This window comes from Pan troglodytes, chromosome 5 (genome assembly GCF_028858775.2).
Source record: "Pan troglodytes isolate AG18354 chromosome 5, NHGRI_mPanTro3-v2.0_pri, whole genome shotgun sequence".
Lineage (NCBI taxonomy): Eukaryota > Metazoa > Chordata > Mammalia > Primates > Hominidae > Pan > Pan troglodytes.
In genome coordinates, this window is record NC_072403.2 from 30745836 (window position 1) to 31184706 (window position 438871).

Here is a 438871-nt window from a genome sequence, read left to right on the forward strand (position 1 = left end):
CCCAGCTACTTGGGAGGCTGAGGCAGGAGAATCGCTTGAACCCGGGGGGCAGAGGTTGCAGTAAGCCGAGGTTGCACCATTGCACTCCAGCCCGGGCGACAGTGCAAGACTGTCTCAAAAAAAAAAAAAATTATTATTGAAAATTCCAAACATATATAAAAGTAGAGAGAGTGAATAAAAAATCTTCATGTACTCATCCATACTAGCCTCAGCAGTTATCAACACAAGGCCAATACTGTTTTATTCATACCAGTGGTTCTCAACTGGGGATGATTTTGCCCTGCGGAAGGTTATCTGACAAGGTCTGCAGACATTTTTGGTCTTCACAATTGGGATGTACTCCTGGTAGCTAGAGGGTAGAGGCCAGGGATGCTGCTAAACAGCATACAATGCCCAGGACAGCCCCCACAACGAACAATTTGCCCAGTCTAAAATGTCAATACAGCCCATACTGAGAAAGCTTGATTTACACCTTTTCCCTTGCTTCTCTCTATAATTATTTCAAAGAAAATATATGGTATAAAATTTCATCTGTAATTACCATTTATAGGTAGAAGCTATTACAATAAAACCCACAATATTGTCATTACAACTAATCTCTTTTTTTAACCCATTGCTAATCAGGTAACCTTAAACAACTCATATCTTACCATCCCAAAATATTCAGTCAGCGTTCAAATTTCCCTTGGGTATTTTTTTAAATACAGTGTTTAGTTCAGACGAGATCCATACATTGCATTTGGTAATATGTCCCTTATTTGTACTCGATAACGCCTTCCTTCTGCTTTTTATTTTTAAAATATTTTAAAATTAATTTTTTTTTGAGACAGGGTCTCCCTTTGTCTGTAGTCCCAGCTACTCGGGAGGCTGAGGCAGGAGAATCGCTTGAACCCGGGAGGCGGAGCTTGCAGTGAGCCCAGATCGCGCCACTGCACTCCAGCCTGGGTGACAGAGCGAGACTCCGTTTCAATTAAAAAAAAAAAAAAGAAACAAAGAAAAGGCTAGACGTAATTATTACCAAGGTGTTTCTGCTCCTTCAAATTGCAACAGCAGTTGTAATTTCAGTGCCTAGAACAGTAGTAATTGGCACGTATAAGGCGCTCAATGAATAGCTGCAGGATTAACTGATAATCGGTTGTCTCCTGAACAATTCCTACTGCACCACACCATAGTCAAAACACAAAAAGCCAAAATATAAAAGCCCCTAATACAACTACGAGTCCGTGGAGCCAGGGCTTTACACAAATATATGTCGTGTACTACATATTAATATATATGCACATACAATATTTTGTTCTTCCGGTGCTAACGACTAATGGAGGCAAATCTTTCTCCCTTTCGTAAAGGGCTAAAACTTTGCATTTTTAGGAAGTTCCAAGAGCAGGGTCGGAGGGGAGGGTCAAAGGGCACAGCCCGCAGAAAACCCCCACGGTCCTCAAGTATTCGCTACCGTTGACCGCGCAGGCGCAGGAAGGGGCGGGGCCGAGGGAAGAGGCGATTCGCGGGATCCAGAGGCCCCGCCCCTCGTGTGCGTCAGTTGGTCACGTGGTTGTTCGGAGCGGGCGAGCGGAGTTAGCAGGGCTTTACTGCAGGGCGCGCTGGGCACTCCAGCGACCGTGGGGATCAGCGTAGGTGAGCTGTGGCCTTTTGCGAGGTGCTGCAGCCATAGCTACCTGCGTTCGCTACGAGGATTGAGCGTCTCCACCCAGTAAGTGGGCAAGAGGCGGCAGGAAGTGGGTGCGCAGGGGCGCAAGGCGCACAGCCTCTAGACGACTCGCTTTCCCTCCGGCCAACCTCTGAAGCCGCGTCCTACTTTGACAGCTGCGGGGCCGCGGCCGGGGTAAGGGCGAAGGGGTTGTTGAACGGTCGCGGGAGCCGGGGCGGGGTTGGGAGGTGAGTCGAGGGACTGCCCCATTGGCTGGGTCGGTTTTGGCGCGCTCTCACTTCCGCGCTTCCTATTGGCTGGCTGGCGCAGTTCCCGAGGCGCGCGCCGCGGTTGGTAGGTTCGGACGCGCGGGGCCACACTGCCCGCCCCCTAGCCTGGCGCTGGGCCTCCGGGACAAGTTGGCTGGGTCCGGGCTTGGGGAGTGCAACGCGGGTAAGGGACTCAGCCTGGGCGTGCCAGCTGTGGGGATGAGGCGAAGCATCCATCCTCTTGGCAGTTAAGTGGCTGGTCCTGATCTGAGGGATCTGCAAATTTGGCTCATGGAAAGAGGTGGCTGAATCCTGCGTCTCCCATTAAACGGATACTGGCGTTGTTGATACGGGTTTCGCATGGACCCTGTCCTGTGCCAGGGTTTTTAATCTAGCTATTAAAGGATCTGGAGAATAACAAGCAAGTAAGGGTTGCAAGGTCGCTGACAGGCGTGGGAAACTTGTGAAGGATTAGAATGCTAAGTGGCTTTCAGCTTTTTTCACACTAAGGTACGTTTTACGTCGCAACCTAGGACACAGCTATCTAACCAAATGAGACGTTGATGGAAGCAATGTTTCTCGTCTCTTCAATTCCATTCTGTTCAGTTGCATTTTTCTAAGCAGTGTTGCTCATGACTCACTAAATAATTTCGAGATCATGGCCCGCGACCCGCAGTTTGAAGAACATTGCGTGGGGTCTGTTTACTGGGGCCCGAACACCATTTTCTTAACATGAAATAGAGTAGAAAATAGCAGGATGCCCGCACAAATTAGATTGTTTTGTTTTCTAAGCTTTTTTTTTTTTTGAGACGGAGTCTCGCTCTGTTGCCCAGGCTGGAGTGCAGTGGCAGGATCTCGGCTCACTGCCACCTCCACCTGTCCGGTTCAAGCGATACTCCTGCCTCAGCCTCCCGAGTAGCTGGGACTACAGACGAGCACCACCACGTCCGGCTAATTTTTGTATTTTTGGTAGAGATGGAGTTTCACCATATTGGCCAGGCTGGTTTCGAACTCCTGACCTCAGGTGATCCGCTTGCCTCGACCTCCCAGCACTTTGGTGATCATGCAGGTGATCCGCCTGCCTCGACCTCCCAAAGTGCTGGGATTACAGATGTGAGCCACCACGCCCGGCCTTTCCTAAGCTTTTTTGTTTGCACATGTGTGTGCATGCGCCAGGACACAAGGTAAAATGTATTAATGTTAGAAGCCACTGCACTGAGTAAAGGCATGGCCACAAAAATTAGGGACATCTATCGACGAGGCACAGGCGCAGACACGGCAGGGGCCAGTGGGTAGTGGGCAGTGGGCAGTGGGCAGTGGGCAGTGGAGGAGCAGTTCAGATGCTGAGTTTGGCCCAGTGGTCTAGTCAACCACATTACAGAGATCCCTTTCTACCTTTTCCCTCTTTCTTGCTTGTTAGTCCTTCAGTTCATGTTACTGGTTAAACATTTCCTACAAATGTAAATGCATGATCTCATTTGACCAGATATTAAGTCCGTATTAAGTTATTGTCAGAGCCCAGTTTATTATACCTTAAATCTGTCTTTGAATCAGGAAAGTTAAGATGCTGCTCTTTAGGATGGACCTGGGCATACTCTAGTATCTGTTTATTTTGCTTTTTCTGGTGACTATTTAATCCAGGACAATATGTTTAGAAATTTTAAACCAGTTTTAGAAATTGGTTTAAAATACATTAATTTCCTTTTTTCAGCTATAATTATTATGTGTGTATATATGTAAAATATAGATATCAAGAGTCATTAACTTTAGTCACCTTAGTCATTGACAGGGCTGAGTTTGGATTAAGAGAGAAAAAATAATAGTTCTACTGTACAATAGTATAATTTTTATGATTGTAAGTATTTTAAACCTAGACTCCACCTTTGGGGGTGCAAACCATATTGTTTTTTAATTACTAGTCTTCTGTGCTTCACCATCTACATAATGAATCCCAGTATGAAGCAGAAACAAGAAGAAATCAAAGAGAATATAAAGGTATGTGATTGAATAACTTCAATTTTTTTTTGTAGAAAGCATGGGGCTGAAAGTATTTTGACATAATTTATCCAAATTTAGCCTGGCTATAGTTTCTGTAAGCCTTGAGTTAGTCAGAGGATGAGTAACAATAGAGAACATTTTTCAAAAACTAATTACGGTTGAATATTAAGTCTGACCCAAGAATATGGGTTGTCTCTTATTTTGGTCTTTCAACAGTATTTTGTAGTTTTCAGAGCATGAATTTTACACTATTTATGTTAAATTTTTTCCTAAGTATTCTTTTTGAGGTTATTGTGAATGGAATTGTTTCCTTAATTTCATTCTCATTTGGTCATTGCTACTGTATAGGAAAATAATTGACTTTTGTGTCTTGATTTTGTGTCCTGAAACCTTGCTGAACTTAATAGTTCTAATTGTTTTTTAGTAGATTCTTCAGGATTTTCTTTTCTTTTTGTATTTTCTCTGTGAAGATTCCAGAAGTATCTTTAGGATTTTCTATGTATAAGATTATTACTGCTTTGTTTCTACTCTTATATTTCATGAAATGTTATTAAAATCCATTGTGTATATCTTCAGAATTAAGAGTCTTTGACCACAGACATGTTTTGCATTATATTACACATTTTTCTAGAGTATACCATATTCATTACCATCTAACCTATTTGATTTGTGATACTTTTTCAATCCCTATATGATACTTTCACTGGAAATCTTATTCCAAGTATTTATTCTTATGATAGCAGGACAGAGTTTGTTTAGTTTTGAGTTTATACTTCTGACTAGATTCATATTTATGGTTCTAAGTGAATTTACAATTTAGCTAGGTCCTTTCACACAACTAAATTATATGAATACCTTGGGAATTGGACCACATCTTCAGGAAAACTATAAATTTGCGGGTTTAAATTAAATAAAGAGCCAGGCGCCCATGGTGGCTCATGCCTGTGATCCCAGCTACTTGGGAGGCTGAAGTAGGAGGATTGATTGAGCTCTGGACTTTGAGAACAGCCTGGGCAACAAAGGGAGACCCTGTTTCTAAAAAACCATAATTAGCTGGGTGTGGTGGCACCCACTGGTAATCCCAGCTACTGGGAGGCTGAGGTGTGGGAGGAATTGCTTGAGCCTAGGAGTTTGGGCTTCGGTGAATTATGATTGCTTCACTGCACTCCAGCCTGGGTGACAGAGTAAGACCCTGCACCTAAAAAAAATTTTTTTAATATTAAGTAAATTAAATTGAGTACCTAAAAGCCATTGATAAGTATAAGCAAGTACCTTTTGATGGGTTTTTTGTTTGCCTTGCTTTTCTTAGGATTCTTACAATATTTTTCTTGAATAAGAATGTCAATTGACATTATATTCGCATTGACAATTTGTGAATTTGATTCCATTAGCTTCCATTTAGGATGATGGCATCTTCCCACTGTGCTTTGTGTGTGATTATTTAAAATTTTTGTTATGAAATTTTTGAAATATTTAAAAGTATTTTAATAATTTACTTCCCCAGCTTCAGCAATTACCGCTATATGGCCAATCTGGTTTCATCTATGTCCTTATTTACTCCACTTTTCCTTCAGTGGATTAATTTGAAGCAAATCACAGCCAAATAATTTATATATTTCCAGCAGATTACATTTTAAAGAAAGTCCTGTGTTTACTAGCTACAGTGAAACTATCTTGAATATAAAGGATACTAGGTTCTGTTTGGTTTTGGTTCTACCTCCAAAACTGAGACCTTGGGTGGGTTAGTTAGCATTTCAGCCTCAGTTTACTCATCTGTAAATTGGGAGAACTGGATTAGAACTAGATCCTTGTGAGTTGCATGCAAAATTCTGTGTGAATGTGCTTTTATGTGAATTTTTTTGGGGAGAGGATTCACAGAGTATTAAATAGTTTGCCAAAAAGGTTAAGACCCATTAATATACAAGAAACTTTCTGGCTTTAAGAGTCTATTATTCCAATGCATACTCTATATACAGAAAATAATAATAGTAATGTTACATTGTTTTAGGCAAAAGTCTATACAGCTTATATAAATAAAAGTTAAATCTTGGAAATGGTCTTTTTTTTTTGGTGACAGTTACTTAGCTGGCTTCTTTGACCATTATTAACAGAAAGCATTTAAATAACACCTCTTGTTAGTAAGGTTCCAACATTACATTTTCTTTTATTTGTCTGGAGACTGTTGACTAATCTATAATCTAAATTATTTCTGAAATGTTGATGTAATATTTGTTCTCACAGTAGCTGGCATTTGTCCTTCAGTTAAATGGTGAGATAATAATCAGCAGTAGAAACTTTACCGTGGGAAAGGTGAACTCTTGTCATGTGAAGTACAGTGTGGAATCAGTAACTTTCTCACGCTGGTATGGTATCATGTTCTTGCTAACCTTGTTTGAGTATTCACCATTGTTTGCTATCCCATGGTGGCAGTATAACTAATGATATTTTGCAAAAATAGGAGAGAACTTTCAGATCATGAAATATACAGGAAGTTGTTTACATATTACAAGGAAGGCAATATTTTCACCAAAACAATAGCTTGGGCATTTTAGAGTATTTTAGTATGCCTCAGGCACTGACATTTTAGCCACCTTCTAATGAATGGGCTTGAAGCAGAACTGCTTCTACTATCAGGTAATGGTTGAGGGGGGATGTCTATTACACATGTACTTTGTTTTGTGTAAAGTATGTTCTGGAAAGTTACATTCTTTTGGTGAGTACATGTAAGTATTTGGGGGATATTCATAATTTAAGGAGGCCTGAAATGAATCTTTTTGATTAGGCAAAGAAATATTTTGCAGTGTAAATGATTAACCTTTTCTTCCAGTTTACCTGTTTGGTGAGTTCATACCATAAATGTTACGATGTTTGGTTTTATAAAAGAGTACCTGTAAGTTTTTAGTTTCTGTGTGGAAGATTTTTTCAGAGAGAATACAGATAGCCTTCTTGTATTAGAATTTTGTCATATGTGGTTTCAAACTGTTCATTGGAGCTGAGGAATTTTGTTACGTTTGTTTTAACTAGATATGATTAACAAAATAACCATAGCAAGAGCATGCATTGAAATGAGAGAAGTTACATGTGTTTGTGTCTAGTTTGGGTAATATGATTCATTCTTAAGAATTCTTCAAACTTTATTATAATTTTTGGAAATAACAAGTTTGTCAGTTGATTAAACCAGTGTCTTGTTCATAGGTGACCTTACGCAGTTATATAGCAGACCAAATGTTTGTGTTGTTAGTGTTCCTTTTTCCCCCCTAAATTATAGAAGGACTAAGAGTAACACTCCATTCAGAAACTCAGTAACTAAATAATCATATAGCAACTCAGTAACTAAATAACCATATTGCAACTCAGTAACAAGATGATGAATTATGTTGACTTTTTAGAATAGTTCTGTCCCAAGAAGAACTCTGAAGATGATTCAGCCTTCTGCATCTGGATCTCTTGTTGGAAGAGAAAATGAGGTATGCACTATATGGCTAAAATGGGGTACTGGTGATACAATGTCTACATTGAAAACATTTCTACTATTTTCTTGGTCAGAAACACATAAATTGTTGAAATTTGGAAATAATTTGGGAATCACAATTATATATTTCCCAAAGAAGTGATTTTGGTTTTAATTGTTCAATTTAAGAAGTTCGTCGGGTGCGGTGGCTCACGCCTGTTATCCCAGCACTTAGGGAGGCCGAGGTGGGTGGATCACCTGAGGTCAGGAGCTTGAGACAAGCCTGGCCAACGTGGTGAAACCCCATCTCTACTAAAAGTACAAAAAAATTAGCCAGGCGTGGTGGCACACACCTGTAATCTCAGCTGTTTGGGAGGCTTGAGGCAGGAGAATCACTTAAACCTGGGAGGTGGAGGTTGCAGTGAGCTGAGGTCACACCACTGCACTCCAGCTTGGGTGACAGAGCGAGACTCTAAAATAAAAATAAAAATAAAAATAAAAATAAAAATAAAAAAATTTTTAAAAAATAAATAAATAATAATTTCAGCTAAGCTCTTGACCCCAGTCTAATCGAAAATAGTTGTTGCAAATAAAATTCCTAAAATGTTACTATATATTTTGGTAGAATTTTTAATTGTATAACTTTTTTAAAGATCCAGAGATGTAAAAAAGTTAGATATGCATACTCTTTTTTTAATACATAAATGAAAAACCACCTAATTTCTTGTTAATTAAATCAAAGTAAATACAGTTGATAAGTGTTTTCATTATAGCTGTCCGCAGGCTTGTCCAAAAGGAAACATCGGAATGACCAGTTAACATCTACAACTTCCAGCCCTGGGGTTATTGTCCCAGAATCTAGTGAAAATAAAAATCTTGGAGGAGTCACCCAGGAGTCATTTGATCTTATGATTAAAGGTATGAAAAAATAGATAACTTTTGTCTTAATTTTAAATTATAAGGAAAAATTTGTTAATACTATTATGAATTCTGCTAATTACTGTAATCTGGGGATAGTATAACAGCACTATAAATGTTTTTGTATGTGACCATTTGTTTGACAAGATCCATGTGTGGATGAAATGTTAGGAAAAGGAGGCCCAGTGCAGTGGCTCACGCCTGTAATCCCAGTAGCTTAGGAGGTTGAAGCAGGAGGATGGCTTGAGTCTAGAAGTTTGAGACTAGCCTGGACAACACAGTGAGGCTCTCTCTGTATGAAAAAATTAGCTGAGCATGGTGGCTTGTGCCTGTATTCCTAGCTACTCAGGAGGCTGAGTCAGGAGGATCACTTGAGCCTAGGAGTTTGTGGCCGCAATAAGCTATGTATGATAGCACCACTGCACTCCAGCCTGGGATACAGGGCAAGACCTGGTCTCTGAAGGAAAAAAAAAAGGGTACGGGGAAAGGATAGTTATTAATATGACAGCTCTGATAATTGGATTGCCTTGTAGGGGTTTACAAGACTTGGAAATAGGCTTTTTAGAAGAAAAATGTTTAGATAATGAGTTCGAGGTATGAAAGGAATTTGAATATTCCAGGAGAATATGGCATAAGGAAACCAATAAAAATATGGATGAAGAGAGTAAAGATGAATGAGAAGAATTATGCCTATAATAAGTACTAGTTTTTAATAGAATGGTAGTATACATCAGAAGAAGAAGCAACTGATGTTTTGTAAGCATTATGGAAGATTATTATTTCTGTATGAATTATGGGTCATTGAATGTTAAGTACTGATGATAAAATTGAGGCCTAGAGAAGTTAATTGACTTGCTGAAGGTCACAGTAACATTTGGACTCATTTTGAATTGCCTTTAAGACAGGAAGAAGAGAAATAGATGGTAGGATTTTTATTAGGCAAAATTAGGAAAGGTTGACTGGATAGAAATAAAGCAGCTCTTTAAAAATATTGTACATTAAAGAGCAGGATTTGTGACACTCATATCTGATTAGGTTAAAAATTAAATCAAGGATTAGTTAAAATAAACTGCTAAAGTTAAATATCAAGACAAATAACTATATATCATGTTGGTAATATAACCACAGGTGGAACACATTATCCTTGTAACCCTCTGGGATACATGGTAAAAATTAAAGTAACTGCGAAGAAATCCCAAACTTTATTACATTTGTTGTTTGAACTTTATTATATTTGTTGACAGTGATATTAGTGTAATTTTGAAAAAAAAAATGTTGTGTATATTTTAGGACTGAGCAAATGAATAACATGTTGAAGTATTACATTTCCTAGCACTGCCCCTAAACAGATAGAAACAAACTACACCTCTGTAGAAAGGAGCACACCGTGTATCCAGTTCTTGGTTTGTAAACACTATTCTTCACCAAAGTTCCATGGAGAAATTGCTGATTCCAGGTCAGGGGCAGGGAAACTTTGGGTGATCATGGATTATCTTTTGACAGAAAATAAGGAAGTACTCAAAAACGGGTGGACATGTTGAAAGAACACATGTCATCTTGGAAGGATTCTCACAGACTACAGTTGGGAAAATTTGAGCATCAAAATGAATAACGTCAAGAATGGATTATAATACATTGAATAAAAAAGGACATATACTGATAAATTTTCTTTTAAATTGGGGTAGGAAAAGTTTTTATTTACAGAATAATGCTAACTACTACGTGTAGAAGGAATTACATAAGTGAAAAAAAATTGGTTTTCCATCCACCGTAGAAGTAATAGATATAAGCCAGAAACATCAATCATCAATGGAATTAAACTTAGGTAAAAAGTTGTTGGAGGACAGGGTATTGACACAGTCTCAAATATTTTGCTCTACAGATCATTAGTTAATTACTAAGGGAAAAAGTTATCTTTACAAGGCAGAAATCTGATAGCATCTTAATCAAATGATCAAATTTAACATCTCCAGTATCATGACAAATTGGCGTGTGCTTCTTGATGACACACTGAGGATACATACTTATACAGTATTCTTATACTATACTTATATAGTATTCCTGCCAAAAATGTTTAGTTTGAATCTAATCATGGAGACAGAAATAAAAAATTAAGGACAGTGTACAAAATAATTGATCTGGACTTTGTAAAAATGTCAGTGTTACATAAAAAGACACGACCTCACAAAACAAATGTATTGCAAAAATCTTTAATAATCTAGGTGGAAGATATATACGTATTGTACTTTTGTTGTCATTCTTCTGAAGGATTGAAATCTTGGAAATGTTGGGGAAAATAGAATAATATTGATTTTATTTTTTAACTTTAATCTTTTAAAAATGAGTATTACTAAACAATATGGGGGTACTAAGGTTGGAAATTTTTTTGAAACAAATTACTGGGTTTTGACAGCAATGATTTTTAAAGTTATATGTAAAATATTATTTTAGAAAATCCATCCTCTCAGTATTGGAAGGAAGTGGCAGAAAAACGGAGAAAGGCGCTGTATGAAGCACTTAAGGAAAATGAGAAAGTATGTATTGAGTATAATTTGTACCATTTTTAAAAATTCCAGGATTGTTTTGCTGCTTAGCATATTTTATTAGAGCAATATGAGCTAGCTTTAGTATTGGCTTAAGAAAAGTTTAAGTAAAAAGGCAGCTCTTGACAATTATACAAAATGAATCCTGTTGTGTTGAGAGTCAATTCTATGCTGCATGTCCTCCATGTTATATACTTGGAGGTATGTAATTTGATTTATAGCATAGCAAATCTATAGAATACTGAACTTTATTTATGTAATACAGCTTCATAAAGAAATTGAACAAAAGGACAATGAAATTGCCCGCCTGAAAAAGGAGAATAAAGAATTGGCAGAAGTAGCAGAACATGTACAGTATATGGCAGAGCTAATAGAGGTAGGTAATTTAATAGTTACCTGGTTCAAATTTATGTATTTTTCTATAAAGTTGAGGTAGTATAGTGTGATCACTTTGAAGTGTTAGGGCTCTGGAATCAGATTTCCTGGATTTAAGACTTAACTTCCTTCCTAACACCATTAAGTTTGCTGGGTGGAGTGGGTTTATCCAGTCAGGGCTTCATCTTCCTCATCCACAAAATGAGAGTAATGATGCCTACCTTATAGACTTGTTATGAGAATTAAATGAGTTACAATAGATGGACAATTGCAAGGAGTACTTGCACAGAGTGAAAGTTCAGTAACTTCATTGTTATGAAGCAAAAGACCATATTTTTTGGTAGAGTTATTAAAAGGAATTATCCATGGAAAATATGTATAGCAAATTATTTCATAGTTGACACATTTTAGATAGTTTTAATTTTAATACCAGCTTGACATTACTGTCATTTATAAAATTGATAATTTGTACAATAAATGAGTTTTGTGGTTTTATCTGACTTTAAAACATTTTGTAAGTAGCTAATATGTTTGTAAGAATTAGCCTGGTGTTGCTTTATCAGACTTGACCTTAAAAAGGTTTTAAGATTTATTTATTCATGTTTGCAAAAAGTTTTTCTTGCTGATAGGAAGAAAGTTTTTCAAATCAAAACTTCATGTAACTGAATTGTGACCTTACATTTGAGATCCATGATAGAATTAATGTTTGAAGTTTTCATTTGGAGATACTGTGGTAGCTGTCTTAACTGCCTTAAAAGTATTAGTCCACAGCTGATTGGAAGTGTAGAACACCTAGTTGTCCTTGCAGCTGATTGGGGAAGTACCTGTTTATACTCTGAAATAATTTCAGTGCTTTTAAAAAAAAAAGACAAATTATTAAACACTTTGACTTTGCTGACTATGATCTAGCATGGTAGAGACTTTGATATAATACTGTTTATAAATGAATTTATTGAGGGGCAAGATGAAAAAATCTCATAGCTATATCAGTATGCTATACGGGTCAGCTATATCAGTATGCTGATCAGCTTAGGTTTTAACATTTTTACAATAAATTATTGGTTTATTCTTTAAAAGAGACTGAATGGTGAACCTCTGGATAATTTTGAATCACTGGATAATCAGGAATTTGATTCTGAAGAAGAAACTGTTGAGGATTCTCTAGTGGAAGACTCAGAAATTGGCACATGTGCTGAAGGAATTGTATCTTCCTCTACGGATGCAAAGCCATGTATATGAAATGCATTAATATTTGACTGTTGAGAATTTTACTGCCGAAGTTTACCTCCACTAGTTCTTTGTAGCAGAGTACATAACTACATAATGCCAACTCTGGAATCAAATTTCCTTGTTTGAATCCTGGGACCCTATTGCATTAAAGTACAAATACTATGTATTTTTAATCTATGATGGTTTATGTGAATAGGATTTTCTCAGTTGTCAGCCATGACTTATGTTTATTACTAAATAAACTTCAAACTCCTGTTGAACATTGTGTATAACTTAGAATAATGAAGTATAAGGAGTATGTGTAGAAAATTTGTCTGTTTCTATGCTTTTATGTTGTTCTCTTTCCATTCTTTTGCTAACTACCTTGGAGGAGACAAGGAGAAAACGAACTTAAAGTATTTAGACTGAGATAGCTGAGGTTTTAACTCCCAAACTTTGTTGTACCTCAAGCTCATTGTAGACACTATTGATATTAACAAGTTGTTTTTGGAATGGAGCATGAGAATCTATTTTCCAAAAGCTTTTCAAGTGAATGTGATTAGACAGTGAGAGGCCCAACTGGCTAGCAGGATCAGACTCTTCTTGGAAGCTTAAAATGATGGATGATGGTGATAATCCTCAAGAAACAAAGTGAGGAGTGGGTAGAAGTTTGACGGAAAAAATCAGGAATAGCTGAAAATTATGGAGCTTTTCTATTTCACATATTGGTATAGTGCAAAGTATGTAAATATTGAAGAATAAGAGTAGGGTCAGATTCATTAGGGATTTCCCATATATACTAAGTTTTGAAGGAGGAAAAGTACAAACTAGGGGTATGTAGCATTGGAATTGAAAAAGTTCTGTGAGAGGCATACAAGTAGTTTTGTATAAATTGGCAATAAAGAGCAATGTCATGCTTTTATTTTTTTTCCTTTGAGACGGAGTCTTGCTCTTGTTGCCCAGGCTGGAGTGCAATGGCATGATCTTGGCTCACTGCAACCTCTGCCTCCCTGGTTCCAGTGATTCTGCCTCAGCCTCCTGAGTAGCTGCGATTACAGGTGCCTGCCACCACACCTGGCTAGTTTTTGTATTTTTAGTAGAGCCGGGGTTTCACCATGTTGGCCAGGCTGGTCTCGAACTCCTGACCCCAAGTGATCCGCCCACCTCAGCCTCCCAAAGTGCTGGGATGACAGGTGTGAGGCACCACGCCTGGCCTCAAGCTTTTGAAAGGATTGTTTTAGGTAAGTATCCTTACAGAACCTTAATTTTCTCTCTCTGTCACCCAGGCGGGAGTGCAGGGGTGCAATCTCAGCTCACTTCAGCCTCCACCTGATGGGCGCAAGTGATCTTCCCACTTCAGCCTCCCAAGTAGCTGAGACTACAGGTGCGTGCCACCACACCTGGCTAATTTTTTATATAGACGGGGTTTCGCCATGTTGCCCAGGCTGGTCTTGAATTCCTGGCATCAAGCGATCCGCCTGCTTCGGCCTCCAGAGTGTTGGGATTACAGGCGTGAGCCACCGTGCCTGGCCTTAATTTTCTTTAATACTGAGATAAAGCCTACCTCATAGTGTTATCGTGAAGATTAAAACCTTTAGTGTCTAGGCTAAGTGTCTTAAAAATGGAAGCTATTATTAATCTATAACAACATTGTCCAGCAGAACTTATTGGGATGATGAGAATATCTGCTGTACAGTATGGTAGCCATTTCTGTGTGGCTGTTTAGCACTTGAAGTGTGGCTAGTCTGAATGAGGTATGGACATTTTAATTTAAGTCACTACAAGAAGCTAGTGGCAATTACGTTAGTGTGGCTCTGTGTGTTTCAGGTGTGGATCACTAGCCTAAAGATAGAATTAAAGAATAGGTAAATTAATTTTAAAGGAATTGAAGAATATTCTGGATTAGAGCATGAGGAGACTCAGTTGAGAGGCCTTTAGCATGGTTAAGAAAGAAAATAGGTAAGTAGAATAGGGACTTGACAAATAGAAAGTATTTTTGTAAAAATGCCAGAATTTGATGGTGGGGAGCAAAAGGAGAGGGAATTGAAGGGGATTAAAAAACTAAGGTAGTAGCTAAAACCATAAAACTTCTAGATTATATAGAAAAGTTCTTAGTGACTTTGGGTTTGGCAGAGAGTTCTCAAATAGGACACAAAAAAGCATCAACTTCAAATTAAACATTGTAAATTTTAAAAACTTTTTGAAAGACAAGCAAATGAAAAGGCAAGAACAGACTGGGGGAACATATTTGCAGAACATAGCCAACAAAGGATTTGTATCTATAAAGAACTAGGGTATGTATGAGATGGAAACTAAGTGCATGAAAAGATGCCCAACATTAGTCATTAAGGAAGTGCAAATTAAATGACAACCAGATACTGCTACATACCTTTCAGAATTGTTTTAAGTTTGAAAAATAAAAACAACTCCATCAAGTGTTAAGGATGTGAAACATCTGAAACCCTCCTGCAGTGGTGGTGGCAGTGCTAAATGCTACAACTGCTGTGGAAAAGCTGAACAATTCCTTAAAAGTTATACATACACATTTTATATGACTCAGCCATTCCATCCCTGGGTATTTACCCAAGAGAAACGAAAGCATATGTCCACATGAAGACTAGTTCACACATTTTCATAGCTTTATTTGTAATAGCCCAAATATCCATTGGTAACTGAGTGGATAAATTATGGTATAACTATACAGTGGAATACTATTTAGCGATAAAAAGGGGACAAAAATTGGTACACACCACATGGACGAATCTCAATGTTGTGTGAAAGAAGCCAGGTAAATACATACTGTATGCTTCTATTTATTTAAAATCACAAAACTACAAAGTATAATGAGAAAGCAGATTAGTAGTTGCCTAGGGGTCATGTAGGGGCTGTTTTGGGGGACATATTTTAAGCTTCTAGTCCCTGGGAACTGACCCTAGTGATGGAGAATTTGTAGGAATTTCCTGTGGAAGATGAGTCTGATTTTTAATTAGGTATCAAATGTTAGTATAACATGTCAGCCGGGTGTGATGGCTACGCCTGTAATCCCTACACTTTGGGAGGTTGAGGCAGGCAGATCACTTGAGGACAGGAGTTTGACATCAGCCTGGCTAACATGGCAAAATGCTGTGTCTACTAAAAATACAAAAGATTAGTTGGGCATGGTGGTGCACACCTGTAGTCACAGCTCTTCGGGAGGCTGAGGCACACAAGAATTGCTTGAACCTGGGAGGCAGAAGTTGCAGTGAGCATAGATTGCGCCACAGCACTCCAGCCTGGGCAACAGAGTGAGGCTCTGTCTCAACAAAACAAAAAACATGTCAATGAAAATACCTTGGAGAAGGGGTCAGGGAGTCAATCAAGCCTGGCCCGTTAGAACAAGTTCTTTGAAGTTGGTTTAATAAAATGCAGTCAAGCTTTGTTAAGGAAATGGCAAATGGATAAGAATCAGTTGGAAAAACAGTATGCATGAAGCCTGGATTAGACTGAACTAATTTGTCAATATATTTTACAAGGCTAGCATAACTGATATCAAGATTTGAGGATGGACCAGCCGGGTGTGGTGGCTTATGCCTGTAATCCCAGCACTTTGGGAGGCCCAGGTGGGCAGATCACCTGAGGTCAGGAATTCAGGACCAGCCTGACAAACATGGTGAAAACCCGTCTACTAAAAATACAAAATTAGCCAGGCGTGATGGTGCATGCCTGTAGTCCCAGCTATTTGGGAGGCTGAGGCAGGAGAATTGCTTGAACCCAGGAGGTAGAGGATGCAGTGAGCCAAGGTCGCGTCTTTGCACTCCAGCCTGGGCAACAAGCGAAACCTCATCTCAAAAAAAAAAAAAAAAAAAAAAAAAGAAGATAATGAGGATGGACTGTAAGGTTGGAGTGGGGGAATCTAGAGCCTTATTAATACAGATTGAAAAATCATAAATAAAATGGCAAGTCTAATCTACTAAAAGATAAAACGATGACCAAGTTAGGGTTTATCTCAGGAATGCAAGACTGCTATAATATTAGTAAACATGAAGTTCTTTATATTAAAGGGGAAAAAGCATATCATCTTAATAGATGGTAAAATAGCATTGATAAAATTCAACACCCTTTCTGGTAAAAACCCTTGGTAAGCTAGGAAAAGAAAAGAATTTTAACCTGAAATAAACTATGCTACCCATGCTTAACATAATGCTTAATGGTGAAGCTTTGGAATTAGTTTCAAGGTCAAGAGCTAGAAAAGGATGGACCACAATTATTTCCAATTCTTTTGGAGGTGGATGCAGTGAGACCAAATAAAGGATAATTATAGGAAGGGAAGAGAAAAGCTAATCCAAGAGCAGCTAGAAATGAATTTTAAGACTACACCATGGGTAAGATATCTCCCCCAAATAAACTGAAGTGTTATTAGAAGAAAGAATAAATTCTAGTGAGCCAAAACGCAACAAACGTCCACCACACTGCCTTACGGCCCTTGTACTTTTGGTTTGTTTAGAAAACTTCCTTGCCTATCCCACACCCTTCAAGATATTTCAGTTGACTTTTAGGTTGTAACTAATTAGGTTGTTAGGTCAACCAAGAAGGATAAGAATTGGTGTATACATATCTGAGCTCCTTGGGACCTCTGGATGAAATAATTCTTAAGGCATGTGTGTTGTGTGTTTACCAGATGGTTCCCCAGCAGGATTAAGCTTCCGTTTACCTACAGTGGCAGCTTTCTTCATAATACATCTTTTATTGGCTTTCTTCCCTTCCCTATTGCTAGTTCCCGAGATCACCTCCCAAATAATATCTTTCAAATCCTTAAGCAAATCCTCTGATTTGCTTCTAGGAAAACTCAAAAGTTGGGAGAGATGAACTTAGGAGGGACAGCAAAGGAAAACAAAATCACTGTTGTTAAAGCTTTGGTAAGCCAGCTTAAAATTCAAGGTTTACAGTAAAAATGTCTCAGCTCGAATCTGAACCTTGTATCTTACCTCCTTCAACTTAAAGGGGTTCCAGAGACCAAAAAGGAATTTGAATAGAACATATTATTAGACTACCTTATAAGCTAATCTTCTGTAGATAAAATGTTAACCAAAATTTCTCTAAACATTGTCACAGAGAGGCCTTCAGCAATTTCTGGTTAAACGTGTTAATTGAACAGAGCCATTTAATTTCTGTCTTTCCCAAACATTATTAAAATGACAGTAAGCTGTAAAAAACATCATAATCCCGTGCTGACCAAGCAGAGTCAACAGAAGTTGAGGCAAAAGTCACAATGCAGGGAACAGAATAAAACAAAAGCAAACGATGTAAGTATGGCTAAGCAATTCCATTTCTAGAAACTTATTCAACAGATACGCTCACACATGTGAAATTACACATATTTAAGATTATTCATTACAACTTTGAACTATCAAAATATTGGAAATAACTTAAATGTTCATCAGTATAGGACTGGTTATATAAATTACAGTTCACCCTTGAACAAGGCAGCCATTAGGGAAGCCAACACCTGTGCAGTTGAAAATCTGCATATACATTTTTCTTTTCTTTTCTTTTTTTTTTTTTTTGAGACAGTATCAGCTCTGTCGCCCAGGCTGGAGTAAAGTGGCGCCATCTCAGCTCACTGCAACCTCCGCCTCCTGGGTTCAAGAGATTCTCCTGCCTCAGCCTCCCAAGTACCTGGGACTACAGGCGCGTGCCACCACGCCTGGCTAATATAAATTTTCTTTGGCAATCTTCTGCTTTTAAAATTTAGATAATTTTTGTTTTTTCTTTTTTTTTCTTTTTTTGAGATGGAGTCTGGCTCTATCACCCAGGCTTCCGTGCAGTGGTGTGATCTTGGCTCACTGCAACCTCTGCCTCTGGCTTCAAGTGATTCTCCTGCCTCAGCCTCCCGAGTAGCTGGGATTACAGGCACACACCACCATGTTTGGCTAATTTTTGTATTTTTAGTAGAGATGGGGGTTTCACCATGTTGGCCAGGCTGGTCTCAAACTCCTGGACTCAGGTGATCTGCACACCTCAGCCTCCCAAAGTGCCAGGATTGCAGGCGTGAGCCACCACACCTGACCTAGATAAATTCTCTGTTTTGAAATTATTTGAGACGGTCTCACTCTGTCACCTGGAGTGCAGTGGCACAATTTTGGCTCACTACAACCTCTGCCTCCTGGGCTCAAGCGATCCTCCTGCCTCAGCCTCCCAAGTAGCTGGGACTATAGGCACACACCACCACACCTGGCTGATTTTTTTTGTAGAGATGTCTCACTATGTTGCCAAGACTGGTCTCGAACTCCTCGATTCAAGCAATCCTCCCATCTAGGCCTCCCAAAGTGTTAGGATTACAGGCATGAGCCCCACCCCACCCGGCTGAAATTAGTTTTTTATTTGAGGCAAGGTCTTATGTTTTTTAGGCTGGGCTCAAGTGATCCACCTGCTTCAGTCTTACAGGTAGCTGAGATTACAGGCATGCCACTATGCTCAGCCTTGCATATAATTTTTTACTCTTTCAAAACTTAATGATTAGCCTAATGTTGACTGGAAGCCTTGCTGATAATATAAACAGTTGATTAACACATATTTTGTATGTTATATGTATTATATCCTGTGTTTTTTTTTGTTTGTTTTTTTGTTTTTTGAGACGGAGTTTCACTCTGTTTCCCAGGCTGGAGTGCAGTGGTGCAATCCGCAACCTCCGCCTCCTGGGTTCAAGCGATTCTCCTGCCTCGGCCTCCTGAGTAGCTGGGACTACAGGCACACACCACCATGCCCGGCTAATTTTTGTATTTTTCGTAGAGATGGGGTTTCACTATGTTGGCCAGGATGGTCTCGAACTCCTGACCTCATGATCCACCCTCCTCGGCCTCCCAAAGTGCTGGGATTACAGGCGTGAGCCACCGCACCCGGCCTATATCCTGTGTTCTTACAATAAAGTAAGGTAGAGAAAAGAATTAAGCAGATCATAAAGAAGAGAAAATATTTTTTACTATTCATTAAGCAGAAGTGGTTCATCATAAGGGTCTTCATCCTCATCATCTTCATATTGAGTAGGCTGAAGAGGAGTCTCGGTGGCAGACTTGCTGTCTCGGGTGGCCGAGGCAGAAGAAAATCTTCATATGAGTGGACCTGAGCAGTTCAAACCCACATTGTTCAAGGGTCAACTGTATAGTACAGTCATACAATGAAATACTCTGAAGCAATGGAAAAGAATCAAACTCTTTAAGATGTAGAACAAAGTGTGAAATAAATTATGTATGTATAGAATGCTACTATATGTTAAAACCAGGACGACGTAAGGGATAGATGTATATTTTCTTGTATATAGATAGAATACTTCTGGAAAGATACAGAAGAAGCTACTTCTTTTCTTTTTATCCTTACATGAATTGATACATTTTAATTGGTTGCATATATGCTTCTTTTCCATATCTAATGTTTTCTTCCTGGAGTAGGAATCTCCAATAGCTGCAACACTCCTGGTTTTAGTGGAGATGAGGGACTTACCTGATTAGTGACTTTGGGAAGAATAGCCCTCAGGTGCTCGCCTCAGCTCTTCCCTTCTTCTTCTGGGGAGTGAGGGCTTGCACAGAGCACTGATGTTCTCAGCTGCTTCTCTTGGTTCAGGGACAGGCTGAAGTCAAATTACTAATCAAATGAAGAATAAAGACATCGCTGGACATGCAAATGCTCAAAACATTTACCTCCCCTTCATTCTTTCTCTGGAAACTACTGAAAAATTTTGAAATTAAAATGTTGGAATGAACCAGGAAAAGGGAAGAGAGAGTATACAGGAAACAGAGGCTTGAAGATGAGAGGGGTAATGGGGGGTCCTGGATGTTGAAGGGAACCCCTAAAATACTGTATTTGTTAGCTATAGGGCAGGCCCAGATTGGAGCAAGAGGATGGTGGAGCCGGAGCTGACAGTTACTCAGTGCATGATTGTGTTGAGAGATGTTAGACATATAGAGGAAAGTGTGGGAATAAAGTAGTGACAGGTATTCAGAAAACTAAGTAAAAAAACAAACTCCAGCCGGGCGTGGTGGCTCACGCCTGTAATCCCAGCATTTTGGGAGGCGGAGGTAGGTGGATCACAAGGTCAGGAGTTTGAGATCAGCCTGGCCAATATGATGAAACCCCATCTCTATTAAAAATATGAAAAAATTAGCCAGGCGTGGTGGCACGTGCGTGTAGTCCCAGCTGCTTGGGAGGCTGAGATGGGAGAATCACTTGAACCTGGGAGGCGGAGGTTGCAGTGAGCTGAAATCGTGTCACTGCACTCCAGCCTGGGCGACAGAGCGAGACTCCCATCTCAAAAACAAAACAAAAACTCCAGAGAAAACAGAGCTGTAGAAAGAAGGAAGTGTAATCATAATATCCTGTATGACCTAGCCTTGAAAAATACTGAATTAATCTTATTTGGTTTTAATGTATTTATTTATAACAGAGATGGGTCTTGCTATGTTACCCAGGGTAGTCTCAAACTCTTGGCCTCAAGCAGTCCTCCCACCTCAGCTTCCCAAAGTGCTGGGATTACAGGTGTGAGCCACTGTGCCCAGCTATCATATTTTTTAAATCAACAATTGTGACATAATTACATCGAGAGAGGAAGAGTAGGGCAGGTGAAGGTAGGCAAGATGAGTGTTAGAATGCCAAATTCCATCTGTCCTATTCAGAAGGAAGAACAAAAATCCCCAAAATTGAAAAAAAAAAGACAAGAATTAACAATGTATATAAATGATTTAGAAATATGAAGGTAAATAAATACCAGAAGAAACAACTGAAAGAATTCAGATGATTCCCTCTGGGAGTGTAAATGGGGAAGGGACTCAGAGACTGCTGTTTCTCACTAGAGGCCTTACATTATTTGACTTTTTAAACTGTGTATGTGCATTACTTTGCAATAAAAACTTAATTTTAAAAGCATTAAAAGGCTGAATGTGGTGGCTGACGCCTGTAATCCCAAAACTTTGGGAGGCCAAGGCAGGAGAGAATGCTTCAGCCTGGGAGTTCGAGATCAGCCTGGGCAAAATAGCGAGACTCCATCTCTATTTTAAAAACGTGTGTGTAAACATATATATGTATATATATATGAAAAAGAAATTAGCAAGGCATAGTGGCTTCCACCTGTAACTCTAGCTCCATGAGAGGCTGAGGCAGGAGGATTGCTTGAGCCCAGGAATTCAAGGTTATTGTATGATCTATGCCTCCAAATTTTCAGAGAGGCTAATTTGAGTAATAACAAAACTCTGGTCTCCCATTTAGCCAGCTCTACGTGTATTAAACTCTTTTTCTATTGCAATTCCCCTGTCTTGATAATGTTCATAGCTCAGTGGTGTGAGCTATGATTGCACCACTGCACTCCAGCCCAGGTGAAAGAGTAAGAGGCTATCTCAAAAAAGAAAGAAAGAAAGAAAAAAGAAAAAAAGTAATTCCTGGCAGTAATTCAGTATCTAAATGGAACTTCCAATTTCCAACCCTTAATGTATTCCTATCAACTAGATTCTAGTTGAGAAACTCTACATTCCATACTTCACAAAACCACAAAGTATGGAAATGTACAGTTGCTCAGCAGAATATAGCTTTTTCTGGTCTAATCTGAGAAAATTCCCCTCCAGATCCTTCTTAAGGAAACCCCATCTGATGATGTGATTAGCATCCTCCACAACATTCCCATCCCAAATACAAGTGAGGATCACGAATCTACACGACATTTTTTTAAATAGCCCCCTCTGTGCCTAACACTAAAGCACAGCTCAGTCAAAGCAAGTCTGTGAAAGATGAAAGTACGTAATTCAATGTTATGGTTGCAACTGAAGCTAGAGGCAGGTGTAGTTAGAGAATCAGGTACATATCCCTTAGGCACTTTTCTGCCAATATTATTTTTTCGAATAAAACTTTTGATGAGGTTGGTTAACACACATAGAGTGCAGGTATTCTGTGGCAGATTATCTAGTAGACAAAACAGAGAGAATAACATCTTTTTATGAAAATCTAAGAGCCTACCTAACTTTAGGTGTCGGAACACACACGCTCCATCTCCATCCAAACGTTTGTGCTAGTGGAGTTGCGGGCTGCTGCAGGTGGAGGTAGGCAAGAGGAGTGCTAATTCTAGTGCTAATTCCCAGTCAGCCCCATGTGCAACCAGATCATGCTCTGATAGCCGGAGAACCATCTCAAAAGCACTGCCACCGGAGGTTCTGTACTGAAATAGGGCTGAAAGGATTCAGGTGGGTCAATAGTGCCTGCTGAAGGAGGCGGCCGTGGGTGGGGCTAGGATTTGGCCTTTCTGAGTGCCTTGGTTTAATATCATCTAGTAACTCCCAAAGTGCACCATTGCTCCTAACAGTTATGTACATGATGCATCTTCTGATGAATTTCAGAATTTTATGAACTTAATTTTTATGAGGTCTTTTTTCACTTTTAATTTTTTTTTTTTTACTACACAGAAGCACAAGGTTAAAAAAAATTACCAGCATATTTTTTTTCCAATGGGAAATCAATTGTAAATAAAATACATATTTTTAATCAACTTCAAAAAAAGATATATTAGAAAATAAGAGTTTCATGATTTAATGGTAGACATTGGGGACAGACATTCTCTCTAGCCTTCATATAATAGGTGGCAAAAAGTAATAATTCCAGTTCTGTAATTTTACAAGTATTCATGTAACAGCCCCATGAGTTCTTGCTCTTTGCCCAGACAGAGCAGATTTATCAAGACAGGGGAACTGCAATAGAGAAAGATTTTAATACACATAGAGCTGGCTAAATGGGAGACCAGAGTTTTATTATTACTCAAATCAGCCTCTCTGAAAATTTGGAGGCTAGGGTTTTTTAAGGATAGTTTCATGGGCAAGAGGCTAGGGAATGGGGAATGCTGATTGGTTCCATTGGGGATGAAATCATAGGAGGCTGGAACTTGTCCTCTTGTGCTGAGTCAGTTGCTGGTTGGTGACCATAAGATCAGAAGACCCAGCTTGGCAGTCTGGGTGGTGCCAGCTGATCCATCAGAATGCAGGATCTGAAAAATACCTCAAATACCAATCTTAGGTTTTTCAATACTAATCTGTAGGTGCAACCGGGGAGGTTGGAATCTTGTGGCCTCTGGCTGCATGACTCCTGAGCCATAATTTCCAATCTGTGGCTAATGTGTTAGTTTTATAAAAGCAGTCTGGTCCCCAAGCAAGGAGGGAGTTTGTTTCAGGGAAGAGTCTAGGTAATCATCTTTGTTTCATAGTTAAACTATGAACTAAATTCTTCCCAAAGTTAGTTTGGCCTATGCCCAGGAATGAACAAAGGGCAGCTTAGAGGTTAGAAGCAAGATGGCGTCAGTGAGGTCAGCTTTTTTTTGCTGTCAGATTTTTCTCACTGTCATCATTTTTGCAAAGGTGGTTTCATTCATATTCCCCATTGTATCTAACTGCATGCTTTAACATCGTAATTTCCTAATGGGAAAGAATACACTCATGAGCAAGCTCAATGGGCTCTCTCTACGAGGTAATTTTAAACAGCATTTCTTTTCTGAAGTTTGATTATTGCAGTTAACTGTATGAAAATCTATACAGAACTCTTCAACTACAAAGGAAGACATCGATTTTTATTGTTTATTTCAGTTTTCCAGGGTAATACAGTGGCACAGAGAGCTGCAACATGTAACTGGATTTAGAGAAACTAATTCCTGTGAAAACCAATTAGGAAATACAGCACCTCTGCAAAATTCTCTGTCCATCCAGACCAATTCTCATTTGCCAACATTTGCAAATGATATTTTAGAGCACTGTGGTCTTTAAGCTCCTTGACGCAAGACAGGTTATTGCATGTCATGAGAGAGAGAACGTAACAAGTCCAAAATTTAAGGAGGAGGTAGCTGTTTGTTTCACTTTTGATAGTAGACTCGAATCTGCCTTCAAAAAAACTAATGAGAATAGGAATAAATTGCAGACTTTTGGCTCTTTTCTGGCTGACAGGGTTTAAGTAACACCAACATGCCACACTCTGGAGCAGCAGGATCTTTATTTTTGGTGCCAACTCCTCATCTTGCAACAAGTGAGCCACTTCTTCCATGTACTCAGCTGCAAAGTTCCCAGCAGGTGGTCCTCCTGTAAAACAAGCATTTGCATTTCCAGAAGTATTTGGTGTATCTATTAGCTAGTAACACTTTGGAATGCTTATATGTTCATATTCTTGTTGCCCTGTAGAGGGTACTTTGGATACTTTGAATTTTCCTGTCGTTTTCCCCCACCTCCCATGCTGCTGCCATGAAGACCAGAAAGTGTGTGTTGATAAGCAAGCAGTGATATGAAAAACCTGGGAAGGTCTCTGCTTGCTGGTCTCCTCCCTGGTTCCTTTAAGCAAGCACCCAGGAGTGAGTATTTCTTTCTTTCCTTTTTTTTTTTGAGACGGAGTTTTGCTCTTTTTGCCCAGGCTGGAGTGCAATGGCACGATCTCAGCTCACTGCAACCTCTGCCTCCCGGATTCAAGCGATTCTCCTACATCAGCCTCTCAAGTAGCTGGTATTACAGGCATGCACCACCATGCCCAGCTAATTTTTTGTATTTTTAGTAGAGATGGGGTTTCACCATGTTGATCAGCTGGTCTTGAACTCCAGACCTCAGGTGATTCACCCACCTTGGCCTCACAAAGTGCTGGGATTACAGGCATGAGCCACCGTGCCTGGCCAAGAGTGAGTATTTCAAGGTGAATAAAACCTGGTTGTGTTCGCTTAGCAAATATCCCTCATCCAATGAAATGTTATCAGAATTTTAAGATTACAGCTAAGAAAAATTACTAAACTACAGTGTTATAAAATGAGTGTCGTGAAACACTCATTTTAGCACAGCCATTTAGATCAGTACCTGTGAAGGCCAGCAGTCCAATTTTCTGGGCAGCTTGAGCTCTCTTCTCAATGGGTAGAGATTCATTCATCAACACTTGGCCAAGTACAACAATTTTTTCCTCATGAAAATAAGTCTCAGCTGAAGGGATTTTTTTTTCCTTCTTCTTAACAAAAAAGCCCTTAACAGTGACACGCCAGAATTTCTGGAGACGCCGACACAGCCCCGCAAAATACCCATACATCTTAACCCAAATTTGCGTACAAGAAAATCGGCTGTTAGCCATTGTGTAAAAAGGCCAGTGGTCCTTCAGGTACACCACTGGCAGTCACAGGAGTTCACAGTCAAGAACTCTGGAATGCATCACTTAGCAACACTGTGGAATGGAATATACAAACCAGGGGAAAGCAATATATGCCTAAATTCTTCAGCTTGTCATTGAAGGCCTTCTACTATTTGGACTAAACAATTTTACTTTCATTTCTCTGGTGTACAAAACCTCAACTTAAACTTGTTTCCCGTAATGCTCATGAATCTCACTACTGTCTTTGAACCTTTGCTCAGGCAGGGTATATTTGGAACTTGCCCGTTCTAGTCTGATTATTTCCACATGTACTTTGCTTCTTTCCATTGATCTTTTGTAGTATTGTTACCTCTTTTGCTTGTTTGCTACCCAAAGAGAGTTCTCTACATCATAGATTTATCTTATTTTGCTGAGAAAATAGAAACAATGAAAAGAGAACTTGCATAACTCTTACCAGTGCATCCACCCACCTATCTGCGTCTACGGTACCCATAGACTCTGTCTTTCCTCCTGTTACTGTGGATACCCTCTCTGTTTGTGCAGTAGATGTCAATCAGCTCCTCTCACCTCACTCAAGGATGTTGCTCTACGGTTCTTCTCTTATCTTGGTAATTTTTCCATCTCAACTGGACCCTTTGCATTATCAACAAACACACTATACTTTTTTTCTCATTAAAGAAAGAAAACTCTCTTGACTTCATATGCTTTCTTCCCACAGCGACTGCACATTCACTTCCCTGCTCCCCTTTACAGTACAGCTCTTTAAAGAGCTGCTATACTTACCATCTCCAGTCTTTCTCATTCTTTCTTGGATGAATTCCAAACAAGATTTCAACCCCATGACTCCACTGACATTGCCTGTCAGGGTCATTGAATTGTCAGTCTTTGACATTTGACACTCCTTTCTCTCTGAAACACTTTTCACCCAGCTTCTAAGATACCACACTCCTAATTTTTCTCCTCCTGGCCACTCATCATTTTCCTTTACTGGTTCCTCTTCTTATGACCTCTAAATATTGGAGAGCCCAAGGCTCATCAGTCTTTGTATGTGTTCTTTTTTTTTTTTTCTTTTCTTTTTCTTTTTTTTTTTTTTGAGTCATGGTCTCTCTGTGTCCCCCAGGCTAGAGTGCAGTGGCATGATCTTGGCCCACTGTAGCCTCGACCTCCTGGACTCAGGTGATCCCCCCACCTCAGCCTTCTGAGTATCTGGGACCACAGGTGCACACTAGCATGCCCAGCTAAATTTTTTGTAGAGATGAGGTTTTGCCATGTTGCCCAGGCTGGTCTTGAACTCCTGGGCTCAAACAATCCACCCACCTAGGCTTCCTAAATGCTGGGATTACAGGCGTAAGCCACCATGCCCAGTCCTTTTTTCTTTATCTGTACTTCCTAGATAAGATAAACCAGTTTATGGCTTTAACTATTACCCATATGCTGAAGACTCCCAGTTATATATATTATATATATATATTATATTAATTATATGTATATATAATTTTTTTTTGAGACATGTCGCCCTGTTGCCCAGGCTGGAGTGCAGTGGCCCAATCATAGCTCATTGCAGCCTTGATCTCCTGGGCTCAAGTGATCCTCCTGCCTCAACTTCCTGAGTAGCAGGGACTGTAGGCCACCATACCTAGCAAATTTTTAATTTTTTTTTTTTTAAGAAATGGGGTTCTCACTATGTTGTCCAGGCTGTTTTGAACTCCTAGCTTCAAGCAATCCTCCCACCTTTGCCTCCCAAAGTGCTGTGATTATAGGCATGAGCCACTACGCCTGCTCCAATTTTATATCTTTAACTGGATTTCTCACCTGAACTCCAGACTCATATTAAGTCACAAGCTTGATATCCCCATTTGAATGTCCAAGACGCTTTTCAGTTTTAACATGTCCAAAACAGAGTTCCAGGTCTTCCTCCCTAGACCTGCTGCTTCTCAGTTTCTATATCTTGGAAGATGGTATTACGTCCTTCTAGTTGTTCAGGTAAAAAATTCTAGATTCATCCTTGGCTTCTATCTATCTCACATCTCGTTTTCAACTTATCAATGAATGTATTGGCTCTACTTTAAAACATATCCCAAATTTGAGACATTCTACAGAATATACCTACATATGCTCTTCAAATATTTTAATGTGTGAAGGCTTAAAAAAATTGGGGTTACTCTGCTAGAATAAAAGAGCCTGAGAGACATGACAACTAAAATAAAAATGTAGGCCGGGTGCAGTGGCTCTCACCTGTAATCCCAGCACTTTGGGAGGCCAAAGCATGTGGATCATCTGAGGTCAGGAGTTCAAGACCAGCCTGGTCAATACAGTGAAACCCTTTTTCTACTAAAAATACAAAAATTAGCCAGGCGTGGTGGTGCACGCTTGTAATCCCAGCTACTCAGGAGGCTGAGACAGGAGAATCACTTGAACCTGGGAGGTAGAGGTTGCAGTGAGCTGAGATCATGCCATTGCACACCAACCTGGGTGACAAGAGTGAAGCTCCATCCCCAAAAAATAAAAAATAAAAAAATAAATGGCCAGGCGCGGTGGCTCACGGTTGTAATGCCAGCACTTTGGGAGGCCGAGGTGGGCGGATCACCTGAGGTCAGGAGTTCAAGACCAGCCTGACCAACATGGCGAAACCCCGTCTCTACTAAAAATACACAATTAGCCGGGCGTGGTGGCACATGCCTGTAATCCCAGCTACTCGGGAGGCTGAGGCAGGAGAATTGCTTGAACCCAGGAGGCAGAGGTTGTGGTGAGCCGAGATCGTGCCATTGCACTCCAGCCTGGGCAACAAGAGAGAAACTCCATCTTGAAAAATAAATAAATAAATAAAAATAAAAATGTAATCCCTGCTTGGATTCTGTACATAAACACGTGTGTATGTGTCTCTGTGTGTGTGTGTTTGTGTATGCTATAAAGGGTATTACTGGGACAATTGGGAAAAACAGAACTTCCTTGTCCAATAAGGTAGCCACACATGGCTATTTGAAATGTGACTAGTCTCAGTTGAGATGTGCTGTGAGTGCAACATGCACCCTGGACTTTGAAGACTTAGTAGGAAAAACTGTAAAATATTTCAATAATTTTTATATTGATCATATTTTGAAATATTTTACATTAGGTTAAATAAAATATATTATTATAATTAATATCCCCTGTTCTTTTTTCTTTGTCTTAAGTGTGGGTACTAGAAAATCCGAAACACCAAGCATGGCCTCTTTTCAAGGCTTTTGTACTTACTGTTGTGCAGGGAAGAAAACATCATTTCTTTTTTTCCCCTTTTTACATTTTTAGTTGAGACACTGTCCTGAAAATAAAAGTCAGATTAACAAAAGAAAAATAAACAGAAGTTTATTAATGTGTGTTGTACCCAATGTGCAGGAGAGACTTCAGTTCCAAAGTATTTCTCTCTCTAGGCAGTGGCTTAGGGGCTTTGCTTAAATAGTATTTCAACTAAGAGCCATGAATCCTATCTAGTGACAAGACAAAGAAAAGACCATCTTCAGGCTTCCGAAAGGTGAGAAAATGCCTGAAGGTTAAGTTGATGGGAAGAGTAAAGTCTGTTCCTGGGTCCTCTGGCAGTGCTGTATCTGAGCTCTGGTTATGAGCTGACCAAGGCAGAAAGGAGTGGCAGAATATGTCCCTGTTTTAACCTTTTCACTATAATCTCCAGCATTTTAGAGAGGAATATTTTAGTTGCCTCCAGTTGCCTCTGCCTGGAAGGTTCTTCCCAGAGATAATCCACGTGACTCATCCCAATAGCTCCTCGGGTCATTCCTCAAATGTAAGTTTCTGTGAGGCCTTTGCACTCCTTTTTTTTTTTTTTTTTGACAGAGGGTCTTGCTGTGTCACCCAGGCTAGAGTGCAGTGGCACGATCATAGCTCACTGCAGCCTCAAACTCCTGGGCTCAAGCAATCCTCCTGCTTCAGCCTCCCAAGTAGTTGGGACCACTGGTGCACGCCACCACGTCCAGCTGGTTTTTAAAATTTTTGTAGAGATGGGAGTTTCAGTATGCCATGCAGGCTGGTCTTGATTTCCTGGCTTCAAGGGATCCTCAGCCTTGGCCTCCCAAAGTGCTGGAATGACAGGTGTGAGCCACTGTGCCCGGCCCCTGACCACTCTCTTTAAACTTGTGATCTTTGCTTTCTCCCTGTGTCTGTCTTCACCCCACCTTGTGCAATCATTTTTCCCCTTCTCTGCTTTGCTGTCTTCCCTTTGCCAGGATATAAGGCCTGGGAGGGCAGGGATTGTTGTGTCTTTTATTTTTCTCTACTACTCTATTTCCAGTGCCAAGAACAGTCCTTGGCATACACCTCGTTCATAGTAAGTAAGCAACAAATACTTGTTGAATGCATGAGAAGTTAGAGTTCTAATTTTTAGCAAACAATTATTATTCCTTGAACAAGGTATACTTAGGACTGTCTCAAAATCAAAAGATAATATTTGTTTACTAAGAGGTACTGTCTCCAGGAAAAGTCAGGGATAAAAGTATTTTATTTGAGTTTTTCTGATACAGCGAGAAGTACTGGCATTTTTCAGTGAACTAAGGTTTACAATTTTACTTTACAATTTTGTAAAGTAACTAAGGCAATTTAGTTAAACAGTATAGTAGCAAACCTTATAGAGGAAAATGTTTGTACCACTGACTCAGTAAAAGCAATCACTGGTATTTAACGAGTCACTTGGTAAATACTGTCAGAGTTGAAAGTCAAGGGCTTCTTTGTGATGATGCTGGTGGGGTCTGAGTGGGAACAGAACATACACAAATCAGTGAAGGCACTTGTTTTTTTTTTTTTTTTTTCCCGAAACAGAATCTCACTCTGTTGCCCAGGCTGGAGTGCAGTGGCACGATCTTGGCGTGAGCCACCATGCCTATTTGCCCTCAAGGAGCTCACAGTCTCTGCTCCTAGATACCACAACAGTGAAACTTAGCTGTTTTCTCTCCAATTAGCTTTACAACAAACTGAGATTTATTATCTCTATTTAGAGATAAAGGAATTTCAAATTGAAAATAAAAGCACGAGCTGTGGTGGCTCACACCTGTAATCCCAGCACTTTGGGAGCTCGAGGCGGGCAGATCACCTGAGGTTGGGAGTTCGAGACCAGCTGATCAACATGGAGAAACCCCATCTCTACTAAAAATACAAAATTAGCAGGGTGTGGTGGTGCATGCCTGCAATCCCAGCTACTCGAGAGGCTGAGGTGGGAGAATCGCTTGAACTCGGGAGGCGGAGGTTGCGGTGAGCTGAGATCGCACCATTGCACTCCAGCCGGGGCAACAAGAGCAAAACTTCGTCTCAAAATAAATAAATAAAATAAAATAAAGGTGAAAATGAGGTGCAGTGTGTTCTGTAAATACCAACTCAGAAAGGGCATGTGAAAAAAAATAACATCAGACTGCACATGATGCTAGTAATTCAAAAATAATTTTTATTTTAACTTACATGACTGAAAGATCAATGAATACAAATGCCACAAAACTAAAAGCACCCCCTCAACCAAACATAAAATACAGAAGTGAATACAAAAGATCTGGAATTAATTACTCATGCAATAGTCAAAATAAAAAATAAAAAAATGACAAACCAAACACAAAATCCTGTAACATCTGTGTTTGACTTTCTATAAAAAGAACCATTTCAACCATTTAACATAAGCTATAGGCTATACCTACTAACTACAGACTGTACAATGTACCTTTAAAGTGAAGGATGTATGAATATATATAATATTTATAAATATACAGATATGTACATTATAAGTTCACAGTTGAAAGAACCATTTGCCAGAAGCCTGGCAAACAATTTGCACTTTGAAATGAAATGAGTCCTTTTTAAAAGTCTTGCTAAAATGTAAATATTTAAAATGACATCTAAATGATACAAACACGTCCATAGTACAGTTGATATTCCACAGTTTAAATTACACTCACATATATTGTTTTGATACCTTGGCATACCCCACCTTGTACACTCTTTAGAGGAAGAAAAGATATTTTAATAAGAGCTACTGAATGGTCTTGTACTTTGCTTAATGAACTTGCATCTCTGATACTGAAGCAATAATGGGACCTGATGTTTGAACTATTTGGCCAGGGAATCCTACCAGTGAGTGATTTCCCTGGGGGCAGTAACCACCCCTCAGGATGTCCTTCTTTCTAATCCCACGGTCATTTTTACAGAAGGAGGGACCACTTTAAATGTTCCTCCACTCCTACTCCATTAGGATTTCTCTGACTTCTAGGTTCCTCCACCTCAAAGAGCATCACAGGTTTGTGAATCTACAGCTTTTGGTTTTGATTTGTCTTAGCAGCAAAATACCCCTATGGTAAGAATATCATAAAAAATAGCTCTCATTGATTTAAAAAAAAAACATAAGCTTTGAGTTTTTTTTTAAGTGTATAGGCATAATCTTAATGTAGTTCTTAGTCATTTACTTATCTTTTTTCCATAATGGAAACATGATTTTGGAATTTTCAGGATGGGGAAAAGAAACAAAATAAATTATGGGAGTTTTTTTTTGTTTGTTTGTTTGTTTGTTTTTTGAGACTGGCTCTCATTCCTCTGTCACATGGGCTGGAGTGCAGTAGTGCAATCTCAGCTTACTGCAACCTCTGCCTCAAGTGATCCTCCCACCTCAGACTCCAGAGTAGCTGGGAGCACATAAAATTAAAACATCTAAACTTTCATAATGGGTCATTTTGCCAGGTTCTGCAGGCAAACTTTTATTTGAAGATATTCTTTTTTGTGCTTTGTATTGAAAGTAAAGTTAGGTAGCTAAGGGGACTACTCAACCCTGAGAACACGACTGAGAAAAACTGCAAGGCATATGATGTTTGTCGAAGTATCACATGACTATTTCAAGCTTATAGAGAAACTTGCAAAAAAGTACAAAGATGGCTATTTTTAAATTTCATACATATTAAGATAAAATGGACTCTTTCACTGAGTATTATCAGACACAATCGACGATGTAATCTATTTGAATTATGCCATAGCCCTATTCTATATTGGCCAAAGGAAAAGTAGATAGGTACTGTGAAACGAGGCTCTGAATTCTTTCTATAACATGTTTTTTTAGTTGTTGTTGTTGTTTTGTTTTTTGAGACAGGGTTTTGCTCTGTCACCCAGTCTGGAGTGCAGTGGTGCAATTACGGCTCACTGCAGCCTGAATCTTCTGGGCTCAAGCAATCCTCCCACCTTAGCCTCCCAAGTAGCTGGGACTACAGGTGCATGCCACCATGCCCGACTAATTAAACTATTTTTTCTGTAGAGACAGGGCCTTGCTATGTTGCCCAGGTTGGTCTTGAACCTCCTGGGCTTAAGCAATTCTCCTGCGTTGGCCTCCCAAAGTACTGGGATTACAGGCATGAGCCACTGCACCCGGCCTACATTTTTATTTCAGTTGTCATGTCTCTCAGGCTCTAAACAATTTCCAGCCCAAACCACAGCACCATCTTGATGAAAAGGGCCAGATATTAAGACAGCTGTTAGGCAGTTAACCTGTAATTAAAAGGCTGTGGCAACTTCAGTTCCATGACGACCTCCGACTTTAACACAGTCTCGAGGAAATTTGTCCAATTGTTCATATGCCAGCCGCCCATCTTCTCCTAAATACAGAACATTAAACATGAATACCCATTCAAACTTAACGTTTTTATTCATTACTCAAAGTAACATAGTGCCAGTTGTTTAGGGATGGGTTGCTATAATATGCTATGCTAACTTTTGGTAAGGAAAAGTTATCTTTTGTTATTCCTAATTATGTCATTGTTTTCCAGGTAATGCTTAGAACAACCAAGAACTTTTGAGCTAATTAATGCCAGAGACCAAAAGAATGCCAGGGTATGAAACAGAGTAGAAGTCTTATGGCCATTTGATGTTGATGATTTCATATAATAGATTTATTTTAGAGCAATTGTATGGATTATATTTTAAGTACGTTAGGGATTTCAATATGGCGAATGCACTGAACTTTTACATAACTTTTACTTGTATACATTATATATCGATACATCTAAATGATATGTAGTAAAATCAATCTTAGGCTTTCAAACTTCAGCTAAAAATTACTTTTTACTATGTAAACATACAGAGATGCCTTCTACCAGCCACCAGCTAGTTCAGTTTTGTCCATAACGCCACCTTGAACAGTTAGGATGCAATTGCAAATAATTTTAATGTTTTGTTCTATTTTTCTACTTTAAAAAATGATTTAGAAAATGAGAAAATAAAATGCAAAGACAAGTGATAAGAAGCAGGCTTTCATACATGTAATGCAAGTGAGACAAAGATGGAAATAGTTGTGCCTAATCAGAAGTTCAGCTGGGTGTGGTGGCTCACACCTGTAATCTCAGAACTTTGGGAAGCCAAGGTGAGTGGATCACTTGAGGTCACCAGTTTGAGACCAGCCTGATCAACACAGTGAAACCCCATCTCTACCAAAAAATACAAAAAAAAAGTTAGCTGGGTGTGGTGGAATCCGCCTGTAGTCCCAGCTACTTGGGAGGCTGAGGCAGGAGAATTGCTTGAACGAGGGGGCAGAGGTTGCAATGAGACGAGATTGCATCATTGCACTCCAGCCTGGGTAATAGAGCGAGATTCCATGTTTAAGGTAGGCTAGGCTAAGCTATGATGTTCTGTAGGTAAGATGTATTAAGTGCATTTTTGACTTAACAGTATTTTCAACTTACAATGGGTTTATTGGGATGTAACCCCATTGTAAGTCAAGGAGCAGCTGTCCTCAAAATTGAGTAAACTTAAAACTTCAGTTCCTCCATGGTGGCGAAGGTGAACAGCCCAACAGCCATTTAGGATGGCTGCTGTCATACTGGACAGTGCGCATATAGAACAATCCCATCACCATGGAGGGATCTGTTGGACAGCTCTAGGTTAAAATGTCAAAATCATTCCATACTAGTTGGTAAATAGTTGCAGCCCTGAGTCCTTTAAGTGCCCACAATGACCTTCTGCCCTTTGTCATAGGGCATTTTATCAATTCCTATTGAAAATACTATCCTCACTATATTAATTCAGTCATTTGTGTAAGAGAAAAATGTGCCAGTATTTGTGTATTAGGGTCAAAGAAGATTCATAATATTGACTTCAGGGGGTTCTCAAACTTTATATTAGAATCACCTGGGAGGCTTCAAAAAATCCTTAAAAAATCCTGATGCCAAGGAACACTTAGACCAATGAAAGCAGAATCTTTGGGAGTAGATTGTTTAAGCTTCCCTGGCGAATGTGCAGCCAGTGTTGAGCACTGCACACTGGTGGTGTGAGAGGGCCCAGGGCTGATGTGAGCAGTGTGCGTGAAGAGCTAAGGTGAAGCAGGTATGGTGATGGCTTCTGGAGATGCTGCTGTTTGCACAGCTCCAGTGAGGCCCGGGGCACATTCTGTAGGATCAGCTTCCTTAAGTTACACTGGAAATAGAAGCTTCGTTGGCTATGCTTTATAAGCGCCTGGCTTACCGTTATGGTTATTTTAGAATACGAAGGGATAAAGGAGTTTAAACTAATAATACCTTGGTACATTTTTAGAGAATTAAATAATTTCTATGCCTAATACAACCATAAGGAATAACTTTTATTCTTTAAACAAATATATACTGGCTAAGATTTCTGTGGAAGAAATCATATATTCAATAGCAGAATGAAGCCTTGTTAAACCCATAATTGTAAGAAAGAGGGCCTAACAATAAATGGGATTTTCACAGTGATTATAAATGCCATGAAATTCTTCTTCATGTTGTTAAGTTAGTATCACTAAACAAGGGTGGCTTTTTTCTAAGCTGCAGTATTGATTGGATTATGTCTGAGGATTTCTAGGAGCATAGTTTTTATACTTTAAGATTGTGTTGTTGAAGTAAAATTATTTATAATAATTATCTATACTTTTTTCTTTCTTTTTTTTTTTTTTGAGACAGAGTCTTGCTCTGTCACCCAGGCTGGAATACAGTGGCACGATCTCAGCTCACTGCAACCTCCGTTTCCTGGGTTCAAGTGATTCTCCTACCTCAGCCTCCCAAGTAGCTGGGACTACAGGTGCACCCCACCACACCTGGCTAATTTTTGTATTTTTGGTAGATACATGGTTTCATCATGTTGGCCAGGCTGGTCTCGAACTCTTGACCTCAAGTGATCCACTCACCTTGGCCTCCCAAAGTGCTGGGGTTACAGGGGTGAGCCACCAAGCCCAGCTATTTATACTTTTTAATACAGAGTTAAGAAAGGCTTTCCCCACCCTCCCAAGTCCCCAAAAAAGAATAAATGTATAATGCCTGCTAGGCATGAACCTTCATAAAATAAAGTGAAGAGGAAGGATTATCTGGATATTTCAGAATAAAATAAGTACTCCAATTCTTTTCTTAGGTATCAGGGCTCAGATGGGCAGAGGCCACAGGGCAGTCAGAGGTTAACCTGGGAGTCAGGGTGAGGCTGAGATACCTGGGGATTTACAGCATTCCCTGGGATGCATCTCTGGTACCTCACCCAATTTCTGTCCTCCAGGGAGTGTCAACCCCACCTGGCAACACAGCCTGGATTCCTATTGCCTTTGCTTTATGGTTTGACTTCTGTGTTCTTGATTCTAAATAGTACACAGACTGATCAATCCATATAGAAAGTCTCCAGACAATATAGTTCACTCTCAGCATCCAGACAGAACAAGGAGTTGGGGTGAGATGGACACTGATCAGTTCTTCGTACTCTGTGTGTGAGAAGACAGCCTACAGCGGGGAAACTGCTAAACAGGGTACATGAAACTTCTCCTTACTGGAGAAGGGAACATCTAAAAGGGAACATCCCTTAGAGAGTGCCAGAAGCAAACAATCATGTAAACAACAACAATAAAACTCACCCAGAGACAAGAGGGTTTCTGAGGCCACATTTCTGATTTCTTCAGTATCAGATTGACACAATGTCACCAGCATTTTAATGCTTTCAGTAGCCTATGGGGGAAAAATAGGTTAAATCGTGTTTTGATATTTAGGTCTAGAGTTCCACGAGACTTGGCATTTCACAACTGGTGGGAACTTTAGCCTCACTTTGTTGCCCAGGCTGGAGTGCAATGGAGCAATCATAGCTCACTGCAGCCTTGACCTCCTGGGCTCAAGCAATTCTCCTGCCTCAGCCTCCTGAGTAGCCAGGACTGATTTTTAATTTTTAACCTTTAGTACAGATGAGGTCTCACTATGTTGCCCAGGCTAGTCGAATTCTTCTGCCTTGGCCTCCTAACGTGGTGGGATTACAGGTGTAAGCCACTGTGCCCGGCCAGCTGGTAGGAAGGCTAAAAACCACTTTACCTATGGGGTCAAACCTAGCTGAGTGTCTGAAACCCAATATTCCTGGGTGCCACTCCAGATGCACTATATCAGAATTTCCTGGGATGGGGCCCAGAGTTCTTACTTTCAGGAATTCTGATGATCAGCTAAATTCCTCATTCCACAGCACACTCCTGGTCTAGAGGAGTGAAGTGACGAGCTTGCTTTTCCAGAATAGAATCCATTTTCCCTGGTTCTTTCCACTGAATCTCACTGATTCCAAAATGGCTCTAATTTAAAAATTCTTACTATTTAGTTTATATGCTAAAATAGAGGAGGAGGTAAAGGCCATTAATGACAATTCTTCTATTTGTTTGTTCCACAAATATTTATTGAGCACTCCATGAACCAGACTATTCATAAGGCATGAGAGATTCCACAGTGAACCAGACATGGTTCTGGTCCTCAAGAATTTACAGTCTAGTGGATTCAGAGTATGAAAACCCATGCAGATCACTGTATCCTTATGTCTTTATTTACTTTGTCTGTATCACAGACATCCGTCACTGATATATCACTGGATATCAGGAAAGCACCCAAATAGCAATCACTGTGGGCTTTCTATTTGGGCACCTGAAGGTAATTTTTTTTTTTTAACCAAGTAACAAGGCAAAATTTCCTACAGCTGTTTCTTTTTTTTTCTTTGAGACAGAGTCTCATTCAGTCACCCAGACTGGAGTACAGTGGCGTGATCTTGGCTCACTGCAACTTCTGTCTCCTGGGTTCAAGCGATTCCCCTGCCTCAGCCTCCTGAGTAGCTGGGATTACAGGTGTGAGCCACCACGCCTGGCTAATTTTTGTGTTTTCAGTAAGGATGAGGTTTCACCATATTGGCCAGGCTGGTCTCAAACTCCTGACCTCAGGTGATCCACCGGCCTCAGCCTCCCAAAGTGCTGGGATTACAGGCATGAGCCACCATGCCTGGCCCTAGAGCTGTTTTTGATCACAGGCCATTAACTTTTTCTTTTGAGGTATTAGTTCCTTTCTTTATCAGGCCTGCAGGTCCCTGCCTCTTTTCCAAGATTTTAGCAAGTTCTAAGGTGTGGCCTTCTCTCATTCTTTTTTTTTTTTGAGATGGAGTCTCTGTCGCCCAGGTTGGAGTGCAGTGGTGCAATCTTGGCTCGCTGAAACCTCTGTCTCCTGGATTCAAGCGATTCTCCTGCCTCAGCCTCCCAAGTAGCTGGGATTACAGGTGTGTGCCACCATGCCTGGCTAATTTTTTTTGTATTTTTAGTAGAGACGGGGTTTCATCATGTTGACCAGGCTGGTCTCGATCTCCTGACCTCAAGTGATCCGCCCGCCTCAGCCTTCCAAAGTGCTGGGATTACAGGCATGAGCCACTGCACCTGGCCTTCTCTCATTCTTTTCTCAAGACTGATTTGTCTTATTTTTTTGTGATGAAAGTAGGTCAAACATTACATCTTGCCATTGAAAGGGAAACATTCATGTCAGGAGTTCCCATTCGTTTAGTACTTGTTTACATTCTAGCTCTCTCCCTGCTCACGACACCTCCTTATGAAAATCAAAACTGGTTCTCTGCTTAATAAAGAGAGCTTGCAGGGAAGGATCTGGGAATTCAGTGGCATACTGAATTTAGTACTTCTTTTCAAATCTTATTTGTCCTTGCTTTTTGCTGTTCACAATAAAAATGAGTGAAATCACCATACATCTCATCTCCCTTTTAAGATAAGATATACTTTCCTTTTTTCTCTCTCTCTTTTTTTTTTTTTTTTTTTTTGAGACAGAGTCTGGCTCTGCCACCCAGGCTGGAGTACAATGGCACAATCTTGGCTCACTGCACCTCCTGGGTTCAAGCAATTCTCCCTCCTCAGCCTCCTGAGTAGCTGGGATTACAGGCACCTGTCATCATGCCCAGCTAGTTTTTGTATTTCTGTAGAGATGAGGTTTCACCATGTTGGCCAGGTTGATCTCAAACTCCTGACCTCAGGTGATCCACCGGCCTCGGCCTCCCAAAATGCTGGGATTACAGGCATGAGCCACTGTGCCGGCTAATAAGATGTACTTTTCTAATACTGACCTAAAGGCAAACTGGTTCCCTTGGGCTAGTGCAAAACATGATTGCTTTCTGCCACTTATTGACTTTAACCAAACAAAGTCACATGTAATTACTGTTTAAGGGAGAAAAATACTAAAACTAACATACGGTGCAAAGAAGACAAGAAATACTGCTAAAAAAGTACTTTCAAACATGAAAGAAAAGCTGTTATATACACTCAGCTTAGCCTGGCTCCAAGCTGAGCTGCCAGGGGAGCTCCAAGGCTGGGCTTTACCTCAAGGATTTTCAGGGCCAGGCAAGCTGCTTTCTGGAGCTGGAGGTTTGTCTTTGTTAGTGCTTCACAGTAATAGAGCAAGGCCTGAAAGAGAAGGAGGGACCTCATGAAGGCATTTTGGTTTGTTCGTAGTTTAAGAGGTATACCTCATTCTTACTCTCTGAGATAAACTATAGCATATAACCTACACATTTTGCACTACCTTCAGAGCAAGAAAAAAAAAGCCATTGAAATTCATATTAATTAAAAGAGTCGTTTATTCAATAAATTGATCCCTTATGTTCTCCTAGATCTACTATGACTCTAGGAGAACATAAGGGATCAATTTATTGAGTAACATAATGACCATGGGCTTTTATTGGCCACCTAAAGGTAATTTTTTAAACCAAGTAATGAGGAAGGCAAAATTTCTCAGAGCTGTTTTTGATCCCAGATCATTAACTTTTTCTTTTAAGGTGTTAATCCCTTTCTTTATGTCCCATCATAAAGGCCTGCAAGCTCCTGCCCCTTGTCTCATGTGTCATTCCAAGATTTGAAATATTCTCCTAGAGTCCATGACTCTAGGAGAATATAAGGGATCAATTTATTAAATAAAATTGGGAGATAGTTATGGTTCTGGCTTTTAAGGAGCCCTTAGATGTAGTAGAAATGCTAAGACTGTTTAGAAGGAACTGAAGAGAAGAAATGTATTAGGTCCCATAAGAAATCTACAAGGTAAGTCAGTCACTTGGAGAAGAGACATCTTACGGAGTGCCAGGGTAAGTTTCACAAAAATGTTTGAACTGGAATGGAAATGATGGCTTAGATTTCAGTGGGGAAGTTGATTGAAAAAAAGGTATTCAGTCAGAAATAAGGAAGACAGGAGGAGGCAGTACATTCCAGTGAGGAGGGTGGTAATGTCAGTTTGAGATTTGCTGAGTTTGATACATGGCAAATGAATGCTCTGTTTAAAAAATCTCTGCATAAAAGTACATTATCTTTTTTTTTTTTTGAGACAGAATCTCGCTCTGTGGCCCAGGCTGGAGTGCAGTGGTGTGATCTCGGCTCACTGTAACCTCCATCTTCCGGGTTCAAGAGATTCTCCTACCTCAGCCTCCCCAGTAGCAGGATTACAGGTGCCCACCACCACGCCCGGCTAATTTTTTTTTTTTTTTTTTTTAGTGGAGACAGGATTTTACCATATTGGCCAGGCTGGTCTTGAATTCCTGACCTTGTGATCCGCCCACCTCGGCCTCCCAAAGTGTTGGGATTACAGGCGTGAGCTACTGCACCCGGCCAATTGTCTTATTTTTACCAAGCTAATTTCTTCCTAAATGGTTGATAAAATGTGTAGTACTTAACATTAATTCAAATGAATAAGAATCACTATATGTCATATTGGTTCATAGGAAACTTAATTACTCTTGAAGAGAATTGAGGGTGGAAAGAGAGGACTAACTTTTGATTTTGTTGGGCTATATTGTGCATTTCTTGCTATTTGTCTGAATTACTTTTATTTTCTATTTTTATTTATTTATTTATTTTTGGAGATGGAGTTTCACTCTTATTGCCCAGGCTGGAGTGCAATGGCACAAACTTGGCTCACTGCAACCTCCGCCTCCCGGGTTCAAGCGATTCTCCTGCCTCAGCCTCCCTAGTAGCTGGGATTACAGGCGGATGCTATGATGCCCAGCTAATTTTTGTATTTTTAGTAGAGACAGGGTTTCACCACGTTGGCCAGGCTGATCTCAAACTCCTGACCTCGTGATCCGTCCGCCTCGGCCTCCCAGAGTGCTGGGATTACAGGCGTGAGCCACTGCACACGGCCCCTGTTTTCTCAGTTTTATAGGACAATTCCATTTAAAAAAATGGAAAATATAATTTATATACCATAATATTTAGACTACAGCATGTATAATTCAGTGGTTTTTAGTATATTCACAAATCATCCCCATCATCTGATTTCAGAATATTTTCATTACCCCAAAAAGAAATCCTGTACCCATTAGTAGTCATTCCCAAGACCCTTTCTCTCCAGTCGCTGGCAACCACTAATCTACTCTCCATCACTATGGATTTGCCTACTTTGGACATTTCATATAAATGAATTCACACAATATGTAGCCTTCTATGTCTTGCTCTTTCATTTGGCATAATATCTTCAAGGCTCATCTAGGTTGAAGGATGTATTAGGATTGCATTTCTTTTTATGGCCAAAAAATATTCCATTATATGGCTAGACCACATTTTATTTATTCATCAGTTGATGAACCTTCAGATTGTTTCTACTTTTTGGTTATTATGAATAATGCTGCTATGAACATCTGTGTACAAGGTTTTTTTGTGTGGACATATGGTTTAACACTCTTTTTTTTTTTTTTTTTTTTTTTTTGAGAGAGTCTCTCTTGGTAACCCAGGCTGGAGTACAGTGGCACCATCTCAGCTCACTGCAAACTCCGCCTCCCGGGTTCAAGCCATATGCCCACCTCAGCCTCCTGAGTAGCTGGGATTATAGGCGCCTGCCACCACACCCGGCTAATTTTTGTATTTTTAGTACGGATGGGGTTTCACTATGTTGGCCAGGCTGGTCTTGAACTCCTGACCTCAGATGATCTGCCCTCCTCAGCCTCCCAAAGTTCTGGGATTACAGGGGTGAGCCACCACGCCCAGTCAGTTTAACACTCTTTTTTTTTTTTTGAGATGGAGTTTTGCTCTTGTTGCCCAGGCTGGAGTGCAATGGTGCAATCTCGGCTCACTGCAACCTCTGCCTCCCGGGTTCAAGCGATTCTCCTGCCTCAGCCTCCTGAGTAGCTGGGATTACAGGCATGCTCCACCATGCCTGGCTAATTTTTTGTATTTTTAGTAGAGGTGGGGTTTCTCCATGTTGGTCAGGCTGGTCTCAAACTCCCGACCTCAGTTGATTCGCCCGCCTCGGCCTCCCAAGGTGCTGGGATTACAGGCGTGAGCCACAGTGCCCGGCTCTGTGGCTTAACACTCTTAAAGGTTTAACACTCTTAAAGGAAACAAAGATATGCAGTATAGGTTATTACAGCAAGAACAAAAGCAGTAACAGTAACTAGCTCTTTACTAGACCTAAATAGTTAGAGCCTGGGCTTTGGCTTTTGAAAACCTCTCTCTGGCTTGCCTTTTGGCCTCTACTCACTTGAGGGTGAGCAGCCAAAAGGGGAAGAAATAAGCCTCAATCCACAACTGGGCAGCTACACAGGGACTAGCCTCCAGTACAAAAGGAACAAGGTGACTGTCCCTGAAGTGCCACTTGCCATCAACCCCCTCCAAAGCTACCATTTCCAGAGGTGGATATACACCAAGGTCATCTTTAGCATTTCATCCCTATTGAAGCATTGTTATAATGCAAACATGCCCGAGAGGAAGGACAATTTAAGTTGTGATCACCCATTTAAGTCTTGGAATATGTGATTTTGGTAAGGGGTAAACCTATGGTTTGATAGTTAACCTTCAAGGCCCTTGATATGAGTAAAAGAGGGAAATGGCAGGAGTTCAAGGCTGTAGTGAGCTATGATTGCACCACCTGGGTGGTGCATGTCCAGCTTGGGTAACAAAGTAGGGTCCCGCCATTAAAATCCAAAACAAACCTGAGAGACAGAGAAATGGGCAGGGGAAAATAGAGAGGAGTCTTGTGCTGAAGTTCATCTACTTTATAATTTTAACAAGGGCTGGCCCTGGGGGTCAGAAACCAATCGACGGTGTCTGTGCAAAATACTGAGTCATAATTCATTTAGTTTGATTATGTTGGTGGAAATATTTGTCTCCCTCATTTCAGGAACACAAATATTGTAACCACGTGTGTAAATAGATCTGAAAATATCAATTCACTTGTCCCATGAAGAGATGACTAGGTACTTGTTAGGTGCCAAGCTAACACGCTAGGTGATACGGCAAACCTGTCTATGTTAACTTCAGAGATGATAGCTGACCCTGTTAATTTTGGGGTTACTGAATAGGTTGCTCACTTTACGTATTTATTTATTTTTATTTATTTATTTATTTTTTGAGACGGAGTTCTTGCTCTTGTCACCCAGGCTGGAGTGCAATGGTGCAATCTCAGGTCACTGCAACCTTCGCCTCCTGAGTTCAAGCAATTCTCCTGCCTCAGCCTCCCGAGTAGCTGGGACTACAGGTGCCCACCACCACGCCCAGCTAATTTTTTGTATTTTTAGTAGAGATAGAGTTTCACTATATTGGCCAGGCTGGTCTCGAAGTCCTGGCCTCAGGTGATCCACCCACCTCGGCTTCCCAAAGTGTTGGGATTACAGGCGTGAGCCACTGTGCCCGGCCTATTTATTTATTGTTAAATGCCTGTTGAGTCATAAGGTTGCTCACTTTAGTTTGAGTGGTTGCCTAAGAATTGGTGGCTGCTCAGATTCATAACAATTCCAGGAAGCAAACAGAGGGCACATTATAAAGCCAGAAGCCCCTGTCACCATGCAGAGGCCACCAGCATCTCCTCTGACCAGTCCTGGATAATTAAAGAAGCAACCACATCTGAATGCAACAGTATAGTTGGAGGACAGTGGATATTTCCTACTTGTCTAGGTGTGGGGAAAAGCATAAAATAATGAACCAACACACATAACTTTTATTTTGTTTCAATAGCTATGATCCTTGAAGCAAGGTTCCAGGTTTACAGTGACACCAGCTCTCACAGAGGCATTTTTGTGTTGCTTTAGTGCTTTGCATCTAGTTTTAATAACTTAATGTAATAACTTTTGCTATTCCATATAAGAAAATATGGGAAAGGGTTCAGGCTTTGGGAGTCAAACATTTCTAGGTAGTAATCCAAATTCTGTTACTTAACTAGTCTTAGTCAAGTTTAACTCCTTGGAGGCTCAGTTTCCTAATCCATAAAGTGGGATCATAGCATCCACCTTGTTAGAGATAAGACAGCTAAGTGATGCTGCACGGTGCCTGGTGTTTAGGAAGTACACAGTACTTGACAGGTATTATTTCTTGTTTTTCTGACTACTGGAAACTCTTCAAGGGTAAGGACTACTTTTCCTTTATTTCTACAGTGTCCACAAAACCCTCCATATAATACCAGGGACACAGTAGTCACATAATGAAGGTTTAGTCATGAAATATGAATTTGAGGGAATAAACATGAGAGCTGAATTGGAATAACAAGAGAACATTTCACCTGTGGCTAATGCCCTAAAAGTAAAAGATGCATATAGAATAGCCAAAGGAAGGCTATGTCTTACCTGTTGTTATTTCTTTTTTATTTTTTTATTTTCTGAGATGGAGTCTCGCTCTGTCACCCAGCTGGAGTCCAGTGGCGCAATCTCGGCTCACTGCAGCCTCCACCTCCTGGGTTCAAGTGATTCTCCTGCCTCAGCCTCCTGAGTAGCTGGGATTACAAGCATGTGCCACTAGGCCTGGCTAATTTTTGTATTTTTAGTAGAGACAGGGTTTCCCCATGTTGGCCAAGCTGGTCTCAAACTCCTGACCTCAGGTGATCCACCCACCTCGGCCTCCCAAAGTGTTGGGATTACAGGTGTGAGCCACCGCGCCTGGGCCCCTGTTGCTATTTCTAAGGGCACATTTCGAACACTGGCCCCTCAGTGTGACTAAAGAGTATCACAGACCTGCTCCCCATAAACTGCACACTCAGATGCGTATATATCCTGCTACCAGCATGTTCACGATTCTTTAATTTTCCTTCTCTCTTTTTGGTAGGAGGTGAGAGTGGTCAGCCCACAGAACAGCTTTTTGAGCTAATTCCACTGAAAGATCATAACTGTGTAGCAAAGAACTACATAGAGTTCACCCTTTTGGACCAAAATGGCGTTAGAGTGGATTATTTTCTTGTGAGTACACAAACGTTCCATTACATATTAGCTTAGGCAGTGCCTTAGACAAGTTAAACAAACGGAGTTCAACATGGGACCTTTTCAAGGACAAGGAGAGGCCATGTTTAACTTTCTTGAGCTGATCTGGATTTTGAGGAGAGTTAGTTTTTAGAATGACAGTATAAATTGTAAAGGGCTCCCAGGGGACCAATTCCACTTGTATGAGCCAATGTACTTAAACTACAGATTCCTGTTCCATCTGGATGGCTATTGAATTAAAGCTGACGGGGAGATAAATTACCTCTTCCCTGGAAATAAGAGTGATGGCTTTTAAAATAAAAAATATTCCAGCTCTTTCAGCCAATAGTTAGATTACTTGACCCCAAACTGCTCATAAGACATGCCTGTGTGCACACACATATACACACACATATGTTCACCATAATATTTTTAGAGTTGGACACTACACAAATGCCCACCAATACACAGTAAGAAAATAAATTCTAGGATATTCATACACGGACATGCCATTCATCCATAAATATAATGAAGTAGATCAATATGTTCTATCAAGGAAAGAAAATAACCGTGATATATTACATTTAAAAATCCATTATGAAACAGGATAGTGTGATCTCATTCTAAAAATTATGTATGTTAGCATATATATAGATACAATCTGAAAGAAGAGGCAGTATGTTATTAATAGTTTTCTCTGGGGGCTGGACTTAAGGGGTACTTATCTGTATTTCTTTAGTTTTGATTGCTTTATGGAGCACACATTATTAATAAGCAGAAAAAATTATTTTTATAAAAGAATAAATGCTAAAATATTAGTAGTAAATGATAGGAAATTAAACCAGCTTCTGGCTTGATGGCCATGGTTTAGTGTCTTACCTTTTCCCTGAAATGCTGATTTTTGGAGGCTGCTGCCAAGTAAAGCGTCACAGCCTCACTAACTTCGTTGTCCTCTCTGGTTAATAGCAGAGCCAGAGTCCTGAGTACTTCCTGCTGGGCCAGGAGGTTGCTGGGAGCAAGGTCACTCATGGTTTGTAGCAGTTTTTCATCTCTTAGTGATTGCAGAGTCTGAACCATGGAAACTGGAGGGTAAGAAGGAAGGAGATTTCATGTTCTGACATGCTAAAGTAATCAGCTCATTACAAATATAAATAGAACTCAAGTACATAAGAAAGTATAGTATAGTAACTCCAATACATATGAAAAATTAGCATCTGATAAAGGTAGTATTTCAGATTGGTGAGAAAAGGACAGACTATGCAAATAACTACATTACAGTGATGGGCAAAACACATGGGAAAAAGTGAAGGTGGGTTTCTATCTCATAATGGCTACAAAAATAACTTACAGATGAATTAGCCCAATGTAAAAATATACAGAAGAAAATACAAGTAGACATTTTTTACAATCTTCCTAATATATGTATGGCAGACTCAGTTGCTCCTCTTTTAGTCAAACCTGTCTGGCAAAACCCCAATCCTGGGTGAACCCAGTGCAAAAACCAAGTCTGCACTGAGGCAACTGGGCCCCGATGGAGCAACCTATCTATCTATTTATTTATTTATTTAATTTCTCTCTCTCTTTTTTTTTTTTTTGAGACAGAGTCTCTTTCTTGTTGTCCAGGCTGGAGTGCAAATGGTGTGATCTCGGTTCACTGCAACCTCCGCCTCCTAGGTTCAAGTGATTCTCCTTCCTCGGCCTCCCAAGTAGCTGGGATTATAGGCGCATGCCACCACGCCCGGCTAATTGTTGTATTTTTAGTAGAGATGGGGTTTCACCATGTTGGCCAGGCTGGTCTCAAACTCCCGACCTCAAGTGATCCACCCGCCTTGGACTCCCAAAGTGCTAGGATTACAGGTGTAAGCCACCTTGCCTGGCCAGAGCAACCCATTTTGTTGGTTGGAATAGGAAGACAATATATTAAAAAATAAGGTTTTGAGTCCCATTTGGACAAATTAACCATGTTCCATGAATAAAGAGTATACTCTACTCCCTAACCAGAAATCCAGCATGATCAACCATTAGTCACAAAAACACTGGGATGAGAATATGTCTGGTCAGTACAGATGGAAAAATAAAAGCCAAAATTCATGCTCCATGAATAAAGCAACATTCTCTACACAGTAGACAAATTTGTGATTTATTTAGATTTTTTTTTGCTTAATTTCCTATTTTCCTTGCTGTGAATGCTGTATCAATTTCACTGCTTTGTAAATAAACACCCTAGTAAAAAGCCTGAAAGGAAGCATTATGGATTATAACATCTAAATTAACAAATCACAGAAAATAGCCTAAATGCCCAACAATATAATCAAATACATTGAAATGCAGAACTATTAATCTCATAACTAATATAATCTAATACAAATGCTTTCAAAGAATAAGACAGAACATAATATCAAATAAAAAACAGGATCAACACTCTATAAGGCATAATTACAATTTGGAATGTAAAACCCACGTATATTCAACTGAAAAATGCATTCAATTTAAAAAGTAGGAGGAGAGATTGGAATTTCTTTCTTTATACTTCTCTGTTTACATTTTTTTTTTAAATAATGAAGCCTTTTCCCTTTTATAATGAAAGAAAAAAGACACTTAAAATGTTAAAGGTTTTTTTCATTGTCATTCCCCATTGCTGTTAGTAAATGAGTAGGCCTTCTTGGGGACCGTGTAATAAGAGCCTAGAGATGTAAATTGCCACTGATGCAAACTGAGTAATATAAACATTTTCTCAGAAAATGGATTTAGATTGGGACAAATTTAGTATCAATAAATGAAGACTATAATATTATAAAATAAGACTTTGTGGTCCTAAAACAAGGTCTTTCTGCCCATGCTTTCTCTTCCTGGTCCTCTGTGCTGGCGTCTGCCTTGTAAGGGGTTATGCACAGACTCTCTCCCATGCTCCGTGCTGGTACAGTGCTGGGCATCACTATGATGCCACCCAATGTGCTGACTGTGTTGTTGCAGGATTTGATGTTCTGGAGAGAGAAGGGGTAAGCCTGGGCTTGCGCCAGACATGTTGCTGCTGCCTGGTGCTGTGCCAGACTCACTTAGCTCCAAAGAACACACCTCATTCCTCCTGTCCCTTTTAACCTGCATTGGTCAAGGCTCTGTGGATTTATAAAGCACAAACCTGGGAACCAGAAACCAGCCCCTCACTACCTGGCTCCACTCCCAAAGTGGAGTTTTCACTTGATTTAGATTGCTATTTTATTTCCAGTCTCTGAAGGGCCATGTGGAATGGCAAGAACCAGCTTCATTGCTGCATGCCTGCACTGGCAGCTGTTCTTGTTCCCTGGACATGTAGCCCTGGAGTTAGTTTTCCACCTTTTCCTCCTTTCCCTTCCCACCATGTTACCTACCTGCCTTCTTTGAAACCCCATTTCTTCCTATTATTAATGAAAGCTTCACCAAAAAGGGCAATATAAAATAGTATTGCCTGTAGGATTGATCCGACTAATGGCAAATACATTACTGAAGGAAATAAATTACAGTGAAAGCTTAAATCATTTACCAGCTTCCTGTAAATGGTACCTCTCTGCCAGATGATTGAGTTGCTCCTAGTGAATCCCTGGTTCATTAACAAGGGGCTCACTAATGTTAAAAGTCCAAAAGTCACTTAAAAGGCAAATTGCACCTCTACTGTGGACTTGAAAAATAAAAGGCCATCATTGCCAAAAGCCATGATTTAAAAGAGCAGAGATAACGCCAAATTGGGCCACCACTACAATGTGACAAAAGAACATGTCCCACCTTGCCTGGCCAGCTGGCTCAGGTAACTCTCCAGGTCACTGACGCCGTGGCTGGTGAAGTAACTGTAATACTGGAAAACAGTGACGACTTCCGAGGACAGGCTGGAGGAAAGCAGAGGCTCAGCCCGGTCCAGAATTTGGGACACCAGGGTTCGAAACACTATTTGGAAGGGAAAGACACAAAGCAGCTTTAGATAGATGACCATTCATTCATTCATTCATTCAATAATTTTTATTTTTATTTTTATTTTAGAGACAGGGTCTCACTTTGTTGCCCAGGTTGGTCTCAAACTCCTGGGCTCAAGCAGTCCTCCTGCCTCAGTTTCCCAAGTAGATGGAATTGCAGGCATGAACCATCACACCCGGCTCAATAAGTTGTTTATCTTTTATTGTGGTTGAAGATAGAGTGAAGTAGTAAAGTAAGCAGCTGGATGGTTTTGCACATGTGCACACCTGTGTAACTGCCATTTAGATCAAGATATGGAAGACGGCCCGCATTCCATAAGGTTTTCTTGTGCCCCTTCCCAGTCTATAGCTACCCTTCCCTTCCCTTATATATAAAATATATAATGAATAAATATTATATATGTGTGTGTAGGAGAGAGATAAAAAGGAGGAGGAAGAGACAAGTGAGAGAGGAAAAGAGAAGGAAGGAAGGAAAGAAGGAAGGAAGAATGAAGGGAAGAGAAAGAAAGGGAAGGGCACAAATAGGCAACTAACAATCTGACTTCTATCAACATAAATTAGTTTCACCTGTTCTTGAACTTCATGTAAATGGAATTATATAGTATGTACTTTTGGTGTCTTGTTCCTTTTACACAACAAAGTATCTGTGAGAATCATTCAAATTATTGACTATAGCAACAATGTGTTCTTTTTAAAAATTGCCGGCCCAGGGCCAGACACAGTGGCTCACACCTGTAATCCCAGCACTTTGGGAGGCTGAGGGAGGTGAATCACCTGAGGTTAGGAGTTCAAGACCAGCCTGGCAACATGGCGGAACCCTGTTTCTACTAAAAATATAAAAATTAGCTGGTCATGGTGGCGTGTGCCTGTAATCACAGCTACTGGGTGGGGCTGAGGCAGGAGGATCGCTTGAACCTGGGAGGCGAAGGTTGCAGTGAGCTGAGATCGCGCCATTGCACTCCGGCCTGGGCAACAGAGTGAGACTCCATCTCAAAATAAATAAATTAATTAATTTAAAAAAATTGCTGGCCCAGTGTAGTGGCTCACAACTGTAATTCCGGCACTTTGGGAGGCCAAGGGAGGATCGCTTGAGCCCAGGAGTTCAAGACCAGCCTGGGCAAGAGACTGAAACCCTGTCTCTACTAAAAGTACAAAAATTGGCCAGGCATGTTGGCATCTATCTATAGTCCCAGTACAAAAGGGGAAGAGGCAGGAGAATCTCCTGAGCCCAGGAGATTGAGGCTGCAGTGAGCTATTAAAACATCACTGCGTTCCCCCTGGATGACAGGGTGAGACCTTGTCTGTATTTTGTTTTTAAAAATTGCTGTGTAATACTCTATGCTATGAGTATATTACAATTTATCCATTCTCTTGTGGGCATTTAGGTTGTTTCCAATTTTTGGCTCTTGTGAGTAAAGGTGGTAGGAACCTTCATATAAATGTCCTTTCTTGTGAACATAGCACTTTATCTGTCTTTACATATTTAGGAGTGAATGTGCTGGATCCAACGGTAGGGGGTATATTGAGCTTTAGTAGAAACTGCCAAACAGTTTTTCCAAAGTGATCATACCATTTGACACTCTCGTACTGGTGAAATTGTAATGAAAGAAGTATACACATAGAAATAACAATACATAAAAATGTAGTAGCTTTATTATTATTGAGATGGAGTCTCAGTCTGTCACCTGGGCTGGAATGCAGTGGCGTGATCTCAGCTCACTGCAACCTCTGCCTCCCGGGTTCAAGCGATTCTCCTGCCTCAGTCTCCCAAGTAGCTGGGATTACAGGTGTGGGCTACCATGCCCGGCTAATTTTTGTATTTTTAGTAGAGATGGAGTTTTGTCATGTTGGCCAGGCTGGTCTCGAACTCCTGACCTCAGGTGATCCACCTGTCTCAGCCTCCCAAAGTGCTGGGATAACTGACGTGAGCCACTGCGCCTGGCCAAAATGTAGTAGCTTTAAATGTCACTGCTGATATTCTGAATTAAAACAGTTCAACACTTTCTTTTCTTAAATCTGAGTAGATGATGTTTTCCCTGGACAGTACATTTCTTTTTTCAGGGATGTCCTTTTGTGTGTTTCCCATCCACAGGCAAGTGGTAGGAGAATCCCTCTCCCCCGACCCCCACCCCAATGCCCACTCTCACACTGAAGGACAGAAATTCTCTCTCTACTGCTGCCTCGTACCTGGGTCTGCAAGTCCTGGATATTCTTTGTTGACAGTTCTGGCAAAGCTGGCCTCCAGCTGCTTCATCACTCTGTCCGCTGGGCTGTGGTAGACACCAACAGGGCTGCAGCACTTGGTCCAGAATGACAGCAAAGACAGCTTTTTGTGAAATTCTGGTATGGCTGGAAAAGAAGAGCAACCCCCCATCTCGTAACACATTTTATTTTATTTTATTTTATTTTTTTGAGACAGAGTCTTGCTTTGTTACCCAGGCTGGAGTGCAATGGCATGATCTCAGCTCACTGCAACTTCCGCCTCCTGGGTTCAAGTGATTCTCTTGCCTGAGCTTCCCAAGTAGCAGGGATTACAAGCATGCACCACCACACCTGGCTAATTTTTGTATTTTTAGTAGAGATGAGGTATTAACATGTTGGTCAGGCTGGTCTCGAACTCCTGTCCTCAAGCAAACCACCCACTTCGGCCTCTCAAAGTGCTGGGATTATAAGCGTGAACCACCGCGCCTGGCCATAACATTTTAAATGAAGCAGATGAAGACGTGTTGGGGAAAGGGTGTGTATGTGGGGGGTCTTTAGGGACCTTTTTTCTCCCCATAAGACTGTGGTTAGTTTTCACATGGAACTAGCAGATTCCTGTGTGGTCGGCAGGTGGCCCGAAGGGTAAAGAAGTTATGACGAGGAACTCATCCTGCTTGGGGAGCAAAGAAAATAGAGCAAAAACAAGTTCGTTTGCTGTGAGCGATAGGAAATACAGGAGCTCTACCCTTGGGCGGCATTCCAAACTTGTGATTTCCTATAACTCTCCACAGCAGAAATCATACAGGATCAAGGACTCAAACTGGAGGAGAGTTTCCTGAAGGGGATGGGAGGTAGCAGCAGGTGGCTGGAGGAAATTTTTACCCTGCCCAGGTGGTTCCCTGACTGAAATGACTGAACAGCATGGTACCAGGTGGGACAGGAACAGTGTTTCACTTGAATGTGTCATGATCATGAGGAGGGGGCTGGGAGAGGAGAGGACACAAGTCATTCACAGCCTGAATGTCCTGCCCCTCTTCATGTCCCTCAGAGACCGGCCAAGGTCACCTACTTCTAGTGGGAATGGATGTGGGAGGCAGAAATGCACAGGGAGAAGATAGAGGAAGTTTTAGGCTTAATCAGAGATTACCTGGAAGACCCTGTTTCTGCTGAATATCTGATATGAAAGAAGACATAAATTTTGGTTTCCACAAAAGTGCCCCATAGCCAGATCACACAAATTCAAAGGCATCTTTCCCAGGTCAAATTCTTCATTTAAAACTCTTAGAATCAGGAACTCTCCTGGAGGCGTTTGCATCCATGTATTTTATTTGTACCTTTCCCCAGCAGGGTCTGGCAGGATCTTCCAACTGACAGTCACTACAGGAGTTGTCTTAGCCACCTCCAGGGTGCAAGAGCATCCTATAGTCATCTGTCCCTAAAGGGAACCGCACCAGCAGAAAGTCTGTGAAACTCTGCCTGTGAAGTGGATGCTGTTTTTGTTTCTGTGTCTGACTTCTGGGGGTGGAGGCCCTCTGGAAAAAACCGTGTGTCTGCTGCTTTGACTCAGAAAGCTGAAATGTGACATTAATGAGCCCAATTTGTTTGGAGACCTTTCTCAATCCTGTGACCTAAGAATGCTTTTCTGTTTTTCCAACAAAGCAATGAACAGGCATAGGGAGTGGACTGGGCTAGTGGTGTCATCATTTACGTGAATAGCGGTGTAACTGGCAGATACTTACCTTCCACAACAGAACTGATATTTCCTATGTTCTCATCACTGACAGCTGCGAGTTTCTCCATCACTTGGATCTGCCTAGAAAGCTTCTCTAAGAGACTTCTTGCCACAAATGGGGTTTTGCTTGAGAAAACAATTTGCTGGTAAAACAAACAAAACTCCTGTTTCAATTATGTTGTTTTCAGTAGAGCTTTCTCTACCCAGCCTCATCCTTCCTGAATGTGGTGATGATACTAAATAAACTCATGCGATGTTTTTCTTCCAGCTCGATAATGATCCTCATTCCATGCCAGTTACAACATCTGATGAAATCAGGCATGTTTTTGTTGCTTTGCATTTCTTCATGTGTGCATAAATTCTGGAACTTTCTCAGTAGTAGGTCTACAAGGTTATTATAAAGCTGCCTTCCCTTTTATGTACTGTGAATCTCATCTTCCCCTTTGAAACATGAGGGGCAGTTTAGGCTGTGTCTTGGTGTGTAAGCAGAAATAGATTTGTCTTACAAATGCAGCAATTTTTCACAGCATGGTTTTATTTTTGTGTGTGTGTTCAAGCTGAAAGTTAAGAGCAGGTTAAATAATAATGAGAATTACAATCAGAGCTGTCTCTTGATAACAAATGAGTGCTTACTATGTGCCAGGCACTGGTCTGAGTTCTGTATAAGTGTTAGCTTATGTTATTTCTCAAAACAACCCAATGAGGCGGGTCTTATTGATATCCCCATTTTACTGATGAGAAAATTGAGGCACAGAGAGGTTAAGTAACCCACCCAAGGTCACATAAGTTGTAAGTGGGTTTATTTGTGTGCAGTAAACAAGAATGAGAAGGCCTAAGAGAAGAAAGAATATAAGTCGCTTGCTGCCCAATGGTTCTACTCCTTTCTGTGTCTCAGAGACCTGTCTCAATCACCTGGTAGCCATAAATGCAGAACGCAGACCTGTACTACTATGCTGAATTGTTTAAAGTATTGGGACTCTAAAACAAATAGGATTTGCAAACCTAGCACTTTGGGAGGCTGAGGCAGGCAGATCACGAGGTCAGGAAATTGAGACCATCCTGGCCAACATGACGAAACCCCATCTCTACTAAATATACAAAAATTAGCCAGGCGTGGTGGTGCAGGCCTGTAGTCTAAGCTACTCAGGAGGCTGAGGCAGGAGAGTCGCTTGAACCCTGGAGGTAGAGGCTGCAGTGAGCCAAGATTGTGCCACTGCACTCCATCCTGGGTGACAGAGTGAGACTGTCTCAAAAAAAACAAAAACAAAAACAACAACAAAAAAACCAAAACAAAGTCTAGTGCAGCAATTATGTACTAACACCTTTCCTGTGAGTAAATACAATAGCAACGAACTGCTTTATTTTGAAAATAATTGTAGTGATTATGATTCTTAGAAAATGCACATCTTTATCTCTCTGTGGTTATATAACTAACAAGTAAGCTCACACATGAATCAACGCAAGTGAGAAGGTAAGTTTCTAAATCTCATTCCTTCAATCTACATCTTTTATCCACCTCTTCTGTTTTTGTACCATTGCTCATCCCCACAGAAAGGATGAATTGTTATAATCATGGCCTTATTACCGAGAGAAACACTGCATTGACTGCTTGCACTAAAAGCATGCCAATTAGTCTTTGCAAGAAAACAGTCACTCCTTCAAAGATAAGAATTCTCTTATGTCTCACAAAATAGCTATTTTTCTGTAGAAGAGAAACAAGTGGTTTGCTTGGCATAGTATCAGGCTCAGCAAGGACAAAGAGCTGTCTCGTTCAAATGGTTGATGAGTAGAAAACAGTTATACATAAATAAAAATCCCTGTCTGTTTTGATCAGAAAAAAAAAACTGCACATTCTACCAGATTGGTTATCAGTCTCATGGTTTGTGAGACCTTTGTGGTTTTTGACCTCAAAACTCAACAGAAGAGTTCAACTAAGTGTTGGCTAACCAAGTGGCAGGAGTTATAATTGCCAACCAGTCTCCCACAGCACACAGTTGTCTGAGGCTTCTCTGATGCTCTTCATCTATGGTGGAGAAGCATATTCTCCTACATCTCATCACATGTCTGTTACCAAGGAGGCAACACTGCCCCTCTGCTGGGCTCCCGAGGGACCCCTGGCTCCTCACCCTGACTCTTATCTTCCAACAGGTTCTGTGCTCTTGGGTTACCATTCCTCCTCCTTCTGCACCCTTCCTGCTTGGCTGATCCCCTTGACACTTTTTCTTTTCTTTTCTTTTTTTAATGAGGCCTTGGCCTCCCAAAGTGCTGGGTTTGAAAATCCTATTTGTTTAAGAGTCCAAATACTTTAGACAATTCAGCATGGTAGTACAGGTCTGCGTTCTGCATCTATGCCTACCAGGTGATCAAGACAGGTCTCTGAGAGACACAGAAAGGAGCAGAACCATTGTCACCCAGGCTGGAGCGCAGTGGTGCCATCACAGCTCACTGCAACCTCTGCCTCCTAGGCTCAAGCAATCCTCCCACCTCTGCCTCCTGAGTAGCTGGGACCATAGGCCTGTGCCACCACGCCTGACTAATTTTTGTATCTTTTGTAGAGATGAGGTTTCACTCTGTTGACCAGGCTGGTCTCAAACTCCTGGGCTCAAACAATCTTCCTGCTTTGACCTCCCAAAGTGCTGGGACTATGGGCGTGAGTCACTGCGCCTGGTCTGGAACCATATTATTAGCTTCTGCATTCTCTTCCTGTTCCACATACACCCAAGCAAGCTGGGAGAAGAATGATATTAGAAGAAAAGCAACCAGGCAAAGAGAATGCTCTTAAGTAGATGCTTGAGGAAAAATGCTTTGTTCAAGACAGCTGAAACCCTTCCTGCAACAAAAGAATTTCAGAACATTTGCTCCACTGTTGAAAAACCTTAAGTGGTAAACAGCTTGAGATGAGAAGAAAAATTAGCTCTGTGGTGTCCCAGAATGAGAGCTAAATGGTGATCATGATGGCCTAGAGAATTATATCTTAGCATTGCTAATAAGAATTACTTATTCAAGGTCCAGGAGACTGTGGTTAGAGTCTTTAACACTTTCTTTTAGCTATCCAGGTGGTGAAAAACTAATTCATTTGACATTCACGTTAATATATATTCAGCACTACTGGCTTTCAAACTCCATTGCAGATGGTGGAATACAAATGGCTTCCCCCCACCCCCTTAATCACATTATTCTCAGGTACTACCAAATGAGTCAAAAGTGAGAGCTAACCATATGCCACCTACTACTGTGAAGGTCTGGAGAGTTAGGTTTGAAGATGAAAAACCCAAGGTTGTAGAGGGATGGGCAGGCCCATCAGAGTTTTTGACTTGGCTCAAACCACAGCAAGACTGTTCTCTTATTCCTGAATTCTCATTTCCCTGGCAATACTAAAAAATGAAAGCACACTTCCTGGTATGTAAATCACCTGGCATCTCAAACACAAATTCATCGCTGATCCTACCTGCACGAGTTGGGTGCAGTACTGGAGGTGCCTGACGATGGTGATGTCCAGGCTCTCGTTGCCTGTGGTCAGTGGGAGAGGACTTCCTGCCACACTGGTCCCAACTCCTGTGTCTTCAGTGAGCGCTTCACTGAGATGCCCCCTGGCTTCTGGGTGAACCGACCTGTAACTATTGAAGGTGGGCAAAACATTAGCTATTCTTTTTCTGTGCACAAACCACAGGTCAAGTCAATATGGTTTGCATCAGGCCCCAACAGCACCCACTGAAAACAGTCTTTCACTCGCCTATCTTGAAAAATAGAGACACCTTTAAAAAATTACTTAATTCAGCCTGGTCACCAAATTGCCTAGTGTTAAAAGGACATGCAAACAAATTGCTTTCAAAGTTCTTTCTCTACTTTTTAAGCCTAATGAACCACTTATGAAGTAGTTTCACCCAGAAGTCTTTGAAACATGCCCTCATTTTGAATGTGTTGCACTTTCCTGCTCTGTTGACAGGGTGATCTGCCAAATTTTCTGGAATTAAATTGTCCTCTATATTTGTGGTTTCCCAAAGGCAATACCATTAAGAAATAATCTGCCAAGGTTTTTTCCTGGCCTCAGATCAATTGCTACTTGAATAAAAGGAAAAAGGAAAGCTGCCAAGAAGAGAGACATGATGTTCTACTCTGGACAAAAGTTAAAAAGGGTGTTTGAATATTCAGAGGAATCGCTTAGTTCTGCCTCTGATGTTTTGTTTAAACCCCCTTGTTGAACTGTATGAAGTTATATCATGGTAGGCACCTACATTTAAAAAAATCTCTTGCATTGATTATCTAATTTTATTCATAAACTAAACCTGTGTACTAGGGAGGGTGGGAATAGTGGTCTTGTTTCACATGATTAGCAGAGATTTTGAGTGTCCTGGTTCACACAGCTAGACGGGACAGGGAAGATTTGGGCTTCTAGCCTCACACTCTCTGGTGTCCACAATTTAAAAAGATTAGCACCAGAGCTTAGAGGCTTTGAATGCTTTATTCTGATTCTGATTCACATTTGCCTCCAAGGGGAAAACACTCAGTTTGTGTCTGGGCAGTCCACACATAGCAGCCAATACATATTTAAAATACACACACACACACACACACACACACACACACACACACACACACTCTCTCTCTCTCTCTCTCTCTTCCCTAATACTTCTGATGACATACAATAAGATTGATCAAATTAGATATATTTAATATCAATGATGTATAACATTTATAAAACCTGTGCTTGTGATATTTTTGTTGTTAAAATGTTTCTTATAGCAAGAAGAAAAAAAGTTTAGATTGATGCCTGACTTTGCTACATCCTGTAACAGCTTAAGGTAACAAGTATGCAGAAAAATTTTTGGATAAGAAGTATTTCACAAATTCTATCAAGCTAAAAAATATTAAGGCAGAACAATTTATTTTTATTATTTTTTTTGAGACGGAGTCTCGCACTGCCACCCAGGTTGGAGTGCAGTGGCTCGATCTTAACTCACTGCAACCTCCACCTCCCAGGTTCAAGCCATTCTCCCGCCTCAGCCTCCTGAGTAGCTAGGACTACAGGCGTACACCACCATGTCTGACTAATTTTTGTATTTTTAGTAGAGACGGGGTTTCACCATGTTGATCAGGCTGGTCTCGAACTCCTGACCTCAAGTGATTCACCCTCCAGCTTCCCAAAGTGCTGGGATTATAGGAGTGAGCCACCACTCCCGGCCTTATTTATTTATTTGAGAGAAGGTCTCGCTCTGTTGCCCAGGCTGGAGTGCTGTGGTACAATCTCAGCTCACCTTGACATCCTGGGTTCAAGCAATCCTCCCACCTCAGCCTCCCGCATAGCTGGGACTACAGGTGTGCACCACCACACCCAACTAACTTTTGTATTTTTAGTAGAGATGGCATTTTGCCATGTTTCCCAGGCTGGTCTTGAACTACTGAGTTCAAGTAGTCCTCCGGCCTTGGCTTCCCAAAGTGCTGGGATTATAGGCATGAGCCATCATGCCTGGCCAAATGTAGGATAATTTAAACATTACATTCATTTAATAAATTTTCTTTGCCATGTCCCCAGATTGCTTATGGGGTAAATTCAAGTTCTCATGTTTTTTTTTTTCCTGGTTTTATTTTGAAAAAGGAAACCCTTCAGGGACAACAACAAACAAAAACTAACATCTTTCAGGGAAATTTGTGAAGGTTGAAATCATAGCTTGCCGTAACTTGAAAACCCATTTACGTCATATTGTGCCAAGGTAAAGATGAGCGGGCAATCCACCCCCATTTTGGGAAAGTGTGTTTTCTTTCACAGCAATTGATGGAGGTGGGTATGTTCCATTGTGCTTATTTTGCTTTATCTGTAGTTATAAAATTGGACCCCAGGCTCTAGTTCTCAAAACATGATTTGGCTGCACGAGGACACCTGACGGTGAAGGTGACAATGTTTCACCTTCATCTGCTGCTTCCAGAGAAGGTCACATTCTCCACCTAGAGACATGCAGTACCAGTGGCAGTCATTGGTCATCCCCTCTTACATTCTACAAGAAATATGCACCATGGGACTTAAACTTGACTTGGATGCGTGCCTTGATGAACTCAATCTCAGGCAAAGACTCACTGGGTTGAAGGAAGCATGAAGGGTTGGGAAAGGGAAGCACAACAAAACAAAGGCAGCGGAAGTAAAGTGCAAGCCAGGGAGAACCAGGCCCAAATTTGTCATCCAGTAAGAGTTCTTCAGAAATGTGTATACCTAGTTAATTTGGAATTAATTACATGGGGTCAAGTTGTAGACACGGAACCCTATAAGACACATGTGAGGGCTGGGCATAGTGGCTCACACCTGCAATCCCAGCACTTTGGGAGGCTGAGGCGGGTGGATCACCTGAGGTCAGGAGTTCAAGACCAGCCTGGCCAACATGGTGAAACCCCGTCTCTACTAAAAAAATACAAAAATTAGCCAGGTGTGGTGGCGGGTGCCTGTAGTCCCAGCTACTCCGGAAGCTGAGGCAGGAGAATTGCTTGAACCTGGGAGGTGGAGGTTGTGGTGAGCTGAGATCACACCATTGCACTCCAGCCTGGGTGACAGAGCGAGACTCTGTCTTAAAAAAAAAAATGTGTACACATGTACTTGTATAAAACACTCTCATACAAAATTTTCCTCTTTATTTATAAAGAGGAAATATAAAGATATTTATTTTCCCTTAAGCAACCCAAAAGAGGTGAATAATATTGACCCTTTTATTGCACTTGACAATAAAAAGGAACTGTAAGCCAACTGGTCACTCATGTGGAGAGTTTTATCTTCCTGGAAATGTGTACCAGGTCCCCTCTGACAGTAACAAAGAACTACTGTATCAGCTGTGACAGGAGAAATATAAGGAGACACTAACTTCAGACTTACCTGTGTTTCTCAGTCTCAGTGTCTGAAAATACTGAGTCAGCACCTCCGCCAACATTACAAACCTCATCACCATCCTCCTCCTCGTCAAAATCAGAGGTGTTCAGGAAATCAAAGCTTTCTAAAGCACTTTCAACTGTGAGACTTAAACTGGAAGACCTGCTGCGGCTTACTGCTGGCTTGCACTGTAAAGGCAGAAGGCACCAGGGAGAACATCAACATATTCGGAAAGAGAAACCAGACACACGATGCTCAATTGGAGAGGCCACACTTTTTTTTTTGTTTCAAGTTTTTATTTTTTGTTAGCATTTAAAAAATGCATTTAAAAATCTTTATATCCAAAAAAGAAGTACAACCATGGATAAAATGGCACAATATCTGGGACTGGTTGCAGAAGAATCCAGAGGGAAGTCAGCAGGTTGAAGAATAGGAAACAAGATTGGCCATGAGTTGATCACTGAGGAGGTTGAGGGATGGGCACACTGGGATCCATTAGAGGATCTTCTCTACTTCTGTTTGAAATTTTTATAACAAAAAGTTGAAAAAAACAAAAAACAAAAAATAAAACCATGTCAACCACAAAGCCTTGGGAAACAGAACTGCTATATCCCTCTGCCTAGTGCTCACCCCAAAATAAAATACCACAAGCAGACAAATTTTAAGTCAGTGAGTCAATGCTGAATACTGACCAATCTCTAATTCCAAGTGGCATTGTCTTCGGTGTTTTACAAAAGGCGCTAGCTATCTAAGGCATCTGCTCTAAAGGACTAACAAAACAAATCCCAGAAACAGGAAGTGGTTCAAATTCACCTAGCCCATGTTCCCTAGGTAAGAAGCCCTGCATCTTTTTTTTTTTTTTGAGACAAGGTCTTGCTCTGTCACTCAGGCTGGAGTGCAGTGGTGTGATCACAGCTCACTGCAGCCTCAATCTCCCAGGCTTAAGCAATCCTCTCACCTTAGCCTCCCAGGTAGCTGAGACCACGGGCATGTGCCACCACACCAGGCTAATTTTTTTCTTTTATTGTAGAGACAGGGTCTCCCTATGTTGACCATACCGGTCTTGAACTCTTGGGCTCCAGCAATCCTTGGCTTCCCAAAGTGTTGGGATTACAGGCATGAGCCACCGCACCTGTTCACAGCATATAATTTTTCCTCTGAGGACTGAGGAAAGAATGAATGCCTTGGGCATGACAAGAAGCAGCCCTGCTTCCTCTGGAGCTCTGCCTCAAAGGGAACAAGTCCCACCACTTCCCTGACCAGGCCCTGGCATCATGGGAGCAATCTCATTCTCTGGCCTGGAGCATTCTATAATGCTGGCCACATGCAGAAACATTACAAGCAAAACAATGCCAGTTGCTATGGGCACAGAGTTGGAGAGAAGTATTTCCAAATATTCAAGAGGATGCTGGGGTGGGTCGAATGGGACAAATTCTGCAAGTTAGAAGCACTAAATGTCCTCCATCCAGTTAGGTGACACTCCTTGCTGATTTCTTAGCGCAAGGTAGGAAGGGCCTTGCAGGGATCTGTCTCTGACACTCAAGATGGCACAAAAGCACATGGGAAAACGTCTTTCGGTCTTTTAAATCACAGTTGTCTCATTCACCCTCAGTGATCTCCGTCCAAGAGGCAGCACCATTTAGTTTCTGATCATCAAGGTGTTTAGCATCCTAGGAATGTGAAGGAGGGAGAAAAGAGAAAGCTTTGTCCAGCTGATGCTTTAATTCTGGCTGGATACAAAGCCATTTGCCCCAGACCTAAACACACTCACTAGTGATGTTTTCAGCAGTCTCAGGGGGAGACAGGGAGTCGGTCTTGACTTCACCTACTTCTAGGGTCTTTTTTCCTAAGCAAGGTGTCTGCACAATTTTATCTTGTACAGTACGGATGTGTTTAAATATTGGTCATGACAAAGAAAGGGGCAGTTGAGGATTTTAGTAGCAGGACAATTTTGGAACAATAGCAGAGTGAAATAATACCCTGGAAAGAAGTCTCTGATCACCAGTTTTTAATAATGCTTAGTGTTTCCTGTGGATTGAGCTACTTACCATCACCCTAGATGCCTGGAATGGGAGCTGCTATCACTACTGGATTTCTCTAAGGAATTCACTTTAGATGGCATCAATTTGTGTCTTAGCTCTTTGAAATGAATACCTTTTGCCCACAAAGCAAAGCTGGTCAACTTTGCAGAAAAGATAGGTGCTTAGTAGAATACCAGACAAGCAGCCTGCATATACAAGCCCTGAGCTGATGGTTTTGAACTGATATTTTACAGAAAGTAGATTCAGAGTGCCCTTCTGTTTCTCGGAGGCTATATCATCAACTGAACTATCTGTCATGAGCATTTGAGGACCTGGAGAGTCAGGACCTGAATTATCATCTGCCTTGGGCACAAATCTCCTCCAGAGTTAGGTCAGCAAGACTGAGTAGAGAAGGATAAGATGGTCAAAAAGCCTTGGAAATGTAGTTTCAGATGCCACTGGGCAGGCTACATATAAAAACAATCACCATATTTTTTTTTTTTTTTTTTTTTTGAGACAGGGTCTCACTTTTTCACCCAGGCTGGAGTGCAGTGACGTGATCTCGGCTCACTACAACTTCTGCCTCCTTGGCTCAAGCGATTCTTCCACCTCAGCCTCTCGAGTAGTTGGGACTACAGGTGTGTGCCACCATGCCCAGCTAATTTTTGTATTTTTTGTAGAGATGGGATTTCGTCATGTTGCCCGGGCTGGTCTCTAACTCCTGGGCTCAAGTCATCTGCCCGCCTTGGCCTTCCAACATGCTGGGATTACAGGTGTGAGCCACCATGCTCAGCCAGGAAAACAGTCTTAGAAAGGGATGCAACAGCCTTCTGTGGGTTGGTTCTCGGCTTGCCCCTGCAACCTGACTTTCAAGCCTTTTTACAGACCAGGTCCCCAAAGAACTGCTCTTTTAAGAAAAAGGATCTGAGTTCTCTTTTCTTTTATATGACAATATAAATCAGAGCAGCAAAGAATACAAGAAGTAGCAGTGAGATTTGGGACAACAATTCAAATCTGTCTTCTTGTGCAGTGTTTTTTAAAAAATTAATCTGTATGCAGGTGGAGACAGATACATTCTGATGCAGCAATAATGATCTCATTATCAGGACCTCCCGCCTGCAAGGAAATCATCCTTCTCATCTTACCCTCCCACCTCCATCCTGGGCTGTCTGATCCCTATGGATTGAGGGTATCCCTGGAGAGTCTGTAGATCTCCCGCTCTAGAGTAGAATGGATGATTATTTTGCTGATGATTAATCTGAGATTCTGACTTGGTTATTTGGACCAATTGTGAGAGCAGGCAGTCTCCTCCAGCAGGCAGTGGCTCGTGGCTCTCACAATGGGACTGGATAACTCTGACTCCAACCAGACAAAGGGCTCCCTGCTTTCCCGACCCCCTGAGAGGGATCCTATCCAGTAACGCCTGTGAGACTGTAATCATCAAAGTGCCTCTATTTCACATATGGGATTAAAATGATTAACTTGGGGACTGGGGGAATTTCAACATTCTCTAGAGCTCTTTGTTTAAATCCTAATCAATTTAGATAAGTTGATCTGTTGTTTGGAAAATAAAACTTAATATGCACTACTGGCATATTAGTGCCATTTAAAATGATGATGAGCTATTAATCCTGTGATTGGACAGGATTTTTTTTTTAAATGATACCTGATCTTAAATAGAATGTTGGCTTAGGACATCTCTCTCCAAACCTAATCCAATTTCTCTGAAAAGGTACTTACTTTTAGAATATCATCCAAATGCATGACTTCTTGGTTCAGATCCTGAAACTCTTTATACTGCTCTTTATGTGGTTCTAATGCAAGGAAAAGCCCATTAAAAGCATCCTCTAAGCTTCCATCTAGAAAGGATCTGCAGCCTTCGGATTCTCCACCAACAGAACCCTCAGAGAGCAGCCTGTCTGTGGCCATTGGCACCTCTGCAGATGTGAGCCTCTTGACCAGCTGCTTCGTGATGTTTCCTTCCAAAGTGTCCAGTTCCACAGGCTTGAGCTCAGAGGCCTCCTCAGACTCTTGCAGAAGTGCTTCTGCAACATCGTTCTCAAGGAACAGGTGCTCAGCCCCAGCACCTGAGGACTGTCGGCGGCAAGCCTCAGACGGGGCCGAGGCAGGTTTTCTGGGCTCCTCTGGGTCTTCCTCCTTCAGGTGTGACTTTGGCTCTTGGCCTTCTCCCAGGGAGTTCCTGGAAGATGCTGAGCTGGTGTCATCCATACCCTCATTCTGGGAGGCCAAGCTGCTGTGGTTAAACTCCGCAGGGGTGATGGTAATTTCTGGATTTGTTGAGTTGGAAGGGGAGCCTGTTGAGTGGGAGGTGAGGGCGCAGTCCCCGTTGGGCAGGTCACTGAAGCTGAGCGACAGTGGCATTTTCTCCTCGGCTGCCTTTCCATTTTCAAAGATGTCATCAGGTAGATTTGACTATAGATAAAAGATACCTCATTATTATTTTCAATACAAATGATGCATTTGGCTTGGCATGGTTTATTTCTAGACAGAATATAAGGCAATTACAATGAAAAAACCCAGAACTTTCAGAATGTTAGCATTTTATTTGTTGATGCCGTGTGTGTGTGTGTGTGTGTGTTTGTGTGTGTGTGTGTATCTGGCAAAAGAAAACAGACCATCAAGGACTGTTTCTATTGTTGAATCTAGGTGAAAGTTCATGGCAATAGTTTCAAGGTTTGACATTTTTCAAAAGAAAAGGTTGCATGGGGGGAGGGGGCTTGTTTTCTGAATTCCAAGAGCTCATAATATTTGGCAGCCATAGTTATGAATAACATTACCAATTTCTTTTTCTATTTAGGCATCTATCTTAAAAAACTTTCCAACATCCATGCAATTTAGTTCCAAAGTTGTGATGTTTTGTTCTGCTTCAATTCTCAAAAATTATTTTTTTGAAAATCTCTGCCCACAAATCCCAAGCTCTGGAAAATGTTTTATTAATTTAGTAACCACGCCATAAATAATTCAAGGCCAGCCATACATTTGCATAGCTTCTCTAGAAATAAAAGGAAAAGACTAATAAATGGAACATCAATCTTGCAGGAGGCAAACCCCAGGGCTCTCAGGCCGCCTAGAAACACCAAGTCATCTGTCAAGCAGACCTGGGTGGTGTCACAGGTACACCCTGTGCTTCATGAAGCAGAACTCTGAAGAGAGAGGCCAGAAATATCCAGGTAACCAAGATCATTCATTTATTCAGGCATTTCTATTTCGAAGTCAGCTCTCCTTGTGCTGTGGTCTGTGTATAATGCCTAAATGCCAAATGCTGCTCTGTGGAAAGGGCTTTTGAGTTACTGAGATTAACCCCTTCAAAATGGTTAATTTTTCTTTTTTTTTTTTTTTTTTGAGACAGAGTTTCACTTTTGTTGCCCAGGCTGGAGGGCAATGGTGCGATCTCAGCTCACTGCAACCTCGGCCTCCTGGGTTCAAGTGATTCTCCTGCCTCAGCCTCCCAAGTAGCTAGGATTACAGGCATGCGCCACCACGCCCCCAGCTAATTTTTGTATTTTCTTTGTAGTGAGACAGGATTTCGCCATGTTGGTCAGGGTGGTCTCAAACTCCTGACCTCAGGTGATCCGCCTGCCTCAGCCTCCCAAAGTGCTGGGATTACAGGCGTGAGCCACCGCGCCTGGCCCAAAATGATTAATTTTTCTTAGATCCCAGATTCAGTTTTTAAAGTAAATAAATGGTAAGTATCATGCTAATAATTGTTTTAATTATATAGAAACTGACAAATTCTCAAAATTTGCTGGGAATAAGCCCGGCAAATAAAAACATTACAGCAAATGCAGTGAAGAGCAGAAGGGAAGACAAAGGCTCCCCTTCCTCCTCCAGCCGGGTCCCTGGTCCCATTGCTGCTGTATCTGAGGCCACTAGATCCCGACACATGCAGTTCGTTGCACCCAAACTGTCCGTTGTAGCATGGTTGGAAGGTGACTTACTTTAACCACAGGACGAGTGAAATGATGTGTCACTGGACACTTGAGTAACCTCTACAAGCTCTGTCTCTTTACCTCCCAAACTGAGGATGTTTTACTCTATTAGTGATTATTGAACTGTGGTCCACAATGTTGTTGGGGTGGTGGGCTCTGGTGCTCCTCTTCCTCCCCTCCAAGCTTGTGTATTTCAGTTTCTTCCCTCCCGTATTTGCACCCCCCACCTCATATACACCTTATGTCTCTAGGAAAGATAAAAGGAATCTTTTAGGGGAGGGATGAAGGATGCCTGGAGCCTTCTCCCTAGACCTCATCCATGGGGGTTCTTTAGGCTTCTAGAACCCATGGGCCCTCCATGTGGTTCCACTCAGCTTTGTCTGATCTGTGCACACATCTCATGGCAGCACAGAGGGAGGTGGGAGACACTGGGTATGGCAGGGAGATTGGGTAGTCAGGATTCTTATTCAAATTCCAAAGTCCTTCCCAGCCATTTGTCTTGAGACTCCAAGACTCAAGCTCAATTTCCACCTACTTAAGTGGCAAATATTGAGTGAGAATAAATTGAGATGCCCTGCCCAAGGGGACTTGCAGTCTACCAAGGGGACAAGTCTAACAACAAGCACACAACAGTACAATGGTGTGCATGCTATAACTGAGGGATGACATCATGAGGGAAGGGCCCCAATGAGGGAGTGGCTGCTGCCTGAGAAAGAGCCAATCCTGGAGCTCAGTGTGGAAGATGGTGAAGTAGGGGGCAGGCACCGGAGGAAGTGCATTCTAGAAGGAACAACATGCAAAGACATGAGCTCCTGAAAGGAGGTGGTGCATTTGGAGGACACTGAGAAGCTCCAAGGGGCCCCAGCAGAGGATAGAGAGTGAAAACGTGGGATGGGCTTGTGGTGGGCTGTGGCCAGATGGGAACAGCCGCTCTGAGGACCTTTGCATTTATCTAAAACGCTTTATCAGGAAAGCCATCCAGTTGTTTTCTAACCTTGTTCTTATTTAAATTATGACGTGAAACCTCTACCAACTCTCGCCCACAACCCCCAACCTGTAGCACATGAACATATGAGCATGAATATACATGTTATGTTAACGGTTGCGTGTACAGCTGTGTTAGCTCTTTGTGTTTTCATTCATGTTTTCATGTGTATTTCCCCCATACAATCTTCCCATTTTCCCTGAAAACTCCACCAGAGTTTAGCCTGGTCCTTTTCACCTGCCTTTTTTTTTTTTTTTTTTTTTTGAGACAAGGTCTTGCTCTGTTGTCCAGACTGGACTGCAGTGGTGCAATCATAACTCACTGCAGCCTGAACCTCCTGGGCTTCAGTGATCTCCTGCTTCAGTCTCCTGGGTAGTTGGGACCACAAGTGTGTACCACCACAACAGGGTAATTTTTAAATTTTTTGTAGAGACGGGGTCTCACTTTGTTGCCCAGGCTGGTCTTGAACTCCTGGGCTCATGCAATCCACCTGCCTTGGCCTCACAAGGTGCTGGGATTATAGGTGTGAGCCACCATGTTCAGCCTTCACCTGCATTTTTTAATTCAATGAAAATGATGCAATTATTATTATTATTAACCCAAAGACTTTTAATCCTTTCCTCTGTTGACACTCAAAGCTTCGTTTTATACATCTGTGAAGAGCAGGATGTTCCATGTATGTGTGTGTGCATGCATGTGTGTGTGTATCCTCTGGTGACATAATGTATAATATATAATACTTATTGTATTCCTGACTGTGAATTAAGGATATCTTTTTATTGAAGTGTTATAGAATTAACAAACATTATAATAAACTAAGACTGAGAACCTTTCAAATAGAAGTAGCTCTAGTAAAATTCATTGAAATCCTTTTGAGTTCCTTGAATGCCAATTTTTTGTTTGTTTGTTTTTGAGATGGAGTTTGCTGCTGCCCAGGCTGGAGTGCAATGGCACCATCTCGGCTAACTGCAACCTCTGCCTCCTGGGTTGAAGCGATCCTCTCACCTCAGCCTCCCAAGTAGCTGGGACTACATGCACATGCCTCCATTCCCAGCTAATTTTTGTATTTTTAGTAGAGGCAGGGTTTGACCATGTTGGCCAGGCTGGTCTTGAATGCCTGAGCTCAAGTGATCCACCCACCTCAGCCTCCCAAAGTGCTGGGATTACAGGTGTGAGCCACCATGCTGGGCCGAATGCCAGTTTTTGAAAGGCTTAAACTTGTTTAAAATCTTGTTACCATGGATATCTTTGCCACAATGGAGAAAAATCACAGCACCAAAACAGGGATCATTAGAAGAGAAGGACAAACTGCGTCTCTATCAAAGTTACATGCACAACCAAGTGTCCCGCCCCAAGGACAGTACAGCTGTAACCATTACCCAGTGAGCAAGACAGAGAAGATAAAACAAGAGACATGCTGAGTCACACATGCCACAAGCCCCCGAAGTCAAGCACTCCATACCCGGGCAGGCCACACTCACATAGAGCTCTAGCACGGCCTTGGGACTCGGCCTGAGGGAGGGCAGGTCACTGAAGGAGCGGCTGCGGTGCAGCTTGGCAAAGAAAGTGTCTTGCAAGGCACTCAAGACAGACAGCCGCCTGGGCTTGTCTGGGGAAGGATGCAGCCACCTCTTCAGAAGTGAAAGCAAGATGGGGGAGTTAGTGGGAAGAATCAGGTTACTACATTTTGTTAGCTTTTTAGCAAGCATTTTTGATTAAAACAAGGAGGCTATTATTTATATGCACTTCTTTAAAAGGCTGATCTTAGAGAATGTTCAGAAAAATCTACATGTTACCATCACAGCAATAGGTAAGGTGGGCAAGGAGAGAGGAAAAACAGAGGAGGCTCACCACCTCTGATAGAAATACTAACTCCCAGCACTGTCTCTTAAGCATTTCAAATGCTGGGTGCAAGCACTGGCTCAGGTGCATTGATTCTACTTGGGAAATTACACTGAACTTACAAAGAAGGAGTGGTCTTTAAAGGTGGGCGTTTCCGGGGTACCCTGGCTGTACATGGACATTCTCCTCTGAAGGGCTGCCGCCTTGTTCCCAGCGCCTGAGGATGCGGTCATGTCCTCCACGTCAAATGGACTGCAAAACAACAGGTCCCCAGGTATGCACATTTGGTAAAATCACCTATCATCAACAGACCACAGGCTAAGAGAGTACCTCATTATACAAAGGTAAACTCAACCAGAGGTTCGGAACTGGGCTGGTTTTAGCTAAACTGCTTTGCAGAAAATAAACCTGGATAAAAGAAAAGTGGAGCAGAAAACTGAGTCTAGACTCACCCAAGGGACCCCAGAATATTATCACAGCTCTAAGCACAATTTAGCTATACAGTTAGATACACCTGTTCCTCATTAACATTAGAAACACAAATTTATGAATGCTTGTTTCGACAAAACAAGATGTTGAAAAGTCTATAAAAATTATCTGAACTTTGCGGGGCTAGATACCTTAATGGTATAAGACATCGACAGACTATTGTTCCATTCTAAAGAAAACACTCAAAAATAGAATCCCATTCATTTCAGTTGACACAGAGCCTCTTGTGTGGGAAGAGAATAACAGTCTGTTCACAATGATGCCACTTAACATCATGGCACCCGATTCATCCAGCAAGAAGAATGATCTTGCATGTGAGACATCAATGATTGCAGATTGTGGGGAGGGAAGGGCTGAGCAAAGCGTGCTGATGATGACAAAGCAAGAGTGTCTTTGCTGCTTCTACACCTGGCTTTCCATATTGTAAATGAGACCCTGAGCATGAATACTCAACATGTCATATTTACTTGGCGATGTACCGGAGGCGGCATTACATTAAATGTTGTGAACTACTAGTGGTTTTTTTTTTTTGTTTTTTTTTTTGAGATGGAGTTTTGCTCTTGTTGCCCAGGCTGGAGTGCAATGGCACAATCTCAGCTCACTGCAACCTCTGCCTCCCGGGTTCAAATGATTCTCTTGCCTTAGCCTCCCGAGTAGCTGGCATTACAGGTGCCTGCCACAATGCCCAGCTAATTTTTGTATTTTTAGTAGAGATGGGGTTTCACCATGTTGGCCAGGCTGGTCTCAAACTCCTGACCTCAGGTGATCCACCTGCCTTGGCCTCCCAAAGTGCTGGGATTACAGGTGTGAGCCACCGCACCTGGAGCTGCTAGTGTTAATAACTTATCATGACCTTTCTCACCGGGTGAATTTGGAAAACGATTTCTAAGTTCATTGCTTTGAAAAAAGATCTCTCTTGCCCTTTGGGGATATTCTATTTCAGTAAATACAGTGCAGAGGAACTAAGGATACTCATAATTTTCCAGAGCAGTGTGAAGTTATGTGATAAAGAGGAATAAGCATCCGTGAGAATCAGGATTTTTCTGAGGTCAAAGTACCTCCTATTGGACAGATATTTTCTTTCAAATTAGTTTACTTGAGAGGACCTATGCCCTTATATATTTAAAGGTAGAGAGGGAAGGAAGGTGACAGAAAAAATATTTTAAAATAGGAAGTAGAAGAGGAGATTGGTGACATGACCCAGGCTTCTCCAACTTTAACACGTGTGCACCTCACCCGGGGAGTTTGTTAAACAGATTCTGGGGCCTGAGCAATTCTGACACAGTAGTTCTGGGGTGGGGCCCGAGATTCTGCTTTTTATAACAAGCTCCCTGGTGATGCGGATGGTCCACGCACCAGCTTTGAATAGCACTAGCCGGTATCAGATATTTCTATATGATGAAATAAAGGAAGAGGCACTTACTACCAGGTGATTTCCAGGTTCAGTTTGATGGTGCCAAGGTCATTGATGTCGACAGCCACTACCTGAGGTCGGGCTGCAAACAGCTCTTTGGTCTCACAGGTCACGCTACCTACCAGGATGTGAGTTGCTAGCCCTTTGAGCTCCGTGACCTAGCAGAGAGAGTGGGAGAGGATAGGCCTTACATCACAGCAGAGGAGAAAGGTAGAATAATGTGTCATTTTTTTTACTGAGCTAGGTTGGTCATTTCTTTCAGAATCATATCTGAAATCGGAAGCGGATTTTCATTTTTCTTTTTCTTTTTTTTTTTTGGAGACAGGGTCTCTCTCTGTCACCCAGGCTATAGTGCAGTAGTGTGATCATGGCTCATTGCAGCTTTGACCTCCTGGGCTCAAGTGATCCTCCTGCCTCAGACTCCCAAGTAGCTGGGACTACAGGCACACCGACCACGTCTGGCTAATTTTTGTACTTTTGTAGAGACGGGGTTTTGCCATGTTGGCCAGGCTGGTCTCGACCTCCTGGGCTCAAGTGATCCACCCATCTCAGCCTCCCAAAGTGCTGAGATTACAGGCGTGAGCCACTACACTACGCCTGGCCAGAGGTGGATATTTCAAAAGTGTATCTTAGATTGACTTTACTTACTCTGATGAGAGGGCAGCTGTCTTTGTAACAGACTTGTAGTGCAGAGAAGTCTGTGGGATGGAGGGGCAACAGGCAGGGGTCACGGGTAAAGGCCCCACCAATGGATCATCCAGCCGTGGCACCAGGAAAGACAACAGGCAATGACAATACTGTACCTTGATGGAGATGAACCCAACTATCAGGGGCAGAAAAACTGTTTCTTCTCCATCCCAGCTCTGCTTGCCATTTACTTCTATTTTGCCTTTCAGTTTCCACCGCTGCCGGCCATACTTCATGAAAATCTGGAGAGGAGACATCCAAGGGCCTTCATGTCTTGCCACCCCCTCTTCTCCACCAGAACACCAAGATCAAAAGGAGAAAGACCTAAAGCCACTGCTGCCCTCCCCTTCTCCCTTACTCTCCCTCCACCCCCTTACTCTCCCTCCACCCCCTTACTCTTGGGTGTGAATGGAGCTGGGGATGAGTGGGGAGGAGACTTTTTTTTTTTTTTTTTGAGTTGGAGTCTCGCTCTGTCACTCAGGCTGGAGTGCAATGGTGTGATCTTGGCTCGCTGCAACCTCCGCCTCCAGGGTTCAAGCGATTCCCCTGCCTCAGCCTCCCAAGTAGCTGGGACTACAGGCATGTGCCACCATGCCCGGCTAATTTCTGTATTTTTAGTAAGACGGGGTTTCACCATGTTGGCTAGGCTAGTCTCAAACTCCTGACCTCAGGTCATCTGCCCGCCTCAGCCTCCCAAAGTGCTAGGATTACAGACATAAGCCACTGTGCCTGGCCCGAGGCTTTTAAAGCACAGTAAGTTCTGCCCGCCTGAGACAGGGAGGGTACAGGTTTTCTGTAGTAAAAGGTCATTGCACTGTGCCCTTCTGCTCACTCATGCCAAGCAGTTCTCTCTCTTGTTAGTTCTACTTCAATAGAGCAGCCACACAACCCAGCTCCTTTAGTGAGATGAGGAAGTATCAGCTAAAACCCCCTTAGCAGTCAGAAGCAAGAAATAAAACATCCTTACTCTGGATAGAGAGATGGAGCTGGCAAGGACTTTGAAATCCAACATACTCTTGGGGGAAGGTGTGCAATATCTCCTTGGTCAGACTGCTTTAATGTTTAAGGGAAGATACACCCTCACCCCCTGCTAAGAGGTATGAGTATAGAGGGTTTTGGAGGAGATGTTAGATGAAATGGTTATATAAGTTTCCTTTTGAAGAGGGAAAATAACAAAGGCTATTTTTACTTTTTGGAGCACATTTTTACAAAGAAAGATCTAGATGTTATTTTTCTTCAGTCATGATACTTATGATCAGCCATGATCCTGGATTGGCCCTTGGATCAGGAAAAAAAAAAAAAAAACCTGCTTACCTAGTACAATATTGGGACACCTGGCAAAATATGAACATAGACTAATTCCAGGTGATGTTAGCCGAAGAGCCGGTGTCATAAACTCACTGGTGTTGAGGGCTTAGTAATGCCTATGTGAGAGAATGTCTTTCCATTCTTAGAAGAATTTAGGGACGAAGAGTCCTGGTGTTTGCATCTTGCTCTAAAATGGTTCAGGGGCTGGATGTGGTGGCTCACACCTGTAATCCCAGCACTTTGGGAGGCCGAAGGGCGGGCGGGGGGGAATCACTTGAGGTCAGGAGTTCAAGACCAGCCTGGCCAACATGGCGAAACCCCATCTCTACTAAAAATACAAAAAAATTAGCCGGCTGTGGTGGTGCGCACCTGTAGTCCCAGCTACTCCAGAGGCCAAGGCAGGAGAATCGCTTGAATCCAGGTGGCAGAGGTTGCAGTGAGCTGAGATCATGCCACTGCACTCCAGCCTGGGCAACAGAGCGAGACTCCATCTCAAAATAAAAAATAAATAAGTAAATAAATAAATAAATAAAATGGTTCAGCAAAATAATAGTAGCAATGACAGCAATAATGATGATGATGACAGAACAAATGTGGCATAATGTTACAAAGTGGTGAATCTAGATGAAAGGTTTATGGGAAGTCCTGTACCAGTTTCCAGACTCTCATTGGCTTAAAATGTTTTTCAAAATTAAAAATTAAAAAAAAAACAGACAACTTGAAAAGCAAAATAATGACATGACAACTGGCCCCTACCCTTCAGGTCCATAATTCCAGCACCTAGACCAAGACAATACTTACTTCATATTGATCTCCAGGACAGAGGCGTGCAAAGCCAGCCAGACCTGTAACCAAGCAATTGGAAGGTGAGGTGTAGAACATATTTCCCCTCTCTATAGACACATACTGGCACATTAAAAAGAATTCAAGTGAAGTGTCAGAACTTTGTGCAAACTCACATAACACTTTTTGGGGCCATTCCTGGGGAACAGCTGTTTTTGGGGGAGTTCCTTCTATCACAGGTAAACAAGACATTCCTGGATGAAGTGATGGAAGAGGTGGTCTCCAAGGCAGGGGAGGCTGGGCAAGGCGGGGAGCTAGAGCTCAGAATATCTTGGGCTGATTTAAGATCCAAGTGGATTCTACGGTTAGGGTATTAGGGCCAGAAAGATAGATTTATTTATTTATCCAACATATTCCCATGAAGATAATCTGGTCTCCTATTTTTCTTTCTGTCCTAAAATGTGTGATTTTTAAGGGCCTCCCATTTGAGTTAAGATTCCATGCAGTTATTTCCCTTGCTGCCCCCCAATTTACTCATTCTGATGTTTTCTTTATCCTTTTTATCTGGTGTAATGATACAATTTGCTGTTATAAAATCCCTGAAAATGGATTATTACTTACATAAAGCTAGTGATTAAGAAAACAAAATCAATCCAACCAACCAAATGATACACCCCCAAAAGAAAGACGGGACTTTTCTTCTACTGTGCCATCCAGCAAGTCATGTCTAACTGGATCTGCTCGATTTGAGATCTCTCTCTGGTGCAGCAGCAAAAACAAATCTTATCAGACTAGATGGCCACCATCCGAGGCCATCTCAGGAACTCTGGGTTTGTGCAGTCTTTTTCTTTCTTTTTGTAGATATTTACTGAGAGCCGGCGGTATGTAAGGGTCTATGCTAGGCATCGGGGTAATAATTTGGAAATTAAAGATTTTATGGATACCCATGATATAGAACAAAATACAGTTAAAGCCCACAGAAATGAAACAGACAAGGACTTGAAGGCAGTAAGATGGAGTTACACCTGAGGTTAATTTGTTTGTCTACCGGCTATCCTACTCTAGAAAATTTACTTAACCCAAGTTTCTTCACCTTTAAAATAGGGTAACAGTGTCCACTTCATAGAATTGTTTGTAAGGACAATGGATGGCATCTAACACATAGTAGGTCGTTAATACATGGTAATGACGATATATCCAAGAGTGGGATAATACTATTTATTGAGTACATGCCATCCACTATTTAATGAAAGATGTAATCTATATGAAAAGACACAAGGCTGGCATGGTGGCTCACGCCTATAATCCTAGCACTTTGGGAGGCCAAGGCAGGAGGATGACTTGAGCTCAGGAGTTCAAGACAAGCCTGGGCAACATAGTGAGACCTCATCTCTACTAAAAAGAAAAAAAAAAAATTAGCCAAGTGTGGTGGTGCATGCCTGTAGTCCCAGCTGCTCAGAGGCTGAGGTGGGAGGATCGCTTGAGCCCAGGAGGTCTAGGCTATAGTGAACCGTGATTACACCACTGCACTCCAGCCTGGGTAACAGAGTGAGACTATGTCTGAAAAAGAAAAAAAAAAAAAAAGAAAGAAAACACACAGTAAATTGATATGCATCAGGGAGGCAAACAGCAGAGGAGAGACAGAAGGAGATCTTTGCTTTTTTCTGTATTTTTATGAGAATGTATTACTATATAATTAAAATGAAAAAAGAGAGACTATCTTATTTAATGTAGAATAGTTTCATGGAGGAAAGTAGCATTTGAATAACAGAGTTTCACCACAGTAAAATGAAGACATGGGTGTACAGATACTTCCAGGCTGAGTGAATGGCATGTGTGCATTCGACAATGTTTCTTGGATGTCTACTGTGTCAAGCATGAATAAACGTGTGGGGAGGAAGGCATGCTAGTCACATGTGCATAGCAAATGAGGAAACTAATCTCATCAACAGAGGCTTGTCAGTGACCCAGCTTTACTTTAATCAGTTGTTTCTGGCTTTAGTCAGCTGTTGTTTTCCTGCCAATCACAAAGCAAAGCACTTTACATTCATTGGGGCCTAAAGACTAAAAGTTTTATTCAAGGAACCAAAATAATTTCATAAAAATAGGTAAAAATCTTCATCCTTTAAAAATTTTTTGAAGGAAAAAAAATAAAGTTTTATGAGATTTCCAGTTAAGAATTCAGTACAGGCTGGACGTGGTGGCTCACGCCTGTAATCCCAGCACTTTAGGAGGCTGAGGTGGGCAGATCACCTGAGGTCAGGAGTTCCAGGCCATCCTGGCCAACATGGTGAAACCCTATCTCTACTAAAAATACAAAATTAGCCGGGTGTGGTGTCGGGTACCTGTAATCCTAGCTACTCGGGAGTCTGAGGCAGGAGAATCGCTTGAACCTGGGAGGCGGGGGTTGCAGTGAGCCGAGATCATGCCACTGCACTTCAGCCTGGCAACAGAGCGAAACTCCGTCTCAAAAAAAAAAAAAAAAAAAAAAAAAAAGGAAGGACACAAAACCTTACATAGAGTATAACCTCAGCTATATATAAATGGATCCCCAGGGAAAAAAGTCTAGAAAACCATACCAAACTGTTAAAAATAATTATCTCTGGTAGGGTAGAATTAAGGAGAAAATTAAATTTTTGTCAATAAGTGGTAATTTTTATTTGATTTATAAAAAGATCATATACTTATTTTGTAATACAGAAAAAAGATGTAAAAAAGATCACATACCTTGGCAGGCAGTGTGTATACACAGAAAAGTTGGTTGGATATTTTAATAATTTTAACAAAACTTAGCACTGGGTGGAATGATTATGTATGATTTTATTTTTTTTTTGTTATATTTCTCAATGTTTTAAAAAAAGAAGTTACTACTTTCAAAGTGTTTAAATAGAGATTGAAGAAGACACGAACAATTCCTCCCTGTTTACCCAGTAATTTTTTAGAGGCAGTCCGAGGAAATAATTTTGATGAGCTGGTCCAGAAACAGCTGTTAGTCCTAGGCTGTTCCCACACAAAGACATCCATATGACAAATGGGTCCCTTGGTACTTCAGCCTCCTTGAGTTGCTATTTATAACCTTTGTGTTCTGGGTTGCTTTTATATTTATTTAAACGTGATTTTACCCATATAAAGATGCTGTGGATGGTATCACACAATGTGTTTTGCCTTCTACAAATAGCCCTGTTAGTACGCTGGAGACTCTTGGCCAGGCATGGTGGCTCACACCTGTGATCCTGTGCTCTGGGAGGCCAAGGCAGTAGGATCACTTGAGTCCAGGAGTTTGAGACCAACCTGGGCAACACAGTGAGACCCTATCTCTACGAAAAATTTTAAAATTAGCCAGTCATGGTGGCGTGCGCCCGTGGTCCCAGTTACTCAGGAGGTTGAGGCAGGAGGATTGCTTGAGGTTAGGAGTTTCAGGCGGCCGTGAGCCACTGAACTCCAGCCTGTGTGACAGAGCGAGACCCTCGACTCAAAAAACAAAACAAAGCAAAAAACCCAGTAAGTTGGGAGTCTTAAATGAACGCTTCTACTTTCACCTGACTGATAGACGTTGCGTGGGTAAGCTGACAGCAAAAAAGGTCCCCGGATGCTTAAAAAAAGAAGCATGTGCTGTTACCATCACTTGTCAGTAGGTGGCAGAAACTCACCAGCTCGTCCGTGCCTTCCTGCCCGTGGAGCCAGCACATTTAAAAACAGCTTTCAATAATAATTAGAACACAACAACCCACTTAAAAAGACTTACTGAAATAAGAGCAGAATTAAAGAAGCCTGCATTCTACTAATAATTTTCTGCAGCATTTAGTTAGTCTTTAAAAAAAATACTTCCGAAAGAAAGTATAATCGACTTGTTTTTGTAAATCCTAAACTGGACATGCTAATTCTAATAAAATCCAAAGTGCTCTTTAAAAACCTCTGCAAATTGGTCAGGCACGGTGGCTCACACCTGTAATCCCAGCACTTTGGGAGGCCGAGGTGGGCGGATCACCTGAGGTCAGGAGTTCGTGACCAGCCTGGCTGACATGGAGAAACTCTGTCTCTACTAAAAATACAAAAATTAGCCGGGTGCGATGGTGGGCATCTGTAATCCCAGCTACTCCGGAGGCTGAGGCATGAGAATCGCTTGAACCCAGGAGGCGGAGGTTGCAGTGAACAGAGATAGTGCCACTGCACTGCAGCCTGGGTGACACAGCGAGACTCTGTCTCAAAAACAAAACAAAACCTCTGCAAATTAGTTCAGGATTAATCTATTGCCTGTTTATGTAATTACAATGGAAGACTGGTTGAAAAGAAACTGATCTGACATTGTTACTAGATAAAGGTGAATAAAGGGGAAATCCTTTGAAGGTGTTTTTTCCCCCCCCTTTAAAATTACCAGAAATTTTATATCTGAAGAAAACTGAATGTGAGAAAGGTACTTGGTAGTGATGTTTTTTTCACTTCTCAGCCCATGTTACTAAGCAAAATTTCTTGGAACTGCTGTAGTGGCATCTCTGATCCTCTGATTGTAGCAATAATGTAGCACAATGGCACTATCCAGGCACAAACAGCTTTTGTGCCGTGCTTCTTAAAGTTCTATCTGCTGTGTAAGCCACTGGTGGTACTGGCCACGGAATTAGCACTAACAGTGGGGCAATGACAGTTACAGTCTGTCTTTGAGGCCTGGCCAGGTTTCTTACAGGCTCTTGTCTGGGGGCCTGCTGGCATTTTCACAGTTGGAGAAAGCTGCAAGTGTTCTCGACAGTTTGTGATTACCAGTGCATGATCTAGAAAGCTTAATGAAAGCTTTCTAGCTTTCACTCAAAAAACCATCATGGGGGTTACCTCTGAGGATGCGCACTGGGGGCTTGCAGGGGTCATACCTTTGGATGTTTCACGGCGCTCACATATTACTGATCTAACACCTCCTCCACAGCCTCGTTTGGAGGGTGTTACAGCAGCTGCCTACTCTTGCCTGCCTTCCTTTGCTCAGACACCATTCTGCCAGAAGAACGCTCTACATCATTTTTCCCAGTTCTGTGATGATCTTCCCTTCCAAGAGTCACACTTCCTACTTTAAGACAACCAAGTAGCTATACAGTCAGGAGCTCCTATTACAGGTGTTACTGATCTATTGACCGGGCATAAATAATGCAAGTTTACTAGCTCAATGGTGGTTCTTCCTTCTGAGGAAGGTTGACCTGCCCTGGAAACTGTAAGGACCAGGATATATGCACTGCCTGGAACTTAATTTGAACAAAGTAATAATTTGGAGAACTAGTTTGCTCTAAGGAACTACATCCCTTTACCTCCATCCTGTTTGATAGTTTGCAGATTAAGTGCTCTCCGTTCAGCCTGGCATTCATGGATTTTTATAGTCAGGACCCAACTAATTCTCCATAGCTCTTCTCCCAACAATCACGTCAGCCACACCGGTCTACTTGTCACCTCTGAACAGGCTTTCCTCTGTTTGGTGAATGCTATTCTGGTGCTGTTCACCATACATTACACTGGGATGCCTTCCTCTTTCCTGCTCCTCTCCCCAACTAGAGAGGTGAGTGGCAACCTTTTCCTCCTCTCCCCTCCTGCTTCTGCAGCAAACTGGGTCACACTGTTGTTCAGGTGGTCATTTGTTCCATTGAATGAGAATGCACAGCCTCATATGTCTGTTTTCTCTGGTAGACCATGTGGAACTCAAGGCCAGGGACCAGTCATCAGAATGCAGTCAAGTGCCTGGCCAATAGCAGGCGCTCAGTAAGTACTTGCTCTATTCTCTTTAATGTCACTACCCCAAAAGGTTGTTTTCTAGTGTTGGGGTTGGGGCAAAAAGGGAAGTGAGGAAGGGTGTGGCACGAGGAAGTTAGTGGTTGCCAGGTCTGAGAGTATTGTGAAATAGTCTCAGTTTGTCAATATGTATGTTGGAAGTAGTTTTTACCAGAATGAGTAACAGATGAGAAAGCAGCTAATTGCAAAGACAATAGGATTTCTTGGCAGCATGAGGTTTCCCTTTCTCTTTATGGAGGAAGAGAAAGATTTCCATGGGGGTGTTTACCATTGAAAGCCTTCACAGATGTAGTTTCTGAGTTTGCCTGTTAGATGAGGAAAGTGGAGGAGACAGGAGTCTATCAATGAGGAAGGAGATTTAGTCTCAGGCCTGAGAAACCCCATGGAAGAAACCAAGCGTTCAGGTAGACTCTCAGGAACATCAGGCAGGAGAGCAAGAACAACAGAGAGAGGAGGAGATGGAGGAGCAGGAGCAACAGCAAGTTCATCAGTCCATCAGGGCTGTGATGTAGCGGGGTGGCCAGGTCCCCCAGTAGGTGGCAGGGACTCCAGCATCATCTCCTCCCTGAACACCAAGCCTGAAGCTCCAGATCTGGTCCGAGGGTGGTCCCTTTCCTCCCATCCCACTCCTAGGGTGTCTCTGTGCTAGGTTGGAGAGGATCTGCCCGTGAGGGAGACCATTCTTTGAGCAATGGTTTATATTGTCTGCTCAGCTCTGAACTTCCCTCATAACATGGAGTTAGAGGTGGGAATGCATTAGGAACAAAGAACCCTGGAATTCAGTTTCTTGTCTGACTCCAATTTACGTGTGACTCCTGGGACAAGTCATTTAGCCTCTCTAGGCCCCTATTTCCCATCTGTAAAATCAGGAAATTACCATCCCACCAAAAATAGATGCACTTGATAATACTGAGCATCAGAAATAGAAGAAATATAGTACTTTTTTATATTAGCAGTGATAAGCGATGTGCATGATTTGAATTACCGTTAGGCTGCGAGACTCTGCGACTGTGCTAGTCTGTGTGGGTGGCGTCTGAGAGTTGGGGGAAGTAGAGGGAAGGTTTTTTGCTAAACACTGATTCAGGGCAGTTATTTTCCAGAATTGATCAGGCTGCTGATAGAATCATCCTCAAAGTTAAAATAAAAATTCCAGGGCCCACGTGGGACTATGGACCTGCGTGATTTTGGAACCACTGACTCAAGTGAGGACCCAAAAATGTAGAGAATGGATCTAAAAAATGGAAAAAAGCACAGATGCCAGACTCAGTAGCAAAGCAAGTGTTGAAACTTAACACTGAATACTAAACTGATTCCCTACCGGATCTGCCGGAAGAGAAGCATGCAGCCATTTGGGAAGCTGAGGGTCAAGGTCATTTATATTCCAGGTATTCTCAGACAGGCTCTCACATGTCAGTGCCTAGTGCTTGACAGAATAATTTCCCTCCTGAGTTAGATGATTCATTGGAAAATGAAGCCCTCCTGTCGAGACCTTTCAAAAAAAAGTCTCCTTTCTTTACTCCCTTAATTGCAGAAAGTAGAAAGAGGGTGATTAAATCCCCATTAGCAACCCAGGGATCAAGCTGCTAAGAAACCTCAGAATTGCATAAGCACCAGCCCTCTTCACTGCAGTCAGATGGGCCAAAACTTGGAAGAGAAATTGACTTGCTGTGATGGCCGCTCATTTGACAGCCATGCATGGCCACTGAGCCGTAAATCTGACAACACCTGAGCAATGCTCTATTTTCTAAAACCAGACTTCGTTTTTGTTCTGAAGATGCTGTGGTTTAACTCAATAATGTGTCTAGTTTGGAACTTTCTGGAATAAATACCAGAAAGGCACTGGGAGGGGAAAAATTCTCTGTGGGTTTAACACCAAGATTTACAAAATTTCACAGTTAGTTTGCTAGAAACATGAGGAGCTAAAGGAAGAATTTAAAGATCACCCCAAAGAAGCCAACAGACAAGCTAGAATGTGGGACATTCTGTACAACAATGGTTTCTACAGCAAGTCAAGGGTAGAAAAAAAGAGGGGGAGAGGTTTGTTTTAGATTAAAGGAAATCTAAAAGATATACCTAACAACCAATTGTAATGCATGGACCTTGTTGGGATCCTAATTTGAACTAATCAAATGTACAAGGCATTTTTGAGACAACGGGGGAAATCTGATAATGGAATGGGTTAATAACCAGGGTTTATTATTTTTGTTAACTGTGAAAATGTGACAGTACTTGGCATCGAGGTTATGTAAGATGACAGCCCCATGCTTTAAGAGATGTGTACTGAAGTGTATAGCAGCAGACTGACATATCTGGGTTTTATTTCATCAAAGGACTTCTCTTTTATCAAAGGAAAAACAAAAGCAAAGAGATGGAGCAAATGTGGCAAAATCTTGCTAATTATTACATCTAGGTGATGGGTTTATGGGGGTTCATTATAATGTTCTCTCCACTTCTGTGTGTGTTTGAGATTCTGTCATAATATTTTTGTGTGTGTAGGTAAGCCTCAGGATGAGAAGCATCAGTAAACTATCAAAAATGGGGTGGGTTGAGAGTGGGTGGCGCTGCGTCTTTGCAAGAAAAATAAAAATAGCATGGGCTCTCAAACTTCAAGGAGCTCTGCACTCTGCAGAGATGGCTCCTTATTCTCTCTAAACAAGGAAAATAATACCTTTCATCTTGATGGAGAATTCTCCCAGCAGATTCTCTAGCTCCGCTTCAATGGTGCACATATTCTGCAAAGAGGACAGGAGACGATCATGAGAGCTAGCCTTTCACCCAACAGCTCAAAGCACACGACGTTCGAACAGCAGCACAACCACTGCGTGAACAACGAGAAGCATTTACCTGTTTGCTCCACACAGCACAGCCTAAGAAACATTCTTGACAAAATGTTTGATCTGAGTCTAAGCCCACCTTTTAGTGTACAGGAAATTTAGGGCATAGATGAGCAAGTCAGATTATATCAAAAATAGACACATTCAGAATGTGGGGTAGTCTATAGGAATTAGCATGAATTCTACAAAGAGGCAGTATCATAGGGGAAAAAATTTCTACATAAAGAGACTAGACAAACATAATCACCAAATGTAACAACTTAACCTTGATAATATCCTGATTTGAAAGTAAATAAATCAAAACATTTATAAAAGACATTATTGATCCAAATAGGGAAAACTTGAAAATGGACAATATGTTATATAATTCTATGGGATGATTGTCAATTTTCTTGGTTGTGGTAATGGTATGTGGTTATGTAGGAAATGTAGATATTCCATAGGTTACTATTAAGAGATCCCTGGCTTGATTTAGCCATTGTATTACATATTTCTGTGCATACACACTTCAAAACATCATGTTGTATACCATAAATATGTAGTTTTTATTTGCCAATTACAAATAAATTTTAAAAAGAGATCCAGGTTAAAATACATATGGGGTGAAATGTCATGATGTCTTATCACTTACTGTCAAATGACTTGAGGGGGATTTGATCATATGAGAGAGAGGGAAAACAAATATGGCCAAATATTACCGATTGGTAAATCTAGATAAAGGCATATGGTGTTCAATGTACTAGTCTTTCAATTTTTCTATAGGTTTGAAATTTTTCTTAAAAATTTGGGGCCAAAAGAGCACAAGGGCTGAATTCTGCTCAAGTGAGTAAGGCAGACTTCCTACTGCAAACCTACAGCACCCCAAAAATTATTTTTGGGTCTGACAAGGGTCTTCTCTTTGATGTTGAAGGAACAAGATAGAGAGAAGGAGTAACACCATCTGTGCATGTGGTTAGATACATAACTACCCTCACCCTACTTCCTCAATACCTGAGGACCTAAATAGAACAATTGCAGTTAGAAATGAAAAGGGAAAGTGCTGCGGCCATGGGCCATCCCCAGGGAGGCCCTTCTGCTGCTTGACCAGCTTACAATCTGGATTCTGCCTCTGCTATGCTAAGCAGCAGTCTCCACTGAAGCTTGATGCAGGGTGATGTCTGCAGGCTTCTCCCTCAGTTGCCAGCCTCCCACAAGGCTAGGGGTTCGAGGGTGGCCTCACTGACAAAAGCATGGCCAGCTTGATTAGTGCAGGCTGGTATTGCTTCCATTTGAATTCTGTATGCTGAGGACCTCAGCCTAGAGGTTCTGATTCTTCTATGTTTCTTTGTTCTGCTCCAAATGATCACTCTCATGGGATGCAAAGAGAATGGCATTGCTTTTTCCCTTGTAAATTCTCACTACCTGAACTAGCTAGCAAGGCTGGGGAAAACTTCCTGAAGTCTGAGCTCTGTGTAGCTTGAAAGCCTTGAAAACAAAGCCTCAGTATTATAAACCAATTTATTTCCTCAGAGTATTGGGCACTTCTGTGAAGAAACACAGTTTCCAGACATATCAACTATGCTATCATGCATGTCAGGATTGCTACCAGTATCTCTGAAAAACGTGAGAGCAGCTAGGTTAAGACTTGAGGACATCCATGGTCAAAATTTTCCTCCCCCGACCCCCTGGCACCCCCCCCGCCCACAGCCACTGATGAACATTGCTGCACACGCAAAAGCACCTGAGCCACCTTGACCTCATTGTTAAATCCTCATTTTAAACCATCATCATAATAACATGCTGGCTTTTGTGGTTATGTGAGGATGTATTTCTTTCTTGCTTTTTTGTTTTTTTGAGATAGAGTCTCTATCTGTCACCCAGGCTGGAGTATAGCGGCGCTGTCTCAGCTCACTGCAACCTCCGCCTCCCAGGTTCAAGCGATTCTCCTGCCTCAGCCTCACGAGTAGCTGGGATTACAGGTGCCCGCCACCACGCCCGGCTAATTTTTGTATTTTTAGTAGAGACGGGGTTTCGCTATGTTGGCTGGGCTAGTCTTGAACTCCTGACCTCAAGTGAACCTCCCAACTTGGCCTCCCAAAGTGCTGGGATTACAGGTATAAGCCGCTGCACCCGGCCATGAGGATATAAAACCACCTGATACCAAATGAGGTATGAGGCTACAGAAGCCCTGGACTTCTTTCTTCTCTAAGGCAGTTTAAATTGCACTCTATGTCTTTGAATTTGTGAGCAAGGTCATGATGCCATGCCCTGGCACTTGATCAAGGGTGGCTGTGTCTGAAATGACCTGCAAATATGCCAACAAAGGCAGCCCCTGCATTCTGCTGGTCAGTTATCTGCATTTGTCCTATAAACATCCTTTATAATTGGAAACGGCTCTCCTCATTTCAGAGATCTGTAGAAGTGGGGTCTCGTGAACTAGGACTGCTTCTAGGCCAGGAATTTTCAATCTGCAGCTCTATAAAGTAGGATGGGGGAGGGTGGGAAGAGTCAGATCTTTATTTTCACTATCATTTAACTGAAATTAAACATGTTTAGGTATGATGAAGGTAGAAAACAAGCCACAGCAGTATTAGCCATACCTGTGACTTTGACACTGATAGAAATCACATATATGTTCATGTCACATTATTTATTGCAGATAACTTTTTAAAAAATCATTTATACTTTTCATTACTTTGATGTTTCAGTAGTTATTAGAGCCACTACTAGATCTTATAATTTGATGTGTTAATAAAGCAGCAGCATAGAACTATGTCACATATTTGACTTTTGAAATATTTTGAAAACTATACTGATGATATTGAAATAACTGTGTTTCAATATATTTTCTTCTTTTCAATTCCTATGTATTTTATTTTATGCATTTAAAAAACATTATTCTAGGCCGGGCTCAGTGGCTCACGCCTGTAATCCCAGCACTTTGGGAGGCAGAGGCTAGCGGATCACCTGAGATCAGGAGTTCGAGACCAGCCTGGCCAACGTATAGTAAAACTCCGTCTCTACTAAAAATACAAAAATTAGCCAGGTGTGGTGGCACACACCTGTAGTCCCAGCTACTTGGGAAGCTGAGGCAGGAGAGGTACTTGGGAAGCTGAGGCAGGAGAATCACTTGAACCCGGGAGGCAGAGATTGCAGTGAGCCAAGATCGCACCACTGCACTGCAGCCTGTGTGACAGAGCAAGACTCTATCTCTCAAAAAATAATAAAAAAATTATTCTAAAGGAGGAACTTAGGTAAAGAAGCCCTGCTTTAAGTCAAATAAAGAGAGAAACTTGGTTTAGACAAGAGGCAACACGGGAGTGTACACACAAAGGGATCCTACTGACAGTCATCCAAGCTGTCCTTCTGATCCCAGGGCTGAACCAGATGCTCAGCTCTGGGAATTGTCCAACAGACCCTCTACAGGCTGATGACTTCATTCATGAAATCTGATCTCTGAACAAAGACTCATGGGATAGTGAGGAGTGCTGCTTTAATAATTTAGTCATTTCATCAAAGACATTGGTATTAGGTGACCTCAGGAGGAGTGAAGACCTCTCTATGTCAGATGCTTGGGCCCCAGAGAGTTGGAAACCAGGAAAGCACACTTCTGTTCATGGTTCTTAATCTTGGCTCCTTTATGATAAAAATTTCTCACAATTAAAAAAAACATTGTAGGCAGAGGGTTACTGATCCAACACTGACATCCAGTGTAGCTATCTGAACCATAGGGTCTGCTCCACTTCCAGGGATAAAACTAGGCTCGATTTACACTAGAATATTTAGAAGTGTGTTTAAATGACACAAATCAGGGCAATGTGGTTTACGCATTCATTTTATTTTATTTTAGAGATGTGGCCTCACTCTGTCACCCAGGCTGGAGTGCAGTGGCGCGATCGTAGCTCACCGCAGCCTTGAACTCCTGGGCTCAAGCAATGCTCTTGCCTCAGCCTCTTGAATAACTAGGACTACAGGCACGTGCCACCACTCCCAGCTTATTCATTCATTTTAAGCAATTCTACCGATTGCCTTTCTTGCATACTTTTTAGGCTAACAGTAAAACCTATCTTTCCAGAGGGTGGAATGAGGTTGTGGGTTGCTGTTTGCCTTGTTCTTGGCAATTACCAACAATTCACACCAGGCCAGATGGGATTCGGCAACTTAAGCAGGTTAGTGAGTTATACCTCTGTGTACTCCTTGAAGCTCCGATTGATCTCTGTCAGACTCTCCCGGGCAGCTTTGCTGGCAGGGGATGTTGCGAAGGCTTGCTTCATTTTGCTGGCACCATCCTGGAGGCGTCGCTGGATACAATAAGCTTCATAGAGTTCATCTACCTGCCAGAATCAAAACAGGAAACAGAAATAAATGTCAGGCTTGAAAGAAAATACATAGATCATTGTTACATGCTTAATTTACTTTATATTTCTGACCTCTACAAAGAGAATCCTGTAGAAGTATTATCCTTTTAGATAGGGACCAATCGTTTTTATTGTAGCCACTGTGATACATTTTGTCTCAAAACAGATTTTGCTCTAATCCTGTTTTCAAATTATGCAAAAGGGAAGTGCCTCTCTTGCATTGTTTGAGGCTATCATTGGAATTGTTTAAAATGACTCCCAGGTGACTTTGTGGGTTCATGGGTGGACTGTAAGTATTAAATAAGAAAGATGAGAGCTTTCTGTAAGTATTAAATAAGTATTAAACAAATAAGTATTAAATAATAAAAATAATTAAGTATTAAATAAGACTGTAAGTATTAAATAAGGAAGATGAGAGCCTTCTGTATATAGAACAAACACTGAAAGGGTTTGTACAATTTCATACCAAGGTGAAAACTTTGTAGTATCCTAGGCTAATATCACTTTAAGAGGTAGTGTCACAATATTAGGATTTGTCATCCTGATATTTACACATCCAGATTTAGTATTTCATAAAGTAACTTGGGGATATATGTTGAAGATAATTTTTGTAAAGTCTTGGCTCAACTGTAAAGGAAAAAGTTATTCTTAAAATTAGGGTAAAACACAATTGTCTAAATATATCAAACTGAACACTTAAGAACTCAACTCTTTTTCGTGTAAATTATATGACAATTACAAAAAAATAAATTGAAGCAATATAAATGAACTTTTGCTACACATCTACACTTATGCTTCTAAATAATAACAATATACCCTTTTCAAATGACTATTGATTTTATACTCATATAAGCCTGATAATCAGCTAATTCTTCTAAGGCAGTGATTCTCAATCAAGCCAAGGCAATTTTGACCCCCAGGGGTCTACTGGCATCTAGTGAGTAGAGGCCAGGCATGCTGCTAAACATCCTATAATGCAGAGGACAGCTTCCCGCAATAGAGAATTATCCCCAAATGCCAGTAGTGCTAGGATTGAAATTTTTTTTTTTTTTTTTTTGAGATGAGGTCTTGCTATGTTGCTCAGGCTGGTCTCTAACTGCTGGGCTCAAGTGATCCTCTTAACCTCCCAAGTAGCTGAGACTACAGGTGCACATCATTGTGCTTAGCTAAAAAAAAAACCTGTTCTAAAGTTATTCCTAATGATATTTATCTCTATAAGTCTGGTACTATCTTTAACTGACTGCAGTTAACTACAAGAATTTTCAGGCGGATAACAAACAACAATACCATCAGGCATTGTCAAAAGCAAATAAAACCTATTGCTTTGGGGAGGCATACTTACCTAGCACTATTTGAATTTTCATTTCAGTATGAACTTTGTTTCTTCAAAAAGGAAGCTTAACTATAGATCCAGAAGAAAGTGGAGATGCATATACTAGATTTCAGAGTTTAAGAGTCCCGTTTTGTTCTGAAGGCAAACTTTTGGCTGCTCACTAAAAAGCATTACTATAACCTGTTTGAGGATTACAATTTTCCATAATTGCATTCTCTACACAGATATCAATGACACTTAGTTTAGAATGCAAACATGAAGAGACTAAAAATTATTCTCTTGATTAAAGGATTCTTTGTTGCTATTTACTTCAACAATGCACTCAACTCTGCTGAGAAGAATGCCCAAACTGAAAAGAATCATCTTTAATCTTCAGGGTCAGTGGATTTATCTCTGATTAAGAGGGAGATATAAGACTCAAGGAGTGTCCTATCTGCTGATGACATCTTTTGGTTGATGGTTGGCATAGAGTGCGGTTTCCGTGCTTTAAAGCTAAGCCTCATCTGGTGAGCTTGGTAAAATGCTGATGCCCAGGCCCCACTCTGAGATGCTGATTCAGTAGCTTAGGGCTGGGCCAGGAATCTGAAATTTTAAATAAACATTGCAAATTGTTCTGATGTGGGAGATCCCCACAAAACTTTTAGAAACCCAAGTGCTAATATCTCTTCCAATGCAGGTCAGGCTATGTCACCCATGTGGTCTTCTGGGGAACTGCCCTTGCAACCCTTTCCCCTACTAGTGGGTATGCCAGAGTTTCTGAGCTTGTTATCCTTTCAATAAGGAGACAGTGCCCACAGGACCATCGGTATAGCCATAATGACTTAATCTATTACTTTGTGTAGCGAGAAAATTTATTCTTTGTTTTTGCTTAAATATCAACCTATCCTAGCCAAATGGAATTAAACTTTTGGATAAAGTATACCTAGGTAGTCACCTTAGCAGAAGGCCATTTGTAGGCAAGCATTTATCTTACCTATCAGTCAGCAGTGGCTCATTAAATAAACTGATTAATTGAATCATTCAATTACATATAATTTGTTAGGCGTCTGAATATAAGATATTGCAAACAGAAAGAGTACCACTGACCTTTGAAAACCATTGGGATTGTTGTATCTAACAACCATGGATGCAAGATTGATAAATATACCCTTACCTAATACTGATTGTTTGCTTGCTGTTTTTTGAATTAAACAATAATATGTCAAAGCTTGCCTGCCACATAAATACCTTCTGATGGATGTCATTGTTTTATTTATTGAGTTTAGCAGAAATAGGAGCAATTTCAGATTTGCCTAGGTAGTAAATATCTTTCAAAGCAAGAATGTACGAAGGCAGGCAGTAGCATATACATGTATATCCATACATACAAATCATCCTAGAATTTTAAACCAGAAAGGATTCTTAGGATCATGTAGATCAAATCTGTGTACCTCCCCAGCTCCACTTCACAGAGTAGAAAGCCAAGATTCACATAGATGACATAGCAAGTGAGTAGGTGGCAGAGCTGGGAATAGAACCTAGGGCTTCTGACTCTTAGAGAGATCTGCTAAAACTCCCAGGCTCCCCACTTGGAAGAGAGGCTGATAGATATAGACAAACAGGAATTGATAATGGTGTGATTTAGCTGCCTCTAAAGGTAAATATTTTCTAGGTGGCACCAATAACTCCTGATAGTGCCCAGAACAAGGGGGTGATAGTCAGCCTCATTGGACCACCAGTGAACTATGGGGTTCAGGGCTGGGTGTCAGGGACACTGACAAAGTAGTGCACATCTAGGGGAGAGAGGATAAAATGGCACCTGAAAACCATGCCGTATGAGGGAGAGTGGAAAGAGCCAAGGGCTTGAGAGAGATTGAGGGAGGCGCTGAGACAGCGGTCTTTTGGTAGTTATAAGGCCTTCATGAAGAAGTTTATGGGGCACCAAGTGTTATGTGGAACCAGAGTGTAAAGTTAGACAAACATGAAGTTTTATGTAGGGCTAGTTTGATTGATAGTTTATCTCTAAGCACTCTACACTGAGGCTGGAAGTAACTGTGCCTGTTACTTAGCACTTAATAAATGTTTGTGGAACTGAGGTAGAGTCAAAACTGTGCTGGGCCATCAGGCCTTCCATTCTTATTGTTCCTCCATCTTTAGTGCCCACTTGATGACGTAATTGCTAGTCAGCTTAGGAGTCAATTGGATAGGAAGTTCTCCACGCACTAGATACTACGCTCAGGCCAAAGGTGTATTTGATTAGCAACAGAACTGAAAAACAGGCAACGAGAACAGGAATTTCAGTTACCTTACTTATATGAAACTCCAGGCGTCTCATGTATCTTTCAATTGTTTTAATTTGCTGGAATTAAAAGAAGTTTGAAAAAGTACAGTCATTTATAGTTCAATTGACTTAGGCTTGTGAGAATATCTTAATTATATCATACTCAAAAGTATTAGAAAATCCAATATATTTCCCCTTTCCTTCTATCTTTGAAGCTATTTTAGAGATTCTGTAATACCAATTTGGATTTTTTTTTTTTTGAGACGAAGTTTCGTTCTTGTTGCCCAGGCTAGAGCACAATGGCACAATCTGAGCTCACTGCAACCTCTGCCTCCTGGGTTCAAGCGATTATCCTGCCTCAGCCTCCCAAGTAGCTGGGATTACAGGTGCCCGCCACCATGCCTGGCTAATTTTTGTATATTTAGTAGAGATGGGGTTTCTCCATGTTGACCAGGCTGGTCTTGAACTTCTGAGCTCAGGTGATCCACCAGCCTTGGCCTCCCAAAGTGCTGGGATTACAGATATGAGCCACCATGCCCGGCCCTGGAAATTTATTTTTTTAATATTGAATAAATATTTTGAGATGTGAACTTGAATTAGTTATCAGAATCCTTGTGTTTAACATGAAGAAAGGCCAATCCAATGGAAGTCATTAGATTCTGACAGAACAGTATCATATTGGAGTATATTTAAATTTCTCCATAATAATATATTTTATCTTCTAAGATTGGTTCTTTTTCCCATTCACATTTTAGTGTCTTTGAAATTGGGGTGCATTTTACAATTGCTACCGGCAGACAGCTGCCTGTACAAGCTCAAAGATAATCATAGTTGTTCATGTGTCATCTCTTTGAGTTGTAATTATTATTATATGCATTTAATTGCCTTTTAAAATGTCTTCAAAAAGAACACACTATGATTCAGCATTGAAATAAAATTATTGTGCACATAGAAAGGCATGGAGCAGCACCGTATATAAATTTTTTTAAAAAGAAAGAGAAAAAAAATCTGTGTCTAAACAGACCTAACAGTTTTCTTGATAACTATAAAATGCAAATTTTAGGTAAAATGAAACAACTGTCAGATTTTAACTGGAATCCTTTTTTTCTCTTCATGGCACATGAAATAATGGTGCATTTTCTAATCAACAATGACTCAGATTTGATGAAGTATAGTAATTTATATTCAGAGACAACACAGGTAAAGGCCTCCAAATGCTTGGGAAGTTCTTAAACTTATAAAAGCACTTCAACCCAGTGGCATTTTAATGGAAGTGACCTTAAACACTTTATTTAATCTATAGATCACAGTACTTATTCATTATCCTCATTAGACAAAAGTATGCATTTTTCCAGGATTCAAAAAACTATTAGTTCTCTAGGATTTTTCTGTCTCTAAGAGGGTCTCCCATTGACTTCTCAAGGATGCAGAGTTTTATTTTATTTTTTGAGACAGGGTTTTGGTCTCTCAACCCAGGCTGGAGTGCAGTGGGTGCAATCATGGCTCACTGCTGCCTCGACCTCCCGGCTTCAGGTGATCCTCCCACCTCAGCCTCCTGGGTAGCTGGGACCACAGGCACACACTACCATGCCTGGATAATGTTTTGTATTTCATTTTTTGGTAGAGATGGGATTTTGCCACATTGCCCAGGCAGGTCTCAAACCCCTAAGCTCAAGTGATCCACCCACCTCGGCCTCCCAAAGTGCTGGGATGACAGGCGTGAGCCACCGTGCCCAGCAAGGATGCAGAATTTTTTTCTTATTAGCACCCCAACACGGAATGGCAACTTACCTTGTCTAGGTCATACAGTACACCCTACAATAAAAAAAAGAATATCTGCATTTAAACATTATCTTTCAAAAGGTTACCCAACTTAACAGAATGATTTAGCCCACATTTGCACATTATCTGTGGAAATAATGATCAGCCCTACAAAATTATACTGGATGTTTTACTTTAAAAGAATAAAAACTTGGGTTATTTTGCTTTAAAAGAATAAAAACTTGGGTTATTTTAAATACCAGTAAGAGTACCTTTAAGAGCTGACATTTATTTACAGTCTGTTTCTAGCATTGCATGCAGTCCTCCCTGCGCCTTGGGATCTCTAAAGTTTTCACTTGCTTTGAGCTCTCCCGTCCTACCTATTGAAGGGCCTGTAAATTCATGGTCATTAAAAAAAATTTAAAATAAATGGTATGAATATAAAACATAGCAGTGGTATATGTGTTAAAAAAATACCTGCCTCGCTGTCTAAACAAATAAAATTGATATTTAAGAAGAGTTTTGTTTTGTTTTTGAGACGGAGTTTCGCTCTTTTGCCCAGGCTGGAGTGCAGTGGCACGATCTCGGCTCACCGCAACTTCCTCCTCCCTGGTCCAAGCGATTCTCCTGCCTCAGCCTCCTGAGTAGCTGGGATTACAGGCACCCGCCACCACGCCCAGCTAATTTTTGTATTTTTAGTAGAGACAGGGTCTCGCCACGTTGGCCAAGCTGGTCTTGAACTCCTGACCTTGGGTGATCCACCCGCCTCAGCCTCCCAAAGTGCTGGGGATTACAGGCGTGAGCCACCACGCCCGGGCTTAAGAAGAGTTCTTGAGGCTGTGATAAGCTTTTCTCAAATTGTTTTTAAAGCCAGCTCATTTCCTGTGTGCTCATAGTATCATAGTATAATCAGTGCACTATCCTCGTATCCTCCAATTGAAGGTTTTTTACGGAACATGAGGTCTTGGCAGAAGCCCCTGCATTTGTTCACTGTTGTTTTCCAGGAGAGATATTTGCAGCCACTGAGGATGGTCAAGGGCATTCACCAGCTCTGAAAGCCCTGACACAGGGGTTCCACATAGATGCAGGCAATTTATATCCTAACATCAGTAGAACATAAAAATTTTTAACATTGATAAAGCCTTGAATCTCTAAGCCTTTGAAAAGGACAACAGTATACATTTGAGCACATTTCCTACAAAAGAAAAAGACAGCAGTTATGAATTTCTAGCTGTACCTCCTAGGACTATGTTGAGTTTTCTTGGGCTGATTTCTTGAAACAGTGAGGTATAATATGTAGAGTTGAACAAAATCATTTAAAATAGTGTAGACATTAGAACCACCTCTTCAATCACACAAGGCCTCACAGATTCATGAGAATAGAAGAAATTTGCAACATAACATGTACTTGATCTGGTCTAAGAACTCTTAACTTCTCATGGTGGTTACTCCTTTGAGCCTCTTTTCCCTCCCTGATTTTACTGATTATATTTTTTAAAAATTGGAGTAAAAGTTCTAGATTCCAAATTATTTATATTAATTTTTTATATTTTTTAAAAACACAGACGGGGGGTGGGTCTCACTTTGTTGCTCAGGCTGGTCTCGAACTCCTGGCCTCAAGCGTTCCTCCCGCCTTGGCTTCCCAAAGTGTTGGGATAACAAGCATGAGCTACCGTGCCTGGACCCAAATTCTGTATGTACTAACAATATGCTAGGAAAACTTCAACTTTTCATTTCCTTGTATTATTTAGGAGGGTGGTAGAGGACATTAAAATTTTTTTTCCTGATTATAAAGTTTCATGAAGATATACATTTAAAAAATGATCTCATAAACATGCTTGGAAAATATTGAAAAGTATTAACTAGAATGCATTAAGAAGAAAACATACCCTTCTTTTTCCTTCTAAGACATACTGGGGGATGCAGATAGTACTCTGCCCCTTGGATCTGCTTTTCTCAAACATTCCTCCCCAGCCCCATCCAGTAAAAGAAGCTATTTGGCTAAAAAGAACAGTGTTAACATCATAATGACTGCATAGTACCTACCAGGCGAGAGTTTCTTTTCATATCTTTTAACTGAGCTGTCAACTTGTCCAGCTCCGTCTGGTGAACCTCCAGATATTCACTGCAAAGATAAGACAAGATGTAATCGTAATCTCTGCGCCTGTTAAGTGGAATCTGGTGCTGTTGCTGACTTTTCCTTCTCAAAGGGGATTAAGAATTGAACCTTGCTCTGTAGTTGGGCAGGAGGCTTTGTATTTTCCCAGTCTTTCAACATTTTGAAAGGTCTAGCAGTGGCACTGGATACTATCCAGCTGGGAAAGTAGAAAAGGAGAAAAAGGCTGAAAGTCGAGAAAAGAAAAACCAGTGGGGAGGCAAGGGGCAAGATGTCTGTAGAGTCAGCCCTGGCTCTGGCCTGACAGAATTCTATCTAGTCAAATAGAACAAATAGTGAATGTCCCATTGCACACTAGGAAAGTCTTATTCTGGGTTCACAATCCCTGTAAGATATCAGGGAGGTTTCAGAACCCTCCTTCAGCAATGTCTAGAGTGGATATGTCTGTCCATCATTGTTTAAGTGAAACTCAATACTGCACAGGGTTCCAGGTCTCCATCAATGTTATGAATATGATGTGGAATACCAATATATTTCCCATCTCTGGGACGTATGTCAGGCTTCCCTAATTGTGGTACAAGAATAAAATACCTCCTACAGAAATAGACATCTGAAAAACGATCTCATAAGACCAGCTTTTCTCTGACCCCTTAGGTCTTTCCTTAAAGTACATTATCAGGTTCAAGTTCTTACTCAAGTCCATTTTTCAAGGCCCTGTAGACTTCTTCCACCCTTTTAGGCTGAGGCTCTTTGGGGGGATTGTTGTTTTTGTGGCCTAAATTGTGCATTTTCTTCAGTTTGGCCTGAGGCTTCTTGAGAGCGGAGGAATTTTCAATGAAGGAGTTACACCTATGGAAAGAACAGAAGAAATTGTGAGGATTGGGCATCCAAAAGGATTTGACCAAAGAAAAATGTCTTCTATTATTTACTTGTTTGTTTTAGAGACAAAGTCTTCTTCTGTCATCCAGGCTGGAGTGTGGTGGTGTGATCATAGCTCATTGCAGCCTTGAACTCGTGGACTCATGAGCTCAAGTGATCCTCAGCCTCCCAAGTAGCATGTGCCACCACACCCAGCTAAATAGTTTGTTGTTGTTTCAAGAGAGGGGGTCTCAGTTTGGTGCCCAGGGCAAAGTGCAGTGGTCCGATCATAGCTCACTGCAGCCTTGAACTCCTGGGCTCAAGTGGTCCTCCTGCCTCAGCCTCCCGAGGTACTGGGACCACAGGCATGCACCACCACACCTGGCTAATTTTTTTTTTTTTTTTTGTAGAGATAGGGTCTAGCTTCAGGCAATCCTCCTGCTGTGGCCTCTCAAAGTGCTGGGATAAGTTTTTAAAACTTTTTTTGTAGAGATGGGGTCTTGCTATGTTGCCCAGGCTGGTCTTGATCTCTTGGCTCCAAGCAATCCTCCAGCCTTAGACTCTCAAAGTGCTGGGATTACAGGCATGAGCCACTGTGCCTGACCAAGAAATGTCTTTGTAATCATCTTGTGTTCACACTAGTGTCCTTTGCAGAAGGTAATGTTCCCAGATCTGAGCCATCCTGCATTTCGTTTCTTAGTATTAGATTTGTTAACTGCTGAAACCTGAAAGCTCTGTTGGGCAGAGGCTACCTAGAGTCAAAGTCTGGCTTCAGGGAATGTGTATTCTGAGTGGAAATGTATTGCTTTTCTAAAACATCATAGGAAGCTAAGGGCAAAGAGTTCCAGGTGGACATAATAAACAGGCAGAAGGATATAATCCAACTAAAAAGATACATGCACTATGCAATTTTAGGTACAAGTGTCTATGAAATTCAACGAGGATGTGAATAAATTCTTTTCGATAAGGGACCATAAGCATGACAAATAGCTAATTCTATATGACATTAAAATACACGTAGCTTTTTTAAAAGCTTTATTTTTAGGAAGCAAATTACTGATTAGGTATAACTTATAAAATTTCAACATCTCTAGTAGTGCCAGGGATACAGCTTGCAGCGGTAAGATGGATATCTGATAACTTAAAACCAGAGTACTGATCTAATTAGGAGATGCAGAGGCTAGGCCACTCACTGACCCAGCTATCAGTAGGAAAGCCGAGACCTCCGAGGCCGGAAGGTGCCTACTGCACCCCTCCCAGGTTAGTTATTCGTTATACTCTCTGCCATCACCGTGTGCACAAATGGGACAATACAGGTTAAAGCACATAGGGCCCCTCAGAGGGCAAAGACCTTTATGATAACAGAAAAACTGAAGATAAACTTGGTTACATGTTGCTTATTCACTGTCTGTTCTTTCTTTCTTAAGTTCCCCTAAGTCCTGTTTCAGATGAGAGGAGATTCAGGAAACTAGAAAAACTAACTTTGGCAACCTCTGTCTGAATTACATCTGCTCCCCAGAGTCAATCTGCAGAGGCAGAATCATTATCCACTGCATGATTTCATAGCAAACATAGTCTCCAAAGTCTGAATGCAATGGAAAATGTGCTTCAAAAAGGGGTGGAAGGAGGGGTAGTGAGAGGTCTATGCATATATCACTAGTTTGTCCTAAATCCTCAGCCATCATCCTTGCAGGAGGAATTCTAAATGATAGAAAATAAACTATAGCACTTAATTTTTAGTACATCCTTTCCATGAAAAAGATTAAAATGGGGGGGAGGCAGGGGGGCAGTTTGACGAGGCTGAATGCACACAGACCCTCTTCACAACATCAAAGTTCACTTCCTTGGCACGCTGCATCCCGGGAGAGAACCACACAGTACTTGCCTGGATCGCCTTTCCTGGAGGCCGCTGAAACCCGCAAACGACTGGCTTCTAATGATCCCATTGGGCCCTCCAGGCGAAAAAGACTGGGATCCTACCAACATGATTTCCGGGAGTCTGGTCGGTAGTCCTAGAAGACAGTGGAAAGATCATGACAATTTATAAGCAGGTTCAGACAGAAGATGCACTAAGCTTGTCAACAATGATAAAGGCTGTAAAGTAAGCCATGAGACTGTTAAGTGCTTGTGAGGTTCTTTATTATGGAGTGTCCTGAAGACGAAGGGTTCAACTCGCAAAAGAATAAAAAAGATACCCATCTATGGCCAGGCGCGGTGGCTCACACCTGTCATCCCAGCACTTTGGGAGGCCGAGGCGGGTGGATCACCTGAAGTCAGGAGTTCAAGACCAGCCTGGGCAACCTGGTGAAACCCCATCTCTACTAAAAATACAAAATTAGCTGGGCGTGGTGGCGCATGTCTGTAATCCTAACCACTCGGCAGGCTGAGGCAGGAGAATTGCTTGAACCCAGAAGGCGAAGGTTGCAGTGAGCCAAGATCACCCCACTACACTCCAGCCTGGGCAATAAGAGCAAAACTCTGTCTAAAAAAAAAGAAAAGAAGAAAGAAAATAAATATAAATTACACAAAATTGTCCATCACTTTAGGTTTCCTTCAATAATTTTTTTTTTTTAAACAAGGTTCAACCACACCCTGAAAAACATGAAAACTGTTGTAACATTTATCTCCATTCAACAACAATAAAAACACACAAATAGGCCAAGTCAAAGCTTCAGATAAGTCATGCATCAAACTGAAAACACAGTCAAGTCTTAAGGCGGAATTCTACACCTAGGGGTCATAAAGCTAAAACACTAGGTTTCTTTAGAGATGAACTTACTTAAACTAGTTCTCCCTTTCTATCTTTAAGAATATTCTGAAAGCTAAGATTGTGCCACTACTGTGACAGTGCAAAGTAAGAAGGGTAAAGGGAGTGCTCACAAAAGATGTGATAATCTAGGTTAGATAAGAACACAAGGGCGGTCGGGGGTAAGGTAAGAGGAAAATACAGCAGAAAGCGCACAACTTGTATTTCAGTCTTTTGCTTGGCTTTTGTAAGGACCTACCACAACAGACCAAGAAGCATTGTCAAAACACAACTTCAGCTGAACAGAAGCCCAGGGCTAGTTCCCCGCAAAGGATGACCCTGCAACTGTTAGGTAATTCTATTCCTTTTAGATCAGGAGGAGTCAAAGCACATACCATTGTCTTAGCAGGTGACTTCAATCCAGAGAGGGGGACAGGCTAGCAGGAAAAAGGGTAAATAGTTACTGCCCAGATTGAAGACTCCAAAGTGGGCAGACAACAAATCGGTATGTTTGCAGAGTGTCGACAATTGCCCTTTAAAGACTCAACGAAAAAGAAAGAAAAGCTAAAAAAACAACAGCAGCAGAACTCTCTGGTAGTACATCCAGATGTAATGGAAAGACCAATTTCACTAGACCTTCCTCAAAGCTACGCGAAGCAGCTCAGCAAGGAAGGCAGTTTGAGCGAGTTACTTCCCCAGAGAGAGAAGGACAAACAGCCTCCTCCCCCATGCTGCTGCAGGTTTTTAAGTCCCCTCCCTCCCTCTCCAGGAGAGAGCAGCCCTGGAGTTTGTATGCATTCTTGCGAGGTACAGGTGCTGACTCACTTGGCTACAGGTATGGCAATCGGCTTGCTCTTTCATCTGGGTAAGATGCAAATCCCACACTAGCTGGGGAGGAGCAGCTTACATTTTAGGGCATTCTCCAGAATTTTAGAAGTAATGAAGAAGTACGTATGAGCAGTAAAAGTAATATGTAGGGCACAAATGGTTAGACAAAATGCAAGTGCAGATATGGTTCTCTCTGGTTACTTCTCCCCAGCCTCAAGGCTCAAAAAACTCCTAATTCTGTTATAAATAAATTTTTGATGCCACAAGGAAATAGCACTCAAACATAAATTTAATTTTCTCAGCAAGGCAATTTTTACTTCTATAGAAGGGTGCAACTTATGAATGGAGTAATGGTGAGACCACACTTGGACAGGGGAGGGGCAGGAGTTCTTATTCCTGAAGCATGGCCCTACTGCTGTGTCGTTCCCCTATTGGCTAGGGTTGGACCGCACAGTCTAAGCTAATTCCGATTGGCTATTTTAAAGAGAGTAGGGGTATGAGCCACAGTGGTGGGGTGGGTAGTTTGGCAGGAAGGACGGTTAGGAACAGGTAACTAAAGGTGACTTAGGTCAGAGCAGGTGACCGGGGTGACTCAGGTCCAACAGGTGACAGGGATGAGTCAGGATGGAGCAGGTGACCAGGGGGACAAATGTGAACTACTGATTAGGACTGGTGGGAATGCTGTTTACTGAAACTAGGAGCAAGGAGACGAAGAGAACCAGAAAGTTAAACTTTAAAATGGAGAATCAAAGAATAGGAGACCTGAACGTACTGACATACTGATTCTTTGAAGAGAAACTTGGGGTTCACTATATTTAACAATTCCTTTAATCCTTAATGAGGTTCTCCTCTGTGCTCTCTGCTGGTTACTGAGAAATCTGTCTACATTTCTTTAAGGGGATCTTTCTTAGGTTCATAAAGCATGCCTGTGGTATCACTGTATGCCATGCAAACTTGTAATAAACTATCATGCTTTCTTAATATTTCTGTTCTTTCTGTACTCAATTTGACAACCAAGCGCCCACCTTAATGTCTCAATTTGGCAAATTTTAGTATTCTATCTTATTTTGTAAATATTATTCATTATATCTATTGTATCACAGACACTCTTTGATCAAAGGAAAAAACTTAGAGTATTCGAAATATTTAACTATATCATTATCTCATACCTCTTGGAAATTATATTTTTCAAGCCAATTTTCCCCCCCTTATCCATTGGATCACGGTCGTTTAAACTACTGATGCCTGGCTCCTATCCCCAGGCACTGTTTAATTAATATGGGATATCAACTGGGTATGGGGAGGTTTGTAAAGTCCCCAGGTGATTCTGATGTTCACCAATGTTTGAGAGCCACTGACTTAGGAGTTTTGATTGAACAATCAGTTGCACTAGTGATAGGCAGAAAAAAGAAAAGAAAAGATACTAAGTTCATTGCACATTTAAGACTTCTGTTAAAATAATCTGCTACAATTAATTAACTCCAGCTCTTTCATTAAATGAATGAAACGCTGGAGAGTAAAACATATGTACCAGATTGTAAAATAATTTTCCTTCGTCCTCATTTTCTGTAACAGGTAAACAAGGTTCTCAAAATCAGAACAAATGTCTGTCCAGGATCCTAAGATTGTCAAATACTTTGGGAGGGGGAATAATGCTCAGAAACTTTTCATTAAATGTATGGTTGGGTGCAGTGGCTCATGCCTGTAATCCCAGCACTTTGGGAGGCCGAGGCAGGTGGATCACCTGAGATCAGGAGTTTGAGACCAGCCTGGCCAACATGGTGAAACCCCATCTCTACTGAAAATACAAAAATTAGCCAGGCGTGGTGGCTGGCACCTGTAATCCCAGCTACTGGGATTACAGAGGCTGAGGCAGCAGAATCGCTTGAACCTGGGAGGTGGCGGCTGCCGTGAGAGGAGATCGCGCCACTGTACTCCAGCCTGGCGAGAGTGGGAGACTCTGTCTCAAAAAAAAAAATCGAGAAACTTTTCACTAAATTTACATATGGAACTGATGGCCACTAGGAATGTGACTAGAGGGAGCAGTTTTGTTTTGTTTTGCTTTTGTAGTCTTAGAAATGATCATTATCTATCAAGAAAGAATTTGGCCAGAGCTGGTTTAGGCTGAGATCTCTCTATCTTGCCATCATTTCCCCTAAAAGGTGACACATGGCCTAAGGAGAGTCATAAAACAAGCACGCACACACACAAAGTCTGGCTCTGGAAGAAATAAAAGGAGGAGGTTGGGGCAGGGTAGTGTAGAGGTATTAGGGACAAAAGTATACAAAACACTCCCTTCCCCATAGCTCCCAAGTCTGATGGAGGGGTGGTAGTTCTTCGCTACTATTCTTCCAGCTTCCCCAGCTCTTCTCCAGTTGTAACTGATCTTGCACCTCTTTGTTATCAACTGTCATTCTATTGACCACTCCACTCCTACCTCTTAGCGCCTTATATCTTTAGATTGTTCCCTGGCTTCCTAGAAGTCCCAAAGACCTGGTCTGTCCCCAGCTTTCAGAAAAACTACCTCTAAAAATTTTGGGTTTTAAAGACTTAATTGCCTCTGCCAGAGTAATCTGCATTTTAATAGCAGGTGCTCCATTGAACCAAAAGCCTTAACCTAAAGAAAGGACTACAGTAGAATTGCAGTATTACTGCTGGTAGGGATGTAAAATGGAATTAAAATTTTGGAGAACAATTTGGCAGTATCTGTTTAAGCTGCAAAACATACTAATCCTTTAACAGGGCACTTCTTTGATAGCTCCTCTAGGGAAATACCCAAATGCATGAAGAGGCATATACAGGGATATTCATCACAGGCAATGTTAATAGTAATGGAAAAATGGGAAATGATATAAATGTTAGTCATTACAGGAATGGTTAACACTCAAAATTATGTTATAATTTTGATAATAACATTATGTAGCAGTTAAAAACAACATGGCCACATGGAAAGATCCCCAGGATAAACTACAGAATGAAACAGAGTATGATAGTAGGAATGCCAAAAACAAAACTATATAAAACCACGAACACAAATAGAAAAGTTCTGAAACTACACACAGTCTATGGAGAGGTGGGATTGAGTGGTAGTCAGAAACATTTTAATCTTTTCTGTATTATATTTTTATACAGAAAAGGTATTTGTGTATTTTTCATATAATGTAAAATTCTGTTTTGAAATTGCAGACATTTGGAGTTGCCTAGAAATGGAAGTGAAAAGGAGACAGCTCATAAACAAGATCATATAACTCTGTTAAGTAATAACTGTATTTATAAAATTGTTTATATTTATCAGCCTTGCAGAGGAGAAATATGATTGCCAAGAAATATTGTATTAGGCTTTATAAATTCTGATTACATCAGAACTATTTAGATTTCCTGATGAAGTCCTTATTATGAGTTCTGAGCTATGTAACAAGTTCATTATTTTTGTCTGCAAAACATTTAGAGCTGGGATTGTACTCCTGGTGACATGCACTATACCTGATATATACTCATATATACCCGATATATACTCTAGGTTCACCAGTTCACCAGATGCCATATCTATTAAGCAAGAAATCCCACATAAAACAACAAACTCAGGCCAGGTGCAGTGGCTCACGCCTGTAATCCCAGCACTTTGGGAGGCCGAGGCGGGTGGATCACGAGGTCAGGAGTTTGAGACCAGCTTGGCCACATAGTGAAACCCTGTCTCTACTAAAAATACAAAAAAAATTAGCTGGGCGTGGTGGCGGGTGCCTGTAATCCCAGCTACTCGGGAGGCTGAGGCAGGAGCATTGCTTGAACCCGGGAGGCAGAGGTTGCAGTGAGCCGAGATCACGCCATCGTACTCCAGCCTGGGTGGCTGGGGCTTTGAAAAATGTTTCCAGTCTCTAAGTTATTGACGTCTCACCTGGTCTTTTGGAAAATTCCAGCATAACTAATATTCATTTTTGTGTGTTAAATCCCAGAAAGGACTCAAATCCTAGGCAAACAGTGTGGCTGCTATGGTTTGCTCTTCACTTGGCTTTGTTGCAGGAGGCCCTGGCTGTCATACCAGGTTGCCACCCGTGCCCTGCCACTCCTATAACCAATGGGAACAACACAACAGGGTCTTTCTGGAAGGAATCCCAAGCACCTTGACTAAGAGTTGAACAAATCCTGCCATTCTGAGCTGAGCCTCTAGGCACAGAACCCTGAAAGCCACAGCTGTTTCTCGTCCCAGTTTCTTCATACAATGAAAATCACTGCCTTTTCTCTGACTATGCAGTATTAAGTTCCAATTAAACACATATCAGGGTCTTTTGAAATTATAATAAGTATAAGATTTTACATGTTCTTGTATGAATGCTGTGATACAGGTACACTGGACTTTGGTGGATGCTATGAGCCACCACCTGACCCAAACACCTTGTGTCTGTTTAAATTAGAAGGTAGCTCATCAAATCAGCAGGCGGTTTTTGGACAAGAACACGGAATCTGAAGATAGAAGGGGGCTGAAGCAGATAAAAAGAGAACAAGGGATTTCCCCTCACCCATCAGGTCTCAGGCTCTGATTGGACCAGAAATAAAGGGTGGAATATGATTGCAGTTTGGGGGAAGAATTTGCACCTCCTTGGAGAACTTGGAGATAACCTGTCTCTTAAGAATAAAGGACAGGAATCAATCTTGGAGGGCTGCTTGGAAGATGGGTGATGAAGGACATCTGTCATGTGGCAGGCCTATGCAGCAGGGCCATGCAGCAGGCCCTAAAGTGCAGCTCATGGTAGTGCCACCAGTAGAAGTAGTAAAAGTGACGGGGAAATGTTTGGAATGTCCAGTCTAGGTGATGGTTCTACTTCTCCCTATATTTTTATGAACTGGCATTCTGGCTCATGTTTTCATGTGTGTTTGATTAGCTTGAGTTAGCAAGCCTCTCTTCAAATTTCAGCAATTTCACTACGAGACAGGTAAGACTAGATATATATATTAAAGTAAGAATCCTGATTGTCAGGCCAGTGGCCGACCTCCTTTCAACATCTGCCAGGTGTGAATCTTCAAACTCACTTGTTCAGAGTAGAAGTGCTGGAGGCATTGATTAACCTGGAAGGCAACTGGGCAAATTGACTACTCAGCTAGAAGGAATGCTAATATTTATTGTTAGAGTTAAGAATACTGAGACTCATTAAAGGAAATATGATTCAGTACGTTATTTTTAGTTTTTACAAGCACAAAACACTCTCCTGTATTAGGAAAACACAGAAAGTAGAAAGGTGGCAGTGTAGGGAGAAGGAGAGAAGAACCATACTGTTTGTATCATCCAAAGACAACCACCGGGGGAATTTTGTTCTGTTAAATTTTCTCTAGCTCTTCCCTTCTCATATAAAGCATAATAATTTGGGCATATTGCATGCAAAATTTTGTATCCTGCTTTTTCTATCGGATTCTTTTTTTAAAGCTATGCCGAGGGGGCTATCAATTAGCTTTTTAACAAAGCTATCTTTAAAAGGATACTCAAGTCTACCCCATATTCCATGTGCTCCTTTGAATAATAAGAGGAAAACCAACGAGTCCGCATTACATGTGCCTTTTATTTCTGATTTTTCAGATATGGCAGTTTGGCCAGAGGCTAAAGGAAACCCCTGCAAGGATGAGACCAGGGCTTTTCTATGGGAAACAAGAGACCACGTGATCATTTGTGCATGCTTGAGTTGCAGGACATCAAACATCATGAAATTAAAACGAAAATACAATAGCTAGATGCTACTGTCTTAACCCTTATGGTGTTTTCCTTTTTTAAAAATTTAACCAAATCTTCTATCAAATTAAGAATACAAACAGGCAATTCTGAGAGAGCCTTACTGATAGAAAATATGAGACACATCTGTGATTTCTGAATGACATGAGTAAGGATATCTCAGTTCTCGCCAAGGCATTTCTCATGGGGGCCAAACGTCAACTTGGAAACCAATAGTTGTCACACTTACAAAGCTATGCCATCTCCATAAGCTAGACTGAGACCAACCCCTCTGAGACAAGACAATTGACCCATAGATCAGTTGGCTGTAGCTGGGGTGACATGCTGGCAAAAGTAAAAAAATTCCACAATCAATTCAAGTGTTTGCCTGAGGCCAGGGACGGGAGCAGGCAAGGAAGCAGAGAGAGGTTTTGGGGGTGGTGGAAGTGTTCTAAAACCAAATCATGGATGATGGTAGCACAAATGTATAAATTTACTAAAACTCAAACTGTCCACTTAAGATGAGTAAATTTTATGGTATGTGAATTGTACATCAATAAAGCTGTTTAAAAAAAATCACTACCAATTTCTAGAAAAAGTCATCATTCCTTCTGCAAGAGGAAGTGCCAAGAAATCAGGACTTGGAAAAGCTGAATCAGTAATTAACCAGCTGAGAGTTGCCTTCATGATTTGATCCTGTCTCCCAGCGAGGCTTCATAAGATGTAACACCTGCCCTCACTGCACTTTCTGAGTCATTTCTTCATGCCCGATTTGGGTTCTTCCTTTCTTTTTCCCCTAACAATGCCATCCTGTTTATGCTCCCCCACATCGTGGTCAAAAGCAGATGTATAATTGAGTTGTCTGAAAGAGGCATGTGGGCCAGATGTAAATAGCCTGCTATGCAAAATAATTATTTAAGATGAAAACTAAAAATACCTATCTGCTTATTATATGGTTACAAGGTACCTATTACAGAGCAGTTGACTAATCTTTTTTAAAAAGTAAATATATTTATGTCATTGGCCTTTAAAAAATATGGCTGCTTTAAAGTAAATCAAAGCAGGCCCGGCACGGTGGCTCACGCCTGTAATCCCAGCACTTTGGGAGGCTGAGGTGGGCGGATCATGAGGTCAGGAGATCGAGACCATCCTGGCTAACATGGTGAAACCCCCGCCTCTACTAAAAATACAAAAAATTAGCCAGGCGTGGTGGTGGGTGCCTGTAGTCCCAGCTACTCGGGAGGCTGAGACAGGAGAATGGCATGAATCCGGGAGGTGGGGGTTGCAGTGAGCCGAGATCGTGCCACTGCACTCCAGCCTGGGTGACAGAGCGAGACTCCATCTCAAAAATAAAATAAAATAAAAACAAATAAATTAAGAAATCAAAGTAATGCTAATATTTGCTTCTCAGTTGTCAACATTGTTTGCTAACCCAGTGATGAATGCATGTGTGATACACTGCTTGACTAAGACAACTGACGTGAATGGATGAAAAAAAAGTGTAGAACAACTCAACAGAGTCTCACTCCTCAGCAAGGGGATGGAAGAACCAGGGCCAGATGTTCTAACTGGCCTTTTGGGCAAGTCCTAAACTCAGTGAACCTCACACTGTATCTGTAGAGTAAAGGAAGTAATTCCTCCCCATTTTAACAGGCAAGCATTGTAAGGTTCAATTGAAATCAAAGCTTCATCCAATCTAACAATCAGGAGACTACTTGGACATGTAGACTGACTTTCCACCATCTCTGTAGATGGCTGGATTTCTGCTTTAAAACACAGAGAAAACGATGAAGTGCTTTACAAAAGGCAAAGTGCTTGAGAAACCACAGGTTACTATAATGAATACCTAGTTTTAACTCACTTGAAAAAAAGAAACTTAATTTTCAGAATCTCTGGAAAGTGATATGATAATTTTCTAAGACTCCATCAATCAATATAATTATTAAGTATATATTATATGCTCAGTGCTGGCAGGATGCTATGTGTTGTCCAAGATCCAAAGACAACCTAAGACTGAGCTCTGCTTTTAAAAATTTTAACAATTTAATTGAAGATAACATGACTATACATAAAGCGGATTGGAGACAATTTTTCATGTAAGAAATAACAGCATAAAATTTGAAGCGGTACTTATCTCTGGGTTTTTTTGTTTTTTTGAGACAGAGTCTTGCTCTGTTGCCTAGGCTGGAGGGATGGATTGCAATGACTCAATCATAGCTCACTGCAGCCTCAATCTCCTGGGCTCAAGCGATCCTCCTGCCTCAGCCTCCCGGGTAGCTGGGACTACTGGTATGTGCCTCCACACCCAGCTCATCCTTCTGATTTTTAGTAAAGACGAGATGTTGCTATGCTGGCCAGGCTGGTCTTAAACTCCTGGGCTCAAGCAATCCTCCTGCCTCAGCCTCCCAAAGTGCTGGAATTACAGATGTGAGCCACCATGTCCGGCCAAAGTGGTACCTATTTCTTAATCTTCCAAGGAAAGCAACACAGCAGAGACAATAAGAAAGTGGAATCCAGAGTCAGACAAATCTGCACTCAGTTTGGGTTCTACAGCTACAGCTGTTTGAACTTTTGCACATTATTTAACTTCCCTGAATCCCAGTTTTCTCATTTATATAAAAGGATTAACATTTCAGAGGATTTTTGTAAGGTGCAAATGAGATAATATACATAAGACCTGGTATGTAGTAGGTGTTTAATAAGCCTAGCTGTTAATAATAATTTAAATAATAAGGAGTTTTCTCAAAAGAGAGGGAGATACATAAGACAGGAATAGCCAGGCAAGTTTAGGTAATGCTAAGGAAGCTAGAAACTAGCATCTTTTTGAAGATAGCAATTTTTAGGTAATTAAAAAGCATGGATTCATAAGGACTATAAATATGAGTACCTGGGATGTGCAGTTCAAAAGTCAATTTTACAAAAAAGATTTTGATTTTGAAATAATTTGAAGCTTACAGAAAAGTTGCAGGAAAAGTACAGAAAGTTCTCATCTACCCTTCACCCAGATTGATTCGTCGACATCTGCCACATTTTACTTTGTCATTCCTCCTCCAAATACACACACATTATTTTTTCCCAAATCCTATGAGACTAATTTGCACATATGTATTTATATACATTTCCTCCCCCACACTGAGTAATTTGCAGATGTGATGCAAATTTACTCTTCAATACTTCAATGTGTATTTCCTAAAATCACGGACATTTGCAGACATTTGCTGACATTCACTGACTATCGTAGTCTAATTATCAGTATCAGGAAATGTAACATCAATACAATACTATTATCTAAGGTACAGACCTTATTCCAATTTCACCAATTGTCCCAATAATGTTCCATGTATTGTCCCTCCTCCCCACATTCCAGGAGCCAAACCAGGATCAGATGCTCCCTGTTTTGTCATGAGTCTGTCCTTTAATCTGGGACAGTTTCTTGGCAATTCTTTGGCTTTGACATTGACATTTTAATGGAATTCAGGCCACTTGTTTTGTACACTGGCCCTTACTTTGGGTTTGTTTGCTGTTTTCTTGTGATAAAGAGTCAGACTATGCATTTTTAGCAGTGATACCACGTAAGTGATATTGTCCTTCTCAAGGCATTGCATCAGAGGCTCAAGGAGTTGCTTGGTGCCATTACCGGTGATGTTAACTTTGATCAGTTGGTTAAAGTGTTGTTGGCCAGTTTCTCCTACGGAAAGTTACTATCTTTGCCTTTCTAGTTGATACATAGTTGGTAAGGAGGTACCTTGAGGCTATGCAAATATCTTGCTTCTTTAACCCAGGAGTTTTAGCATCCATTGATGTCTCCTGCCCAAATCAATTATTCCTGTAATGATGGCAAAATGGTACTCTTTACACTCTATCATTCCTTCTACTGTAAAGAAAGAGCTTTTTCTAATCCTTTCATTCATTCATTTATTTCTTTATTGTCACTTTATGGACTCACGGATTCTTGTTTTACTCAATGGGTTATAATCCATTACTATAATTTGATGCAAAAGCCAACTGTTGTCTACAAGCATTTTCTGAGCAGCACAGCCAGAGGGCTCTCACGTTGCGAACCTCAAAACTTTGAATTACTGATGGGGTACTAACATCTTCAGGGCCTTGCTTGTATTTTAGTTATTTTCCCAAATGTCTTATCTCTTTAACCAAGCTACACCCACCGTAAGAGGTGGTACCAGCTGTCTTTTGAAACTTCTCTGATGCTCGGTACAGGGTAAGATACCAAAATCATTGGCTCTGCAGCCAGGGTGATCCAGGCTTCACCCAAGTCACCTGCTCTCTCTAAGCCCTAATTTTTTTATGAATAAAATGATGATCATACCTAAGTCACCAAGGGTGTTTTGAAGAGAAAATGAGATAACATATGTAAAAGACTTCATGTGGAAAAATGGTCTTTCCTACTAATTAGGACTTGCAATTTGAGAGATATCTGACTTTTATCAAATGGAATGTGCTAATAATAAACCCATACACATTTTACAGGTGAAGAAACACATAGAGATGAAGTAATTTGACATTACTGCTCTCCCTTTTCCCTCTCTTTTATTCCTCTTCAAAGCAATGACAGCAGAGTACGTTGAAGCTATTTTAAGGGTCTGGCTGAGTCATTTGAAGAGTAAAGAAGAAATGTTAATAGAGTTTCTATTCATTGGGACAGTCAATTGTAGGAACTTCTAGATAATTGACACCATTTTAGCCCTGGGGAAAAATGAAAACTATTTCTTCTCCTTTTCTGGTGGATTAAATAAATGCAGGGAGTAGCAGCTGGCCTCACGATAATTAGAAGAGAAATGATTCAGGGCATAAAACTCGCCTAAGTCTAATGAGGGATTGGGTTGATTTTGACTAATGTTGTCATAACTCATTTTAAAATGCACAGTCTAGAACACTTGTAGACCCTCATTTGGTGTACACTACACGTCAAACCAGGACCAACTGTTTCCTTATTAGAAGGAAAAAGCATTTTGCACTTAAATGAAGCCTGAGGCTGTTTGTAATAATAAGTACATTTACCTATTTTTAAAAAACCCAGCAAAACCCATGTATATCAAAAAAGGAACATCTCTTGGGACTATGATCTTCAGAGACAGCTTGGCTGATCCAGCTGAGAGAAAAATACACCGACCAGGGATCCTCATTTTTTGATCACCAGGTTAAAAAAACATTGCCATATAGAAGAAAATGGCCCCATTCCTGGTATTATCAGCTCCTTCAGGCATATTTGCATGCAGCCTGTTTTCCCTAGAGCTTGGCAACTCATTTCTAGCTATTAGTGATTATTGCTTCTTTACTTCAGAACAGCATCAAAATGATACTGACATCCTCACTTCTACTGGTATTTGACTTTACTGAAATTACCATTTTTAGAAGCTAATATTTTTTATTGTTCTCATTACAACCAAGCTACATCTTTGGAAATCCTAAACAGAAAAAGCCACTAGGTTCTAGGAGAATGTACCCAACAGTGTGCTGGGAAGTATAATTACACACCATGTGCTTGTTTCCTTTGCCCAACATGTGCAATTAATGCTGGTGTTTATTAATGGGCATGAGGGTCCAGTAGGAAATTGAATTGAGCCTTATAAATAAAGCTACATGCTGTATTTCATCTCAGAGAAAGAATAAGAAATAATCTTAAATGAAAGCTTTTCAGATATGGCCTACATAATCACACTAATAGATTTTTCATATGGCCAATTAATTTCTTTCTGTCCATCCTAACAAGTAAATTGAATTGATGGAGAATTGACTGGCAATTATGTGATGGTAAAAATAGCTGACAACATTACTCAAATACGGTAATGTTCTATGATCACGGCCTTTGTTTGAGCTAGGTTAGAGTTAAACCCTTGCAACATGAAGGTAAAGCAACGGACTTAAAACTAATTCAGCCCTTTCAAACTCCAGTTACATTCGTCATTTTATTCCTGTTGTTATGACAACACTTTAAAAAGCAGCACTTTAAATGCTTAACGTTTAGGCATCTTATTATAGACTGGAAAATAATACATGAGGTATAAAGTGCTGCTCCTAGGGGCTTAAAAGGGAGCCTGGGGATCATCAAGAGATGCAGTTGCAACACCTGGACTGCTTTCTCTGCTGTGGCCTCTAGAGCTCAGTAACTTTGCTTTTTTCTACCCTCAAGGCAGTGAGAGCTCATCCAAGGGAGGGAAGGTTAAAGAATTTATGTGGGAAGATACCAATTATTATTCACAGCCTCTATGCTGTGGTTGCATTTTTGAATAAGAAATTCACCCGCGACCTAAAGTATTTTATTTTCTTGATTATAGCCTGTGTCATGCAGTTTTTAAAAGGCTATAAGTGATGATGTGTTCTGATTGATTTTAGTTGCTTATTGTTAGCTATTGGAATGATCTGTTTATGTGAATATAACTTTATAGAAGGAAATTCATAACACATAATTATTATGAAAATTAATTATTGATAAAGAGATAATGTGTTGGAGTGAACCTCTTACATGGATCTGTGACCTATTGGGTTTGTACTATCATCTGATAAAAGCACAGAAATGCTTGTTAAATTTAAAAAATATATATTTTAAAGCAACTATGTTGCTTTAAAACAACGTATGTCCCTATACATAGGGAGATGTTTTTATTAAGGAAACAAGCTAGCTGAATGTTGGCATTTTCCAGTTATTATGTATTAGTAGATTGAAAATTATCTGTCATGTTTAATTCTCTCTGCCTTGAAATAAATTTCTCTGATAATTTTACCTTGGTAGAAAAGAAATAATTGCATCAAAAAGATACCTGCACCTGTATGTTTATTTTTTTATTTTATTTTATTTTATTTTTTTGAGACAGAGTTTCACTCTGTTGCCCAAGCTGGAGTGCAATGGCGTGATCTTGGCTCACTGCAACCTCTGCCTCCCGGGTTCAAGCGATTCTCCTGCCTCAACCTCCCGAGTAGCTGGGGGATTACAGGTATGCGCCACCACGCCTGGCTAATTTTTTGTATTTTTAGTAGAGACAGGGTTTCACCATGTTAGACAGGCTGGTCTCGAACTCCTGATCTCAGGAGATCCACCCGCCTCAGCCTCCCAAAGTACTGGGATTATGGGCGTGAGCCACTGTGCCCGGCCTGCACCTGTATGTTTAATGTAGCACTATTCACAATAGCAAAACTATGAGATCAACCTAAGTTTCCATCAGGGGTTGATTTGATAAAGAAAATGTGGTATATATACACAATACAATACTATTCAACCATAAAAAATAAAATCATGTCTTTTGCAGCAACATGGGTGGAACTGGAGGCCATTATCTTAAGTGAAACAACTCAGACACAGAAAGACAAATACTGCATGTTCTCACTCAGGAGTGGAAACTAAATAATGTGTACAAATGGACATAGAGTATGGAATGATAGACCATGGAGACTTGGGACAGTGGGGAGAGGGGAGGGGAGTGGATAAGAAATTACTTCATGGATACCATGTATGTTATTTGGGTGATGTATATTCTAAAAGCCTGGACTTCACCACTATTCAATCTATGCATGTAACAAAATTACACTTGGACCTTTGTACCCAATAGATTTTTTTCTTTTTTTTTTTTTTTTTAAGAGACAATGTCTTACTGTGTTGCCCAGGCTGGAGTATAGTGGTGCAGTCATGGCTCACTAAAGCCTGGAACTCCTGGGCATAAGTGATTCTCTCCCCTTAGCCTCCTGAGTAGCTAGGACTACAGGCACATGCCACCACTCCCAGCGAATTTTTAAAATTGTTTGTAGAAATAGGGTCTTGCTATTTTGCCCAGGCTGGTCTCAAACTCCTGGGCTCAAGAGACCCTACTGCCCCAGCCTAGGATTACTGGGGTGGGCCACTGCACCTGGCTCCCATAAATTTATACAAAAAAAAAATTACTTTGGTCTTTCTAAATCTGTGCTGTTTTGTATAAAGTCATGTGAATTATTACTGAACAAAGTATAGCTGATGAAAAAAAGTAGAGGAAGAAAACTATAACAAACTGACTCCCTGCAGAACAACCCAGTGTCAAAGAGTTATTCCAGGATCTTAACAAAGTAAGGCAGTGCTGTGTACGTGTGTGCCGTCATATGCCAGCAGTTGCAAAGTTGAGTGGCTTCCCAGAGGCCTGTACACATGTCCTCTGCATGGTAATTTTAGCAAATTAAACTGCCATAAAAGGAATAGTGGTTTCATTGCTGGTTCTAGCTGCTGCATACCAAAAGGTAGCCACATGTATAACATCTGCTGAGTTATTTTTGGTTGCCAAAGACAAATAATTTGTCATTAGAATGCAAAGCAGTTAGGTATAGCTACGTGCAAATATCTAGATTATTAACAAAACAGAATTATGTTCCTCTTTATTGTATATCAAGAGTGTTTAATAATTTCTTACTATTCTTTGTCTAAAGGATTTGAAGCTGTAATGACAGTAACGAGATAAAAAAAAAAAAGGCCATCTAATTCTTATCTTTAAGTACAATATAGCATAAAGAAAGAACAAATGCTTATGTATCCGAGACTGGATCCATCAACGTACGGCAAATTCCCAACACCAAAGACAAAAGAATACATTAGAGGCATATTTGTACATGTGTGAAATGCCGTATTACTTGTATTCTGAGCCCAAAAGGCACTATCCCATTGTTTCCCCTCTCAGAGGCCCACGTAACTCCTGTAATCACACCAAGCTCTCACTTAGGTTAGTAAGTTAGCTTCCAGAATCCTCTTGCCAATTTATGGTCCTTAGCCAATTTACCTAGAGTGGAGTTACATCCATTTTTATTTATTTTATTTTATTTTTTTGAGACAGGGTTTTGCTTTGTTGTCCAGGCTGAAGTGCAGTGATGTGATCTCAGCTCACTGCAACATCCACCTCCCAGGTTCAAGTGATTCTCGTGCCTCAGCCTCCCAAATAGCTGGGACTATATGTGCGTGCCGCCACCCCCAGCTAATTTTTGTATTTTTAGTAGAGACAGGGTTTCACTATGTTGGCCAGGCTGGTCTTGAACTCCTGACCTCAAGTGATCCACCTGCCTCAGCCTCACAAAGTGCTGGGATTACAGGCGTAAGCCACATCCATTCTTACAGAGCAAGAAAATGAGGGTTGGAGACTTTTCCCAAGACTCCCGTCTCCCCTAATGCACCCTCCATCACCTCACACTCACCAGTTTTAAATCTTGTTTGTACCCGATAGATTTTTTTCTTTTTTTTAAGAGACAAGGTCTTACTGTGTTGCCCAGGCTGGAGTATAATGGTGCAATCATAGCTCACTAAAGCCTGGAACTCCTGGGCTCAAGTGATTCTCTCCCCTTAGCCTTGTTTCTCCTGCATCATTCCGTATGCTCACACCCAGGACGTACTCTATCCTCTGGGTCACACAAGAACTGTTTGAAGGCCACTTTTTATTTTCTGGGACTCAAATCTCACTCTATTGCCTGGCTTCTTTTGGCCCTTGCCTTTTCCATTTTTTTTCTAGTTCACTGGGGAGAAAGTAGTTTTCATTCATTTTCTTGTGTCCTCATCTCATCAGCCTGGGTGAAGTTATAAACAGTGGAGTAAGAGGTGCTGATTCTTTGGACAGCCTGGGAGAAATAAAGCAGGGAACGGATCTTCTCTGGAAAGATTTTCACAGGGCCTCAGACTTCTTACTGATTAATGAATTTATTCGTGGGAAAAAATGGTGGGAGAAGGACAAGAAGAGACGCAGGAGACATAGCAAGAGAGGCAATATGTGGATTCTGTTTGGACTATAATGGCAAACCAACTGAAAAGTCATTTTAAGATACTTGGGATGTTTTAATATGTACTAGATATTAGATGATAATTTACTAATTTTGTCAGGTGTAAAATGGCCCTAGAGTTATGCAAGGAAATGTCCATACTTAGTTTGAGGCTACAGTGAGTTATGATCTTGCCATTGACTCCAGCGTGGGCAACAGAGTGAGACCCTGTCTCTAAAAAACCAAAACAAAACAAAAGTGTGCATACTCTTGAGATGCAGTGGAAGCAGGTACAAGTGAAATCCAGAGGTCTGAATCTGCTTTAAGATACTTCAACAGCAACAATCACCAAAGGGATCGATCGAGCCTGGAATAATCTTGCCAATTTTTGTAACTGGGTGATGGATATTCAGGAATTTGTTACCTCATTTACTCTATTCCTGTGTATGTTTGAAAAGTTTATTTACTGGGTGTCTACCAGCCCACTGCTGATACAAAAAGACAATCCCAAATAGCTTAAGGGTATCAGGACACTCATCTAGCATAAAGTAGGTGAGGGTAGTCTCAGAGACAGTAATTCTTAACCTTTACCCCCTTTATGGAGCACTTTAGGACACAGTGAATGTAAGAATGGGGGACATAGACTGTAGGCAATATATGAAAACCCTTGTCCTCCTCAGGTCTCTGTGCAGATAAAGATGAGGCCATGAGAAGGGGAATGTGTCTATTTTCTCTAGAAGATGATTTGGTTTGGCCTTTTAGCCTGGTGCATTTACCCTATCCCACTTCAAAGCAAACAAGAAGGTTATAATCTGACCACACTTGTGCTCAAATTAACTGGCTTCAATAAATTCCAGATCTACCTAATTTTCCACTCCACTCAGGCCAACATCTGTGTAAATACAGAAGCCCCAACCAAACTGGGGAGCATCCTTCTTGGATATGACCCAGATCAACAGGGGAAGAGAATCGTGTTGTCAGGGAACCTTAGATTTTGCCTCTATCATCTGGTTTATAGGGAGAAGCTTGTGGGAATATTCTGGGACTTTCACCATAAACAAGAGAACAGAGAGGTCCTAGGCTGTCAGGATCCAAAGAAACAAATGCACAATTTGAGCCAACTGGAAGCTTTGAACTGGATCACATCAGCCATGCAAAAATGAAAAGATTAAATGATCTCCATGTAGGGAAGTTAGGTGTTTGAACCAACTGCCAGAGGACTTCTCCACCATAGCGAGCTACCAAAGAATTTAGTAGTCCAGGTGCTATGAGGAGCAGGTGACCCATTAGAGGTCAAAGTCAACAGAAAGAAAGGTTCATCTCCTGGTGGCTACACAGCTGTTTGTATATCAAATATTACTTGGAACTTCAAAGAAATACCTTGATTGATGAAGGTGATTCAGGACAATATTTCATGTTTGCAGACTGCACTTTTCCAAATGCTTTGGCACCTACTCTACATGCTAACAGCAACCCGTGAGTTAGGTAAGACAGTGATTATTATTCCTGTTTTACAGGAATAAGAAGAGGTTGTATAGAAGGGAAATGCATCTGTATTCTGAAACTGACCTGTAGGCAACTGTTCCAACAAGATTGTTAGCAGAACTGGAACTGGGATGAGGGTTTCTACCGCCCAGATGGGGTCTTGTTACTACTTATCTCCATTCTCCTTTAGCTAAGAATGCAGAATTCCCTTACTATTAACAATTTCCTTTTCCGTTTCTTAATTTTCTGTCAACTGGGAGGGGAGGATCATCAGTTCTCAGAATGCCTTGTGGCCCCACAAACATCATCAATCAGTACAAATCCAATTCATTGCTCACATGGTTTAAGAACAGTAACTGGTGTCTCACTACGACCTCCTGCTCCCCGTCCCCAGGCGTTTTACTTTCATATCCCATAACCATTCCCGACCACTAGGTGCTCATTGAGGGTCAACAACACAGTATAACAATTATAACAGCATTTCAGTTTCAACAAAAATAAATGGATAAATGGGTCATCTTTGCTATTCAGAGAGTAACATCCCGCACCTATACTCTTAGGGTTAAATCCACAGTCATGTCGACTGTTAGAGATGGATTTAATGGGTTTATTTGAAGACATCTGCTACATTAAAATATTTACCCTTGTCCCAACCTCTGCCTCCTCCTATTGATACAACTATCAATAACCTCTAGAAAGAGCCTAATATAGTGCACTAATTTAGAGGTTCTCAAACCAGGCCGTATCTTAGAATTACCTGGGCAGTTTTTTTGTTTTGTTTTGTTTTTTGAGACAGAGTCTCACTCTGTCACCTAGGCTGGTGTGCAGTGGCACCATCTCGGGTCACTGCAACCTCCGCCTTCCAGGTTCAAGCTATTCTCCTGCCTCAGCCTCCCAAGCAGCTGGGATTACAGGCACACGCCACCATGCCCGGCTAATTTTTGTATTTTTAGTAGAGATGGGGTTTCACTATGTTGGTCAGGCTGGTCTCGAACTCCTGACCTCATGATCCGCCCGCCTTGGCCTCCCAAAGTGCTGGGATTATTGGCGTGAGCCACCGCACCCGGCACCTGGGGAGCTTTTTAAAAATGTCATTGCCCAAGCCTCATTCCCAGAGATTCTGGCTTAGTCTGGGGTGGGGCCTGGGCATAGGTACTTCAAAAAAAAAAAAAAAAATCTTCCTAGGGTTTAATTTTTCTCCATACACACAGCATGCAGTGATCATGTCACATTTGCCTCCCATCCTTTTAACATGTAAAGAAAAAAAAGGAGTCATTCATGTTCGTTAGTCGCTTGGCTTCAACTTCACTGCACAAAATATTTGAAAAAGGCATTACAAATATTTACCAGAAAAACAGGATAAAATTGTGTCACTCGTTCAGTCGCATACAAGGAATGGTTCTGGGAATCTTAGGATTTAAAAGAACTTCTTCGGCCGGGCGCTGTGGCTCACGCTTGTAATCCCAGCACTTTGGGAGGCCAAGGCAGGTGGATCACGAGGTCAGGAGATCAAGACCATCCTGGCCAACACGGTGAAACCCTGTCTCTACTAAAAAATACAAAACATTAGCTGGGCGTGGTGGCGGGCACCTGTAGTCCCAGCTACTAGGGAGGCTGAGGCGGAAGAATGGCGTGAACCCGGGAGGCGGAGCTTGTAGTGAGCCGAGATCGCACCACTGCACTCCAGCCTGGGGAACAGAGCGAGACTCCGTCTCAAAAATAAATAAATAAATAAATAATAAAAAAATAAAAAAGAACTTCTTCATTGCAGTGTTGTGAAGACTTAAAAGGAGCTCCGTGTCAGGATTGGAACTTGTTGTCATCTGTTCCTGTGTTTTCCAATAGTTTCACTAACAAAACAAATGCCTTCTACTTCAGCAGTGCTGAGACCAAAGAATCCAGCCTGCCTGGGTTTGCGGCATGGCAGCACCACTTTATACTGTGTGGCTTTCACGGGTTGCTTAAGTTTTCCAGACCTAATTGTATAATAGGGATAATAAAAGAACCAAACTCATAGGTCGCTATGAAAATTATATAGGTCAACTAATGGAAAGTGCTTAAACAGTGAAAGGGTTCATTGCTGTTCTTGTTACAGCGATGAGGATATATTATCAGGTCAATTCCAGTTTACTAAAGTCTAGATTGAGAATTCCTGTACATCTCCTAGAGGAAAAAAAACTTCAAAGGAGGTTGATTTCATGAATTTTATCATGTACCTGGGCTGTCATTTTTAACTACTGTGCATTCTCAACTCTCTTGAAAGTTGAATTAATAAGATGAGATTCAGTTATAGAGACTACATAATATCAGGAGGTCAAAAATAGTTGGCTCTTCCTATTAAAAAATAGGCTGGGCACGGTGGCTCACGCCTGTAATCCCAGCACTTTGGGAGGCCAAGGTAGGTGAATCACGAGGTCAGGAGATCAAGACCGTCCTGGCAAACATGGTGAAACCCCATCTCTACTAAAAACACAAAAATTAGCTGGGTGTGGTGGCACGTGCCTGTAATCCCAGCTACTCGGGAGGCTGAGGCACAAGAATCGCTTGAACCCGGGAGGCGGAGGTTGCAGTGAGCTGAGATTGTACCACTGCACTCTAGCCTGGTGACAGAGCAAGACTCCGTCTCAAAATAAATAGATAAATAAATAAATAAAGTTGGTATTAAATGTGGCACAGGATCCCAGGGTATTTTACCACCAGAAGGAATGATTTTTAAGAGCAATTTTCTATGATATGATTGTGAGCTTTTCAGTGAAACCCTCCAGACAATCAGCCGCTCTGAACATTTTCTTTTTGAAGAACGCCATTCACACTGTATATTTCTCAAACCTCATCCCAAGACATTGGAAGTGAAAACACAGGGAACAATGAATGTGGGTGTTGAGTCTAATCAAATGGGATGAGCAGAGTTCAGAATGTGAACTAGGCAATGTCTTTCACAAATGACAGGCATTCACTTAAGAGTGTATTTCGATTCCTAGGAGGGCCAGAATTTTTTTCTGTACCAAAAATACATCATTTGGCAGGATGAGTTTATTGTTTGAGTCAGCAGTGCGGGTGTTCCAGCCCCAGGAGCAGATGCCCTCCAACTGTTCAGACTGGGGTATTCAGGGTGAAGAGAGAAGGGGGCCACAGCGTGGACAGGTGGCTGCACACAGCCAGTCATAGCACCCCTCCCCCTCCGCCATCCTCCAGATTTGGATTCCGGATTACACTGTGTGCCACAATTAATATTCGCAGCAGGAAATGGCAAGTATCAAATTTACCAGTTATGTTTCTGTTAGCACTTCCAGAGTCAAGGAAAATTGTTTAATAAGGGCATTTGTCTTAGTAAATGAAAGTTCGTCTAAACTTTACATGTGTATGTATTACATATTTCCTGAGAGTTGGCTCTGAGGCAATTTCATGCCATCATACCTCTCATTACCAGAGGGCCTTAAGTTACAGAGAATCTTAAAGATGGTCACAGTTAGTGTTTTTATTTTTATTTACTTGTTTATTTATTTTTTGAGATGATGTCTGGCTCTATTGCCCAGGCTGGAGTGCAGCAGCGGGATCTCGGCTCACTGCAACCTCCACCTCCAAGGCTCAAGGGATTTACAGCCTCCCAAGTAGCTGGGACTACAGGCATGCACCACCATGCCTGGCTGAGGCAGGAGAATTGCTTGAACCCGGGAGGCGGAGGTTGCAGTGAGCAGAGATTGAGCCATTGCACTCCAGCCTGGGTGACAGAGCCAGACCCTGAAGAAAGAAAGAAAGAAGGAAGGAAGGAAGGAAGGAAGGAAAGAAGGAAGGAAGGAAGGAAGCAAGGAAGGAAGGAAACATCAAGCCAAAGTGTAATGCTAGGCACAAAATATGCACTCAGTTAAATGACACCTATTATCCTATTATTATCATCATCATCACTAAGGTCAAAGGTAAAAAGACAAATGGCCTTACCTAAACAAAGCTTTGTGTTTTTATACTTTGCTGTGTTTTCCTACTTAAGTTGGTCTTACTAGAACCTATAATCTGAAACGATAAGTTCTGGCACAGTAATATGATTATTATGAAGTTGTAACTCCATTGTCTAAGCTGGGGTCCTCTGGGAGGGGGTGTGGGGCAAGGGGGTAAGTCATCTTCAACTCACCCTGCTAATATTTTCTGCAGACAAAATCTGATTATGGCAAGTAAAGTTGCCTTAGATAAGTTGTATCACTTTTTCTCAAAAAAGGGCAATTGAGAGCCAAATAGAGATCTTCCTTTTTCTCTTTGTGAAATTTCCGTTGGTTGTCCTTTTTTGGATCTTTAGAGAGCTTGATGGAGGGATAAGAAAATAAGAATGAAGATCAATATGCAAGGTGTTGACTCTTGAACTTCACTGCAATGAACTAGCTCAATTTAACCTCCCGTGTATACATTCCCATATAAGACATTACTTTTACAATTCATCACTAAGGGAATGTGTCCTTTAAGGAAGTGCTGTATTTTGTATGCCCATCTTTCTGCTAGCAGGAACTTAGGTGATAACTTCCTTTGTTCCCCTTTCTGCCTGGTTACAAGGAAGCTCAGAGTAAAATTTACTGCTCCGTCATGACAGGAACATATTTACTTTCTCTGGCTCCTCCTTTTGATACTGGTATTCTCCTTTCAAAATTGTTCATTATTGTAACCTGTCTCAACTCAGCATCAGGGAGTAGTTTTTTTTTTTTTCAGTAAACTTGAACCACCTCTTAGCCTTCTCTCAATTAGTAGGTGTGAGTTCAAAGAGGCCTTAGCAGCTATCTATTGCTTGACAAAAGTCACAAGGAAATTTCCACTGATGTCCATTCATTGCCCCATAATTTGTTCCAGCTGTTTGTTTCAGTTTTTGGAAGCCACTGGATCATGGAGGTTCAGGGACAATGTGGGAACAAGTAGTGTGATCATTACCGTAAATCTCCCACAAATCTTGATATAGGAAATAATTATCATTCTCATTGAATTATCCTCATAAAGGAAACTATACTCAGGCTAACATGGGGCCCATGAAGATAACTTCTTTTGCACTGATTTGAAAAATGGGCACTTCTGGAAGAGATAAAATATGAGTTAAGTCAGTGAATCACAGCTATTGTTCTGGAAATTATATTCAAATCTAGTCAGTCCAAATCTGAGAACTCTATTTGTGATGCAAATAAAAAAAAAATACTTCTACTTAGCAAACCAATGCAATTTTGCATATCATTCAGATTGGTTACCACTTTAAATCTTTTCTGATAGAGAGATAGAAGGGTAAACCATGCGTGAATTAACCACATCTGACGCTATTCATTTTCCTTCAACTGCAGGTAATTATCCTGCATAATTCTCCTATGCATAAATTAAAACTGCATGAATTAACAATGAGCTTGTTTTCCTACATTCAGTAATTAAGACAAAATTGATCAAGGGATACTTTACATGTGGGCATGGATCAGACAAAAGTCCTCACAAAAGAAAAGGAATGATTCCTTTTTTCTCTCAAGTTTGTTTTTTCTCCATTTCCCTCCCCTTTTGTGGGGTTGTTCAGATCTCTGAGGCGTCAATCGTTTGCAAGAGGAAGGAGAAGGCACACCACTGACATGGCGTTATTTATCAGCATGCATTGCTTACTTGGAGAAAAAGTGCCCATTTCATTTCCTGATGATAGGGCATCTTTGCAGACACACAGCTTACCCAGCTGGAATAATGAACCTTTCAGATGGAGGATGTGAAAAATCTTCTTCTTGATTATAATAGAAGCCTGAAGAGTCTCATTAACGCCTTGATATCAACTGAGAACCTCAGCCTACGTGGACAGTCTCTGTTTCGAGTTGCTAAGCCAAAAGATCTGGCAGCCACAACTCAGCTAAGTTATGTGGGAGAACTCGGGCTTTTTGAACATGCTACAAACTGGCAGTTGCTGTGGGAACTGTGGCTCTGAATTTGGAGTCTGTGTATTTACATCCACAGCCGCAGCACAGCCCAGACTCTGATGCCAGACGGCCTAGGTTTAAAACCAAGCTCTGCCTCTTAGTAATTTTTCAGAGCCTCCATTCTCTCATCTATAAAATGGAGTAATTACCTCAGGGTGTTGTGAGCACTCAGTGAATTAGTACATGTGCCTGGCACATTAGAAATGCTATTTAGTGATAGCTATTACTTTTATAATAATATAAAACATGTTTATTTAGATTGGATGTTTCATTGTATGAGAAGCTTGGCCAGGCGTGGTGGCTCCCACCTGTAATCCCAGCACTTCGGGAAACCGATGCAGGGAGACGCTTGAGCCCAGGAGTTCGAGGCCAGCCTGGCCAACATGGTGAAACCCCATCTCTACAAAAAATACAAAAATTAGCCGGGTGTGGTGGCATGAGCCTGTGGTCCCAGCTACTCAGGAGGCTGAAATGGGAGGATCGTCTGAGCCCAGGAGACTGAGGCTGCACTGAGCTGTGATCTGGCTGCCACACTCCACTCTGGGTGACGGAGTGCGACTCTGTAGTTTTCTGTCAATATGCAATATGAAATATGTGTACACATATCTGTGATTCAGAATTTGCATTTATGTGGTGTTGTTGTTGTTTTGTCTTGCTTTTTGTTGTTGTAGTTGTTGTTTTAAGAGACGGGGTTGTCAAAGCTGGACTTGAACTCCTGGGCTCAAATGATCTTCCCACCTCAGCCTCTGGAGTAGCTGGGACTACAGGCACAGACCACCACACCTGCCTTAGACTTCGTATTTATTTTTTGAAAATTTCGATGGCTTCAAACTCCTCTTGTGCCCAGGAAGGCCTTGCCTGTGTACCTGTACACTCAAGATCTATGATTCACCTAAAGGGAGATGATAGAGGGAAGGTCATTTTACCATATGTAGAATCTTATGTGCCAGGCTTGGCCAGGCTTATACACCCCCAGCTGGATTATAAAGGAGTGAAACTAGTCCCCTACACGAAAAACTATGCATCCTTTCAATAGGGCTTTTTTCAGTACCTTTAGCCTGATTACTGTATATTCACATTTATGAAAACATCTTGAGTTAATGCAGCCCCTTAGTCCCTTCCTGCTTTGGCTATTTTCTTCCATCAGTGGGGGAAAGAGCCATTTTGTGACAACCAAAGAACAAAACCAAACCAAAACAAAAACTACATCTGGAAAACATCCTAATGTGAAGAAATACACATTGAGGATCTGGAAAGAAAAAATGACCCTTAAAAAAGAAACACCACGTGCCATTTCTATCCTATTTTAGGCCAAAGACCATTATGACAAAATTCAAAGGGCAAACTTTTTTTGGAATGTCATGGGAGCCTGAAAAGGGAGCAATTCCTGACCTTTATGTCATTACAGGGGCAGGTTTCCATTTGCAAAACCAAGTGTCCAACTGAGGACATTAGTCGTGTTGTAAGAGAAAACGGTCATACTTCAAATAGGCCATAGTTTGGTGATTGAAGGGGGAGGGCAGGAAGAACAAATCACCTCTCCTCCCTCCAGAGAAACACAGTTTTTGCTGCCTCCAGGCTGGCTGAGTGGACCTCCCGGGGTGGAGAGCGCCCAGTAAGGAGTCAGAACATCTCAGTGCTAACCAGCTAATCCATTCGTTTGGTTTCCTAATTTGTGAAATTAGAGACATTGATGTTACATCACAGGGTTGTTCTGTGGTTTAAATGAGACCATGGTTGTAAAAGTTGTTCAAAACTGCAAAAATCCACAGAGATATAAGGCACTATCACTGGGACTAAAGTATCGTGATGACTATTCTCAACTGGACCTTGAACTTAAACTTGAGGAACAGCAGACTTTAGGTATCAAAGAAGGAGGCGTGTGCAGAAGAGAAGTGGTAGAAAAGGAAAGACCAGCAGTCAACTGGCTGGAGGAAGTAAGGGATCGCCAGTTGTGGCAGAATGTACTGCAGGTGTCAGAGCATAGTGGTCAATCCAATTACTTTTTCTTTTCCTTTCTTTCTTTTTTTTTTTTTTTTGAGACAGAGTTTCACCCTTGTTGCCCAGGCTGGAGTACAGTGGCGCGATCTTGGCTCACTGCAACCTCCGCCTCCTGGGTTCAAGTGATTCTCCTGCCTTAGCCTCCTGAGTAGCTGGGATTACAGGCACCCGCCACCACGCCCGGCTAATTTGTTTGTATTTTTAGTAAAGCTGGAGTTTTACCATGTTGTCCAGGCTGGTCTCGAACTCCTGACCTCAGGCGATCCACTCGCCTCAGCCTCCCAAAGTGTAGGGATTACACGTGCAAGCCACCACGACTGGCACTTTTCCTTCTCTTTTTCTCCATCTCCTAAGTGGGACCCCAATTTGAGGACACTTCCTGAAGTAAGGTTTGCACTACCTATACTTGCTACATTGAGACAGCTTTGCTTTGAAAACAAGTTATTTGGATTCCTGTTTGTTCACATGCTAGATTAGCCAGTTTGAAACTAAACTCCTTCTCAATGGTACCAACTCCACTTTCCCAAATCCTCCCCCGGCAAACAAACCAAAATGTGCAACAGTTTGCTTCTAATATACAATTTAAGAATGGGTTTCTTAGACCAATATTCTGCAGGAGAAGAAGGTGAGCTTTAGATTTGGCTGTTCTGTGACTGCTACTATCATGTTATTTACCTCACAGGGAAGAAATTTGATAGGAATAACACAACACTGTGGTCATATTTGACCTTTTTCTGTGTCTGACCGTATAAACCAATCTAGTTATTTATTGCTGTGTGACAAATCATTCCAAAATGTAGTGGCCTGAAACAACAGCAGTGAGTCAGGAATTGGGAAGGCCTCTGCCAGACAGTTCTGGCTCAGGGTCTCTCCTCAGTCAGATGGTGGCTGGACATGGAACAGCAGGGTTTGGAGGAGTTGGGGGCTGGCCAGGCATCTTTCTCTTTCTTATCATCTCAGGTCTCTCTATGTGATCAGGTAGCTTGGGCTTCCTCCTAGCATGGTAGTCTCAGGATAGTCAGACTGCTTGCATGGTGGCTGATAGCTTCAAGAGTTAGTATTCCAGCCAATAAGGTAGAAGTTGAATGATCTTTTATGATCCAGCCTTAGAAATCACATTCTCTATTGATTGAGAAAGCCACAGTTTTTAGGGGAGAGAACATAAACCCCCATCTCTCCATGTATCAGAGTATCAGAGTCACTTTATTGAAAGATCATGCGGGGTGGGAGTTATTACTGAGGGCATCTTTGGAAAATATAATCTGCCAATCTGCCATATGGATGGACTGTAAGTAGTTAAAGGTTAAATTTTAGAAATTCAATATTTATCCCTGATACGGATACTTACATAAAATCTCTCCTTAATCTCCAGATAGCAACTTCTTTTTTGTTTTTTTTTAACTTATTTATTTTTTAATTTTTATGGGCACACAGTAGGTGTGTATATTTAGGGGATATATGAGACATTTTGATACAGGCACACAATAAATAATAATTACATCAAGATAAATGGGGGTATCCTCCAGAGAGTAACTTCTAATGTGGTAAAACAGGCAACTATTCTGATGCCTCTCCCCTACCTCCCCTTTGTATCTTAATGACTTAACACTCGTTAAACTTCCTAAAAATCTCAGGCATCCACTTGTGTTCTGCCACATGCTACTGTCCCTCAGAGAAGGATCGTGCCATGCACATACACCTGTAGCTCCCTGATTTCCTCATGACTTTCAGTGGCAGCTGCGTCAGACAGAGTGATCGACACTCAGCATCGTCCCAACCCCTTCTTGCTGCCTTCCTTACTGGAGCTGGGAAGCTGAAAACTGCACTGCCCAGAATCCCCTGCAGCTAGGATTCCATGTGTGAGTTGGGGTCTCCGTCAAATGCTTGAAGGTGGAAGCGGGGGCAAGGCTGTGTGTATGAGTTTCAGATGGCTGTTGTAACAAATTGCCACAATTTTACTGGCTTAAAGTGAAAATGACATATATTTACAGTTCTGGAGGACAGAAGTCTAAAATGGGTCTCACTGGACTAAAATCAAGGTGTTGGCAGGGCTGTGTTACCTTCCGGCAGCTCGAGGAGAAAATCTGTTTTCTTGCCCTTTCTAGCTTCTAGAGGTCACCTGCATTCCTTCCCTTGTGGGTCCTTCCTCCATCTTCAAAGTCAGCTATGTTCCATCTCCCTGATCTTTCTATCTTTCTTCCATAGTCACATTCCCTCTGACATAGCAGGGGAAGGTTCTCTGTTTTTAAGGACAAATAGAATTAGATTGGGCCCAACTGGGTAATCCAGGATACTGTCAAGTCCTTGACTTAATCACATCTGCAAAGTCCCTTTTGCCATGTAGGGCGACATAGTCACAGGTTCCTGGCATTAGGACTTGGACATCTTTGGGGTGGTGGATGTGCATTATTTTGCCTACCATAGCAGACTTCTGCTTCTTTTATTGTCACTGCTGGCAGCCACCTTCATGGAATATCTGCTTTTTCTGTAGTGGCTTCCTGGCTGGCTTTTTCCTGACCATGCTAGTGGTAGTCTCATTCTGGAGCCAGTAGCTCCTCAAATCAGTGCACAGCTTCTTTTATTTTTGGAGACAGAGTCTCGCTTTGTTCCCCAGGCTGGAGTGCAGTGGTGTGATCCCTGCTTACTGCAACCTCCGCCTCCCAGGTTCAAATGATTCTCCTACTTCAGCCTCCCGAGTAGCTGGGATTACAGGTGTATACCACCGTGCCCAGCTAATTTTTGTATTTTTAGTAGAGATGAATCTTCACCATGTTGGCCAGGCTGGTCTCAAACCCCTGACCTCCAATGATCCACCCGCCTCGGCCTCCCCAAGTGTTGGGATTACAGGTGTAAGCCACCGCGCCCGGCCAGTGTATAGCTTCTTGAGTATAGGTTAGGCGGTGGCTCCAGTAGCCCTGTTTTACAATGTACTTTTCTTAGGTGTTCCAAAAAGCTCAACCTAGAGTGTGTTTCCTTATCCTTCAACTTAGAGAACATTTGATTGGCCTTCCTGACCCAACAATCCTGTAACCCTTTTTATTTTATATCTTTTCTGCTGAGTAGATTCTATTCTCTGCAACTGAGACCTGATGAAATGTTGGATCACCTGTGGGTGTCCATCACCTCAGCTTCATCTCTCTTTTTTTCTAAGCTCCACTTATTTCTGAGGATGACGCATCACCGAGACAACTCTAAATTAGATGAGAACTTGGGAGGATACAGATCAAATTGGCTAAAATGCTGCCAATAACTTTATAAACTAAAAATACGGCACTGCAATTCAAGGGTTACAGCTGGTAGTTATCTTGGAATCTTCATGTAGGATAGGTTAACCTTGAACCTCTGCATATCAGCAGGGCACCTAGTGTGAGTATACATTAATTGGAAGGTAGACTGTCACAGCTAAGGCCAAAGCCAAGTCATTCCAGGACTTCATATGTAGCAAAAAGTAGATAAATCAAGCGTCATACTGGAATTGACCTCTTGGGAGTTGCACTAGCTCCAGGAGCTCCAGGAAACTGTCACTTTGAATTTATTTCTCCTAGTAGGAGGAGGAAAATCACGTGTGCTTTTAGCGTTTCTCTGCCTTGCTTTTGTATTTCTCAGGTACTCTCCCCACTTTCCTGCCCTTGCCTTCCTTCCAAGAGCTCTCCTGGAAGCCAAGGTCAGAAGGAGACAAGCTTGAAGAGAATGGAGTCATTGTTTCTTCATTTAACATCCAAAACAATTTGTTTGAGAAGGAAGAGATCACTTCCAGGGGTAGAGGTAAAGGCCAATAACATTAAACCCAAAAGTGAAGAGGCAAATACAAGAAAGAATTAAAAGACACTGTTGTTTTTCTGTACATAAGGTTGGTTTTTCGGTATGGTCATTGGCCAACCTTGTTCTAGTATCATCATCATTAATAGTAGCCTTGTTTCGCAATTGTTCTTATCTGACCTTCCTTGCAAGACATGCCTTTTGACTGTCCCTAACTTTCCTACCTTCAGTCTTGATCTTAAATCTAGGTTCACAGGCAGTTAGTTAATAGTTGATACCTTCCATTGGGTAGGCAGCATGCAAGTCCCAAGGATATAGGAACAAACAAAACAGACCCTCTGTACCTTCAGGGAGCTCACAGTCTTCCTAGTCTTTTTTTCTGGTAAATAGTCCCTTTTCCTTTCCATTTACCTGTAATCTTAGAATAGGCACATGAATGAAATCTTCATTGACTACTCGAATCACAGCCTTCTTCCTTTGACCTCTCATAGTCCTTTTCTTTAGGGTGACTGTGTGATTGCAACACCTCTGAGTGAAAGGTGGTGCTATTAATAATTATGCTGCAACAACAGGTGTCTATGGGGCAAACCAGGACATCCAGTCACCTATCCAACTCAATTGTGCTCCTCCTACTTCTCCACCAGACTGTGCTCCCTAGAAGGTATAACCAATATCTTACACTTTTTCTTTTTCTTAAGGGTCTCACTCTGTCACCTAGGCTGGAGTACAGTGGCATTATCTCTGCTCACTGCAGCCTTGACCTTCCAGGCTCAAGCGATCCTCCCACCTCAGCTTCCAGAGTAGCTGAGACTACAAGCATGCACCACCATGTCTGGCTAATTTTTCTTTTTTTTGGTAGAGATGCGGTTTCACCATGTTGCCCAGGCTGGTCTCAAACTCCTGGGTTCAAGCGATCTTCCCACCTTAGCCTTCTAAAGTGCTAGGATTACAGGCATGAGCCACCGTGCCCAGCCAATATGTTATACTTTTATATTGAATGCGATGTCTAACTTTGACCAGACCTTAGAATAATTGCCCAGTAAACACATGCTTAAGTTGAAACAAAAGTGGGATTCTCCCAAATTATATAACATTACAGACTTGAACTTAAAATCCACCTCAGAATTAAAAATGATTGCGAATCAGTTTTAGAATGCTAAATGGTGTACAAAATAACTTCCTCTGAGACTCCTCTCTCCTTGGTCTGGTAGAGAACTCATTTTGATCTAATGGAACACAACATAGAAATATTGCACCTCATTTGCTTTCACTGTTGAAAAAAATCTAGTTTCCTATTTAATTAATGTAATGAACTTGTGAAAACATTCATCTCCTCCACACAGTACTCATCAGTGTCATGTAAACAATGCACAATAAAATAAATTGGAGCAGCTTCTTTTCTTCATAGTGTTCCCCGTTTCCTTAGAGGGAATTAAATCCAGCACAGGGCCATGTGTAAATGATCTTTTTTGTAGATAGCCTGCCGCACTCAGGAAAACATGTATTATTTTTAGGGAATGTTTCCAACCTAAGTGAGATGAGTTTACTGTGACCAAAAAACAAAACAAAACAAGACAAAAACCTGGACCATGAACCCAGAGAAGAAGTTGGTGGCTGCAGAGAGGAGACACAGAAGAGGGAAGAGGACATGCGAGGGTTTCATGCTTAATTCACTGGAGATACATGATGCATTGAGTGATTTTGTTCAGTTGAATCAACTTGAAAGTTTCCATATGCATAACAGTGAGGTTCTTGTTTTCAGGGGGAAAATGTTGTTTCAAGAAACTGCCTATAAGTAAATGAAATGAAGAAATGAAGCCAAAAGAAGGGCTCCTTCCAGATGAAAAGGCATATGCTCATGATCATTCTCCTTTTCTGAACAGATCTTTATAATAATCACATTGCAGGGTGTTTACATGACAACTGCTTTATGACACCATTCTACACCTAGGTTTGCCTTTGGGGAGCCAATTATGAGCGACTGGGCTATCTGTACCTCCTCTCCCCACCCCCACCCCACCCCAATTCCCTTGCTCCATTGTCTGTTTTCAGCTGTTATTCTTTTCTGGTTGAATGGCCACAGACACAAGCTGTCTATCTCCCCCAGCTCATGGAGCTCAGCTTGGCAGATGAAAATAAGCCTGGTAAAGGAGCTGTTCACAAGCACGAGGCCCTACTCACAGGACCACCGGTGCAGGAAGCCCAAGTAGAAAGTCAAATCTGCCATTGCCCTGAGGGGCACCCATTGTGTAAATAAAACGGACTTTCACTTCTATCACCACTTCCTCCCAAGAAAAGCAAGGAACTGTTTTTAGACTTCTGACTTCTTTTCAGAATGAAAACAGATAATCCATTGAATGCAATAAATGATTAAATAAAACTCTGGTTTGCAAACCCTTCAACCCAAGGGACTGTTGTATGTACAATTCAGCCATTTAATATAAAATCTGAAATCTGTGCTATTCACCCTGCACAGTTGCCTTTGTCTATATTTTAGTCTCTTGACAGAGGGGTGAACCAATAATCTGTGAATTAACACAAAGTGTAACAGAGAAGTGTCTTGGTTATACTTAGAAGTGGGCATGTAGTTGGTATCACAATTGGGCTGTGGGGTTTTATCGTAGTAGGGATGTTTCCACTTTAGTGACCTCAGATTTAGGGAAGGACACTTGGCAGTCATTAGCAGGGCCCCAGGTCAATGGGTATGAATACTAAAGAGAAGAATTTTTATGAGAGTTTAGCTAACAAGATCCACAGATATAATATCTCCCTCCACCCGCCCCCAGCCTCCTTGGCTTCTCCAGGTCAACCTTGGGTGGGTCCCTTCTCTGCTGGAAATAACTTCACTTTGCAGTTAACAAAAGGAAGGAGAGCCATTTCTGGAATTGTGTTTGTGTAATCAGAATTCTATGCAACTCCTTAGCGCATGCTTTCGGTTTTCCTTCTCTGTAGCTTGGTATTTCTTTATATTTATACTGAGGATAAAATATTCAAAGCGAAATCTCACATTAGAGTGTCAGAGGAAGAGAGAAGCAACAGCAATTGGGGGGTCCTTTGGAAAAGCAACATATGCAGTATGTTTTTGCTAAACAGATTCTCCAATGTTCAAGTTTTCAGATGTTTGGATGCAGTAAATTTTTGGACAGGCGGATGCATTATCTTCCTGGGGGAAAAGACACAATTTGACACTATTGCAACTGAAGGGGAAGCTAGCACAGAAAGCTAATCCTGAGTGCTGGGAGATGGGGGCTTCAGATAGGGGAGTTCCTCAAGCTGCTGTTACCCTAAGTTGGCACATCCCTGCAGTTTGTTCCTACAGAAGGATAACTACTGATGCTTCCTAATTAACCACTGGAGAATAGCCATGATGGTGCTGGTTCTCGGAGAGTTCGTGGCTGACATCCCCTGCTTGTGACAGCAGCTAAAATACAATTTGAGGAAGGTAGATGGTGTGAGTGGGCAAGCTCAGAGGCTGGTCCAAAATGGCTGGAGGAGCAAGGGGAAGAGGGGAATTGAGTGAGTGGGAATACCCGGGTAGGGGAGGGAAGGAGGTGGGTACACTCTCAGAGCAAGACAGACCCGATAGAAAACAAAAGGGAAGAAATGATTGTGTATCAGGTAACAATCGGGCAGACGCTCACACAGGATGCCCAGTCCCGTAGAGATGGCCAAGTACAATTTCTTCGGAATGGGGGCAGTGATTAGTCACAATTCTAGACCTTATACCAAGCGTGTGGACATAAGAGGGTAGGAAGTGGGGAGCAGGGAGGAAACAGCCCCAACATATATTTTATCATAACTGTTTTCCCAGATTAAAAGCTTGAACATTTTTCCTCAGTCACTCAAGCAACATGTAGGTATCTCCAAGACAGGGACCTACGAGCCTACCAATCTCACTCTGCGCCACCCCCATCCCAGCAGAATCAGCCCGGTTCTCCTGCTTTTCCACTTGCTCTCTCGCTCTCCAGGGAGCTGTCACTTCTCACAGCGCCTCTGCCACCTTAGCACCTGATGACTTCTGCTTATCTAATTTCAAAATGCACCTACTCCCTTCGAACGTGAGGGGTCTCTATCTGCTGCCCACTGCCCTGTAAGAGGGAGCTAGAAGGTTATCGTCTCGGGCAAGAGAGCTGCACATGCTCCGCTTGACCAGCCCCCTCCCATGCCACGGACACCTGCTAGGGTGCTCCTGTCCTCAGGTGCATCCCCTCCCCCCATCTTTCCAGACACAGATCGGCATCAAAGCAACACATTTTTTCCTTTCTTGCCCCTCTTCCCAATTCTCATCCTCCCATTCCACCTGGCCAATTTGGAATTCAGACACGGTGAGGAACGAGCTGGTTCATAGTCCAGCTCAAACGGGCAGCCCGGGGGCAAATGAAGACCCTTGAGACTGCCATCCCAGCCCTGAGCTGGATTCCCCATAGGCTCTGCGAGTGCCGAAGTCGTTCCGTGCCAGGGGGCCACCCAGGACTCCCATCTGGGGGCGCTCGCACACACACCCCTCCCTGACTCCCGGGGCCCGGCGCTTCCTCGCCCCAGAAATGTCCCAACCCCGGGCAATGCTGTGGGCCCCTCTAACCTTGGCCCGTTCCTCCACTCCCCAGGGCATCCTTCAGTTCTGCTTGCAAAAAGTGCACGTGCCCCTTTCGCTCAGCAACTTCCCGACCGTACCCTGTGGGCTTCAGATGCCCGAACCCACTAGGGTGGTGGAAGCTGAGGACGCTCCAGTTTCAACGGCTGCTTAGCATTCAACGCTCATTCAAGTCGAGGAAACCCCTCCCCACACAGACCTCACCGCGTTGTACGCAAAATCAGAAACAAAAAAGGAGAAATGAAAAGGTGAACCTACCTAACGACGACGGCTCCTTGTCATGTCAGGGGCACACTCAGGGTTCTCTGGCATATAAAAGCCTCCGCACCAATGCAATGCCCGGAGCTGCCCGCACCTCCGGCTTTGCAGACAGCCTGAGCTGGCTCACTTGGGTAAAGGGGACCCCGGGAGGAAGTCGGGTGGACGCGAGCTGTCCCCAGCGCCGGCTGCCCTGCCGCGTCCGCTCGCAGCAGCTGCGGCGCGCGGGGTGAAGTTGCGGGGCTGGCGGGCGCGAGGGTGGCGGAGCGCGGAGCCAGAGCGGCGGAGCGGGCGGAGGGGCGGGAGCCGTGAGGAGGGGGAGGCGCGGCGCGGGGGCCGGCGGCGTCACTTGTGCTGGGAGGGGAGGGCGGGTGGAGACAGCTGCTTGACAGCTACTTCAGCCCAACTCCAGGAGGCTGCGCTTCGGTGCCTGCTTCCAGCTGATCGCCGGCACGCCAGGCTCCTTTGCAAGAGCTGGCGCGGCAGCTTTGGAGTGACCCGTGGAATTGCGCCGGGGAGCGAGCCCGGTGGATCCAGCGCGCTGGAGGGAGAGGGCAGAGGAAAGGAGCCGAGGCAAGGAAAGGCCCTTTCAGCTAACCTTTTGGGATCTTTCATACAAGCTGGGCTGTGCATTGAAAAAAATGAGGCGGTGGTGTATGGGGTGGGGGCGGTGTGAGGGTGAGGGTGGCTGCCCACGGCAAGGGTTGTGCTGGAAAGCCCCGCTGAGGAGGGCTGTTTTGTAGGGCACTCTCTCTACCGGGGCTGCTTTGGACACAGCTCTCATAAAGATGGCAGAAAGAGAATTGTTTTTTATTTTGTTCTGGTGGATTTGAATGATAAAGGTTTCCTTTGGGGAAAGCATGGGTCTGCCTGATAGACAGACATTCCCAAAAAAGGGCCTTTTGGAGTGGAAACTGTATGGAACTGGGAGTCGACAAGGACCCAGGGAAAAGGTCCTGACTCAGTCTCCATCCTTACATAGGGATTCCCTGCTATGCCTCAGTCTCCTCATCTGTTAAGTGATCATAATGAATAAATTGTGTATTTAGAATATGTTAACTAGAATAGTACCACAAGACACATCCACTCCCTCCCACACCACTTGAGATTCAGTCACCCTGTGAAAGGATCAGTAATAATCAGTGAGCTGAGACATTAGCCGAAAGGGAACATCCTAGGAGACGTGTCAACATGGGAAACACCCACATCCAGTCGTGGTCTGGGCACTGCATCCTTGGGCTGGAATAAAAGCAGCCAGAACCATCGCCTGATAAACTGTGTCATAACTCGCCTAGGAATACAACAGAAAGGGCAAAATCGGCTTGATCCCCAGAAAGAACGCCCAAGAGCATGCCTTTACTAGACTGTGAGTTCATAGGGCAGGGACCATCTCTGTCTGATATAAGGTGTCCCCAGCACAGAGCAGGAACTCCATAGCTACATATTGAATGAAAGATGGATCAACCAGTCATTCTGAAGCACCCCTTCACTCTTACATTGATCCTTTTATTTCCCTTGCCAACCCCACCCTGCAACTTATCTGCAACCACATAGCTTTTGCCCATTTCCAAATGGCCACATCTATTCATTAAGATCCAGTTTAAATACCTTAATCTGCATCTATTTTTCCAAGATCCCTTGCCCCCCCTTTTTTTTGCCCTTTCATTTCAGAGCTTTTATAGCACCTTAGTTTACTCTCCAGATGCCTAGCACCTTCCACCTTATATCATGACTATTTGTGTAGAGATGGATGGTTCCAAACATTTCTCTATTTACTGGAGTCTGGAGAAAGAGACCTGGAAAGAAGTACAAATACGCAGTAGAAGTTTGGGGAGAACTGAGTAAAGCGCTACTGCAGATTAGCACAGTACTAATGGTCTCATAGGACGAATCTGGAGGGAGAAGGGCCTGACACCCACCCTGGAGAGAAGCCAACTGTATTTCCCCACCTTCCCACTCCCATCACTTTCCTGACTCAGGAATGGCACTGTTGTAAGTGACATATAACATTTTATGAGAGGGAGGAGGAAGAGGATGAAAAGAGAGATGAGGCAGATGATGTTAGGTACTTTATAGACATTATCCCACTGAAGCCTGTCATCTCTTTCCCATAGCTGCCTCCACTTAAAAGATAAGACTACTGATACTCTGAGAAGATGAACAAGTAACTTCCTGATGGTCACAAAGATGAAGCTAGTGTTGAAAGTCAGATGTGATTCCAAATCAAGTGCTCTTTTTCCTATAGCATATTCCACTCCCACCCCCAACTTACCCTATTGGGCTGAGGGGTATCTTGCTGAGGTTTGGGCATGACTGTGGGCATGACATGAGTGTGTGTGTGTGTGTGTATGTGCACATACAGAGCAGAGACCAGAAAGAAGCATGGAGTGGCTCCCCAAGCTGCTGCCTTTAGAGATTCCATGAGGTTGCCCCACTCACCGCTGTGGATTTAGGACTGAAGCTCTAAACAGGAATGAAGAGGGCACAGTGAGCTGCATCTCCCCTTGAGGGAGCTTCCTTAGGAAGGGAGCAGAACGTGTGGAGTATGGAAGGTGAAGGGCCAACACAGGCCTGAACTGACTGCATTAGACTGGAAGCTCTGGCAATTGGGATCTGTCCTGGGTGACTTTGTAGACCCCACAGTTCCTCCCACAGAGTACCTCCAGAGAACAGGTACATGTGTGACTGAGGGACCAGGCAGCACAGATCTAAACAACCACGACACACTGTGTATTGGATTGCCTGGTCCAAATCCCAGAGATTAAGGTCATATAACCAAATAAAAAGCCCACACCAGGTCTCCTAGAGCTTAGTCTAAAGATCTTCACACCGCCTCTCCAATCACTGCTCCTGTGTGGTCACCAAAGTCTTCATTCTTGGGTAGTTAATTTCTGCTTGCGCCCATTCTCTCTCTTATAATGCTGTTCACTTCCTTTTAGGTTCTTACTATCCCTTAGGCAGGATTCTTTATCCCCAAAACTTCACTGAGCAGAGCGCTCAGATATCTCGGCTGGGTCCTTTTAACCTCATCCAGGGAAACAGTGAAGCCTAGAGCTTGACAGGCATTGGGGGTGGGTATCCTCACCCCCACCCATGAGACACTTGCATTGCTTTTTCAGGCCAATGAAAAGGAATGGTTCTTTCCAAAGAAGAAATCGTTTAATACAAGTCAGGGTATTTTCCCCCCTCACATATAAATTTTAAATTGAAAACACCCCTAATGGCCGGGCAAGGTGGCTCACGCCTGTAATCCCAGCACTTTGGGAGGCCGAGGTGGGTGGATCACTTGAGGCCAGGAGTTTGAGACCAGCCTGGCCAAAATGGCGAAACCCTGTCTCTATTAAAAATGCAAAAAATTAGCCGGGCGTGGTGGCAGGTGCCTGTAATCCCAGCTCCTCAGAAGGGTAAGGTGGGAGGATCACTTCAACCCAAGAGGCGGAGGTTGCAGTGAGCCGAGATTACGTCACTGCGCCTCCAGCCTGGGTGTCAAAAAACAACAACAACAACAACAAACAAAACAAAACAAAACAAAACAGACCCCAAGTAGTAATAATAGCTATTATTTCAAGAAGTAATTGAGTGTAACCCAGGTGCCAGGCACTCTGCTAAGGGCCGGAGGTAAGCCCAGTAGTTGTGAAAACTGCCTTGTAGAGTATGGCGATGAGGACAGTTGTAAATAAGTGGGATGGTGAATTACGAAGGAGGCAGCACTGTGGGTGCTATAGGAACTGTGATTATTTTTTATACCATAAAACAAGGTGTTTGAACTTCAGCAGCGCTGAAAATGGCCTATTTTAGTAACTGAACTGTATCCCATTCTCCTCTCATGAGCACTTTTTAAGCCAGTGTGTGGTTGAAGAACGGACTCAGCCAAACAAGTCTTATGGTTCTTACTGCCATCAATCAATCCTAGTAAATACACAATTCATCAGAAGAAAGCAGAACAGCAGCCAAAATGCAACCAATTTAATTCCTTGACTTAGAGCTTCACATATGTAATAAAGAACTTAGACCATGCCTGAAGAACCACTGCCGTTATGAAGTGAAGTCGGTGCTCTCGGTCTAATCAGAAGGTCACTTAGAGATTTGGTTGTACCTACCAACCCTTATCTATCTATCTATCTATCATCTATCTATCTATCTATCTATCACATAGTTTTTTCTGCATTCCCTGCAGAAATAAAAAACCATATTTCTGTATCTACCTGTGTCTATTGTTCCGGTGAATTTGGCTTCTATTCTTACAGGTGACTAGTCCTAGAGACAAGTAAGCAGATACAACAGAGGTCTAATTTCTCTTTATAACTGTGATGCTTCTTATCCATAGGAACAGCAGATCTAACAGCCTTGAAAGTCTTTACTCTTATGACCTTTCTGTATAGGCACTTGGCCACCCAGATCCAAGGCCAAAATATGGCTTGGAATGCTGCCAGTTCTAAGAGTTTTGCACTCCTTTCTAATAGTATAATCTTTTGGCCTCCACATTGCTCACGTCTATTGAATTCTTCATTTGCTGCTCTGACCAATCTTTCTCCCTCTGTCTGTACTTTTTTTTTTTTTTCGAGATGGAGTCTCGCTCTGTCGCCCAGGCTGGAGTGCAGTGGCATGATCTCAGCTCACTGCAACCTCCACCTCCTGGGTTCAAGTGATTCTCCTGCCTCACCTTCCCAAGTAGCTGGGATTACAGGTGCCTGCCACCACCCCCAACTAATTTTTGTATTTTCAGTAGAGATGGGGTTTCACCAGGTTGGCCAGGCTGGTCTCAAACACCTGACCTCGTGATCCACCTGCCTCGGCCTCCCGAAGTGCTAGGATTACAGGTGTGAACCACCGTGCCTGGCCCCCGTCTCTCTGTATTTTTGATTTTCCAGCTTATGAAGTGCATAAGAATCACCCTGGGAAGGAATTTAACATGCAGATTTTTAGGTCCCCCTCCTTACACAGTGTCGTTTTAACAAGCACACTGATGGTTCTGGCACAGTCATCTCAGAATGCACTTCAGGAAACACTGGTCTGAACCAAGTCCAAATAGGCATCCAGCTCCCTTGGCACTGCAGTTGGTTCCAGAAGCCTTCCCAGCTGCATCCCCGCCACTCTGCCATGCAGGCTCTCAGCTCTGGCTCTTCTCACCCTGCATCCAGGGAAGAGTCTTGGAAAAAGTGCTGGACTCAGAGTCGATGCCTGGATTCTATTTTAGTGTTGCCAGTAGAGAACTCAGTGGCCTTTATGGACCTATGTCCTCATCTATCAAACGAAGGGTTTGGACAACCTGATCACCAAAGCTTCTTTTGGCTCTAACATTTGACAATTCCTGCTTCCACCTTTTTCCTCAGGCCACTCCTACTGCCTGAAAATTCTCTGCTGAGCCCTTGCCTCACTTTTCCTCCTACCTTTAATATTTGGCTCTAAAAATCCTGCCTGGCCCATGAAGCCCTGTTCAAACATTACCTCCTTCATGACACTTTCCTTGGTCATCTGTGCTGTACCTGAGTCCTCTTGTAAGTCATCTGTCCCCTGAGTGCAGACTCAATCACACATCTTCCTTTTGTTGTAGCTATTTAATACACTTCTCCTCATTGGTTTATAAGCTCTGCGATGTCAGGAACTATGTTTTGTGCTGCATATAGGATAGTAACCTCTATATTAATGAGTGTAGAGGATAGCCAATAAATACTGACTAAACGAGAAATGAGAGCATACACTATCCCTGCTGGTTTCTGCCACCTTTTTCCCTGGAAAAAGAACATAACAAGCCTGCATTTATTGGTGTCTGAACTGTACCTATAGAAGCATATTTCAACCCGACAAGTGACAGCTGGGTCTTGCTCACCACTTTCTGAACTGCTAAGAGAAAGACCCTGTTATCCTTTGCCCGTGTCTGGCACCCATGATAAGGTTCTCAAGGGAGTGGACATCTCAGGCTATTTCCTTGCCATTGTCACACATATCTGCTTGCACAATGAGAAACTTGTTTGGCCAACACTCTTGACATTTTAGTATGTCCCAAGAATGAATGTCCCGGAGGTTCAGAAGTCAGTCCCCTGTACTTGGGCAAATTATCTTAAGCCTAAACCTCCTCTCCACCCTCACTTCTAGCTTCCACACCAAGTGACCTGTAAGGCTGCATAAGTAGACAACAATCAGTGAAATGTTCAAAGTTGATGGGAAATAAAATATTCTCTAAATATAGCAGTCTCCTTCTCTCCAGAAACTTGAGATTGGATTTCTCATATATTATTATTATATTACATATAGAGATCATTTTCTGCAATAATATAATCTAGGCCAGCAGTTCCCCTGACCCTTTTCTTGGTTTCAAGATCCATTGATACAATACCATAATCTAGAATAGCCTTTTTGAATTTTTGGTCCCAAGACCATTTTATGCTTTTAAAAAATATTGAGGACTTTGGGGACCCCTTGAAAGGGTCCTGGGAAACCTCATGAGTCTTTAGTTCACATTTTGAGAATCAGTGATCTAGATGGACAAAAATGTTGGCAAAATGTTAACTTTACAAATTCGTAAGTTCTAAACCCCATAGGCTGAAAGTAAATGGCATACATTTAATCAATATGTATTATCGCACAAAGATATTAAAATAAGCATAACATGATTCAAAGCAGTTATAGAAGTGATTGGAAAGTATCAATATCTATGTGTAAGCACAATGCTAAGTACTTGATATGTAGTAGGCTTTTTTCTTTCTTTTTTTCTTGAGACGGAGTCTTGCTCTGTCACCCAGGCTGGAGTGCAATGGCACGATCTTGCCTCACTGCAACCTCCGCCTCCCGGGTTCAAGTGATTCTCCTGCCTCAGCCTCCCGTGTAGCTAGGATTACAGGCGTGTGCCACCAGTCCTGGCTAATGTTTTGTATTTTTAGTAGAGACGAGGTTTCAACATGTTGGCCAGGCTGGTCTCGAACCCCTGACCTTGTGTTCTGCCCGCCTCAGCCTCCCAAAGTGCTGGGATTACAGGCATGAGCCACCACGCCCAGCTGTAGTAGGCTTTTTTAAAGGTTCTAAGTTGACTTTCACTTCACAATATCTTTCCTTTTTCTCTCATGATCAGGGGAAACATTAAAAGAAGAGACATATCTGTAAAGGTCCTCCAAGGTGATTTATTTATTCTGTGTCCCTGGGTCTGATGCAGTCCCTGGTTTGCAGGTTATCCCATGTTGCCCCTTTCTGTCCATCTCCATCTTCTGTCTCCTGGAGGGCTCACCTGTAGGGACCACGTCAGTGGCCGCCCTGTGATGTCCAGGTGGGTCTAGCCAATGGGGATCCCCAACAGGAGATGAAAGTGAGGTGGGAATATGCATTCCCTGGCTCCTCCCTATGAGGTCAACTTGGGCCCCAGTATCCCCTGCATCCCCATCCCCCTTGTGACTCGTCTCATTGTAAATAAGCTTCCTTGAATTATTCTAACTTGAGGGAGCTGTCAGCTTCCTGGCATTGGCTTGATTGATAATCATTAATCATTACCTATTATTGAAAATTTTAAAGTATCTGCTTTTATCCAGTCATTCATATTTTAAAAATATTTCTTCTTCAGGTAGCTCCTTTAATTTAATTTAATTTTCATTTCTCTTTCCATTGTAGGCCAGTGATGTTATTGCATGTAATCCTGTTTAATTCTTTTCCAACTCCCTGCCCCCACCTATGCAAAGATCTTCCCAAAGGTTAGTTCCTCCCTAATTCATAAAGTTGGGACCATTAACTTCAGGAGCTAATTTTAGGAGGAATTACAGGCCTAGAAGCCCTATTGCTTAAAACTTTGTCACTGACTGTTAATCTTCAAAATCTTCATGGACATTATTTTGGAGCCTGATTTATATCTGGAACTGAGGTCTCAGTAAGGTTAAATGAGCTGTCACTACTACTCAGGCAAAGCTAGAGAAAGCTCTAGAGTCTCAAGGTAGCTTAAAACACAAGGGAACACACTCTGAAGCCATAACTGAGGCTCCTCCTGGCTGTGCTCTATTCCTTTCTTTCATACTCCTGCTCCTAGGCTCTGAATCCAGCTGCATGCTAAAAAGGCCTGTGCCTCTTCTGTAAGCCTGGAAACCATTAGATACCCTAGCTAGCTCCAGGGTCTAATGCCTCTTTCCTTCCTAAGTCACTCTTTCACAGCCTGCACCTCCCCCAACTAACACACATTTTATGCAAAATCAGGATACTGGATACAAGATTCATCCCCATGGGCCCAGCACAGTTTCACTTTGCAGAGGTGAAAGTGGAAATCCAACTCCTGCAGCACAGCTTGCTCAACCCACAAAGCCTTCTTTGGTAGCAGGAACCTGGCCCCACTGCCCCTCTTTCCTTCTCTGCTCACATAGAATCCACATCCCTGGCAGCTTTGGAGAGGAGCTGTGACAACAGGATAGAGTGCTGTCATCCTCCATAATTAGCTAGGCTAGCAAGACTGCTGTAATATCACTACGTTGACAGTGCTCTTGCACCTAATAAATTATTCACGCCACCGAAGTGTAATCGCTGTCACGTTCAAAATAGGTCATTCACGCTAAGGCTGCTGGAGGTGAAAATTTCACAGCAATGGTAACAAATCCAAGAGCTTTGGTTTAAGCAAATCTCCAAAGAAAGTGGCTTCTCCAAGCAATCCCATATTAAATATCTTTTACGGAATCCCGGCTATGTTTTCATTAGCAGCAGCAAGAAGAGACTGAAACAGCTGTCTGCTGGCAGGAGTGAGAGTTGGGGGGTGGAAGGCTGTATTTCAGCCTCTTCCTTTCCTGACCCTCCCCCAAAGAGCCTCAAGGGGCTGCTTGAGGAAGATAAATGTGAACACCTGCTCTCGTTTGTTCTCTGCACACAAGACGATGGCTAAGTCACAATGAGGATAAGCCCTGTACATCTAGAAGAGCAAACGTACACAGGCGTCTCTGAGAAGTGCCTCTCAGCTGTGGGGTTTGCATTCACAGAGGAATTCAAGTTCAACAGCTGTAGGCCGTGTGCCCCTGCATTTCATATCCTAATTCACACACATTTGAGCCTCTTCACCACTGAGAATACACTCGCCCTCTTGTCAGCAGTAGATACTATTCGACTCAAGTGCCTGGCGATTTTGGTGTTTGGAGAGTTATTGGTGTTGTTACTATGTTATTTTAATGGTTTTTGAGGGCTGTCTTACAGAAGGAAGAACAATTATTCCCCAGAATTAGAATAAAGAGAAGTGATTGAAGATATAACCTGTGGGATTTGAGTTAAAATAAAAGCAAATGTGGTGCCTACTAGCTATTGACTGTTAAATGGATGTGTGACTGATGGAGACAGATAAATCTCCTTTGCAGGGAAAAAGGGAGGGAGCTGAGCACTGGGGCTGATTGCTTGCCAGCCTTCTGTTAGGAACATAGACCAAACACCTCTTTAGGTCTCTTCCAGCTGAGATTCTTTGAATATATGGCCTTGGAGCAAAAGGGCAAGAAATGCAAGCATGTGAACTTGGTATGCATAGCACCAAATGCAGGAGAGCATGTGAAGATAAAGCATTCCCTGATGCATTCCCACAATTATCATGTTTATCAGAACACTGCTTCCCAGGACATTAAGCTCTCAACTTCAAATATTCACCTCCAAGAAGCCTGCTCAGATTAGTCCTTTCCCTCTGATCTTTCCTTAAATTGCCCTTTAGTGTTCTGAACAGTTTGCATTGTATTATTAAACTCGTGGTCTTATGGAACACACCATATAGGTTATATAGCCCAATCCCTATAAGCTAGAGATAAATCTCTGAATAATTTTCTATTATGTATATGCTGCTTTATAGGCAACATTTCAACAACTATTTCCTGAATGTTCGCTATTCTGAGTACTTAGAATGGGACTTCATGAAGTCATCCACAATTTATATGTATACTATAAACTTAACTGTCCAAAACTGGACTCCTGATTCCACATCACAGCAATACCCTTCCTCACCTTAAGTCTACTCCTCCAGCAGCAGTCTTCATTTCAGTAAAGAGCAATATTATCCTTCCAGATGCTTAGGCCAAAGCCCTGGAATCATCCTTGACCACTTTTTCCCATACCCGCAGTATTCAGCCAGTATCAGGCCAGGTAAGGATCCCATGAGCTCTTCTGGAATATGTCAGTAGTCTCCTAACCTACCTTTTCCCCTATTCCCCCATCTTTCTTTCCAAGACAACAGTCAGAATGATCCTTTTGTAAGGTAAATCAGATTGCATTGCTTTGCTCAACACTGGCCAATGGCTCCCCATCTCATAGAGTAAAAACTCAAATCCTTACAGTAACCTATAAGGCTTTACAGGAGCTGAACTCCCCAAAACCTCTTAGATCTCTCTCTCTCTCTCTTTTTTTGAGGAGACAGAGTCTTGCTCTGTCACCCAGGCTGGAGTGCAGTGGCATGATCTCGGCTCACTGCAGCCTCTGCCTCCTGAGCACAAGCAGTTCTCCTGTCTCAGCCTCCTGAGTAATTGGGACTATAGGCACGTGCCACCACACCCAGCTATTTTTTTTTTTTTTTTTTAGTAGAGACGCTGTTTCACTATGTTGGCCAGGCCGGTCTCAAATACCTGATCTCAAGTGATCCTCCAGCCTTGGTCTTCCAAAGTGCTAGCATTACAGGCGTGAGCCACCATGCCCGGCCTTAGATCTTCTACCATTCTCTGCCTTGCTCACATTGGTTTCCTTACTGTTCCTGGAACACTCTCCCCAGACCTCCATATGTTCAGACCTTGACTTCAAACCTCTGGGCATTTGTCAGTAAAGTCTTCCCTGGCCACCATGTCCTATTCTGCCCACCCTGCACTTAATTTTTTCCCATAACACTTATCGCCACCGCCCACCCTGATGTACTGTATTTTTATAGGCTTGTCTATTGTCTGCCTCGCTTCTCTGCAATATAATTTCACAACGCTGGGACTTTGTTATATTCACTGCTGTACCTGAGAGCCAGAATAGAACTGAACCAAGCATGTGGAAGACTTTCAATTGATATTCTTTCTTTCTTTTTTTTTTTTTTTAAATTTGAGACAGAGTCTCACTCTGTCGCCCAGGCTGGAGTGCAATGGCGCAATCTCGGCTCACTGCAACCTCCACCTCCTGGGTTCAAGCAATTCTCTTGCCTCAGCCTCCCGAGTAGCTGGGATTACAGATGTGTGCCACCACGCCCAGCTAAGTTTTGTATTTTTTAGTAGAGACGGAGTTTCACCATGTTGGCCAGGCTGGTCTCAAACTCCTGACCTCAAGTGATCCGTCCTCCTCGGCCTCCCAAAGTGCTGGGATTACAGGCATGAGCCACCACGCCTGGCCGATATTCTTTAAATGAATAATAATAAAAAAACCTTATTTATATCCCTAAATAGCTCATAAGCTCCCAAGGGAGACACATCTTCTAATTATGCTATTCATCTCTAGAGGAGCCTCAGTAAGTGCTAATCTCAAAGTATTTTTGCAGAGTTCCTAAAACTGATGCCCAGCTAGGAAGAAATTAGTAGCAAGAATCCCATACGTAACTCTCACATACGCTGTTATAAAGGAAACAGTCTTTCTAAGATTGCATCAGATATGCTTAGCCTTGGTCAGCGTCAGCTGCCTAGAACCACTTCTATCTTTTGTGGAAATTCAGTTCCCTACTGTTAAATTTACCTGGCTCAAGAAAAAGCAACTGCTCTGTAGACCCTCAGGAATTGCCTGGTACTTTCCTGTTTTTTTTTTTTGTACCCATTCTGAACTCTTTTTTTAAAAAAAATGTGGTAAGGGGCCAGGCACGGTGGCTCACGCCTGTAATCCCAGCACTTTGGGAGGCCGAGGCAGATGGATCATTTGAGGTTAGGAGTTCGAGACCAGCCTGGCCAATGTGGTGAAACCCTGTCTCTATCAAAAATACAAAAATTAGCCTGGTGTGTTGGCGTGCACCTGTAGTTCCAGCTACTCCAGGAGGCTGAGGCACAAGAATTGCTTGAACCAGGGAGGCAGAGGCTGCAGTGAGCCAAGATGATGCCATCACACTACAGCCTGTGCAACAGAACAGGACAGTCTAAAAAAAAAAAAAAAAAGGTAAAATACACATAACATAAAATGTACCATCTCAACTGTTTTTAAGTGTATAGTTCAGTAGTGTAAAGTACATTCATACTGTTCTGCACCAAACTCCAGAACTCTCTCATTTTGCAAACCTGAAACTCTATGCCCGTTAAAGCAATTCCCTGCTCTCTCCTCCCCCCAGCCTCTGGCAACCACCGTCTATTTATTGTTTCTATAAATTTGATTACTCTTGGTACTTCATAGAAGTGGATTCATACAGTATTTGTCTTTTATGGCTGACTTATTTCACTTAGCATAATGCCCTCAAGGTCCATGCATGTGGTAGCAGGTGTCAGCATTTCATTCTTCTTGCAGGCTGAATAATATTCCATTGTGTGTATATACTGTACTACATTTTGCATGGGTGGATACCTGAGTTGCTTCCACCTTTTGGCTATTGTGAACAATGCTGCTATGAATATGATATACAAGTATCTTTTCAAGATTCTGCTTTTAATTCTTTTGGGTATATACCCAGAAGTGGAATTGTTGGATCACCTGGCAATTCTATTTTTAATTTTTTTTAGGAACTGCCATACTGTTTTTTGTAGTGGCTGTACCATTTTATATTCCCACCAAAAGTGGCCAAGAGTTTCCTAACTCTTTTCAATAGCAAGATTTTTCTCCCCCACAGCAAGTTAGAACTGCTTAGAGGCTGGGCGCGGTGGCTTACTCCTGTAATTCCAGCATTTTGGGAGGCTGAGGTGGGTAGATCACTTGAGGCCAGGAGTTTGAGACCAGTCTGGCCAACATGGTGAAATCCCCTCTCTACTAAAAATACAAAATATTAGCCGGGGGCGTGATGGCACATGCCTGTAGTTCCAGCTGCTTGGGAAGCTGAGGCATGAGAATCACTTGAATCTGGGAGGCAGAGGTTGCAGAGAGCCGAGATGGCACTACCGCACTCCAGCCTCAGCGACAGAGTAAGACTCTGTCTCAAAAAAATAAATCAAATAAATAAATAAATAAACAAATAAATAAAGAAGTGCTCAGAAATGCCTCACAGAGCTCAACATTCCTGCCTCTTGTAATGCGTAGCAACCAGGAACCACGCGGCCCCTCTAAATGTGCATGGGTGTGTGTGGCAGTGCTTTTAGCGCTCTCCTGTCATGTCTGTTTTGAAAAGGCTTTCTTGTTCTTGAATTAACATGCAGGCTGAGCAGACCCACGCTGGTCTGCTTTACAGACATGGGGCAGTGGGCAAGAGCCAGCACTGTTTTGGGATGATCAAAGCTCTGCTAATCCCATGTAATCTCCTAACGTAAGGTAATGCATTTCCAATTTGTGGTTTCTTTGGGATATGCTCCCTGAGGCCTGGCACCATCACTCCTTGGTAAATTGGGACTTGCGTGTGTGTAAAAGCCAAAAAGACAGCTTTGAGTCATGCTTGCCTATCATTCATTATCATGCATTATGGTTAGGTCTAAGGGCTTCAGATCTTGGAGATGTGTGAACTTGAAGCATCACATGGGGGAAAGAAGTCCCTTGAAATGTTGCAGAGGTGTAAATAGAAAAGACCCCTTGGACACTTGCTGTGTGCTATCTTCTTTCACCTGATTTACTGTTGGGCTGAGAGAAAAGATCCTTAGTCTTACGGTGTTTCTCCTTTTATAGGATGTTGCCTTCTGTTCCCTCCCCAACCCAAGGCATTCTGTCTTAGCCACCAATTTTTCATCATCCTTCCAACTGGTATTACAGAGCAATGTAATATAATGACAGATATTCTCTCTAAAAGAGTATTAAAATAACCATAAGAAGGGATAAGTCCCTTCCTACATGGGGCTTTAATAACGATAAGACCCTCCCAGCAGACATGAAAAGGAAGAAAGAGATGATACAAAAGGGGAAGAGGAAGAGAGGATTACAAAACTCTCAATGACCTTAAGATTTGGAAGTTGATGACATAGACTAGAGTTGGCAGGCTTTTTCTGTAAAAAGCTAGATAAATAGTTTAGGCTTTGTGGGCCAAGTGATAAAAATGAGGAAATTTTATAAATATATATAACAAGAAAGAAAATAAAATTTCACATATTGTTATTGACAAAATTCAAAATATAATTGAGTACTCTAAAAAATGGCCTAGTAAGGAGAAGAATGGAATTCTTTTCCTTTGGGATAATGTTTTGCTTAATTGAGATTCTAGGTTAGTGATCCCTATCACCAAATTAACTGCAAATGTTCATCTGTAAAAAACCATTCTTATCTTGCAGGTAGTTGGCTGGATCTGGCCTGAGGCCATGACTTATCCGTTTCTGCCTAGACCAAGAGCAGTGCAGAAAGCCACTGACTCACTGTGTGCAGTTCTCAGTGTTACCTGGTGGGTCATAAAGGCATAAACACCTATCTTTCAGGGTGTATTATCAATATTAGGAAGACTCACGGGGCTATCTCTGTCTACTGCATTGTAGTCCTTGTTGTAAAGGACAAGCTGTGTTGTCTTTTTGCATAGGGCAGATGATGCTTCTGACCCACCATCAGTTGCCTTTCCAGAAGTGTAGAGAATTTAGGTTCAGGCTGGGCGCGGTGGGTCGTGCCTGTAATCCCAGCACTTTGGGAAGCCGAGGTGGGTGGGTCAGGAGGTCAAGAGATCGAGACCATCCTGGCCAACATGGTGAAACCCCGTCTCTATTAAAAATACAAAAATTAGCTGGGTGTGGTGGCACATGCCTGTAATCCCAACTACTCAGGAGGCTGAGGCAGGAGAATCGCTTGAACCCAGGAGGCGGAGGTTGCAGTGAACCAAGATTGCACCACTGTACTCCAGCCTGGTGACAGAGTGAGACTCCATCTCAAAAAAAAAAAAAAAAAAAAAAATTTGGTTCATCCATTTTTGGTCTATTCTGCTGCAGCTGGTACTGTTTTCAACCTAACCAACTAATTATGTGCCCTCTCATAACTTTTATGAGTAGCACTCAATAAATATTTGTTAATGAGCTCACAGAGGATTGATTCTATTCACTCTTTCTCTGCCCCATGTACATGTAGTATTATTATGAAGCAACTGAGCTAATATTTGTCCTGTACATTTGTATAAAATTAATGTTTACACACAAATACACATAAACAGCTTATCTTTTTTTCAGGAAGTTTTACCACTGAAAATATTTTTAAAACAATGGAATCTAAAACAAAAACAAAACACCACTAGAGGGAACATTGTAGAGGCTTCATTTAAAATCTTAATTGCTATCCTAAAATACTTAATATATACAACATTAAAGTTTTCAGTGGGTGTTATCTTTAAATTGGAAATGTTTTAACAAATACAGAAAGTTCAGCTTTTCTCAGATTACGTTTTTAAAAGAACTCTGTAAAGTGGTGATGGGGGAGGCAGTGCCTCTGATGTGTTTACCACAAGTAAATATTTACTCAGGAAATAGGTCCTGCATACTGTTAAAGATACGGTTAAAGATATGATTTTCACCTCCAGCATTTCTGGAGGAGGCAAGGGGCCCCTCTACACAATAAAACTGCCATAGTACATGTTTCTCCCTTGGATACCCAGAGAATTTTCAGGCGGAGACCAGATTGATTAAAGCAATAGCACATGGGTAAGTAATCATGTATGTATTCTGTGCCAAGCAATGGGGTTATTCTCAGCCCTGCCTTGGTCACATGGTGGAGATCAGATAGCAACCAGGTTTGCTAATTCATGAGCCAGAGGTACCTCTATATTTTCAGGAAAGCGTTTGAGGTGAGCAGTCGCGATAGCTCTGCTTTAATCAACTGTGTCTTTTATTAAGCCAGCTCTTCCTAACAAAGGCCAGGAATAGAAGAGGGGAATTGTATAGACTTGGGGGGCTGAGACAGCTGAGAAAATCGCTGTTACATAATGACTGATATTTATGTAGTAAACCCTTATGGTTTTCAAGTATATCATACATTATCTCCCTTTAAACGCAGCAGTTTTTTGAGTGGTTCATCATCATGATCATCATCATCATCATCATCACCATCATCAGCAGCAGCAGCATCATCAGCATCATCATCTTCACCATTACCATCATCACCACCACCATCATCATCACCACCACCACCATGATTATTATAATCATCATCATCTCACTACCACCACCATCACCACCACCACCACCACCACGATTATTATAATCATCATCATCTCACTACCACCACCACAACTACAATCACCACCACCAGCACAACTACAATCACCACTACCACCATCACTACCACCAGCACCACAACTACAATCACCACCATCACCACCACCACCACCACCACCACCACAACTACAATCACCACCACCACCACTACAACTACAGTCACCACCACCATCACCACCACCACCAAAACTACAATCACTACCACCATCACCACCACCACCACCACCACAACTACAATCACTACCACCATCACCACCACCACCATCATCATCGTGATTATCATCATCATCACCTCACCACCACTACCATCACCACCACCACCACTACAACTACAACCACCACCACCATCACCATCATCGTGAATATCATCATCATCACCTCACCACCACTACCATCATCACCACCACCACTACAACTACAACCACCACCACCATCATCACCACCATCACCATCATCGTGAATATCATCATCATCACCTCACCACCACTACCATCACCACCACCACCACTACAACTATAACTATCACCACCATTATCACCACCACCATCATCAACATTATCATCATAATCATCATCACCATAACCACCACTACAACCATCACCACCATCACCATCATAACCAATACCACTACCACCACTATCATCATCATGATTATTATCATCACCTTACCACCACCACCATTATCATTATCTCTATAACCGCTATCACCACCATCATCACTACCACCAGTCCAACCACTACCGCCACCACCACCATCATCATCAATATCATCATAATCATCATCACCATTACCACCACTACAACCACCACTACCATCACTTTTATTATCATCATTTTCACTGGAAAAAGGGAATTGAATCTTCTCAGGGGTTAGGTAATTTGCCTAAAGCCAAACAACTAGTAAGTTGGACTAGGTTTTATGAGTTCAAATATTTTGCTCATTCCACAGCATATATGCTACTTTCCCTCAGTTTGGAAGTCTGGAAGCTAAAAATCAAAGATTTAAAAACAACAATGGCTTCAGAATTTCTGTATGCAAAGTACCCAATACAGCAATATGGTTAGAAAAGGGGTCTGGGCCTTCTCTAGAAGCTGTTTGCAGAGCAACACGTGATTTTTTACTCAGATTGTAGAATGCAGACCACGCAAAACTGCAATGTTTTCTTTAAAAAGCTTTCTATTACGCTTTCTATTAAGATTAAAAATTTTAATTGATTTTTCAGTTTTTAGAGATGCTTGTGGAGATTAATAGGGGTGTGAGTCATGCCCTACCTCAAAAACATTCTTGGTATCCCTCAGCATATGAACCACAAGTTGAAGGAGAAGAGTTTGTTTTTCCTAATATTTTAGTCACGTAATTTATCTGAAGGCAGTTAAGAGAGTTAAGAGTGCCTTCCACAAATCATATCTGCTTATTTGAGTCTTTGGTATTTTTTTTTAAATACCATTCTACGAGTGTATTTTGCTGTTATAAATAGAAAGAAAATTCCCACCATAGAAAATGTTTTCATATTTATTCTCTCTCAGAGATTTCTGAAGTTCAATTTATAGAGAATAAAAAAATTATACTCAAAGGCTCAGCCAGCTAACTCATCTTGTGATCTGAAAGGCAAATTATCTTTTTGTTACTTCTTACACTGAATGAACAGTTTAGAATGAAGTCAAGAGGGAGAAGGGACCAGCTGCTCTTACGCTGTTGCTGTGTGAGTGGTATAGTATAAATATTTAAACCTTTAACTCCCAATAATTCAAAGGCAAAGAAAGAAAAATCTGTGGAGAAAAGTAGCACCATAACCTCATCACTTTCCGGAAGGCAGCAACGTCTTTCTTCTCTTTATTTTATTTAGAAATAATTGCTGTCTAGGACTAAACTTGTAATATAGCCACAGACGAAATAACCCCAGGATCTCTTCTCTGTTTAGAGGTTCTCTATTAATGAAAATCTTTACAAAGCTAGATCCGAGTGTGTTCTCTCTTCCTCAGTTTGGAAAAGAGACACCTTACCCACCCCAAAAAGTTCCCATGTTTCTCACATTTATATTTTAAGTTTCAAGAGTTTTACTTTGTATCCATCACTGTGTCTTTAAGTATCTTCTGCATGAAGCATTTTTTAAGCAAACTGAGACATGAAAAAATTGAAGATAGAGAAAGCCAACATGTGAAAGAATGATGACATAAATTATTATTAATTTGCTTTCTGGAGAAACACTGCCCATTATATCTGGCTTTTGATTGCTATCACAGCATAGGTCAAAATCTTTCTCTTAAAAATATCTGAAAAGGATAAACTAAATTGTTTTTTTTTTTGGAAGGAATATTCTAAATGATAAGATATGCTCTGGCTACACAGCACAAAGTAAAGATGGTTTTTAGCTTACATGATCTGATTTGTCTGTCAACAAGAATCGAACAGTTCAGGCTCTTGACACGTCCCTCTTCAGCCTAGGGTGTGCAGATGCTATGGAATCATCACCCTCATAGTCAGCCAAGCACAACCACATTTCAGGGTCCCAGAAACTAGCACCCGGCACAGCCTGGACCATACTGAATGATGAGGAAGTACAAGAGAGTTTACTGTCTCATTAGCACCTGCATTTCTAGTTTCATTTTCTTCTTTCCATTTTCACTTTCTAGGACAATTTACTAGTTCTTTTTCTTGCTCTCCAACTTTTCTCTGTCCTTCTGGTACTTGAAAGTCACTTTAATTTGTCTCAACTAATGCCTTTTCTCCTTTAAAATATCTTCCAAAATCAACTGAATTTTAAACATTTTAGTTAAACATCACAGCTTTTGGCAGATAATTAGTAGACAAAATTTTGCCATCTGAAAATAAATGAGAAGTTGAATAAACTGACATTTGCTTAGCACAATAAAATATAGAAGGCAGGCTGAGCATGGTGGCTTACGCTTGTAATCCCAGCACTTGGAGGGGCCTAGGTGGGAGGATCACTTAAGGCAAGGAGTTTGAGACCAACCTGGGCAACATAGTGAGAGGCTGGCTTTATGGAAAAAATTAAAAAATTAGCTGGATATGGTGGTGCACACCTGTAGTCCCAGCTACTTGGAGGCTGAGGCAGGAGGATCCCTTGAGCCCAGGAAGTTGAGGCTGCAGTGAGCTGCAATCACACCACTGCACTTCAGCCTGGGTGATAGAGCGAGAGCCTGTCTCTTGAAAAAATACAGGAGGCATAGTTAGCCAGATAAATCACATCTTTTTAATAAATATGTTGGCTTGTGTAAGTGAAGTGGCTTCTATCAAAAAGAGAGGTGGGAGTGCAACCCTCCAAATTTATTTTAATATTTTGGTCACAAAAACTACACATTTCTTTTTCTTTGTTTAAATTGTCATAGCTACAATGAGTATGCATGTACTTTTAGTTTTCAACTCAAGCCCTATAGAAGACATATTCTAGTATATCTTACACACATCATTCCTAAAAAGTTAAGACTTGGCTTGCTGCTCATAGAGATATTAAAATAAACATCTAAAATGTTTTACTTGTAGTTTTGGGCCCCTTTTGGCATTGGCCTGATCTAAACAGGTTACCCTGAGGTCACTGGGGGCCATAAATCAGGGGGGTGGACTGGTGGCTAAGACAGCCTGCATAGCTTTAGTGCAATGTGCTATTTTAGTTTATGCCCCTGCAATGACACCATCTCTTTGGCACCAGCCAAAGAAAGCTTCCTAGACATCTATGGGAAGAGAATGTTTTGCAGTAATCCAAGGCAGAGGTCACACAAGCATGAATTACTGTGGGGAGGTCTTTGTCTGCTCCAGACCCTGGGACAAATAAAGTAGGGAAAGTGACTTCCAACTAAAGCATTTATCCAGGAATTCGGGGGTGGAAATTGATCCAAGCAATCTTGGCAAATTGTGAAAGCAAAGAGTGACCAATTCTTTTCAACCCAGGAAACTAGGGCAGCCTCTTTCTGCCCCTTTTCCAATCCCATTATTGGGTCCACTTGAGAAACCCAGATATTTTTTGAGAAAGATTCAGCATAGTTAAACAGCAATGCTTGTATTTATTTATGTTATAAAATGTGGCATAATCACACAAAAATCTCCAATCCTCTCTAGCCAAGGCTCATATTCTTTTACATTTGATTTCTCTTACTTTTTCCATGGAGGGTATGACTTAACCAGTCTGAACTTTCAACATTTACTAGTTTTGTACATAATATGAATTTAATTGCTTTTTTCCCCTTTCTTCTTTCTATTAATTTTGGAAGGAGCAAATACAATTCAGGAAACAATATCAAAATATTCCAGATTATACCAGATTGCATAATTATTTACCTATTAAAAGAAAAATACTACCTTGGTTTTGTAAACAGCCTACATGGAAAGACAAAAAAAAAAATAGGTATTTATCCTAATTACAATTCTTTTTTTTTTTTTTTGTTAAGTGTTTTGTAGTCTTCTTGCTCCCTCTGACCTGAAGTTCCCTTTGAAAAGGAAAAAGTGCTAACTTACTTGGCTTGGAGAAAGGAGAGAGGCTTGGTTCAAAAGTGACTGGCAATTTTTTTCCAACCAGCTGTTAGTCTCCTTAAGAGCAACAGGCAGCTAATGGTTGAATGGACTTCCTTTTGCCAGTTCATCTCCATCTGGGAGAGTTCCCCTCCTTTGTGGAGGTTGAAACAACTTTCTCAGACACAGTTATCCAGGACAGAAGTATTCTCATGCTCAGTTGCACTCTACCAGCTCTGGGGGACATTTGAAAATCTGACAAATGCTTTGTAGTTTCTTGTGATCTTCAAGCATAATCTTAAAAGGCATGTAAGTGTCCAGGAAATACAAGAACCTGAGAAATACTTTGCACACTTACTGTGAACTTGGGGTGTTTTATTATTCTAATCATTGCACCTGACAAAAGATTACTGAGCAGTGCTGAAAATGGAGGCGGGGCGGGTTGCGTTTCTAAGGAAAGAAGCAATTGTAGCTTTAACTTGTGCCAAGGAGTAATTTTGGCTGCTAAAATACTTACTGACCACCACCTGGTGAGCCGTTTGCTCCCACACGTGAATTCTGTTCTGTTCTTGAAAGCAGGATAGGAACCTACACTGTGCATGGCCCTTTTTTCCTTTTTTCAATTGTCATCATCATTGTCATCAACATCATCATCAGCAGCAGCAGCATTGTTGTAGTCATTACCATTATTACCCATCCAGTTATTTCCACTAACACTGACCAGACTGGCTGTCAAGATCACACAGTGACAAAACAGATGAAAGCCCTTTAATTTGATAAGTTTGAAACAACAATGGGAAAAGAGTCTGTAAGGCTAACTACTGGTTTTTCACTACCTTGATAATCAAATGAATCATTTCTCCAGGAAAGATTAAGCCTACTTGATAGTAACCATTTTCTAAATGACATGATGATGTTGTTAGGAAAGCAAACTTAAGACTGTGTGTGTGTGTGTGTGTGGGGGGGGGTGTATGTATAAGAGAGAGAAAAAGGAGAGAAGAAACAGACAGGGAGAGACAGAGAGAGAACAGACATTGGGATTTGCAGTGTGTAGGTGAATGCCTTTTCTTTCTCTTTGTCTCTCTTTCTCTTTCTCTCTCACTATACGCAACCCTGTTTCAGAACAAGAGCAGTTACACACCAATGCTCCGAAGTTCTGTGAACCTTAACATTTCCTTTAACCACAAAAAACAATTGCTGAAGCAAACAGGATCTCAGAAAGGCAGTTTAAAAAATACATTGTGAGGATGACTCATTGACTCATTTTTTTTCTTCCCAGATCTTTATAGTGTCCATATATCTAAATGGATTTATAGTGTCCATATATCTAAATCTTTTAAGCAAATGCACCTAAATTCTAAATCTGTGTAACCTCTAGGAGAAAGGGATCTTAAAAATGTGTCAATTGCAAGGAAATATAGTTGCCCTAATAACAAGCTTCTGGGCATTTTCCTTTTTTTATGTTACGGAAAACTCATTGTACCAAAAGCTTTCTGCTTAGGCATGTTAAGTGAGCTGAAAGTATGCGTGAATCCTAGAACAAGCATGAACTTTTATAGGTAGATACATCATTTTGAAGTAAAGACTGGAGACTGGGTAGTAGAATGCTCAGAGAATGTGTAATCAGTCCCCCTGTTTCAGAAGAAGAATGAGGCTCAAAGAGGATAAATGACTTGCCCAAGATCCTCCAGCTATACCACAGCAGGGGCAAGGCTACAACTCAGACTCCTAACAACTTGTTCAGTGCTATATCTGCCACGTTAAACCTCTGAAAAGTTATTTATAAACTGAAGTTCTGTAAATAAGTCCTATTTTGAATCTGAGGTTAACCAGACGTGAAAAAATGGTCACTATTCTATAAACCCATTTTTGTAAATAGACAATAGGGATTCATATGTATTAAGTACTGACCACTATTCTAAAAGCTTTCCCTATCATAACACCTAAGCCACACACAGCCATATGAGGTTTGGACTCCATTTTATAAGTGAGTAAACTGAGGCACAGAGAGATTAGGTAACCTGCTTAAGGTCATAAGTGAATTGGTTGGCAAAGCCTAGACCGTGCAATTCCAGAGCTGAAGCTTTTGACTGTTACCCCACACAGAGCTTGCTTAAAATGAGGCAGCAGCTGGACATGCTTTCACATAAATTGCCAAACATGAGCCACGGCTCTGAAAACTGAATAAAAATACACTGGATGTTGGCCTTGCAAGGATTTTCTCTTTAATCTTTAGGGATTAAGTTAAATGAGATAATCAGTTTGGAAAAGATAAAGCATACCACATTGAAGTGCAACGCAAACATTATGCATCTACTATGAAGACAATCTGTACAACCGATAGGTATTACTGTCCCACTTCACCACTGAGGAGACCAAAGTTAGCTTGTATGGGTACCACGAAGCAGAACCAGAATTTGAGTCTGAATCTCGTTTGACTCCCAACTTATCAACCTGCACTACCTCCCTCACTTCCCACCTCAGAGCTAGCTGGTTACCTAGCTACCTGGAACCTGGGGACCTCAGCCATTCCACTACAACATGGTTAGTGAGGTTACAATAATCACCTTGGAAATGATGAATGCTCAGGAGTGAGAACACACAGGTTCATCCAGCCCTGCTTGGTCTTAACGCTTCCCTTCAGGATGGGGCCACGCGTAATCCAGAGTGCAGTGCATCAGCCTATAGAGGGCGCTCTTAAGTATCATAGCCAGATGTAAAAGAGCAAAATTCCTATAGGCAAAGAAATGTGGGCTGGGCGTTTTGGAATGCCATTCCTGGAGGGAGGTGTGGGTGAATGATTGCCAATTTTTCCGTTCTAAGCTTATCTTCATAGTTGTGAGCATTTTTCAGATCCTAAAAGGAGTTAGTATCTAAGTATAAATTTTCTCTTTAAGGTGTTTGCTTAAAGAGGAAACATCTTTAAGAAGTGAAAGCTGAAGAATGGGGCCTAAGATCAAACTTCTAGGTGTTGGTGGCTCTAAACGCCTGCCATCAAAGTAACACAACAGAATGATAATTTGGTAAACAGCAGCAAAGCTCAATAGATATTCTTCAAATTGATTTAAGTTGTGATAAAAACCCAACTTATGATTTTAAATATTTCTGTAGCTAGAACAACATAGCAGAAAGACAACATCAAAATATTAACAATGATTACATTCTACATGACTAGATTACAAGGGGTTCTTTGTGACACTCTAATTTTTCTTCAGCGAACTTGTATTGCTTGGGTAATTACACATACACAAAAACCTTACTACTGCTCCTTTTAAAAAATTACGGAATAGAGTTTTTTAAAAAAATTGCTAGATGTAGTTTCTTGAGGAAAATAACCAAATTCACGAGATTCTTGAGTCCTAATTTCCTTTATTTAGGCGGCTCCAAATTCTAAAAAAGCTTTTGCCTATAGCCCAATCTCATAGGCAGCATTTGAACAAAACATCCATCCAATGACTAGATCATCCCTTTAAAATTGCAACCTTTACAGTTAAATTCCAGTGGATAGGTCAAGTCATGGAAAAGCAGCAAGATAACAGAAAACTGAGCAGTGCCAATGGGGATTGGAAGCTACCAGGGCTCCAGTATCCCGACTTGGGAAAAAAGAAAATTGGAAAAGGGAATGGAGGGTTGGAGTGCCAAGTATGTGTGAGGAAGAGTAAGAGAGAAGGACCCAGGCCGGGCATGGTAGCTCACGCCTGTAATCCCAGCACTTTGGGGGCCTAAGGAGGGTGGATCGCCTGAAGTCAGGATTTCAAGACCAGCCTGGCCAATATGGCAAAATCCCATCTCTACTAAAAATACAAAAATTAGCTGGGCATGGTGGTGGGCGCCTGTAGTCCCAGCTACTTGGGAGGCTGAGGCAGGAGAATGACTTGAACCCGGGAGACGGAGGTTGCAGTGAGCTGAGATTGCACCACTGCACTCCAGCCTGAGCAACAGAGCAAGACTCTGTCTCAAAAAACAACAAAAAAAAAAAAAAAAAAAAAAAGAGAAGGACCGAGAGAAAGATAGACAGAGAGAGAGAGAAAGAGAGAAGTGCAAATCAAAGCAACATGGTACCATGAAAAACCACTCCTGGTCCATTTGTTTAACTTCTTCCCTAGCAGCCCTGCTGTGCTCAAACCACTGTGACAGGCTTTCCTTAAGGTGTTAGACAAGAGATAGCACAGAAGAGAGACAAGGCAAAAAATTTAGTACTATTTTCCAGCCTAAACTAAACCTTTATTTTAGTCATGACTTTAAAAATTGTATTTGCGGGAATGACTCAACCCCTTGTTTCACCCCTTGCCTTGTGTATTCCTTCAGTGCCTAAGTTGATATTTGCAGCCACTACCTCACTCAGGATGCTTTGCTTTTATCATTTCAAAATACTCAAGTCCTTGCCCAAGCTGGGCAAAAGTGTCCAGTGGTGTCAAAACAAAGCAAAGCAGACCGGAGAGCCTCCTGCCAGAAAGATGCATTTACCTTCACCAAAAACATCATCCTCTTCATCGACCAGGAGCTCCTCAGCATCAAAAAACTGCATCTTGGAGAGGACAGGCGCGAGAAGCAGCAGGCAGCAGCCCCGGCAGTCTCAGCAGTCACACTGCCGACCGAGGTGATTTCCTTTCCTTGGGTTGCCCAAGCCCTCTGGAGGGCAGCTTCCGCATCTGCCCTGAAGAAAGCAGTTTCATTCATATGAATAGGCTTCTTGAGCCTTGTGAAGAGTGAATCCCAGGTGGGGTAATTCTCACCACTGAGGAGAAAGAATTTTTTGAAGAGGGCTGCAGATCTGGTTGGATGTGAATACAGATATCACTCAAAGTCTGAATGCAATGAATTCTATTCCAAAGCAACAACTTTCATATTTCCTTAAAGAGGAAGGTGGGTGCTTAACTTTCTTGCTTATGAATTTGAACACAATGGGTTCTGTTGAAAGAGGGAGTTCATATTTCTCATATCTTGGTTTTGCTTCAATGACAATTTATCTGAAAGTAAAGCAAGCCACTATGTTAAACCAAAGCAGGCATTTAGAGGACAGAGCTTTTATTTTGCTCAGTAATAGTTGCATTTTTCTTTTCTTTTCTTTTCTTTTTTTCAAACCTCTTGCATTTAAGGATTGGAAACTTTACAGCATTTAAACCAAACTGAACCATATCTAGGCTTTATGTGGCTCGATTAAATCTATAGTCAATGAATAGATAACTGGTTTTGGTCAAACATCTTGCATTTCACAATATTTACTCAGTTTGATACTTCAGACTGTATCACTAAAGGAGAAAGAAGAAAATGTAACTCAAAAAGCAGTCCTCCCAAAGGGATGAGTGAACACTGAGCTTCTACGCGAGCACCATTGGCTGGCATCACCATATCGAGCTACCCAACGTGTGCCAAATTCTGTATGGCTGCACAAACAAACACACATCTCTCTGAGTAATACTGAGACTTCATTTCGGGGTTTCCCAGAGCACTCCACTGTGTTGTAAGATCTCTTAGGTGGCCAGAAGCTTAGAAAATGCAAATGGAGATGACAGTGAGGAGCTGTTGACCCAAGGTGTTTATTTTTGGCACTTTATTTACTGCATGGTTTTGAAGATACTCCCACTGTTACCCTAGAGAAACTGTCCCCTCCTCCTGTAACTGCAACCTTGAAATTGCACCATTTTCTCCCAGAAGAGACTGTGGACAACAGGGTTGGAGAAATCCAGCAGTGAGAAGGGATCACCCCAGAGGAATTCAGGAATCAGACACTGAGGGTTAACTGAGCAGCAACAGTCAGTTCATCCCGGCATTGGTGGCTGCAGCAGTTCCCAAAGACAGTGTACAGCTTGGGTCCTGCTGGGATCACCAATTGTTGTCAATCAGGGCTGGAACCATCCTTAGAGGAGAGCTTGGAAATGTCTGGGGTGTTTTGGGTGGCACAATGACTGGGGGTTATTACTGGTATTTAATGTCTTAGCACTCAGGGGCCCAGGGATATCAACCTTACCATAATGCATGGAACAGTAGCTCAACAGGAAGAACTGTCCAGCTCCAAATACCAATAATGCCCACCTTGAGACACACTGAGAGGCAGAGAACTGGAGTTATCCTTTTCTCTAGCTCTCCTTTGCATCTCCCCTTTCTGACCCTTTTACCACCCCTTACCATGATCCCCACTTGAATGATGTTTCTGGACAAGGGTTGCACTTAGTTACATAAATTAAATTAATTAAAATGGGCCTAGGTGTAGGAAATTTGGATGTGGACTAAAGCTCTCTTTTGTGTGGTTGGGATAAGAGGATGGGTGTCCATTTTGATAATCACTACATTTCTCAACTACTGTCCTATGTCCTTTAATCTCCACAACTTCATGAGGTGGGTGCTATTATCCCATTTTACAGATGAAGCAATGGGGGCTCTGAGGGCTTGAAAAACATCCCTAAGATCAGGCAGCTAGTGAGTGGCAGATTTGACTAATTCCAGAGCTCACTCTGCTACCTCATGTCTGGACAACTTATGGGAGTGACTGCACACAGTCCAGGTCACTGCAGCATCCCCGTGGCTCTTGGGGACCTGCGCTACCTCCCTCACCTCCCACCTCAGAACTACCTGGTTACCATGTGAACCTGAGGGCCCTAGCTATTCCACTTCAAAAAGTTAGCATAACCTTTCTAGGCCTGTTTTATTTTAAGTGGGTGGAATTGTGTCTCCCCTATTGAATTCATATGTTGAAGTCCTAACCCCCAGTACCTCAGAATGTGACCTTATTTAGAAACAGGGCCATTGAAGATATAATTAGTTAAGATGAACTTACATCATATTGGAGGAGGATGGGTCCTTAATCCAATATGACTAACTTCCTCATAAAAAGGAGAGATTTAGACAAAGACATAGACATAGGGAGGATAGTATGTGAAGATGAAGGCAGAGATCCACAAGCCAAGAAACACCAAAGATTGCCAGTAAACCACCAGGAGCTAGGGGAGAGGCCTGCAAGAGATTCTCCCTCACATCCCTCAGAAGAACCAATCCTGCCAACACCTTGACCTTGGACTTCTAGCCTCCACAGCTGTGATGCAGTAAGTTTCTGTTGCTTAAGCCACCCAGTTTGTGGTACTTCATTACAGAAGTCCTAGAAAATAATATACTTTCTCATTTGGCTTGTTTTGAGGATTAAGTAGGATGATTTATGTAAAGACGCTGACACAGTACATGGTACACAGTAAATACCCAGTTATAATTATACGCCTAAGTCTCTCACAGGGAAGCTTAGGATATTTCCCAAATTGAAGGCTCAATGGGGATAGAGAATGAGAAGTCACCACACTCCATATAAAACCTCAATAACCCTTAGGAAGTTTCCCTCAGTCTCCTCTTCTCCAATTTAGATATCTCAGAAACACAGCTAATCATCTCAAAGATCAAATCACAAATGCTACCACGAACTCCTTGAAAGCACAGAGGATAGAAAACATGGTTCTTGCTCTCCAAAGTTTACAATTACCTTAGAGAGATATGACATACATGCATGATGTGTTAACTAAAAAGAAAAATTAATAAACTACAGATGCATGCATCAATATGGGTGAGTTTCAAAAACATAATATTGACTTTGAAAGGTCTCAGAAAATTATAAATGGTATAATTATATTTATATGAGTGTCCAAAATGAGCGAATAAAAAAATGTAAGTAATCGCTAACACAGAGTGCCAGCAACAGTTTTAAGTGCTTTGATTCACTTAATTCCTATATCAACCCTAAGATATAGATATATTTATTATCTCTATTTTAGTTTAAGGCCCAAGAGGTGAAGTGATCCACCCAAGGTCATACATTTGGTAAGTGGTAGAGGTACTGAGATTTGATCCCAGAGTCCAAACTCTTAAACACCAGGCTACACTATCTCTTATCTATGTAAAGTCTAAAAGAATGCTGAGCTTATATACAATTTTAACAAAGTGCAATAAACTGTGAAGAAGTGACTAGACAAAGGAGGCAGAGTAGGAGAGTGGGCTCCTAAGAGTGGTAAATTGTGGGAAGGTAACTAGGAATGTATGATAGCTAAGGATTGTTATGCAGACTCATCTCTCATATCAGGAAGAGGACCATGAGGCTTAGTCACCCAAGATGGGAAATAAAACACCTTTACAAGTGGAAATTTATGGCACTTAAAGCAGAAAGGAGAAGGGCAGAAGATTCTTTCTCAAAAATAGCTCAAAATAGTACTTATGCTAAATTAGCGTATTTTGGGGGACACATTCTGATCCCCTTCGAATCCATATTAGAAAAGAAAGACTAAAGATAGGGAAATTCAGTGCTTAGTTAAGGGAGATGTAGGTCACAGAGAGTAGTTTTCACTAAGAAATGAGGAGTAAGTCTGGAACAACAATGAAAGAATCTTGTTTTTCAGTGATTGAGGCAAACAGCTCCAATAATTGGATTTGGGGAAGAGAACAAAAGTATAGATGAACCAGTATAAGGCAACTACTTTGATCAAATGCTGATTTGTGACAACCTGTACTAAATTTAACAGCAGAATTTCATCAAGGTCATAAGCACAGGAACATAGCAAAGCTTTTATACGCCAAACAGTTGGTGCCCACTTTATGCCATACTAGGTCTGTGAATTACAATGATATGAAAGTTCTGGTCCTTGCTTTGTGGAACTTTACTCACTTCATTCATTTGGAGAATAGTAATGAATACCTACTATATTTCAGGTGCGGTGTGAAATATTTAAGTAAATATATAAGTGACAAGGCATGTGTTGTGTTGAACATATGAATATCAACACAGTATTATTATTTTGAGTTATGAGAATTGAGGCTATAATAATCAATAATTTATTAATTTAAAATATTTCTGCATAGTTTGCTGTTTTGAAAAAAAATACCGCCTGTGAAGCGTGTACAGGAGGAAACCATACTAGTGGAAAAATTTCATCATCTAACGTGGGCTTTTATTCCAACAGAAGAGCCCCACAATCTTCTCTCTGTGCTTCTGGAGAATTTCCCACTCCTTTCAGAAAGTGTTTTAAAATACTTAATTTTCAGATATACAAACTTCTGAACAGGGAGAAAAATCTGAAGTAATTAGGAGCAAAATGTTCGAAACAGAAAGGAGAACAAAGTAGGAGAGAGGAATTGAAACTGTTAGGAGTGGTAGGAATCAGGAAAGAAAAAGGTGAAAAAAACCACAGAGTCAGAAATAATCTTATCTTGGGGTAACTTTGCCAGTAAAGATGCACCTAAAAATTTGTCTAATTTGTCTAACTGTAAAATGCCACGTCTAAAGAGCTGGGACAAAAGGAATACGATTTTTTTTTTTTGAAACAGAGTCTGTCTCTGTCGCTCAGGCTGGCGTGCAGTGGCTCGACCTTGGCTCACTGCAACCTCCGCCTCCTGGGTTCAAGTGATTCTCCTGCCTCAGCTTCCCCAGTAGACTAGCTGGGACTACAGGTGTGCGCCACCATGCCCAGCTAATTGTTTGTGTATTTTCAGTAGAGACGAGGTTTCACCATGTTGGTCAGGCTGATTTTGAACTCCTGACCTAAAGTGATCTGCCCGCCTTGGCCTCCCAAAGGGCTGGGATTACAGGCGTGAGCCACTGCGCCTGGCCGGAACATGATTTTTAATAGTATTCTTGTTTTCATGTTGCAAAGAAGAGGTACCAATCTCATGGGTACAATCTCATGAGGGTTGTCTCATGGGGAAAACCCTCCCAGAGCCTTTGGAAGTCTTCCTGCCTGCCTCCCTCAGTTTCAGGCGCATCATTAGGCTGCAGGAGCCACACTTAGAGTCACTTACTGAAGGTGCTGGGGAAGCCTGACCAAAGTCCAGGACAGTTTCCTTCAATGGGACTAAAGACAATGACGGTAATTGCCCACTGAGGGAATCCATTCCTTCCACTTACGAAAGAAGGATAAGAACCCAGCAAACGAGAGTTCTATGGCAAGACTCACATTGGGTATGGTTGGCAAGGTCATAACCATGGGTTAAAGGTATGATTGCTGGGAGTGGTTAGCTTGCAACTAGAAACAGAAAAAAAAAAAAGTATATAAAGGCACTGGTTCTGGGATTTGACAGGGCTGAGTTACAATCTTGGCTTCGTCACTATCTAGCTCTTTGACTAGAGTTAATAATTTCACTTTGAATCAGTAAAATGGAATAATAATAATCAATTACTGAGTTAAGGGACAGTTCAGCCCTTTCCCACTAATTGTCCCAAATTAAAATACAATCTATATTAATACATTGTGCTATCAATGCAAACACAACTTCAAGACCCAATCCCTAGTCCCTGGCCTTACCCTCTGTCTCAACCAGAATGTAATCACAAAGCCTCTCCAATAAAGAAATCCTGTAGCTGTTACTGATAATAAAATTTACCTCTCAGGGTTTGGCAACATTAACTGAGATGGGAATCCTTTCCTGTGGCCCTACCATTGACTTTAAAAGCATTTTCAGGGATCACTGTACAGTCTGCCCCTCCTCCCCTTTTTTTAACCTCAAGACAAATTTCTTGGTGTGGGAGCTACAGAAAGTGACAGAAGGGGTGGAGAAAAGATACACAGGAAAATAAACTTTAAGAAGACAGAAAGGAACAGTCTTCCATGTCTGTGAGAGATGTGGGGAAAGTTTAAGGAGAATTACAATCCTCCCTCCCAGAATGTGACCCCAGACCCAAGACAGCCAAAGAAGGCAAGATGAGAAGGTATAACTTTCTCAACTTTTAAAGAAAGGCATGCATTTCGTGCACCCTAAATCTTATAATGAAAGATTGCTTGATAGCACATAAGTCACTGGGTGGCAAAATAAGAGACAATATAAAATATTGTTATTGAAAAAATGAATTTTATTTAATGACTAGTCCTTGATCCTTTTGTAAATCACAAACTTTCTAACTATTTGTTTTCAAGGAACTGAAGGAAGATCTTACCGAGTTGATAATATGGGATCAAGAAATGTATTTTTAAATAATAATTTATTACATGATATTTGACATAACGATTGACAAAAAATTAAGAGATTGTATATTAGAGGAAACGCTGACATAAAGACCTTTAAAAAGCCTTTCTTTGGGTATATACCCAGTAATGCGATTGCTGGGTCAAATTGTATTTCTAGTTCTAGATCCCTGAGGAATCGCCACACTGACTTCCACAATGGTTGAACTAGTTTATAGTCCCACCAACAGTGTAAAAGTGCTCCTATTTCTCCACATCCTCTCCAGCACCTGTTGTTTCCTGACTTTTTAATGATTGCCATTCTAACTGGTGTGAGATGGTATCTCATTGTGGTTTTGATTTGCATTTCTCTGACGGCCAGTGATGATGAGCATTTTTTCATATGTCTTTTGGCTACATAAATGTCTTCTTTTGAGAAGTGTCTGTTCATATCCTTTGCCCACTTTTTGATGGTGTTGTTTGTTTTTTTCTTGTAAATTTGTTTGAGTTCATTGTAGATTCTGGATATTAGCCTTTTGTCAGATGAGTAGGTTGCAAACATTTTCTCCCATTCTGTAGGTTGCCTGTTCACTCTGATGGTAGTTTCTTTTGCTGTGCAGAAGCTCTTTAGTTTAATTAGATCCCATTTGTCAAATTTGGCTTTTGTTGCCATTGCTTTTGGTGTTTTAGACATGAAGTCCTTGCCCATGCCTATGTCCTGAATGACATAAATCATGCTGCTATAAAGACACATGCACACATATGTTTACTGCAGCACTATTCACAGTACCAAAGACCTGGAACCAAGCCAAATGTCCCACAAGGATAAATTGGATTAAGAAAATGTGGCACATATACACCATAGAATACTATGCAGCCATAGAAAATGATGAGTTCATGTCCTTTGTAGGGACATGGATGAAGCTGGAAACCATCATTCTCAGCAAATTATCACAAGGACAAAAAACCAAACACTGCATGTTCTCACTCATAGGTGGGAACTGAACAATGAGAACACTTGGACACAGGAAGGGGAACATCACACACTGGGGCCTGTTGTGGGGTAGGGGGAGCAGGGAGGGATAGCATTAGGAGATATACCTAATGTTAAATGACGAGTTATTGGGTGCAGCACACCAACATGGCACATGTATACATATGTAACTAACTTGCACATTGTGCACATGTACCCTAAAACTTAAAGTATAATAATAATAATAATAATAATAATAAAGCCTTTCTTCCATAAAAGCAATAAGAAACTGGGAAAATGGTCAGTATCGACTTTTTCAGAAGGCTGGAAATTAACCAAAGGCTTACAGCAATCCAGGGAGCATTTATTCAAGAAAAATGGCTGAATTTCAATAGAACAATGAGTTTTATGGCATTTTAATTTACCGACTTCCACACACTTCACCTTATCTCTGTGGTAGCCTTGAAAATCAGCAGCCTGCAATCACAGTGAAAATCAACAGCCTGGCAGCTATTGGAATGGTTGCAGAATGGAGATAAAGCTTCTTCAAAGTCCCATTCCCCCAAAATTGTCACTATTTGACCTGTCTGGTGGTTCTCTGGAAGACTTCACTCACAAGGCTTTTTATTTAATCTGATTTAGAGTTGCCAAGTGTGAACAGTCTTTTCCTTGGGGGTGTTTGTTGAAAAGAATCACAGGCAATTAGTCAATACTGCAGCCACCTAAGGCAGTGGATTAGAGTTAGGGGCAAACAATAGGCTTACCAAAAAGCTTAAAAGAAAAAGCTTGGGAATGAGATGCCCATAGGAGACTTTGAAAAGCTCCCACATATTCCTGGGAATCTAGAAGGTGAAGCCTATATAGGGCTATGTGCATGCCCACAGCTGTGTATATGCTCAGAAAATACTTGAGAAGGCCCTAAGGTCTGACCACTGGCTAACCTTAAGGCTCTGCAGAAGCAGAAAGTAAAGGCTAAGGCAGAGTTGTAAAGTGCTTAACTGAGCATTGAAAGTATGTCCTAGTGTGCATATAGAACCCCTTGGCAAAGACTGCAAGATTTATTGGTCCCAGGCATCTAAAGAAATTTCTGTTCAATCATTAGTGTACCATTAAGCTAATCAAGCAGAGATTTCAGTGGCCACACATGACAAACAATATAGACTTTACAGAACTATCTCAGAAAAGTCACTAAAAAAACAACAAGAACAGCAACAAAAACCTTGGGGGAGTAGGGAGAATCTGATTTCCAGAGTTTCCATATAATTTTAAACATCCCGTTTTCAGCAAAAAATTATGAAACATGCAAAGAAGCAAGAAAGTATGGTCTATACACAGGAAAAATAAACAATCAATAGGAACTCCCTAATGAAGCCCAGAAGATGTTGGCTGCAAACTTCCCAGATTTGATGAACAAGATTAATCTATAAATCTAATAAGCTCAATGAATTTCAAGTAGGATAAACTCAAAGAAATCCACAACTAGACACATCATAATCAAACAGTAGAAAGTCAAAAACAAAGAGCATCTCACCCAAACAAAAGTGACTCGCCATATACAGGGGATCTTCAATAATACTAAAAAGCAATTTCTCATTAGAAGCAATAAAGGGCAAAGGGATGAAAAAAAGTTGGTTAATGGGCACAAAAATAGTTATATAGAAGAAATATGTTCTAGTGTTTGACAGTACAGTAGGGAAATTATAGTTGACAGTAATTTATTATATATTTCAAAATAGCTGAAAAGAAGAATTGTAATGTTCCCAGCACAAAGAAAAGATACATGTTTGAAGTGATGGATACCCCAATTACTCTGATTTGTATATATTCCATACATGTATCAAAATATCACATGTACCCCCAAAATATGTACAATTACCATATATCAATTAAAAAAAAGAAATAAACCATAGAAGGCAGAAGAAAGTGGACAGCATATATAAAGTCCTGAAAGTAAAAAATAAAAACAAAAAAAATGTCAACTAAGAATTGTATATCCAGCAAAACTATCCTTTGAGAATGAAGGAGAAATAAATATATTTCCAGATATACAAAAGCTGAGGAAGTGTATTACTAGTAGATTTGCCTTGTAAGAAATGCTAAAGACAGTCCTTTAGGTTGACATAAAAGACACTGGACAGTAACTCAAAGCCATAAGAAAAAATAGCACTGGTAGAAGTAACTTCATAAGTAAACATAAAAGACAGTACAAATGTATTTCTTGTTTGTAACTCTTTTCCCTCATCTGATTTAAAAGACAATTGCGTAAAACAAGAATTACACATCTGTGTTGATGGGCATATAATATATAAAGGTGTAATTTGTATGACAATAACAGCACAAAGAAGAGGGGAATGAGTGGAATGATAGAGGATAAAAGTTTTTATATTCTCTTGAAATTAAGGTGGTATTAATCTAAACTAGATTGCTATAAATTAAGATGTTAATTGTAATCCCCAAGGCAATCACTAAGAAAATAAATAAAAAGTATAGTAAAAGAACCAATAGAAAAATTCAAATTATAAACTAGAAAAATATCAATTTAGCACAAATAATTCAGTGATACCTCTATAAAAAATTTCTTTTATTCTCATTTATTTTCTTATGTGAACTTGGCTTCTTAGTGCTTACACCTATATAAATAAAATATGAATATTTTTACAAATTCTTGTCTCACTGTAGCAAAAGTAATATTCATCCATGGATAAATGAACTCACTGAAAGAAAGTCAACCTCATTCATCTCATTAAGAGATACATTTCTAATAAAATTTTGATTTCATGCTGGAAGATGATAATTATTTATTTATTTATTTATTTTTAATTAAATTTTTTTTTGAGACAGAGCCTCACTCTGTTGCCCAGGCTGGAGTGCATTAGCATGATCTCAGCTCACTGCAACCTCCACCTCCTGGGTTCAAGCAATTCTCTTGTCTCAGCCTCCCAAGTAGCTGGGATTACACCACCATGCCCAGCTAATTTTTATATTTTTAGTAGAGATGAGGTTTCGCCATGTTGGCCAGGCTGGTCTCAAACTCTTGATCTCAGGCCATCCACCTGCCTCGGCCTCCCAAAGTGCTGCGATTACAGGTGTGAGCCATTGCACCCTGCCAACCATCTCATTTTTAAAGCCCAAAGTAGATTCTGAAAAATTACATACCCTCATGCATTGGAAACCTTTTATCCTGTAATCCCAGCTACTCAGGAGGCTGAGTCAGGAGAGTCGCTTGAACCTGGGAGGTGGAGGTTGCAGTGAGCTAAGATCGCACCACTGCACTCCAGCCTGGGCAACAAAGCAAGACTCCGTCTCAAAAAAATAAATAAATAAAATAAGATGGTTAAAGACTACTGGTGCGGATCTCACATTGAGCAGAGTAGGACTACAGCAGGACCTGTAGGGCAGGGACTGGGATCAGGGGGTTCCTGGGGGAGCCAAAAGAAATAGGGGCCCAAGGGGTCTGGACCCTGCAGGAGGGAGGCCTCGCAGTGCCATCCCTTTGCACATACTAGCTTTGTGGGCTGTGACCCAGTCTCTCCTGACGTATTTCTTTTTGGCCTCTAAGTTTTTTGTCCTCAAAGAAGGAATAAAACAAGGATTTAGAATTCAGGACTTGTTAAGTTGATTTTGGCCAAGTGTTTTTGAAAATTCTTCCTGGCGTGGCTTCTTTTCAGTATATGTGTTTCAGTGACCTCTGACTATACAGAGACAGAAAAACAATTTGGAGAAAGAGATATTTTGAAGACTATGTGACAGAAAGAAAGAAGAAAGAAAAAAAGGAGGAAGAAAGAGAAAACGTGAAGGAGGAGCAGAATATTCTTCTTTTGGAAGGAAAATACTTCCAGATTGTGTCTGTTTTTTTAAAGATTCCGTGGGAGGATATCCAGAGACACTCCTTGATTTAAAACTTCAGCCTTCCCTCCCGCAAATTCGGCTCTGGGTGCCTATCAATGCTACAGGACAGACGTGGGCCCAGATAAGGCTGAAACACACCTAAACTCTCCGTCTCTGGTTTTGGGCTCACCTTAGATGCACTCTAACTCTGCTCTGTCAGGCATCCAGGAAGAACTACATGCATTTGGGTCAATTTGGATGGAGGAAATGAAGAATTATCGAGTAAGAAATCACCATTCCTCTTTTGTGTACTGGCAGGCTCAACCCTGAATGTACCTTCCTACTTTAATGTCTGAAATGTATTAATAAATTACAATAAAGAATGAAACAGTGAAAACAAAACCCCAGAATAAAAGAAAAGAAAACGTGTCCTGTGGACCGAAATATGGAACGGTCCTGCTCAGGAGGGAATAAAGTCTCATGTTTTCCTGACCTGGGACTGGTGGAGAAAGAAGATGGTGCAATTCTCCTCTGATTCCTTACAGTTTAATTAGCAGCCTTGATCTTCTTCAAAAAGGGGCTCTACCTTTTCTTCTCTTTCAAATAAAGGATGGGGAGGAGAAGGAAAAAGTAGGGGGAAGGGGAGGGGAAGGAAAAGAGTAGGGGAAGGGGAAGGAAGGAGCAGTGAAGGAAGGGAAGGAAAGAAAGAAAAAAGAAAAAAAATGAGATATTGCCTCAACTTTTAATGTATAAGTTAACTCTCGCATGTTTTAATAGCTCATCTAGTTCAATTTGGCCTTCAAACGCTATATCCCCTATTATAGAACTCACTTTCCATGACCACGCTCTTATAATTATTTTCCTAATTAGTTCCCTGGTCCTATACATTATTTTCCTAATACTCACCAAAAAATTAACTCATACTAGCATCATGGATGCCCAAAAAATTGAGACTGTCTGAACTATTTTACCTGCCATTATCTTAATTTTAATTGCCCTCCTATGCTTACGTGTTCTGTACGTAACAGATGAGGTTAACAACCCTTCTATCACTGTCAAAGCAATTGGCCACCAATAATATTGAAGCTATGAATATACAGGCTATGAAGAATTAGTCTTCGATTCTTATATAGTCCCAACAGCAGACTTAAAGCCAGGAAAACTTAGATTCCTGGATGTTGATAACCGAACAATTCTCCCAGTAGAGATCTCCATCCGTATATTAATCTCATCCGAAGATGTCCTGCACTCATGAACTAACTATCCCCTCATTGGGCCTCAAAACAGATGCAATCCCCAGAATACCTGACTATGAAGAGAACCTCTGAGCATTAGGATGATGAGCCCAGATTCCTCTCCTTCACTGCTCTGTGTCTGTCTCAGATGATTGCTCATGGGAGTTGTTAGTTATTAATCACTCTGCTATTTCTTTCTTTCTTTCTTTTTTGAGATGGAGTTTCACTCTTGTTGCCCAGGCTGGAGTGCAATGGCACAATCTTGGTTCACCGCAACCTCTGCCTCCCAGATTCAAGAGATTCTCTTGCCTCAGCCTTCCGAGTAGCTGGGATTACAGGCATGAGCCACCACATCCAGCTAATTTTGTATTTTTAGTAGAGACAGGGTTTCTCCATGTTGGTCAGGCTGGTCTCAAACTCCCGACCTCAGGTGATTCGCTCACCTTGGCCTCCCAAAGTGCTGGGATTACAGGTGTGAGGCACCACGCCCAGCCACTCTCCTATTTCAAACACTTTTTGCCTTTTAAATGTCAGTTCAGGTTGACCACAGGGAAACTTTGTAACGACCAATGGGTCAAGCTTCTGAGGCACTGGTTCTGGCCCCTTTTCCTCCTCTCTCCATCCCTCTCCCTCTTGTCCCTGTTCCCTGACTTCTCTTAGGTGTCAAAAACAATCCAGGGCTCATTTCATCTCTATACATCCATGTCACTCTCTCCTCCTTAACTCTTCAAATAGTATCTTTTTTTTTCCTTTTCTTAGAACCATATCTGGTGTGACAACAATTTGAAAAGCGCCACCCATCCTCTCTGAGACCACAAACAGCGCTGAAGGCAGTGAACCAAGACTTACAAACAAGGGTGTAGACCAAAGAAAATGCTGGGGGCCAGAGGAGGAGAAAGCAAGAAGATAGAAACACCATAGTTTCAAGAGGGAGGGGAGCAGAAAGCTGCCAGCTCTCCAAAAAACAAGAAGCAAAACCCAGAACTCAAACCTCATGAAAGTATCACGAGGTTGAAGCCTTTAAAAGGTGTTTTTACAGCAGATTTTAGAGACTTCTCAGCTTACCAACGGTTATAAACCCGTATCCTTGCAAATTCAGCAGTAGAGTCATTAGATTGCCCTCTCAGCCTCTGCGCATGAAGGGTCTCAGGGCTTTTCAGGACATCTTTAGGGTCAGGTTTTGTGAAATAGGTAGGTTGGGCCAGCTTTCTGGGGGCTCTAAGCAACCTTGGAGAAAATGGGCAGGAGTAAATAAAGGTATGCCAGCTTGCTTTTTACAGTGGGGACTTGGCAAATGCCAAAAACAGTATAAATATTATATTCCCATCTTCTAATATCATGGAAACCCATGGTGGCGATGGGGCGCAGGGCTCACTAGCCACCCTGAGGTGAAGAAGTGGCCCCTCAGAGATCTGAAGCTGGTTAGCAAGAGTTCACCAGGGCCTAGCTCCTTGTCCCTCAGGGAAAGCCCCTGGGTGCTATAGCCCACCCCCTGGAAGGGGCAGCCCCTGGAGAAATGTTAGAATTCTGGGTGAATTATTTTCTTATGAAATTTCATCCAAAGTTTTAACAAAGTACCAAATAGGAGAGTTGTTAAGTATTGTGAGTGAGTGAGGTGGAGGAAGCAGAGCGGGGAAGGGGTGGCTCCACTCTCTCACTATATTCACTGCTCATCCTAGAGATGACCTAGTGTCAAAAACGTTGCAAATGCAACCAGCTGCCTGTTGCATCCATGTAGTTCAGTTGTTGCTATTTACAGGGTAGTATAAATGCCCAGTGCTGCTATGAACCAAGGTGCTGAGTACCAAATGTTCCTGGAAGAGCACCTAGTAGTGTTTCATTGGATGGTATCTAGTAAAAACTTTATGCAAAAGTAATATGGTATTGCTGATTATAGGTATTATCTGATAATAATAATTCTGTCAAGTACTTGCTTGGGCCAGATCACTCTGTGAAGGCAGAAAGTTGGCAATGCTTGTCTTAAATGCAAGATTCTTTCTCTTTTCTTCCTCCCTCCCTCCCTCCTATTCAACCATCCTTTATTCACCCTTGGAAAAATTTGGGCTCTGCATTCACTCTTGCACAATCCTGTAATCTCATGGTTTACTTTATGATGACAATATTAATGACAATAAAGGCACATTTTCCCTAAGATACTTGGGAGTATGTGTGGCTTATCCTTCTGTTTTCCTTACGAAGTAAAAGGGAGCTCAGTGTGTCTGTCCTCACTTTACTGATGCAGAGATTAAGGACAAGGAATCTAGGTGAATGGGCAGTAGGGGACATGAAACATGGCAGGGTCACCGGAGCAAACCAAAACACTTTTGAAGAGCCAGTGAGTCAAACCTGTGGAAACCTATGCCAGAAAGTTCTTACAGGGATGACTGAACTGTTCCATCTGAACAAAAAGAAAATATATTCATTTAAACAAGCCCTAAAGTGCAGCTATCTAACAGGCGAGGTGGATGGGGCTGGGTGCATAGGGTTTGCTGCTTTAGTGTTGATTTCTCAAATCTTTTATTTTCTCTGCTGACCTCTGCAGTCCCATAGAACACAGTCCAGGCATTAGACTTGCAGCCACAGGATCTAGGTCTTGTGTGTCAGTTTTGAAGGCAGCATGCCCTGCTAGACTGCGACATCCTAGAAGACAAAGGTCAACCAAGATCTTTGCGTGAGGCCTGATAGAAATCAATGTTCCAGACATTTTAAAAATCATTGACTTCATTGATTTCCAGTAGTTCTCTAGGCAAGAGCGATCAGAGACTTTAGAAGCTCATATCAACATGGAAGTGGTAGAATGACACCTGAGAGAGTAGTGGGTGGTCACCAAGTCACAGGTGTCAGGGTGATCAGAACACTCCTTTGCCCTACAGTGACCTTTGCTCTACCTCCCAATATTAGGCAGAGGAACTACCGTTACACAGAGCCTGATTATGGTTTTTATGCTCAGGAGAACTTGTGTTGTCTTCTAAGTGCTGCAGCCCCCAGGTTTTGGTAAGAGAGGGGCAAATAGACATTTTCTCACGTAAATTAATCAGCTCATTCATGAGTTTTGCAGTCGAATCGCTGTCTTTGCATGGTGTTGTCTGCCAACTAATGGAATAGGGGGTCTTCAAATTTTGTTGACAAAGATAAGACTTCCGTAAAAGGATCCCTTCGAAAGCAGCTTAAAGAGAATTCCGAAGCAACTGTGCTTATAACAATAAATGTTTCTCCATCACTGTCTTTCCAGTTCCTTTGCCTCACGCTTCTGCTACTCTAGTTGTTTTTCCTAGTTTCTCTCCTGTTTACATGCGCTAAAAGAAAACTGTGTAAGGCACTTCATAGGAACATTAAAAACTGGTACAAAGGAAATGTCATGGTTGGTGGGGCGGAGTTTTTAAAGGTTTGGTGAGAAAAAGAAATCCAGACCTTGCTTCTGGCATTTTCTGGGTAGGATTTTTTCACTGGTCCCTAATTCACAGAATAATCAGCTTTGGCAGCAATATTTAGTTCTCCTTTCTTTCTACACACTGGGATGAGGGCATATGAGAACGGAACTTGTGGTAAAGACTACCTTGCCACAGCAGGACTCCACCCTGCTTACCTTCCGCTGGATCCACAGTAGTTGTAAATATGTAGTGAATGGTAAATGTGGGGCTTCCTGTATTCTGCAGTGGACATTGCCACACCACTGTCTCCAGTGGAATGAACCAGAATGTAAAACTTATACCTCTTTTGAAATGCGATGGAGCAACATAGGATGACCACATTTTTTCTGTACTATATTGCACTCTTTTGCACAATGTGTAAGAACACAACATGAGAAACCCACAAAGAAGGAAATAGAACAACTGAGGTTGTTGGCTGGGCAGGCTGCAAGGTAAAGCGCAGAATAGTAAATGCCCCACCTAGCCAACATCCTCTGCCAGCTGTTATTCCTGTCACCTAATCTCTACTGCTCTCTCTCTATTATTCTTTCCTATCATCCATCCATTCATCCAGCCAGTCAGACAGCATTTACTGGGGATCCTGTCATGTTGGCTGCTGGGGATATAGACTGCGAGTAGTATGCTGGTAAAAACTAAATAACTAGCTCTGAGGTAAGGGAGGTGATTTGCAGTGCTTATGGATTTTCATAGTGCTAATACTCCCACCATGACTAATTTCAAGCTACTAATGCAACATCATTGAAGCAAAGTTGGGAAGAGATGCACAGTAGCACACCATTTCCACCAACCAGATACAATCGATGTAAATAACCTCCAGTGCACAGATAATAATAAAATGTAGTAATGAGGAGCTGATGAGTATTGAGTATTTATTAGCATTGTTTTAAATGTAATTTATTTAATTGTACACTTATATAATTTAATTTTAAATCATGGCTGTTTTAACAAACAGCTCACAACATTTCTGAAACTAACAACTGGCTCTCATAAGCAGGTATGTGCTGACTCCAGCACACCACTAGACAGAAAGAAACAATGTATGCTGTTTGCTTTACAAAAGTCTTTTTTAAATCTAGAAAGAATAACATACATATGTAAATAAGGAGTAGCCATATAGTTAATGTGATAACGCAGTAGGGGAAAGTGCTGGGCACAGAATTAGTGGGAAGCACAGTGAGAACCTGTTATGCACTGAATGTATGTGTCTCCCCGAATTTCATATATAGAAGTCCTAATCCCCAGTGTGGCTGTATTTGGAGTAAGGAAGTATTAATAATTAAGGTTATGGCTGGGTGTGGTGGCTCATGCCTGTAATCCCAGCACTTTGGGAGGTCAAAGCGGGCGGATCACCTGAGGTCAGGAGTTCAAGACCAGCCTGACCAACATGGAGAAACCCTGTCTCTACTAAAAATACAAAATTAGCCAGGCATGGTGGCGCATGCCTGTAATCCCAGCTACTTGGGAGGCTGAGACAGGAGAATCTCTTGAACCCAGGAGGCAGAGGTGGCGGTGAGCTGAGATTGTGCCATTGCACAGCAGCCTGGGCAACAAGAGCAAAACTCTGCCCCCCCCCCAAAAAAAAATTAAGGTTAAATGAAATCATAAGTGTGGGGCCCTGATCTGATAAGATTAGTGTCCTTATAGAAGAGACACTGGAGAGCCCTCTCTCTCTCCAGGTGTGTGCCCCACAGAAAGACCATGTGAGGACATAATGAGAAGGCAGCTTCCTGCAAGCCAGGAAGAGAGCTCTCACCAGAAACCGAATCAGCTGAGATGGGGTTCAGGCCACGCTACTTCAAAGTATGGTACCTTGGCATTTGAGAAAACAGCAGAAGCAAGAAGGTCGCTCTCACCTTTCCCTCATCCTTCTCTGCTGAAGCGGGTCACAAGGCTTTCATTTGAGAAGTACCTTCCCTATACCTGGAGGAATGGTAGGCCCTTATTTCTGAAGACACAAAGAAGAATCTGAACAAACAGTCTTCAAAACATTCCTCCAGTTTATGACCATTAGATGATCCCTTTGTCCAATCATACATCTGCATGACTGTCTCCTCGTCATCAAACCTAAGCATAAAAATACACAAGCTTCTCTGTTTCTTTGAGTCTTCATTTCTAAAGCCTCCCCTGTCATGTAAAACTTACGTTCATTAAATTTGTCTGCTTTTCTCTTGTTAATCGGTCCTTTGTTATTGGAGCCTCAGTCATGAACCTAGTGATGAGAAAGAAAGATATGCTTTCTCCTTACAGCTGGAACATTGATGATCTTGGACTTCTAGCCCCAAGAATTGTGATGAAATACATTTCTGTTGTTGAAGCCACCGGGGCTATTTTGTTATGGCAGCCCAAGCACACTAATACAGAGCCCTAAATAAAATTACCTGGAGGGCAGGTTGGTAACTTGGACTCAACAGAAGCACCTGAGGATGCTCAGAGGCAGGCTGGTTTGCATTTAGCAAGTGGCCCTCCGTATTCATGAATATTTTCTCTTATCGCTAGTCAGTGTCTTCAGATACAAACACCCTGGCACAATTACGATCCTTGGCAGAATGTTGACTGGAGAAGGGAGAACTCCAACTTTGAAGCCCAAGCTGAGAAACACAGCAGGGCAGGTGAGGATTGGTGACCAGTGACTGCCGCTGCAACACAGGAATCACACCTGGTGAACTGTGCAGGCCCAGTCTCTCTCTTTTTTTTTTTTGAGACAGGGTCTTACTCTGTTGCCCAGCTTGGAATGCAGTGGTGTTATCATGGCTCAGTGCAGCCTTAACCTCCCAGGCTTAAGCATTTCTCCTGTCTCAGCCTCCCAGGTAGCTGGGACTACAGGCATGTGTCACCATGCCTGGCAAATTTTTTGTAGAGACAAGATCTCACTATATTGCCCAGGCTGGTCTCGAACTCCTGAGCTCAAGTGATCCTTCTGCCTCAGCCTCCCAAAATGCTGAGATGACAGGTGTGAACCACTGTACTCAGCCTTAGGCCCCGTCTTTAATAGTGGCTTCTCGTGGCAAAGAAATAAACAGCACACATTGGATTAATAACGTATTCTCATTCCCAAGAGTCCTAGCATTGATAATAAAATGTATGCCTTCTAGAATGAGAAAGTCTTTGAGATTCTTAGACATTTTGGTGGCTGTGCAGCACTTAGGGCATTCTTCCTAATGTGGTATATATGGACATGAACAAATAGTAAAAGAATTAAGAGTTGTGGCCGTTTATATATCCTGATTTGTAGAACAGGTAATGACATATATACTGAGTATGTGTAGATGTGCTTAGAGGAAAGGATGTTGGCCAAAATGTGAACAAGGATGTTATCTCTGGATTAGATATTTTGGGAGGAGAGTTTACTTCTATATGTTTGCTTGTATTGTATGCATTTTAATTTTTTGTCAAAAAATTTATCAATTTATAATACCTGTCCATTGTAAATAAAGCAAGTAAGATTTAAAAAGGAAGTTTAAAATCCAACCATAGTCCCAAGAGCCAGAAATAAGCACTGTTAATATTTTGGCTTAGAACCTTCCAGATCTTCCGCTATGCGTGGCATATTTTCTTTATAACCTCTCATCAGCCTTGGATTAATCTGTCTCCATTTCCTAGACCGGGGCTTCTAAGCCCTGGGGGACAGAAGGCTCACAGCTCACACAATATTAAGTTAGTTTTAAAACACAGTAGGCCCCTCACCCCTGCTCACAATTTTTAAAAAACGATCTCTAGTTAGCCCTTTTTCATTCCTCCCCCTACTATTTCAAAGCTTAAACCATTCTCCCTATCTCACCTCCTATTTCAGAGAAAATATAGACCATCAAGCATGACTCTCTTACTTTCTTCTCTTCCGCTTTTAAATCTGCAGTTTCTTTTCTTCCCCTCTGTTATAGTTGAAAACCTATCTCTTACTCTGTCTAAGGTCCATGCTGCTCCTTCAAAAAAAAAAAAAAAAAAAAAAATTACAAGCCTGGTGCAGTGGCTCACGGCAGTAATCCCAGCACTTTGAGAGGCTGAGGTGGGTAGATCACTTGAGGTCAGGAGTTCGAAACCAGCCTGGCCAACATGATGAAACCCTGTCTCTACTAAAAATACAAAAAAAATTAGCCAGGTGTGGTGGCAGGTGCCTGTAATCCCAGCTACTTGGGAGGCTGAGGCAGAAGAATTACTTGAACCTGGGAGGCGGAGGTTGCAGTGAGCCAAGATTGCAGCAACCGCACTCCAGCCTGGGCGACAGAGTGAGACTCCGTCTCAAAAAAAAAAAAAAAAAATTACAACTTTTCTCTGGTTTTATAATTAATCATATCCATATTGAAAATGTTAAGAAATATGAAAGACACAAAGAAGAAAATAAAAATCACATGTAACTCAAACATTAAGAGACAATTACTGCTGGCATTGTAGATTCTTTGTTTTTTCCACACATGATTGTGTGTCTCTGCACATTAAATAAGTATTTTTACATAATTGAAATTATTCCGCACATGCTATCTCATAAATCTCTTTTTCCCTCTTACAATAGATCATAAATATTTTTGCATGACTACAAATATTCTACACTGAGATTTTAAGATGATTTTTTAGGTTAAAAATAACTTTTTCCTTATTTTAAAAGCAGTGTATGCTTATTGTGAAACCATTCGACTTTTGTTAAAAGGGAGAAAAACTTAAATACTTATCATCTTACCTCTGAGATATGATGAGCTGACATAATTTTTATATAAATTTAATAAAAATAAGTTCAGTCAGATATCATTGTATATCATTTGTGTTATGCAAATATTTCATTTAATCCTCATGACACGCTAGGTAGTTGTAATTATTATGATAATCCCCACTTTCTAGATGAGGAAACTGAGGCCTAAAGAATTTAAGTAATCTGTTTGAAGTTTTTAAGTGGTAGAGGTGGGCTATGGACCTAGGCAGTCTGCCTGCAGAGGCTGGAGTTTTCATAACTCATCTGTACAGCTCTCAATTTATAGGGAACGTCTTTCCACATCAATAAATCTTCCTCTCTGTGCCTTGCTTGCAAATATCTACTCTAGCTCAGAATCAGATAAACATTGTTTTGTTTTCTTGTAGTTCTTTTAAGATTTTCTCTTTCGATTACCAGTTGCATGTAGAATTACTTTTGTTTTTGCTGTGGGTGGATTCTCACTTCAGGTTTTTTCCAAATGGTTAACAAATGATCCAAGTTTTATTTATTGAACAACCTATCGTTTCTCCACCAACTTACACTGCTATCTTTGTTTCTGCTTCTGTCTTCTCTTGACTTCTCTGAAAACTTATTTCATCTATTATCCACCATTTCTCCTGGATCTTGAAAATATGAGGTAGCTTTGAATTATTGGTACATTTGCTTAATTAATTGATTGATGTATTATTCATTAAGTAGCATTTATAAAGGATGCAACAGGAAGATTTTAAAAAATCTCTCTTGGGACTCACTGTCTAAAGACGTGTACAACTCTTTTTTAAGAAACACTTAAGTTGCACTTACAATGTGCCAGTCACTGTTCTTGGTGATTTACAAATATTATCGTATTTAATCCTCATAGCAAGACTGTGATATAGGTACTATTTATATCCCCACTTTTCATATGAGGCAATAAAGCATCGAGAGGTTAAGTAACTTGTCCAAAGTTACATAGCTGGTAAATGGGTGGCTGGGAAAAGTTAACTGGCAATTCCAATGTTATGCAATGAGTGTCATTATCATAGCGGAAATATAGGGTTCTGTGGGCTCTTAGTAAGGGCATTTGATAGAGCCATGGGAGTCAGGAAAGACTTTCGGAGGGAGTGATGGCCAAATGATTCCTAAAGAATGAGAAGGAGGGCCGGGTGCAGTGGCTCACGCCTGTAATCCCAACACTTTGGGAGGCCGAGGCGGGTGGATCACGAGGTCAGGAGATCGAGACCATCCTGGCTAACATGGTGAAACCCCGTCTCTACTGAAAAATACAAAAAAATTAGCTGGACGTGGTGGCAGGCGCCTGTAGTCCCAGCTACTTGGGAGGCTGAGGCAGGAAAATGGCGTGAACCTAGGAGGCAGAGCTTGCGGTGAGCTGAGATCGTGCCACTGCACTCCAGCCTGGGCGACAGAGCGAAGACTCCATCTCAAAAAACAAAAAAACAAAAACAAATAAACAATTACACTTAAAAAATTACAAATCCTTCTGATAACACTGTTGGTGGTATTGTAAACTGGATCAGTCTTTCTTGAGTGTATGATGGTGACAAGTAACATACTCTTAGTAGTTTGATCTAGTAATGTCTTTTGAAAAATAACTTAAGGACATAATCTAAGAGAACAAAAAATATACACAAAGATGTGTTATTTAGGCAAAAATGGAAAAATATCCGAATGCCTAAGAATCAGAGAATGAATTTTAAAGCTATGTTTTGCAATGAAACACTATAGAACACTAAATAATAAATATGGTTATTATAGTGTAGTATGGTCATATGTACAAATGCATCTACTAAATAATGTTGACATGTGCAAAGCAGAATTTGCATATGCACCTTAATTGAAAATGATCTAAGGAAGGATGGATTCTGATACTCAAAATTAATTTAACACAATATTAATATCCATTAGATCTATTTTTAGCCTTCTCACAAAGGCAACCTAAATTTAAAATGGAAGTTAAAATAAACCTCTCTGAAAATCAAAATAAACACCTTTCTATTTCTTCAACACATTTTTTACTTAGTTACTTCCCAGCTCATTAACTCCTTATTTTAGCATGAGATGGGGAGAATAAACACTTAGAAGAAATGAAAGATTTCTTAGAATTTTGCTATTAAAATTAATTATTATTCCTGAGATGTATAATCAACACCCAATGATGTGTTATCTCTTTGATGTTTGATGAGCTACACTGGAAACATGTCTGCCTATAATTTGGGGTGAGAAACAGAGTGAACTTTCACTCTTGGGTATACGATGGTTTATTCATTTTCTAGGACTGTTGTAACAAAGTACCACAAACTGGGTGGCTGAAAACAATAGAAATTTATTGTCTCACAGTTCTGGAGGCTGGAGGTCTGGAATCAAGGTGTGAGGAGGGTGGGGGTCATCCAAGGACTCTGAGAGAAAATCCCTTCCATGCCTCCTCTGTCTTAGCTTCTGGAAATGGCTGTCAATCCTTGGTGTTCCTTGGTTTGTAGATGCACCACTCCAAGCTCTACCTTTTCTTTTTTTTTTTTTTTTGGAGACCAGGTCTCACCCTGTCGCCCAGGCTGGAGTGGAGTGGCCAATCCTAGCTCACTGCAGCCTTGAACTCCTGAGCTCAAGCCATCCTCCAGCTTTGATCTTACAAACTTCTGGGATTACAGGCATGAGCCACTGCACCTGGCCCTTCTGCCTCCATCTTCACATGGCATTCTCCCTGCATCTCTGTGTCTTCTTAGGGGCCCACCCTATTCCTGTATAATTTCATTTTAACTAATTACATCTGCAATGATCCTGTTTCCAAATGAAGTCACATTCTGAGGTACCAAAGGTTAGGACTTCAACATATCTTTTTATGGGGACAAAATTCAACTCATAACTGGTAGCCTTGGAGTTAATGTAATTAATGCACTGTTTCATTTCAGAATTTTCTGAGAGCAAAATCTGTGATGTCCATGACAGGTCCTAGGAGGATCCACACAGGAAAAGGGCTGGTAATGGAGGAATGGTCTCATGAAAGTAGGAAAGATTGCTTTAATAGACTGCTGACCTTTTTTCCCAGGAGGGTGGCCTCACTTCTGGTTAACCACGGATGTAGTGCTGAAACCCAATGGGTAAAGACAGCCGCAGGCTGTTGTGGGGACTCTCTCTCTCCTTGATTTTTTATTTCCACATGGAGGAACACACATTAGATAAATGCTTCTGTCCTCATCACTCCCTCATTCATCCTCCTCAGCTAAAAGCAAACTAACTGCTTGGTAAATTTTGGAAGAAGGCCATGAGCATACCCCAATTAGCCTTTTTCTCTCCTCTTTGTAACCAACTGCCGGCATGTCCTCTGTTTCTCCACACACTAAACTGTGTTGGGGCAAAACTCCACGGGGAAGGTCTGTGGCTGTCTTGTGCTGCTTATGACTTGGTGGGAAACAAACACTAATTCTGGGGGGTCAATGTTATGCCACCTTTTAACCAACAGACCTAAGCCACACTCTCCAACCTGGTTTTTAATCTACATTAAAAATGTGTCTAAATTTCCTATAACACAGGTGATGTTTTAATTTTCTTTTGTCTACCTCCTTCTCTAAGTCTAAATGTGTTACAAGTTCAGGGAGAAAAAAGGTTGTCCCTCTAGGCATTCTTGGACCTCCAGAAGAGAATATAGTTAGTTCATTTTAAGTTACTTCCTCTACACTGTAAAAACCAGGTATGGAACAGACACCAAAAAGGGTATGGAGGATGCATGTTGTTGTCTGTTTGTATTGCTACAACAAAATCCTGAGACTGGGTAATTTATAAATTATAGAAATGTACTTCTCACAGTTCTGAAGGCTGGGAAGTCCAAAGTCAAGGCACCAGCAGTTTAGGTGTCTGCTTAGGGCCTGGTCCCTGCTTCCAAGATGGCGCCTTCAATGCTGTGTCCTCACATGGAGAAGGGATGGAAGGGCCTAGGCTAATTCTCTCCAGCCCTTTTATAAGGCACTAGTCTCATCCATGAGTGTCCAGCCCTCATGGTCTAATCACCTAATCACTACCTAAAGGCCCCACTTCCTAACACTGCTGCACTGGGGATTGAGCTTCAACATAAGTTTTGAATTTTTTGTTTGTTTGTTTTTTTGAGACCAGGTCTCACTCTGTCACCCAGGCTGGAGAGCAGTGGTGCAATCTCAGCTCACTGCAGCCTTGACCTCCCCTGGTGCAGTTGATCCTCCCACCTCAGCCTCACCAGCAGCTGAGACTACAGGCATGCACCTGTAGTGCACCCGGCTAATTTTTCCATTTTTTGTAGAGATGGGGTTTCTCCATGTTGCCCAGGCTCATCTCAAACTCCCAGGCTCAAGTGATCCACCTGCCTTGGCCTCCCAAAGTGCTAGATTTACAGGCATGAGCCACTGTGCCTAGCCTCAACACGAATTTTGGAGAGGACACAAACCTTCCAACCACAGCACATGTTATTAACCTCCAGCCCCCAAGACTCTCCCCAGTCATACGAGTGAGGGGTGGAATGTGCTACAGCAGAAAAACGGGTGTTGGTGGAAATCAAGGGATACTTTGTCCATTTCTAGCTGCTTTTGCTCCTACTTATCAGTGAGCAACCATTTGAGGAGAGTCGGCTCTGGGCAAGGTGCCATGCTGGACCCTGCTGAGAACACAAAGAACCATAAGGCAAACACCACCATCCTCAGTAAATTTACAGTCTTGTTGGCAAAACAAGCCACATAAAAAAGACAAGTTACGATACAAGACAGGATATGACCAGTGCCAGTGAGTTTTATAGGCTGTTAAAGTGCCATAAATATTAAGAAGAGGAAGAGAACACTATGGAACAGTTTGAACTGATAAGACATTGGGGGGATACTTGTTGGAGAAGGGAGCATTCCAGGTTGGGGGAACATTGTGTGAAAAGGGACTGGTGCTAGCATGTTCAAGATATTTTAGTAAACAATTTGAGCAACACTTAAGAAGTCCCTAGCTTGTGAAAAGCCAGGGGTTGATGCATACAGTGTAATATGGTGCTCCTTGGGTGGCTCTGAAGTCAAACATGTAGCCTGGAATTCTGTGCTCTGGGGCAAGTCACTTAACCTCTCCAAGCCTCACTTTCCTTGTATATGGGGTGGCTGCTGTCATAGGCAGTAAGGATAAAGCAATAAGTAATAAAATCCCTATTTATTTTGTGCTTACTTTGGGGTACAGTTGTTATTCTAAGCTTTTTTTTTTTTTGAGACAGTCTCGCTCTGTCACCCAGGCTGGAGTGCAGTGGCACAATCTAAGCTCACAACCTCTGCCTCCCAGGTTCAAGTGATTCTCCTACCTCAGCCTCCCTGAGTAGCTGGGATTACAGGCACCTGCCACCATGCCTGGCTAATTTTTTGTATTTTTAGTAGAGACGGGGTTTTCCCATGTTGGTCAGGCTGGTCTCAAACTCCTGACCTCAGGTAATCTGCCCGTCTTGGCCTCCCAAAGTGCTGGGATTATAGGCATGAGCCACCGCACCTCGCCTATTCTAAGCATTTTTTAAATGCTAGCCTGAGGCAGGTACTTTTATTACCCTCATTACACATGTGAAGAAAGTATGGTCCAGAGAGGCTAAGCACCTCACTCTAAGTCTCCCAGCCAGCAAGAAGCAGCAGCCAAATGCATACTCAGGCAGTCTGGCGCCAGAACCCATGCTTTCAACCATTGTGCTAACTAGCTGTAAGGTGGTGGGTTTGTGAAGGGATGTTGCAGTGGGAGATATGATTGTATAGGGTACAGATGACCTTGACCACCAGAGTAAGAAAAGTAAGAATATCTGGCAACTGAGATTCTTTTCGATTTACTGCTTTGCTGCTTGAACAAGTTGTTTGGACTTAAAATTACAGGTTTTGGGTGGCCATGCAAGGCCTTACAGAAGAGATAAGTAAAAAGCTATTTTAGGAAGATTATTCTTCCTGTGACATAAATTATGGTTTGGGGAGGAGAGAGTTTGGAGGTCGGGGAGAATAATTAGAAGGCAATAATAAAGCTTGCATCTAGAGCAGGTGCATTGGGAATGTAAAGGGAGAGATGAGTTTAAAAGACACTACTATGAGAAGAATATTCACTCCATTAAAGAATGTTTAATCTACTAGTCTATCCTTGTATTTAATGCCATGGATATATCATCTTTTTATTTGGTTTTCATGGTAATATGTATTGTCTAGGAGAGGTGGGATAAAAGAAACTTCATGGATTTTTTTTTTAGTATTGTAAGGTTTGAGCTTTTAGCCACTTAATAGCATTTGAAAATGAGCTACATTACAGCAAAAACGAGATTGTACACTGATATACATAAAAAGGTGACAAAATTCATCCTGGCTTCCTTAGTCTTGTGAAAATATCTTTGAAGAATAGCATACATCTGTTCAAATTCTCTAGAAGTATTATTGGAGAGTGAATTTGCTTGAGGTCTCCACTTGGGATTCAGTGATTGGAAGTGGAAAAATGAATGACTCAAGATATCTTTGTTGATGGAGGCCAGGCTAGGGAGAATCAAAACTGCAAATCCCACCGGAGCAGGGTTCTCTAGTTCTCCTGTGTCTATCCCTTTCTTTGATTGGCTACGCAAACCACAGCAGAGAATGCATGTGTTTTTTTGTTTTTGTTTTTTTGAGACAGAGTTTCGCTGTTGTCTCCCAGGCTGGAATACAATGGCGCAATCTTGGCTGACTGCAACCTCCGTCTCCTGGGTTCAAGTGATTCTCCAGCCTCTGGAGTAGCTGGGGTTTCAGGCGTCCACCACCACACCCAGCTAATTTTTTGTAATTTTAGCAGAGACGGGGTTTCACCATGTTGGCCAGGCTGGTTTCAAACTCCTGACCTTCAGTGATCCACCAGCCTCGGCCTCCCAAAGTGCTGGGATTACAGGCATGAGTCACCACGCCTGGTCGCATGTGTTTACCCCACTTTTTGAACCCCTACAAAGAGGTTTGCATTTGGCAAATAATCCACACCTAGCAGAGGAAAAGCTAGTGCTCACTCTTTTTATAAAAATGTTGATATAGTCTTAAATCTCTAGATGATACCTAAGAACAAGTATAAAATAATAGAATAGAACAAATGGTATATATGTAGCTCTTCATGAAATGGACACATATATGTACATAAGTACACATATATGTACATAAGTACACATATATACATATACACCAATATGTACATATTAATATGTAAGGCATTTTTCTGGGAAGACAAGGATAAAAAAAGATCTCTCATGGAATTTGCATTGTTAAGAGAAAAAGCAAGCCTCAGAAAAGTTATGTATAGCACAATTCTATTTCAGTTTTTAAAAAAGGTGTACGTATGTTTGTGCGTGCATGTGAATGTGTATGTGTGTGTATTTGTCCTCCTTGGCATTCGCTTAGCCTTTGGGTAAAAATACGTGTCTTTGATCTTGTTGTGGAAAATTCTCATACCTTATGTTTTCTTTTTCTAACTTTTCTTTTGAAATAATTGTAGATTCACAGGACATTGCAAAAATAGTACAAAGAGGTCCCCTGTACCCTTCACTCTGTTTTTTGAGACAGGTTCTCTCAGGCTGGTCTCGAATTCCTGGACTAAAGCGATCCTCCCCTCCTCCCGCCTCCGCCTTCCATGTAGCTAGGACTATAGGTGCTCACCACCACCTGGCTCTAATGGTTACTTTTTACATAACTTTAGTGCAGTATCAAAACCAGGAAATTGACATTGGTGCAGTATCAAAACAAGGAAATTGACATTGGCTCTGTGTGTGTGTGTGTGTGTGTGTGTGTGTTTCTTTGCCATTTCACCAGATGCGTAGGTCCCTGTAACTACCATCACAATTGAGATGGAGAATTGTTCCATCGCTACAGAGCTCTCCCTCATGCTACCCCTGTATAGTCACACATACTACCCTCCCATCACTGTCCTTAATCCCTGGCAACTCCTAACCTGTTATAAGACATTTTACAATGTTTGCAAATGTATAATTGAACCCATACAACCTGTGTCCTTTTGAGATTGGCTTTTTTCCCTCAGCATGTTGACCTCGAGGTCCATTCTAGCTGCCGTGTGTATCAATAGTTCCCTCCTTTTTATTGCTGAGTATATTGTATGGCTGGATATATACCACAGTTTGTTTAGCAATTCCCCTACTGGGAGACATTTTGGTTGTTTCCATTTCTTGACTATTGGAAATAATACTACATGGACATTTGTGTACAGGTTTTTGTGTGGATGTAAATGTTAATTTCTGTATCATAAGGCTGAGGAGTGCTGATGTACCATATGGTAAGTGAATGCTTACTTTTTTGAGGAAATGCCAAACTAATTTCTCAAGTGGATATACCATTTTATACCCCCACCAGCAATGTATGAAATATCCAGTTTCTTCACATACTCACCTGCATTTGGTATTGTCAGTATTTTTTATTTTACTTGTTCTAGTAGATGTGTATTGATATTTCATCTTGGTCTTAATTTGCATTTTCCTAATAACTAGTGATATTGAACATCTTTTTATGTACTTACTTGCCATATGTATTTCTTTTTGGTGAAGTACCTGTTTAAATTTTTGCTCATTTTTGAATTGGGTTTTTACGTTCTTATTTCTAAGATTTGAGAGTTCTTTATATATTTTGGATATTGTCTTTGCTCTGTCATCTTTTATTTTTTACTCTATCTTCCATATCTTTTAACCTTTCTTTCAATTTTCCATTTCTTTGTCTCTCTGTGCTACACTTTTTTATTTTTTATTTTTTAATTTTATTTTTGGGAGACAGGGTCTTGCTCTGTTGCCCAGGCTAGAGCACAGTGGTACAATTACTGCAGCCTCCACCTCCCAAGCTCAAGAGATCCTCCCACCACAGCTTCATGAGTAGCTAGGACTACAGGTGCACACCACTACACTCAACTAACTTTTGTACTTTTTATAGAAACAGGGTTTCACCATGTTGCCCAGGCTGGTCTTGAACTCCTGGCCTCAAACAATCCTCTCACCTCTGCCTCCCAAAGTGCTGGGATTATAGGCATGAGCCACCACACCTGGCAAAGTTTTAATTCTGTTACTTTATTTTTCATTTCCAGAAGTACTACTTCATTCTTTTTGAAGTTTGCTTGTTTGTTTTATATAGTTCTTGGTTTCCTGCACATATTTTCAAACTTGCGTATTTCTTTAAACATATTAAACATGACCATCTTATAGTCTGTGTCTGATAATTTAATTACATGATGCCTGAAGTCTTTGTGGGTCTTTCCCGACTACACATAGTTTCTTTTACAATTGTTTGCAGATCAATGATTTTTTTAAAAAAACATTTTATTGGAAATAAAATCTAGAAAAAGAAAAGCTATACACAAAACAAATGTGTAGCTAATGAATTATTATAATGAAAACACTATTTTTATTTACACCTAAGTCTAGAAATTGAATTTCAAGAGCCATTGTATAGGCCCTTCCATGTGCTGCATCTCAGTAACTTTCAAAGGTAGTCATCACATGGTAGATACAGCTATGGACAAATTTGTTTCTTCTATATTGCAAGAGTTTCAAACTCTAATTTGGAGGATCTCAGATGATCACAACACAATGAACTGAGGACTCTGAAACATGTACAAAACCAACTGCAGCAGGGAATTAAATGATTGCTTTATTAGAAAAACAGAATGAGATTGGGTGAAAAGCATGAAAGTGGATATGTAATCTTTTTCCTCCTTTGGCTCTGGTACAATTTCTTCTCTTTAGCTATAGAGAGGGAACAGAAGCTGTGGACCATGCTTCCCATCTGAGCCTGTCCTCACTTTATGAAGCTTAAAGATCTCAACCTGTAACCCCAGAAGCATCAACCAGCACATACATCAGATGGACAGATTACCATCAAGCTCTCTGCAGAACCACAGAATGCATCTCATAAAGCTTCTTAGATAACTATGGCTATCACTAGATATTTCACTATCATAATACAAAATTTTCATGGAATAGTATTGTGTTTCATCATTCTTATTAATATGGTATTAAGTTTACAAAATTACCTAGCCTCCCTCCCCAAAATGTTTTCTTTAATACTGCGTTTTTGATTCCTATATCAGACAGCTGGGATGCCACGTGTTGGGTCCCTGCCGAGTCGGGAAATTATACACTTGAGGATTATGAAATTGGGCTTGATTGATTTAATCACTGTAATCATTGGCATTGTGCAGATATGCAACCAGGAGGTTTTCATTCCAACAATTATGCATGATGAAGTCATGTTATGTGGGAGGCTCATCCTTGTGTTTATTTCTGTCTAAATGGGAAGGACAATGGAGAGTGAGGCATGATCCAAGGTACAGCACTGCCATGTGAACCCACATTAGCAGCCAGGGGGAGAATAAGGACAGGTGATGAGCTTAATGAAGTCTCTGTGCTGTACTTGACCATGCAAAGATTTTGTATCTAATTAAATATATACTTATGCCATTATCCTTCGAAGAGGATTAAAAGGCAGAGTATCTGCTATATGATAAGAACTCCATAGATATTAGTTTCTTTCTTTATGGCAAGTCCTTCAAGGTGGTCTCAGGAGCTGTACAGAGGTGAAGCTACTTCAAATCAACCACTTTCTTTCAATATCCTGGAGGCAGTGCGCACACGGACAGAATGTCTTCCCCCGACTTGGTTCTACAGATTTATTTGAGTTACTGACCAAAGGAGTGTCTCCCCATTGGGAACTGGTACATAATTAGAAGGGCTAGTGAGTCAATCTTTGAAGAAGGCTTTGAAGAAAGCTAACAGAGCCTAAACCATTCTTATCATTATGGAACCTCAGAACTCTGTCTTGGGAAGGAGCATGTCATGGCTTGAGAAATCATGTGAGCTCATTTTCACAGGACTCTGGGCATGTGAATTTGAAGGAGACTATGTGGATGTGTGGAACTGGGGAATAAGAAGAAGCATGTTGGGGGAAGTTTGGTCCAAGATATTGTCCAAGTACGGTATAAAGGATAAAGATGTGTTATCTACTGCCACCATGCACACAATCACAGTATGGTGGAAGGAAGCAGGGCCTTGGTACCATCTGTTCCAATCTCTTCATTTCGCTGATGAGGAAATTGAGAGCTGGCAAGGGTGATCAAGATCACACAGCTGGTGAGAAGCCAAGAGGTCCCTGCAACTCAGGCCTTCTGACATGCCCTGGGTGCATTTCCCATATGACTGTACCTGAGAAATCCAAGGATCTGTTTATAACATATCATTGGTCCCTCTCCCAACCAGCATAAAGCTTCCATTAGGGCAGAAGTTACAGGATGAATTAAAGAATATATTAGTTGTTTTCCTGTGTAATAATACATGATCTAATTTAATCCTCAAAATAGCCTTGAAAGATAGGCATTCTCATTATTTTCCTTTGTGGATGAGGAAACTGAGGTGTAAGAAAAGTTATGTGACTTACAGACTAAGTATCTAGGACTTGAGTTGTGATCAGAGCCCAGGTCTTCAGACCTGAGACCATGGACCACCTGTCTTGGCTGCAAGATCTCAATCTTTTTTTTTTTTTTTTAGATGGAGTCTCGCTCTGTCACCCAGGCTGGAGTGTAGTGGCGCAATCTCAGCTCACTGCAACCTCCGCCTCCCAGGTTTGAATGATTCTTCTGCCTCAGCCTCCCAAGTAGCTGGGATTACAGGCACGTGTCACCACACCTGGCTCTATTTTTAATAGAGATGGGGTGTCCCCATGTTGGCCAGGCTGGTCTCAAACTCCTGACCTCAGATGATCTGCCCGCCTCAGCCTCCGAAAGTGCTGAGATTACAGGCATGAGCCACTGCACCCAGCCAAGACATCAATCTTATATGCAGTTAACTTTTACATGTTGCACTTTGACCTCTCGATACCATCTTTCAAATGAGGGCCTTGACTGCCTTTCCTCTATCTGACAATGATTTGAGATATTGCTGCCACTAAGAGGGCAGAGAGGACCCCTCCACTTCTGGGAGCACCTTTGGGGTATTTTCTACATTCACTCCTGCTGGTGTCACTCCCTGCTGAGTGGACGCACCGTGTATACCCAGTCTCCAGTTGGATGACCTGTGGATTAGAACTTGAGTCTGCAACTAATCCTGTGCTTTCCACTAACCAGCGGTTCTTAGCTGGGACAACTTTGCTCCCCAGGGGACATCTGGCAATGTCTGGAGGCAATTGTCAAAAATTGCAGAGGGGGATGATGAGAGGTTGCCACTGGCATCTAATAGGTAGAGGCCAAGGATGCTGCTAAACAGTATCTGGACTAGGGTGAGGGATTTTAGGAGGGCACATTCAGAATCACGCACATGTCAAGCCTACACTTGCAGGACCCTGAGAGTGAGTCATTCCTTAAATTCTGTGCCCCAGCATCTTCCTGGCCTCACTTCAGTCCCTGGCCTGCTGCTGCTAAATGTCCTACAATGCACAGTACAGTCTTCAGCACCAAAGAATTATGCAGCCCAAACTGTCAATAGAAACCCTGCGTGACATCATGTTGCTGGTTGCCTGACCTATACTGAACTGGCTACACCTTTCAGAGGCAGTGCCTGTGACTCCTGGCTGCCTCTGTAGGTGGCCCGTTTAATCACCTCATTTGCTTTTCCCTTTTTTCATGACTTTCAACCACCTTCCCATCATTAGACAAGCAATATAAAGTGCTTGTGAGAAAGCTCTTAGGTATTCTAGGGCAGTGGTTCTTAAAGTTTAGCTTGCATCAGAATCACCTCGAGGGCTTGTTAAACCACAGATCTTTGCACCCCACCCAGTAGTCCTGGGAGGAGGCCTGGGAATTTGCATTTTGTATGTGCTCTGGGGTGATGCCGTTACTGTTATCCCAGGTGAGAACCACCGATTTGGGCCTCGCTATTCAGAGTGGTCCAAGGACCAGCAATATCTGATCACCTGGTAAACTTAGAAATGCAGACTCTCAGGCCCATTCCTGTTGAGCCACTGTGGGTGAGAATCAGAATTTGCCATTTAACAAGATCCTGGGGTGATTCACGTGCAGGTTAAATTTTAGGGAGCTGGGATCTAAAACAGTAGTTCTCCATTCTGGTTGCATATTCTAGTGAATAACCCAAAGAAGCTCTTTGACATACTGAGTTGAATAACTTTTTACTCACTTATTTTCACAGTATGGGCCACTTGTTGGAGTGGGGTGTGAGACCCCAATGTGCAAACTTGAATTGTTGAGGGGCCCTCTAAGCCACTAGGCTGTCATTTAAGGTCGATGAGCCCTAGTGACCAGTAGCAGAATGGGTTTTGCTGATAAGGCTCTTTTTGATTGGCCCTGCTCCCGCTCCAACTTCACTTCCCTCCACTCTCCCCTTCACTTGTGGGGCCAGCCATACAGCCACTGCCCTGCCCCTTACTGTACCCCCAACTTGCTGAGCTCACAAGCCTCAGGTCCTTTATGCTTCATGCTCACCTTTCCTGATCCTAACCTGGCTGGCACCTTGTTGACATTTCAGTCTCTACCAGATGCCGCCTCCTAAAGAACTTCCCAGAGCCAACAGAGACCTTGTCTGTTCACTGCTGTCTCCCCAGTGCCTAGAACTGTGGTGCACATGGTAGCTGTTCAATAAATATTTGTTGAATAAACAAAATAAATGAGTCTGGGGATAGCTAAGGGGGAGTGGAATTAAAATGTTCTTTATAGAAGAGGCAAGAGGACTCTGAAGTTCCTGGATGGGGAGCCTGGGAAAGGGAAGGAAAGACACCTTCAGGGCTGAGCACCTCATGGAAGTTGGAGGGGGAAAGAAAGGGGACCAAAAAAAAAGGACCAATTGTCAGAGCACGTGAGACCATGACAAACAGAGACATCTGGTTCAGATGTTCACCATGTGAGGTATGTGGTGTTATGAATCCCTTACTCCTTCTCCCCTACAAAGTCTTCAATAAACCTCTATACCACCCAATGATAATTTTTGTGAGGTGAGCAGAGGCAGTAGAGGATTATTTAGGGAAACTCAAAGAGGTCTTGAATTCTGCATACAGGTTGACACAGGGCTGAAAATAGAAGAGACAGGTTTTACAAAGCAAGAGCAAGAACAGGGGAGGGTGGATAGCTAAGGGACTTTTCAAATTCAAATTCCTGCACCTTCTCTGACTCCAGGCCTACTGAGCTGGACCCTCCTCAGGAGGAACCCGAGAATACGGTGAACTAAAAGCTGTCTTGGTAATCTGTGGGGAACCCTGGGTCAATCAGTTTATAGCCTCTGGGTTCACATGAATGACAACCTAATGTATTAAGAGTAGGGAGAAGAGAGACTGTTGAGCCCTTGTGGGTGTGTATTTAAAGAACTGTGGGGTGGGGAAAGGGGCAGAGATTCTGAAACCAGGGAAATATCATGCTGATTTTCAATAAAAGGCAAAAAAAAAAGTGAGATTTCCATGGAGTTTATGTTGCCACTGTGTAGTGCTAGGAGTCTGCTCTCTGTAGTCAGATGGCCTAGCTTTGAATTCTGGAGTCACTAGCAAGCGGCTATGAGATATTGCACAAATTTTTTAACATCTCTAAGCTCCAGTTTCCCCATCTGAAAGTGGGGATGACAACAGTACTCACCTCTTTGTGCTAGTGACAGAAATAAATGAGATAATCATCATGTAAAGCACTGAAATCGTGCCTGGAACATGGTCAAGCCTAGTTATGACAGTATTTTTATTATTGTGGCAGTTGAACAAGATATTAAAAGTGGACTACTAAAGGGATGCTTCATAGGGACTTAGAAGAGGAAGCAAAAAACTACCAGCGAGAGTGGCAGTCACCATAATTAATAGCAGTTGTGGCTGACTCCTTCCATTCAGAATGGACACTGGCCATAGCACAGCATGGGTTTATGGGCAAGAAGGCAGCCTGCCATCATTGCCTTACTGCCAAGAAGACTTCGATCAGGGAGATCAGGGTGACATGTTGTCTCTCTATTTAGCAAGTCATTGACAAGCACTTCTAGGATATCCCATAGACATGGAGACACATGTGCTGGATATAGGGATACAGGAATGATTTGAGCAGGTTATGATTAACTAGCTGAATGCCAACCTGGCAGGAGCGCCCTCGCAGCCTGTTATGGCTCTTTTCTATCACTGGTCCTTTCAAAATGTTGACTGATAGTTCAGGATGGGTGCTTTGCAAATTTATTTTTGGCACCAATATTTTTCTTTCTTCCTATGTGTGGTTAATAGAAAGCCCAGGATACAAAACAGATGAAAGATCTGTTCTGACTAAATGATTTGATGACATTGAGGAGGGTTCCCCTCATTTCCTGAAGCAGCTGTGAACATTTAGGGCTCTGTGTCTTGAAAACTTTGGAGCTAGATGGAACCATGAAGGCAGATCCCAACGCCGGCAGGCAGTGACTCGTTGAGCCTTGAGCACTGAACTCCAAAGCCCAGGAGGAAATGAGGTCAATTACTTGAGAACTTGGCTTTGAAAATCAGCAAATATAGTTATGACTTTGAGCAAGTTTAATGAGTCTTGCCGAGTGTCAAATTCTTCAACTATAAAATGAGGAGAGTAATTGTACCTACTTCACAGAGTATTTGTGCAAATCAAAATGGAATAATGAATACAGAGCTTTCGACATATTATTATTATTATCATCAATAAGGCGCCAAAAAGTGAGATTTCCATGGAGTTTATGTTGCCACTGTGTAGTGGTAGGACAACTACACAATTATCTTTACTTGATAGAACCAAAAAGTTTCTATCCTTTAATTGCCTTTACTTGATCGAACCAAATTCAGCAAGATGGCATGTAACAGGGTAAAGAAAAAAATTTATATTTGACTCTTACAAAGATATGCATAAATATAGACATGGAATTTTTTAGCAGTCTATGGAGAAAAAAATGTAGGCAGTTTAGGTAACAGTGAAACTCAATGTAAAAGTCAACCATATGTAGTCAGCAACAACAACAAAACAGGGCTAAATGCAATCTTAACCTGCATAACTTAGAACATTTCCATCTTTCCTGCTCCTGGTCAGTTCACATCCCTCATCTCAGGAGTCACACTCACAGGGAACTGAGAGATTGGACCATTCAGAGGAGGCTGGTGAAGGCCCGGACAGAAACCATTACGTTAGAAGAACAGTTGCAGGCATTATGACATTTACCCTGAAGAAGAGAGGTCTCAGAGGAGGGTAATACAACAGAGGTTTTCAGATATGTGGGTAGGCTTCAGGGGTTTTATGATGTCTCAAAGGGATATTATAATGCCTCATGGAGTGAAACTAGGAGGTGGAAGCTTCAGAGAGGTAGATTTAAGCTCTATATAACAAAGAACTCTCCAGGAATAAAGTTATTTGTCCAGCATTACAATGACTGCCTTGGGAGGTAATAAATTCCCTGTCACTGGATGTGTGTATAATTTGGCAGCATATGTTATGGAAGGAACTCACAGGTGGTTAAGTCTGGACAAATTTTAAAAGCTCTTTCACCCTTGAAAAATCTGTTTTACTAATAAATTATGAAATGCTGAGTAATGACTTTATTTTATGGGTGGAGACAGGGATAGAATTTCTTTATAGAAAACGTCTGTTAACGTGAATCTTGGATCTGTAGCCATGCTGGAGATGGGCTTGCTCCACTGCTGAGGGACATACGTGCATCCCAGCTCTTTTAATTATCTATGGCACAAATTTGAAAATAAAGTAATGAAAGGAGAGGAAGGAAGGAAAGAAGAGAGGGAAAAAGAAAGCATCTATTAACATATATTCATTTGATCTGAATAAACATTTCTCCAAAAAACATATTTAAATAGCCAATTAGCTGCAGAGAATAGGGAATGCTTATACACTGTTGGTGGGAATGTAAATTAGTTTTGCCACTATAGAAAGCAGTCTGAAGATTCTCAAAGAACGTAGAACAACATTCAACCCAGCAATCTCATTACTGGGTATATATCCAAAAGAACATCATCCTTCTAGGCTGGGCATGGTGGCTTGTGCCTGTAATCCCAGCACTTTGGGAGGCCGAGGCGGATGGATCACAAGGTCAGGAGATTGAGACCATCCTGGCCAACATGGTGAAACCCCCGTTTCTACTAAAAATACAAAAAAAATTAGATGGGTGTGGTGGCGTGCGTCTGCTACTTGGGAGGCTGAGGCAGGAGAATGGCTTGAACCTGGAAGGCAGAGATTGCAGTGAGCTGAGATCACACCACTGCACTCTAGCCTAGTGACAGAGCGAGACTGCATCTCAAAAAAAAAAAAGTCATCCTTCTACCAAAAAGACATATGCACTCACATGTTCATCACAGCACCATTCACAATAGCAAAGACATGGAATCAATCTAGGTGCCCGTCAATGGTGGACTGAATAAAGAAAATATGGTATATATACACCATGGAATACAATGCAGCCACAAAAAAAGAATTAAATCATGTCCTTAGCAGCAACATGGATGCAGCTGGAGGTCATTATCCTAAGTGAATTAATGTAGGAACAGAAAACCAAATACCACATATTCTTACTTATAAGTGGAAGCTAAATCTTGGGGACACATGGACATAAAGATGGGAATGATAGACACTTGGGATGACTAGAGGAGGGAGAGAAGGAGAGGGATAAGGGTTGAAAAATTAACTACTGGGTACTATGTTCACTACCTGGGTGACCTGGGTCAACTGTACCCCAAAACTCAGCATTACACAATATACTCATGTAACAATCCTGCACATGTGCTCGTTGAGTCTAATAAGTTGTGTTGGGTGGTGGCTCATGCCTGTAATCCCAGCACTTTGGGAGGCAGAGGTGGGAGGACTGTTTGAGCCCAGGAGTTAGAGACCAGCCTGGGTAACATAGTGAGACCTCCTCTCTGCAAGGAAAAAAATAAGATTAGCTGGATGTGGTGGTGAGCACCTGTGGTCCTAGTTACTGAGGATCACTTGAGCCCAGGAGTTCCAGGCTGCAGTGAGCCGTGATCGTGCCTCTGCACTCCAGCCCTGGGTGACAGAGCAGCATCCTGTCTCAAAAACAAAAAACAAACAAACAAACAAAAAACAAAAAAACCCAATTGAAATTATAAAATATGTTCAACATCATTAGTCATCAGGGAAAATGGAAATCAAGACCACAAGAGAGTATTTCACACCCAGCAGGATGGCTACAACACACTGATAATCACAAGCGTTGAGGAAGATGTGGAGAAACTGGAGCCCCTACACATTGCTGGTGGGAATGTAAAATGGTGCAGTAGCTTTGGAAAGGAGCTTCGCAGTTCCTCAAAAGGTACCATAGCACTCAGCAATTCCATTCCCAGTTATATACCCAAGAGAAATGAAGATATTTGTCCACACAAAAACATGTATGCAAATGTTTGTGGCAGCATTATTCATCATAGCCAAAAATGGAAACAACTGTTCATCAACTGTTGAATAGATAAAGTGTGGTATAGTCATACAGTGCAAGATTACTTGGCAACAAAAAGTAAGAGGTATTGATACACGCTACAGCATAGATGAACCATTAAAATATTATGCTAAGTGAAAGAAGCCAGTCACAAAAAACTACATATTGTATGAGTTTATTGAAATAAAATGTAAAGAATAAGCTAATCTTCAGAGACAGAAAGTAGACTGGTGGTTGCCAGGAGCTGGGGTGAAAGGAGAAGTGGGAAGTGACTGCTAATGGGTATGGGGTTTCTTTTCTGGGTAATAAAAATATTCTAAAATTGATCTTGGTGATAGTAGTACAACTCTGTGACTATACTAAAAACCATTGAATTATACACTTTAAATTGGTGAACTGTACGGTATGTGAATTCAATCTCAATACAGCTAAAATAAATAATGAATCTCTACTTATCTTCATTTGTAAATTTCACCAAACTACTAACTTTTAATTGTAGAAGTTTAAACACAAAGAATTTAGAGATATTTACAGCATGTATAACAGAGAATGGGAAATATACTTTAATAAGGAACTCTTCCAAATCAAATAAACAAATATAAAGAAATAAGAAAAAGATGTACAGCACAGTAAAAAACTAGGCAAAGGACACAATATGCAAGAGAAGTACAGATGAACAGAAAATTCAGAAAAGCATGGGATGGTGAAAAGGGGAGATATTGATTAAAGGGTACAAATATTCAGTTATCAGACTTAATGTTCAGCATTGTGACTACAGTTAATAATAATGTATTGTTAGCCAGGCCCAGTGGTGCACACCTGTAGTCCCAGCTACTCGGGAGTCTGAGGCAGGAGGATTGCTTCAACCCAGGAGTTTAAGCCCAGCCTGGGCAATATAGTGAGACTCCATCTATAAAATAATGGTAATAATAATGCATAGTATACTTGAAATTTGATAAGAGTAAATCTCAATTGTTCTCAGCATACAAAAAAAAGTAACTATGTGACGTGATAGATATGTAAATTAACTTGATTGTACTAATCATTTCACAATGTGTCCGTATATTGAAACATCACTTTGTACACCCTAAATATATAAATATATATAATTTTTATTTATCAATCATACCTCAGTAAAGCTGGGAAAAAACAAACTTCTAGAGATTGGTTGGTTGTATAACAACGTGAATATACTTTAGCACTATTGAACTATATACACTTAACGATGATCAACATGCTAAATTTTATGTGTATTTTGCCAGAGTTAAAAATTTTTGAAAAGAGAAAAGTGTCAAATTTATTAACAGCTAACGAAATGCTAGCGGAAAGGTTAACTGGTTCAGCCTTTTTGGATGTCATATTAGTAACATGTTAAGATAATTTTTAAAATTCATCCTTTTGGTGGAATAATTTTTTTTTTTTTTTTTTTTTTTTGAGACGGAGTCTCGCTCTGTCGCCCAGGCTGGAGTGCAGTGGCGCGATCTCGGCTCACTGCAAGCTCCGCCTCCCGGGTTCACGCCATTCTCCTGCCTCAGCCTCCCGAGTAGCTGGGACTACAGGCGCCCGCTACCACGCCCGGCTAATTTTTTGTATTTTTAGTAGAGACGGGGTTTCACCGTGTTAGCCAGGATGGTCTCGATCTCCTGACCTCGTGATCCGCCCGCCTCGGCCTCCCAAAGTGCTGGGATTACAGGCGTGAGCCACCGCGCCCGGCCTGGTGGAATAATTTTATATCTAGAAAATAACAAGGAAAAAGAATATGTGCAAACATACTCACTATGGCATTATTTATAATGACAAAAAATTGCCGACAGCCAAATGTATGACAATAAGGAAATAGTTACATATATTAGAACGTATATATGCCTTGAAATATTGTGCAACCACTTAAATTGTGTTTTTAAAAATGACTAAATTATTCTAGAAAATATGATATTAAGAAATGAGAAAAGGCTTTGCAGACGCCGCCGCCGAGGAAAACCGTGTACTATTAGCCATGGTCAACCCCACCACGTTCTTCGACATTGCCGTCGACGGTGAGCCCTTGGGCCGCGTCTCCTTTGAGGTAAGGGGCCTGGAAACCAAGAAGTGACTGCTCATCTAATCCATAAAGCTATGTTAACAGATTGGAGCTGTTTGCAGACAAGGTCCCAAAGACAGCAGAAAATTTTCGTGCTCTGAGCACTGGAGAGAAAGGATTTGGTTATAAGGGTTCCTGCTTTCACAGAATTATTCCAGGGTTTATGTGTCAGGGTGGTGACTTCACACGCCATAATGGCACTGGTGGCAAGTCACCACTGGGAGAAATTTGAAGATGAGAACTTCATCCTAAAGCATACAGGTCCTGGCATCTTGTCCATGGCAAATGCGCGACCCAACACAAATGGTTCCCAGTTTTTCATCTGCACAGCCAAGACTGAGTGGTTGGATGGCAAGCATGTGGTCTTTGGCAAAGTGAAAGAAGGCATGAATATTGTGGAGGCCATGGAGCGCTTTGGGTCCAGGAATGGCAAGACCAGCAAGAAGATCACCATTGCTGACTGTGGACAACTCGAATAAGTTTGACTTGTGTTTTATCTTAACCACCAGATCATTCCTTCTGTAGCTCAGGAGAGCACTCCTCCACCCCATTTGCTCGCAGCATCCCAGTATCTTTGTGCTCTCGCTGCAGTTCCCTTTGGGTTCCATGTTTTCCTTGTTCCCTCCCATGCTTAGCTGGATTGCAGAGTTAAGTTTATGATTATGAAATAAAAACTAAATAACAACAACAACAAAAAGAAACGAGAAAAAACTCACTGCATATATATAGAATGACACCAATTTTGTGGCAAATAAGCCATACATATAGAAAAAAATACCAAAAATCGTGGTAGGATTACCAATGTTTTCAATTTTTTTTTTTTTTTGCTTGAAACTTCTCTGAATGTCCTAAAAGGTCGACAGGACTATGTGTCCCCCCTCCCCTTTTTTTGGTATGCCTTTTAAATCATAATAAAGGTACATGTTTAATTTAAAACAGAGAAATTTAGAACACAAGCCACTTTCAACTTCATCTAAGAGCCTATTCTATCAGATACATAACAGGAAACGGAGACCAAATATTTATCTCCAATATTGAAATAAAGCATAGTAGTTCCATATTTTATTGTTCAAATATAAGAAAACTCAGGAGAATCATGTAATAAACATTTTCTAGTTTTGCTAATAATCTCGATGGAAGGAAAAGAGCCAGGTCCCGTCACTGGCGCATCAGTGATGGGAGGGTAGCTATGGTCCTTTTGAAAGGCTGCCCTGATGTTTTGTTGGTTTCTGTAAACATCTGGCTCTTGAAATCCTAATTATTCAGGATGTAAAAGTTTTGAGAATTATAGTCATCAGAATTTCCAAAAAAGTTGTAATGTTTATTGAAGGGCAGAGGAAGCTTCCCTCCCTACCACCGTGTATTCATCTAAAGCTGTGATATCAGCAAAGGATTTTGGGTGGCCAGCCTGAATGTCAGTCAAAACTCCATGGATATAGGGATAACACAAGGGCAGTCAGGGCCAGGTGTTTATATTGAAATGAGCCCAGGAAGGAAAAGCAGCATTCAGTCTGTTAAGCTGTGTGAATTGAAGCTTTCCTGCAACTGCCAGAGTGGGATTTCGATCTCTTATTAGAATAAGTAAGAATAAGTAAGAAAACCTTTTAAAGTGAGAACTGCTTTAAAAACTACTGTATTGCTCAAATATGAATCTAGTGTGAGTGAGTCTTTTTCATTCTACGGGCTTTGTTTTTCAGGCCAGCTTATTGGAGTTGCAGAAATATTTTTGTTAAGCTGAAGGTCGCCAGTGGCACGGTTTTAGGCATATCCCTTCACTTCACTGAGCCTGAATGTCCCCGTTTCCAATGTGAGAGTGCTTTCAAGTTTTAAAATTATAGAATTCACTGAAACAAGCATGTTTATTCACTCCTCTCTGTGCCGCCATACTCCTCACATGAGTATATAAATATATATCACTTTAAGTAACCACTTTAGGATCAGGGTCTTATTTATACCAAAGGTCTTTGCATGTAAAAGCCAGTTGGCTCAACCAAATGGCCAAGAAAAGATGTCCCCTTCTCTCCCTAACCTCCATGTATCTTCTCATACCAGATGGTACAATCTCTGAAATTCCATCTTCAGAGGGTTATTATTTAGGGTTAAGTTTGATCCTTTTTTTGGTCACTAATGCTTCATGGTGAATGGAGGTTGGGAATATTGCTCTGCGATAAGACTGCCTAGGTTTGAATCCTAAATTCTACTTAGTTGTGAGGCCTTCGGCAGGATATTTAATCAATCTATCCTTTAGTGTCCTCATTCATAAAATGGGAATAATTTTTGTTCCACTGTCATAGGGCTGTTATAAGATTTAAATAGATGAAACATGTAAATTCTCAGTAAACATTCATTCCTACTTCATCTGGTGGGAGAACTTCAAAGCCAAGTGAACACCTCAGGCCAAGATGTGAAAAGGTCCCAGAATGGAAATCGTGACAGAATGCTAGTGATATAAACCTCACCTACTGCATATATTAGCTTAGGCCTGGGGTGCACACTACTGAGACTCACATATTTTTGGAGAAAGGTTTAACATTATTTTCTCTATTTCATGAACTACTTCCTTCTCATCCCCAACTTCCTTTTATAATTGGCCTCTCAACATTTTCTATCAGTCCTTATGAGATAATGAGAAACAATGGGCTTAACTTCCTCTCTCGGCTGTCGTGCATCCTATCTATAGGTTGCAAAGATCCCCTCTCTGCTCCACTCCCACTTTGCAAAGATCCCCTCTCTGCTCCACTCCCACTGGTCTATTCCTGGGAAAACCGGAAACCAAAGAAGGAACATGCAATAGTTGCTTGAAATGATAGGGAAATTCTTTTTTTTTTTTTTTTTTTTTTTGCTGTTTTCTTAGCCCTGACATGACATTCCTTTTCTGTTTTTAAAAGACACAACACTGCACATTAACTGTCCTGTGGGAGAGACCACACCCTCTTCCAAGTCATCCCAGTCCACATCAGAAATGTGTCTTCTGCAAACCTGACACAAAGAGCTTCCCATTTTGAAAAGGTCCTGATAGAATTAATATGAATTGAATCTCATTCTTTTTACTGTAACCAACTATCTGGTGTTAAAAAAGACTTTTGCAGAATTCTGGGCAAGAATTATTAATGCATGTTAATGGGAAGCCTCCAGTTCTGCTTTGCTGGGGAAGGAAAGGCCAGCTCTCACAACTTCCTCCACACCATGTTGGGACCCAGAGCCAAATAAATGGTCCATCTGTCTTCCATATGATGAGTTTCAATTTGGAAAATTCAAGGCTAGTTTGAGTTATTGGAAGCAAGTTGGTGGTATAGCATGACAATTAAAAGCACAAGTTTTAAAACTGACAAATCCGGGTTCAAATCTCCATTTAACTACTTACTGCCTTTGTAAGTAACCAGTCTCTTAGCTCTGCAAGATACAAATAGAGATACATCCTTTATATACATTAAATGAAGTTATGTAAGTAAAGCATCAAGCATATAGTAGGAACTTAATAAATTATACTGCTGTAGGTTGGCTAGTGACCATGTTTTTGACCACTAAATATAACACCGTAGGAAAGGAAGCAAGTGGAAAAGGGACAGCCCATACTTACAGAAGCCCAGGTTAAAGCCCTCTGCTAGGATGCATTAAAGAATCTCATCTCAGATAGGCTCCTCAGCCTTGAATATTTAATGCAATCCAAGTTTTCTCTGCCATTCCATAAACTCAGCACTGTTGTTCTAGAGCCATTGAGAAGCTGCTAAGAATCTCAATAAACACCATGAATGACTTTAAATTACTCTCCTTTCAGCTTTGTCCAGATTCAGAAATTACAAAGCAATAATGTGCTTCCCGATTTATCTACTGAAGTGATATGAGTTGCGCCTGTTATAGTGGGAAAGCTTCCTTGGACATCTATATTTTCCCATATCACCAAGAGGGAGTGAAATCAAGACACCTGGTCATCTAAAATGTGATCTAACATACTCTTTTACAGATACATGCATTTTTATATAAATGGATTTTTAGAATAGTACTGTGTATTCCCTGATGTGAAGATAAGTTCATGAGTAAGCCTGTGGTTTCCCTCTCTCTCCTTGCTCTTGTCAGAGCCGTAGGTGCAACTATGGTTTGTGAATTAGGAAGGCAGTTGGCCCCTCACACCTATATGGTAAAGTGTGAATGAGGAGTCATGTGTACACAGAGCTCTGTAACTCTCCAGGTGCACAGAAGCACCTGCCACATCCCCAGGTGCAAGTGGGTATAAAGGCAAGTGTGTTGTGGAGTCACAGGGGGCTTTTGGGCATTGGTGCTTTGATCCACTCCCATCTCCCTGCCGCCAAATCATCAGAGGCTTCCTCTGGCCTGATACAGCTGGGCTCTGGGAAGGTAAGTGAGCTTATCCAGGATGGGAGCAGAGAAGGTGAGTGAAGCTGGACAGAAACAGAGGAATGGAGATTGGGGCACACATGCTTTCTCTGGCTCTCTGAATGAACACATTCATTCATTGTCCCAGTCTTCTATCTCATATTCCTCTGCTTTACTTCTCTGTGGGATAACTTTCTCCACCTCTGTAGGAGATGCAAAAACAAGGGTGGGTCTCAAATAGTTGAAATTCTTTTCTATGTTGCCACTGCTTTTGCTCTCCTTCATTTGAACAAAAGGGTGTAGAGTTTGGATGAAAACCAACAGGGTTATAAAGAATTTTATCTTTGGATAAGGCTTTCAATGGCTGCTTTCTATGTCCTGTGGGCCTAGAGTTGCCTCGTGGGTAAGTAGAAAGCACTTATCAACCCAAACAAATATTTTCCCAGGTTCCCTTCCCCATAGAGCCATAGTGGATACTAAAATGAAAACAGTCAGCATTAATTCTTGCTTACCCTGCGCACTTTTTCTTCTGTAAAGCAGGAGGAATTCTGAATGTAGGGGAGGAAAGAGATAAGTTTGAATGACAAAGACTGAAGCCTAATGGAGGGAAAGGCTTTCTCTCTCCACCTCTAGGGAACATTTCCTTGCCTTTGGCATCTGCTGCCCACCTCCTGACCCCCGCAGCCCCCACTGCCCTGCACCTGGTTATGCTAGCCAGCTAGGCCTTTCCTGAGCTTGCTCTGGTTCCGGAACTGGGAGTATAAATCTGTACTCAGTGGGCCTAGGGTCTCCTGGCCAGCCCTTCAACTGATTAAGCCTTGAGTCACCCGCACTCTGGTATGTTTCGCCTTAGTGGGTAACACTATAGACTCTGGAGCTATATCATCTAGCGTCGAATTCCTACCTCTGCCACTTGCTAATTGTGGAAGCCTGAGCAAGTCACATAACCTCTCTGTTCCACAGTGTTGTCATCAATGAAATAGAGACTATAGTAACAGCTACCTCACAGCCTTGCTGAAGGGATTCAATGAGGTGCTACTTGAAAGACATTTAGAAGGGTTTCTGACAAAAAATTCAATAAATGCTAATTATGTTTATTTACGCCTAACATAGCATAGAGAGGAAGGGGGCTCACCTTGTCCCTTGGCACTGCAAAAGCAGAGTTTGGCAGACCTTTCGCAGACCCTGAGCTGGGCCTCCCCTCAACTTTTTGCCTTATGAGGAATGGACTGATGAAAAATGACCCTAATCCAAGGTACTTGTCTCAGTAGCAACCTTTTAAAGATTAATAATGTTTTAAGAATCTCTAACTTCTAAGAGCTCTCTTTTTTAAGTAATAAAAGAAAACATGTTTGTGGTAAAAATCCATATATTTTGTCTATAAAGTATAGAAAATGAAAACCAAAAGCATTTCTCAAAATTCCATTTTCCAAAGGCTGTTAACAATCATTGGCTTTGTATAAAGCAAAATAAAGGAATAATAGTTTTGTTTGGTTGTTCTACTTCCAGGATCCACATTCTTTTGGTTCTGCTGTCTATTCAAACAAAATGAATTATTCAATAGTTTGTGTGACTGAATGTGAATGAAATTAATTTAGTGCAGATTTCTTTTAGTTTCTAGGTGACTCAGCTTGCCTTGTAACTATTGCCCTAGTAAGATTCATTCTCTGCTGATGTTGCATTTTGCTAATTACATATTTCTGAGGACAAGTGAGCTTATCACTTATTCAGGCACCAAATATTTATTAAGCCAAGAACATTTTTTTCCTTACATTTGAGCCCAATGACTTGCTTACTTTGTGGCTTCCTAAGAATCAAATAAAAGTAGTTGGCTGATGTGCCTATGCTTCTCTACATATAAAATGGGTACAATATATTCGTTTGTCAGATAGTCATAATAAGGTCCTAATAAACGTGAAATACCTCCACTAAAAACGATCTAATATTAAGAAAAGAAAAATAGTTCAGAGCAGGCTGCATTATGTAAGGTATGCAAAATTTACCAGGCCCAGAGAGACAGGAGTATGGGATTTCAGTTACACTGGGAACCCCTTTGCCTGGGGAGCAATTGTTTAAAGACATTTTGTTATTTCTTTTCTTCCCTGCCTCACTCATTGTCTTCATGTTTCTGAAATTTGTGATACCAAGAACAATGTACAGCCAATCAGTAGCTTAGGTTATTTTAATGTGAATTATTGGTAAACAATTTAGGAACTACCTCTTCTTTTTTCCTTTAAAAACCTGCTTGTAACTGCTGCTAATTGGAGGATCTACTCAGGGGACTAGAATCTATGCTCCTGGGTTGTTGCAGTCTGCAAACTTGGCCCAAATAAACTCTCTACTTATGTTAATTTTGCCTCAGGTTTTTTCCTTTAGGTTGGACACGTACACACACACACACACATACATATATACACACACACACAGGCACACACATATATATATACACGTATACATATATATGTATATATGGCCTCACTACTGAGGCTGTATTTCCAGAACTTCATCTTTTTAAACAAAATGACTAATTGTAATATATATGTATACATAAGGCAAGTATCATACAAGCTTTGGAATCTGATCTGGGTTCTAATTATGGCAAAGACAGCTAGTTGTCCCCCAGTACCCATTCTCCACTTATCCCTTAATATTAAAGCCCTGAGGCCAGGCACAGTGGCTCACGCCTGTAATCTCAGCACTTTGGGAGGCCTAGGCGGGTGGATCACCTGAGGTCAGGAGTTCAAGACCAGCCTGACCAACAAGGTGAAACTCTGTCTTTACTAAAAATACAAAAATTAGCAGGGCATGGTGGCAGGTGCCTGTAGTCCCAGCTACCCAGGAGGCTGAGACAGGAGAATTGCTTGAACCCGGGAGGCGGAGGTTGCAGTGAGTCGAGACCGTGCCACTACACTCCAGCCTGGGCAACAGAACGAGACTGTGTCTCAAAAAAAAAAAAAGGCTTGAGTATTTGTGGAGCAGCTGAGCACCTGGCTGCCTGGAATAGAGACCAGCCTTTTCTGAGCCTCTGCAGCTAGGTGTGGCCATGGTTAAGTTCTATCCAATGGTATAGAAAGAGAAATATTATGTGGGACTTCAGAGAAGCATCCCTAAAAGGTGGAGCACCCCATTTTTTGGTTTCTTTTCTGCTGCTAGAATAAGGACATGCTAGCTCCAAACTGAGTGGTCCTCATGGACCATAAGGAAGAAGCTACATGTGGACAATAGTGGGTGACAACATGGAAAGAGCCATAGACCTTGACACCTTGGAGCACCAGGTCAGCCCTGCACTATTTACTTCTAGTCTTTTTATACATGAGAGAGAAAAAGAAATAAACTTCTACATTTTGTTTGTTGTCTCACGCGTCCGTGTGAAGAGACCACCAAACAGGCTTTGTGTGAGCAACAAGGCTGTTTATTTCACTTGGGTGCAGGCGGCCTGAGCCCGAAAAGAGAGTCAGCAAAGGGTGGTGGATTATCATTAGTTCTTACAGGTTTTGGGATAGGCGGTGGAGTTAGGAGCAGTGTTTTGTGGGCAGGGGGTGGATCTCACAAAGTACATTCTCCAGGGTGGGGAGAATTACAAAGAACCTTCTAACACACATATCTAGGGCTAATCCTACCGGATACATTAGACAAATTACTCACAATTTTCTAATCTGTAAAACTGGAATAATAATTACTGTCTTAAAGAGCTGTGAGGACTAAATGAGATAATGCATTTAAAGCACTTGGAGCTGGGCCCTGTGGTGCACGCCAGTAGTCCTAGCTACTTGGGAGGTTTGAGCCCAGGAGTTGGAGACCAGCCTGGACAACATAGTGAGACCCCCATCTCTCAAAAAAAAACCCTAAAAAATAAATAAAGCACTTGGCATTGTATCTGGCCCCACAATAAATGCTCAATAAAATGTAAGCTTCAATTATCATTATTATTTACATGAATTCACCCATGATTTAGGAAATATCATCAGCCCAAGAACTGACAGGACATGTTGTAGTGATAGAGGAAAAGAGGGCCTTATGGTCCTCCCCTTTTCCCTGGTACCCTGGTACCCTGGAACCCAACAAGGCAGCCTGGTTGAGGTTCCTCTTGGTGTTCTGTGTATCCCATCATTGCTGCTGAGGCTGGCACTGGGGCCCTGAGAAGCCCTGCGAGCCCCTCTGCCACCTGCCAAATCAACTTAATGGATGCAACTCCAAATGCAATAAAAGAGCACTGGACTTGGGTCCCCTCCTCAGGAAATGTGCCCTATGCGCAACTTTTGTGACTGGCAATAGACTTTTTTACTGTAAACAATTCCAAACTGGAGAGATCTTAATTTTTTCCAGTTGGTAACAAAGAACTGATCAACAACCATGAGGAAACAGCACTACTTAAACCATTATCAACTAGGTTAGAAAGGCAATTTTGGTGGGAGAAAAGGGGCCAGTTACTGCTTGGAGTTCAAAAGCTTATTCTCTTCTAACACTGCCAGAAAATAACCAGGGACAACAGTTGAGGTAAACTGGATTCTGAAAGGCAAGAGGTGGGACCAGGGGCTCCATAGACCAAGTGATTTTTTTTTTTTAACCAGTAAAATAAAAGAGAAGGCTGCAAGTGATCAAAATCTCTTGACAACAACAAGTTGCTGACTGGCCCTGAATGTCTCAGCAGGAGCACATTGTTTCTGGAAACCCTAACCCAAGTGGATTATAAACCTGAGAATGGAAGGCAGTCAGTTACCCAGGACATCCAAGCTGGCTTGCCCTGACATGTTCTTCATGAGGTGATGACAGGGACATTGACAGGATGAATTTGTATCCCCCGCTCCCTTCACACTTCCCATTACGGCAACTTGAGAATGAGCAGTAGGGAATTCTGGGACCCCCCTAGACCCCTGGTTGATGTAAATCCTATAACTATCCATGGGTCCTAGGTGAAGAAACACTTGGGCTGATGTACAGGGTACTTGCATGTAGCCAACTGCAAACTAGATTTACTGATAGCAGTAAGTCACTCAGGGAAATTTACAGTTTATTTTATATGATTTGGAGTGGTAGTTAATAGAATGAATGACAGAATCAGCATTCCAGGGGTATAGAAAGGCTGGAATAAGGTACTGAAAACAGGGTGAAATATAATAGTACAAGTGACAACATCCTGCATTTGGGTTCCAGGTATCAGCTGCATGAACAGAGAATGGGAAAAGTCTTGATAATGGTTCAGTGTGATAAAGACCTAGGGAAGCACTGTTCAAACTTCTTCCACAGAATTCTCTTTCAGAAGATTAATACTGTGTGTTGCGTGATATTAGTTGATATTTTCCTGAGTGTTTACTACATACTGGGCCCTGTTTTAAGGCTTTCATGTATGTGCACTCATTTAATCTTTATAACAACCCTCTGTGATAGGTATTATTATTATAATTCCAGTCTACCTACAGGGAAGTAGAAGCACAGAGTGGCTAAGTAACTTGCCCAAGGTCACACAGTTGGCAGAACTGGGATTTAAATCACTGTCCATGCTCTTAACCACTGTGTCTTGATACCTTTTGGAGGACTCATAAGTAAAGAAACTTGTTGAACTTTGAATTAGGATTAGACATTGTTGTTTTAGCACTGAAAACTTTTTAAAAAGGCAATTACATCTGGTAGACCAGTGTTTCTTGAAACAATAATTTAGGAACTAGTGCAAAACAGGTTATTTGACGCTAATAAAGACCGACCAAATAATGTAGTTGCCAGAAAAAAAAAAGAAACTGAAATATTGCTGTTTCACAACAGGAGAAGCATTCTGTTCAGGAAATGTAGTTGTCCTGCTGTGTGCTCTATCCTTTCCTGACCTCACCTGAAACGCTCTGCTTGGCGCTGGAGATCATGTCACAAACCAAAGACAATGAAAAATCTAAACACAACTACCATGTGAAGAATAGCTGATGTTGCTGGAGATATGTAGTCTGGAGAGGAGTTGAGAAGATTAAATTGTTCAAATATTTGAAGGACTTCTTTGTGTTCCTTTAGAGCAGGGGTGTCCAATCTTTTGGCTTCCCTGGGCCACACAGGAAGAAGAATTGTCTTGGGCCACACATAAAATACACGAACACTAATGGTAGCTGATGAGCTAAAAAAAAAAAATTGCAAAAAATCTCATAATGTTTTTAAAAAGTTTACAAATTTGTGTTGTGCCGCCTTCAAAACCATCCTGGGCCGTATTGGCCTGAAGGCTACGGGCTGGGCAGGCTTGCTTTAGAGGATAGAAGTAGAATCAACAGGTCAAAGTTACAAATAAGCAAATTTCAGCTCAGGATAAAGGAGAATTTTCTAGAATATAACTGGCTGATAGTGAAGTCTTGAATGCCCAACTCTCAGCTGACTGAGCAAGAATCATGGCTGGCTGGCACAGCCAGGCGGACAAGTGTGGCTTGGTGGAAAGAGTATGGTCCAAAGACCACAGTCAAGTCCTGGCCCTGCCCCTTACCAGCTATGTGACTTACATGCCAGCAAGTCTCAGTTTCCTCAGCAGTCAGATAGAGGTGATGATACACATTGCATGGGGTTCTATAAATCAAGTCTAGAATAGAAAGAGGTTTAATGACATATGACTGACGGGTGGTGCCATGTGGAAAATTACCTTGATGCAACAGAAGCCTCCAAGTATATGCTGCAAGACAAGCTATCCCAGAGGTCATGGAACAGAGAGGCTCACAGGCCAAATTAAAAGGCTCAAATCACATATTTGATTAAATTATTTTGAAACACATAAGGAGATGAAAGAGAATAAGATGGAGTCCATTAAGATGCTTACAACAGGGTTACAAGTGAGGTGGAAGGTCCACACTACGTAAAACCGGGGGTGTGCAATATTCACAAAACAAAGACTGACACTAAACTGCTAAAAACCTGATTGTGTCCCTATGTATAAATGTCCTTGCCGTTTAGTCATTTACATATGGCATATACCACATGGGATAAATCAGAAGACCTCAGAGATTTGTCAATGTATTCAGTGTTCATAATATTATCTCTAAATAGAAGATTCTAAACTCCAAACTGATAATGCCGATAATAATAAATAAACCAGGCCTATACTGTCTTGTCATCAACAGATGGTTCCTGTTTTTCCCTCATACTTATCTAAGGGGCCTTGCTACAAACTGCGGCTCTAAAATTGTTTTAGAAGAAGCATCAAAGAATCTCAGTAACAGATGATACCTAACTCCTGTCAGACTCTACTCAAAGACTGAATTGGGATTTTCAAGACTCTTTCAGTTCAGAAGTAGACTTCATGAAGGTAGAGCTTAACCCAAGATCAATAAAATAAGAACTAATTAACCCAGGACTAAAATAACTGACCACACTATGGTAAATGTTCTATTGTGAATAGCTTCTTTTTTTTAATTTTATTTTTTGAGACAGAGTCTCTCTCTGTCGCCCAGGCTGGAGTGCAGTGGCACAATCTCGACTGCAACCTCCGCCTCCCAGATTCAAGTGATTCTCTTGCCTCAGCCTCCCAAGTAGCTGGGATTACAGGTGCCCAGCTAATTTTTGTATTTTTAGTACAGACAGGATTTTGCCATGTTGGCCAGGCTGGTCTCAAACTGCTGACCCCAGGTAATCCGCCCTCCTTGGCCTCCCAAAGTGCTGGGATTACAGGCATGAGCCACCACGCCCAGCTATTGTGAATAGCTTCTTAATCTATCTTTATCTTTCAGTTGAGCACACTTCCAAATGGTATCTTGTTTCAACTGACCCACTGGATTTCAAATAAATATCTTATAAAAGATCTGATAAACTGTCAAGAAAACTCAAAGAATAATGATTGTGTAGAAAATACATCATATATTGGCTTGACTTTTTTCCCAACATCTGGTTGTGTGTGTGTGTGTGTGTGTGTGTTTATCATGCTTTTAGAACTTCCCTCCTATCTCTCCATCATGCCTTGTCCTTGCCATGTTTATGTTACAATCATCCAGAACAGGGGTTGGTTAGCCTGCTTCTTCCTTTAGTAAATAAAGTTTTATTGCCCATTCATTTACATATTATCTATGGCTGCTTTCACACTACAGCAGCAGAACTGAGTGGTTGGAACAGAGACTATATGGATCGAACACTGAAAATATTTACTATCTGCCCTTTTACAGAAAATGTTTGCCAATATCTAATCCAGATTTTAATTTGTGTTATTAATTTTAAATATATACCATATTTAGACAAGTCAACTAGTTTCTTTCCTCTACACTGATTCTTGAACCCTACATCTTCATCTTTCTTGGATTCATTATTTATTTTGTTGAAGTTTATGCTATTGTCATTCTTTCAAAAAGATTCTATTGGTGATATATATCTGCTGAGTTTTTAATATCAAAAATCATGTTATTTAATTTCTAGGATCATTGTTTGCTTCATTTTCATGGATATAATATCTTAAACAAATTTGAGGAAAATTATTATATTTGTAATACTTATAAGTATATATTTTACTTATACTAATTGTACTTGTCTTTTTCTTTTTTTTTTTTTGAGACAGAATCTTGCTCTGTCGCCCTGGCTGGAGTGCAATGGCATGATCTCAGCTCACTGCAACCTCCGCCTCCTGGGTTTGAGTGATTTTCCTGCCTCAGCCTCCTGAGTAGCTGGGATTACAGGCAAGCACCACCATGCCTGGCTATTTTTTTGTATTTTTAGTAGAGATAGGGTTTCACCATGTTGTCCAGGGTGGTCTTGAACTCCTGACCTGGTGATCCGTCCACCTCGGCCTCCCAAAGTGCTGGGATTATAGGTGTGAGCCACCATACCCAGCCTTGTACTTTTCTTAAAATTATAAGATTTATAAAATGAAAAAGATATCACATATTGATTGATTTTACTCCTTAGAATAGCAGTTAAACACTATGCAAAGTGCATTTGCTAAGTTTCTTTACTTTTTGTGTGGGTGTAGTTATTTGCATAGGTTTAATATTTAATACCCTGGCTGGGCGCGGTGATCCCAGCACTTTGGGAGGCCGAGGCAGGTGGATCATGAGGTCAGGAGTTCAAGATCAGCCTGGCCAAGATGGTGAAACCCCATCTCTACTAAAAATACAAAAATTAGCCAGGCGTGGTGGTGGGCGCCTGTAATCCTAGCTACTTGGGAGGCTGAGGCAGGAAGAATTGCTTGAACCTGGGAGACAGAGGTTGCAGTGAGCCGAGATCATGCCATTGCACTTCACCCTGGGCTACAGCATGAGTCTCAAAAATAAAAATAAAAATAAATAAATAAATACCTTTTGTTGTGTCAATATAAATAAAACAGGCCAAATGCAACAAAACATACTATATCAAAAATAAAATCCTCACTTTCGGTTCCTGGACATTTTCTCAAATGAAAGAGTTGGCTTATCCAAAATGATGTTTGTAGTCATATTGTAACATGTGCTTTTAGGCAATAACGTCTCAGTGTGCTGAAAAGATAAAGATCTTAGTTTCTGGACGTGCCAAAGGACAAGACCAAATCAACTTTAATAGGTGGATATTTGCAAAAACATCATTGATAATGCTTCTAATGATGTAGAAAAGATAAATCAGCAAATAAGAAGTCAATACCAAAAGAGGAACTCCAACATTGCAGACAATTAGAGCTGATGACAAAGATGTGATACCTGGATGCTCAGAGCTTCATATGGCCTCATGGTCTCAAGAAGCCACAATCGTGAGTCGTACCCTGGGGCTTCTGAAAAAAGTGGACTGATTGGACTTATGTTGATACGAGTGAATAGTTTAAAAGCCACTGTTTCAATATTGTTTACTATGACAATGATGGTTTATAGTTTAAACTTATCTGTATGATGTATTAGAATGAGAGGACTGAATACTCTAAGGGTGACTCATAGTGTGCATTTGTTGCATTGTTTGAGAACATTCAGCTATGCTGTAGAAGGAAAAAAAGAAATGGGATATGTCATAAGCTCATAAGAGGTGTTAAGTAAAGTACTTAGTAGAGCACGTGTATGTTAAATATAGATAGAAAAGAATGGATGGGCCAGGAAAATCCTAGTATTTTATGAGATCATAAATATACACGAGGCACTTGGGCACCAAATGTACATCAGACATATGAAGCTCTAAATACACAATAAAATCCAAATGCTCAGGATACATAAAATATGCATGCGCACTCAATGTTCATAACACTTTAATTTGGCCAGCCATTGGTGGTACCTATCATGACCCACATGTTCTCTGTCCAAGGCACAAATAAAACCCATGGCTGTTCAATAGTCTAATCAATGAGCTACAATTGCAGCCAGGCATACATGGCCCTGTTCCTTTGTCTTTCTAACAAGCATGCGTCATTAGCCCTGGGAACCTTCTGCTTGTAGAGCCCTTGCTCAAACCTCAGGTAGGTCTGGTCTTTATAATCATAGCTTCAGTGTTGAAGGCTGATGCAGCTGAGAGAGAGGACATAAAAACTTTGTACACCGTAGGATTCAGATAATATTATTCTTTCACCCTACTTGCCCTCTATTTTACATTACCTTACCAGATCTCTTCTTGCTATGTATTTTAAATTGTTTTAATAACCTATATAATTTGAGAATTTTAATTTAGTCTGTGAGCCATTCTGTTGTGTGACTTCTTGGGTAGCTTGTCTGGTGGTATACTAGGAGGTACATTGCAACAAGGTAATTTCCCACAAGACAGATAGGATCCAGAATTCTGGAAATCTCAACCAGCTAACTGCTATGATTATGTCCCCCTGCTAGGTAACCAAGGGACATCTATGCACAGTGGCTGAACGCCATCCATGAAATCCCACCTATGGATTTAGGTTTATGGAATTCACAACCAAACCTCACTGTGGGCCCCCAGTGTGCTGGGCCTCTTGGAGCCCTGAGAAGTCCTCTGCTTAGATTAGGTGGCCACCAAAACTGGCTAAGTGGCCTCTGTATCTCCCAGACCCATATCCAAACCTCAGCTTAAAGGGTTTTAATGAAACCCTCAAAGGAAAAAAAAGAATAGCATCCTAGAGGCAGCTGGTCAAGGGAAGAGTTAGGTGAGTTGGTCTAACCTGCTTACTCCAGACCTTCCGAGGGAAGCTAACCCCATCCAGGCAGGAAGCAGCCCCACATCCCACTTCTTGTACCTGATTTCTGAGATAAGAGAGCTCCACAGAGAGAGTTCACCACGTGGACTCAGAGTTTCAATTCATTTTGCATCCACTATGATATTTTAAAAGCTTTGGCTCTTGACACCAAAGCCCTAGGGGGCAAGACAGGGAGCCTGACACTCCACCTGGTGGTCAGAGTGTTGTATTAACAGGTTTTTGCTAAGAATCTGTGCACTGAGTTAGGAAAGCATTTGATAATGGTTTTTTCTCAAGAGCTCTGCAAATGGTCACAAAACAAGGTACTATAGGAGGAGATCCTTCCTTTGGAGTCCACTTGGCTTGAGTGACCTTTATAGTCCATTCTAAATCTTAGCTCTCATGAAATTTTCATAATTTGTCTTATCACGCAGAAGACATTACAGGTACTCCTCACTTTGCATGGTTCCAAGAGCAAATGCTCCTCCACCTGATAAACAACTTCAGCAAAGTTGCAGGATACAAAATCAATGCCCAAAAATCACTAGTATTCCTATACACTAGCAACAGCCAAACCAAGAACCAAATCAGAAGGCAATCCAAGTCACAATTGCCACAAAAAGAATAAAATACCTAGGAAAACGGCTGACCAGGTAGGTGAAAGATCTCTACAATGAGAATTACAAAACACTAATCAAAGAAATCAGAGTAGACACAAATAGAAAAAATCTCATGCTTAAGAATAGGAAGAATCAATATCATTAAAATGGCCATACTGCCCAAAGCAATTTACATATTCAATGCTATTCCTATCAAACTGCCAATAACATTCTTCACAAAACTAGAAACAACTATTTTAAACTTTATACAGAACTAAAAAGAGCCCTAATAGCCAAGGCAATCCTAAGCAAAAAGAATAAAGCTGGAGGCATCGCATTACTAGACTTCAAAATATACTACAAGGCTATAGTAACTGAAACAGCATGGTACTGGTACAAATCTGGATTTACATGTAAAACCTCATGATTTTAAAACAACGACAGCAATTCAAACTTAAATATCCTATGAGCCAAGCAAACAAAGTGCCACCAGGGAATGGCCTTTATTGTAAAACACCTGCAATAAGGATATCTTTGAATGGAAGACAAATTTGTTTGTTGTTTGTATTTCTGTCAGGTCAATAGTAATATTTTGTTGTTTGTATTTCTGTCAGGTCAATAGTAACATTTTGTTCAGCATTTCTAATTGTGTTTATCTGATCTTCTCTCTATTCTTTATTAGCCTAGCTAGTGGCCTACTTTATTAATTTTTCGAAAAAACCACCTCTGAGATTCATTGATCTTTTGAATGGTTTTCTCTTTGTAGGTCTCTAAGAACTTGCTTTATGAATCTGGGTGCTCCTGTGTTGGGTGCAGATATATTTAGGATAGTTAGACCTTCTTGTTGAATTGAAGCCTTTACCATTATGTAATGCCCTTCTTTGTCTTTTTCTCCCCTTTCTTGGTTTGAAATATGTTTTGTCTGAAATTAGGGTTGCAATCCATGCTTCTTTTTCCGTTTTCCATTTGCTTGGTAGATTTTCCTCCATCCTTTTATTTTAAGCCTATGAGTGTCATTATGTGTGAGATGGCTCTCTTAAAGACAGCATACCATTGGGTCTTGCTTTTTTATCCAGCTTGCCACTCTGTGCCTTTTAAGTGGGGCATTTAGCCCAATAACTTGATTTTCATGAAAGAGGTTAATGGTGTGTGTGTGCATGCACACATGTGCCTGTGCACATGCTCACTTTCAGTAATTCAAAGAAGTATCCTATATCAGAGGTCTTCAAACTGTGACCTGAGGGCAAGGCCAAATTCAGTCTGCCAATTGTTTGCTTGTTGTAAATAAAGTTATATTAAACAGTCATGTCCATTTGTTAATGTATTTTCTATGGCTGCATTCACATTATGAAGGCAGAGTTGAACAGTCTCACAAATTGCATATCCCCCAAAGATGACAATATTTACTATCTGACTCTTTGAGAGCAATTCTGCTAATGCTTGCTTTAAATTTTGATTTGGTATCATTTTAAAAATCTCATTAAATTTTTAACAGACTATTTAATCAATTAACTTGTAGTTCAGCCCAAGATAAGAGTTGATTCTTGAGTTAACTGGTACCTAACATTTCACTCACAGTGCCATTCCTTTGGCTAAATGTATTGTTCTTTGTTAAAATGTAAGCTCCCAGACAAAGGTATGACACACAGTAATTTCTGAGTTATAGTAATTGGGAAACAGATAATTTCCAAAGAGTAGGTTTTTTAAGGTGATAGGAATAAGAGGATATGAGGAACTGGACTCTTTGAGACTGAGGAAGACACATCAAGAAAAAAGGTAAAGGGATATAAAGGGGATGTTAAGGAGAGAGAAGACTAAGCTTCTATTTTGTAAATTAGTGAAGGTCTGGACCAACACAAATCAAAGAAAGTACAGGTCAGGTAATACCATTTGAAGGTCTGATCACGTTTCTTTGCAGCATCTTAGAGTGTATCACAATATAGCACCTTATTTCCATCAAAAACACCATGTGCTAAGCCATGAGGAGACTGGGATGTTGAAAGCCATTTGCAGGTAAAGTGGTGCTGAAAGCATTTCCGATCTGTTGTAATGGCTCTGATCACCATTGCTGCTCCCTAGCCCACTTTCGATTTTTCTACCTTTATTCTCACCTGTAGAAGAGCAAAGAAGAAGGGACTTGAAGGATGTGGGAGAAGACATTGGGGTACTCATGAGAGCGATGGGACATGGTTTGGGGTGTCTGTGGCCACCATAAGGCAAAGTTTTGGGTTCTGAAACCTGGGGTGGAACAATGTTCCCTGGCTCCCTGGACCAGTGCTAATGACCAATAGCACCATGAAACTTGCATACCAGAAACATACTCCAAGCATCCTAATTTGGTCTACACTTGCCCCATCTCTACTTGAGCTTAACTCTTTATCTTAAAATGAGGATTATCTCTGTCTCTCTCTTCCCATTTCTTGGATGTATTGATTCACAGTGAACTCTGACAGCCAATGGAGCTCACATTTTGTTTAGACGTTATACTGTGATGTATATGGCCCCAGTGTCTGTGGCCAACCATCCTCTCTGCCATGCAGAATTTGGTTGCTGAGGCCACTAGGGGATACTCTAAATCCAGGGAGCCATCTGGTTCTGAGGAAGAAGGGCTGGGAACTAGGCCTGAGCTACCAGCGTGGGGACTTTTCCTTTCCTTTCTGCATCATCTTCTCTTCTTATTATGAGGGTTTTGTGCTAGAGAGCAGGACCCCAGCCCTAATAGGCTCCCTGGCTCTGCTGTTTGCTTTGCCTCTAAAGGGGTCCTCAGCCTGGGAGTGCACAGAGACTTTTCCTGGGGTGGATGTGGCTGTAGAGGAGGGTGAGGCTTCAGCAGTAGGAGCTGCTGAAGGGGCAATGAATTGTCTCAAAGGGTCCATCAGGACAGAAGAGAAATGGTCCCAGAGGGAAGCCATTTGGTTGGATAAAGTGTGCTATTCCTGGGTGGCATCACTGGGGGAAGGGAGTAGGGGCAAGTGGCCACAGGGAGGGAGGACTCTGGACAGCCAGGCCTTGCCTGGGAAACTGCCAATCCCGGCAACTCAATCCACTCCTTGTACACAGTTTGTCATCCTCTAGATTCTGTGCCGTAGGAGCTTCAGGGAAGTGAACTTGGAATGAAGGTGGCAGGGCTGCAGTCTCGCACAACTCCACAAAGCTCTGCTTACAGAGAATACAACATACAAGGTACCTCTTATATGTTCTCAAGTCATTCTTTATATTGTGAACCATTTTAATAAAGTTCATAGCAATTCCCCAAGGGATATTTTATAGCTGTATAAATACAGATGTTTCTATGAAGATCTAACATCCCAAATCTACTCTCAAATCTGCAACTAGAGTGATTTTTTTTTTTTTTTTTGAGATGGAATCTCGCTCTGTCGCCCAGGCTGGAGTGCAGTGGCGTGATCTCGGCTCACTGCAAGCTCCGCCTCCCGGGTTCATGCCATTCTCCTGCCTCAGCCTCTCTAGGAGCTGGGACTACAGGCGCCCATCACCACGCCCGGCTAATTTTTTGTATTTTTAGTAGAGACGAGGTTTCACCGTGTTAGCCAGGATGGTCTTGATCTCCTGACCTCGTGATCCACCTGCCTCGGCCTCCCAAAGTGCTGGGATTATAGGCGTGAGCCACCACGCCTGGCCTAGAGTGATATTTTTAACCTAGAAAATAAAATTCCTTTATTTCCATGCTTAAAGTCTTTCAATGTTTCCTTATTGTCCCTAGACAAAGTGCAAACTACTTATCATTTTTCATGTGGTCTTTCACCACCTGGATCCTACATATTTTTCAGGTCTCATCTATGAACTATGGGCAGAAAATCTACAATAAACAAAAGATCAAAAAAATTAGATAAAGACAGCCTGCTGTTATTTGATTTATGACCCTGGGTTATTGCGCAACAGGAGTTGATGAATGCATCTTTTAATTACAGCCCTTAAGTGTGCAGAGGAGGTGGGGATCACAGTGAGCTCACCTCCTCAGATCACTTCTCTGTTTAACCATCGCTGGCTGCCTCTCGTCTATACAGTCCTGACCCCTGAGCATGCAGCTCTTCATGAATGGCCTTATGCCCTCAAGCCCTGTGCTGCCCCTTTCCCTTCCCTCCCACCACTGTTTCTGCTTCCTTTAACACCAGCTAGTCCAACTGTGTCCAACCACGCTGATGTACTTGACATTTCCAATCAACACTGTTTACTTTCAACACCCAGGTGAGAGGGTTCTCTAAGAACCCCTTCCCCAATTCTTCTGAGCCCTTGGGAAAAGTAAGCCACTTCCTTTAGTGTGATACTTCCTCTGCGTGACTCAGGCACTTTGTACAGGCTTCTATTATAGCACTTACTGTATTGTTCATAGTTAACTTCTCCATTGCACTAGGAGGTCCCTAGAAGGCAGAGCCCTTAAACTTTTCAATTTTGTATTCCTAGCACATAGCATAATGGACAACTCACAGGCGGTACAGAACAACTACTTGGAAATTAATGACATTTTATGGGTCTAACTTGTTTTGGAATGGGTTTTCCTTAGCAGCAATCATACATACGCTCAAGCGGCTACAAGTGTTCCTTCTCAATCTCACAGTTTCAAATGTGAATTACTAACTAGCGAGGATGGAGTCCAATGATTTTCAACCTTGTCTGCTCATTGGGCTCACCTGCAGAGCTTTTAAAACTCCCAACATGCAGGCCATAGCACACAACAATGAAATCAGAATCTCTGTTGGTGGGATGCAGGCATTTGGGTTTTAAAAAACTCCCCAGGTGATTCTAATATACAGTTAAGCCTGAGAACCACTAGTTTGAGTGTTCCTAGGTAGTTAATTTAAAAAACCTTTTCCTGTATGCTCACTATGTAGTAAACACTGCGTTAGGCATTTGGAGGGGAGGTGGGGTGGGAAGGTAGTATTTGGCCCAGAAAGAGGAAGAGCCTCAGAATTTCTATATTAGACATAGTGCTTGCTTTTAGGAAACTGCAGTCCTTACAGCCTCCATGAGCAATAGCAAATGGTGATGGTATCTAAATTGTATGGTTTAAATCAAGGTTTCCCAACAGTGGTATTTTGGGTTAGATAATTCTTGATTGTGGGAGGCTGTCCTTGGCATTGTAGGATGTTTTGAAGCATCTCTGGCCCCTACCCACTAGATGCCAGTAACAAGCAAAAGCACTCCTCACTTCCTACTGCCACAGTATATAACAACCAAAAATGTCCAACATGTCCAAATATTCCCTGGGAGTAAAGTCATCCTTTGTTGAAAACCATTGATATAGAGCTCAGTGTAGCATCCTTTGCAAGACCCCCAGGTGATCTGTATGCACATTAAAGTCTGAGAAACACGCACTGGTTTAAAGCAGTGATTCCCGAAGTGTGGCCCGTGAGCAGCATCAGCATCATCTGGGAACTTGTTGGAAATACATCCTCAGTCCCCACCCCAGACCTACTGAAACCAAAACTTTGCTTCGGTAAGTCCTTTGGGTGATTCTCACACTTAGGTTTCAGGGCCACTAACTAAAGGGGAAAAGGAGATTGGATGCACTGGAGCAATCAAAAAAGTCTTAGGAATAGAGCTTGATTTGGGCCTTGAAATTGAATAGGCGTTGGGGAGGGTATTCCAGGTGCAGAGAACAGCATGAGAGAGGATTTTCAGATGTAAATTAGCCCACACTCTTAAACTGCCAAGCCCCTCTTTTTCTCCTTTTCCCCTTAACTTCCTCAATCTGTTTGTTTTCTTGTGTTTTGGATAGAAAACGGTCTCCTCTGCAATTTATACTCCATGATGTGTTCATCAGCTTGCTCAAGTAATTCTTTGAGAATCTCAACAAAATGATCACTTGCAAAAACACAGGAGTGTGTTTTTGAAAAGTTGTGAATAATCAAATTTACCATCAGACATATGTACAAATCAGTACATATTTACAAATGTATTTCTCATTTACAAGGATTTTATATTGCAAACCATTTTTATAAAGTTAATAGCAATCCCCCAAGGGATATTTTTGGTGACTATAAATACAGATGTTTCTATCAAAAAATCTAGCATCCCAAATCTACCCTCAAATCTGCAACTAGAGTGATATTTCTTACCCAGAAAATCTGATTCCTTTGTTTCCATGTTCAAAGCCTTTCAACGTCTCTCCATTGCCCCTATACAAAATGCAAACTGCTTACCATTTTTCACATGATTTTTCACCACCTGGATCCTATATATTTCTCATCTATAGACTACGGGCAAAAAAAATCTACAATAAACAAAATATCAAAAAATTAGGTGAAGACAGGCTGCTGTTATTTGTTTCATGACCCTGGGTTATTGTGGAACAGGAATTCCAATCGGCCCAAGGTTGGCCAGGACAGACCTTGTCAATGAGAGTTGACAATGGCACGGGAACAGATTGGACAATGTGGAACTTTATATGCAGTCATTTTTTTTTTAAATTGTAGAGCTTGTATTGACTTCTTCCACAAACTATAGGAACGTTTTTGGGTGAATGTACACTATAGGGATGCATATTCCTTTTGCCTCAGGCTCCAGTGTGACTCCACATAGCACTGAATCAGAGTGTTCCTTCCTCCTAATTGATCTGGGAGATCAAATGAAGGCTGATAGGGAATCTTGGGGGTGTTGATTTGGATGTGAGACAGGAAACTTATAGGGTGGTTACAGGAGAATAAAAATTCCAGGCAGCAGTTTCACATAACTAGAGGCTATGGGCTGATAAGACCCTGAAAAACCAGGTGTGGACCAAGCTGACTGAGACTGACTGGACCCAACATGGAGCTGGATCCTACTTAGGTTTCACCTAGGACCTTATTATATGCTCATTAACATACAAATCACACACCTGCCAGTGCCATGACAGTTCCAAGAACATCTATACTTGCTGGAAAAGTGGGCGGCATGACAATTCTGAGAAATCTCCACCTTTTCCCAGGAATTTTCATGAATATTCCACCCCTTGCTTTGGTTAAAGAAACCCATGAAGGTAGCAACCCCAAACCCCCTTGTGCATGACTCTTGACTACAACCACATTCCCTTCCCTTGAGTGTGTAATTTTCCCTCTGCAACAAATCTCTGTACTTTCACTATTTTCTGACTCATCCTTTTTTTTTTTCTTGAGACAGAGTCTCGCTCTGTTCCCCAGGTTGGAGCACAGTGGCATGATCTCGGCTCACTGCAAGTTCCACCTTCCGGGTTCACGCCATTCTCCTGCCTCAGCCTCCCAAGTAGCTGGGACTACAGGCGCCTGCCACCACGCCTGGCTAATTTTTTTGTATTTTTAGTAGAGACAGGGTTTCACTGTGTTAGCCCGGATGGTCTTGATCTCCTGGCCTCCTGATCCACCTGCCTCAGCCTCCCAAAGTGCTGGGATTACAGGCATGAGCTACCGCGCCCAGCCCTGACTCATCCTTGAATTCCTTCTTGCAACAGTGTCAAGAGCCTGGACACCAGCTGGAGTCGAGGTCTCACCCATGTTTGGGGACCTCTCTGAGCCCATCAGTATCAGGTGGTGGTGAGAGAAGGTCAGCCAGCTGACTGAGATTTTTAGCTTCAAGTATGCCTTGCCCAATTCCTTGCCACCCTTCATCTTTTGCCTTCTTGGCCCCAGCCACCCAGGGCCATTTGCATATCCCCAATACCATGGTCTCTCTCAAGTCTAGTCCTATGCACACATTGGCACTCTTGCCTAGAAGGTTCTTACTGGTGTCTTTTCACCTGGACAACTCTTACTTTCACTTCACTCTCCATTAGAGGTTGCTTCCTCCAGGAACCCTTTCCTGACCAATGAAGGTGTCAGGAAGGTTGGGCATCCTTCATATTAGCTCTGTAGCACTCTATGCTGACCACTCGCGAAAACTCACACAATGCACTCCAAAGTAAGAGTTCACCCATCTTCCTCCCCGACTGTACTGTCAGGTCTGTAAGGGCAGGGAGTGTATCCTGTGCACTGTTGTATCTCCTGAGCCCAGCCCTGTCCCTGACACATAGTAAGTGCTCATTTAGTCATTTATTAAATGAATAAGTGAACTCATGAATATCTGGCTTGAGGGGTTTTATATCTGTATTTTAATCTACAATTAATGCAGCACTTCTTTTTCCCAAACTAAAATTAGTTAACAATGTTAGGCTACATTGTTCGTGTTTTACATACAGCCAGCCTCTATTTTCTTTCTGTACTGCTTTTTCCTTTTTTTTTTCTTCCCGTCCTGGCTTTTCTTTCTGCTCTTGGTGGGGCCTGGAGTATCTCTGTGGAAAAGTAGAAGGTTCTCACCAAGGAATCCAGCACTGAGCCTGCTGCCCCAAAGTTCCCCAGCATTGCTGCTTTTGTTGTTCCCCAGCATGCTGGATCAGCAGCAAGGAAATACTGACTCAAGTTCTTGGCTATAAACATCCGTGGAGAAATGCTTTCTCCAGAGATGGACCCATAAGGGGAGGAGGCAAAGAACATAATTCCTGTATATTGACCAGGCATCATTTACCACTTAAATGGAGGAGAGCCAGACAGTATGTTCAGGAAAGGGGCTGTGGACCTCGATTTTTTTTCAGGTGTAATTAAAGATACCATTCCCTAGCGATGTCCTGCTTAGAATTCAATTAATCTTGTGTATGTGCACACACATACGCACATGTACATATACATGCACATATATACGTGTAAACACACACATACTCATGTATCTATATGCTTATACACATATTTATATATTTACATATGTGTATGTATACCATACATATGTATATATGCATATGTAGCTACATATAGGTATACACATATGCATTTATGTAATCATACAAATACAGAGACAATATACATATTTTCAGTCCTAAAATTTTAATAACTTAGGTCAGGGGTTAGCAAACTTTTTCTGTAAAAGTTCAGAGAGTAGTTGGGTGCAGTGGCTCACGCGTGTAATCCTAGCACTTTGGGAGGCTGAGGCGAGCGGATCACGAGGTCAGGAGTTTGAGACCAGCCTGGACAACATGGTGTAACCCCGTCTCTACTAAGAATACAAAAAAATTAGCTGGGCGCGGTGGCGGGCACCTGTAATCCTAGCTACTCAGGAGGCTGAGGCAGGAGAATTGCTTGAACCCAGGAGGCAGAGGTTGCAATGAGCCAAGATCACGCCACTGCACTTCAGCCTGGGCGACAGAGCGAGACTTCATCTCAAAAAAAAAAAAAAAAAAAAATCACGGAGTAAATATTTTAGGCTTTGTGGGCCTTACTTTCTTTTTCCTTTCTTTCTTTTTTTTTTGTTTTTGAAACATAGTCTCGCTCTGTCACCCAGGCTGGAGTGCAGTGGCGCGATCTTGGCTCACTGCAACCTCCGCCTCCCGGGTTTAAGTGATTCTCCTGCCTCAGCCTCCCAAGTAGCTGGGACTACAGGCGCGTGCCACCATGCCTGGCTATTTTTTCTTTTTTTTGTATTTTTAGTAGAGATGGGGTTTTACCATGTTAGCAAGGACAGCCTCGATCTCCTGACCTTGTGATCCACCCGCCTCAGCCTCCCGAAGTGTTGGCATTACAGATGTGAGCCACTGCGCCCAGCCTGTGGGCCTTACTTTCTCTGATGCAACTATTCAGCTCTACCATTGTAGTTGAAAACAGGCATAGACAAATTATTAGCAAATGAGGTTGGCTATGTTCCAATAAAACTGTATATACAAAACAGCAGTGAGCTGCACTAGGTATACCAATCATAGTGTGCCAACCTTTTTCTTAGACTATAGGTATGACTAGAGCATTCAGTAAATGGCATTTAAAACAAAATTACCTAAACTTTAGGACAACCATATAAGTATGGGTATTTTCTTACCAAATACTATGGTAAAGTACAAATTCTGTGGACAAGAACATAACGTATGTCCTCCAACTCGTAGACTCTACATTCATAAAAATTAAGATAACAACCACCTGTTACAGAAGGACTTATCCAAATGGTATGTATTTCTTCATTGTTCATCTTTTTGTTGTTTAAATATGTTCAAAATGCTTTAGGAAATAAGGTCCACTGTGAATCATTCACATTTCCTTATCTATTCAGTGAACGCTCAAGAAGTGGAAGTTTTTTACTTCCTGCACGTTTCCATAGAAAGCAAAACCTGTATTTCATGTTTTCTCCTTACAAATACTGAAGGAACCTGCAGAAGCAACAGTGCGCTTTAAAGACAACCAAGTGTTTTAGATATACAACATGTTATTTCTTTCTGAATCACATTCAGCTTTTTGTCACAAAATCCCTGGACAAGAATGAAAGCAGGGACTCAGCTCCACCTGGCACGGTGTCAATCAAAAATACCACATGTAGAAGTGATGGCAGCCACAGGAAAGTGGCAGTCCGAGGTGAATGAACGTCATGGTGACAATTGCCTGAGCATTGTCAAGTCTGAGAAAGATTAAACAGCCATCTTGAAATGGAATGTGTGGTTCGTCCGAAGTTGCAGCCGGCAATGTGCCTTTTGCAATTTGCAAAAGATCCAAGTACAAAAAGTGATTTAAGACAAGTTCATAAGGGTTGCAGCTCCTGCGAATATTTCTGCAGTTAAAACATGGAACATTTTTATGTTTTATATTCCATGGAACATTTTATGGTTAAAACATGGAACAGGTTTTATAAAACATGTTTACGATTCACTTTTATTTTTATCAAGCGGATTAGATTGTAGAGAGAAAAGATTGGTGAGTCACTTCTCGACCGTTCACATAGGGTCGAATCTTTAAAACTTTCTAAGTAACCTTTCTCAGAGCATGCATTTCTAAAACACAAAACCATTCAGCAATGATGGAAGAAAATGCAGAACACATATTTTGACTTCAGCCTTTGAGAGTATCATTGGGTAAGAGGTATCTCAAGATTTATTTTTATTTAACTCTTTCCTCTTTGAAAGAGGTCTACATGAATTATCAGTTTTTCAGAATTAACACATTATTATTATTATTATTATTATTATTATTATCATCTCCTTTTTCTTCTTTTCGAGACAGGATCTCATTCTGTTGCCCAGACTGGAGTGCAGTGGCGCAGTCATGGCTCAGTGTAGCCTCAACCTCCCTGGGCTCAAGTGATCCTTGCACCTCAGCCTCCCAAGTAGCTGGGACTACATGCGTGCACCACCACACCTGGGTAATTTTTCTATTTTTTGGTGGAGACGGGGTCTTACTATGTTGCCCAGGCTGGTCTCCACCTTCTGGGCTCAAGCGATCTACCCATCTCGGCCTCCCAAAGTGCTGGCATTACAAACACGAGCCACCATGCCTGGCCTAAAATCTCCTTTAAAGGTAGCATTACCTCTTATTCCAAGCCTCACTTTTTTATATTTTCAGTAGAATGCGTTCCAGTCTTAGCTTTTCCAACAGGGAAGTGCAAACTTCAGATACTTACTTGTTCAAATAGTATTTTTGAATTCGTATGTTAAAAATAGTCTAATAAATCTGACCCCAGTTCAGTTATGACCATTTACCACTCTTCTTTCATTTGTCATGTCACTGTGTGAATAAAGTACAAATGGAAGCAGCTCTAGTGGTATTTTATATGTCCTAAACACACAATAGTGCATCTGGAGGGGATCTGAGCAGCACACAGTGAAAAGGAGTAACTGAGTAGAAACAAACCAAGGGATATTATGGTTGTGATGTGTTCATTGTCTCAACTTCCTGAGACTTATAGACAGTTTCTGAATACCTCAAAAAAGCACTAAATCTGGCTAAAATACCTAACAACCACAATGATACCCAAACTCAGTGAAAGATGGAAATTAAAATGGAATGACTCATAGGATCTGATTGTTGAATGATGGATATGGAAAAAAAGAACAAAGCACAGACAGGCTTTACACCACCAAAGTCGTGTAACTAAATATCACACAATCAGATGCAAGTTAAAAAAAGTCTCTGTACACCTCATAATCCCTGCTGCTTGGTCACAGTGTAGCATTTCCACAGCAGTTCTCCTTGGCCTGGAGAGGGTAACAGCTTCTCCTTTATGTTCACCATTCACCCCCTGTACTGGATTTTTCTCCACCTTGTCGCCTCCTCTCCAGGTTTTCTCCTGCCAAGAAGGGAGATGAGCGCCTGCAAACAGCACTGATTTGACAGTAGCCAGCATCAGGACTCAAGAAGCCAGGGATCCCTGCTCAGCAGGCCAATCAGAGAGATCCCATTATGCAAGGGGCTGCTGAGGGACTATTTGTCCCGAAGTGGAGGCAGGAAACTGAAGGATGCCCTTTTAGAGTTTGTATGGGTTGTTTTTGGAGAGAAGCCATGCCATTTTTTTGTTTTGTTTTGTTTTGTTTTACTGGCATCTAGTTTGTGTGTGTGTGTGTACGTGTGCATGCGCACATGTGTGCGTGTAAATCTGCTGTCTTTGAAGGGAGACAACCATTTGTCCAGTTCCTTCCTTAAGGTGCTTTAGTATTCTCACATTTTAATTCCCCATTGTTTTAATTCCAACCATCCAAATATGTTATGATCTGAATCAAAAGCTAGTACCCCAAATGTATTCAAATAGGCTACACACACACACACACACACACACACTCTCTGCTGTGTCATCCATTCTATTACCCCCAACATCATGGTATTAATTAGTGAATTCTCCCACCCTTAAGCTACAGCTGATAGCTTTGCACCAGGAGAATTTCTCTGCCTATTTCCCTATCTGGCAGAGCTAACAGGATTGGAGTGGCTACTCCTGCAGTAACACTTCACACTGTTGTGGTCACCAGAGGTTGAAGGAGGCCCTGGGGTTTTCATCTACGAGGCTGACTCTGACCGGGTTGTCCGTAGATTTAGACTAGGTTCCACCTTAATCAAACCAAATACAGCTCAAAATATTTCTCCATCAGATTACAAATCAATTTACCAGACAAAACTCCCCATTAATCCATAAGTGTCATAGAGCCACCTGCACAGGTCTGCAGAGCATCTATACAACAATGATATTTTGTGTTCTGATTTTCCTACCTGTGCAATTGTAAAATATCCCTAAATAGCCGGTATTTATAAGTTTTCATTTGAAAGAAGCGTAAGAAATCTACGTCTCATCTTAGTCAATGAAAAAAAATTATCCTTAACTGTGAACAAAGTCAGAGACATAGTCTCTCACAAGTGGGAATGAAGAAATTTTGCAGGACCTATTTAGCTTCTGGTGAATGTGGCAGGTATTTCCAAGGGGTGTTTCAGAAATAAAATCCCTATGGAGATATATATATATATTTACTGATCAAAAGATATGCCATTATATACATCACCTTCTTCTCCTCTTTAACTTGACATTTTCTTCACGATCACTGAGCTCTGGGATCCCAGCCCTCCTACAATAGTGCTCTCCTGCCATGGTGACTCACTAACTTGTTCGTTTCAAAAGTGTTCTCAGATGATGAAAGCAATAGAACATTCAGAAAATAAAATAAAACTCTACAATTCTATGCCCAGCACAAAAGCTGCTCTAAGGTTTATATATTTCCTTCCAGGCTTTTTAAATTTTGAATCCTTACTTTAAAATATTTCTGTTAAACAAGCATGAGAAATTATTATAGGAAAATGAGACTACGACAGAAAATCATAAAAGGAAAACAATTAGAATACTCTCTAATCCCTCCCCTCAGAAATAAATACTGTTAACATGTATACAGTTTTTCTTTCTCTTTCCATATACCAACACATGTTTTTAAAGGATTACTTTTCAATGCTCATGCCTCTTTCTGCCTTCATTCATTCATTTATTCATTTGTTCAATAAACATTAATTGAGCACCTACTATAATACCAGCCAGCACTTTACTAGAGTTAAAACAATGCACAAAAAATGGCATGGCCTCTCATGGTTCTCATGATTCTTATAGTCTACAGGGGAAGATAGATCTCAAACAAATAATTACTACTTTTTCTTTGAGGAATAAATTGTATTTGTCTTCGGGCCTTAAAGTCTCATCTGTCTTTTCAAATCTCTCTCGCCACCTCACCCCCACAAATTCCAATCTCCCTCTGCTTTTGTTCATTATTAAACCTTCATCACAATTCAAGTGAGAGGTGTCCTGGAACTCTCTGTTCTTTTTTGAAGAGTTCATACCCTGTGTCCTCCAGGCACAGGTGAGTCACTGAGCTGGGAGGTGGCTCTGTGGAGTACGGACTGTACCACCAAGTGGCCTTGCACAAGTTTTTGATAACACCTACCAGAGCCACGAGAGTTCTGAGAATTCTCCCCACAGGAAGAGGAAGCATTTGGAATAGGAAGTAAGACTGAGCTGCCAAATATAGCACAGCTATATAAGAAGCCAGGTTGAGAAAGAGGAAACATGCACTCTTTTCAGCTGCCAGGCAGCACTTTGCTTTGGGGAAAAACAAACAAACTGTGCCATGGCTGAAAGCCTAGAGGAGCTGGAATTCAAATGCTGTGTGGTGCGGCTGCTGGGACCCTGTGGCTCTGGAATGGAACGCTGTGTGAATCCCAGTGCCAGGCTCTGGGAGGGTCTCTTGCTCAACCAAAAGCAGGGAGAGTTCTCCATAACCAAGGGCCTGCAGCAATTATTTGATTAACTTCACCAAGTTTCTGCTCTGTTTTCTGTTTTGGCTATGGTGACATGGACTTTTGTTATTATTATTATTAGTCTTCTTAATACTGCTGGAGAGAATGGCCAGTATCTTAATATCTTCAATAGATAAAGAAAAGCCAATTAAAGGCAAAATACCATGAACAGAGGATTTTCTGTGTCTACACGGTAAGCTGGATCTTCTAGTCCACCTGAGTAGTGGCCTGCTTCTCAGAGGAGGTAACTTCTCTGATATTGTTGGTCTTATCCTGTGGGTTGAAGAAGTGAGCAAAAGGACCTGCTGATTCATTTTCACATTCTCATCACTGACACTGCCTGCTCCACCACGGGTGCTCAATACTATGACAAATCCTCACTTGGTCAATTTTGTGAATGTGACATACTGAAAAATGTTACCATAAATAAAATGAGTGGGTTTTCCCTATGTACATAATAAGCAAGATATGATCAAATGAAGTTTCACTTTACCAATATGCAGGCAATTATTATTTTTATAATTGTTACTTCATTTTCCTTTGGCCTCTCTAAAAGTCCTGTGCTCTCTGACCTTATTCTTCTTCCCCAGACACTTTGCACTCTTGGCCCTTCCTCCCTGCCCTCCCCATCTTCCTTCTCGGTGATCTTAGGCACCCCCATGGCTTCAACTGTATCATCTCTGTCAATAACTCCACATTTACATCCATGCCCAGGCTTTTCTCCCCGGCCCCAGAGCTGTTCTTCCAACTGCTGTAGACATTTCCACATTGATATCCGGGAGGGACCTCAAATACAACATACCAACAAATAAGCATGCTGTAGCCCCACCTGCCCCCACCCCTAGTTTGCCCCCGACCTCTATTTCCTATCATGTTTAGTGGCATCATCCCAGGCAACCAATGCTGGAAACACTGGAAATACCTCCAATGAAAATGTCAAATGGAACTGTTTCTGCCTTATTTTTATTTTTTAAAAATATTTTAAAATTATTTTTATTAAACTCAGTAGTAAGAATCTGCCTCATGTTTTACTGTGTTGCCAAGACAAGCATGGTAGCTGAATGATGGTCCCCCAAACACATCCACATGCTAGTCTCTAGAACTGCATGGTAAAAGGGACTTTGCAGATGTAATTAAGTTAAGCATTTTTTTTTCAACCATGTTGGTCAAGCTGATCTCGAACTCCTGACCTCGTGAGACACCCGCCTCGGCCTCCCAAAGTGCTGGGATTACAGGCGTGAGCCACCGTGCCCAGCTAAGTTAAGGGTCTTGAGATGGGGAGATGGCCCTGGATCATGCAGGAGGGCCTGATGTACTCAAAAGGGTCCCCATAAGAGGGGTCAGTCAGAGAAAGAGATGTGAGGACAGTGGCAAAGGCTGAAATGCTGTGGCCACAAGTGAAGGTGGCTCTAGAAGCTGGAAAAGGCAAGGAAACAGGCCCCAAGCCTTGAGGGGAATGCAGCCTTTGAGTTAAGCCTTGTAAGATCCATTTGGACTTCTGGCCTATAAGACTTGGACTTCTGGCCTATAAAACATAATAAAATTACACTGTTTTAAGCCACTATATTTTGGGTAATTTGTTACAGTAGCAATAGGACACCAATACAATAAGAGATTTCAGATATGAAAGGGAGCAGGAGACGATTTCCAAAGAAAGTGGCCTCTCTGACATCTGCTCCAAGAATAAAGTGGTAGAAATTGGTCATGGTGCCAAGGAAATTTGATGAGGAGATAGGCAAGATGATGGCTCTGGAGGAGCCATTGGCATTTGTGGGTCTCCTTCCATTCCCTCTAGGGAAGTGCCAGGATTGAGAAGCACTGTTCTTGGCAGTTCAGCAGGTGCTACTTTCCACTTGGTATATTGGGAAACTAAGCAGGGAGAGGTCAATAGCTTGCTTGAGCTCATGTAGCTTGTTAGGGATGGAGCCAGGACACTGATGCAGGATGGCTCTGGTCCATGCTGACTGCTGCCTCACCTCAGAGAAGGCAACAAAAGCAGAGACTGGAGCTCTAATTGATGCAGGGTCTTGCTGGTGGCATCCTGCTGCTCTTGGCTTCAAAAGCATGGGCGAGTGATGTTGGTCTCATGGGGAAAGGCAAGCCCCTCACAGTAGGGAGCACAAAGGGAAGAGGAGCTTACTAAGACCAGTGTCAAAAACAGGAGAAGACCTGCTTCTGTAAGCAGGTCAGACAGAATACAGTGTTCTTTATCCCTTGCTTCTCTGCCTTTCAACCTTTATCTTGATTAGCAGTTTCTCTGAATTCACTTTCCTCTTTCTGGTAACTCAATCCTAAATACTCCAGCCTGAGTTGTTAATTTGGTCGATTAAACAAGAGAAATCCCTTAGAAATCATCTTACCATTCTGAAGTCCATATTCCTCCAGAAATATTTACTTCTGCCAGATAAATACCAATGAATTAGTAGGAAATGTTTCCTCCATTTTAACTTTGATCAAACTTCATTCAAAACCATGAAACCAAAAGAAGAAACCACAAAGCTCGTTACCACCCAGATGGCTCCCAGCTTATGAATAAGTTGTATTCCAAAAGTTGGCTTGTAAATCAGCGGTTCAGTATGTATCGTGGCCTTTCCCGCAGAAACCGTGTTTTAAATGGTGGTCAAGTTTCAAGCTCTCCCATAAAGTCTATCTAACTCATGAGATAACAAGTAATATTAACAGATAATAGAATTCCAGAAATTCTTTATGATTATTTTTTGGGAGGAAAGCAGGATAAGGAAAGAACTATACTTCCTGTGGGTGGAGGTGGGGACTCAACTGTCTCCAAGCAAAGAGGCCACACAGCCTTCTACTGCCCTGGGCCAAGTGGGTTTTGTGGCCAGCAGGAAAGGCCCTGTGGTGTGGCATGAGGCAGGAGAGCATGGGAGAACGGATGCCCAGAAGAACTTCCAGGAGAGAATTAGGAGGAAGTAGTTCAGAGAGACAGAGGATCAAGAAGAGCTTCAAGATAAGAGAAAACTGGAGAGGAAGCAAATGGAAAATGTTTACAGGTATTATAGTAGGTTATGAGTTTAATTCTGTTTAATGTTTGCTATAGTTTGAATGTTTGTCCCCCATTAACCTCAGGTTAAAATTTAATCCCAATGTTGGAGGTGGGGCCTAATGGGGGTGTTTGGCCATGGGGACAGATCCCTCATGAACAGTCTCGTGCCCTCCCTGGGGATGACTGAATCATCACTCTATTAGTCCCCTCTTCCCACCAGAGCTGGTTGTTAGAAAGAGCCTGGCCCTCCTTCCTCCCCCTTTCCTCCTCTCTCACCCCATGAGCTCTACAGAGCTGGCTCCCCTTCACCTCCCGCCTTGAGTGGAAGCAGTCTGACGCCTTCACCAGATGCAGATGCTGGTGCGAGGCTTCGTGTACAGCCTGTGGAACCACGAGCCAAATAAGCCTCTTTACTTGACAGATTACACAGTTTTTCCTTTAGGGCAAAACAAAATGAACTGAGACAGTGTCCTTCAAGAGATTCAAGTGAAAATTAGAATTATTTTAAAATTACTTTTTCTTGCTAGATGGCATTTTTTTGACTAGAACTCTATACTACGATTGGGCTATGGGAGCGCCAGGATTTATATGGGCTTTATAAGTAGGAGCCTGTGCTATAGAGCCTATATTATTCAGGCGAGCAGGAAGGAAAAGATTTCCTTCCACTTCCACTCCGTAAACGTTTCTTAAGCCAACATTTTTTTTAGTGCTTGCTAGGTCTCTGGTGCTACAAGGGACACTTGACAGGATGATATACAAAAATAAATAAGATGGACTTCTTGCCTTTGAGGAGCATATAGGTTATAGGGGAAGACACCACTGCCAACAAATGATCCCCATGCATGCTACACTAGAAGTGTGTGCAAGTAGCATAGGGACACAGATAAAGAATGGCTTCTCTGCCTGGGTGGTTGGGAAAGGTTGTTCTCTCTAGTTGGGACCCTGCTTGAGTCTGTCCCTTATATCTTCTGCCTTCAAATATCTTCCCACGTTACTTCATCCTGGTCTTCACTTTTTCATCTACAGAATCTATGAAAAAAAGGTTTTTTTTACAATGACTCATTGGAAAAGAAGAATTTGGCAATGCGGCAGTGGAGGGAGGCTAGGAATGCCAACAGAAATGGTGGTTACATGTTTTAACATTTTATAAATTTTATAAATTAGGAATTGGGTTTATATGTATGTACACATATGTATATGTACATGTAGGTATATATGTGTGTGCATGTATATAATGTGTGTATATATGTGTGTGCATTGTAATCAAAAGGAAGTCTCCAGAAAGAGCAGTTTCCCAGGATCCAGTCTTCTGGTGAGACACTGGGGATGACACAGGGATTGACAGGGCTCCAGGTATCACTGCCACATTACTTTGGATCTTGTATCTGAACTCTAGAATATGTCACATAGTCATCAAACCACAGTTTAGTCTGCTCTTCCACAAAGGAAAACTTTATCTGTTGGCCTGTGTTACACTATAATGTGTGAGGGGAATTGGATGGTGTTACATTGGGAAGCCAAGCAAAGTTTATTGTTTCTTGGGATTACATTCTTATATTTTTATGTTCTTTAATAAAGCACAGGCTGGAGCATAAGTGAAAGGAAGCAAGTTCTTAACTACTAAAAATGGACTGCATGGCCCTGTCTCACACCGTAGATAAATACTAGCTAAAAATGGACGGTAGACCCAAATGTCAAAGCTAAAACTATAAAACTCTTAGAGGAATCTGCAGGAGTATTCTTTGTGACCTGGCGTTATGTAATGATTTCTTAGACATGACAGTAAAAGCGTAAGTGACAAAATACAAAATAGATAACATTGGACATCATCAAAATCAAAACTTTTGTATTTCAAAAGACACTATTAAGAAAATGAGGAGAAAATCCACAGAATGGAAGAAAATATCTGCAAATCCTATATCTGATAAGGGGCTTGTGTCCAGAACATATAGAGAACTCTTAAAACTAACAACAAAAAGACAAATAACCAAATTTTTTTAATGGGCAAACAGTTTGAATAGACATTTCTCCAAAGGAGATATGCAAATGGATAATAATCACATGAAAAGATACTCAGAGTCATATGTCATCAAGGAAATAGAAATTAAAACCATAATGAGATCCTGGTAAGATGGTTAAACTAAAAATGGATAATAATCACATGAAAAGATACTCAGAGTCATATGTCATCAAGGAAATAGAAATTAAAACCATAATGAGATCCTGGTAAGATGGTTAAACTAAAAAAGATAGATAATATAATAACATATGTTCTTGAGAATGTGGAGAAATTGAAGCTCTCATATATTGCTGATGAGAATATAAAGATTCAGCCGCTGAGGAAAATAATTTGGCAGTTCTTCCAGAAGTTAAATATGGAATTACCATATGATCCAGCAATTTCAGTTCTAGGTATAAACCCAAGAAAAATGAAAACATATATACACATAATGACCTGTCCACAGGTGTTCACCGTGCCATTTTTTATAATAGCCAGAAAGAAACAACCTAAATGTCCATCAATAGAGAAAATGGGTAAACATGATGTGGTTTATCCATACAATGGAATATAATTTGTCTATAAAAAGGATGAAAGCACTGATGCATGCTATAAAATAAATTACCTTTAAAAACATTATGCTAATTGAAACAAATCAGACACAAAATGCTACTTATGATCAGATGATCCCATTTATATAAAATATCCAAAATATAAAAATCCATAGAGATAGAGAGTAGATTAGTGCTTGCCTATGGCTGGGGGAAGGGGAGATTGGAATGAGGAGTGCCTGATAATGGGGACCGGGTTTCCTTTTGCAGTGGTGAAAACATTTTGCAATTAGATAGTGATGATGGCTGCTCAACTTGGCAAATATGCTAAAAACCACTGTATGTTTTGAAAGGTCAAATTTTATGGTATATGAATCACATCTCAACAAAGTTGTTTTAAAAAAAAACAGATTGCACAATCCCTGCCTCCATACGGAGGGGATGGGGGGCCAGGATCACTAGTTATTCTCTTATCAGAGAGTGGTCTGATTAAATAGCACTCCATCTCTGGGTTTTTTTTTTTTTTTCCTTTTTCTTCCAGAGAGGTGAGCATCTGCAGAATGCTGTCTGGCACACTGTGTTCATTAGAATAAGCAAAAATAGCATCCCACCTACTGAACAGCTGTCATTGATGTTCAGATTGCTGTTTTGCTTTTTTCTTTTCATTGTTTTTAAAACATCATTAAATAAGCATGGATCTCCCCAAAGAAGCTCTAACTTTCGATTGGATAATTCTCAGGATGTATTTTCTGAAAGGTCAGTGATTTTTTTTTTTTTTCTTTCAGAACAGTGATTCTTCAGTGGTGGTCTGAAGACCATGGGTGTTCCTTGAGGAGCCAGTAAGTCAAGCATCTGCAACTCCCCTGTGCACAGTGTAGGGCAGGGGGAATCAATGAGGCTATAGCGGGGTGTGGACTGTGGTATACTGGGAGGGCAGCACCTACTCTGCCTGAAGGGGGAGCACCTGCTTTGCCTGAAGGGGCGGCCCCTTGAGCATCAGGGGACTGTAGGGAGGTGAGCCCACCTTCATCATCTCTGCCAGTTTTACAAATAGACACTGAACACCTGAATTTTTTTTCATGCAAAATCTTTATGTTTTAAATGCTGACAACCAAACTTAACGGAAATGTAAATCATATTTGTGGGCCAAACAAAACATCTGTGGGCTGATATACTACAAGTTTGTGACCTGGGCCTATAGGGGTTCTCTGCACTGGCTCTTTTGTATAATTAATATCAAATTTTCAAATCAGAAAGTGAGTGTTGAAATGGTGCTTGGAGTTCCTGTAGTTCAGTCTCCCACTCCATGTAAAAAAGTCCTTTCTACAATAGGCACACTGAATTTAAGGAAGCTAATAATTCAAGCCAGACACTTGCACTTTCTTCATTGCCTTTTTATTTTAAAAGATTATGGAGTGAGGAGTTAGGTAAAGAGATGGAGGTAGAGGGAAGTTTTGGGAAGCAGGCCAAAAATTTAGGACTGGAAGGGGCTTCAATGTTGATTTTGGGTTTTTGGATGATTCTCTCTTACGGTTACCCCTCGTATTTTTCAACCCTAATTTATCAAAATGCATCAGCAAGGTTGGGGCTTAGGTTTTCCAGAATTCCCGGAGGGAAACAGAATTTTAGGCCTGGAGCAGACCTTAGAATTAATGTTGTCAAATTTTCTTATTTTACGGATGAGGGAACTGAAATCCGTGAGCTTTAAACCGCTTGCTTGAAGACACGGCTGACATTTGTGGCTGAATCCTAATGTAGTTAATTTTCCTTTCAACGGGTCAACTTGCAACTGGTAAGTAGGATCCAAACAAAACTACAATCACCTTGAAATATCCTGTAGCCTTTTCTACCTCACATCTCAATAGCTCTCACTTTTTGAGAGACACAAAGATTTCTTTTTAAAGAAGCAGCTGGTATTTATTTGACTTCATGAGCTACCTTATTGAAATAATGAGATAACTAATAGAAGCTATTTCGAAATAGAGCCAACTAAAGATTGCACATGGTTCTGGAAACAGGGTTGGCATGAACCACAGATAATCCCCACAAGTCATTTCACTAGTTCCCATTGTCCTAATAAAAGCCTTTGGAGGGGTGCTAATAAGTGTCAAATTAAACAGTGTGTGTTTCATTTCCTCTATTTGCCCTCTGAAAGAGATGCTGGCAAAATGGCAGATACAGCAGTAGTGGGAAGGACAAGGAGGAGAAATGAAGGCACCAAAGAGCTCCAAAATTTAGACAGTCCATCCCTAAATGATCGAAAGTTGTGTGTAACATGGCACAAATTATTATGAGTTGAAATTTTTTGGTCATTAGGGACAAGGACAAAACATGAGCCCACGAGTGTGTGAGAAGGGCCCGAGGGATCATTCAGTTTGTTTGCATTGTTGGGTTTTGTTTTTCTCTTGGTATGGCACCTACACACAAATTTGACAAGCCAAAATATGAATAAGAACACAGGCAGTCACAGTGACCTTTTATTAAATGCAGAGACAGTTATGTGTCACATGAAACATCAACAAAAGCCCAGTTCTGGTAACCAGCAAGATTTTTTTGCCGCATTTATACTTGGTCCTCTTTAATTATACAGAGTTGCCCCCAGAGTACTGAAATGATAGACTAGAACACGATGACTTCAGCAGGGGATCAGAGCTTTAGAGCTTCATCATTCATGAGAGCCAAGTGCGAAATTTCAGCCTGTCTCTCCTCTAAATGCAGTTAGGAGTCTTCGAAACCTTTTGTGTGAATCCAGGAGGGAAAATTGTCTGGCAAAGTCTGATAAGCATCGTGTCAAGAGCACATTTGTACTCTGGTAAGAAGCCCAGGCCAATTGCTGCTGGGTTGTCATGGCAACAGAAATACACACCATTTACACATCAGCTTCTGAAATGAGCACAAAATAACAAAACCTTTTCGACAGGATGGGAGGTGAAGGGAAGAGCGGCATCATCTGTGCAGCCTGGTGAAACGGTGTTTACGACAGTCTACATGGCTCTACTGGGTATGCTGTCTCCTTGGATTGTGTCGTATTTTTAACCCAGTGGGAAATTCATAGGATCCTCTTGACTCTGTATAAACTGTGGGACAATTCAGTCACTTTTACCAAATCCTCATTTCCTTTTCAAACCCTGTTTACTAACTGATGCCAAATAGTATTATAGTAATTGGGAAATAAAGCAAGTCCCTCTCCTGCTTATTCCTTCCAGAGTACATTTCTTTACCTTTTCATGGAGGTTTTGTAGGATACTTACATATTGTAGAGGGAGGTGGAGAGGATACTCATATATCGTAGAGGGAGGTGGAGAAGAAGGAGGAGGTCTTTCATGCACCTACAGAAAATGAAGTTAATCATGGTTGGAAAGCCTCCCCTTAAAAATGCAGGGTTTTTTTTTTTTTTTTTTTTTAAGAAAGAGTCTTACTCTGTCACCTAGGCTGGAGTGCAATGGCATGATCTCGGCTCACTGCAACCTCCACCTCCTGGGTTCAAGCCATTCTCCTGCCTCAGCTTCCGGAGTAGCTGGGACTACAGGCATGCGCCATCATGCGTAGCTAATTTTTTTGTATTTTTAGTAGACACGGGGGTTTCACTATGTTGGCCAGGCTGGTCTCGAACTCCTGACCTTAGGTGATTCACCCGCCTCGGGCTCCCAAAGTGCTGGGATTCAGGCATAAGCCACCACTCCCAGTCCTAAAAATGCAGTTCTAAAAATGAATAAAAAATAACAATTCATTCCAGTAGTTCCTGAGGCCCAGGGCATCAACAATAGATCAGAACTATATGGAATAAGCCCACAATGTTGAAAAATTTAGGCTGAATGGAAGCTGGATCCCTGAAGCTAATCTCAGCAATTTAAAGTAGAGAATAAGGATGGAATGCATCCCCTCCATTAGTCTTGAAGTGAAACCGCAGGAACTCTATTCATGAGAAGTAAAATTAGCTGTATGTTCAGTTTTCATGACATTTGTTACTGCACTTAAGCATTCCACAGCATGACTTAATTGCTGCTGAAACACTTAAGAGGAAAGAGAAGGAAGGAAAATGAAATGTTTGATCTTTGAATGACAAAATAGTCACGAATCTGGGAACATTAAGTAACTAGAGATGGAGTTAGCGTCACAAGCAACACACGACAAAAGTCTTGTGTCTGACGATAATGAAGTTCCCTTAACTGATTCATCACTTCTTCCCTTGCTATAATTATGAACATTCTTCAAAAAAGTTCTGACATTAAAATTTCAAACTCTTGTTACTTCTGCTTTTCTATCTCATAATTAGAAATATTTATTAATTCCAATTTTACTTCTGGGTTTCTAAAAATGTCCAGGAATAAAACCTAGGGAGAAAGATCCTCTCATTGTATATATCTTCTAGGGGATTCACGTTCTGGGTGCTTCACTTAGACATGGTAAGTTGATAACATAGGGAAACAAAAGATCTAAAGAAAGTAGCCAGCCTCTCCCAGAGACTGCAAACCAGCATGCAGCCAGCTGGCAGACACTTTGTGGGGAGGTAGGGACTGGAACAGTGTTAAAAGAAGTGGCACCGGCACAGTGGCTCACGCCTGTAATCCCAGCACTTTGGGAGGCTGAGACGGGTGGATCACCTGAGGTCAGGAGTTCAAGACCAGCCTGGCCAACATGGTGAAACCCCATCTCTACTAAAAATACAAAAATTAGCCAGGTAATCCCTGTTACTTGGGAGGCTGAGGCACGAAAATCACTTGAACCCAGGAGGCAAAGGTTGCACTGAACTGAGATTGCGTCACTGCACTCCAGCCTGGGTGACAGACTCTGTCTCAAAAGAAAAATGGCATAAATGCCATTTAGGCAGAGCAAAAGCTCAGTTGTTTGCCACAGTCCTCCCCCATTCTTTACTGTCTTACATCTAGATCACCTGCTTTTTTCTGTTGCCTGCTTACAGGTTTTGAGTTCGCAGTTTATGCACACATTTGCTGATGCTCCCCAGATTTTCTTACTTTTGGAATGTATTCAAATCAACCCATTACTTTAAGACTTAATTCAGGTGTCCCCTCTTCCACAAAGTCCTTCCGGCCCTCTGGTCTCACCTGGCCACGCCTATCACCCCTATTCAGTGCCCTTCAGTTTTAGTTCTTACTTGTTCTCTAATTTGTTCAGGAGTAACCAAGTGGTAAACGCCCAGAGGGCCAGGTTGTGATTCACTGTTCTTGTGTTTTAACCCAGCAGAGTGGTAGCTGCGGTGTGGGAGCTCAGGTTAGCTCACAACAGTTTTTCGACAGATGGGAATGCAGGAATCAGCAAAGTGAGGGAGTGTGGACCCTGGCACAGCCCAGTGGGCTTGCATTGGTTTCAAAAGGAAAATGAAAAGTTCTGTAAAGTCTTCAGGACACCTATGACAGAAATATTCTCTTGGAAGTTCAACATTGATATTTTGGTTCCTAGTAGAATAGTTAAAACACGTTTCTGCTTAAAATCTCTAAGTACTGAGGGGTGACAACAGGTAGGATGAACATAGAAATACAAGCAATTTCGTAATATCACCTAGGAAAGCCATAGCATTGAGCTTAAGTATTTGGTGACTGTATCAGTTTCCTGTGACTGCTCTTACCTCCTTGCTTATTTCAAAGTCTGAAGGGTTTCATGTTGGGTTTAGAAAAGCTGTAGAGCGGCGCCACCTGATGGTTACTACCCAGAGTGCCTGAACTGACCTTGCAATTTCAAACGTAGTATCTTGGCTAGCTCAGAAGACTTCTTCCTAATGCTTTACATGAAAAGAGCAAACTGAAATACATTCCTCTTGGAAAATCAGAAACATAAAGAAAATGTTTTAAATTTTGACAGAAGCAAACCCACTCATATACAGAATAATCTACCACCAAAAAAGAGTTTGTATATGATATTCATTGAATACTATTAGATTTCAAATAGGTAATAAATAAGATTTTATTATCCAGTTTTTCTTTCTCCATTTTTTAAAAGCAGATGTTTTTTCTATATAGAACGCTCCTTAACCAATTGTTTGATTATACCCCTCACCCCTTCCAACAAACACAATGTATTTATTTAAAAAAATTTATCACTTGCCCTGTAGAATTTTCCACATTTTGGTTTGCGCGAATTGCTTCCTCCGATATGTCTAACTTGTTTCTATTCCTTACATTTCCTATAAACTAGTAGTAAGATCTCGATTAGATTTTATTAAATCCCAGTTCTATTTTTGGCAAGATAATAGGTGATACTCTATGATGCTATATTAATCAAATCCTGAAGCACGTGCCTAGCTGTCCTACTTATCATGATATTAAGATTGATTTGTGGGTAGAGGTAATGTCAGTTGGAATCCTCTATTATAAAGTTCCCCAATAACTTTTCATTGAGAGTTTGGATATCTATTGATGATCATTGTCTCCATCCATTGTTTCATGAGGACTGCAAAATAGTGATGGTATAAGTTTTATTGTTACTCATATACCTATTAGCTGGGATTTTCTCATCATCTATTTAGTTAGCTTGAAATACAGTTCAAACAGAAAAGAAAGAACAAATATGTGATCAATCTCTTTAAAATATATATTTAGAATAACAAATTAGTGCCCGGCAACCTTCAAAGGTGAGCAGTGATGTTTTGTGTTTCATTAGGAATTCATAGATTTTTATATTTGATGTATTTTAATCTATTGCAAGCATTATTCTTGTTGATGCCCAGATGGTCCCACATTTGACAAATGCATATGTTTTTAACATAAATACTCTAATATGTGGCATAGTTGTTAAGAAAGCAGGCATACTGTAATGTTCTCAGGAGAAATTATTACCACTCTCAAGGAAGGCGATTTAGCAATATGTACTAGGAGCCTTAAAAAATGTATGCCCTTTGATTTATACTCTAGGATCAAACATAAAGCAGTCTTTTCTATGAAAATAATCAGGAACATAGCTAATAATTGTATAAAGATATTAATTCTAGTGAAAAGTTAGAGAGGTTGGCGGGGCGCGGTGGCTCACGCCTGTAATCCCAGCACTCTGGGAGGCTGAGGCGGGTGGATCGCGAGGTCAGGAGATCGAGACCATCCTGGCTAACATGGTTAAAAAAAAAAAAACCCTCTCTACTAAAAATACAAAAAGTTAGCCGGGCGTGGTGGCACGTGCCTGTAGTCCTGGCTACTCAGGAGGCTGAGGCAGGAGAATCACTTGGACCCAGGAGGCGGAGGTTGTAGTGAGCCAAGATCGTGCCACTGCATTCCAGCCTGGGCAACAGAGCAAGACTCTGTCTCAAAAAAAAAAAAAAAAGAAAGAAAGAAAGAAAGAAAAAGAAAAAAGAAAAAGATGTCAATAAGTATGATAATATACTGTAGCTACCATATTAAAAATCCAGTTTTTTGAAGAATTCTTGTTACCATGGGGATTTTTTATATTACATTAATTGAAAGAAGACTACCAAAACTGAATACATGGTGTGATCCCAGCTATTATATATAATATGTATATAAACAAAAGACTAGGAAGTCATACTTCAAAATATTAATAGTTATATCTGGATAGCGGGATTACAGGATATTTTTATGTCTCATTTGTATAGTTCTTTACTTTAAAAATTATTTCCAGTATTATGTATCACAATATGTCTTATTAAAAATCAGCTAGTATTAAAGGTTTTTCTGGACAATGTTAATTTGCTATTGCTGGAATAATAAACCAAGTAAGTCATTTATAATAAACAAGTAGAATGTCTCCTTATGTGTTAGTGAAAATTGTGCAAGAAAAAAAAGAACACTTTTCCCTCAGCCAAATGATCCTTCTGATTTAGTTAGAGAATGAAAACAGAACTAAGCAGGATTTGAAATAAAACATGCAGGAGCCTTCCTGAGATAGGTTATATTTTTCCTTCTAGAATCTGCTCATTGCAATTAATTAGGCTTCTCCAAGAGTAAATTTTCCCTGTGCTATCCAATAAGTCAATGTGATATTCATCTTGATTCTTACTGTGAATGAGAGCATCAACATAGATTAAGATGGACGTATCTGCCATTCGTAATGAGATTCCACAAGGTATCTCCACCCACCAGTTCCTTTCTAATACTGGCAATTTCTGATTTTTGATATCCTAATGTCTAGTTGTCACTTCCAAAAGTCTGACAACCTCTAGTCCAAACCATTTATTAATCCTTAATCTCTGCCTTCCCCTCTTATTACCAAACAGGTATTCAATGTCCAAAATTAGATAGCCCCAATGAGATAAAAGAAAATAAAATTCACAAATAATATTGTCAAAACAACTTTTAACATACTATTATAAGTCCTATTTCCTGGAAGCTCTTTGGGGACAAGGTTCATATCTAGTTTAATTTTTTTCTTTTCTTTTCTTTTTTTTCTTTTTTTTTTTAGACGGAGTCTCTCTCTGTTGCCCAGGCTAGAGTGCAGTGGCGTGATCTTGGCTCATGGCAACCTCCACCTTCTGGGTTCAAATGATTCTCCTGCCTCAGCCTCCCAAGTAGCTGGGATTACAGGTGCCCACTACCATGCCTGGCTAATTTTTTTGTATTTTTAGTAGAGATGGTGTTTCACTGTGTTGGCCAGGCTGGTCTCGAACTCCTGACCTCAGGTGATCCACCCACCTCGGCCTCCCAAAGTGCTGGGATTACAGGTGTGAGCCACTGCGTCCAGCTAGTTTAATCTTTGTTTCCTTCGCATATAGGACAGTGCTCATTTCGTGAGTATTTATTGATGATAGAAGTGAGATGAGGAGGAGGCAGAAGAAAGGGAGAAGGAATGCATTTCTGGACAGGGTGACTATATGAAAAAAGGTATGAGCTTTGAGTGCTAGAGGCAGTGAGGAGACCAGCTCTGTCTAAGAAGAAGGATGATGCAAGGGGATTATAGAAATTAAGGCTGTGGCACCCAAATGCCCATCGATCAACGAGTGGATAAAGAAATTGTGGTATACATTCACGATGGAATACTACTCAGCTATAAAAAGGAATGACTTAATGGCATTCACAGTGACCTGGGTGAGATTGGAGACTATTATTCTAAGTGAAGTAACTCAGGAATGGAAAACCAAACATTGTATGTTCTCACTCATAAGTGGGAGCTAAGCTATGAGGATGCAAAGGCATAAGAAAGACACAAAGAACTTTGGGGATTCAGAGGGAAAGGGTGGGAAGGGGGTGAGGGATAAAAGACTACAAATTGGGCTCAGTGTATACTCCTCGATTGATGGGTCAAAATCTCACAAATCACCACTAAAGAACTTACTTATGTAACTAAATCCCACCTGTTCCCAAAAAACCTATAGAATTAAAAAGATCTTTTAAAAAAAGGAAATTAAATTTGTGGCAAATGTGACAAGACTGTGGAGGGTCCCAACATTTAGCTGAGGAGTTTGTCTATAGTCTGAGTCAGTGAGAGACCAGATTGAAATCCACCCTATTACAGGAAACATTCCTAAATTCCTTAATGCTTCAGATCAAGTAATTGGTTTATAAGAGAAACTTGGTGCCAAGGGAAAGATAAACATTAAACTTAAAAAAAAAATGGTCTGTAATTATGTAGAAATGAACCCATCACTTTGATGGGATTAGATACATTTGTTTTTAGGTATAATTTACATGGAGTAAAATTAGCCCTTTTTAGTGCATAGTTCTACCAGTTTTAACAAATGTATACAATAGTGTAACCACCACCACAATCAACATACAGAAGAGTTACATCATATGGAAAAAAGTTTCCTCATGCCTCTGTAGTCAACCTCTCTAACCAGCCCTTGGCAACCAATGATTTGCTTTCTGTCCTAATAGTTTTGTCTTTTCCAGACTGTCTTATGAGTGGTATCATACAGTATGTAGGCTTTTGAGTCTGGCTTCTTTCACTTAGGATAATGCATTTGAGAATAATCCATGTGGTTGCATGCATCAGTTCATTCATTTTTATTGCTGAGTCATATCTCATTGTATGGATATACCTACAGTTTGCTTAAGCATTAATTCATAAGTAAAGGACAAATATTTCTTTTTAACATAACACATATAACTAATGTGGTACCTTCCATTTTTTTTTTTTTTTTTTTTTTTTTTTTTTAGACAGGGTCTTGTTCTGTCACCCAGGCTGGAGTGGGGTGTGTTCATGGCTCACTGCAGCCTCAAACTCCTGGGCTCAAACTATCCTCCCACCTCAGCCTCCTGAGTAGCTAGACTACAGGTGTGTGCCACCACACCCAGCTAATTTTTTGATTGTTTTGTAGAGATAGAGTCCCACTATGTTGTCCAGGCTGGTCTTGAACTCATGGGCTCAAGCAGTCCTCTCCCCACCATCTCCCAAAGTTTTGGGATTACAAACATGGTGGTGCAACCATGGCTAGCCCAAAATAATATTTATAAGGTTTAGGGATTTATTTACTAATTGTCAAAGACAGGTGAAGACAGGAAAAAGAGAAAATGCAAATAGAGTATGCATTAATTTCAGAAATGTGAATGTCACTGCCCAGTAGACTCGTTTTCAGAGCAGTCAATTTTTTTTTTTACTAGTGTATCTTTTAATTGTCATTTTATAGCTACCCACCACAGCTGCCCCCCACCCTTCCCTTCAATGACAACATTTGCAGGCTTCAGGGGACCAGGGAACAAAGCTGGGGCCTGGTAGCCCCACTACGCTGCCAGTTGGGAAGAACAAGTCACAATTACAAATTATCACAACAACTAGCGCCTGTACTTGGGGGATCTGCAAATTGAGGAGGCCCCAGCTCCTTATTGTACAGGGGTCTATTTGGCAGTGACCTTGCTCTGGAGACGATGATATTCCTATTCCTTCAGCCTGAGGGAATTGATGTTGATGAACCCGGTGGCATCAATTGGCTCATAATCACCCTGCACGTTCATGCTCACCTGCTCCTCGTTGTAGGGAGAGAGTGGGCACTCCCAGCCAAGGATGTACACCTGGCCCTTGAGGACGTACACCTGGCCCTTGAGGACGTACACCTGGCCCTTGAGGACGGACACCTGCGCTTTCCCTCCCAATTGCCCCTAGGACTTGGCGATGCAGTGGCGGACAAATTCACACTCAGGGCTATGCCAGAAAGCGGTGTACACCAGCTCAGCAAATTTCAAGCCCAGGCCTTGTTTGATTTTGCACACCTCCCAGTCCATGGTGAAGGCCTCGATGTCTAAATGAGTGTGGTAAAGGATGGTGCCTGCTGGGGTCTCATAGATACCTCGGGACTTCATTCCAATGAAGCGGTTCTCCACGATGTCAGTACAGCCCACACCGTGTTTGTCCGCGACTTCGTTCAGGTACATGAAGAACTCCAAGGAGGTCGGGTGGGTGGAGCCATCCTTGACGTTGGTCACCTTCACGGGGACCCCTTTTTTTAACTCGATCTCGAGGATGTCAGGGGTGTTGGGGGCTTTGACCGTTTCCTAGGTCTTCGTGTAGAGACCTGGAGGCACTTGGTTCTTGGGGTTCTCCAGGATTCCAGCCTCGTAGCTGATGTGCATGAGGTTCTCGTCCATGTTCCACGGGTTCTTGGGAGTGACCGGGATAGGAATCCCGTGCTGCTTTGCGTATTCCATCAGGTCATTACGGCCCTTGAACCGGTTGTAGAACTCGGGCATCCTCCAGGGAGCAGTGCCCTTTATCTGGGGGACCAGCGAGGACCAGGTGAGCTCAAACCGGACCTGATCATTCCCCTTACCCGTGGCGCCGCGGGACACCCCCTCCTGCTGGGCGATTTCCACTTGTTTGCTGGCAATGCAGGGCCTGGCGAGAAAGGTGCCCAGGAGGTAGCGGTCCTCATACAGTGTGCTGGACTGGATGGCCGGCCAGATGAACTCTTCTACAAACTCCCTGATGACATCCTCAATGAACACCTTTTTGGCCCCAAGTTTCAGTGCCTTCTTCCTGGCTTCCTCGAAGTCTTCTTTCTGGCCAGTGTTGGCCAGGTAGGCAATGACATCATAGCCTTGTTCCTTCACCCACACGAGGATGCAGGAGGTGTCCAGGCCTCCACCATAGGCCAGAACTCTCATGGAGCCTTTGCTGGACATGGTGTCTGGGATTGGAGGCGCGAGTTCCCAGTGTCTGGAATCTGTCTTCAGGGTGCAGTGAACCACTCGGGCTCAGGCAGCAGTGGCAGGCGACAGAACAAGAGCAATCAGATTTTTTAACCATTGTTAAAGGTTTCCAGTTCTGTGCCCTTCTGGAAGCAGTGTGGCCCCAGACTGACAACTGACCCTCAAAGAGGAAGGAAAGCCCTCACCTTGCTCCCCGACAATACTGCAGTGCTGTTTCTCCTAACTTGTAACTGATGCTTCCCTACTCTGTCCTTGGAGCTGGTGAGTATCGGACTTAGCTGAAGCTGATAATCATTTCTAGATTTTGTCAATGCTTTGCCTTCAGTTTCCTCTTTATGCCTGTTTTAATCCATTAATATCCTTCTCACCATGGGTTTTCTTTGATGACTTGGAAAGCTATTTTCTCCGTTTCTAGTTATTTCTTGAAAATTGAAGTTGCCATCCTTTCAGCTCCACAACATTCTCTGAAGCCAAATTTGTGACTTCAGGTTGGATGTTGATGGGTGAGTAATCAGACATGTGGGGCCATGCCCAGTTTAACTTCAAATATTCACACTAAATGGAGGGAAGAAGAGTCAAGAAAAAAAGAGAGGACAGAGTTTGATATGTAGCGGTCTCTTTATTCATTTAATGGTAACAGGAAGCCCTCTCTGCCTCACGCCTGCTCCCACCCACAGGTCCTGGTGTACATGTGGGTGGTGAGAGTTCTAAAAATTTGATCTAAGATATAGTCAAGGGGGGAAAAAGGTAATTTAGAAGCTTCTATTTATTTAGCTTTAGGATTGTTCCACACAAATTCCAATAAGTGTCTGTGGTGTTACGGTTTCTGCTATTTGGAGATAGTACTTTGGATTTCTATAGAAACTCTCTGTTGAATAACAGTGCTCTGGAAGCCCAGAGCTAGGGGAATGCTGGGTGCGTGACGAGGCTTTTTTAGGGTTAGAAGTGTAAAAGCAATAGGACCTTTAAAAAAAAAATGACAGCGACAGATAAAGAAGTTTACCCTCACCCCCTCCCAGCACTATTTGTGCCTTAAAAAGAGAAAAACAAAAGTTTTTTTTAATTTAAAGTGAATTTCTAAGGAGAAAAAAATTTAATTGTTTTTAGAATATAACTGATTAAAACGAAAACTGAATGTTGAACTTGAGAAAACCATACAAATTAAAGAAAATGCACATAAGGTTTAAAAGAAAAACTTCCTGTGAAATGATGACTATGCATATTCAACACAACTTTGGAAAACATTGTTTTTTCACTTTAAGGAGCAATCTTTCCCTTCACTTAGTGCTCTAGTGAGCAATTGTTCAGGAAGAGTAAGAGGGTGGGTTTTCTTAGAGGTCAAGAATCAGAGCTGTAGGAGACTGAATTATGGGCTTGACTGGAAGACTGTGATACATTGATGAGCTTCTTCACGACTCCAAGGGATGATTTGTTTGTGCTTTGATACATGGTATTTCAAAACCAAATTGTACGTGTATTCACCAACAAAAGAAACTGAAGAAATTGCATGAGATTAAAAGTTACAAAGATTGTTGTTTTTTTTTGTTTGTTTCTGAGTCACAAGCAAGTCATTTTTGAAAGCACTGTGCTCAGCAAGACAGGTTTATAAATGAATGCTACTCACAGGTGGAAACTATAGAATGAACAAAAGCACTAAAATCTACATAAAAGGTTTCTTATTTTTCTGTACTGTATGATTAATTAGAGCCATTGGGTGAAAAAGAGAGGAAAATTGCTTCTCTGTTGTATTTAGCTGTTAGGTAGTTTTTATTAGATATTTATATAGGTATACCTTTTGTCACGTGTATAAATGAGAGCCAAGTTCATTATTTGAGGTCTCACTAATTGGGATTTATGATAAGTCACATAGAGATGGTTTTAAGTTTACCTCTGCTTAGCAAATGAAAAATAAAGGACTGCGAAGGGCGGATTGAAAAGATGAACCTTCTAAAGCATTTTGGAAGCTCAATATGCAAACAACCAAGACACTAATTAGAAATGCTTCCTGTTTATCCTTAAAGACAAGAAGCCTGAGAATTTCTAGAAGGCAATACTTTGTTACCCTGAGCAGCTGTACATTTTTCTTTTTCTGTATATTTTAAGAGAACAGAGTTTTATGTGTACTTATAAAGAAATCATTTATATGAATTTCAGAATAAGAGTCCTGCAATTTCTTTGAATTTATGACCATTCATTGTCAAACGGAGATTACGGTGGTCTAAAATTCAAGACCATGACAACTTTAAAGAAGGTAAACAGAGGAAAATCTTGGGACATACGGCAGGAATGTCTCTGAAAGGAAGTTGGCAGGAGCTAAGAGTCTGAGGCCTGGGGGAAATAAATAATAACTCAAGTGCTCTCCAGTGGAGAGGAGGCTGAGAAGAGGCCACTCTGCCATGCTCCACAGGCCCTAGACCACTCCCGGGCTGCTCAGGTGTGAGTCTGTGCTGATTTGCTGACATCACCTCACAAGCCTCACAAGTCCTGACACAGCAAGGCCAAAAGAAACCACTCAGGCAAACGGCACATTCTGGGATCTACAAGTCTCCTATAAGTAGCTGTTCCAATTTCCAAATATTAAAACCAAAAAGCAAGCTCATTAAGAACTTGCTGATGCATTCTATTTTTAAAATAATAATAAAAAATAATTTAGGTGATACTGCATAGCTCACAAAATATTTCCACGTGCATTATCTTACTTAATGCAAACGACAATCGCGTAGGGGTGGATTCGATTCACCTAGCTTTGCTTACAAGACGGCCCAAGCATCGAGAAGCGAAGAAAAGCACTTAGCACACAGGACTGCAGAGCCACCCAGCCCTCTGCGGGTTCCCAGGGGGAGGCGCTCGAGGGTGAAGTACAAACCCATCCCCAGGCTGCGAAAGAAAAGTCTACGAGCTGGCCTCTGTGGGAGGGTCAGGGCCCAGGGTCTAAACATAGACATGCTGTGCAGCGGTTTCTGTTTCTTTCACGCACGGCGCAGAAGGAAAAGCGTTTGGGGTTCAGCTCTGCCAGGAAATAAATACATAACCGGCCTCGTGGTGGCCATGCTGCAGGTGGCACACTCCGAGCAGGCCCCTTGGGGGATGACAGGGGCATCTTCTGCTAAGCATGGGAACAGCCTTGGGTGCCCCCAGTGCTGGGGAGAAAGAGGGCCCCCCTCCCCGGGTGTAAGTCACCAAATCCCTGAGCGACTTAGGTGCTCCTGCCCCACCCTCTTCTCCACCTCAGCCCAGCCTCTCAAACACCTTGATCCGCAGACGCCCCCAGGTTGGTAAACCGACTGAACAAGAGGGAAGAGGCAAGTTCCGTGGGTCAGGGCATCACCGAACAGGAATCCCCGGAGACACGCCCAGGAGCCGAGGAGGGCAGAGGTGCTCCAGTCGGGCCGCTGAGCCATCCTTCTTGGCTGGGCTCTGAGAAGAAAGGGGAGTGGGCACTGTCCGCTGGAAGTGAGCTGGCTGCCTACGACCCCTAACAGCTCTAAGCCCGAGGGTTCTGCGTGTTCAGATTTCTTTCTGAGTGGCCCCTACCACCCTCGTCCTGCATAAAAAAGTATTCAGGGACTCAAGGTAGGCATTCTGTAGAGATTTGAACATTCGGTTAATTTTCCTTCACTGTATTCTCAGATACCTGGACATCCAGCACAGCGCAGGAAGATGCAGTTTCCAGTAGATTTCCAAATATCTCCTTAGCTGCCCTCAGACATCGCCAGCCCTTGTTCTGCCTCTAGGAGACTCCCAGAGCTGTGTGCATTTCAACCGGGCCCATGTTTTGAGATTTGGGGATAGGTGGTAGGGTGCATTTTCTGAATAGAGAGGGTGGCCACTGGAAGAACCATAAAATTAGGAGTTGATTGATTTGAGCTTGAGTCCTAGTTCCAGCAGTGAAAACCCGCTCTGGACTTGTACACGTGTCTGAACGTTGGCTCTGTTCCGCCACACTGTGGCCTGTGACTTTTAATAAGTCCTTTAACTTCTCTGAGCCTCAGCCTCCTCACTTGCAAAATGGATACAATTACCAACCTCATAGGGTTGGACTGAGGATTAAGTGAAATAATGCCCAATAGGGGAGCTGGCACAATGCCTGATACTAATACTACCCCAAATAAATGACAGATGTACTGTCTTACTCCTTTCTCTCTGAGCTTCAGTTTCCACATAAGAAAAAAATTGGGGGGCAGGGATAGTACAGATCCTTCTAGCTCCTCAGGGTAGTTGTGAGTCTCCAATGAGATAATGCATGTGAAATCACTTCCACCACTAAGAATGTGAAGTTTTAATCAATTTTATCAGGTTGACACATTAGGGCCCTTCATCTGGTCCACACTAGGGTGGGAAAGTATGGGGAATAGTGGATCTGATTTGATGTGGGATGAGGTAAGGAAAGGCCCTGAGAATGGAGCTCTGTCTAGGACTGAGAGAAGGCACCATTGTTCAGTACAAATGGAGGCAGCAGAGTGCTGGGAGAGGGTGCCCTCAAAGAAATGACGAGGGCCGGGTATGGTGGCTCACGCCTGTAATCCTAGCAATTTGGGAGGTCGAGGCAGGTGGATCATGAATTCAAGAGATCGAGACCATCCTGGCCAACATGGTGAAACCCCGTCTCTACTAAAAACACAAAAAATTAGCCGGGCATGGTGGCGCGCATCTGTAGTCCCAAGTACTCGAGAGGCTGAGGCAAGAGAATGGCTTGAACTCGGGAGGTGGAGGTTGCAGTGAGCCGAGATCGCGACACTGCACTCCAGCCTGTCGACAGAGCAAGACTCCATCCCAGCTACTTGGGAGGCTAAGGCAGGAGAATGGCGTGAACCCGGGAGGCGGAGCTTGCTGCAGTGAGCCGAGATCGCGCCGCTGCACTCCAACCTGGACGACAGAGCGAGACTCCGTCTCCAAAAAGAAAAAAAAAAGAAGAAGAAGTAATGAAAAAAGGGGTGGATAGGAAACCAAGAACAAACTCTGGCCTGGACACAAAGGAATGTTCATGTATCGACTGTACCGAGAGAGTGAGTGGTCGGACTGATGCCTCACAGATGAGCAGGGGCAAGACCAGGAAGCAAGTCCCATACCCTGAGCTGGGACCCTCCGTGCCCCACATCACTTCTCAGATGACACAGAAATAGAGACAGCACTGGGAGTGAGGGCGAAGGAAAAAAACTATGTAGCCTTGCCCTGAAGATTATGCTTCTCATCTTAAAAAAACCAGATATCTTCATTTTTTAACTGCTGTGGGGAAATAGAAGAAAATTGATTTTTTTGTCCTTTGAGGGAATTATAATGATGTCTGGGCTACTCAGTTAAAAGCTGGGTTAAAAACATGAAGTTAAACTATATGCTTTTCTTAAGAGATCAAGATATTCTTTCACTCTTTCCCTTCTGTGTGCAGGATGTTATTGTTTTAGATTGAAAACACACTTTTAACTCAAGGTAGGGAAAGAAAATGGAGTGGGAGAACTAGACAGCCAGAAAGCTCTTCAAACCTAGTGGGACTCGTGGTTCCTCCATAACTTGGTCTTAGCATGACAGGACCGTTACAGCCTCCACTATAGTGTCTCTCCCCTCTCTCCCATCCTTGTTCTTCTGTATCCTCCTATCTCTGCTTGTCTGTGTCAGCCTGGCTCCAGGTCTTAAATGGGGGGAAAAGATCTCTGTTTTCTGTACAGGTTGTATAATCATATACAATGTCAAAGAAAAAAATGTAGGGTTGACGACTGGCCTAATACATTCTGAATCATAATCATTTACTGCTGATTGAATAAACTGTCCCTTCGTAGTTGCCACTGATGATATTCCCAGGGTACACATGAGGTGGAGTGGGATTCAGAGGGTTCAGAGTCCCTCGTTTGCTCAGAGCTTCCCCTGAGAGAGGACCAGAGCTATGGATAGAATTGGGGTGCCCCAGAACTTGGGGGTTGTCCCCTCTGATGATCATGTTTACTCATGCTTTTTGGTGATTAGAGATCTTACCACTTGCAAATAACTATACTTTATAAGAATACATCTAATAATGGGATACTACTCAGCAATGAAGAGGAACAAATGTGCATGCAACATCATGGATCATGTTAAGTGAAAGAAGCAAGACTCAAAAGGCTACATACTGTATGATTCTGTTTATGAGATATTCTGGCTTTTTTTAAAAAGGCATAGGGTCTTGCTGTTTTTCGTTGTTGTTGTTTGTTTGTTTTCTTTGAGACGGAGTTTGGCTCTTGTTGCCCAGGCTGGAGTGCAATGGCGTGATCTCGGTTCACTGCAACCTCTGCCTCTTGTGTTCAAGTGATTCTCATGCCTCAGCCTCGCAAGTAGCTGGGATTACAGGCATATACCACCATGCCCGGCTAATTTTGTATTTTTAGTAGAGGCGGGGTTTCTCCGTGTTTTCAGACTGGTCTCGAACTCCTGACCTCAGGTGATCCATCCACCTCTGCCTCCCAAAGTGCTGGGATTACAGACGTGAGCCACTGCACCCAGCGCTGGGGTCTTGCAATTGCACTTGCCCAGGCTGGAGTGTAGTGGCTATTCACAAGCACGATCCCACTACTGACCAGTACAGGAGTTTTTACCTGCTCTGTTTTTGACCTGGGCCGGTTCACCTCTCCTTAGGCAACCTGGTGGTCCCTCGCTCCCAGGAGGTCACCATATTGATGTTAAACTTAGTGCACACACCCGGTCAGCAGAGCACACTATACCCCAGAACTCCTGGGCTCAAGCCATCCTCCCAAGTAGCTGGGACTACAGGCCTGTGCCACTGTAACTGGCTTATGAGATATTCTGCAAAAGCCAAAATGATAAGGACAGAAAACAGATCACTGGTTGACAAGAGCTGGGGAAAGGGATTGACTCCAAAGGGGCATGAAGGAATGTCTGGGGTGATGGAACTCTTCTATATCTTCATTGTTGTGGTGGTTACACGACTATAGGTGTTTGTCAAGACTCATAGGACTGCTCACTAAAAAGTATGCTGTGCTCTATGTAATTACACCTCAATAAACATGACTAAAAAATTTTTTTAAACTATGAACAAAGATTGACTGATATATATATATACATATATATGAGTGTTTAGAATAAAGTATACAGATGTCTGCAATTTATTTTTAAAGCATTAAAAATAAGATTTATCAAAGGATTGATAGATAGGTATATGGTTAGGTATGTGAGGTAGGTGGTAGTTATATATATATATATATATAAAATATCCATAGAATATATATAATATCCATAGAACGTATATATTACAAAAAGGTTATATATATATTTAGTATATTCACTGTATAATTATTTCAACTTTTCTATATGTGAAACGTATTAATAATAAAATGTTGGAAAACATTTGAAAATACATCTAACGCATTTTCTTCACCACCTATGCCATTTAGAGGGTTGCTTGCAGACCCATACACTTGCTTTCATACTCTCTGATGAGTTCAAGAGTACTCTCCCTCTCCCCTTCAAACCATCCTAATAGGAGTAAAGTTTCCCTTGGTCCAGAGGGGAAGAGCTCTTGGGGTTCTTTGCCGACTCACTTACATGAATTTACTGTCCTCCCTTTGATGCAGTATCAGCAAGCGAATCCTTTATGGTGTTTTTTTTTTCACTTGCTTGAAAATTGAAGGATTGGATTAATTTCACTCAATTTATAACAAACCTCAGGGAACAAGCTTTGGACAGCAGCAATTCAAAGTGTTAGCAAGTATCTCAGACTCCGTTTTTCTTGATATTGCCTGGTTCTTTCTGCAGGCTTAGGCTTTGTGTGCCTCTTTCCATCCCACCCTGTAATGGAGATAAGAACTAAGCCACCTGCTCCCAAGCACAAGAACCTCTCTGGTGCCTCAGAAACCAGGCACCCCTGGAGCCAACCCTTGATGGGATTGGAAATGGTCTTCTTTCCAAATCGCCCTCTGTTTGGTGGAGGATGAAAAGATCTCCCCTTCAAAGAGTATGTGAGGCATAGTTTTTTGATAATAGATATGCATACCTTCTCCCGATTACCCTGACCTTTAAAATAGCCCAGTTTCCAGCTGGAAACAGAAAGAGCAGCACAGCATGGCTGGAGAGTCACAGACATCAGGCCTCCATAAGTAAGTACGTGGACGGTTCAATTCCCAACCAATACAATCCGCTTTACAATTATAATCATTTTTTAATATTTAAGTGGTTCAGATTAGATATACTTAAAGTGTCCCAAACTCTACAAGCTTTCATTTGGATTTGGGTATATGCATCCTGTTTGAAGAAATGTATTGCTATTTATTGACATAAAAAGGTAGCCAAGTTATGTTGTGAAATGAAACATTAAGTTGTAGAACATGGTATTATTCTGATCCCACTTAAAAATATATTTAGCTCAGCACTTTGGGAGGCCAAGATGGGAAAATTGCTTGAGCCCACAAGTTCAAGACCAGCCTGGGCAACAGAGCAAGATTCTGTCTCTACAAAAAATTAAAAATTAGCTGGGCATGGTGGCACATTCCTGTGGTCCCAGCTACTTGGGAGGCTGAGGTGGGAAGACGGCTTGATCCCAGGGGTTCGAGGCTGCAGCGAGGCTCCAGTGAGCCGCGATGGTGCCACACGCCTGGGTGACACAATGAGACTTCATCTCAAAAAAAAAAAAAAAAGTTTTATGGTTTTAGCTCTTATTTTTAACATTTAAAAAATGGATATTTAACTTAATGGGCTATAATCTATTAACATCATTGTTTATTTGATGCTCACAGTGTCCCAGTTTTGCCAGTAGAAGCCCCTCCAAGGCAGCTCCCCAGTCCTTTTGACAGATTCCCTTAATTTTTTGAGCACTTCTTTATTTTCTGGCACAAGGTGTTTCAGCCTCATCTTGTAATTTAACTGCTGCAGCCCTGGTATCAGCATTTTTCCAAGAAACCCTCATTCCATTTGGTGTGAGTGGTATTTAAAAACCAACATCTGGGTACTAAGTTGCTCATTGCTATTGGGTATTACTGCTTCTAGATCCTTTTAGTGGACAGAGCTAGGAAATATCTGTGTCTGTCTGTCTGTCTAGATTATTCTAATTCCAGGGCAACGAGTAGGATTCTTTTTTGTCTTCACTCATTTTATATTTGTATCTGCCTTCTCCCACAATGAGAACTCCCAACACATCCTACAGGCTCCCAACACATCCTGTAGGTACTTGTTTGCTTAGTTCTACAATACACAATATAGTTTTAGAATTGTTATAACTGTGGTCTACAAAAAACAAATCTGCTAAACAGAGTTTAAGATTATTTTTATTATTCTCTTTTTTTTGGTTTTTTGACTGAGGATATTTAGCCAAAGTATTGTGTTCAAATGTTACTTGGATTAATTCTTTTCTTTTTCTTCCATGTAGTTGTGCTATTCATTTGAAATACAGTTCATTGGTTTCTGTTTGCATTCAATTTGCATTTTTTCTCATACTTGTTTATTTAATTTTATTTTTGAATGTATAGAGAATTGGTAACGTTTTAAAACAAACTATACAAAAAGGTTTTATATATATATATATTTAGTATATTTTACAAAAGAAATGGGAGTGCTACGCTGTACGGGGTGAGGGCTGGGAATTCTAGATGACTTTCTCTCTGTTGTATGTTTCTGTATTGTTTGATTTTTATATAACATGCGCATATTAGCTTTGTATTAGATGAAAACAAAATCAAGACATATTTTTCAGTGCTACTGCCCAAGTTTACAGTTTTGACAATTGTTGTGGGGGGTGGGTAGGGTAGGAGGGGGAAAGGGGTGTGTATATAATTAACATGTTCTTACGCAGTGAAACAATTTCTTGGATCTTGCTATTTCAGAGGAAAAACTGGTACTCACATAGTGGGTTGAATCTAGGCTAACATATTTCAAGATGCTTTGCATTCCCTAAGATCCTCCTTACCCCCAACTTGATACACTAGCTTAATGCTTCTGAGAAAATTTGCTATTCTGGTAATTTTCTGTTACCAACCAGAGACCAAGTTATCATTCTAGTGATTAACTTTTGGGCTCTTTAGATCCTTCATCAAACAAACAACCTGAGAATTACAGACTTCAGAATCCATCGAGGCTCTGAGTTCTCTAATCCCTCTGCTGGTTTCATTTTCTTTTTTATGTTTGTTAGCTGTATTTGTATTTGCTGCTTCTTCCTCTCCTTTCCTTTTCCCTCCACACCCTCTCTTTTGTCCATCCTCGGCTGGAGACAGCTAAAATATCTGTCCATATCATGTACATACAAAGAGAGCACCTTCTCAACCAACGGACCTCCCTGAATTATTCAAAGTACCTTCCATTCTCCAGTTTCCCATCATTTTTCTTCCTTGACAGTATAAACTGGAATTGGACATTTGGCAATTGTACCCATGGATTTAATCATTCAGGCAGGAAGGAGGAGGGTAAGCCTTCTACAAAAGCAAGTATTCTTCTGAATGATGAGAAAATAGGTAACAACATGTTTGAAGGTATATAAATAATTTTTATGCCAGTATAAACACTAGGGTCCCTAAAACAAAATGCAGTCGTATTCTCTGTAATTGGCAGAGCTGTTGGTAAACAAGATTCAGAACTGGGGAGAAACCCAGGCTTTGTGGGGCCCAGCCGCCTGTTGTCTGGGATGAGGCTGTTAATGGATAAATTTAGCAGGTGTCTAGACTGAAACCCAGGAAAATATGTGACCTGTGAGTTATACAGAATGTTCTAAAAGGTTTCTTTCTTTTTTATACTTGGGGTAAACCCCTCACTGACCTCCTCTCAAATCTTTAAGCTTGTAGCTTAAAGGAAACAGAAACCAAGAGAGGAATTTTCCTGGTATATCCTTCTCCACTTCAGAGCAGAGAAGCCCAGCCTGAAGCCTAAAATTGCGGCACAAGGGATTTGTCAGTCAGTAGCAATTCTGTTGGTCAGAACAGCAGCAAGAGACCAAATCAGCAGGTTGGAAACGGCAGCAACACGGTTTCTGCTGTGGTCTGGGACACTTGGGTGTTTGTATCCACACTGAAAAGCTAAATCTGCAACCGTAGTGCCTCCCGATACCGGTACAAAATCCCAGAGTGGAGGAGACCAGGGGAGAAACATGAGTGTTGTCAAGGCCTGACCCTTGCCAGATAACAGGTAAGCCAGGACAGAAAGCTGATAGGAAGCTGGGCTGCTCTGTAAATTGACGCTGGATCTCTCTGCAAGCAGGGGCCATCTGCAGAGTGGGTAGCCTTGTGCAGATGGAGGACTCTGGGAGAGGTGCCCACATATTCTTCCTATCCCGGGCCCCTCTGTCTCCCTGAGATCTTGCCTTCAGGTTCTCATCTGAAGACAGTGGTATTTAGAAGAAAATCTAAGACTGTTTCTATGAATCAGAGTGCCTTCCAGAGCTGCACGTGCAGTGAGGAATAGCCAGCTGGGTTCTTACCTCCTTGTGTAGAATTGTCAACCCAGGATGGTGGCAGACAGGAGAGCCCTCCTTCGAAGTCCCACAGCCCCAGCCACAGTCCAGGGCATGGTCTGTGGGATTCAGACTGCTGCCTGACCAGATGCCCTTGCCCAGTCACAATTAAGAATGCCATCACACTGAGTCAGGAGAATGGCCGGCGAAGCAGAACAAGACAATTAAGTCACATTGACACTGGGAGGAAGTCGCCAGTGGTATCTCTGAGACAGCAGATTCCCTAATCTCAAGTGCATATCAGCTTTGTCACTGTTGTCTTTTCAGTGGGACAGAGAAAACTCATTTCCATTCCTTTGATTGGAGTCCACAAAAAGTGCTAACCAGCGGCTGCCTCCATCAAAGCTCTACCTAACAGAGTTCAACTGTTTTTTTTTTGTTGTTTTTTTTTTTGTTTTTTGAGACAGCATTTGCGCTGTCACCTAGGCTGGAGTGCAGTGGCATGACCATAGCTCAGTGTAACCTCCAGTTCCTAAGTTCAATCAATCCTCCTGCCTCAGCCTCCTGAGTAGCTGGGTTTACAGGCACACACCACCATGCCCACTAACTTAAAAAAAATGTTTATAGAGACAGGATCTTGCTATGTTGCCAGGCTGGTCTCTAATTCCTGGCCTCGAGTGATCCTCCCACCTCAGCCTCCCAAAGCATTGGAATTACAGGTGTAAGCCACCACGCTAGGCTAGAGTTCAACTTTTTAAAGAGGTGAAACAAGTTCCAAGTGGGCTCTGTCATCTGGTTGCATTTACTTGTACTGAAAACAGCCTGGAGATCCTCTGTGGGGGCAAACACTCCATTTTCCCAGAAGAACAGGAGTCACACCCCTAGGGGCCAAGATCAGTTTTTCCCTAGTGTATCTGTGTTGCCTTCTGTGTGGTGTGGTGTAAGCCAGCTGAATGTGAGGGTGGGGTGCCTGGCTGAGGAAGATGGGGATGCCTTCTCCAGTATGACATGTCTCCCATTATTTTGGTTAAAAATGTGGAGGTGGCAATGGTAAGCCCTTCATACTGCCTCAAATGCCACTATTACCATTTTTAGGCCCTCAGCTCCCAATAGCTACATTGCCAGGAACTGTGCTAGGCACTTGACATATTTTATGTCTTTTAATCCCCCCCAATAACACTGGGAGGTGGGTATTACTGTAATAACCATTTTAAGGTTGAGGAAGTGGGCGTTCAGGGAGGTGGAATAAATTGCCCACAGGCCAACAGCTAAGAAGTTGTAGAAGCAGGATTTGAAGCCAAATCTCCTGGTTGTCAAAGCTTACATACTTTTCAGGGTTTCTTTCCTTTAATCCCCCACCCCAACTGTGGCAGACTAAAGGAAAGAAAGGCTCTCGGGGCATTCAGTTATCTGTGCCCGCCCCTCATTCCCGTGCCCTGCCCTGACCCTGCTGTCATCATGTAGAAGGCCCAGGCACCCATGGGCTGTTGCTCTGTCCATACTCCTCTTTACCTGGGCAGGTCACAGGTAAGCAGCTTGACAGGGTTTACAGGACACCAGATAGGTCCTTCTCCCGAATGTCTGCTCAGTATCACACATGTGTGTCTTTGCAGTGACCTTTGGCCTATTTTAAAATTCAAATATCCCTAAGAAGGGTAACATATTACCGTTCTCATACCTTGGTTTGATTATTATTATTTTTTTTTTACTACACTGCTATGGACTAGAAAAGAAAATAAATATTTCATTACAGATTCTGGGGGTGAAAGGAAGAAGTGAGGAAGGCTTAGGGAAGATGAACTTTGGGATCCATTGCTTTACTATGAGTTTAATTTTGATGGAACCCAAATGGTTATTGAGTAGATGAGGTGCCAGGTATTTTGCTAAGGGTTATAGGCACGCAGAGCTTATTAAGGATTTGTTCTCACCTGGGGAGATTTGAATATGGTCCGGGTATTAAATAATATGTGGGGATCATTGTTAATTTTATTACGCAGTTATGTAGAAAAATGTACTTATTTTTTAGAGACGCTCTTACTAAAATATTTAGTGCGGAGATGTCATAATGTCTGATTTATTTTTAAATGTTTCAACAGGAAATTAGATGAAGCAAATATGGCAAAATGTTAATAATTGTTAAATTTAGGTGATAGATATATAAGATTCATTATACTATTTTCTCAACTTTACTGAATGTTTGAAAATTCTCATAATAAAAAGTAAAACAAAAACAAACAAATGAGCAAACAAAAAACCTAAAGCTTTCCAGTAGCTCAAAATCGAAGTTCTATTGCAAAGATGACAATTAGGTTTTGTAGTAAGCAGAATTTGAAGATGGCCCCACGATTCTTGCCCCTTGGCATACAGGTTCTGTATAGTTCTTGAACCTTGGGTATAAATATGATGAGATTTTACTTCTGTGATTAGATTATGTTATATGGCAAAAATGAGGGATTTTTCAAATGTAATTAAAGTCCTTGATCAGTCAATTTTTAACTAATCAAAAGAGAGATTATCCTGGGTGGGCCTGACCTAATCAGGTGAGCCCTTTAAAGAAGAGTCTATAAGCAGCAAAAGACCCTTGTTGGCCTTGAGGAAGCAAACTACCATGTTGTGGAGAGGGTCATGTGGCAGAGAACAATGGGTGGCCTTTAGTTGCTGAACGCGTCAGGCCTACAACTGCAAGGAACTAAATTCTGCCCACAACCATTGAGCTTGGAAGGAGACCCTGAGCCTCAGATGAGATTGCAGCCCCAGAGAACACCTTGATTGCAGCCTTGGGAGACCTTGAGCAGAGAATCCAGCTAATTCATGCCCATGGAAGCTGTGAGATAAAAAATGTATGTTGTTTTAAGGCAATAAACTTGTGGTAATTTGTTACAAAGCACTAGAAAACAAATATAAATTTCAACCAGTGAGGCAATTCTAATTGATTAGACATGGCAGCTTAAGGCACTATATTAGAAAGGATTCCAAGCCAGGGCCTGGCCCCCGTGGGGAAAAAGGAGAGAGCTGTGGTTGATTACCAATGTCTGCATGGGCATGGAAATGGAGAGTGGTGGCACATGTCCCTCCTATCGCCATTCAAGGTCCCTCTGTGTATTTAAAGAAAAGGGGTTTACTAACTTATTTTTCTTAATGACAAAATAACCCCAAAGGATTATATAACTTGAGTCCCCAAGTTGGAGGAAACGCTGACCTATGAGAAAAGCTTCAGAGAAAGAAGACAGGAAACGTTATCAAAGCAGATTTTAGCAGCTGCAAAATATTGTTGAGGGCCACGCTTGCAGGCTGACATTTGCAGTGATAAGCGTCCTTCCCTCGCAGGTGTCTTCACTCTTTCTCCCTTTCCACTTTCTCTGATTCGCTGCCTGCAAACATGCACAGGTCTTTTGTGAGTTGGAAAATGCAACCCTCCAAAAATGTCATTTGATCCTGTTCCTGTTTCTAACTCACACTGACTCTCATGCAGCAGGGCTCTTGAGCATCCTGGAAGAATATCAGAATTCCCTCCTTAGGCATTATGCCAAAGAGGTCAGGACCAGCCTGCTTAATGTTGAGCTTACATTCAACATCTATTAATATATCATTTCATATTAAAACCATGCAGAAATCAGCACAGTATTCAGATGTTAGTCTAAATATTTAAGTGAAATTTCTGTAGTAAAGCAGGCTTTTCTGATAACTCTTATTTTAAGAGTATAGGCCGACTTCCCATCCATACTAGTGAAACCATGCAGATCCATAATCCAGCTTTTCTCAGTGACGGATTCCATAACGGAGGTATTGGATTAAAACTTAGGATCACAACTATTTTCCTACAGATATAGAATGAAGTTTCATAAAAACTGGAGTTTAAATTTAAGGTACACGCAAGTAAAAGAAACATGATCAAGAAGGTAAAGGCCCAGAGAAAACTGATGGCTTCTTCAATTATATCAAAGAAAAAGAAGTATTTTGCTTGATGCAAATTGTTTGCTTGTCTTTGAATTGTCATTTGGAATCCAACCAGCTCAGCTTGCCTCCGAAACTAGTAGACTGTGACTATTTTGGATACATGTTCCTAAGCCACTCATTCATCTTAATTTAATTGTCTATACCAGGGGCTTTTAATACATAAGGAAGAGTTGCCAACATATAACTAGGCATCTAGGCATAAAGAACACTGTGTGATAGACTTCTACTTTTTTTTTTTTTTTTTAGATGGCGTTTCGCTCATCGCCCAGGCTGGAGTACAATGACACAATCTCCGCTCACTGCAATCTCCGCCTCTTGGGTTCAAGCGATTCTCCAGTCTCAGCCTCTTGAGTAGTTGGGATTACAGGTGCCCACCACCACACCTGGCTAATTTTTGTATTTTTAGTAGAGATGGGGTTTTACCATGTTGGCCAGGCTGCTCTTCAACTCCTCACCTCAGGTGATCTGCCCACCTCGGCCTCCCAAAGTGTTGGAATTACAGGCGTGAGCCACCGCGCCCGGCCTGTGTGATGGACTTCTAATAAGAACAACACCTAGCACATAAACCAGGGCTTGGCTACTGGTGGTCCACAGTTGTCACACGTTGCCTCAGAACATTGGTATTACATATTTAAAATTCAAAGAATAAACTGCCAACATTTAAACTTGAGAGCTTTCACATAGAAATTAGTGTTTCTTGCTTTTTTTTTTTTTTTTTTTGAGACAGAGTTTTGCTGTTGTTGCCCAGGCTAGAGTGCAATGGCACGATCTCAGCTCACCGCAACCTCCGCCTCCTGGGTTCAAGTGATTCTCCTCCCTCAGCCTCCTGAGTAGCTGGGATTACAGGCGTCCACCACCACGCCCAGCTAATTTTTGTATTTTTAGTAGAGACAGGGTTTCACCATGTTGGCCAGGGTGGTCTCGATCTCTTGACGTCATGATCCTCCCGCCTCAGCCTCCCAAAGTGCCGGGATTACAGGCATGAGCTACCGTATCTGCCTGCTTTTTTTGAAAAATTGGAAAATCTACCAACCTCTACCCCATTCCTCATGGAAACAATCTGATGGCGTTGAATGGTGGGTGCCCCACTATGATGGGACACATATTTCCCCATTTGCTGCACCCTCTACCACTGCCTATTGCTACCTCATATTGAGGCCAAATGTCAGTTGTCATTTATCATCATGCTTTCACTATCATTTTTCTCACAACAGAGACAGGAAGAAAGTGAACTGTTCCTTACCCCTGTGAAAACAGACCCCTTTCACTCATTCTTCTTAGCAGCCCAGCCCTCCACCCATTTGAATTTGCTGACATCTGAGATAAATAAACATCTCTAAAAACAGACACACACGAATTTGTTACTTGTTCATGAGAAATGGTCTTGGCATACATAGGAAATGCTTTTTCATTCTCAGATTACTCCAACACTAAAAACTCCCTTTTGGTTAGAGTTCCTGTCTACTCAGTTGTGAGTTTGATAATTTAAGAAGCATACAATTGGGCCCTTTAAAGGAAATATGACTCACTGATCCTTGAATTTCACCTCATCTAGCGACACTGCTGATAACCTGTTTGATTCAGATGTTCCATTTTTTTCCCCACTGTAATAAACAAAAATTCCAATTCACATGACTCCTTGACCGATGTAGATATTTATTTGTATTTTCCATCTGGTTAGAGAAATAAAGAAAAGAGGCCCTGTGGCCCTGTCTTGCTCACCACTTGAAACAAAATGTATCTAGTTACCTCTAATTAGGATAGGGCTGGGAAGGAAATAGGAAGAGAGAGAGTCGGTAAAAAAATACCAAAGTCCATTGGAAAACGGAGCACAGGAAAGTGGAAGAGAGGAGGAAGGGGGAAAGATTGGAGAAGATTTGCAGAGGGCAAGAAATGAGTGTGTTGCGGGAAAGTGTGGAAAACAAAGGCAGAGAGTAGGTAACACCGGTCGGGACACTCACGGTTGAGCTGGCGCCTCCGGATCCTGTCCCTCCATGGCCTGTTTCTGATCCAGTGTAATCGCGAAGGTAACACCATGGTCCCAACAGAGCGGCCTAAAACCTGCTCATGGCAAAGGAACAAAAGGGTCTTGCAGCTATCCCGGAAGTTAAGTCCAGACGTATAAAAATGAAAAAGAAAACCCCCCCTTTTTGTTCTTTTCTTAAAAAAAAAAAAAAAAAAAAAAAAAAAAAAAAAAGTATTTGAGGCTTCCGTTGACTTCTTTTATCTTGTAACTTGCCTTGCCTTTCCTTCCCTTAACTCCCGACTGGCCCGAAGGCAGCTGCTGTGCTGGGCTGCCCTAGCCTCCTGTGCCATGTTTTATGCATGAAGATGATGGGGCGGTAATTTATTCAAGCAGAGACGATCACCGGGCTCCTGTGTCTGCCCTCGCGTCAGAGGAGCCGTGCAATGGCAGGGGGAGGGCAGGTGTGTCTGACTGCACGCAGGAATGGCCTGAAATGGGAATCCCTCTCTGTAGGCAGAAATGAAGAGCAGAGCTTTGCTGCTAGAGCTGAATCAGAGCAACATCCCTTACCTTTTAGGGCGTATGATTTATTTACTGCTGGGTCTCTAGTATCTAATATAGTGCCTGGCACTTGGTAGGTGAGCAATAAATATTTGTTGACTAAAAGAATGATTCGGTGATAACCAACATAAGTGATTTCATACTTTCTTTTTCACCAGTTAATCTGCCCAGTGCACTGTCTTCAAATATGTCTATTTGAATTTTCTCACCCATTCTTTTTCTCCACCTACGATCACACTTTGCCCTCACCTACTAGTTCATACTTCAAAGCCTCATTTTACATGAGGCTTTCCTGAAGCCATAGACATGGGGCTGTCCTCCACGCACCTATTGCTGTCACCTGCAGGTGGCCCATGTCTGCACTGCCCAAATTTGTTAGGCCTTTTGTTTGTTCTCTGATTTCTTTTAAAGCACGCATCCAGGCTGGATGAGGTAGCTCACACCTGTAATCTCAGCGCTTTGGGAGGCTGAGGTGGGAGGATCACTTGAGGCCAGGGCAACACAGCAGGACCCTATCTCTACAAAAAATTTTAAAATTAGTCGGTCTTGGTGGTGTGTGCCTATAGTCCCAGCTACTCCAGAGGCTGAGGCAGGAGGATTGCCTGAGGGAAGAGTTCAAGGTTGCAGTGAGCTATGATTGCACTTTTGCTCTCCAGCCTGGGCAACAGAGAAAGACTCTGTATGAAGAAAAAAGAGAAATGAAAAAAAAATTGCCCACATTCAAATACTGAGTAAGCTTCTTGGTGGCGAGAACTGTATATTCCTCTTTCTGAGCTGCAGCATACAGGGGTTTACATGGGGAAGTGGTACATCAAGGGGTGGTTTGGGGCAGTTTAATCAGCCCCCTATATCTCCATCAGCTCCTCCTCAAAATTCCCCAAGTAAAAATACACTCTAACTAAATACATTATGTTGGCTATAATACCACACTTAGGTACTACAGCCTCTTCCAAATACGTGGCTGAAGACTCTCTTACATAGACATTCTAAAGCTGCCCCTGGCAGGGGAAGCTCAGTACATTGATTGCTTACTTTGTTCCAAGCTTTTCCTCTGTGCAATGTCAGATTGCTCCAGAGAACAAACAGTTATTGATCAAGGCCTCGGGAGTAGTCTTCCCCTGAGGATGGAACCGAAAAAAGTGACACCCAAGTTACCAAATTTAGCCTAAGATAACCCATAAACTTGCTGACGGCAGAAACTCTGTCATTTATCTTTTTTGTCTCTCATGGTGCCAGAAGCAGAGGGACTGGGGGAAGCTACCAAGAGATGGGAGTCAAGAGGCTTGTAATTGCAACTGACCAGATGAGTGCTTTAGGCACATCTCTTAGTCTCAGTGTCTTGTTTTCTTCACTTAGAATGGGAATGACCTACAGATTTCAGAGTTGTCAAGAGGAAATGAGATCAAGTAACTCTTTAGAAGTTGGTAGGATACTCGACTGGCACCCAAGAGCTCAGGCTCCCCTTCTGTCACTATATCTGGTGGTAAAGAGAGTGCATTCCAGAGCAGAAATGCCTGGGTGCAAACTCGTAGCACCCTATTTAGTATCTTCATGACATTAACATCCTTATGCCTCAGTCTCTTAATCTATAAAATGTGAGGATAAGAATGAGGGCCGCTGCCTTAGGGTTATGCTGATGACTTCATGAGTAAATACATGCTAAGGACTAAGACTTGTGTTTAGCATAGAGGAATTTCTCAATGTTGTCAGCAGCTATTATTAACTAGCCACGTGACTTCATGAAAATTGGCAAATTCCCTGGGCCTCTGTTTCCTTATCTGCAATATGAGGGGGTCTGGGATACTTTATATCACAAGTTCTGTGTATTAGTTTCCTACTGCTGCTATAACAAATTACCACAAATTTAAAGGCTTAAAACAACACAGATCTATCATCTTTCAGTTCTGGAGGTCAAAGTCTGAAATGGGTCTTATAGGGTGAAAGTCGAGGTATAGGCAGAGCTGCATTCCTTCTGGAGGCTCCGGTGGAGGATCTGTTCCTTGCCTTTTCCAGCTTGTAAAGGCCCTTTGTATTCTATAAATCTATTTGCAGAGTGTCTTTGTTCACCTGAGGGACCACCACTCTGAGTCATTACATTAACTGGAAATTGCAGGTCATGTGGGACATTCCTGGTCTAGACAATTTCTTGTGGATCCTGATCCCTCATGATGTGCCAGCTCCCCAACACTCATTTTCTGAATTAGGGGGAAAAGGTGAGACCAAAATTAAGACAAAATCTACGTAAGGTAGCCAGTGAGGTTTTCTTGACTATTGCCACTGAACACAATTCCCTAGAATGGCAAATGCAGCATAAGAAAAATATATTTGGTAGACTGGACCAAGCAGAAGAAAGAATTTCAGAGCTTAAAGACTGGTCTTTTGAACTAACACAGTCAGACAAAAATTAAGAAAAAAGAATTTTAAAAAAGGAACAGTCTTCAAAAAATATGCGATTATGTAAAGCAACCAAACTTATGAATTATTGGCATTCCTGGGAGAGAAGGAGAAAAAATAAACAACCTGGAAAATATATTTGGTGGAATAATTCAAGAAAATTTCCCTAATGTTGCCAGAGAGATAGACATCCAGATACAAAAAAATCCAGAGAACACCTGTGAGATACTATACAAAATGAACATCACTAAGGAATACAGTCACCAGGCTGTCCAAGGTCAATGCTAGAGAAAAAAATCTCAAAGATAGTTAGAGAAAAAGGGCAAATTACATACTAAAGGAACCCCATCAGGCTAACAATAGATTTCTTAGAAGAAATCTTATAAACCAAGAGAGATTGGGGGCCTGTGTTCAGTAGTCTGAAAGAAAAGAAATTCCAACCAAGAATTTCATATCTCATCAAACTAAGCTTCATAAGAAAAGGGAAATATAATCTTTTCCAGACAAGCAAGTGCTAAGGGAATTTTTTTTCCCACTAGAACAGCTTACAAGAAATCCTTAAGGGACTTCTAAACATGGAAACAAAAGAGCAATACCTGCTACCACAAAAACAGAGTTAAGTACGTAACCAACAGATTCGATAAAGCAATTGCACAATAGAAGCTACAAAGGAACCAGGTATCAACTTCACAGTAGGGTCAAAACCTCACATATCAATATTAACCTCGAATGTAAATGGCCTAAACACCCCACTTAAAAGGCACAGAGCGGCAAATTGGATTAAAAAAAAAAAAAACCCTATCTGTCTGCTGTCTTCAAGGGACCCATTTCACACATCGTGACACCCATTGGTGCAAAGTAAAGGGTTGGAGAAAGATCTACACAAATGGAAAACTATAAAAAGCAGCAATCACTCTTCTTATATCAGATAAAACAAATTTTAAACCAACAACAATAAAAAAAGACAAGGGCACTACACAATGATAAAGAATTCAATACAACAAGAAGACTTAACTATACTAAATATATACACACCCAACATTGGAGCACCTAGATTCATAAAAATGTACTTCTAGACCTATGAAAAGACTCATACAACCACACAATAATAGTCGGGGACTTCAATAACACACTGACAGCATTAGACAGATCATTGAGGCAAAAAGCTAATAAAGAAATTCTGGATTTAAACTTGATACTTGAGCAATTGGCCCTAATAGACATCTACAGAATCCTCCACTGATCAGTGACAGAATACACATTTTTCTCATCTGCACACAGAACATATTTCAAAATCGACCATATGCTTGGCCATAAAGCAAGTCTCAATAAGTTTTTTAAAAATCAAAATTATACCATACTCTCAGATCACAGTGGAATAAAAATAGAAATCAATACCAAAAAGATCTCTCAAAACCACATAATTACATGGAAATTATACAACTTGCTCCTGAATGACTTTTGGGCAAACAACAAAATCAAGGAAGAAATTTAAAAAAATTGGAAATAAATGAAAACAGAGACACAACATACCAAGATCTTTGGGGTGCAGCAAAAGCAATGGTAAGAGGAAAGCTTATAGCACTAGATGCCTAACTCAAAAAGTTAGAAAGATCTCAAATTAACAATCTAATATCACACCTAAAGGAACTAGAGAAACAAGACCAAACTAATTCCAAAGCTAGTAGAAGAAAAGAAAGAACTAAAATCAGACAAGAACTGAATGAAATTGAGACCCAAAAATCCATTCAAAGAATCAGTGAAAGCAAAAGTTGGATTTTTGAAAGGATAAACAAGATTGATAGACCACTAGCTAGACTGACAAAGAAAAAAAAGAGAGAAGATCCAAATAAGCACAATCAGAAACAACAAAGGTGACATTACAACTAATTCCACAGAAATACAAAAGATCCTCAGAAACTATTATGACTACATCTATGCACACAAACTAGAAAATCCAGAAGAAATGGAAAAATTCCTAGAGGCACACAATCTCTTAAGATTGAATTAGGAAGAAATTGAAACACTAAACAGACCAATATCAACTTCTGAAATTGAATCTGTATTAAAAAAAACTATCAACCAAGAAAACTCCAGACTAGATGGATTCACAGCTGAATTCTACCAGAAGTACAAGGGACTCCTCCCTAGCTGTATTTGTCAGTTCTCATAATGCTAATAAAGACACACCCGAGACTGGGTAATGTGTAAAGAAAAAGAGATGTAATGGGCTCACAGTTCCACATGGCTAGGATTGCCTCACAATCACGGCGGAAAGCAAAGGAGAAGCAAAGGCACATTTTACATGATGGGAGGCAAGAGGGGTTGTGCAGGGGAACTCCCATTTATAAAACCATCAGATCTCATGAGACTTATTCACTACCATGAGAACAGTATGGGAGAAACTGTCCCCTGATTCAATTATCTCCACCTGGCCTCATCCTTGACAAATGAGGACACAGCCAAACCATATCACCAGCTCATTCTATGAAGTCAGCATCAACTTGGTACAAAAACCTGGCCAAGACACAATGAAGAAAGAACACTATTGGCCAATATCCTTAATGAACATAGATGCAAAAATCCCTAATAAAATACTACTAGCAAACTGCCTGGGCACAGTGGCTAATACCTATAATCCCACAACTCTGGGAGGCCGAGGCAGGTGGATTGCATGAGCTCACGAGTTCAAGACTAGCCTGGGCAACATGGCGAAACCCCATCTCCACAAAAAAACACAAAAACAAAAATTAGCCAGGCATAGTGGCATATGCCTGTAGTCCCAGCTAGTCAGGAGGCTGAGGTGGGAGGATCACTTGAGCCCAGGAGTTCAAGGCTGTAGTGAGCCACGATTGCATTAGTACACTCCAGCCTGGGCAACAGAGTGAAACCCTGTCTTTAAAAAAAAAAAAAAAAAAAAAAAAAAAAAAAAACACCTAGCAAACCAAATTCAACAGCACATCTGAAAGAGTTAATTCACCATGATCAAGCAGGCTTCATTCCTGGGATGCAAGGTCAACGTATGCAAATCTATATATAACACCACATAAACAGAATTAAGAGCAAAAACCATTTGATCATCTCAATAGACACGGAAAAAGCTTTTGATAAAATACAACATCCCTTCATGATTTTAAAAAACCCTCATGAAACTAGGCACCGGAACATACCTTAGGAAAATACCTTAAAATAATAAGAGCCATCTATGGCAAACTCACAGACAACATCATACTGAACAGGCAAAACCTGGAATCATTCCCCTTGAGAACTAGAATAAGACAAGGATGCCCACTCTCATCACTCCTATTCAGCATAGTACTGGAAGGGCTAACCACAGCAATCAGGCAAGAGGAAAAAAGGCATCTAAATAGGAAAAGAGGTCAAGCCATGTCTCTTTGCTGGTGATGTGATTCTATAGTTAGAAAACCCTAAGGACTCTGCCAAAAGGCTATTAGAACAGATAAATCATTTTAGCAAGGTTTAAGGATACCAAATCAATATACAAAAATTGGTAGCATTTCTATACACCAATAACGTTCAAGCTGAGAGCCAAATCAAGAATGCAATCCCATTTACAATAGTTACACACACAAAAATAAAATGCCTAGGAATACATGTAACCAAGGAGGTGAAAGAGCTCTACAGGGAGAACTACAAAACACTGCCAAAAGGAATCACAGATGACACAAACAAATGGAAAACATTCCATGTCCGTGGATTGGAAGAATCAGTATCATTAAAATGGCCATATTGCCCAAAGCAATCTGCAGATAAAACACAATTCCTATCAAACTACTAATGTCATTTTTTACAGAATTGGAGAAAAACTATGCTAAAATTCATATGGAACCAAAAAAGAGCCTAGATAGCCAAAGCAATCCTAAGCAAAAAGAAAAAAGCCAGAGGCATCACATTATCTGACTTCAAACTATACTATAAGGCTGCAGTAACCTAAATAGCTTGGTACTGGTACAAAAACAGACACATAGACCAATGGAACAGAATAGAGAACCCAGAAATAAAGCTGCATAACTATAGCCATCTAATCTTCAACAAAGTCAACAATAATAAGCAATGGAGAAAATTCAATACATCGCGTGGGGATATCTGGCTAGCCATATGCAGAATAATGAACTTGGACCCCTCCATTTCACCGTATACAAAAATTAAGATGGATTAAAGATTTAAATGAAAAACCTCAAACTATAAGAATCCTAGAAGAAAACCTAGGAAGCTCATTCTGGATATCGACTTTGGAAAAGAATTTATGACTAAGTCCTCAAAAGCAAGCACAACAACAAAAAAAATGACAAGTGGGACCTAATTAAATTTAAGAGCTTCTGCACACACAGCAGAAGAACCTATCAACAGAGTAAACAGACAACCTACAAAATAGGAGAAAATATTTGCAACTATGTATCCAACAAAGGTCTAATATCCAGAATCTATAAGGAACTTAAACAATTGAACATGCAAATAATAATAACCCATTAAAAATTAACCCCTTCAAAAATGGGCAAAAGACATGAACAGACACTTCTCGAAAGAAGGCATACAAGTGGCCAAAAAACATTAAAAAATGCTCCACATCATTAATTATTAGAGAAATGCAAATACAAGCCACAATGAGAAACCATCTCACACCAGTCAGCATGACTCTTATTAAAAAGTCAAAAAACAACAGATGTTGGTGAGGCTGCAGAGAAAAGGGAACACTTATACACAGTTGGTGGAAATGTAAATTAGTTCAGCTACTGTAGAAAGCAGTTTGGAGATTTCTCAAAAACTTAACACAGAGCTGCCATTCCACCTGGCAATCCCATTACTCTGCATATGCTGAAAAGAAAACAACTTGTTCCACCCAAAAGACACATAGACTCACATCTTCATCACAGCACTATTCACAATGGCAAAGATATATGGAGCCACCTAGATGCCTATCAATTGTGGATTGAACAAAGAAAATGTGGTACATATACACCACGAAATACTACATAGACATAAAAAAGAGTGAAATCATATCCTTTGCAGCAACATGGATGCCACTGGAGGCCATTATCCTAAGCAAATTAATGCAGGAACAGAAATCCAAAGACTGTGTGTTCTCACTTATAAGTGGGAGCTAAACAATGGGTACTTACAGACATAATGGTGGGAACAATAGACACTGGGGACTACTAGAGCAGGGAGGGAGGGATGAGGGCAAGGTTTGAAAAACCAACCGTTGTTACTACACTCAGTACCTGGGTGGCAGGATCATCATACCCCAAACATCAGCATCACACAATATACCTAGGTAACAATCCTGCACACGTACCCCCTGAATCTAAAATAAAAGTTGGAAAAGAAAAGAAAACTATATTTGGGAGACCTAGAAATGGATATTGTTCTAAGAGGCTCCTCTCTTCTTGGTTCTTACAATTGTTAATTGCAACACTTTTCTGTTCTATACGGCATTTAACATAAATCAAATCAGATAGCTGCCAAGTAGGCAAATTCGAGATGACAGAAATCTTACAGAAGCTGTCACGGTACTGTGACTATGTTCCCTCTATCACCTTCTTTTATTATATGGCGCTTGAAATTCTGTGCAAGCAATGAACTTGAATGTGGAGAATGTGATACAAAAAAATCAAGTGCTTTTTTTTTTTTTTGCAATCAGCGTCAGACCTTCTTTCCTCCTCATTAAGCCACACATTTCCTAAAGCCTCTGCTGCATGAGTCACCAACGTTTCTGATGTACATAATTTACAATAGCAGATGAGAGAGAACAGCAGGCCAGAGGGGGCGGAAAGTACAGTTAGGTCTAAAATGAGAGGCAGTTGAAAAGTTTGCATTTTCTCTGCTCTGGTGAATTTAAATACAGATCTTGCCAGTTTCCTCATTATAATCATAGAAAGACTAGGGGGTGGGTGTATGGAACAAGAAGTGGAGGACTTGCCACCATCTTTTGTTGTTCTTTCTGGTCAGGTTGACAATGCTGAAGATCCATGGCTCCTATGTAGGGCTCTGTTTCCTGACTCTTCATGCTTTATATTTTCTTTTATCAGGTACACACTCATAAATGCCTGGAATAAATAGCCTTGTGGGGTGTTATTCTCCCAAGGAACATTTTCATTTGTGTTAAGTGTACAATATCAATTTTTACTCTTTCTTGGGCTCGCGTTGCTATTAAATTTTCATAAATCGCAGAATTTCACGGTGGAAGCATGTACAGTCTGCAAGGAGCAAAGTGTTTAAGAGAATATGGGGAAAAAGACATAATTATGTGATCCTTTCTTCATTTTTCCTTCAACTCATTTTTAATAAATGGAAGCTAGATGTTAGACTCAGGAGAAAAAGCATCAGCATGTCTGTTTCTACTTTAAAACCATCCTGGAGAGAAACAGACCTTCAGTTACTCAGTGGAGAATGGCAACTGCTGAGCCAAAGTACGTTGTGTGACTTTTATGGAAAGTCAACAAGGAAAACTTGGCATTATTTTAACATAAAAGCTTATCAAGCACCAGGAGGAAAACGATAGCACAGCACCTGACTTATTTCTCTTCTGTGGCAAATACATACAAAAAGAACATGAGGTCTCAGTTTGCTCTTTGGAAATTGAAATGGAAGTAGGGGTCAGGTTCTAGCTGTGGCTATCTGGCTGTCTACACACATTTATTGAGCACTTATGGAGAGATAGGCTGTGTGTTGCATGCTTTTAATAGACATGTGGTTTCACTTTATTTCCCCTACATTCTTATTCATGAGGAGTTATTAGCAATCCTATTTTACATATAAAAAAGTGAAGGTTAAAGAATACTCTAAATAATAATCCAACACATAGAGTACTTCACATGTGTCAATTCATATGATTGTCATATAATAATCCCATGACCATTTTGCAGATAGGGCAACTGAGGCACAGAGAAGTTTAGTAACTTGCCATGGTCACACGCCCAGCAAGTGGCTGAGATGAGATTTGAATTGAGGTAGTCTGGCTCTAGAGCCCAGATATTTAACCACAACCTATACTAACTCTTCAAATTAAGCAAATAAACATTGCAGTGTAACCATTCATTCATAACATTCTATTTTTAAAACGTGTACCATGTAACTTTGACAAAGGCAATTATTGAATAATAAAGAATTAGAAAATTGGACAACTATTAGAGAATTACCCTAGACAACCTCATATCCAAATGTCTCATTTTACAGAAAATGAAACTGATCCTCAGATTAGGAGACACCTCCAAGTTGGCACAGCAGGTTGGTAGATCAGGACCAAGTTGTACCCCACCTTCTCCCCAAACCTCAATACAATGTGCTTTCCACTGCTGCTCCGATAAGATTTCAAGGCGTTTTTAAGGCTTAGAACACTTTTGGGAGACAGTTTTTGTGGAATCAAGGCAGACAGTTTTGGAGTATGAAAGAAAAAGCTATGAGGCTAGAGAGAGGACAGTGTCTGCATCTTATCTGTTCTCTTCTAGTCAGTCACAGCCCATTACTGCCCTCTCTCCTTCCTTCTCTTTCTCCCTCCCAAACTGGCTTCACCAGCATTTCCTGTCTTGATGACCTTCTACCCAGTTGCTCAAGACAGTGCCCTAGGTGCTACTCCTTGCTTCCTAGCCCTTATGTCCCACATTCAAACCAACAACTGACCCACCTGATTCTGCCTCCTACTTGTTGATGAAAAGAATCAAACTCTGTAAAATATTCGAAGATATGTGTTCTGAGCCAAATATGAATGATCATGTCCTATGACACAGCCCTCAGGAGATCCTGAGAACATGTGCCCCAGGTGGTCAAGGCACATCTTGGTTTTATACATTTTAGGGAGACATGAGACATCAATCTAATACACTGAAGCTATACAATGGTTCAGTCCAGAAAGGCAGGACAACTCAAAGTTGGGGTGGGGGGGAGGAGGGGGGGAGCTTCCAGGTTACAGGTAGATTTAAAATTTTTCTGGTTGACAATTGAGTTTATCTAAAGACCTGGGATCAATAGAAAAGAAATGTCTGGGTTATGATAAAAGGTTGTGGAGACCATAATTTTATCATACAGATGAAGCCTCTGGGTAGCAGAGAATAGATTGTAAATGTTTCTTATCAGCTTCAAGGTCTATGTTGATGTTAATGCTGGTCAGCTTTTCCTGAATTCCAAAAGGGAGGAGAGTTTAATGAGGCAGGTCTGACACCCCCCTTCCCATCATGGCCTGAACTAGTTTTTCAGGTTAACTTTGGAATGCCCTTGGCTAAGAGGGGTCTGTTCAGATGGTTAGGGGGCTTAGAATTTTATTTTTGATTTACAACACCCAGGAGTCTAGTTTGAGTGGCTCATCACCTAGGCATAAAAGAAAGTTCCTATGCATTGAGTTTAAGCTTCAGAAGATAGAAATCTAGACACTGCCTGGAGAAACAGATACAGAAATAACTATGATATTTCCCTGACCCTTTAATGGGCGGAAACTGGAGTGCAGGGGCGCTGGAACTAGCCAGCCACTTCAGCACCAGCAGGGTTGAATTCCACTCACTCATGGGATGGGGAGCACACAGGTGAGCAGGTGCAGGAGGTGGGGCAAGTGCTTTTAGGCACTAGCAGGAGCAAAACTCTGTGCAGGTCCCGAGGCAGCATCTGGCACCTGCGACCTCTGAAGCCCCAGAAGGAGTGTTACAGTGCCCTTTTAGCTTTGCCATCTGCAGACAGCTTAAGTGTTAATAGCTCAGTGGAGCATCAGCACGATAGCCTTTTGCAACCACACTCATGGCACCCAAGTTCTTGTCCGGCATCCAGGAGGAACGAGGTTGCACAAACAAGTTGAAGATGGTAAATGCAGGGGACTTTATTGCCAATGAACGTGGCTCTCAGCAGGAAGGGGAGCCAAAGAGGGGATGGAGCAGGAAGGTAATCTTCCCCTGAAGTCTGGCTATCCCCAGTCAGACTCCTCTCTGAAGCTATGCCATCAAGCTGTCCCTCTGAAGTCAAGCTGCTTCTCTCCAACTTCCAACCATAGTCCTCGTTGTCCACCTGCTTCTCCTTTCTCTGCTGGCCAAGCCTGGGGTTTTTATGGGCACAGAATGAGGGGCAGGGTGGGTTATGGGTGGTTTTGCAAAGGGCAACCTTTGTGCAGGAAAGCAGGGATGTAAGTTCTCACTTTGGGCTGCAGTATCAAGAGTTTCAGCTTGAGAGTGGGGACCTACCCAGGGACCTGCCCTCTTCTGCGCAGAATTTCCCTGCTTCCTGTTCCTATCAGTAGTAACTAGGTGTCAACTTATTAATTTAGCCACCCAGTGGCTGTCCCAAGAGCCCTCTAAATCTGCAATCACTGGAAGGCCTCACTGAAAAGTCTTCCTTTCGTCTGTGATTAAGGGCCTGATATTTTAACTTTTAGAATAACTTATTATGCAAATAGTGACCAATTGACATCAGTGGAGCAGAGTTGCCTTTATGAGTCAGAGTAGAGACAAGAGAGAGGTCTGTTTTCTCTCTTGATTAAATCAGCCCCAACGGAACAGCCCTGATTTAAACAGAAAAACATTTTTAAAGTAGTGATCTGTTTAACTTTTGTGGTGAGCTCCCTCTGGAGAAATATCTAGATGTAGAGGAGAAATATTTCCTTATTATACTTAGTTTTAAAAAGTCACCTTTTCTTTGACCTTAATGCCATGAGATTTGGATCCTTTTCAGTCTCGGCAGAAGAGAAGTGGGTTAAAGACTCCACCACCCGAAGGCAGCTTCTCTTCTTTTTACCTATAAGTAAACCATGAAATCAGAATCTCCCAGAACTTCAGAGCCAATGAGACCTCAGACATCACTGCCCCATACCTTCGTTTCATGGCAGAGGGAACAGAGCCTCAGGAGGAGAAATGTCTTGTCAACAGCCACAAAGCTAGTTAGTTCCTAAGGCATTATTAATAGTTCTGACTCATAGCTCAGGGCTCTTTCCATATTCACAAACCATTGCAAACCAGACTTCCCAGTTATAAAATATATGTGTTTTTCACCAATGTTTTAAACATTGTATTTTATGTGTGAGCAACCAGCATAACAAAGACCATCTTTTAAAGCTTATGCTATGAAACCAGAGGTTCTCAAAAGTTTCATGCAGCTTGTTCCCAAAGGGACATCTGATTAGAGTAACAACTATTCTTATACATTTTTAGGATGGAGGAGGAAGCAATTGAAGGGAGATAAAGAAAGGAACAATAAGGGGTCTTTTCTCCTTGACATCTCTGCCAAGGCACCTTGACTCATGAGAGTGTCCAGCCTACTTGAGGAAAATTGTCCAAGAAGTCTAAAGGTTTCTTCCTTATGAGGTTAATTCAATTCACTTTTTAAAAATGTAGTAGGCACTGGGCATACAAAGATGAATGATACCCTTTATCCTGGGAGCTTAAAATCCAGTGGAGAATGTAGAAGATACACAATACAGGTGGCCCTCCATATCTGTGACTTCTGCATACTAGGATTCAACCAACCTCAGTTAAAAATATTTGAAAAGGCTGGGCGTGGTGGCTCACGCCTGTAATCCCAGCACTTTGGGAGGCCGAGGTGGGCGGATAATGAGGTCAGGAGATCGAGACCATCCTGGCTAATACGGTGAAACCCCATCTCTACTAAAAATACAAAAAATTAGCTGAGCGCGGTGGCGGGCGCCTGTAGTCCCAGCTACTCGGGAGGCTGAGGCAGGAGAAAGGCGTGAACCCGGGAGGCGGAGCTTGCAGTGAGCCGAGATCGCACCACTGCAGTCCGGCTGGGCGGAAGAGTGAGACTCCGTCTCAAAAAAAAAAAAAAAAAAAAAAGTTTGAAAAAATAAAAAATAATAAAACCACAATAAAAATAATACAAATTGAAAAGCAATACAGTATAAGGACACAGCATTTATATGTATTAGGTATTATTAGCAATCAAGAGATATTTAAAGTATATGGTAGGTTGTGCGCAGGTTACATGCAAATACTACACTAGTTTATATCAGGGATTGAGCATCTGAGGATTTTGGTGTCCTCAGGGGTCTAGAACTGATTCCCCACAGATACGGAGAGACAACTTGTCACTATACTACCAGATACAATGTGATTGGTGTCAGAGCAGCAGCAGTAAGTCATTTAGGCACCCAGAAGATGGAGAACCAATTCTGACAGGAGGAGGAAACTCAAGGCAGGTTTGGGGAGGAGGTGGCGTTTGAGCGATACTTTGAAAGATGGGGAATGAATCCAGGAGTGGAGAGGAGTGAAGAGAAGGGCATTCTTGGCCAAAGACTCACAAGAGCAAAGGCTGTGAGGGAAGATGACATACCGTTATGAATGGGATGAAAGAAAGAGGGAAGGTTGGGAACAGAGGGTGCAGCCTGTTCCCAAAGGCAGGCCTGAGGGGAGGCCACTGCTGGAGGAAGCACAGCCTTTCTAGTTGCAGTAAAGAAAGAGAAGCTAGCCTTGGCATCGTGGGCCTCCTTCACCACTTGGGTGCCCTTCCTCTTCAGGAGACCACAGTTCTCAGGCTTCCTCCCTTCACCACAGCCGGCTTGAGCAGGAAGTATGGTAGATACTCATTCATACCACAGGGTGTTGCTATGGAAATGGATCAAAGTAAGGTGATATCCGAAGAGAACAGTAGCTGCCACTTAGAGCCTTAGAGAGGGGAGAAAGCCTTAATGGAGACTTCACACTCTAAGGTGTGGTCCAGAGTGTGCCTACGGCCCAAGGCACCAAGACAAGACCTATCACCAGGAACTACCTCGCGAACTAAGCAAAATCTCAACAGAACAATGTACACCCACATCCGAAAGAAAATACGCTGGCGTGTAAAAAAGGAAGAAAAACTACCAAGAAAAATTAAACATTTCAGTTAACTGGCCAACGTATTTTAAAATGAAACAAACTTTTAAAAATACAAAAATATAAGCGTTTATTGAGTGCTTACTATACACCAGACTTTGTGCTAAAGGTTTTTGAGGCATTATCTCCCACACACCTGGAAGTCCAAATCACAATCCAAAATGTGCTTAGTGAGAGTGGAATCTGAACCAAGTCTAGTTGTTGGATGCTGATGGTTCTTGTCATTGACTTAGGGTAACCAGTTTGTCCTGGTCTGCCCAAGACTTTCCTAGTCATTCCAGGAAACCCCTCAGTCCTAGGCAAACTGGGACAATTGATCACTCTACATCAAGTTATAATGGCCCAAAGTTTCCTTCTCCTCTTTTTAGGGCTTACTTGTGGAGAGGACTGCACATTTGTCTCACTGGGACATCTCTCCTGGATAGCATTGGATGAACATTGCCAAATTCCCATGTTTATATCTTACAGTGCTTTCCAATTTTCCCATGCTTCTTTTCTATATCTAATGCCATAGATTCATCTCGAGATGGTGAAGCAGAACTACAGACTGGCTTGCCCAATTCCATTCCCTCTTCTCGTGCGTCTTCCTGCCCTGTAGTAGGGGAAACTCATTCTCCACACTCACTTGCAGCTCGAGCTCCTCATGTGACTTAGCCTCTGCTAAGCAGATGGAGTGATGTGAGTCTTGGAAGGAGTGAGTGAAAAAAGTCAGCTGTTGGCCTTGTGCAGGGAGAGGGGACCTTCTGGCAAGCATAGTGGCAATAGCCAGCAGGGGCAGGGCAGCTACGGACCCAGCAGCTTCCTGATCATGGCAGAGGCCTGGTGCTTCTGGGGCCCTGCTGGCAACAGCTCCCTTAGTAGACCGGTTCTTTTGAGAGGTTCAGTCTAGATTGTGTACCTTCAACCCTCCCAATGATTTTTTGGAGCTATTAGTAGCCATTTATACCTCTCCTTTTGCATACACTAGCCAGAGGATTCTGTAATTTACAACAAAAAAGCACAGCCTCACACAGATGGATCCTATACATAGGATGCCATCATCAACAGCCTAATAATGGCTTCCTGGAATGCTGCCTTGAAAGGAATTCTGAGACCTCATCCAGGCTTAGTGAGAAAGACTGCTCTGATGCGTTAGGACCTCTTTTATGGTCCCAGAGAGAGAAGAATTGCATTTGCATCAGACTTTTGCCATCTGTGGTTGAGACTATTGACAAAATCACTTATTTTTTCTTTTGTTTTACAAACATACTGTCATTTTAAGATGCTCTCTGCTAAGGTGTTGATAATTCTGAAAATCAGAAATTTTAGACATATTTCTTTAACCTTAATTTTAGAAATATAAACTACAATTGTCTTTGATATGAAGAACTGAATAATTGTTGATGTAAATTCTTGAAGAATGTAAATGCTCTGTTGAAAATTTATTGCTTAGTAAAAATAAAGATGGTTAAAAGATATTTTACATTCTAGTGAGTGTTACATATTCACTATTACGTATCTACACATTACAGTATGTGTATATTATATTCAAAGAGTATTATAAGCAAAGTGACTAGGCAGAAGGAATGAAGATCTTACTCAAGTTTAAATCTATATATCCTATTTCCTATAATCATGATTACAACTTCCCTTTAATATTCAATAGTTTGAGAATGAAATTTTGCTTAGTCCTCTATAGAAATTGTAATATGTGTTTGTAATAGGAAAGTATGTTTGTTCAATTGGCTGTAGAATATGAGTATTATAGGAAACTAAATCTTCTCACTTAAACTCCAGATGAGTTTGCGATCAGCCTTTTGGTATTTTCTACTCTACACATTGTTCACGTTTTCTTGTTAGAGAACACTTTGGCTGGACTTTCTTAAAGTTGTAGAAAGAAAATAAAGCCACCATGACATAATTTAAATACAACACAAAGCATGATTTCTTGAACAATTCTTAGAATCTGCGGTTCCTCATTGTACCACCCACACTAAAAAGGCTTGTCTCTCTTGAGGGAATTTTCTCTCTTGGAGGGATTTTGACTTTCACCTTCACAGGGCGAAAGGGTGAGGCTGTAGCAGAGATGCGATGGGCTTCTGATGTCACAAGGCCCAGGCATTGCTTGTTCTGACCCTAGAGCCTAACCTGGGTGAAACCCTTGTGCATCAAACCTGGGGCGTGGGAGTGGAAAAGGAAACTTATGAAGTTGGAAAGAACTGAAAACAAATTTCCATTTCTTTCTCATTTCATCAGAAATGGTGTCCTCACTAAGGGTCTTTTAGTTGCAAGCAAGACAAATCCACTGCAACTATAAACTGATTTTTTTAGATGGGGGGATGAAAAGGTAACAAAAGGTAAACAGATTAAGAAGAAAGAAATAATATTGCCTTTATTTGCACATAATGTGATTGTCTATGTAGAAAATCCAAAAGAATTAACTAAGAAAACTCCTGGAACTAATAAGCAGTTACAGCAGGGACACAGGATACAAGATTATTACACAAAAGTCAATCACTTCCTTATATACCAGAAATGACCAAGTAGAAACTGACATTAAAAAAAAAAACATCAGCAGGGCACAATGGCTTACGCCTGTAATCCCAACACTTTGAGAGGCTGAAGCAGGAGGATCACTTGAGGCCAGGAGTTCAAGGCCAGCCTAGGCAACATAGTGAGACCCCGTCTCTACAAAAAATTTTTTAAAAAATAGCCAGGGCCGGGTGCGGTGGCTCACACCTGTGATCCCAGCATTTTGGGAGGCCGAGGCAGGCGGATCATGAGGTCAGGAGATCAAGACCATCCTGGCTAACATGGTGAAACCCTGTCTCTACTAAAAATACAAAAAAATTAGCCGGGCATGGTGGTGGGTGCCTGTAGTCCCAGCCACTCGGGAGGCTGAGGCAGGAGAATGGCGTGAACCTGGGAGGTGGAGCTTGCAGTGAGCCGAGATCACACCACTGCACTCCAGCCTGGGCAGCAGAGCAAGACTCCATCTCAAAAAAAAAAAAAAAAAAAAAAAAAAAAAAGCCAGGCATGGTGGCATATGCCTGTAGTCTCGGATACTTGGGAAGCTGAGGTGGAAGGATTGCTTGAGCCCAGGAGTTCAAGGCTGCAGTGAGCTATGATCATGCTACTGCACTCCAGCCTGGGCAACAGAGTCAGACTCTGTCTCTAAAATCAAACAAACAAAAAACCAAAAAAACCCCACATTATCATTTACCCAAAAACAACAACAACAACAACAACAACAAAAATGGGTAGGCATATTACAACAAGGCAAACGTTTAGACAGCTATCTGCGGATGTCGATGGCCACTGGGAACCCAGGCAGCAATCTGTCAAACTTTGCCAGGCCTTCTCCTGCTCTCAGGAGCCATGAAGTCTAATCTGGGCTTCTGAGCACTCAGCTGTCTTCCTGGCTTTGTGGGCAGCACACAGCTCTGGAGTTAAACCAGAGGACTAACTCCTGAGCACACCCTTTAAAATTGTGTGACCTTAGATAATTTGCTAAACGACTTTAGGCCTGAGTGTCCTGGACCTTGGATAAGAATAACTATAGTTCATATCACATAGGATTGTGATGAGAATCAAATGAGCTCTTCTGTGTGAAAACAGGGCCTGCTGCATAGCCAGCACTGAATAATCATTAGCTACTGATCTGGTTATACACTCTTTTTGCTCTCTGGGGCTTCGTTTGCTCTGTTTCACTGGATGTCCAAGCCTGGCCACCTTACAATGGTGACCTTAGTTTCTAAGTCCACACCACCCCAGTCCAAGCCAATAGCCAGATGGAATGTGATTTTCTTGGTCTGCAAACCAAATTCTCAGGAGGAAGAATCTCCTTGGCTCAACTGTGGTCATGGAGGCAAATGAACTCAGCTGCGGAGGGTTGAATTGTGTGTGTGTGGAAAGGGGAGGGGTGTGGTGGCGAGGGGTAGCAGGTGGAGGCGATAGTTGTAGTCCTCAAAGAAAGAAAGGATATCTTTATGGGCTGGTTAATTATCCCAAAATAGGTAAGCCCAGCAACCCTGCATTTTGTAGTCTTCTGTGATATGTCTTTGATAAGCACTTGTGATGGTAAATTTTAAGCCTAACTTGACTGGACTCAGGGATGCCCAGATAGCTGGGAAAACATCATTTCTGGGCGTGTCTGTGAGGATGTTTTCAGAAGAGATTAGCATTTAAGTCAATAGACTGAGTAAAGAAGATCACCCTTACCAATGTTGCTGGACATCATCTAATCCATTAAGGGCCTGAATGAAACAAACAGGTAGAGGAAGGGTGAATTTACTCCCTCTGCTTGACTGGGGACATCAAACTTCAGCTCTGAGACATTGAAGCTCCTGGTTCTTGGGCCTTCAGGCTCAAACTGGACTACGTCACTGGCTTTCCTGTGCCTCTACTTGCAGATGGCCAATAATGGGACTCTCTAATAGCATGAGCCAGTTCTTCATAATATATAACTATCTATCTATCTGTCATCTATCTATCTATCTATCTATCTATCTATCTATCTATCATCTATCTATCAATCACCTATCTATCTATCATCTATCTATCCACCCATCCTATAGCTTCTGTTTCTCTAGAGAACCTTGATGGATACAGCCCTCTTGGTGTTCATCCTAGGCACTTTCCATCCTTCCAATGCCATAGCTGTGTGTTGCTCCCCACTCACCCCCTCTGTGCACTTTTACTGTGCCCTCTGCCCTCAGTCTCTCGAATCATTTTGCTCACAAGTGTGGAGAGCCAGAAGGACCTGGGGGTTTAGGTTTATGTGTTCCCTTCCTCCAGGGCAGCCCTTCACCAGAGATTGCTAACTGCCGGTGCAGGCATCTGAAAGCCCAGCTCCCCTGCCTTGAGTGGGGACAACTCAGAGGCATAATTTGTCCTCCACAGCTCCCCTGTGGGATCAGGCTGAGGCTGGCACTTTGCCTGGGGTGGCACTCCACTTGCGTTCTTCCCCCTCTCTATCTGGCTTCCCCTGGAAGTATTTTCTAAGTAAATCACTTACACCGGAATCCTGATCTCAGGGTCTGTTTCTAGAGCTCAATTGAAAACTATCCTACAGATCAAAACATGGGCCTGAACTCATGTGTGAGCCATTAATGAATGTAACTAATGTCCATGTGAAAAGGATTCTTTCATTCCTCTGAGATTTGGTTTTGTTTCTCATCCTTGCATTCTTTGGCGGGTCTCACCCACAGAGAGAGGCTTTTGGAGAGCCTGGATCTCTCGGCCTTCAGGAAATGATCTTCTTTCAAAGAAAACAAGGAGGACAGCCGCTCTCACTTAACAAACAAAAAAAGAGAGGTTAGTTTGGTATGAGACTTGATTTTCTTTGCTGCTTCCGCACCCACCACCAAGCACCCAATCCCACTTCCCCTTGTCAGCCGGGAGAGGCTTTTCTTTTTTGTATTGATATGTTTATTCCCAGACTTTATCTATTAATGTACAGATAGAAATATAGATTTATGTGTTTAAACAGATGTAATAATTCTGCATATATTACTCTGCAAGCTGCTTTTTATTTTAACCCACAAAACAATGTACTTATTTCTTTTTTGCCTTAAGCTTGATTGAGGTGTAGTTGACAACACTATATAAATATAAGGTATGCAATGTGATATTTAACGCACCTATATGTTGCGAAATGATCACAATCAAGTTAGCTAACCCATTCATCACCTCACATGGTTCCCATTTGTGTGTGCCTGTGTGTGTGTGTGTTTGTGGTGAGAACATTTAGAATCTACTCTCTTAGCAAAATTGAAGTATACAAGGCAGTATTGTTAACTAGAGTCATCTTGCTGTACATTAGATCCTCTAGGCTTATTTAACTTACAGCTGAAGAGTCATTTTAGCTTTCAGAAAAAGAGACTCTTCCTGCTGAGTCCAGCTGCCTGCCTGAAACCTGAACTTGGATAGGCCAGCACACGGAGGCAGGATGAGACGTGACATTTCTAGGACGAGCTGCCACCGTAGCTGATTCTCACTTAGTGACACTCTTCACTCCTATCGCAGAGCTTACTCCTGTTGGTGATAAGAAGTGCTTTGAATGGATCTCAGTGAGAAACGTTTTCTCATGGAGGGAACACATAGGGCTGGCTACCTTTTCAGGCCTGAAGCCAACCAAGAAGCTCCTTTGGGCCAACAGGGTCTGTCCTTTGAGCTGGGCAAGACTTGGTGCCAGGCAGATGAGCCAGTCACTGGTACATAGGGCAGGGTATGAGTGTCCCTAGTTCTTAAGCCCACTTCAAAATATTCTGGCCACCTTAGCTTGACATGAGTGACTAACATTCTACCACACGAATTCATCTCTTTGGATTGAAGACCTGTCTAATGCTAAAATGTAAACCTTAGAGGGATCATGCATTTTCTTGTTGTATTAACCAGACTCTTTTGGTTGTAAGTGACATAAACTTAAAATGGTATAAGCATAAACAGAATTTAATTGTCTCAATCATTATGGTAGATGGCTTGAAGCTCAGGTGGATCAGGTGTCAAAACAATGTCGTCAGAAATCTTTTTTTCATTTGTCAACTCTGTTTTTCTCAGTTGGCTTCATTCTCTGGGGACAATGATGGCCTCTCGTAACTTCTTACTCACTTAACAACCCAAAGGAAGGTGTGGCTCTTTCCCTGTCATTCCAGCCCAAATCTCAAGACTATGTCCCTTTGACTCAAATGGAGCCGTGTGGTCTTCTATAAACCAACCACTGTGACACTAATGGATGAGGTCACAGTCCTGTGCCAATGGCTGGGGTGGGAAAGAAGGGTCAGCCCCACCCAAGCCACATGTAATGAGAGTGAGAGGGGGCTGATCAGCAAGGAAAACTTCAGGTGCTCTTACCGTTAGAGGAGAAACTGGATATTAGGAAGGCAATACCAACACCTGTCCACCACACTTAGCAGTTTTCATACCACCAGGGTAATAGCTAGCAGAGAGCAGCTCCCTACAAGATGAGACATAGTAGAGATGGTAACAAGTCCAGAGCTTGGGGCACCTTACTAGGAAAGCAGGCAGGTTGGAAGATACTGCATTAGGGCTCCTTGAAGAGCTAAGGGGAACTCAGAGGCTCTGAGATTGAACAGTACATTCTTAGAAGTTAAGAAAAACTCTCAGACCAGGCCGGGTGCGGTGGCTCACGCCTGTAATCCCAGCACTTTGGGAGGCTGAGGTGGGCGAATCCTGAGGTTGGGAGTTCGAGACCAGCCTGATCAACATGGAGAAACCCCCATCTCTACTAGAAATACAAAATTAGCTGAGCATGGTGGCACATGCCTGTATTCCTAGCTACTCGGGAAGCTGAGGCAGGAGAATTGCTTGAATCCAGGAGGCAGAGGTTGTGGAAAGTAGCAGGAAAATCCTAGGTAGCTTGACAAGTGTTAGGCAGGGGGCCAGCAATGCCACTCACAATTCATACTCAGGCTTTCCCCGATTTACGTGGTAGTTTCAGCCTCCATCCCTCTTTAACGGGAGCAAAATAGTGTATTCATGCTTTTCTGTATCATCCCCCAATGATCCTTAGTCATGCTTCCGTGAATTGGTGCCCAGCAGGCACAATTTTGCTGGACTATTCCATGATCTCTTTTTTGTTGTTTTCACAAACAGATAATAGTATGACTAATGGGCAGCTGACATTTTCCAAGCACCATATTATTAGAACCCCTTGAGAGCCAGCCTATTCTTCTGCTCTACAGACACGGACACTCAGGCTTAGGGAAGGATGAAGTGATTTGCCAGCCTGTCAGTGGTGGGGCCAGGCTACCGACTCCAGTCATAGGGTTCCAGCCAACATCTTTAAACCCCATACCATAGCCAAGCATCTGAAGCCAGGAAGAATTGAGAAAGTATGGAGGGGAGAATTTCAAGGAGAAAAGGTTGAGGTTTAAAGCAGTCAGCCATGAGGGGTAGGGGAAAAGTCCCAGTGTACAAGACATGGCTGTTGACAGTCTGTGAACAGGACCAAGGAGGCAGTGGATGATGAGAACATGCTGCTTTACCACTTATGGGTAGAGTGGGCATATAATTGTTGGCCAAAACCAAGACCTTTTGAGAGCGAGAGGGCACTGTTAATAATTGTACCGGGAAGACTGCAATAAACCAAGACTGGTTTGGGCATACCAGAACACAGGGTCACTCTAACTAGGGCTACTAACAGTAGGGCTGGGATTGTTTTCTGATAGCAGTGATGGCTATGCATGGATTCATCCACAGCCCCTCCATCCATCATCCTTTTGGGGTTGCAGGATGGCTGGTGAGGAATGTATTAACTAGCCTTGGTCTTTGTAGCCCTGTGCTCTAACCAACAGAGTTTATCTCCAGACACAGTAGAGTCAGGGGACAAAAGATACAATTTCAATAATTAATTAACTTATTTAATTAAACCAACCATTAGCTAAGGCAAGGCAGTATAGCAGAGTGGTTAGTGTATTTCACTTTGAGGTTTAGCTCTCAGTGATGTGACTCTGGGCACGATACTTAATTTCTATGAGTCTCAGGCTTCTGATCTGTAAAATAGGGACAAGAGCAAACACTATCTGAGCTTTTACTTTGTTTTGGGTGCTGGGCTAAGCACTTTATGTGGATTATTTAATATCATCATAGCCTTATGAAGCAGGAACTATCATTATCTCCATTTTGTAGACCAGGGAACTGGAGCTCAGTGGGACAGAGTAACTTGCTTGGGGTCAGACCATCAGTAAATACCAATTCTACAGGGGCTGTTTTTGGTGATTAAATGAGACAATGCTTATTAAAAGCTTAGCATATTCCACCTAATTAAATTGGTTAATTGTGGCCCCTTTTATGCGAAGTTCAATATTAGACCCTTTCTTTCTTCCTTTTTTTTTTGAGATGGAGTCTCACTCTGTTGCCCAGGCTGGAGTGCAATGGCGCAATCTCGGCTCACTGCAACCTCCACCTCCCGGGTTCAAGCGATTCTCCTGCCTCAGTCTCTGGAGTAGCTAGGATTACAGGCATGTGCCACTACGCTCGACTAATTTTTGTATTTTTAGTAGGGACGGGGGTTTCACCATGTTAGTCAGGCTGGTCTCAAACTCCTGACCTCAGGTAATCCACCCGCCTCGGCCTCTCAAAGTGCTGGGATTACAGGCATGGGCCACCACACCTGGCCATCTTTATTCTTATTAAGCATCCTTCCTTGGAAAAAGAGGATGTATTATTGTGACTTACGTGTATTGTCCAAAAATAAAATAAGTCACACATCTGAAGTCTGATGGCACTGGGGCAGTCTGCAACATTCAAGGGTTTTTCTGATCCCTGTACTCTTGTGTCTTCTGCTGAGAACAGAGATGTATATATTCATGTTAGTATGAGAAAATAGGTTTAAGCCACTTTTAGTAATTGAGATGAATGTTTCATATAAAGGATGGCTAGCAGCCACAATGCTGGTTGGGGAGAAAATGGCCAAATATTTAATATTTGAAATCAAATTACTTCAGATCTGAATTCTGGGCCCCCCACTATTGTGGCTCTGGGCATGTTACTGAGCCTCCTTGAGCCTTCGTCTATAAAATGGGTTGAATAATACATATCTTTCAGAGTTGCTATGAGGATTAGAGATAATATATGCAAAACAGTCACATAATGGACACTCAATAAACACTAGTCATTATGACTGTTAAAAAGCTTAGCATGGCCAGGTGCGGTGGCTCACGCCTGTAATCCCAGCACTTTGGAAGGCTGAGGCGGGTGGATCACTAGAGGTCAGGAGTTTGAGACCAGCCTGGCCAACATGGTGAAATGCCGTCTCTACTAAAAAATACAAAAATTAGCTGGGCGTGGTGGCAGGCGTCTGTAAGCCCAACTACTCAGGAGGCTGAGGCAGGAGAATTGCTTGAACCCGGGAGGCGGAGGTTGCAGGGAGTCGAGATCACGCCATTGCACTCCAGCCTGGGTGACAAGAGTGAGACTCCATCTCAAAAAAAAAAAAAAAAAAAAAAAGCAAAGCATATTGACTGAAAGCCAGTAGAAAGCCCAAATGTAAGTCCTTAATAATAATTTAACATTCAGTATTACTGTTTTCTTACATTTGTAATTTGGATACTTTGGATCATATTTCCAACCCACCACATGTCAGAAGAACCCTCTGAATGAAATCCTTTAATACTCTTTAATATCCTAAGAGAGGACAGCATTGTTGACATGACCCATCTCTGAAAGCCCCAAGAATCTGAAACATCCAGGCTGTTCTTGCTGCAGCTGGGAAAATAAAATATCCACATGTATACTTAAACCCAGTTATTTTATTTTATTTTTTAAAGTGTCCTAAGTGGAGAAAAAGCAGCAGATACAGGATGGAGAGGGAGAATTCCTCCTAAACCAATGCTTGTGTTTTGGGAACTTATTTCCAGGCCTCCTGAGCCCTTCCCCTCCCACCTAGCCACTCTCATGTCTCCAGAAATGCCTTTAGCATTGCAAAGCACAGGTTTTGTGGGCACACTGGGAGTATGCTACGAACTTGCAAAGGTCTGGGGGCCAGATGAAATCACCGGAACCACCTTCCCCTACACCCACGCAGAGGGCATAGGAGAAACCTGCCTCACGTAGAGGAAGACACGAGTGGATTCATATGAATAATGTGACACTGGGCTGTCTAGTTAACTAGCTCTTTGAGCCTTAGTTTTTTCATTGACAACATAGAGATGACAAAATCTCTGTATCTTAAAAGAAACAATGTATGTTGTATGCTTAACAAAGCACCTGATACATCATAAAACTTGATAAATGCTAGCTGTTATTGCTAAGGATTAACTGAAAATGTCACTGTGTTAGGCAGTATGACCGCAGAATATAAGATGTAGTCCCTGACTTCCAGCGCTTGCAGAGGAGTTAACACTAATTCACCTTAAATAGCCAGCCATCAACTGGAGGCTCAGTTGTATGGTGTGATGGGGGTTTGGAGAAGGAGAGGTGCAGGCTGGGGATGCCACGGAGGTAAGCATTGAGGATGGCGGAGGTCTTGACAGATGCAAAGAAAGAAGAAACTTAATGGGAGCTATAACTGGCTCAAAGGAAAGGAGTGCTGTGGAAATGGGGTGTGTGACACTCCAGAAGGAACAGGAGCTGCTGCTCACCTCACCTGATCTACTCTGTCTGAGACCCAGGATTTTTTTTTTTTTTTTTTTTTGAGACTGAGTCTCGCTCTGTCTCCCAGGCTGGAGTGCAGTGGCGCGATCTCGGCTCACTGCAACCTCTGCCTCCCGGGTCCACGGCATTCTCCTTCCTCAGCCTCCTGAGTAGCTGGGACAGGGTTTCACCGTGTTAGCCAGGATGGAGACCCAGGATCTTGTCTCAGTGGCGAGTCAGAGCCCCCTAAAGGAGTCATCTCATCCACCACCACCCAAGGGTTCTTCAAATCCTGAGCCTATAAACACAAGCACAGGAGTTGAAATCAAATCCACACTCTGGAATGAGAATCAGTTGTAGGTTTCCTTACAGTTACTTTGAACGTTACACATGATAAACTGTAAATGATACCATGAGTTTTTAGTATGAATTGTTCATTCATTTCCAATATAAATTGATGAAAACCCTTAGCTGAATATGGCGATAAGAATGACCTCTGCTCTGTTCTGATTTGTGTTTCTATTTATCTCTGGCTATCCAGTTCATATCTCCTCTGTGTCCAAAGTTATTCTTATTCTACAGGGGACTAAATTCAGATAAATGCTAAAACTAATCATGCATCAAAGCAAATTCTTCATTTTGGTGTAGCACTATAAGTTCAGAGTGTTTTTGCAATTATATCCCTAAGGAGTTTTTGCTTTCTGTAATAAGCTTTACAAAATATAAGCCCAGGATGAATTATTATCCCGGGAAGGATTTCTCCCTTTATTTGCCCAATTTTGTAGTACTGCGCTTTCTCCTTAATCGGGACACTTTTTCTCCAGTTACCTCTTTTCTGCCCCAAGTCACTAGCGAGAAATAAGAGTAAAGTTTAGTATTTTGTCCTTTTAATGGGAAAAGTCAGTTCCAGATGGGACCCAAGCAAGCTCAAAATAGTTCTCTTCTGGGCAGGAACGCAAATGCTACATTTCCTAGGTAATGTTATTGAAGCATGTCTGTCTTCATAAACACTCTGTAAAAAAAAAGAAAGTGTACAATGATAACATAATTATTATTAGGCATGTACCATTTCCAGAATTCACTGTAAGTTCTACAGAGATGCACCAGAGCTGTGGATACTTTAGCTGGTGGGGTTCGGGCAGCTGGGACTCACTGTTGCAATGGTCACAAATGCCCTAATCATTGAGTCCCAAATGTCTAGTTGAACTTAATGCTTAGTAACATCTGTCTACCCAGAGGGCAACAAAATGTTTGTTCCTGGCTTGCGAGGCCACTGATATTTTCATTTTTTTTTCCCACAGAACTATTGGCCTGAGGCCCCTGGAAACATTGCTTCATTGCTTGGCCTTATAAGAATTTACTTGACCTATTTTGTGGAAGCACATTTACCCCAGTCTTAGAGGTTTTTCCATGCAAAAGAGATAAATGAAAATTTTTACTGCTAAGTTTCATTCACCTGAGCCAATCACAGCTACCGAAATGACCAGGTTGGTAAATGCTGTTTTAATGGAAACAGGCTCTCCACAGGTCCAGATGGGGTAGGTCCATGCCTCAAAAATGAAAAATTCTCTTTTTAGCTCCTTAGCTGGATTACTGGGCAGGGCTACCATTTTGTGAGTAGCAGATAATTATTAACACATGAGACTCTCTCATTCGGACCGCACCCTTCAATGGCGTGATATCTGTGGTTACACAGAGCGTCCAGTCCTCCCATCTTGGTTTTTTAGTTATGTAAGTGAAAGAACAAAACTACCCAACTCCCACCTGCCCACAGGCTGAGGCTGAGGAGGACCCTAAGAATCTACCCCCTACAACATGGCATTTCAAAGTTAAGGGAGTCTAGCTTTTGTGTACTGAAGGGAATGTTCATTAAGAAATGAATGTCTTAGACATAGGCCCCTTTCCTATTCCTGGTTGGCCTAAAGATGCATAATTTGAAAAAAAAAAAAAAAAACGGCTCGGCGGGTGGTTGGGGAGAAGTGACTTCAAAACACAAGAAGTAACATTGCTTTGCCTAATAAAGTGACGTTTGAACTCCTCTGCTTGGCAAGTTGGGAAAATATCCCTTCCTTCCTAAAAATGGAGACAACTTTCTGGGAAAATAAACATTTATTGCTCAAAGGTCTGTGGGTTTGAGTCCACCTTCACCTGCATGTTTAGCCATGGGAAGATCTCTAAGACAGCCATACTAAGAGTGTACCTGCCTGCCCTGGATGCCAGGAGGCCTTGAAGTCCAAAGCCAGCAGGGCTCCCTCCCTCTCAGCCATGGACCCCGGGGTCTTGCAGTGATACAGGTGGTGGCTGATTGCATCTATGAAGCCATTGAGGAATTATTAGTGTGAATATTTCATTTGGAAATGCACTGCCTAGGAACAGGCATGGTCCTAGGATGAGTTTCTATGAGGTCCTAGGATGACTTCCTTTGAGTGGAAGAGGTCTCCTAAATCTTGGGTGAAGAATGCCTGGGTGAGATAGGAAGGAGAGATACATTTTTTTTCCCTCTCCCTATAAAGAGGCCTGGATTTGAGAGCAGGAAAGAATGATTAGGAGTTCTGTGCATCCCAAGGCACCCTCCTGTGAAGGGAGCCTTAGAGATGGGTGTGGTGGGGCATGCTTGTAGTCCCAGCTACTAGGGAGGGTGAGGTGGGAACACTGATAGAGCCCAGGAGTTTGATGCCAGCCTGGGAGACATAGTGAGATCTTCCATCTCATTCAGGAAGGAAGGGAAGGAAGGGAAGGGAGGGAGGAAGGGAGGGAGGGAGGAAGGGAGGAAGGGAGGGAGGAAGGGAGGGAGGGAGGAAGGTAGGGAGGGAGGGAGGGAGGTAGGAAGGGAGGAAGGGAGGGAGGGAGGGAGGAAGGGAGGGAGGAAGGTAGGAAGGGAGGGAGGGAGGAAGGGAGGGAGGGAGGAAGGAAGGGAGGGAGGAAGGAAGGGAGGGAGGAAGGGAGGGAGGGAGGAAGGAAGGGAGGGAGGGAGGAAGGTAGGAAGGGAGGGAGGGAGGAAGGGAGGAAGGAAGGAAGGTTAGTTTTTCACCAAAATAAGAGGAAGTCATACTTAGCATAAAACTTTAATTTTTAACCTTCTGCTCTGTAGTGTCCTTAAATACCCAAAAGCTTCGGTGAAGCGTGCCGCACATCAGCCTGCAAGGCAGTGGGGTGAACAGGACGCTACAGGGTGGAGGGGGTATCTGTGTGAAGACCCAAGGGCGAGCTTCCAAGGGACCACTGGGACCCCAAAGGAAGCCCCTCTCTTCCTAGATACATCAGATGAAACAAACTCTTGAAAAGGTGAAAGGCAGCCGCTTTAATTACTTTGAAGTCCTCATGGAGTCCACAGCTACAGCTTTCAAAGGGGCAAAAAGGAACTAGTGTGCCGGCGGCAGGGGTTTGATGTGGTCCTCTTCCGCCACCTGTCGACAACATAGGCTCATTGCAGTTTCCTAATGTACCTACTTGCAACTGTTCAAGGTAGCATTTTCTCCATTCAAATTAAAATTGAGTCCACAGGGAAAATACTTATTCTTACAATTCTAGTTTAACTATTTTTTTGGTTCAACTAACCTTGATTTTTAGCTGTTAAAATAATATCATGGCCATGACAAGAAGGCAAAGTTCTGATATCTTTTTTCTTACGTTTGGTTAATGCTTTAGAATATATGGAGGCACTGAATAAGGTTTTCGTTGTTTCTCAGAAAACATTATCCCCTTAAAGGTGTTGAAGGCATTTTTGGAAAAGAAAGAGTGCACGAGTAACATTTGCAAACAGCAGAGTGGTAGCTTCTGCAGAATTAACATTGTGGAGCACCATGGGAAATATATGTTTAGGGAGAACACAGAAGACTGTCCATGTTACATGGGCCTGCACATTCACTGGAAGACTGAGATGCATCAGAACAATTGTTCATATCCTTTGATTCCATAATCCAATTTCAAGAATTTTCTTGCAAGAAAAGAATTTAAAACATGAAAAATGTAATATGGATGGTATTCTTCATAAGATTGTTTAATAGTCAACAATTGAAGAAAAGTTGAAGCTATGGCTCATTCAGAATATGGAATATTATAATTATTTTAACATGTAGTAATATGAAAACATGATGTCTAAGAAGATATAAAATATCTAACTAAAAATAGAAATATTTAATAAAGCTAGAAAAGAATACTAAAAATATTATAACTGAGTTACAGCGGTGGAGTTAAGGGTTTACAATGTTATATATACTAATGTTTTTGTTTTTCTAATTCCACAACAAATATAAAAATGCTTTATAGTAATACATTTACATGGTACAGAAGCATATAGAGTAAGAGGTAGAAGATCCCATTACCTTCCTGTCTTTCTTCTCCCTGTTAATAGATTGGTGTAAGTGCTTCACATCTTTGTCCTTGGAGTTACACACACACACACACGCACATGCATGCACACTTACACACACCCACACATGCACATATACATTATATATTATTTACAGGCATACCTCAGAGTTATTGTGGGTTTGATTCCAGACCCCCACAAGAAAACAAATATCTCAAGAAAATGAGTCACACACAAATTTTTTGGTTTCCCAGTGCATATAAAAGTTATGTTTATACTATACTATAGTTCATTATATGTGCAAGAGCATTATGTCTAAAAACCAATTATATATATAAATTTAAAAAATGGTTCATTGCTAAAAAACATGCTAATGGTCATCTGAGCCTTCAGCGAGTTGTAATCTTGCTCCTTGAGGGCCTTGCCTTGATGGTGGTAGTTGCTGAAGGCTAGGGTGGCTGGTGCAATTTCTTAAAATAAGACAGCAATGAAGTTTGCCACATCAGTTGACTCTTCTTTTCACAGAGGATTTCTCTGTAGCATGTGATACTCTTTGATAGCCTTTTAATCACAGTAGAATTTCTTTCAAAATTGGAGTCAATCCTCTGGAATCCTGCCACTGTTTTATTAACTAAGTTTATGTTATATTCTAAATCATTTGTTGTCATTTGGACAGTGTTTACAGCCTCTTCACCAGGAGTATATTCCATCTCAAGAAACCATTTTCCTTGCTCATCCATAAGAAACAACTCCTCATCTGTTAGTTTGGAGATTGCAGCAAGTCAGTCACATCTTCAGGATTTACTACTAATTCTAGTTCTTTTGCTATTTCAACCACACCTGCAGTTACTTCATACACTGAAGTCTTGAACCCCTCAAAGTCATCCAAGAGAGTTGGAATCAACTTCTTCCAAACTCCTGTTAATGTTGATATTCTTACATCCTCCCCATGAATCAGAGATGTTCTTGGTAGCATCTAGAAAGGTGAATCCTTTCAGAAGGTTTTAAATTTACTTTGCCCGGGTCCATGAGAGGAATTACTATCAATGGCAGTTGTGGCCTTATGAAATGTATTTGTTAAATAATCAGGCTTAAAAGTTAAAATTACTTCTTGATCCATGGGCTGCAGAATGGATGTTGTGTTTGCAGGCATGAAACCTTAATCTCCTTGTATATCTCCATCACAGCACCAGAGTGACTTGGCACATTGTCAATGAACAATAATATTTAGAAAGAAATAATTTTTTTCTGAGTAGCAGGTCTCAACAGTGGGCTTAAAATATTTAGTAACGTATACTGAAAACAAGTGTGTTACCTGAAAACAGGCTTTGTTGTTCCATTGATAGAGGACAGGCAGAATAATGTGACATAATTCTTAAGGGCTCTAGGTTCTTAGAATGGTAAATGAGCATTAGTTCCAACTTAAAGTCACCAGCCGCATTAGCCCTGAGCAAAAGATTCACATTGTACTTCGAAGCCAGGCATTGACTTCTCCTCTCTAGCTATGAAAGTCCTAGCGGGCATCTTCTTCCAGTAGAAGGCTGTTTCATCTATATTGAAAATCTATTGTTCAGTATAGCCACTTTCATCAATGATCCTAACTAGATCTTCAGGATAACTTGCTACAGTTTCTACATCAGCACTTACTGCTTCAACTTGCACTTTTTTTTTTCAGCACAATTTTTTTTTAATTTCAATAGGTTTTTGGGGAACAGGTGGTGTTTGATTACATGAATAAGTTCTTCAGCAGTTTCTGAGATTTTGGTGCACCCATTCACTCGAGCAGTGTACACTGTACCCAATGTGTAGTGTTTTGTCCCTCACCCTCCTCCCACCCTTTCCCCGAGTCTCCAAGGTCATGGCACTATTTCATTTCATTTTATTTTATTTATTTTTTATTATACTTTAAGTTATGCGGTACATGTGCAGAATGTGCAGGTCATGCCATGGCGGTTTGCTGCACCCATCAACCCATCATTTACATTAGGTATTTCTCCTAATGCTATCCCTCCCCTATCCACCCATCCCACAACAGGCCCCACTGTGTGATGTTCCCCTCCCTGTGTCCATATGTTCTCATTGTTCCACTCCCACTTATGAGTGAGAACATGTGGTGTTTGGTTTTCTGTTCTTGTGTTAGTTTGCTGGAAATGATGGTTTCCAGCTTCATCCATGTCACTGCAAAGGATGTGAACTCATCATTTTTTGTGGCTGCATAGTATTCCATGGTGTATATGTGCCACATTTTCTTTATCCAGTCTATCATTGATGGGGATTTGGGTTGGTTCCAAGCCTTTGCTATTGTGAACAGTGCTACAATAAACATACGTGTGCATGTGTCTTTATAGTAGAATGATTTATAATCCTTTGGTTATATACCCAGTAATAGGATTGCTGGGTCAAATGGTATTTCTAGTTCTAGATCCTCAACCACAAAGGTTGAACTAATTTACACTCCCACTACCAATGTAAAAGTGTTCCTATTTCTCTACATCCTCTCCAGCACCCGTTGTTTCCTGATGTTTTAAGGATTGCCATTCTAACTGGCATGAGATAGTATCTCATTGTGGTTTTGATTTGCATTTGTCTAATGACCAGTGATAATGAGCTTTTTTACATATGTCTGTGGGCCGCATTAATGTCTTCTTTTGAGAAGTGTCTGTTCATATCCTTCATCCACTTTTTGATGGGGTTGTTTGTTTTTTTTCTTGTAAATTTGTTTAAGTTCTTTGTAGATTCTGGATATTAGCCCTTTGTCAGATAGGTAGATTGCAAAAATTTTCTCCCATTCTGTAGGTTGCCTGTTCACTCTGATGATAGTTTCTTTTGCTGTGCAGATGCTCTTTAGTTTAATTAGATCCCATTTGTCAAATTTGGCTTTTGTTGCCATTGCTTTTTGTGTTTTAGTCATGAAGTCTTTGCCCATGCCTATGTCCTGAATGGTATTGCCTAGGTTTTCTTCTAGGGTTTTTATGGTTTTAGGTCCTACGTTTTAAGTCTTTAATCCATCTTGAGTTAATTTTTATATAAGGTGTAAGGAAGGGTCCACCTTGCACTTTTATGTTATGGAGACTGCTTCTTTCCTTAAACCTCGTGAACCAACTTCTGCTAGCTTCAAACTTGTCTTCTACAACTTTCTCACCTCTCTCAACCTTCATAGATTTAATAAAGTTAGGACTTTGCTCTGGATTAGGCTTTGGCTTAAGGGAATGTTGTGGCTGGGTTGATCTTCTATCCAGACCACTAAAACTTTCTCCACATCATCAGTAAGGCTGTTTTCTTATTTGTGTGTTCACTGGAGTAGCACTTTTAATTTCCTTAAGGAACTTTTCTTTTGCATTCATAACTTGCCTAACTCTTTGGTGCAAGAGGCCTAACTTTTGGCCTATCTTGGCTTTCAACATGCCTTCCTCACTAAACTTAATCATTTCTAGCTGTGGATTTAAAGTGAGAGACATGTGACCTTCTCTTCCTTTCACGTCAATACTTACAGGCCATTGTAGGGATCTTAATTGGCCTAATTTCAATAGTGTCACATCTCAGGGAATAAAGAGGCCAGAGGGAAGAGAGGAAGATGGAGGAATAGCATGTGGGTGGAGAAGTCAGAACCCACACAATATTTATTAAGTTTTCTGTCTTATATGGGTTTGTGGTGCCCCAAAACAATTAGAATAGTAACATGAAAGATCACTGATCACAGATCACAAGAGCAGATATAATAATAATGAAAACATTTGAAATATGAGAATTATCAAAATGTAACACAGAGACATGAAGTGAGCCCCTGGTGCTGGGAAAATGGCTTGATAAACTTGCTCAGTGCACAGTTGCCACAAACCTTCAATTCACACACACACACAAAATGTAATATCTGTGAAGTACAATAAAGCATAATAAAACAAGTTGTGCCTGTAAAGTGCTATTTAAACATAAGTGATATTTTTATAACTTAGTTCTTTTTAAATGTGCATTGTACGTCTTTCTGGATCAATAAACATAGAGCTACCTCATTGTTTTTAACCACTACATATTAATATAATGTGATTTACTCTAATATATTTATTTCCTAATTGATAGATGCTTATTTCTTCTAAGCTCTAAAATGATACATAATTTTGCCAGTGCCCTCTCGTACATTTATCTCAGTGCATCATATTAGTAAATTAAGCTTCTTTTCATTTATTCATTGGCCATTTGTATTTCCTTAATTTTCTCTTAACTCCTGGGTTCAAGTGATCCTCTCATCTCAGCCTCCCGAGTAGCTAGGATTACAGGCCTGCACCACCATGCTTCGTTAGTTTTTTTGTGTCAGTTTTTCTTTCAAAGCAAAACTGTGTTCCATGAAAAAAGATGGCCAGTGTAGTTCATGGCTCAATAACGTAGGCTCCTTCCCTCGGGACAGCCGTCACACTTGAGTATGGAGCAGAAGTGCTGTGCTCACTCTTCCTATAAAACATGTACTCAAGATTCTTACTAAATTTATACACTTAATAAAATCAGTGCTTTCTCTCTTTTTTTAGACGTAGTCTCGCTCTGTCCCCCAGGCTGGAGTGCAGTGCGCGGTCTCGGCTCACTGCAAGCTCCGCCTCCAGGGTTCAGGCCATTCTCCTGCCTCAGCCTCCTGAGTAGCTGGGACTACAGGCACTCACCACCATGCCCAGCTAATTTTTTGTATTTTTAGTAGAGACGGGGTTTCACCGTGTTAGCCAGGATGGCCTCAATCTCCTGACCTCGTGATCCACCCGCCTCGGCCTCCCAAAGTGCTGGGATTACAGGTGTGAGCCACCACGCCCGGCAAAATCAGTGCTTTTTCTTGCATCATCATGGATGTTAAATAAAACAAACTTTTTTTTTTTTTTAACTGTAAGCACCTAATACAATGACAGCATGGTTTGATGTCTCTACCTCCGTCCAGAATAAGGTGTCAGTACTTATACACACTACAATGTAAGGGTCAACAAGTGGAGGAAATGGCAAAAAAAAATTAGTATTAGTTTGAGAATAGTTCTGACCTCAAGGACTTTGCAAAAGGGTCTTGGGACCTCCATGGGTCTGTGATCATCACTTTAAAGAATTGCTTCAGGCTGGGCGTGGTGGCTCACAAGGTCAGGAGTTTGAGACCAGCCTGACCAACATGGTGAAACCCTGTGTCTACTAAAAATACAAAAGCCGGGCATGGTGGCGGGTGCTTATAATCCCAGCTACTCAGGAGGCTGAGGCAGGAGAATCACTTGAGCCCGGGAGGCGGAGCTTGCAGTGAGCCGAGATTAGGCCACTGCACTCCAGCCTGGGCAACAGAGTGAGACTCCATCTCAAAAAAAAAAAAAAAAAGAATTGCTTCAGTGGAGAATTCCATGGTATGAATATACCGCAATTTAATCTTCTCCTGACGGGTATTTGGGGGTGCTTCCAGGTTTCTATTAGAAAAAGGGATGCTATGAACATTCTTACAGATAACGTGTTTTTGTGAATACATGTGTACATTTTTGTTGGGTATATACTGACGAAGGGGATTATGGAGTCATAGATTACATGTATGTTCACTTTAGGGGTGCCTAATGATTAACCAAAGGGAGTGTACTAATTTATACTCCCACCAGCAGAGTATGAGACTTCCTATGGCTCCACATCCTCAGGGACACTTGAAGTTGCCTTTTTCATGTTAGCCATTCTGGTAGATGGGTAGTGGTGTCTCAGCGGAATTTTAATTTGCCTTTCCCCAGTGTGTAATTAATTTGAGCATCTTTTCAAAGCTTCTTTTGTGAGTGGTTCAAAATTTTCTATTACTATATTATTGGTCTTTTAAATTTGTAAGAGCCACTCTGTGGCTTACCTTTTTATTCCCTTAGTATATCATTCTTAGTGAATAGGTTAATAGTAGCTTATGAATAGGTTCTTAAGAGCTTAATAGGTTATTTTGAGATTTACATATCATAAAATTTACCCTTTTAGATGTACAGTGCTATGAGTTTTGTGAAATGCATAGAGTTGTGTATCCTCCACCACCATCAAGATACAGAACGGTTCCATCCCCTGCAAAATTTTACTCATGCTGCTCCTTCATAGTAACTGCCTCTCCCTCACACTAAACTCTGGCAACCACTGATTTGTTCTCCATCTATATATTTGTATTTTGAGTCTGGCTTCTTTCATGTGCTGTAACGCATTCAAGATTCATTCACATTGCATGTGTCAACAGTTTATTCCTTTGAATTATGAAATAGTATGTCATTGTATAGATGCACTACCTTTTGTTTAGCCATGTGCCAGTTGACAGGTATTTGAATTGTTTCCAGTTTAGGAGTAATTCTGAATCAAGCTGCTGCAAACATTAAGTTTTCTGTGAACATATTTCCATTTCTCTTGGGTAAACAGCGTGAGCCATGAATAGAGTTTATATTTACTGTAGTCTAATTGTTCCATTTTTTTCTCTTGATGGTTAGTGCTTCTTTGTGTTCTGTTTAAGAAATCTTGTCAGCAAGGTCACAAAGATATTTCCATATATCATCGTCTAGAAGTTTTATTGTTTTGCTTTTCACATTTAGATCTATAATCCACCTCACACTGATTCCTTGTTTCTGTTATAACATAGGGGTCAAGGCTCCCAGCATATGATATCCAATTCAACTAGCACATTTATTTAAAAGACTGCACCTTCTCCACTGATCTGCAGTACCATCTTCGTCTGAAAGTAAGTCTCCATGTTTGCCCGAGTTTTTGTGCTTTCCATTATGTTATATTGATCTATTTGTCTCCCTTGAGCCACTACCCTACTGTCAAATTACTATAAGTTTGTTATCCTGTAGAACATATACCATCTTCTTCTACTCCTCCTTCTCCACCTCCTTCTCTCGTTCTTCCTATCCTCCTTATTCCTCATCTTCTTTAAAGAGTGCCTTGGTTTACGGTGATGGATATGCCAATTACACTGATTTGATCTTTACACATTATATGAATGTATTCAATTATCACATGTACCCTGAAAATGTGTACATCTATTATGTGTCATAAAAATAAATCAAAACTTTTTAAAGAATAAAAAGCGGTTGCACATCCAAACAGGGGAAAAAAAAAAAAAAAGAGTGCCTTGGTTACTCTTGAAATTTTCTATTGCTATGTAAATTTTAGAAACTGCCTCTTAATTTCCGTAAAACAAATACCTGTTGAAAGGCTTAAAACTTGTTGGGTAAATTTGACATTTAAAAAATATTGAGTCTTGGCAGGGCATGATGGCCCACACCTGTAATCCCAGCACTTGGGGAGGCCAAGACGGGCGGATCACCTGAGGTCAAGAGTTCGAGACCAGCTTTGCCAACATGGTGAAACCCCATCTCTATTAAATATACAAAAATTATCTGGGTGTGGTGGCAGGCACCTGTAATCCCAGCTACTCAGGAAGCTGAGGCAGGAGAATTGCTTGAAGCCTGGAGGTGGAGGTTGCAGAGAGCTGAGATCGGGCCACTGTATTCCAGCCTGGGTGGCAGAGCAAGACTCTGTCTCAAAAAAAAAAAAAAAAAAAAAAAAATTGAGTCTTCCAGTTCATTAGCATGACATGTCCCTCTATTACGTCTTTGATATTTAGGTTTTATCTGAATATTGTTTTGTAGCTTTTGTTTAGAGATAGTGCACATACTTTATTAGATTTATTCCTAGGTATTTGATATTTTGATGCTGTTATGAAAGGTATCTTTAAAATTTTATTTTCTGTTGATCACTAATATTAGTTTTTTTCTGTATATTGACCTTATATCAGAAACCTTGCTAAACATTATTTCTACTTATCTGTAGAATGTTTTGAATTTTGTGTGTTCACAAGAATATTCTCTGCAACTAATCTATTTCTTCTAATAATTACACTTCATATTTCTTGCCTTATATTGCACTGACTAGAATTTTCATTATATTGCAAAGAAGTGTTGATGGCTGTTCTCCTTGAAATACTGCCAATCTGGGAAGGTTTAAACATCTCACTGCTAAAATATTTGCTGTAGTGTTTCTTTCAGAGAAAAATCTTTTCTATTCCTAGTTACTATGAATTTCTTTATTCACTTAAGTTTACAAATGGCTATTAAAGCATTTATCAAATTTTTTTGTACATAAATTGACATAATCCTATACAATTTCTTCTATTTATAATCAGGGTCTCACTGTTGCCCAGGCTGAGTGCAGTGGCACGACCGTGGCTCACTGAAGCCTCCACCTCCTGGGCTCAAATGATCTTCCTGCTTCAGCCTTCTGAGTAGCTGAGATTACAGGTGCATGCCATGATGAACAGCTAATTTAAAAAAATTTTTTTGTAGAGTCTTATTACGTTGCCCAGGCTGGTCTGAAATTGCTGGTCTCAAACTCCTGCACTCAAGTGATCCTCCCACCTCATCCTCCCAAAGTGCTGGGATCACAGGTGTGAGCCACCATGCCGGGACTAAAATTTCTCCTTTATTCCGTTAATGTGGTTGATTTTCACATGTGAAACTAACTTTGCATTGAGACTAAAGCCAACTGAAGTGTAATAAATTATCCTTTTTATAAATTGCTAGGTTGGATTTGTTGATACTTTGGAATTTTGCATCTATGATCATTTCTGAAATTGTCCTGAAATTTTTGTTTCCCCACATGCTCTTGTCACGTGTTGGTGTCAATATTTTTGCTTCAAAAAACAAGTTAGGGGGCCAGGTGTGGTGGCAGCACACAAGAGCTAGCAGCTTCCCTGTCACTCTTTAGGGTGACTTCATACTAGGAGTGTGTCGACCACGAGACATCTCCCAGTAAATGGCTTTGAGCAAATTTTGAGGCATTCAGTTTCTTGTCCTTTTCTGGAATTGGCAGGTGTCTGTGGAGGAAAATCAGTCCCTAATGCCAAGATTATCGTACCTTTGAGTTTCCTTCCTCTTCTGATCTTGGTAGCAGTGGAAGTGGTAGAGATTGGTCAGACCCTGGGTATATTCTGAAGATGGAGGTGACAATTTGTTGACAGAGTGGATGTGAGAGCCAAGTAGAAAGATGATTTCATGGTTTTTTATTTAAGTAATGGAAGTGAGACATGAGATACTGGAGATGGGGAGACAGCAGGAGATGTGGGGTATATGCGAGAGGAGTGCAAAGGGAAGTGAGGACATAGGAGCTGATATCAAGTCAGTGAACTGGTGGTCCTGGTGATGTCAAAGAACGGGTGGTATCAGGGTATCAGAAGGAGAGAACTGGAAAGATAGCAGGAGAATAAATATAGACTTAGTATGAGAAAAATTCATATTTTAAAATAATCTTTTATTTGCTCACCATAGACATTCTGACCTACATTACATTGATATACATTATATTTATTTGCAGTGAGAACTGAATCATTTACCACACAGTATAAATCACAAAATTATAATTCCTGAATTTCTAGCATTATTGTTATGCATGTGAGCAGTTAACCAGAATAATCAAACATCATTGATGTTAATCTAAGCGAGAAGTTGGTAATAAACACTTCTAATTATGAATCTAGAAATTTCAGGAGACAAATTCCACCATTGAATTCTTGTATCTTCAGAATCAGACCTAGCATATATAATCAGAAAATAAATTTTGAAGTTCAAATCAGTGGTGTGTGTGTTAGAAATGTCAACATCTAAAACAGAATCCTAGTTAACAATCACATTTTCCTAAGAAAAAATTTGCATCTTAATCATACGAATATCACGAAAACAGACCATTTCCAGTTTTCACTGTAGTCTTGGATGTTTTTCTCTTCCTGTTTCCTCTGTGATTGGATTCGTATCTACTACAGTTATGCTTTGTTTTCCACAGAGAATTTGTTCCTATTGGGTTCATTGGTTCTTTCTGTAGAGAACTGTGGATGGAACAAGTAAAATATTTTTGAATCTGGCTATGTAGTGATCCACAAATGTAAGCTATATATACAAATCACAAAGGCAACGTGGAATTATCTATTGCTGATGTCATAAAGCATAGTCTCTTTGCTGTAAGCTTCCTGGGTTCAAGCTGTAATGATAAATTTTTATTTTGCATCAGATCAGTGAATTCTTGAAATTTTCATGTGGTTTTGCATTCCTGTGAAATGAAGATATTATTAATGAACAACAGTATGAGTCTCATTTCAATGCCTTTTCATTTTCTTACTGCACTGGGGCAAATTTTTATTCTTATTTAGTTCAAGGTCTATAATGCTTTAAGATAAGTGAGAATCTAAAACTGGAATGTGAACTGGAATATGACCCTCCTCCCAAGTCTTAAGGATTTACCAACTGACTGTGGGCCACATGGTATTCCTGTTTATTTCATGGGGCTGACATGGTCAACATCTATTGTTCACTTACCATGGCATGTCACTTTTCTAGACATGCCTTATACTATGACATAACCCTGTGAGGTAAGTGCTATTACATTCATTTTACAGATGGAAATCTGGAACACAAAGAGATCCAATAATTTGTCCAAGGTCATATGGTAGGTGACAGAGCTGGAATTTTAACTCAAAAGGTCAGACTCCAAGTCTCCTTGAGACAGCAATGTCCAAATGCACACAGTGATCTCTTAATTTCTATTGCCTTCATCTCTGCTCCACTTCATTCACCCACTTATACAGAAACACCTTTAATTTGTCTTCCTTCAAAACTGCTCCATCTCTAAGACCTTGGACTTGTTGCTCTACCTGCTGCCTCCTTAGCTTTTATTCCTGTTGCTTTTTCACAATGGCTAAACCTGCTCAGCATCTGCATTGAGCCCTCTTAACTCTCCTTATTCTCCCAGTTCCCACTCCTGCCCCTTTCCTGGTTTCCCTTACTTCGGTGCCATATGAGGAAGACTTGCCATTGCATGAATTCACCTTGTATTTTTCCACCTTTTAACCTCACTCACTCTCTCTGTCTGGGATATTCTTCCTCTCTCTCTGTTTTAGCTTGTTTGAAACTTTTCCCAATCTTTAAGCCAATCCCCTACCCCTTACTCCTCAAATGCTATCTCTCTACAATGTTCTTCCTGGTCATCTCAAAACCTCACATGCAATCCTTCTTTCCTCAGTATTCCCGACAATCAGTTTGTACAACAAATACAGTGCTCATGAGAGTCTACCTTGTAATAAAGTTGCATGTGGATTTCCTTAGCATCCCTTCTAGCTTATAATTATAACTTAGAAGTTCTAGCCCAGTGCTTTATGCTAGATTAGAATATGGAACAAGTAACTTTACAACTGGAAAGTATGTAAAAGATATTCTAATTCAAACCTTAATTTTACTGCTAAAGACATTGAAGCCTATTTTAAGAGGCGAGTCATGCTGACAATGGGAAAGAGAAATTCACTTGTACCTTCCTTCCTTGAATTCATATTAGGAATAAAACCATACGTGTGCTCAGCACTGTGCTAGGCACTAGGGCTACCCAGGTGACAGTTCCTACTTTTAAGAATCTCAGTATCTACTGGGAAAAACAATTAATAGATTATTATAACACAATGGGATGGGATACCTGTTGTGGAATAAATAAATGCATGAGTCAAGGAGTTTACTGTCTTTGCAGTCATATTATATGGTCCCTTCAATCAGAAGCATGAGGAGACACGTTTTTTTTTTTGTTTGTTTGTTTGTTTTTTTTTAGACAAGAGTTTCCCTCTGTGGCCCAGGCTGGAGTGCAGTGGCACAGTCTTGGCTCACTGCAACCTCCGTCTCCCGGCTCAAGCGATTCTCATGCCTCAGCTTCCCAAGTACCTTGGACTACAGGCACCCACCACCATACCTGGCTAATTTTTGTATTTTTAGTAGAGATGGGGTTTCACCATGTTGGCCAGACTGGTCTCAAACTCCTGACCTCAAGTGATCTGCCCACCTCAGCCTCCCAAGTGCTGGGATTACAGGCATGAGCCACTGAGCCCAGCTGAGACAGGTTTTATAATTCACTTAATAAAATCATATCTCAGGCTGTAGGAAAGGAATGTCAAATCTGATTTGTGCCAGGCAAGTTCATCGTCATTAGTCCAAAAGAGGAGAGAGGTCTGTTGGAAATGAGGAGGTGCTGCTTTCCATCTCACCCTTGGTTTTTAGTTTGTCTCTCTTGAGTTTTTGTTGCTGCTTTCCCTCGTGTACTCAGGATTATGTTTTAAACACTCACAACCTGGACGATTTTGGTTTTGTTTACTTATTGGCTGTGTGTTTACCTCAACCAGGCCAAAGGTTCTATGGACTCTGGACTGGATGCACTACTGATTTACTTTTTTTTCTGATGGTGGGGGTGGGGAGATGGACTTTTGCTCTTGTCTCCCAGGCTGGAGTGCAATGGCATAATCTTGGCTCACTACAACCTCTGCCTCCCTTGTTCAAGCAATTCTCCTGCCTCAGCCTGTTGAGTAGCTGTGATTATAGGCAAGCACCACCATGCCTGGCTAATTTTTGTATTTTTAGTAGAGACGTGGTTTCACCATGTTGGCCAGGCAGGTCTCGAACTTCTGAACTCAGGTGATCCACCCGCCTCGGCCTCCCAAAGTGCTGGGATTACAGGCGTGAGCCACCACGCCTAGCCTGTTTATTTACTTTTTAAAACACTTGAATGGTCTTGTAATGTTAGCTGTTCTCAGTCCCCCAAAAGTCGGGTTTCTGTCAGGCAAAGTGTCTGCTTAATTTAGGTGTCAAAGAGAGTGTCACGGGATGCACGGTAGGATGGCTCCCAAACCTACAGGATATTCCTTACTTGCAAAATCCCAGGCCCATTCTGCTCACAGCACATCAGGAATGACTTCCAGTTGGGTGGCGTGAGGGGGAGTTTTATTTGAAAATGATTCCAAAACCTGTAAGAGAGATAAAGCATGGGAATGTGCTCTGGAAACTTCCATGCCTGTTCGTTTGCCAGGATCTATCTGGTACCTGGTACTCTGTCCTCCCTGAGAGATAGTGTTTCTGTACTGTTCCAGCTGTTGATGTAGCTCAGAACTTTCAGGGTGTTGAATACAGATAGTCCCTTGAATGAGATTTTGTCTTATTTTTATTGTACTATGTACTATGATGTTCCTTGCTTTAAGGAATCCTTATATGTGAAAATCTAGATCTATATCTTGTACACAAAAGCAACAGAATCTAGTATTAGTGAATGTACAGGTAAATGTATTCTCTCATACATTATTTTTGGAAAGGTGAACTGGCTTCCCGAAGAACGATTTGGCAGAGGGCACTAAAAGCCTAGACGCTGTATTCATAGAATCCAGCAGCCCCGCTCCTAGGAATTTAACTTACAGAAGTCACTATGAACGTGTGCAAGACACATCCACATGATTATTTGCCATTGTTTCAAATAGTGAAAAGTTAGAAATGACTTACAGGTCAAAGAGGTTAAATAAAGTGCTAATATAGGTATGTGGTATCAGGTAAGCAGGCATTAAAAATGATGTAGGAAAATACAATACTGTGGAAAATCGCGTTGATAAATACACAGGTAGAAAAGTATGTATGGTATATGTGCTTGGAAGCAAAAAAAGAAAGATTAGCTAGACACCAAAATATCAATTATTATTTCTGGGTAGTGGGATTATTTGTAGTTTTAATTTTTCATTTTAAAATATTTTTTCAAATTTTTGACAGTGGATATGTATTATTTTTATAACCAGAAGAATGTTTAGTAAATTCACAAATCCCATTTTCAGAGCAACAAGATAAAGTGGACTGTGACTGCTTCCCAATATTTATGATGACATCTTACATTTGTGACCCTTGTTACCAAAACACAATAGAACAAGATAGAGTTTAGTGATTTCCAAGATGGAATTATTTTCTTAAGAAAAAAAATCCCCAAGATCCCCTCAAAAGTTGCCAGATTCCTTTCTTTCTAGAACAAGAGTTAGGTATATGATCCGCTGAAAATGCAAAAAACTTGGAATGTCTTACAGCTGTTAAAAGATTTGAGGTTGACCCGGATGTCCCAATGTGGAAGGCTATCTAAAATATATTGATGAGTAAAAAATGCAAGTTGCAGAATATCTGTACTAAGATTTCATTTAAAAACAATAGCAACATCCCAAAGGTGGCGTGTGCTTTGCCAAAATTAAAAAAAAATAAAAACAACGGCAACAATAGCACTCCCTCACTACCAACTACGTGGGACATCTTATTGAAAACAAATATATGTAGAGAAATGTTGCTATGTCCAGAAACAGGCCTGGGAGGATACACACTGAGCTATTATCAAAGCTTACCATAAGAGTGGGTGGAGGGAAGGGCAGGAAACAGGGTTTCATGAGAGGTGCTTGGTGGGGTTACTTCCTTTTTATTTTACACAGCTTCCGATTCTTAAGCTTTTTCATATCATTTAAAAACATTCAAAAGGAAATAAGTAAAAAAGAAATTTTAATAAATGCCTCTGCTTGCAAGCTCAGAGTACAAACTTTTGCTTACACATTTTAAATAATCAGAATTTTAAAATTAAATTTCTGCATTTTTTTTTCAGAGGATCTGTGGTAATGAGAAAAAGTACTCTTTCCTTTAGTGATTATTTTGCAAATATAAAAATGGCAAATTGCCCTTTCTGAATTTCAGTGCAAATATTCTAGATATGATCCTAAAGACTTAAACAGTTTTGAAGTGCAGGCAGACAGAAACTCAGTGGGCCATTCCCTTAAACCAACTAGCCCACCAAATTCTTGCTCAGAGGTGAGCACAGACAAAAATGTGATGCAGGAATTCACTAATTCAATGACCATGCCTTTGCCACACAAATACTCATTCTTGTCTTGGCAAACATACCCTTTCCCTCTTATAATGTATTTCTCTTTCTTATACCAAAACCCACTTCCAGAAGGGTGCAATAACACATTCACATGAATGTATAAATGACTCTTTAATGTTATACCTTCCTAACCAGATTTGCTTTTTAACAAACTAACAAAGGAATGAAGCTCTAATGGTGGAATCTCACATATTAGTCAGAATCTGGGGGCTTCTGCAGTCACTGACTGCTTATGCATATCCACAGCATCCTCAGCAATGGCCTGGGGGCGCCAGGTGCTTCCAGACTTACAGGTGATGGTATATGTCAGGATCCCGCTGGAGCCGTGTTTGGAATCCTATATACAACTCGTCCCAGAGTAGACCATTCTTCACCACGTGTCTGATGACATCCACCCGGCTATGGATCTGAAATAGACATGGAACCACTAGCAGGGGCAACCCAGGAAGCAGAGTAGGGATCCCTCCTGTCCCTGGGAGGAGCAGCTGCCCATGATGGCAGAGGCACGGAGAGCCAAGGAGAAGAGTCTCCGGGAGCGGATATCACAGGCTGAGGAGAAAAGGAAAGATGCTAAGTGCAGCAGGACTCGAAAGAAGGAAAACAGGAAATGGATTAAGAGCAGGGGGAGCATCTGAGAGCACAAACTGCAGATTCGTGGGTTCAAATCCAGACTCTAGCTGTGTGATCTTGGTCACCGTTCTGTGCCTTGGCTTTCTCATCTATAAAATGAAGACAATAATAGAACATGCCTCATAGGATTGTTGTGAGGATGTATATAAAATACTTAAAGCCTGGCACATAGTAAGCACTCAAGAAATCTTTGCTGTTATCGTCATTCTAAAAGCCGAGTGTTCAAGTCTCCACCTGAACATTCAGAGGCAAAGCAGAGCCTGGAAGCTCACAACAGTCTATAGTTTCTGGCCTGTCATAGAACAGGATTACTTTAAATCAAGTGGTCAAGATCCTTATCCTTAAAGAATCCCAACTTTTAAACTGTTGAAGAGCCAAAGCAGCACAGGATTAGGAGACAAGCAGAGATGGTCTTGAGTCTCAGCCCTGCACTTACTAATTATGTGACCTTAAGCTTGCTAAGCCTCCGTTTCTCTATTACGAGACTGTTGAGAGAAAAAAATGAGATAACTTATATAAAGAAAATAAAGAGAAGTTATCCTTGGTTGCACATAGTTTTAACAATCCATCGGCACCAATGTTAGAGTTTAGAGGAGCCCTTTCAGTGTCTGCAACAAATTTTCTCCCGGTAAATATCATGCTAATATCAGTAGAGGCAAACTTTCCATAAGTGACAGGCTATTAAATGACACAGAATGATTGGAAGTTTGGCATTTTTAGATCTATTTCTCTTTTTTGCACCATTTGTATAAAACAATTATATCCATCGTGAACTGAGGGTACAAACATAGGGCAGAGTTTTGCTAATAGAGGTTTAGAAACATGATTCTACAGTTTGGTCAGGTTAAGGTCGGCCTGGTTAAGATGCAGTACCAGGACCTGGTTCCTCCCAATGCAGGGTAAATGGCCTTTTTTGGCCTTTTAGCTGGGAGAGAAGCACACAGGAGAATTGGAAGTAGATTTAAGAAATATTTGGGGTGTAAAATGGAAAGGTCTAGATGACTGATTAGATTTGGGGATGTAAGGAAAAGGGAAGAACCAAAGATTACTGGTTTGTTTCTAGCTTGACTGACTTGGAGAATGATATTACCAACGATCAGATAGAAGAACGACAGAGAACATTTTAAAGGAAGATGAGGAATTGAACTTTGAACAAGCTGAAAATTATGTATTAAGCATTCAGATATCCAGACAATTCTATCTAGCAGGCAGTTGACTATTAAGAACCTAAAGCTTGACAGCATTGGAGATAGCCAGAGAGAGCTCTGGGCCGGACATAGGGATTATTTTTGGAGTCATTAACAGAAAAGTGATGTTAGCAGGTGAGTTTACCCAGGAAGAGACTTGGGAAGAACAGTGGAATGAACACAGAGTCCTGGAAGGAAACAAGAGACTTAAGCAGTGGCTGGGGAAAGAGGAACTCCAAAAGAACGCAAAAGAATATTCAGGAAAACAAGGAGGTACTGTCACTGGGCTAAGGAGAAGACTATTGGTTCACGATGACGGACAAATTGCGTGCATAACCTATCTCCTCTGCATTTCCAGATCCAACTAAAATGTTGCAAAGCAATTATACAGGAATAAACTGCCACAGTGAAAAGGAAAGGAAGTGATTCATTGACAGGAGAATTCAACTAATTACGTGAATCTAGAAAGCATGCAGACAAGTGGAAACCGAAGATGCAGGGCAGAGGCTGTACAATCCCAGACAGTACATGGAGGGGTGTTCAGATGTGGAGGGAAGAGAAGTAGGTACTGTGGATGACAGCAGGGCAAGCACAAAAGTTATGTCCATGAGATAGCTGGCCCCTTCCCTACCCTATATATGGCTCCCAGGTCAAATATATTTCGACAGTTCTCTCAATACATAGAATCAATTTTGGGGTAGGGGGAGAACAAGGGCAGGTAGTGTGTTTGTGATGCTGAAAGCAAGAGCCTCCACATTTTGGCACTCGGGGGTCCCCCAGCTGGCTTCTCTCCTCACCTTCACAGCTTAAAGCATACTGATGATCCTTTGGCCAAATACAGCCTAGCTCTCATTTCATGGTCTATAACTCTTTAAGAACATTGACTCAGCTTTCTACATTTATAACTTTGGGTATTTCACATGAAAATCCAGATTTCCAAGTTCTCTGGAAATTTCAGATCAGCCGGAGCTCAGCAGGCCTGCCCCCTTCTCATCCCGCATTCTACTTGATGCAGTCTGCACCCAGCTTCACCAGTTTATGAGATGTGCCTTGAACCAGTGTGCGAGCCCTCTGTAAGTAGAGCCTACTGGATGACAGATCCTACACCTATACGTAAGAGCCCCAAATCAGCTGAAAAAAGTCTTTTTATCAGTAAATATGGACTAATCCTGTAATTCTTAAAAGTCACCCACAAAGAAAGGAGGATCAACCTAGCATAAGTTTTCTTTAGAGCAACCTTGTCTATAACTGGAAGCCAAAGGAGCAATGCCTTCCGGTGTCTATGGAAAATGATTAGTCACCCAGAATTACATGCTGAAACTTACACACCACGAGGCAGGAGACAGTTAAGCAGAAAGTCCCACATAGAAGTGAAGCAAGGAAGGGAAAGGCATGGGTGGGGTCTGGAGGCAGTGAAAGGTAGCAGATTTGCAGCAGAGCTAGAGAGGAGCCCTTCCAGGTTGGAGCAGGAGGATGGCGAGCTACAGGAGCCATGCATTTAAGAATGGAGAGTCAGTGTGATAGAAATGATGAGTTTGAAAGGCAATTAATACCTCCCAAAAAGGTGGCAGGAGGGAGGCAATATGAGAAGGCTCCGGGTAGCAAGAAAAGGAGCTCTTCCACATATAGGCATAACCTCTTTAACCAAACCTCAGCATATAGAACTCTCCCTAAAATCCTGGGAGATAAAAGCCCTCAAGCCACAGTATAACAGTACCATGTGCAGAGCAGGCATCATGATTTTGCCCCATGGTGTATTTAAATCTGCAACAGAGCTGCTGCTTGCTTTATCCAGCAGATGCACTATGGAAAGCTGTGAAAAAGTGATTTTTTTTCCAAATTAAATATTTTAAATGAAGTTATTTAAAAATTTTCAAAGGTGAATCTCTTGAGGCTAAGACACCTCAATTTATAGGTTTTGTAAATTCAGATTTGAAAGGCTACACAGAGGCTAAGAGCATAGACTTTGAGCTAGACTGCTTGAGTTAAAGCCCCGCATCACCATTCATTAGCTGTACAACCATGGGCAAGTTATTCTAACTCTTATAACCCCAGTTTCTTCCCCCGCAAAATGGGGGCAGATAGTAGTATCTGTTCACAGGGTTGTTGTTGGATTAAATGTCTTAACATTTCCAAAGTGTTTAACACTGTGCTTGGCATAAAGCAAGCTTGGTAAGTGTTTGATATATAAAGCAATAAATGTAAAGATTTATTTTGTCTAAAAAGATGTAAGCCTATTTATCATCTATACGGTGCCTCACACAGGATTTTCTTACATGTAAAAATCCAGTTTTTTTGTTTGTTTGTTTTTTGAGACCGAGTTTTGCTCTGTCGCCCAGGTTGGAGTGCAATGGCATGATCTCGGCTCACTGAAACTGCCGTCTCCTGGGTTCAAGCGATTCTCCTGCCTCAAGCCTCCCAAGTAGCTGGGACTACAGGTGCCCACAACCACGCCCAGCTAATTTTTGTATTTTTGGTAGAGATGGGGTCTCACCATGTTGGCCAGGCTGGTCTCAAACTCCCGACCTCAGGGGATCCACCTGCCTTGGCCTCCCAAAGTGCTGGGATTACAGGTGTGAGCCACCGTGCCCAGTGCCAGTTTTTTTTTTTTATTATTACCTATAAATCAGGTAGCAGATTATTAGTTTTACTGAAGTTTCCATATAGGATTTCTTCAATAGCAAGTACTAGTCAATTTATTAAAATGTAGTTCAAGAGCACATTTATTACATCTATTAGGTGAAGGTATATTTAAACCTCTACATTTAGGACATCACACATTTAAATGGCACATACAATAAGTTTAAGGGCAGACCGTATATCCTCATAACTAATGATTCTTACATTCATAGACAATTTTAAATTACAATGCATGCTCACATATATTATGTCATTTAACTATCACGACAAACTGGCAAGTGGGGAGCAAGCCCTGTGCAAGCAAACAAAAACAAAAACCCCTAAAGCTCAGACGGCTTAAATAACTGCTCAAAGCCTCCTAATCAGGAATCATGATCAGCAGAAAGGGGCATCAGTCCCCATCTTGACACTGTCTCCAATGTCATGGATCTTTACATAATGCTGCCACTGGCGAGGGATTTGTTCAGAACTTGAATTCAATAAAATATGTGTTGCTTCATGTTGATCTAACTCCCTTTCCAGAGACACCCATTGGGAGGGGCAGAGGAAAATGAAGGTAGAGATCAATGCTCACAGGTCTAATAACAGCTTAGGTTGAGCAGGTGTTTGGAAGTGAGCAGACAGAGAAGTCAATCTTTGGGAATGGCTCATAAAGAAATAAGTGTGAATTTTGATCAATAACAATGTTTTAATATTGGTTTGTTAGTTGTGACAAATATACCATAGTAAAGTGAGTTGTTAATAATACTTTGTATTAATTATAATTATATTAATTATAATTAATATCCTTGTAACTTTTCTGTAAATCTAAAGTTATTCTAAAATTAAAAGTTTATTTAGGAGGAAAGGAAGGAAGGGAGGAAGGAAGGAAAGAAAGAAAGAAGGAAGAAAAGCAGACTTCCACCAGTGTTGCTGCTTACTTCCTCATAGGGATGTTCTCGTTGTGGTCTTTCTTTTGGGAAGGATAAATCTAAAAAGTCAACCAAATAGTCATATCCTCCAGGAAAAGGATTGAAGTCCTCATCTGTCTCAATCATCTGTGCAAATGACAACATGGTAAAGAGAAGAATGTCAATCAAGTGGTCAAGGTCTTTAAAAATTCTAAGAATGTGTAAGACTCAAATGCTCTTAAATGATAGATGATAGGAATGAATGGGAAATTAATATTAAGAGTCTCTTCTCTCACCTGAACTGTAACATTCAAATCCTAGTCTATATTAGCAAAACCGCTTCATGTCACTAACATCAAATGTATACAGCTGGTTATCGCTATCTGAAGTACTATTAGTAAATGAGACATCAAATCCCACCATAAATTTGCAGGTGAGGAAATAAATGTGAGATGTTTCTCATTGTCATATAGCAGCTAAATAGAAATGGTTTCACTGAAAATGTTTTATAAAAAACAGTCAAAAGTTTTTCTCTTTTTCATACCAATTGTCCTAATGAAAATACCATTTACCAATGCTTCCTAGGTCATTAGATTTCAAAGACAATTTTCTAGAAATTATCTGGGAACTAATATAGACATTAACCATTTATTTGGCTAAGTGAGGACTGAAAAAAACCTTGCCTCTGCTACCCTTTTATTTCATTGAAGAAATAATGTTTTAATACCCCCCAAATAGAAAGGACTTAGTCATGGAATAATAACAATTCATCCCAAGAAAGGAGAGTTGATATACATAGCTGCTCTCTTATTTATTTCACTATTTGCCAGCAAAAACTTTGTCACAGACTGGCCATGGGCCCCAGCTAGGTTTTTGGGGATCACTGCTTTTGAGAATAGCAAGTATTATCTGGCATTAATGTTCAGGAATTGAAAGATAAACTGGGAGTACTTCTTACCCTGAGGGTAACGAATACTTGTGTCTTAAGAGTGTGAGTGTTGTCCATTTCCTGATGACATCCCTAAACTTTGCTCCCCTGCACAACCTCAGGCATCTCATATAAGCCACAGGTGGCTGGTTACTCACTGACTTTGCAGTTACCCCTGTCCCATTTCAGACCTCCTCTTTGTCTTGCACCCTCTGTCTGCTAGTATTTCGTTTGCTTTTGGAGATCTGTCCAGTTTTGGTGACTAGGTTACAACATGAACTCTTTCTTAGCTTGTGGCTCTGTATGTATGTGTTAGGTCTAGATTAAGCTGCAGACCTAGGCCTAGTTCTTAATTTGTGCAATTCAGCCTCAGCATAGCTGCAGATAAGGGTTACCTGCTTCTACCTCACCTTGCTCCAGGCGATTACCTCTTTGGGTGGATCCTACCTTCTAGTCCCACAGTTTAAATAGCTGTTCCTGCCATGCCAAAAACACTCACAAACACAAACAACAAAAAACACGTGGTGATAGCAGATAAAAGATGTTCCAAAAGAAAAACTTAGGGACTTCAGTACATTCTCTAAATATTCAACAAGACATTGCTGATCAATTGTGAAATCTGTTCTCTGTTAGGCAGTTGATAGGACTTAATAAATGCTTATTGGAAAACAAAGGGGTGTTCATGTATTTCCATTATACAAGAAAGCAAAGAGGAACAATAGCATACCCTGACCACAAGGTTGTAATCTTTAAATCCAGCCCAAGTGAAGTATTCTTTTATCCAGGATGAGTGAAGAAATATTTCATCTCCTACAGCAGCATTCAAGATTTCCAAATAAGGTTCAAAATCCCAGGAATCCTTGTAAATTTTTGTCCCCTCTGGAGGCTCTATGATGCCCTTGCTTAAAGACACAAAGGTGTGAGAACAGTGAAAGAAAGTAACAAGTAATGAAGGCAAAAGTTAGTACTTAAGTAGCAAAAGTCAACCAGACTAGCAGCTTTGAGACCCCTCAGATAATTCACAAGGCGTCCCACAAAAGTGCCTCAGTGGTCCCACCATTGCCTAAATCAGAGCAGCTCCTATTGTCTAGTGTGATAGGTTTCTAAGTCAGATTTCATTTGAAGAAAGAAGTCTATGTCTAGAAAAAAACGTGTGAAAACCACTAATTTGGGCCTCTTTGTTCCAAACAAGTAAATTACGGAAATGTTGCTTATAATCTGGCCATGATTTTGTGGATGCCTGCACATTCGTGCCTCCCCACCCCAATTAGAATATAAGTTTGGTGAAAGTAGCAACCATGACTGAACCCAAAGCAGGTGCTCAATAAATATTTGTTGGATATATGGATGACTTTAGCCTATCTTTAAGAAATTCCCAGAACTTTGTGTCTCTAATATATGGTGCTCTTGCTGTCCTAATCAAAGCACAGCCAATAGACAGATGCAAGTTTTTATCCTTAAACCCAGCCAGTAATGTGGTAGAGTTCTCTGACAATCCTAGAATTCTGTCCATCCCATGTGAAGATGTATCCTTGCATAAAACATGGAATTTTAAATCCCGAGAATGGAATAGGATGTGATCTGGATAAAGAAAATATAAGGAGGGAAATAGGTGCCCATCTCATAAAGACGTGGCAGTAGCTGACCTTCTTCTCAAAACTATACTTTTATATGCCTAAAGCTACAGATGTACTGGTTTCTGTTAAAAAAAAAAAAACAATTTACCAAATCCTAAAGCTTCTTCCTTCTAAATGTATCTCAAATCTTCTTCTGCAACTCCTTGCCTTGCCTCAGTCTAGAGCTTCACTAATCTCTTTCTATAGAAAGCCACACCCTCTCAACCACTCTCCCTTACTCCAGTGGTTCTACCTGTTCCCCAGTCCCTTCTCTGCAAAGCTGAAATGGTTTTTCTAAAACAAAACTCAGTAATGTCCGTTCTTTGCTTTATCACTTTCTGCAGCTCCCCTCACTCACAGGACAAATTCCCTGCACTGGCTTCTGGGGCCTTTCTCCAAGCCTGGCTGCCGCCTACCTCACCCTTTTCCTCTGCTTTCACTCACCAGCCCTCTACTTAGGAAGACAGATGGCTTCATGAGGGCAAAAGCCTCTTCACAGCTGTATCCTCTGTATCTGGGATGAAGACTTGCACACAGAAGGAGTTCAATAAATCATTTCTGAATGAATCACATATATTTATGCCCTCATTCAAAGTATCCGCATTCACCAAACCCATTATACACTTGCCTTCTCCAGCACATGCCATTGCTTCTGACTAGAATCTCTTTCTCCTCTCTACTTACTCGTGACATCCTCCTCATCTCTAAATGCCAAAGATCCAGATTAAGCTTTCCTTGGTCACAATTTTTTCCTCTTCCCCTTGCAAGGCAGTTAGAGCACTTGGTCTCTGTGTGTCCTCTACACTTTGTCTTAGCTCTAAGACCCAACAGTGTTGACTTTCTAGTCACCCAGAATGCTTTGGTGAGGCACAAGAATACAAATGCAGATTCCTGGGCTCTACCTCAGATCTACTGAATCAGGATCTGTGGGGGAAGGGAGTCCAGGGATCTGGATTTATGTGAGTCTCTTCAATTATTCCGATGTTCATTAAAGCTTGAAAACTACTGCTGGGGCAATCGAAAGAGAAGATTTTTGGAGAGTTAGGCAAATGTAAAATGACGAAGGCTCTTGAATACCTTGCTAAGAACTGGAATAATTAAAAACCTTTAGACCTGGAAAATAAAATTAAAAACACTTTTATCCCGGAGGCACTAAGGATATCCTACAGAGTTTTAAACAAGAATGTTTGCATTTTAGAAAGGTTACTTTGTCAGCAATGAAGAGCAGGGGCTTTCAAACATTTTGCCTATCATCCCAGTAAAGACTACATTTTACATTAGGACCCTGGAGTCCCCCTACCAAGGGTACCTATGAAACGAAAGTTTCATGAAATAATACCCTTGTTACATGCAATGTACTCAGGTATTTTCTATCCTATTCCATTTTATTCTATTCTATTTCATGTTTAAAACATTGGCTGTGAGCAATGGCATTAATTTTGTGACTTGCCAATGGATTGTGACCAGCAGATTGAAGACACTGGCATGAAAGATGGATCAAGGGAAGTTGTGAGGGAGGCATAGATACAAGTTGGGGGGCACTGCAGGAGTCTAGGTGAGAAATTTTGAGAGGCAGAATTAAGGCCAGGGCAGAAGAGGCTGGAGATGAGTGATGGATTTGTGAGTGCTTTATGAAGGAGAATTGACCAGATTTGATAACTCATTTAATATGGGAAGTTAGCAAAAGACAGAATGAGCTGATTTATCATTCATACTGACTTTGCAGAGGTAAGGCTGGGAGAGGGTGAGCTTTTGGTAATTGCATGTACCAGTCTCCAAAATGTTAGTCCATTTCCAAATAGCCCATGATGGTTTCATTTGGCTTAGAGTAGTATTCAAAAAAATATAGCTTTGTGGCATCATGTTAACTTTTCTTGGATTGCATTTCCAGTGTGTTATTGTTACTTGTTCAAATGTACTATCTGTGGAATGGGAAATTGGGTAATATTTGCACTGATATGAAAACTAATTTTCTTATTGCTTTTTACTTTCATAAAATAATTTATTTTTGAGCTGTATCAATGGAACTTAATAAAAGATTCTTCACTGTTTACTCGCTAGTAAGGTTCTGAGATGATGAAAACATTTGAGTCACTGTTATATAGGATGAAAAGATTAGGAAAAATTTCAGTCTTTTTTTCCCCTAGATTTGTGACATACTTATTGGATAGTTCATTTTATTTAAATGGTAAGACTTCCATTTTTAAAAAGTGAGGTAGGCCAGGCGCAGTGGCTCACGCCTGTAATCTCAGTCCTTTGGGAGGTGGAGGTGGGCAGATCATGAGGTCAGGAGTTCAAGACCAGCCTAACCAACATGGTGAAACCCCGTCTCTACTAAAAATACAAAAATTAGCCGGGCATGGTGGCATGTGCCTGTAATCCCAGTTCGTCAGGAGGCTGAGGCAGGAGAATCGCTTGAACCTGGGAGGTGGAGGTTGCAGTGAGCCAAGATCGCTCCACTGCACTCCAGCCTAGGCAACAGAGTGAGACTCCATCTCAAAAAAATAAAATAAAAAGTGATGTGTGGATTTTACTGTATAACAAACAAAATAGGAACCTGTCAAGAGGCCAGAGGTGAGCCATTTATTTTCTAATAGTATTGAAAAAAAATTATAAAACATTTTTATCCTCTAAAAATATTTAAGCCAAACCTGTCTGTTGGATCCTTCAGCATTCTTCCCAGATCAAGGGTGGCTCCCGGTCGAGGGGTCCATGTTATCACATCAGAGTTTTTCTTGATAAGATTGTTGAGTTCATTTGGGTCATTTTTGGTGTTTGTTTCCTTGATGTACCTGAGAAATAAAAGCATTCCCATGTAAGAAAGTTTATTCTCAGGTGCATGGTCTGATGAGTACAGATTTTTGTTTTGTTTTATTTTCTCCACATTTTCACTTTCCAATCTTCCTCCACTTATTCCATGGAAAAATAAAGACTATATTTGGGCTAATGTCCCTAATTAGAGAAGAAGTGTCAGTCAAAGAAGGCTGTACTTATACTTTGTTTTTAAGTATAATTGCATGGTGATTGGAATTGAAGTTAGATGCAGCAAGACTGACTACTGAAAATAGGTGGGAATTGCACACTCCTGTATTTAATGTTAATATATGGATTAACTATTATTTGGCAGGCATTATACTAAGTGTGTAATATGAACTAATTGATTACCTTCACAATGCCCCATGAGGCACTATTATGATGCTCATTTTAGAGAGAGAGAAACTGAGCCTTAGAGAAGACACATGACTTGCTTGAGGCCATACCATTAGCAGTCAGCCCAGCCCCAGCTCTCCACCCAGCTGTCTGACACAGGCTGTGCAGCCAGCGAAGCCTCAGCCCTCACAGTTGCCACAAAACTTTGGGAGTAAAATCTGAAAAGCTTTTACATTCAAAACCATTAAAAATCTACTTGTTGGCTGGGCGTGGTGGCTCATGCCTGTAATCCCAGCACTTTGGGGGGCCGAGGCGGGCGGATCACCTGAGATCAGGAGTTTGAGACCAGCTTGGCCAATGTGGTGAAATCCCCTCTCCCGTCTCTACTAAAATTACAAAAATTAGCCGGTCATGGTGGCGGGTGCCTGTAATCCCAGCTACTCAGGAGGCTGAGGCAGGAGAATCGCTTGAACTCAGCAGGCGGAGGTTGCAGTGAGCCGAGATTGTGCCATTGCACTCCAGCCTGGGCGACAAGAGCAAAACTCTGTCTCAAAAAAAAAAAAAAAAATCTACTTGTTACACACACATATCCTCAGTTGCAACCCATCTTGAGATCCAATTTCTTTTTTTCTTTCTTTCTTTTTGAAACGGGGTCTCACTCTTTCATCCAGGTAGAGTACAGTGGCATGAACATGGCTCACTGAAGGTTCAACCTCCTGGGCTCAAGCAATTCTCCTGCCTCAGCCTCCCAAGTAGTTGGGACTACAGGCATGCACCGCTATGCCAGGCTAATTTTTTGACATTTTGTAGAGATGGGGTCTCACTTTGTTGCTGAGGCTGGTCTTGACTACTCCTGGGCTCTGAGATCTAATTTCTTTCTTTCAAGACAGAGTCTTGCTCTGTTGCCCAGGCTGGAGTGCAATGGCACAACTTGGCTCACTGCAACCTCCACCTCCCGGGTTCAATCAGTTCTCCCTGCCTCAGCCTCTCAAGTAGCAGGATTAAGGTGCCCACCACCATGCCTGGCTAATTTTTGTATTCTTAGTAGAGATGGGGTTTCGCCATGTTGGCCAGGCTGGTCTTGAACTCCTGACCTCAGGTGATCCGCCCACCTCTGCCTCCCAAAGTGCTGGGATTACCGGCATGAGCCACTGCGTCTGGCTGAGATCTAATTTCTAACTGTGGCATTGATAAAAGCGTGGTGTCTCCCAAATCTAATTCCATACCACAATCTTTCTTGAAAAGCCTTAACTCTTCAATTTCAATGTCATACAAGAAGGTGATTGTGGTTGTGTTGGAGCAGAAAGAGAAAGATCCAGAGAACGAGATTTGTCACTGTGATTCACCTAACATGGGTTTTATAGACAGACATTTCTGTTAAAGGGAATTTTACTTTCTTGAGCTACAAATTGGTTACACAGACGTGATAGATATTTTTAGTGAGATAAGTAAAAAGTACATAATCATTTGTATTTCTATAGCACTAAGGTGACACATTTATGATCTTGGAATCAATTTTGTAGACACAAGTGAGAACGCTGTCACTGCACTAAAGATGTCAGTAGCTTTTCTCTTTTTACACACATTAATATCCTCCCACTGTTACAGTCACCACCTTGTCTCATCTTCTTCCAGCCTTTAGTCTCTACATGGTTCACTAACAGGTTTCCCTGCCTCCAACTATGTTACTATTCATTACTCTTCCTAAAACATAATGTGTGGTGGTCACAAAGTTCTGTAACTTCTTGATGTGTCTTTGTCTCTCTATAAAATAAAAATAAAATCAGTATCTAGATGGGGTATTGTGGGAAGTGAAAGTATTTGCCAACTGCTTACATGCAACAGTACAGCTTTTAATTGCTTTAAATGACAGCATCACATTAAGTGGTCAAGTACCCACCACCTCCAATTCTTCTCCACGTCCTTGCAACTCAACCTACTTAATATTTCTTGAATCTGCATTCTCACTCCCCACTGCCATTCATTATTCCTTCCTGGGTTATTGCAATAGTTTCCAAATTGGTCTCCCTTTCCCTTTGCCATCACACAGGCATACAAACTAACCCCTCCAGTTCACATCTGATTACATCCCTGTTCCTCACCCGACTATCAGGCTCCCTATCCTTCCAGGAAAAAATCCAAATCACGTAGCATGTCCTAAAGTGCTCATACAACCCCTGTCTCCTGTTCTGAACTGCAATTTCTCATCCCAGCATCTTTTTATCTTTGCTGGTCAGTTCCTACTCCTTCTTTAAAATGCAGCATTCATAGACTCATCCAGTGTTCGTCTCCTCTCCTGCATCTGTATCCCCTTGCCTGCATTGATCATTCTGTATTACAGTTGTTCTTCTCTTCTAATAGACCATCACTCTGAGAACAGACAATCATTTTATCTCTAGTTCTCCAGTACTTAGCACAGTGCTGCTCAGTGAATGACAAATGAATTTACGAGTAACGAAGAGCAATGATCAAAAGAAATTATGTTTTAACCTTAGACCAATCTTTTCTGAAAAAATTTGGAAGATACAAGAGAGCTAAATAATGTCAACAAGAAGTTTAAAAAGAAACACATCAGCAAGAGACCACATTAAGCAATTATACACATGTAGCTACGTTGCAAGAGAACGTAGCATGTCAAAATGATGACAGGTTTTTAACAATGAGACAAATGAAGTGCAGAGAAGTCAGATAGATGGTGGTAGAACCAAAACCACAATCCCCATGTACACCGCTCCTTCTACTGTACTGCTGCTTCCAGTTGATGAGAAGTCATGGGCAGTCCTAACAAGATTACTGTCACAAAAACTCGCCTCGAGGACTGACTTATTATCCAATAAATTCAGACAAATACAGGTAAGTGTACTTTCTTGGTAAAATGACACATGCATTTCCTGCCTGCACATAAACAGTCCCTGCCCTTTGTTCACAAAATATCAGTAACTGTATGATAAAATAAATGTTTTTGTGAAGCAGATGATTGCTCATGAAAATGTTATAGCTAGGGGATGAGTCACTGCATAAGCTCAGGATCAAATAAATTTTATATACAATCAAGGAAATCTTAGCAAAGTTTAAACATCTATAAACTTTCCTTTAGCATTTAAAATAAAATTGTACTCCATATAACACAAAATGGATAGATTTATTATATGTATTGCTTTTGCAAGGGATTATGAAGTCCATAAAGTGTGCATGTAATATAACTTGATTGTATCACAAATATGATTTAAACAAATATGCTTGCTGGGCTCAGTGGCTCACGCCTGTAATCCCAACACTTTGGGAGGTCAAGGTGGCAGGATCATTTGAGGTCAGGAATTGGAGACCAGTCTGGCCAACATGGTGAAACCCTGTCTCTACTAAAAATACAAAAAATTTTAAAAAATTAGCTGGGCATGGTGGTGCATGCCTGTAGTCCCAGATATTCAGGAGGCTGAGGCAGGAGAATCCCTTGAACCTGGGAGGCAGAGGATGCAGTGAGCTGAGATTGAGCCATTGCGCTCCAGCCTGGGTGACAGAGCTAGACTCTGTTTCTACCAAAACCAAAACAAAAAAACAAAAACCCCACAAACAAACAAACAAACAAAAAACCCAATATGCTTGCCTTAACTACCAAGGCTTAAGGTGCTCTTTAAGAATCACCATGTTTGCCTTTTTTGATCTTTAATTTTTCAAATTTACTGAGATCCTTTTTTTTTTTTTTTTTTTTTTTTTACTTTTTGAGGGAGTACAGATCTATAGATCTTAACACAAATATAGATTCATGTAACTGCCACCACAATCGGGATACAGGACAGTTCATCACCCCCAAAACTTCCTTGCATTGCACCTTTGCAGTAAAATCCTTCTTTAACCCCTACCTCCTCACAATCGCTGATCTACTCTCTATCCCTATAATTTTGCCTTTTCCAGAATATCATATACATAGAATCTTTTAGTATGTAACCTTTTGAGACTGGCTTCTGTCACTCAACACAGTGCCTTTGAGATTCATCCACACTGTTGTATGCAGCAGTTCTTATTGTTGAGTAGTAGTCTGTTGTATGACTATACCAGAGCTTGTTTATCCATTCACCTGTTGAAGGCTATTTGGGTTGATTTGGTGATTATGAATAGAGCTACTATTAATATTTGCATATAGATTTTTTGTGTGAATAAAAGTTTTAATTTAATTAGGGCAGATACTCAGGAGTGGAACTGTTGGATCATACAGTAAGGTTAGCTTCAAAGTCACTGCAAAAGCGTTTTCCAGAGGGACTGCACCATTTGGCATCCTTAAGAGCAAAGTGTGAGGGCTCCTCTTGGTCTGTATTTTTGACATAAGTTGGTATTGTCAATTTTCCAAAGTGCCATTAATTCTAATAGTTATGCCATTGTGGTGTTAATTTTCATTTTCCTAATGGCTAATGCTATTCAGCATCTTTGCATATGCTTATTTGACATCCATATATCTTCTTTGGTGATGTATCTGTTCAAATATTTTGCCAATTTTTAAATCTTACTGTTGATTTTTAAAATTATTTTTAAATCGTAGTCTTATTGCTGAGTTTTGAGAGTTCATTATATGTTCTGGATACAAATTCTTTGTCAGTTATGCTATTTGCAAAATGTTCTCAGAGTCTATAGTTTGCCTTTTCATCCTCTTAATAGTTTCCTATTTATAGAGCAATCATTTTAAATTTTGATAAAGAATAATATATTAATTTTTTAAATAGATCATGCTTTTGATGCAACATCTAAGAAGTCTTTGCCTAACCCATGGTCAGGAATATTTCCCCTATATTTTCTTTTAAAAATTTTATAGTTTTATATTAACATTTATATCTATAATCCATTTTTACTTACTTTTTGCATGTGACATAAGGTTCAGATCGAGGTAGGTTTTTTTTGGTTCAGATCGAGGTAGGTTTTTTTTTGTGTGTGTGTATGGGTGTGCAATTTCTCCAGTAACATTTGTTGAAAAGACTACCCTTTCTCCATTAAATTGCCTTTTTCCGGGCCGGGCACAGTGGCTTGCAGCTCATGCACTTTGGGAGGCCAAGGCAGGTGGATTGTGAGGTCAGGAGATTGAGACCATCCTGACTAGCATGGTGAAACCCCATCTCTACTGAAAATGCAAAAAATTAGCTGGGCGTGGTGGTGTGGGCCTGTAGTCCCAGCTACTCGGGAGGCTGAGGCAGGAGAATCACTTGAACCCGGGAGGTGGAGGCAGAGGCTGCAGTGAGCCGAGATCACGCCACCACACTCCAGGCTGGGCGACACAGTGAGACTCCTTCCCCACCCCCCCAAAAAAACTTTTTTCATTCACATTTCCCCAAATTGCATCTTTGCCAAAAATCAATTGGCCATATTTGTGTGGATCTATTTCTGGATTCTCTATTCTGTTCCATTGATGTCTGTGTCTATTCCTTCACCAGTATCACACTATCTTGATTACTGCAGCTTTATAGCTAATCTTAAAATTAGAGAATATGTTCCTCTAATTTTATTCTTCTATTACAGAATTATTTTGATTAGTCTAATTCCTTTGCCTTTCCTATAAATTTTAGACATTATCTAGATCTACAAAATATCCTGCTGGGATTTTGATGGGCATTGTACTGAATCTATAAATTTGGGGATAATTAAAATATGAACTATATTGAACATCCAATTCATGAATATGGTATGCTGTTCCATTTATCTAATTAGAGTCTTTGATTTCTTTCATCTGTTTTGTAGTTTTTAGCATATGAACTCTGATATCCTGTTTAGGGTCAGGTCCACACGCACAGTGCAGCTTTGGAGTTAACCCACGAGTTTATCCATAATTTTATGGGCTCACTTTCCTAAGCCTCCTCCTATCTGAAATCTCTCCATGATTTTCTGCTTCCCAGGTATCCCCTTCATCTTCCGGTTGAAAAGCCAGGGCTTCGATTTTCCTGTTCTGCTGTGCATGTTCTGGAAACTGCATATGCTTGTGGGGCAAAGTGGTGAGAGGTTAGCGAGAGAAAAGACTGCAACAAGGATTCTCTTCGTATTATTCGAACCGAAATTGCTTTGATTTGAGAAAATGATTCTTTTTCCTTGGAGTGTCATCTATGAGTGAGGCTTCTAGCAGTCCTTCACCAGGAGAGTTGCTCAGGGCCTCTCTCATAAGCATATGTACAAACAGTGAAAGTAAGTTAATTTTTGACTTAATTACTTAGGTGGCTAGAAGCAGCAAATCAAAGAGAAGGATTGAGACTGCTGGTAAAGATTTGTTACAGCAGTGAAGAATGATCACTAACTTAGCAAAACTGTAACAAGCAGATATAATGCTTTACTGCCTGGGGCCGTTTAGTGCAGGGGCAAACAGCTCAATGGACTAGAACATATCCTGTTATCCTCCAGTGAACTGTAGGAACATCAAGCTGTTACATTACATTCTAAAACTTTGAAATGATGAATCCATGATATCAAGAAAAGATTATGTTCTAATACTCTTTCTGAGAAGACAATTATACCTAAATCATAAAATTTTCACATCTAGAGAGATAAACTATACCTATCCAGAAAATTTTGCTACCTAGCATGATTTCACTATTTAGAATGCCCAAGTTCCCAGAAGTTCTATACAGCTAAGATTTTACTCTATTAAAAGGTCTATGATGCCAAAAATTATTAAACTCTGTTCAATAGAAATACAATTCAAGCATGTGTAATTTTAAATTTTCTAGTAGCAACATTAAAAAAGTACGAAGTAACAGGTAAAATCAATAGATTTTACTTAACTTAATCCAAATATGTTAATATGAAATCAATTTTTAAAAATTATTGAGATATTGTGCATTCTTTTCTGCATTATCAAGTCTTTGGAATCCAATGTATATTTTAAACAGAGTACATCTCAATTTAGATCCTACATTTTCATCAGAAAGACTTGATCTATAGATTTTATAAAATGTATAGTTCAAAAAGTAGCTTCTCATGCTCAAGTTGTTCCACACATACCCAAAAAGTTTCCCAATAAAAAGAAGCAAGTACTAAAAATGTACTTTCATGTAACATTCAAATCCACATTGACACAATTGGTTCATATTTTTTTTAGAAGAACTGATTTGGCTTTGAAGCAAAAGCATAACAGTTTCAAAACTATGCCTGTCCAAGTTTAGCAAATTCACTAACTTTTGTGTCAACTCATTAATATTACCATTGAATTCAAAGGGGTATTACATAAATCAAAACTCAACTATAAATTATCAATACTAATGAAACACTCTTCAAATTTTACTCAACTTTGCAGTCAATTTTAATGCTGTCAATTAAAAATAAAATCTGCATATTGGTTTTTAAAAAATGTATAAAACTATTATTAATTGGTGCCATGAAAAGTTTCCATTTTAACATAAATACGTGTGATGGGTTGTTTTCCCCTCAAAATTGAAATGTTAAAGTCCTAAGTCCTAGTACCTCAGAATGTGACCTTATTTGGAGATAGGGTCCTTATGGAGGTAATCAAGTGAAAAAGAGATCATGTAGGTGGGCTCTAAAACAATCTGACTGATGTCTTTATAAAAAAAGGAAAATTTGGACACAGATAGGCACACAGGGAAAATGCCATGTGAAGAGACAGAGTAAAGATGGTCATCTACAAGCCAAGGAGTGTCTGAGGCAACCAGAGGCTGGGAGAGGGCCGGGAACCAATCCTTCCCCAGCAGCTTTAAACGGACCATGGCTCAGCCCACACCTTATTTCAAACTTCTGACCCCTAGAACTTAACAAACGTTTGTTAACAAAAATTGTAATAGGTTCCTAGGGCTGTTGTAACAAATTTTTGTTACATGACCCAGTTTATGTTCCTTTGTTACAACAGCTCTAGGAACCTAATAAAATAGTTCTTCTCGTGTAACTAAGTCACAATTAAGCTTTTCCTTTCATTGTGTTCAAACACAAGGTGTGTTCAACATAATCTGATGATACACAGTGATTAAGAGCATGACGCTGGAGTCAGACTTAGGATGAGATTCAAAATGAGTTTTTCCATAGGCATTGTGATATCAGATTAGAAAACAAACTACCCTGCCAGATTTTATCTTCGATTCCTGCATATTTGGCAAGCAATTCTTTTGTTTCAAGAAAATCTTGAAATTAATCATGTAGGTTTTCTTGACTTAACTGAGCATAGGCAAAGGGGACAAGATCAAATTCATGGTCTTTTATTTCTTTCAACAATTTCATACATTGTTGATGATTCATAGTATTTGCAGAAGTTATATTGCTGCAAGAAAATCGCATTAGATACCTAAAACATGAGAAGACAGCTTCAATCTGATAATGACATAATTCTATTCTGGAATGCAGTATGGTATAGAGAAAAGAGCTTTGGAACTAAGCATACCAGGGTTCCATTCTCAACTCATGTTTCCAACAGGGTGACTTTGGGCACGTCCCTTGACCTTTCTGAGTTTCAGATTCCTTATCTGCAAAAAAGGAACAATACCCCCTTCCTACGCATAGTGCTCTTGGGAGATTAACTTAGATGGCTTAGTTAAAAGTCCCCAGTTCACTTCACATAATAAATGGCAGTTGCCATCCTCTTTCCTAGGATCCTTTCGGAGAATATCTATCTGTTATTTTATCTCCTGAAAGAGTTCCTGGCTGCCAAGTGTAACTTTTATTCATGCTCTGTGTTCTCCAGCAGCTTGTTAAAAAGTTCCAGACACCTACTAATCACTTTCCTTCTCATGTCACACTGCTTTCACAGCAAAGTCGCTCATTCCACCATACGTTAAGTTGTATGTAAAAATGTACAAAGTGTCTAGCCATACTTGTCTGATGGGTGAGATTCCACAAAATACCCAGCAAAGGGACAATAAATTCGGGGTTGCAGGTTCTTCACCAGCCGAGCCTTGTAGTTCAGGAGCTTCTTCCTTTCTGTTTTAATGAATTGGGCTTTCCATTCCTCTGAAATGACAGGATTTAGATTAGAGTCTCCTCTGCTGGAAAATCACAGAAAAACACACGTTCTAGCAGATTGGAACTCTTTCAGGAGATAAAATTGACAGGTAACTAAGGCAGAAATAGAACAAGGCTCCATGTCATTAGTGGAGGATTTCCCCGGAGTTTTTATCTTGGAAATTTCAATTGGTTACTAGGAAAATGTTACCAAGCCAGCCAAAGGCACTGAGCTTTCTCCTTGTATATGGCAATTCATTCGGACCCTAGCTGAATACACAGGGTAGGATGCATAATCGTAGTTGGTGTGCATGCACATTTTAAGGGCATTGTAATTCTTGAAATTGTTAACTCTTTACTAACAATGAAAATGGCTTCATTATATTTGTAGATTATAACTGGTGTGTTCAACATAATCTGACAAATACACAGTGATTAAGAGCATGACGTTGGAGTCAGTTAGGATGAAAATCCTGACCCACCACTTACTGGTTGGGCAGCCTTGAGCAAACTACCTAACTTCTCCATGTCTGTATCTTCTCTGTAAATGGAGTCATGATGCCCCTCTCACAGCGCCGTTCATTTGCTTATTCATTCACGTAACCAATATTTATTGTGCACCTACTCTGTGTCAGACGTGGTTCTAGCCACTGGGAATAAAGTGGTGAACAAGGCAAAGCAGGTCCCTGCTCTCATGGAGTGTTCATTCTAGTGAGAGAAGCAAATAATGAACAAGTAAATAAAGTCATCGCAAAGAGTGATGCACCGTGAAGAAAATAAAACAGGGCAATGGAACAGAGAGTGGCTGGGGTGAGTGGGATGAGATGGAGGGAATCATTAGACAGGATGGTCAGTGAAGAGGTGACATTTGAGTTGAGACATAGATGAAAAGTTGCTGGTCACATGCAAATCAGGGCCAGCTGCACTCCAGGAAATGGAAACAGCAAACACAAAGACCCAGGGCAGGTGTGCACTTGACACTTTGGGTCTAAGAAACGAAAAGCAGGATGGGCTGATGTATAGCAAGCATCAGAGTGACAGGCAGTGAAGGAACTTGAGGAATTAGACAGGACGCAGAACATATAGGGTACAAGGTCAGGGAGCTGTTACTGTTATTGTTTCTATAAAATTTGACAAACACAGACAAGGATACAGAAAAAATATACAAGCCACCCATCACCTAGACATAATATTTTGGTATATTCAAGACCTTTTTAAATGTATATGTGTGTACTCACGCACATGTGCACACACACACAAACTCACCATCACACAGAATGGCATGATGCTAGTTAACCCTTCATAAGTATGTTTTACCTTCCCAGTCACACTTTTAACTTCTTAAGGACAGAACCTTCCCTCTATTTCTCATGTGGTTACACACTCTGGGAGGCAATGAATATAGACTTAGAGAAGAAAGCAAAGAACGGGATAAAGGTTATCTTCATATTGCAAATCAGGGCATTTTCTGCCACACTGTTAGACAGGGATCACTTATCAGATACATTAATTTATTAAGTGGACATGTATTGAGCACTTACAATACTAGTGTTGAGGATACACACTTCCCCCATGTCAACCCCAACCCCACTCTTGGACCCAGAGCAGAAGGGCTCCTGCCTAAGACCCCCAACCAGAGGACCCTCCTCTGGGTGCACTAGAGGTCCCCAACTAGAGGACCCTCCTCTGGACGCACTGCTCCCTGATATGAGCATCCACAGTGCCAAGGGGATGTGTCTACATTGAGGCTGCACACACCCCATTAGGAACCATATTCCAAGAGCACCTAAGCCTGGATGAGCCACTTCAGGCCTTTCCTGTTCTGCTCTATGGTCTACATGGTGAATCGAAATGATTCTCTTTCTTGGCTCCTCCTGAGGTGCTCTCAGATCTCAACATTTCCTTCATGCTCCATCATGTTTTGAGCTAGAAACCTTAGTTGGTAATCTGCAACTTACAAATCTGGTTTCCCAATAAGATTGCATGCTTCTTGTGGGGAGGGATCATGTCTCAATTACATTTGTATTTACTCTTACAGCATTTAGCAATGTGCCATGCGTGATACTTGGTATCACTTTCATACAAAATATTACCCGTAAATTTTCCACCACTGAAAGTCATTGGAAAGCCTGATGCTCCTCCAGCAAAATCACTCATCATTAGAGCAACCTTCATAGGCAGCCTTCCCCCATTGGGTCTGGTGCAGTCTACTGTATTGAGTATTTTATGACCTGTGGAGAAACAAAGAGGTATAGATATTCAAGGCGAAATCTTGAACACCCATGGTTTGAATTCCAAGACAAGGACTTCTGTATACAGTCTGTATAATTGAACTTATTTGATTATAGAAGAATTGCTTATATCAAAGGAAAAACAAACAGTAAGATTTTAAAACTTAAAGCTTTCAATAGTATATTTTCTGAATTTTCAAGCGACTAAATTCATCCCATTTGACTTGGTGGATACTAGGTGTCTCATGAAGACTTTTATCTTAATTCCACTCTAGCTCATAGATAGACTGCTTTCTTCTGTCAACTTTTTCCACGTGTTGAGCCCAAAGGATCAGAAAAGAGTGGATTAACATACTTCCCTGTACCTTTTGCAAATTACATGCAAAGCTCATATTCAAATGATTGTTGGGGCAGTAAGGCCATCTTTTCATATGAAAAGCAGTGCATGATTATATTACATGATATTTCTAGGTGAAAGTAATAAAAGACATTTATTTAATAAATGTAGTTTTGAAGAAATCACTATCAGTGGAATGTAAAATATCTATTGCCTTATGAAAGAAAGCTTTGCTCCTGTCACTATCTAGATGACATTATTTCTAATTTGTTTTCTGGAAAAATTATTTGAAAGATAGCTCCATATTTCTAGAACAAGGATATAACACGCTATATTCTTTCAAAATGGAGCTAAAAGATGAACATGTGATGAAATTTCATATAGATATTACTATCCTTCCTATTAAGAATGTTTTCCATTTTTCATTATCAATGGGGATAAAAACATACCTTTGTACTCCACAATAATGCAAGTGTCCATCTCAGGATGAACACCGTCCATCAAGATCATGAATCGAAGATTTTTGTCCACCTGGAATTTAACAATAAAACCAACAACTGTGAATTTCAGTTTGGTTTTTAATTCAGTATTTGAGAAGGTAATCACCTGTTCTGGAAAGACTGGTCAATTGAACCTCACATTTGAAGAAATTTCCTTATTCAGAACTAGATTTATTACCTGTTCTGTAGAGTTGTACTATAATAGTATGGGTTAATGGAAAGAAAATCATCTTTGCCCAGGACAGTCTGCCTAACATTTGAAGTTCAAATAGAGGTTGTATTTATGCAGTATCAGGGACATACCACATTGACCCATTTTTTCCTTAATCTTACGGTGACTATCTCACCTAACATTCATCACAGAAAGCATAACTGGAAAGCATGGAAAGAAAGCAGATTTCTGACCTGCTGCCATATTCCAAATGGCACGACATTGATATTAGTCAACTGGACACCGCTCTGATTCAGATTCCAAAATACAGGCCTTTCTGTGTTTCCAACATAAATGGGAATATCTGGTCTTCTCCCAGCAAGCTTTTTCAGTGTGGGGTAACTAGGATAAGACAGATGGAAAGGTTGAAAAGAGAAAAAAATAGTGTCATCTAGTATGACAGACAGTTTGTTCCTTATACCAACATATTGACAGAGAAGTGAGGAATTGAAAAACTGGACTCTCACCAGAGTCCAGAGAAAAGTTTCTGTTCAAGGATGACTGTGAAAGTGACGGGAGATTCTGAGGGGATTCATCTTTGTTGTTAGAACATATCAAATGCTCATGGTGTGGATATCAACCAGCTAGGCAAGTTCCATTTTCCACAGTGATGCTGCTTGAAGGAGGGGTAGTTCTAACAGTAGGCACAGATGAGAAAAAGTCATGCTGTAGAGGAAAGAAATGAAGATCACAGAGATCCTCATTTCTTTGCATTCTTCAAGCAGTAGCTCTCAGAGAGAGGACTGGGACATAGTACAGGACAAAAGCCCATGTCTCAGGACCATTTTGGGGGTTGGTTTTTCAACCTTCAAAGATTCTGTCCCTTTTTAAGGATAAATAATATATTTTGTATATCAAAGCCACACTTTAACAGACTATATTATTCATCCTTAAGGAGGGACAGAATTACCAGCTAGGCAAGACAGTAAAATTTAGTGTTGAGGAACTACATCCAACATTTGTAGTAATCCCAACTCAGTGCACAATCAATCATCCAAGTATTTTTGACTATCTAGACATATTAAGTCAGCTTTTATTTATTGAGCATTCATTATATAACAGAGTTATTATACCACTGTAGGGTGTGGTAGAAAGTTGAATAAACAAACAAATGATCACACATCTATTATATTTCAAACTTGGTGCTGGGGCAGTTTTACATACTATGTTATTCAGTTCTTATCAAAAAGCTATGAATTTTTTGTTTTTGTAGATGAGGAAACATTCAGAAATATACAACACACAGTAAACTGGTATTCAAATTTGGATTTTCTGATTCTAAACCTAGTGCTTCTTCTATAAGAAGAAAGTTTCTAACTTTAATGAACATATTATCTGGTTTAAGAATCAGACTTGTACACAGAGTATAAGATCAGGTAAAATAAGATATATAATCATAGGAAAAGTATTTTTAAAATCTGCATATCAGCACTTGGCTGTACTAATATTCAAGTTCCAGCATTGCGTTAAAAGCTATCCAAATAAGTAGAATTTGGAAGGAAGTGAGGGGAGCAACAACCTTTCTCCCCAAAAAACAAAAGATTCAAAAAATCAATGATTCTTTGAATGTACCTTCAATCTCTGGGTTCAGCAATGAAATCCTGCATTTTAAAGGACTTTGGGAGTTATGGTAAGTTATTCTAAAGTGGATGTTCATTGCTTTGGATTTTTCAATTGCTAATAATTCTTACTGGCAATCCACCAAAGTACACTGGCCTTTTCCCTTGTTTTTTGTAAACCAGGGAGGCTTTATTCAGTAAATAAAGGTCAGACAGAAGGGTCGGGGACAAGCAATCTTGATGTTTATTAGTTGATTAGGCAAGAGTCTAAAAGTAAGGGTCTATCAAGGAAATAGACCCAATGGAGTAAAAATCACAGGCTTTGGCCCCTTTTCAATAATAAACTATCTGCAACACACTGCACAACCAATGTGTTGTGATACTATAGTTGAAAATTGTTGTTTTAATGCATGACAACTGTCCACACAAGCCCCTGAAATGAAACTAAATTGGTTTTCAGTACAGTAGTTACAGAATAACTCAACTAAATGAGTTCTTACCCTCCCTAAAAGTTCTTACCCTTCTTAAATTTAGTGTATTCCCATAGAATGTCTCTCATTAAGACTTTAGGTAATTGCATCTTAGACACTATAAAGCAATCATATCATTTATGTGCTGTTGTCCCTACACAAGCTATACAAAATTATTACCACACTTTACTGTTATTGTACAACAAACGAACTCAGGGCTCTTGTAATCCTGAAATTATGCAAGTATAGTTCCAGGAGGTAGTGTGGGACAAAGGTATCATATAAAGTAGAATTTTAGTTGTAGTACCACAGTCCTAGGGGGTTGTGATCAGTTAAGAAGTATGTTGCAAGCAATTTGTTACTAAATCAGTTAATTCAAAAAAACAACAACAAAAAAAACAAAAACAAACACTTCCCTGAAAAATAAATCAGAGCATATCCACACTTTAGAATTCCCATATGCTTTAGAATAAAATATCAAGGGGCCAGTCAACCAGCAACCAACATGTTATCCCTAACCATTTTGTCATGTAGGGTCAAAGTCGAATTGCTTGAGTAGCACATTATGGGCATTGCTATGTGTTTATACTGGCAATCCAGCAGAAGTGATACAAATTTCAAAATAATGATGAAGACATATGACCCTATAGTTAAGCAAAGGAATTGAGAATATGAGCTTCCCTCTTCTAATAGCTCAGTACCTTTGCAAATACGTGTGGTTTCTTAACTTAAAGTCCTCCTTTCTCCCTTCTTTTTAATTGTCTGGGTCAGGGAAAATTTCAGTTGCTATCATTAGTATCATATTACTCTGGTTCCCATGAAACATTGGGTGAGGTTCAGTCAGGATTACTACGTTGGGTGTTTAGTGTTAGGATACTATAAATCAGGGCTTGGCAAACCATGTGTGGGCCGAATCCAACCTGCTGCTACTTGTTTATGTACAACCTTGCAAGCTAAGGGTGGCTTCTTTTTTCTTTTGAAGCTTGCCCACAGCTGAGGGGATGGTTTTTACCTTTTTAAATGGTTGTAAAGAAAATCAAAAGGACAATGATATTTTGTAATACATGAAAATTATATGATATTCACATGTCATTATCCATAAATAAAATTTGATTGGAACACAGTCAGTCTTATTCAGGACCATCTATATGGCTGCCTTTGGGTTACAACAGCAGGGTTGAGTGGTTGCAACTCTCACTGTATGGCTTGCAAAGCCTAAAATATTTACACTCTGGCCCTTTATAGAAAATGTGTTCTGCCTTAGGGTGGGAAGTGAGACGGTTATTCATCCTCCCCTGCCTTCCTTACAATAGCTCCTTCCTCACTCCCAATGGTGTAAAGTGTAGAAATGCTTTTCTATTTGTATAATTTTATGGGGTACAAGTGTAATTTTGTTACAACCAAAGATTGCACAGTGGTGAAATCAGAGCATTATTAATCCTAATCATTTACATTTTATCCATTAAACAATTTCTCATCATTCACCTACTTCCTACCCCCTCACCTTTCTAAACCTCCAGTGTGTCATTCTACTCTCTATGCCTATTTGTGCACATTATTTAGCTCCCACTTATAAGTTAGAACATACCATATTTGTCTTTCTAGAAACAGTTTTAAAAGTATAAACTTTCTATGCAAATGTAAATATTTATCTTAATTAGTCCTTTTTTCATCATCCCAACTGAACCTACTTCAAAGTGAGCAGTGATTGCAAAAGATTCGGAGAACATTTGATGCCTTTCCTGCAGCATGAGCTTAGGAGTTGTGTGCTCAGGACTTCATTACCTCAGGTGGTCTGAGTGCAGATGACTGATGTAAATGAGGTCTGCCTGGCACAGCCTCTCCAGCCAATCAGATGGAGGCTCATGGAGCAACCACCATCCACGGGCAAAAGCAGGACCGATTAACCAAGGGTCAAACACCATTCTCTTGTCTCCTAACTTGAGGTCCATGCAGGCATGAGTGAGATATGTTATCTGTTAAAAGAGAGTGAGATCCCTATTACTGAATCGTTCATTACTGGTCAGCAACAATGAGCTGAAATGTTTGGTTTGGGTGGCTGACATAGTACACAGGTTGGAGTACTTTGCTTCTAAGCATGATCAGGCAAAATCTTGGACTCAAATACATTCCAAAAAGAGCCTTTCATAGAACACGGTTCCCAGCACAGGTCATGACTTTATTCAAATATAAATTCTCATGGTTAGTTTTAGATGACAAATCAATTTGTTTACCTAGTTTTAGTTTATTTAAATTAGTTCCTAAACAGTTATTTACAGTCCACACTGAAGAATATATTTTGTGATCAGTCCTTTAAAGCATACTTTACAAGGAAAGGCAGTTAGAGATGTTATCACAAACATTTGGGGATTTAAATGCCAGAGTGGCTGTGAATAGCAATATGAATGGATGATTCTCGTGAGTTTGGTGGGTTGGCATAGCCACGCAGCCTCAACTGACAACTGGCTGAACAGGCTTGCAAGACTTTCTCTTCTAAATTACCTGTTAAATAATTACTCCTTCTGGATGCCAAGGTCCTCTAAGAATGGATACAAACAATGACTTAGAGACTGGCACCATGGGGATTCCAAATCCAATTCCTCATTTTCTTGCCACAGCCTGGCACCTCCATAGAAAAGGAATGTATTGAGAAGCAGAGATGAGATAGCGGGAACGTCATGTGAAAAGGCAACAAAGTGGGTGAGGAAAGGTCAAGGCATAGATTAGTTTTTATTATGTCTATTCCGGGCAGGTTCTCATTTGTTTCCTTAAAATTAGCTGCCCAAATATACACAAACTTCCTAAATACACAGAAAAATAAATTTTTGATTGTGTACCTCTCCCAAACTATTAAAGTGTTTCCTCTGAAGGAAATTCTCTTCTAAAGCCAGAAAATACAACCAGCCATTCTATTCAGTAGTGATCTGGCATCAAGGGTAATCTCAAATAGTTTTGCATGAGTTTCCTTAGGGATTTTTCCCAAAGTTTTGTATTGTTTTTTTTCCTTGTAATCCCTGCCAAGTTCTGGGGGTTCCTTAAACAATTTGTTTTATCATATGACTTTTTACCATATGTCCTAAATACCCATCTCAAAGAGTATTCAAGGTAATATAGGATGTTTACAGATATAGATGTTAAATGGACATCTTGGTCACGTTTTTGTTTTTAATAATATTATCCTTTTAATATTTCCTTACCTGGACTTCTCCAAAAGCCAACTCTTCAGGAGATCTGGGCTGTAAGTCCCAAGGGTTAGGAGGATTCAGTTCTAAAAGTAAAATTCTGTTGTTTTCATCCATTTCAACAACTAGAATCAAATGAGAACAAATCTGGATTAATGACAAAAATGGCTTTTTAAAAGCATCACTGAAATAGAAATGCATGGTCTTCCAAAAATCAAAGGAAAATCAAAACAAAGGGTGCCACTCCCTTAGATCCAGCAATATCTGCAGAGACTACAACTTAAGATGAACACCAATTCATTTCTTTATTCATATGGCACTTATAGAACTTATGAGGTCTCAGTCATGTCAGGGATACACATATACAAACAAGACTTCCTTACGACTAAATGAATGATTGATAGAGATGACTTCGAGGCGCTATGGGAATGCACAGGGAGGGGCATCTGATCTGCAAAAATGACACACATTCAGTAGAAACCATACTCTGAATTTTTATCTTTTCTGCGCTAGTGATACACAGTAAGATGCCAGGCAGCGGGTGCAGCTCCCAGTCAGCCATGTGCAATCACAAGGGTAAACACCAGATACTCTACAGTGGACCACGTTGCCAGGTGATTGTGCCCAACTGCAGGCTAATGTACATGTTCTGAGCATGCGTGCGGTACGTTAGGCTAAGCTACGATGCTTGGTAGGCTAGGTGTATTAACTACATTTTGACTTACAGTACTTTCAACTTATGATGAGTTTATCAGGACTTCACACCATGTGTAAGTTGAGGAGCATTTGTACACAATTCTGCTAATTAATTATACCTCAATAAAGCTGAGGGAATAGAGAATAGCTATCCTGAAGCCCCATTCAAAAAAGTGATTACCTCCAGAGCATGGGTGGGGGGATATGTGATATAATCAAGGAAAGATATATATTCTGTTGTTAATGTTTTATGTCTTAAGCTGGGTGCTGGGTACATGGGTGTTCACTTAATTTTTAATACCTTTTAAACATTGCTTAAGAAAATGTAATAAAAATATTTTTCTTAGTCATAACTATCACCTTATTTAATGGTGAAACACAAATGGCTTTCTTAATAAAATCAGGAATACATAAAGAATGCATTATTGAACTATGTTCCTGAAAATGCAAGTGGTATAATGAAGGTACATATTATTATTTCAAGGTTATATGATGGTTGAAAATTAGAGTCATGAACTAGAAAAAATGCTGGCTTTGGGAACATGTGGGTGGGAATCCTATTTCTGCTGCTTATTAGCAGTATCCTGAGCCTCAGTTTTCTGATCTATAAAATGATACATACCTTCACAGAGTTGTCGTGGAGATTAGATGAAATAATAGATACTAAAGTGTCTAGCACCATGCTTGGAACAAAGCAGGCATTTAATAAATAATAGTATTATTATGGTAATTATTTTATACTTAAAGGAATATATAGAACTTTAAAAGTTCATTGTAGGACAAACAAACCTATATACTAGCAAACTCGTTAGAAAAATACAACTGTATTATGGGAGACCCTCAGGAAACTCTTGCACTGATAGCTACCCCTTCTTCATAATTTTTCTTTTTCAAGAGATGCAGAAAAAAATAAGTCTGTAATTCTTCACTTGATCTTAGCCAAAAGGCCAAGAAGCAATTGTAACTCTTAATCATTGTTCTGAAGCAATTACCATAAAGATCGCTATGCTCCTTGCACAAAGATAAATTGCATAGATGCAACGAAGAATGTGACATCTGCCAACTATTATAAATAAATTCATGAGAATATAGTATTATTAATTTGACCTTACAAGCTGATAAAATCTAGGTCATTTGGGTTATAACTTTCTCCAGAAAAAACAAACAAATGGTAGTCCCTAAATCTTTTTTAAGGAAGAATAATGAAGGCGAAATGAAACAAAAATATACCATAAAACTATAATAATCAAATCACTGATTATTGACATTAGGTCAGCCAAAAAGTGGATCCTAATTATGTTAACTGTTTATTCTAAAGAAGGTATCATAAATATGTGGACCATCTAACATGGTGCTGCGGCAATTAGTTCTCTAAGTATTCTAGTTGATTAAGGACACAAAACGACCAAGCCATGAAAATGTATAAAATAGAATATCAAATATGAGAGGACTTTTAAATTTAATAGCAATGGAAATAATTCCAGTGGAAAATCTGAATAGATACAAATGTAAAATGAAAAACTTCTAACACCAAAACAATTTAGCAAACACATTTTGCCAAACTATATTTAGTGAAATATTAGCATCATATTTGATAGAAAAATGCAAGTAAAAACAATGAGATGCAATTTTTGCCTCAAATGAGAACAGTCTGAAAGACTAAGAATGTTCTGAGCTGGTAAGGTATGGGGAGAAAAGGCACGCTCATAAACCAGTCAGTGGGAGCAAAAATTTGTCAGTGTCAAAGAATGCATGGTAATGCTATACATATTAAAGAAGGAACATATGATGAACTCATTCATTCATTCATTCGTTTAGGACATCAAGTGGAAAGGGTTGTGTTAGTCATACTTTCTAGTTCACGACATGTATCTGATCCATGCAAAGCTCTTTTCTTTTTAATCTTATTTATTTATTCCCTTTATCTCTAGTTCCCATTCTCATTTTCCTCCCCTCCAAGGTGCCATTCTAAATGTTTGTGCAAAATATGTATTATATTGTGTGTGTGTGCATTTTTAATTTATATAAATGGCATTAGGTCTCCAATCTGTTTCTTACTGTTTTTCACTCAACACTATGATTTTGACAACCATGATGTTGCCATGTGTACATCTAGCCCACATCTAACTGCAGTTGAGTATTCCACGGTTCATGTCTACCACATTTTACAAATTCACTCTCCCAGGGATAGACTCCTAGATTCTGCCACAACAGAATTTCTTTGAGGTATAAACAAGAGCAGGATTTATGGATCCTAGTATGTTCATAAACCTCATCAGGAGCCAGGTACAGTGGCACATGCCTGTACTCCCAGCTTCTAGAGAGGCTGAGATAGAAGGATCACTTGAGCCCAAAAGTTCAAGTCCAACCTGGGCAACATAGCAAGTCCCTGGCTCTAAAAACAACAAAACAAAATAAAAAGAAACAAGAACAACAAACAAAAAACTCATCTGGCTAGTTACTGCCAGATTACTCTTCAGAATGGCTGCAACAGCCACACTCCCATCACGTGGATGAGGACTTCTACGTCTCTGACGTTTGGCATCATCTTAGCTTCTAGCTTTTTACCACTCTAAATGATGTAAAGTGAAACTTGCTTGCTTCACTTGCAGTTTTCTGATTACTACTTAGTAAGTATCTTCATATGTTTAATAGCCTTTGGGTTTATTCGGTAAAATGCTAGTTCATACTCTTTCTTCCCTTTTTATTTTTCTGTCTTTTTCTTGTCAATTTGCATTACTTCCTACTCTATGCTTGATATTAATCCCTTGTTGATTATAAACATTGCAAAAAACTCTCAAATTGTCATTATGTCTTTTAATTTTGTCCATGGTCTCCTTCATTAAGCAGAAATCTCACGTTAATAAAATCATATTCGTCCATATTTAAAATTTTTGTTGCCCTATGAGCTGTACTTTTGAAGTGTTATCCAAAGAGTGAAGAAGTGCCACCCTATCTCTAGATTGCAGAAATATACTCCTATATGTCTTCCATTACTTTCACATTGAGGCTATTGGGCCATGTGAAGCCCACCTTCAGGCTGAAGTATATGAAGGTTGGTGGTGAATGCTTTAATTGCCATACTATTTTACCAGTAATTCAACTACCTTATGAAACAACTCCAAATACAGAGAAGCTCTTAAACGCAAAAATACCAGTTTTAATTTTAAAGAAAACTATGATGATCTTAAATTCTAACAGAAAAATGGCTAAATATATTAGTTAATATTTAATGTGAACATAAAATTATATGTGCATAGAATCTGACATTATGTCTAATATCATAATATTCACAAGATGCAAAAATGGTTTACATAAAATAACTGTTTGAAAAATTAAGTCTAACAAGAAAACTAGAGAATGGAACAGTTAGATGGAAGATTAACAGGGAATAGAAGACTTGAACAATACCATAAACTGACTGTACCTAATAGACATACAGAGAACACTTTACCTTGGGCCATAAAACAAGTGGACTTTATGCCACACTGGTTCAATATTTGAAAGATGCAAGGCTGATTCAACATTTGAAAATCATTCAATGTAACACACTGCATTAACAGAACAAAGAAGGAAACCACATCATCATCTCAATTGACACAGAAAGGGCATTCGAAAAAAATCCAACATCCTGTTGTCATAAAACACACTCAGAAAACTAATAGGCCAGGCGTAGTGGCTCATGCCTGTAATCCCAGCAGTTTGGGAGGCCAAGGTGGGTAGATCACTTGAGGTCAGGAGTTCGAAACCAGCCTGGCCAACATGGTGAAACCCCGTCTCTACTAAAAATACAAAAATCAGCTGGGTGTGGTGGCACGTGCCTGTAATCCCAGCTATTTGGGAGGCTGAGGCAGGAGAATCTCTTGAACCTGGGAGGCGGAGGTTGCAGTGAGCAGATATTGCGCCACTGCACTTCTGCCTGGGCAACGGAGCCAGACTCCGTCAAAAAAAAAAAAAAAAAGGCATCTAAGAAAACCTGACAGCTGTTTTCCCCCTAAAAGCAGGAACCAGACAAGCAGTTTCCTTGGCTAAAACCTCCATTTCTACATGGAGGCAACTGAACGGGAAAATGACATAAAAGGTATCCAGTTTGTAAAGGAAAAAGATAACCGTCTCTATTCACAGACGACACAATCTTGTATATAGGACACCCTAAGATATCTACAAATGAAACTATTAAAACCTTCAAAGGATACAAGGTATTTTGAAAATCAGCAATATTCTATACGCTAGCCGTTAATTTTTAAATAAAATTTACAAACAATTCCATTTACAATAGCATCAAAAAGAATAAAATACTTAGGAATAAATTTAATCAAAGTAGTATAAAACTTATACTCTGAGAACTATAAAATATGATTGAAAGAAATTAAAGAAGACTTAATAAATTAATAGACATTCCATGTTCATGGATCAAGACTGAGTATTGATAAGATGGTAATACTCCCTAAATTAATCCACAGTCAACACAATTTTAATCACAATTCTGGCTGCTTTTCCCCCCCCATACCTCACCCCCTGGGAATTGACAAGCTGACCCTAAAGACTCAAGACAAGCTGGCCTAGAGTAACTAAACTATCTTTAAAAAGAAAATAAAATTGAAGGATTCACAATTCCCAATTTGAAAAACTTACTACAAAGCTACAGTAATCAAAATGTGTGGAACTGGCAGAAGGATAGACATATAAATCAATGGAATAAAGAGTCCAAAAATAAACCCTTATATTTATGATCAATTGATTTTTCAACAAAGATGCCAAAACAATTCAATAGGGGAAAGAATAGTCTGTCAGAAAATGGTGCTGCAATTCATCCACATGCAAAAGAATGAATTTGGGCCCCTACATCACACAATGTACAAAAATTAACGCAAAATGAATCAAAGACCTAAATATAAGAGCTAGAACTATAAAACTCTTAAAACAATAGGAATAAATTTTCATCACCTTGGATTAGGCAATTTAAAAAATATTTCTTAGACTGGCTACACGTGGTAGCTCACATCTATAATCCCAGAATTTTAGGAGGCTGAGGTGGGGAGATCTCTTGAGCCCAGGAGTTTGAGACCAGCCTGGTCAACATAGTCTGACCTTCTCTCTACAAAAAGATACAAAAATTAGCCAGACATGGTGGTGTGTGCCTGTAGTCCCAGCTACTTGGGAGGTCAAGATGGGAGGATTGCTTGAACCCGGGAGGCAGAGGCTGGAGTGAGCCGTAATCATGCCACTGCACTCCAACCTGAGTGACAGAGAGAGAGAAATAGATATATTTCTTAGACTCTCTCTTAGACTATTATCTATGTGTGTGTATGTTAGTCTAATAAGTATATTAGAATAAAAGACTTAGTTATTCTAACCATATACTTTTTTAGATACCAGAAGCACAAGGTCCAAAGAAAAAAAAATTAGATGTCATCAAAATTTAAAACTTTTGTGCTTCAAAAGATGTCAACAAGAAAGACAGATAATAACAAGTCTTGGTGAGGATGAGGAGAAACAGAGTCATACATTGCTAATGAGAATGTAAAATGATGCAGTCCTTTTGAAAACAGTTTTACAGTTCCTCAAAGTTAAACATAGAGTTACCATATAGCCCAGCAATTCCATTCCTAGGTTTATAACCAAGAGAACAAAAAACATATGCCCACATAAAAATTAGATAAATATTCATAGGAAAAGTATTCATCATAGCCAAAATGTGGTATATCCATACAAGGAATGTTATTCAGCCATAAAAGTCAAGTAAATGAAGTACTAATATATGCTATGACATGGATGAATCTTGAAAACATGATGCTAAGTGAAAGAAGCCACACACAAAAGGCCACATATTGTATTATTCCAATATATGAAATGTTCAGAATAGGAAAATCCATAGAGACAGAAAGAAGATTGGTGGTTGCCAGTGTCTTGGAGAAAAGGGGAATGAGGACGACAATCATTACAGGGTTTTTTTGGGAGTGGTGGAAAATGTTTTGGAATGAGATAGTGGTGGTGGCTGCACAACGTGTGAATATTTTTTTAAAAATGATTAATGTGTGCAGTTTAAAAGGGTAAATTTTGTGGTACACAGATTATTTCTTACCAAGAGGAAGAGGAGGAGGAAGAGGAGAAAGAGAAAAGGAAAGAGGAAGGAGATGGGGAGAGGGAGGACAGCAACCACCAGAACAAAACATTCTAAAATGTTTTGGGTGATGCAAGTGTAGGTGAGATTCTTCCTTCTACTTTTCTGAATTCCAACGTTTTAATTGTGAACATATATTATTTTTTATAATAATAATAAAATCAGATGCTCATCACTGATAACATGTCCCCAGGTGGATCAAGCCCTTATCTTTCTCAGAATGTGGTATGAAATCCCTACAGCGTTGGTAGCACTGGACTAAAAAGTGAGCTCTGTTAACAAATGTTCCCTTCGTGGCAGTGTCTTCACTCCAGCTAAGGCTGAAATTCCCAGAATTTGTTATTTCCTGTCCTCCCACTGACCCTGCTGCCAGCTCTGGCCCTGCCTTTTGCCTGCATGATGGTTAACAGTAGCCTTAATCTAATTTTCCAGTGCATCCAACTTCCTGCTGGGAGGGAAATCCCTTATTTCTGCTCCTGTGGTCCCAGTCCCAAGGATATATGCAGATTATTTGAGACATATGTATACAAATAAATTATGCTGTGTACTAACTACCATGAATTTAACAGGCATTAAATTAAACATTTTTTTACAACAACCTGTTTTTTGTAAGATGGCTACTAAAAATATCATTTCTATTTCACATTTGAAGAAATTAAAGCACAAAGGGATTGACTAAATTGCCCAGTGTCCCCAGACTGTGTATTGGAGCCTGGATCCGCACCCAGGTGAGAAGGCCCCATTGCCTTTGCTCTTAACACTTTGCTACAGTGTCTCTGTAAAGGTCTTGATCAAAAGATTTAGAGATTTTCATAAAAGCCCCTAAGCAGTTGTAGATTACTTGGTTATATATTCATAAAGTTGATAGTCTCTTGTCCTTTCACTTACACAAACTAACAGTGTTTATACCCAAACCTATGTTTATTATCAGTTTTATGTCAAATAAATTTAACAGTATTTGTACAGCACACATAACCAGCTCCTAGTAATAAGGCAGCTGGCAGGCTTTCTGGGCTAAGTCAACAGATTCAGGGTGGAGTTCACTGGAGAAAATAGCTAGTGGTCCAGGTGTCCTGTTTGAGACGTGGAGGGAGGATGAATTTGTAGTTAAAACACTTAGCAACTCTTCCCAAAATAGCATTCTATTTCCTTGTAGTGAATGGCAAAGGACACATACCTCAATAAGTAACACCTTTGTTTGTAGGAGAACTGGGAGAATGCTGGCAACACACTCTTGTTTAAAAAGGCATTTGGTGTTGGTCTCACAGAGACACATGGGTGAGAGTGGTCACGCCTATATAGTATGCCTATAACAATTTGAGCCTAAAAAAAATTTAAAGGTATTATATTCAAAGCCCACAGCCTGGAGGCATAGCCCAGGAAGCTTCCAGCTCAGCTCCCTTAACAGGTAATCTAAGACTGCTCTTATATCACCCACATGTGCTTATGCATGTATTTTTTAAATAATTGAGTCATTCTATTTATAATGTTTATAACATGCTTTTTTTGCTTTGTGTATCAGAAATAGGCTTGAGTGCAATGGTGTGATCTTGGCTCACTGCAACCTCTGTGCCTACTGGGTTCAAGCGATTCTCCTGTCTCAGCCTCCCAAGTAGCTGGGATTACAGGTGCCTACCACCATGCTCAGCTACTTTTTGTACTTGTAGTAGAGACAGGGTTTCACCATGTTACCCAGGCTGGTCTCAAACTCCTGACCTCAGGTGACCCACCCACCTCAGCCTCCCAAAGTGCTGGGATTACAGGTGTGAGCCACCATGCCTGGACTCACCCAATGCTTCTATTCCTCCTCTCCCCTCATGCCTTCATCCAAGGTTCCTGACCCTTCCAGACATGGAGCTGGAGGAAAAAGGAGAGTTAAAGAAAGAGAGCAAGGGTCCTTTGGTCACGGAGCAGCAGCATTATCTGGGCTTGGCTTTTGCTTAAAGCTGATTCTAAGGGATACCTCAGTGGGTTATTGCGAGGATCCGTCCAATTGCTTGGAAACACCCACCTGAAGTTCTCTGCACCTGGGTATCTCTATGCTACCTGGTTACTTATGCTTTCCTTAGCCCCTAGCAACGTAGCAATACATCCAACTTTTCTCTGCAGGCCTTTTGGACCTAGAATGACTCTACGTTTATGCCTCCCATTCATGGTCCACATCACATCCATAGGAAACACTCAACTGTTCTAGCCCCACTGAATTTTGGGAGTGCCAGTGTGCCTAACACAACTTCTTCTCCTTCAGCTTGTCTGTCACAGCTACATGGCCAATCTTTCATCCTTGAGATTTCTCAGGGGAGAATCAGACACCAGCCCACTGTGTCCCTTAACCTTGGAGAACACATATCAGACTCTCTAGGTGGTCCAGCTAAATTCTGGCCTAAGGAGAGGGGCCGGCATCCCTCAGAAGTTGCCCCTGCAAGGGGCATGAACTCTCAGTACAGCTTTCCAAATAACTCTTCCTAAGAAGTTATATTTCAAACTCCCCTTTTATGCTTTAGTATTCCTTATAAGGGTGAGGGATTTAAGAATGATCTACTGGTTCTCAGCCTCTTTGTAAATCCTTTCTCAGAACTTCAATTTGGAATGGGCATCTGTTGTTTTGCAACCTCAACTTCCATTTCACCATCCTGTTACAAGGTATTGCATATGTTGTATATTTAGCATTTTCCATTTTTACATATAACCCAATTTTCCCAGGCCTCACCAGATTGACAATATAAAATAAAGTTGCGGTCTATCTTTATGCACAAATGATGATGGCAAGAGCCCCAACTGTTTTGCTGACTAGAAATTAGCACATTTTCAAGTGTCCCGAACGTATTTTGGGGACTTCCCCAGAAGCATGCTACACACATGCCCACAACCTGATCTGTAACTGCTTGGTGTCTGCTTTTCCCTCTTTTCCTACCCTGGCTTATAATCTTTCACATTGTCTGCCTAGGAGTTTGAGGAATGTCACATCATTGCTAGGTTCCAAGGGTAGGTAGAAGAAATAGCCTCCTCTCCAATTGTGTGTCACATGTGGACACCAGGACGTGAAATGGCTCTTCTTTGTCAGATAACGAGTTCTGGCCATCTCCTACTTCCCATGAATCCTCCAACTCTCTCCTAAAAATAGTGCCATTATTTTTCTGATTGCCACTTTCCTGAGCTTGGGCAGTCCAACCTGGTCTACGGGCCAGAACAATTCCCATTTTTAGCTCCCCACAAACCACAGACTCCACCACCCAATTTCCCTTCCTTTTTCTCCCTCATGCCCAGGTACAAAATAGAAATCTCTGTGTTTATTAATGGATGGGAGGGAAAGAGAAATTGAAGTCTCACTAGCAGCTTCTGGGTCAACACTTTGCTTGTCAGGGATATTCAATATTATCTTTCTTTTGCTTTCTAAGTTCAAGAGTCATTCAGAATAAAAAGCAAAGTGGAGGACAATGTATACAGTCTGCTACTAAGGAAGGGAATATTATAAATATGTACTAGTTTACAAATGCAAAAGATACCCCTAGAAGGACCCACAAGAAACTAAATAATAATGGTAGTTGCTTCTAGAGTGGGAACTTGGTGACTAGGGATCAGAGGAGGAGAGAAAATTTAGTTTTTACTCTATTTAATTTTGTACTTTTTGAAAATTTTACATGTGCATGTATACCCCAAAGAAATTAGCAGTTTGCAAATAGATAACTCATTTTAAGAAGAGAGAAGACAACGTTCAAGTTGAAGCCTGCAATGGCAGACCATCCGTATCCATTTGCAAAGAAAAAATTAATCTTGTTTATGCCCCAAATGAAGAGGACTAACAACTAACAGCACGAACAATAGCCTACACCACAGGCATCTTAATTGATTCACCTGACACAATTCTGACTGAAAAATTAAAGTTGAGCAAACTTTGCACTTGATGGCTGCCAAACCCATCCAGATCAGCTGCAGACAAGAGCAGAGCTCTCAGTGGAAATTTTAAACGAGTGGGATCAAGATCTTGAAGCATTTCTTCGAAGCATTGTAACAGAAGATTAAACATGGCCTTACCAGTATGATCCTGAAGACAAAGCACAATTAAAGCAACGGCTACCAAGAGGTGGAAGTGGTCCAGTCACAGCAAAGCCAGACCGCTCAAGAGCAAAGGTCATGGCAACAGTTTGTCGAGATGCTTAAGGCATTTTGTTTGCTGAATTTTTGCAAGGACAAAGAGTAGTAACATCTACTTATTATGAGATTGTTTTGAGAAAGTTAGCCAAAGGTTTAGCAGAAAAATGCCCAGGAAAGCTTCACCAGAATCACACCACAAAAATGCCTCTTGCTCATTTCTCTCATCAAACAAGGGCAATTTTGTGAGAGTTTCTTTGGGAAATCATTAGGCATCCACCTGGTTACGGTACCAATTTGGCTTCTTCTGACTTATTTTTCTTTCCTAATCTTAAAAAGCAATCTTTAGGCTGGGTGCGGTGGTTCTTGTCTACAATTCCAGTACTTTGGGAGGCTAAGGCAGGTGGGTCACCTGAGGTCAGGAGTTCGAGACCAGCCTGGCCAACATGGTGAAACCCTGTCTCTATTAAAAATACAAAGCTGGGTGTGGTGGTGGGCACCTGTAATCCCAGCTACTTGGGAGGCTGAGGCAGGAGACTTGCTTGAACCTAGCAGGCGGAGGTTGCAGTGAGCCAAGATCACACCATTGCACTCCAGCCTGGGTGACAAGAACAAGACTCTATCTAAAAACAAAACAAAACAAAACCAAAAAACTTTAAAGGGCACCCATTTTTCTTTGGTTAATAATTTTTAAAAGACTGCATTTATATGGTTAAACTCCCAGGACCCTCAGTTCTTTAGGGACAGACGAAATGGCTGATATTATCGCCTACAAATGCGTCTTGGCCTTGATGAAGCTTATGTTGAGAAATAAAGCTTATATTTTTTATCTCTTAATTCCATTTTTCCACAAAATTTTTAAAGTCTCCTTGTACTTAAAAAGAGATCTAACAGTTTAAAATCAGAATGTATCCTAAGCTTCAAGTGAGATTAGAAATAAGTTGACAAGAACCTCAGTAACAATAATAGCAGAATACATTTATCATTATTGATGGTATTTACCCAGCTCATCTTGACAGAAGCTTTCCGGAGGGTTGATATACTTCATGGTGCTCACATCTAATTTCCAGTTGTGCTTTGTGCATCTAACAGACCTGGATGAAAAATTGTACTTAAGTTTATGAAATGGTAAAAATAAAAATTAATCTTTATTAGGCTTAAATGTATTCTTTCATAATGATATTAAATTATAATGGAATTAGTTGGTTGAACACAAAATACATAAAACAAAAACTATCAATAGCTAATACTTAAATATTAAAAAAAAGCCTAATCATCAATAGGTAATTTTAGAAATAAAATTAATAAATTGAAGATAAAGCCTAATCATCAATAGGTAATTTTAGAAATAAAATTAATAAATTGAAGATAAACTCCATGTCACAAAATGACACATTTTAGAGAACAGAGACAGCAGAATAAAGAAGTCTTCAGAAACACCTCTTTTATAAAAGCCAAGCTGGATAAGATCCAACTGGGGCCAATACAAGGAAAAACTATAGTAGTAAATATATATCTATAATTTATATCACTCTAAAATCCTTGACCCCTAGAATAGTCAACCAAAGGTTACATATTTCAAAGAGAAAAGATCTTATAGTTTAAGATTTTAGAGCATATATGTGAGATAAAATACAAGATGCTCAGTTAGATATGGATTTCAGATAATGAATTTTTAAATATGCTTTCTGTAATATTTAAAACATATTTATTCAGAAAATTAGTTGATAAATCTGTAATTTAAATTTAACCAAGGGTCTTGTATTTTTATTTAACACTAGCAACCCTGTTTTAGCATGAGAACCAGACTGTAATAAAACAGGTTGCTCAGTATCTTTTCCCCATCTTACCACAACTTTGAGGGGGACGGAGTGGCTAGAGGTGGGATATAAATAGTTCCGTTTTTTCTATTTTGGTGGTGTTTCTGGTGATTTTTTGTTGGTTTTAAGAGTTAAAGAATTTTTTTAAATAAAGAAATCTGTCGCAAACCAGAAACACCAAATTTTTTAAAACTAAAAATATCTACTTTAACATAAGTGAATCATGCTGATATTTCTGAATTTCATTATATCCAGAATTATTTCATGTTCTCCAAGTTATGAGGCAAAAAGCATATTCCACGCTTCAATTTATGAAGGATTATTTTACGACTCCTTTCTCATTGATGAGTAGCCAACAACCTTTCAATTAATTCTGATGGAACATTCCAACTGCAGCTATTTGGCATGCCAGGCCATGAAAGGGAAAATTGGCAGAACCATGCGCTCATAGATGACAGGGAGACAACAGCTTTCCAGTTAGAGGAGGTTGTGAAAAATTGATAGGCTTTAAAGATGAGAATCATGGCTTATCGGATTTGTTGATCTTGGTTGTGTTGAGAAGAAAAATGGCTGAATAATGGTGGGTAGAACAGGTAGGTCTCTGTTCTTGGCTGGAAACTAGAAACTAGAAAAGACAGTTTCTTCAGATAAATAGCTACGAAGAGAATCCAACTATAATTTACTGAACTCAGAGAAGTGGATGGGAGAATACAGAGCATAAGTTAACACAGAAATGCAGTTTCAACATGCAAATGCTTGGTGAGCTGCATCTGGGAATAAAGCTGGCAGAACCTGCTTCCTCATGGGCAGGAGAGCTAAGAGGGGAGGACTAATGTGTCAAGAGAACAGGTCAATCACCTGCAAGGGTTTGAATGAAGAAGAGAAAGGCTAGTCTGTGGGAAAGCAATCACTATACTTAGATGAGCATATTAGATACAAAAACAATCTGAGTTCCTGTAAAAAAAAGTCCCTCTATATAAGCTACACAAGAAGCTCATTGCAGAGAAATAGTAACTATAATTCACTTTTTTGACGTGCTTGCCATATACCACCATATGGCATTCTTTTAAGTTTTATGTGTTTGGCATCACTTAATCCTCTCAGCAACCTGACAAAGTACGTAATATTTTCATCCTCATTTTAGAAATGAGAAGACCGAGGTCCAGAAAGGCTAAGAAACCTGTCGAGGGTTATGACCTAGCTAGTAAGTCGTGGAATCAGGTTTCTAAACCAGGTAGTCTATAAGGAGAGATGATGCTCTTAATCAGTAAACTTTAAGGCCTCCTTAAATGGCTGGCTAAGTGGCACTCTGTGAAATGGCCCGCTAAGTTAAAAAACTAGGAGAGGAAACCCAGAGTCCCAAAGCTGTAATAGTTGGAAGAGAAAACCCCAACACCTTGAAGTGCTGGCGGAAGTTTACCAGTGACAGAACTATGTCTGAGGCTTCACTGACTTGAATCCACCCAGAAGATGGAAGAACATCAAAATGGGCCATCAGGGAATTACTTAGAGGTTCTCCTAGAGCAGAGTTGCCAGCTAAAAGGGTGTCCCATTAACTACTTTGGACATATTTATACTAAAAACACATTAGTTTTTTAAATCTGAAATGCACATTTAACTGGGCATCCTGTATTTTTATTGGTCAAGCTGGCAGCCCTATCTGAGGAGCCAAGCAAGCTACAGGTGCAATACTGGTGTGAAAGGAAAATATCTTGGGCCCCCCAAATCGCTAAGCTAAAAGGGAAAGTCAAGCTGGGAACTGCTTAGGGTAAACCTGCCTCACATTCTATTCAAAGTCACCCCTCTGCTCACACTGAGATAAATGCATATCTGATTGCCTCCCTTGGAAAGGCTAATTAGAAACTCAAAAGAATGCAACCATTTATCTCTTATCTACCTATGACCTGGAAGCCCCCTCCCTGCTTCAAGTTGTCCTGCCTTTCCAAACCGAACCAATGTTCATCTTACATATGTTAATTGATGTCTCTTGTCTCCCTAAAATGTATAAAACCAAACTGTGCTCTCACCACCTTGGGCATATATCATCAGGGCCTCCTGAGGTTGTGTCATGGCCAAATGTCCTCAACCTTGGCAAAATAAACTCTCTAAATTAACTGAGACCTGTCTCAGATTTTCAGGGTTCACATTTTGGTAACCATGAAGGGATTCTGAGTGGAGATGCCCCTGACCTTTGACAAATCTATGCTTGGTACCAGCATGAGCTAACTTTATGGCTCAAACCAACAGGACAATTTGCTGAGGCCTGAGAGCACCCCCTCCAGAGAATCCCTGATGCCCCAAATGTGGTAGAGATCTAAAGTTTATTTTGCTGGAAAAAAAAAAAAAAAAAGCAAGTAAAACTCCAAAAAAACTTTTACTTGCTTCCAAAAAGGAAGGGAAGATTTCCTGTTTCCATGGCTATGGAAGACAGGTAACTCCTTTATGGAGTTTGAGCTCACTTCCAACAGGGAAGATGAGTTTTTTTTCTCTCTGCTTCTAGTATGGTAGAGAGCAGTCTACACCCTGAGACCCATCCCTAGGTAAGTAACTGAATTGGGGTTTGTCTTGGCTAAAGTTAAGATTAACAACCAGCTGGTCTTAATTTCTCCTTACTATTAGAGTACTCAGTAATGATATAAGTTGTGTGATTGTTTTGCTTAACTGTTTTTTTTGTTGTTGTTGTTCATTCCTGTTTTCATTGTTGTTTTGGACTTTTTCCCATTGGGTTTGATCAACTCTATCCAACTTGATCAAATCCAAAGGAAATTCCAAATTATGGGGAACAAGGCCTCTGAAGTGGCTAAATTCTCACACACACACACACACACACACACATACACACACACACACTCACACACACATGTGGTATGGGGTGGAGGGGAAAAAATGGCCAGAAAAAGGAAAAAAAAAAAACAAAAAGAAAAATTTTTTATTCTAAGGGGCTTCATTTACATAACAAGGCCACCTTTTTGTAAGCCAGGCCAAACTGAAAGAGCAATGGCTATACTTCTGAAATAGCAGCAATTTGTCCTAGCTGAAATATGGTAATGAGATTTTAAAAGTTTTTTTTTAAGGAGCTCAATGGTTAAAAGTCAGCTTAATTAAAACCTAACATCCAAGATGCGTGTGTGTGTGTGTGCGCGCGCACGCATATGTGTGTGTTTGTATTTAAAAGGCCTTCATGTTTTTGTTTTTCTCCTGGGACCTTGTCTTTTTTTTTTTTTTTTTTTTTTGAGCAAAAGTTTTTTTCTTTTCAGTTGACAGAATTCTGTTTTCTTCATTTACTTCTACTATCTCTCCTTTCTCTTGCACCCTCTGCTGCATGGAGGACCTAAAATAGTTTATAATAGCCTGGGGTTCCTTAAAGAAAATGGAGAAGGCACCAGACTCCCTTTCCAGGGAAAACAAATTTTTTCAAGAATGTAAACAGACAAGTTTGTCTCAGCTCTTGAACAGCTTACTTTTGTATTGTGTTACTTTTTTTTTTTTTTGACTAAAATAGTTATTGCAACAGAGGTTACTCTTGGGTTTTTAAGGAAGAATGTGGTTTAGACACTTAGAAATGTCTTTAATTTTTTTTTTTTCTGAGTGCACTGTAAAAGCACCACGTAGCCTAATCTCATATTAATTCTCCCTTTTTGGAGACCCAGGATTCAGTATGGGCTCTGCCTAGAGCTCAGAGATCCAGTTAAAAGATAGGTAGTCATTCCCTACCTAAATAAAATTAGTCTCCTTATAGAATCCTATGCTAGACTTCTATAATTTTATGTTTAATTTGGCATCCATTTTTAATCTCCCTCTAACACCACCAGACTTTTTCCTCTCTGTACCTTATGACATAAATTTTGCTATATGATTTTCACCCGAGTTGTTTCCTTTAGTATGCAAATTTAAGGCTATTTAGCTGACAACTGCCTAGGGTTGTGAAACAGTTTATCAGGAATCTGAAAGTCTAAGGGGAAAAAAAGGTTTCTATAAATCTATAAGATGTACTTTTCTATCAGCATGCCCAATATATCTATGTATTTACGTGTTGTGTACACAGTGTTTCACTACTGAAAATGTACAAAAGAGCTCTAATTAATTGGCTTAAGAAACTAAAAGTGTTGGCTGGGTGCAGTGGCTCACACCTGTAATCCCAGCACTTTGGGAAGCCCAAGTGGGTAGATGACCTGAGGTCAGGAGCTTGAGACCTGCCTGGCCAACATGGTGAAACCCCGTCTCTACTAAAAATACAAAAAAATTAGCCAGGCATGGTGACAAGCACCTCTAATCCCAGCTATTTGGGAGGCTGAGACAGGACAATTGCTTGAACCCAGGAGGCAGAGGTTGCAGTGAGCTGAGATCACACCATTGCACTCCAGCCTGGGCAACAAGAGCGAAACTCTAACTAAAAAATAAATAAATAAATAAATAAATACATAAATACATAAATAAATACATTATCAGGAGAGAAGAAAAGACTAGTAAAATGCTTTTTCAACTTTACATAACTTAAGTAAAATTTTTAATAAATAAGCTAGCTTTAAAAATTATTGGTAAAGTAATATTAGAAATGTCTTAAGAATTGCCAGCATACATTTTTTGTTTACATTTATTAATCAAGCAGTTTCATAGTTATCCCTGCCAAATACTATAAGGTGTCAAACTTTGGCATAGGGGTTATAAAACTATAAATTCAGCCCAAGACAGAATGATCTTTACTTGTGTAATCTTTCATAAATAAGACACTGATATTAGTTTAATTAAAATAGCAACATCTTGAATTTAGTAAGATTACCATAACTTCTAATCTTTTGGCTTTAGGCAGTCTAGTTCATGAGCAGTAAAGTTTGTTTTGGGAAAGGACTGTTACTATCTTTGTTTCAAAGCTAAACTATAAACTAAGTTCCTCCCAAAATTAGTTTGGCCTACCTACAACCAGAAATGAACAAGAACAGCTTGGAGGTTAGAAGCAAGAGCAGGATGGAGTCAGTTAGGTCAAATCTTTTTCACTGTCTCAGTTATAATTTTGCAATGGCAATTCCATAACTTCAAATAATGACAATCGCAGTTTTTACAAGTGATCTAGGTAAATGATTAAAATAATTAGGTAAATGTAATAGGATAAATACTTGTAGACAAACTCATTATAATTTAGAATCTAAAGTTATATTAAATAATAGATATTTCATTATTTGGGCATTTTCCAATAAAAATATATTTGTAGGAAAACATTCTTTCTAAAAAAAAAAAGCAGTATGTCCTTTTAAAAAAGGTGAACAATTTTTGTCTAATTCAAAGCTTATTTAAAGGGCATGTATAAAACAAGGTAAAAGGAACCAAGAAATAAAAGACATGTAAAGAAAGTTATAAAAATAAAGAGCTTTTTTCAGTAAGAAAGCTTAAAGAGAAATAATTCCATATGAGAAAGAATATTGTATGGTAAATTTAGTCCTAGAGTAAAATGACTGTTTAAGAAAGAAGGATGTTCAGCCAGGTGCAGTGGCTCAAGCCTGTAATCCCAGCACTTTGAGAGGCCAAGGCAGGTGGATCACCTGAGGTCAGGAGTTTGAGACTAGTTTGGCCAACATGGCGAAACCCTGCTTCTACTAAAAGTGCAAAAATTAGCCAGGCATGGTGGTGTGCACCTGTAATCCCAGCTACTCAGGAGGCTGAGGTAGGAGAATCACTTGAACCCAGGAGGCGGAGGTTGCAGTGAGCTGAGATCTTGCCATTGCACTCCAGCCTGGGCAACAAAGTGAGACTCCATCTCAAAAAAAACAAAGGAAAGAAAGAAAAAGAAAGAGAGAGAGAGAAAGGAAGGAAGGAAGTTAGTTCAAGACAAACCAGAAAGCCCAAGCATGTCATGAACAATCTGTATAAGTCACAATAAGATGATTTATAAAAAACAAAACAAAACAAAAACTTTTATATGATCAAGTTGCCTATGATTAAAGGGAAATAATAATGGTCTTTCTAGAGGCTGGGTTTGATGTTAAAAAAAATGCCACTTATACACTTATATTACATCTCGCTGGTTTTGGTTTTCTCTCCTCTTTTAAAAAGTGTGAAATAGTAACACTCCCCTTCAACTCATTTTCAGCTCATATAAGTTTTTTTCCCTGCTCAGTTTCTGTTTTTGGTGGCCTGATGCTAACAACATTTCCTTAAAGGTCTAAAGGAATTGTTTTCTTCCAACATAATATTCTGTGCACTGCAGAAGGTATTTTCTTTTGCCTTTTGGTAACTGGCCTAACAGATTTTACATTTATCAAAATAACTCCCATGCCATTATTATTAAATTTGGTTTCCTTAGGAAAAACTGAGATGTAAAATTTTTTTTAATTAAGGTTATTACATTCTTGTATCTTCCTGTATGTGCTTTTAAAGTCCTTGTGACATTGAGTTACAGGGCTTTGACTCTTGGGTCTAAAAAGAACACCAAGTCCTGCTAAATCTTAAACACTGACAGCAATTAAAACCTCATCTCCAGGCCCCCTAGAAGATGCCAATCAAAATAAACTGCATTCCTGAGATGCAGGGCCAGAAATTAAAGGCATTCAACTCCTCAAGGCCCAGGGGCTATTGCAGAAGAGGTGGGCTTGTGAGATCACAAAGTTAATTTTTAGAGATAAAATGAGCTCAGTTTCTCTATAAATTAACCATTAATGTCAAAGGCACACTGATGCAAGACCAGCATATCAACCCATGTCAAATTAACAAGGTTTTCTTAAAACATTAACCAACTCCTTAATAAAGGTTACAAAGATATAAAAGGCTCATGGAAGGTATATCTTATGATCAAGATTAAACCTTTATGGATTGTTTATAAAATTTTGGAAAACAAATTTAATTGGCTTCATGCTGTTTTTTTATTAGGGCTTAATGTTTAGAAAATTAAGTCTTCTCTCTCAAAGAATGAAGGTTTTTGCCCTTTTGTTTTGAAATCCTTATCACTTTGGCTAAATGAATGACTTATTTTACAATGACCTGTAATCCTATTTTGTGATATTAAGTGTTTAAAACCTTTGATATTTGACAAACTTTCTGAAATCAAATTATACATTATGTCTTTTTCTGAACTAATTAGTCCTTTAAGATGGTATTAATGGGTTCCCTAAAGTCCAAAAATGACATACTTGGCTTTTTTGGTATGAAAATTATACAGGAAGCATTGTCCAATATGAAATGGTGTTTGATTTTCTTTGGGCTGTATTTGTATAAATATGTTATTGGTATGTATTCCAAAATTATGGGAAACTCCTATTATTCTGATATGACACACTGTATGTTATCAGTAATAATTATAATTTTTATGTTAAATTATTGTGTGCTACAGAGGTAACAGAATGTCTGACTATGGCTGCTGTAAAACTTTTCATTATTCACAGATAATTGTCATCTTTTTTTGGTCCTTTTCAGAGGTAGTTTTATAATCAGCTATAAAACTCTTAACAGGTGTTCTTGAATGCATGTTTCTGATAGCTCTGGAGACTGTGACATCAAAATAGAGAAAAAACTTCGAGGACTCATGGAGAGCTGAAATGTTGATGAATATCAAGCAGAACAAGAATTAACTGCATGGACTAAACTAATAAAAGTTTGAAGTAATCTTTTTTAGCTTTTTGCTTAAAATGTTGCTGATAATTTGTTTTTCAAAATCAAGAAACTTTTAAGCTATTTACAGCTTTTTAACAATGGAGTATACTCCTTTGAACAAAATTTGGAGCATATTTGTTTTTAAAACTACCTGATTTCTACAGAATTTGGAATCTATTTGTGAGTATTCTTTACTTATGACAATACAGTTATTTGCATAAGTGCAATAAGAATCTGTTTTCATTTGTAACAGCACACATTTGAAGAAACTGGTTATTTTACCAAGGCTTTGACTGGAATAGTGTGCTTTCCTTTAAAGAATTAAACTTGACTTATGGAGCCAATAAAAAGTCCCTTGGAAAAACTAGCCTCATACCTTTGTCTCCACAGTCCCTGTACAGGGTTCCTGACCTGTGGTAAGTAAAAAAGGTCACTTACTGACAGGCCCAGGAGCCCCAGGTTTTTCTTAGGAGCTCAAAAGGAGAGGAATTCACCCAACTCATAGGTATTTCATGGTACAAATCCATGGCTGGGCTGTGCTTTAAAAAAGTCTTCTCTGAGATTCCTTCTGTGGAAAAAGTTCCATCAAAGCCAATTTAAAAGCTTATATAAAAAATAATTATTCTTGCTGCACTGTATACAAAGAATTAGGCCAAGTATAATAAAGAAAACCAGTCCTGCCATGATTTGTCTTTCATAAAAATGGGAAAGGGGAGAGAGAAAAATTATGTTTCGAAAACTATAGTACATCTATTGTTAGATTCTAGTCTTGTGTAATGTTTTTCAATTTTTATTATTTTCTACAGTTTTGACTGAATTCTAATTTTTCTTAGCTACATGTCTTCAAAATAATGTTTTCAATTTTTTTCCTTCTTTTTTTCCTCCATTTTTCCAAATTTGGAGTCACTGGAAACTAAGATGTGCTTTCATAAAGCCCTGTGAAATGAAGCTAAACAACTTGAGCTTCAGAAGAAAATAACAGTGACCTATTTACATACATAAGCCACTTTCATACCTGCCTACTGATGTATGGACTTCAGAGTAATGTGGCATATATCTATTTTCCAGAATTGTTCTTTTGTTTGTTGTTGTCCTCCCCCTATTTTCTCTTCACAGGACATGAGACTTCACAACCTTCTAAAAAGGAGCTTTCCTAATAACTCAGGACCTACCTATCTAGGAATAAACCATCCTAGCCATGAGAGATCAGACGCAACCTGAGGCCAGAGACTCATTTTCTTCTAAAATGCTTTCTCCAACAGATTTTTAAAAAGAAAAGGGGGGAAATGTGAAAGTATTTTGGGCCCCTCAAATCACTAAACTAAAGGAAAACTTCAAGTGGGGAACTGCTTAGGGTAAACCTGCCTCCCATTCTGTTCAAAGTTATCCCTCTGCTCACCAAGATAAATGCATATATCATTGCCTTCTGTGGAGAGGCTAATTAGAAACAAAAAAAATGCAACCATTTGTCTCTTATCTACCTATGACCTGGAAGCCCCCTCCCTGCACCTTTCCAGACCGAACTAATGTTCATCTTACATGTGTTGATTGATGTCTTATATCTCCCTTAAATGTATAAAACCAAACTGTGCTCTGACCACCTTGGGCACATGTTGTCAGGACCTCCTGAGGCTGTGTCCTGGGTGCACGTCTTCAACCCTGGCAAAATAAACTTTCTAAATTAACTGAGACCTGTGTCAGGTCTTCAGGATTCATAGTGGTTAGTTAGCATTTAAAAATCAAATAACATGAGGGGCTGGGCCTTGATACTAGGTACAGAGCAAAGTAAATCTGTGTGAACGTTAGACAGCATTCTAGATTTGGGTAACAGGTAACTCGTGGACAACTACTCAGCTCTTATTCTGAATGCACCAGCACTAAACTACCCCTAAATGACCTGAGAAATAAGATTGACAACACAGTGGAAGAAAAAAGCCTAATACCAAGTGACTAAAGCCACATAGGGCAAATTAGGCTAAAGCAAAGCTTGAAAGGTGGGGTAAACACTCACAGAGTTACTGGTGTTGAGAATTAGACTGACAAAACACATGCCCAAGAGTGCTATCTGGCTCTGCCAGGCCATGCTGCTATTTCTTTGGCAGTCATTGAGAAAAAAAACTAACAAAACAATCCTGTCCTGGTATTGCTGCTGCACTGGGGAGAGGTGATCTATACAGAAGGGAGAGAAGGGGAAGGGACAGTAGAGGAGGGGAGGGGATGGGAGGGAAGTTGGCAACAATATCAGTTCTAGGAAATGATCAGAAGAGTCACTGTTCAGGGCAGGAACAGTCGGGGCCCTGCTATTTTTGTTTAGTAATCACAACTAGCCTCCCGGGAAAATTCTATCTGCTGTCCAGCAGGCTTTGGAAAAGAGCCCCCCTATACACACATGCACACACACAGGAGCATGCACACACACACACACACACACTTATGGGAGAGAGAGGAAGGAGACCCATAGGAGGCTTGGGTCTTTGAATACCAAACCAGGTAAATGTGTGCTTTACCTATGCACACCAAACACACACACACACACACATACCCCAGAGAGGTTTTACTATTTATCAAGTCAGGAATAAATTTTAAATTAGAGTTCTTATAAGAGAGAGGAAAATTAAATAGAACATACAACTTTTAGATCAGAGAAATGGCCTAAACACGCAAGAGTAAAATTTTCTAGGGGAAGTAATTTGCTTATTGGTTCATTTAAAATTTCTAGATGAACACATTTCCTGCCAAATCTAATTGCAAGAAAGGTCACCAGTGAGAAAGCAAAGGACTCTTGGTACCTTCCGGCTAAATCCTCGATATCTTTTATGAACAGGCCTCCTTGGTGCTTGCACATATTCTTGCATGCCCTCAGTCGGCTCTTATTCTTGTACAAGATGTAGTCTTTGCCAGTGCTCTTATTGCGAAAGAAATTGATTCCTTCCTTAAGACTGGCAACTTCAACAGGTGACAGGCACAACAGGATCTCAGTTGTTTGTTCGATGCTATGAAAAGGCAAACATTTTGAGGGGGAAGGTTAATAATGTTAGGTTTTAAGAGACAATCATTTCAAACTGACAGCTCAAAACCCCTTTTCCCTAAAATACTTTGTAAGCCCCTTGCGTTCCAAGTACCCAGGTTTAGTGGCTACCTGAGGATGCATTTCTCCCCACCTTGATATGAATGTAAATATACATCTTACTTGTTAAATATGCCTCTCCACTTTTCTAGGGAACTAATAGCCCTCTTACTTGCCTGCCCATCGTCTGCCGGTTCCTCTGCCTGGGTATTTTGAAAGAACAGCAGTTGCTCGTATCGTTTCTGTTGCTCATTTGCTCCCCTAAGGCATTAGTCAGCCTGAAAACAGGACGTTTAAGGTATTTTCCTTTAACAGTTACTGATTTCCTTTGACAGTTTTCTCCCTCTACCACAGCTCTTTTAGAAGTCTAACACCATATTCAATTCTGAGAAGCCACTGTGCTGTCCCTCCCATCTCTGCTCTTGCGCATCTGGACTTCCTCTGCCTGGAACGCAGTTCCTCTCCTTCACCATGCAGCATCAGTCTTGGGTCAAATAGAAACGAATCGTCCCCTTCCTGGTTAAGTCTTCCAAGACACACCAGAGGTCCAGGCTGGCATTCTTGGTGTACATCCCTCTTCTGTAGAACATTATAACATTGTAATTGGCACACTGCCCTGTTGACTTACATTTAGGCACTTTTGAAAGCACTCTGTATCTTCCTTCTCCCCCTACCACTTAGCCCACTGCCTTTCACAGGATATGTCTTCACTAGCTCTCTACTTAATGAATCACCCCTCCCACTGCACTCAATTTGATTAATTTACAAAAAGCTCCAGCTGCAAACCAAGCATTTGAATCTTTTTTTTTTTTTAAGGAAACTAGCCGTTACACTTCTCAAACCCAAATTTCTAAACACTCTGTTTACAGTGCAACACTGATTCATAACGGAATATGATTTTTGCCAAAAAAGGTTTCAAAATATCTTTTGCAAATCCATGGTAGGAAATCTGGGCACATGTTGTTTAGTTTTATATTTGACTCCAAACAAAAAGTAGCCAAAATTCTCTTTGCATGTTAACTTAAAACTGATTTGGAGCGCAAGCATATTTGTGGCACTTTCAGTTTCATTTTTAGAAGCGCTGCAAATTTCTTAAAGGAGATAAAAATAATTTTAAGAACACTCCAGGGTAGAAAATAACAGAGAAACCACTTCCAATTTTAAACTGATGAAGGCATAGCTCTGTAATATTATGATCTACTTTCTCAAAGCAGATTCTCATTGTCACCTCTGTCCCAAATTCCTAGTAATTGTGTTCCCAATGGACTGGAAATTATTCCAAAAATATGTTCTAAATGTATTTGATAGGAAGAATCCATTCTAAATTTCATGACTTCTTTTTTGACTTTGTTCTTACGAGTACAGATATCTGACACCAAGCTAACAGAAGCACTGAGGCAATTCCTGGAATAATTAGTCTAAGAGTATAAAAGGCAAACCTCTCTAGATTTTTGTTGTTCCATTGAATGAATTCATATAGCCAAAGTTCTGTGTTAGATTTCAACTTATATCACAACCATGTAGAACAGGTTCACTCAACCACACTTTTGTTCTCAGTTCCACATGAAAGTCACATTGGAGCAGAAGGCAAAAGAAAAAAATATGTGCACCTATATACATGCTTTTCTGTGTATTGTTTAAATGATTAGTTTTTCCCCAAAGTATTTTTAAAGATATCAATGAATTTGCTTCTATCAAAATCAGAAAAATAAAACTGTAGCAAATTCTTGTTTTGCTATAAAACATTAAAACTAAAATGAATTGCCTTTTTTCGAATTGGTTTTGGGGGTAGATTCGAGTTACAAAATGGCCGCCCGGAGCGTGTTCGGCGCGGTTCCCCAGCGGTCTCTGGCTGAACTGGCGCTCTCGCCTCCCTGCTGAACACAGCGTGAGGAGCCCCCCCCCCCCCCCCCCCATGGACATGGTGTTTGAGTCTCTGGGCTTGCCGAACACCAAGTCCTCTGAGTCCCGCAGCGCAGCACCGGAAGCGGCCGAGCGCGCTCAGCCCGGCGACCCCTGCGGGCTCCAGACCCCTGCGCCGCTGCGCCCCGGGTTTCGCCGCACCCAAGACCCAGCGAGTACAGCGGCAGCCGCCGAGGAGGTTCGAAAACACGGCCAAAAGAAATGCCGAGAAGGAACTGACAGATAGGAATTGGGATCAAGAAGATGAAGCTGAAGAGGTGGGAACATTCTCCATGGCCAGTGAGGAAGTCTTGAAGAATAGAGCCATAAAGAAAGCAAAGCGCAGAAATGTTGGATTCGAATCTGACACTGGAGGAGCCCTTAAAGGTTTAAAAGTTTGGTGGTACCTTCTGGAGGAGGACGCTTTCCTGGATTTGGTAGTGGCGCTGGAGGGAAGCCTTTGGAAGGACTGTCGAATGGAAACAACATAACCAGTGCCCCTCCCTTCACCAGTGCAAAGGCAGCGGCAGAGCCCAAGGTAGCCTTTGGTTCTCTTGCTGCAAATGGCCCTACCGCCTTGGTTGATAAAGTTTCAAATCCCAAAACTAATGGGGACAGTCAGCAGCCCTCCTCCTCTGGCCTTGCTTCCAGTAAAGCTTGTGTCGGAAATGCCTATCACAAGCAGTTGGCCGCCTTGAACTGCTCCGTGTGGGATTGGATAGTGAAGCACGTGAATACAAACCCCCTCTGTGATCTGACACCTATCTTTAAAGACTATGAGAAATATTTAGCAAACATTGAACAGCAACACGGGAACAGTGGCAGGAATTCTGAAAGTGAATCTAACAAAGTGGCGGCTGAAACACAGTTTCCTTCCCTTTTTGGCTCAACAAAATTACAGCAAGAGTCAACGTTTTTGTTTCATGGCAACAAAACTGAAGATACACCTGACAAGAAGGTGGAGGTGGCATCTGAAAAGAAAACGGACCCATCATCACTAGGAGCGACAAGTGCCTCATTTAATTTCGGCAAGAAAGTTGATAGCTCTGTTTTGGGCTCATTGAGCTCTGTCCCCCTGACTGGATTTTCTTTCTCCCCTGGAAACTCCAGTTTATTTGGCAAAGATACTACCCAGAGTAAACCAGTCTCTTCACCATTTCCCACTAAACCATTGGAGGGCCAAGCGGAAGGTGACAGTGGTGAATGCAAAGGTGGAGATGAAGAAGAGAATGATGAGCCGCCCAAAGTAGTAGTTACCGAAGTAAAAGAAGATGCTTTTTACTCCAAAAAGTGTAAACTGTTTTACAAGAAAGACAATGAGTTTAAAGAGAAAGGCATAGGTACTCTGCATTTAAAACCTACAGCAAATCAGAAGACACAGCTTTTGGTGCGGGCAGACACCAATTTAGGCAACATATTGCTGAATGTTCTGATTCCACCCAATATGCCATGTACGCGAACAGGGAAGAATAACGTTCTTATCGTCTGTGTTCCAAATCCACCAATTGACGAGAAGAATGCCACCATGCCAGTCACCATGTTGATTCGGGTAAAAACCAGCGAGGATGCAGACGAGTTGCACAAAATTTTACTGGAGAAAAAGGATGCCTGAACACGCGAAGTCGGCTGCGGAATTATTGCCAAGTTGCTGCTTCTTCCACTGCCCCTTAGTCAGTTTTTCTTCTCTTCTTTGACATTCTAAGAACTTATAGATAACTTAAAACTTTTGTGAGGAAGATTAACGTGGCCAATAAAACCTTTAAATGTTAAGTGTCAAGAAACTGCACTCTCCCTTCTTAAGAACTGCCTAAAGTGTAAAATACATTTGAATGCAATTTTTGGAAAAAAAAAAAACTAAAATGAATTTTAATACACCTACTTTTTAACATTTCAATATTTTTTCAAATACATTAATATTCTTGAAAATAACCATTAAAATACATTTATACAGGGGCACACTTTTTCCTTTTTGCCTCAGAAGTAATGGCAGTGTGGCAGTATAACATCCTGTCTTTAAGTTTTGGATATTTCGTTTGTCATGGAATTTGTGCGTTCATTTTGGCCTTAAAAAAATATTGTGTTGGCCAGGTGTGGTGGCTCACACCTGTAATCCCAGCACTTTGGGAGGCCAAGGCAAGCGGATCATCTGAGGTCAGGAGTTCAAGACCAACCTGGCCTACATGGTGAAACCCTGTCTGTACTAGAAATACAAAAATTAGCCAGGTGTGGTGTCAGGTACCTGTAGTCCCAGCTACGTGGGAGGCTGAAGCAGGAAAGTCACTTGAACCCAGGAGGCGGAGGTTGCAGTGAGCTGAGATTGCCCCACTGCACTCCAGCCTGGGTGACAGAGTGAGACTCCATCTCAAAAGAAAAAAAAATTGAAAAAATATTGTGTTAAAATAATTTGTTTTAATCAAGATTTTTTTTACATTCCTTAAATTTTCTACAACTTAAAAGTGGTCTCACTTGTCTCACCCTAATCCTGGGCTCTGTTATTTTCTGATGCTTAATTATGATCTAAACTAGGAACTAGTTAGAAGTCAGCGTCATAGTCAATGTATGTATCTCACCTGACTTATCTCCATCCTGTTCTTTTTCTGAAGATTAGCAGGAACCAGATATAAGTGTGTAACAAATGAATTTTTAAAATCTACCTCACTAGAGATCACAGAAAATACCTATATTAATAAAAATGTCATTGGTTTACTATTTCGAGGGCCTATGCAATAAACAGTGATGCTCTTGAAACTTATTTTGAAAATTCAAAATCTAGACCTCAAAAAAATACAGAGGAGTAGAGTTTTATGAGGTAAAAATGCCATTCATTCATGCTCTGATGGCACCTCACACCCTGAGGATCTCTTCAAAGACCAGTGGCTGGGGCTTCTAAGCTCAGAGCTGAGGGAGAGGCAAGGATAGGAATGATATAAATGTCAACTATATTTTCAGTCCAAGCAGGGCAAGGAGCCCAAATAAAGACTACTTATGAAGCTAGAAATCCTCCAGAGGGTTATAATCTGAGAAAAAGGGTGGAGGAAGAAAAGGCAACTCATTCAGAATTTTCAGTCTGTATGTACATTTTGCTCTCCATCTTAGGTATTTTGTTTTCAATGGGAAGATATTCAGTATTCTGTTCAAGAAAAGGTAAACTCTATGAAGGCCAAGACTACAGTGCCTGTCCCGTGGTAGGTGCTCAGTAAATATCTAGTGAATTAAAGAATATCCTCACACGAACAAAATGTGTACTCCATGGTTAAAAGAAGAAAAATTTACCTACTGTACCCTGTGACACTCAATATCTAAAATCAATCACATAAGCTTCCACTTTAGGAAACTAGAAAAAGGAAAGTAAATTAAATTCAAAGGAAGCAGAAAAAAAGAAATGAAAATTAGAGCAGAAATCAATGGAATTGAAAACAGAAAACTAATAGAGAAATGCAACAAAACCAAATGCTGGTTCTTCGAAAAGATCAAAAAAGTGATAAGCCCACAGCTAGGCTAACTAATATTTTAAAAGAGAGAGAGAGAGGGAGGATGCAAAAATATTAATATCAGGCTGGGCACAGTGGCTTATGCCTGTAATCCCAGCACTTTGGGAGGCCAAGGCAGGAGCATCACTTGAGCCCAGGAGTTCAAGACTAGGCTGGGCAACAAAGTGAGACCCTGTGTCTAAGGCAGGTGTGGTGGCTCACATCTGTAATGCCAGCACTTTGGGAGGCTGAGGTGGGCGGATTGCTTTGAGCTCAGGAGTTCAAGACCAGCCTGGGCAATACAATGAAACCCCATCTCTACAAAAAATGCAAAACAATTAGCCAGGCATTGGTGGCTCGTACTTGTAGTCCCAGCTACTTGGGAGGCTGAGACTGGAGAATCACTTGAGCCCAGAAAGCAGAGGTTGCAGTGAGCTGAGATCGTGCCACTGCACTCTAGCCTGGGTGACGGAGCGAGTCCCTCTCTCAAAGGAAAAAAAAAAAAAACAGACCCTGTGTCTACAAAAACAAAAAATACAATATCAGAAATGAAAGAAGGGACAACACTATGGAACTTATGGACATTAAAAAGATAATAAAGGAATGCTATGAAAAACTCTACGCTCACAAATTTGATAACCTAGGTGAAACAGACCAATCCATTGAAAGACACAATCTGCCAAAACTTGTACAAAAAGAAATAGACTATCTGAGTAGTACTATATATATTAAATAAATTGAATTGGTAACTAAGAACCTTCTAAAACAGAAAGCATCAGGCCCAGATGGGTGTACTGGTGAATTCTACTATAATTTTAAAGAAGAATTTATACCAATTTTCAAAAATCTCTTCCAGAAGACAGAAACAGAGGGAATACTTCCTGACTCATTCTATGAGCCCATCACCCTAATACCAAAATCAGACAAAGTTATAACAAGAAAAAAAACTACAGGCTAATTTCTTTCATGAACATAGATGCAAAAATACTCAACAAAATATTATCAGATATAGCAATGGATAAAAAGAATTATATGCTATGACCAAATGGGATTTATTCCAGGCATGTAAGGCTGGTTCAACATTCAAAAATCACTAATATAATGTATCACATCAATAGGCTAAAGAAGAAAAGTCACATGATCACATGCATTTGATAAAATCCAACACTCATTCATGATAAAAACTCTCAGCACACTAGAAATACAGTGAAACTTCTTCAGCTTGATAGAGAACATTTACAGCTGGGCACAGCGGCCCATACCCATTAATCTAAGTGTTTTTGGGGGTCAACACAGAAGGATTACTTGAGGCCAGGAGGTTAAGACCAGCCTGGTCAACATAGCAAAACCCCATTGCTAAAAAATAAAAATAAAAAAGCACCAGGTGCGGTGGCTTATGCCTGTAATCCCAGCACTTTGGGAGGCTGAGGCAGGTGGATCGCCTGAGGTCAGGAGTTCAAGACCAGCCTGGCCAACATGGCGAAACCCCATCTCTACTAAAAATACAAAAATTAGCCAGGCATGGTGGCCTACGCCTGTAATCCCAGCTACTTGGGAGGCTGAAATAGGAGAACTGCTTGAACCCAGGAGGCGGAGGTTGCAGTGAGCTGAGCTCATGGCACTGCACTTCAGCCTGGGCGACAGAGTGAGACTCCATCTCAAAAAAAAAAAAAAAAATTAGCCAGGCATGGCAGTATGCATCTATAGCCCTAGCTACTCCGTAGGCCAATATGTAAGTATCACTTGAGCCCACAGTTCAAAGCTGGGGTGACCTATGATCACACCACTGCACTCCAGCCTGGGAGACAGAGCAAGACCCTGTATCTTAAAAAAATAAATAAACAAATAAATAAATAAATAATTAAAACATCTACAAAAAATGAGAAAGTAGAAGCTTTCTTACTAAGATAAGGACAAGGTAAGGATGTCGTCTCTCACCACTGCTTTTCTACATTGCATTGAAAGTTCTAGATGATAAAATAGGGCAAATAAATAAATAAGTGGTATACAAATTGGGAAGAAAGGAAGAAAACTGTTTTTGTTCACAGATAACATGATTGCATATGTAGAAAATCTGAAATAATCAATTCTTAAATGTGGTCTGCACATAGAGACTTCCTTTCATAGAGACTTCCTTTCAAAGAGTACAGTATGGAAATGATGAAAACAAAGAGTAACTTTAACAGTAATGAAATGTGACAATCCATCAATATCAACGGTGATAAATTATGTTAGAATGTAACTTTAATATGATGTGGTCTTCCTCCTGAAAACCCATAATCCCAGTCTAACCATGAGAAAAAAAATCAGATAAATTCCAGTAGAGAGGTAACCTATAAAATACATGGTCTGTACTCCTTGAAACTCAAGGTCATCCACAACAAGAAAAATCTAAGTAAATATTACAGCCGAGAGAAGCCTAAGGAGACATGATAGCTCCTTAGCTAATGTGATGTGGTATCTTAGATGTAACCCTGAAACAGAAAAAGACATTAGGTAAAAGTAAAGAGACCTGAATAAGCTACTCAGCACATTAAGGCAAGAAAAAAAAAAGTCAAACACATAAGGAGTGGGAAGAAAAAAAATCATTTTTGAAGATAGTTAGAACTGACTGTATACATAAACATTCAGAAGAACCCACATATAAATTATAAGACTCTGAGAGTTTAGTACAGCTGTTAGATATATAATCAATAGTTTAAGAAATCAATTTATTCTCACATCAGCAATAAAAAATACAAAAATTGAATTTAAAAATATATCACTTAAGATAGCAGAAAAGGCCGAGGTGGGTGGATCACCTGAGGTCAGGAGTTCGAGACCAGCCTGGCCAACATGGTGAAACCCTGTCTCTACAAAAAATACAAGATTAGCCGGGTGTGGTGGCACATGCCTGTAATCCCAGCTGCTCAGGAGGCTGAGGCAGGAGAATTGCTTGAACCTGGGAGGCAGAGATTAGAGTGAGCCGAGATCGTGCCATTGCACTCCAGCCTGGGCAACAGGAGAGAAACTCAATCTCAAAAAATAAATAAATAAATAAAAATTAAAAGCTAGCATAAAAAATGAAATATCAAGAAATACATTTAACAAAAGATCTCTTTGGAGAAAATTATAAAACTCTATTGAGAGATATTAAGTGTATCTATAAATGAAGAGTTATATTATGTTCATAGATAGGAAGCTCAATATTATGAAGATAATCAATTTACTCCAAATTTATCTGTAGATTTACTATAGTCTCAATAAAACCCCCAGATTTTTTTTTTTAACAGCTTAAAAACTTACTCTAAAATTTATTAAGATATGCAAAGGGCCAAAAAGAGAAAAAACATTCTTCAAGAAGAACAAGGTGGGAGATGAAAGAGGATTTGTCCTAGCAAATATCAAGACTTATTGTAAGCTATAATAATTAAGATTGTATAGTGTTGGCTCAGTGGTAGATAAAATAATCAAGGCAACAGGATAGAGGCCTGGAAACAAGTCCACATATACACCAACACTTGATAAGTGACACTGTAGATCACTAGGGAAAGGATAAATGTTTCCACTAAACTTGCTGGGGTAATTGGGAACCCATATTGGAAAAATAGATTGGACTCCTTCCTTATTCCATAGATAAAAATCAATTTCAGACAAGTTAAAAGACTTACATTTAAAAGATAAACAATCAAGCTTTTGGAAGGTATTTAGGAGAAATTTTTTATAATCTTGGGACACGGTGGATTTTTTTCAACAAAACACAAAAAGCTCTACCCAAAAGGAAAATTATTGCAATTTTAGATTACACCAAAAGAACATATACACCCCAAAACACAATAAAAGAGTAAAAAGGTAAGATACATAATGAAAATTTGCAACATAAATATGACAAAGGATTTCTATGCAGAATATAGAAGAATGTCTACAAATCAATAAGAAAAAGACAATCTATAAGAAAAATGGGCAAAAAGGTTTGAATAGGTACTTCATAAAATAGAATATCCAAATTATGATTAACTGTATAAACAGAGCTCAGCCTTACTAGCAATGGGGAAGTGAAAATAAAAACCACAATGAAGTACCACTATACTTACCAGAACAACTAAAATTAAAACAACTGCAAGTACTAAATGTTGATAATAGGAGTATGGAAACTCTCATATGTTACTAATGACAATGTAGTGAGGTTCAATCTCATTGAAAAATAGTGTGGCATTCTACACTAAAACAGAAAATACACATATACTGTCACCTAACAATCCTACTTTTAGCTAAGTCTCAACACTGGAGAAATATGTGCATATGTTCTTCAAGATACATGCACAAGAATGTACATCACAGCATTACTCATATTACATTTGAGTATATTACATTGGAAACAATGCAAATGTTCATCAACAATGAAATGATAAATTATGTATTTATATGTTATGTAAATAATATGCTATAACAGTAAAGTAGCATTCTGTGGAACACAAAAATATAAATAAACCAATTAAGACTACTTGTAACAACGTGCACCAATGCCCAGACATAATATTGGATAAAAAGAACAAAACACACACACACAGAGGCAACGTGACTCCATTTAAATAAAGTTCCCTAACAAGAAAACTAAAGTGTATTGTTTCAGAAAATGAGAAAAATATTACAAGAGTCAGGGTAGTATATATCTTTAATGAGAGAGTTTTAATCAGAAAGGAGCACATATGTAGGATGCAATTAAAGCAAGATATGGGGCAAATTTATAGCTTTAAATGGCTATAATAGAAAAGAAGAACGATCTTAATAATCTTAAGACTTCAACTTCAGATCTAGAAAAGGAAAAGCAAACAAAACCAAAAACAAGTAGAATAAGAAAATAATAACAGGGTAAAAATAAAAGAAGTAGAAAAAACAAAAAAATAGAAAATCAGTAAAATCAAAAAATGGTTCTTTGAAAAGATCAGCAAAATTGGCAAACCTTCAGGTAGATTGAACAAGATAAAGAGATAAAGCACAGATTACAAAAAAATCCGGAATGAAAGAGGAGATATTACCATTAATCCTACAAATATTAAAAGGACTATAAGTAAATACTATGAATAAATATATGCCAACAAATTAGATAATTTAGGTAATGTGGACAAATTCCTAGAGCAACACAAATTGCCAAAATGGACTCATAAAGGAATGGAAAACATGAACAAACCTATGACAGGAAAAGAGATCGAATCAGTAATTTAAAGTATTTTCAAAGAAAAACAGAACCCAGAGGCTTCATTGGTGAATTCCATCAAACATTTAGAGAAAAATTAGTACTGATAGTCCATAAACTTGTCCAGATCAATTGGGATTTATCCTAGGAATGCAGGATTGATTTAATACATGAAAATCAATTAATGTAATATACCTTAACATTAAGAGAATAAAAGGTAAAAACCACGTAATAGTCTCAAAAGAAATTATAATGCAGAAAAAAATTTTGAAAAAAAATACCCTTTCATGACTAACTCCCACCCCCTCACAACGACACACTTTACAAACTAATAGTAGGAAGTAATTTTCTCAATCTAATTAAGGGAACCTATGAAAAACCCAAAACTAACATTATACTCAATAGCAAAAGACTGGATACTTTTTCCCTAAAATCAAGAAGAAGATAAGGATATCTGCTCTCACCACTTCTATTCAACATTTTACTGAAGGTTCTAGACAGGAAAATTAGGCAAAATAAAGTCATCAAGTTGGAAAGGAAGAGTAAAGGTATTTGCAGACAACATGATCTTGTATATATAAAATCCTAAAACATTTACTAAAAAATTTCCAGAGCTAATAGACAAGTTAGGCAAAATGTCAGATACAAGATGAATATACAAAAATCAATTGCATTTCTACATGTTAGCAATGAACAATTCAAAAAAGAGATTAAGAAAAAAATTCATTCAGAATGTAATTAAAAACAATAAACACTTTGGAATAAGTATAACAAAAGAAGTACAAAACTTGTACACTGCAAACTACAGAATATTTTTTAAATTAAACATCTAAATAAAGAGGAAGATACTCCATGTTCATAGATCAGAAGGTTAGATGGCAGTACTCCCCAAATTTTTCTACAGAGTTAATGCAATTCCTTTCTAAATCCCAGAAACTCACAAGCTGATCCGAAAATTCGTAAGAACACACAAAGGACTCTGATTAAAATAATCTTGAACAAAGTTGGAGAACTCATACTTCTCCATTTCAAAACTTACAACAATATTACACTAATCAAGATAGTGTAGTACTGGCATGAAGATAAACATAGAATTGAGAGTCCAGAAATAAGCTCGTGTGTGTGGTCAATTGATTTTCAAGAAAGTGTCAAGACCATTCAATGGGGTGAAGAATAATCCTGTATTCAACAAATGGTGCTGGGACAACTGAATAGCCACATGCAAAAGCATAATTTGTACCCCTACCCCACACCACATACAAAAAATAAGTCAAAATGAATCATAGACCTAAATATAATAGCTAAAACTATAACACTTTTAGAGGAAAACTGTAGGGAGTGAGTTCCAGAATTTCTGGACTGATCGAAGAAAAAGATATGATGAGCTGGCAGCAACATGCACAAACTTTAGCAGGGTGCTGCTTTAGCAAGTAAGCAGGAGGAATGAGTCCTTCACATCTTGAAACTATCCAGAGTCTTGGAGGGACCACCATTCAGAAGGGGAGGAGAGCAAGGAAACTTCTAGGAAAGGGGATAAGTCAGAGGCACAGCAGGGAGTCTCAGAGTTAGTGAACTCAAAGGACAGCAGCAGCCTGGCAACTTTATAACACTGGGGCTTATCTTATCTATGGATAATAAATATTGCCAATTTCATAGAGTATGCAGATCAGGCCCTAAATGGCTAAAAATCTGCTTATTTGGGCTATGTTTAAAACAATTGTATGTGTACAATTTTAAGTCTGGTGCTGGCAGCCTTTGAGCCAATGGATCTCAGTCTGCTGTGAAGAAATAAACAACCTAAGAGCCAACACACAGAGAACATCTTTGAGTCATTTGTGAGGTTGGTGCAAAAGTAATCGCAGTTTTTGCCATTACTTTTCAAGATAAAAACCATGATTACTTTTGCACCAACCTATACTTTAGAAATATAGGAATATATCTATGTGACTTTGGGTCAGGCAATGATTTTGTAGATACAACACCAAAAGCACAGGCAAAAGAAGAAAAGAAATGAGAAATTTGACTTTATCAAAATTAAAAACATTTGCATTTCAAATGACACCATCAAGAAAATGAAAATAACCCACAAGCTGCGAGAAAATATTTGCAAATTATATATCTGTAAGAACCTTGTATCAAGAATATACAAAAAACTTTAAAACTCAATAATAAGAAAACAACCCAACTAAAAATAATCAAAGGGGAGCCAGGCATGGTTGTGCACATCTGTAGCCCTAGCTACTCAGGAGGCTGAGGGAGGAGGATCACTTGAACCCAGGAGTTTGAGAGCAGCCTGGGCAACATAGCAAGACTCCCATCTTTAAATAAATAAAATAAAACAATCAAACGATTTGAATAGACACTTCTCCAAAGAAGATATATAAATGGTCAGTAATGCACATGAATAGAAGTTAACCATCCTTAGTCATGATAGAAACTCAAACCAAACTACAGTGAGATGGTACTTCACATCCATTAGGATGGCTATAAGAAAAAATGAAGGTAATATCAAGTGTTGCTGAGGTTGCAGAGAAACAGGAACCAACAAACACTGTTGCTGATAAACTTTTGAAAGGTTTGGCAGATTCTCAACATGTTAGAGTTTCTGTTGATCCAGCAATTCTACTCCTCGGTCTCCACCCAAAGAACTGAAAGCATATGTCCACACACACACACAAACCTGTATATAAATGTTCACTTTGCTACTACTCATAGCAGCCCTAAAGTACAAACAACCTAAATGTCTATCAATTAGTGGATAAATGTATACATCCATATAATGAAATACTATTTGGCAATAAAAAGGAATAAATTACGATACATGCTACAACATAGATGCATCTCAAAAAATTCTGCTAAATGAAAGCAGTCAGACCCAAAGACCACATATTATATAATTCCATTTGTATGATATGTCCAGAATAGGCAAATTCACAGAGACAGTAGACTAGTGGTTATCAGAGACAATGGTGGGGGTGTAGACAGAAAATGGAGACTGACTGATCAAGGGCACATGGTTTCTTCATGAGGTGATGGAAAAATTCTAAAATTAGATTGTGAAGATGGTTGCACAACTCCATTAAGTATACTAAAGACCATTGAATGGTACACTTAAATCAGGTGAATTTTATGGTATTTAAATCATATTATCTATAAAGTTATTTTAAAAAGAAAGAAAGAAAGCAGCATATGAGAGATTTCTGGGGTGCTCACAGGTAATATTACATTTTCTTTTTTTTTTTCTTTAAACCTAGGTTAAACTGGTGTTCATTTTCTAAGTGTTCTTCATTTATGGTTTTTGAGCTGTTCTGTATGTTATATTCCACAATAAAAACAATGAGGAAACTGCTGTTTCAAATATGCCTTTTCAAAGTATATTCACTCCTCACTTATTCTGATGTACAATTGTAAGTAAAGTTTGACCTCTCAAGAGAGAGCAGCCCACTCCTGCAACCAGCTATAATCAAGTATAATCAAGCTATAATCCGCTGTAATTAAGGAAGGTCCTACTGCAAACAGGTTTGGCTTTCAAGTCAGCCAAACTGCCTCTATGGAGTGTCTTCCAGTGACAAGTTCTGGAAGTTTTGAGTTATATTTTAATAAGAGAAGTGCTTCCTGTACACTATGCATGAGTAATAATGATGATTGTAATAATTAGATTACACTTAAAGGGCAAAATACTAAAGAAAAAGTCATTGCAAATTTCATATTTTTCATTCTTTCACTTTTTAAAACATCTTCTTTGGAAATAATCGTAGACTCACAGAAATTTGCAAAAATAGTCCAGAGTCCCCTGTACCCTTCAGTTAGCTTCCCCAATAGTGATCTCTTATGTAACTGTATTACTGTATTACAATATAAAAACCGGGAAATTGACATTGGTACAGTACTGTTAACTAGAGCACAGGCTTTATTCTCATGTCACCAGTTTTCACAGGCATCTATTTGTGTGTGTGTGTGTGTGTGTGTGTGTGTGTGTGTGTGTGTGTGTATACAGTTCTATGAAATTTTATTCTATGCTTTAATTTGTGTAGCCATCACTACTCTCACATAACTCAGGCCAGGCGAGCTTTACTAAGGGTGGAAGTCGGACTCCCTGCTCCACTGGGTCCCGCCTGCCCTTCAGTCTCATGCCTGCCCAGCCCTCTGACCACCTGGAATGGAATGAGTCTGTGCGCTCTCTCCAGATAAGTGTGCGGGGCCTTCCTGTGCTTGCGCCCATGACCAAGGCCATGGACAATGACACTTACCCCCTGGTTGCCTTCCAGAGGACGCCAGGTAGGATTCAATACCCAGTCGCAGTCATTGCTGACCTGGGCACAGGGTCAAGGGCCCAAGAAGAAAACACCTGGTTCAGTTACCTGAAAAGGGGATACCCAACCCTATCAGACAGCAGGGACAGGGTGGTGGTGAAATGAAACAAAGACCACTGCATTCTAGAGTCCCACCTGGTGGAAAGTGGAGAGGGGCATGGAGCTCTCGGATCTGAACGTCTCTGGTGGGAAACTACTCTATGGACCATGGGAGAGGGGTGACCTATCAGATAGATGGCAGCAAGGCCGTGTCTCGGGTAATTCTCTCCAAAGGCGATGGGGCAGTGGAGAAGGGGTTCATGGCAGTGGAGGGCCAGCGTCTGTAGGGGGGCAGCCTGGGCAAGGAGGGGACATAGTGACTGAGAACGTGGAATGGGTGAGAGTGGCAGGCCACAAGGGCAGCGTGGACCACAAGAACTGGGTGTGCAGCTGCAATGCTCCCAGGGCCGCCACGGAAATCCGACCGCCAGGCTGCCTCACATCCCTAGTCCGCCTGCTGGAGAGTGCTGCAGCGCCGGTCCTGCCCCCAGCGGTGCAGCGAGGACTCCTGAGCACCACCCAGGACTTCGGTTACATTTCCGTCAGCCACATGGGGGAGGTGGGCCCCGCGCACGTTAAAGTTCATTCTTCAAGTTCATCCCCAACACCAACGACCACATCATTGTGGACCTCAAGTCCAAAGAGGACAGCGGCCAAATCGCCACCTGTATCATGGTCTTTCTCTCTCGACGGACTAGTCCTTCTGCCAGGCACCAAAATTCGAAGTGTAAAGTATGAAGGAACAAAATTTATTTAAATTTTAAAAATTAAAACATTAAGCAAGGCTGAGGGGTGGGCAGTTTTAAGCTACATTGGAACTCACATTTTATAAATGCCGAAGGACTGCACTTTTGTTTTATTTTGTTTTCGGAACAATGAGGTGTATACTTGGTTTAGAGATCTCCAAAACAGGGAGTTCAGTCCCAGGCTGAGAAAAGGGGCAGAGGTTCAGGAACCTCGAGGTTGCCCTGGCCAGAACTTTTCTCTGTGCTGCCAGCTCATGGTAAAATTGATCACTGCAGGCAACTTCATAGGGGGTCTAGTTTTTGAATTGGTCATGCGCTTTCTTCCATCTGACCTCCCTTTCTTCTCTTTACCTTTGTTCTTTTGTTCGATAAGTATTCCTGGAGCTCCTACTATGTGTGAAGCACTGCCCCACCCCGGAAATACAATGAGTATGAGGAGGATCTGCCTGCTAGGAACTCCCAGGCCACCCCCTTTTCTTCCTACTTTATGAGCCTTGGATTTATGTCCACCCTACCAGATCCTTGGAAAAGAAAATGTTTACATTGCAAGACACTGTAGGGCTATGGACAAGGGCAGGCCCCTGGGGGGGACACATTTACCCACACCTGCCACAGGAAAGAACACAAGCCTATCTGTTTTTTCCCACACTTCAGATGAAACCATCTCCACCTCATATGGCCAATGACTCTCTGTTTTCTTTCTTCAGGAAACTTCTATGGCTGGGTAGCACTTTGAAGTTTTAATTATTAACCTATTTTAATAAAAGTGAATTCCTTTCTTGGAATCACTAAATCTTCTCCCACAACACAAAGCCCTGTAGTTAATAAATCCATTCCCAGTGGCGGAAGAGATCACAATGAAGCAGTGACAACTGGTCAAGCAAGTTTATAAAAGTTTGAGTTCTTGGCCAATGTATACTAAAGAAAACACTGCCTTTTTCTGAGACCGAGTAGGAACGGAGCTTGGCTTCAGCCTATATCGACTAGAACATTCTTTCGTGCATCCCTACTCACCACAAACCCACACTACTACCTTGCTTAGGCCACAATGTTTGAACCATGCCTTTTACTTAAATAATTCCAGAAACTGGCCTTAGGAGATAACCAAGGTTGTTGAGTGTCCCACATAGGTAAGGAATGCTGAGCCATTGATTTACACTGTTGCTGTAGCCAGCCAGATCACCAGGTTGCCCATTATTGAAGATAACCACTGTAACCAGATATGCTGACTGGCATACCCTACCCTTCACACTTTCCCAGCCCATCCTGCATACCCTACCCCTGAAGTCAATTCCCATGCTTTGCCTAATTAAAAAAAAAAAAAAAAAAGCCCTACTGGCTTCAGTCAGGCAATTCTCTCTCTCTTGTGCTGCCTCTCTTATGTCCAGGTATAAACTCCAATAATGCCTTGTCTGAGGAAACTTTTTCAGTCTCATGCCAATTTCTGTGCATTAACAGCCCAAGAACCCAGAGTTGGTACCATTTCTAGCAACTGTTAGAAATTGTCATGCCTTTCAAGACTTTTATGAATGACTTGAATTTTTTATTTCCTGACTCCAATGGGACCCTAGTTTCCAACAGGCCTACTGTTGACCCTTGACCCTGGGGCTCCTTTATTCTGGACATAGTCTGTGAATAAGGCCTGTCATTTCCCTAGAGTTTCTTTCCATGGCCTTTATTTCTCCTCTTTCCAATGGCAATTCTGCAACCCCTACTCCGTGGAAATGTCACACTAACTTTGGCTTGTCATTTGGCCCCTGCTGTCTTTTCTGGACACTCCAAGGTAAAGGCAGAGTTGGGTTTGAGACAGAGGTTAGGCACACCCACAGCTGAGAAAAGATGTTTCCTTCAGTCACAGTGCTCCTCCCCCATGGCAGTTAACTCCCCCCAACCCCCACAGGATAGTGTAGGGCATGCAGTAGGCAGGAGGACCACAGACTCTGATTGTCCCCATGCTGGTCCCAGTGGACTCTGTGGGCTCTGTGCCTGTGCTTGCCCTTCACAGATCTCTTCCCCTTTGAAACACAGCTGTGAGGAGGGAAGCCAGGAAGGACCCCTCTCACACAGTGGTGGTCTGTTTCTTCCATTACAGAATAAGTAGCAGAAAAAGTGAAGGTAGGTTCCTGAATGTGACACATTTCTCAAGAACTCAGATCTCACCAGGTATAGCCTGCAAGACCCAAGTCTGTTCTAATTTTGCCTGGCTGGGCTCTCTGATCCTCCTCAATTATTGTCCACGATGTTCAGGCTCTGTCATTTAAAAAATACAGAGAGATAAAATCAGGAAGGCTGGAGCATGTGGGACAGTCACTAAATTGAGACCTTTCTGATGTGTAAATATCAGCATCTGAGCCACAGCCCAGGTGCCTGGAAGTAGCATTTTCATACAGTCAGTGGTTTTCAAATACTTTAAGGCTAACCTTTTTTCTTTCCCTCTATATTCCTGACAGTCAGCATAATGATTGTGTTTGTTCCCTACTGGATCCATTTGTTTTATAAAGTCTGACAGGAATGTGAAGAACAAAAAGATATATAGTTCTTGTGGAACGTGCTGGTGCACACCTGTAGTACCAGCTACAGCTTGGGTGGCTTAGAGAGGAGGATCATTTAAGCCCCAGGTTTCAAAGTTACAGTGAACTGTGATTGCACCACTGCACTCCAGCCTGGCTGACAAAGCGAGACCCCCATCTCAAAAAAACAAACAAACAAAATGACATATAACTCTTCTATCACCACCAAGGAACTTCCTCAGTGAAACTCCCAAGGACTACCCTTTACAGTCACATCCCCACTGTTCATATCCTCTGGCAACCACTGATTGCCCAGCTATCCTTACAATATTGTCATTTCAAGAATGGTATGTAGAAGGAATCTACATTACATTGCTTTTTTAAACCTTCCAAACCTTTTTTTTTTTAAAAGCATTTCAGCCCCAAAGACCCTCCAGCTAGTTCTCTTTCTCCCTTTCTTTATAGCCAGGTATACTTTTTGTGGTTGTTGTTTCTGCACACCTAACAGCTTACTAGTTTTCTTCCTACATTTTCAGTCCTTTTTTGTTTGCTTTGTAGATGGATCCTTCCTCTATCTGGTCAATGTTGTAGCTCCTCAAGGCTCAGTTCTGTGTCCTGTTCATTTGACACTTTTTCCCTACAGAGTCTCCTCCATACTCTTGGCTTCAATTATCTCCTGAACACAAATGACTTTCAAACACATATATGGGCAGACCTTGAGCCATAATGTTGTATCTGTATAGCTAACTGCCTTTCATACATATCTATTTGGATGTCTTAAAGACACCTGAAACTTAGCATATCCAAAATTCAGCTCAGTGCATCTCACTCATTCTCATCCTTCAAATGTCCTTCATGACGACCTGTTATCTTCAACGACTCCCTTTCTCTCCCTACCCTATAGCTAAGTCAAATCCATTAATCTTACCTCTTAATTCTCTCTCATAACCATCTTCCCTGTCACCCTAATCTAAGCCATCACCATGGCCCTCTGGGCCACCGCCATAGACCCCTAACTGGTCACCCTACATTCACTCTTTCTCTCATTTGTTCTTTCCACAATGACCAGAATAACATAGTTATTTAATTTTAAATTTTTGTGAGTATATAGATGTATATAATTGTGGGGTATATGAGACGTTTTGACACAGGCACGCAACGCATAATAATGTCATGAAGAATGAGGCAGAATAACATAGATTAAATGGAAATTTAAAATAATTCCACCCTATCAACCTTTTTTTCCACTTCAGTCTGTCATTGTTCCTAGGAGAAACAGCAAAATTCCTAACATAGCCTAGGAGGTGAAGCATATGTAATGACCCCTACGCACTTCCTCCAGCTTATTTTGTACTATGTTCTTCCTCCTAATGATAGCTGGTCTTCTTTCATTTCCTCAGTGTACAACCCTATACCCAGAATATTCTTTTTTGATCCCTTCCTCACAGATTTAACTCTCCTTATTGTTATGGGAAGTCAGGGACCCCAAACGGAGGGACCGGCCGGAACTGTGTCAGAGGACCATAAATTGTGAAGATTTCATCTTAATATGGACATTTATCAGTTCCCAAATAATACTTTTATAATTTTTTATGCCTGTCTTTACTTTAATCTCTTAATCCTGTTATCTTCGTAAGCTGAAGATGTATGTCACCTCAGGACCACTGTCATGATTGTGTTAACTGTACACATTGATTGTAAAACATGTGTTTGAACAATGTGAAATCAGTGCACCTTGAAAAAGAACAGAATAATAGCGATTTTTATGGAAAAAGGGAAGTCAACCATAACGTCTGACTGCCTGCAGGGTCAGGCAAAAAGAGCCATATTTTTCTTCTTGCAGAGAGCTTATAAATGTACGTGCAACTAGGAAAGATATTGCTAAATTCTTTTCCTAGCAAGAAATATTAATACCCTGGGAAAATATTGCGTTCCTTGGGGGAGGTCTATAAACGGCCGCTCTGGGACTGTCTGTCTTGTGCAGTTGAGATAAGGACTGAAATATGCCCTGGTCTCCTGCAGAACCCTCAGGCTTACTAGGGTTGGGAAAATTCCACCCTGGTAAATTTGTGGTCAGACCAGTTCTTTGCTCTTGAACCCTGTTTTCTGTTGTTTAAGATGTTTATCAAGACAAAACGTGTCAGGTGGTTCCAAGATGGCTGAATAGGAACAGCTCCAGTCTACAGCTCCCAGCGTAAGCAACACAGAAGACGGGTGATTTCTGAATTTCCAACTGAGGTACCGGGTTCATCTCACTGGGGCTCATCAGACAGTGGGGGCAGGACAGTGGGTGCAGCCCACCAAGTGTGAGCTGAAGCAGGGCGAGGCATCGCCTCACCTGGGAAGCACAAGGGGTCAGGGAATTCCCTTTCCTAGCCAAGGGAAGGGGTGACAGATGGCACCTGGAAAATGGTGTCACTCCCACCCTAATACTTCACTTTTCCAATGGTATTAGCAAATGGCACACCAGGAGATTATATCCCATGCATGACTCAGAAGGTCCCACGCCCACAGAGCCTCGCTCATTACTAGCACAGCAGTCTGAGATCGAACTGCAAGGTGGCAGCGAGGCTGGGGGAGGGGCACCCGCCATAGCTGAGGCTTGATTAGGTAAACAAAGCGGCCAGGAAGCTCGAACTAGGTAGAGCCCACCACAGCTCAAGGCCTGCCTGCCTCTGTAGACTCTACCTCTGGGGGCAGGGCATAGCCAAACAAAAGGCAGCAGAAACCTCTGCAGACTTCAATGTCCCTGTCTGACAGCTTTGAAGAGAATAGTGGTTCTCCCAGCATGGAGTTTGAGATCTGAGAACAGACAGACTGCCTCCTCAAGTGAGTCCCTGACCCCCGAGTAGCCTAACTGGCAGGCACCCCCCAGTAGGGGCAGACTGACACTTCACACTGCTGGGTACCTCTCTGAGACGAAGCTTCCGGAGGAACGCTCAGGCAGCAACATTTGCTGTTCAGCAATATTCATTGTTCTGCAGCCTCCACTGCTGACACCCAGGCAAACAGGGTCTGGTGTGGACCCACAGCAAACTCCAACAGACCTGCAGCTGAGGGTCCTGACTGTTAGAAGGAAAACTAATCAACAGGAAGGACATCCATACCAAAACCCCATCTGTACGTCACCATCAAAGACCAAAGGTAGATAAAACCACAAAGATGGGGGAAAAACAGAGCAGAAAAGCTGAAAATTCTAAAAATCAGAGCACCTCTCCCCCTCCAAAAGAACGCAGCTCCTTACCAGCAACGGAACAAAGCTGGACGGAGAATGACTTTGACAAGTTGCGAGAAGAGGTCTTCAGACGATCAAACTTTTCCGAGCTAAAGGAAGAAGTTCGAACCCATCACAAAGAAGCTAAAAACCTTGAAAAAGGATTAGACGAATGGCTAACTACAATAACCAGTGTAGAGAAGTCTTTAAATGACCTGATGGAGCTGAAAACCAGGCGCGAGAACTATGTGACAAATGCACAAGCTTCGGTAGCTGATTCGATCAACTGGAAGAAAGGGTATCAGTGATGGAAGATCAAATGAATGAAATGAAGCGAGAAGAGAAGTTTAGAGAAAAAAGAATGAAAAGAAACGAAGAAAGCCTCCAAGAAATATGGGACTATGTGAAAATACCAAATCTACGTCTGATTGGTGTACCTGAAAGTGACAGGAAGAATGGAACCAAGTTGGAAAACATTCTTCAGGATATTATCCAGGAGAACTTCCCCAATCTAGCAAGGCAGGCCAACATTCAGATTCAGGAAATACAGAGAATGCCACAAAGATAACTCCTCGAGAAGAGCAACTCCAAGACACATAATTGTCAGATTTACCAAAGTTGAAATGAAGGAAAAAATGTTAAGGGCAGCCAGAGAGAAAGATCGGGTTACCCACAAAGGGAAGCCCATCAGACTAACAGCGGATCTCTTGGCAGAAACTCTACAAGCCAGAAGACAGTTGGGGCCCATATTCAACATTCTTAAAGAAAAGAATTTTCAACCCAGAATTTCATATCCTGCCAAACTAAGCTTCATAAGTGAAGGAGAAATAAAATCCTTTACAGACAAGCAAATGCTGAGAGATTCTGTCACCACCAAGACTGCCCTACAAGAGCTCCTGAAGGAAGTACTAAACATGGAAAGGAAAAACTGGTACCAGCCACTGCAAAAACATGCCAAATGGTAAAGACCATCAATGCTAGGAAGAAACTGCATCAACTAACGAGCAAAATAAGCAGCTAACATCATAATGACAAGATCAAATTCACACATAACAATATTAACCTTAAATGTAAATGGGCTAAATCCTCCAATTAAAAGACCCAGACTGGCAAATTGGATAAAGAGTCAAGACCCATCAGTGTGCTGTATTCAGGAGACCCATCTCACATGCAGAGACACACATAGGCTCAAAATAAAGAGATGGAGGAAGATCTACCAAGCAAATGGAAAACATAAAAAGGCAGGGGTTGCAATCCTAGTCTCTAATAAAACAGACTTTAAACCAACAAAGATCAAAAGAGACAAAGAAGGCCATTACATAATGGTAAAGGGATCAATTCAACAAGAAGAGCTAACTATCCTAAACATATATGCACCCAATACAGGAGCACCCGGATTCATAAAGCAAGTCCTTAGAGATCTACAAAGAGACTTAGACTCCCACACAATAATAATGGGAGAATTTAACACCCCACTGTCAACATTAGACAAACCAACGAGACAGAAAGTTAACAAGGATATCCAGGAATTGAACTCAGCTCTGCACCAAGTGGACCTAATAGACATCTACAGAACTCTCCACCCCAAATCAACAGAATATACATTCTTCTCAGCACCACATCACACTTATTCCAAAATTGACCACATAGTTGGAAGGAAAGCACTCCTCAGCAAATGTAAAAGAACAGAAATTATAACAAACTGTCTCTCAGACCATAGTGCAATCAAACTAGAACTCAGGATTAAGAAACTCAGTCAAAACCACTCAACTACATGGAAACTGAACAACCTGCTCCTGAATGACTACTGGGTACATAACAAAACGAAGGCAGAAATAAAGATGGTCTTTGAAACCAATGAAAGCAAAGACACAACATACCAGAATCTCTGGGACACATTTAAAGCAGTGTGTAGAGGGATATTTACAGCACTAATGCCCACAAGAGAAAGCAGGAAAGATCTAAAATTGACACCCTAACATCACAATTAAAAGAACTAGAGAAGCAAGAACAAACACATTCAAAAGCTAGCAGAAGGCAAGAAATAACTAAAATCAGAGCAGAACTGAAGGAGATAGAGTCACAAAAAACCCTTCAAAAAATCAATGAATCCAGAAGCTGATTTTTTGAAAAGATCAATGAAATGTATAGACCGCTAGCAAGACTAATAAAGAAGAAAAGACAGAAGAATCAAATAGACACAATAAAAAATGATAAAGGGGATATCACCACCAATCCCACAGAAACACAAATTACCATCAGAGAATACTATAAACACCTCTACACAAATAAACTAGAAAATCTAGAAGAAATGGATAAATTCCTGGGCATATACACCCTCCCAAGAATAAGCCAGGAAGAAGTTGAATCTCTGAATAGACCAATAACAGGCTCTGAAATTGAGGCAATAATTAATAGCCTACCAACCAAAAAAAGTCCAGGACCAGATGGATTCACAGCCGAATTCTACCAGAGGTACAAAGAGGAGCTGGTACCATTCCTTCTGAAACTATTCCAATTAATAGAAAAAGAGGGAATCCTCCCTAACTCATTTTATGAGGCCAGCATCATCCTGATACCAAAGCCGGGCAGAGACACAACAAAAAAAAGAGATTTTTAGACCAATATCCCTGATGAACAGTAATGCAAAAATCCTCAATAAAATACTGGCAAACCGAATCCAGCAGCACATCAAAAAGCTTATCCACCATGATCAAGGGGGCTTCATCCCTGGGATGCAAGGCTGGTTCAACATATGCAAATAAATAAATGTAATCCAGCATATAAACAGAACCAAAGACAAAAACCACTTGATTATCTCAATAGATGCAGAAAAGGCCTTTGACAAAATTCAACATCCCTTCATGCTGAAAACACTCAATAAATTAGGTATTGATGGGACGTATCTCAAAATAATAAGAGCTATTTATGACAAACCCATGGCCAATATCACACTGAATGGGCAAAAACTGGAAGCATTCCCTTTGAAAACTGGCACAGGACAGGGATGCCCTCTCTCACCACTCCTATTCAACATAGTGTTGGAAGTTCTGGCCAGGGCAATCAGGCAGGAGAAAGAAATAAAGGGTATTCAATTAGGAAAAGAGGAAGTCTTTTTTTTTTTTTTTTTTTTTTTTTACACTTTAAGTTTTGTCAAATTGTCCCTGTTTGCAGATGACATGATTGTATATTTAGAAAACCCCATCATCTCACTCCAAAATCTCCTTAAGCTGATAAGCAACTTCAGCAAAGTCTCAGGATACAAAATCAATGTGCAAAAATCACAAGCATTCTTATACACCAATAACAGACAGAGAGCCAAATCATGAGTGAACTCCAATTCACAATTGCTTCAAAGAGAATAAAATACCTAGGAATCCAACTTACAAGGGATGTGAAGGACCTCTTCAAGGAGAACTACAAACCACTGCTCAAGGAAATAAAAGAGGACACAAACAAATGGAAGAACATTCCATGCTCATGGATAGGAAGTATCAATATCATGAAAATGGGCATTATGCCCAAGGTAATTTATAGATTCAATGCCATCCCCATCAAGCTACCAATGACTTTCTTCACAGAATTGGAAAAAACTACTTTAAAGTTCACATGGAACCAAAAAAGAGCCTGCATTGCCAAGACGATCCTAAGCCAAAAGAACAAAGCTGGAGGCATCACGCTACCTGACTTCAAACTATACTACAAGGCTACAGTAACCAAAACAGCATGGTACTGGTACCAAAACAGAGATATACACCAATGGAACAGAACAGAGCCCTCAGAAATAATACCACACATCTACAACCATCTGATCTTTGACAAACCTGACAAAAAGAAGAAATGGGGAAAGGATTCCCTATTTAATAAATGGTGCTGGGAAAACTGGCTAGCCATATGTAGAAAGCTGAAACTGGATCCCTTCCTTACAGCTTATACAAAAATTAATTCAAGATGGATTAAAGACTTCAATGTTAGACCTAAAACCATAAAAACCCTAGAAGAAAACCTAAGCAATACCATTCAGGACATAGGCATGGGCAAGGACTTCATGTCTAAAACACCAAAAGCAATGGCAACAAAAGTCAAAATTGACAAATGGGATCTAATTAAACTAAAGAGCTTCTGCACAGCAAAAGAAACTACCATCAGAGTGAACAGGCAACCTACAGAATGGGAGAAAATTTTTGCAATCTACTCATCTGACCAAGGGCTAATATCCAGAATCTACAAAGAACTCAAATTTACAAGAAAAAAACAAACAACCCCATCAAAAAGTGGGCAAAGGATATGAACAGACACTTCTCAAAAGAAGACATTTATGCAGCCAACAGACATATGAAAAAATGCTCATCATCACTGGCCATCAGAGAAATGCAAATCAAAACCACAATGAGATACCATCTCACACCTGTTAGAATGGTGATCATTAAAATGTCAGGAAACAACAGGTGCTGGAGAGGATGTGGAGAAATAGGAACACTTTTACACTGTTGGTGGGACTGTAAACTAGCTCAACCATTGTGGAAGACAGTGTGGCGATTCCTCAAGGATCTAGAACTAGAAATACCATTTGACCCAGCCATCCCATTACTGGGTATATACCCAAAGGATTATAAATCATGCTTCTATAAAGACACATGCACAAGTATGTTTATAGCGGCACTATTCACAATAGCAAAGACATGGAACCAACCCAAATGTCCATCAATGATAGACTGGATTAAGAAAATGTGGCACATATACACCATGGAATACTATGCAGCCATAAAAGTGATGAGTTCATGTCCTGTGTAGGGACATGGATGAAGCTGGAAACCATCATTCTCAGCAAACTATTGCAAGGACAAAAAAAACCAAACACCGCATGTTCTCACTCATAGGTGGGAATTGAACAATGAGAACACTTGGACACAAGAAGGGGAACATCACACACCGGGGCCTGTTGTGGGGTGGGGGAAGGGGGGAGGGAAAGCATTAGGAGATATACCTAATGTAAATGACAAGTTAATGGGTGCAGCACATCAACATGGCACATGTATACATGTGTAGCATATCTGCATGTTGTGCACATGTACCCTAGAACTTAAAGTTCTAGGGTAATAATAATAATAATAATAATAATAAAATTTTAATAATAAAATAATAAAATAAAAAATTTAATAATAATAAAAAAAGACAATACATGCAGTGCACTGCTGAACATAGATGCTTATCAGTGGTTCTGCTTTTGTCCTTTGCCCTGTGATCTTTACTGGACCCTTATCAGTGGTTCTGCTTTTACCCTTTGCCCTGTCCCCTCAGAAGCATGTGATCTTTGTTGGACCCTTATCAGTGGTTCTGCTTTTTGCTCTTTGAAGCATGTGATCTGTGTACCTACTCTCTGTTCTTACACCCCGTCCCCTTTTGAAACCCTTAATAAAAACTTGCTGGTCTGAGACTCAGGCAGGCATCATGGTCCTACTGATACGTGATGTCACCCCTGGCGGCCCAGCTGTAAAATTCTTCTCTTTGTACTGTCTCCCTTTATTTCTCAGCCAGCCGACACTTATGGAAAATAGAAAGAAACTATGTTGAAATACTGGGAGTAGGTTCCCCCAATGCCTTATACTTCAGGTCTCAGTTCAATCAGTAGCCCCACTGGGAATTCCCTGACTCCCCATATAAGGTCAAATCCCACTGTGACACAGTCTCACAGTACTATGTCTTTTTCTCTCACATCACTTTCAAACTGATTTTTTTTAAATTTATTTATTTTTTATTGATAATTCTTGGGTGTTTCTCACAGAGGGGGATTTGGCAGGGTCATAGGACAATAGTGGAGGGAAGGTCAGCAGATAAACAAGTGAACAAAGGTCTCTGGTTTTCCTAGGCAGAGGACCCTGCGGCCTTCCGCAGTGTTTGTGTCCCTGGGTACTTGAGATTAGGGAATGGTGATGACTCTTAACGAGCATGCTGCCTTCAAGCATCTGTTTAACAAAGCACATCTGGCACCGCCCTTAATCCATTTAACCCTGAGTGGACACAGCACATGTTTCAGAGAGCACAGGGTTGGGGGTAAGGTCACAGATCAACAGGATCCCAAGGCAGAAGAAGTTTTCTTAGTACAGAACAAAATGAAAAGTCTCCCATGTCTACTTCTTTCTACACAGACACGGCAACCATCCGATTTCTCAATCTTTTCCTCACCTTTCCCGCCTTTCTATTCCTCAAAGCCGCCATTGTCATCCTGGCCCGTTCTCAATGAGCTGTTGGGCACACCTCCCAGACGGGGTGGTGGCCGGGCAGAAAGGCTCCTCACTTCCCAGTAGGGGCGGCCGGGCAGAGGCGCCCCTCACCTCCCGGACGGGGCGGCTGGCCGGGAGGGGGGCTGACACCCCCACCTCCCTCCCGGACGGGGAGGCTGGCCGGGCGGGGGGCTGACCCCCCCAACTCCCTCCCGGACGGGGCAGCTGGCCTGGCAGAGGGGCTCCTCACTTCCCAGTAGGGGCGGCCGGGCAGAGGCGCCCCTCACCTCCCGGACGGGGCAGCTGGCCGGGTGGGGGGCTGACCCACCCCACCTCCCTCCCGGACAGGGCGGCTGGCCAGGCGGGGGGCTGACCCCCCCACCTCCCTCCCGGACGAGGCAGCTGGCCGGGCAGAGGGGCTCCTCACTTCCCAGTAGGGGCGGCCGGGGAGAGGCGCCCCTCACCTCCCGGATGGGGCGGCTGGCTGGGCAGGGGGCTGACCCCCCACCTCCCTCCTGGACGGGGCAGCTGGCCGGGCAGGGGGCTGACCCCCCCACCTCCCTCCAAGACAGGGCGGCTGGCCGGGCGGGGGGCTGACCCCCCCACCTCCCTCCAAGACGGGGCGGCTGGCCGGGCGGGAGGCTGACCCCCCCACCTCCCTCCCGGATGGGGCGGCTGGCCAGGCAGAGGGGCTCCTCACTTCCCAGTAGGGGCAGCCGGGCAGAGGCGCCCCTCACCTCCCGGACGGGGCGGCTGGCCGGGCAGGGGGCTGACCCCCCCACCTCCCTCCCGGACGGGGCGGCTGGCCGGGCGGGGGGCTGACGCCCCCACCTCCCTCCCAGACGGGGCGGCTGGCCTGGCGGGGGGCTGACCCCCCCACCTCCCTTCCGGACGGGGTGGCTGGCCGGGCGGGGGGCTGACCCCCCCCACCTCCCTCCCGGACGGGGTGGCTGCCGGGCAGAGACGCTCCTCACTTCCCAGACGGGGTGGCTGCCGGGTGGAGAGGCTCCTCACTTCTCAGACGGGGTGGCTGCCGGGCGGAGAGGCTCCTCACTTCTCAGATGGGGCAGCCAGGCAGAGATGCTCCTCACCTCCCAGACGGGGTCGCGGCCGGGCAGAGGTGCTCCTCACATCCCAGACGGGGCGGCGGGGCAGAGGCGCTCCCCACATCTCAGACGATGGGCGACCGGGCAGAGACGCTCCTCACTTCCTAGATGTGATGGTGGCCAGGAAGAGGTGCTCCTCACTTCCTAGATGGGATGGCGGCCGGGCGGAGACGCTCCTCACTTTCCAGACTGGGCAGCCAGGCAGAGGGGCTCCTCACATCCCAGACAATGGGCGGCCAGGCAGAGACGCTCCTCACTTCCCAGACGGGGTGGCGGCCGGGCAGAGGCTGCAATCTCGGCACTTTGGGAGGCCAAGGCAGGCGGCTGGGAGGTGGAAGTTGTAGCGAGCCGAGATCACGCCACTGCACTCCAGCCTGGGCACCATTGAGCACTGAGTGAACGAGACTCCGTCTGCAATCCCGGCACCTCGGGAGGCCGAGGCTGGCGGATCACTTGCGGTTAGGGGCTGGAGACCGGCCTGGCCGACACAGCGAAACCCCGTCTCCACCAAAACCAGTCAGGCGTGGCGGCGTGAGCCTGCAATCGCAGGCACTCGGCAGGGTGAGGCAGGAGAATCAGGCAGGGAGGTTGCAGTGAGCCAAGATGGCAGCAGTACAGTCCAGCTTCGGCTCAGCATGAGAGGGAGACCGTGGAAAGAGAGGGAGAGGGAGACCGTGGGGGGGGGGAGGGGGAGGAGGAGGGCTTTTTTTTTTTGAGATGGAATCTTGCTCTGTCACCCAGGCTGGAGGGCAGTGGCGTGGTCTCAGCTCACTGCAACCTCCGCTTCCCGGGTTCACACCGTTCTCCTGCCTCAGCCTCCTGAGTAGCTGGGACTACAGGCGCCCGCCACCACGCCTGGCTAATTTTTTTTTGTGTGTGTATTTTTAGTAGAGACGGGGTTTCACCGTGTTAGCCAGGATGCTCTCGATCTCCTGACCTCATGATCCACCCACCTCGGCCTCCCAAAGTGCTGGGATTACAGGCGTGAGCCACCGTGCTCAGCCAATAATTTCATTTTTAATTATGAGGTTGGTTGATTAATATCTGTGTCCCCTAGAAAACTGTAAGCTATGCAAGGGAAGGAACCAAGTTTGTGTTAGGTTTCCATTGCACCCCCACAGCCTAGCGCACATGAGGATTTCAACAAATATTTGTTGAGAGAATAAATCAACATTGAAACTAATGGCTCACAACAGTCATTCTTACAACCCTTTTTATAAACCTGAGATTTAAACATGTCACCACTCCTAAAATATCTTTAGAACAGCTTTATATTTACTTGAGAACTAGAACTTAGCAAAATGTTATAATAATATGTGTTTAATTTAATATACTACAGAAAGCACCCCCCCCTTTATGACTAGGTAGTGGTCTAAACGTTTATTTTATACTGCACTTGATATTTTCCCATAAAAACAAGTTGGGAATGGCAAGTAAGTTCTAACCAGCCCACAAAAATCTTACTTACCCCATGAAGTAGTCAACATTGTATCGATTGGAGCTTTAAGACTAACTGCACTTTTGATCCATGAATTCAGTGTACCATTTAGTCCAGAGCACCCCTCAAGTCCAAACCCTGGGTCTTCCATGCCCTTTCAGCCTTTAGTATCTCTCTGGATCCTAAAGCTTTCTGAGACCTGAGCAAAGCAGTAAGTAATGTCTTGACAGAAGGAAAGCTCCAAAAACAAGATCTGCTAGCAGCCACAGAAAAAAGAAGGGAAGTATACAGAAAAGGCAGTGTTGCTGATAAGGGGGTTGGGTAAAGTGGACAGGGTTGCAGAGAGGGCTCAAGCAGATAGAATATCAAGGGTAAGCAGGGTGCGATACAAGCAAGTTCTATACCCGAGTAACTGAGTGAATTGTAAATCAGGTGTTCTGAAGATGGCAAATACTATATATTTGAAAACTGTTTTAACATCCTAAATCCCTCCCCATCCCCTAGCAAGAACTCTCAATTCTTATATCTAGTTACAGAAGACGTGAAGACAAACCATCAAAAATAAATATCCTAAATTCAGTAGAAAAACAATACACACCATACCTTTGTTCCATTCTGAGTAGGCAGGGGCCAAACAGCACAAGAGCAGCTCCTCAGAGAAAGCTGAAATGGAGTGAGGTTGAAATCTTCTTTTAAATAACGTTTAAAACTTCTAGAAAGGCTGCAGCCTGAACAATTCAATTTGCTTGGTAACAAATTTAATCAGATTTTATTGTAGCCAGAAAACCTTTCCGAAAGTAATTACGAGAGCACAGCAGGCAAGAGCACAGCAGGCGAGTCAGACTTCTGGCGACATGAACATTCAGCCTGCTGATATGAATTTCAGTTGTCTTCATATATCTGCCAACCTTACCATTACCCTCCCAGCTCCACCCACAGAGCCTAGCAAAGAGCACTTCAGATAAACTCTGAATTCCCCACCAGCACAGGAGTATGAAGTGTGTACTTTAGATAAACTCCGAATTCCCCACCAGCACAGGAGTATGAAGGGTGTGGGTGTGTGTGTGTGTGTGTGTGTGTGTGTGTGTTCATACATATGTGTGTCTGAAAGCACATGTATGTTTTTGCAGACACATGAATGTAGTGTCAGAGGAGAAAATATTAAGGAGAACTTAATATATCACTCCCTAATTTTGTGTATCCTTCTGTAAGTCATCCTGTCATAAACACAGATTTTGGTTTTCTTTGTAATATAATAAGAATTGCTTTGTTGTAAAAGAAAAGACCTCTGTATAGTATTTCCCACCGGGGCATACAGTTTAGGCCTGGCCTCTGTTCCTTCCCGATCCCTACCCTCCCCTGACTGTACTGTCCTCTCAACCCTGAGGGCTCAGACTAGTGGGAATTCAGAATCCAAGTCTAAATCTCTTGAGACATCTGTATGCCACTTGGTTTATTTTCCCCAGTTTGATAAATATCGTGTCTTGCCCAGTCACTGTTTCAGCTCTAGCAAGCAGGTGTTCTATGTTTCTTTAAACAAACACAATACAGTGAAGAACTAGCTGGCATTGTGCCTGCCCAGGTATTTTCAAAAACTCACCTTAAGTCCTCCCCGCTTCATTAAAATCAGTTCCTCCTTTTCCCACTGAGTGCTCTTTCTCCTGAATCCCTGGAGAATTCTGTGCCTCAAAATTTGCACTTAAAAAAAAAAAAAAAAAAAGCAACACTAAATTCTCTTTTATGTTAGTCTTGTCTCTCCAACTAGATTATAAGTTTCCGAAGCACTGGCATTGTGACTTTGAACTTGTATTTACCACAACGTTTAAAATTCTGTGTAGGAAACAACTAAGCAATTCTCAGGAAACAGCAAGAGGACAGTTGTAACCACATCTTATTCTAGTTGGAGAAATGTCTGATAGCAGGATAAAGGAAGAAAAGACTGCTATGTAGAGCAATTCTTCTAAGTAACACCTGCCCTCAAAATATTCTTTTCCTCTCCAAATCAAGAAGGTCTCTCAAATTATTCCTTCCCTAGTTCTAGATGACATCACATGACATTTTTTAAAGTGAGGTATGACTTACATACTGTAATGTGCACTAATCTTGAATGTATAGCTCTATGACTTTTTTACGCAGGTATACAGTCATGTAACTACCTCCCACATCAAGATATAGAAAATTTCTAGGACTCCAGCTAACTCCTTCCCAGTCAACATCTACTCAAATGATAGCCACTCCTCTAATCTGTATCACCATAGACTGGTTATGCCTACTCTTAAATTTTGTATAAATGGAATCATATGCTGTTTTGTATCTGGCCTCTTTCTCCTACCATTATGATTGTGGAATTTATCCATATTGTAAACATATTTCATGTTATGTGCATATTTTATTGCTGGAGGTTGCATATTCATTGCATGTTAAATAAATTCTACGTAAGCCTCACATAGGAAAAGAAAGCAGGAAACCACCAGAAGGAACTAAACCCTGAGATGCACAATTGCTTAGGGAACCCACAGGATTTGCCAACATTGAGAAAAATAGACCTCTGATTAGAAATAAAAGCCATCTATTTTCTCTTATACAAGAAACATTAGACATATGGGAAAAATTAGCTGCCAGAAATAAGCTGAACAATCAGGGCAAAGATATCTTTCTGCAAGATAGATTTAGTAAAGAAAACAAGGAAGAATTTTCAGAAAAAGAAATTTAGTGCATCAAGGAATAAAAAGGGATTATAATAGCAGGAACCTGAATTCTCTGAAGGAGAGAACAGGTGTGGCAACATCTTTTTGACTTAAATATCAGATAGAAACAAAGAGGACTTTAGAATTCAGGTAAAGGGAGTTCTGTCTGGAAGATAAGAAAGGCAGAGAACAGAGGCCCTTTCTCTTTTTTGATTTCCAACTTTTAAGTTCAGGGGTACATGTTCAGGATGTGCAGGTTTGTTACACAGGTAAACATGTGCCATGGCAGGTTGCTGCACAGACCATCCCATCACCTAGGTACTAAGCCCTGCTAGCATCCATGAGTGATTCTTCCTTTCAACAGGACAGAAGAGGAGCCTTGTTAGTAAGGTGGTAGGTGACAAATCCCTGGTAATGGGGCAGATGGAGGACTTTTTAAAACACATGAATACTCTCTGGAGAGCTGTGACGCCACCCTTTTCGCCACCTCAGACCTTCAGGAAAGTGTGTCCACACAAGGTGAATGGAATGAAAGAATGCCATTTGGGGAACACAAAGGAAAACGATGTGTTCCATGTCTGCACCAGGACAGGCTATAAGAACAGACTCTAAGAAGAGGTACAATTAGGAAATCTAGGACAAAGAAAATTGGACCTAGGTGGGGACCAAGTACAAAACCTCTTGGAATTGAAAAGAAAAAAAAAAAAAAACAGGAGTTAGGGGAGGCATTAAATTTCCCATCAAGAATGGGATGAAGAGCCAGACATTTTATTTAAATCTCAAAGTGAGGGGTAATTTTCAGGAAGGTGTCACATAAATGAAAAGGGGTAACAAAAAAGGAGAGAACAAAAGGATTTTTCCAATAAAATCATGGGTGCCAAAACAAAACAAAAAAATAGTGGAGATCTTAAGTAGCAGAATAATATGCCAAAAACCAAACCTGGCAACTGTGAAACAGATAACCAATTTAAGGAATCTCCTAAAAAACAGAGAAGTTATGAAAGAAAATTAAGAAACAGGAAGAATAATATATGATAACTTCTACATAACAGAAATTCCAGAAAACAAATGAAGGAATGATCAAGAATAAGTTAACATTTTTCTCAATAGAAGAAAATCTAGATTTCATATTTAAAGAATCTAAGGATTGTTGGGCAGGAATACTGAAAAAAGCCATATTACAGATAATCTGTTGAAATTTGTAAATGACAGAAAAGAATCCTACAAGAAATCCTACAAACTTCCAGAACACTCCCCTACCCTCCTCACATTCACTTCTCCCAACAAAAGACACTCCAACACCTTCACCAAAATCAGGTGTCTGCCAAGGGCAAAGAAACCAGTGGACATTGCTCTCTTATTTGGAAATAAAATGCCAGGAGACCCAGTGGAGTGATGTTTACAGAATTCTGAGGGAGAATTCTGAGGGAGAATTCTACAGCCAAATGGTGACTCAAGTGTGGCTGTAAAAATAAAGGCCTTTTCAGACTTGTAAGGACTCTGAACACACAATTTCCAACTGTGATCTCAGAAATCAGTTCCACAGTATACTGTTCCCCTCAGCCTCAGAGTCTTTGGTGAATCTCCAGGTAACAGAGAGTTTCATCTCCCAAAGAGGCCCTCCAGTCTTCTCTGGTAAAGGTTTTAGATACTCTCGCCTTCCCAGACATCTGAGCTTCATTTTCTCCTGTGTCTCCAGAGCTCTTTTTGCTTTTTTTTTTTTTTCCCTTCTGTTCTGTCCGACCTTAGCTATTACTGTTTTTCAGGTGTCCTTGCCTCACCATTCTCTTATTACAGAGACTATGTCTGTCTTACTCATTTGTTTCCAAAACCTCCTCGAGTAAAAAGAGGAATTTGCTGGAAGGGTCTGGGGAGATCTCAAAAAACCCAGCATAGAAACCTTAGCCCATCTGGCCTCATGCAAGGCCGGAGTCTCGGGCTCTAATGTCAGCACTAGAGAAAAACACGTATCTTCCCTCTCTTCCTGTGTCTCCATGGTGTGGGAGAGGAGGGAAGAAGAACTAACCTGAACGGCCAGCCACAGGCATTCACAGGGTCAAGTGCATGGTGGGCAGGGCCACTGAGCTGAGTAGCATCTTCTACGTCTGTGTTCCACCCAGGAGTGGGGGCAGTGAGGGGAGCAGGCCTGGAGTTTTTAGGCTACTGGTGGGCCTCAGAATCTCCTCTGCAAGCACTTTAGAACTTCCAAGTCTCAAAACAGAAATCCAGAATGGGCAGTAGAGGACCCCTCTTAAGCCTCTATGTCATGTACTCTGTCTTTTATCAAAGAAGGCTACACTGGGATTTTTAAGATATTGTGCTGATTAATAAAAATCATTCTTTCCACCCATTTGCAACTGAGTCTTTGTGTGGGTGCCTGCCTTAATTTCTAGAACCTAGAGAACTCTCTCCCTAAGTAGCCTTAGTGAAACCTGAATTCTTTCTAGGACTGTGCTAGATTTTGGAAGGCAAGCACTATACTATCTTCTTTTTGTTGCTCATATCTGGCCAAGAGCCTAGATCAGTGGTACACAGTAAATGTTTAATAAATGTTGATCAGCAAACAATATCTTAGCATATTCATTTCTTGGAAGTATTAACTAGTTTGCTTTTGTAACACCTTTTAGTCCAGCTTTCATTTTCCATTTTCCCTTCCTGAAAACACTCAAAGGCCATTTCTGTCTCATTTTATCATTCCTGGAAGAATATCACCCAAGTATATCAGGCAGTTTTAAGTCTTTTCAAAATTCATGGAAATAAGTATGGAATAATTTTTACCAACCAATATTAATGGCAGTGCAGAAGAAAAATACAAATGCAATATAATTGTTTCACTGAATTTCTTTTTTTTGTTTTTTTTTTGTTTTTTTGTTTTTTTGTTTTTTTTATTATACTTTAAGTTTTAGGGTACATGTGCACATTGTGCAGGTTAGTTACATATGTATACATGTGCCATGCTGGTGCGCTGCACCCACTAACGCGTCATCTAGCATTAGGTATATCTCCCAATGCTATCCCTCCCCCCTCCCCCCACCCCACCACAGTCCCCAGAGTGTGATATTCCCCTTCCTGTGTCCATGTGATCTCATTGTTCAATTCCCACCTATGAGTGAGAATATGCGGTGTTTGGTTTTTTGTTCTTGCGATAGTTTACTGAGAATGGTTTCCAATTTCATCCATGTCCCTACAAAGGACATGAACTCATCATTTTTTTATGGCTGCATAGTATTCCATGGTGTATATGTGCCACATTTTCTTAATCCAGTCTATCATTGTTGGACATTTGGGTTGGTTCCAAGTCTTTGCTATTGTGAATAATGCCGCAATAAACATACGTGTGCATGTGTCTTTATAGCAGCATGATTTATAGTCATTTGGGTATATACCCAGTAATGGGATGGCTGGGTCAAATGGTATTTCTAGTTCTAGATCCCTGAGGAATCGCCACACTGACTTCCACAATGGTTGAACTAGTTTACAGTCCCACCAACAGTGTAAAAGTGTTCCTATTTCTCCACATCCTCTCCAGCACCTGTTGTTTCCTGACTTTTTAATGATCGCCATTCTAACTGGTGTGAGATGATATCTCATAGTGGTTTTGATGTGCATTTCTCTGATGGCCAGTGATGATGAGCATTTTTTCATGTGTTTTTTGGCTGCATAAATGTCTTCTTTTGAGAAGTGTCTGTTCATGTCCTTCGCCCACTTTTTGATGGGGTAGCTTGTTTTTTTCTTGTAAATTTGTTTGAGTTCATTGTAGATTCTGGATATTAGCCCTTTGTCAGATGAGTAGGTTGCGAAAATTTTCTCCCATGTTGTAGGTTGCCTGTTCACTCTGATGGTAGTTTCTTTTGCTATGCAGAAGCTCTTTAGTCTAATTAGATCCCATTTGTCAATTTTGGCTTTTGTCGCCATTGCTTTTGGTGTTTTGGACATGAAGTCCTTGCCTGTGCCTATGTCCTGAATGGTAATGCCTAGGTTTTCTTCTAGGGTTTTTATGGTTTTAGGTCTAACGTTTAAATCTTTAATCCATCTTGAATTGATTTTTGTATAAGGTGTAAGGAAGGGATCCAGTTTCAGCTTTCTACATATGGCTAGCCAGTTTTCCCAGCACTATTTATTAAATAGGGAATCCTTTCCCCATTGCTTGTTTTTCTCAGGTTTGTCAAAGATCAGATAGTTGTAGGTATGCAGTGTTATTTCTGAGGGCTCTGTTCTGTTCCATTGATCTATATCTCTGTTTTGGTACCAGTACCATGCTGTTTTGGTTACTGTAGCCTTGTAGTATAGTTTGAAGTCAGGTAGTGTGATGCCTCCAGCTTTGTTCTTTTGGCTTAGGATTGACTTGGCAATGCGGGCTCTTTTTTGGTTCCATATGAACTTTAAAGTAGTTTTTTCCAATTCTGTGAAGAAAGTCATTGGTAGCTTGATGGGGATGGCATTGAATCTGTAAATTACCTTGGGCAGTATGGCCATTTTCACGATATTGATTCTTCCTACCCATGAGCATGGAATGTTCTTCCATTTGTTTGTGTCCTCTTTTATTTCCTTGAGCAGTGGTTTGTAGTTCTCCTTGAAGAGGTCCTTCACATCCCTTGCAAGTTGGATTCCTAGGTATTTTATTCTCTTTGAAGCAATTGTGAATGGGAGTTCACTCATGATTTGGCTCTCTGTTTGTCTGTTGTTGGTGTATAAGAATGCTTGTGATTTTTGTACATTGATTTTGTATCCTGAGACTTTGCTGAAGTTGCTTATCAGCTTAAGGAGATTTTGGGCTGAGACAATGGGGTTTTCTAGATATACAATCATGTCGTCTGCAAACAGGGACAATTTGACTTCCTCTTTTCCTAATTGAATACCCTTTATTTCCTTCTCCTGCCTGATTGCCCTGGCCAGAACTTCCAACACTATGTTGAATAGGAGTGGTGAGAGAGGGCATCCCTGTCTTGTGCCAGTTTTCAAAGGGAATGCTTCCAGTTTTTGCCCATTCAGTATGATATTGGCTGTGGGTTTGTCATAGATAGCTCTTATTATTTTGAAATATGTCCCATCAATACCTAATTTATTGAGTTTTTAGCATGAAGCGTTGTTGAATTTTGTCAAAGGCTTTTTCTGCATCTATTGAGATAATCAAGTGGTTTTTGTCTTTGGCTCTGTTTATATGCTGGATTACATTTATTGATTTGCGTATATTGAACCAGCCTTGCATCCCAGGGATGAAGCCCACTTGATCATGGTGGATAAGCTTTTTGATGTGCTGCTGGATTCGGTTTGCCAGTATTTTATTGAGGATTTTTGCATCAATGTTCATCAGGGATATTGGTCTAAAATTCTCTTTTTTGGTTGTGTCTCTGCCCGGCTTTGGTATCAGAATGATGCTGGCCTCATAAAATGTGTTAGGGAGGATTCTCTCTTCTTCTATTGATTGGAATAGTTTCAGAAGGAATGGTACCAGTTCCTCCTTGTACCTCTGGTAGAATTCGGCTGTGAATCCATCTGGTCCTGGACTCTTTTTGGTTGGTAAACTATTGATTATTGCCACAATTTCAGAGCCTGTTATTGGTCTATTCAGAGATTCAACTTCTTCCTGGTTTAGTCTTGGGAGAGTGTATGTGTTGAGGAATGTATCCATTTCTTCTAGATTTTCTAGTTTATTTGCGTAGAGGTGTTTGTAGTATTCTCTGATGGTAGTTTGTATTTCTGTGGGATCGGTGGTGATATCCCCTTTATCATTTTTTATTGTGTCTATTTGATTCTTCTCTCTTTTTTTCTTTATTAGTCTTGCTAGTGGTCTATCAATTTTGTTGATCCTTTCAAAAAACCAGCTCCTGGATTCATTGATTTTTTGAAGGGTTTTTTGTGACTCTATTTCCTTCAGTTCTGCTCTGATTTTAGTTATTTCTTGCCTTCTGCTAGCTTTTGAATGTGTTTGCTCTTGCTTTTCTAGTTCTTTTAATTGTGATGTTAGGGTGTCAATTTTGGATCTTTCCTGCTTTCTCTTGTGGGCATTTAGTGCTATAAATTTCCCTCTACACACTGCTTTGAATGCGTCCCAGAGGTTCTGGTATGTTGTGTCTTTGTTCTCGTTGGTTTCAAAGAACATCTTTATTTCTGCCTTCATTTCGTTATGTACCCAGTAGTCATTCAGGAGCAGGTTGTTCAGTTTCCATGTAGTTGAGCAGCTTTGAGTGAGATTCTTAATCCTGAGTTCTAGTTTGATTGCACTGTGGTCTGAGAGATAGTTTGTTATAATTTCTGTTCTTTTACATTTGCTGAGGAGAGCTTTACTTCCAACTATGTGGTCAATTTTGGAATAGGTGTGGTGTGGTGCTGAAAAAAATGTATATTCTGTTGATTTGGGGTGGAGAGTTCTGTAGATGTCTATTAGGTCCGCTTGGTGCAGAGCTGAGTTCAATTCCTGGGTATCCTTGTTGACTTTCTGTCTCGTTGATCTGTCTAATGTTGACAGCGGGGTGTTAAAGTCTCCCATTATTAATGTGTGGGAGTCTAAGTCTCTTTGTAGGTCACTCAGGACTTGCTTTATGAATCTGGGTGCTCCTGTATTGGGTGCATAAATATTTAGGATAGTTAGCTCCTCTTGTTGAATTGATCCCTTTACCATTATGTAATGGCCTTCTTTGTCTCTTTTGATCTTTGTTGGTTTAAAGTCTGTTTTATCCGAGACTAGGATTGCAACCCCTGCCTTTTTTTGTTTTCCATTGGCTTGGTAGATCTTCCTCCATCCTTTTATTTTGAGCCTATGTGTCTCTCTGCACGTGAGATGGGTTTCCTGAATACAGCACACTGATGGGTCTTGACTCTTTATCCAACTTGCCAGTCTGTGTCTTTTAATTGGAGAATTTAGTCCATTTATATTTAAAGCTAATATTGTTATGTGTGAATTTGATCCTGTCATTATGATGTTAGCTGGTGATTTTGCTTGTTAGTTGATGCAGTTTCTTCCTAGTCTCGATGGTCTTTACATTTTGGCATGACTTTGCAGCGGCTGGTACCGGTTGTTCCTTTCCATGTTTAGTACTTCCTTCAGGAGCTCTTTTAGGGCAGGCCTGGTGGTGACAAAATCTCTCAGCATTTGCTTGTCTATAAAGTATTTTATTTCTCCTTCACTTATGAAGCTTAGTTTGGCTGGATATGAAATTCTGGGTTGAAAATTCTTTTCTTTAAGAATGTTGAATATTGGCCCCCACTCTCTTCTGGCTTGTAGGGTTTCTGCCGAGAGATCCGCTGTTAGTCTGATGGGCTTCCCTTTGAGGGTAACCCGACCTTTCTCTCTGGCTGCCCTTAACATTTTTTCCTTCATTTCAACTTTGGTGAATCTGACAATTATGTGTCTTGGAGTTGCTCTTCTCGAGGAGTATCTTTGTGGCGTTCTCTGTATTTCCTGAATCTGAACGTTGGCCTGCCTTGCTAGATTGGGGAAGTTCTCCTGGATAATATCCTGCAGAGTGTTTTCCAACTTGGTTCCATTCTCCCCATCACTTTCAGGTACACCAATCAGACGTAGATTTGGTCTTTTCACATAGTCCCATATTTCTTGGAGGCTTTGCTCATTTCTTTTTATTCTTTTTTCTCTAAACTTCCCTTCACGCTTCGTTTCACTCATTTCATCTTCCATTGCTGATACCCTTTCTTCCAGTTGATCGCATCAGCTCCTGAGGCTTCTGCATTCTTCAGGTAGTTCTCGAGCCTTGGTTTTCAGCTCCATCAGCTCCTTTAAGCACTTCTCTGTATTGGTTATTCTAGTTATACATTCTTCTAAATTTTTTTCAAAGTTTTCAACTTCTTTGCCTTTGGTTTGAATGTCCTCCCGTAGCTCAGAGTAATTTGATCGTCTGAAGCCTTCTTCTCTCAGCTCGTCAAAATCATTCTCCATCCAGCTTTGTTCCGTTGCTGGTGAGGAACTGCGTTACTTTGGAGGAGGAGAGGCGCTCTGCGTTTTAGAGTTTCCAGTTTTTCTGTTCTGTTTTTCCCCCATCTTTGTGGTTTTATCTACTTTTGGTCTTTGATGATGGTGATGTACAGATGGGTTTTTGGTGTGGATGTCCTTTCTGGTTGTTAGTTTTCCTTCTAACAGACAGGACCCTCAGCTGCAGGTCTGTTGGAATACCCTGCCGTGTGAGGTGTCAGTGTGCCCCTGCTGGGGGGTGCCTCCCAGTTAGGCTGCTCGGGGGTCAGGGGTCAGGGACCCACTTGAGGAGGCAGTCTGCAGGTTCTCAGATCTCCAGCTGCGTGCTGGGAGAACCACTGCTCTCTTCAAAGCTGTCAGACAGGGACATTTAAGTCTGCAGAGGTTACTGCTGTCTTTTTGTTTGTCTGTGCCCTGCCCCCAGAGGTGGAGCCTACAGAGGCAGGCAGGCCTCCTTGACCTGTGGTGGGCTCCACCCAGTTCGAGCTTCCTGGCTGCTTTGTTTACCTAATCAAGCCTGGGCAATGGCGGGCGCCCCTCCCCCAGCCTCGCTGCCGCCTTGCAGTTTGATCTCAGACTGCTGTGCTAGCAATCAGCGAGACTCCGTGGGCGTAGGACCCTCCGAGCCAGGTGTGGGATATAGTCTCGTGGTGCGCCGTTTTTTAAGCCGGTCTGAAAAGCGCAATATTCGGGTGGGAGTGACCCGATTTTCCAGGTGCGTCCGTCACCCCTTTCTTTGACTCGGAAAGGGAACTCCCTGACCCCTTGCGCTTCCCAGGTGAGGCATTGCCTCGCCCTGCTTCGGCTCGCGCACGGTGCGCGCACACACTGCCTGCGCCCACTGTCTGGCACTCCCTAGTGAGATGAACCCGGTACCTCAGATGGAAATGCAGAAATCACCCGTCTTCTGCGTCGCTCACGCTGGGAGCTGTAGACCGGAGCTGTTCCTATTCGACCATCTTGGCTCCTCCCCCTTCACTGAATTTCTTAATTTTTATGTCTGTGTTAAATTTAACAGCAACTGAGTGGGGAAAGATTTCAGGTCATCTTTTCATTGTTCCATTCATGGCCTGTGCAGATAAGTTGCATCAGATCTGATGAGAAGTAGACTCAAATGAGTGAGCACTGTTTCTCTTCTTGTGGGGTGCTGCTGTGGGGTTCATCTTTCTTTCTAGACCAAGGAGATAGCTAAGAAGGAGAGAATTCACTGTAGTAGTTCTTGACTTGCATGTTGTAGGTTGCTCTTTATCTCCACCATGACTGATTTTAGCCTAGGGCTTTGGATCAGGCATAAACAGCCAAAGTTACTAACCTAACAGGCCAGACAACTTTGCCATTCCATAGTTCTCATTTAAAAAATCTATCCAAGAAGCCCTACCTACCTCAAGTCAATCCCCAGCTTCCTAAGCATTCAAGGCCTTCAGTCTATATCCTCAAGGGAACACATCTGTAGAGACCTTCCTACCACAAGTGACACGTCAGCCCAGCCAAACACTCAGAGGGCACATTATCATGCTAAGTCCTACACTAAGTGCTAGGGATATAAAATCAAATAGAATTTCAGCCTTCACCTTCAGGAGGTTACAGCCCAGTGAAGGAGACAGACATCCAGCCAGAAAATGTCAGTAAAATGTCAGCAAATGTGACAAGTGACCAATTCCTCCACCTTGGTTCTAAGCATTCTCCTCTACCCCATAGTCGAGAATCTTAAGCTATTGTCTCTTTCTCTCCTGATTCTTAAATCTTTCCTATCTGTTCCTTCCTTTAGCATCTAAATGTGTGGAAGCTTCTCCCATTTTAAAAACTGTAAAACTGGCCGGGTGCAGTGGCTTACTCCTGTAATCCCAGCACTTTGGGAGGCCAAGGTGGGCAGATCACAAGGTCAGAAGATCAAGACCATCTTGGCCAACATGGTGAAACCCTGTCTCTACTAAAAATACAAAAAAATTAGACAGGCATGGCAGCACGTGCCCGTAGTCCCAGCTATTAGGGAGGCTGAGGCAGAAGAATTGCTTGAACCCGGGAGGTAGAGGCTGCAGTGAGCCAAGATCATGCCACTGCACTCTAGCCTGGCGACAGAGTGAGACTCTGCCTCAAAAAACAAACAAACAAACAAACAAAACTGTAAAACTACAATTCTTTCTTTACTTACTGTTACCATCTAGTATTAACCCTTTCTCTTTACTTTCAGAGCCAAACTTCTGGAAAGAGGTGTATTCTCTCTACCTCTCTCTCCTCCTCTTCTTTCCATTCACTCCTTAAGCCACACAGTATGGATTTCACCCTCGTCATTCCACCAAAAGCATTCTTCCTGAGGTCAAAAATATCTTTCTGGGTGGGTGCGGTGGCTCACATCTAATCCCAGCACTTTGGGAGGCCAAAGTGGGCGGATCACTTGAGTCCAGGAGTTCGAGACCAGGCTGGCCAACATGACAAAACCCCATCTCTACTAAAAATACAAGAAATTAGCCAGGCGTGGTGGTGCACGCCTGTAGTCCCAGCTACTCGGGAGGCTGAGGCAGGAGAATCACTTGAACCCGGGAGGTAGAGGTTGCAGTGAGCTGAGATCACACCACTGCACTCCAGTGTGGGTGACAGAGCAAGAGTCTGCCCCCCCCCAAAAAAAATCTTCCACATCATGATATTCAAATAATGCATTCTAGTGTAGTCAGCCCCCTCCTGGACATCTCAGCTCCATCTGGCACAGTCAATGATGTCCTCCTTTTAAAAACACTCTCCCCTTCGGCTTCATGAAACATTCCCTCATTCCCCAAATTCCACAAAACACCAAACCCTTTCCCCTTGAAGCAGACACACTGCCCTAGTCCAAGCCCACATAGCTCTCGTCTGAACCACAGCAGGAATGTCCCAACTGAGCTTCCTGTGTCTCCTCTCGCCACCCTGCCCTCAGCCCACTTGCCACATCACAGCCAAATGAGCTTTATTTAAAATATCAGATTTGATCATATCTCTCTTTAAACTCTTAATGATTTCCAACTTCCATAAGGATAAAGTCCAAAATCCTTAGCGTGGCCTGCCATAAGCATGCTGGTCTGATCTGTGCCTGCCTCTCTAGACTCAGGTCAAATCACCCTCCCCAGCCCTCTCTCCATTCTGGCCGGTGTGACCTTCTTATGGTAAAAAAAAAAAAAAAAAAAAAAAAAAAAAAAAAAAAAAATATTGCATGGACTTTCTCATTTCAGCTGTTCTCTCAGCTTGGAGTGGTCCCCCTCCTCATCCTTGCCTGGCTAACTCCTACTCACTACTCAGATTTCAACTTAAATGCCACTTCATCTAGAAATCTGATTCCCAAGGAACTGGTTAAAGCCCAATATGATCATACAGCTTGTATAGCACTGTAGTTCTTCTTAACAGTCAGCACACCAATTATTACTTATCCAAGGTTTATCTTTACCCCTAGACATGACTGAATGAGAGCAGGGGCCATGCCTGTCTTGTTCATTGCAATGTCCCCAACACCTGGCCTGGTGCATATTTTTAATGAATTAAGAAATGAATGAATATACTGAATGCATTAAGAACAATTAAGAGGGACACCTAAACCAGTCTATAACAGGAAAATGAAGGCCAAGCATTTTCCAAATCTATAATACTACGATTTCTGGAGGAAGAATGCATAGAAAGAGCCAGATGCTTGTAAAGGACAGGTGTATTTACAGAAACAGCAAAGGTGGGTAGAAGGGTTTTAAAAGAATGATTGTTATTCTGAAGTGTTATAAAATACAGCAGGATCTAGGGTGTGAACAAAGTCTAATAACTCTGGCCAGTAGCATGTTCTGAGAGAACATATGTTATATTAGATGAATTTATGTTGCATGTTTAGCTAAGTAAAGGATACTTACACAATCACTTCTAGAATGAGTTATCTGGAATTAGCTCATGCCCATAAATCAACACAACCCAGGCCTGGAAGAATCAAGGCCTTATACATGCAAGAATTTGACATTAAAAAAAAAAAAAGCAGCATTAGCAATCCATAAAAAATGTTAAATCACAAATGTCTAGAGCTGTAAGGAACCTTATATTATCCAGTGCAACCCCGCTACACCTCCTATCTTTCTCATCCCAGGAGTGTGTAATATGGGAAGCTGAGGCCCTAGGAGGTTAAGTCACTTTCCTCTGGTTACATGTCTACTTTGTGGCTAAACTGGTCGTAGAAACTGGGTCAGCTGGGCACAGTGGCTCATGCCTGTAATCCTAGCACTTGGGAGGCCAAGGCGGACAGATCACGAGGTCAGGAGTTTGAGACCAGCCTGGCCTATGTGTGGAAACCCGTCTCTACTGAAAATACAAAAATTAGGCAGGTGTGGTGGGGTGCGCCTGTAGTCCCAGCTACTTGGGAGGCTGAGGCAGAAGAATCACTTGAACCCAGGAGGCAGAGGTTGCAGTGAGCCGAGATCTCACCACTGCACTCCAGCTTGGGTAACAGAGTGAGACTCCGTCTCAAAAAAAAAAAAAAAAAAGAAAGAAAAAAGAAAACAGGTCTGTATTTCAATGCCTCCTAATTATCTGTAACTTTTGATTCTGTAAACTTCAATGAGACTACTCCAAACCATGGCCTGAAGGTGGTTTTCTGGAAACCCTTACCTTCCTCCAGTCTTGATACCGATTCACTATATAGCATATCCTGTGTGAAGAGAAGCCTGTGGGTGCTGCTAACCTCAACACCTACCCCCTACCACCCACCTGCTGAGGGGCTTAGGAGTTCATAATGGCAGTAACTGAAACACTTTGAGTAACTCCTTTAAATGATGTCCTGTTCTGTGGCATTAAGTAACATCGCTCATCATCTGTCCTTTGTGATTTCTCAGTCACCTTGCTGTCGTATTTGGGAAATATAAATATTTGGGAATAAACAAACAATGTAAATAAATGTTTGGGAAACTTCTTGTGTTATAGAACATTATAGAAAATATACATATTTGTTTTCATCTATCTATCTATATAGATATATAGATATCTTCTGCATCATGATATTCAAATAATGCATTTTAGTCAGCCCCTTCCTGGACATCTGAGCTCATTTGGCACAGTCGATGATGTTCTCCTTCACAGTTAGTTCCTGGTTCATAACTCCCACATCCCTTGTTACAGTCTTTCGTTATAATGCTGGGTGTGTTAGGTCTCAGGGGCAGGCCTCAGGACATAATCTCTTTCCTGCGTTCCTTTTACCTGACCCAAGGCAGGATTCTAATGTTCCCTGTCTTTCTGATTGTGGGTCTTAAGAGTCTCCCCGATGAGGGCCTCACCTCATACCCTGGGGGAAGGAATGCTGATGTCATGAAGTTTCCATAAAAATCCAAGAGGACTGGGTTCAGGGAGCTTCTAGATAGCTGAACACATGGAGGCTCCTGGAGGGTGGAGCCCAGGGAGGGCATGGAACTCTGCATCCCTTCCCCTATGCCTCTCCCTATGTGTTTCTTCATCTGTATTCTTAGTAATATTCCTTATAATAAACAAGTAAATTTAAGTGTTTCCCTGAATTCTGTGAGCTGCTCCAGAAAATTAATCAAACCCAAAGAGGGGATTCCTGGGAATCTCAACTTCAAGCTAGTTGGTCAGAAGTTTCAGAGGCCCAGACTTGCAACTGGTGTAGAGGAGACAGTCTTGGGGACAGAGACCCAACCCATGGGATCTGACGCCATCTCTAGGTAGATAGTGTAAGAATCGAATTGGAGGACATTTGGCTGGTGTCCACTGCTTGAAGTGTGGCAACCAACCCCCTAACCCCCAACATATTTGGTCATAGAAGTCTTCTGTGTTGATTGTTGTAGTGTGAGAGTAAAGACACAGTTTGAGAGAGTTTCTCCCTACACAGCCACTGATTGCACAATTTAGAATGGCTAAGGTGATAAAGTTTGTGTTATGTACATTTTACGACAATAAAAAATAATTACTCAACAACTTCCAGCTCCAGCCATGATGGTAAGCCCCACTCCTCCTAGATCCTCCCTCTTACAACTTAAAAACATAAAATAAATAAATTAAGATTGAATCCTGAAACATGTTCAATCAACCCATAGGAAGGTACAAAAAAGAGAGACAGAGGGACAGGAAATAGAGGAAACAAAAAGAAAACAAAGTAGTGGGGCAGATATAAGCCCTAACATATCAACAATTCCCTTAAATGTAAGTGGTCTAAATACACGAATTAAAAGACAGAAATTTGCAGAGGGGATAAAAATAAAAACATGTTCCAACAATATGCTATCTATAAGAAATTCACTTCAACTTCAATTACACAGGTGGATTGAAAGTAAAAGAAAGGGGAAAAGATATACCCTGCATTCATTAATCAAAAAAGAGCAAGTCTTGGCTATATTAATATCAATGCAATCAGTAATCCTTGTTTTTAAACCACAGTTTTAAAATTTCACTAGGAACAGCCTTGAAGAGCCTCTGTGTTTCAAGAATGCTGACATCTGCCAAAGGCTTTGCAGCCCTGTCTCAGACTGGCTCAGTCCACTTTAGCCCAGGTCATGCAGATTTGTCTCCCATTAGATGTGAAGAAACAAAGTGAAAGTCTCCCTTAATCTGCTCTTCTGCCCTCCCCACAAACCAATTGAAATAACATTGAGTCATTTTTCTAGCTTTGTACTGACAGAATTTTAAAGATGAATAATATTGTGTGAGAATTTTGAAAAAAGGGTATGCTCATAATACCGATAGGAACATAAATTGATAGAGTGTTTTTAGCAATTTGACAGTATCTACATACAGATGCTCCTTGACTTACAGTAGGTTGTGTTCTGATAAAACTATTATAAGTTGAAAATAATCTTAAGTCAAAAATGCATTTAATACACCTAACCTACTGAACATCATAGCTTAACCTAGCTTAAACATGCTCAGAACAATTACACTAGCTTACAGTTGGGCAAAATTATCTAATTTAAAATCTATTTTATAATAAATGTTGAATGTATGAGGTAAGAGTATCGTACTACTTATCACTAGCTCTGGAAAAAGACCAAAATTCAAATTCAAAGCAGTTTCTATTAAATGTGCCTCACTTTCACATCACTGTATAAAGTTGAAAAACCATAAGTTGAACCATTGTAAGTCAGGACCATCTGTAATCTATATAATAACTTTTAAATGTGAATATCCTTTGATTCACCAATTCTACTTCTATTCTAGTATAATTTTTCTAATGAAATACTTTGGCATTTATACAAAAAGATGTCCATTGCAACAAAATATTGGTAACATCAACAGAGGAATGAGCAAATACATTATGGTACATTCTTCTGTGGAATACTATGCAGCAGTTAAAGAAGTAAATTTATAGGTACTAAAATGTTAAAGAAAACAAAATGAAAACCAGGCCTGAAGAATTCTTGAGCAGACAAAATTGGTTATGCCTCATCATAAGCTTGCTTGATTTACAAGCATAAGTGAAACTTGAGCTATATTTTATAAATGCCTATATTAAAAACAGAACTTAAGCTCAACCAATCAGAAGTAGCCAATAAACTTATGTAACTAGGGACTTTCCAAAGGGATAGACCAAATAAGGCAACTGTATAATTGTAACCAATCAAATATTTTCTTTGCTTTACTTCTATGTTCATCCTATAAAAGCTGCCCTCTTGTGTTCCCTCCATGGAGCTCCTAAGCCACTTCTGGTTTGGAGCTGTCCCATTCATGAATCATTGTCTCCTCAAAGAGACTCTGAAATGTTGTTGTGCCTTAGTTTACTTTATAACAAACATAAATAGGGCTTTAGAACACATTTTTATGGATGTATACTGTTTCACTTGGGGTGTATAAAAAATTCCTACTTATAATAATGGTTTAAAATTTCAAATTTATTAGTGCTATGAAATTGCTACACTATTGCTAGTAGTGATATATTATTTTGCTCATCAGCACATGAAGCCTGGAATAGAGTGGTTATATTTGAATCCCCAGAGCATCTTAGAGTCTAGCACATTATATTTACTTAAAAATTGTTTAATTAACCAATTGATGAAAAAGGCCAGCAATTCCAAACTTCCTTCCAGCTCCAGTTCTTTGATTCTAACTGGAGAAAAACTGCCCTTACATATAAAATGTTCATGACAATACCTATCTCAGACAGCTGCTATGATGATAAAGTATCCAAAATTGCTGAGGTGAGGGGTGTTATAATTTGGTAGACAAATTCCAGGGGCTATTTGTTCTGTTGTACTCCTCTGAGTTACTCCTCATTGGACAAAACTACTTCTCTACAAAATTCAGACTCGCTCTGAGAAGTTTCAGAGAGCTAATTTCAGTGTGTATGAAGGAGGAGGGGCAGGGAGTGAAGGAAAGACAGGTGGAAATGTCAAACACTAAAACCACTGCTGTAGTTGAGAACAAAGCGGAAGCTGACGGTCAGCACTGATCATGAGTGCTAGACTTCTTAAAAAAGCAACGGTCATGTTACGGAAAGTCTCACATTTGTTAAATGCTTTAAGCACACAGTGTATTTGATTCTCACAACCAGGAAACTCTTGAAATCCAACCTCCAGAGACGTTCTAATCCAGTTCTCTCATCTACCTGTCATTCTTTGGTCATGCTTGATGGGAAACTAGATTGCAAACTTTTAAAAATTACTGGGGCAAAGAAAATTTATAAATTTGTAGATTCATTTCCTGAAGCTGCCATAGCAGATGACCGTAAATGGAGTGCCTTTAAAAAACAACAGAAATTTATTATCTCACAGTTCAAGAGGCCTGAATATGAAATCAAGGTGGCAGTAGGGTTGGCTCCTTCCAGAGGCTCTGGGAGAGAACCTGGTCTGGCTTTTCTCCTGGCTTCTGATGGGTGCTGGAAACCCTCGGCATTCTTTTGCTTATAGATTCATTGCTTCATTCACCTCCAACTTCACATCATCTTTTCTGTTTTTTTTTTCTTTCCTGTCTGTCTCTTCTCCTCTTATATAAGGATGCACACTTGTCATTGGATTTAGGGCCCACCCAGATACTCCAGGGTGATTTCATCCTGAGATTCCTAGCCTAATTATATCTGCAAAGTCCCTTTTCCCAAATAAGGTCACATTCAGAGGTTCCGGGTGAACATATCTTTGGGGGCAGGGGCACTCAACACGCTACAGCTTGTTTGTATGATTTTGATTTTGGAAGAGAGCTACTAAAGCAGAAATATAAACAACAGAAGTAAATGCAAAAGATAAACTGAATGGAAATAAAAGCTAAAAATAGAAAACCAGCAGTTTCATGGGCAGTTTCAAGCTGACAGATTTAAGGAGTTTGTGGTATCTGTTCCAAAATTCTGCAATAACCTTTTAAAGAAGCTGACCCAAGCTTGGAACTAAAATGTTTACCACTTACCAACCAGAGCACACCACCCTCCCAGTGTCCGTTCCTGGAATTTAGGAATTTATAAAAAACAAATTCATATCCTGGAATTTCTAAAAAACAAATATTCATGACTGTAATATACTAAGATATAATTACTTGAGAGGAAAAAGCACACAGAAGCAATTAAACAGAGTTTGAAGTGTCATCTACTAAATTTAGATGGTTTCCAGTAAGGTGGTAAGCTAAATACATCAACAGATTCTCTTGTTTAAAACAACTAAAAAAGGGGCCAGGCGCGGTGGCTCACGCCTGTCATCCCAGCACTTTGGGAGGCCGAGGTGGGCGGATCACAAGGTCAGGAGATAGAGACCATCCTGGCTAACACGGTGAAACCCCGTCTCTACTAAAAATACAAAAAAAATTAGCTGGGCGTGGTGGCGGGCACCTGTAATCCCAGTCACTTGGGAGGCTGAGGCGGGAGAATGGCGTGAACCCGGGAGGCGGAGCCTGCAGTGAGCCGAGATTGCGCCACCGCACTCCAGCCTGGGCGACAGAGCGAGACTCCGTCTCAAAAAAAAAAAAAAAAAAAAAAAAAAAAAAATTTGAAAAGAGCCCATGAAAGTAAGAAAGTAAGGAATTCTCAAATCGGGCTAAGTGAAGACGAGCCACTGTAGAGAAGTTGTGAGAGGCCTGGAGCCAGCCATTTGTCAAATGAGAGAAGCGAGGAAGAGGAGATTGAGCTTTGTATTTTATGACCTCAAAGGCACCAGAGACACAGCCCGGGGTCTGCCCACGTTGTGGAGTATGTTAAAAGAGAGCGAGATTCCCATCATTGAATCATTACTGGTCAGCAAAATTAAACTGTGTCTAACAGGAGATCTGCCACAAAAAAGGTTGGGATCATAATGAGTTAAACCATCTATTTTAGAAAGAACTAGAAATAAACCCATATTAGTCTCCAACCCCTCACCTCTCCCTTCTCACCTCCAGCTCTAGAGGAAAGAAAATCTACGAGCTCAAATTTTAGTGCTAAGCAGAAGGGAGATTAAAACAGCCTTCTAAATACTAAAAACCAGAGAAATCTAGCCTTTATGCAGGTTTGTAGCTTGAATTTACACAACCTGAGAGAATTGGAGAAAAGTCTTGCTGAACATTTAATTTAGAGTGCCCCTGGACTAACAGTTCTCATAAACCTAGAAGAAGGGGAAAATTCTCTTTGAAGGACCCCATCTTTAAGCTAGCTAAAGAGAATTTCTGCAAGTAAAATTACAAACCATGAAGCAGCTCATGGTACAAAATTACTAAACAGCCAAGGCACAATGAGTAAGAGCTAGCAAAAACAACAGATTACATATACATAAAACAGACCCACAATAGTATGGTTAATATTATGATCAATTCTATATGCCTGAGCCTGAAATATGCCTGTTTACATACTTATATCTACAATATGAGAAAGATATAGAAAGATTCTAACCAAGAGAAAGCTAATATAGCCATATTAACTATTAACATATTAATTAAGAGAAAGATTATAAAGCCATCCTCTTTTAAGCAACAAATATTACCAGAGAAAAGGGAGTTAGTTAAGCTGCTGCAGTGCATAAAGGGACCATCCAGAGTGACACGGTGGCCACTAAGCAGGCAGCCCCAGTGCTCATCCTGTCTCCCCAGACCCGCTCATCCCAACTCCCCATTTTCTCCCACTGGTGGGTGATCATGAGGCGACCTCAGGCGCCCTCGCCCACCCCTTCCCTGTCCTCGTCCTGGCCCCAGGGGTTGGAGGGAGCACCACTTGCCTCCCACCAAAGCTCCAAAGAGAACTCACAAGGAATGGAATGACCTGGCACGGGACACACCCCCGCCCAGCACAGTGTACAGCCGGTCCTGTTGGAGATGGCATGTCTGACTGGCAAGCTGCAATAAGAGGCAAAATGACAGTCCCAATCAGGGTGTAATATTTTTCTTGCAATTCATTTCCCAACAGACTTCCCCCTTAAACCCCCTAAGGTTGCATTTACAAGAATGTATTTTCCAAATAGTAACAGTAATGGCAGCACGTGTCTTGACATTCTATGGTCACAGTGGTCTCCAGCACTATTTCAAAAGTACTCTTTTCCATTTGTTCCCCATTGTATGATTCTAATCCACATGATCTTCTAGTGAATGAGGTTGCTGAGATCTACAGAAAGGATAGAGAAAAGTATAGCAGAATAGCTCAGGGATGGACTCAAAGTATGCCAGGTAATTAAAGAAATTGAATAACCTCTACAAATAAAGACAGGGGCACTCTGAAAGAGAAAGTCCTTTTAGGCTGGGCATAATGGCTGACACCTGTAATCCCAACACTTTGGGAGGCTGAAGCAGGAGGATTGCTTGAGCCCAGGAGTTCAAAACTGGCCTGGACAACATAGTGAGATGCTGTCTCTACAAAAAAATTAACAAATTAGCCAGGCATAATGGCATGTGCCTTTGGTCTCAGCTACTCAGGATGCTGAAGTGGGAGGTAACTTGAGCCCAGGATTTCAAGGCTGCAGTAAGTCATGATAGTACCACTGCACTCTGACCTGGGTGACAGAGCAAGGTCCAGTCTCAAAAAAAAAAAAAAGGGCAAGTTCTTTTGATTTCCATTTTAGTGCCTTCTATGAGTATACACCTCACCCTGCCCTGTACATACAACCTGATACAGCAATGCTGCATGTTGTACATACTTGGAACAACAGACTAGAAATACTGTACTTCTGTACCAACGTTGCCTCCTAGCAGAGAAGTGTGTGTGTGACAAGCCAGTTCTACAGGCATAGCCTAGGTGTGAGACTAAAAGCTTTCCTCATTGACTTAAATTTGGATAACAGTGAGGTGTGGTGGGTATGATGTGTGCTTAGATGTGAGAGAAAAGCTCTACTCACCTGTAGGAGATTGTTTTTCAGTAGAATCCATCTCTAATCAAGACAGTTATGAAAAGCAAAGTGAACTGAAGTTGTTTCTGTATTCATTTTATTGCAAAGGAGCTACATCTTAGGTAAAAATTATGACCGACCAGATTAAACTCTACCCACATCCTGTATTTTAAGGTCTAAGTTTAACTGGACAACATTTATATGGATTGGAGCTATCAGTACATCAAATGTGATGGGTTTTTCTGTTGTTTGGAATAGTTTCAGAAGGAATGGTACCTGCTCCTCTTTGTACCTCTGGTAGAATTCGGCTGTGAATCCATCTGGTCATGAGCTTTTATGGTTGATAGGCTATTAATTACTGCCTCAATTTCAGAACTTGTTAGTGGTCTATTCAGGGATTTGGCTTCTTCCTGGTTTAGTCTTGGGAGGGTGTATGCGTCCAGGAATTTATCCATTTCTTCTAGATGTCTAGTTTATTTGCGTAGAGGTGTTTATAGTACTCTGACAGTAGTTTGTATTTCTGTGGGATCACTGGTGATATCCTCTTTATCATTTCTTATTATGTCTATTTGACTCTTCTCTCTTTTCTCCTTTATTAATCTAGCTATTGGTCTAACTATTTTGTTAATCTTTTCAGAAAACCAGCTCCTGGATTCATTGATTTTTTTCAAGGGTTTTTTGTGTCTCTATCTCCCTCAGTTCTGTTCTGATCTTAGTTATTTCTTGTCTCCTGCTAGCTTTTGAATTTGTTTGCTCTTGCTTCTCTAGTTCTTTTAATTGATGTTAAGGTGTTGATTTTAGATCTTTCCTGCTTTCTCTTGTGGGCATTTAGTGCTATAAATTTCCTTAACACTGCTTTAGCTATGTCCCAGAGATTCTGGGACATAGAATGTGTCTTTGTTCTCATTGGTTTCATTTATTTCTGCCTACATTTCGTTATGTACCCAGTAGTCATTCAACAGCAAGTTGTTCAGTTTCCATGTAGTTGTGCGGTTTTCAGTGAGTTTCTTAATCTTACGTTCTAATTTGAGTCTGAGAGACTTACGATTTCCATTCTTTTGCATTTGCTGAGGAGTGTTTTACTTCCAATTATGTGGTCGATTTTAGAGTAAGTGCGATGTGGTGCTGAGAAGAATGAATATTCTGTTGATTTGGGGTACAGAGTTCTGTAGATGTCTATTAGGTCCACTTGGTCCAGAACTGAGTTCAAGTCCTGAATATCCTTGTTAATTTTCTGTCTCGTTGATGTAATATTGACAGTGGGGTGTTAAAGTCTCCTACTCTTATTGTGTGGGAGTCTACACCTCTTTGTAGGTCTCTAAGAACTTGTTTTATAAATCTAGGTCCTCCTGTATTGAGTGCATATATATTTAGGATAGTTAGCTCTTCTTGCTGCATTGATCCCTTTACCATTATGTAATGCCGTTTGTTGTCCTTTTTGATCTTTGTTGGTTTAAAGTCTGTTTTATCAGAGACTAGAATTGCAACCCCTGCTTTTTTTTGCTTTCCGTTTGCTTAGTAAATATTCCTCCATCCTTTTATTTTGAGCCTATGTGTGTCTTTGCATGTGAGATGGGTCTCCTGAATACAGCACACCAATAGGTCTTAACTCCTTATCCAATTGCCAGTCTGTGTCTTTTAATTAGGGCATTTAGCCCATTTACATTTAAGGTTAATATTGTTATGGGTAAATCTGATCCTGTCATCATGATGCTAGCTGGTTATTTTGCACATTAGTTGATGCAATTTCTTCATAGTGTCATTGGTCTTTACATTTTGGTGTGTTTTTGCAGTGGCTGGTACTGGTTTTTCCTTTCCATATTTAATGCTTCCTTCAGGAGCTCTTCTGGTGGTGACAAAATCCCTCAGCATTTGCTTGTCTGGAAAGGATTTTATTTCTCCTTCACTTATGAAGCTTAGTTTGACTGGATATGAAATTCTGGATTGAAAATTCTTTCAGAATGTTGAATATTGGCCCCTACCCTCTTCTGGTTTGTAGGGTTTCTGCAGAGAGATTTGCTGTTAGTCTGATGGGCTTCCCTATGTAGGTTACTTGACCTTTCTCTCTGGCTACCCTTCACATTTTTTCCTTCGTTTCAACCTTGGAGAATCTGCAATTGTGTGTCTTGAGGTTGCTCTTCTCAAGTAGTATCTTAGTGGTGTTCTCCGTATTTCCTGAATTTGATTGTTGGCCTGTCTTGCTAGATTGGGGAAGTTCTCCTGGATAATATACTGAAGAGTGTTTTCCAACTTGGTTCCATTCTCCCCGTCACTTTCAGGGACTCCAAATAATCATAGGTGTGGTCTTTTCACATAGTCCCTTATTTTTTGGAGGCTTTGTTTGTTCCTTTTTGTTTTCTCTAATCTTGTCTTCACGCCTTATTTCACTAACTTGATCTTCAATCTCTGATATCCTTTCTTCCCCTTGATGAATTCAGCTATTGATACTTGTGTATGGTTCATGAAGTTCTCATGCTGTGCTTTTCAGCTCCATCAGGTCATTTATGTTCCTCTCTAAACTGATTATTCTAGTTAGCAGTTCCTGTAACCTTTTGTCAAGGTTCTTAGCTTCCTTGCATTGGATTAGAACACGCTTCTTTAGCTCAGAGGCATTTGTTATTACCCACCTTCTGAAGCCTACTTCTGTCAGTTCATCAAACTCATTCTCTGTCCAGTTTTGTGCCCTTTCTGGAGGAGCTGTGATCATTTGGAGGAGACGAGGCATTCTGGTTTTGGGAATTTTCAGTGTTTTTGTGCTGGTTTTTCCTCATCTTCGTGGATTTATCTACCTTTGATCTTTGAGGCCGATGACCTTTGGATTGGGTTTCTGTGTGGGGGTCCTTTTTGTTGATCTTGATGTTGTTGCTTTCTGTTTGTTAGTTTTCCTTCTAACAGTCAGGCCCCTCTGCTGCAGATCTGCTGCCATTTGCTGGAGGTCCACTCCAGACCCTATATTTGCCTGGGTATCACTAGTGGAGGCTGCAGAACAGCAAAGATTGCTGCCTGCTCCTTCCTCTGGAAGCTTCGTCCCAGAGGTGCCCCATCCTGATGCCAGACAGAGCTCTCCTGCAACAGGCAGAGATGCCTGTTGACCCCTGTTGGGAGGTCTCTCCCAGTCAGGAGGCATGGGGGTCAGGACCCACTTGAGGAGGCAGTCTGTCTCTTAGCAGAGCTCAAGAGCTGTGCTGGAAGATTCGCTGCTCTGTTCAGAGCTGGCAGGTAGGAACGTTTAAGTCTGCTGAAGCTGTGCCCACAGCCACCCCTTCTCCCAGGTGCTCTGTCCCAGGGGAGATGGGAGCTTTATCTATAAGTCCCTGACTGGGGCTTCTGCCTTTTATAGATGCCCTGCCCAGCGAAGAGGAATCTAGAGAAGCAGTGTGGCCACAGCCGCTTTGCTGTGCTGTGTTGAGTTCTGTGCAGTCCGAACTTCCAGGTCTCCTTAGCACTGTCAGGGGAAAACTGCCTACTTAAGCCTCAGTAATGGCTGATGCCCCTCCTCCCAACAAGCTCGATCTTCCCAGGTCAACTTCAGACTGCTGTGCTGGCAGTGAGAATTTCAAGCCAATGGTTCTTAGCTTGCTGGGCTCCATGGGAATGGGACCCACTGAGTGAGACCACTTGGCTCCCTGGCTTCAGCCCCCTTTCCAGGGGAGTAAACAGTTCTGTCTTGCTGTGGTTCCAGTGCCACTGGGGTATGAAAAAAACATTCTTGCAGCTAGCTCGGTGTCTGCCCAAACTAGCTCTTATTTTTCTTATGCTCTTAATCGCTTAGGCCTAAGTGTACATAAGGGTGAAAATCCATTTAATAGAAATACTTGTGTAGATTTAAAAATCTAACTGCTCCCTGGAGCTAGTCTGTATAATAAATTGATTACTAAACTGATTACATATTTTTAAAGGTGGGAGATATACAAAGAATTCCTACAACTCAAGAATAAAAATATAAGCAACACAAGTTTTTAAAAAACAGGCCAAAGATTTGAATAGACATTTCATCATAAAAGATATACACATGGCCAATGGGCACATATAAAAAAGTATCCAACATCATTAGTCATTGGAGAAATGTAAATTAAAACCAAAAGTGAGTAGGAAACAAAAGCATTAAGAATAACTCATGTATTTCCATTTCTGGCCAAAATGCAGTAAGAAAGACCAGATTTATCCTCCTCTCTGAAACAACAACAACAAAAAGACAAATACGTGAAACAGCGAGTCTTAGAACAAATTAGACAATGAAGAATGGTGATCTCCAAGAAACAGGAAATAAATGATGTGAGCCAATGATTGCCCCAGTATACTATTTGGAGGAAGTTTTTTCAGGTCACAGGGCAGGGAAGAGGCACCTTTGTGGAGGTATCCTGGAACTGAGGAGACAGCTGAGAGTCTGGAGAGTAAGGTGGCTAGAGTGCCTAGGGCAGAGCACCAAAGACATGAGAGCTGCCCTGGGAAAACTTGAAGACCTACAGAAGGTCCCCCTCAAACATTCAGCTAAGTGCTGATCAGTGCATGTGTGTGGGAAAATGCCCAAGGTCAGGGGAAGAACCACTAAATTAACGTGAGGAAACAATCATCAGAGCTCACATAGTGCTAGAAAGGGTGAAAACTTGTGAATCTGTCATCTGGGAATGCCAGGCTCTGTGACAGTCACACAGAGGTCAGTCTCTGCATACCCAAGACTTAAAAACATCTGTGAAATTGAACCGCTAACTCAGCAAGTGTTTCAGCAGGTGAGTCAACTATGTACCAAGCACTTGGAGCCATTAATAACACCCTACCAACCTGACTCAAAGTGTTGCTCAGGAAAAGTCTCTCTTAAGTGGGAACACCTCCCATGCTCATCAAATGCCACCATCCCCCAAAAGCTTCCTCCACACCAGCCATCTTTCTGGGTACTCCTCCTAGCTTGCCACCCCTAAGCCCTGGGACTTTTCCTTCCTGCTCTTTCCCATCAATACTGCCCTGTCTCATTCCTTCAGGACCTGGCCCCTCTGCTACTCAAAGTGGCAGCAAGCCTTCTCATAGCCTAACCAGCGCAAATGAATGAGAAGCTGAGAGTTAAAGTGATTTCACCCAGTCACTCTCCTTCTCAGTGCAATGCGTTATGTAGTAGCAGTAGGGGTTTTCAGGAAATGCATGATCTCAACACGGAATAGCTGCCGTGTGGACATTGCTGGTATGCTAGCAAACAGAGTGAGGAAGAGTTTGGAGCAAGCAGGCCTGACCATGCCCCCTTAAATCCCATCAAAGACAAAGTGACATTTTTCTCCACACAGAATCCACCCCTGGGAAGATGCAGGACAGAGTCACAGAGCATTTCACATGTGTTAGGGGAATGTCCTATGTGTTTGGGGAAAACAGAAGGAAGATAGGAAGGAGGAAAAAATAAAGGAGATTCAGTCAACAAGCACTAGTTGAATATCCTACACATGCCAGGCACTGCTCTAGGTTTCGGGGTTATAGCAGTGAACAAATGGGTTTGTTCCTTTTATATCACCATGGAAATTTCCACCTTGGAGGACACAGAACTTTGAATGTGTCTTTGTAAGAAGTTTCCCAGATAAGTTTGATTATCAGGCAATTTGAGGAACAACTATTGAAGCAACAGTTGAGATTCTTCTCATTGATCCAAAAAGCAACCTACAATACTCATGGCTGTTGACTTTGGAAAACAGTTTTATGGAATATCAAGGTGCTATCTTTCTTTACACAGTCTACCAAAGGTTTGCTTTGATGTCCTCCCAATCCTTCTCCAAACACTGAGGCCCCTCCCAATCTACTCCATATACTTATGCTTTGTGTATCAGGTCCCACCTGCACCTCTTAGAAAGTACCCCAACTCCCAATTATTTATCAGTCTCTTCACCACATGCCCATCAATTATATTTAGCAATATAATATGTACTGAGGACTTTTGATAAGAGGTATGTTCCTTCTGATGTATACATATTTTCTCATGTCATCCTAAAACTTTATGTAGCGGGTATTATCCTGCAGAAGAGGAAAGTGAGACAGACAGATTATATAACAAGACCATTGTTACTGAGAATGAGGTCATTCTTTATGTATTAACATGACCTTCCATCTTTCTACTGTGCCTCCATCATACTGAATAATACCTTAAGTTTTGAAATTGAGAGGGAGAAGAGGGAGAGAGAGAGAAAAGGAGAGAGACCTAGAGGGAATTGGGGGAAGAGAGAGGGAGAGGCTCTTAAATACAACACCTCTTCCATTTCCTTGATATATGAACTTCACCTCTTAAAGCCTCTTTTCCACATCTGCAACAGAGAAATAATGACTCCTACTCTATGTAGGTTGTGGGGTTTAAATGAGGTTATGGATATAAAGCTTCTAAGTACCGCACTTGCTACATGATAAGCTTAAGTATGTGATAATAACAGCCCTATATCCATATACTCTGTTTTTTCTTCAGTTTTTTTTAAACCAGTATCTGACATTATATTGTGTGCATGGTAGGTGGGTGTATTATCTCTCTGTCCCACTGTATTTTTTTTTTTTTTGAGACAAAGTCTCACTCTTGTTGCCCAGGCTGGAGTGCAATGGCATGACTTTGACTCACCGCAGCCTCTGCCTCCCAGGTTCAAGTGATTCTCTTGCCTCAGTCTCCCAAGTAACCAGGATTACAGACGTATGCCAACACACCTAGCTAATTTTTGCATTTTTAATAGAGACGGGGTTTCACTATGTTGGCCCAGGCTGATCTTGAACTCCCAACCTCAGGTGATCCACCCGCCTCAGCCTCCCAAAGTACCGTGCTGTCCCATTGTATCATAAGCTCCACATGAGAAGGAATTTTGCCACATTTACCTCTGTATCCACAGTGCTTACAATGATGGCTGGCTTCTAGTAGGCACACTTTAAGTATTTGTTGAAGGAATGGTTGTTATGACCATAATTTTCCCTACAGCACCTTACTACAAACATAATAGTTGCCCTACAAATGCTTTCTATGTGGTTTGCAGTAAATAGAATGCAAAACCCTTATTATCATACTATATTGCCACCCATCTCAGCTAAACTGAATGAATAAATAACCTTCTGGCTGGGGTAACCTATTTGAAGATAGAGGTCACAAAAACAAAGAGGGCATTTAATAAATATTGATTATTCATTACATTGCCTGCTTTCTACCCTGGCCTCTAGGAAAAAAAAAGTTCAGTGAATGTCATTCCTTCTAAGATGTATATTTAAACCTTTAAGATCTCCCGTATTTTTATAAATTTCCTAAAATATTGTATTATTTTTACAAATGGAAACAAAATTTTAATTGAGAAAAAATAATACAATAACTTAGCATGGAAAAAAGCACTGCACTCTAACCTGGGCGATAGCGCAAGACCCTGTCTCAAAAGAAAAAAAAGAGAGGGTATTTAAGGTAAAGTCAAATCTCTCTTGCTCCATCTCTGACATCTGTCCCTAGAGGCAGCCAAATGGTAGTTTGGCATTTATCAGGATGACCAGGATGTCAGATTCTGTCTTTTTGTGTTTGATGTTACCAACCATTAATGTTCAATTCTATGATTTATCATTTCATCAGGGGCTTGCAAAAGGGCAAAACTCTATCACTTCTTTTTCATACATTAACTATAATCCTTTGGTAAGATAAATTTCCCTTTACCTACAACTTGCTTACCCAGTTGTACAGTTTGCAAAGAAAAGAATACATAATATTTTTCTTTAATTATTTTTCAAAATAAGGAGTTGGTTTCCTAGGACCCTCTAATTTTAGGTACATTATGAACACATTGCGTTAAACATATTTGATGAGTTTGAATCCACTCATTACTTGTATTAGTGCTCATATCATCCCATTTTGGTCAGTGAGAGGCCTATTTTTTAACTGGCAAATAAAGTGTGTATATTTAGAGTATACATGATGTTTTGATATATGCATACATTGTGGAATGGCTGAATAGAGCTAATTAACATATATATTACCTCACATACTTTTTTTGTGGTGAGAACACTTAAAATTTGATCTCAGCAATTTTCAAGTATACAATATGTTAACTATAGTGAACACAATGGACAATAGATTTCTTGAATTTATTCCTCCTGTCCAACTGAAATTTTGTATCCTTTGACTAACATCTTCCCAATTCGCCCATCTCGCAGCCTTTGGTAACCATCACTCTACTTTCTGCCTTGATGAGTTTGACTTTTTTAAATCTTACAATTGCTATGTTGAAAGATGGTGTTCCCTCCAAAATTCATGTTGAAACTTAATCCCCATGCAAAAGTATTAAGAGCTGTGGCCTTTGGAAGGTGATTCAGTCATGAGGGCTCTACCCTCATGAATGGAATTCGCACACTTTTAAAAGGGCTCAGGGTTGAAGGGAGAGTCCTCTTGCTCCTATGCTCTTCTGCCATGTGAGGACACAGTGTTCTTCCCCTCCAAAGGATGCAGCAACTAGTTGCCATTTTGGAAGCAGAGATTGGGTCCTCACCATGTATCAAACCTGCCAGTGTCTTTTTCTTGAACTTCCCAGCCTCCAGAACTATGAGAAATACATTCCTGTTGAAAAATTACCAGTCTGTGATATTTTATTATACCAATATCAAACAGACTAAGACATACATATAAATGTGATCATGCAGCATTTGTCTTTTTGTGCTGGCTTATTTCATTTAATATAATGTCCTCTAGTTTCATCTATGTTGTCACAAATGACAGCATTTCCTTCTTTTTTAAGGCTGAATAGTATTCCATTGTGTGTATATACACATTTTCCTTATCCTTTTATTCACGATAGATTGAGGTTGATTCCGTATCTTGGCTATTGTGATTAATGCTGCAATAAACATGGGAGTGCAGATATTCTCTTTTCAAATATCTCTGATACACTCACTTCAATTCCTTTGGATATATACCCATTAATGGGATGACTGGGTCATATGATAGTTCTATTTTAAATTTTGGGGGGAAACTTCATAGTGTTTTCCATAGCAGCAGTGCTATTTTATACTTTCACCAGCAATTTAAGGGTTCCCTTTCTTCTATATCCTCACCAACATTGTTATCTTTCATCTTGTTGATAATAGCTGCTCTAACAGGTGCGAAGTGGTAAGTAGGAAGCTTTTCAAGCTGGCCCTTGTGAGTCATTTTGAGATGACCCCAATAGCATTTGATATTTCCTTGCCTCTCATATAACAAGATATTCCATGTTCTTCTTGTATATTTTGTGTCCAACACCTTGAATCAGCTATTTCTCCTAAAAGTTTTGGTTCTTCTTGTTGGAAAATGTGTATGGAAACCACAATCTAGGTGCTAGAGGATAGATGTCAATTTGAGGCCGGGTGCGGCGGCTCATATCTGTAATCCTGGCACTTTGGGAGGCCAAGGCAAGTGGATCACTTGATGTCAGGAGTTCAGGAGCAGCCTGGCCAACATGGTGAAGCCCTGTTTCTACTAAAAACACACACAAAAAATTAGCCAGATGTGGTGGCACACACCTGTAGTCCCAGTGAGCTGAGATCATGCCACTGCACTCCAGCCTGGGCAACAGAGTAAGACTCTCTCTGTCTCCAAAAAAAAAAAAAGTCAATTTGCTTACTTTTGGATGCTGTAAAGAATTTCCTTCAAACTGTAGACAGTCCTAACAGCACTTGATTATTTAGAAATTCATTATCTGGATCTCTTGCTTATTATAAGTGCTTTTGTATCTGTGCCCTTTCTGAGACTCAGAGTTTAAAAACCATAACCTCTTCTTCACCAGTCCCTGGCCCAAAGTTTGTAACATGCTAGACACTCAGAACATATTCATTGAATGAGAAAAATCAGGCTTTTGATGCTAAAAGAAATGACCAGAAATGAGTTTCAAAAATATGAGAAGAAATGGCAGCATAGTTAGAATAACCTGGTAGCCTCTGAGGACATTATTTTAATAGGGTCTACATTTGCTTGGCTGTTTAAATTCATGTTTACTTAAAAAGAAATTACATTAAAGACCTATGCTATATTTTTGAAAGGGCATTTCTGAGTTGGTTCAAAGGTTGTGGGTGATTGTTAAGTTGACTGACATTGTCTCCTCCAAAAACCACCCTTGACTAGTTCTAAAACAAAAGAGTTTCTGTGAAAAGATACAAGTTTTAATTTTCTATTCAGGTCATCCTCAGAGAATTTCAACCTATGATGATTATCAGAGACAAAAAGGGGCAAAGCAGGTCTAAGATAACAGCAGATAGTGTGGATAAATGTGCCAAGAGCGATGGAAATTCAGCCCCTCCCTGTTGGGCAGGGAGTTGGCAGGGTTGGGGTACATGGCAAGTTAGCCGAGATGAGGCTCCTGGTTGGCTGGGTGGGGAAGTACAGGGATAGAATGCGCCTGTGAAGCTACTGATTGGCCCTGGACAGTTTGCAGCTTTGAGTGGGAGGGGTAGGATCTGAAGAAGAGCAACAGAGGTCTTTGGGAGGAATTGGGGTAAGGTGGTGGAGGGGAATCTGGTTCTTGTTAAGAGGCAGAGAAAGGATAGGCAAAAACAAATGGTCTTCCTGTCTTTCTCCAGTGCCTCATCTATTATAGCTTTCTGCTGAATTTTGCTCCCACAAACCCCTTCTTTGCTCTTTCTCCAGCTGCTCCCTTAATCATTCTATTCCTCTTTCTGGCTGACAGCCTCTTTCTCTAGTAGCGTTTAATTGACCTTAACTCACAACAGAGGAATAAACTTTTTGCTCACTAATGGCAAAAATCCAACTCTGGCTACTTCCAGCAAAAGACAGGTTAGCGTAAGAAACTTGGTATCAATGAGAATCATGTAGGCAAGCTAAGAGAACGGGCCTTGGAGATTGGCAGGATCCAGGGTAGCTCTAAGGACTAGAAAGTGGGAGCCAAAGGATTGGTTTCCCAGCAGGAACAGTCTGGTCAAGGAGGTCACTGCTAGGGTAAACCTTTTGTGAAAATCTCAGTGACCTCCCTTGGCCAGGTCATGAGAAGAAGGAGCTTATGAAGTAAGAGGCAGACCACTGGATTTCCTCTCCCATGAAGGCTGTACATGATAGGGCGGATGTGTTTGGAAACTGGCAGTGCTATTAGAAAGAGATAGTGAATGCTAAGCAGCCAAAAAAAACAAAAAAAGAAAGAAAAAAAAGTTTTTTTACTCAAAGGCATCAACTTATTATCACAATTACTTAGTGATTCAAATCCTGTGATTTCTCTCTTAATTTCTTAAATTTTCAAAGTTAGTGCTCTCGGTGTCTTAAAAACAATTTTTTTTTTAATTTTTAAAATTAAAAACTTATGTCCTCGTTTTATTTTCTTCTGATGAGTCAGTGACCTTAAGAATCCAAAGCTCTGGACCCCTGGACTAAGACCAGGAGTGAAAATCCATTACTAAGATTAGTCCGCCCTGAAAAAAAAACACCCTTTTCCCTCTGGCATTTTCATGACTTCTCTCCGCCACAGTAGAAACAATTAGCCGTTGAAACTAAGTTGTTTTATTTCTTCCTTTTCAACTTAGTATGAAAATTTTCACAATATACAAATGTTGAGAGTATTATATAATGAAACTCCTTGAGCCAGCTTCAACAATTCATCTCTGCCCACACACCCTCACATCCATGCACGCAACCTCACACAATTTTGTTCTCCTTAGTTGGATGATTCTAAAGCCAACCCCAGACATATGATTTTATCCTGCAATATTTTATTATATTTCTCTAAAATACAAGGATTCTGAAGATCGATAACCATAATATCACTACCAAACCTAACACATTTATTAAAAATTATTTCCTATCCTCAAATATCAAGTCTATGGTCAAGTTTTCCCAATTGTCTCATCTATTTCTGGATAAAATCAGGATCCAAATGTGGTCTGTACATTCTGGCCAAATTTTTAAGGAGATTACAGTAACTGCCCAAACTTTTATAGTCTCAGTTTGAAGTTTGAACACAGCTTTTTCTTTCCATTTATTTATTTATTTTTTTTTGAGATAGCATCTTACTCTATCACCCAGGCTGGAGTGCAGTTGCGCTGGAGTGCACAGCCTCTGAGTTCAAGTGATTCTCATGTCCCAACGACCTGAGTAGCTGGGATTACAGGCGTACACCACCACGCCCAGCTAATATTTGTATTTTTAGTAGAGAGAGGGTTTCAACATGTTGGTCAGGCTGGTCTTAAATTCCTGACCTCAAGTGATCCAACCACGTCGGCTTCCCAAAGTGCTAAGATTACAGGCTTGAGCCACCTACGCCCACCCTATTTATTTCAATAGCTCTTTGGGGAACAGGTGGTGTTTGGTTACGTGAATATGTTCTTTAGTGGTGATTTCTGAGATTTTGGCACACCCATCACCTGAGCAGTGTACACTGAACACAGTTTTTTCATTTTAGTTTTCTTTGGTTGGTAGTCTAAGCTCGTCTATGTCCTGAAGCTGCCATAGTTGCAAGTGTTGAAGTGATTCAGCATCCCTCAGCCCATGTCTTCAGGTTAAATAAGCATATCTTGCAACTTCATTAAGAAAAACTATCCAGGCCTTTTTAAAAATGCTATTATTATTTCTTCTCAAAGAATAGAGAAAGTAGCAACTGTTTTCTAAAATATAGAGTTTATTTACTGTAATATTGTTTATGGTGACTTCAGATTGGAACTAACTCAAAGGTCCATGAAGGAGCTTGGCTAAACAGACTACCCTATGCCCAACGTATACGAAACTATGCCACATTTAAAAATAATGAGGTCACTCTATCCATAACAATGTGAAAATGCCAAATGCCTCGATATATTGGTGAATAAAAAATTAAATAGTATGAATAATGTGATCTATTTTTGCCTAAAAACAATGTTTCTAGATACACAGAAAGAAACCTCAAAGAATAACAACCAAATCTTGGAGGGAGGATGTAAAATTCTGGAGGAATTACACTTTCTACTTTTTACATTTTTGTATCATTTAAATGCTTTTATTATAAGTGTATATTACCTTTATAATGTGAAAAAAGATACTTCTATGATGAAATATTATGTAAATTTAAAGTATTATATAAATGATTTTCCTTCTTCAATCTTTCTCCAGTATCAAAAATAATTTGGAATTGACTCTACCTCAGATACAATGTTATCAATTGGCAGAATATTTGAAGATACACCTCAATAGTCTTCCTCAATTCACAATATTGAACTATGACTATATGACAGACACAGACGTAAGCTTTATCCCATTTAATCTCCAGAATAAATACCACTGTCTACATTTTACATGTAAGGAAACTGAAGCTTAGAGTGACAAAGTCACTTGCTTAAGTCACAGCTAGTATTCAAACCTTGGTCTCTTTCATGCCATGGCCCACAACTTCACCCTTTATGCACAGGTGTCCAATTTCTTGGCTTTCCTGGGCCACAGTGTAAGAATTGCCTTGGGCCACACATAAAATACATGAATACTAACAGTAGCTGATGAGCTAAAACAACAACAAAAAAAAATTGCAAGAAAATCTCATAATGTCATAATGTTTTAAGAAAGTTTACGAATTTGTCTTGAGCCATATTCAAAGCTGTCCTGGGCCGCCTGCAGTCTGTGGGCCACAGATTAGACAAGTTTGCTCTATAGCATACTGACTCTACCCTACTAAACATAACAAATGTACAAAAAAAGCAATATTCCAAAATTCAAGGCCATAATCCTCTCATATTTCTCTTTAGAGCCACTGTGTAAGGAGTTCCCAAGACCATGCAGGGTCCCATGATTTGTTTGAGGGATTTGGCCCATAGTCATACACACATCCACGACTTATTGCAGTGAAATGATACAAGGCAGAATCAGCAAAGGAAAAAAGGCACATGGGGCAAAGCAAGGGGGAAACTAGGCATGAGTTTCCAGAGTCCTCTCCCAACAGAGTTACATGGGATGTGCGTAATTCCCCTGGCAACAAGTTGAAAGCACACATGTGAAATATTACCAACCAGGAGAGACTCAGCACTCAGGGATTTTATTGGGGGCTAGTTATGTAGGCATCCTCTGATTGGCACATACCCAAACTTTAAATTTCCAGAAGAAAATCACGTGTTCAGTATAACCACATTGTTTATTCAAATAGCTTAGGTACAGTGAGCCACTCTACCAGTTAATCACGGGAACCCTCCCACAACCTAAGTTCGCAGATGCCAGCCTTATAATCTAGCCTGTCAAAGAATAGCACTTGGGCCTGTTATGCCAACTCTTTTCTGTACAGCCTCCAAACAATTATAAGGAGTCAAGTGCACAATGAAAATATAATTACATCAGCAGCCTCCAGTCTGTTTTCATAGTAAACATGGTGAAGCCACTCAATGTTATTTCTTTTCAGTAAATAACAATTTTCCTCCAAAGCCCTAGTGTCGTCCACTTACAGGCCAGACAGCCCTTTCAAATCTACTTTTCTTGGCCAAAGACATTGTAGTTCTCATCCCTTTCTTCACTTTTCAGAGCATCTTACAAGAAAGTTTAGACAAAAAATATCACAAAGAAACAGTTTCCCCATGATGATAGCAGTGCCTATTTGACTGCCCATGCAGAGGAAGACCTTTGATATTTTGTTTCATTTTCAGTAACTGGTTGAAGGTTTTTAAAAAAGATTTGAGTGTAAGCTTCTTCATCACTATTATGACCTTCTCTTTGATATCCATTTCCAAGTCAACGACTTGTACTTAGAATGGCAGATTTCAAAAGAAACGAGCCATGTGCCTGATCACTCAGAAAATACTGTTCCTCTCATGTTAATTTGCCATACTTGAGAAATTCTAGCCTCACTTTTAGGGTGATAACTTTTTACCCCATGCTTTTTACATGAAATACAGAACTTTATACAACCAAGCACCCACACCCAAAGTGTCTTTCACAGTGTCAATTTAAGATATGCTATCTGATGAATGTCATAGTATGCTCAGAGTTAAGCAATTTGAGGATTAACTTATTGCCCAAAGCACTAGACCAACTTGTCTAGTCCGTAGAATTCTTTCCTTGTTTGCAATTCTATCTCTACTGAAAATGATAAAAACAGAGGAGTCGAAGACTGACTACACTTACGAAATTAAAAAAATTTAAAAACTCAGTTAAGTTCTGGTAATATTTATCCATGTTTTACTTATAAACATAAAGGGCTGTATTTCTTCCTCATGTACACATTTGTTATAGCCATTATGAGTTAGATGTGTGCCTCTTTGGGTTTGGAAATTACTGAAGTTGCACACCTACAATTACAACCTCAGAGACTGACATAATTTCAGATACCACTTCATATTTGAGTAAAAATTAGCAATATGTTTGAGGAGATGAACGTGCTTTGATGTAATCCCCTGACAGGAAAGTTTAACAAATATGTTGGGCAAATTTTTCTCTGTTCTAAAATTTGTTTTAAATTTCTGTGATTGAATAATCCACAAAGATACTCAATTATCTTAAGTACCCATGTAATTTCTACCTGTGAGTAACTGATATGGTTTGGATATTTGTTCCTTCCAAATCTCATGTTGAAATGTGATCCCCAGTGCTGGAGGTGGGGCCCAGTGGAAGGTGTTTGGGTCATGGGGACAGATCCCTCATGAATGGTGTGGTGCCCTGACTGCAGTAATGAATGAGTTCTCATTCTGTTGGTTCACATAAGAGCTGGTTGTTTAAAATAGCATGGCATTCCTCCCTCCCTCTCTTGCTCTCTCTCTCTCACCATAGGACCTGCCTGCTCCACCATCATCTTCTGCCATGAGTAAAAGCTTCCTGAAGCCTCACCAGAAGCTGAGCAGATAGATGCAGGTGCCATGCTTGAACAGTGTGCAGAGCTGTGAGCTAATTAAACCTTTTTTCTTCATAAATTAGCCAGCCTCGGGTACTCCTTTATAGCAATGCAAAATGAACACTAACTATGAATGAGCATATCAAAAACCTTCTATAAAAATGTAGAGAATTTTGTCTACTATTTCTTAATTCATTTTGTGATCACTCACCTGCTGCCTTACCATATCTGTCTATTGCTTACTGACTAATGGTTTATATTCAGCTTTGTTGTTTAATGCTTTAGGCCTTTATCTGCTTTTCATCAAAATTTCCTAAGAACAGTGATTATATTTTGATTCATCTGTGTTGAGCCCAGCGTAGAAAAGGTAGCCGGTACTTACTTACCTGTTTTCCTGCTTCATGGAAGAATGCATGGATGAATGAATAAATGGGTTGTGAGCTCCTGAAGAATGTGAACTAACTATATCTTCCACACAGTGGGGACTGGATCAACACTTCTGCCCTGAAGGAAAATATGAATCCTTATCTAAATTCAGAAATGTGGTTATGCCATGTTACTTCTCCACAATCAAAAATTCATAAGCAATCTTCACGTTTTAGAGATGCATGTTAACATTTATGAACAAAAATATTTAATGTTTGAGATTTTCCTCAAAACAGTGGGGGTAGGGAAAATGAAGGAACGAGTACAGGTAGAGCTAAAACAAGGTAGACCATCAGTTGACAAAAGTTGAAGCTTGGTATGTATTTGAAAGTTTTCATAATAAAATTTCATAGTGAACTTCACTCATCTAACCTGTTAATGGATGTTTATGTACCTATTCTAGTATGTTCTTCTCCCTGGAGAAGAGAGGTACTATTTACTGACTACCTACTATTGGAATATTTGTCATGTTTTCTCGCAGCTTTTTAAGAACTTTCATATATTTTGGGAATTCCCTACTATTGGAGTCCCTGCCTCTCCAGTACAGAAGTCAAAAACTCACCTATTTAACCTTGTTTGTGAGTGGCATATAGGTATGGGACCTGGACTCTGTTGATCAGAACTATCTAGCTAAGTCATCAAATTAAAAGAGTGACATGAATAAGGAGGTGCTGGTAAGAATTATTTCTCGCCGGATGGAAAGGAAGCATTCAGCCTTCAGAGGCAGCACTTGCTGAGAGCCCAGCAGTTGCATCCCATGTTCAGGCCTGTGTCCGGGCTCTGAAGCCTTCCTTAATATAAATTGGGACATTGTTCCTGCTCCTCCACCTGGCATGGTTGTCCTGCCCTCAAGATTCTACTGTTCTTTAACAAATTTCTTAGCGCTTACACTAACTGAAGTAGGTTTGTTTTTTGTTTTTATAGCTAAGTACCTTGACTAATATATCTACCTTATACCAAGTATTTGATATTTAGTATCTCATTTAAGCTAGAAAAAATAACTCATTGAGACTTGAAAAGAAAGCAAGGGCTATATTATGAAAAACCTTATTGGCCAAGCTCAGTGGTTTGAAACTTATTTTCCAAACCCAAATAGTCTAGAATGCCTCAGCACACAAAGTAAAATCCTTACCCTGGCCACCAGGGCCATCCCTTGCTCATGTGCCTTCTCCTTTCCCTACCGAGCAGTTTGTGTATGAGCATGCCCAACCCACCGGCTCACCAACCCACAGTGTGACAGCTCTCTTCTTGCTGTTATGGAAACAGATCTACAGACCACTGAGGAAAGTCACTGCAACTACCTACGCCAATCACTTTTGTCCTTCATTTTAAACATAAATGAGCCCCTGCGGCAGGCAGAATAATGGTCCCACAAAGACGTCCATGTCCTAATTCTAATCCCTGAAACTTGTGAATATATTATGTTACATAGCAACAGGGAATTACAGTTGTTAATCAGCTGACCTTAAGATAGGGAAATTATTCTGGATTGTCTGGATGGGCCCAATGGAATCACAAGGGTCCATGAAAGTGGAAGAGGAAGAAAAACAGGAGATTGGAATGATGCCATGTGAGATGGATTTGACCCTTCATTGCTGGCTATGATAATAGAGGAAGGGCCGTGATCCAAGGAGTATGGGCAGTCTCTAGACACTAGAAAGGCAAGGAAATGAATTATTCCCTTAGGATCTCTAGAAAGTAATACAGCCTTGCCAACACCTTGATTTTAGTCCAGTGAGAGACATGTTGGATTTCTTACCTAAAAAATTGTGGGCCAGTAAATGTACATTGTTTTAAATCGCCAAGTTTGTGGTAATTTGTCACAGCAACCACAGAAAACTAATACAGCCCCAAGGACAAAAACCATTAGCATGAGAGAATTAACATGATACATACATTAAATCTTGGAGAATGACTGAAATGAGACTTCTGATCTGTGAGATAATTATATTTAAGTATTACGATTGACTGTTGTTTCTATTTTCTAAAAAAAAAAAAAAAAAGCTACTGCAGGTCAATAAAGTTATAGTAATGAACATAAAAAAGGAAAGATCTGGCGTTGGCACTCAGCTAGTTGTGAGATCTAAGACTATCAACCTTTCTGAAGCATTGTTTTACCATGTGCAAAGTGAGGTTAATATCTGCCCTGGTTAATGCAGTGTTGATTGAATTAAATGTCTATACAGTAAGTGCTACACAAAAATAAGGTATTTTAAAATTATTATTATTGTTAGCTTATGGCTAAACCAATAGTGGGGAAACCACCTAAGCAATCATAGATTGCTGTTATTTAGTGACTATTCAGGTAACCTCATTATTACATTTCATACCGTACATTCAATAAATATTCTTGACAGGCATTCAATATAATGTTTAAAAGCTTAGGCTATGGATTCAGAAAGACCTGAATTCTGTCTCTGAATGCTGTTAGGTAAACTGCTCTAATTCCTCATCTCTAAAATGTGAATAATAGAATTGTTTTGAGAATTAAAGTGAGATAATGTCAGTAAAGGACCTACCTCAGGGCCTAGTACATATCAAAGACTAAACTAAATGGCAGCTATCATTATTAATATATATTAATAATGAATATGACATCAACCACTTTTGACCATTTAAGCAAGCTTTACACACATTCCATTTGATTATCACGGCCTCCCTTCAGAAAGCAGCATGGTAAATTTACACCCATGTTTCAGATAAGAAAAATTATGCACAGAGCTGGGTGCAGTTGCTCATGCTGTAATCCCAGCACTTTGGGAGGCTGAGGCAGGTGGATCACTTGAAGCCAGGAGTTTGGGACCAGGCCAGCCAACATGGCAAAACCCCCTCTCTACTAACAATATGAAAATAAGCTGGGCATCGTGGCCTATGCTACTAGTAATCCCAGCTACTTGGGAGGCTGAGGTGGGAGGATAGCTTGAGCCTAGGAGGCAGAGGCTGCTGTGAGCCGAGATGGCACCACTGCACTCCATCTCACTTTTGAGATGGCAAGACTCTGTCAAAAAAAAAAAGAAAAAAAAGAAAAGAAAAATGGTGCACAGAAAGAAAATATACCTTAAGTAAAGTAGAGCAAGAACTAGTTCCACCTGAAAAGACTATGGGGAACTACAATAGCTAGAACAGTCTAGGAAGCAATTTCCTTTTGCACAAATCAATGATGCTAGAAGAGTAGCAGGAAATCATGAGAATCTCCAATATATTTTACTCTTAAATAGTATTCAGCAGGAAGACAGTGGGATACTAGAGAAGCAGAATTCAGGTAGATTTAAAAGAGCCAAACTTCATGCCTGTAATCCCAGCACTTTGGGAGGCTGAAGTGGGTGAATCTCTTGAATCCAGGAGTTTGAGACTAGCCTGGGCAACATGGCAAATGGCTGTCTCTACAAAAAATACAAAAATTAGCATATATATATAAATATATAAATATATATAAATATATAAATATATTTATATATAAATATATAAAATTAGCCAACAAACATATTTTTAAAAAGCTCATCATCACTGGTCATTAGAGAAATGCAAATCAAAACCACAATGAGATGCCATCTCACACCAGTTAGAATGACGATCATTTAAAATTCAGGAAACAACAGATGCTGGCGAGGCTGTGGAGAAATAGGAATGCTTTTACACTGTTGGTGGGAGTATAAATTAGTTCAACCATTGTGGAAGACAGTGTGGTGATTCCTCAAGGATCTAGAATCAGAAATACCATTTGACCCAGCAATCCCGTTACCAGGTATATACACAAAGGTTTACAAATCATTCTACTATAAAGACACATGTACATGTATGTTTATTGCAGCACTATTTACAATAGCAAAGACTTAGAACCAACCGAAATGCCCATCAGTGATAGACTGGATTAAGAAAATGTGGCACATATATACCGTGGAATACTACACAGCCATAAAAAAGAATGAATTCATGTCCTTTGCAGGGACATGGATGAAGCTGGAAACCATCATTCTCGGCAAAGTAACACAGGAACAGAAAACTAAACACAGCATGTTCTCACTCATAAGTGGGAGTTGAAAAGTGAGAACACATGGAGGAAGGGAGGGGAACATCACACACCAAGGCCTGTTGGGGGGTGGGGTGCAAGGGGAGTGAGAGTATTAGGACAAATACCTAATGCATGTGGGACTTAAAACCTAGATGATGGGTTGATAGATGCAGCAAACCACCATGGCACATGCATACCTATGTAGCCAACCTGCATGTTCTGCACATGTATCCCAGAACTACATGTTCTGCACATGTATCCCAGAAGTAAAATAAAATAAAATTTAAAATTTTTCGAACTGACCAAGGGTTTGAAAAAAATCAGTCTTATTGTAATTTTGGTTTGTAACACCACTTTTTATTCTCTACAGGATTTAAAAGCCAAATGCATAAAAATTAATTATAAATCTATATTAATGGGTATACAATGTATAAAGATGTAATTTGTGATATCAGTAACATAAAGGTGGGATGAAATTGTATAGGAATATAGTTGTTGTATATGACTGAAGTTAAATTATCAATTCAAAGTAGATCATTATAACTTTAGGATATTACACGTAATCCCCATAGTGATCACAAAGAAATTATCTATAGAAAACACACAAATGAAATGAAAAGGTAATCAAAATGAGTCAGCTCAGAAAAAATAAAGACAAAGAAAGGTAGTAACAGAAGGAATGGGAAACAAAGCCATGATGTACAGAAAATAAATTTTAAAAAGGTAAAAGTAAGTTCTTACCTATCAATAATTACAAGCTACAACATGGTTAAATCTTGAAAACTTTATACTAAATGAAATAAGGTAGACAAAAGAGTAAATATTATATGGTCCCACTTAAATGAGGTATCTAGAAGAATCAAATTGGTAGAGAAAGAAAATATAATAGTGGTTACCAGGGTGGGAGAACAGGGAGTTTCAGTTTGGGATAATAAAAATGTTTTGGAGATGGCGTGTGGTGATGGTTGCACAACAATGTAAATATAGTTAATTCTACCAAATTTCACACTCAAAAAGGGTTAAAATAACGTTTATAAGTATTTTACAACTTTTTTTAAAATTAGTACCTTGGAAATTAACAAACTAACTCCTTCCCCACTTTCATTGGCACATGACTTTTTTCCACTCATGTTTTCAACTTGTTGAGACTACTTCCTAGTAGAGTAGGTAGATTCTAATGTTCTGATGCAGGGGGGAATTATACGACCAAGAGGACAAATAAAAAAATGACATAATCAGAATACAAAAAAAGTTCTGAAACATTCATGATGTTGAAAACATGAGAACCATGAAAGGGAATAATGGAGTTGTGACTACATCTAATAAAGCACCCACTGAATCACTGAATACTGTTTTCCTTGCCCAAAGCATTCACTTTTTCATCAGGAAGACATATTAAAGATGGCTTTAAATTATTATCCGAGGTTACTGGACAGAAAAATCACATCAACATGACTTTTTATTATTTACTTCACTGCCAAGTCATTGGCAAGCTTTGAAAAAGCTAAGTCTACAATTTGTCATTATTAATACCTGCATAATAGCCCACATTTTTGTTCCCTTTTAGTTAACTATTTCGGTTGAATCCAGGTTTTTAGAAACCATTGTTGATACAAATAATCCTGCTCTAAACAAAAGATTCTAAATATATTTTAGCCATACATATAACATGGTCTCAAATTCATATGTAAACAAGAAAAACTATACCTACATACATAGTCATTGTCTCCTAATACCTTTTTTTTTTTTTTTTTTTTGAGACCCTCTGAGTCTCGCTCTGTCACCCAGGTTGGAGTGCACTGGTGCGATCTCAGCTCACTGCAACCTCCCCCTCGCAGGCTCAAGCGATCCTCCCACCTCAGCCTCCCGAGTAGCTGGGACTACTGGTGTGCACCACCACACCCGGCTAACTTTTGTATTTTTTAATGGAGTTGGGGTTTCACCATGTTGCCCAAGCTGGTCTTGAGCTCCTGGGCTCAAACTGTCCACCCTCTTGGCCTCCCAAAGAGTTGGGATTTCAGGCCTGAGCCACCGCACCCGACCCTCCCAATACTCTTTCCGTCTGTCACCATTGTGTAGTAGCTATGTGGTTTTAATGGGACTGACAACCTCCTCAGCCAATCAGGGTAGTCCCATCCCCCTTGCCATATTGATTAATTTAACAGTCCTGCCCAAGCTAGTCAGGGCATGGAATTCCCCCAGCCCCCAGGATTAATGTAGAAGTGCGCACCTGACCCAAGATACTCTGAGAAGCTCAAAAAATTTTCACAATAGCTCTGAGAGGTCTATCTCTGGATGTGAACAAGGATGCATGAAGCCCCAGATGTTACTGGCAGCCATCTTGTGACCACAGAAACGGACTAGAGAATAAAGATCGCACACAAGGGAGAACAAAGCTCAAATTCTCACAGAGAAATAAAGTCAGAATTCAGATTAAACCAATCGGCCTTAACTGGACTTAAGTTTTTTTGTACATAAAGATGAATGTAGAAAATAATGCAACGAGGCCAGGCGCGTGGCTTACGCCTGTAATCCCAGCACTTTGGGAGTCCGAGATGGGTGGATCACGACGTCAGGAGATCGAGACCATCCTGGCTGACATGGTGAAACCCTGTCTCTACTAAAAAAATACAAAAAATTAGCCAAGCGTGGTGGCGGGCGCCAGCTACTAGGGAGGCTGAGGCAGGAGACTGGCGGGAACCTGGGAGGCGGAACTTGCAGCCAGCCGAGACCACACCACTGCCCTCCAGCCTGGGCAACAGAGTGAGACTCCGTCTCAAAAAGAAAAAAGAAAAAAGAATATAATGCAACGAACATCCCTGAACCTCCATTGTGTTTTATCATATTTTAGTATTTTGCCTATTTGCCTCAGGAATAGGAGTTTGGGGAGTTTTAAGGTTTTGTGTCTTGTTTGTTTTTTCTTGCTTTGTTTTGGAGACAGAGTCTCCCTCTGTTGCCCAGACTGGAGTGTAGTGGCGCAATCACAGCTCACTGCAGCCTTCCCCTCAGGCTCATTCTTGTGCCTCAGCCTCCCGAGTAGCTGGGATTACAGGCCTGCAAGGCCTGCACCCTGCCCGGATAATTTTTTGCTTTTTTAGTAGAGACGGGGTTTCATCATGTTGACCAGGATGGTCTTGAACTCCTGGCCTCAAGTGATCGCCCACCTCAGCCTCCCAAAGTGCTGGGATTACAGGCGTGAGTGACCGCACCTAGACTTTGATTGCCTTTTCTAATCAATATACAAAACCATTATGGATTTTTGTACATTGGTCAATCTAGAAATGCTGTTGAGGCCTCTTATTAATTCTGTTTATAATATTCTTTGGATTTTCTAATAATCATGTTTATGTAAATTAGTTTATTCTCTTCCTTATTATTATACACTTGATATTGGATATGTCTTGCTCACCACTTCTGACCTCTTTGCCACCCAGGTGCAACCTGATGGTAACCTCACTGTGTCCTGGAAATTGTTCCTGTCCTGGAAATTTGCTCAGCAGCACTCAGAGACAACCCAGAAGTGGGGTAGGGGAGGGAGAGTTAATGCTTGATGAGGAAATCCTTGACAGATGGGGAATAGGAGCAAGTGGAAAAGTGCTTTCCCCTTTATTCCCCTATGCAGACAGTTCTAAGATGCATTTCATAAGGCTTCTGAGCAAGTCCTATGAGCTCAAGCAACCAGTGTCTATAGTAGACACTGGTTTTTCAGGTCTATTTCTTTTTCAGGTCTCACTACATTAACCAAATTCTCTCTACAATGTTGACTGACGTGGGGATAGCAGGTGTGTTTGTCTTATTTTTGGCTTTAATAGGAATGCCTCCAAAGAGGTATATGGATGATGTGGATATCTGCGTCCTCATGTGCGTGCTCACTAAAGGGCAACCCCTACAGGTAGATAAAAATCACATTCCTGGCTGGGCATGGTGGCTTACGCCTATAATCCCAGCACTTTGGGAGGCTGAGGTGGGCGGATCACCTGAGGTCAGGAGTTCAAGACCAGCCTGGCCAACATGGTGAAACCCTGTCTCTACTCAAAATACAAAAATTAGTCGGCTGTGGTGGCACACGTCTGTAATCCCAGCTACTCGGGAGGCTGAGGCAGGAGAATTGCTTGAACCTAGTAGGCAGAGGTTGCAGTGAGCCGAGATCATGCCATTGCACTCCAGCCTGGGCAGTAAGAGTGAAACTCTGTCTCAAAGAAAAAACAAAAATCACATTCCTTCAGTCAGCCTCTTTCCCAAATGCAAAGTGGCCACATTGGCAGGGATCAATAATGTGAGTTCCCCTCTCTGAGGCCTGCTACCAACATTACCAGATGTGGGATCTTCCAACAGCAGAGACCAAAGCTGAGTCTCCAATATAGCACCATTCCCCCGGGAACATCAGCCAACCACCTGGTGACAGATTGATTACATCAGGCCCCTTACATCATAGAAGGAGAACTGATTTGTCCTCCTTGGAATAGACACTATTCTGAATATGGATTAGCTCTCCCTGCCAGAATATGTACTAGCCAGCACCATCTGCACTCACAAAACTGCACAGTGATAGACTGATTGCCTAGAAATTCACTGGCCTTACCAGGTAACCCATGACCACGAAACATGTGGGTCATGGTAACAAGCTGGTAAGAGGCTTACCAAAAACTCAGCTACAGATGGTACCAATTAGGGGCCAACACCCTAAAAGGATAGATTCTATCTTACAGAATGCCAGAGGGAGAGAGGGAGACAGGGAGAGAGGGATTGATACATGGGTACTGTTTCTTCCACCAGCCCAGGATCAAGGAATGGTCGTGAGGTGATTCCCCTTATTATTCCATAGCTAACAACTCAATTGCAGGACTTTTGCTTCCCGTCCCCACAACTCTGAGCCCTGCTGGCTGTGTGTCTTAGTGCCAACAACAATGGAGCCCTTGAATTGGCAGCTGAAACAAGCACCTGGCCTTTTGGGGCTTCTCCTGCCACTGAAACAAAGAACAGTACTCAATTGCTGCAGCCATAGATCCTGATTACAAAAGGGAAATTAGATTGCTACTAAACAACAGGGCTAGGGAAGTCTGTGTCTAAACCCAGGAGATTCTCTGAGATGCCCCTTAATATCTCCATGTCCCATACTAAAAGTCAATGGAACATGCAGGGGGCGGCCTGAGAATCCAGAACATGTCCTGCTCCCCACCACCCCCACCCCACTCCCTCCCAGGGAGGTAGCGGACGCTGGAGCTTCTTAGGCCAGAAGCCCAGGGGCAGGGGCATGGTGGGGGCGCCTTTCTCACCCCGAGAAAACGCAGCGGTGGTCACGGGGAGGGGCGCCACGATGCAGCACCCAGGCCTGGATTCCAGCTAGCAATATCAGCCTTCTCTCACTTTCGGGCAGCGACACCGCTGGTGTAGACCGTCTCAGGTGCGTCTTCGTTCAGATCTACTGTCCTCAGCCCCAGCTTGGGCTCGCCCTCAGCCTGCTGGAGCTGTTGGATGTGTTCAGGCCTCCAGGCACCCTGGCCTCCCCCCACCCCCCCGCGAGGACCGAGGGAAAGCAGACGCGTCTCCGCGGCAACCCGGAGCCTGCAGCCCGCAGGGACCCCACCGCCCCAGGTGCAGGCGTGTACATGCCAGTGGCAGAAAACATCACACCAAACCAGTCTGAGGGAGTCAAAGCAAACTATAATATTTCAGGCGTCAGAGACTCTCCTATTACAGAATTTGCCTGTTTGGATAGCATGACACCTTTTCCACAAGATTTTATTAATAAGCTGCACAAACAGTTTATAGGCTCAGTATCACACACCTGAGAAAAGAGTTTTCTTAACGTTACATTAAAATCCTTCCCAGCTAACAGAAATAGAGGCCAGAATACCATAGAGCAAAACTCAGAAAGCCTGAACACGGAAGGAAACTTCATATATCAGGCTCCGAATGGCTTGGTATTAGTTATCCCTATAAATCTTTTGTGTTTCTACTATACAATATTCTCCGGCGTTTCTGCTTCTGATGTCAACATCAGAGATGTATGAACTGAACCGCGCCAAAGTCAGAACTCGGCTTCAGCCACACTAGGCATGGCCCAGGTAATCCCAGCTACTCAGGAGGCTAAGGCAGGAGAATCGCTTGAACCCGGGAGGTGGAGGTTGCAGTGAGCAGAGATTGTGCCATTGCACTGTAGCC

General features: G+C 41.0%; 6 protein-coding genes, 1 long non-coding RNA gene and 2 pseudogenes across 55 annotated transcripts; 4 read left to right on the top strand and 5 right to left on the bottom strand.

The window, feature by feature from the left end:
- Positions 1–1479: 1479 nt before the first annotated feature.
- GMNN (geminin DNA replication inhibitor) lies at positions 1480–12689 on the top strand. 3 transcript variants are annotated; one of them, XM_001171928.6, is made up of 7 exons: positions 1480–1840; positions 3834–3909; positions 7302–7379; positions 8137–8281; positions 10733–10815; positions 11090–11200; positions 12277–12689. In XM_001171928.6, exons 2-7 carry the CDS (start codon positions 3859–3861, stop codon positions 12436–12438), a joined length of 630 nt encoding a protein of 209 aa, XP_001171928.1. In that variant the 5' UTR covers positions 1480–1840; positions 3834–3858; the 3' UTR covers positions 12439–12689. The 3 variants fall into 3 exon arrangements, with proteins under 3 accessions (XP_001171928.1, XP_518273.2, XP_009448874.1); XM_518273.6 differs by having other exon boundaries at positions 1519–1708; XM_009450599.5 differs by having other exon boundaries at positions 1536–2424.
- Positions 12690–23970: 11281 nt separating this feature from the next.
- Positions 23971–25588, bottom strand: ARMH2 (armadillo like helical domain containing 2). The gene is made up of 2 exons (XM_009450600.4): positions 25236–25588; positions 23971–24479 (listed from the first exon to the last, which is right to left on the bottom strand). The coding sequence occupies exons 1-2, from the start codon at positions 25498–25500 to the stop codon at positions 24052–24054; spliced, it is 693 nt and encodes a 230-aa protein (XP_009448875.2). The 5' UTR covers positions 25501–25588; the 3' UTR covers positions 23971–24051.
- A 3164-nt stretch (positions 25589–28752) lies between these two features.
- On the bottom strand, positions 28753–263329 carry RIPOR2 (RHO family interacting cell polarization regulator 2). 32 transcript variants are annotated; one of them, XM_063812144.1, is made up of 25 exons: positions 262880–263013; positions 236813–236890; positions 156542–157044; positions 96304–96430; positions 94254–94409; positions 93491–93569; positions 91475–91498; positions 89708–89761; positions 85917–86066; positions 81588–81651; positions 73175–73218; positions 71182–71307; positions 70388–70536; positions 68598–68727; positions 68115–68264; positions 63439–64131; positions 59684–59865; positions 56276–56444; positions 52835–52970; positions 51081–51242; positions 48709–48867; positions 45829–46031; positions 39125–39208; positions 36371–36461; positions 30926–33122 (listed from the first exon to the last, which is right to left on the bottom strand). In XM_063812144.1, the coding sequence occupies exons 3-25, from the start codon at positions 156600–156602 to the stop codon at positions 33022–33024; spliced, it is 3294 nt and encodes a 1097-aa protein (XP_063668214.1). In that variant the 5' UTR covers positions 156603–157044; positions 236813–236890; positions 262880–263013; the 3' UTR covers positions 30926–33021. The 32 variants fall into 32 exon arrangements, with proteins under 32 accessions (XP_063668224.1, XP_063668214.1, XP_063668216.1 ...); XM_063812146.1 differs by lacking the exon at positions 156542–157044; XM_063812152.1 differs by lacking the exons at positions 68115–68264; positions 156542–157044; positions 236813–236890; positions 262880–263013 and adding exons at positions 136868–137036; positions 149985–150150; positions 152596–152639.
- Positions 197369–198082, top strand: LOC748123 (peptidyl-prolyl cis-trans isomerase A-like; annotated as a pseudogene).
- Positions 243624–262964, bottom strand: LOC472226 (argininosuccinate synthase-like). The gene is made up of 2 exons (XM_063812167.1): positions 262880–262964; positions 243624–246160 (listed from the first exon to the last, which is right to left on the bottom strand). The coding sequence occupies exon 2, from the start codon at positions 245576–245578 to the stop codon at positions 244952–244954; it is 627 nt and encodes a 208-aa protein (XP_063668237.1). The 5' UTR covers positions 245579–246160; positions 262880–262964; the 3' UTR covers positions 243624–244951.
- Positions 263330–274638: 11309 nt separating the features above from the next.
- LOC107975271 (uncharacterized) lies at positions 274639–278680 on the bottom strand. Its single transcript, XR_001718687.3, has 3 exons — positions 278284–278680; positions 275466–275571; positions 274639–274876 (listed from the first exon to the last, which is right to left on the bottom strand). It is a non-coding gene; the product is annotated as an uncharacterized LOC107975271 (long non-coding RNA).
- Positions 278681–302289: 23609 nt separating this feature from the next.
- Positions 302290–438273, bottom strand: CMAH (cytidine monophospho-N-acetylneuraminic acid hydroxylase). 16 transcript variants are annotated; one of them, XM_063811859.1, is made up of 18 exons: positions 437983–438234; positions 391321–391418; positions 390324–390383; positions 389751–389919; positions 359305–359508; positions 348117–348208; positions 336218–336327; positions 334806–334996; positions 331186–331333; positions 330730–330811; positions 329806–329943; positions 327586–327721; positions 318298–318438; positions 314758–314932; positions 313133–313249; positions 308047–308162; positions 305731–305827; positions 302290–302881 (listed from the first exon to the last, which is right to left on the bottom strand). In XM_063811859.1, the coding sequence occupies exons 4-18, from the start codon at positions 389753–389755 to the stop codon at positions 302819–302821; spliced, it is 1815 nt and encodes a 604-aa protein (XP_063667929.1). In that variant the 5' UTR covers positions 389756–389919; positions 390324–390383; positions 391321–391418; positions 437983–438234; the 3' UTR covers positions 302290–302818.
- On the top strand, positions 361497–363161 carry LOC100610307 (nuclear pore complex protein Nup50-like). The gene is given in 2 exon segments (XM_054686643.2): positions 361497–361868; positions 361871–363161. Coding segments are annotated over 2 exon segments (1317 nt in total). The 5' UTR covers positions 361497–361777; the 3' UTR covers positions 363097–363161.
- LOC129144355 (soluble calcium-activated nucleotidase 1-like) lies at positions 374261–381066 on the top strand (annotated as a pseudogene).
- Positions 438274–438871: the final 598 nt, after the last annotated feature.

What these genes read in the sequence shown, in the direction of transcription:
- GMNN (XM_001171928.6), top strand. Translation starts at nt 3,859, where the DNA reads ATGAATCCCAGTATGAAGCAGAAACAAGAAGAAATCAAAGAGAATATA. An exon ending in TTGTTGGAAGAGAAAATGAG is followed by an intron (nt 7,380 to 8,136) that starts GTATGCACTATA and finishes TTTTCATTATAG; the next exon opens with CTGTCCGCAGGCTTGTCCAA. An exon ending in CACTTAAGGAAAATGAGAAA is followed by an intron (nt 10,816 to 11,089) that starts GTATGTATTGAG and finishes TATGTAATACAG; the next exon opens with CTTCATAAAGAAATTGAACA.
- ARMH2 (XM_009450600.4), bottom strand. Translation starts at nt 25,500, where the DNA reads ATGGCTAACAGCCGATTTTCTTGTACGCAAATTTGGGTTAAGATGTAT. An exon ending in TGGACTGCTGGCCTTCACAG is followed by an intron (nt 24,480 to 25,235) that starts GTACTGATCTAA and finishes CTTGTTTTACAG; the next exon opens with GAGGACCACCTGCTGGGAAC.
- LOC472226 (XM_063812167.1), bottom strand. Translation starts at nt 245,578, where the DNA reads ATGTCCAGCAAAGGCTCCATGAGAGTTCTGGCCTATGGTGGAGGCCTG.
- RIPOR2 (XM_009450605.5), bottom strand. Translation starts at nt 262,955, where the DNA reads ATGGTGTTACCTTCGCGATTACACTGGATCAGAAACAGGCCATGGAGG. An exon ending in TGAAAAGAAACTCTCGCCTG is followed by an intron (nt 91,499 to 93,490) that starts GTAGGTACTATG and finishes TTTTTATTGTAG; the next exon opens with GGTGTACTGTATGACCTAGA. An exon ending in TCCAGGACTTGCAGACCCAG is followed by an intron (nt 48,868 to 51,080) that starts GTACGAGGCAGC and finishes CCTTCCAAATAG; the next exon opens with TGTTTCGAACCCTGGTGTCC.
- CMAH (XM_009450416.5), bottom strand. Translation starts at nt 359,835, where the DNA reads ATGAGCAACAGAAACGATACGAGCAACTGCTGTTCTTTCAAAATACCC. An exon ending in ATTACAACCTTGTGGTCAGG is followed by an intron (nt 313,250 to 314,757) that starts GTATGCTATTGT and finishes TCATTTGCACAG; the next exon opens with ATGATTGAGACAGATGAGGA. An exon ending in CCTGACATATACCATCACCT is followed by an intron (nt 305,828 to 308,046) that starts GTAAGTCTGGAA and finishes TCTCTCTTACAG; the next exon opens with GTTTTGGAATCATTTTCAAA.